Source organism: Canis lupus, chromosome 15, assembly GCF_011100685.1.
Source record: "Canis lupus familiaris isolate Mischka breed German Shepherd chromosome 15, alternate assembly UU_Cfam_GSD_1.0, whole genome shotgun sequence".
NCBI classification, from domain to species: Eukaryota; Metazoa; Chordata; class Mammalia; order Carnivora; family Canidae; genus Canis; species Canis lupus.
Window position 1 is genome coordinate 49,644,485 of NC_049236.1, and position 576,716 is coordinate 50,221,200.

The following is a 576,716-nucleotide window of genomic DNA, read 5'->3' on the forward strand; positions in this document are numbered from 1 at the left end:
CAAGACCACATGTGGTGCCAGCGTTGATTTGCCTGAAAGACCAAAGTGCATCCTGAATATTACTTGGGCAAAGATCAGGTGCCTCAGGTGCTGATTGAAGGACACATGTGCAGTTGTTTTAGCAGAATCCTTACATACCTTCAATTGTGTCTCTGTTCGTGGTGGCAATTTGTTTTGGATCTTGTCTTCAAAGTTTGGCAATAAGCTTTGAGGATAACAATGGTAGAAGGATGCTAGGAGGCAGGTATGACATTTATTGAGTGCCTACTATGTGCAGGCAGTGGTCTTGGTACTTCACATTTAGTAACTGATTTAATTTAATGTTAGTCCATAATAAATCAATGAATATGGCACAGTTCTCCTGGAACAAAGCAAATTAATGCAAACATTTGACATTCTCTTCACTCTCCTCACTCAGAATTTCTGCTCCTGTTCCACATTTCTGTGTTCTATTTTACAAAATGTCTCAAAACCAGACATATTTACACAAATCACACGCATATGAGAATGTGGATATGTTAATAACCTTAGTCCACCTCACTTTTGTATTTCCAAGAGATGAACTGCATACATCTAGCAGCCCAGCCCACTGCTTTGATTGCAGGTTGGGGCCCCTGTGGAATAGGAAGAGGTCCCATTAGGACCAATCTCCAGGAGCTCAACAGGTAGCTGCTGTTTTTGCCTGACACGCCAGTGTCTACACATGAAAGATTTTATTGGAGAAAACTTTCTTTTAGTCCCCAAACTTTGTCCTGATACTGAAAGGATGCATAGCCTTGTTTGAATGGATTGTATCATTTGATATTTCTGGCCTTGCTTATGATGAATTGGAAAAGAAAGAAAACGATCTCTGCTTGTTACTGGTATCTTACACAGACAAGGAACTGGAAGATCTCTAGAATTCTTTTTTTTTTTTTTAATATTTTATTTATTTATTCATGAGAGACACACAGAGAGAAGCAGAGACATAGGCAGAGGGAGAAGCAGGCTCCTTGTGGGGAGCTCAATGTGGGACTTGATACCAGGACCCCAGGATCACGACCGAGGCAGATGTTCAACCACTGAGCCACCCAGGTGTCCCAGATCTCTAGAATTCTTAATCTTGTGCCTTGGTTGGGAAAATCACACATTTAGGACAGTTATCAGTAATGATGATATTAATGTCTTATTTTTGCACAGTATTCAGAGATTACAGAAGATTGTTACACATCCTTTAAATAGCCTTGAATTTGGTTTTATTATTGTGTGATTCATAAATTACTTTATAAATGTATTAATGACTAACACAGTAAACATGTTTTGTCAACCAACAATTTCCTAATCTCAATTTAAAGGTTATAGCTTCCATACTTTTATATCCCCCATCCTCCTTCTTCCCGCTATAATAGCACCTGAAAAAAATCTGTAGAACAAGGAAATGTGGCAAACAAGCTGTTTGAAACTTAAAAGCAGTACCTTAAAACAGAATCATAAAAATCTCAATGAGGGAAGAAACCATGAAGGTCAGTAGATTTAACCTATGTCTAATCCTGTTCTACAGTCAAATATCCAAACCCCTGGGGAGGGCTTTGTTCTCTCCAGAAAACATTTTGCATTTCCTAGAAAGTGGATTGTATCTGGGGCCAGAGGGAAATTTACTATAGGAGGTGGGAGATTAGGAGGCAGTAAATGGATTGGAAGAAGAGGAGAAAAGTTTGAGAAATAGGAACTGCCTTAGGGAGAAAAGACGGAAGACATTGACCACCAGCCTAGCACAGTTGGTATTGTGGGATACATGGAGGGAAAAAAGGAGGGAAAAAAATAGACTTCACCCTTAAGGAGCTTGCCTCAGAGGACAGGAGGAAGAGACTTTCACTTGAAACAGTTAAATGTAGGGTGTGCCAGTGAGTCAGCCCTTGAATTCTGCAAAGCTGACTAATAAAAAAATATGGTGACACTGGATACAAGTACTTTAAAGGGACCAAACACCTAGTAGGCCAAGTGTGAGTTGTCTAGAACAGAACAGGAGATTTCACTTACCTAAGCAAGAAATTTATTAACCAATCAAAGGGGGTTGCAAGTTAAGATCCAAAAAGTAAGTGCAAGTGGGTCTTAGGGCTCCTAATCCCATTCTAAGGAGACACCCAAATTCAGTATGCAGATAAGTTCCCACTTGGGGAGAGGGCCTCACAGGGGCCTGGGAGTTCTGTACCCAGGACTACCCAGTACCCTTTGCTCTGAGTTTGCCCTTAACAACAACCTTGCGTGTTGTCCTTGCTGTTGAGGGTGCACCTCCTCCCTGAAGTTCCCCTGAGCATGGTCCTCCACCTTCTAGATAGACTTAATCACTCCCTCATCTTGTTCCCCAAAACTAGGTTTGTCTCTTGGTAGGTAGGTGAGCCAAGAGACGCCACCAAGCCAGAGAATGAGTAAGAGAAGGATTTGACTTACAGTAAGTGAAGGAGAACATTGGGGATCTTTCTCAAAGCAGTGTCTCCTCAACCATAAAATCAGGCAAGTTTTAAGCTATGGGTGCATGTGCATTCATGAAGGGGCTTGTGCAATGGAGAATACAGCAGGGAATTGAGGCAAAAGTCCTCTGAAGGTACTTAGTCCAGACCAAAGTCATCAGGGCTGGCAAGGGTGAGCGTCATCAATTCTCTGGCTCCTGTTGGTCTGGCATCTGAGTGCTCAAAGGGGTTTAGATCCTGCAGAGATAACTCAAGAGTGTGCATCAGTCCAATCTTCACTTTTGAATATGATTAGGTTATCTCTGGGCCTGATTATGACTGTTCTTCCGTTCTTTCACAAGATGGCTGGAGGCCTAAAATGACTTTTCTCAGATTGAGAAAGCTATGTCTGTCTTTGTTTTTTGGGGGGGACTCCTAACGTTTCTGCTTACAAGATCCTCCCTTGAGATATTTCATTCCTCATTCTTGAGGGGTCCTGGGCGGAGGTCAGTCTTCTATAACTGCTTCCTGCTGAGATTGGGGTTAAAGGAGTGAAATTCTCCTACTGCTCAAGCTAGATAAGCTTTTATTACCCCCTGGAGTGTTCCTTAAAGGTTGTTTAAAGAACAATTTGAAGTTGAATTTGCTACAATCGAAGTGGCCAAGTTTACTAGGAGTTTGGGGATGCAGGGGCCATGAAGTAAGAGTACATCATTCTCAATACTTCAGGGCAAGTTACATTGGACTCTTCTCGGGAATTTAACACCCTCTGGTTAACTGGATTTTCTGAAGAGGAGCTTGAGATTGACACCAGTTGACAGCTGTCATCTTGTTCCCTTCTTTGTTGCCTGAGAGTGGTCCAGCCGCCTTTTTTACTCTGGAATGGTGGATACAAGGTGTTATTCCCTGCAATGGAAAGAAGAGTGGGTGGTTAACACTAAGGCCCATTCCATAAGGGCCGTAGTTGATCTGAGCGGGTACCCATTTTCTGTGTCTTTAGACACACCCAGTCTCCTGGTTCACAATGATGACTTCTTGTTTCTGTGGGGGCCTGAAAGCTTAGGTTAGCACAGTGGCTCAGACCAGTCACCACTTTCCCTACCTGTATTATATGTTTAATAGTGTTTTCTGTTTCCTTGTCTCCTTCAGCTGGAGCCCCACCCATCCCCTGGGAAAGGATTCCCAGGCATACATCATTTCAAAGGGGCTGAGTCTTATACCTTCCTTTGGGGGTTGTCCTCAGGCAGGTTAGAGCTATGGGCAGCAGATTTAGTCATTGTTACTATGATTCTTGGCATAAATTTGGCAAATGTCTTTTTTTAAGGTCTGGTTAGCTGGCTCTGTTTTTTCCTGAAGACTGGGACTTCCAGACAGCACGTAGTTTCCATTTATACCTAAGGAGCAAAAAACTTTAACCATCACTTTGGAGGTAAAGGCAGGTCCATTGTCACTTTGAACTGTTCAGAATAGCCCAAAACTAGGATTAATATTCTATAGAAGGACTTTAACTACTTCTGTTTTTTTTTTTTTTTTTTCTGTTTTGCAATGAAAAGCTTCAATCCAGCCAGTGAAAGTGCCAACTAGGACCCGGAGATTCTCTCTCTTTCTCTCTTTTTTAAAGATTTTATTTATTTGAAAAAGAGAGAGAGAGAGAGAGAGAGACTGCATGTGTGCACATGAGGGTGGAGGGGTGGAGAAAGAGAATCTTTAGCAGACTCCCTGTGGAGTCTGAAGGTTGACATGGGGCTGGATCCCATGACCCATGAGATGATGACCTGAGCCAGAACCAAGAGTTGGACGCTCAACTGGCTAAGTCATTCAGGCACCCCAGGACCAGGAGATTCTTAAAGCCATCTGATATAGAGGCATCACAGTAAAAATCTATTTGTCAGTCCTCCCCCAGTTGGGTGCCCCTAAGTAAAACAGCTTGTTTTTAGTGGGAAGGCATAAGGCCTGGTATTAGTCTTGGTTTTTTGGCAAAATGCACATTAGCTCATGACTTTTTCAATTAGTTGTCTAATGTCCAGCCAAGCTGGGTGTGCTAATTATTCTCATCAGTCAGTTTTACACTGTCTCTTTTCCATCATGAGTGGAGTCGTGGGCACTTTTAATAATTACCCATCCCAGACTTAGAGGCACCTGTGTTTTGCTGGCCTTATTTTTCAGCCACGCTTAAGATTGAAGTCCTCTTATTGCCCTTCGATCATGTCTTTCATGGTCCTCAGGGGAGTAGTCTGCTCTAAATCTACATGGGGAGCTGAGGGAATAAGTGGGCATTCTAAGGCTTCCCCCTCTCAGCCGCGCTTTTGGCAGTTGTGTTTACCAGGCTCTTGACTTTGACCTCTTTACTTTCTCCCTTTTGGTGCCTCCTCAGTGAATCACAGCTATTTCCTTGGGTTTGGGGATGGCTTCTAGGGACCAGAGAGTCTCTTTGCTACGTTTGATTTCTTTATTAGCAGCTGAGAATAGACCTTTCTCTTTCCAAATAGCCCCATGAATGTGTATTACTGAGAAGACGTATGTTGAATCAATGTATGTATTAATAGCCTTTCCTTCCTCTTGCTCTGAGGCTTGGGTTAGGGCTCTTAGCTAAGCCTTCTGAGCTGAAATTCCTGGGGAACAGGCTTTTGGCCTCTATCTCTTTATGCAGGGAGACCACAGCATAACCAGTCTCATGTTTGCCTCTCTCCATAAATCTACTTTCCCCACAAACCATTCTTCATCAGTATTAGGTGAAAATTTACTTCTTAGGTCTTTTCTACTGGAATATACCACATCAATGGTTTTATTACAGTTAATGGGCAAGTAGCCCCTGGGAGGATGGCAGCAAAGTGGCAGGATTCAAAGCTTGATATGACTTGATAAGCAGGCCTGGGGGATCTAGCATCAAGGCTTGAAATTGGCCTAGTTGCCCATCTGTTAGCCAATTATGGCCTTTGGCATTTAGAATTTGTCTCACTTGATGAGGGGCTCATACTGTTAAAGCTGCATAGTAAGTTTTTCTGCCCCTTTTATTAATAAGCAAGTAGCCACCACTGCCTTCAGGCAGGGTGGCCATCTGTTTTGAAAAGTCTGTTATGACTCTTCATATGTACCAACATTTGGGTGACAACTCCCAAGGCTAGTCCCTCCCTCTCATGGATGCATGCTTCAAGTGGCTTTGAGAGGTCAGGAGGGCTCAAAGTAGGGGTGCTAAGAAGTAGTTCTTTTAGTTTTTAAAAAGCTTGATCATTTTGGCCATCCCATGCAAAAGGGGCAGTTTCCAGTCCCTACAATTCTTCATGAAGGGGCTTTGCAAACTAACCAAAGTTGGGAATTCATATCTAGCAAAATCCCACCATTCCCAAAAAGTCTCTCAACTGCTTTTTGTCGGTGTATGGCTTGCCTTCTATACTCTGGGAGTCTCTTGTGTCCTTCAGAGATCAAGCATCCTAGTATCTGATCTCTATCTTCGATATCTGGGCCTTTTTCTTTGAGACTTTCTATCCCTTTTCTGCTAGACAGTTTAGAACCTCTTTTGTATGTTGATCTGAGTCCTCCTTTGTCGGGCTGGCTATAGGAATATCATCAACATATTGGGGGAATGTCCTCCTTTCAGATCTTGACTCAAAAACTCTTCAAACAAATGGGAGAGCTTTTAAACCCTTGGGGGCAGAACAGTCTAGCAATACGGCTGCTTTTGATAAAAGTGAACATCTTCCTATTCAAAAGCAAATGGTTCTTTTGAGCCCTCATCTAGGACTCTAGAGAAAAAAGGCATCTTTAAGGTCCAGGATGATATAAAACCTGCTATCGATCAGGAGGCAAGTGAGCAGAGTACAGGGTTCAGATCAAGAATAGATATCCTGAATAGCCTCATTTATTGCCCTAAGACCTTGGACAAATCAATATTCTTCTGTTCCTAGTTTTTTTTTTTTAATAGGTAACATTAGGGTGTTACAAGGAGATTGGCAGGGTTTTATCAAGCCTTCATATAGCAATCTATTTATTACGAGTCCTATTTCCTTCTTTGCCTTCAATATAAGGGGGTATTGTTTTACTTTTGGCCAGCAACCCATCACATTTCTGAAAACCTTTACACGTTGGAAATTCATAGCCCAGCCTATTTTCTCTCCCGCCTAACTTCTGGTCTCATTTGATCAAGTCTGTGGGCAGGAGTAGGTTCTAGCACAGGAGGATCCTCATTAAGGAGTACCAAAAGTGTAGACCACTATGATTTGGGCACATTTATCTCAATTCGACTTTAGTTTAGATGTATAGTGGTTCCCAACTTGACCAGCAGATCTTTCCTTAACAGAAGGATCAGGCCTTCTGGAACATATAAGGAGTGTTTCAAAGTTTTTGAACGTATTTCATAGGTCAAGGCTCAAAAAGTTTTCTTGTATTTCCCTTTACTGACACCCCCTTGATGTTGCATTCTCTATTGGATGTTGCATTCTCTACCCCTTGTGGGTAGCCAACACTGAGAATGTAGCACCACTATCCAGCAAAAACTCAATTGCCTCTCCCACTTTATCTAAGGTGACCTGGGGCTCTTAGAGGCCATAGAGATGGTGCTTTGAGAAGCCAGCTGGAGAGCTCACCGGCCCTGTCAATATTCTTCTTCAGTCACCAGGAATTGAAAGAAAGAGGGTTTACTGTGGGCCTTTCCTATCTGGGGACAGTCAGGGCATCTCCTCTTCCAATATATCTCCTTTTTACAGTATGCAGATTGGTTGGGTCCCAGCTCTGCTGGTGGCTCATGTGTCCCATGTTGGGGGTAGGGGCACTCACTCGTGGTGTCTTCTTATTTTCTTCTCTTGGGTCACCTGGGCTGATCTGCAGTGTCACTGCCAACAGGGCAGCCAGTTTCTTCATCTTAGTGTCTTCTTTTTATTCCTCTACCATATCTTGGTTTTTGAAGACCCTAAAGGCCACCTCAACCAGTTGAGAGGTGGGGGTGTTAGGTCCTACTGCAGTCTTTTGAAGTTTTTGGTAAATATCTGGAGCATCCTGAGATATGAGACAAGTGTTTACTACTGTAGTGTTTCTTGTATCCTCAGAGTCCAGTCTATTGCCTAAAGCATTCACTAATTCTTTCCAAAAAGGCAGAGGGATTTTCATCCTTTCCTCATTGTATGTTCCTTACCTTGCCTCCATTAACTGGTTGAGGCACTGCAGCCTTCATACCTTTGAGGAGTAGGTACTTATAATGTTCCAGCTTTTCCCCATCCCCCCGGGCACTTGAGTCCCAGTGAGGGTCAGTGGTTGGCACTGGCTGCTCAGCAGGTTTCCAAATAACACTGTCTGCCTGGGTGTCATGCTGCTTGTCTGCTTCCTCCTTAGCTTTCAGCAGGGTAATGGTCTTCTCTTCCCCTGTAAGCAGGATAGTTAACAGGCTTTGAATGTCTTGCTAAATGGGGTATGGTTCGTAAAAATGGTATTCATCAGGTTAACAAACCCCTCCGGGTTGATCTGAATCCTTGAGTGTTTTGCTCCCAATCGTACAGGTTAGCCTCAGAGGGCATACATTCTTAGTCTGATAAGAATGACTACTCCTACTGGTGGTGGGGATGAGCACTGGGAGAACATTATTTGGTTCTCCTTTTCCTGAGTAGGGTGAAGGTGGTTTAGATAGGTCAGGAGAGTAAACAGGGAGTAGATTGAGCAGTGACTTGGGATCTGGAGGGGATGGACTTGCAAGTGGGGCTGAGAGCTGGGGACCTATTCCAAATCCCTGGGGCAAAGGGAGCTCTAAGGCGTCATCAAGGGGTTCCTCCCAAACAGGAGCATGGTCTCAGTCCCTGGACTAGATAGTTGAATATGCTTAAGTCTGTATTTCTTCTGTAATTCTTTACTCTGGCAGAGGGCCATAAAGCTTTGTACATAAGGGATCCCATCCCATTTTTCTTCCTTCTTACAAAACAGGTTTAATTAGAATATGGTATTATAATTTAACAAGACATTTTCTGGCCATTTTTCCTGGTCTTCTAGCTGGTATTGTGGCCAAGCAGTATTACAAAAGGAAACAAGTTGTTTCTTTGTCGTCGAGGTGTACCCAAAAAGCTTCTAATGACTCAGGATGTACCTTAATGGGTGACTGAAGGGATTGGCATCCAATTCCCCATATCCTTAGATCTCTGTTAAAGATTTGACTCTAACTACCAAGAGGTCTGCAGGGAAGGTTAGTAGAGACACAAATTTGGCTAGTCTTAGCTCACTGAAAATTTGCTTCTCTAGAGAGCTGGTAAGTAAGTGCTTTGAATCGATCATTTAGAAGTGCACATTCAGGTTGTTCAAGTGTACCAAACTGGCACCTCTCTACAGACAATCTCTAGGCAGATAATCTCCAGAATCTAAGATTTATCTCAGTGAGACCTTCAAGGATCAGGCAACCTTGAGCAGCTTCCAGGATTTGGGAAGACAAGTATGTCTTACAAACCCTCAGCTTCTCCAGATGTACCAGACCAGATAGCTATGCAGACCCTGAAGCCTTCCGTTACCCACTTGAGATAGGGGCAGAGCCCTAAAATCAATTTGTGGGGGTAACTGCCACTCATATTTCTGCAGGAACTTTCTAATTAAAATGTCTGGAGCGGCCGCTGAGACTGTTCGGTGAGTCTAGATGCACAGATCTGACAAATCAGGCTCCAAGAGGGATTCTCTTCTGACCTCCTCTGCAGGTTCCCTAACAACACAGATGAGTTTGCATAGCTGAGCTCCCACTGCCACTGCCTGCTGCGTTGCCTGTGGGAGCTGGAGAAACTCAAAGGATTTAGGCAAGAGGTTCCATCTGGGTTGCCAAATTTGTTACCCAAAACTGGGTTCACCTCTTGGTGGGTGTCGAGCCAAAAGAAACAACCATGCCAAAGAATAGGAAAAGGAAGGGTTTATTTGTAACAGTAAAGAAGAACACCAGGGATCTTTCCCAAAGTAGTGTCTCCCCAGCAACAAAATCAGGGAAGTTTTAAGCTAAGGGTGCATATGTATTCATGAAGGCGCTTGTGCAATGGAGAATACAGCAGGGAATTGGGGCAAAAGTCCTCTGAAGGTGACTTAGTCCAGACCAAAGTCATCAGGGCTGGCAAGGATGAGCGTCATCACTTCTCTGGCTCCTGGTCGTCTGGCATCTGAGTGCTCAAACGGGTTTGTTTAGATCCTGTAGTGAGAATTCAAGAGTGTGCATCAGTCCAAGCTTTACTTTTGAATATGATTAGGTTATCTCCGGAACCTGATAGTGACTGTTCTTCCATTCCTTCACAAGATGGCTTTTCTTATGTCGGGAAAGCTATGCCTGTCTTTGTTTTTCCGGGAACCCCCTAACTCTTTGCTTGCACCCTGTCCCCACATTATTGTGCACATACCTCTCTTATGGACAATCGTATTTGTAGCACTCAATTTACACCTATGTCTCCCTCACCATATTGGAAGACAAGGAGCCATTCTTCGACATTTTTGCCTCAGTGCCTCTCACCAATGGATGTTCTGTCAATATTCGAGTGGCAAGATGAGCAAGCGAATGAATGAAGGGCTGGATAAAGATTGAATACTTGAAAAGACTTAATATGAGCAAAGACTTCAGGTCAACAGAGGACCCAGTGAACGAGGTGAGAACGACCTGCATGAGGCATGTATGAGAAGAACCAAAAGTAAATGGGCTCATGAGGCAGGCCAGGTAATGGAGGGCCTTGAGTGGCAAAGGACATTTATCTGTTTATTCATTTTGTTCAACAAAAATTTGCTCTAAACTCTTTTGGGTAGCGGGGACAATATAAAACTACAGTCTCTAGCCGAAGGGATTGTACAGTTGGGGCGGGGGGAAGACTGCCCTCCCAAGAGCTAAATTGAAAGGCAGACAGGGCAAGGGTGAGCAGAGAGCTATAACCAAGGAGCCTAGGATTTCAGGGATCAGTAAGTCACTTCTGGTTGTGCTGATGGAAAAGCATCTGCCCTGGTCTTCAAGGTAAGAGGACCAGCAGAAGGCATGACATCACCCAGGAAGCGGAGACAGGACTATGCAGGCATCGAGGGGAAGCTGCTCCCCGAGGCTGAAGCAAGTGAGGAGACAGGCATGAGGTAGAAGATGAAGATGTAAGGAGAGGGTGGGTGAGGTTGTGTAGGGCATTTGTTAGGTTAAGGCGGTTACAGTCTACTCCACAGGAATTGAGGAATGTGTGGTGACTTGCTGCGTGCGAGGGTAGGGCTAATTACCATGAGTACAGAGAACTGTCAGCCCAGCCCTGGATAAAAAGCTGAGGCAAATCTTTTCGACAGGCCTACCTGATTTTTTTGAAAATTTTTTACTCTATAATTAAGTGTCAAATGCTGAGATAGTTTCTGAGGTTTTTACATGGTGTATGGTACGTGCTGGAAGGCTGGTTTGTACAAGCACACCCTGAGTGCCCCCGTTAATCACTATCTTGAGAATATAGAGATCCTGTCCTCCCTCTATATTCACATCAAGCAGGGTATATAGAAAAAAATACGTTATTCAACATTGGAGGTCAGGGACTCCAAGGGTGGCCAAGCCAGAGCATCTCCTTGGTAACAAAGAATGTCTGGATGACAGGCCTGATCTCCTTGGAATGCTGGCCATTCAAGGAGGGAAAAGGCTCCAGATAGTTGCTAGGCTGGTGGCTGCACTATAAAAGCTTGCAGCGGATGCCTTGTCCAGTCTGCTGCTCCTGGACTGCCTGTACATAAGTTCCCCAATAAACCCATATCTCACTTGCTAGTTCTGGGTCATTTCTTTGGTTTCATTTCTTTGGTCCCATCAGCCACCCTTGACTTAGAGTCTGCCAGGGTGCAGCTGTGCAACTGTGTAACTGAGGGGGTGCATTTTAAGTTGATCATCAACCTTTGTGTGGCGAGTGATAGCTCATGCAAGCTCTTGAGTAAGTTCCCTAGACTTAAGAAGAGGCATCTGAGGGGCGCCTGGTGGCTCAGTTGGTGGAGCATCCGACTCTTGGTTTAGGCTCAGGTCATGATCTCGGGGTCATGAGATCGAGCTCCCAATCATCTCCATGCTCAGCATGGAGTCTGTTTGAGATTCTCTCCCTCTCCCTCTGCCTCTGTAGCTCTCCCTGCTTTCTCTCTCTCAAGTAAATAAATAAATAAAATCTAAAAAAAAAAAGAAGAAGAAAAGAAAAAAGAGACATCAGAGCGGGAAATTCTGACTTGGTCATTAAAAGTCCTCCTGACATACAGGAGGGATGGCCTGTATTTCAGATGCTTGTGGACTGTTACATGAGTACAGGGATGCCTTGAAAACACCAGCTGGCCTAATGTACTTGTTGGAGGAACTGTGCTCTGTGGCAAGGAAGAGAGGCACACAGTAGCCACAGTGTACAGGCCTCTCCCATGGGCGGTTTGTCTGGCCACCAAGGCTCTACTGACTGAAGGCTGAAGTTTGTGTCTAGAATTTACAGGATGAGCTCAGATTAGAAAAGGACATGAAAATATCCACTAGCCTGATGATTTGGGGGCTGGTGGGCAAGATAGGAGAACAGGATAGGTTAGAGGATTTAGCATGCTGTGTTGCAAAGTTAGGAGGGCACAAGATGTCACGGATTGAGATCTGGGCACTTGTAACAAAGCCTGGTTAGGACACTAAAAAGTGGAAGCTCCAAGAAGTGATAAAAAAAAATATTGTGGGGGGATCCCTGGGTGGCGCAGCAGTTTGGCGCCTGCCTTTGGCCCAGGGCGCGATCCTGGAGACCCAGGATCGAATCCCACATCGGGCTCCCGGTGCATGGAGCCTGCTTCTCCCTCTGCCTATGTCTCTGCCTCTCTCTCTCTCTCTCTCTGTGACTATCATAAATAAATAAAAAATTAAAAAAAAATATTGTGGTAACTGATGAAAAAAACAGACAAAATGCTCCGTGTTTTCTAACCCCTAATAAAAAGAAACATTTTATTTTAATTTTTTAAAGATTTTATGTATTTATTCATGAGAGACACATGGAGAGAAGCAGAGACACGGGCAGAGGGAGAAGCAGGTTCCCTGCAGGGAGCCCCATGCGGGACTTGATCCCGGGACCTGAACCAAAGGTAGACACTCAACCACTGAGCCACCCAGGTGCCCCAAGAGACATTTTAAATGCAATTTCTCCCAAACTCCTAGGAGAAAACTTAAATTATTTCTCTGCCCCTGAAGTTGGAAATCTTACCATGTCTTTAAGATATAAATATTCCAGGAGATAACCAAAACAATGCCCATAGAGATTGAGGGGAAAAAAAGAGGGAGGAGGCTTTTTATAATATAAACTTTTAGAAATGATAAGGACAGCAGGGCTGTGTGTAGGGAAGTAGGAGATGTGTAAAAAGGCATGAAGAATGAGAGTACATTTTTGTTAAGGAAAAATAAAATAATTTGTCCTGAAATGAGACAGGTTGTTTAGAAAGTGAGAACTTAGGACAAATTCTAAATGAAAAGAAAGTTGTAGAAGGTTTGTGAAGGAGAATCTTTGGAAAAGAATTTTATGCAGGGTCAGGAATTGACTAAACACAGAATAAACATATTTTGAAAGCACACTGGTATAAGATTGGGATTAGGTTTTCCTCTCTTTCAAAAAGACAAAGTTTTCTTGAATTGTGGGTCCGTGCTTGATAAGAAATTATAAACAAAGTTGTTGTTTTTTTTAATTTGCCCAGAAAAATAAAGTTTCTGTTTTAGCTTTACCAGATCTATATGAAACTCTCATCAGATCTTTAACTATGTCCATTTTAAAGTCTTTTATTATTATTTTTAAAGATTTTATTTATTTGAGAGAGAGAGAGCATGTGCGGCAGCGGGGAGAGGTAGAGGGACAGGGAGCCTTATGTGGGGCTTAATGGGGAACTTGATCCCAGGACTCTGATACCATGACCTGAGCAGAAGGCAGACGTAACCGGCTGAGCCACCCAGGCACCTCAAGTCTCTTATTATTTATAGAGTTACTGTTTTACTCTTGGCAAAAAAGTGTTCCTGCCAAAGAGCTTCATTTTCCAGGAGATTCATGGAAAAGACTTTGAAAAGCACAGGTTTTTGATAACTCAGATCAATTTGCCTTCACATCGGAAGGACAATGATAAGCCTTTCAAGCATCCCCCAAGGCCACCTGCAGAGCCCCATAATATGTCATGCCCCCAATAGCTGGGGACCTCTCCCTGTTCTCCTTCTCTGTATCAGTGATGTGGGTCCACTGCACTGAGGATATAATGTTAACCTGTGAAGACTGTCTCTGTTGCGAGGCATCCTGCAGGATTTGCCAGAGCATCTACAAGGGAGAGGACGGACAATGAACCCATAGAAAGTTCAGGGCCCTGGCTTATCAGTCAAGTACTTGGGTGCTATCTGCTTGGGTAAGACAAAAGGTATTCCTGTGGTGGTCACTGATAAAATATGGGCATACCTATGCCCCGCCAATGCAGTTGCAAACTTTCCTAAGTTTCTTAGGGTATTGGCATCCTTTTACCCCTCACCTGGTTTAATTGCTTTGGCCCTTTATAGATTGGTAAAAGAAAAAAAAGGGAGCCTATGGGACTGGTTCTCAAAGGAAAGCAAAGATTTGAACAAGCCAAGGTAGCTGTTAAACAGATTCAGGCCTTGGGCTTTCTTGTACAGGGATAACCACGTGAATCGGAGGCAGCCAGTTACCAAGAAGGGTTTGGATGGGGCTGTGGCAACCGCAAGAGCACAAACGAGTACTGCTGGTTTCAGGTCATCATTATGGAAAGGAGCTGAGACGTGCATAGTGTTTTAGAAAGACAGCTGTTGCTCCCTACTATGCCTTACAGCAAGTAGAAGACATAACTGAAGTGATCCCAGTAACTATTCCCACTCTGTATCCTACAGTGGGGTCGGGAAAAGATACATTCCAAAAGCCAAAGTCAGGGAGTGCCAGACCCAAGCTATAGCCAAATGGCATGTGTCTGTGCAACAATGTAGTACTTGACAAACAGCCCCCTTAGTGAGGAGCTGCATTCCATTCTTGGCTCTGTAACTTACATCACTGCTGAAGAACACCCATTAACTGAGGCAGCAGAGCCTCCGCAGCTGCCATCCTTTGTACAGGAAGGAGACAGACCAATCCCTGAGCGTGCCTGGTACACTGATGGCTCAGCCAGGGGTAAACCTTGCACCTGGATGGCCATTGCCATCCAACCCTCAACTGGAAATATCTGGATAGAGTCTGGCAGTGGACATAGAGTACAATGGCTTGAGCTTTGAGCAGCATGAATGGTGCTACTCCATGAGCCTGACCCCATTGTTATATGTACAAATAGATGGACTGTTTACAAAGACTTGACTGTGTGGCTTCTCCAGTGGAAGGCCCAGGACTGGATGATGGCAGGGCACCCACTCTAGAGCAATGGCACGTAGAAGGACATACCCTAGCACATACGAGACATGAACATCACTATTGATCATGTAGATGCACACACAGCAGGCACCCCACCTGCTAATCGATGAGTTGGCCCACATCTGCCTCCTGGAAGATATGATAACAGAAGGCATTGCAACCTAGTAACACAAGAAGATGTGACACTGAGGACAACAGACCTTGTGGGCCATTGCTAATAACGAGGGCTTACTGTGGCATTACGAAGACACTGTAACCGTCTGCTAACAATGCTCAACCTGTGCCCAGGAACAACCACGACCTTTGTAGAGTGACACTAGACAGATAACAAGAGAGTGGCACCCCGTTCAGAGATGGCAGATTGACTACATTGATTCCCTGTCCCTCTCCATTGGCTTCTGTTATACTTTGATATGTACTGACACTTATTCAGACAGGACTCCTGCAAGCCTACCCCAGTAAACATGCTAACTACAAAGCTACCATCCTCAGTCTGGAATAGCTGTGTGCTGCTTATGGGGTACCACCGACATTGGCAGTGACCAAGGCTCCCACTGGACAGGACATGAAGCACAAGAGTGGGCCAGCACTCAAAGCATCCATTGGCATTTCCATCTACTGTATAATCCCACTGCAGCTGGGTTGATAGAATGCATGAAACGACTGTTGAAACAATTGGAACAAGGAATTCACTCACTGGCCTATTGGACAAGCTGCCTATTAATAAGACATTAAAAGAACAGGTACATTCTCATCAGTCCAGTGCCTATACTCTACTCACTCAAGGACCTGCTGTCCCCCTTAGAATACACATAGAGAGCATGCAGGAAGGATGTTCTCTGCTGCAAGTAGAGGCACAGGGTAACCTTTTATTGTCCTTGCCATAGGAGGTGGGGCAAGATGGCAGAAGAGTAGGGTCCCCAAGTCACCTGTCTCCACCAACTTATTGTCCTTGCCACAAGATCCATCTAACAGGGAAAATATAATTAAATGGCTCTGGAAATGACAAAGAAGTCCATGACTGTTTGGGTTTTTGGCCTGATGGGGAATCGGAATAGAACAGGACTAATCATCACCACATTTCTTCACCCCACTCCATTGAAGACAATGAGGATATACAACCCCAGGTCTCATTAAAAAAAAAAGGACATAGTCATCTTATGGGGCATTGTTATACTCCCACTACCCTTTTCAGCTTTGCCTCACTGTGTAAAGAAGGGAGGCCAATGATTGGTTACTATAAACCTGGAGCTCAACCACAGTCAGGTGGTGTGATCCCAGAATAACATCACCTCCTGCATTTTATTAGACAATCATGACTTGTCTTTTGTGGTGCCTACCAAACAGCTTACATTTGCCTTTAGATTCTGTATGGGACACCCATTCCCCCATTGGGTCCTGACCATGGCATGGCTTCTATGCAGAGTAAGACCAGCTGTTGGATGTGCAGTGAATTTTCCCATCAGTGCTACAGGCCTCCTCTGGCAAATCTACATTGCCAACCTTGGCACTTGGAGATGCTTCTACACTTGGTATAACCCCTCCTTGCTCTTACCTGGACCGATGCATGTTCCCCAGGTATCCAGGCTCCCCCTCCCCAAAGATGTAAAGAGGAAAATTTTCCGATTGGTAGAAGAGCAGGTAAATAAAGACTACCAATAGAATATGCCATTTAGGATGGCCTAGGATACTTAACTGCAACCCAGGTACAAATTATGATAGTGGCCTCATCATGTGTAGAGTAGCAAAACAGGGCCATAAATGCTACAGGTCATAATGTGGGGTGGATAGCCATACAACAATGCAATCACACTATATTCATTACTGCTGATATCTGGCTAAGGAGACAAAAGGTGCCTTCCCTTCTCCGTGGGGATGGTTATGGGCATGTGGTACCCATGGCTAGCTTTACTTATTTCATAACTGAGCTAACACTGCATCTGGGGGGCACTCCTATGTACCAGACTATCTACTCACCTACTTAGAGGAGAAATCTATCAGTTGGGATGTGGTCAGGCCCTAACACAGAACTAAAAGAACATCTTGGTGTTTCTGTCCCCTCTCTATTTTCTTCCCTTTTGCGGCCACCATTAATGTAGAGTGGCAGGTAGAGGCTCTAGCCAAACACACAGTTGCCACCTTTAATTTCACCTGTAATGCAATCACCCTCCTTATTGAGGAGAGTGCCCAAATAAGACGGGTAATTCTGCAAAATAGAGTGGCTCTTGATGTGTTAATTGCAGAACAAGGAGGGACACGTGCTCTCATCAAGACAGAATGCTGGGGATCCCTGGGTGGCGCAGCGGTTTGGTGCCTGCCTTTGGCCCAGGGCGTGATCCTGGAGACCCGGAATCGAGTCCCACGTCGGGCTCCCGGTGCATGGAGCCTGCTTCTCCCTCTGCCTGTGTCTCTGCCTCTCTCTCTCTGTGTGACTATCATAAATAAATAAATAAATAAATAAATAAATAAATAAATAAATAAATAAATAAATAAATAAAATAAAAGACAGAATGCTGTGTATATATACTGACTATTCCCACAGCATTTTCCAAGCCAGAGCTAATGTAAACACACACATTAAATGTATTGATTCCCTGACTACTGACCCTGATAGAACGCAGTTAAATCACCTGCCTTCTCTCTGGCAAAATATTTTCTATAGTTTTTTAGCCATTTGTGTTTTCCTATTATTTGGATGTTGTGGCTTGTACTGCTGCTGTGAGATTCGGTTGAAGTGCACCTTGCCAAACTGGCCCCAGGGATGTTTTGGAAGAGGGGTATGTAGAGAATGTACAGGCCATGCAGGGTATGCTGGTATGGAGAGTATGGTACATGCTGGAAGGTTGGTTTGTACAAGCACACCTTGAATGCCCCCAGTAACCATTATCTTGAGAATATACAGATCCCACCCTTCCTCTATATTCCCATCAAGTAGGACATGTAGAAAAAACATGTTCAGGGGATCCCTGGGTATCTCAGCGGTTTGGCGCCTGCCTTTGGCCCAGGGCGCGATCCTGGAGTCCCGGGATCGAGTCCCACGTGGGGCTCCCAGCATGGAGCCTGCTTCTCCCTCCTCCTGTGTCTCTGCCTCTGTCTCTCTGTCTCTCTCTCTCTATGATGAATGAATATATAAATTTAAAAAATTAAAAAGAAAAAACATGTTCAGTATTTGAGGTCAGGGGCTTCAGTGGTGGCCAAACTGTAGCATCTCTTTGGTAATGAAGAATGTCTGGGGGTGCCTGGCTGTCTCTGTTGGTAGAACATGAGAATCCTGATGTTGGGGTTGTGAATTTGAGCTCTACATTAGGTGTAGAGATTACTTTAAAAATTAAAAAAAAAAAAAAAGAATATCTGGATGACAAGCCTTGATCTCCTTGGAACACTGGTCATGCAAGAAGGGAAGAGGCTCCAGATAGTTGCTAGGGTAGTTGCTACACATTCAAAGTTTGCTGCGTATAGATTCCAGCAGCAAATGCTTTGTCTAGCCTGCTGCTCCTGGACTCTGTGTGTAAGTCTCCCCACTAAACCTACGTCTCATCTGCTGCTTCTGGGTCTTTTTTTGGTCTTGCTGGGCCATCATCCATCCTTGGCTTAGAGTCTGTGGGAGTACGGGCACACAGCTGGTAACTCATTCTTCACAGGCTACCCTTTCACTGCACCAGATACTATCATTATCATTGCTTAGTGTTCTAAGGCAGATCTCAGCTGAGACAGATAACCACAAACTGGGAACACGGTAGGTTCTTGCTCTCCTTGTTATACTTGATCATGGGGTCAATGCAGTTGCTAGCAAAAGTGCTATGGAAATTTTCAGTTTGAGTTAAAAGTGTCTTAAACTTCTGAAGCCCTTCTGAAACCCTCACCTCTTAGCCATGAATGGCTTTATTCAACTATGAGAAAAATATTAGATTTTCTACAGTGCTGGAACAGAACCCAGGCATATTTCTTAAGACTCTTTTGGTTATAAGTGAAAGAATGCCAAAAGTAGCTTAGTCTTTTTTTAAAAGATCTTATTTATTTATTCATGAGAGACAGAGAGAGAGAGAGAGAGAGAGTGAGGCAGAGACACAGGCAGAGGGAGAAGCAGGCCCCATGCAGGGAGCCTGATGTGGGACACGATCCCAGGTCTCCAGGATCATGCCCTGGGCCAAAGGCAGGTGCTCAACTGCTGAGCTACCCAGGGATCCCAAAAGTAGCTTAGTCTTAACATTAGATTTATTGGATAGTTACTTGAGTAGCTCACAGAGCTGAAGAAAAAACGGGTGGGGGGCAAAATCAACAAAGGATTCTGAGACGGTGGTAGAGTAGGAAACACCAGGAATCTGTTTCCCTGTCCAGAGAACAATTATGTTCGTAGGATTTGTCTGATGCAACTATTTTGGAACTCTGGAGTCTATTGAAGGCTTAAAGACTTGGTTGGTAAATCGTGGTCAAGTTCAGCTCTTAGCACTCTGGAGGCCACCTGTCCTCCACCTCCAGTCCCATGGCAGGCAGCTGTGCTTGTGGTTGGGAGCAGTATGCACATGGCTTTTGGGAGCCAGAGTGGGCAAAAAGGTCTTTGTCCTCCAAGCATCAGTGATCTGTGCTCTAATTGCTGATGCTGCTCTAATCTTAGAGATGTAGACAAAGAGGCAGTCCTCATTGTTGTAAGCCCCTCTAGCTCCAACTGAAGTAACTTCTAGGAAATTTAAAGGGCCGGTGCCCTACCCTCCTTCATTTTTTTCCCCCCTTTTACGAGCTAGACATTAAAGAGTAGAACCTTCAAAAACAGCAACTAATGTGAGAGAAACACATGCCCAGGGAAGGGTGTAGGCTCAGAAAAGAACTGATAAGACTTTAAATTTACATCTCAGGCTGATTCTTGGCACAGAGACAGCCTACAACAATAAAAAAAAACAAAAACAAACAAACAAAAAAAAACACCAAAACCAAAAACAACAACAAAAAACCCCAGCAAACCCTGGGGAAGGAAGAGAATGTGATTTCCAGAGTTAACGCATTATTGATTCAAATGTCCAATTTTCAGCCACAACAACAAAAATCATAAGGCATACAAAGAAATAAGAAAGTGTGCCAATTTAAAGGAAAGAAATAGATCAACAGAAATTGTTCCTGAAAAAAAGCTAATGGCAAATCCATGAGACAAAGATTTCAAAACAACTGTTGTAAAGATGCTCAAAGAACTAATAAAAAAGGCATAGAGAAACTTAAGAAAAGGATGTCTGAACGAAATGGAAATAAAACAAAGAGATAGAAAAACTAAAAGGAAACAAATGAAATTCTGGAATGGAAAAGTACAATAACTGAAATAAAAAATTCACTAGAAGCATTCAAAGGCAGAGTTGAGAGGCCAGAAGAATCAGTGAACTTGAAGATAGGGTAATGGAAATTATTGTGTCTGAAAAACAGAAAGAAAAAAGATTGAGAAAAATGAATAGGACTTAAGGGACCTGTGGGACCCCCACAAGCAGACCAATGTACACATTATAAGAGTTTCAGAGAGAGGGGAAGTCTTGAAAGAGAAAAAGGGGCAAAGAGAATATTTGAAGAAATAATAACTGAGAACTTCCCAAATTTGGTAAAAGACATAAGCATAAACATTTAAGAAACTCAGCGAACTCCAATATAAACTCAAAAAGACTCACACCAATACACATTACACCAAGCTTTTCCAAGACAGAGACAAAGAAAATCTTGAAAGCAGCAAGAAAAGTTGCTAGTCACATACAAGGGATTCTCAGTAAGATTATCAGCAGGTTTCTCACTAGAAACTTTGGGGAAGGGGCACCTGGGTGGCTCAATTGTTTGGGTGGCCAGCTTTTGGTTTTGGCTCAGGTCGTATTCTCAGGATCTTGAGATTGAGCCCCATGTCAGCTCTGCACTCAGCAGGGAGTCTGCTCAAAATTCTCTCTCTCTGTCTCTGCTCTACCTCTCCCCCATGCATGCACATGTGCACACACACATTCTCTCTTTAAAATAAATAAATCTTAAAAAAAAAAAAAAAGAACTTTGGAGGCTAGGAGGTAGTGAGTTGATACATTCAAAAAGGTAAAAATGAAAAAAAAAAAAAAGGAATAAATGTCAACCAAGAATCCTGTATCAGGCAAAACCATCCTTCGAAAGTGAGGGAGAAATTAAGACATTCCCAGATAAACAAAAATGGAGGGAATTAATTACCATTAGACCTGCTCTGCAAAAAATGCTAAAGGGAGTCCTGTAGGTTGAAGTGAAAGGACACTAGACAACAACTTGAAACTGTATGAAGTAAAGCTAAATACATGTTAAGGTAAATACATGGGCAATTATAAAAGCTAGCATTATTTTAACAATAGTTTGTAATTTCACTTTTTGCTTTCTATATGATAAGAAGTTAATAGATACAAAAAAATTATCAGTCTAAAAACTAGTGTTGTTATAATTTTGGTTTCTAACTTCACATTTGTTTTCTGCATAACTGAAGAGACCAATGTATTGATTGATTTAAAGTTTTTTTTTTTTAGATTTCATTTATTTTTTTGAGAAAAAGAATAAGAGAGAGACAGAGAGAGCACAAGTGGGGAAAGGGGCAGAAGGAGAGGCAGACTCCCCACTGAGCAGGGAGTCTGATGTGGGGCTGGATCCCAGGACCCCAGGATCATGACATGAGCTAAAGGCAGGTGCCTAATCGACTGAGGCACCCAGGTACCCTGAGACTAATGCATTTAAAAGAATTTTAGCTTATGTTTTGGGGCACGCAATGTATATAGATGTAATTTTGTGACATCAATAGCTATAAGGGTGGGGATGAAGCTGTAAAGGAGCAGAATTTTTCGTATGTTGTTGAAGTTAAGGTGACAGAAATTCAAATTAGAATGTTTTAACTTTAGGATATTGTGTAATCCCCATGGTGACCACAAAGAAAATAGCTGCAGAGTATACATAAAATGAAATGAAGAAAAAATTAGGATATTTTACTACAAAAAATAAACACAAAAAAAGTAATGTAGAAAATGAAGGACAAAAACACCTATAAGATATGAAAACAGGGATCCCTGGGTGGCGCAGCGGTTTGGCGCCTGCCTTTGGCCCAGGGCGCGATCCTGGAGACCCGGGATCGAATCCCACATCGGGCTCCCGGTGCATGGAGCCTGCTTCTCCCTCTGCCTGTGTCTCTGCCTCTCTCTCTCTCTCTCTCTCTCTCTCTCTGTGACTATCATAAATTAAAAAAAAAAAGAAAAAGAAGTGTTTAAAAAAAAAGATATGAAAACAAAGAGCAAAATGACATAAGTACCTTTTCAGTAATTTTTTTTTAAAGATTTTATTTATTTATTGAGACAGAGAGGGAGAAGCAGGCTCCATGCAGGGAGCCTGATGTGGGACTCGATCCCAGGTCCCCAGGCTGCAGGCGGCGCTAAACCCCTGCACCACCGGGGCTGCCCACCGTTTCAGTAATTACTTTATACGTAAATGGGTTCAGTTTTCCAATCAAGACAAAGGTTAAGAGATTAATAAAACATAATCAGTCAAACCAACTAACCAACCAAACACATAAACGTACACATGATCAACTATATGTTATCTACAAGTCACTCACTTTAGGAGAAAATATTTTCAAATCATATATATAATAAAGAATTAATATGCAGAATATATAGGGAATTCCTACAACTTAATAAATATAACAAAAAATAAACAATGATTCAAAAATGGCAAAGGACTTGAATAGACACTTCTTCAAAAAGATATGCAAATGGCCAAAAAAGCCCATGAAAAGATGTTCAACATTACTCATCATTAGGGAAATGCAAAGCAAACTACATTGAGATACCATTTCACACCTGTTAGGCTGACTATCAAAAAGCTGAGGAAATAACAGTGTTGCAAGGATGTGGAGAAATTATAATCCTTGTGCACTAATAGTTGGTGGGAATGTAAAATGGTACAGCTGCTATAGAAAACAGCATGGTGGTTCCTTAAAAAACTAGAAGTAGAATTACCAGATACTCCAGCAATTCCACTTTAAAAAAAATGTTTTATTTATTTATTCATGAGAGACATAGAGAGAGGCACAGGGAGGAGAAGCCAGCTCCATGCAAGGAGCCCAATGTGGGACTCGATCCTGGGATTCTGGTATCACGCCCTCAACCAAAGGCAGATGCTCAACCACTGAGCCACCCAGGCGTCCCGCAATTCCACTTTTGAGTATATTCCCAAAAGAATTGAAAGCAGGGTCTCAAAGAGATATTTGTACACCCATGTTAATAGCAACATCATTCACAATAGCCAAAAAGTGGAAGCAACCTAAGTGTCCTTCAACAGATGAATGGATAAACAAAATGTGGTATATACATACAATGGAATATTACTCAGTCTTAAAAAGGAAGGAAATTCTGGCATATGTACAATATGGATAAACCTTGGGGACATAATTCCAAGTGAAATAAGCCAGCCACAAAAAGATAAGTACTCTCTATTTCCACTTATATGAAGTATAGAGAGTAGTCAAAAATCATAGAGACAGAAAGTAGAATGATGGTTGCCCAGGGCTGGGAGGCAGGAAGGAATGGAGAGGTATTCTTTCATGGGTGTAGCCTTTTACTTCTACAAGGTGAAAAGAGCTCGAAGGTGGATGGTAGTGATGGTAGCACAACATTATGATGTTGTCTAATACCAGTGAATTGCACACTTAAAATGGTTAAGATGGTAGATTTTATATTATGTATATTTTACCACAATAGAAACAATTTGGGGGAGAAAAAGGAATGAAGTGCTGACATGTTACAACATGGATGAACTTGAAAATATCATGCCAAGTGAAATAATCCAGTCACAAAAGGGCAAATATTATGATTCCACTTACATGAAGTACCTAAGTAGTCAAATTCATAAAGATAGTAGAATAGAGGCTTCCTGGGGCTTAGAGGGAAAGGTGGTAATGGGAAGTTGTTTAATGGGTACAGAATTTCAGTTAGGGAAGGTGAGAATGTTCTGGGGATGAATGGTGATGATGGTTGCACAACAAGGTGAATACACTTAATACCATTCAACTGCACACTTAAAAACTATGTTATGTATGTTTTACTCACACACAAAAGTTCACCACTCTCTAGGCATGAACCCACTGGCAGCTCCAAACTTAGAGACTTACTTAGGTCCTCTTCTCCCTAATTATAGGAGAGAAGGGAAAGCCCCTGCAAGAGAAACTGTTTCCTTTGAATGCCTGTCGGTTACCTCTAGTATCCTTGCAGGACATCCCTTGCCTTAGTTAGGGAAGCAGAGTTGCAAACAATTTTATTTTTTATTTTTTTAAAATTTTTTTTAAATTTTTTTTAGATTTTATTTATTCATAGAGACACACACACACAGAGAGAGGCAGAGACACAGGCAGAGGGAGAAGCAGGCTCCATGCAGATAGCCTGACGCGGGACTCGATCCAGGGTCTCCAGGATCATACCCTGAGCTGCAGGCGGCGCTAAACCGCCGCGCCACTAGGGCTGCCCTGAAAACAATTTTAAAACAGTGTGAGAGAACAGTAAAAATGTCTGGAAAAGGCAAAATCCACACAGCCAGAAAGCAAACTGCTGGTTGCCAGAGACTGGGGAAGGGGGAATGGGCAGTGAGTGTTAATGGGGATGGGGGTGTCTTTTTGGTGTGATGAAAGTGTTCTAAAGTTAGATACTGGGCAGCCTGGGTGGCTCAGCGGTTTAGCACCTCCTTCAGCCCAGGGCCTGATCCTGGAGACCTGGGATCAAGTCCCACATCAGGCTCCATGCATGGAGCCTGCTTCTCCCTCTGCCTGTGTCTCTGCCTCTGTCTCTCATGAATAAATAAATAAAATCTTTAAAAAAATAAAGTTAGATACTGGCAAAAGTCATATGGTCTTTTTTTCCCCTTAAGATTTATTTATTTATTTGAGAGAGAGAGAGAGAGAGAGAGTAAAAGAGCACATGCACCAGTGCGGGCACGTGTACAAGTGGGAGGAGGGGCAAAGGGAGAGAGAGAGAGAGAGAGAGAGAGAGAATCAGAATCCCCAAGCAGACTCCCTGCTGAGTGGGGAGCCCAACATGAGGGTTAATCCCAGGACCCTGAGATCATGACCTGAGCTAGAATCAAGAATTGGGGACTCAACCAACTGAGCCACCCAGGTGCTCAGGTGTTTTTAAACCATTGAACGGTATGCTTTGAATGGGTGAATTTTATGGTTTATCTTCATTATACCTCAATCATATATCAATAAAGCTATTATTAAAAAAAACAATTAAAACTAAAATAAAAAGAAAAGCTAGAACCAGGTGCAACTCTGGGTTCTTGGAGATTCTAATGGGTCTCAAGGCCACCAGGACTTATTATTTTATCCTTCTGTCCTTTACCCTGTTGGTAGGGAACATGGCTTCTGACAGCTTGAGATTTACATTCTTCCTGCGTGTGACCCAAAAGGCAAGAGTGAACTTCCTCCCTAAAATTTCAGTAGAAAATTCTGGGTAGGGACTTGGAATGACTTTGTTTGATTCACCTGTGCATCCTGGTCTGTCACTGAAATGGGGTGGATGGTGGGGTTGGGGATGATCAACCCAGCCTGGGTTACATGGGTTCCTCTGGGGGCAGGGGGCCTGAGGCTGTTGCCAGGAAGTGTTGAATAGCACAGGACAAACACAACAGCTATTATCCAAAGGCAAAAATTCTCCTGTAGATGCTCATTTGATTTTGGTTAGAACTCTGAGGATTTCTTCATGTAAGCTCCAAAGGCTTAAATATATGATTGGGTTCCATTTTAATGTGTATGAATTAACTCTGTCCCTACGCTACAGTGCTCCTTAATTATGTCTTAATTACTTCTGGGTCACTGGCACATAGTCTAAGTCCTTCAAAATGTTTACTTTAAAATGTGTTGGTGTTCCTTTTTACCTCTAGTATCTATTTTTTTTTTGAAAGATATCTGTTTTAATGTCCTTAACTCAGAAGAAGCAATTACAATATCTAGAGACTGGACTTGTGCTTTAAAAGGCACCCACAGTAGATCTGTGTTAGTTCCCCTGGAGGCAAGGTAGTGACTTCCTCGTTGACTCATCAGCTGTTAAAATGTTGCAGTCCCACCAGTGTCTAAACTTGGAGTGGGGGATCTTGTGTCAGTTCTGCTGGGTCAGGGCGGAAGAAGAGGATGGAAGGAGGATTTAATTGTTCATTTGTAGGCATCCAATACAACTTAGATCCTGTTATGGGTGGAATTATGTCAATAAAATTTATATGTTGAAATCCTAACCCGCAGGACCTCAGAATGTGACCTTATTCAGAGAGCGGGTCTTTACAGATGATATCAAGTTAATGAATCGTTAGATCAAATTTGGAGACAAACATTCACACAGTGAGAATGCCATGTAAAGTTGAAGCGGAGATCAGGGTGATGGTTCTGTATAGGTCAAGAACACGAAAGGTTTCCAACAAACCACCAGAAACTAGGGGACAGATATGGAACAGATTCTTCCCCAGAGTCCAGAGAGGGAGGCAACTCTGCTAACACCTTGTCTCAGACTTCTAGTCTGCAGGATTGTGAGAAAATAAATTAGTTGTTTTAGCCATCTGGCCTGTGGTCCTTTGATATGGTATCCCTAGCAAACTAATATAGTCCTTTGTAACATGGTGCAAATTTAAGTAACATCCCCAGGGATGGAGAAGATAACTCTCCCTTTGCCTCCTTGACCTAGAAGTGTGCCTCTCTGCCTAGTTTAGGCTGTACATCTTTACCTCCTCCAGCCTTACTCCCCTCCTATTTTACCTTCCAGTCCTAATCCCCTTTGGCCTACCCTGTAATCCCACTGTTAGACTCTGACATCTCTTCTGGATCCTCCCTTATTACCAATCCCCACAGTAACCCACCCTGTGTCACATCCTAATAGATTAAAGTGTAATTTGGAAGTCATCCTATTCCTGGTGTGGGCTGAATGCAGGTTTTCTAACACACTCCCGGAAGACACTTAACGGAAGAACTCCTTGAAGGAGCAGTGATGGGATGACATTCCCAAAGCCACAGTGAGCAAGATTTAACCCCAAGTGAGAGAGTACTTCATGTCACAGCCACTATCACTCCTTTGCAAAAACCATAGTGGGGCCAACGAAGCCACCTCTCTGGGATTTTTGGATAATTTTTTTCTTCTCCTGGCTTTGATTTACTTATTATGGGAGTAAAAACAAATGGCTTAAACACAGGACTTGAGATCAGAAAGATCTGGGTTCTAGAGGTAGCTATGGCACATTCTGTTCATGTGACCTTGTGGAAGCTCCTTAACCTCCGTGAGCTTCATCCATAAAAGAGAAATAATAATTTATATGTCCAGGGATAGTTATGTGGATACAATAAGATAATAATAATTATTGAAAGTTTTGAAAACTAGCACATCTGTACATGATACCATGCTGCATGAGCCATCTCATTTAAAAATGCTTTCAAGGATCTAGGTATACAGTAAAAGCTTCTAGTATGGCAGTATAGGAGAGTTGCTGGAAACATTTCTCTCCCCTATTCAGATGTTGCAAATAAAAGCCTCATATATCAAATCTACTTGGTTAAGAAGGACAAATTATAACAAAATGTAAGGATTTGTTCAATTTTTTAATACTCTAATTGTGTTGTGTCTTATATTTCTTGAAATAAAAATGAGTCTCTGTTGGAAATATTTCAGTTCCAATCAATTTTTATATAGTTGCACTTTGTAGTGGATTGTGCCTGTGTACATATATGCATCCAGACCTTAATTCAAGTAATTCACTCAACGTTACTCTACATCAGTGCTTCTCAACCAGAGACAATTTTTCCCACTAGGGAACATTTGGAAATGTCTGGAGACATTTTTGGTTGTCGGGATAGCAGTCTCTCACAACAAAGAACTATCATACCTGAAATGTTAAGAAAGCTGAGGTTGAGAAACCCTTTCTCCTCCCGCCACCCTCTCTCTCTAACATATTTATATAAAACAAATATATAAAAAGGATTTATATACAACACATATAACAAATATGTAGAGATTTTAAAAATATAAATACATATGACATGCAAATGTACAGTCATCAAAGAAACAGAGTGAAAATGAGCTACATGGTTAAAAAGAACTTTTCCAAAGAAAATGCTGATGAGGAGGGGAGGTGGTAAGGTTGGACTGTGTGTCAGAAGAGTGTGTCTGTGGAGGCTGGAGATGATCAGGACAGTCAGGTTCCTGAGCCAGTCAGCCAACTCGCCAATCCCTCTGCCAAGAGCATAGCCCAGTTCTGCCTCAGCCGAGTGACCCATCTGTGAGCCTTGGCCACTGGAGACAAAAGTGTTGCTATCTCTTGGTGGAGCTGGGCACAATTGCAGAGAAATACACACTAGCATTTTTGTTAGGAGTTGGCAAGTTCACAATTAGCCCAATTGTTTCAGAAAGTGTGCGAGTGCACTATTGCTTCATGTCATTAATGTCTGCAGTGTGCTAGGAATAAAAGGATGGCTGGGGGAGGGGCACATAAGTTTTAATTATTCAAATACATGCAGAATTATACAGCCTTAAAGACTCCATTTCTGAGGCTCCTTCCTGCATCGACACAATGCGTTAGCTTCTACCAAGTACACAGAACAACTCCCTTGCTTTGAATTAGGAATTGAAAAGAGGTCCATTAATTCTTTTGGGCTACCAGGTGATCATCTGGTCATTCCTGCTGTGGGGGGAAAAAGAAAGGAAGAAAGAAAGAAAAGGAAAATATCAAGAATGACAAGACTGGACTGCTAAAATTCTCTTGGTCTATACCACCTCTTTATTTTATTTTTTTAAGATTTTATTTATTTATTCATGAGAGACACAGAGAGAGAGAGAGAGACAGAGACACAGGCAGACGGAGAAGCAGGTTCCATGCAGGGAGCCCGACGTGGGACTTGATCCCAGGTCTCCAGGATCAGGCCCTGGGCTGAAGGCAGCACCAAACTGCTGAGCCACCTGGGCTGCCCTACACCACCTCTTTAAAAAAAGTTTTTTTTTTTTTTTTTTATTACATTGCATCATCTCAGAGGCTGTCTCTCAGTATAAGTCCTACAATTTGTGCAGACATGTTTATCAACTGCTATTGTCATTGCTTTCTCTCTTTCGTCTTCTCTCTCTTTTTTTTTTTAGCTAAAATAAATATTCGGGGCCCTATTGTCCCAGTATCAAAAGACTCACTTTGTGATGGGTTAAGCTGTTATATCTTCAGAGAAGGATAATAATGTTGGGCCACGAAGATGCTGTCTTGTATTGAGTTTCCAGGTCAAGCAGTGAATTGAAGTAGAACGCTGCTTAGTCCTGTGTAGTAACCAGCAAATATTTAATAAGTGATTACTGGTACTCAGCATGGTGTTAGGTGTCATGAGATACATAAATATGTTATAGATCTATAAATATAGAAGTAATTATAAATACACAATGATAAGTATCAGATTTTTTTTTACTTGAGGGGTCAGAGGTAGCATTTATGGTGAAAAGAGTAGGTCAAAAGACTATTCTCTAGCAGCCAGTTAATACTTTCAGGCTTTCAGGATATTATAATCTAGTTAGGAAGATGAATTACATTGATAGTAGAGAATTAATGATTGCTAAACAGTTTAGTCTTAATTATCAGTGCACTATGTTTATTTTATTTTATTTAAGATATTTATTTATTTATTTATTTATTTATTTATTTATTTATTTATTTATTCATGAGAGACACAGAAGGAGAGAGAGGCAGAGACACAGGCAGAGGGAGAAGCAGGCTCCATGCAGGGAGCCTGATGTGGGACTCGATCCCGGGTCTCCAAGATCACGCCCAGGGCTGAAGGTGGCGCTAAACTGCTGAGCCACTGGGGCTGCCCAGTGCGCTAAGTTTATAAAAGGAAAACGATTGGCTTGAGTAAGTGGTTTACTCTAAAAAGCAATTAGAAATAAGATGGGATGAATAATTCATATTATAGAAAACTGGTTAAACTAAGGAGACTGAAGTTGATATCACATACACACACACACACACACACACACACACACACACACGAGACACACACCCTCTGAAACAATTCCCCTAACACGGGAATGGCAATCAGTCAAGAGCCATAATATGTGCGGGCACTGTGTCAGATATTCGGGCAAGAGCTCTTGCTTTGATGGAACTCACAAAAAAGCATTTTAAGGAATTGATTTAGTTGCAGCTCACAGGACAGACAGGAATGGGGAGAGTCTAGAATCAAAGAGATCAGCTATGGGGCACCTGGGTGGCTCAGTTGGTTGAGCATCAAACTCTTGATCTCAGCTCTGGTCTTGATCTTGGGATTGTGGATTCAGGACCCACACTTTTTTTTTTTTTTTTTTTTTTTTAAGAGAGAGACCAGCTATAAGGATGTGTAGGGAGATGATGAGAGCCTGGGCTGGTGTGGTGGTCTTCAAGAGAGCAGATAGCAGTGAGTCTTGAAGGCATTAGAGTACTTGGAGCCTGGAAAACAGATTTGCAACAGAGGGAAGTAATAGTGAAGGTGGGGACATAGGAACAATGGCAGCACCATCAACTGAAACTGGGCATTTGCAAAGGCAGCCAAATTGGAATAATGGAGATTATGAATTTTTGAAGATATTGAAAATGAGGTAGTGTCCTCATGTACATGTCAAAATAACATGGAAGGTGGAACTTGGACTGATGCAAGATAGATAAGAATGAGTGAATTTTACAAGAACTGAGGAGAGAGAGAGAGAGAAAGAGACAGAGACAGAGGGGGTGGGGATTAGAGTTCTGGGTGAGTCATCCTCAAAGTTAGGAGTTGGAAGGAAAGAGAGGGGAATCAAAAGTAGTTGAAAAAGTCAAGAAGCAGTAGGGAAATGTAGTGTCACTGACCCTAAGGGAGGAAAGAATTTGAAGGAGTGGGTTGCCAGGGTGGTTAAATGCCACTGAGAGGCCAAAGAGAATGAAAACCAAGATAAAGCCATTTATTGTATAAGATTGCACTCTATAAAACAGGCTGTGGGCTTTTTGTCCTAAAATTAAATAAAGGGCGCCTGGGTGGCTCAGTCAGTTAAGCATCTGACTTTGACTCACGTTATGTTCTCAGGATCCTAGGATTGAGCCCTGTGGTGGGCTCCATGCTAAGCGGGGAGTCTGCTTCTCCCTCTCCCTCTCCCTCTCTCCCTTTGCCCCTCTCATGCTTACTCTCTCAAATAAATAAATAAATAAATAAACAAAATATTTTTAAAAATTAAAGAAAAATTATCAGATATTTATAAGCTCTGAAACAAAACATATGTGTGAACCGACAACATCTAAGATGCAGTGACCTGTAGGGCTGAGATAACAGCACATTATTATCACACAGCATTTTGTTTTCAAAGTACCTTCAAATACATTATTTTTTTTTCTTTTTCTTCTTCTTTTTTTTTTCAAATACAGTATTTCAACTGATCTTTTACCACATTTCTGGGATGATTATAGCTTTAAAAGAGTCATTTCTTGTTTTTACCATTTACTTGCTCAATTACAGTTTGCATTTGTACAGCTATCAACACTTCTAACAATAAATAACTATTCAGGAACTTTGCTGGTAGAAAATGAAAGATGATGATCATAATGATGATACCCATATTAACGGTACCCAACATTTTTATGCATAAAGAGATTTCACCTATGTGATTTCATTTTACCTTTAACAGGTCTGTGAAATAAGTCTTGTTATCTCCATTTTATTTGTGTGGGTAGCTTTTAAAGACTCATGCCAGAAGCAAATACAGGCATATTTGACTCATTGCACTTCACTTTACTGTGCTTCACACATAGTGCATTTTTTATAAATTGAAGGTTTGTGGCTATCTTGCCTTGAGCAAATCTATTGGGACCATTTTTCTTTTTTTTATAATAAATTTATTTTTTATTGGTGTTCAATTTACCAACATACAGAATAACACCCAGTGCTCATCCTGTCAAGTGCCCCCCTCAGTGCCCGTCACCCATTCACCCCCACCCCCCGCCCTCCTCCCCTTCCACCACCCCTAGTTCGTTTCCCAGAGTTAGGAGTCTTTATGTTCTGTCTCCCTTTCTGATATTTCCCACACATTTCTTCTCCCTTCCCTTATATTCCCTTTCACTATTATTTATATTCGCCAAATGAATGAGAACATACAATGTTTGTCCTTCTCCGATTGACTTACTTCACTCAGCATAATACCCTCCAGTTCCATCCACGTTGAAGCAAATGGTGAGTATTTGTCGTTTCTAATGGCTGAGGAATATTCCATTGTATACATAGACCACAGCTTCTTTATCCATTCATCTTTCGATGGACACCGAGGCTCCTTCCACAGTTTGGCTATTGTGGCCATTGCTGCTATAAACATCGGGGTGCTGGTGTCTTGGCATTTCACTGCATCTGTATCTTTGGGGTAAATCCCCAACAGTGCAATTACTGGGTCGTAGGGCAGGTCTATTTTTAACTCTTTGAGGAACCTCCACACAGTTTCCCAGAGTGGCTGCACCAGTTCACATTCCCACCAACAGTGCAGGAGGGTTCCCTTTTCTCCGCATCCTCTCCAACATTTGTGGCTTCCTGTCTTGTTAATTTTCCCCATTCTCACTGGTGTGAGGTGGTATCTCATTGTGGTTTCGATTTGTATTTCCCTGATGGCAAGTGATGCAGAGCATTTTCTCATGTGCATGTTGGCCATGTCTATGTCTTCCTCTGGGAGATTTCTGTTCATGTCTTTTGCCCATTTCATGATTGGATTGTTTGTTTCTTTGGTGTTGAGTTTAATAAGTTCTTTGTAGATCTTGGATACTAGTCCTTTATCTGATACGTCATTTGCAAATATCTTCTCCCATCCTGTAGGTTGTCTTTTAGTTTTGTTGACTGTTTCTTTTGCTGTGCAGAAGCTTCTTATCTTGATGAAGTCCCAATAGTTCATTTTTGCTTTTGTTTCTTTTGCCTTCGTGGATGTATCTTGCAAGAAGTTACTGTGGCCGAGTTCAAAAAGGGTGTTGCCTGTGTTCTCCTCTAGGATTTTGATGGAATCTTGTCTCACATTTAGATCTTTCATCCATTTTGAGTTTCTCTTTGTGTATGGTGAAAGAGAGTGGTCTAGTTTCATTCTTCTGCATGTGGATGTCCAATTTTCCCAGCACCATTTATTGAAGAGACTGTCTTTCTTCCAATGGATAGTCTTTCCTCCTTTATCGAATATTAGTTGCCCATAAAGTTCAGGGTCCACTTCTGGATTCTCTATTCTGTTCCACTGATCTATGTGTCTGTTTTTGTGCCAGTACCACACTGTCTTGATGACCACAGCTTTGTAGTACAACCTGAAATCTGGCATTGTGATGCCCCCAGATATGGTTTTCTTTTTTAAAATTCCCCTGGCTATTTGGGGTCTTTTCTGATTCCACACAAATCTTAAAATAATTTGTTCTAACTCTCTGAAGAAAGTCCATGGCATTTCGATAGGGATTGCATTAAACGTGTATATTGCCCTGGGTAGCATTGACAGTTTCACAATATTAATTCTGCCAATCCATGAGCATGGAATATTTTTTCATCTCTTTGTGTCTTCCTCAATTTCTTTCAGAAGTGTTCTGTTGTTTTTAGGGTATAGATCCTTTACCTCTTTGGTTAGGTTTATTCCTAGGTATCTTATGCTTTTGGGTGCAATTGTAAATGGGATTGACTCCTTAATTTCTCTTTCTTCAGTCTCATTGTTAGTCTCATTATAGAAATGCCACTGATTTCTGGGCATTGATTTTGTATCCTGCCACACTGCCAAATTGCTGTATGAGTACTAGCAATCTTGGGGTGGAGACTTTTGGGTTTTCTATGTAGAGTATCATGTCATCAGCGAAGAGGGAGAGTTTGACTTCTTCTTTGCCAATTTGTTTTTTTTTTTTTTTCTTTGCCAATTTGAATGCCTTTAATGTCTTTTTGTTGTCTGATTGCTGAGGCTAGGACTTTCAGTACTATGTTGAATAGCAGTGGTGAGAGTGGACATCCCTGTCTTGTTCCTGATCTTAGGGGAAAGGCTCCCAGTGCTTCCCCATTGAGAATGATATTTGCTGTGGGCTTTTCGTAGATGGCTTTTTAAGATGCTGAGGAATGTTTCCTCTATTCTTACACTCTGAAGAGTTTTGATCAGGAATGGATACTGTATTTTGTCAAATGCTTTCTCTGCATCTAATGAGAGGATCATATCGTTCTTGGTTTTTCTCTTGCTGATATGATGAATCACATTGATTGTTTTACAAGTGTTGAACCAGCCTTGTGTCCCGGGGATAAATCCTACTTGGTCATGGTGAATAATTTTCTTAATGTACTGTTGTGGGACCATTTTTCCAACAGCATTTGCTCACTTTGTGTTTCTGTCACATTTTGGTAATTCTTACAATATTTTAAATGTTTTCATCATTGTTTTATTTGTTGTCGTGATCTGTGATCACCGATCTTTGATGTTACTACTGCAATTGTTGTGGGATGCCACAAGCTGCACCCACGTACAATGGTGAACTTAATAAATATGTGTGTTCTGACCACTCCACTGACTGGCTGTTCCCCCATATCCCTTCCTCCCCCTATTCCCTGACATACAACAATATTGAAATTAGGCCAATTAATAACCTTACAATATAGCCTCTAAGTGTTCAAGTGAAAAGGAGGAGTTGCATATCTTTCACTTTTAGTCAAAGCTATAAATGATTAAGCTTTGTGAGAAAGGCATGTCAAAAGCCAAGATAGACTTAAATCAAGGCCTCTTGTGTTAACCAGTTAGCCAAGTTATGAGTGCAAAGGCAAAGTTCTTGAAGGAGATGAAAAGTGCTACTCCAGTGAACATACAAATAATAAGAAAGTGAAATGGTCTTATTGTTGATACAGAGAAAGTCTGAGTGGTCTGGATAAAAGATCACACCAGCCACAATATTCTCTTAAGCCAAAGCCTAATCCAGAGCAAGGCCTTAAATCTCCTCAATACTGTGAGAGCTGAGAGTAGGGAGGAAGTTGCAGAAAAAGAGTTGGAAGCCAGCACAGGTTGGTTTATGAGGCTTACAGAAAGAAGCCATCTCTATAACATCAAAGCGCGGGATGAAGCAGCAGGTGCTAATGGAGAAGCTGCAGGAAGTTATCTAGAAGACCCAGGTAAGACAATTCATGAAGGTGGCACACCAAAGAACAGATTTTCAAATTGATGAAACAAACTTCTATTGGAAGAAAATGCCATCTAAGGCTTTCATAGCTAGAGAAGGAGAAGTCAGTGCCTGGCTTCAAAGCTTCCAAGGACAGGCTGACTCTCCTGTTAGGGGCAAATGCAACTGGTGACTTTAAGTTGAAGCTAATACTCATTTGCCATTCCCCGAATCCTAGAACCCTTAAAAATTATGGTAAATCTACTCTGCCTATGCTCTATAAAGGAAATAACAAAGCTTGGGTGACAGCACATCTGTTTATAAGATGATTTGCTAAGTATTTTAAGCCCACTGTGAGCCGTACTGCTTAGAGAAGATTCCTTTCAAAATATGACTACTCATAATGCACCTGTCTCCCAAGAGCCCTGACAGAGAAATACAAGATTAATGTTGTTTTCATGTCTGCTAACACAATATCCATTCTGTGGCCCTTGGATCAAGTAGTAATCTTGACTTTCAAGTCTTATATTTAAGAAATACATTGTGAGGCAACTGGGTGGCTCAGTGCTTGAGTGTCTGCTTTCAGGTCAGGGTGTGATCCCGGGGTCCTGGGATTGAGTTCCACATCAGGCTTCCCTGCAGGGAGTCTGCTTCTCCCTCTGCCTACATCTCTGCCTCTGTGTGTGTGTGTGTGTGTGTGTATGTCTCTCATGAATAAATAAATAAAATATTTTAAAAAGAAATACATTGCATAAGGGTATAGTAACCATAGACAGTAATTCCTCTGATGAATCTGGGCAAAGGAAGTTGAAAGCCTTTTGAAATGATTCACCATTCTAGATGGCATTAAGAACATCTGTAATTTATGGGATAAGGTCAAATATCAACATAAAACAAGAGTTTAGAAGAAGTTGACTCCAACCTTGAAGGATGACTTTGAGGAGTTCAAGATTGCAGCGGAGGAAATAATTACAGATGTGGCGGGAAGAGCAAGAGAACCAGAATTAGAAGCAGAGCCTGAAGGTGGGGCTGAAATGCTATAATCCCATGGTGAAACTTTAACAGATGAGGAATTGCTTCTTATGAATGAGCAAAGAAAGTGGTTTCTTGGGATGGAATATATTCCTGGTAAACATGCTGTGAAGATTGCTGAAATGGCCACAAAGAATTTGGATTATTATACGAACTTAGTTGATAAAGCAGGGGCAGAGTTTGAGAGAATTGACTCCAGTTTTCAAAGAAGTTCTACTGTGGGTAAAATGCTATCAAACAGCATCACATACTATAGACATATCGTTCATGAAAGGAAGAATTGATTGATGTGACAAACTTCATTGCTGTCTTATTTTAAGAAATTGCTCCAGACACCCTGACCTTCAGCAACCACCACGATGGTCAGCAGCCATTAACATCAAGGCAAAACCCTCTACCAGCAAAAAAAATTATGACTTGCTGAAAGCTTACATGATGGTTAGCATTTTTTAGCAATTAAGTATTTTTAAATTAAACTATGTACATCATTTTTAAAGACAATGTTTGCACACTTAATAGACTACAGTACAGTGTAAACATAACTTTTATATGCGCTAGGAAACCAAAAATTTCATTTGACTTGTTGTATTCACTTTATTATAGTGGTCTGGAACTGAACACTCAATATCTCCAAAGTATGCCTGTACATTGAACAAGGCTTACCGAGACCAAATAAATGGGTTTCTCATGTCTAGCAAACTTAAGCTCTGCTGAGAACAATGAAGGAAATCTTATCATAAGACAAGAAAAAAAACCTCTATCAGGATACATCAATTTATGTAAGTAGACAAAATATAAAGCTGCTTATCTCATTTACTTATTTATTTTAAAAATATTTTATTATTTATTTGAAACAGAAGCACAAGCAGGGGGAGCAGCAGGCAGAGGGAGAGGGAGAGGCAGGCTCTTTGCTGAGCAGGGAGCACGATGTGGGGCTCAATCCCAGAACCCTGGGATCATGACCTGAGCAGAAGGCAGATGCTTAACTGACAGAGCCACCCAGTCACCCCTGCTTATCTAATTAAAAGCCTCATAAATTTCTACTAGTTAGAAATGTTCTGGTTGCAAAAGACAAAAATCACTTCAAAGTCATCTAGGGAAAAAGTAGTGACAGGGGATTTTATAGGCTCAATAATTTAAAAGTCCAAGGGGGAAATAATAGTCCAAGGGTAATAAAATAAATAAAAATAAAAAAATAAAGGCCCAAGGGTAGAATTTCAGTCTAAAATTTCAGATGTGAATGAGTCCAAATTAAACTTAAGCTGAAAAAGAGCAAATTCAGAGCTTGGAGGGGCTGTTTATGCATATATGACGTGTGCATGCGTGTGCGTGTGTTTGGGGGTACTGGATGAAAATCAGCCCTACCTCAACTGCAAGATCTGGAGTAGGGAAGGGGTGGTTTCCAAGGAAAACCAACATGCTTCTATTAATAGAAGAATGGATATTGGGTAGGCAAAACCAACAGATCTCTAAAATTACTTCTTCCGCAAATAGTGTTCCATGAACTCACTTGAAATTCTTATCATTATTTCTCATTGTTTAAGACTTTATGGGATGCCTGGGTAGCTCAGTCGGTTAAGCTTCTGTCTTTAGCTCAGGTCATGATCCCAGGGTTGTAGGATTGAGTCCCGGCTTTAGGCTCCCTGAGAGTCTGTTTCCCCCTCTGCTTCTCCCCTGCTTACGCTCTCTCTCTCTGTCAAATAAATAAATAAAATCTTTTTTAAAAAGTAAGATTTTAGGACTCAAGAGTTTGGTACAGATACTCTGAGGCAAAGTATTAGAATCATGGGGGTGACCAAAAAATGCTTTTAAAATATACACATCTGACCCTAACCTTTCAGGTGAGGTCAGACATCTCAAGCTTTGTCCATGCATTAAGTGATTGGAAGGAATAACAAACCATACAAGGTTAATAGCAGTAGGTATCAATTCCTCATCCCGTATCCTCCCCCCCTTTTTCTTCACCTAAGCTAACAATGAGGACTCTTGGAGTAGGAACCCCATTAATATTGGCAGAATTAAATACGGTGGAACCGAAGGAGAGGATACACTGTACTATCCCATGTTGGTCATGTGCATGCTCAAGCACCCCCTGGGCCCGTAGGGGAGAAATTACTGTTCAGAGCTGGTGGGGGTTCTAGGCACCAATCAGCAATCAGTCCCAGCTTAGGGAATCAAAAGAAGTCCACATTTTCAGGGGAGATTAGAAGTCAGGTCTGGAGAGGGGATTTGGGGTTTGCTTGGTATATGTCAAGTCCAGTAAGCAAAAGGAAGCCTGACCCCTTTGGGGACTTGAGAGTGGTTCCTTAGGGCTAAAGCTAGAGAAAAGAGCAGGGGAGGTAAGTGCTAAGTTTATTTTTATTCAAGTGTCCAGGGCTCTAAAGAAGTGTTTATTGCAGACCCAAGTCCCACACATTCTATCATTTTGCGCTTGGGAATTTTCTCGTTGTGAACCGAAGGAAACAATTGCAGTCTTAAACTGGATGTAAAAAAATCAGCTCGGAAATGAATCCAAACGGCCCCCTTGAACCCACTACGCTTCGGTGGCTGCGGCGCGGCGGGCGGCCACAGGGGCGCAGTGCAGCTCAGCTCAGCTCGGCTCGGCTCAGCTCAGCTCAGCTCAGCGGCGGAGGGACGCGGAGCCGGCGCCAGATCCTCCCCAAAACAGCAAAGGCGGCTCCCCCAGCTAGGCCTAGGCGCAGCCCCGCATCCCACTTCTATGCCTCCTAGCTTCCTGCTCTGCCAAAAAAACAAAACCCCAAAAGCCCCCCGTCATATATAATGTGTGTAGAGCACAAAAATATTTGTAAATTGATGGTACCTACAGGGCTTGCTTATAGGTCCCGTCTCAGTAAACACTGGGCTTGCCTTGTAAAAAAATTGGAAATAACCCAGTGTCCAATGATCAGAGGCTGACTAAATGACTTAGGATATATTCATACAAATAAATGCAATGCGGCCATTAAAAGGTAGGAGAAATTATAATGAGAAAATGTTAAGTGAAAAAAGCAAAATCGATTCAAACATTATAGGGACACCAGAGTGGCTCAGTGGTTGAGCCTCTGCCTTGGGCCCAGGTCATGATCCTGGGGCTGTGGGATCGAGTCTTGCATGGACCCCCCCAGGGAGCCTCTGTCTCTGTCTCTCATGAATAAATAAGTAAAATCTTAAAAAAAAAAAAAATCCAAACAATATATAAGGAGATCCTAATTTTATTAGAATGTTTATATAATATATATTTACATAGAATAAAACCCTGAAAGTTATTAGTAATAAACTCTAAATGGTAGAATTACTGTTGATTTGTATTTTCTTCTTTATAGTGTTCTATATTTCAGAAAATAATGAATGTGCTTTTCTATTTGGAACAAAATTAATGAAGGAAATTCCAAAACAAATAAGTAAATATCCATCCCACTATATAGAAAAGGATGAAAAATTTCATGATGTCATTACAACTGCCCAAGGCTATGATGGCTCAGGGACTGATTCCATGACTGGGTATGAACACCATCTTCTGCTGATACAGACCTGAGACTGGAAAACACACTCGCAAGTCCTTGAAAGAACAATGAAATACAAGAACATATTAGTAGTGACTATAGATAATTGCTATTTTCCGAATACTTTCCTGTGTTTTCAAATTTTCTGCAGAGACATGTATAGATTTTTTTAAAAAAAGATTTTATTTATTTATTCATAAGAGACACACAGAGAGAGGCAGACAGGCAGAAGGAGAAGCAGGCCCCATACAGGGAGCCCGACGTGGGACTCGATCCTGGGACCCCAGGACCACGCCTTGGGCCAAAGGCTGGCGCCAAACCGCTAAGCCACCCAGGGATCACCGATTTTATTTAACAGTATAAAACATCAAAGCAGGTACAGATTGACTAGAAAAGGAAAAGCAAACACAATGAAGGGGAAGAGAGAATCTAAGATTTGAACATCTGTCTTAACAGTTTAGAGAATTCCTCCTTCTTCAGTTTGAAACAGGATTTAACTTGTCAGATGTAATTTGAGGCACACATCATTTTTTTTCCACACGAAAGTCTGTTTTGATAGATACATCTTCCTAATAAAATTTCAAAAATTTTAAACATTAGAACAATTTTTAAATCACAAAAGTATTATGCATTTTTTTTTGTGTGTGTGAAAAATAATGGGTATTTGTAAGGTGGTAATTTCTTCACTAAGAACTGTGATTATTTTGTTATATAGTCTTTCAGATACATAAATAGGTATTTTTTTTAAAGATTTATTTATTTATGATAGAGAGAGAGAGAGAGAGATAGAGAGGCAGAGACACAGGAGGAGGGAGAAGCAGGCTCCATGCCGGGAGCCCGACGTGGGACTCAATCCCAGGACTCCAGGATCGCTCCCCGGGCCAAAGGCAGGTGCTAAACCACTGAGCCACCCAGGGATCCCATAAATAGGTATTTTTCAATAAAGCAGGAACCTATTGTTTTGCGACCTGCTAAATTCACATAATTATATATGCTACACTTTTCTCCATGCCATTAAATACATGAGTTTTAGTGGCTGGGATGCATACTTATTTTAACATAAGTGTGTGCCATAATTTATTCAAGTAGTCTCCTATTCTTAAATATCTGTTAATTTTCTAGCTTTTAGCCAAGTAAGAAAAATGATGATTTTACTATCAGTGTTCTTTTTCATCTTTGATGATTTATTTTTATTTTTATTTTTTTTAGGTAGAAATTGCTAGAACTGAATCGTTGGGTAGAGGACTTCAGTCATTTGCCAAATGATACAAAGAAAGAGTGCTTCAATCTGCACTCCCTTCAGTTGTATCTATTTTGAATATTATAGTGTTATAATGAATCTTAAAATTAGGTAGGGTTAGTTATCCAAATTTGTTCTTCTTTTTCAAGTTCATTTTGGCTGTTATGGATCTTTTGCATCTCCATGTGAATTTTAGAATCACTTGTCAGTTTCTACCAAGAACCAAACCAAAACAAAACAAAAACAGCTGGGTTTTCATTGAGATGGCATTGAATTTAGGAATCAATTTGGGGAGGACTGACGTGGTTTATTTAATTGTAAATCTATGTAAGATAATTTTTTAAATTAATAGCCTTTTTAGTGCAGTGTACATAGGAAAATTGATGGGAAAGTACAGAGAGTTCCCACATACCCTCTCCACCTCCCAATTTACCATATTATTTACATTACATGAGTTACTGTGGTACATCTGTTATAGTTGTTGAATCAATATTTATACATCATTATTAACTAAAGTCTATAGTTTATGGTGGGTTTTAAGATTATATCCACCATTACAGTATCATACAGATTGGTTTCACACTATGGCTTTTGTATATTGATTTTGTATCCTACAGCCTTGCTAAGCTCACTTGTTCTAGTGGGTTTTGTATACATTATATTGGATTTTATCCACAGACAATCATTTTGTCTGAAAATAAGAACTATTTTACTTCTTCCTTTCCAGAACTTCTAGTACAAGGTTGAGAAGTGTTGATCCACGCTTGGCTCCTGATCTTAGGGGGTAATGCAGTCAATCTGTCACAGTTGAGTATGATGTTAGCTGGAGATTTTTCATGAATATCCTTTATAAGGTTGGGGAAGTTCCCCAGTTTGCTGAGAAAATGGATGTTGGATTTTGTCAAATGCCTTTCTGCACCCATACAGATGATCATGATTTGTCTTTTATAGCTTAAGGTGGGTGAATTACGTTGATTCATTTTCTAATGATACTTTGTCTTCCTAAGCTATATCATAAAATATATGCCTTAACAAACTCAAGTGGATATTTTAGTAATAACAAACAGCTATTGAATGCCTACTATGTGTTTGACATTATTTAAAATGCTTTTTAGTCTATTAATTACTCATAACAACCCCAGGAAGTAGGTGCCAGTATTATCTAACTTCACAGCTGAGAATTTAGGTAGTTAAGAAATTTGCTTCAGTGTCACAGAACTTAGTGTCTGGCTGAGCCAGGATTTGAATCCAGGCTGTCTGAGACTAGAACCTGCTTTTTTTTTTTTTTTTTTTAACATTACACATAGTTCCAGAAACATAGACCATACCATCTTAGCTTAATGTTCAGAACCTAGTGTAATGAATGGGGCATTCATTTTTTAAAAAAGATTTTATTTATTCATTTGACAGAGCAAGAGCACAAGCAGGGGGAGCTGCTGGCAGAGGCAGAGGGAGAAACAGACTCCACGCTGAGCAGACATCCTGATGTGGGGCTCAATCCCAGGACCCCGGGATCATGACCTGAGCTGAAGATGGATGCTTAACCGACTGAGCCACTCAGGCACACCCCTGAAGGTGCATTCAAACATCTAACAAAAAACAATTTGGGGATAAGGAAAAATGGTGCAGTGAAGGTGGAATCTAATCTGCGTTTGGTTTGCTTCCACCAGGCATAGAAGCCACATTTTATCTAAAATACCTCAAAGCACCTGTTCTAGCCATATTCACAGGCATTTATATTTAGATCACTAAAGCATGAGCCTCCATATGAAATTTGGAGGAAGAATTTGGCTTCTCAATACTATTTTTTAGATTAAAACAGGGTTTGGAGTCAGGTTGAGTTCTGTTCGAAGCACATGAAAAATAGATACTAAAACTTTAATGGTATTTTTTTAATCCCTTCTACCCCCAAAACTCTTTCTTTCTCTTTTTATTTTTTATTTTATTTTTCTTCCAAAGTTTTATTTAAATTCTAGTTAGTTAACATATAGTGTAATATTGGTTTCAGGAGTAGAATTTAGTGATTCATCACTAACATATAACACCCAGTGCTCTTCATGACAAGTGCCCTCCTTAGTATCCATCACCATCTAGCCCTTTCCCCCCACCTCCCTCCATCAATCCTCAGTTTGTTCTCTACTGTTAAAAGTCTCTTATGGTTTGCTTCCCCTCTTTCCTTTTTTCCCCCTCCCCACATGTTCATCTGTTTTGTTTCTTAAGTTCTACATATGCTTGAAATCATACGGTGTTTACCTTTCTGTGACTAACTTATTTCACTTAGTTAGCATAATACACTCTAACTCCATCCACATTGCTGCAAATAACAGGATTTCATTCTTTTTGATGGCTGAGTAATATCCCATTGCATATGGAATATACCACTTCTTTATCCTTTCATCAGTCGGTGGACACCTGGGCTCTTTCCATAGTTTAGTTATCATTGATAGCGCTGCTATATACATTGGGGTGCATGTACCCCTTTGAATCTGTATTTTTGTATCGTTTGGGTAAGTACCTAGTAGTGCAATTGCTGGATCATAGGATAGTTCTATTTTTAACTTTTTGAGGAACCCCTATACTGTTTTCCAGAGTGGCTGCACCATTTTGCATTCTTACCAACGACATAAGAGGGGTTTCCTTTTCTCCACACCCTGGCCAGTATCTGTGGTTTCCTGTGTTGTTAGCTTTAGCCATTCTGACAGGCATGAGGTGGTATCTCAACGTGGTTTTGATTTGTATTTCCTGATGATGAGTGATGTTGAGCATCTTTTCATGTGTCTGTTGGCCATCTGTGTGTCATCTTTGGCGAAATGTCTATTCATGTCTTCTGTCCATTTTTTAAAAATATTTTATTTATTCATTCATGACGAGGGAGGGGGCAGAGAGGCAGAGACACAGGAAGAGGGAGAAGCAGGCTCCAGGCAAGGAGCCTGACACAGGACCTGATCCCGAGACTCCAGGAGCTGAAGGCAGGTGCTAAACCGCTGAGCCACCCAGGGATCCCCTTCTGTCTATTTTTTAACTGGATTATTTGTTTTGTGGGTGTTGAGTTTGATAAGTTCTTTATAGATTTTGGAGGTAAACCTTTACCAGATATGTCATTTGCAATATCTTCTTCCATTTTGTAGGCTGCCTTTTAGTTTTGTTAACTGTTTCCTTTGCTGCAGAGAAGCTTTTTATCTTGAAATACCAACAGTTCATTTTTGTTTCCCTTGCCTCCTTGCCATGGGTTTAGTAAAAAGTTGCTATAGTCAGGCCAAAGGGATTGCTACCTTCATTTTCCTCTAGGAATTTGATGGTTTTATGTCTCACATTTAGATCTCTCATCCATTTTGAGCTCATTTTTGTTTATGGTGCAAGAAAATGGTCTAGTTTCATTCTTCTGAATGTTGCTGTCCAGTGTTCCCATCATTTGTTGAAGAGACTGTCTGCTTTCCATTTGGATATTCTATCCTGCTTTGTTGAAGATTAGTTGACCATATAGCTGTAGGTCTGTTTCTGGGTTTTCTATTCTGTTTCATTTTTGTGCCAGTACCATATTGTCTTCATGACTACAGCTTTCTAATATAGCTTGAAGTCTGGAATCGTGATGCCTCCTGCTTGGCTTTTCTTTTTCAGGATTGCTTTGGCTATTTGGGGTCTTTTGTGGTTCCATACAAATTTTAGGATTTTTTGTTCTCTGTGAAAAATTGCTCATGGTATTTTGATCAGGATTGCATTTAGTATGTAGATTGCTCTGAGTAAGATTTTAACAATGTTTGTTTTTTCAATCCATGAGCCTGGAATCCCCACTCCCCATTTCTTTGTGTTATCTTAGATTTCTTTCCTAAGTGTTCTATAGTTTTCAGAGTATAGATCTTTTTTTTTTTTATCTGGTTAGGTTTATTCCTAGGTAACTTATTTTTTGGATGCAATTGTAAATGGGATCGATTCCTTGATTTCTTTTTCTACTGCTTCATTATTGATGTATAACAACAGATTTCTGTACATTGATTTCATATCCTGCAAATTTGCTGGATTCATGTATTATTTCTAGCATTTTTTTTGGTGGGGCCTTTTGTTTTTTTCTACAGAGTATCATGTCATCTCCAAAGAGTGAAAATTTATCATCTTCCTTGCCAATTTAGATGCCCTTTATTTCTGTTGTCTGATTGCTGAGGCTAAGACTTCCAGTACTATGTTGAACAACAGTGGTGAGAGTGGACATCCCTGCTATTTTCCTGACTGTAGAAAAAAAGCTTTCAGTTTTTCCCATTGAGGATGATATTAGCTGTGGGTTTTTCACATATGACTTTTATGATGTTGAGGTATGTTCCCTCTATACTTACTTTGTTGAGGATTTTTATCAAGAATGGGTACTGTATTTTGTTAAATGCTTTTTTTCTGCATTTATTGAGAGAATCATATGGCTCTTATTCTTTAATTAATGTGATATATCACATTGGTAGATTTATGGATGGATATTGAACCACGCCTGCAACCCATGAATAAATCCCACTTGATAATGGTGAATAATTCTTTTAATGTGCTGCTAGATTCAATTTGCTTGAGATTCTCAATCTTCTTGAGAATTTTTGCAACCATTTTCATCAGAGATATTGATCTGTAATGCTCCTTTTTAGTGGGGTTTTAGTCTGGCTTTGGAATCAAGATAACGCTGGCTTTATAGAATGAGTTTGGGTTTTCTTCCCATTTCTATTTTTAGAAACAGTTTGAGAAGAATACATATTTACTCTTCTTTATTTTTTTTTGTAAAGATTTATTTATTTATTCATGAAAAACACACACAGAAAGAGGCAGAGACATAGGTAGAGGGAGAAGCAGGCTCCTCACAGGGAGCCTGATGTGGTGTGGGACTCGATCCCGGATCCCGGGTCATACCCTGGGCCGAAGGCAGTTGCTAAACTGCTGAGCCATCCAGGCGTCCCATGTTTACTCTTCCTTAAATGTCTGATAGAATTCCCCTGAGAAGCCATCTGGCCCTGGACTTTTGTTTGTTGGGACATTTTTGATTACTGATCCAATTTCTGTGCTGGTTATGGGTGTATTCAAATTTTCTATTTCTTCCTGTTTCAGGTAGTTTGTATGTTTCTAGGAATTTATCCATTTCTTCCAGATTGCCCAATTTGTTGACATATAATTTTTCATAATATTCTCTCATAATTGTATTTCTATGGTGTTGGTAGTGACCTCTCATCTTCCATTCATAATTTTATTTATCTCAGTCCTTTCTTTTTTTGATAAGTCTGGCTAAGGGTTTTACAACTTTATTTTATTTTTTAAAGATTTATTTATTTATTTGATGGAGAGAGAGAGAGCAAGCACAAGCAGGGGGAGTGGCAGGCAGAGGGAGAGGGAGAAGCAGGCTCCCCACACAGCAGGGAGTCCAATGTGGGCCTCACTCCCAGGACTCCAGGATCATGACCTGTGTCAAAAGCAGACACTTAACCCATTGAGTCACCGAGGTGCCCCAATTAATCTAGTTTGTCTGATATAAATAGGGCTACTCTGGGTTTCTTTTGGCATCCATTAGCAGGACAGATGGGTTTCCATCCCCTCTTTCAATTAGCAGATGCTTTTAGGTCTAAAATGAGTCTCTTGTAGGCAGTATATAGTGGGATCTTATTTTTTTTGCCCATTTTTATACCCTACATCTTTTGATTTGGACATTTAGTCCATTTATATTCAGAGTGATTATTGAAAGATATGAATTTAGTGCCACTGTGCTACCTATTGAGTTTGTGTTTCTGGTTATGTTCTCTGTTCCTTTCTAATCTTTGTTGCTTTTTGTCTTTTTTTTCCCCCCACTCAGAGTCCCTTTTAATATTTCTTGCAGATGCAATTTAGTGGTCATGAGCTCCTTTAGTTTTTGTCTTGGAAACTCTTTATCTCTCCTTCTATTCTGAATGACAGCCTCACCGGATAAAGTATTCTTGGCTGCATATTTTTCCCATTCAGTATATTGAATATATCGTGTCACATCTTCTGGGCTGCCTAGTTTCTGTGGACTGATCTGCTGCAAACCTTATCTATCTTCCCTTGTAGGTTAAGGACTTTTTTCCCCTGCTGCTCTCAGGATTCTTTCCTTGTCTTTCTGTTTTGTGGATTTGACTATGACATGTCTTGGTGGTGGCCGGCTTTTGTGGAATTTAATGGGAGTTAGCTGTACTTCTTGGATTTCAAGGTCTGTTTCCTTCCCCAGCTTAGGGAAGTTTTCAGCTATAATTTGCTCAAATAAACCTTTGCTTTTTCTTTCTTTTCTTCTTCTGGGACTTCTATATAACACATGAATGTTATTACTCTTCAAGGAGTCATTGAATTCAAGAAGTCTATGTTCATGATCCAATGCCTTTCTTTCCCTTTTTTCAATTTTGTTATTTTCCATAATTTTGTCTTCTGTATCATGGATTTGTTCCTTTGCTCTGTCCATCCTCATTCCTATTGCATCCATCCAGTTTTACATCTTGGTTATAGCATTTTTTGTTTTGGTCTCAATAGTTTTTAGTTTGTTTGTCTCTGTAGTAAGGTATTTTCTAGTGTCTCCAATGCTTTTCTCAAGCCTAGCTATACGATTATTTACGATTGTTATCTTTACGATTATTGTTTTAAATTCTGGTTCAACTCTCTCATTTCTCTATACTGATTAAGTCTCTGGCCATGAATTCTTCCTGTTCTTTCTTTTGGGGTGAATTCCTCCTTCTTGTCATTTCTGGGTCACGGGTTTTTTTTTTTATTTTAATTTTATTTTATTTATTCATGAGCAACAGAGAGAGAGAGAGAGAGAGAGGCAGAGACACAGGCCGAGAGAGAAGCAGGCTCCATGCAGGGAGCCTGACGTGGGACTCGATCCCGAGTCTCTAGGACCACGCCCTGGGCCGAAGGTGGAGCTAAACCGCTGAGCCACCCGGGCTGCCCGGGTCACTGTTTTTTTGTATGTTTGTGTGATTATTAGGAAAGCCTGTTGCACTCTTGCTCCTGAGAGTAATGGCTATAGTAAGAAGAGGTTAAAAAAAAAAAAAAGCTAGATCCTATTTCCCCTACAGCTGAAGTTTTGGAGCCATGATCAGTAGACTTGGTTCATGGGAGGGATCTGTGCTGTGTTCTGGGAGAGGAGCCTGCTGCTCTGATTCTCAGGTGGACTTGCCCTAGTAGAGAGGCACCTGCAGGGTGCAGGGGTTGAGGGTGCTGTAAGGGAGTCCAGCCTCCACTGGGTGATGCTATTTTGCTCCCTGAAGTCAGTCAGTGCTGATGGGGTGGGGGAAATGGCCCACTCTCTTGTGCCTGGAGTGGGGACCTTGCCCCTGCCACTCTTTAGGAAGCCCTCACAGAAGATCATCTCTCTTGTGTCCCCAGTTTCTGCCAGGTCCCTGCCGTCACCCTACCTGCGTCCACACTGACCACCTACCAGGCAGCATAGCACTCTTGTGCTTTATCTTTGGCATGTGGCTGGGTTTCAAAACTCCAAATTTCAAAGATCTTCATAGTGGATCCATGCTGATCCTCTGGGGGAGGGTCTTGCTGCGCTAAGTGTAGTGCCAGTTTGTCCCAGAAATTGGTTGCACAGTGGCACAGCAGGGGGTTTCTGGTTTATTTTCTAAAAATATTTTATTTATTTATTTATTCATGAGAGACACACAGAGAGAGGCAGAGACACAGGCAGAGGGAGAAGCAAGCTCTCTGCAGGGAGCCCGACATGGGACTTGATCCTAGGTCTCCAGGATCATGCCCTGGGCCAAAGGCAGGCGCTAAACCACCGAGCCACCCAGGGATCCCTGACCTCTAAGCTTTAGACTCTTACCCATTGTTTATAAAAACTTGCAGTATTCAGCCCCTCTCCCTTTCCCAGTCAGTGGTTTTGGGGAGAGTTTTTCTTGTGTAAACTTGCACACTTTCCTGTGAGCACTTTCATTCTTTTTCTTTTTCTCTCATTCCTCTCCCTATGATCAGGGCTCCCTCCTCTTCGCAGCACCAGATTATTGGAAATGCAAAAGGTAGAGCCTACTCCAAACCTAAAGAATCATTTTAACAAAATCCCAGGTGATTTGTAAACACATTAAAGTTTAAGAAGCAGAATGGGACCATCTGATGTGGATCACTTCCCTAGAAAACTTCCTGTATCAGGAGGCATGTACAAAAATGTTCAGACTAGAGATGCTAAACATTTTGCAAAGAAGCTCTACTTCTGATGGAAAATCAGTAACTTAGAACATTTCTGAAAAGCAAAGCTAACATCCAGTGGGATGCAGAGTCAACTGGCACATGAACACAAGTCCAAAAAAATTGCACCCCTTAAAGCATTTTTTGCTTAGATTCAGTTACTTAGATCTCGAAGTCAATAGCTCGCTTTTTTGTTTAAAAAGGTTTGTCTAGGGATCCCTGGGTGGCGCAGCGGTTTGGCGCCTGCCTTTGGCCCAGGGCGCGATCCTGGAGACCCGGGATCGAATCCCACATCGGGCTCCTGGTGCATGGAGCCTGCTTCTCCCTCTGCCTGTGTCTCTGCCTCTCTCTCTCTCTCTCTGTGACTATCATAAATAAATAAAAATTAAAAAAAAAAAAAGGTTTGTCTATCATAAGTAAATAAATAAATCTTTAAAAAAATAAAAATAAAAAAAAAATAAAAAGGTTTGTGTTGGGGTAGCCCCGGTGGCGCAGCGGTTTAGTGCCGCCTGCAGCCGGGGGTGTGATCCTGGAGACCCGGGATCAAGTCCCCCGTCGGGCTGCCTGTGTGGAGCCTGCTTCTCCCTCTGCCTGTGTCTCTGTCTCTGTCTCAATAAATAAATAAGTAAATAAGTAAATAAATAAATAAATAAATCTTAAAAAAAAAAAAAAGGTTTGTGTTGGATTTTGTGTACATGCAATGAAAAAGCCATAGGGAAGAGGGAGTCAGATCATACTGTGAAGAGTCTTAGAGGCTAGGCTGAGGAAATGAACAGATACTCCCAACTAATGGTCTCTGAATGGATGACTGAAGTGCCAAGAGGTCATCCTTTCAGCCTTTCCGGTAAACATGGAGCCTAAGATGACCAGAGACCCCAGCTGATCAACTCTGGCCTTGAAATACTTTGCTCATTTACTCTGGTGTGCTAGTGATCATCTCTGTGTGTACCATGCTGAAAAAAATACTGGAAATTATTGTTGTCAGCAATAGGTTAGTTGGCTTGTTTGTTTTATTTTAGACTGTAGTAAATACACATAACATTAAATTGCCATTTTAACCCCCTTTAAAGGTATAGCTCAGTAGTGTTAAGTACATTCACATTGTTGTACAACTGATCTCCAGAACTCTTTTCTTCTTGCAAAATTAAACCCTGTATTAGTTCAACAACATTCCCCCAGTCTCCACCCCACCCCCCGCCAGCCCCTGACAGCCACTATTCTACTTTCTGTCTCTATGAATTTGATGACTGTAGATACCTCATACGAGTGGAATCATATAGTAGTTGTACTTTTGGGACGCCTGAGTGGCTCAGCGGTTGAGCGTCTGCCTTCGGCTCAGGACGTGATTCCGGGATCCCAGATCGAGTCCCATATCCGGCTCCTTGCAGGGTGACTGCTTCTCCCTCTGCCTGAGTCTCTGCCTTTCTCTGTGTCTCTCATGAATAAATAAATAATATCTTAAAAAAAAAAAAGAGCTGTACTTTTGTGACTGGCTTATTTCACTTAGTAAAATGTCTTCAAGATTCATCCATTCTGTAGCATGTGTCAGAGCTGTTATAAATGATTTTTTTTTAAGGAAATGATTAAAGCTTCCCTCCTAAAAAATAATTCACACTGAGCAGCATCCTTGTGTGAGCAGAACTTATCTGTTTGGAAGACGCAGAAGATTAGGATGAACTCTGTGTCTGACACCATGCATTTCCCAAGGGGGAATTTACCTTGCTTGTTTTCAATGAACCCAGGAGCCTCCAAATTGATACAATAGTAAGTAATCTTTTTTTTTTTTTTACAAGAAACTTCAATCTTGTAGTTCTATTCAACTCAAGTAGAAATTTCCTGATAGTTTCAGTGAAAAAGCCTGCAAAAACTGCTTAACCAAAAGACCATCAGGTGTCCAATTTGTCCTGCTCACTGGCTTCTGTATTTGATAGGACATGGTAACTGTATGAATCAAAACTGGATAACTCAAAATACAGAAGAGGGTTTGATTCAGAATCCAAGTTCCTTTATTTGGTTCATATTGTTTATGACACTTGGCAACCTTACCCTTTCAAAATTTGAATTGCATTAATTTTCACCCATCAGAGAGCTAGTTTTATTTCCCCTTTCATCATTAAGAGAATAGACTTTTTCTTAAGTAAGTATTCACAGTTAATGTGTGTATTTCTAGAGCCTTACAGTTACCTGTGATTATTAATGAGATGGTCTTGAAAGTATTGGTTGTTAATTTTTTTTCCCTTCTGTTGATTGGCTGGTTGGTTGTTACTCTTCTGTACAGTGGCAGGATAAGGGAATATATTTCCCTGGAAATTCTTTCCATTGGCTTGGCCATTATCTTCAAGTTCTTATATGTTTATTCTTCTTCCCAGTCATACAATACATTGCAAGTATCTACCATGAATGAAAAATGTTTTAAGAAATAGTTTGCTAAACTATTCACTAAGGTATTACTAGTTATTAGAAAAAAATTGAATAGAATTCAATGCTCCAAAAGTACTTACTGTGATTCATGCCATCATTTTTGGAAACTTATAATTATTTTATCATTTATAAAATAATTAAACTTGATAAATTTCAGTGTGCATTAGAGCATTAGAGCATATTTAATTCAAACCATAATAAGAGATACAGCTTTACATTTGCAGCTCTGAATGGGTATTTTAACTTTTGTCCCTAATGTTCATTAATTACTATAATTTTTGGCACCTTTCCTTTCATTTAAACATTTCCTAAGGTCCTGGAATTTGTAAGGGAAAAATATTAAGAAAAAATCCTTTCCCAATATAAATTTTTAAAATAGTCCTATCCAGAATCTTTATATGTAATGACTCATCATTAAACTAGAAATTTTAACTTATTAGGTATAATTGGTAAAGGTACCAAGTTAAGCATTTCATGATACTTTTTCCCCAAGTTTCATTATTCAGTTGCTTCTAAATCTTTTGTGAAAGCAGGAGCACAGTGTAAACCTAAAATATTTTTAAGCTTTTGTATAGCACGGGAAACAAAGCAATAGAGCTTTACATTGTATAGTGTTTTCATGGAACAAGTAATGAGGATTTATTAGGAAACCTCAAAATAATTTCAAAACATTTCTTGCTGAGTTCATTGCTGTTCAAAGATGTGTAGCATTTGCCAAATGTATAGTAAGAATTTTTGGACCCTAGAAAGGGTCCAAAATGCCCTCCAAAATGAAAAACATAAAACTTAACAAGAGTTTTCAAGGCAATGGACATCAGATAATAACGGAGAATGATCCCTGGAAAATGGGGAGTGAGCAAGGGAAGCCCTGTGATAGCAGCAGCTTCCTGCTTTGGGAGAGGTTCTGGCCACAGTGCAGGGAGCAAGAATCCAGGCAGAGTCCAGGGAACTTTCTAAGCTGGGATGGAGCTGAGAGTCTAGGGTAACCAAAATGGTTAGCATCCATAGGATAGAGTACAAGAGAAGAAAGAGCTGCACAGAGAGAAAATGCTGGAGAGATACAGAGGGCCCCCATGAGTATTCAACAGAGTATTGATAAGTGCATGTGTGTGTCTTGGGCACAATTATTTGAAAGGCACAAATTACCAAAGTTCACTTGAGAATTACTTCAATACCCCATATATCCATTAACAAAATTGAATATATAAAGAACTTTCCCCAAAAGAAAATTCCAGGCCCAGATGCTTTACTTGTAAATGCTATGAAACAATCAAGAAAGAAATAATACCATTTATAGACATATTTTGCAGAAATTTTAAGAGAAGGAAATACTTTGATTCATTCCATCAGGGCAGCATTCCCCATCCCCCACACCAAAACCAGACAAACACATTACAATAAAACTATAGGTGATTATCACTCATTAATGAGATCCAAAAAAGTCTAAACAAAATCCAACAATATATAAAAAGGATAAATCATCATGACCATGTAGGCTTTAGCCTAAGAATGCAAAGGACATTGTTTTACATAATAAATGTGAAATGGTTCCCAGGATAAATTGGATGTTTCTATACAATTAAATACTATTCAATAGTTTAGATCAGTGGTTATCACTTTAGTGTGCATCTGAATCACCTGGAGGATTTGTTAAACAATGGATTGCTGGGTTCACCCCTGAGTTTCTGATTGGTTGGGTGAGGAACAAAACCCTAGAATTTGCATTCTACCAAATTCCTATGCTCCGGCCCCTGGTCCATGACTACACTTTGAGATCACTAGTTTATGTGGGGGTCTCTGGGTGGCGCAGCGGTTTGGCGCCTGCCTTTGGCCCAGGGCACGATCGGGCTCCCGGTGCATGGAGCCTGCTTCTCCCTCTGCCTATGTCTCTGCCTCTCTCTCTCTCTCTCTGTGACTATCATAAAAAAAAAAGAAAAAAATAATAAACATTGGCAGTATTGGCATTTTAGACCAGAAAATTCTTTCTTGGAGGGAGCTGTCCCCTGCATTGTAGGGTATTTAGTAGCATCTTTGGCCTTTAGCCATTTGATGCCAGTAGCATTTCTTTATCCTTTCACATTGTGACATCCAAAAATATCTCCAGATATTGCCAAATGTCCCTTAGGGAGGCAAAATTGCCTCTGCTGAGAACGACTGGTTTAGAAGAAGGAACTAGTTATATATGAACCAATCTTAAAAATATAGTTTTTCTTTAAAATAGCAGGCTGCAAAAAAGACATACAGATAGTATCCATTAATGTAAAATTTAGAAACACATATACAATGTATTTTTATAGATACAAATGTATGTATTAAAATGATCAAAAATATGGAATGGAAAGACATACAGCAAAATCGTGAAAATGTTGCTGATGGGGAGATAGGAAAAGCCATGGGCCTGGGGCTGGATATTCTTTTTAAATTTTTTATTTAAATTCAGTTAATTAGCATATAATGTATTATTGGTTTCAGAGGTAGAGGTCAGTGATTTATCAGTCTTATATAATACCTAGTGCTCATTTCATCACGTGCCCTTCCTTAATGTCCATCACCCAGTTACCCTGTCCCCCCCCCCACACACACACCTCCCCTCCAGAGACTCTCAGTTTGTTTTCTATAGTTAAGAGTCCCTTTTGGGGGATGCCTGGGTGGCTCAGCAGTTGAGCATCTGCCTTTGGCTCAGGGTATAATCCCAGTCTGGGGATCCAGTCCCACATCAGGCTCCCTATAGGGAGCGTGCTTCTCCCTCTGCCTATGTCTCTGCCTCTCTCTCTGTGTCTCATGAATAAATAAATAAAATCTAAAAAAAAAAAAAATTCTCTAATGGTTCATCTCCCCCTCTGATTTTGTCTTGTTTTATTTTTTCCTCCCTTCCCTTATCATCCTGTTTTGTTTCTTATGTGAGACCATATGATAATTGTTTTTCTCTGATTGACTTATTTCACTTAGCATAATATCCTCTAGTTCCATCGACATCATTGCAAATGGCAAGATTTCTTTTTTTTTTTTTTGATGGCTGTGTGGTATACTATATATATATATATATATATATATATATACACACACACACACACACCTATATATACATATATACACATATATACATACATATATATAAATAACACATTTTCTTTATCCATCCATCTGTTGATGGACATCTGGGTTCTTCCAACAGTTTGGCTCTTGTGGACATTGCTGCTATAAACCTTGGGGTGCAGGTGTCCCTTTGGATCAAAGCATTTGTATCTTTGGAATAAATACCCAGTAGTGCAATTGCTGAGTCATAGAGTATTTTCAACTTTTTGGGGAAACTCCATACTATTTTCCAGGATGGCTGCAACAGCAGGGTTGGGTATTCTTTTTTTTTTTTTTTTAATTTTTATTTATTTATGATAGTCACAGAGAGAGAGAGAGAGGCAGAGACATAGGCAGAGGGAGAAGCAGGCTCCATGCACCGGGAGCCCGATGTGGGATTCGATCCTGGGTCTCCAGGATCGCCCTGGGCCGAAAGCAGGCGCCAAACCGCTGCGCCACCCAGGGATCCCAGGGTTGGGTATTCTAACCATAATGTTAGAGTATAGTGTTTTATTATTCAAATACTTTTAAAAATCAGGAGCTTATTTGACAACCTAATCATTCTTGTTAATTGTGAGTAATAGGTATGTGGAAATTTATTATACTACTGTATTTCCCCATATTTAGAGCATTTTTTTCCAAATTAAATAGAACAAATATTTTGTAAGTAAAGAGACCATTCACCTTACCATTTGTGTTACCCATGTACGGATTGAAAGTATTGGTTTTAGGGTCAGAGAAACTAGAGCTCAAATCCTAATCCCACCAATGACGAGTTTATGACTTCTCCAAACCTGTTTTCCTACTTACAGAGATGATTATGGTACAATTCTTGTTATAAGCATTGACTGAAATAATGGATTTATTGTGTGAAGGCAGGGCTTGCAAGAAGCAGGATGAAAGATGCAAGGATTACCTTTTAGATTTGCCCCTGTGAGAGAAGATAGAGAAGGAGCTGGAAAGGGCAGGGAGAGCCATCAAATCACAATGCTGGTCTGACCATCAGTGACATAGAGAAAGAAGGCAGATTGGGTGGAAGCGTTCTAGATTATCACGCAAACTATGTATGCGTTGGCAAGGCTGCTGGGGAGCCTCAAGCCACTGAGTTACTTGTCAGAGGAGTTGGGTATCTCCAAGACTGAGAGTTTGCCTTAATATCTCTACCAATGCTCAGGCACAGGTTGGGAATAGCCCAGGGGAAGCCTGGGCCAAATAGGACATAGTTTCAGAGCCTAATAGCCAAGGCCAGTAGACTGATGGGGTTGGAGGTCTGAGAGGAGCATCTGAGCTGCCACGAGTGGGGAGCATTGTACCAAGCTCATAGTGAACACTCAGTGTTGGGTGTTATTAACAACAGGACTAATATACTAATAACAATAATACTGTTTTGAGTTTGCCTTGTACTCAGAACATAAATGAGCATCTCTCCCACAGTTTAACCATTCATTAGTCAATAGACATTTTGGTTGCTTCCTCCTCTTGACAATGGAGAATAATGCTACTATGAACTCTCTTAAGAGTTTTATATTCAGCTCGTATGTTTAGGTCTTTGATCCATTTTGAATTAGTTTTTGTATAGACACTGAGAGTTCTTGAAAAAAATGGAATGATGCAAAATGGTCACAAGCTACAGATTTTGCAACTAGTAATAATCACTAGATGCCTCATGCACATCCTCAGAGTCCATGTCTAGTTTAACCATGCCGAATATGATCCTTTCTGTAATTGGGCCTTGATCAACTTAAACAGTGGTCCTCAAATTTGACTGCCCTAGGATTGCCTGGAGAAATTCTAAATACTGATATCTGGTTTCTAACCCCAGAGATTTTTTGTTTAATTGTTCTGGGATACAGTCTGGGCATTCATTGGTACTTAAAATAGCTCCCTGGGTGATTCTAATATGCAACCAAGGATGAGAATCACTGTGCTAGAGAGATTTCCACCATTATAAAATTAAGCAATAGTTCACTGCATGATGATCATTGTTTATTTGCTTTATTTATTACAGTAAAAGACAACTTGTAGTTTTAAGAAAAAGGAAAAATAGGCATTCTAATATCTAAAAATATATTGCTTTCCCCAATATTTAGTGATATTAGAAAGGACTCCAACTTCAAGGACTGATACATTTTTTAACAAGATTTATTTATTTGAGAGAAAGAGCATGCACATGAGCAGGGGGAAGGAGAGAGAGAGAGAGAATGCTCAAGCAGGCTCCCTGCTGAACAGGGAGCCTGTTGTGGGGCCTGATCCCAGGACTCTGACATCAAGACCTGAGCTGAAGAGATGGATGCTCAAGCCACCCAGGCACCCCAGGACTGATACATTTTTAAAGAGCTCTCAAATGATCAACTGCCTATGTTATTTTTAAGATAAAATAATCGCAATTATTTTATCTTAATGGCATCATACTCTAACTCCATGAAACACATTCAAAAGGAAAAATATATATAAAAAAAGGAAAAATATTTGTAAATTGAATATGCTGAGGAACTGTAAACAAGCCTAGAATTAAAAAAATGTGACTCTTTATATTGCAGAACTACAATCCAGGCTACAGACAAGGCTCTTTATTTTTTTCTAAAGCTACTTAGCTTTGGAAAGTTCAATGTTTATCAACTATATTTTCACAAATTCTGAGAAACAATTAGAAATTGAAATTCAGGGATCCCTGGGTGGCGCAGCGGTTTGGCGCCTGCCTTTGGCCCAGGGCGCGATCCTGGAGACTCGGGATCGAATCCCACATCGGGCTTCCGGTGCATGGAGCCTGCTTCTCCCTCTGCCTATGTCTCTGCCTCTCTCTCTTTCTCTCTCTGTGACTATCATAAATAAATAAAAATTAAAAAAAAATTAAAAAAAAAAAAAAAGAAAGAAATTGAAATTCATTGTCAAAGCCTGTGGCCCACAGAGAATCCTGAAGGGGATTAGGGAGCAGTAAAGGATAAAGGGAGGGTAAGAAGAGCTGACTGTTTTATGTCGCAGGGTTAGGGTCTGATGACTGAGATAGAGAACAGCAAACATAATATGCTTAGATCAGGAATTATTTTGATAACAGGGTGTCATACATGCCCTTTTTAATGCTAGGTTTTATAGCTTTCACTTTGAAAACTCAGGGATAAGCTGCGGATGGCCAAATCTTGGGGCTATTTAAAATTACAGGAATGTAAATTACATATGATGAAGAGTTGCCCTTTAAATATTTTCCCCCTGTGTTTTTTATACTAGCAGTTCTCAAACTTTACCATGCATCAGAACCACCTGGCAGGCTTAAAACATGAATTTTAAAACATAAATTCTAAGGCCCTAATCCTGAAGTTTCTGATTAGTAGGTGTAGGGCGGGAGGGAAGATAAAGCATTTCCAGGTCTACCAAGTTCACAGGTGATACTGATGCTGGTATAGGAGGGGAGGATGTACACTTGGAACCACTGTTTTACGCTGGGCAAAGGTGTCTCCTATTAGTCCTTATTCTTGAGTTTCCAGCATATCTTTTGAACCAAGTTTTATATTCATGGAAACACTGCTTTAAAAAATGTTTTTCTTGAACATGGTTTCAATCTGATACTTGCTTTTATTTTTCAAAAGTCCTACTGAGTAATTCCTGGAACTCACCTATTTAGATACCTGGCTGTGTTCTAATGTGAGTCCTCATAATCCTTCTTATGGCTATATTTGATTTATAAACAATAATCTCTTTACTAACTAAAACAGTGAATTTTATAGTCCTACCACCTTTCCAAATCTTGGATGATTATAGAGTTGCAAATTCAGTGGGAATTTAGGCAGAGAGAATGGGTTAGAGTCTGAATGTGTCCCTCCAAAATTCTTAGGTTGAAACCTAACCCCTAAGGTAATGGTGTTTGGAGGTGGGGCCTTTGAGAGGTGATTAGGTCTTGAGGGTGGAGCCCCCATGAATGGGATTTGTGCTCTGATAAAAGACCGCTGAGCAAGTTCCTTGACCCACCACATGAGGATGCAGTAAGTCCATAACCCAGAAGAAGGCTTTCAGAGCTGTGAGAAATGGATTTCTGTTGTTTATAAGCTACCTTGTCTGTGGTGTTTTGTTAAAGCAGCCTGAATGGACAAAGATGGAAGTTGATTTTATTAGGGTAACCTGTGGATTTCAACTATTTATAAACTTTTATGAATAATCATGAGTTCACTGCGACTATATTTTCCTGTTGAATTTTTCCTTTTTAAAAGCTCCACATAGCGGCTTAATTATAATCTCTCCCTGCTTATTCAGAGAAAGCTCTTGAAACTGATGTAGGTTTCCTAAGTATCTGAGAGTTTAATGTGTCATTTTGTAGGCTAGGACCAAAGGTAAAGCATCCAGTGTGAAATGTATGTAATGGGGCACAAAGAGAATACAGTTCTTGAGAAGTGTAAAACATAAATGGCAAGCATTTTTCAGACTATGGCAATAGACAAAAGAGCGTGAGAACAAAAGGAAGAGATGACTTGGAAAATGCTAGGTTTTCACGTCTATTTTTTTTTTTTCACCTCTTTTTGAGAAAGAGGTTTATCACTGACTGGTTAGAATGGGTGACTTGTGTGAATAGAGGAGAAAAAAGATCAGATGTCACGAAACTTGAAGAATATGTTAGAAAAAATTGGGCCAATTCATATCAAAACAGGCTAAAAGGGAACCTTTAAAAAATATTCATGGACCTAAGAATCTTCTTCCCTCAATGAGAAAGAGAGGATAGGGCTTTGTGGCTGTCATATAAGAAGTGTGACTATAAAATGAAATATTCCACATATCACACATAAAAACCCATCTTACAAGTTTACATAAATTCAGCCCAAGACATGAAGATAATACCACATATATAGCTTGGCATTCCTAATCTACAGCTTTCCAGCTCCAAGTTATTGTTGATATTCTTCTCTTCATAGGAAATATTTGATCAGTTTTGACTTACTGAAAATCTACAAACTCCATCAAGGTTTTGGTCAAATACCGTTAAATTTTTTAAATTGAGGTATAATCAATATATAACATTATATTAGTTTCAGATGTATGGTGTAATCATTCAACATTTGTATATATTGTGAAATAATCCACCTCAATAAGTCTAGTTAACACCCATCACCATACATAGTTACAAATTTTTTTCTTGCCGTGAGAACTTCTAGGGTCTATTCTCTTAGCAACTTTCAAATATGCAATACAGTATTATTAACTATAGTTACCACGCCATCTCCATGACTTGTTTTTTTTTTTAATTTTTAAAAGATTTTATTTATTTATTCATGAGAGACACGCAGAGAGGCAGAGACACAGGCAGAGGGAGAAAAAGGCTCCCTACGGGGAGCCCGATGTGGGACTCAATCCCAGGACCCTGGGGTCATGCCCTGAGCCAAAGGTAGACACTCAACCACTGAACCACCCAGGGATCCCCCCATGACTTGTTTTATAACTGGAAGTTTGTAGCTCTTTACCCCATTCTCCCAGTTTGCCCATACCCACTTCTGGCAAACACCAGTCTGTTCTCTGTCTATAAGAGCTTCTGTTTAGGTTTCACATATAAGTGAGATCATAAGGTATAGTCTTTCTCTGTCTGAGTTACTTCACTTAGCATAATGTCCTCAAGGCCCATCCATGTTTTGACAAATGGCAAGATTTCCTTTTTTTTTTTAAATGGCTGAATAATAGTCTACAGTGGATATATACCACATTTTATCTGTTCATCCTTTGATACACACTTAGGTTGTATCCATATCTTCGCTATTGTAAATAATGCTGCAATGAACATGAGAGTGCAGATATTTCTTTGAGATCCTGTTTTTGTTTCCTTCAGATATATACCCAGAATTGGAATTGGTAAATCATATAGTAGTTCTATTTTTAATTTTTTTAAAGTAGGCTCCATACTGGGTGTGGGACTTGAACTCATGACTCTGAAATCAAGACTGGAGCTGAAAGCAAGAGTCGAATGCTTAACCAACTTAGCCACCCAGGCACTCTTTTTAATTTTTTGAGAAAACTTCATACGGTTTATTATATTGGCTGAACCAACTTACATTCCCACCAATAATGCGCAAGGATTCCCTTTATTCCATTTCCTCACCAACACTTGCTATTTCTTGTCTTTCTGATAATAACAGTTCTAACAGGATCAAGGTGATATCTTATGGTTTTGATTTGCATTTTCCTGATGAATGATGTTGAACACCTTTTTATGTACTGTCGGCCCTCTGTATATCTTCTCTGGAAAAATGTTTATTCAGATTCTCTGTCCATTTTTTAATCAGAGGTATTTATTTATTTATTTATTTATTTATTTATTTATTTATTTATGTTGCTTAATTGGTCTGCCTAGGATTTCCAATACTATGTTTAATAAAAGGATGAGAATGAGCATCATTGTCTTGTTCTTGATCTTAAAGTAAAAGCTTTCATCTTTTTACCATTGAGCACGATGTTAGCTGTGGGCTTGTCATAATATGACCTTTATTATGTTGAGGTATGTTCCCTTTAAATATATTTTATTGAGAGTTTTTTAAAATCATAAATGGATGTTGAATTTTGTCAGATGCTTTTTCTGTGTTTATTGAGATGATTATTTGATTTTTATCCTTCCGTGTGTTAATGTGGCATATCACATTGGTTGATTTGTAGTTGTTGAAACATCCTTACATCTTTGGGATAAATCCAACTTGATCCTGGAGTATGATCCTTTTAATGTATTGTTGAATTTGGTCTGCTAATATTTTGTTGAGTATCTTTGTATCTATATTCATCAGAGATATTGGCTTATAACTTTTTTGTGGCATCCCTGTGGCTTATACAAGTCCATAAAATGAGTTTGGAGGTATCCCTCTTCTTCTAGTTTTTTGGGAGTTTAAGAAGGATTGGTTTTAATTCCTTAAATGTTTGTAGAAATCACCAGGGAAGCTGTCTGATTCTGGACTTCAGTTTGTTAGGAGACTTTTTTTTTTATTATTATTGATTCAATATCTTTACTAGTAACGAGTCTGTTCAGATTTTCTATTTCTTCATGATTCATTCTTGGTAGCTTGTATATTTCTAGAACTTTATCCATTTCTTATAGGTCGTCCAATTTGGGGCACATATTGGTTTATAATCTCATAATCCTTTGTATTTTTGTGGGATTGATTGTAATGTCTCCTCTTCTTTGATTTTGAGTCCTTATTCTTTTGTAATTTTATTTATTTGACAGAGAGAGAGAGAGAGAGAACAAGCAGGGGGAGCAGCGGGCAGAGGGAGGGGGAGAAGCAGGATTTCCACTGAGCAGAGAGCCCAATGTGGGGCTCAATCCCAGGATTCCAGGATCATGACCTGTGCCAAAGGCAGATGCTTAACCAACTGAGCTCCCGGAGTCCTTATTTATTCATTTATTTTTTGATGACTCTAGCTAAAGATTTGTCAATTTTCTCTTTTTAAAGAATCAGCTCTTAGTTTTATTGAATCTTTTCTATTGTCTTTTTAGTCTATTTCATTTATTTGTTATTTTATTCCTTCTACTAACTTTGGGCTTTGTTTGTTCTTCTTTTTCTAGTTCCTTGAAGTGTAAAGTTAGGTTGTTTGAAATTTTTGTTGTTTCTTGATATAGACATTTATCACTATGAATTTTGTTTTAGAACTGCTTTTGCAGGGATCCCTGGGTGGCTCAGTGGTTTAGTGTGCCTGCCTTTGGCCCAGGGCATGATCTTGGAGTCCCAGGATCAAGTCCCACATCACATCAGGCTCCCTGCATGGAGCCTGCTTCTCCCTCTGCCTGTGTCTCTGCCTCTCTCTCTGTGTCTCTCATGAATAAATAAATAAATAAATAAATAAATAAATAAATAAAATCTTAAAAAAAAAAAAAAAAGAACTGCTTTTGCTGCACCCCATAAGTTTTGGTATGCTGTTTCCATTGTCACTGTCCCAAGGTATTTTTTGATTTCACTTTTGATTTCTTTGATCAATTGGTTCAGTAGCATGTTGCTTTATCTTCACATATTTATATATTTTCCACTTTTCTTCTGGTAATTCATTGCTAGTTTCATGCCATTGCAATCAGAAGAGATGCTTGGCATTATTTCAGTGTTCTTAAATTTACATTTGAAATAATTATTGATAGATTTGTATTTATTGGCAATTTGTTACTTGTATTCTGGCTGTTTTGTAGTTCCTTTATTTTCTTCTTTTGTGATTTGGTGATTTTCTGCTCTGGCATGCTTAGATTCCTTTGTCATTATCTTTTACCTACTATTGATTTTTGCTTTAAGATTATCATTATGCTTAAATATAACAATTTATTTTTATAAATCTCTTATTAGTTGATAACAAATTTAGATGTATCCTGAAAATCTACATCCCTCTACCCTATGTTTTATGTTTTTGAGGTGACATTTTACATCTTTTTACCTTGTGTATCCCTTAACAAATTATTGTAGATATATTTCTACTACTTTTGCTTTTTAATCTTCATATTAGCTTATAAGTGATGATCCACAACCTTATCAGTGTTAGATTATTCTGAATTTTGCTATATATTTACCTTTACCAGTGAGAGTTATACCTTCATATATTTTCCTAATTAGGACTCTTTTGTTTTTAACATTTGTTAGGCCAGTCTAGTGTTGATGAATTCCTTCAGTTTTTACTGTCTGGAAAACTGTATCTCCTTTAATTCTGAATGACAACTTTGCTGGATTGAGTATTCATACAGTAAGTTTTTTTTTCTTTCAGCTCTTTGAATATATTGTGCCATTCCCTTTTCTACAAAGTTTCTGCTGAAAAATCTGCGGATAGTCATAATAGAGTTCCCTTGTATATAACCAGGTGTTTTCCTCTTGCTGCTTTTAAGATTCTCTCCTTGTGTTTAACATTTGACATTTTTTAAATTAAGTTTTTAATTTTAATTCCAGTATAGTTAATATACACTGTTATATTAGTTTCAGGTGTGTGATATAGTGATTCAACAATTCTATTCATTTCTCAGTGCTCTTCATGATAAGTGTATTTTTTAATCCCGTCCCCTATTTCACCCATGCCCCCTGCCCACCACCCCTCTGGTAGCCATCAATTTGTTCTCTATTGTTAAGAGTCTATTTCTTGGTTTGTCTCTCTTTTTCTTCCTTTGCTTGTTTTGTTTCTTGAATTCCACATGGGAGTGAAATCATATGGCATTTGTCTTTCTCTGACTTATTTTAGCATTATATGCTCTAGTTCCACTCATGTTGTTGCAAATGGAAAGATTCCACTGTCTTTAATGGCCGAGTAATATTCCATTATACATATATACCACATCTTTATCCATTCATCAATTGATGGCCATGTGGGCTGCTTCCATAATTTGGCTTTTGTAAATAATGCTTCAATAATGCTTCAATACACGTAAATAATGCTTCAATACACGTATCCCTTTGAATTGGTGTTTTGGGTTTCTTTGGGGAAAATACTCAGTAGTTTGATTACTGGATCATAGAGTAACTCTATTTTTAACTTTCTGAGGAGCCTCCATACTGTCTTCTACAGTGGCTGCATCAGTTTGCATTCCTACCAACCATACAACCTTTTTTTCCCCACATCCTTGCCAACACTTGTTGTTTCTTGTGTTGTCAATTTTAGCTATTGTGACAGGTGTGAGATGGTATCTCATTTTGGTTTTGATTTCTATTTCCCTGATGATGAGTGATGTTAAGTATCTTTTCATGTGACTGTTAGCTATCTTCTTTCGACAAATGTCTGTTCATGTCTTCTGCCCATTTCTTAGCTGAATTACTTGTTTTTTGGATGTTGTGTTGTCTCAATTCTTTTTTTTTTTTTTTTTTTTTTTAAGATTTTATTTACTCATGAGAGACAGAGAGAGAGAGAGAGGCAAAGACACAGGCAGAGAGAAAAGCAGGCTCCATGCAGGGAGCCTGATGTGAGACTCGATTCAGGATCAAGTCCTGGGCTGCAGGCGGCGCTAAACTGCTGAGCCACCCGGGCTGCTCCCATCGCAGTTTTTTGTTTTTGTTTTTTTAATTTATGATAGTCACAGAGAGAGAGAGAGAGAGAGAGAGAGAGAGAGAGGCAGAGACATAGGCAGAGGGAGAAACAGGCTCCATGTACTGGGAGCCCGATGTGGGATTCTATCCCGGGTCTCCAGGATCGCGCCCTGGGCTAAAGGCAGGCGCCAAACCGCTGGGCCACCCAGGGATCCCGCATCACAGTTCTTTATAGATTTTAGATACTAACCCTTTATTGGATACGTCATTTGCAAATATCTCCTCCCATTCAATAGGTAGCCTTTTAGTTTTGTTGATTGTTTCTTTTACTGTATAGAAACTTTTTATTTTCATATAGTCCCAGTAGTTTATTTTTGCTTTTATTTCCCTTGCTTCAGGAGACATCTAGAAAAATGTCGCTATTGTGTCAGATAAATTACTGCCTGTACTCATTTCAAGGATTTTTATGGTTTCAGGTCTCACATTTAGACTTTTAATTCGAGTTTATTTTTGTGTACAGTGAAAAAAAGTGGTCCAGATTCATTCTTTTGAATGCTGCATGTTGCTGTCCAGTTTTTTCAACACCATTTGTTGAAGAGACTGTTTCTCATTGGCTAGTCTTGCCTTGTTGCCAAACTTTAATTGACTATATAATCATGTGTTTATTTCTAGGTTTTCTATTCTGTTCCTTTGATCTACATGTCTGCTTTCATGCCAGTAGCATACTGTTTTGATTACTATAGCTTTATAATATAACCTGCAGTCTGCAATTATGATATTTCATTTTATTTTTCAAGATTACTTTGGTTATTCAGGGTCTTCTGTGGTTCCCACAAATTTTAGGATTATTTGTTCTAATTTTGTGAAAAATGCTTTTAGTATTTTGATAGGGATTGCATTAAATCTGTAGATTGCTTTGGGTGGGAGTATAGACATTTTAACAATATTTGTTCTTGGGACGTCTGGGTGGCTCAGTGGTTAAGTGTCTGCGTTGGCCAAGGGTATGATCCTGGGGTCCCAGGATTGAGTCCCATATCGGGTTCCCTGCATGGGGCCTGCTTCTCCCTCTGCCCGTGTCTCTGCCTCTCTTTCTCCATGTCTCTCATGAATAAATAAATAAGATCTTTAAAAAAAAAGACTTCCAGAATGTCTTCCTATAAAAACAACAACAGCAACAACAAAACAGTATTTGTTCTTCCAGTCCATGAGCATAGAATGTCTTGACATTTCTGTGTGTCATTTTCAGTTTCTTTCATCATTATTTTATAGTTTTCAGAGTATAGGTCTTTCACCTCTTTCATTAAGTTTATTCCTAGGTATTTATTATTTTTGGTGCAATTTTTTTTTGTTTTGTTTTTCATCTGTTGTAGGATGGAATGTCCTGAATATATCTGTTAAATCCATCTGGTCTAGTATGTCATTCAAAGCTATAGTTTCCTTGTTGATTCTCTGTTTGGATAATCTGTCTGCTGATGTAAGTAGGATGCTAAAGTCCCTACTATTATTGTATTATTATCAATTTTTATTTTTTTGTTTGCAAAAAACAGTTAATACTGTTTTTTGCTTTTTGGGTGCTCCCATGTTAAATGCATAAATATTTATAATTATGATATCCTTTTGTTGGATTGTCCCTTTTATTTATTTATATAGTGTCCTTTTTTGTCTCTTATTACAGTCTTTGTTTTAAAGTCTATTTGTCTGATACAAGTAGTGCTACCCCAGTTTTTGTTTTTTTTTTTTTTTAAGAGAGAGAAGGTACACAAGTACTCATGTGAGTAGTGGGGAGGGGCAGAGAAAGGGGGAAAAGAATCTTGGGCAGACTCTGTGCTGATCACAGAGCCTGACATGAGGCTTGATCTCATAATCCTGAGATCATGACCCGAGCTGAAATCAAGAGTCGGATGTTTAACTGACTGAGGCACCCAGGTGCCACCACCCAGCTTTTTTTTGACACCCATTTGCATGATAAATATATCTCCATACCGTCACTATCAATTTGCACTTGTCTTTAAGTTTGAAGCGAGTCTCTTGTAGGCAGCATATAGATGAATCTTGTTTTTTATCTGCTCTGTTACCCTGTATCTTTTGATTGGAGTATTTAGCCCATTTAAATTCAAAGTAATTATTGGTAGATATGAATTTATGGCACTTTGTTACTTGTTTTGTGGTTTTTCTCTGATCCTTGCTCTTTTTCATGGTTTGACTCTCTTTAGAAATATACTTGGATTCCTTTCTCTTTATTCTGTGCATACGTATTTACCAGCTTTTTAATTTTTTTTTAATTTTTTAAATATTTTATTTATTTATTCAGAGAGAGAGAGACACACACACACACAGGCAGAGGGAGAAGCAGGATCCATGCAGGGAGGCCGATGTGGGACTTGATTCCGGGTCACCAGGATCACACCCCAAGCTGCAGGCGGCGCTATACCGCTGCGCCACCGGAGCTGCCCTATTTACCAGCTTTTGATGTGTTGTTACCATTAGGTTTGTACATGCCATATTACACACATAGCAATCTATATTAAGTTCATGGTTGCTTAAGTTTGAACCCATTCTTTTTTTTTTTTTTTTTTTGTATATTTTTTATTGGAGTTCAATTTGCCAACATAGAGCATAACAACCAGTGCTCACCCCTTCAAGTGCCCCCATCAGTGCCTGTCACCCGGTCAACCCAAACCCCCACCCACCTCCCTTTCCACCACTGCTTGTTCATTTCCCAGAGTTAGGAATCTCTCATGTTCTGTCTCCCTCCCTGATATTTCTCACTCATTTCCTCTCCTTTTCCTTTATTTCCTTTCACTATTTTTTATCTTCCCCAAATGACTGAGACCACATAATGTTTGTCCTTCTCCGATTGACTTACTTCACTCGGCATAATACCCTCCAGTTCCATCCACGTCGAAGTAAATGGTGGGTATTTGTCGTTTCTAATGGCTGAGTAATATTCCATTGTATACATAAACCACATCTTCTTTATCCATTCATCTTTCGATGGACACCGAGGCTCCTTCCACAGACTGGCTATCGTGGCCATTGCTGCTATAAACATCGGGGTGCAGGTGTCCCGGCGTTTCACTGCATCTTTGTCTTTGGGGTAAATCCCCAGCAGTGCAATTGCTGGGTCGTAGGGCAGGTCTATGTTTATCTCTTTGAGGAACCTCCACACAGTTTCCCAGAGTGGCTGCACCAGTTCACATTCCCACCAACAGTGTAAGAGGGTTCCCTTTTCTCTGTATCCTCTCCAACATTTGTCGTTTCCTGCCTTGTTAATTTTCCCCATTCTCACTGGTGTGAGGTGGTATCTTATTGTGGTTTTGATTTGTATTTCCCTGATGACAAGTGATGCGGAGCATGTTCTCATGTGCATGTTGGCCATGTCTAGGTCTTCCTCTGTGAAATTTCTGTTCATGTCTTTTGCCAATTTCATGATTGGATTGTTTCTTTGCTGTTGAGTTTAATAAGTTCTTTATAGATCTTGGATACTAGCCCTTTATCTGATAGGTCATTTGCAAATATCTTCTCCCATTCTGTAGGTTGTCTTTTAGTTTTTTTGAATTTTTCTTTTGCTGTGCAGAAGTCTTTTATCTTGATTAAGCCCCAATAATTCTTTTTTGCTTTTGTTTCTCTTGCCTTCATAGATGTATCTTGCAAGAAGTTGCTGTGGCCAAGGTCAAAAAGGGTGTTGCCTGTGTTCTCCTCTAAGATTTTGATGGATTTTTGTCTCACATTTAGATCTTTCATCCATTTTGAGTTTATCTTTGTGTATGGTGTAAGACAATGGTCTAGTTTCATTCTTCTGCACGTGGATGTCCAATTTTCCCAGCACCATTTATTGAAGAGACTGTCCTTTTTCCAGTGGATAGTTTTTTCTGCTTTGTGGAATATTAGTTGACCATAGAGTTGAGGGCCCATTTCTGGGTTCTCTACTCTGTTCCACTAATCTATGTGTCTGTTTTTGTGCCAGTACCACACTGTCTTGATGACCACAGCTTTGTAGTACAACTTGAAATCTGGCATTGTGATGCCCCCGGCTCTGATTTTCTTTTTCGATATTCCCCTGGCTAATTCAAGGTCTTTTCTTTTTTTTTTTTTTTTTTCAAGGTCTTTTCTGATTCCACACAAATCTTAAGATGATTTGTTCCAACTCTCTGAAGAAAGTCCATGGTATTTTGACAGGGATTCCATTAAATGTGTAAATTGCCCTGGGTAGCATTGACAGTTTCACAATATTAATTCTTCCAATCCATGAGCATGGAGTATTTTTCCATCCCTTTGTGTCTTCCTCAATTTCTTTCAGAAGTGTTCTGTTGTTTTTAGGGTATTAATCCTTTACCTCTTTGGTTAGGTTTATTCCTAGGTATCTTATGCTTTTGGGTGCAATTGTAAATGGGATTGACTCCTTAATTTCTCTTTCTTCAGTCTCGTTGTTAGTGTATAGAAATGCCACTGACTTCTGGGCATTGATTTTGTATCCTGCCACACTGCCAAATTGCTATATGAGTTCTAGCAATCTTGGGGTGGAGTCTTTTGGGTTTTCTATGTACAGTATCATGTCATCTGTGAAGAGGGAGAGTTTGACTTCTTTGCCAATTTGAATGCCTTTTATTTCTTTTTGGTGCCTGATTGCTGAGGCTAGGACTTCTGGTACTATGTTGAATAGCAGTGGTGAGAGTGGACATCCCTGTCTTGTTCCTAATCTTAGGGGAAAGGCTCCCAGTGCTTCCCCATTGAGAATGATATTTGCTGTGGGCTTTCGGTAGATGGCTTTTAAGGTGCTGAGGAATGTTCCGTCTATCCCTACACTCTGAAGAGTTTTGATCAGGAATGGATGCTGTATTTTGTCAAATGCCTTCTGTGGATCTATTGAGAGGATTATATGGTTCTTGTTTTTTCTCTTGCTGATATGATCTATCACATTGATTGCTTTATGAGTGTTGAACCAGTCTTGTATCCTGGGGATAAATCCCATTTGGTCATGGTGAATAATCTTCTTAATGTATTGTTGGATCCTATTGGCTAGTATCTTGTTGATAATTTTTGCATCTGTGTTCATCAGAAATATTGGTCTATAATTCTCCTTTTTGGTGGGGTCTTTGTCTGGTTTTGGAATTAAGGTGATGCTGGCTTCATAAAATGAGTTTGAGGGTATTCCATCCCTTTCTATCTTTCCGAATAGCTTTAGTAGAATAGGTATTGTTTCTTCTTTAAACATTTGATAGAATTCCCCTGGAAAGCCATCTGGCCCTGGACTTCTGTGTCTTGGGAGGTTTTTGATCACTGCTTCAATTTCCCCCCTGGTTATCGGCCTGTTCAAGTTTTCTATTTCTTCCTGTTCCAGTTTTGGTAGTTTGTGGTTTTCCAGAAATGCATCCATTTCTTCTAGATTGCCTAATTTATTGGCATATAGCTGCTCATGATATGTTTTTAAAATCAATCATTTGTATTTCCTTGGTGTTCATGGTGATCCCTCCTTTTTCATTCATCATTTTTTTAATTTGAGTCTTTTTTCTTTTTCATAAGGCTGGCTAATGGTTTATCTATCTTATTAATTCTTTCAAAGAACCAAATCCTGGTTTTGTTGATCTGTTCTACAGTTCTTCTGGTCTCTATTTCATTGAGTTCTTCTCAAATCTTTACTAACTCTCTTCTTCTGCTTGGTGTAGGTTTTATTTGTTGTTCTTTCTCCAGTTCCTTTAGGTGCAAGGTTAGGTTGTGTATTTGAGTTTTTTCCAACTTTTTGAGGGATGCTTGTATTGTGATGTATTTCCCTCTCAGGACTGCTTTTGCTGTGTCCCAAAGATTTTGAACAGTTGTATTTTCATTCTCATTAGTTTCCATGAATCTTTTTAATTCTCTAATTTCCTGGTTGACCCATTAACCATTTAGCAGGATGCTCTTTAACCTCCATGTGTTTGAGTTTCTTCCAAATTTCTTCTTGTTATTGAGTTCTAGTTTCAACGCATTATGGTCTGAAAATATTCAGGGGACAATCCAAATGTTTTGGTATCGATGGAGACCTGATTTGTGACCGAGTATGTGGTCTATTCTGGAGAAAGTTCCATGTGCACTTGAGAAGAATGTGTATTCAGTTGCGTTTGGATGTAAAGTTCTGTAAATATCTGTGAAATCCATCTGGTCCAGTGTATCATTTAAAACTCTTGTTTCTTTGGAGATATTGTGCTTAGAATATCTGTCATTTGCAGAAAGCGCCATGTTGAAGTCTCCCAGTATTAGTGTATTATTATCTAAGTATGTCTTTACTTTGGTTATTAATTGATTTATATACTTGGCAGCTCCCACATTAGGGGCATAAATATTCATGATTGTTAGGTCCTCTTGTTGGATAGATCCTTTAAGTATGATATAGTATCCCTCTTCATCTCTTACTACAGTCTTTGGGATAAACTTTAATTTATCTGATATAAGGATTGCTACCCCTGCTTTCTTTTGAGGACCATTGAATAGTAAATTGTTCTCTAACCTTTCATTTTCAGGCTGTAGGTTCCTTAGGTCTAAAATGAGTCTCCTGTAGACAGCCAATACATAGGTCTTGCTTTTTTATCCAGTCTGAAACCCTGCATCTTTTGATGGAGTCATTAAGCCCATTCACATTCAGAATTACTATTGAAAGATATGAATTTAGTGTCATCATAATACCTATTCAGTCCCTGTTTTTGTGGCTTATTTCTTTGGGTGTCATTATTCTTTTACAGAGTCCCCCTTAATATTTCTTGCAGAGCTGGTTTGGAGGTCACATATTCTTTCAGTTTCTGCCTATCTTGGAAGCTCTTTATCTCTCCTATTCTGAATGAGAGCCTTGCTGGATAAAGTATTCTTGGCTGCATGTTCTTCTCATTTATGACCCTGAATATATCCTGCCAGCCCTTTCTGGCCTGCCAGGTCTCTGTGGAGAGGTCTGCATTAATCTAATATTTCTCTCCATATAAGTTAGGGATCTCTTGCCTCTTGCTGCTTTAAGGATTTTCTCTTTATCTTTGGAATTTGCAAGTTTCACCATTAAATGTTGGGGTGTTGAATGGTTTTTATTGATTTTGGGGGGACCTTTCTATCTCCTAGATTTGAATGCCTGTTTCCCTCCCCACATTAGGGACGTTCTCAGCCATGATTTATTCAAATATGCTTTCTGGTCCTCTGTCCCTCTCCGTGCCCTCTGGAACCCCAATTAAATGTAGATTTATCCTTTTGAGGCTATTTATTTCCCTTAACCTTTCCTCATGGTCTTTTAATTATTTTTCTCTTTTTTCCTCAGTTTCCTTCCTTGACATCAACTTGTCTTCTATGTCACTCACTCTTTCTTCTACCTCATTAGCCCTCGTCATTAGGACCTCCAGTTTGGATTGCATCTCATTTAATTGATTTTTAATTTTGGCCTGATTAGATCTAAATTCTGCAGTCATGAAGTCTCTTGAATCCTTTATGCTTTTTTCCAGAGCCACCAGTAGCTTTATAATTGTGCTTCTGAATTGGCTTTCTGACATCAGATTGTAATCTAAATTCTGTAACTCTGTGGCAGAGAGTACTCTTTCTGATTTTTTTGTGATGAGTTCTTCTTTCTAGTCATTTTGCTCAGTGCAGAGTGGCTAAAAACAAGTTGTACTGGAAAAAGGAAGAAAAAAAAAGGAAAAAAAAGGAGGGGTACCCTTTGGTTCTATATACTGTAAGTCCCTCGACTTCCCCTGGAGCTTTCCAGCGCTGCTTGGTCAAGAACTTGCTCTTCCCCCGTCCTTCCAGCTGGTCTTCTGGGGGAGGGGCCTGCTGTGCTGTTCTCAGGTATGTGCACCTGGGGGAGCTGCCTCGCCCCCTGCCAGGTGCACGGCTCAGTGGGAGCTGTTTATCCTGTGAGGCCCTGTTCCCTGGTGGCCCCAATTCGTCCCAGGCACAGGGTGACACCAGGAGGAACAATACCGGCAGCGGCCAGCTCTCCAGCCCTGGAGTGAGCTCCCACAGTAACTACCACAGTCTCTCCTCCGCACTGGCCTAGATGCTCCAGGGGCCGGGGGCGGGGGGCGCTGATCTGCACAGCTGGCGGGGGTGCCCCGCGGCAGGAGCATCCTTGCTCTCCTGGGCCCTCTCTGCTTCCATCTGTCTGGGGGGGTGTGCAGCACAGGATCCTGGGCTGTGTCCCCCAGCACCCTGGGCTCCAGGGCCTGCGCTGCTGGAGTCGTGCTCCCAGGGCTGAGCAGCCCCCTCCGCGCAGAGCGCCCCCGAGCTGCTCCCATGGCCCCACTGGGCACGCAGTCCAGCCTCCCGCCCTTTCCCGTGCTCTCCTCCAGGCGCCCCTCCTCTGTTAGTGACCCCGGGAGCCTGGGGGCTCCACGGCCCCTCCTGGGATCCTGCCCGAGCTCCCTGCCAGAGCCTCTCCATCGGGGAAAATGGTAAAGTTCCCACTTCTCCGGGTTGGGGCCTTCCTGTCCCGAGGCTCCCGCTGCCCCCACCCCCCCCCTTAGCCCGGCTCCTCGCAGGGCCCCTCCCCCACTGGATGCTTCCTGCCCCCCTGCCTTCCTACCTTGTTAGAAGAGCAAACTCTTCTTTCTGTAGCCTTCCGGCTGTTCCCTCTTTAAATCTCAAGCTGATTTTGTAGGTTTTCAGGATGATTTGAAAGTTATCTAGGTGAGTTGGTGGAGCCGGGTGACTTGGAGACCCTACTCCTCTGCCATCTTGCCCCCCTCCCCAAGTTGAACCCATTCTTACTCCCCCAGCCCCATATTAGGTGTATGGTGTTATATTTTACATGGTTTTATTTTATGAATCCTTTGATTTTTTTTTAATGGAAATACTTATTTTTACTGCTTTTGTGTTTTTTACTTTTTATACTCTCACTTATGGCATTTCCTTTCCACTGAAAGAGTCCCCCTTAATATGTCTGGTAGGGCTGGTGTAATCCTCATGAACTTCTTTAGTTTTTGTTTGTCTGAAAGACTCTATCTCCCCTCCTATTCTGAATGATAGCCTTGCTGGATAGAGTATTGTTGGCTGCAGATTTTTCCCTTTCAGTACTTTGAATATATCATGTCACTTTCTTCTGGCCTGCAGAGTTTCTGCTGAAAAGCTGCTGAGAGCTGTACATGGTTTCCCTTATATATAATTGTCTTCTTTCCTCTTGCTGCTTTAATTTTTTTTTCTTTATCACTACTCAGCTTCCTAATCCTCCATCACTTCCAGAGTCAAACCCATGGATTTAAAATATTCCAGGCTTTAAGTCCTGCTGGTTATAAGAACTCATTTGGCCCCTCTCACTTTTAGAGACAAATATTACGGATATTCATCTTCCCTGTGAGGGCTCCCCAGCGTGAAAGTCTGTTTTTCACCCTTCACCCTTCTCCATACCACCAGCTCCCTTCCCACCATGGACAGCCAAGGACCATTTTGCTTCTAACTGCGTCTTTGTTTTTGCTACTTCTTCAATGTGCCTTCTTCTCCATCTTTAGTCTTCAGATCATTTTCTGGATTATTTACACTGATGTGAGTGTTATCTAGTTGTGTCTGTGGGATGAGATGAGCTTAGGGTTCTCCAACTGTGCCATCCTCCCAGCTTCTGTCCAACCTTTGACATTTTAGTTATAATATGTTTTGGTGTGGATTTTTTGGAGTTCATCTTTTTTTTTTGTACTCACTGAAATTCCTGGATCTGGATGTTTGTTTCCCTCCCTAGGTTAAGGAAGTTTTCATCCATTATTTTTCAAACAGGTTTTCTGCCCTGTTTTGTCTCTTTTCCTTCTGAGACCCCTGTAATGCAGATGTTGCTTCATGAGGCCCCAAACTATCTTCAGTTTTTTTTCACTCTTTTTGCTGCTCTGATGGAGTGTGAGTTCCACTGCCTTCTCTTTAAGGTCACCGATCCTTTCTTCTGCTTCATCTAATTTGATGTTGAATCCCTCCAGTGCATTTTCCAGTTTGGTTATTGTATTTTTCAGCTCTGTGACTTCTTTTTGGTAGTTCTGTATTTTCTATCTTTATTAAGGTTTTTACTGTGTTCATCTATTTTTTACCTGTGTTCAGTGAGACTCTTCATGACCATTATTTTGAACTCTTTATCAAGTAAGTCACTTATCTGTTTCCTTAAGGACTGTTTTTTTGGAAGTTTTAGCATGTTCTTCGATTGGGAACACATTCTTCTGTATCTTATTCTTCTTGTTTTTTTGTTTTTTTGTTTTTTGACACTGGGTTGGTTTCTATGTATTAGATAAAACAGCTACCTTTCCCAGCCTTGGAGGAGTGACCTTGTGTGGGAGATGAAACGTATTGTTCAACTTTGCTCTGGCTCTAGGGTATCTTTCAAATATTTGAGGTTGCCCAAGCATCTATTTTATTTTTAGTGGCCCTCAGTAGTTGAGGGTATGCCAAGACTTGTCAGTTTTCCAAAGGTGGAGGATCTCAATCAGCACCTAGGTTTAGGCCAGGCCTTTAAGCAGCAGCTTTTAAAGTATGCAAACATATATAGTCCTATGGGACTGCAAGCATTAAGTCCCACTGGCTCTTAGAACCAGGGGATCTAGAGGTGTCTACTGGTGACAGCTATAAGAATTGGGGTACTAGAGGAGGGTACTTGCTCCTTTCCAAGAGATATGGGGAGGTGGAATGAGGCAGAAGGAGAGGGCAGATGGTGCATGCCAGCCTCTGTCCCTAAAGAGTACCCAAGTGGGTTCCTTGATATGTATTAAATTAGATGCCTGTACTTCAAAGTGGTGCTTAAGATAATCAAATAAGCATTGTTCACATAAAGTCTGGGTTCCTCTAAATTAACTGCCTCTGCACTGGTCCCTGTGATGGGTGAGTTTGAGTGTGAGAGCTCTTTAAGAGCTATTTCTCAGTTCTCTATAGCTTTGTTGGTTTGGGGACATGAGCTGCATTGGTTTTCAAAACTTGGCATTTTGGGGGCTTGTCACTCAGGTACAGGTGTTGAACACTCTTGTGCCCAATGTGGAGTTCAAACCCTTGGCTCCTCAGAGAGAAGCTCCAGGTTTTGATTGCCTTCCTGATTTTGCATCAGTGTGTCAGGAGTTGAGTTTGATAAGATTGTCTCAGCCACTCCTTAAACCCACTTTATTTTATTATTTTTTAAAGTTTTTATTTATTCATGAGAGACACACAGAGGCAGAGACACAGGCAGAGAGAAGCAGGCTCCATGCAGGGAGCCCCATGTGGGACTCAATCCCAGGACTCCAGGATCACGCCCTGAACTGAAGGCAGGAGCTAAACCGCTAAGCCACCCAGGCGTCCCTTAAACCCACTTTAATATGCATCCCCCCCCCCATTTGTCTGATGTATAGGATTTGCTCAGCTAGTTTGTGGTTTTTGTTTTGTTTTTGTTTTTCTCCAGAGGAAATTATTCCATATTTAGCCGTTGATTCAGTGTATTCACGGCAGAAGGTGAGGTCAGGATCTTCCTACATTACCATGCTGAGCTAGAACTTCTAAGTACCATTCTATTAGTTTCTAGGCAGTCCCAACTAAAGTTAATTCCATTTAAAAAATTTCCTCTAACTCTAATCATGTTATACCTTGCTATAGTGATAGGCATAGGCAGTTTATTTTCTTTTCTGGATTACTGTGGTGGGATGGTGTTATGTTCATTTTTATGGTTCCCTTTAGGAATAATAGCAGGTTTGGGTTTGGTAGGTTCTTAATGTGTGTACTACATTGAAGGGAAGGAAGAAAATAAATATATATGTATATATACACACCTGGTGTATTCCTTATCCTTAAGATATGCATGTGTACTTACATAAATATATTTGCAGTGATGTTTCATGCATTAAATCAAAGATTTCTGGTTCTAGATAAGATCATGAACTGAGCATGACTGCTGGGTCCTTCTCATACACAACCATTCTGGAGATGCCAGAAAGGAGATATTTATAGCAACCTAGAATCTAAGGAAAAAATTTCAATCTAACAATGGACACTAACCAAAAATCTATAATAAACATCCTACTTAGCAAAATTTTAGATGCTGCATTACTTAGGAAGTTGTTTCCTGTATGTAAAAGAAACCAACACAATAGTGGTAAGCACACGAGGGATTGGTTTTTCCTCATAGCAGGAAGCCCAGAGGTGGGCAGTACAGTTCTGTTACATGTCCTCACAAAGCTTCAGTGTTTAGGCCCCTTCTAGTTTTCTGATCATCCTTTCACACATCGAGCTTTTCCACCCTCATCCTTTCAAGGTGGCTTTTGCTTCTCTGGTAACCATAATCTAGGCAGGAAGAAGGGAGAGTGGAGAGAAGGGCAAAGAGATGTGGAACCTAGCCAGCTACGCTTTCTGAAAGCTCACACAGGGGCATTGTCTAACATCCCACTGGCTTGACTATTACATGACCACTTTTAGTTACAAGGACAGCTGCACTTTTGCCTCTATAAAAAAATTGGGTTCTGGCGGAAAGGAAAAAAATAGAGACTTGAGGTTGGGTAGACCAACCAAAAGCATCTGCTTTGTATTCTGTTGAGGTTTGAGAATAGCATCATGATCTCCACTGTGACCACTACCTTTCAAGTTAGTGGCTGATGTCTTGGCTATTGCAAAAAGACAACAATAAATGTGAAAATAACTTGGTCAGTTCTGCTAAAATTGGCAAAAACCAAATCTAGCTTATTAACTAAGTTATTGAACAATACTAGGTAGCTTGCTGAGCCTATAAAATCGGCAATGTGTTTCCAATACAAATTTGGAAACTATAGAACTAGGAACTGTACCCAAATCATACCAAAGATCAGCTGTAGTGGAGAGCAGAGACTCTACCATGGGTCCGGCCAACTCTACCAATCTGAGCATTGGGTACTCGTGCAGGAATCTCTGCCGCCACCCAATCTCTGTTTTCTTTCTTTCAGGATGACTCTGAACAGTGATTTCTTCTCATTTCATTAATGTCCCTTTTAAAATCTGTGTTATCTCTGCATAGGAGTCTGAAAAAAGCAAGTTTCTGTCTTTATTATGGGTGTTGGGGATTTAACAGGAAAGAAACCTCTTGTAATTCCCAAGAAGGATGTTTAGAGATGCTAAAGGACTGGAAAGAATGATGAATACATTAAAACATATCACAACATATTGCTTTCAGATGTTGATAATTTATATAAATCCTCTTCAAATTCAACCAACCTTTAGAACCAAAAAGAGAGTACAGCAAAACAGCCAGGTACATGATAAACATATAAAAACAAACTTCATACCTCCATATTAACAATGATAGAGTAGAATTGCAACAAAACCATATGACATACAGAAATTGAGCTATTAAAGAATATAAAAATAATTATGGAATAAATTGTGCAACTTCATTAAAGGATATTTTAAAAATATCTGAATAAATGAAACAAAATATCCTGGCAATAGATGAGATCTGTTAACATTTTGAAGATTTAATTCCTCAAAAATTAATATATAAATGCAGTATAATTAAAAAGAATCGCAGAAGGATTTTTAGAGATAAATCAATAAAGTGGTTTTAAAATGTATTTCGTGAATATATAAAGGACAGTTTTGAAAAATAAGCCAAAGTAATTGAAATAGTGTAAGAGGATCAAATCTTTAAGCTAAGAAGTCAGGGTAGAAAGTCAAGAAACAGACCTGTGAATATATGGGAATTTGCTATGGAGAAATAAAATCAATAAAGAAATACTGGATTATTTAGTAAATGGTACTGAGAAAATTAGCTCACTCTAAGGAGAAAAATACAATCAAATCCCTAACTTATCTAAAAATAAACTCTAAATGTATTATAAAGGATTAAATATAAAATTGAAGAAGAAAATATAGTAGAATACTAGGAAAGGAAAAGATTTCTTTAATAAGAGTTCCAGGTTGAGTCTTCCAGGAAACAGACCTTAAGATAGAGTTTTGCATTTGGGGAGATTAGTGGGCTATGGTCTCAGGGTCAACACCTATGGAGGAGCCAAGGAAGCAGGATCCTGCAGAGTGAGAAGTTGAACTGTGGTAGTCTTAGTTTGATCCCATGAGAAGCTCCAGAACTGAGACAGTTCTGATTTGGACTGAGTGGACCCAAACTTTATCCCTTGTATAGACCAGTTACTGTCCCCAGGAAGTGGGCACAACTTTGGGTAAGATAGTTAGGCAGGGGCAATGCCAGAGTCTCCCACCTTTTCCTCTTGGCAATTGTGAATAATGCTGCTATGAACATGCTGTGTAAATATCTCTTCAAGATCCCACTTTCAATTCTTTTGGCTATATATAAGAAATGGATTGCTGGATCAGATGATAATTATATTTTTAACTTTTTGAGGAAGTAGCTGTACCAATTTGCATTCCCACCAACAGTGCACAGGGATTACCCCTTTCTTTCCATATCCTTGCCAGCACTTTTCTGGGTGTGTGTGTGTGTGTGTGTGTGTGCGCACGCCTGCATTTTTTTGGTAGTGGGTGTCCTAATGTGTGTGGGGGATTATCCTGTAGCCTTGATGTGCATTTTTTAGTTTTTTGAAAGTAAAATTTATTATCTTATAATCATAAAAGGAACATATATTAGGTTGTAGAAGGTTGGGAAAACAGAAAATTATAATGAAGAAAATATCTTTTAGAGTCTTGGTACTTCAAGATAATCAATGTTAAAACTTTGGTTTGTGTGATTCAATCTTTTTTTCTGTCCATATTTACACATGGGTGATGCTAGCTTATATTACCCCTTTAGGCAAGTCTAAAAAGTTCTTCTGTTCTCTGGGTGAATGCAGCCCTGTAGCAGGGTGATGCAGCTTGATAAGCAGAATGCAGCTAGATTTCAGATTTCAGTTGCCTCGAGGGCAGGTACCCTGTGTAGTGAACAACTTGGGTAACCGTAAGTCATAGTTCTGAATGTACACATGGGTTTTATTTTAGATTTTTTATGAAACTGAGATCATCTACATGATAGACTATGTTTGGATAGAACAAAATTTATTTTGGTTCATTCCTGTTTGAGAAATTGTTTGCAAAATGTTGATATTATAAATTCTTGCTGGTATGATAATACTTTTAGTATTATTTTCTTGGGATAAATTCCAAAAAACTGCCTTGATAATTAATTAAACCTGAGTGCTTATCAGATGCACTACGCTGTGCTCAGAGAGATACAATCATCATCACACACCAATGATTTAGGTACTATGATTCTCTCTTTTTAGAGATAAAACTGAGGCACAACAAGAAATGAAGTGACTTAGTTACTTGATCCAAGTCATACAGCTGGAAGTATAGAGTTGGGATATGAACACACTCTGTCAGTGCATCTACTCCAGAGCCTAAGCCATGAACATGTTACCACTGATTCACTTAAAAGGACAAGACAGATGGATGATGGAAGAGTTTTATGATAAATAAGACTTGCATCATCAGTGGAGTAGACCACTGATAATTTCTACAGGAGAGGAGACCATTCACAAGGATTGGCTTATTATTATTATTAATAATGTATTTGTTAGAAGAATTTTTTGACAGAATTATTAATATTTGAACAAGACACACATTGTTCATTTCTAAGCTCTTTTTAAGAGAAGCAACTTAAGAAGATAATTTAAATTTAGATTTAATCTGACTATAAATGATACTGTCTTTGTGTTCCAAGATATCTGGGTCAGTGAAGGGATCGTTTTGACATCCTCATCTCAGACTGCTCACTTCCCTATTCTGCACCTGAACTTCTATTTTTGTTAATCAGAGGTGATAGCCTTTGTTCACTTCCTCACAGAGATGTAAAGATATAGACTCTAGTCCCATGAGTTATGTGAAAGAAGAGTGTTTGCTAGTACTAATGAGATATTGTTCTTCCTTTTTTCATATAATCATGTTTTAATATTTTAAATATTTTTTGGGAAATATATAATGCAATTTAAAATACAATTACATTTTTAAAGCGGGAATAAAGGAGGTAAGAAAAGAAGGGAGTCTTCTGAAGGCCTTCTGTGTTAAAGAAATTTAATATGAATACTTGGACATAATGTGTATAACAAGCTAGAGAAGGTCAGAATAAATGAGACAAATTAATGAAAAATATAATCTAGACAGGTTGAAATTATATTACTAGTATATGCACTCACAACATTGCCTTTCTTTCTCTTTTCTTCTCTTCTCTTTTCATTTTTCTTTCTCTTTTCTTTTCTTTTCTTTTCTTTTCTTTTCGTAGGCTCCACACCCTTGAACTTACAACAGATCGAGACCTGAACTGAGATCAAGAGTTAGATGCTTCCCTGACTAAGCCATCCAGGCACCCTCCAATGTGCTTATTTCTAATTTTTTAAAGTTATTTTGTTATTTAAATTCAATTAATTATTATGGATTATTCAATTATTATTATGGATTCGGAGGTAGAGGTCAGTGATTCATCAGTCTCCGATAATATCCAGTGTGTATTTCATCATGTGCCCTCCTTAATGCCCATCACCCAGTTAGTTACTCTGTCCCCCCACTCCTCTTCTCTCCAGCAACCCTCAGTTTGTTTCATGATTAAGAGTCTCTTTTGGGGATCCCTGGGTGGCGCAGCGGTTTGGCGCCTGCCTTTGGCCCAGGGCACGATCCTCTGATTACATCTTGTTTTATTTTTCCCTCCCTTCCTCTAATGCTCTTCTATTTTGTTTATTAAATTCCACATAAGAGTGAGATCATAATTGTCTCTGGTTGACTTATTTTGCTTAGTATAATACCCTCTAGTTCCATTCATGTCATTGCAAATGGCAAGATTTATTATTATTTTTTTTGATGGCTGAGTATACAAGATATTCCCTTGTATGTATATATACCACATCTTCTTTATCCATTCATCTGTTGATGGACATTGGAGCTCTTTCCATAGTTTGGCTATTGTGGACATTGCTACTATAAACACTGGGGTGCAGGTGCCCCTTTGGATCACTACATTTGTATCTATGGGGTAAATTCCTAGTAGGGCAATTGCTGGGTTGTAGGGTAGCTCTATTTTTAACTTTTTGAGGAACCTCCATACTGTTTTCCAGAGTGGCTGCATCAGCTTGCACTCCCAGCTTATTTCTAACTTCACTTAATCATTTCAACTTTTAAAGTAGTAGAGTTCAAATCAATGGCTGTCACTGGATACATCATGTTAAAAATGCATTGCTTCAAACTAAAACTCTTTTAAATATTGCCAGTGGGAGTGTAAATTGGTATAACCACCTTGGGAAAACTTTGGCGGTATCCACTAAATCTCATTATGTATACAGCCTATCATCCCCCCAGAGTGTGACACTATCTTATGGCAGAAAGTGTGCAAATAGAGAAAACAAAGAGAATAAAAAGAGGTCAACCTAATATAGAGATAACCTAATAAAAAGAGGGCAACCTAATATAGAGATTATTAAGGATTATCCTACTTTAATATTGTTTTGTAGTAGGCTTATTTTATATAATAATGTATTGTGAACCATTTTCATTTAATAGACATTCATTAATATTTTTAAAAGTCTGCTTATACTCTTATAACATGGTTTCACATGGGTTCACTCTTATAATATGGCTGTCTTGGTGGATACTTAGCATATTTCTTTTCACTACACTTAAATGACACTGTGATGGACATTCTTATATATAAAGTTTTAGCAAATATTTGAATATTAGATAAATTTCTAGAAGTAAAATTTCTGGTTTGAAAAGTATAAACATTTTGAATATTTAGATCTACATTTCTAAAAATTGCTGTGACTTCCTTCAGTATGGTATGATATTGTCCAACATCCAACAATATTATTTCTATGATTTTTCTGATCTTGCCAAATTTATAAGTAAAAAATAATTGTTTCTCATTGGCCATTTGTGCTTTTTAAAATTTTATTTTTTAGAATTCTCTGTTATTTTGACTATTTTTCTATTGATACATCTCATTTGAAATAATTTTTTATAAGGAGTAGCAACAAAAATTCTTTGCTTATTACATATGTTGTATTTTTTTGTTTTATTACAAACTTTTCATATTTTAAACTCCTTTCTCAAATTAGTAAACTCTGATACCTTGGTTTGTCTCCTTAAGGAAGTAGATAGAACTCAGGAGAAACTACTATAACATGGATTTGATGTTTAGATGTACTGTAAAATAATCACAACAGTTCTAGTTATCATCTATCATCATACAAAATTAATAGAATATTATTGACTGCATTTCCCCTGCTGTATAATACTTCCCTATGACTTATTTGTTTTATAACTGGATGTTTGGACCTCTTGTTCTCTTTCACCCATTTTATCCCCCATCTCTACGCCCTGCTCCTCTGGCAACTATCAGTCTGTTCTCTATATCCATGAGTCTGATTTTTTTTTTTTTTTTTTTTTTTTTTAGAGTTTATTTTAGAGAGACTGTGAGTGGGGAGGGGCAGAGCAGGGAGGAAGACTCTGAATCAGACTTTGCACTGAGCATGGAGCCGGACATGGCGCTTGATGCTACCACTGACCTGAGCTGAAATCAAGAGCTGGAGGCTTATCTAACTGAGCCACCCAGGCGTCCCTGTTTTGTTTTCTAAAATTCCCCATGTAAGTGAAATCATATGGTATTTGCATTTCTCTGACTTATTTCACATAGTATAATACTCTCAAGGTTCATCTGTGTTGTCACAAGTGGCAAGATTTCATTCTTTTTTTATGACTAATATTCCATTGTTTTTATATTTTTATTTCATGCCCTTTCTTTCCTGTTTTCATTTCCTTCTCCTTTACTTTTAGTAAGACTTATTTCCTCTAAAACAGTGACCCTGTTTCCTCCCCAGAGGGCATAGTAGATAGGTATGAAACTCATTTTTGTAGAGAGGGAGTTAACATTCTTAACCGTTGCTGTTTATCAGGTACTGTGCTAGATACTTCACTGCATTAATTCATGTTATCCTTAACACAACTCTAATGAGTTAAGTATTTCCTTCATTTGATAAAGTGAGGAACTTGAAGATTGTTCAAATTATGTGTTCTTTCTTTTCTGTCTTCCCTTTGGCCTTTTTTTTTTTTCACATTAACGTTCTTAGTTTATTAATCCTCTCATGAAAAATCTGCACAATCACTACAGATAAAGCCACTGCAGAATCTTTACTCCTTCTGTTGTCCAATCTCCAGCTCACTTTTTGCCAGCACCAACGTTGGCTTTTGCAGATCCCCTGACTTTCTTCATTCTGTTTTTGCGTTCTTTGCGCTGTTTTCTTGAAGTCTTTTTCTTCTCATACAGGCCATGTCTTGCAAGTCTATGTTTGGGTTCATTTTTCTTTGCATAATCCAAGGAATCATAAATCACCCCAAAGCCAGTTGTCTTGCCACCACCAAAATGGGTTCTGAATCCAAATACAAATATGACATCTGGTGTGGTCTTGTACATTTTGGCTAGTTTTTCCCGAATTTCTGTCTTAGGTACTGTTGCCTTCCCGGGATGAAGAACATCAATGACCATCTGTTTCCGCTGAAGCAGTCGGTTGGTCATGAACTTCCTGGTCCAGATAGTTACTGTGTCATTCATGATGGCGGCCGAGCTTCAAGCAGCTGAGGAGAAAAGCCTCTCTGGCCTTCTTGATTTTTATACCCAGTCTGCTCCTTTTGAAGTCTTCTCCTTTATTCTGGCAATTCCATCCTTCCAGCTGCTCAGGCTCAAAACCTCAAAGAGTCTTCCTTGTTTTCTTTCCTTCATGCTTCACATTCAATCTGTGAAGAGGCCCTGTCAGTTTGTTACCTCCAGTCCTATCTCCCTAGTCAGAGCCACTATCCTCTTGCTCTTGGATTATTTCAATAGCCTTCTAACTAGTCTCTGCTACCCACTCCTGTCTATACTCAGCTTAAAAGTCAAAGTGCTCCTATGTGTCAGAAGATGTCATTTTTCTACCCTAAACCCTCCAATGGCTCCCAACTCAGTCAGAGTAAAAGCCTCACCCGAACTGTACCACCCCAACTCTTCCTGTCTTTACCTTCTCCATTCGGCCACTCTGGTTTCTTGGTTGTTCCTAGCGCACCCAGGCATGTTCCTGCCTCAGGGCTTTGGTACTTGCTGTGCTTTCTGCCTTGAAAGTTGCCTGTCCAGATATCTCACTCCTTAACCTCCTGTAGGCCTTTGCTCAAATGTTACCTCCTCCAGAGGTGTTCCTTGATCATCTTATTTGAAAGAGTACCTGTCATACTCCTTATGTCTCTACCCTGTTTAATTTTCCTCCGGAGCATTTCTATTTTTTTTTCTATTTTTTTTAAAGATTTTATTTATTGATTCATGATAGACATAGAGAGAGAGAGAGGCAGAGGGAGAAGCAGGCTCCATGCCGGGAGTCCGATGTGGGACTCCAGGATCGCGCTCTGGGCCAAAGGCAGGCGCTAAACCGCTGAGCCACCCAGGGATCCCCATCCTCTGGAGCATTTCTAATCAGTCGGCAGTCCACAGGTTTATAGTTGGTCTCTCTCATCTGGAAAGTAAGCTCCATTAGGGTTACTAGCATTTTTATGTGTTAGTTCTCCCCTGTGACCCCAACACCTAGAAGAATGCCTAGCATGAAAAAAACCACTAAATGAACAGTGATTAAGTGAATGATTCCCCCATGTTCCATTCATTAGAGCCGTCCAAGGTGACCTGCTGGCCAGAACTTCCTCTTTTCTTTCTCTCTTGTCCTTCCCAGCTTTTACTTAAGGGACTTTGTCTACACTTGTTTCAGGTGAAACGTTGGTGAATCCTGAGAGGAATCACAGCAAGGGCAACCGTCTTCCTGCTGCTGTTCGGGAGCCACAGCAGTGGTGGTAGACGGCCTTAGAAGGAAGTGTGAAATATGTATCCTCCCATTACCGTGGTTGCAAGAGAGAACTGGAAACTGGAGATACCTGATTTTGGTTCTCTCCAGATGTCATTCATTGAGAACGAAGGGAGGAAGATGCTTCCTCCAAAGGGGAATTTGGTAAGGTGCCAGCAGGATGCTGCTGAGGTGGAAAATTCTCCACATCAGCCTTTGTAAGCTGGTGTGGCCCAACCTGCTCAGGTTTTGGCTTACCTCAAGTTTCAACCACGCCAACCACAGAGCTCTGAAACAGCCAGGAAGGCCTCGACTGAAGAATTTGATTCCTCCTCCTGGATTTAAAGTCCAGAAAGCAAAGCACTGACTATGCTGCCCAAGCACGCAGGGGGTGTGGGAGATAGAGGAATGGGGAGGGAAGGCGGCCCTTCCCAGTTTGGCATGGACACAGGCCCAAGTGTCTAATGAAGGGCAGACGGCAAAGGAGGGGCCAGGCTGTGCAGGGGCCTCCCCCGGGGAGGTCTGGGCTCTGGGAGGGATGTTGACACGGGGCAGTGCTAAAGACCAACAGTTCTCTCCACCCCACCTCACCCTGCCCCAGTGTGTATGTGTGGCCTGGGGGGGATGGATTCTGAACCTACCGTCCCATCGTCCTGGGAGTCTCCAGCCGGGGATGGTTCCTTTCAGCTGTAGAACTGCCCAAATTAGGAAGCCCTCATTTAGGGGGTGAAGCCCTCATTTAGGGGGTGTGGTTCTCCAGTGACCGTGTGCCTCGCGCACACATACTCACAAACAACTGCAGTAACACTGACTCATCTTAAAAAAAAAAAAAAAAAAAAAAAAGAGCACCACCTGCTTCCCCCCCAGCCTCCCACCCCGGGCTCCCCCAAACCCTGCCATTGTCCGCCCAGGGCAAATCTCCCCCTGCCTACTTCAGTAGAATATGCCAGAATAACCGGCGGACGTTTCCGACCCCGGATTCAGCTCTCTTGGGACTCTATGAACATCTTAAAATTCAAGCCTCAGGGACAAAAGGAGGGCTTCAGTGAAAGCAACTGGAGTGGGAGAGGGAGAGGGCGCGGCCGGCCGCGGTCACGCCCTGGAAAGCGAGACATCTCGGAGGTCGGGCGGCCTGGCCCCACCGCCCCCACTCGGCGGGACCCCGGAAACGAGCCCCCGCTGGTTCATAAATGCGGATTCATTTTCTCGTCTGGGGGGTGTGCGTGAGCGCGGCCGTGTGTGAAGGGGCGCAGTTCTGGCAAAAGACGAGCCCCCGAGGCCGGGTGTCCTTCACGCCGCCCGGGTTAAGTTTCGGTGGAAAGTTTCCCTCCGAGGCTCCTCCCCCTTCACCCTGGAAACCAGGGCCTCGCGCACCTGGCGGCCGCGAGGCCCGGGGGCGGGGCCGGCGGGGCGGGGGCGTGGCCAGGCCGGCGGGGGCGGGGCCAGGCCGGCGGGGGCGGGGCCAGGCCGGCGGGGGCGGGGCCAGGAGCGCGCTCCCCGGGGCCGCCGGGCAGGTTGGGCCCCGCCCCGCAGGTTAGGCCCCCCGCCCCGCCCCGCCCCGCCCCGCCCCCGCTCCCGCGAGCAGAGCTGGGAGGGGTGAGTGGTGCGGAGCCCGGGATCCGCGCGGCTCAGCCACCCGCTGACGCACCGTCGAAAAGTTGCGCTCAGCCCTCCTCCCTCCTCCCTCCTCCCTCCTCCTCCTCTCTTCCCAGGGCCTGGCGGGCTGCGGAGTTGGAGCCGCGCGGGGAGCAGCCGGCCCCCTCCCCACTCGGTGCCCCGCGCGCGGGGGGCGGCTCCGCGGCCGGTGCCTCCAGGACGGCGGCACAAACTTTCCCGACTGTTTGCGGACACCGTCCCGAGAGCCCCGCACGGCGGGGAGGAGGAGCCAGGTCTGCGGACAGGTAGGTACGTGGCATCCTGCTCTGAGCTGTGCGCTTGCGGGATTCCTTTACTTGGGGGGCTCGAGGGAGGCGGGGAGGGCAGACGGGCCTCTCCCCTGCACCCCGGCTGGGCGGGAGGCGCGGCGGTGGGTGGGGGTTGCGCTGGGAACACCCCGAACGGGATCGCGGCGGGGAGGAGGCGCTGCGGGAGCCGCGGGAGCCCGCGTTGCCCGGTGACTGACCTCGGGGGACAGCCAGCCAGCTTGTTTTGACGGAGGAAGATGTCATCAGGACTCGCTGGCTCTTTCCCTGGTCCCTGAGGCCAGAGAGCGGGGGTCCTGTGGGAGGAACGGGCAGAGGCGAGAGCTCTAGGGCGCAGCCTTGCTCGCCCGGGGACAGAGGAGGTGCCGCTCTGAGGGCTGCAGTGCTCTGCGGGTGTAGGGACGGACTTGTTGGGTGGCTGTTGCTCAATTCCATAAGGTCTCTGTGAGACTGCGTTCACGTCGTGGTGGTGGTTATTGATGGTGTGCCTGCTTGTCCGTCCGTCTCTCCCCCGCCCCGACTCTAACAAGGCTTTCTTGTTAACCCCGTTTCTGCTGGCGAAGGGCGCTAGCTGCCGTCCTATTTCAAGCCCGGCCAGAGAGAGGTGTTGGGAGCAGCTGTAGTCGTGTTTGCTTGGAACTTTGGGAATCACGTGAGCCCTGGTTCACCCACCTGGATCCACCGATTCTTAACAGATCCAGCTTCCACCATTCAGCAAGCGGTGCAGACCTCAGCCATCGGGTGGCAGGGAGATACCTCCTTTAGAGGAAGGAGCCCCAAACAGAGAGAGACAGCCCTGAGGAGTAATAGTAAGGCGACAGATTGGGCCCACCCACCGGGTTCTCTGGAAGAGCTCTGCTATCAAATTCATCTTATTAGGAAGTCATCGGCTCTCTGCTAATAGCCAGAGCAGCCCTGATGAAATTATGTAGGTCATTGAAAAATAATTCCTGCTTAATCACCTTTATCCTGTTGATTAATGAGAGAAAAGATTTCCTCTCCTTAATGTACCATGCCTGCTTGGCGGGGTCACCTGCCTGACCTCAAGTTCACTTGTACACCTGGCACTAGACTTGATGTTGTCCCTGCCCAAAGCTAGCATACCCCAGCTGAAGTCTACACTTGGAGAATGTTAGTGGTCACCTCTGGACAGATATTATGCAGGAGATTCAGTCCATAAATTTTAATGCTGCATACTTGTTGGCTTTAGATAACTTTTCAGATAATTAAAAACGGATTTCTTTTAGCTGTGGTTAATCCCTTTCCACAGAGCTCATAAGAATTGTGCCCATGCTTGTCTTGAAACGCATGAGAGTTTGGGGTCCTATTTTTTGTTTGTCCTGTAGCCTCAGGAACAGGATTAAATTGTGTGGGGTGGATGAAAATGGCAACCCCCCCCCCAAAAAAAAAAAAAAAACGGGGCATCAGTGAGCTGGATTCAGAGAGAGGTTTAGAGTGGTCTAATAATGTAGGCCCAACTACCTAGCTAGCTTCCTTCTTGCCTCTACATAGAGACACTGTAGGTTGTATTGCGTGTAATGTAGGCTTTTTGAAGACTAGAAGTCAAAAGACTGTTCGGAGTAATGTGTCACTGGACAGTTCTGCATGATGATATCCCAAGTTTGGCTCAAAACACTTTTCCTGCAGTTTGTTCTACCATGATAGGAAGCCAGTAGATAGTGTCTGCAAATCAGAAAGCAGATGTACAAACAAATCATGTAGAAAGAGAGAGGTACATATTAGAAGAAACAGGAGTTGCCTGAGAAGTGACTTTTGAAATTTCGTTCTTGTATTACTTAAAATTTTGATAAGGAAGCTTCCCCTCTCTGCAGATAAGAAACAGAATTGCTTTCCCAGATCCATGCTTCAATGCTTGATCTTTACTCTGTGTACAGGTTTCATAGAGCAATGCATGGGCCCTTTGAAGAATTGGGCACTCACATTCTGGCCTTGAAACACAATTTCTATCTACTTCACTATCTTTCTCAGCAACTTCCAGCTTTTAGCCTCGGTAGAGGAACGGTGCTCAAGAGGGACCAGTAATGTCAGGGATTTCATTTGTAGGGATCTGATCTCTTAGTAAAGACAAATACCGAAAGTAACATTTCTATAGTGTTTTATGATCAGCAAAGTGCGTTGACATGTACCACGTTTTTGCTTTGTGGTTTAACCATTTTGTAGTGGGTGCTGTTCTAATTAGGCTACATAGGAGGAAAACAGAAGATTCTGAGAAAATAAGGAACTTTTAGGTACATACTTCTGTTACCCTTTTAAAAGGAAAAGGCTTTAAAAAAAAAGGAAAAGGTAAGTAATTCAACCAGCAAAACTGAGTTTATTCAGAAGCGGCAGAGGAATTGCAGTTCAGGACAGGCAAGTGATGGTGAACCATGGGCAACCTGGGAGAACAAAAGAGGAGTGTGCTTTTATAGAGGAAAGGAAGTTGGGAGGGGTTTGTCTTGAACAAAAGTTCTTTGGAGGAGAAATGAGAGAAGTTCTGAGTGGTGGCAGCTTCTCGCTGGCTGCAGGCAAGGGCAGCTTGCTGTTGCTGGGCTGAGAGGAAATCTTCCTTCTGGATTGTGCAGGCTGTGACCACGAGTGGTATGTGTGTCAGAGCTCTCCTTTTGTGGCTTCTCAGCTCCAATTTTGAGTTTGATTTCTTTAACACATTTTTATGTTTCCCTCTTTTGGTCAAGATGTTTCTTTAAAAGCATCACTGACCAAGAGTTGGGTCATCTGTTCCTTATAGGAAAAGTTTCTGTCCCTTGATGTGAGGAAGGACCTTTTCTGGGTGTCATGGCCCATGTCAAAGGAAGTGCCCAGATTGGAAACTGTTGAGGCCACATTTGAGTAACAAGGCAGGGTAGAAGGGAGAAATCTCAGGCATTTCTCATCTAAAGTCTATATCAAGGTTGTAAGCACTGATGTTAATCTTGATGCCCAGAGTCAGCAACACCTTATTTGGTACATTGTTCCTTTTTTTTTTTAAATTTTTAAAATTTATTTATGATAGTCACACACACACACACACACAGAGAGGGAGAGAGAGGCAGAGACATAGGCAGAGGGAGAAGCAGGCTCCATGCACCGGGAGCCCGACGTGGGATTTGATCCTGGGTCTCCAGGATCGCGCCCTGGGCCAAAGGCAGGCGCTAAACCGCTGTGCCACCCAGGGATCCCCTGGTACATTGTTCCTACAAAGGTTTGACAGGCACCAGGTGCAGAGCTTAAAAATGATTTTATAAAATAAAATGAGAGGAGCAGAATAATGACCCCAGTTTGTATCATAGTCTAAATCCAGGAGCCTAAACCTGAAGGCAACTAGCCAAAGAAATCAAGGACCATGGATTGTCACGTGGAATATTTTTTAAAATCTATTTTATTTAAATTCAGTTTGCCAACATATAGTGTAACACCTAATGCTTATCTCCTCGTGTGCCCTCCTTAATGTCCATCACCAGGCTACCCTATCCCTCCACTAACCTCCCCTTCTGCAACCCTTTGTTTCCCAGAGTTAGGAGTCTCTCATGGTTTGTCTTCCTCTCTACTTTTTCCCCAATCAGCTCCCCTCCTTTCCCTTTGGTCATGAGGAATTTGTGGTAGCCGATATGCTTGTTCCCTAATTTTATGTATTTGGCTTTCTACTTCTCCAGAGGAGTTTATTCATGTGTGTCAGGTGTTTGCTATCACACAAATACCTTCTTATTTAGCAAGTAGGTGATCAAGGATTACGTGATTGTCCAAAACTACATTAACCAGTGAGTCAAGTAATTGTTATTGGATGACTGTTGTCTTCAGAGTGGAATTGGAGAGTTTTTCTGACTCCAGAGAGAGCTTTCTAATAATTTGTTCACTGGTGTAGTACCTACAATAGGGATAAGTGCCCTTCCAATAGAGGCAAATCCAGAGTTCTATATACCTCCTGGGAGTTCCTGGTTATGGCAGCAGTAAAGGTTTAGTGGAGAAGACCAATGAAAGGTTTCAGATTTATTGTTAGAAATTCTAGTAAGCAGTGGCCTCCAATCTGCCAGCTGTCTAAACATTCATAGGCCCATTGAGAGGCCCATTCTTCACAAAGGTAAAATCAGGTGGTGCATATAAGATTCCTGCTAGAGCTTGATTATTAATGGCGCTGTTAATTGGGATGATTTAGTTGGTCCTTTAAAGCCAAGGGTCAGTGGTGTTTGAGGAATAATTGGGGTGAAAGCAATCTTATTCTGTGGACTTTGTTCTTAAAAGGCTGTATAGAGAGGGGTTGTTTTGCTAGGGCAAGGAGACCTAAGGCAGTAATGAGAATGGGCAACCATATGGGTGGGATAGGTACAATTATTTATTTTGAGAGTTATGACAGGGGAGAGATCAAAGCAAGGTGCTGGAAAACCTGGTTGTAGAAATTTGACTTAGTGACAGATATCCAGAGAGGTGCAGGTAGCAGTGGAGGTGGAGGAGAAGATTTGCTGTGAGGAAGAGTCATGACTGTCATGGACAGATCCAACAGAATCTGAATCATCAGAAAGGTTTCCCCCTTTTGTGAGGAATTGGAAAATGTGGGGGAGGGCATTGTCTTTCCAGGACAGCGAAGGAGAAAACAGACTAAGAGAAAGCAGAAAGAATATTGGCCTGATTCCATCATATTGAGGAAAGCTGTCTGCTTCAGCTGTTGTCTGCTTTAATTCCTAGAAATCTTCAATTTGAGGTTATCCGGTTGGTGTACAGATCCAGTCAGGTTTTGAGGCTTTCTTCATAGAAGACACATGGATCCAGGAGTCCACTCCTTGGATTTTGGCTGCACACGGATTGGTCATTAACACTTGATAAGGGCCCTTCCATTGTGGTTGAAGAGTCTTTTTGGAGAGGTCTTTCCAATAAACAAAATTCCCATGTTGCAGGGTGTGGTATTTGAGGTCTTCGTCTCCTGAGAGTGCACTGTGAAAGGATTGCTCTACTACTAGAGCATGGTTATTTTCAAGGGAGGTAATTAGACATTTGCAAGACTGAAGTGTATCTCCTTTTATTAAGTGCAGATAAAAAGGGGTGGAAGCTAGATTTATGAGGCACCCAGTAAATATCTCAAAGGGTGAGAGTTCATGAGTTCCAAAGGGGATGGATCTAGATTTAGAAGAACCAACCACCATAGTATTTGCAGAGTTTCCACAAATTTTGCCAGTTGAGTTTTGATGATGTTGTTGGTTCATTTGACTCATCCTGAGGACTGAGGATGATAAGCACAGTGAAAATGTTGTAAAACTGGCCAAACAGCACAGACTTGCCATAATATTTGGCCAGTTAAATGGATTTTCTGGTTGCGGTGGAGATGAAGAGGGGTTCCTGATGTATGGATGATCCTTCCAGTAGGATTTTAGCTTTGGAAGAGGCAAAATCCTTGATCCAGTGGAAAACCATACAAATCATTACCAAAACATATTTATACCCATGAGATGGAAGTAGCTGAGTAAAGTCCATTTGCCAAACTTTGAATGGTTCAGTAGGCAATATAAAGTGCCAGGAGCTGTACAGATAGCTCTCCCTGACTTTTATTTTGAGCAGATGGGACAAGTTAAGTAGGCGCTTTCTAAAGCCTTGTTAATATTTCCTTACCAGTATTGATTCATAAACATTACCATTTTATCTATAGGCAAATGGTTTAATGCATGTACAGTGGTCAATAGCGGGAATTTTAGAATTTCTGGTAGGACCGGCTTCTTATTTGGTCCACCAGAGGTTTTTCTTCTTACCATACCAAAACCATCTGATTGTCAATATTGTTTTTCCTTTCTGGTGCTGATTGTTGGATGTCTCTAGGCAGTTTCTCCACATTATCATCTGGAGGTGAGTTCCTTTGGACCATGACAGAGGTTTTGACCTCTGAACCTTTGGAGGGCAGTATGTTTTGCAGACAGGTCAGCAAGGTGATTTCCTTTAGCTTTCTGAGAGTCAAGCTCAGAATGTTCTGGAATTGTAGTGATAGACAAAGCAGGAGGTAAAAGTGTGGTGTCCAATAATTTCTGGGGGAAAAAAAGATCTATTTTTAATTTCGTCTGCTGGAATTAAGGAAGCGACATTGTTGCCCTAACATTTCAAAGTCCTCAACCCCTCCAAAGGTCTGTCTACTGTTCATATAAATGTTGGCAGTCCTCCCATTGGTTAGGATAGAGGCCCCAGAGTGTGTAGTTGGGCTTGTTGGGCTCAAGTAGCCAAAGTTAAAGGTGCTACTTGAGTTACTTCCAAAGGGATTGATAGTGCATACTCAGCAAAACATTTACCATCTTCATTTTCCACATAAGATCCATCAGTGAACCATGAGGAGTCATGGTTATTGAAAGGAGTTTTTTTTAAGTCATCACAGGGAGTCAGGGGTCATCTGTTGGTATTGAGCAGTCGTGGGGGGCTTCATCAGTGTGGGAAGGGGAAAGAGTAGCAGGGCTAAGGTTTTTACTGTGAATTATTACAGTGATAGAAGGGGCAGTTTACAGGAGCATTTCATAGGAAGTGAGACAGCTTACTAAAAGATGTTATGAAGAGAATTAAGAGTTCAACTGCACGTTCCACAAAGATGGTTAAAAAGGATCCCATGGCCATTTCCTCAGTGGCCTTTACAAAAAGGGCAGTAGCAGACATAGCTCTGAGGCCTGGGGGTTATCCACAGGCTACAGGATCTAGTTGTTGGCTGTAGTATCCTATGGGCTGGTGATGATCATCATGCTTTTGGGTGAGTGCTCCAAGGACAGTCCCTTCTTTTCATATACAAAGGAAGAAAGGGAGTTGATAATTGGGGTGTCCAAGGGCAGGATTATTTTTATTTTTTTTTAACTTTAAGATTTATAAAGTTATGTTATCTGAACCTTTCAGTTGATAGGGTCAGGTTTAGTAGTTTTTAACAAGGTGTATAAACGTTGGGCCATAGGAGAAAAGTTTATGGTCCAGTTGCTACAATAGCCTGCCAGTACAAGCAAACCTCACAGTCGATGTTTGATTTTAGGCTTTGGGAAGTTCAGGGTGCCACAAAGCCTGTCTGGATCTAGATGTAAGTCTTTTTTCTGAGATTAGATCTTCTAAATATCATACTTGAGTTTATACAGATTGTAATTTTTTCTTAGAGAATTTATATCCCTTCTTGGCCAGGAGTTTAGCAAATGGATGTTATCTTTTTGTGAGGAGGCTTGAGATGGGGAGCGGAGAAGTAAGTCATTCTCCTATCATGTTCAAGTAGGGACTCCAGGGAACTTGATATCATCTAGGTCAGCCTTCAAAACTTATAAGAAATAAGGGCTTTCAGTGAAACCCTGGGGCATTGCTATCCAGGTGTTTCGCTGTCCTTCCCAAGTACAAGGGGAAGGTATTGACTTATTTTATGTACTGGGATACTAGAGAAAGCACTACATACATTAAATCACAGAAAAAAAATTGCTCTCAGTAGGGAATGCAGGCTAATAAAGTGTGGGGATTGGGGGCAACTGGTGACAACATGGCTCCGAGGTCACAGGCAAGCTTCCATTGTGGCCATTTACTTTCACAGGTAACACAGGAGTGTTGTAGGGACTGGTGTAAGGGATATTGAGACCCTGGGCCTTACACTCTTCTATTACTGGGTTAATGCCTTGAAGGTTCTCTTTATTTATATGGTACTGATTAATTCAGGGGAGAGGTTTTAGGGGATCAATTTGGATCTTAATGCATTATGGATTTTGTCAATATTAGTAGAGGATTTTGACCTTAAGGAGTGTGGTAGCTGATCTAATAGGGACAGATAATTAGTGTCTTTTGGTATAAGTTCCAGTGCTTCCAGGGATGGAGCAAATAAAAGATGCTAAAGGGTCATTTGATTTGCTTAGTAGCTATTTTGGTTGCTGTTTTCAAATTCTAGAATTGTTTCCCCTTTTCAAGAGTATAACAGTTTTCTAAGGAACTGTGGCTCAAAAAAATGAATAGTGGTGGAGGAACTACGGAGAAAAGGGTGGCCATCTCTTAAAGGGCCTGAGCAAAGGGGATAGGTGTAGAGACAGGAACCTGTTGAGGTTTATTAGAGACCCCCACCGTCTGAACTGCTTTAGTACTTGGAGGCAGGGGCTGTTTAATGGTAATGGAGATGAGCACTGAGAATGTAGCTCTGGTGTCAGTAAGTACAGAGAAAGGTTTATCCCCAATCTGGAGCATGGTTTCTCGATGAAGGGGAAAGCTTTTCCCAAAGCCCTTAGAGTTCCTTGGAGTCCTGTCATTTGGGATTAGGACATTGGAAAGGTTGGTTAGAGGGGTGAAGGCGCCTGGAGAATTTAAGTTTGTAGCAGTCTTTCTTGCAGTATCCTGGCTTTTTGCAGTAATGACAGAGATCAGGAGGCATTTGATTTTGTTTAGAGGCCCCATTTGTTGGGATTGAAAATTAAGAATTTCAGTGGTCTTTCTTCTTAGTTGAATCATCTTGGGTATGGGAGCTAGTTAGCTAAATTAAATAAATCTGGAGTTGACACAGGCTCCCATTTCATCCTTGTCCTTTTTAGCAGAAGAGAAATATCCCACTTCAGCCCAATAATGAACAGAATTAAAGCCTACCCGAGTGGATTTAACGTCCAAAGGAAGACCAGAATTTTCTTTAAAAGCAATTTGGAGCCAGCTAAAATAATCATGGGCTCATTGAACTTTTGGGCACAAGCCTGAATCTTATTCTAATTGACTGGGAAAATCCTGGGAATTGCCAAATGAAGTAGTTTGGTTATTCCTTGAGCCTGATCATAAAATTAGGCAGTAGGGGTTTCTCTGTTCCCACTTGTCATTCTAAAGACTTTTGGGGATCATTCCACTTCGCAGTTTCATCCAGCATTGGGCCTGGCCTTCACTGACAGGCATATGGACTATCTGATAAGTTGAAGAAGCCAGGTTGATAAATTTGAATGACTCTCTGAAATTCCTCAGCAAATCTGTGGGGATCCTTAGTTACTTTGGGAAAAATCTTTGACCATGGCTTATAGTTCAGCTTTGGTCCAGAGAACATGAGAAATTAAGGACTTTGTATTTGGATCCTCAGAGGGTCTGATGGTTTGTGGGAGGAGGAATTGGGGAGAGGACTGGCGAAATGGGGAAGTGGTGAGAGGATTGGAATTAGGAAAGTGGAGAGTATTGAAGAGAGAAGGACAGTACAGAAGAGAAACAGGAAGCCAGCACTGGAGACAAGGGGGACAAGGGAGAAGAAAAAAGCCTCAGAAGGTTTTCTGTTTTCTTTGGCTTGTTTGTTCACCTCAGTTAATTTAGAAATTTTTTTTGTAAAAAGGCAATTATAGAATCTTGGATATGTTTAGAAGCCTCCAGGTACCAACTAAAATAGGAATCCCATTCAGTCTATTTAATTTTAGAGCAGTCTTCTAATTTAGTTGTGAAAAAAGCAGGTAAGGGGAGGTTGAAAGTTTCTCATAATGGCCATTGGCGTTCTAAATTATCTTTGGATAAGTTAGTCCATTTAGTTTAGAATGTGTATGAGGAGGGACCATAGTTTTTGAACATAAAACCAATCAGGGTTACAGAAAGGGGACCTCTTGAGAGGATTTAGAGGATTGGGATTCCATACTTCAGAACCAGAGGTTCAGGGACCTCCTGTGTTGTTCAGTTGGTTAAGCGGCTGACTCTTGGTTTCAGCTCAGGTCATGATCTCATGGGTCGTGGGATGGAGACCCCCAAGTCAGGCTCCTCCCTCAGTGAGGAGTCTGCCCGAAAGATTCTCTCCCTCTGCTCCCCACCCCCCCCAATAAATAAATCTTAAAAACCAAACCAAACCAGAGGTTCAGAAAACAAATGAGTACTCATCAAAAAGATGATATCTTCAAGAAAACAGATCAACCAAAAGAAGAGAACTTGAATCCAAGAGGAGACTTACTGAATTAACTGAAAGGAAGAAGACAACTCATGGAATTGGAGAGTACCAGGGGCTCAAGTGGGCTCCAAACATGGTTCTGGGGGGCATTAGTTTCTCAGGGGTACCTCTCCTTCAGTTCCCACTTCTGACACCATGAAATGTCAGCCTTTTAAAAGAAAAAAGGTAAACTTCCGAGCCAGCAAAATTGAGCTTATTTGGGAATAGCAGAAAAATTGCAATTTAGGACAAACTATGGTGTACCACAGGCAAGCCCAGACAACAAAGGAGAAGAGCATCCTTTTTTTTTTTTTTTTTTTTTTTTAAAGCAGGAGGGGCATTGGGGCAGAGAGGGGATCTTAAGCAGGTCTCACGCCCAGCACAGAGCCCAGCTCAGGGCTCAGTCTCACAACCTTGAGATTATGACCTGAGCGGAAACCAAGAGTTGATGGGCTCTCAACTGACTAGGCCACTCAGGCGCCCCCAAGCATCCTTTTATAAAGGAAAGGAGGAAGTTGGGAAGGGCTTGTTTTGAACAAAAGTTTTGTTTAAAGTAGTCGCAGCTTCTCATTGGCTGCAGGCAAGGGCAGCTTGCTGTTGTTGGGCTCAGAGGAAACCTTCCTTCTTTTGGACTATACAAGCTGTGACTGCGAGTGGTACATGTGTCAGAGCCCCCCTTTCATGGCTTCCCAACTCCAATTTTGAATTCGGTTTCCTTAACACATTTTCATATTTTCCTCCTGTGTATGGTGGACTTAGACCCAAATCCAGGATATCTCCCCGCCTCCCTCCTCCCTCCCTCCCTTCTTCTTCTCTCTCTCTCTTTATTTCTTTTTTTTCTTTCTTTCTATTTATTTATGAGTGACACAGAGGCAAAGACATAAGCAGAGGGAGAAGCAGACTCCCTTTGGGGAGCCTGAGGTGGGACTTGATCCCAGGACCCTGGGATCACGACCTTATCCAAAGAAAGACACTCAGCCACTGAGCCACCCAGGTGCCCCCAAATCCAGGAATTCTAATACAGAGGCCAAGCTTTTAATTTTTTGCCCACTACATTTTGTGAAGTGTTTGGATGTGAAATGAGATCTTATTTATTAGCCAAAACATGACCTCACTGGGAACAGGACAGTGTGTAAATATGTATATATATATATGTGTTTAGAATTTTTATATGTTTGCATGTCAACAGTGTGACTATACCTGGGGAAGTGGGGTGGGTGAATAAATGCCCCAGCAGATTGAGAACAGAACTGTTGACCATCTAAAATTGAAAAGAATCAGGAAATACTAATATAAGTGTGTGATATGCAAATATGGAAGTCATTACCAGAAGAAACATCTTCAAGAATTGAAGGAGCTTCTTTGGAAGAATGGAATTCATGGATGGAGAGGAGCCAGACTTTCTGCTGCTGTCCCTTACTGCTGCTTTTGGCTGCGTCCCTTACAACTATATACCTTATGTTCTGTGATGTATAAGTACATAATTAAAAATCCTTTGGCAAGGATAGCTTAAAGATGTGTTTTCAGAATTGTAGAGCTCAAAGGACTACAGAGATTGTTTATGCCCAGGTTTTTCATTTTGCAGGTGAGGAAACTGAGGTATGGCAGTTCAAATGTTTGTCAAGGTCCCATGAGTATAGAGACAAACCTCTCCAAATGCAAGTTCATATCCCTCCCCAAGCAGGTGGAAGATTCCCCCGTGCTTATTATTTCTCAGTTACCTTTCTTGGCAATTCTCTTTTCTGTTTTTTTTTTTTTTTCCCCGAGTCTAGTTTTTACAGTGTTCAAATAGGTTACAAAACCGTGCATCCAAGAGTAGTTCTCTCAAGTCCTCATATTTTCCTGTATGAAAAAGCTTCAATATCTTTAGAGTCTGCAGACTCTGTACCTTTAATTCCGTAATAACTTTTGATTAGAATTAGAGATACTTAAGGCAGTTTGTCTGCAACTATTTAGAAATTTAGTTGTATTTGATAAATACTAGAATTTGGGCTGAACTTTTATCCTGAGAAGCTCTGACTAACTCAGGGGGCTTTTCCAGTATCTGTGTGTTGCTTAATTTTGAAGTTTGAGAATAAGGATGAAACCTTTCCAAAAGAGAGGAAGAGATGGATGTGAATTTTAGAGCAGTTATCGAAAAATTTTGGGGCGCCTGGGTGGCACAGTTTGTTGACCGTCTGGCTCTTGGTTTCTGGTCAGGTAGTGATCTCAGGGTCATGAGATTGAGCCCCAAGTGGGTCTTTGTTTTCTGAGTGTAGAGTTGTAGATTTTTTCTCCCTCTGCCCCTCTGCCACATTCTCTGTCTCACTCTCTCAAATAAATAAATCTGAAAGTTTTTTAAACCCTATGTTTTCTCTTTATCCTAGGTTTTTCTCCTACTTCCCTTGAAGTATATCAGTAACATAAAATAAACCTTTTTCTGGTTATACACATAATATATATTATTCTGTGTTCAAACATTATAAGAATATGTCATGTTGAAATTTAAAGTGCCCTGTAGTATTACATTCTAGAGAAACTGCTATAAATATGTATATGGTTTTTCCTCCAAATTTACCTCCATATTACAATATTACTGTGATTGTTAATCACTACTGGGGTATTACTAAACAACTTTCAACTTGGTTTTTATTTTTAGCTTAATAGATCTTAAGGGTATTTCTGTGACTATACATACAGAACATTCTGGCTATATAATATTACATCACAGGTTATTTAAACAGCTTCCTATTGTTGGAAATTTGGGTTGTTTCCCATTTTACTATATTAAGAACAGTGCTTTAGAGAACATACTTAAAGTACACTTGTGTGTTTTCTGTACGAGAATTTTGTGAAAGTTAAAGACATGAAAATATTAAATTTCTCTAATTTACACTTCCCGTAATAGTATCCCTCCATTTAAAATTATATTAATACCTTTTTTCTTAATGTGTAAGACTAAAGATAGAAATGATTAATATGTGACCAGACACTGAAATGGGAGGTCATGGTAGCAAAGGCTCTGAGCTTTTAGGTGGGTCTTGCCTCATTTCCACACATTTCAGGTTCTTTTGGTTTTAATATTTTCCCCAAGAGAACATAGTAATTGATAACAGCTATAAAAATACTCTGCAGTTGGTGGACGAGCTGCTAATTAGTTTTTATGGAGCATAGTTTTTTTTTTTTTTTCCCCAAACATTTTCTTAAGAACATTATTCTAGGACATGCCTTTAAGGAGTTCAGAGAATCCTCTAGGTTTTGCAGACTACAGAGTGAGTGTATTTTGGCTCTGCTTGTGGTGTTAAACTTTTACCTCTGTGGAGTGGCGCCTAGAAGTGTCTGACTTCGGCTCAGGTCATGATTCTGGGGTCCTGGGATTGGCCCCCTCATTGGGTTCCCTGCTCAGCTGAGGAGTCTGCCTCTCCCTCTCCCTCTGCCCCTCTGACTTGTGCTCTGACTTGTGCTCACTCTCAAATAAATAAATAGAATCTTAAAAAAAATTTACTTCTGTTGAAATATTGATAATGGGTCAATTTTAAGATCTTTAGATTTATAGAAAGTGCCAGCAATGGATTTTACTTTTCTGTGTGTGAAAAATGTGAAATAAGATACTTTGGCTAAATTTCATAACACAGGGTCATTGAAGCTGGAACATTTCAGGAATTCCTGTGGCGAAGTTTTTATTGACTATCTTAGAGAATAGATTAATATTTTCATTGAGTCCAAGCTTTGTTCATAACCATTAAGTTAGAAGATTATGTTTCATTCTTCAAAATGAGTGTCTTCTGTTTGGTTTCTGTTCATGCAACTTATACTTGGAGTTCCAATCACTTAGGATTTTCTTTGTAATATATCAAAATGAGTATAGGAAAAAAATATAAATCTACATAGACACATATGTGTGTATACATATGTTTATACATTCATGTATTCATGTGTAAGTATATAGTGATATAAGCTGAATTTTAAAAATGCCTTTAATAGATCTGTTAACATGGATATTTTGTGAATCTTCAAAATGAAGATGATGTCTGTCCATATTGTTTTATTAGGGGAACTGTTTCTTGATATTTTTTTCTATGAAAAATTTTCTTAATAAAACTATTTCTGGGACGCCTGGGTGGCTCAGTGGTTGAGCATCTGCCTTTGGTTCAGATCATGATCCCAGGGTCCTGGGCTCCCTGTATGGAGCCTGCTTCTCCCTCTGCCTGTGTCTCTGGCTCTCTCTCTCTCTGTGTCTCATGAATAAATAAATAAAAAATCTTAAAAAAGAAACCAAACTATTTCTTAGTATATGGAGAACTTAATAGTTTGGATATGCTTTCAGTTTGATCTTTTGTGGGAAGACGCAGCCTGTCTAATGTATTCTTGATTATTGTCTATTCTGTAACATGAAGTCAGTTTTTTAAGTTGAGTAAAGTCTCTCCTACTCGTGTGTATTACAAAATGTTGACATTTTTGCTTATTCTCAGCAAGATGTAGTCATTTAAATGCATATGAAAAAATCTGACAGCGGAGTTTTGTTGGCCTTGATTTGCTTCATGAAACACTATTTACCTGAGTAGTATTAAATACTTAATGGTTAATGCAGTTTTTTTTCCAGATTGTATTTATTTATTTGACAGAGAGCAGGGAGAGTGACAGGCAGAGGGAGAGGAAGAGGCAGGCTCCCCATGGAGCGGGGAGCCAGACAGGACTCAGTCCTAGGACCCCAGGATCACGACCTGAGCTGAAGGTAGATGCTTAACCCACTGAGCCACCCAGGCACCCCAGTGAATGCAAATTTCTTATCAGTCTGATTAAGTTTGATCTCTGAATTTCCTGCTGGTACTTCTCCACTGTATGACTGTTTGGGACCTTGCACATCCTATTTGAAAAGCAGACCCTGGAGTTTCTACAGATGAATCTGCTGATAACTTGTATTTAGGTAGTCTGGGCCCCCTCTTTTCCCCTTAAAGTAATCCTACCTCTTGATCATGTTTTAGGGTTAGTTTGTCACTGAGGAGTGGTCATTCCTTTCCGGTGAATCACAAAATGAGTAGGTTTGATGAGGCTTCCTGACTCAAGTCTGACTGACTCAACCTGCTGTCCTCCAAGCTTGTTAGTTATAGGCATGGTGGGGGTGGGGGACAAACTCTCAACTTGGCTCTCTTCCTTCTGTGGATAATTTATAAATCTGCATCTTCCTTGTTGACCTTTGGAACCTTAGGCTTGCTCCTCCAATTCTTGCCAGAGAGATCTACATTTGGATCCAGATGTCAAATTAAATACAGGGTGGCACTTCAGAGTAACTTCCATGTTAATCACCAGTAAAGTACCTCATATTGAATAGAATTCAACATGTGTTTATTTGTAGATGATCTACCTCTTACTATCAGTCAATTACAATATTTTAAATCTTATTTTTGTTTCCAGGTTTTCTTTCTCTAATCCATTTTCATGCCATAGTCAGTTTGATTTTGTAAAGTACAGCTTTGCCCATGTCACTAATCACGGTCCTTTGTAGTCTACTGGTAATAACTCAGCTCAAAGTGGGATGATTAATTTTATGTGCCAAATTGACTGGGCCACAGGGTGCCCAGATATTTGGTTAAATAGTATTTTGGGCATGTCTGTGAGGATGTTTTTGGATGAGGTTAACATCTGAATCAGTATATTGAGTAAAGCAGATTGCCTTTGTCAGTGTGGGTGGGCCTCATTCAATCTGTTGAAGACCCAAATTGAAGAAAAAGACCAAGTAAGGAAGAATTCACACTCTCTGCCTGACAGTCTTTGAGCTAGGCCATTCATCTTCTCTGTCTTTAGACTCAAACGTGGACTTGAACTTGAGCTATATTATTGGCTCTTTTGCTTCTCCAGTTTGCTGACTGTAGATTGTGAGATTTCTCAGCCTTCATAATTGCATAACCAATTCCTTATAATATCTTTCCTTGTAATAAATATCTCTGGTGTGTGTGTGTGTGTGTGTGTGTGTGTGTGTGTGTGTGTATAGATTCTTCTATTGATTCTGTTTCTCTGGAGAATACTGAGAGATAGGCAAGACATCCATCTATGATCTGGTGCCCTATGCAGATCCTATGTCCTGGTTGCCATACTGGTCTGTTCTCATTTGTGAGCACATCCAACCTATTCTTTTCTGTCCACCTCTACTGGGAGTAGCCCTTCCTCTTTCTAGTTATTTCAATGATATACATTCTTCAAAGCCCAGTTCAGAGCCTGTGACCTGCATTATGACTTTGGAGGCTATCTTTGGCTATACCAATTAACTGGCATGTGAATCTCTGGACTGAAATTTTACAGGCTGAGTTACTTTTTAAGTAATGTTACTTTTTATACATAAGACCTTCTTCTAGATTATAATTCCTTTAGGATCCGGATTAAGGTCTCTACTTCCAAATCCTCCACTGTTCTTGACCTTATCTTTTACTTAGTAGGTGGCCAGTGATTGATTGTTCACTGTTTTTTTTTTGTTTGTTTGTTTGTTTTTTAAGCACTAAGATCTACTTAGGGAAGTAAAGGCTAATGTGGGGCTTGCGTGCCCACACTCTGTCATGAGCCCATGGAAGAAATGTGTAATTCATTTTCCACAAGACCCAGAAGTCTTTATCAATGCAGTACTCCAGGGAGATACTGCCAGTTTGGGGTTGTTACCAGAAATGAAACCTATATATCATCCTTGAACTTTCCTAAGAAAAAAACTGAGTCCTAAAGTCCCGTTGAATTAGCCCATTCCTGAGGTGCTGGTTTGTAAATACTCTTGCTGTTCCCTGCTTGACTCTTGTCTCTTATTATTCCCTTTGCTGTGCTTCTGGCTAAGTCTTTTTATATCTTCCTCTGTAAATATGCTATATAGCACATTTTGTCAATAATTTTGAACAAGGGTGAAGGAGAAGAAATATGAAAATGAGCTGTGTGTTCCTAGGCAATTTGGATTTATCAAATTTTATGCAAATTTTATTCAAGCAGAGTATGATTTTCTTCATTTTACCTGCAGTTGAATGCAGTTTTTGAGGAACAACATTGGAAATCTGACCTCCTTCTGTTCTTTGGTTCATCCTTTAAGCTGAAAATATTGGAAACCCTACACACTTTCCATCTCCCTTACCCTGCTCTCCTGCAGGTATCTTCTAAAATATTAGAATTTACTTACTCTGTGTTTTGTTTATTGACTTTCTCCCTGAGTAAGATTATAGAGCTCTATTAAGTACAAGGATATTTGGCTATGTTAGTATTGGTGTTCTTTGGCCATGTATCCCAAGACATAGACCTGTACCAGACACTGAAGAAGTATTTGTTGAAATGAGTAGGAGTTTGCTCCTTTGGAGCTCCTTACCCCCACCATTTGTTGCTTTGTTGCTTAGCCTTTCTCTTGTGTCCTCTGAAAGGTCTCCCTTCTTTCCTTCCTGTTACTGAAGATCACCTCTCTCCAGACCGGGTTAGTTCTTCCAAACCATACAACTACCTATTCCCCAGATCTGTTCCTCTGTAATAATCACATCATAACAGGAGGGATTTGTCATCCCCTAGCTGTTCATGGTTTACAAAGCACTTCTACATATATGATTTCACTTGAGGCATCCCTGAGTCTGTGACAGCTTTGCATTCTTCAGGGGCTTTCACCAAAGTATGCAAGTGAGCATAATCTTGTCCTACCAGGAGATGCATTCTCCATTATGTGCCAGGTATACCTCCCCTAAGCTGTGTGGTTGCAAAATTACGTGTGACAAGCATGCCTCTTTGATATCTTCTGGCCTTTTAGTTAGGGACGGTCATTCTGTTCCCAGAAGAGCGATTATGTGGTATAAAGTCCTCAAGGAAAGTGATAAAAATGAGAAAGGGTAAAAAAAGAAACTACATGAACATACATTTATGGGAATCTCTTCAGTGGAGGGTACTTGGCTAGATGCTGAAAAACTGTTGCCTCAAAGTTAATTTGCTAGCAAGAGCTACACCTGTCTGGAGGGAATTAGGAGATACAAGCTTGAACCTGAGGAAGGTGGCCTGAAGGATGTGCAGATGATGTAGGGATGAGAACTGGTGGCTTCCGCATTCTCCACCAGGAAGTTGCCTTTACTGTCTTGGCCTCTCTCCTTCTTAGCTGTGAAGATGAAACAAACCATTTTCTTCCTAAAGGCCCTCTGTTCTTGCCTCCAAGCCATGGGAGTACTCAATAACTATTAGCATCTAATGATGACACAGGAATATTCCTCTGAGCAATTGGAGAGCTGTAGGCGTGTCACACATTGACAGGTACTCACAAATCTCTTTTTGCTGTTTTGAAATATCACTGCCAGGGGAGTTGTATACAACTTGTTCTGACAGAGTGGTCTTAAATATTCATTCCTTTCACCTATTTCTTTAAGAGAAATGCCAGCATTTAGTCTTCAGGCTGCCAGTAGCAATTTTGGCAAAATTGTATTATAACTTTTTTAAGATACTTATTTTCAGATAACTCATTTATGTAAACATTGGTATGTTAATGTTATTTTTAATGATGGAAGAAAATGCACTTTAAGGTTAGTGGAAACTCGGAGGTTAAATGGAAGTCTCTGATCATTTATGCTCTCTGGTAGTTTAAGTAGCAAGGATTTATTATTGTGGGAGGCAGGATGGCAATTTAAATCCAAATCTGGTTCAGATCTCTGCCCTGCCATTTAGTGAATGTGTGACTTTGGACAAGTTATTTTCCTTTGATGAACCTTAGCTTCCTCATTGTTAAGTGGAGATAAGCATGCCAATCCCATGGACTTTCCCAGAGAATGCAAAATAACAGTTGCGAAGTGCTTAACATGGGAGTAAAAATCAATGCACGGTAGTTGTTATTTATGTGCCAACAGGCTCTATTAGCACCGTTCTGGGGACTGTTGGGGCGGTCAAGAGATGTATAAAATCTATGTCTGCAAGGCCACAAAAGATGGCAACAGGTATTTAATTGACACATAAAGAATCAGGACAGTAGGTAATGAAGTGTTATTTGTACAGAAAGTAAGTATAAGAAACAAGAAAGGCAGAGGTCACTGTGGTTAGTCTTCCAAGAATCATGGTGGCGATTGTATTAGGATTTCTTTGGTCATAAATTATAGAAATGAAACTGTACAGAAAGGGAAATTATTGGCTCACGTGGCCAAAGTATGGGACAAGTGAGGCGAATCTCGGAAGCCCAATCTGAACATTTCTATAGTACCAAGACTCTTTCGTCTCTTATCTCTCCTTCTCTTGAGGTCAGTTCCCTCCGCAAGGCTGGGGCAAGGCTGCCAGTTAGCCAAAAGATCACCCAGAAAGGGGGCCTGACATTTTCCCTTAGTCCAAATCTCAGAATCCCAGGGCTGGCTCTGGTTGATCTCTCTTGGGTGACATCCTTGTCCTTACGTCCGGCAGCACAAATTATTTGGTAATTGGGAGCCCCAGTTAGAAATACATAGTTGCGGTGGGGAAGGGGCACAGTTTCCTAAAAGAAGGATTGTGCTTTTCTCGGAAGAAAGGAGGTGTGATGGACAGCCAGAGCAGGAGGTGTTTTTACTTCTGGAGGGGGAAGAGGACAGCTTTAGCGGGTTGCCGGGAGAGAGACAGATGTGAAGAACACTGAACCAGAGGCACAGAGTGTAGAATGAGAAGATGATTTGTATTAGTGAAATAAGATAAAGTTGTCTCAGAATGAATGGTTTGTAGTGGTTAGTTGAGGAGTTTGGAATGATCTGATAGGGCATACATCCTAAGAACTGACATCAGATTGATGTGTTCTATTGGGTCCTGGCTGTTATTTAAAAATAGGTTTTATATTGTAGGCCAAGTATTTGAACTGGTAACTTGAGAACGAAGTTAAGTGTGGTTGGAAAGTTGCACTCATTGAGTGTAGGTAGACAAGGTGGTCTTTGTAGTCAAATACTTTGTTGTGTTCATCCTGGCACTACCTTACAGATTGATGTTATCAAGCATTTATATACCTTTCCTGTAAGAAAAAAAAAAGCCAAAAAACTGTATTTCAGAGTAACCAAATAGTTTAAAAAATATCATGTTTTTAGAAGAATTCTAGCTAATAAATGCAGGAGAAATGATACAAATAAAATATAACCATTTTGTTACCCCTAATGACATAATAATAGATCTAGGGAATGGTCACCAGTGACCAAGGGTCAAAGGGTGATGGCAAACTTTATAATTGATGGATTAGGCTACTAACCCCTGACCCACTGATCAATCTTAAAGTTATAAAAAGAAAGAAATAGATATAGGCCTCCTAATTTGCTATGATAGAAAATATACAGAATCTTCCATGAAGTTTTTTGTCAAAAAAATAAAAAACAATGTAATTCTGATCAAACCATTATTATATTTAACTACTAGTTTATAAGAAGCACAGGAAAAAGAAGACCATGCAAAACAATACCATACAGAGAAAATCAGCCAAATCCAAGATGTAGAAATTTTTGTAGCACAAATTACTCCATTTGTTCAATTAATAAGTGACTGGAAAAACAGAGAGGGAAGAGAAGCTATCATTAGGAGACTTGAGATACATATCCATTATGTTTGGATCTTGATTTGGATAAATTAAGAAGTTAAAAATTATAAATAGAAAATTATGAGACTATTTGGTCAATTTAAACTCTGGATATTGGATAAATTAGAGGACTTTAAAAAAGGAATAATAGCAGCTCCTGGGTGGTTCAGTTGAGTGTCTGACTTTTGGATTCAGTTTGGGTCATGATTTCAGGGTCATGAGCTCAAGCCAAGCCCTGCATTGGGCTCCAGGCTCAGTGTGGAGTCTCTTTGCCCCCTCCCTCCCTCTCCCCCTCATGCTTGTGCATGAGTGCACACTCTCTCTAAAATTAAAAAGAAAAAAGGAATAATAGTGGTATTATTATTTTAAAAGAGTTTTTGTTTCTTAAAGATGCATGCTAATTTTTTTTTTAGTTTGTATGGTATGGTATTAGTTTCCTATGGCTACCTTAGCAAATCACCATCTCCTAGGTGGATTAAACAAGAGAAATTGATTCTCTCATAATTGTGGAGGCCAGAATTCTAAACTGAAGGTGTTGGCAGGCCATGTTCCTCTGAAGTTCTAGGGGAGGTGGCTTCTGGTAGCTGTCCTTGGCTTGTGGCTGCACCTCACTGCTTAGTCTCCCATCCTCTTCTCTGTGTACATCTGTGTCTGACCTCCTGCTGCCCCTCCTGAGAACACGTCATTGTATTTAGAGTCTCTTCGGGTAAATGAAGATAAATTCCTCCTTAAAACCCTAAATTACAATCACACCTTTTGCTATAGAAGGTAGTATCCACAGCTTTTGAGGATTAGGAAGTGATCTACCGTTGGGGACCATTTATTCTGCTTACCTTAGATATGATATATGGCATTTGCTTTGGCTTTCAAACAACCCAGCAGAGGCACGGGGTGCAAGTGAGAGGTAATGACTGGCTGAATTAGGATTGGCCATAAATTGTTAATTTTTAAGCAGAGCAATGGCGGTTCATTGTACTGTTCTCTCTACTTTGTATGTGTTTGAAAATTACCATAATAAAAAGTAAAAACAAGAAAGATAAACTCTCAGGGCAGGATTCCTTAGTGATCAGTTACTCTCAGCATCCAGACAATATATATCACATTAACCTCTGATTAGCACAAACCTTAATTTTTTTCTGTCAGTGAAAATTAGGTATGGGATTTCTAATATCCTGGTTAATCCTTCAACTTTTCACTACCTTTTTAGACATTTCTTTGTGCTTCTCAAGAAAATTAAAGGATGAATGAAAATCTGTTTACTTGGAATCAGAAATTGTAAGATGTAAGATGGTTTAGCTAAGATAAGTCCTTTTTCTTTTCTGCACTAAAATCTGAGTGATTGTGAGAAGTGGCATGGTTGTCTGTGGAGACTCATGGGCGAAGTAACTTACTGTATTATGACGTCTTTCTCAAGCAGATGAAATTATAAAAGGGGTAGCATTTTTATGTTAGAACCTAACTTTCAGCTGTGTTTTCATGTGGTCATAAAATGTTTCAATGACCCACAACTTGGGGTATACAGTATATTCCCTGGTATAACTCTGTAGCAATTAATATTTTTTTATGATTTACTCTTTTATGTAGTACTACAGTATAATAAGGCTGGAGAAATCTAGTTTATTTTATTGTTTTTCCCCCCCAGATAATGAGATTTTTCATGATTGCTCCTCCTCCTGTGCTGGAAAGATTTCAAATTATACATTTAAAAATAATCACATGAGTGGTGCCTGGGTGGCTCAGTTGGTTAAGTGTTTGCCTTTGGCTTAGGTATGATCCCAGGGTCTTGGATTGAGCCCTGAGTTCCCAGAGTTGTGCTCCCTGTTCAGTGGGGGAATCTGCTCTTCCCTCTCCCTCTCCCTCCTGCTCATACTTGCTCTCTCATTCTCTCTCCAATAAAAATTTAAAAACCCCGTAAGATGATATAGAGCACAGCACTTCTCAAAGAGCTATTGTGGCATCTCAAAAATATGGTGTTTCTCAAAACACTGCTATGTGTCCAATTCAGCCTTAAGTGTATGTGTATAAATGATAATGGCTGTCAGGATACTGTTTTAGACTATTCAAGTTACTTTACATATACTTGAGTACCTTAATTTTTTTTTTTTTTTAGGGAAGGAAAACAAATTCATATGCAGAATCTCTGATCAAATAACGCCTGGGTCATGACTTCAGTTGCCAAAAACATCATGTTTAAAAGTGCATTTAACCTTTAGAAGTCAGTTTATTGACAAACCATGGCTTTTTATTCTTTCCTTGGTGTTTTTCATATTGGATTTGTTCTTTCCCAAGTTAAAAGCTGCATTTTGAAGGGTTGGTATAAACTCTAGTTGCAAAATCTCAAAATTAGACTGTCTTTTTTTAGCTCATGGAATTAGAATTTAGCTGGTACATTTGTTGTTGATATACGAGACTACTAAAACCCAGTTCCTTCTTATATATTCATTCTGAGCCACAGTACAAATTGGTCTGTATAATTCAGACAAACCATATGGTCAAAATTAGACTTTGTTGTGGTATGTATGTTCATATAGTCTAGAAGGCTGACTACATTTTGAACTTATCATATTGCTATGACATTGTCTCCAAGCTTACAGGAAAGCTGCATTTCTTTGGAGGGCGTGAACTGGAGATGGCATATTGTAACCTATGTTACAATATAAAAATGATTTTTCCATGTGGGTAAAGTCATTGGTGAAAGAATAGATTTAAATCCCTGCAAGCCTCTTGGACATTCTAGTTGCTTACTAAATGGTTTATTACAAAACTTGCTGGTGATTATTGAATTTCTCAGCCATTGCATCCTTTAAGAGTCGTAAAATCACCCAATTTATGTACCCTGCAATAAAGGAGAAGTGATATATGGAAATAATCAAGAGAACGGTTTACATTTCACTTGATGTAGTATCATGATAATCTGTTCTGCGCTTTTTAGCGTATGCTTGTGTAGAGGGAAGAAATATTTACTCAGTAATATTCTTTATGAAATAGATTCCCTTATTAGCCAGGTGTATCATAATTTTTCAGGAACACATATTTTTACCTCAAATGAGATACTTCTTAAGTTTTGTTTCTCTTTTTGCTACTCTTTCTTCTTCATTTAAAAGAAGACAAACTATGATCTAGAAAGCTGATGGAAAAAGAATCCTAGCATTCGTATGATGCTTTTTAGTTTGCAAGAAATTAACGAATAAGAGACTCTTAGGCAAAACCAAAGCATCATCTTTGGCTAAATCACAGATAGAGAATACTGTCCAGTCCTTTATTGAGTTGCCATCCTTGGTATCTCTCAAGTCCATTCATTTCTTTCATCTTCATTAACTCTACCCTCTATTCTAGATGATTACAGTAGCGTCTTAACCTGTCTTTCTGCTTCTACCATGACTGGTTTCTCATTCCAGCCTTAGATATCTAATCTGTATCTGTATAACTCATATGTATATATATATATATAATATATATGTATGTGTATATATGTCTATATATACACTATGTATACACTATGTGTGTATATATGTTTATTTAAAAATATTTATTTTATTAGGGAGAGAGAGTGAGGGGGAGCATGTGGTGGGAGGGGCAGAGGGAGAGGGAGAGAGAGTCCTAGGTAGACTCTGTCCTGAGCATGGAGCCTGATACCAGGCTTGATATCATGACCCTCAGATCTCAGCTCTGAGATCATGACCTGAGCTGAAAGCAAGGGTAGGATGCTTAACCGACTGCTCTACCCAGGCACCCCTGACTGTAGTGATATTTAAACAAGCAGATTTCTTTTTTTTTTTTTTTTAAAGATTTTATTTATTAATGAGAGACAGAGAGAGAGAGAGACAGAGAGAGAGACAGAGACCCAGGCAGAGGGAGAAGCAGGCTCCATGTAGGGAGCCTGACGTTGGACTTGATCCTAGGTCTCCAGGATCAGGCCCTGAGTTGAAGGCGGCACTAAACCACTGAACCACCTGGCCTACCCAACAATGCAGATTTCATGGTATCATTTTCCTTCCTCATCCTCCCTTCCATTTTAGGAGGCTTAGGGCTTCTCATTAAGGTAAAGATCCTTAATGTGTGCCAGGCTTTGAAGGGGGCCTGACTACCTTGCCAACCTATCTCACACTCTTCTCTCTTATTAGCTCGCAATACTTTAGCACCACTATCTTTCTTTTTCTTTTTCTTTTCTTTTTTTTTTTTTTTCTTTTTAAAAAAGATTTTATTTACTTATTTGACAGAGAGCATGAGGAGGCGGGGAAGGGACAGAGGGGAGAAGCAGACACTCCATAGAGCAGGGAGCCCAACGTGGGACTCGATCCCAGGACCCTAAGATCATGACCTGAGCCGAAGGCAGATGCTTAACTGACTGAGCCACCCAAGCGCCCCTTTCTTTCAGTTCTTAATGTGTGCCCATACTCTTTTAAGAAGACATAGTCTTTGCATATGCTGTTCACTACTCAGAAAACCATTCCTCTCCCCCCCTACCATCTCCATACCTCTTCCTATCAGTTCCCTTTGCTTAATTAGTTAACTCCCATTTATCTTCAGCTCAAACCTGGTTTCCTCGGGGAACCCTCTTTATACTATTTGGGTCTCACTGTTATAGTGAATCTTTTTTTACATCACCATGAATATCCACCCCCCCCCCCAACCTCCATTGGACTTACTGGTTATAATTTATGTGCTTATGTAAATTGTCTTCATAAGGACAAGTAGTAGGCATGCTTTTGTTCACCATTATTTCCTTAGGACTTACTTAGCACAGGACCTAGCACACATTAGGTGCACCATAAATATTTATTGAATGAATGAAAAACATGAAAAAAAATAGTATCAGGCATAGCTCTTACCTAACTGATGAAGCACATGCACAATGCTAATAGCAATGACGTTGTAGGAAATGAAATATGCCTTTCAAAGAGGTCATCTGGGGAGGTTGCCTGCTTATTCCATAGCTGCTGCTATTGGAAAGGAATTCTGGAACAATTTTTTAAAAAATATTTTATTTTATTTTTTGAGAGAGAGAGAGAGAGAGAGAGAGAGACAGACCATGAGTAGGGGGGCAGGGCAGAGGGAGAAGCAGACTCCCCACTGAGCAGGAAGCCCAATGTGGGGCTTGATCCCAGGACTCTGAGATCCTGACCTGAGCTGAAGGCAGACGCTTAACCTACTGAGCCAGCCAGGCTCCCCTAGAACTATTTAAGAACTGTTTTCAGAAGGAGCTTACAAGCCACTTAAGAAAAATATTTACCCTTTTGATTAAAAATATCCAACTTGATGGGACACCTGGGTGGCTTGGTTAGCATCTGTCTTGATTTCTGCTCAGGTCATGATCTCAGGGTTGTGGGGTTGAGCTCTGTGCTCAGCATGGAGTCTGCTTGAGATTCTGTCTCCTTCTGCCCCTCCCCTCTCTAGAAATCAGTAAATAAATCTTAAAAAAAAAATCCAAAAGAGAATCCAGCTTGATGATTCTAAATGTACTTCTAACCTCCAGATACCGAATTCCACTTTCAAAGAACCCAATTTGCCACAGTTAAAAATTTCAAAAGGATGTTATATACATGAAGGTAGCCTTAAGAGTTGTTCCTAAAATATGTTGAGCATTGGTGGGTATTTTTGTAATCAGTATGTAGTCTTTGAAGGGGCTAATATTCCTGTCGATGTGTGGATTCTGCTACATTTCCGTTGAAATCTTTCATGAAGTCGCTCTTCATGTTGAAAGGATGCTTCACATTTGCTTCTGGCCATGAGGCAGAAGGATGCATTTTACTGTCTTAAGTCAGTCACTTCATCTTTATGCTTTTCATCCTCCATGGGGCAAAATGAGTCCTGCATTTTTTTTTTTTTTAACCAGAAAGGGATGTAATAGAGGATTGAGGTAACTCTTATAAAGTGCTTTAAATTCCTTAGATGTTGAGTTCTGTGTCTTGCAACAGTCCCTGTTAGTATGAAAGATCACAGAACAGGGACCATATTCTTCTGCTGCAAAGTATCTGGGATTCTTGCCAAGTTGTATTCAAGATTATTTATTCTGTACTTTTGTTGATTTAGTCACCAGCACTTCTTTCGTACTAGGAATTGCCCTTTTTTGCCTCCTGATTTTGGAAAGAAGTTGTGTGTATTCCCTTTCTCCCCTGATAGCTTAAATCAGCATTGATCTTGAGCAGAAATAACCGAATTAAGATGAACACACATAGGTCTATGCCTTTTAATCTGTGGGAACACTTTGGGATATACTGTACTGATAAATGCTGCTACGAGGTTTATTTTGGAGCAGAACATTTGCCATGGCTCCTTTCAGGTAACCATCAGCCCTGTACTTTTCACTTGTTCGCCTTTGGGAAAATGTACTCAACTCAGCATGATACAGATGGTTGTAGAGTAGGAGGCAGCTCTGTAAGCTAACAGTTGGGTGGTCAGTCTTAGTTGTGTGGCCAGTAACAAAAGTTTTGTTGACCTTTGACTGTCAGGTGTTCTTGCTTGCACCCCTGAACAACAGAGATTTGGCTTTCTTTAGCTTTTTGTTTGGTTTCCTACTTGCCAATAAAGGCTTACATTTTCCTACTGCTTCCCTGCCCACAGTATTTACTTATGCAAATGTGTGTTTTGCACCTCCTTCTGCAAACACACCCTCTGTGCTGGGCACTAATATCAAGATTTGTGAGAGAACTAGCTTTTTGAATTTGGTCTTCAAAAAAAAAAAAAAAAAAACATGGTTCTGTGCTAACTTGTTTCTGGCAGGCCACTGCTTCTTGTTCATCAAAGCTCTTACAGAAAGACCTTTCTGTGTTTGTACAGAGGACTCACTGGGTTTTCTGTCTGTGAATCTCAGTGATTCCTGAGTCATAACCTCGTACCTGAATCAGTGACATTCATCTGTGTGAGCCCTGGTCAACCATTCCTTGCCTCTAAAGGGAATTACTGTCTCTCACAGGGATTTGAATTCTGTCCACTGCATTTTGACTAGGATGTACTTGAACATTAAGCTCTCTATTACTTTTGGTTTCTATAAATTATCCAACCTTAAGCTGGGGTCATGTTATTATGTAATGTATTTAATGGGTACAGTTCTTATGCTTATCGCGTATCTGATTGTTTTGGTGTTTCCTGTAGGGGGTGTGACGGGAAAGAGAATTGCTCTTCCATGCAAGTTGGTTCCATCTTGGGACAGTGTTCTGCTGTAGCTCCGGGAAGTCCTAGGAATGATGGTGGTATTGTGCTCAGGTCACTGTGCTCACTGGGCCAGCACTGAAGCACCCTGAGGTCATGAAAATTTAATGGAGAATTAATGCCTTGTAACCATAATCCTCTACAATTTTATGTTAAAAATTCTTTACATAAGGATCTACTCAAGTTCAGACAACGTATATTAAAATATTCTTTAAAAATTTTTTTATTCGAGAGTGAGAGAGAACATAAGCAGGAGGAGAGGCAGAGGGAGAGAGAAAGGGAGAAACAGACTCCTCACCGAGCAGGGAGCCTGATACGGGGCTGGATCCCAGGACCCTTGGACCATGACCTGAGCCAAAGGCAGACGTTTAACCAGTTGAGCCACCCAGGTGGCCTATTAAAATATTCTAACATGAGTTAAACAATCTAAAACTGGTAAAGAAGGGGTAATAAAGGATTTAGGACTGATGGTTCATTTAGCTGTGAAGTAAATAGGTTGCTTTGAGCCAGAGTGATGAGGTGAAATGGTATGCTCAAAGCTGTGTGGGTGATCAGGCCAGAGCTGGGATCTGAACCCAGACCTCTCAGCATAGCTGGTGATCTGGACCTCCCGCCCTGCTTCCTTTCTTCTGGGAGGAAGGCATTATGTGGCATAAGAAAAAATAGACTCCTCTTACTGACAAGACTAAATCAGATCAAGAAGATAAATTAATAAATTACTTGGGCTTTTATTGAACCAGCAATGCAATTTAATAGAAGTTTATTGAGGGCCCAACATGTGTTAAGCACTGTGCCAGGAGCTAGAGACTGTATCAAGATCACTAACTGTCAGAGCCTGTAAAATATATACAAAAATAAGTTAAACAAGACAGAATTCATTTACTCAGCCGATGCTGCTTTGGCACCTATGGTGTCCCAGGACTGGGCTAGACACGGAGAGTCATTCATCTGTTTATCAGTCACGTAAGGCTTTTGGTCACTTGCTTTGTGCCAGGCGCTGTTCTAGATGCTGGGAACACAGATGAGAACAAAGCAGGCAAGGTCTGCATTCTCACTGAGTGTACGTTCCAGTGGGAAGGAGATAGACCATAAACAAGCAAGAAAAGACCTGCCGAGAGTGAAAACAGGGTGGTGTGCAGAGAGTAGCTGGGTGGCTCATTAGATCGCAAAGATAAGTAAGGTTTGATACCTGGCCTGGAGGAGACAGACGTGTCAGCAGCCCACTACAGCATGATTCAGAGTGTGTGGTGGCCAATGATGTGTGAACTACATGCTCTGGGCGATGCCAGCTGTGAAGGCCTTGCGTGTTGTCAGGAGAGGGCTGAGGGATCGCCACGAGCAGTGCGCTCTTAGGACCAGATGTGTGTCTAGGGTGGTAGTGGTGGAGGAGGCTCAAGTAGAGGCTCGACAGGGGAGACACTGGTGATAGATGTGGGTGATTACTGTGAGGGATGGCAGCTGTAGACAAGTGCAAGGGGAAGGAGAGAGGAGGAAGTGTTACGTCTCATCCAGAGAATTCGGGAAGCCTTCCTGAGTGAGGTGACACTTAAATTAATTCTTTAAACACGGCAGAGATGAAGGGAAGGGCATCTCATGGTTACATTACCAAGAACAAAAGTGGAAAGATCCAGCTTATTTAGGGAGTGGCTAGACTTAGGGGCTGGCTGTGGTAGGCGGTGTGTGGGAGAGAGAAAGCCATTAGGCTTGATATCTCGGGTTGCTTCAGATAAGCAGAGGAACCTGCTGAAGCCTTTTTTAGTAGATGGACATAATCACAGCCTTAGGAATATTATTCTTGCAGCAGTGTGTCAGATCAATTGGCAGGGGAGGGTGGAGAGGGAGAGGTGACTGAGTGATAATTCAGGAGGCCCGGGTGCTGGCCTTGAGCTAATGGTGATATGACCTAGGATGGTGGTCCCTGGGTCTGGCTTAGAGATAGTGGGGCCGTTGTACAGGTAGGAATAGTAAGGCAGGCTACTGTCCAGATGTGGGAAGTTGGGGTAGAGAAGGAGAAACATTGATTTCAAGAATGTAAGATGAGATGACAGCAGATAGGATTTCTATGCAAATGAGAGATGACAGAAGGAAAATGTGTTTGAGAGACAGATTGCTTAGATTAGTTTGGGATTTGTAGAGTTAATGTGCCTGTTAATGTGCTTCACTGACTTTGAGGTAACAGTGTCCGATAAGTGAAGTAAGTGAAGATAAGATTTTAGCTCTGGGTTAGAATATGTAGATTGGGGTTATAATTAAGCAGCTCTAGTTGTAAGGATAGATGACATTGGCCAAGGACTGATTTATTCAAAGAGAAGAAAGGAGGTGAGGATGGAAACTTAGGAACCTGGTAATTTTGGCTATTGATTTTTTTTTTTTAAGATTGTATTTATTTATTCATGAGAGAGACAGAGACAGAGACATAGGCAGAGGGAGAAGCAGGCTCCCTGCGGGAAGCCTGATGCAGGACTCGATCCCAGGACCCTGGGATCACGACTTGAGCAGAAGGCAGTTATTTAACCCGGGTGCCCCTTGGCTATTGACTTTTATTTTTGTTTTTGTTCTTTAGTGCTAATAATCTCTTAAACTACATTGTTGGATTCCAGCCCTGCACTCCCAGCTCAATCCACTGTGTGGCTTGAAAAATTGTGCTCCTGGGCTATTTTATCTGGACTCCTTTGTAGAATTCAGTATTAATCAGGGACAACATAAAAAATTACAGCTTTGGGACCCCATTTGTTGTTGGGATAACATTGGGACATTTTTGCATCCTATCTTTTGGTGTCTCCTAGAGCATTTCTTTCAAGTAAGTAATGGGAAACAGCTTTGTTTCCCTGGAGGGGTGCAAATGTTTGTTCCTCATGAAAATCGTAGAACTGGTCACATCACCCTTTTTGTGTTGGCTGCTGGGAAGCACAGAAAGCACAGAATCAAATTCTTACGGTCTCCATATTTAAGTTCTATTTTTTTGAAGATTTTATTTATTCATGAGAGACACAGAGAGAGGCAGAGACACAGGCAGAGGGAGAAGCAGACTCCCTGTGGGGAACCTGATTCGGAACTCGATCCCAGGACCCTGGGATCACGCCCTGAGCAGAAGGCAGACGCTCAACCAACTGAGCCACCCAGGTGCCTCTAAGTTCTATTCTAATATCTCTTCTCCCAGCCATAGTCTTCATTTTCTTCCCTAATTTATAGTTCCCTTTGTCATAATTTTTGGTTTTCTTCATATATGAGTTTCTCATTAGTCACCTCAAATTCCTTGTGGGATGAGACGAGGGCTAAAAAATAATGCTCCTATGCTGTTTACGCACAAGTGAGATGTACTAAGAAGATAAAGATCAGTCTATAAATACAAGGACGTATCCTATTTTAAGTTCATATGTTCATTGTTCTCTATGAGCCTTGACTTACTTGATAATTTTTAGGGAAATGGTACATACCCACAGACTGCAGAACCAAATAAAACATGAGGCAATAGTGAGAGCCAAGTTCATGAGTAAATATTTGCACATTGACCCTACCCTCTCTATCTCTTCTTGGTCAATTATTCGTTTTTAGGTATGAATTTTTGCAGTAAGAATTCAAATTTTTTTGTCTGTAATTCATAAATTTTAATATTTGGTCCATGTAGGATCTTGGAGTTGATGTTAATGATGGCTGAGGACTAATCATTGGATTTGGAACTAATGTGATCTAGTAATGCTTTTATTTCTAATCAATTTGTGTAAATTGTGCTGCAGAAGACTGTGTAATGTCTGTGGGTTGTTCACTATTGAGAAATGAATAGGTCACTGGTTAGTTAACAAGAATTGACCTCATCACCAATCATTCCTAGATTCTGTTGTCTAAGGAAGATCTTTTCCATTCTTTAGAAGGAGACTTTCGCTTTCAGTGACCAGATCAAGAACTAAACATATTTTAACAAAAATCTGTTAAATTAAAATAGCCAAGTATAGGGATAGCTGTTATTGGATTTACTCTCTAGTAGAAATTTTCCCCTAATTTTAAACCCGAAAAAGTGTTATCCTTCCTCAAACTACTTTGTTAGTTCTTATAAAGTAAGAAGACACAAACCTATGCTGATATAAACTTGAATGGTACAAAAACCTTTGTAGAATCAAGTGAATATCATAATGAGATATTTTTTAGGAACTTTGTTTTAAAAATTGTAATTCCTAGATGTAACTCATTTTTGGTTGTTTCAGACTGATGACCTACATTCTATTTATGTGAAGTATGAACTGTTGATATCAAAATATCTTTGTGATTCAACTTGTATAAGGAAAAGTGAATTTAGTTATATAATACAGTGGCATTTACTTATTTAGACCCCATACCATTCCATAAAAAAGAAATGCAGTTATTCTAAATGTGGCAGTAATGCTGCAGTATCTTCTCTGAATGGTACAAGTATGGAATTTGTGGTCATGGTAGAGCTGAGGCCTGCTCTCCTGCCTCATCTCTGTGTTGAATTTCTTGATTTTCATTAGGTCTTCTCAGATCTACTCAAACTTATTGTTTATTGTAAAAACAAAAAAAGATATACATCCTTAGGATTTTTATTACATTTAACAGAATCTTCTGTCAGGAACTGTAGGTTGATTTTCTGATTTCTGTGTCAAAAAATAGTTGTTCTCTCTCTGAGCAGCTGGTTTATTTTTACCCTGTGGACACTGAATCTTATAACCGATCATGTTTCCCTCTACATGTTGGCTGCCGCTGAGCTTAGAGGCCGTGCCCACCTACTTTTCTTCTTCCTCCTCCTCCTTCTGACTCTCTTTCTGCCTTGTTGCTGTAGTCATTGGTACACTTACCTTTTCATACTAGTTTAAAAATTGTTTGGAGACAAGAATTCTACCAATTTTCCTGATATTCTTTACATTGCTATCACAGGGCCTTGCACACATTTGGCACTCAAATAATGGCTGAATTGAGCATTAGTAGGTCATTCAAAAATAGCTCCATGTTGGGCCGTCCATGGTGATAAGGACAAGGAGAAAGAAATAGGCAGTATGCCAGAGAAGGTTTTGAAATGTGCTGAGGGTCAGAGGGATTGTATGTTTGAAAATATGGCACAATGAAATGTGATGCTTCTAAGGATGAGATATTGGAACCAACATATGCTATTTTCCTCATTGTGTCATATCTAAATATACTGCTGTATCAAAATTCGGAGCCTGGCGTCTCCCAGCTTTGCTCCAGTAGGAAGGATCAGTTCTCTCCTCTCTCAAAAAAAGGGTAAGGGAATGATACTAAGAGAGGAGCAGTCTAATCAGTGTGGATGGAGAAGTTGCTTTGAGATCTGTGCACATAACTACTGTAGTTATTATGCCTACTGTGTAATGCAGATGGCATCACCTCTAGAATAGTTGTAATAAAATGGTTGTGAGCTGTAGCCAATGATCCATGTATTCAACTATTATTCTATATGATTAAATTCCAGTACATCTAATGAATGTAGAGTGAATTATAATAGTATGTGGCACATAGTCAAAAGTCTTTTATAGGAAAGTCCATTGAAATGAAAATGAACCTGGTTAACTGAAGGCAAAAGATCATCAACTTCAGACACATAGCTGGTAACGCTTTTTTTTTTTTAAATAATTTTACGAAAATCTATATTTGTTGTGTGTTGAGAAGGGGAATCTTTGTTTTTTAAAAAAACTTAAAAAGATGTATTTTATCAGTTATTCCACATTATCATATGTTATTGGTAAGTATCATGATTCTAATAGTGAAACTGTAAATATCAAATGCTTAGAAAAATTCTAACCAGAGAAGGAACTTTTTAAACATTGTGTTTTCCTCTCCCTTACTCTCCACTGAAAATGTGAGATTTGTTCAATAAAAAAAAAAAGGACAACACAAAGAAGCCCCTGCCTTGCCAGAATTTCATTTTTATTATTACTTTTATTTTTATTTTTTCAGAATTTCATTTTTAAAAAACTGCTTATTGAAATAGTATGTGGTTGAAAGCAAACCTCAAGGACCCTTAATTCAATTAATAACTACCCATTATTTAGCATGATAATGATTATATTATCTCGTTTCAAATTTTCTTCTAAAGCACGTTTTCCTCAGATGAATCTTAAATAGTTGCATTTTTGACATATAAGCATGTTCTAATTCTGCTAGAGCCAAATGAAAACTCGAGACCTTAGTTTCCTAATTAATGATAAAGATTATGTTTTAGAGACTGTGTATAAATAATTAGAAGGGGGCTAACATGGTGTTAAAGCACTGACTGGAGTCTGCCTCATAGGGTGGTTGTGTTTATTATTCATGACAAGGAGTTAGAGGAGCATCCAGCACAAAGTAAGTGCTATATAAGTGCTGGCTGTTTCTTATTATTGCCATTATACAGCAAAACCATATACTAATATAACCAAAAATATTTTTTATTCATTGCCTCCAATGGGGTTTGAAGCTCTTCTGAAGTGACCAAAAGAGCTTCTGTCATTAAAAGTTACAGAAAAAGCTAGAGAGTTCTGGAACTCCTCTTTGGCTCTCAGTCCTCTTTGTCTCTACGATGACTTTACCTGAGTTCTGTGGGTCTCCATTTCCTCATCTGGAAGATGACAGTTCGTTCCATGGTGGTGGGTCTCTGATGTCTCTTCAAGTCCATGCAATTCTGTGATTCTTTGATCGAACCGTCTGTGGAAACAAGAAGCTTGAGGTTATTTATGTCCAAATCCATAACCTGGAATGGCAGAATTTTAGAAGTAGGTGGGGCTTTAACCAAATAGTCCACTCTCTGGGGAACTCCTCCCTTTTCTTAGCTTCAAGTAGTGATTTTTTTTTTTTTAACATTGTTAAAAACATTTAGATTTTTTTTTTGAGATTAGTGCCAATCTTTATTTTCCTTTTATATCTTGCTTCCAAAGCACTTTTTACAAACTCTATGAAGTATTTACTATGTTTGTTGTTTGTCTCTCTATTCCTGCTTGAATGTAAGCTTCACAAAGGCAAGGATCTTCATCTTTTTTTGTTCGAGTGTCTGGCACATCGTAGATGCCAAGCAGGGGCTCAATAAATATTGTTTGGGCAAATGAATCTTTAGTTGCTAGTGGACATTTCTGTTAATGGATCATTTCTCATCCTCTTCTAAAACAACTCTCTTTCATGATTTTATTTCCACCAATGACACTGAGAGCAAAACCCTAAAGGAATTGGGTGCCATACAAATTAGAGCAGATTAGATGATTTTCAAGGGGATTTAGATAGTCACTGGCATCGAGGCTCTTGGTACAGAAATGATGACAGTATATTTCCACATAAGGTAGATGGGCCTGAATCTTCTCAAATCGAACTTTTTGAGCCAGAACTGGAAGTAACTTCCTACCTGCCCAGGAAATTACTTAATGTTCCCCAAATTTATTACTAAGATTGTAGCTTCTGCGGGTTAATATTCCTGATATGCTTCATTTGTCCTGCTAGTTCTACTGGCGATTCCTTGTTGCTTCTAAACAAAGTCCCAGCTCTGCAGCCTGGCATCCAGTGAAACCCCTCACTCAGACCTTTCAGTTCCATCGCACAACTCCCTGGCCCATTGTGTACTCAGCTGGGGGTCTACCCTTCATGTCTCCTAAAGCGTTGCATTCTTTTTTTAAAGCACCTCTGTTTACACCATTTGTCATCCATCATGATCATGTGGTGGGGCTTCTCCTCCTTCGCCTATCCAAATTGTTTTTCTTAATCCACCAGAGAGACTTTCAACCCTTACACAAAGCCATCTGTATTATGTTTTTGGGCTCCCAAATGCTGCATTGTTCTTTAATATTCCATTTGCCTATTTGTTGCTTTCCTGTCTTTATAATATAACCTTTTTGAGGGAAGGGGCTGATAGAATGATGAGCTGGGGGGGGGGGTGAGGAAATGAATCCCAAAACACAGCTAAAGCGAAACCCACTAAGCTGTGGTGCAAAAGTGACTCACTGTAAGTGTAGTTAGTAGCTTGTGATGAAGTTTTTTTTTGGGCTGTAGGAAGTACTAAGATCAAATTCTTCCTTTTTGGTTGGGGAGGGGGCATTAAAATGTCCCTTTTAAAAATTGAATGATAATGAGGGGTGCCTGGATGGCTCTGTTGGTTAAGCGTCTGACTCTTGATCTCAACTCAGGTCTTGATCTCAGGGTTGTGAGTTCAGGTACTATGTGGGCTCCTCACTGGGTGTGGAGCCTACTTAAGAAAAAAAAAATCAAATATTGGTGATAGTATGTAGTAAGGGCTTCAATGAATCACCTTTACTTTGAAAAATAGAAAACTCATATTGATGGAATATGGAATATGTGGGTCTCTGTGTATGTGTGTCTGAATCTGTATATGTGTATATATGTAATTTTACTGGTTTCTGACATCAGAAAGTCTGGGAAAGACAAGACGTGGTGGCTGCTTATCATGTGAGCAGTCACACTCCAACTTTCACCTTCACCTGTGGTTATCCTGCCCCTGCTCAGTTGCATAGTATTCATTTTTCAGGGTCTTAGACGTTGGCTTGAGATTCTTATGCTGTGGTTTGACTCTGATTATCTAGGGAATGCATGAAACTACCTTCCAAATATGCAAAAGGGTTCCATTCCATTTTCTGAACTTCAAAGAATATTCTTTCCTTGTTCAGTGCAGATTAGTCTAGACAATGGCATTCCTTGCCCTTTCTAAGTAAATCAGGCTTTATTCATGTCATCAAAAGAGAAATTTTACATGGCTTTCTAATTTTTCAGGCTGATTGAAAAACTCTGTGAGGATACAAAAGACATTAATTTGTTCATTTTCTTTCCAAATCTGGAGCCATTTGTTCTCTTGTTCCATATTGTAAGGCAAGTTAATATTCTCTTCCTTTTCTCAATTGTTCACAGTTTTGAGTTTTCATTGAATACACTATATGTTTACTCTTGGATTTTGACATTTTAATTATTGGGAGTATCTGATCACATATAATCTTAATGATGTTCAACAGCACCACCCAGCTCACATTTGTGCAGGATGCTGACAGAATGACAGGCAGTGGGAGCCAATATTGTGTTCTGCACAGATGATCAGTGAAGAGAAAGACAGACATAATGTGGTATCTCTTGGTTACTGTGCAGTTCCAATAGATACCTACTGTTTTACTCAGAGTTTTATTGGTTGCAGAGAATAGCAGCCTGCTCAGTTAACTTAAATAAAAATTTTAAAAACCTCAAAATGTGGGATTTAACAGCTGATCTTAGTGATATCAGGGGATCCATTAGGGACTAAAGCATGGGATAAAAAGTCAAGAATCAGGGGCACATTGCCTCCTCCGTTGTTCTGTCTTTCTCTACCTCTCTATTCCCTTTTCTCTTACATGGGCCAATATGTTTATACCTATTAGCACTGATGTGACCTTTGGTTTTAGGCTCATGTTACAGCCTGTATTTTTCATAAGTCAGATTCTTGAAAGGGACAATTTGACTGGGTTATTTCAACAGATGGATCTATTTCTCCTGGATCAGGTATCTATGCTGGGCTCACTGACCAGTCAAGGTTAGGGTCAGGGAAGATCTGGTTGGATATTGTATCTCCTGCATTGGTTCTTTGTTTGTGATCTGTTCTTTTCTATTTTCTGTTGTCTTTCATTACACATTTTGAAAGATTTCCTCATTTTTATCTTACATTACTTTCACTGAATTTTTATTTTGGTAATCATATTATCAAGATTATTTAAAAAGTATTTCATTAGGGCCACCTGGTTGGCTCAGTGGGCCTAATGTCTGACTCTTGGTTTCTGCTCTGGTCATGATCTCAGGGTCCTGAGACTGAGCCCCATGTAGGGGGCTCCACACTCAGTGGAGAGTCTGCTTGAGATTCTCTCTCTCCCTTGCCCTCTGCCCACTCACACGTCTCTCTCTAATAAATAAATAAAATCTTAAAAGAAAGTTCTTCATGATTCTTTAATCATTTTATTATTATTGTGTGCCATTCTTATTTAATGGTTGTAGTATCTTGTTGGAATCTTTGAATTGAATTCGAGTGATTTCCCTTTAAAGTGCTCTTTTGTTTTCCTGAATTAACTGTTTCATCCCGGCTTTTTTCTCCCTAATGTTACCAATTTTCCTTGTAGGCTTGGTCGCCTTTTCATAATAAAGAATGAGAGACTGGGAGAGTTTGCTCTACTATTTAAAAAATATCCGTATGTAGTTTTCTTACCCCAAGCTGTATGGTTCCTCTAAGCGGCAATTCCAAATAGAGTTGAGAGGCGGGGGCTGAGTGGTCACCTGGCAGCTTTGCTTCTTCCAAAAATGCCCTAATGAGGAGGATTTACTCTGAGGACCAAAATTCATGTCAGAAGCCTTCATGAAAGCATCTCTCACTCCCTACTGTCAAAACTGGTTCATTTCCTTTAGAGATGAACCCCAGATGTTTTGTCTGTCATTATACTTGGCCAAGCTACCTGGAGACTCTGTGAGAGGGTGAGGGAGCTGGTGTGGCAGTGGGAACTGTCATCGCGTCATCCCTGTATTTCCTGCTCTGTGTCATCCTCCTCACTCTGTGATACTTGTTGTCTCTGAGCCCAGAGTCTCCTCGGGATTCTGTGGAGCAGATTGTCTCCTTGGTGGCCCTTGAGTAGCTGCTTTCCCCTCATGCTCCATCTGTCGGCATGTTCCCATTTCCTGTTTCCTAGAATTTGTTGTAGTCTCTTGTCCATTTGAAGTTCTTTTCCAGCAAACCTTTTTTAATCTCTTAGAATTCTTCCGTTTTGTTTTTTGAAGCTTTCACTTCATTAGGAATTCAGGAAGGGCAACCAGGCCATCAACCATTTTGAAACTGAAGCCTTGCCAGGTTGTTTATTAAAAAGAAATAGCATTTGGCTTTTGGCTTTTATTTTACTTTTTGAAGTGAGAGATATACATATGTACATACATATACAAGAGAATATATCAGTGTATGTATAATTTAAAAAAAATAATAGAGTGAACTACTAGAACTGGTGCCTACTAGATAGCTTTAAATATTATATTTTTGGTACTTATGAAACTCTTATGTGTCCTTCCTTGATTGTGTCTTCTTCATTCCCTCTACCTCCTGTGGTAACCATTATCCTTTAATTTTTAGTCATTGCCTTTTTTTTTTCTTAAAAAAAAGGATGTGCCTTATGTGTATTTATCTCAAACAATATATTGTTTAATTTTAGCTCCTTTTCTTTGTAGAAATGAAATCTTATAACATGTATTCTTCTGTACTTTGTCGCTTTATTCAAGATTCTGTTTTTGAGACTTATCCATGTTTATTCATGAAGCTATATTTTATTTACTGCTGTATAGAATTGCATCATAAGAATACACCATATTGGGGCACCTGGGTAGCTAGCTCAGTTGGTTAAGTGTCTGACTATTGGTTAGCTCAGGTCATGATCTTGAGCCCTGGGCTCTGTGCTTAGTGGAGAGTCAGCTTGAGATTCTCTCTCTCTCTCCCCCCCCTCCTCCCCCTCCCCTCCCTCTGCTTGTATGTTGTCTTTCTGATAAAAATAAAATCTTAAAAGAATATACCATATTTAATTATCTTTTCTATCTCTGAGGGACACTTATGTTCAACTTTTTGCAATCATGAGAAAGATTGGTATGAACATAGTTCCTGTTGTATATATAGGAGAGTATTGTGTAAACCTAGGAGTGGAATTGCCAGGTCATAGAAATTATGCATGTTTAATTTTACTAGGTGATGATGACTATTTGCCAGTGGTTGTATCAGAATGTATGATGTAGCCTGTGGCTGAACAACACCTGTGATCAGATTTTTAAAAATTTTTGACTGTATGGTAGGTGTGAGATCATCTTATTGTATGTTTTAGAAATTGAGGTGTAATTTATGTTGTATAATTTACATTATTGTGACTTTAATTTTCATTTTCCTTATTATTAATGAGGTTAAAGATATATCTTCAAATGGCTATTAATTTTTCTGGCTTTCTTTTCTATGGAAGTTTGCCATGTTTTTCCAGTTAGTCTTCTCTTACTGACTGGTGGGTGTTTCTTCCATATCCTGGATATGTAAGTGTGTGCATGTATATATGCATATATGTCTATAATATGTGATGGAATTTATTTTTTTTTGGTAGGCAGAGTCCATTGCCAGGAGGAGGAGGAGGAAGTGCTCATGTCCAGTAGTCGATTTTCTGCCTGTATGATTGTGACATTCTCTCTCGCTTTCTGTTCATGATTGCTCTTGGACAAAATTGAGAAGTAAGTTTTGGCCCTTTAAACATTTTGGAGTCTTTTTTTCCTTGTTTCCTCCTGATTTACCTCTATTGTGGAAAAGTTTTGGCTGACATTCAGTGCCTCAGACGTTTTCTTTGGAGTGCATACTATGACAGTTGGAGGACGATGATTAGGATGCTGGGGACCGACAGGTCTGTTTCAGTGGTGTCACACCACAGGCTGCCCAGCACGCGGCCAGCAGGGGTTTTGGGTTATGAATACCAATCCAGATCTTTAATGTGAGACCATTGGTATTTTTCTTGACCCTGTAGTTAACAAATTTCAGAAATTTTATGAAATTTAATGGAAGATTAAGTTGGCTTGATATAAAATGATAGCATTAATTACTACCCAGTCTTCTCTCCATTTAACAGTGTACCCTGAGGTTAGCTTAAGGGACGTTTTCTCATAAGTGATGATATTTCTATAAATAAAAACTTCATGAAATGGTTAACATGTACGTCTTAATGTGTGTTTCACCATAATGTTAATTAAAAAAAACCCAAGGCTGGAAAAAAGAACTTTTTGGAAAATTTAGGATTCTAATAAGAATACAAAGATAATGCTGGGAAGGAACGGATATATTTTTGAGTGCAGAGGTCTTTCAAAAGTTAATTTGAATTACTGATACATGGTAACTAGCATTACTTCTTCTTAGGTAAGCTGCTTATTCTTTGTCATGGCTGTTCCTGTAAGAAGGTTTACTTTTTTTTTTTTTTTTTTGAGTTTTTGTAAATTTTGAAATGAATTTTCAAGAATTGTCTTTTCATTTGTCTTCTGTTGATACTATCACTTCCCCTCTGCTGTAGGCTCATGGGCCTTCTTTCATTTCCTGGAATCACCATCCTTTTTCTTCCTCAAGGCCTTCCCACAGGCTGTGTTTTTCCCCAGGCCTATTACATTTTATCTTAGTATTATTTTTAAATGTAGTAAAATATACATGTATTGGCTAAATTCTGTCTCCCCAAATTCTTACGTCAAAGTCCTAACCTCTAGTACCTCAGAATGTGGCTTGTATTTGGAGACAGGGGCCTTTAAAGAGGTTATTAAATTAAAATGAGACCATTAGAATGGGCCCTACTCTAGTATGACTGGTGTCCTGGTAAGAAGAGGAAATTTAGATACAGACAGTTGCTGAAGGAAAACCATGTGAGGACACAGAGAAGATGGCCATTGACTAGCCAAGGAGAGAGGCCTCAGAGAGCCCCAACCCTACTGATACTTTGATCTCACACTTTAGCTTCTAGAATTGTGAGGAAATAAATTTCTGTTGCTTAAGCCACCTAGTCTGTAGAACTTGGTTATGGTAGCCCTAGCAATAATAATATAATAATATAGCCCTACTATAATACATATAAATTTTACCATTTTTGCCATTTAAAAATGTGCAGTTCAGTGACATTAAGTTCATTCATGTTGTTGTGTAATCATCACCGTCACTCATTCCAGAACTTTGTTGTCTTGCAAAACTGAAACTCTGTACTCCATTCTGTCTTTCTCCCATTACCTAGCAACCACCATTCTAATTTTCTATCTCTGTGAATTTGACTGCTCCAGGTACCTCATATACATGAAATCCTAGTTTTCTTTTGTGATTGATTTATTATACTTCACGTAATATCACAAGGTTCATCCATGTTGTAGCATGTGTCAGAATTTCTTTCCTTTTTTTTTTTTAAGATTTTATTTATTTATCATGAGAGCACAGAGAGAGAGAGAGAGAGAGAGAGAGAGAGAGGCAGAGACACAGGCAGAGGGAGAAGCAGGCTCCATGCAGGAAGCCTGATGTGGGAATTGATCCTGGGACCCAGGGATCATGCCCTGAGCCAAAGGCAGATGCTCAACCGCTGAGCCACCCGGGCATCCCAGAATTTCCTTCCTTTTAATGACAGACTATTCCATTGTGTGTGTATATCTATATCATCTCTATCTCTATCTCTATATCTCTATATCTCTGTGTGTGTGTACATATCTATATACACACATCACATTTTGTTTATTGATTCATCCATTGATGGACATTTGGGTTGCTTCTACCTTTTGGCTATTGTGAATAATACTGCTATGAACATTGATGTACAGATATATCTTCAAGATCCTGCTTTCAGTTCTTTTGGGTATGTATTTAGATTTAGGATTGCCGTATCATGTAGTAATTCTATTAATTAATGCTTAATTTTTTAAGGAAGCACCATACTGGCTTTCATAGCAGCTGTACTAGTTTACATTCCCACCAGTAGTGCACAGGTATCAATTTCTTCACATCCTTGCCAACACTTGTTTTTAGTTTGTTTTTGTTTTTTAGAGATGGTATTTCTGGGTATCAAGTTTCAGGTATAATGTAGTGCCCTCTTGATTTTGTGGTAGGAAGGTAGTGATAAACTATGACCTTTTAATTATCACTAGGTTAATTAAAAATTTTTGATTCTCACAAGGCTCTGATGTGGCCTCTTTATGCCTCTAGATTCAGGCATATCATCTTGGAGTTATGGGTGTGTAAGACTGGCAGCCATTTTTTGCTCTATTTGGGCCAAGAACTCTGCTGCTGTAGGTAACTTTGGGGTCTGCTTGTAGAATATGGGACCAGCTATGGCAAAATGCAGGCATTTCTCACTGCAAAGACTGGAATAGCACTTTTGCAAAACTGAAAAGGGTAGTAAGTTTGTTACTCTCCCCACCCCCCAAACCCTAGCAAATTTTCATTTTTCCTAAGTGTTTACAGCTGTGTTTGTTTAAAACACTCATATACCTAACAATTACATTCCAGTGAAGAAAGTGGAGTTAGGCAAATTAGACCTCAGAAATCTCAAGCAGAGGTGGTCGTAGGACACAAGAATCCCAAGAGATGCGCTGATGCTTCCTGAAAGGCATTTTTGAAATCATGGAAGAGTGATGTTTGACCATAAATGTTCATTGCAACTGCCTGAAAGATTAAAGTCAAAGAGATTGAATTAGGAATATTTATAAACACACCCTTTAGCTTTAATTTGTGTGTGAAAATGAAACATTTGATGTGGGGTTTATTTTTCTTCACCCCAATGCAATTCTTGGTGGCTTACCGTGGCAAAACAGGAATCATCCTTTTACTGTGGTTTGGGACAGACGAAGCCACCCAGTCTCACTGGGAGGTCAAATTCCCATCCCATCCCTCCCCTTGCCATCCTCAACTCATCCCTCCCCTTGACATCCTCAACTCGTTTGTATAGATGATAATTTGACTCGGAAGCAGCTCAGTTTAGCAATTCCAAATTCACAGTGTTAATGATTAGTAGTAGCTTCCCAGCACCTGGTGGGATTAATTTTACGCGCACACTCCTATTTTTCCTTGCACATTTGTACACCCACCAGTTTGAGAATTCACAGTAAATATAATTAAAGCTATTGAAGCCAAGGAGCATAAGGACGTTGCCTCTATGATCAGCCAGTCTTCAGCGTCACTGTAATAACGCTGCTTTGTCTAAGAACCCTGAAGCCTCTGCTAGTGCCTCACAGCCTTTGTCAACTGAGATCTCCACCGCTGTCGTGGGAGGTGGGTAGGTCATCCCCCAGAAGGGATCAGCTGCTCTTGCCTCTTGCTGTTTGCTGACGGAATTCTGTATGGATTAGTAAAGCTGGACTAGGAGTCCGCAGCTAACATCACCTGACTCCCTAGGCTGATACAGGAGCTGGCGGGGATTTCATTGCTCTCTTGGGATGTGGCACCCCCAGGTCTGTTCTCTTACTTTGGGAGTCCAGGGCTGACTCAGGGGGAAGCTGCATCTTCCTCTTGGGCTTTGTGGCTTTTCTGAAAGCCTTCACCTCAGTAGCCCTGATCTTGGTCGCTGGGACCACATCTCAGTCTTCATTGTTACACATGAGACAGTGCTGCTTCTAAAGGCAAAGAAGCAGGAGGCTAGGTTTACCCTTCTGTTAATTAATTGGCTGATGAGTAATTTCACTTATGTTTAACAAATAGATATCAGAAGTCTGCTGTGTCAAGAGGGCCATGCCCAACTCAGTAGAAGTCTATGAAACAAATGGAAAATGTAGTTCCGACTGAAGGTAGCCTGGAGTATAAGCTAGAAGTGTTGAGGACTAGAGAATGCATCCAGCTGGCAGCAGAAAGGTCCCGAGCTTTGTGTGGTATAGAGGTCAGTGCTATGGAACTCTGGGGAGGAGAGGTGGTCATTAAACTTCTCGGAAGAGGTAATGAAGGCAAAGCAAAAGACTACCTGGTGGAGAGCTGCTTCCTGCACACTGACTTTTGACTCCTTAAGGCATGCGGCCCCTTAAAAGATATACCCTGATCCTCTGTAGTAGTCAGGTGTAGTATTGTTAAAATATATAAATAAATACTTTTCATCTGATAATGAAAGAAATAATATTTTTATAGAGCAGAAGTCTTGGAAAACACACACATACACAAGGAAGAAAACACCCTGTGTAATCCATTCCTCTGGAAATAATCACTGTTAACATTGTGGAGCATGCCCTCCTTTTTTCTTTCTGTGTAAATTACTTTAATTATATTTACTTTGGATTCTCAGACCAGAGGGTGTGCACATTCCATAACGAATAAATATGAGTTGGATTCATATAAGATCATTGTGTTTGTTTTGGTGATGGTCATTTTGACCTTGTCTACCTTTTATTTTGTAGTTATTTTGAAAAGTTTTGCAAACCTTGAAAGAAGCCCGTTTGTTTTCATTTTAGAGTTGAACAGTCTGGAGGTTAGGGAGTGCCAGCCCTCTGCCCAGTCAAGAATCTGTGTATAACTTTTGACTCCCCTAGAACTTTACTAGTAATAGTGGGCTGTTGGCCAGAAACCTTATCAATAACATAAACAGTTGATTAATACACATTTTGTATGTTATGTGTATTATATACTGTGGTCTTATAATCGAATAAGCTAGAGATAAGAAAATGTTATTAAGAAATCCATAAGAGAAAGTACATTTACAGAACTATAAAGAAATCTGTATAAGTGGACCTGTGCAGTTCAAACCCATCTCATCTCGTTCAAGAGTCAACTGTATTTTGAAGCAAACGATCTTGTTTTAAAGAGAATGTATTCAATGGATAGCCTCTCGGGAATGATAGGAGAGAGAGACTTTTTTAAAAATAAAAAGAATTATGGTTATTTAATTTTATACCATTCTCTCATATCTTTAGAGTCTTACAGAGTTTAATTTTTTTGTACCTTGTACAGTGTATTTTTTTCTCTGAAATGATGTATGTTATTAAGGTAGATGTTACTTGTATCTTTTTATCATTACTGGAAAATCTTTATGGGCTAAGTTAACAAGAAAAGAAAAAATATTAAATGTCAGGCAACTTAACTTTTTGATATGTACAAAGCTATGGGTGAATTTAAGACCTTGACCTCTGACAAGTGCATTTGGAACAAGAAATTGCCTGGGTAATGGCTTTCTGCACTTTGGGAAGAGCCTGGCTTTTGATGTATGTTTTCTGATCTGCTGGTATTATGTTTGCTCTGTCCATTTTGTTCCAGACCAGCAAAGCTAACAGTGGGATTCTGTGTTTTAGAAGAACCTCACAAATTCTCCATGTTTTGGAAGTTGTTACTGACCATAAAACTACAAAATAGAATTTATTCCTTTTTCCCCACCTGTCACCTATGTGCCTTTTGACTGATAGGTCTTAACCTTTTTGGAAATTGGTGACTCCTTGCTCTGGTTTTTAAAAGGGCATTGTTTTTAGAATAATGTCTAGCTACCCTAATTCTGTGATGTTTTTGTTTAAAAAAAAATTCCCATGTACCTCTGAGGCCTTTAGTTTGGAAAGAGAGAGATGAGTATCACAAACTTAGGGACCAGACAGGTACTATAATGACAATATAAGATTTTAAGGGCAAGTGATGAGGACTGTGACCGGCTGGAGAATGCTTACCCCTCCAAAGGTAATAAATAAACCAAGCAAAATATATTGTGACAGCCAGTTCACAAAGTTCAAATTTGGTCTGAAGGCTACCAGTTTATGCCATTTGTCCCTGTAGTAATAACAATAATTGGGTACTAATATAATGATAAACATAGCTAACATTTCTTGAGAGCTTACTCTGTGCCAGGCATTATATCATTCTGTCTTCACCATAAAGGGAAATGCTCTTATTATTCCCCATCTTAGAGATAAAATTGAAACTAGAGGTTATTTGTCCATGTCACAGAGATGGTAAGGAGCAGAGGCAAAGCCAGGTTTGTGTAGCTCTGGATCTCAGGCTTTGTGATTCTTTGGTTTTAGGCCTCAGAACTTTGAATTACATTGAGTGGGAAGAAAATTGTCAGTGGTGAAGCTACCCAAAGTTAAGCTTCCGGCTTGCTTTGTGGCCTTGGAGGAAAGTGGCAGGCCTGGGAGAAAGGGGTGGTGGTTTTGGTCCTAGAAGAAAACGCAAAAGCTGTATCAGGTCTGCTGCGGTGTGGACAGGTACTAGAAGAGTCTTCACTAGGTGCCTGGGGAGTTGATTACCTTGCCTGGGGGATAAAGTAATAGTTCCTGTGAGGTGCAGAAGATGGGTGTGGGGTTGGAATGAGTGCAGCATATAGGAGTGGAAAATCAGACCAAATGGAAGTTTGGTAGGAGCTTGTAATGTAGGTTTTGGCAGATGTGAGTAAGGTCCACTGGGATGTTTTGTACTGTTGGGTTTAACTGTGTATGAGCTGTAGAATAAAGAACTAAAATGTATGGGGTCTGAGATTTAATTCAGGGCTTCAGGTTACAGTGTACTTTAAAACCAAATGAGGTCCTCCCCACCACCCCCCAGCATTGGGTAGGGGAATGGGGGTGAGGGGGGTGGGGGACAGACTCAGCTGCCAGGTGTCCTGTTTGGTTATCTCAGCAGGGCCCCACTTGTGCCTCAGAGTGGCATTTCTGGGGCATAGCGGATCTGTATCAGGATCACTGGCATTTCCTGTGATATTTAGTAGCAAGAGAGTAATAAAGAAGGTCTCCTGACAAACCTTTGGTTGCTGAATTAACCAGCACGATCAAAATATTCGGCTGTGAACATAGCACCTTTAAACAAACAAGTCACTGACTGGTTGCACATTGTAGCTCTCAAAGCCTCTCTGTCTAAGTGACTTTAACTCAAGGAAATGAAAAGTAAAGCCAAGCTATTCCTAACCGGCAGCATGTGAACACGAACCCTAGCAAACACAGCAGCCTCTGTGAGAGGCCTGTCTGGATCAACAGAGCCTTAAAGAGAGTTAAAAAATTATATATATACACACACAAATGAAAGGACTGTGTCTTGACTTTATTTCCCCCAAAATGTGAATATACCACAAAAATCTGTGAGAAGGTAAGATTGATCAATGGAGTTTGCCTTCTGCAGCCTGAAGACTTTTAAATAGATACTGAAGCAGGAGGAAGCAGCCTTAGTTGGGAGAAACCTAATACTGCTAGAAGAAGGGTGGGGGCAGGGGTGGGACCAGAAATAGAGCCGAAGGGGTCTAGGGAAGCCCTTCTGTTGAATCATGTCCCTGGTTTAAAGTGATCGCTTTCCTAGAAGCAACTAGAAAAACTGGTCCAGTTTGTTTTTAGAGTTGGACGAAAATACTCATGTAAGCAGCTTCTGCCTTTGCAGCGTTTCCATCTGGAATATCATTTCAGAATGCGGCCAGATCGCAAGTGATTTATGTTCAGTAAACAAGATTATCTTCAGCTTCCTATCACGAAAGAGCAAACGGTTTGGGGGTTTACTTGCTGCTTTTCAGCCTTGTTTAATTGCTTGTTCAAGGTAACACTGCATTAATCTCCGTTATGTATCTCTAGTGTCAGGTTTACGGCAGTAGTTTCTGAAGCAAGAAACCAGATGAGGGGTTGAAGTATTAAAGACCCTTTTTGTGGAGCTACCAGGACTAGAACCGTTGCTTTAAGGGTGGCGATGGTGGGGTGAGAGTGAAGATGATGGGACAATCAGTTTCTTTCATTTTTTTGTATTATAGGACAGACGCTCTTAATTTTATGGGCAAGTGAAATAAAGGGAATCTCAAGCGTTTTGAATGCTTAGGATTTTTCATGTTTTAAGAATTTACTTTTTCTCTGCTATGGGAAACCCTTTTTATTGAAATTACGCATGTTTAGCGGAAAACAGCATTTCTTTTTGATTGAGGGTACATGTGAAAATGTGAATACTGACACGGTTTCTTTCAAATGTGTATAAAGATTTTAATGTATTATGTTAAATTAAAATGAAAAAAAAAAGATTTATTTATTTATGTATTTGAGTGGCAGGGAGAGGGAGAGAGAGTACCAAGCAGACTCCAAGCTGAGTGCAGAGCCTGCCTGGCACAGGGCTCAATTTCATGACTTTTCAATCACAACTCGAGCTGAAACCAAGAGTTAGACATTCAACTGACTGCCACCTAGGTGCCTCTTAATGTATTACATTTAAATGACATAGTTTTTTATAGGTATCCTGTTACTCTTCTGATTATTAGGTTTAAATATCTATGTGAGAGAGGTGTAAGCATTTTAGCAAAGGAATGATCATTTTGTCCTCAAGACAAAAAAAAATATATTTAGTGCATAAAGTTTAGGAAAATGGTGTGTTATGTATTTCATATTCACTGCAGATAAAAATAGTTGCATGTAGTCAGTAAGTCTAATGCTCTAGTAATCTGCTCCAACACCTCTTTGTAAATCTTGAATTGAAGGTCTCTTCCTAAACTGGTATCTTAATATTTTGAGTTTCATACCTTGCACACAGTGCAAACCAAGCAAAAGATAAAATGTGTAAAAGGTCGCTCTGCCTTTCAGATTGTATCAGCTATTTTGAATCTAATTCTTAAACTGTTCATGATGCCTTGGCAGCAAGCCATGTGCTTGTCATTTTATCTCATTAGAGTTAAGTCTAGTCCTGTCAAGAGCAGGTTTACTAGTCTTTTTTAATTGCCTGCTTAAAATTTCTCATTTCCAAAATCAGCTGAAGAATTTAAGATGGTGATAAGTGTGGGCCGAGGTCAAGTAAAAGTTCTGAGCAGATCAGAAGTTTACCACAGGAGGAAAATGCTGAGAGGCATGATTTCAGGCTGTCACGGAGGAGTGGCAGGTTGCTGAAGCATATTTGTGTCCAGAAGAATGGGGCAGGGTTTGAATTGTGTAGTTGCATGAAAATGTACACGGTGTTTATGGGACTAGTATATATGGGTTTTTTGGGGGTGGCATTTTTGCATTTTGCATTTCATTGCATTATTCCAGGGAACCAGAGGCTGAGTATCGGAGGATGGGAAGGTTGACAGTAAACATGAAGGTGAGGTGGAATCTGAAGGGGACAAGAGAGAGGGATGTGGTGAGCTGAAAATAATATGATGAAGGAGAGGGAGATTAGTCACAGAGGGAGTCTGCTGAGGGGCAGCAGTAGCAGAATCTACAGTAGGACAGAGAAGAGAGGCTACAATAAAAGGTGAGGTGAAGAGGCTGGCAGAGAGTGCTTTGTTTTCTGAGAAACCACTTGTTGTTGCCTGGAATAAGATATACCCGTGCCTATGAGAATCGGAGAGAGCCAGCTTTGCCAGCAGTTGTCAGGCTTTGTTGATGCTTCCCAGAAGAGTCTGAAGGGTGGTTGCTGTGGCACCCATTCTTCCCATGATGGGAGGACAACAGAAATGGAAAAAGATGTGGGGGACTGTAGTAGTCTCCAGGGCTATGTTTGGAGCCATATGAGTTGGTGTGACCTGGAAGGCATGAGCAGTTGAGACCATGTAATGGACTGGGTAGTCTAGTTGGGTCAAATCAGAGTAGCCTCACAGACCCATCTTTTTTTCTTGAAACATTTCTCATCTGGAGGACTTTGGGAATGGGATTTCTCTGTAGTGTATGAGAGTAGGACTTACTGTGAAGAACTTTGGATATATGTTATAGTCTTCTCTTGCTTCCTCCAGTCCTCTTCTTGGGGTATACCATGGGTTCACATTGTTCCCTGACAGGCCCAATTTGTTGAACATCTTCTGGGTCTTTCTTGATTTTCTTTTCACTTACCAACATTTACCTGTTCACTCTGGTATCTCTGGTCTCTCCAAATAACTGGAACTCATTTGGTAAAAACATTCATTCTCTTGTGTAGGGATAATGTTTGCATTCAAGGGGAGGATTCACGGTGTGTTGACTCAAAGAAATGGTGGCATTTGGGGCATGCCTTTGAGTAAATATTAAGATAGTGATATTACAGCGAAGTCATTATATGCATATTTTACCCATGGGAATTAAACTAATGCACTTTGCTGAAAGAAAAAAAACGGTCAAGAAACAATTGAAATACATTGAATATAGGTCCTAGAGTGAATGTGAGAGACAGGAGCCTGCTGTTTTAGGGAGATTTCATTTCCTCTCAGAGAGAGAGAGAGAGAGAGAGAGAGCGCGAGCAATTGGGTTTAACCACATGGCCTGTAAAATGCAGGCCGAGTACTTCCTTTGGAGTTTACCTGAAAAGGTAATAGTCTTTCCTAGAGGGCGGGGAAAAATTGGTTATCTTGAACTTAGGGTTGTACAGCATCGTATTGTATTTTATGAGGAATTACAGGGAATTTTCAAGGATAGTTTTGATTTTAATTTAATTACTTTGACTTTGGACTCTAACCTAGTTCTCTGTGCAATTAGATATGACTTTACAGTGTTGGGTGGCTGAGGGTAGGTCTTTCAAGGTCCCTGTGAGCTCCTTTGGATTTGGGACTGTGTAATATTCATCATTGCCAGAGGAGCTCAGAAAACATTTTTGTTGAGTGAAATCAGGAACGCACAGCTCCTCTGCCTGATGCTGCCTCCCCTCCGCTGCCCCACCATGGTCCCTAGAACAGATATAAATGGGGACATTTCTGGATGCCTTGGTTTAGAAGAGAGGAGTTTTACTGAGTGGTTTAGATTTTCTGTTGGAATTGGTTTATAAGTTACTGACCTATTGAGACAAACCCTTTCTTCCTACTTCTAAGGTGCTACCCTAGCCAAAGAAGGTAGCAAAGGGGAATTTGTTGAAAGTAGGATGATGGCATGTGTTTGAGATCCTATTATCTTTCTTTTTAATGCTGAACTCATATCTCCCATTCTGCAACAGGCCACCCTTGTCGTTAGAGATAGCTTTGGCATCCTGGGAATGAATGGCTCCACTTATTCATTTGCCCCTCAGAGGTGATTTTGAACACTGGGATTATGGATGACTCACATGTGAAAGTGTAATAAAAAGAAATGTTGTCCATCTCCCCCAAACTATCATCCTCCCGTCCACTTGTGCCCTTTCTGTCTCTTCAGCTGTGGTCCACTTGTGGCCTCAGTGATGATCCTGGTGCTTTATGCATAACTTGCCTAGTAGCTTACAAATAAGTGTCACGAAGAAAAGCTTTGCTGGTTTAGTACATGGCTTTGTTGATAACGATCCTGAGTATGTGGCATCTTGCTCTGTGCCTCATGGTATCACCATGGTACTTAACCGAAAAGACCCTGGTTTCTACAAGGTGTCTGCTTGACAGGGCAAGTTTAAGTAGAGATAATTACCACGGGAGTTGGTCTGTTTTTCATATTCCATTTATGGAAGCTCATTTGCTGCTCTCAGTAAATTTAGAAGCTCCTGTGTATGACTTCCAGACCTTCATACCAGGCACAAGTGTGATCTGACTGCTAACCCACTCATTCTGATGCTAGTTTTTTCTTTTTTTTTTTTCTTTTGGTATTTTTGTCAGCCTTATGGCCCAGTTTTATATTTTTATTTTTATAATGTGCCAATTAACCTTTGATTGTTGTATTCAATAAAATTATAGAAATGGAGGGACTCTTAGAGGTCATGAAATCCAGTATTCTTTAAACTTTTCTTTACCTCAAAGGGACAGAACCACTAATAAATGTAATTTATGCCACTATGTATGTATATCAGAGAAAAACTGAACTTGAAGTTCAGAGAGGGGCTCAAATGGGAGGCCAAAAGCTTCTTTGATTTCTCTACTTCCTTCCTATCCAACCCTTGAGGTATATGAATATAGCATCTGGGCCTCTGTGGAGCTCAATATGAAAACCACAGCTCTGGAGGTAATGGGTGTTTGGCTAAGTCTTAAATATTCCTAGCGTCCAGTTTGCCATTTATTGCTTCCTGAGGGTACAGTTTTAAAACAGAATGGCTCAAAGTTCTTCCTCGGCAGGAAGTAGTGTGAATTACTTATAGATACTCACCAGTTATCAAGAAGTTTATTGGATGTTGTTCAGCCCAACCGGTGGGCCCTGTTAGGTAGCACAGGCCAGAGCTGACCTGAGTGAAGGAGCAGTACTGGTTTTTCTATTTGATGACAAGTATGACCTATGGATGAGACTATTCATGTGGTAAAGAAGTTGGGATGTCTTCTGTGGGACAGGCTCCAACCATGTTGATCAGTGATTCTCAAAGTTTGGTCCCCTGGGCTAGTGGCAGCAGCCCCTATCACTTGTTAGAATGAAATTCTTGGCCTCTGCCCAGGCCTGCTGAATGAGAAACTTTGAAGATGGGGCCCAGCAACTGGTATTTCACAGGCTTTCTGGGTGTTTCTGCTCCAAGAGTGAAGATTGAGAACCACTACGTTTGGAGCAGTGATGGTGCCTGGGATGGCATGGGGGTATTTTAACACTGTTTCTCCTGTCCCCCTGCCTTCTAAAGTGATCTTTCTTGCTTTGCTGTGGACATTTGATGTTTTCTCCATCTTCTACAAAGTCCTCAGTGACTTTGTCTTCAAAACAAATACCATAGCTCTGGCTTCCAGTTAGGTAACTTTTACATGGAAATAGTTGAAGCAGCCACTAGATGTGTATGAACATTATGTTTTAGGCGTTACTAGGAAACCTGGTTGTTTATGAAAGGAAGTGGTCTTCTGCTGGACCAATCAGGGTCTCATTCATCTGGATATAGCTGTGATCATTCAGGCATTTTAGCTTCATGTCTCCAGTGAGGGTCTGTTGAAGGATTCCCAATGCAACACTTACATAACCATGATCATCTTATGTGCCTTAGCATTGCAAATCTGTTCCTTTTCTCTTGTGTCTCTCTGATTGACTTGGCAGTCATTCAACAGCCCATAGTTGGGGATTCCTAACGTAAAATCCAAGAACCATGCCTCATATCAGAAAAATATGACTTGCTTATATGTATGGATATGATTTTTGGTGGGTAGAGAGTCTGTAGCTTTCATCAGATTCTGGAAAGGATCTATGTTCTTCCCCACAGCCTCTCCTCCATTCCCCAATGCTGATAAACTATTACTTTAGCTGCTTTGGGATGGTAGTTGTAAGAAGTCTTCACAAGATGTGTAGCCATTTGAGGTAGACAAAGTCTCAGGGGGATTGGCAATCCTAGTGTAGCCTGCCTTGTGGTCTCCTCAAGTGTTAATGTTAATTCAGTGGAGTAAGACTGGTTCTTTTCCATTTCTGGGCAGGAGGCAGGGTGCACACTTGTTGTAATCAGTAACATGCTAATTCAGTAGTAGCAGGTATAGTTTCTTTAAAAAGTTGATCCTGTGAGGTATATAGAATAGAAAGATTAAAAAAAAATTTTTTTTTGTTTATTTGAGAGAGAGAAAGAGAGAGATAGCGAGCATGAGTAGAGGGGAGGAGTAGAGGGAGAAGCAGACTTCCTGCTGAGCAGGGAGCCTGATTTGGGACTCGATCCCAGAACCCCGGGATCATGACCTGAGTTGAAGGCAGATGCTTAACTGACTAAGCCCCCAGGAGTCCCTAGAACAGGAAGATGTTATCCCTGTTTATAGTTGATGACCCTAAGGCTTAGAGAAAAGCGTGAAATTATCACTAGGTTTACCCGTTGTCTCCAGACATTGGGCACACCCACTGGCTCCTGCTCTGGTTACTTCTGAATAGGCTTGGATGATGCCTAGACTAGTCTCAAAAGCTCATTGTGGATGAAAGACTTATTGTTTAAGTGTACCTAGAATCATTATTCTTTCTCTAAAGAAAATGAATCATGTTAAAATTGTGGATTTCTTTTTTGCTGTTCCTTATTTAAAAAATTTTTTTTATAGATCTCATCTCCCCACTTCACAGTCAAATATAAGCTGGCCCCAGCCCCTCTTCTTTTCTTCCTTCATAAAGATCATAGAAAATCCCACCTGATCTCATCTTTTTAGCATGTTGGGTCAGGAGAGGGCAAGTTATTGGCAGCTGGTAACATCACCTCCTTTTCATTAGATTGTTCTCTGGTTTTCAAAGACTAGTGACCTTGTAACTTATATTACACAGCCTTAAAATTGCACATAAAAGTTTGCTGCGGAAGAGTAGCAAATGTAAGATAAATTGAGAAGGTTAAGGGGAAAACTATGCTAAGAGCTTCTCATAAATGAATTCTCATCTTAAAAGCACAGTGATTTCTCCAAGTGACAAATTAACTTGAGAGATTGTGCTTTGCATTTTTAAGTAATTTGTGGTAGGGTAATTCCATTTGTGTTTAAGCTAGAGGCCAGAGCCTCACTTATTCTACTTGTGCTTTTTGTCTAATAGTGTAGAAAAGAAAGCTGTGTATGTGGATATTTAATTTACTTCTATTTTGTAAGAGCAGTGTGTCTGTGATTCAGTCGGTAATGAGATTCAGTGTGTTAAGGCAGGCTGGCATGTAAAAGGTGTCTGTACTGAGGGCTTAGGGCCAGAGCATTTTTTGAAAAGGAATATTTGTGCTTTGAAAACTTCTTGTAAAGATTCTTGTTCTAACTTTAATTACTCTTTCACTTCAGTAGGGTCACTGCAAAGGACATCAAGATGTCCGTAATTTCAGTTCCCTGGCATCAGGTGGGTATAAAAGGCTTTAGCGAGTGACGTGGTGGTTCGTTCTATCAAAGTTAGAGGTTTGATTATGACAATTAACTTTCAGTAGGTGACTCCTTATTTCTATCAGGAATATGCATATTAATGTCATTTAGACTTTCACTTTGAGCAAATGACTCCATATTTCTATCACAAATATGCATATTAATGTCATTTAGACCCTTTTGTTATTTAACATTCCTATTGATTTTAGGGTTTATACATCTGTGATTTGTTGAACAGCGGTGAGAATACAGAGAAGAGAATACAGAGAAGAATGCCTAGCATTCTTGTAGTTTGTCTAGTGAGAGCTGATCATGGAAAGTTCTTCATTCTTCCAAGTCACTGATGTCGGTAGTAGGGGTTTAGACTTGGTAATTAATAGTAGTATCTTTGCCCTCTGCATCTTTCTATTGAGCTTTTCATTTTCCTCCTTTGGCCTGTTGCCATATTGCATTTTTGCTCTAGGATCTTATTTTGTTGGACAGAGACAGTGGGCATGATATTACCTAATTGCCTCAGATGCTGGCTGGCGTAGACTTCATTTTTCAAAGTCAGAGTATGATACAGAAAATCACCTTAAATGAGATTTTTCAGTGTCTTGACCTAAGGGGACTCAATGAGTGCAATGTAGAGGAGATGAGGGGCAGGTGACAGGTTCAGGAGCTCTGGGCCATGTTCCAAATAGGTGGACTTTACATTTCTTGGAAGAAGCAGAAGACATTGAAGTACTTGCAGATAGGCAGGCATCTGGATTTCCCTGAATTTCCTTTTACCTCAGATTCTAATAATAATAATAATAATAATAATAATAATAATAATAACAATAATAAGCCCAGCACTCTGAATCTGTGCTTCCCACAGTGGAGCCTAGTATTACAGAGTCTATTTGCATCAACATAAAGAAGGTAAATGAGTTTCAATAGCCTGCCAGTCACCTGACCCAGAAACCATGTGTAACTTGAGTATTTTGAGGTTGTGTATTCACCTATCTGGACAGTTAGGGACTCTGGACATATGTAGGGTTAGGAAATACTTGTGTGATTTTAAAGGCTTACTGTTTATTGTAAAACATATTACACTTATGTTAGAGTCCATGACCTAGCTTCTGACTTCAAAATAGCTTTGCCTTAGGAACAGATGCCATGTGATTTCTCTCATAGGAAATTTAAGAAACAAATGACCAAAGGAAAGAAAGAGACAAAGCAAGAAACAGACTCAACTATAGAGAACACACTGATGGTCACCAAAAGGGTGGTGGTGGTGGGGCAGATGGGTGAAATAGGTGATGGGGATCACAGAGTGCACTTGTGATGCTCACCCAGTGTCGTATGGAAGTGTTGAATCATTATATTGTACACTTGAAACTAGTGTCACACTGTATATTAATGAAACTGGAAAACAAATTAAAATATAGCTTTGCCTTAATAATTGAAACAAGGCTTTTCCTTGCCAGTTGGCTTTTAATGTGTCTTTGAGGTCAGGATCTTTTGGTACTGTTTTAATAGAGGTAAAATTTGCATAATACAAATCCTGTGAATATTTCTTGTCAAGAGAATTTAAGAAAGGTTAATTGACTCAACAGTTGGTTCATTTATTTGAATTCAGTGGCTGATAGGCCAGGCTGATATAAAGCCAGGTCCTTGCCTTCAAGGAGATCATAACCTCCCAGGAGGATAAAAACATAAACAAATATTAAGAGAGGCATGTACAAGGTGCCCTGTGTCTGCGAAGGATGTTTATTGCACTTGCCTTTTTGAGCCTGCCTCTGAAAATGGTGGAATCTTTTCCTCTTGCTCAATTATTTTAGCCACCTGTCTCACTTTGTTGTCTTAATGTTTTCTGTTAGGGATTTCATATTAAGGTTAGAATCTTGTCAGCTTTTTCATTCTTAACTCTTCTTGCTTCTGAGACGCAAAGAAGGAAGCGTGAGTGGTGATGCCCTGTGTTGGTTTGTTTTCTAAGAACTATAAAGCATGTGCTTGATAGAACCTGATGTAAAAGTTGATACAAAAAAGGATATTTTTGAATGCTGGAGTATAAACTGAGATCCTACCAAGCTTATTTTTCCTGTAAGAAAATCCAGATCTGTTTGCTTATTTAAGCTAGTCCTATATTATATATGTTTCTGTCTCTATTGTATGTTCCAGCCACATCTCCTCCCCAAACGCCAAGCCAAAAGAGTCTATTTCCTGTCTTCTTTTCTTTGAAGTTTCTCAAACTTTATATTTCTTATTCTTTCTTTGTTGTTGTTGCTAAAATGTCTCATGTTTGCAAATGGTAATAGTATCTTCTACTTTGAGTGAGGGATTAAGTGGACAATACTTATAAAGATCTCTAAAATGCTTAAAGAAAGGACTAAATAAAATGAAATAGTACTATGCAAGGTGAATAAATTATTTTCTTATATTCGGCTGAGTTTTATGAAGGTGAATTTTTCTCAGTGCTAATCTCTCTTTAAGTTTAATACTGTGGCTTCTCTTTCTATGGTTATGCTTTTTAGACTCCCTCACTTCCCTATTCTAAGGCATTTCTGAACTGGTGCAATTGTCATTTTTTTCCCCTTAATTTTATAAAGTACGGTATCTTTTAAATGTTACTTTAAAAAATTCTTTCATGCCTCTTTCTTGGTCCATGAAACATAAAAAAAATGACTTCATGTGACTTCACTTTCATAATCTTACTTTATTAAAATCTTGCAACATGTTGGTCAAGTGCTAGCATATAATTTTCATAGTTAAATTTTAAACCTTAACCAGAGCTGTATTTTGCCTTTCTCTTTGTGAGTTGCTTAAAGGGCAAACTTATCTGGTTATACTTGCCAGTTTCACAGAAAGGTCCTTTCCTCCTTTCACTATCTGGACAGCCAAGAAAAGCAAGGGAACAATCAACAGACTGGTTTAAGAGAGCAAAAATTTGTCCAGTGCACTGGAATTTGCTTCCTCTCTGGTGTGAAAGCTTGTATTTGTGGTCTACAAAGTGATGTTGTGTAAAAATGTGAAGGACAGATGTTTACTTTGGCCTTGACCAAGGTGAGAATTCGAGGTGGGAGATTCGAGCTCCACATCGGAGGTGATTTGGAACATGACCAGTCTGCCAGTTTTGTTAGCCATCATTGAAGCAGAGACTAAGTGAAGGAGATATAATTTCACAACTCATAATATAGCTCTAAAATCTTTTTCCTTTTGCTTGATGTATTTTAAGCAGTTGAATACATTTTCCATAAATTTTACTGCCTTCCATTTATCTTTGAATAGAAGCCAATGAGAGAAATATTTAGGAGGTTATGAGCAACAATAGAATGAACTGTTAGAAAAAGTCCTTTTGTGGCATTCCTCAAGTGTGTGCTCGTGGAAAAATTACTGTAATTTGATAGTGAAATGTTGGAAAATGATTTTATTTACTATTTAGGAATAACATAAACGATCCTTGCTTTTTAAATTCGCAGGTTCAAAACATTTAGTTATGCCTCACTAGCTCAATCTTTGCTCATTATGCTTTACATTGATGGAATTAAATGCGACATATTGCAAGGTTGGATCAGCTTCACAGTTCTAAAATACAGAATTTGGCTGACTTCTGAAAAAAAATTTAAGATACTCTTTAATATCAAAAATGGAGATTTGTGAAATTTTGTTTTTGGCCTAAAGTTGGTTCAAGGAAGTATCCCAGTGATAGAGGAGGGAATAGACTTGAAGAATACCTACCTGTAAATTGTCCTTAAAACCAAAAAAGACTTTTGAAAGAGCAAATAATTTTTCAAAGCCACGTCCCTGGTGTCTGTACGGGCCTGTAAGGCGGCTAGTCTGTGGGGTGAGTGCACTTCTAGTACTTGTATCTGCCAGCACCAGTAGTAAACACATGTTTAATGGTATTCGGCCCCGAAGCATCCAGTTTTATCTTCTGGATATCCAAGGACATATGTGGACGAAGGTCAGAACTTCAGGATGCTTGCTGTGTGAGGTTCATAGGTGTTGAGAGAGGAGAGCTGCCCTAATAGAATGCTGATAGTTTTCTTTATTTTAAAATTTAAATTCAATTAATTAACATATAGTGTATTATTAGTTTCAGAGGTAAAGGTCAGTGATTCATCAGTCTTGTGTAACACCCAGTGCTCATTACATCACGTGCCCTCCTTAATGCCCACTATCCACCCCATCTCCGCATCCTGCTCCACTCTAGCAACTCTGTTTTCTAGAGTTAAGAGTTGCTTATGATTTGCCTCCTTCTCTGATTACAGCTTGTTTTATTTTTCCCTCCTTTCCTCTATGTTCCTCTGTTTTGTTTCTTAAATTCCACATATGAGTGAAATTAGATTATTTTCTTTCTCTGATTGACTTATTTCACTTAGCATAATACCCTCCAGTTCCATTCATGTTATTGCAATTGCAAGATTTCATTTTTTGATGGCTGAGTAGTATTCCCTTGTGTGTGTGTGTGTGTGTGTGTGTGTGTGTGTGTATATATATATCCCACATCATCTTTATCTATTCATTTGTCGATGGACATCTGGGCTCTTTCCATAGTTTGGCTATTGTGGACATTGCTGCTATAGACATTGGGGTGCACGTGCCCCCTCGGATCACTACCTTTGTATCTGTGGGGTAAATCCCTAGTAGTGCAATTGCTGGATCATAGAGTAGCTCTACTTTTAACTTTCTGAGAAACCTCCATATTGTTTTCCAGAGTGGCTGTACCAGCTTCTCTTCCCACCAACAGTGTAAGAGAGTTCCCCTTTTTCAGTTCATAGTTTTTAAGGAATTCTCTGGAGGCTATCTCCTGATTCTTTTGCTTATCTTATACAGGGACCATCTATGGTTTTCCTCTTTCAGTGGCATCAGTAACTTGTGCTTTAGTGTTCATAAGATTATATGAGCATTCTCTATGTCCTAAAATCACCTGTCATTTGTTTTAATGTTTAAGGGTAGGGAATTAAATCTCTTTAAACTTCAGTTTTATCATCTATCAAATGGATATTCATGGGGTGCCTGGCTGGCTCAGTCAGTGGAGCATGCTATTCTTGATCTCAGAGTTGTGAGTTTGGGACCCACGTTGGGTGTAGGGATTACTTTAAAAAATGGGTATTCATTCATTCATTCATGTGGTCATTCATTCATTTGTTCAACAGACATTAAGTAGGATCTGTGTGCCAGGGAAGTGCTGGGAAGTAAGCAGTGATCAAAGCAGACAAAACCCCTGCATTTGGTGAGTTTATATTCTATAGGGAGAAATGGAATATAAATTAGTAGAAATGAAATATAACGTATTTTAGATGGAAACAGTTGCTCCAAAGAAAAATGAAACAGGGTTGGCGTAGAATGACGCAATTAGAAGGTGGTTTCTTTCTGTTTTATTTGAGGTAAATAGGGAAGGCCTCTGTACTGAGGTGACATGTAAGCAGAGACATAAATGGAGAGAGATGTTATATGAAGGTATCTGGGGATAGGGGATATCAGGGAGCTGCAGGTCTGCCTGACACTATACTAGTGCTTGCTCAGCATGAGGTGAGAGCAAGCATGGTGTGTTTGAGGAGCAGTGGGGAGGAGAGCAGAAGTACAGTGAGTGAGGGCTAGGGCAGCCATGATAGCAGTACCCATCTTGTAGGGCTGCTTTGAGAAAACACTCACTCAATTTAGTATGTACTTTGCACACATTAAAAGAATAATATACCATAACATATAAGGAATGTTTTAGGAGTGCAAGAAGGACTCAGTAGTATGACATTCATTATCTCATTAAATATCAATAACAAAAATCATATCATTTTTATGGAAAATCCATCTGATAAAATTCAATATTTATTGATCTAAAACCCCCTCAAAATAGAATAGGAAAACATCCTTAGTAAAATAAGGTATGTCTGTCTCAATCCAAAAACCATCTTAGGGGTAATAGGAAATTTGAGAACATCCCCATGGAAGTCAGGAACAAAATAAGAATGCCCACTATTTTTACTGTTTATTAATGGTGTTTTGGAATCACAAGTCAAGATAGTTGGACAAGAGAAAGAAAATAAAGTTATAAAGGTATAAAACCTAGAAAGGTAATAAATGAATATTCTTTGCAAATGATAGGAATATATGACTAGAATAAAAACTAATTATAAAGATAATATATGAATATGCCTGGATACAAGGTAATATGTCAACATTTATAGCTTTCATATATACCAACAATAACTGATTTGAAGATATAGTGGAAGAAAAGACCAATAGCGTAAAAAGAAAAACTATCTCAGAATAAACTTAAATATATATGATATATATGAAGGCACTTAATCCTCCTGAGGGATACAGAAAAGACATGAAATGGCCTGTCATATTCTTGGATATAAAGATACCAGTTCTCCTTAAATTAATGTGTATGTTTGATGTAGTTCCAATGATGTAGTTCCAATATATATATATATTTTTGGTGGAGGTTAGTAAAGAAGTTTATTCTATGTTCACACGGAAAAATAAGTACAAATAGCTAGGACAGTTCTGAAAAAGACATTTAAACATACTGTAAGGTGTTGCACCTAAGTGGCTCAGTCTGTTAAGCATCCTACTCTTGGTCTCAGCTCAGGTCTTGATCTCAGGGTTGTGAACTCAAGCCCTGCTTTGGGCTCCATGCTGGTTGTGGAGCCTACTTAACAAAACAAAACATATTGTAAGGCTACAATAATTGAAACATTGGTATTACCAAATACCATATTTGTCATATGATAAAGATGGCCTTTCAGATTAATTGGAGAAAGATGCTCGATTCAGTAAATAGTAGTGGGATAAGCAGGTAACTATTTTAGAACGGTACCTTAAATGTTAAGCCAAAATCTATATAACACAGAAATTAAAAAAATAAGTTCTAGAAGACAACATGAGAAACTTATTTTATAATCTTGAAGTACATAGGGCCTCTTTAAGTATGACAGAAAATTGAGAAGCCATAAAGGAGATAGATCAACTTGATCATATTACCACCCCCCCTAGAAAAAAAAAAAAAAAAAACTAACTGAAAAAATCAGCATAAGGAAACGCAGAGAACAAGAAAATTGGGGAAAATGTTTGCTTTTCGTATCACAAAGTGGGACTAATTTTTCTAATACAGAGCCCCTACAAATTCATAAGAAAAAGTCCAGCCATTCAGTAGAAAATGGACAGAGGATACAAATAGTCTTCTGCAGAGAAATGACAGTGGCTTCTACACGTATGAGAGGATGCTTAATCCACTCATTAAAGGAGATTTGCATGTGACAACCATGTGGAAGTACCATTTACCACTAGTAGATGGGTTCATAACCCACACTGTAGAGAGTATGAATGCAACACAATAGCCTCTTTAGTGGGGCAGTTTGGCAAAATCTGTCATAAGAAGAATCTTGTATCTTTTGACTAGAAACTTCAGTTCTAGAAATTTATCCTAGAGGGGGCGCCTGGGTGACTCAGTCAGTTAAGTGTCTGCTTTTGGCTCATATCATGATCTCAGGGTCCTGTGATCTAGCCTTGTGGTGTGTGTGTGTGTGTGTGGCAGGGGGGTGGGGTAGGGGTGGGAGTGAGGGTCATTGCTCAGCGGGGAGTCTGCTTCTCCCTCTTCCTCTGTCCCTCTTCCCTGCTTGTACTTTCTTTCTCATTCTGTCTCAAATAAATAAATAAAATCTTAAAAAAAGAAATTTATCCTCGATTCGTGCATACTATGATTATATCTTACAAGTACATACATATTGCATGCATGAAAAGATGATTTATGTACAAGATAATTATTGTAGGAGATAAAGATTGGAAGCAGCCAAAATGTTCATCCACGGCAACTGAATAAATACATTGTTACATCTGTATGTTGGAAATTGTGCTGTCAAAAAAATTCCAGGGAATCTTTATGCATTGTTTTGGAAAAATTGCCAGCGTATGTTTAGTGAAAAATGTAAAGTACAGAACAGTGTATATTGTATTGTTTATTTGTGTTGAAGTGTTTTGCTTGTTTATGAATACTTACAGCCTCTGGGGAGGGTAATTTGAATTTGAAGACACCTCCACCCTTCTCAAAAAAAAAAAAATTGCATGTAGAGCACAGTGCCTTGCATTTAGCACTTATTGCATGTTGGTGGTGGTGACTTTCATTTTAATTATAGGGTTCCTTTATCTCATGAATTGATTTTTAACAGTTGGGTCTGGAAGAGGAAACCCATCTTTCTATAAATGCTGCTTAATAAGGATCATACTCATGTTATTCATCACAAATGCTAAATGTGCTTCCTGAAATATGTTTCTTGGAGGATGTCAGTACAAATTCTGCAACCGAAGATGTCAAATATGATTGGGGAACGTTGGATTAAAACTAACCAGGCTTCTTTCCTGTAGGTTTTCTTTTAGCCTTAATACACATAATGTGCTTTGTGAATATTCCAGAAGGATATTTAGAAGGCAGTGTTTTCCAGATTTATTTGAGTGCAGAGCTTTAAACAGCAATGGTTACTACTTTTTTTTTTTTTTTTTTTCTTTAAGAAGCATCTTTTGAGTAGTTGTCATTTTGGGAAACAGCACTTTAATACTTAGATTTTTGTTTTGTTCACCTTCATTGTTCATTTTAATAAACTTCTATTTTTGATTCATTTCTAAGATGCCTGTCGTCTCTCCTGGCCTGCTTTTCCTTCTCTGTGAGTTACTACAACTCACAAATTTGTTTCCTGGTTGAGATCTTCCCAAAGTCATTCAACTTACACTGGGTTTCTTGGAGTAAAGAAGAGACTCTATATAACTGGTGTAAAATCTCAGGGATTGATTGAATGGAAATTGAAGATTGCAGCTTGATTTGATTCCGGTTTTCCCAAAGCTTCAAAAGTTTTGCTGTTCAGGGGAAGGAATAAAATCAACTTAATGGGTAGAAGAGTTGAGGAATTGTGAGCTTAATGTGTAGAAGATAATATCACTGTGGGTCAGAAGATATGGGATCCAGCTATTTACTTTTTTTAAAAAAAGATTTTATTTATTTATTCGTGAGAGACAGAGAGAGAGGCAGAGACATGGACAGAGGGCAAAGCAGGCTCACCATAGGGAGCCTGATGCGGGACTTGATCCCAGGACCCTGGGATCACAACCTGAGCCAAAGGCAGACGCTCAACCACTGAGCCACCCAGGAGCCCTTCCAGCTATTTACTTTTGAACAGGCCCCTTAACTTTTTGTGCTTCATTTTTATCATCTGTGAAATTCAGTGATTGGATTTAAGTTCATTTTAAGGCTGAGTTATTATATGCTAAATGGAATCAGTGAAGATTGTAGGACCATGTAGAGTATTTTTTTCTACTCTACAGTTTTCACATGTGAATGTATTGTATCTCAGGTCAGCTCTTTGGGAAAATGAAATTATTCAGTAATTAGCACATAGTCAGTTGCATGTATTTGAGTGAACTTGTTGAACTTTTTTTGAGACTTCTATTTTGATTGATTGATTTAATTACCATCTAGGAAAGCACTTGATTATAACAGAGGCCAATTAATATAGTGCTATGGATAAATCCACACCTCCTGTGTAAATCCCTGCATCTGTTTTACTGATTATAGGGAGAAATTTATGATGTGGATATTAATTATCCCCCCTCCCCAGTGTTCATTTGGTGGTTTTTCCATGCTTTTTGTGTACTCCTGCTTATTAGCAGATTTCTGAACTCAGCATAGCTGAAGTCTAAATTCATTGAATTTATGCCATCTGGAAATGAGCTTTAAAATTTGTTCTTCTGTTGAAATTAGGGATGTGACATGGCTGTTACACAGGAGTGTAAGCCTGAATTTGATTTCATTATATGGAGGTAGGATATTTTGTTAGAAGTAGAGCACTTGCCTGAGCAGAGATTGAGTGTGACTGAGTTGTTAACTGCCAACTTCCCCTGCCTTTTTAGTAGGAGAAATATTTTGTTTTTAAATGAGATGACAACCAAGAGAATTATCAAGACTCCGTGAATTTTAAAAACGTCCTTTCAATCTACTCGAGTTCTGTTTAACCTTGCTTTCGATGTCATTCTGTGCATTACTGTCAAAGGACTCGGCTTCTTTTGAAGTTCCAAAGTGTTGCTGCTGGCGGAATCATGATGGTGAAATATAAGTGGTTCTCAGTACAAGCCCTTACTGATACACAGCAATGCCTTATTACCTAAGTAAAAGCATATGAGTGAGTGCTTAAAAATGTTGCGTGTAAGGAGAGAATATATGATAATGGACACTAAGATGGGAGAAGTATTTCTCATGAATTAGAGATGCCCTTTCATAATTCAACAGTCACAGGATGAAGAAAGGCTCGAAATCACCTGAAAAGCATCTGGAGGCAATCTGTAATTCTTAAGAGGCAAGTAGAAGAGCCTGTATCTCTCCAGTACACGATGATAAAATGCTGGGTTTCTGGAAAAAGTAGCATTCCATTCCTTGTCAAATCTTTTGCAATTAAATGCCTAAGATTTGGTTATGAATTTAACTGTGTTGTTCCAGATGCTTAACAAATGATTAATTGATTAGAATGAAGAAGGCAGACTTGAAGGTACTGAAGATTGATTGATTAATTGCTTGATTTTAGAGAGAGAGTTTGTGCACGAGATCCCAGGATGGGGGTGTGGGGTGAGGGGCAGAGGGAAAGAGAATGAGAGGGGATCTTAAGCAGGCTTCACGCCCAGCACAGAGCCTGATGTGGGGTTGATCTCATGGTCCTGAGGTCATGACCCCAGCCCAAATTAAGAGTTGGATACTCAACTGAGTCACCTAGACATCCCCAAATTTTGATATTTTTAAACAACAAAAATTCAACTGAATAAATTTAAAGACCAAATTGGCCTTTTTCAACTGATTTATGAATTGGGCAGCATCCCATCTAGCAATCGAAAGGAACTTCACAGTGCTGTAGAAGAAGAAAGGTTTTTAAAGGCAGAAAAGGGGGTCAGGAAAAGGAAATTATTAACAAAGAATACATTGTTTCAGGCAATATTGTCTTCCTAAGGGAGATGGAAGGGGTCTGTTAGGTGGATTATCTCACTAGTGCTGTTCAGCTAATTCCATATTGACTGGTTGAAGGTTACATTCCTGGGGGGATGGTGAGGGGTTGAAATGTAATTAGGTTAGGTATTAAGTCTTGTTTGCTGACATGGGATTTAGCACAAGTGATTCCATTTATGGACCTGCTGTCTCCTTTTTAAGGATATGAAGAATTTGTTTATTTGCATATAAAATGTTACTTTTTATTCTTCATGTCTCATGCTCACTCTTCTTTTGCCTGGTCACTACAACCACTCTGCCCAGTTTCAAAGATTTAGGCCATACTGAGGTCTCCCTTCCATGATCCCCCATTTTTTCCCCCTTTCATTAAGCATTTTTTATAAGAAAAGGTATTACGTTTTAAGTCTTTGAGGCATTTGTAGGTCATACTCACACACAACCTCTAACAGTGACTTCTGGAAAACCATCTTTTAATATATTGGAATGTTGGAGAAAAATTCTCGCATTAATACATGGGCTCATCTTTGTTACACAGAGATTTTGAAAAGATGTATTTGTTATACTAGACTCTGACTTGAATTACCTTAACTCATCTAAGTTGGGAACGTAGTTTACTTAATATTTATAACTATATCGGAACAAATTGCATCTTATTTTTTGCTTTTGCATAAGTAGTTGTGATTATGTGTAATTATAACATAGCACTCTACTTTTTCTTTAAATAATAAGTGATATTTTCCATTTTATTATGAACTCATGAAAGTTTTTACTGGCTGACAAAATCATGGTTAAGTAAATCATGCGTGTCAAATTTCTTAACTCTCCCCCAGTTGTTGGGCATTTAAATATTTTCCATACTTTAAATTGAAGTGTGTGTGTGTGTCTTTTTCATTTTAATTCCAGTTTAGTTATCGTACAGTATTATATTAGTTGCATGTGTTCAGTATAGTGATTCAACATGCCATGTAATACCTTATGCTCATCAGGACAGGTGTCCCTCTTAATCCCCATTGGTGTGGTTTAAAGTGGTGGCTGGGGGGCTCAGTTGGCTGAGCATGCGACTCTTGATTTTGGTTCAGGTCGTGATCTTGGGGTCATGGGATAGGGCCCCATGTCCAACTCCAAGCTCAACAGGGGGAGTCTGCTTGGGATTCTCTCTTCTCTGCCGTCAATCTCTCTAAAATAAATAAATCAATCTTAAAAAAAAAAAAAAAAAAAAGGAAGTGGTGGGGTTCAGAGCCAACAGCCAAGAAAGAATTCTTGAGACATCTTTGGTGTAAAAAGTTGGCTATTATTATAATAATAGCCTTATTAAAGGGTGGAGACAGTACTTTTTGCTTATAATTTCCTTTATGATAGATAAAGGTAAGTGCAGTCTGAGGAGAATCCACTTCAGTGTACTACAAATGGTGGTGAAAGGGAGGGGGAAAACTAGAGAATCTTAATCTGGGTTTTGTAATTTATTAATGATTGCAGGACATTTTTTATTCCTTTCTATAGATTTTGAAAGTCTTCTGGGAGTTTCCAGCAGTGCCAAGAGTTGGAGAAATCTTTTCTGTTCCTCTGATACAGTGAAGTGAGCAAATACAGCCCAGCAGTAGGCTACTGAAGAGAGCAATCACGGGTAAGGTCTTATTACTATTGAGATGAGTTTAGTGATATTCAATAACATGCTTTAAAAAAAAAGCCTACTTGAACTCACATGTCCAAGTGAACATTATTTTGTTCAAAGTAGTTTATCTAAGAAGCTGTCCTCTGCTCAAAACATTAAAATTTATTTGTTTATTTTTTGGAACAACATCTTGATCCTCTGGTCTCATTTTCTGGCATATCTCAACCCTGGAGGTGGGTATATTTGGGAAGTAGTCTAAACTCCTTTAGAGGTAGGGTGATGAATTTGGGGGCTCTAATATTGATTAAAAAGCAGAAGGTGCAATAATACAATGAAAACCATTTTCCTTTCTGTAATTTGTGTATTTGAAGGCTTATACGCTGTATTGAAAGTTAATTCTAAAAAGAGATGACTCTAGGTTTCAAACAATGGTAGTATTGTTAAAATAGGCAATAGGGTTTGGAGCTTACAGAGAGAAGCATGTGCTATTTATTTGGCTATGTAAATGTTGGCACTCTTTCTTATTAAAATCAGTCAGTCTGTCATCACTGTAGAAAGGGCTCCTGTACTGATGAGGTTAAATAAGATGAGATCTAAACTTCCTTATAAGGCATATCTCTGAGCCATTGTAATTTGCATCTTACTGGTGGTGTGTTTTGCGCTATTACTTCAAGTGTTATTAGAGTGCTTGTTAAAGATGCACATTAAAATTCAAATTATTAGGCCCCAATCTAATGGGTCAGAATCAGAACTGTACGGAGAAGAAGGTTTGGGAATCTGCATTTTACAAGTACCATCAATGACTGACACTCTCAATGTAGTAAAATCATACTTCTATCTCATCTTTGTATTTTTTTATGTAAAGGTGTTGCATAGTTATTTCCTTGATTTTTGCTTTGAATAAAACAACACAGGACTATATTCTCAAGTTGCTTATTATTAGATCAAATTGAGAATGTAATTGAATAAAACTGTACTTTGAACTTTATGTCTAAATTCAAAACGGATATATTTTTTTTCCTTAGATGCAAATGGATAAATCTGTTTTTGACATCTAAATGCCAAATACTAAATTTTATGAAATACCTGCTGTTCAAATTTGCTAATAAGTTGTACCTTAGCTCTCTTACTCAAATGTGGATGGTTAAGAGGAGTGGGTGGGCATCAGGGGTCCCTGGAATCTATGCTACACTCACTTGGCATCCAGCCCAGCATTTTCCTTTCTTCTTTTTTTAAAGATTTATTTATTTTTTGTTTTAGAGAGAGAGTGCTCGAGACAGTGGTGTCTCGAAGAAGAAAGAGAGGGAGAGAGAAAATCCCAAGCACACTCCCCGCTGAGTGTGGAACCTGTTGCAGGGCTTGACCCGGGGCTTGATCTTACAATCCTGAGATCATGACCTGAGCTGAAATCAAGAGTTGGATGCCCAACTGACTGGGTCTCAACCCAGCATTTTTCAGGAAACATCATGTGGAAAGTGTTGCTGTGTAATTTGTGATTCAAACAGAAAAAATACTTTGTAGTGTCCTGAGATTTTGTGAAGCTCTTTGAACCCCTCAAATGAAAGGGAGTATTAACATGAAATGAAATAGTAGCCTTTGATATGAAGTTATTTTCATTACCATGGATATTCTTTAGTAATGGTTCCTATAAATTCATTAATTTTAGGGAATGCGAGCCTTGTGTATAAAGTGTCATTTTTTAGTTATTTTCAAGTGTACAGATTATTCCTTTACTTTAAAAGATACACACAACTATTCTGTGCATGTTGATATTGAGAGATAATGCACTTTATGTAAAATAAAAACGTGACTGTAGATTTCTAAGTAAAGGCTATTACCTTGAGAGGATTGTTTCTTAAAATATTTAATTTATTGGCATGAAGTCTTCCATTAAGTTTATACTTAAAAACTGTGTTAAAATGCACAACATAAAATTTACTGTTTTTACCATTTTTAAGTACATAGTCAGTATTGTTAAGTATGTTCACGTTGTTGTACAGCTGATCTCCAGAATGTTTTCATCTTGCAGAACTGACACTATACTGAACAGTAACTCCCCATTTACCCCTTCCGTCAGCCGCAGTTGTCTTTTTGTTACTGGCTTATTTCATTTAGAATAACATTCACCGTGTTGTAGCATGTGTCAGAACTTCCTTATTTCTTACGGCTGAGTACTATTTTACCACATTTTGTTTATCCGTTCATCAGTTGATGGACTTTTGGGTTGCTTCAACTTTTTTTTTTTTTAAGATTTTATTTATTTATTCATGAGAGACACGGAGAAAGAGGCAGAGACATAGGCAGAGGGAGAGAAGCAGGCTCCCTGTGGGGAGCCCAATGCGGGACTTGATTCCTGGACCCTGGGATCATGACCTGAGCCAAAGGCAATTGTGCAGCCGTGGAACCACCCAGGTGTCCTGAGTAGCTTCAACTTTTTGGCTATTGCGAATAATGTTGCTGTGTACATGGTGTATAAATATGTATGAGTCCCTGATTTCAGTTATTTTGGCTGCCTATATCTAGAGGTAGAATTGCAGGATCAAATGGTAATTCCATTTTTGATTTTTTGAAGCCCTGTTTTTCACAGCAACTACATCATTTTACATTCCCACAGTTCTAGTTTCTTTACATCTTCACCTACACTGGGTTGTTGTTTTGTTTGGTTGTTTTTGATAGCAGTCATCCTGATGGGTTTGAGGTGGGATCCTGTGGTTTTGATTTTCATTTCCCTAATGATTAGTGATGTTAAAGATCTTTCATATGCTTGTTGGCCATATGTGTATCGTTTTTGGAGGAATATTTAGTCATGTCTTTTGTCCCTTTTTTAATCGAGTCATTTGTCTTTTTGTTGTTGAGTTATAGTTTTTTAAAAACATATTCTGATATTAACCCTTTATACAGTATATGACTTACACATATTTTTTCCCATTCTGTGGGCTGCCTTTTCACTCTTTTTTTTTTTTTTTAAGATTTTATCTGTTTATTCATGAGAGACACAGTGAGAGAGGCACAGACACAGGCAGAGGGAGAAGCAGGCTCCCTGTGGGGAGCCCGATGTGGGACTCGATCCCAGGACCTCAGGACCACAACCTGAGCCGAAGGCAGACACTCAACCACTTAGCCACCTGAGCATCCCTCAGTCTGTCCTTTGATGCACAGAAGTTTTAAATTCTGTTGTAGTTCAGTATGTCTATTTTCACTTTTGTTGCCTCTGCAAATCAATGTCATGAAGCTTTCCTCCTCCCTGTGTTTTCTTCTAAGAGTTTTATAGCTTTAGCTGTTATTTTAGGTCTTTGATCCATTTTGAGTTAATTTTTGTATATGGTGTAAAGTAAGGGTCTAACTTCATTCCTTTGCATGTATCTGATTTTCCCAACACTATTTGTTGAAGTAAAGTTTATACTTTTTAAAAATTTATTTATGATAGTCACACAGAGAGAGAGAGAGAGAGAGGCAGAGACACAGGCAGAGGGAGAAGCAGGCTCCAGGCACTGGGAGCCCTACGTGGGACTCGATCCTGGGTCTCCAGGATTGCGCCCTGGGCCAAAGGCAGGCGCCAAACCGCTGCGCCACCCAGGGATCCCTATACTTTTTTTTTTAAAAAAAGATTTTATCTATTTATTTGAGAGCGAGAGTGAGCATGAGTGGGGTAAGAGACAGAAGCAGATTTCCTGTTAAGCAGGGAGTCTACTCGGGGCTCAATCCCAGGACCCTGAGATCACGACCAGAGTGAAGGCAGCCATTTAACTGACTGAGCCACCCAGGTGCCCCAGCAAAGTTTATACTTTTAATTAATCAATAAATTAATTTTAAAGGTTTTGTTTCTTTGAGAAAGAGAGTAGAGCAAGAGAGAATATAAGCAGGGGGAAGGGCAAAGGGAGAGGGAGAAGCAGACTCCCCACTGAGCAGGGAGTCCAATGCTGGGCTCAATCCCAGGACCTCAAGATCATGACCTGAGCCAAAAGCAGACTTTAACCATCTGAGCCACCAGGCACCCCAAAGTTTATACTTTTAAAGACAGTTTAAGGAGGTTAAGGAAAAGAAAAGCAGAAGATTATAAATGGCTGCGTTGTATCTATATAGGAATTCCCAGAAAGTCCTCTGTAATTAAGAAGACATTTGAGAAACAAAAGGGTACTGCATAGATTTGAAACCCACTTCAGACTGAGATTTAATAAATACAGGTTGGCATAGAGCCTGTGTTTAAATTTTGCTTGTTGGTTGGTAGGCGGTGACTTCTTATATTTGGGCTTTGATTACTGTAAACTCCTGAGTTTTGTTTTTTAGGTATGGGTGTGTATGTGTATGTGACCTATTACAGAGTTTTTCCCAATTAACTCTGGCCAATGAGGGATCTTCTCATGTTTTAGGGAGCTTTGGTTTCAAGATAATGAACAGCATCAACTTTTTCGTGGTAAAGAATAACCAGTACTGAATCCTGGGAAAAACCTTTAACCAGCTCAAACCATTCACCTGTCTGTGTAGCGGAAGTTATTTGGAACCTGTTTTTGCCTCTTAGCTGTAAAAAGCAGTATATGTGTTGACAGAATGATATTTACGCTGGTTTTGAAAAGGTCAAAACCCGGATATTGTATCCTTAGCAGTGAGGTTATTTTTGGGAGGTGAGGAGGGTATTGGGCGCCAAGTGGGAAGAATATAAAAGCAAATATATGGGACTGAGAGGAAAGCCTGGGCCAGAGTACTTAGAAAGTAGAAGGAGCAGCTAGGTGGGTGTAGGAGTCACATGGCTAATGAAAGGACACTTAGGTGTAGGTGTATTACCTTCTTCGGAGGAAATGATAGCAGATGCTAAAGGTAGCACAGCAAGTACCACAAATGAAATGAGTTTGAAAGGAGTTGGAGACAATATGATATAAAATGTGTCTGATGGTCCTGAGGAGATGCTGTCGTTGGAATTCATCCTGGAATTTGGATTTTGAATGTGTTCTCAGAACGGCGGCGAGACAAATAGCAGGTAGATAGAGGCAATTATAGATATCCTGAGCTGTTGAGAGAATTACATATTTGAATATAGTATTTCAGGGTTAAGACTTATCTACATGAGAAAAGAGTAGCAGGTAGAGCAGCACTAGAATGCTATCTTTCTGATGTAACACCGGATATCTGAGTCATGCAGGATTGGGGCAATGACTGAAGAATGTTTCTCTGTGGCTCCCATGGCTTTGTGTGGGACCAGTGGGAAACCATTTTCAAAAGTGGTTTTGAATTAAAAAAAAAAATCTAGCCTCAAAACTGGTTTGGGACTAGATTTCCTGAGTAACCAAAACAAAGAGATACCTAAGATGACTTATAGTCAGATAATCAAACCACCTATCTAATGTTATCATTCTGAAATGTGTTTATTTTGCATGTACCTTTTCTTAATTTATAGATTTAAAAATCATGATCTACCTTTACCTTCTTTGTGAATTTAGAAATTTTATTTATTCAGTTATTTTTTATTTCTTCACATGTTCCATGACCCTTGTAATTTCATTCTAGCTTAGTTTGGATCTTTCCCAGCTCTGTATGTGTCTTGTAGTTTACCAGAATGGTTTAGAACAAATGTATGTAATTTATATTTGGTCATGTTTTCTATTTCATTTCAACATCGTTCCTGAAACACATTACATTTACTTGGTCTTTAAGGGTACAGGGCTGCAGTGAATTGATGTACACAGAGACAAGTCTCTAATGACTCTAGTGCAGACCAGAAGTTGTTGACATGTGGTCCCCAGATGAACAGCAGCAGCTTCACCTGGTCACTTGTTAGAAATGTAAATTCTTGGGTTGAATCAGAAACTCTGAAGATAGAGCTCAGATATTTATATTTAACAAAATCCTCAGATGATTCTGATGCATATTAAATTTTGAGAAGTGCTGTAGACACTCTCATTAGCTATGTACTATTGTCCAAGTCATTCATATTCTTTAGCCCTTGGTTTCCTGATCAGATAAATCAAGGGTTAAGGGTTCTTTATTTTTTTTTTAAGATAGATTTATTTATTTATTTATTTATTTATTTATTTATTTATTTATTTATTTATTTATTTATTTATTTATTTATGATAGAGAGAGAGAGAGAGAGAGAGAGAGAGAAGCAGGCTCCATGCTGGGAGCCCGACGTGGGACTCGATCCTGGGACTCCAGGATCGCGCCCTGGGCCAAAGGCAGGCGCCAAACCACTGAGCCACCCAGGGATCCCCGGGTTAAGGGTTCTTGAATATTAGTGTGCACATGAATTATCTGGTGAGCTTATTTTAAAAATTTCAAAAACCGGTAAATTTTTTCTAACCTCATACCCTGACATTCTGATTCAGATCTTAGACGACTCCACTATCTGCTTTTTAGCAAGTTCTTATATCTGTGATCTGAACCAGTGGATGTCTCTGAGTTTCCTTCAAGTCCCAAAGTAATAAGATTTAAAATGGCTTTTTTGGGGGGGTTCAATAACTGAAGGCTTGGGAACCAGAACTTTTTTTTTTTTTTTAAGTTTTTATTTATTTGACAGAAATTGGGTATGTGAGCATGAGAGGGCAGAGGGTCAGAGGGACAGGAAGAAGCAGACTCCCTGTTGATCAGGGAGCCTGATGATCACCCGGGGCATGATCCCAGGACCCTGAGCTGAAGGCAGAGGCTTAACCTGCTGAGGCACCCGGATGCCCTGGCCAGAACTTTATTTGCAAAATGCAGTTTGGATTATTTTTCACTGAAGCCACTATGTTCTGACTTCCTTCCTTGAAAAGCCTTATTCTTTCTTGTTTACTTAGATTACTGTAAGAGATTTTTCTGAGGCTTATTCTCATAGGATAGGCAGTTTGCCCACTGAAAGAGCTTTCTGACTCTTGTAGACTTGGAGACTTTATTATGTGGTTCTTTTAGATAATTTATAAAAATAATTCATAAACTCTAAACACTGGCTCTCAGGCAATACTGTTATTTATTCAGATCTTTTTGTTCCTACTCCTTATTTCTAATCTCTGAGTTTATTCCGTAGGTGTGATACACTTCCCTCTTCTGATTTTTTTTTAATATTCTCTTGCTGAAAAATCCTTTTTTAAAAAAATATTTATTCATGAGAGACACAGAGAGAGAGAGAGAGAGAGAAAGAGGCAGAGACACAGGCAGAGGGAGAAGCAGGCTCCATGCAGGGAGCCTGATGTGGGGCTCGATCCTCTGTCTCCAGGATCATGCCCTGGGCTGAAGGCGGCCCTAAACTGCTGAGCCATCTGGGTTGCCCTCCCTCTTCTGATTTTTGAAGGAGTTCAGATCAAGCTTCCCTAAAATGTGCCACTTTGGCATATGGGTTACTTTGACCTGGATTCAGTCAAGGCCCAAGAAGACTCCCCCCTAAGCTGCCTAAAAGAATTTATATAAAGGGCTTGGTCCAGGAAGAGAACTGTCACCAGAGATAACTACAAGGAATATGGTCTACGTGTGGTAAGCTGTGGGGAAGGTCTGGAGATCAAGTTTCTTTTTGTGTCCCACTTTCTTTGCATAGCATGGAAAACATTTGTTTACCAAATATTAGCTCTTCCCATCTTTCTATAAATTATCTTTCTCCCCTTTGAAGTCTCAGACCCCTGCCCCCTTCTCCTTAGCTCAGAATGGTATAGAAGCCTCAAATACTCAACTGCCTGTGGGTCACATGTTTTATGGGGCTTCTGAATGTATTTAATGAAATTTGTTTTTCTCCTGTTAATCAGTCTTATGTCAATTTATTACTAGACCAGCCAAAAGAATCTAGAAGGGTAGAGGAAAAATTTTTTCTTCCTTTGAGTGTCATTCATACTTTTGTTTCTTCAATTTTTATGTACGACCCTTTTTTTTTTTTTTTTTTTAGGTTATTTATTTGAGAGAGAGAGACAGACAGAACATGAGGGGGGGGAGGGGCTGAGGGAGAGGGAGACACAGACTCCCCCACCCAGCAGGGAGCCTGACACAGGGCTGGATCCCAGGCCTCTGGGATCATGACTTGAGTTGAAGGCAGATGCTTAACTGACCGAGCCACCCAGGCGGCCCATGGTACAACCTTATTAGAATTATTTTTTGTGACTCTTCCTCTTGGCTTAGTGGCTGCTCCTTCTCAGTCTTTTTTCCTTTATCCCCTGAATGTTGGTGTTCCCTAGGGACTGTGCAGGTGCTTTCCTTTCCTCCTCATCTTACCTACATGCTCTCCCCTCAAGGCCCTCATCTCTGTGCTTGCCAGGCCTTGCTCAAGTGTCCCCTTAATACCTCCCTTTCCAGAGTACCCCCTCTGAGCTTTAGCCCATACAATCAGTGGCCTCCTGGATGTCCCACAGGCAGATCAGGTGAAAGTATCTGAAATGGAACTCTTCTTTCTACTCCCTCGAAATCTGTGCCTCCCCTCATATTCCCTGTCTTGGTGAATGGCGTCATCATCATCATCCTTTATGTAGCTACCATTTATCCAGCATTCCCTACATTGTTCTAAGAACTTTTATGTAACTCTCACAAAATCCTTTGAGATAGATTCTACTGTTATTCCCTTGATACTAATGTGGAAACCGAAGCACTCGGCATTTAAGTAACTTCCCCAAGGTCCCAGAACTGCTAATTGGTGGGGATGGAGTCCCAGAGTATGCAGTCTTGGTCATTGTCCTCTGCCAGTAGCCCAACCGCACCCTCTTTCCCCCAGCATGTCGGCTCAGTCCTCTTAAGCCCACCTATTAAATCTCTCTCAAAAGCACACATCCACTTCTCTGTTTTCTATTGTAGGTATTCTGGTCCTGGCCTCCATCATCTCTCACCCCTGCTATTGTAACCTGTGTCGTCTTCCCATCCATTTCTTTATGTTGTTGCCAGCGTATTATTCTTCCTTGTAGTAAATCTGATTCTGACACTCCTGCACTCACCAGCCTAACCCCTCCGTGATCATTCAGCTAGTGTTGGGTGAATCCTCTATTATTCCACTTTGCTGTTGAGTAAGCCCCAGCAGTTCTAAGAAATTTGAAGAATCCTTAAACATTTGAAGAATCTCACCATAGGGCAGAGAGTTTGAAAGGTGCAGGTAATATCTGGATGGTGCTTGACATTTGGAGAGTTAGAAAATAAAAGATAAACGATGTCTTTGTTTTTGCCTCTCTTGGTCCTTAATTTCTATTTATAGCAATAAAAGAACAATAAAAAAAACCCTCGGAGTCTAGTCTGGCACAGAAAGAGTTGGCATCTGTAATTTTGGTGGTTCCTAGGAAGAGTGTTTTCCTCACTCCCACTCCAGTTCTGTGCTCTAGCCTAGTAAATTGTTGATACTCCCCACATTATGGCATGTTCCCTCTTTCTCCTCTGGGCCTTTGTATATGCTCTTCGCTGTACCTGGAATACTCTTCCCTCAGTGTTCCATTTGCTTGGCTGACACTACCATTTCCATTTTCAAGTCTCAGCTTAAATTACAGATCATTTGGAAAGCCACCTCTGATCTCTTTCACCATTCAACAGTTTGAGTTAAATACTTCTTATCTGCTCCTGTAGCATACCATTCCTTCCCTACCATGTGGTTCATCAGACGGTGTTTTAATTGTCTGTTCAGTTGCTCCTTTTAGACTGTAAGACACATTTTTTACTTCTGTGTTTCCATTTCACAGCGTAGTTCTTCAGTAGGTATTGATTGTGGGCAAGAGTAAACAAGTATTTAAATGAGCTAATTGATTCCTGCCAGTTCCATCTGCTTACCTTTTTAAAAATAACTCTAGAAGTTGATATATCAGTTAGGGTTATGTTCACCTATAAGTAACTACCAGCATTAGTGACTCAAACAAATTAGGGGGTTATTTTTCTTCTACATAAGGTAAGTCCAGCAGTAGGCTGTCCAGGCTTAGTAGAGTAGTTTCTTGATTATCAGAGACTTAGGTCCTTCTGTCTTTTTGTTTCACTCTCCTGGGTGTGATCCTTGCCCCCATGTTGCCATCTCCAGGTGGGTATCAGAAGTCTAGCCATCTGTAGGTCCTCATTCTAGGAAAGAAGGGAAAGGTCAAAATGCAAGAGGGAGCTTGCCAGCAGTCTGCCTCTTGCCCCCACCTCCTTTAGGGGCTTTCCTGAAAGGCCTTCCATGGATTTACCCTTATACTCATTGGTCGGATGGTATCACAGTATCACCTTTGGCTGCAAGGGAGGCTAGGAGATAGAGTTTTTGCCTCAGATCTTGATTACTTGCTGTAAAATTTGGATTCTGTTAATAAGAAAGCAGAGAAAGAGAAAGGGGCACCTGGGTGGCTCAATTGGTCAAGCATTGGACTCTCTTTTTGGCTCAGGTCATGATCTCAGGGTTGTGAGATTGAGCTCTGGCTGGGGCTCCTCACTCAGCACAGAGTCTGCTTGTCCCTCTCCCTCCTCCTCTGTCCATTCCCCTTGCCCCTCCCCTGCAAGTGTGTGCTCTCTCGCTCTCGCTGTCTCTCTCAAACAAAATTTTTTTTAAAAATGAGGAAAGAGAATTAGCAATCTTTTGAGATACTTTGTGAGATTTAACTCACATGTAACATCTGAACTATTACTTTTTCTGGGTATTTGCACTTAATGACTTGAGAATGTCTTTTAAAGTCTCTTTGAGATGTGTCCCTATTTTTTGTTGGGAGAAGAATATTTAAGCAAAAGATTTGGCAAGGGATATTAAGGAAGGAATTTCTATCTTTAATCTCCTTTGCTTCACTTTTCTATTAATCTATAATCTAAATTCTATAAATTGGGTAATTTTGATAAATTAATGATGTGGGAAAATTCTCAGGATATAATATTAAAGGGAAAGAGCAGGAATCACGATTTGATCCCAAGTCATTAAGTTCATTTTTAAAAAAGTCTGGTTTGGGATGTCTGGGTGGCTCAGTGGTTGAGCATCTGCCTTTGGCTCAGGTTGTGATCCCGGGGTTGTGGTATTGAGTTTCGCATTGGGCTTTCTGTGGGGAGCCTGCTTCTCCTTCTGCCTATGTCTCTGCCTCTCTCATGAATAAATAAATAAAATCTTTTTAAAAAATCCAATTTTAACAGTTGTCCTTCATTCCACTTCAAGGATGTTCCATTTATATTTAATCCTTCTCTTATTTTTGAATACAGCTTGTTTTAATTTTTCACTATTAGAAATACTCTTTGAAAAAAAAAAGGAAATACTCTTTGATGAAAGACTTAGGACATTTGTAATAGATTTCTGAGAGATTTCTTGTAGATTTATAGAAGAATGAACAGAAGAGTTTAAAGATATAGATCTTTCATTTGTTGATATTTGTTGCCAATTCTTTTGCCAAATGTGTACATAAATACTTATGCTTCTGATTTTGTAAAATATATGAAATTATTAGAAAGAATAGGAAAAAGACTAGAAGGAAAGACATTAAAGCTTTAAAAATAGTTTATCTCTTGTGCCTTCAGTGACTTTTACTATCTTTATATTTCTTATACTTTCTTTGCAATGACAACATCTTGTTTTTATGATTTTAAAAAGGAATTCAGTTGAATATAAAGAATATGTCTTCTCTTGATGATCAACTGCTGCTTTGCTATTTAGGGTCACAGCATCAAAGGTGAAGTTGTATATTGATGTTTTAATCAAAGAAGAGTAAACAATGGCAGATGTATACTACAGAGTTTGTGGTTTACATATTAGACATGTTTTTCTAAATGTATTTTATTTTTTAAAGATAGCTAGATAGCTAGCTAGCTAGATTGATTATTTATTTATTTATTTATTTATTTATTTATTTATTTATGAGAGAGAAAGAGAGAGATAGTGAGTGAGAGGGAGCATTAGCAGGCCAGGGGAGAGGGAGAAGCAGGCATCCTGCCAAATAGGAAGCCCAACTCAGGACTCAATACCAGGGCCCTGAGACAATGACCTGAGCCACAGGGAGATGCTTAAATGACTGAGCCATCCAGGCACCCCCTCTAAATTTGTTTAGAGATCCTTTCTCTATTTTTCCTAATAATTTAGATCTTAATGAAAACTAGTAAATTGAGAAAACAGAAGTTGCTGGGTCTTTTTATTTTCCCCTGTGGCATTGTTGTAGTTGTTAAAAACAAAAGTGCCACAAAACTTAAATTCTCACATTTAGTAGCTGGATTAGAGTATAACTTGTGTGTAGTCCTAGGGTCCTTTTGAACTTGTCATGATTTCCAGGGCAATTCTATTAATATATGAGTATATGTTTGTTTCTAGAGGCAAAAATGAGAGGATTGTGGAACATATGGGTTCATGTGAGTGACCCGTAAGCAAATAAGGTGTCCCAGTGACCTCTTTCATATTCACAGACTCTGTAGCAAGGAATAAATTAATTTTAGAGGTGCATTCCAGAATGTTAGATAAGAAGAGGGTGTATGAAAAACATGTTAAATACCAAAAACAAACAAACAAACAAAAAAACCCATGTTAAATGCAAATCAAAGTAGTGTCAGTTAAAAAACAACAAGAACAAACCTCCAAATCAACACTATGTAGTTGGGGATTTGGGGACCTAGGAATAGATTATGTTTAGTGGGGAAAGAGCAGATTTGTGGGAATGTTTTTTGGATGGCTTTCTACAGACTGTTGAAAATGAGCATAATTTTCTAATGTAAAAACAGTCTGTGGACTGCTAAAGATTTTGCTCCTAATTCTCTTTCCCTCAGTTGAGAAAATAATGTTAATTATTTTATATTCATACTTTTAAATAGATATTTTATTAAATATAATACTACCTATATGTATTTGAAAAGGTAATAGTTAAAGTAGAGTTTGGCAAACAGTGGCCCATGGACCAAATCTGGCCTGCTACCTGTTTTTCGTTTTGTTTTTTTAAATAATCTACCTGCTGAGAATAGTTTATGCATTTTTAAATGGTTGGAAAAAAAAAAAAGAGGGGATGCCTGGGTGGCTCAGTCGATTAAGTGTCCAACTCTTGATTTCAGCTCAGATCAGGATCTCAGGCATGTGAGACTGAACCCCCATTCGGGTTCTGTGCTGGGCATGGAGCCTGCTTAAGATTCTCTCTCTCCCTCTATACCTGCGCGCCCCCACCCCATCATGCACACTCTTTCTCTCTTCAAAAAAACACATGAAAACAGGATTTTGTATAAAAAGCATACAGTTGACCCATGAACAGTGTAGGGGGTTAGGGGCACAGATCTCTCTGCTCAGGATTTTCTAACCCATGGGTAACTTTTGACTCCCTGAAACTTTAACTACTAATAGCCTCCTATTGACCAGAAGCCTTACTGATAACATAAACAGATGATTAGCACACATTTTGTATATGTATTATATACTGTGTTCTTAAAGTAAGAGAAAAGAAACTGTTATTAAGAAAACGATAAGGAAGAGAAAATACAGTCATAGTGCTATATTTATTGGAAAAGAAAGCCACATATAAGTTGACCCATGTAGTTCAAATCTATGTTGTTCAAGAATCAACTGTGTATGTATCCTATAGGGCCTAAAATATTTATATTTAATATAAACAGCCAACCTTTGGTCTAAAGCAGTAGTTTCAACCAGAGGCAGTTTTGCCACCAGGGGACATTTGGCAATGTCCTAAGACATTTTTGGTGGTCACAACTATGGGGGGTGTGGATGCTATTGGCAATTAGTGAGTAGAGGCCAGAGATGTTGCTAAACATCCTACAATGCACAGAATGGTCCCTCAAGACAAAGGATTGACTGATCCAAAATGTTGACAAAGACACTCTTCTTGCCTAAACTTTAGTTAGGCTCCTCTGAGCCTTCTTGTTGACTAGGTCTCCACTTTGCTTGGCTCCAAGCCTGTTTTTGGCCTGCCTAAGTCATTTTTGGCAAGAATTCTGCTGAGTCAGTTTAGTGAAAATTCCCCCGTCCTTAATATCTGATCACCCCTGATTCCTGATCAAATTCCATACCCCCCCACCCCTGATATCTAATCACTCTGATCTGTGTTCAGCAAGAAAGAATCCTGTTAGATCAGTTTAGTTAGAATCCTCCATCCTTGATATATTGTCTTAGTAATTTCCCGTCTGCTGAATCCCTCACTCTGCTTGTGGGTTGATAGAAATTCCCACTTGTCTTTTCTGAATTTGGGGTTGACCCTGATTTCTCTTTCCTTTTTTTTTTTTTAAAGATTTTATTTATTTATTAGAAAGAGAGAGAGAGAGAGAGAGAGAGAGAGGCCGAAACATAAGCAGAGGGAGAAGCAGGCTCCATGCAGGGAGCCTGACATGGGACTGGATCCCAGGCCTCCAGGGTCACGCCCTGGGCCGAAGGTGGTGCTAAACCGCTAAGCCATCGGGGCTGCCCTGATTTCTCTCTCCTATTTCTATAACCCTGAAACCTTTTGTCATAGTCCTGAGTAAAACCTTCCTTACTGGTTTGCCATGTGTCAGAATATTTTCTCTTTAACAATATCAGTAGTTTTGAGGTTTAGAAACCCTGGGCTACCGTAGTGTTTGGTATATATATATGAATTTAGAGACCACCTCTGCAGAATGATTGCAGCAAGCCCCTTTTTCCGTGGGATTCCTGTTTTATAGGGAGGAAGGACCTACCAGAATTTAGGGAATAGTTGCTTCAGGACTTGGAAGAGTCCAGTTGTAAAGATATTTTACCCCAACCTCATTTCCAGCAAAGAAGAGGGCAGTCTGGATAGGCATGGCCATGCTGTTTGGCCTTGGCTCTATTCCTTGAGTATCCTTGAGAATGAAATAAGGTTGACTCGGTCTAGGGGGATTTCACTATTTACTTCTCTTTGTCTTCAATATTTTTCTACACATTGGAATCTTCATGAAAAGATAAAACCTTGTAATCTCCAACTCAAAGTAAAATGTTAAAAAGCAAATATGTGAACTCGTTAAAACAAGTTTAGAAAACTATTAAGCAGTAAGTAGAAGTGATTATTATATCCTTCCTGGTTCTCATTGAGAAGTGTAGATGAAGAGAACAACAGTGCACAGAGGGTCTGAAGATGTGTTTCTGTATTGGGGCAGAAGTTATGAAGATTTCTAACCTCCTTTGGTGAGTGCAAGGCAAGGGAAAGTGAAAGACTGTAACTTGACTTTTTCTGTATATATGAGTCCCAGTCCCCGTTTTCTTTTGCTTGTTTATTCCTTAAGAACTGGAGTCCTGGCACCTGTTCTATCCATGTGGCTTTGCTGCCTTCTCTGGGTGGAAATCCTGGGTCCTGTGGCTTACCTACTGATTTGAACTTCTCTCTTTTCTGCATGAAGCCAATTCTGCCCAGTACAAGTCCAGCCAGCTGAATGAAACCCGTCCAGCTGATGGTTCAGATTATTCTACATCTTTGATTTTCTTTAACAACCTCATTTTCCTTGACCACGTTATTCCTGACTGGGTTTTGATATATGACTTCATAAAGTAAGTGTAGTTATAAAATGGCCACAAAGCCCTGATGCATGCCAATTAGAAATGCATGCATTTCCCTCCATTCTCCACCCAGATTCTAATTCCCTCTCCCCATTTTCTTCTGGAAATCTTTCATTTTGATGATTGGAAGTCACAGAGCAGACCCTGCTACTGTTTATAGGTCTTTAGCTATTGTCTGGAAGAATCTTTATGTAGAGACTTTATGGATACTATCAGGACATTATCAGAGACTGTTTTAATGACTTGTAATTGCCAACAGAGAAGATGTCCAGGAGGACACGGGTAACCTTTAAAATTTGTGCAGAGAGAAGAGGGAAGCATATAGAGATTGCTGATTAGCATCCTCGTGGACTTTGTGCCACTCTTTATTTTTTCTGGGCCCCACGAGGACCATTTTGATGTGCTAGCAACTCAGTAAAAGAAGGCAATCATCAGGTAAATCGTGAGATGGAACCTCCTCATTTTTATTTGTTGTTAATAGATGTAGAAAAATCTCCTTTTTCCCCCTGGACTAGATCAAGATCAGTTATTCTCTTCACATAAAATCTACCTATTAAAAAAATTAAATCTGCTAATCTATCCGAAGAAATGCTGTGTAATCTAACCTGAAGAATACTGACTTTGGAGACAGCCTGCCTGGGTTGAATCGGCTCTGCTCCTTGTCACCTGGTGCAAGTCACTTCATCTCTCCCTGCCTCAGTTTCCTTGGCTGTGAGATAGGGAGAATAATAATAGTATGCCTATCCTGCAGGGTTGTTCTAAGGACTATTCAGACATAGCTCGTTTAATTGTGTTTCATTTTATTGCTCTTCACAGGTAACTGTGTTATTTACAAATTGAAGGTTTGTGGCAGCCTTGCCAGCAAGCAAGTCTGTCAGCACCATTTTTCCAAAGGTATTTGGTCACTTCATATCTCTGTGTCCCATTTTGTAATTCTCACAGTATTTCAGACTTTCTCATTATTTGTTACAATGATCTGTGATCAGTGATGATGACCCACTGGAAGCTCAGATGATGGTTAGCATTTTTTAGTAATAAAGTATTTTTAAATTAAGATATGCGCATTGATTCTTTTAGATGTAATGCTATTGCACACTTAAAATACTACAGTATACTGTAAACATAACTTTTATATGCACTGGGAAACCAAAAAGTTCATTTGACTCGCTTTATTGTGACAGAAACTTGAATGCAGTGGTTTGGAACTGAACCCACAACGTTCCTGAGGTATGCCTTTATTAGTTTATATGTAAGGTACTTAAAACTGTGCAGGCCACATTGTACGTGCTATTGAAGCCTTAGAGCTATTATTAGTAGTATTTATTGTGATCTTGGAATTAATGACCTCATCCAGTCAAATACATTTTTAGGGAATTCAAAGGAAAATATGTTTAGAAAGAAAAGTCTAAGCATTCTTCTTTGAAATACCTTAAATCAGAGAAACTTAAATGAATCAGTTGGTAGTGTTAAATTGTATATTTTTCAAATAAGTTACTCACCATAGATATAGTAATGTATAGCTTTTGTGTTTAAGGTATCTTTAGCGGACCAAAGTTGCTGAGGTACTGAAAAGTACTGCGGCTGCCCCCTGGGTATTTGTTATGGATATTGGTTCAAATGGCACTTGGCTAAATAAGTATCTCTGTGCAAATATTGATTTTCTGAAGCACATAGGAATGAAGATTTGTATGGAGTTTAGTTTTAGAAGGGATAGCAAAATATGTGAAATTTGAATCTGGGTGATACTACCAGTAATAAAGGCAGTAAAAACACACAGATTTAGGGCATTGACAGAATAAATTGGCTACTTATGGAGGGCGTAATTTTTCCTTCATTTTGTTCAGGAGATAGGAGTTCAGAAGATTAGACATTTTTTATAAGTATAGTTATTTTATTTGGATGTACAGAAATATTTGCAAATGAAATTTGCTTTCCTAAAACACCGCAGGAAATTCCTGAGCTTTTATCTTTGTATCTTATGGCACTAGCCTAAATTTTTTTAATATGTGTTTACAATCAAGTACACCTGTGTTAATAGGTGTTGTACATATATAGAAAAGGATGTAATTATGGTATAGGAAACAAATTTAGGAGATTACAGATTTATTTTTTCAGTTGAAAATATATCTCCTGTCTCTGAAAATGGTTTTCTTTAGGCATATCAGAAAATCTGAGCAGCATTCTGCTAGTTGTTTTTTTTTTTTTTTTTTTTTAAAGGATGAAACAGATGCTCCATTGATTCTCCGATATGGTTATTTATGTGGCTGGTTTTCTACACGAAGGGAAAAAAAAGTTTGATTAATTACCATTAACTGTGACATATCCCGTGGGTAATGAATTTCTTTTGTGTGTATCTGTTTCTTCCCTTTTTCAAATAAATTGGTGGCTATGTAATAGGTTCCGGTAAAGCAGTCTGCCAGAATGCTTAGTGGAAGATAAATGCAGTTTCTGCAAAAGCATAGGATGGCAGTGTTGTCAAGTACTTAGGTGGTGCCTGAGAGGTGCGGTGCCTGCTACTGTCTGTAGGATCTGAATCTTTAAGTCATTTTTCTGGGAGTTTGTTAAGGTCCTGGAGGTGCCTGAGCATCCTCTGGGTGCCTGCTTAGGCCGGGAGCTATAGTCTATTGCCATGAATAACACAGTGAATTTGACGCCGATCCAAGAGCAAACCTGTGGCTCTGATTTTGGTAACTCCTGCCATTGACCTTTGTCATTCGGAGTATCATTGTTGCTGTTCATTAAATTAGTGCTTTTTAATTTGGAGTAATGATATAATTTGATGTGGTTGTGCACATTTTTTTCTCATTTGATTTATTACTATACAGTAGATAGGCAGGTGTCAATTATGATAAAGTATGATTCAGTGATTTGCCCAATGATGTTAAATAGCATGTGGCAGATTGAATCTCATACCCAGGCCTTCTGAGCCCAAGCTTGTTGCTCATCCTTCTGCACCACATGCTTTTTTATAGATTGTTGAACTTGATTTGCTAATATTGTGTTGAGGATTTTTGTATCTCTATTCATTAGAGATACTGGTCTACAGTTTTTCTTTCTTGTAATGTCTTTGTCTGGTTTTTAATACTAGAATGAGTTAGGAAGTATTCTCTACTTTTATTTTCTGGAAGAGATTATAGAGAATTTATATAATTTCTTCCTTAAATGTTTGGTAGAATCCACTAGCGAACCCATCTGGGCCTGGCGTATCTGTTTTGGAAGATTATTGATTCAATTTCTTTAATGGATATAGGCCTATTCAGACAATCTATTTCTCTTTGAGTTTTGGTTAGATTGTGTCTTTCAGGATCTTGGTCCATTTCATCTAGGTTATTCAGTCTGTGGACCTAGTTCACAGTATTCCTTTATTATCCTCAATGTCCTGGGATCAGTAGTGATGACCCCTTTTTCATTCTAATGTCACTAATCTGTGTCCTCTTTTTTCTTAATCTGGCTAAGAGTTTCTGAATTTTTGAAATTCAGTAAGGAACCAGCTTTTTTTTCTTTTTAAGATTTTATTTATTCATGAGAGACAGAGAGAGAGAGAGAGAGAGAGAGAGAGAGAGATGCAGAGACACAGAGGGAGAAGCAGGCTCCATGCAGGGAGCCTGACGTGGGACTCAATCCTGGGTCTTCGGGATCAGGCCCTGGGCTGAAGGTGGTGCTAAACCGCTGAGCCACCTGGGCTGCCCCCAGCTTTTGATTTCATTAATTTTCTCTCTTGATTCTCTGTTTCTTTTTAAAGATTTTATTTATTTATTCATGAGGGACATACAGAGAGAGGCAGAGACATAGAGGGAGAAGCAGACTCCCTACAGGGAGCCTGATGTGGGACTGAATTGCAGGATCCCAGGATCACAACCTGAGCCAAAGGCAGATTGCTCAACCACTAAGCTACCCCAGCATCCCTAGAAGTGTTGTTCAATCTCATCACGTTCTTTTTTTGTTCTTCAGCACTATTGTACATCTCTTAAGATACAGCTTGAGATGATCGTGCCCATTGATTAAAAAGTTGTACACATTGAGCAGAATTCTAATGGTGATGCAGGAAGCGGGGTTGGAAAGGGAGAAAGGAAAGAAGTAATGACCATTGAATTATTCTTTCTTTGTCTGGTTAACTTTGCTTATTTTCAAAATGAATTTGTAGCTGACAATAAAACCATTATAAGGATAAAAGTATATGATAAAATGGAGAAATCAGTTAGTTATACCAGAGACTAGTTCTCTTACAAGTATTAGTAATTTCCCCCAGTCTGGGCAGTAGATAACCTTAGATTAAAGTTTCTCATAAGTGCTGTCATTTCAAATGATGGATTGAAAAATGAGATATCTTATAAGGAAAGTTAAAGAATTTGGGGATCCCTGGGTGGCTCAGCGGTTTGGCGCCTGCCTTTGGTCCAGGGTGCGATCCTGGAGTCCCGGGATCGAGTCCCACGTCGGGCTCCCGGCATGGAGCCTGCTTCTCCCTCCGCCTGTGTCTCTGCCTCACTCTCTCTCTATGTCTATCATAAATAAATAAATCTTAAAAAAAAAAAGAGGAAAGTTAAAGAATTTATCTTAAATATTATTACTCAAATGGTGGGTCTGCATAGAAGGGGATTGCAGTTATATGTACAGATAGATTTGCTCCATCCTTCCTCCCTCCCTCCCTCCTGTCTTCCCTCCCTCCCTCCTTTCTTTCCTTTCTTCCTTGATTGCTTACTTTCCATACAGATCGGTAACATGACACTCATTTTCCTATTATTTATATTCCACTTTGTCCTTAAAAAAATGGGTGTTTAGTAGAAATAGGATACAAAAGAAAGATAAAATTGTGAAGGTGAAAGTCAGGGACCACTACAAGTTGAAGCCCATAGAAGTGCATAAACCAGTACTCCTATTATAGAATATGGACCATAAATTCACATCTGAGCTTCCTGGGTACAGCTGGCTCAACTTAAGGGGTGCCACAAGTTGAAACACAACATTGATTTAAGAGCAAGTGTCCTGCCAGGGCTGAGCCTCTCTGAGACCCGGGTTGGCTGGGGGTCCAGAGTGTTTGCAGGCCTGAGCTACAGGAGTTTGAGGACCTTCACCACAGTCTTCTGCCATCAGTGTGCTGGTGGTGTTTGCTTTTTCTCATTTCTCTTTTTTTTATCCTGGTTCAGACACTTGAGAAGATCTAAAGACTTGCTGCCTACTCTGGAGATTTGTCAGAAGGTGATATGAGTGGAGCAGGTTCCCTTAAATACCTCTAGTGCAATCATGTCAAGCGACACAGTGTCTATAAAGTTAAAAACCTACTATTTATCCAGGAACCTTTTTAGGAATGGAGGCTTGAGTGGAAATATGCTATCGGTTCATGTGAAGAGGGCACTGTGTGACAGGGAAGCCAGCATCCTATGAACATTTTTCCAATGGCTACAATAATGATTTTCACACCGCGAGTACTTGTAATGTTACTCAGTTCAAGCCAAATACATAATGCCAGAGTACAATTTAGTAGAAGTGATTCTATTGGGTGATTAAAGCAGTGAAGTTGAAGTATGAAGCTCTGATGCTTAGGGTTGATTTAGGGCCATAATTTAAACACAGTAGAAGTTTTTTTCTTCTTTAAATTGAGGTGAAATTCACACAACATGCAGTTTACCATTTAGAATATTCACAGTGTTGTGGACCACCACCTAGAGTTTAAAAGTATTCATCACCCCAGAAGAACACATCATAACTATTGTGTAATCAGCCCCATTCCCTCTTCTCTCCCTGGCAACCACAGATCTGCTTTGTGTGTGGGGGATCTGTCTGTTCTGGATATTTTTTTTTAATTTTTTTAAATTTTTATTTATTTGTGATAGTCACAGAGAGAGAGAGAGAATGAGGCAGAGACACAGGCAGAGGGAGAAGCAGGCTCCATGCACTGGGAGCCCGACGTGGGATTCGATCCCGGGTCTCCAGGATCGCGCCCTGGGCCAAAGGCAGGCGCCAAACCGCTGCGCCACCCAGGGATCCCTGTTCTGGATATTTTGCATGAAATGAAACATACAACAAATGACCTTTTGTGCCTTGCTGCTTTCATTTAGCATAATGTTTTTGAATCACATTCAAATTATAGGATGTGTCAGTACTCCTTTCCTTTTTATGGCTCAATAATATTCCATTGTATATACATATCACAGTTTGTTTATCCATTCATATGTTCCTAGATATTTGGGATGTTTTTACCTTTTAGCTATTGTGAATTGTGCTGCTGTAAGCATTTGTGAACAAGTATTTGAGTACCTGTTTTTTAAATTCTTTTGGATATATACCTAAGAGTGCAATTGCTAGGTTATATGGTAATTCTGTTTTACCCTTTGAGGAACACAGATCTCTTTTTACATTTCCCAGTGGAATTTATGAGGGTTTCCATTTCTCCACATCCTCAACAGCACTTATTATTTTCTGTTTTTTTTTTTAATTCTTTTTATTATAACTATCCTGGTGAGTGTGGAATGGCATCTTGATGTGGTTCCCATATGTGTTTCCTTGATAACCAATGATGTTGGACATCTTTTTCATATGCTAATTGACCAGTTGTATATCTACTTTGAAGAAATATCTCTTCAGGAGCCTTTACCCATTTTCAAATTGGGCTGTTTGTCCTTTTGTCAAGTTTTAAGAGTTCTTTACATTTTTTGAATATGAAACCCTTATCCAGTTCTCAACTGGATGTCCAGTTCTCAACAAAAAATTACAAAACATACAAAGAAACAGCAAAGTATGACCTATTTATAGGAAGAAAAAAATTGACAGAAACCACCCACAAGGAAGCCCAGACAGACTTATTAGGCAAAGGCTTTACATTAACTGTGTTAAACATGCGGGAGAATGGAAAGAAATAGATAAATATAACTAAAGGAAATCAGGAGAGTGATGTATGACTAAGTAGGGAATACCAATACAGAGATAGGAATTGTAAAAAGGAATGAAATAGATATTCTGGAGCTGAAAGTTACAATAGCTGAAATAGAAAAAAATCACTACAAGAATTAGGCAGAAGATTTTTTTTTTAATATTTATTTATGATAGAGAGAGAGAGAGGCAGAGACACAGGCAGAGGGAGAAGCAGGCTCCATGCACCGGGAGCCCGACGTGGGATTCGATCCCGGGTCTCCAGGATCGTGCCCTGGGCCAAAGGCAGGCGCCAAACCACTGTGCCACCCAGGGATCCCAGGCAGAAGATTTGAACAGAAGAAAGAATCAGCAAATGTGAAGATATGGCTCTAGTCTGAGAATCAGAAAGTGAAGCCGTACCAGCAGCAGCAGCAACTGCGCCTCAGGGACCTAGAGAACACCATCAAGCTTAGCAATATATGCATTATTGGGAATCCTAAAAGAAGAGAGAAAGAAAGGGACAGAAAGATTATTTGAAGAAATAAATGCCTGAAAACTTTCCAAAATTTATGAAAGGTGTGATGGTATACATCCAAGAAGCTCAAAAAACTCCAAGCAGGGTAGATCCAAAGAGATCCACATCTAGACACATTATAATCAAACTGTTGGAAGACAAAGACAAAGAGAGAACTTGGTACACCACAAGAGAAAATTGACTAGTCACAAACAAGGGGTCCTCAGTAAGCTGAACAGCCAATTTCTCACCAAGACCATAGAGGCCATGGGAGAGTACATTTTAAGTGTTGAAAGAAAAAAAATCGTTATCCAATAGTTCTGTATTTGGCAAAACTATCCTTCAAAAATGAGGGTGAAATGAAGGGATTCTCAGATAAACAACAGCTAAGGGAGTTCATTGCTAGTAGACCAGCCCTGCAAGGAATGCTAAGAGTACTTCAGGCTGAAATGAAAGGATACTAGATGGTAATGTGAAACCATATGAAGAAATAAAGATAACTATAGGTAAATATAAAACTAGTATTATTGTAATTTTAGTTTGTAATCTCTTTGTTTTTCCCATATGATTTAAAAGACTGGGGATCCCTGGGTGGCTCAGCGGTTTGGCACCTGCCTTTGGCCCAGGGTGCGATCCTGGAGTTCCGGGATCGAGTCCTGTGTCGGGCTCCCGGCATGGAGCCTGCTTCTCCCTCCTCCTGTGTCTCTGCCTCTCTCTCTCTCTCTCTCTCTCTCTCTCTATCATAAATAAATAAATAAATAGAGGAATCTTTAAAAAAAAAAGGACTAATGTCTAAAACAATGATTATACACCTATGTTAACAGATGTGCCATGTATAAAGATGTATTTGACAATAACAACATAAAGGGACTAGAAATAGATATAATGCATGTTATTGAAGCTAAGTTATCAGATCAAATAGGTTTGTTATAAGCTGAAGATAGTAACTGTAATCCCCAACGTAACCACTAAGTAATCAATATAATATACCACATTAATAGAACAAAGGGAAAAAAACCACGTAATCATTTCTAGAGATGCAGAAAGAGTGTTTGACAATATTCAACACTATTTCATAACAAAAAGACTCAGAAAACTAGGAGAAGGGAACATGATAAAGGCATGACAAAGGCATTTATAAAAAATCCCTAGCTAACATCATACTTGGTGGTAAAGGACTGAAGGCTTTCTCCCTGAGATCAGGAACAGGACAAGGATGTCTGCTTTCACCATTATTATTCAACATTTTTACTGGAAGTCCTAATCAGAGCATTCAGGCTAGGAAGAAAAATAAAGAGTGTCTAAATTGGAAAGGAGGAAATAAACTATTTCTACTTTTGCAGATGATGTCATTCCATATATAGAAAACCCCAAAGAATGCATACCACACATACACAAAAACTGCTTGAACTAACAAAGACATTCAGCAGAATTACAGGGTATAGGATCAATACACAAAAAATCAGTTGTGTTACTGCACCAGCAATGAACAATTCTAAAAGGAAGTTAAGAAAGCAAAAAAATAGGAATAAATTTAAGGAGGTGAAAGACTGATACACTGGAAACTATAAAATATTGCTGAAGCAAATTAAGACCTGAATAAATGGAAAGACCTCCATTTTTATTGACTGGAAGACTTAATATTGTTAAAATGACAATATTCCTCAAAGTCACCTACAGATTCAAAGCAATACCTGTCAAAGTAGAAATGGATTTTCCCCTCTAGAAATAGAAAAGCAAATCCTCAGATTCATGTGAAACTTCAAAAGGCCCTGATTAGTTAAACAATCTTGTAACAGAACAAAGTCTGAGGACTTATACTTGCTGATTTAAAAAGTTACTACAATACTAGTAATCAAAGCAGTGTGGTACTTGCATCAGGACAGACATTTAGACCAATGGAATAGATTTGACGATCCAGGAATAAACCCAATCATCTACGGCCAGTTAATTTTCAACGAAGTTCAAAAGACCATTAATTTAGTGGGGATGAGAGAAGAATAGTTTCTTCAACAAATGATACTGAGACAACTGGATAACCACATGCAAAAGAATGAATATTGAGCTCAATCTGTGGAAATTAACTCAAAAGAATAGGATTTAAATGTTAAAGAGTTATAACTATAAACCTACAAGAAGAAGCTATGGGGTAAATCTTCGTGATCTTGGGTTTTGCAGTAGATTCTTAGGTTTGACATGAAAAGAATGAGCAGCAAAAGAAAAAATAAATTGGACTTCATAAAAATGAAACATTTCTTGTTAAACAACATTATTGAGAAAGTGAAAAGACAACCTACAAAATGGGAGAGAATATTTGTAAGTTGTATGCCCAAAAAAGCACAAGTTCACAAGTTTTCTTAATTGACCTTTGCTTCACCATATTTCAGGATTCAGCTTCTAAGGAAATAGAAAAGCATCGTGACTGCTGTCCACAGCATGCTGAATTACAGTAGCAGCCTGCTGGCTACTTAGATAGACCTGTGCACTTGTACTTCCTCTAGTTGCATTTAATGTTTACCATGAGCCAGCTGTGTGTATGTTTGTGCAAATTTGACTTAATGTATTAATTTAAATATTATATAAATATGAAAGCAAAAAGAGATCTCTAAGAAAACAAATATTAATGCTTTGGAAAAACTTGATGAGAATAAGTCAAAAATTGCTTTTAAATTTTATATAAGTGAAACAACTAGATTTTTGTGAAAAAATTGTAGCAACTCCATGTGGATTCTGCATTCAGATTACTTAGCAAGTACCTTTATTAATTTACATGAAAAAACCCACTGGAAAGGTGTAAGTACACATTATGGAGGTGGTTTATGTAAGAAACAAGGTATGTAATACCAATCAGCCAATTCCTGTACACAAAGAAAACTCCTTGGTCTGTCCTATATAGAGAGATTGGTGAATGAATGTCTATTCATGTTTAAATGAAAATAATATTTATGTAATTTTTATGATTTTTGTCACTTAACCAACTCTTGACAATTAACTGTCTCAATTTTTTTCATCCTGGATAAAGGAGAATTTTTGCTGTATCTGTTACTCCAAATATAGAACACTGCACCTCCAAATCCATTTAACTGCAAGGAATTTTGTTATCCCTCCTAACAGATATCTCTATGGTAGATTTTAGGGCTCGTTGACTTGGCAGCTCTCTAGTGCCATCAGTGAACTATCTTTTCCACCATCTTCAATGTGTTTGACTTCGGGTTGCCCCTTTCTAGATTGTGAGGTGGTTGCAATATTATCCAAAAGAAGAAAGAGTTCTGGCTATTCTTCTGTTTTCCTTATAGGAACAAGGAAGCCTACCCCAGAAACTTCATAGCAGACTCCCCCCATGTCTCATTGGCTAGAAGTGGGTCCCCTGCCTACCCTTAAACCAGCCCTAGCAGGGAGCATGAGAGAATGTTATGACTGGCTTAGAAGTGAACTGATCCCACTTTAACCCTGAAGGAGGAATTAACTGTGAATCGGGTGGAATCAGGGTAGATATCCAAACAAAGTTAAATTCTACCAACAGCAACAGAAGGCAAAAGTGGCAGTTGGAAAGGTTACATAGGAAGAGCAGATCCTTTATGAAGTCTTTCCTGAATGTTAACTTCCTACAACTAAGCTTTTGATAAGAGCTGAACAGTAGAGAATTCAAGATTATTCTCCTTTTTAAATGAGCATCCAGAGTTGAGCTATTCAATGCTATTGATCAAGAATATATTCATATGCTTCTCCATGGTCATCTGAGTGAGTGGCAGGTTTCTGTCTTTCTTAAGATGTGTAAGAAGTCTGGGAATCACACTTGAGTAGATGGCTACCTCATCTTTGCATGGAAGAGGTCATTGGTAGACTCCACCGGCTAATGATTATGGTTGTCCTGAATGTTTTTCTCTCATTGCCCTTTTGGTCATAGCAGCCCTTTCCGTGTGGAGATTTCTTTCCCACTTTATGTGATTTTGCTAAGGATAACAATCATGTTGATTCTTGTCTCCATTCCCTGCCTCCCATTCCTCACCACAAAAGTAAGCATGATCTGAGGCCTGGCCAATTAGAGATCCCCATCTCATAGGTTGTGACCACTTTCAGGCTACGGTGATGTTTAGGGAAAGGCATATGACCTAATCAGGCAAATGAGAGTTCTCCCCAGGACTTTTGTGGATAAATGAGAGCCTGGAGTTTATTTCCTGGGTGACATGGAAGACACAAAGGAAGGAAGCCATTAGGCAAGGAGATACAGAGATAGGCAGAGATTTGGTAAGGTGTGTGGTAGTGAGTTTCCTGACACTGCTGAGCCCTGACTCCTGCTTTCCTCAGTTCTCAGTGCTATCTAAAATTTCTTCCTGGCTCAATAAGCTTATATGTCCTTTGTTTGGCTTTAAGCAGACTTGAGATGGGTTTCTATCACATGTTATTTTAAACATCCCAATTAATACTGATTAAGGAAGAATCTGAGGAAAGAGTCTTGCTTTTTCTTAGAATAGTCACCATAATACCTGGCTTAATGAACCACTGAGGCCCCAGTGTTCCATGGTGAAGGGCACACTCATGTTAAATCTTCCAAAGCTAGATTACTGTTAGTTGTTACCATAGGGAAAAACAATCTCAACTTAGAAATAGTTACTGGCCAATTTTAAGTACTGTAGCTTGTTTCCAATAAATGTTTTAGAATATGTGAGTTGCAGAGGTTTTCCCTAAGACATATTATTCCAGTTAAATGTGGGAAGATACAGACTTAAACATATTTGGAAATAAGCACTGAGCTAAATGAATTAGTTTTGGAAGTGTTGACCGTGACTTACTTTTGATAAGGCTAATTTGATATCAGAAGTTGTCTATCCTGGCTGTTCATAGTTTGTAGAAACATAACCATATAAGCAGTGTGGAGAATATTCATTTTTAGTTTCTTTATAGCTGGGATCCATGTACCCAGGGACATTCCTATTGTTCTGAATTCAAAACAAATGAGAGTGGAATTCTAATTAGTAAGGAGAGAGGATGAAAACTGATCTGATGGGAAATCTGAGGACCAAGGGTATGAGGTTAAGATCTGCCGAAAGGTGGTCCATATTGTGGAGAAATCCTGGTGCCGTCACACTAAAACAGGCCTTAGGAACTTAGCATGTCCTGATACACTTGGGAGGAAGCACTGAACTAAATGGAACCTGGAAAGAGTAAGAATGCCAGAAGGATCTAGCATTTTTCTGTCTGTAGGATTGCAGTAGAGTTAGAACTTGTGCTTATTTTCTCAAAGACAAAGAAGGGACAAGTATAGAGAAACAAAATGGACACACAGTCCAATTTCAGAACAAGAATATGAAGTTAATGTAGTAAAACAAATGTTTCAGTATGGCAGTTGCTTAAACTCTGTAACTGTATTGAAAACATGGGCTGGCATTACTCCCGTAATGACTGTGGGAGATGGGGAAATGACCCAATTCCAGCATTGGCTGGTATGCACCGGTGGATTGTTTTTAGTCTCCTGGCATGCTGTGGATTGACAACAAAATTATATGTTGTTCAAGGCCATTAATAATAAACTGAGTGGCCACAAACAAAAATCTTCTGAATAATTTGGGGTTTCTAAAAATGCAAAACAGTCGAATAATCTCCTGAGCTCCGGACCATCTGCAGACCAATTTCATTTATGTAGAGCTAGATATTGAAAGAATTAGTAGTCAGACTTGAAAAAGCTTTCTTAATAAATTAGGACAGATTATCCTATACCCAAGAGACTGATAGTCTGCCAAGGTTTGGTCAGTAACTTTTATTTAAAGGTGTTTTACCATATGGTTTTCTCAGAGAGCTAAAGATCAGATTCTAGCACATTTGCATTAATAAATCGCATTCTTAAGTGAGGGGAAACATGGCCTGTATTTGGGGGATAGAATTCAAATGGAGTTCTGGAAAATGGGGGAAAGAAATTGACTTGGGTGGTGAGTGTGTAGAGAGGATGATTTTTTGGGCAGGATAGTTAATAAAATATTTACTATGACTATAAGGCTCTACTGAGTCTTCCATGACCTTTACCAGGGAAATATTTCCACTAAAACAAAATGCCTATCTTAAAAGAGTGCTGAATTTTGTAACATAAAAATATGAAACCAATTACATAATATGGGAAGAGATTAGAACTATGGCAATAATTTCATAAATTTATTTACAAACCAAGTTTGTTACTTGGGACAGAGGATGAATCTTCTTTTACAAATGAGAAATTCTCTTGGGTGAGGCTATGTCTCTGCCTCTCCTACCCTTTGCAATGTGTCTCTTTTGTTGTGGAGGTTCTGTTCACCTAGTTCTCAGAGGAAAATTAATCCGTAAGTAGCTGTAAATTTGTTGTGTCCATGGAAGGAGGTGAGTTCAGGGTCATCTTATGCCAGCATCTCAACCCTCTCCCCCTTAATTATTTATCTTCAAAGTTGTAATGACCTATAGAAAAGCTCCCATTGCTCTTACTGCTGCCCCTCTCTCCCTACTCATTAATTTAAATACTTTGAGAACCACTTATTGAATCTAGAGAGAGAGATGGAGACATTTACAGGGATAGAGGAGGGGCAGGAGCTGAAAAGGATGATATGGGCTGGTGAGATATATATTATTCAAACAGTGAAGGTAAATGTTGCTGATCTCTGTAGTGTTGAAGTTAGTGTCTCTTTCCTGAGGCATTTCTGGTCTGCAGGATTCATGAGAAGACAGAGAATATAGAATGAAAACGGGAGGCATCATTTCAAGGTGAAGACCAGAGGCAGGCCGAGCAGTTAAGCGTGGCCAAGCAGATTTATGAAACGGTTTAGAAGAGGCAACAGGGTGGAGCTAGGGAGATAGAGTAGGGGTTATGTAATAGGATGGCAGAATTTTATGTGGTTTTGTGCTTGGAGTAAGTCAATTTTTATTTAATCTTAGACTGTCTCAGGGAGGTACAATGTTTACAAATGAAGAATAACCTCTTGGGAACTTGAGATCTAGGAAACACTGAGGCAGGCATGGTAATTGAGGAGAGAAAGACTCTTGGGTTCTGCTTTCCTGTGCATCTGGAAGTGTTAAGTGCACTGAGATCTGATTGATGGCTAGTACTGTCTCTTTAGGTTACTGGCTCTGGAATTGTTAGCCTTTTGCCTTGAGGTTGGATCTGGCTGATCTAGAGGTTCCTCATCAGAGCACAGGAACTAAGAATTAGTAAATGGCTGTGTGTGGCCCCAGGCTGGGGCTAGAGGTGAAAATATGAGGGGTGAGAAAGAACAAGCTGCTTTCAGCTTGCCCTCTCAGTGAACAGCAGCACACCATTGGTCCACTGTCATTGGTTGAACCAAAAATTCAGCAGTGTACTTGCATAGTAAGGATGTATTAGTATCATAATTTGACTTGTTACTACATTCATAAGGCTTAGAAATATGGGCTAAACAAAAATTGGTATTTTAGAATTGGAACCTTCTGAATCTGGAACCAGATAGGGCCAGTCTCTCAGGATTGTCTGGATCCTGGCAGAGACAGAGCAGAGCCAACAGGCAGCTCAAAGATCAGAAAAGCTGTTTTCCCTACCTGTCAGGACATATACTCTTCCCCTCCCCAGCCAGCCTTCCCTAAAAACTTCCTGTAACTTTGAAGGAATATCCTTCTTAAAACTTCTGCCCCAAGATAAATCCAGGAAACCCTTACAGCAATGATTTTTTTCTTCCAGTTGGATTTGGATGAAAATCCTCCCTGTGGCAAAAACAGACATTATTTGGGAGGAATACAAATAGCCTCTAGCATGGGACAACCCTTGTACAAGTAACTACTAAATAAATAGTATGTGAGGAGAATAAGCGAGATGGAAAGCAAACTCTTTCAGCCATTGGCACCACTGGAAACATTCATTAAACTCTTTACCTTCATGGGGCACTGAGCCAGGCATGGTACAAAATACATTGGCAGATGTGACTTCTGCCCTTGGAGACTGAAAGCACCATTTGTGAGCTTATTCTTGTGTGAAATTTACCTCTGTTGTCATTCTCAACTGACAAACAAGTAAATAGTAGTTGGGGCAAGCAATAATGGTGGCCAACAGCAGGCTAGCATTGAGGTAGACTGCATTCTAGTCCTTTTTTGTTTATTCCATATTGTTTTCCCACTGAGTTGCTGAAAGTACTTTTTAAATATTGTAATTGGCACAGTTACTCCTTATGTTTTATGTAGGTATAAATATATTTAAAGAGAACCCCTAACCCCTGCCTGCCCCGGATTTATATCTTTCTCTTGATAAGTTGTGATTTGGATTGGAAATGTCAGTTTGATCAATTGATTTCTCTCTCTACTAATTTAAAAATAATTTTAGATTCATAGAAAAGTTACACAAATAATATGAAGAATTCCCCAGTCTCTTTGAGGATGTGTGTGTGTGTGTGTACACACAGATCCACACATTCATATGTGTGTGTGTATATTTTTCCTTTTTTGGAGGGGTAAATGCCTAGGAGTAGAATGATTTGGTTTTAATGTAGATGTATGTTTGCCTTTATAAGAAACTGACAAAGCTATCTCCAAAGTGGTTGTACTGGGGATCCCTGGTGGCTCAGTGGTTTAGCGCCTGCCTTCAGCTCAGGGTGTGATCCTGGAGTCCCAGGATCGAGTCCCACATTGGGCTCCCTGCATGGAGCCTGCTTCTCTCTCTGCATGTGTCTCTGCCTCTCTCTTTCTCTCTCTGTATCTCTCATGAATAAATAAATAAAATCTTTAAAACAACAACAACAACAAAAAACCCAAAGTGGTTGTACTAATTTATATTTCCACCAGTAATATATATGAATTCCTATTGCTCCCCATCTTTATGTTTGTCAGTCTTTTTAATTTTAGCCATTTTGGTTAGTGTATAGAGGTATCATGATGTTGGGCACTTTTTCGCATGCTTATTGGCCAATTGTTATCTTTTGTGAAGAGTCTCTTTATATATTTTGTCCATTTTAAAAATTGTATCATCTCTTTATTATTGAGTTGTTGGGGTTCTTTATATATTTGGGCACCAATCCTTTGTCAGATAGACATCTTGAAGGTCTTCCAGTCTGTGACTTACCTATTCATTTTCTCTTAACTTTGATGAGAATTTCTAAATTTAGAAAAAGTCATATTTATTATTTTCCCTTTATTATTGTATTCTGTGATCTGAGAAACCTTTGTGCACCCTGAAGACTATCATGATGATAGTCTATATTTTTCTCTAAAAGCTTCATGGTTTTAGCTTTGACGTTTGTATCTGTATTACATTGCAAATCAGTTTGTGTGAGTGATCTGAGATGTAGGGGTCAAATTGATATTTTTCCATATAGATATCCACTTATTTCAGCATCATTTGTGGAAAAGATTCTTTGTTGGATTGCTTTGGTACATTTGTTGAAAATCACGTCTGTATATGTGGGACTTTGCTTCTGGGGTCTCTGTTCTGTTCCACTGATCTACTTTGACTATTCTTGTCTTGTGCCATAATTAATAGTTGTATATTTCATAGATGTCCATAATTATGTGGAATCATTTTGCTGTTGTTGGACCTTTAAAAGTTTATAATTTTTGCTGTTAGAAACAATGCCGTGATGCATATTACTTACATTGTTTAATTTTGAATTATTTAAGTTATAAGTGGTAGAAATAATTTATAAACAAAAATTCAGGGCAAATATGTACAAATATAATGTTATTGCTTAGCTTTACATATATTCTAATTTTTGGTTCTGTGACAGTGAGAGTGCCTGCTATTGGTAAAAACGTAGAGTGAGTACTGTGACCAGCAGCCATTAAGTGCCTGTCAGCTGGGAGAAGATTCTCCTTGCTTCTAAATGTCATCAATAGGTGGCTTCCATTATATTATCAACCAAAGGTATTAGAGTAGAGAGAAGTATAAAGTCTAAAAACTTCAGAAGGTCTTTCTGAGAACTTACCATTCTCCACAGGTCCCATAATATATTGTAAACATGTATTTGCATGCATGTCAAGTGATTGAGACGGAGAGGCAGACTTTTGACCAATTGTCTAAAGGCATTCACTCAATTACGGAAATAGAACAGCAGTCATAACTCATGTCTTATATACTGTCAGATGTGAGAGGTTATCTGTCGTGAGCTTTTTTATATGATAATCAGTGAGGCATTTAGTTGTGTAAATGATCCCCGAGGTGAATGTTTTTATTTTATGTGGGTATATAAATAAAATTATACCACTGTGTGAAGTGTTTGTAAATGCTTAGCTTCCTTACTTGATAATTTATCTACTTCCAGGAGCAATTTGAGGTGGATAGGTCACCCTAGACATCCTTTTAAGTATTTGTGATGCTTTTTTTTTTTGGTGATGATAGATTTTAAAGGAAAAACAGTTATTGGGTGCAAATTTAATATATTTTGTGTGTTCCCAAAACTTAGCTTTTCCCCCATCTGGACAGTGAATTAATTGCACATCATGATCTTTTAAGAGGTTTTGATGTGTTTACAATAACAAAAATTTATATCTGTGATGGAAAGACTACTGTACTGGAAAACTGCAGTTCTCATAAATTATTAAGTTATCTCTGCAGTCTAATCAAAGTTTGATAGCTGCAGCTTGGAGCAGGCTAGATTTTGGCAAAGCAGAACGACAGCAGACAATATGTACAATGGTATCATAGGAACTCTGTATAAGAATGGGTTCTTTGCATTTTTATGTATGCCTTTTAATTTGTCAGTAAAGTGGAGATGTCGGCTATTTTTTTTAAAAGATTTTATTTATTCATGAGAGACACACAGAGAGAGGCAGAGACATAGGCAGAGGGGGAAACAGGCTCCTTTTGGGGAGCCTGATGCAAGACTTGATCCTGGGGTCCCACCTGAGCCAAAGGCAGATGCTCAACCATTTTTAGTGAAATAGAAACTTGTCTATGTGAAGCTTTCACTATCAAACTATGGTTAATTATGAAAAATTAGAATCTTTCAGAGGGCTACCCCCTTTTTCTCTTTTTCTGAGGGGCACAGGGAAGAACATGACAAAGTGAGTCAAAAAGCCTTTCACCCTCTATTCCAGCCCCAATTTATATTTGTTGATTCCAGCCTTCACTGCTGACTGTTACAGGTCACTGTGGACATAAGGCATGGCGACCACTCCAACCCAGCCATAGCCTGAACTCAACTCACAAATGGTTGGAGATGGAATTGTTGGTTTCAACTGTATTGGTTTTGAGGTTTGAGGTGTGTCCCAGAGTGAATTGCAGGAGTTCTGTACTGAACTCGGTCTCTGGTTATTCTTAACAAAAGGATCTCTCTGCGTTCTCACAGAACCAGATGGATGTTCTCAGTGGTTCTCTGCTCAGGAATCTGCCCTGGGAAGTCAGTGGAGTTTGAAGCAGGTTGAGTGAGAGGGCGGTCACAGCTGGCTGCTGGCGGCAGCACATTTCCTTCAGCATCCAATTTTCCAGTCCCCTGCCTATTCTCCTAATGAGAAATAAGCCAGAAAATGGGACGGAACAAAAACCAAAACCAAACCCATAAAACCAGTTTAAGATGAATTTCATCCTTTGGCTTTCTGATCTTCTCATGGAATCAGCCTGTGTTCAGTAACTTTTGATAATGTGTGTTTTATGTTTAAAATTGATTTATGTGTTTTCCTTGCCTTTAAAAAAAAAGAGCTGGGAGATTTGTTTGCTTGTATAATTCTAAAGTGGAAGCTTAAAATTAAGAACATTTTGTTCTCCTTCCTTCCCTTTGTGCTATGATCTTTAACATCACCCACCAAGGTGTGTGTGTTTGGTTTGTGATCAATTTAGCTGTCGGGTGTTTGTGGTTTTCTCAAGCTGACTCTTGCTGCTAATGAACATGATCATTTATACAGTGTCACTGTAGTATAGGCATGTTAAATAATTGATTGGGCCATGGCAGGTAGAGAACGGCAAATGTAGTCTCTTTGTTGCTATGGAAATACATTTGGTTTAAGGAGACTGTCATTTGGACCACATGGATCTGGGGCATGTGACATAATTGCCTGTGGTTGAGGCAGTTGGAGGGGAAAATCAACTTAAGAGGAGATGGCATTTTGAAGCAAATTAATATATATTTCAGAGAGTTCTTGGACTTACCATTGTAGAGTGACTTATTCCTTTTTATTAAAAGGCTCATTCTTAGCTAATGCATCAGCACAGAGAATGAGTCAAGTGACAGATTTGTTTACTTGCTAACATGGTGAGATCTGATCATTTATTGTGTAAAATGGTTATTGTGTGAGGTTTACATTCTTCCCTCTATTATCCCTAGGAGGGCTCCCTGTAAGTAAAATTGATGCCATATTTATTAACGATGCTGAAGAGAAAGGAGAACATGTTTTTTTCTCTTTTATTCTCCATTAAAAAAACCCTTAAGTCCTTAAATGCAGGGGCTATATTTATGTATTCTTTCAACATACATTTATTGTGTACTCAGCTTGGTGCTCTTAGGGTTTGGAAGTATAGTATGAGCAGAGCAAATGTGGTCTCTGCCCTCAGTGGTGAGAAGCTAGCAGATCATGTCCACTTATCTTTGGGTCCCCTGTTAGCACTATCCTTTGCCTTGTGGAAACTTGTCACGGTAGACACTTGATAAATAGGAATAGTTCCTTCCTTCTTCCTTCCCAGTTCAGTCTCTCAAAAATATGTATTTTTTCCCAATGGTGTAATAATATAATCTGTTAACAAGCAATGGAAAGGTAATGGAGGCTTAAGTAACATAAAAGCACATGTCTTTCTGTTGAAAAACACATGTCTTCCTATCTTTCATGGCTTAACCCAAGTTCTACCTCTGCCATGATGCCAGCCAAGCCAATAGCAGTCTCTTTCCGGATACTGTACTCAGGCAATGTGACATATTTTGTCTTGTTCTCTTCCATCATTAGTTAATTTTTCTCATGTTCTTGCCATACCTTTAGATGTGTAGGGGCAGAAAAAAAAGCTAACATCCAGTGGTCAAGTCCCCCTGTATTTCTTTTGTAGAGAAGGAATCAGGCCTGTAGAAATTAAAAGATAACTAGTTAATAGAGGAATCACAACTGGAGTCCAAGTGTCCAGACTCTGAGATCTCTTCCCTTTGCTTTGAGAAGTCTTCTCTGAGAAGACTCTTTACTCCTCTCTGAGTGGAAGCATCAGCAAGTGCCATGCTCTCAACTTGGAATGGGAGTCTTGCGACCATGGGTGATGAACAAGATTGCTGGCTTCTGGCCTGTGAGCTTAGTTAGGTGTGTTGGGTTAGAACAATGGCTGGATAATGCATAGCTAACAGATACACCATTGGGTGTTTTAATTTGACATGTCAAACCGTGAAGAAGCTTAACATGAGCCTATTAACATTCAAGGGAAGATGCAGAAGATACTTGCTGTTGTGTGTTAGTATGGTTGGGATCAGGGAGGACAGCAAGAAATGACCTTGGAAGGGAAGTGCTGCCCACTTGACACATAGAAAATTGAGGTTTTTTGATTTTGAACTAAGATGCAACAATAAATACATGAGAAAAAAAGGAATCAGATTCTCAAATGGCATGTCAGCTTGATCTCTTTTGATCAGAGATTTTCTGACTCTGAATTTTGATGATTATTTTATTTTTACTTCCTGAGGGTTCAATCTAATATTACTTAACCCCCATCCCATGCTCTGGCCCTAGCCCTGATTGAAATAGGTTGAAATTAAGAGAAACTTCTACTTGATTAAGCAAAAAGAGAAATTTCTTGAAAGGGTTCTGATACCTCGAGGAACTACATCCAGCTCAGCCTGTGCTCAGACCAGGAATTGGAATGCTGGCTCAGCATTCTATCCTATTTTCTTTCTTCCTCTTAATAAACTGGCTTTCATTCCACCTGGCTCAACTGGGCTGCTTTATGCCTCCTGGTTTTTTGTTCCAGTTATTGAAGCAACTAGAGAAACGCATTTAGCATTTTCCAATTCTGATGTAAATTCCTGGGGCTGAGGGGATTTGATTGGTTCTGCCTGGTTTTGCAGTCAATGCAGCCAGGGTGGGAGGCAGAGAGGCCAGGCTCCTGTGGTGCCAAAATAGCCGCCAGTTCCCACCCTTGAATTTAACTCTTCCTTATGCCAGTAGTGGGGAGAGAGAAGAGAACCTGTTCAGATATTACCCATAAATTAAAATCCCCACTTAAAGTTGCCCAGATTCCTGAAAAGTTATCCGCTGTGTGTGGCATAAACGTTCTGAAATTTCTTTCTAGCATAATGAAGAGTTAAATTTGTTTGGTACATTTTTATCAATTTTATTATATAAAAATAATTGCAGAACCCTAGCTTTTCCTTGAAGCTGGTCGTTTTGCTGCTCTCCTGTCTGCACTTTTTAAACTCTGATGGAAAATGAGGTGTTTGTTCTTTTGGGTAATATGGCAGGGAAGTTAAAGGTCTCCAGTGCTCTCGCACAATGTCTTGACAATTAAAATATAAATTTTTGTGCATTAAGAAGTTTTGTTCACTGCAGACCACATTTCTTTTGATTGTGTTTATATCCTTCCCAGAGAGGTTTAGAAATGAATAACCTTGAGCTGTTCAGACCTCAGAAGGTTTACTGGCTTCAGAGATTCTGATTTTATTTATAGGCTGCAAGAAAACACTCAATGAAGTTTGTTGTGATTCACTGCTTATCACCTTGAGCTATTGCCACTCAGTGCGGGGAAGGCACTGAATCTTGTACAGTAAGACAACAGAATAAAACCGTGTAGCTCGAAACAGAAGCCTTAAGTGTCATTATCTCAGGCATTTCTCATAACATATTGAATGGACCCAGGCCAGTGGCTTTAGATCTGATTTTTTCTGCTTACTCCCACCCCCGTGAGAAGTGAATACTTTGTCAAAACAGCAGCTGCTTTGGGCCTGGTCATTCTGGTGGCCGAAGGAAGAGCTAGCAGGAATGACAGTTTTCAAGCTCAGCTGAGTAGTGGTCTGAGGAGAAGTAAATCGAGATAAATTATGCTTTGGCCTGTTAGAGTACCCCTGACTCCTTCCCCAGGTTTGATTTGTGCAGAAGTGCTTGTCTGCTGCCTCTTTTAAATATACAGCAAACACATTTTCTGTGCTCTATGCAGATTTGAGAGACGCACTGAAGCAGGTAGCTGTGAAATGGACATCAGGAGTGTGTGCGAAACCCATTGTCCGTTCTGTTGAAATACAGAACTCACATATTTAAACCAGAAACATGAAGTGGAACAAATTGGATTGCAAGCCAGATAATAAAGTAGATGATAAATGGAAAGAGACCCCAAAGGTGCTCCCGAAAAGCTGGCACGGGATTGGAGGCCAGGCCGGGAGGCGGTGGCTGGAGGGAAAGGCTCCGTGGAGTGGCTCCTGCATGATGGATGCAGCTAGTTATTTTGACTGTCATTTTCTAAATTATGTATTTGGGAGGAGGGAAGGGGGAGGCTTTGCCTTTGTTGTTGTTGTTTTGGTTTTTGTTTTGCGAGGACTTGGATGGTCTGTTTTGTTTTTTCATCCCTTAAATGAAAACTTAAAGAGAAAACCAGCAGCATTTATCTTTGTTTCAGTCTCGAGAAGTGTTAGAATATTATTTTTCTGTCAAAAGAGGCTGTAAATGGCAGCAAAGATAGGAGGGCTCTTGTACTTGGTGTTTACCTTCATGGAACTTCTTAAAGATATCGTATACTTGTTATCCTAACAAGGGTGTCCGTTCCCCTGAGCTGGGTCCCTAAAGGGTGTGCTGAGCCTTCCTTTGCTGGATGGACCGTGTCCTTGCCCCTTCCTGCTCTTGTCAGCAGGTTCCTACCACGCAGCCTGGTGAAGGAGTCTGTGTCCCGTGTGCCTGTTGCACAGGTGGGTGTAGGCTGCAGAGAGCAGCCAGACGCATGCTCCGTGGCTTCGGACCCACAAAGCTTGTTGTTAGGTTGTAGGAAAAGGAAACAGCCGGGCTCTGGGAAGGGCCAGGCAGGGGCTAAGGAGAACTGGAGGTTGCCCTCAGAAGGCTGCTCGGGTCCCTGAGTTCTGGGGGCGTCTGCCAAGGGGTTGTGGGGGGGTCATTCTGGGGGCCTGCCCCCCTCCCTCTTGACCCAGCTCCTCTCCAGGTTGCTGGTCTGTCTTGGAGCCTGTCTGCTTCGCTGCCTGCTACCAGCTGGCTTTACTTTCTCATTCAAAACTCGGAGAGAATTTGAATAGTTGAGCTAACCAACTGTCATCTCTGACATTAAACCACATCACAGTTGATGACCAGCCTAGGGATTAGGGGCTTCTGGATCAGGGTCCCAGGCTTGTTCATGTTAGCTTCTGTTCCACGTGCCTAGGAGGTTGATGGTGTGGGGTGTGTGTGTGTTTTAGTAAGAATATCATTGCCTAAGCCTGCCCTCATGTATTGGCTGGGAATACTACCAACTTCCTTCCTTTTGAAGGGATTGTGGGTAGGGTGAAGAGCATGTACACGTTTGCATAATGCCCACAAGATACCACTAAGGTGGAGCTTTTTTTTTTTTTTTTTTTTTTTTTTTTTTTAGATTTTATTTATTCATGAGAGAGACAGGCAGAAGGAGAAGCAGGCTCCCCATGGGGGGCCAGATGTGGGACTTGATCCCAGGATCTTGGGATCATGCCCTGAGCCGAAGGCAGATGATGCTCAACAACTGAGACACCCAAGGTGCCCCAAGGTGGGGTTTTTTTATCCCTGTTTTGACACTGAGGATGTTGAGGCCAAAAGAGGTTAAGTACTTTGCTTAAAGTTGTAGACTTGGCAGGTGGGATTTGAAAAATGCCCGATTTATTTGACTCCATAGGCCACACTATGTTTTTTCCTTTCGAGTTCTTCAAAGATGAGGCAGGGCCATGCTGAAACTTGGAATGGTGCCGGCTCTTTCTTGTTCTTGGACAGGCTGTGGCTGTGAGACTTTTTCCTAGCTTGATAGCCAGGATAGCTTCTCATTTTTTCCATCTCAAGGAAAAGACCTTATAAAAAAGATTGTGTGTTTTCAGTTATTGAAAAGAAATGGTTATAACTCAGTGCTTTGAAGTCTGTCAAACTGTTCTCCCTCTATTACACTGAATGAGGGGTGGGGTGGGGGGGGACGTTCTCAAACTGAGAAGTCTTGGTCTGAATTGAGGAACACTAGAAGTCAATGTTACTAGAGTAGATCCTGTCAGTCCTGCTTATTCCCCCTTCACAGGTTCTTTTCCCTTTTTTTTTTTTTTTTTTAAAGATTTTATTTATTTATTCATGAGAGACACATAGAGAGACAGACACATAGGCAGAGGGAGAAGCTGATTCCTCACAGGGACCCTGATGTGGGACTTGATCCCAGGACCCCAGGGATTACAACCTGAGCTAAAAGACGCTCAGCCACTGAGCCACCCCGGCGTCCTGGTTCTGTTCATCATACAGGGGTTTGGGAGTCCTCTCCGGCCAGAGACCAGACCAGGGCTGGAGCTTGACAGCTGGCACACAGTACACGTATAATACAGTTTGTTGGGTACTTGTGACTCTACCACCTGTCCTCAGGTCTCCGATCGCCTCCTTCTTGATAAATCACTTTTTCCTCCTGCTACAACCTTACCATTTCTCTTGCTGTGGGAGAGAGGGCAGGTTTTCTGATACCTGTTTAGGGAATTGTTTGGAATTCTCTGGCTTCTATAATGGTTCAGCTTTAACTTCTGTGTTTCTAATGGTTTTCTATCTAATACACCGGACTTTGGGAAAATACAGATGTTTGCATTTGCCGACTCCTTTTCTTTCCTGCTCCCATCCCCTCCTTTGACATTACCTCTTTGGTGGCTATGGAGCAATTAAGAGCATCAATATTGGAGCCAGACAGATGGGGGATTCAATTCCCTGCTCCAACATGCCCTGGTGGGATGACCTTTCACAGGTTGTTCAGTCTTTCTGAGCTTGGGGCAAGTGAAAAAAAAACAAAACAACAGTACGGTGCATGGCACATGGTAATGACTCAAGAAAAGTTAGGTGCTGCTAATATTATAATGATAATCATGATAATTGTTGCATTTTCTTCTCAGGACTGTTAATGCTCATTCTTCCCAAAGGAGGGAGCTCTTAACTTTGAGCTGCTGCAGCAGCATAGTAATGGACAGGAGCCTTAATGCATAGCCTTTTTGTTTATAATCTGTTGTCATACTCGGCTTGAGGCATTTCAAGTGTTATAAAGCAAATTTTGTATGAAGATAATTATCGTGTTTCTAATGTAGTTGGGAATTGAGGTGTTTTAATTAATGATGTGCCCGCAACCCTTTCAATAAGGTGAAGTGTGATTTTAAAAATTTTTTTAAAGGCCTTCATCTACGTGGTCATAATTAGGGACATTTGGAATGCTCAGGCATATATTTGCTGATTTGTACACTTTCATTAAGCAATTTGGACTGAATGACCTAGTGACCAGACTTTCAGGGGATCAGGTTCCAGTTTTTGAGGAGGAGGAGATGGTTATGCTCTCTCTCCTTCTCCTTGCTCATTTTTGCCTGTAACCTTTAATCACATTCACTGTTCATCTAAAACAGTGCTGCTGTACATTTTTTTTGAGGACTTAATTTTTATAGATTCTCTCTACTGTATTCCCCCCCCCCTTTTTTTTGTCTTGTAAGCCAATCTGGCTAAATCCTCATGGTAGAGAATGAAATTTTAGGGGAAAGAGGGAGAAAACTAAAGTAGAAAACTTGAAAACTTTAAGGATTGTTGATTTCCTATCTAACCGTAATTTTTATAGATTGAACTCCTTAAGAAACAGGTACCATGCTTGACTCATTCTGTCTCGTATTCCTGTACTCAGCACTGAACCTGGTGCAGAGTAGAATTTATTGAATGACTTATGGAGAAAAATAGAAGCTCATTGTTCCATATGGAAACTACATTGATATCTATGGGGAGCCTGGGTCAGAATCTGAATCTCTAGGACTCAGCGAGAGAAGCGTAAAGAACAGAATGAGGTAAAGAAGGCAAGAGTTATTTTTTTTAATCAACGTAAGAACATATTAAGAATGTCTAAGAAAGTTACAAAATAGGAAATGAACGTTTCACTTGCTGGTAATTCATGTGGAGGGAACAGAAGAGCATGTGGATGTGTAGGGTTGCAGAATTTGATGCTACTATTTGATTGTTTTTCCAAAAGCAGAGGGTGAGCAGCTGCTTAGCAGTTTTGCTATTGTTTGGTTTATATCTTTTCTTGATTTTGTTCTTTTATTGCTTAAACTAGGATGACTTTTCAAACTCAGAGCCTCATCAGTTTTTCCATTTTCCACCGTAGGTTTATAGTTGCTGTGTTGAATTACCATTAATTTCAGAACTTTTTTCCTTGCTGCTAATGCAGATGGTGCAATTTTGAATCCATTTTCATTTGTCAGATCCTTTATGCAGCAAGGGAATCTAAGGCTAGTATGAGTATAACAGATATCTCCATTCAATGGGATTTTGAGTTTAAAGCCAGTACTCTGGACATGCTCTCAGTTGTGCAAGTTTCATGAACCAGATGCTCTTCTTTCTCCCCACTGCATATGGAGGTACCACAGGAGCCTGCCTCCTGGAGCAATGTGGGTAAATGCTCCTTAAGCCCTGGGGCACTGTCAGCCAGCATCATGGGTAGAGTCTCCTGCTTTCACAGCATGGAGCTAGGTAAGGATTCTAACTCCGGATTAGGTCAAAGGGCAGGCCAGTGGTGGTGGCTTTCTAGGATAAGGGTGAGGTGGAGGGACAGATATTTCCTGAAGAGTAGGAGAGCATGGATTGACCACCAGCCTACTCCCATTCTTCCTTTTTCAGCTTAGGGGTATGTACTGGTAGTTGTGGTGTGCGGTGAGTAGAGGCGTCCTTAGAGGACGAGGTGAGGACCATCCATCTCTCCTTATTAGGAAGCATCTGTCACTGTTTCACCTTGGTAATATTTTCCCAGGTGATTGCAACATTGCTGACTGCCAGATAATAACTGTAGCCCCAAAGGGAATGGGGAGAGATCATTACCAACCATTCCGGGGGCTGTGGGGCTGGGGTGAATGTTTGAGGAAACAGTTTAGGGGCATATAGGAAACAGTTTGGGTGGCATATAGGATGTATTTCCTTTAGTTCACTGGAACACACATTGTGGTTCCAATTATGGAGGCACCTAGAGAAATTAGTTTTGAAAATCTCTGACGTACGCCTGTAGACCTATTTACCAATTCATTTGTAATTACTTATTGATCACATACCATGTGACTAGGCCTGGCCAGCCTCTGCTCAGATAGAATAGTAAAAGTTGGTTCAGGGTTTTTGAACTGTCATTCTGTTTGTGATTTAGGTTATTAGGGAAAGCCCAATTACCCTGAAAGCGAGATAGATAGCCTTTGGGAGTTCTGAGTGGAAATTCATCTGTTTCTGCTGTCATTTGGAGAAGGTAGTGCACTTGTACCATCAGCAGTGGATTATGCACAATCAGTGGTGATGAATAGATGAGCATTTTTAATTAGTCTTCATGCCCTCTGTCGAATGCAATCAGAAACCCTCTATCAGAGGAGAGATTTATAATCAATCATTTCATCATCTTCTGAGGTGAATAGAAACCCATTTGCTTTTAGCCTGCAACTTAAAATATCTGCTTTAGAGAATTATTATTTAACCAGGCAGATATCTATAAACCAAGTATATTTTGAGCATGTAGACTTAAATCTCAAATTGCAGATTGCTCTGATTAAGCGTAATTGTGTGAATTAAGGTGTCTCTAAGCCTTCACTCTGTGCAGAGAAAGCCTAGTGTTAGAGCAAAAGTATCAGCCTGGCATCAAGGAGATGTGAGTTCCAGGCCTAGCTTTGCGAACCCCAGGTTCCTCATCTGCAAAAATAAGAAAGGATTGAGTGGGGGCAGCCCCTGTGGCCCAGAGTTTTAGCGCTGCCTTCAGCCCAGGGTGTGATCCTGGAGACCCAGGATTGAGTCCCACGTCGGGCTTCCCTGCATGGAGTCTGCTTCTCCCTCGGCCTGTGTCTCTGCCTCTCTCTCTCTCTGTGTCTCTCATGAATAAATAAATAAAATCCTTAAAAAAGAAAAAAAGGAAGGATTGAGATAGCTGGTATTTCAGTTCTTTACGTGTCTTGAGCCCTGGTCTACTCTATTGCACCCGACAGTGGGTGTGTGAAGCCGACATCATCTCATTTATTTCCACATTCCCTAGGAGGCAGTTACTATGAGAAGGCCACCTCTGTCTTAGCCTGGGAGTTCTTGGTGGAAAGGCTGATCTCTGTAGCTTAAGATTTGGAGATGTCAGGTCTGAATCCACAATAAGTATCTACCTCAAGATCATTGATTGAATAAAGAGTCCTAACCAGGTGATCTTTTGTTTGCTTTAGAGGGTTTGACCAATTTCTGCAATGAAAGTGGAACTGACAAAATAAAATTTCTAATTTAACTGATAGCCGCATAATTCCTCTGTTGTGATCTGCTGTGAAGGTGATTTTTTTTCTTCCCAAAAGTTAAGTTCTAGAGAATCTAAGAATAGGTTAATCTTTATTGTTGGTCAGTGGCATTAGTGAGCACGTAGAAACCAGGTCACTTTCATTGTCATTGTAGTTGTTGGGAGTGTAGACCTGTATAGTACAGTTCTTTGGGAGCCCATTTATACCAAAAGCCTTCCAGTGTGTGTACCCTTTGTGGTGACATTTCTATTTCTGGGATTTTTTTTTTTCTTTTTCAAATATTTATTTATTTATTTATGATAGAGAGAGGGGGTGGGGGCAGAGACACAGGCAGAGTGGAGAAGCAGGCTCCATGCCGGGAGCCCGACGCAGGACTTGATCCCGGGACTCTAGGATTGCGCCCAGGGCCAAAGGCAGGCGCCAAACTGCTGAGCCACCCAGGGATCCCCTATTTCTGGGATTTTAACGGAAGGACAAAACTGAGGATATGCTCAAATGTGTGGTAAAAAGAATGTCCATTGTCTACTGTTTATGACACTAGGTATTCAGACATTAGTAGATTGGTTAAATATACATACTTAATGTTGAAGTATGTGATTAAAGTGGCATGTATCGTTAACCCCCAAAAATGACGATTTAAAAAGCAGTTTGTGCTATGTGAGCCCAGCCTAGGGTAAGCACATGAACTGGCAAATATGTACACATAGATGCAAGTTTAAAGTTGTATATCTGGAGTTTGAAATAGTTCCTTTTGTCTGGTTGAGTGATGTGTTTTTCACATCTGTGTTAAAATTTTTTTTGTCATTAATCTGCATTGTTTCTCTGATAAAAAGAAATTAAGAAAAGCAAATAATCCAAACCTCCTGAAATAGAAAGCCTAGCTCAATCCAAGGGCTAGAAATTGCCTACAGACCTGAATTTGCGAGGAAATGTAATTGTTTTGGATGTGGGTCATTCTTATCTTGAGGTAATCCAGTTTGGTGAGCTTGCCTTGATTCACATTGACAATTGCAGAGGTCTTTGAGTTCTTTGAAACAGGATTCAGAAAAATTTCACTCTAATTTCACCCTGATGGAAATAAAAAGAAAGTAAAAATAAAAAAGAAAGACAAAGACACTCTCTGGGGACCAGCCTTGTTTCCTTCAATAGTTAAAATCAGTATCAGTGGAACTTGTTAATTGTAGAAATTTAGAATATTCAGACCAATAAGCAAAACAAATAAAATTAAACACACACACAATCTCACTTTCCAGAAATAACCACTATTTACATTTTGGATTATGTCCTTCCTGAACTTATATTATATATGCATATTTGTGTGTGTGTGTGTGTGTGTGTGTGTATTTGTAATCACACAAAGAGATGTAAGTACAGTGGTTTCTTACCAGGAGAGGACAGTCCCCCAGACTGTATAATTTAATGAGCACAGAGACTGTGCTTTGTTGGGCAGGTCAGAGTTTAGAGTGCCAAAGCAGTGCCTGGCACTTGGGAGGAATTGAATGAATATTCATGGAACAACCACCTGCATCCTGTCTTTCCGGGTCACCTGTGTTACTCCCGAAGGTTATTTTGATGACTGGCTAAAATCTCATCATGTGGACATGCCACAGTATTTGTTTCTAGCCTTCAAGAAAGCACTGCTGCAATAAATGCTCTTGTAACTAAATGTTTGATATGTCCTGAATTATTCACTGAGATTAATAACCTAATGATTTTATCATTGGACCAAAGGGAATGTATGTGTTTCTCTCTTTTGATAGCCTCAGCAGATGTCCTCCAGAAAGGATGTGCCTTTTACATTCCCAGTGAAAGAACACGGTGCTTGATTTCACCTACACGCTTGGGATCATGGACTTTTTTTAATTGACCGTTTTTTTTTTTTTTTTTTTTAGATAATTGTTAATTCACATGCTGCTGTAAGAGATAATGCAGGGAAACTCCTGTACCCTTTGGCCAGTTTCCCCTGATGGAAAGAGCTTGCAAAACTATAATATAAAATTAAAGCCAGGGTATTGACATTGATACAATCCACAGATCTTCCCCAGTTTGATTTGTACTCATTTGTGTGTGATTGTATTACACACAATGTAATCTGTCCTCCATTCGTAAAATTTTTCATTTCAAAAATGTTATATAGAAGCAATTGTATAGTATGCATCCTTTTTCATTCAGTATAACCCCCTGGAATTTACCCAAGCTGTTGTTGTTATCAATAGTTTGTTACTTTTTTACTGCTGAGTAATATTTCATGGTATGGATATAGTACAGTTTTTTTAACCATTCACCTGTTGGACATCTGGGCTGATTATTTGTGACTATTATAAGATAAAGCTATTATGATCCTTTGTGTGCAGGGTTTTGTGTAAATGTTAAGTTTCGTTGCTTTGTGATGAATACCCAGTAGGCCAGTTGCTGGGTTGTATGGCAGTTACATGTTACAGAAACAGCTCAGCTGTGTTCCAGAGTGGCTGTACCATTTTACGTTCCCACCAGCCATGTATGAGTGATACCGTTTCTCTGCATCCTCGTCAACATTTAGTATTGTCGCTTTTTAAAATTTTAGCTTATTTTGATAGGTATATAGTGATACATCATTGTGGTTTTAATTTGTATTTCCCTAACAGCTAATAATGTTGAACATCTTTTCATGTGCTTATTTGCCTCTGTATGTCCTCCTTGGTGAAATGTCTGTACACATCTGTTGCCCATTTTTAAATTGGATTATTTATTTTTACTGTTGAGTTTTGAGAGTTCTTTGATATTTTAGACACTTTGCTGAATGTGTAGTTTGCAGATTTTTTTTTTTTTGCCACTTTTTGTTTTGTCTTTTCATCTTCTTCACGTAGCCTTTTATAGAACAAAAGTTTTAAAATTTTGAAGGGGTTCAATTTATCAGTTTTTCCTTTTATGGATCATGCTCTTGGTGTCAAGTCTCAGAACTCTTTGTCTAGCCGGCATGGGCTTTTGATTCATTCCTCAGAGACCTTCTAAGATTGATCATAATTTTTCAGCTTGGGGTAACTAGGAATTGGGTTGGAATATTTTTAGCTTTATTAATAACTGGGCTATTGTCTTTCTCATATCTTTAGTTGGGAGAATATAAGGACTCCCTTTCATTCCATGCTGTCAAGAGCTTTCACAAGATGTTACAATCCTGCTTCAGAATGGGGCGGGGGGGAAGCACCCGTGTCTGATCATTCATCCTATTCACAGTCTCTTTTTCCAGTTCTACAGTTTCTTGAATTGTAACAAGCCAAAGAAACTCTTTATTTTTTACCATGAAGGATGGTGATGAATGTGAAAATGGGCATTCTTGGGACTAGTGTGCACCTCTAATGGGGCTTTTGCTGAGTCAGAAGCTGCAGGCCTTTAGGAGTTTGTATTTTATGACTTACAGCTCCCCTTAGGTCAAACTAGTACTGTGTAGTATAGGCGGGTGGTTGACAGTGAGCTCCTTAGCAAAATGGCCTAGTTTTCCCATCTTGGCTCTTCCCCTCACTAGCTGAGTCAGCAGAGGCATGCTTCTGAATCTCTCCCTTCTTGTTTCCTCATTCGTCAAAATGGGGATAATAAGGATATTTACCTCGTCGGGGGTGTTCCAAGGATTAAGTCATTACATAGAAAGTGCTTGGAGCATGGCCTGAGGAGGACTTCAGGTTGTTGTTCATATTTTTATTATTATACCTCTTGCATCAGTGTAATACAAGTAAGTACCATGGGTGCTTATTATAATGCAGATTCTTGGATCTCCACTCTTAGACCTACAGATTCAGAATCTGAAGGATTAGGGCTCCAAGGAATCTACGTTTTTTGCAAGGCTCTCACATGGTTCTTATGAAGGCTAAAGTTTTTATTTTTTTTAATTTTTATTTATTTATGATAGAGAGAGAGAGAGGCAGAGACATAGGCAGAGGGAGAAGCAGGCTCCATGCACCGGGAGCCCGACGTGGGATTCGATCCCGGGTCTCCAGGATCGCGCCCTGGGCCAAAGGCAGGCGCTAAACCGCTGTGTCACCCAGGGATCCCCAAGGCTAAAGTTTTTGAACAGTTACTCAGTCATTTCGATCTGTCTGTGGTAAATGAGTGCTCTGGTCTTTCTTGAGTGGTGTGGTTGGGTTCTTCTGCCAAGGCAATAGCCTTCTCTCTGAGAGCACTCCTAGTGTTACCAGGGACGAACCAAAGTGTCTATACAGAATCCAGGTACCCTGGAACTATACTATATCCAACTGATTCAGTAGCCTTCCCACTGGGATGAGGCAGGTATGAGGCCATAGGGAGTGATGGAGTCTGTGGCAAACAGGGACCTGAATAGCGTACCTGCAAATCTCCAAATGAAAATAACAGTAATAAAAAAAATAAGTCAGTGTACTGGATTCAATATGCTGACTGCCAGTTGTAATAGTCTTGTGTAGGTATGAAGCAGCATCTTTTGTGTGTGTGTGTGTAGGGGTGGGGCGGTGTGTGGTGTGGGAGGCATTATTTGCAAACTGTATGTCAGGTTTTTCTCTACCAGTCTGTAGTTTTTCCACCAAGTTGTGTATCAGGAATTATTGTCCAGAGTAACTACTGGAAACTAAACTCTGGGATAACCTTAGGCTATATAGATAGCAGTACATGCTTCCTTTCTCAAAAAGAACCACTCTGTAGCGTTTCTCCCACAAGGGATGCTGAGAAAGACACAGAAGTTCCCTCCCTGAGAGACTTAACTGACATTTTCTCTAAACAAGACATAACTTTGCCTGGAGATACCCTTTTAAGCTAGAGGCTAGCTCTTGAAAGCACAACTGGCTTCTTTCTTGTCGTGTATCAGGAGTTCTCTTAACCTATCTCAGTGGTTCCCCGGGCCTCCAGTTCTTTCTGTTCTCTCTGGAAACCATGCTGCCCATTCTGGTTCTGTCTTGTGGACTACTTGCAGCGTGTTTGGGAGGTCCAGACTTCTCCTTCCCACTGCTGAGTTGTGTGCGTTGTTACAGTAATTATGTAACTTCATCGAAAAACGTGCACACTGATAAAATGTGTGTGTGAAAAGAAAGTTGTTTCTATGAAGTTGAATTTTTTTTGTGAAGGCCAAATATGGGCAAGTTGCTATAAGACATCACTGTCAAATCAGATGGGGAAGAGGTAACTCTAAAAGACTGGGAAGATGTTTAAAAGATGAAAAGATTCCACACTTTAATTCACACTGAGATTTTTCTCATCTTCCAGTAGCCACACTGGAAATTATATATTATACATTATGAGCATGGTTCATGCAAGAAAGACAACTTTGAACTTCAGTCAGTACTTGAAGAAATAGCTTGCAATGTGAAAATATTGGCAAACAAATTTACTTTTGTATGGTTCATGATAAAAGGATTTAAAAATGTGTCTGTATGTCATTTTTAATGATTCTCTGCCTTAAATGACATTTTCTGTTAACCTACCAACTATCGTCTTAATTGCAGTAGAATTTCTGCAGTTCCGTCCTGTAGAGCTATGTGCTAACAAAATTGAGTAGTTGACTGAAGACTGGTGTGCAGCCAGATGGGGGACAGTTTCTCTTTTCAGAGAAAACAGTGCTCTAAAAGCTGAGGTAGGGACGCCTGGGTGGCTCAGTGGATGAGCGTCTGCCTTCAGCTCAGGGCATGATCCTGGTCCTGGGATCGGGTCCCACATCGGGCTCCCCGCATGGAGCCTGCTTCTCCCTCTTCCTGTGTCTCTGCCTCTCTCTATGTGTCTCTCATGAATAGATAAATAAAATCTTAAAAAAAAAAAAAGCTGAAGTAGCTATAAAAATACCTTTCAAAACAATTCTTACTGAAAACGAAAGTTAGATGTGTTTATATTTTATCATAGCTCTGTTTTCAGATACTTAATATCAATATCAATAATTATACATTTGGTAAAAATCAACATTTTGTTTTCTGTTCCTGTGAAAAATTTCTCATGTAAATGATGTTCACTATTCAGTATAAGGTGAAACAAAGTGATTCATTTTTCAAGTTCAAGGGTATTCAAAATAGACTCTAAGCAGGAAAATTGGGTGTAATAAATTATTCTTCAGACATGAACTGATAAATTGTTTTTATATAAGATATTCATGGTAAAAATAAGTCTAGAAAATAAAAAATAGTAGCAGTCGCTTATACAGCTGAATCTGTCTGTTCCCACTGTATCCCCTGAGTGTGTCCCGTGTGCCCACATCAGGCAGGCTACTCGGATCACAGCCAGCCAACCCAGGGCTGCAAGAGTGTGAGCTGCTTTTGGCTTCCTGGACCAAGGGTCTTTCTAAGCAGTGATGTTGAATGTAGAAGGGGCAAGATGACTTGGTTAAATAACTATGTACATTTTTCCTCATGGTGACTTTGGCCAGAGTCCAGAAGAAAGACACAGTTGAGTAATACCTTTCCTTTTTTTTTTTTAAGATTTTATTTATTTATTCATGAGAGACCCAGAGAGAGAGAGAGAGAGAGAGAGAGGGAGAGAGTCAGAGAGTCAGAGATATAGGCAGAAGGAGAAGCAGGCTCCATGCAGGGAGCCCGATGCAAGACTCGATCCTGGGACCCCGGGATCACGCCCTGAGCCAGAGGCAGACGCTCAACCACTGAGCCACCCTGGTGCCCCAGAAAATACCTTTCCTGAAGAAGAAAACTTGCTTTTTGGAAATAGGTCTATTCCCTGATTGTAACCAGAGAGTCACTGCCCCTTGTGACCTGTACCCTATTAGGTGAGGCTAGTGTCACTTTTCTCTAGATGGTTCATCTCTTCTTATGAAGGTTTGGTGGTGGTGGTGGTGGTTGTTTGTGCATCAAACTGGCTTTTAGCAACAAGACTAGATAGAGATGATCATTTATTACCTACACATGGTAAGCACCCACTAGATTTGTTGAATGAATGAATGATTTTGCCGGACTCAACAGATACCGCCTATATTTGCTAATAACCTGGAGTGAAGACGGGCATGATTATTAGGTTAATAAACCATTCAAGTCGAGAGCAGGAATGTTAATGCAGGGGGACTGTAGTAAAATTGCCTGGCCTGAGTTGGGAATTGGACTTTGGCCACAGCATACACATTTTTGCAGTCCTTGATGTTTCTTCCTCTTTTCCACCATGAGAGCTCTTTCTTTGGAGACTCCCGTCTGTGTCATCACCATCCAATAATATTCATTAAGCTCCTGCATGCTGAGTACCACTGGCTTTCGTCCCTTTTAATGAGCGTGAACGTTTAAGTTGAAGGATAGGCTTTTATGCGATGCTGCTTTGTCCTGCAAGAACTAGTCTATGAGTACACAGGATTTTGGCACGCTGTTTTCCTCAGTTCAGTAAGCTAATTAGATCAATCACGTATTTTTGTTGGCAAGCTCTGGCGGGCTCTTAAAAACAAGGGGACAAATCAGCTCATCTTTGTCCTGGGAGATGTTATCAGACCCAGGCCCTTTGTCAGCATTAGCCATTAGTGGTTTCTTTATCTTGATTTGGTAAACTTCCTTTACACAATAAATAGATGCTTATGCTCTATGATTCCTGCAAATCACTTTTGTCACTTAACTACAGTACACCTCTGCATTGCTGGTGCAGACTAGGGTGTTGTGGGGTGCTTGGTTTTGGGCTACTCTCGGTTAGGTTTTTCAGAAAAGTGTTTTACAAATAAGTAACTGCACTAAACGTTTCACTAAATTTACAGCGATCAAAATAAAAGGAAACGCTTCGGGTTGTGGGATGTGACTTGTTTTGTCCTTGTTTTTTTGCTCCCAGCATGTAGTGTCTCTAAGTTCTCTTAATTTTTTTCCTTCAAAGCAGTTTATTTTTTGAATTCTAAAAATTTGCTCAGCTCTGTTTTCTCCTTGTCCTCTCACCTGGCCCAGTCCCTCATCCCCACACCAGCTGCTTTGTGTATAATTCTCTCCCCTCCCCCCCCAAAACCCTCATTCCAACATTACCCATGTTTATGTACCAGGCTAATTTCCTATGTTATTCTTTTGTCCTGTAACTAACTGCTTTGCTCAGAAATCTTTATTAGTTCCTAATTGCCTAATGAACTAGAGCTTTAATTCACTTGTCTGGCTTTCATTATCCAGTTTCATGCACTCTGTCAGTGGTGGTTCCTGGACTCTTCAAAAGTCCGTTGTCTGCTCAGGGTAAGCTTGTTTACTGCGCGGTAGGGAATGGTGTTATGGTTAAGAGCGGGGTTCTAGGGTCACATTATTGTGGGATCTGACACTGATTTAGCCACTTACTTTGGGCAGTTAATCTTTTAGGTATTTCATTTATAAATTGGGGATAATAATCCTTCCTTCAAGGAGGTGTGAGATATGAGTTGTGTATCTGACACAAAGCAAGAGTTCAGCCAAAGGATGAATTCTTAATGTATTATGCATATGTAGTCTAAAATGCCCTTCTAATAATTATCTCAGTACTTACATATTGCTTACTATGTGTCAGACGCTACCCTAAAACTCTTATATGAATTTGTTTAATCCTCACAAGAACTCTGTGAAGAAAGAAATGATAGTAGCCCCATTTTATAGAGGAGAAAACTAAGTCTGAGAGTTTGACTGACTTGCTTGAACTCACACAGTTGATACATGGCAGGGCTAGGATTTGAATCTTGGCAATCCAGCTCTGGAGTCAATGCTCTTAAGCACTATTCTTTTTTTTTTTTTTTTTGAGACAGACTTTTGTGTGTGTGTGTGTGTGTATTTTTTTAAGATTTTTAAATTTATTCATGAGAGACACAGCAGCAGAGACATAGGCAGAGGAAGAAGCAGGCCCCCTGTTGGGATCCCGATGTGGGGCTCAATCCCAGATGCCAGGATCACTACCTGAGCCAAAGGCAGATGCTCAACCACTGAGGCACCCAGGTGCCCCTCTTTAGCACCATTCTATAAACCTAACTTCTACTTGTGAATATGCTTGGTCCACCCCAGCCTCTAGTATGTCTCTCTGTCTGAACTCCTAATGCATGTAATAGGGAAAATGAGTTAGTAATTGCTTGAGTCCTAATTTTTTTTGTATTCTGGAGCCCTGTACATATACTAAAAATTTGATTATAAAGTTATCACATATGAAAATAGAGATTTTGGAATATGGAAACATCAAAGAAGAAAATAAAATACACCCTGCTATTCACATGTTATCTGTCCTCTTAGTCTGATTTATTAATATTACACATATATACCTGACAATATAGAGCATATTTATACATTACATACAATTATGGTTATGCTAAGTATATAATTTTGTATCCCGCTTTCCTTGCTTAACATATATGTTTGCATCTGTCATTAAATATTCTAAATTACCATTATCATGAGTTCAGTTTAATTGTTTACGTAATTTGTCTGCAGTAGACCTGTTTACATCCAGTTTTTAAATGACTAATAAACATTTCTATAATAAGTGGGTCATAGGTCCTGGCTTTATTTATTTTTTTAAAGATTTTGTTCATTTATTCATGATAGACATAGAGAGAGAGAGGGGCAGAGACACAGGCAGAGGGAGATGCAGGCTCCATGCTGGGAGCCTGACGTGGGACTCGATCCCGGGACACCAGGATTGCGCCCTGGGCCAAAGGCAGGAGCTAAACCACTGAGCAACCCAGGGATCCCCAGGTCCTGGCTTTAAAGCCAGGACTTTGGTACAGAAGCAAAATTACCTTTTAAGAGCTTGTCCCAATTTATTACTTCATTGTCATGGGAAACTCCAGGTGTTTCACTGCACTCATTGACTACTTGTTCACTGTTCTTGTTGACCAATAACATTTTAGCTAGTCATTGCTAATGTGATAGATGATCCAGGGCAAAGGGTCATGGCTCAAATTGCACCAAAGCCAAAGCACATGATGTTCCATGAGTAATTATTTGGTTGATTTTTCAGTAGAGATATGATGGGCTCTGTAGAATTCTAGGATTGAGAACCTGGAGGAGAGTGTACAAACCACTTAATCCATGTTTTGAAGGTAAAGAAAGTGAGAGAGAGGTTAAGCAACTTGCCTAAGTTCCTAGACCTGGTTAGGAGCAGAATGAGTCTTGATCTGGTTTTCAGACTCATTGATTTTTCATTATGTCACACTGTTTGTCATTTACCTTAATTATTCATCTATGCCTGTCCATCTGGCTTCCCAGACATAGCTGACCAAATTTGGAGGTACTGCTTAGAAAAAAAAGAATCAATGTTTGCAACTCTTTGGGGTGGAGGTAAAAGGATTCTAGTTAAGCTAAGCAGATAGTCCAGCTTTGGCACTATGCAGTCCCTCCTTTCCCCACCTCAAACCTCCTAGTGCCAGTGTTTAACTCTGGTAAAATGGAAAAAGTGTAAAGATGGGGACTTGAATAATGAACCATCCTTGAAAGGCAGAGAGGAACCTCAGACTCTGTTAGATTGTTTAGTGTTTTGTGCTTGGAAAGCAGTTTCCTTAGTAGTTTGGGCTTTGGTGGTACTCACAATGTCTGGCTGTGTGGCTGTCTCTTCTGCTATGGGGTTGAGGAAGGCTATGGTGTGGGACTAATCCATGGAAGCTGACTCTGACTACACAGAACCTGCCCTGGAACCTGGTCCTTAGAACCATCATTCTAATGTAGCCTTGCTCTGCAGGTTCAGAAGTGTGTAAGTTAAAAAAAAAAAATGTGTAAGTCCTCACTGCTCTCATTCTCTTTGCATTTCTCTGAAGGGCACTTGGTTTCCCGAGAAGATCTGGGTAGCACAGATTAGTATTTCTGTGTATCAGCATTGTGAGATGAGAAGTAAATGTAATGAATTTGTGCAGTTCAGATCTTTTTTGATACTGTGATGATTAAGCTGTAAAAAGGTTAGCAGCTTCAAGGCTGGAAACACACGTTAAATTCATATCTCTCCTTTACTGTCAATAAGATTGACTAAAATGACCAAGCAAGATATGTCCTCACTTTTCTTAGTCTCAGAATAACCTGCCTTAATCACCCTGTCCTTAAACCAAGAGCATAGGGTGTTATTAATTGATGACAACTATTTTGATGGATTCAAACTTTCCTGTAAAAATAATAATAATAAAAAAGAAATCTGTTCTGAAAGGCCTCATGGCCTCTGGGAAACGGTGAATGCCTAAATCCTATTTAATATGGTTTTGCATGATAAGTTTAGAAAAGGAACTTTTTAAAGATAATTATGCCCATTTTCTCTCAGGAACATTTTTCTGGTTGTTTAAACATCATGGAAATGATAGGTAAAACTGGGCTTCAGTCTTTGGCACCACAACCCTCTTTCCCTTTCTTTTACTTATTCATTAATTCACTCAACAGATGCTTGTTAAGGGCCTCTTACATGACATGTGTTGGGTAAGGTATAAAGGAGATGTTAACAGGGAGCAAAGCAAGCCTAGCTAAGAGAATCTCTTCTAAGGTAGGGTTGGGCAGCCATCAGGGAGGAGGCGCTTACGTGAGTACTCACTGGAGGAATTATGAATTTCTTGAATTTGCAAACTAGCCCACAGGCCCTCAGCCTGGATTCAGCTTCCTCCTCGCCATGGCACCCTGATCACCCACACCCTTCACTTTGAAAGGAGGTGGTTGGGTTTAAGAAGCTTCAGTCCCTCATCTGCATATCGACCCAACCAACCCCAGTTAACCCGACTTGAATCCCCTAGAGGGCCTGCATGAAAATTGCACTCCTAACTTTTCACCTTTAGAATTCTGCCCCTCTTTGTCTTCCTTGGAACACAATTCAGGTAGAAACCTGAGTGTGTCCCCCTGAGTTGCAGTTCCAATCAGCCAAATCAATGCTTGTTTAAAAAAACTTTTCAGTGAGTTCTTTCCTGGTCAAGAAAGGCATTGGGGCTATGGCAGTGAGCAAAATACAGATCTTGCTTTCATGGCATTTATAGTCTTGTGGGGCAAAAGGTCAAGTCCTTCTGGGAAGAATTCCTAGTGGTGGAGACAGGGTGAGATCTGAAGAGTGAGAAGACCTACCTCTTAATCACCCAGGACTGAAGACTATGCCTGCTATGAATAGTCCTGGAAATGTGGGGTTGTACATTTGACGCGTTAAAGAAGGAGGGCCACGAACATACTCAGGCTTAATTACAGTCTTCATCTCAGTAACAGAAACTACTGTTATTTTGGCAGTTTATTGTTTCTCTAGGTGGCCAGGTTCATGGCCAGAGGGAAAGGCAAAGTCTCCAGTTACAACCGCAAAGACCTTCTCTTTGATCCTAGTTCAGAGATGCAGCAGCTCCAGTGCCTTGCCAATTGTTCCCTTAATTGGAAAACTATGTGGTCATTCTTTCTCTAGATTGGCAGTTGGGGTTGGAATGGATTACTTCTACCCAGAAACCAGAACAAAATAATTGTGATGTGCTGTTGTGCCGTGGTGCCATTGATTGGCCTTGTCTTGTCCCCTGAAGAGTGTCATGAAGAATACAGGCCATTGGTGGCATCCGACATCGTGTAAGAAGTAGTCCAAGTACCTGCAGCGATGTGGTGCTGTAGATACAGTACAAAGACAGTGTGTCTGAACTGGGACTCGCTTCTCTATTTTATGTGTAAATGGCAGCTCTAAGAGAAAAGCTGCCCTTTGGATAGGCCACAGACTCACAGAAAGGTGAAGGCAAAAGCTCCAAGATCTTGGAACTTTCTTAGACTTTTTCCCCCCTCCAACCAAATCTTCTGGAAATCTGAAATATAAATCTGATAAAAGCAATGAGTTGACACCTTAGAGAGTTTGAATATTCATTATTTTTTAAATGGCTAAGTACTGCTTCTTCCCAGAGCTCTTGGGTCCTGGCAGGCACATGCTGAAAAATAGCTCATCATAGTAGCTCATAGAGAATGCTTGCAACAAGTGAGATGCTGCCGAGCACTTACTGTAGTGTCGCGTTCACTCTCCTGGCAGCCCTGTGACATTGACATCATCATGGTCATCTGTTTTACACATGAGGGGTCATTAGGCTTAGTGAGCTTTTAATGCCCTGCCTAAGGTTGCATGCTAGAAAGTGGTGGGAGTTGGACTTGAACCCGGGTCTCCATGTCCTTAGCTACTGATCTACTGGGACCTCAGCACTAGATATCATAGGCTGTTGTCCAGACTTCCTGAGATTACATTTGTGGTCAGTGTCAGTACCAGGACCCAGAAATTCTGACCCTGGTCCAGTGTTCTTCATGCTGTACCACAGTGACAGCTGCTTTGAAACTATCAGGGGGATATTTCATAGATCAGATAGTGTCCCCAGGAGAACAGTTCCCTTAAACAAAATGTAGTGTAGGACACACATCCTTCTTTTCACATAGCATAAGAAGTGTTTTTTTGGAAAGGAGATGAGTGTGTGTTACAGGAGAGAATCTTCTTCCTCCTCTTTTTTAAAAAAGATTTTATTTATTCATGAGAGAGAGAGAGAGAGAAAGAGAGGCAGAGACACAGGCAGAGGGAGAAGCAGGCTCCATGCAGGGAGCCCAACGTGGGACTCAACCCTGGGACTCCAGGATCACACCCTGGGCTGAAGGCGGTGCTAAACCGCTGAGCCACCTGGGCTGCCCTCTTTTCTCCTCTTGCCTCTCCTTTTGTCTTTTCTGTAACCAGACAAGTCAAAAAATCTTTGAAAAGGTTTTATTTTTAAAAGAAAAAATTAGTAGCTGGGTTAATTTATTTGTATTGTTATCCAGGTTGTTGGTATTTATTTTAAATGAACACAATCACCTAACATTAGGGATACATATATTTTAGGTGGTGATATAAGCACATAGAGTAAAAACTAACACTTTCTGCTTTAGTTCTTAAGATTGGTTTGGGAATCATTTAGAACTATAATAGACTAAATATTGGGAAATATTGACTGAGTGTATTGAAGCAGCTTTGGTATTGTTTTTATTACTTTGCCTGGCAAAGGTTATGTTCTTTCCCTATTTGAAGGCTTTAACATTTTAGAGAGTTTTTGTTTTTTAAGGAAATGGGATTTTCTTTCTTTCTTTCATTACCTCTCCTTCCTTCCCCTCCCTTCCCCTCCCTTCCCCTCCTCCATTCCCTTCCCCTCCCTTCCCCTCTCCTCTCCTCAATAGCCATGGATATGTCCATAGCTTCTTGTACTTGACTGAGAGTGAGGGTGGTTGTTTCAGTGGTCTTGGGGTGTGGACTCTGAGATGCAGATGTCACATGCAGGAATTGGTTAGGGTGTGCTCTTTGAGCCAATACCTGTGGGGAGAGGAGGAAGCAGGACTGGGCGGAGAGAAGGGATAATGGACTGTCACGAAATCTAACAAAGGCCCGGGTGGACCCTACAGAGGGCTCTGGAGCTGTCCTGAGTGGGGGTGAGAGGGTCGCTTCCTCCCCTAGTCCAGGCAGCGAAGCAGCTGCCTTCAAAGAGGAGTCACCTTGGGTAAAGTGGCTGTCTTCAGCAGAGGGCAGTTTCTAGAGAAGGCTGACAGCCTGGAACACTCCTAGTGTCTAGTACAGTGCTGTTAACTCTTAAGATGCAGTAGAAGCATAGCAAAAGGTAGAGAGAAGGTTATCAGGTAATCTTTGTGTGATGAATATGGTTTTAAGCTAAATGGGTAGTTGTAACAGATGCAATCTATTAGCAAATCTAGCCTTCCATTGTGTGTGTGAGTATGTGTATTAAGAAAGTTTGATGTATAACTCCTCCATAAAAAGATTATTTTTCATATAGAGTATCTTTGGTATAGAATTTACCTAATTCATTGTGTGATTTATTATAGTATTAAATTCCAAATCTGGCTAAGTCACAGATTTTTCTATTGCTCACACAGGAATGTGCTTTGTATTGTGATTATCTGAAGAAAAGTCTGGAACCATGCTGCATGGAGATAAGCATGGTCTATAGAAATTTTATGTAACCAGGAGCTAGATTGCAGAAACTGATCCACAGGGGGGATTTAATGTAAGGATTAATGACCTGAATTTTTATTTAAAATATTGCATGGTTTTATGATTCATCAACAATTATACAAAACACGTGTAGTTACATCTTAATTTGCTAATTTAAATTGTATACAAAAAATTGCAGTAGAATATACAACTAAATTTATGAGCCATTTCTTGCGTTGATTGGTATATGCTATATGAAAAAGCAAACACAAAAATGTTTTGAATCAGTATTTTGGGTAATGTATCTTTTGAAATATCTCCCCTTTAGAACTGAAGTGATAAATTGGGATATATTAAATGGCTAATGTTCCCTGTTTTTTTTTTTTTAATTGTTAGGATAATCAGTTTTGTTCATCTAACATGCACTGGAATTACAAACCAGTTGGATTTCATTTGCTTAGGTAGACCTCGTGTAAGCAGGGAAATGCAACAGCATCTTCAGTGACTGAAACCCCAGGCTTCCTAGACTGTTGGAGTGATAGAATGTGACAGCAGCAGTGACTGGTTGACTAGTGGTTATAGCTTCTTCAAGCCATTATTTTACTTATTAGCAAACTTTTAATCTAAGAGTTGGATTTGTGATGGGTACACATTTCATGACACTGTTTCTTGAACATTGTGCTCAAATAACAAATGGAGATAGCTCATTAGGAACCAGAATGCTGGGAATCACATCGTATTTCTATCAACACACTTCTTATTTGCTTAGATACATTCCTGTGCATACATGGTATGAGTGAAAGAGCCCCTCTTTGGTGAAATCACTCTCACTCCCTTTCCAGACCATGGCTGCAGGTGGACTCCCCTTCTCTCATCTCGTCCTTTGGCCTTTGCTCCTTGTCAGACACGTGACCATTCACTTTTCTGTAAGCTTCATTCCTTCAGTGATAAAATGGGTATGACGATCCCCACCTCACTGAGAATTTGTGTGAATGACATAGACTATTTAATGTGATGCCTGGCACAGAGTAAGTGCGCTTAATTGGCTGTCCTTCCCAGGGCTGTGACCTCCCTCTGTGGTGAGCTGCTTGTTCCCCCGGGCCTCAGACTTCATCTCACTCCCATGCTCCACACTGTGCATCTTGGGTGCTTGGTGCTTGGTGCTTCTTGAGTCACCCGTGAATGAGATAAGATGTGATCCCTACCCTCAAGGAGACCAGCGTCTGGTTCTGCAACAACACTTATAACACAAAATGGAAACTACATTGCCATAGGGAGATGTAATTGAGAGGTTTAGAGAAGTGATTTATTAAAGACAGGTTAAAGGCAGGCACTTAGGAGGTATTCAGCATAATGTTTTTGACCCTGGCAACCAGAGGTTTTGGGGTGCTAGAATTTTTTTTTTAAAGATTTTATTCATTTGAGAGAGAAAGAGGGGACAAATGGGAGAAGGGGCAAAGGGAGAAGGAGAAGCAGACTCCCCGCTGAGTAGGGAGCCCAACATGGGACTTGATTCCAGGGCCCTGGGGTTATGACCTGAGCCACAGGCAGATGCTTAATCAACTGAGCCACCCAGGCATCCCAGGATGCTAAATTTTACTGGGCATATTACATTTTTGCTTTGAATGCTACCCCCTCAACTTTTAATAACAGCTTGTTCTTTGAACCTTAACATGTGACAGGGATGGAAAGAGTGTTTTTTTTCTTTTTAGCCCAAGCAGGTGGAGTTAGATCTGAGAGCATCTGTTAAATGCATCTAGGTCCTTCTGACACTTCTGTAACCATTTACCCAATGTATCTACCATTATTTATACTGGGTGTGCTGTTACTCTGAGCATATGCTCATTTCATATGCTTGGTGGTAGTCTGTAGATAATTTGAACATTTCTGATTTTTAAAATTTGCATTATACAGTTATTTCTATTTAATGACTTTGAAAAGATTCTTTCTCCGGTGAGAGAGCAGAATTAATGATTTTTTAATCACATTTTTTTTGGCTAGCATGTTCTGCTTTGTGTTTTTACCACACCACCACCCCCCCAAACCCCCCAAACCTCCCGCACCCCAAACACATAAGCTAGATTTAGGAGAAAAATCATGGGGGGATCTGTTCAGACAGTTACCTCTTTGATTCCCCCAGAGGCACTGGCTCTTAGATCTTCTACTAGTGTAGCTCCTCTGATCTTTTATTCTGTAAGGTGTTTGTGTCTCTGTATGATGGATGTTTCACTGACCCAAGTAAATGGAAGAAAATTTTTCTCCAGCCTTTAAATGTATTGCTTTCCTTGTTCTTTCAAAAACACACTTTTCTTGGGTAAGAACATTTTAGAGGCATTTGGCATCAAATCAACAGAATTGTGGCCTTTAATGGAATTTGAAGCACTGAGAGGTGGTTTGATTGGTAAGAATCCATTTTTGTTTCTTTCTCCTTGGCTATACCTTCTTCACACAATAAAGAAACAACTCTCCTCCTCCTCCTCCCCTTGTTTTTTGAAACAAGAGTGTCTGATTTTATTGAATTTTGTACTTTGGCTTTTATTGTCACTTTTCTTTTTCCCTTGAAGGGGAGGAAAAACTCTCAACTTGTGTACAGAGTAAATTAAATTATGAGGAAAGTAGTCCACGGAGTTAAACAAGATGAACTGAGGATTTGGAACTGTTTCTAAGCATTGCCATGATGCTGCAGATAGTCTAATCTATGATTCAGAAACTTATTAGTCATTTTGATATACTGTTGATTTGACTAATTACCCTGAAGGCTGGCTGGCAGACTGAATTGCCCAAGTCACCTAGTAATTTCGATCAAATCAACGAGTAATTATAGTTTTGTGCAGGCAACAAATATAGAATACTGATCATGATAGATGAAAGAAGATGTTATTGTGATATAATCATATAAAATACTTAATTCTAGCCTTCTAGCAGTCCTTACCTTTTTCGTATTTCAGTGCTGAAATTGTCAGCGCACAATAGAGAAAGGCTGTGGCAACTGTCTGGAGAGAATCATTTTATTCTTTCAATATAAGCATGTGAAAGACTTTCTAGTGGTAAGGTAAATACTTATATCTTAAATGTCCTTTAATTGTAATAAGCATGGTTTTGGAAGCCCTCCAAACGACATATGGTCAAATCTGCAGCTCTCTTAGATTTCTCACAGGAAGAACCTAGAAATGAGCAAAGTTATTGCGACTAATTTCACTTATCAGTTCATTAGATTCATACTAATATTAGCACAATCAGACCTCCCTGAAATCCAGATACTGACATTTGTTTGGTTTCCACTCTGTCATCATTTCCCCCCTCAATTTGGGGTGGGGGGCGGGAATCCTTCTCCAGAGTATGGTGTTTATGACTGCATTTGTCATTGGCAGTGTTTATATGCTATTTTTGTGGGTATAAATATAAAATATTTTAGAAACAGAGCCATGTTTACTGAATGGAAAAATCTGTCTTTCATTTTACTTGAGTTGTCTCCTGGATGGTTTACCTCTGTTCCTTTTCTGTGAAAGCAGGAAATAACAATTTCCTTGGAATTAGTGCAGATTTGCTGTATAATTAATGTTTGTGAAGCTCCTCCAGGGGAGTTATTCTGAAGAAAGCCCCTGTGTTTTGTAGTAACTTCATATGCACTTGACCAAAAAGAAAAAAAAAATCAGAGAGAGAGAACAATAATTTAAAAATTTCAGATATTTTGAGTTTGTTCTTGAGGAATTAGAGATATATTCCTGCCATTTTCTTGCTCGGTCTTAGTTTCTGCCTCCCTGTCACAGTGTGAAGATCTCAGTGTGCTGGAAGTCGTTCTTGCATTTGAAGATACATGATATTTTTTGGTACAACCTGACCCCAAACTACTACTGCTTTGTTGGGATACTCAGCTATTTCCCCAGCTTAATAAGAAACAGTTTGTTGATTTCCAATAAGTACTTTGCTAAGAGATGTCCATAGTAATTTTGAGTATTTGCACGTTTTGCCTTGTGCACTGACACTAGAGACTAATCTACAGATAAGTTGCAATTTTGTTCCAATAGTATTTAGTCAGCTCATCGATTTTTTGGTAATCCCCCAGGGTTTAGAACAGAAGTGAATTATTATGCATATATATGTTAATATTATATAAAATTATTCTTCCAAAAAAAGGAACTCCTTTGCTTCCACATCCATTTCACAGCTCCTTTGATTTTAGAAGTTAATTAGCTCTCAGGTTCATGATGCTTTGAGGGGAAAGTAGGGACTCTTGTCTACTCTTTTTTCTCATCGTTTTCTACCTGAAGCACTAACTCTAGGGAGAAATAGTGCCAATTGCAAAATTTATCTCAAGCAAAACTTAATTTAAAACATTGTCTTTGATTTTTCTTTTCTTGCTTTTGTTTCCTCTTTCTTTACCCCCTTACAAAAGACATGGATACCCACATGTTAATTTAGTGGAGAAGAGTTTTAATTAAAGAAGTATGGATAGCCTGAAACCATTCAAGTCTGTGCCAGTCACTCTAGAGGCAAGTGTAGATGAATTGAAGCAGAATATGGGAGACTTGCGATCTACCCAGTTGCTTCTGGAGGCTTATAGATAAATTAATGCCTTCCTCCCCATGAGGACAGCCTCTCTGCAGGTCCGCTTAGGGGGCTGGCAGCCATCCAGTCAATAAGCCATCCTTGCTGCAGCAGCAGAACTGCTTAATAGGAGTCGCTTCAGCTTTTACTTTTATTTGTTGAAAAGGCATCACAGCAAGCCTAAACTCTGGACCCCCCAAGCAGAAATTAGAGCCTCCATTACCCTTTGTTAATTGCAAATTACACAGGGCTTTTCTACTGTAGTGTCTCTGAAGAGGCAGGAACTAATGAATAGTATTTACATCCGTGTGCAGAGCTAGACTTGTGTGTGTGCAGCAAGAGAAAGAAGCAGAATGTACCTCGCATTGAGGTAAAGCACTGCTCTGTTCAGGGGTAACCAGTGTCTTACCAAGTTCTGCCTGTAGTAAAATGGAGGCTTTAGAGTAGTGAGACCTGCTGTTAATGAGAGCAACATTTTAATTTTTATTTATTAATTTATTTTTAAAGCTTTTATTTCCTTGAGAGAGAGCAAGAGAGAGAACATGAGCAGGGGGAGGGGCAGAAGGAGAGGGAGAAGCAGACTCTCTGCTGAGCAGGGATTCTGATGTGGGGCTCGATCCCAGGACCCTGAGATGATGACCTGATCTGAAGGCAGACACTTAACTGACTGAGACACCCAGGTGCCCCAAGTGTAATTATTTTACTTTATTTTATTTTATTTTATTTTATTTTATTTTATTTTATTTTATTTTATTTTATTTTATTTTATTTTATTATTTTATTTTATTTTATTTTTTAAAGATTTATTCATTTATTTATCATAGACAGAGAGAGAGAGAGAGAAAGAGGTAGAGACACAGGAGGAGGGAGAAGCAGGCTCCATGCCGGGAGCCCGACGTGGGACTCGATCCCGGGACTCCAGGATCGCGCCCTGGGCCAAAGGCAGGCGCCAAACCGCTGAGCCACCCAGGGATCCCCTAATTTTAAGACAGAAAGTTTAAGAAATTTGTTTGTAGGTGCATCTTGATCTTGGGTTTTCATGGCAAGTATTAGTTTGAAAGATTGGGGTTTGTACAAGTAGAAAAAAAATCTTATAAAACAAAGATAATTTAAAAAGTTTTAGTGCATGGTAATGAAATTGCCCAACTATAACTTCAACAAACTGCAATACTGAAAGCTTTTCTAAATAATGAGAGACCTTCATAGTGAGCTGAATTTCCTTTGACTGCTTTTGTTTTTTTTCTATAAAAAAAAAAAAGAGGTTCTTAAAAAATTGAGAACTGTGGAGAGCCCAGGATTCCTCCAACTACATTCAGAGAACCAGTGATCTAGACTGACAAAAATTGTGGCAGAGCTTTAACTTTTCATAATCCCAGAGCTATGAACCCCATACGGAGAGGTAAACTATGTAAATTTAACTCAATAAATTTATTGTACAATAATACTAAACTTTAGAAAAGTGGTCCTTAAGAAAAAGACTAAAAGACTGCCACTCTTTTGAATTCTTTGTGCTTTCTTAATGTATCATTTTCATCCATATTTATTCTGTTGGAAGTTAACAACTCATAACTACAGAAGTAGTTGTTTTTTCTTTGTGTGTTTTCTGTTGAATGTTTCAAACATTTTGTGGTCCTTATAATTGATTCAAATAGCATATTATGGGGATGCCTGGGTGGCTCAGTGGTTGCGCAACTGCCTTTGACTCGGGTTGTGATGCCAGGGTCCCGGGATCAAGTCCCGCATCAGGCTCTCTGTGAGGAGCCTACTTCTTCCTCTGCCTATGTCTCTGCCTCTCTCTGTGTGTCTCTCATGAATAAATAAATGAAATCTTTAAAAAAAAAAAACCCAAAGCAAATAGCATATTATGTTAGGATACTCTTTTATTCCTACTCATACCTGTCAGGCTATAATTACTGCAGGACACCTTTCCTGCTGAGATGAAGAGACTTCCAGCCCACTGTAATTGCCATACAAAGCTGGACTTGTGTATGTTCCTTAGGTGTGGGATGTTCATTGGTGTGTATTTTATTATTTATTTATTTATTTTAAAGACATTTATTTATTCATGAGAGACACACAGAGAGAGGCAGAGACATAGGCAGAGGGAGAAGCAGGATCCCTGAAGGGAGCCCAATGTGGGACTCGATCCCAGGATGCTGGCATCATGACCTGAGCCAAAGGCAGATGCTCAGTCACTGAGCCACCCAGGCATCCCTTGGAATGTATTTTAAATTTAAAAATGTTTTTGCTAAGTAGTACACGAACATGGTACCAAATTCAAAAAGTGAAGAAAGGTACACAGTGAAAAGAAGTCTCCTTGCCTTCCCTGTCCCCGGCCACACCATGCCCCTTTGCTCAGGCACCTGCCTCACATGTCGTCTTGGGTGCCTGCACAGATGGTCTGTGCATTTACAGGCATATAGAGTAACATATTCCTTTTTTTCTTATACAGATGGAGGCATACTGTACTTGATGTTCTGTACATATCCCGACAGCCTTTTGATATCAGTACATTCAGAGCTGCCACCTTTTTTAAAAAAAATTGTGACATAGTATTCCATTTTATAGAAGTGCCTGACTTAAATAACCCGACCATTGCTGGTGGATATTGAGGATCTTTCCACTTGTTTACTATGTAAATAATTCTCCAAAGGACATCACTGTAGTTAGAGAGGTGTTAGTGGGTAAGAGGCTGTGTCTGGGTCAGATCCCAGGATATCTGTTTGACCTTGATTAAACCAGTTCCTTTACCTCTTCGTGACTCAGTTTCGTTATCTATGAAAGAAGAAAATATAATTCACAGGATTGTTGAGAAGATTTAATGGTGCGATGTATTTCAAATTACCCTGGCAAAGAGAAATGCGCAATACGTGTCAACTCTTACCGTTAACCAGTCTGCCACTTGCAAGGTGAAAGTGTCTTCCTAAGATAAATTCACAGAAGTGGTTTTCCTGACCAAATTAAATTTTGAAGACTGTTGCCAAATAGTTCTCTGTAGGTAGAAGACCAGTTTATGCTCTCACCTGAGGTATAAGAGGTATACTCATTTTTATTTCTCGTAAGTCACCTCTTGATTCGTGTAAATCCGGACCGTGATTGTATATTCCTGAGGTCCAAGTTGGAGTTGCTCAAGAGGGAGAGATTTCAAGTTAAAAAGTTTTTCTTCCTGAAAATTTTCAGGACTTCTAGAAGGTCTTGCTTTTTACTCTTATCAATATGACATCTTCTCTTAAATCTTAATGATAAACTGATTGTGGCAATAATCAATGTTTGAGTGGTAGACTACTTCAAGCCAGTAGGTTTTTATTATGTACTTAGAGTCCTTTACGTACTCATGGATGAGAAAATGTGGCCTTTTAAATATTCAGAAAACAGTGGTACCATTTGTTAGAGGGATTATTATATTTCCATGTAAGGAAGTCTTACATTTTTATGTTCGTAAAAAACAAATGTGAAATTAGAACTTCATAGTCCTTTGGCTATCATGTGGATGCTACTACTATTCCACTTACTTGAAGGTAAGATACCAGTCTCCATTAGCTCAACACCAGTGGTTTACTCCATTTCTATCACATTCATAGTATACGAAAGGCACCCAACTCTGTGGCCCATTTCATAGACTAGTAAAGAAGAATGCTTTGCCCCAGTCAGCATAGGCTTGTGTTCTGGGAGACAAGCAGATTTTTGGTTCTGAGCCTTTGCTGACATTATAATAAATGCTAATCATTTTGTACCTCTGATGCCTCACCTTGTAGTGTTTTGGGTAGGAGTGGAAGTGCCTAGCCAGCCATGAAATTTGTAGGGCACCAAGGCCTGAACTGATTATTTTTCAAGGGCATGGTTACTCATGGGCTGAAATAACCCCCACAGTGCTGAAACACAACTTTTAGTTACAGTTCAAGTCACAAAAGTTCTACAACTCTCTTCAGTAATACCTTCAGTATTGGAGCTGGCCGTTAGCATCTGTTTTGGAACTCTTCATGGTTTTACCACGAATGCTTCTTTAACGTGGCTTTTAAACTTTTTTGAAGGAGGGCGATTCATTGACCCTTTTTAAAATTGGCTGAAGACTATAGTCACCTCTCTCCTGAAAAGGGATGCTAACAATTTATGAGATTCCTAGATATATAGGGAATGTTAATGGTACTTCACTTGTTGCCCTTAGTGTGTCTTATGCCATGCACAGATGAAGGATGTTTTTGGAAAGGAGGCTTTTCATGTTGTTATTTCCAAAGGCAATCATTACCTCACCTTGGTTACTATAGGTTACATATCTGAAAATTTTCACTGAAAGCATTTGGAAAGCTCCTGGGAGGGAACTAATTCTAAGTATAGAGTAAACAGCACAACCTCGTAAAGTACCCACTTTTCCAAAGAAAATGACCAAGACATGTTGGTCAAAAACTTAAATACTGTTTTTTTTCTAGGAACATTTCTTGAGAAGAACTTCATTAGTATGAGAAGGTTCTTTGATTCAGAGCACTCATCCCAAATCTCTGCTTTAGAATATTGTTCCATAGAAGTTGTCGGATCATCTTGTTACTGCATTTACCTTAGTTAAATTTTAGGGCTTTGTGCCAGAAATCTTGACTGAATTGTCCCTTGATAGCTTTCAACAAAGTAGTGCATACTGCCAAGGCTATAGTGACTAACAACCTTGAGTAGACCAATTCCTTTACCTCTTTGTGACTCAGTTTCCTTATCTATTAAAGAAGAGAGTATAGTTCACAAGATTGTTGAGAAGATTTAATGGTGTAACATATTTCAAATTGCCCTGGCAAAGAGAAATGCTCATGTTTGAACAAATCACTCCATGTGTACAAGAAACTTCTGTTCAGTCACCAGTGAGCTGATGTCTCAACACTTGCTATAATTTTCAAAAGGTGTAGTTTTTACATTCCAAATCCTTGCCAGTAGTGGTTTCATTTCTTAAATAGCCTTAAAAATTAAGTCCCCAAACAAATTTCAGGTATAAATATGAATTTTAATTTTAATTTTTCTTCTCCATTTTTTCTGCTTATCAGTTTCATGGCACTTTGGTATGACCTAGTTGGCAGCCCGTTCTAGTGAAATTAAAATGTAAAACATGGTGAAATTATTTCAAGGAATTATTGACAGTTTCTTCAGTCTCATAACTAGTTTGAAGTATGCATTTATTAAAGTCTGAAGCTATTTGGAATGTATGTATGGAGAGAATTTTCTTTGTGTGCATTCTATGTGTTAACTGGTGACCTGCAACTTGGTAGGACAAAACACGATTGTATTTTACTGAATAATGGACAGTAATCAATGAATGAGCCAGAGTCAAAAACTATGGCAAGTTGAGGGAGCCTTAAGACAAGGTCTGGGAGAGTCAGATATTGGATGCTTTATTTTTCACAGTCCAGCATTGCTATGTGATATGAGAGCGAGAGAGAGAAGGAAACTGGGCCAGAGGATTACAGCAAAGGGAGGATTTAGGTTTAATAGGATTAGGCTCTAGGTAGAGGTTGTCTGAGGTAGCCTGACCCAAAATGAATTCCCCTCCCCCTACTGCTATTACTTATAATTGAGGGCACAAATTTCCTCTCTTCGGGTGTTCCCAATATTTGAAGAGTCTTCACCCCTAGATGGAATTTTACATGATAAGCACATTTACAGTAATAGACTTTTTATGTATTTAGTAGCAGCCAATTCAGGGCATTCCAAAGTGCATTCTAAAACAATGAGTTAAAAAAAAAAAAAAAAAATAAAAAAAATAAAACAATGAGTTAAAAAAAAAAAATAAAACAATGAGTTCTTCGACCGGTAATTGCCCAGGAAGAAAAACACAAACAAACTGTGAATTATATTAGAGATGGTTGATTCTTGTGCTTTGGGTTCTTGGAGTGAAATATGGTTTAATTGTTACAAAGAAGACAGATAGAATCCATTTATAACTAGAATTCCTACAAAAATTTTTGTACAATGAGTATTCTTCTTCAAAGCTTGTCTTCTTACCCCTCCCCAGTTAGCATAACAGTTGGAATAAAGTACAGAAAATAATAACTTTTTGAGCTAGAGGAGACCTAAGAAATCATCATGTAGTCTTAACTCACCTAAGTGAGGTTCCAAACCAAGATCCCTGTTTTTCATTCAAGGTCTCACAGCTGGTTAGAATCCTGGGGCCATTTCCCCATTTAGAGCTCAGGTCCCCAAGAGGCAACTAGATGTTTTCTGACTTCCACACTTGGACAACTGAATTAAAAGCTCTTAGGCTTTGCCCTTTGTTCCCCACTTTAAATCCACCCAATCTCTCTAACCATTTCCACAAACCAACCGTAGAAACAGGAGAGAAGAAGGAGAAAAATAGAAAGGGAGCCTGCCCTGTCTTTTCATCAAGTTCAGGAGATTGCTTCTGATTTGGCAACTTGCTATGGAAAGACTCCACATGGCTTCTCTTTTATTTCTAGGCCTCTCATTGCTGTGTGGTTGATGTTGCCTTTCTTCTGCTCCTGTTGCTCTATCAAAATACCTAAAATAAACAAACCAACAAATATATACACACACACACACACACACACACACACACACACACACACACACATACATTGTTTCCTTCTCACTAGGCCTGCAAATATACTCACTTTTTCCTTAATAAAAGTGTTCCCTGGGCTCTGTGTCCCTTTAAGGTGACCACCATTTCTTTCCCTTAAATAATTTTTTATAATCCATTACTAGAGGATATTATATTTAAATACATAAAGGAAGGATGGCATGAGATCATATATCATTAAATGCCAAAATGTTTACATTGTAATTTCAGTATGACAGTGAAAGAGGGGTATATTAAAATACAGTCATTAGCAGTTCAGGGGGGAAAATGTGATTTTCACACATTTATAGCTTTCCTAAGTATTGTAGTTTTCAAAGGAGGCTGAAATTAGATAAAGATGTCTCTCTATTTGGAAATGAGATTGAAGGAATTTTTACAGTTGAAAGAGGTATAACATAGATGACTAAAATCTAAGCTTTTATGATTATATAGTATATTTTATAACTCTCTGATATGGAAACATATGCTTGTGCTTTTTGTCATAGTCAAATAAAAGATATCATGTACCTTCCAAAAAAGGCAAATAAGAATACATGTAATTCTTTGTCAGTTTTCTCTCTCTCATACAATGATTTAATAACGTTTTTCTTTCCTTACTGATGAAAAATATTTTTGTACATAATATTAATGACATATATAAACTCAATTACTCAATAATGTCTTTGGAAATAATATAGTCAGTTCTGCCTTTGCAGTGTAGAGTCTGTGCTGGTATAGGCATGTATGTTGATAGCTGACCTTCATCCCATGCCCAAAAAACTCAACAACCATGCCACAAAACCACATGCAACCACTGTTGGACAAAGAGTCCTTTGGGTATTTTTTGGTGTTGGTGGTTCATTTGAAGGAAGTACAAAAATCACTATGAATGGTTTATAGAGCTCTTTCTCAGGCATGAAATTTGAGTTGATGTGCATGTGGGTATTTATAGGAAGAACAAGCTGAATCTGTGGCAAGAGTGTTCCTCTGCACAGTCTCAGTGCCAGGTCTGATAGGCTGGAGAGGGCAGAGAGCAAGAATGTGGGGAGATATCCAGCAATGCCATACTCATGATACAAGCACACATTCTGGAGACTTCAGCCTCTTTTACCCACTTCTGGCTTTTTTGCTAAGTTTTGTCCTGCTCTGTTCTTGGGACTTTTATTTATTTATTTTTAATTTTTAATTTTTAATTTTTAAAAAGATTTTATTTATTTATTCATTAGAGAGACAGAGAGAGAGAGAGGCAGAGACATAGGCAGAGGGAGAAGCCGGCTCCATGCAAGGAGCCCGATGTGGGACTCGGTCCGAGGACCCTGGGATCACAACCTGAGCCAAAGGCAGATGCCCAACCACTGAGCCACCTAGACATCCTTCACTTGGGACTTTTAGCTGTGCTCTCAGAATTAAATAAAAACTTGGAATGGAGAAATGCAAAAAGGAAAAGAGTAAAGCCCAAGAATAGGCAAATGCAGAAATATATTGAAAACCTTGGCGCTTGAGGAAATACGCCCTTATATGTCTCTCATAAATATGGAGCCATCTCTCGCTTTTAGTTTTATATTGCCCTGGGGAAGTGCTAGTGCTTTAATATTCTATCATGGGAATAAGAGAGAAAGAGAGTGGAAATATCCAGCTCTTTTGTCTCTGGGTGTATTCGGAAGTATTTTCATTTATAGAATCTTCTGGCATAGTGTTTCCTTCTTAAATGTAGCTTGCTTGACTTGCCTGTGTTTAGAGTCTTCAGGCATCTGCTTCAAAAGTATGATTGGATAAGCATCATCCAAGTGAGATGCACTTTTCTCAGAGAAGAGAGAGCTTCCTTAAGGGAATAGGGCCAGGGATTACAGCCAGGAGAAAGGAGAATATAGATTTCTAGAAAGAACTCTGGACTGGGAATCAAGAGACTTACTTTTGATTTCCATCCAAACTAACTCGTAGTTTATGATTTTAGCTAAGATATTGATCTCATCTGTAATGCAGTCTTGCTATCTGAAAAGATTCCATGCAAAGTCCCTTTGAGAATGAACTTAACAGACCTTTGAGAGCATGTTTCTAATTTCAATTTAGAAGCAGTTGGTATGTTGAATGTTCGTCTCATATATTTGAAGATGAATCTGAGAACCCTGGAGCTGGAAGGAGTTTCAAGGAGTTGTACTTTTCGAACCTCTGGGATAAACCAAAATGCTCTGATTTTCCTGTTATTATCATTACATCATCTGAAGAAAGGACATTTTCACAGAAATATTATGTTTAAGACAATGAGGGAGTTGAATAAGAACTTCTTTCATGTCTTATCACTTAAAACAGGTCTGGACATTGAATTGTTACCTCTGAGGACCAGCCTGGTAACCAAAAGTGAGGTGAAGAGGCTGACACTAGGATCCTAGGGAAGAGTGGGGACATGTACTCTGTGTGTATAGGGAGGCCACTCCTGGTTTTTAAAATACCAGATGGGCCCAATAAAACATGCCTCTCAGTGGCAAAGAGCATTGTTGGCAGTGGGCAATGTCTTATTGAAAATAAATTTGGAGCAGTTGGATAGCTCAGTGGTTGAGGCTATCAGTTCGTGATCCTGGGTCCTGGGATCGAGTCCCTGCAGGGAGCCTGCTTCTCCCTTTGCCTATGTCTCTGCCTCTCTCTCTCTCTGTGTCTCTCATGAATAAATAAATAAAATATTAAAAAAAGAAAACAAATTTGTATTAATAGGAATTACATGTTGGAGAATTCACTAATTTGAATAATAAAATGTAGTCCTAGAAGATACACACAAGCTGTTTCCCTCAGGTATATAATTTCTGTGCGCCTTCCTCAAACAGGCCTTCTTCTTTCTGCAAACTTTAATCCTCTTCCATTCTCCTTGAACAATGTTTCCTTTCCTCAGAATGATCAACTCTAGCAAGTTTTCTGTTCATTATGTCCATACATTTTTTTTTCAAGATATGAATGTTGAATGGTTAGCCTCCTGCCCCCAACAGAAGCACTTGTTTTGAATATTCCTTAACTATTTTCTAGTGTTCAATTCCACTCCTCACAAAGAACCTGACCCCTAGGCCTAACCCAAATCCTCGCCTCCAGCCCCCTTTCTCACATTTTATTGTTTGTAGAACGAACAGTTGACCAGTGTTCTCCTTGTAATATCCTTCGTATTACTCAGTTGAAAGTTGCTGTTTGTTGGCACTACAAGTCTGGAAATTTAATCATGGATTTTGTTTTCCATTGCACTAATAATTATAGTGTAATCACTTTACCCAAAAAATAGTATTTGGAACTGTACCCAGTCCTTTTTGTGGGGCGATCAAACTGGTGAGATACTGACATCATCTTACTGCTTCTCTCTGCGAGTTAGCCCCACACAACTGGATCATGCTCTCTGACCTCAATGTCTTTTTCCTCCCGACTGGCTCTGCAGTAGTCAGACTTTCTTCATATTTTAGCCACATAATTAATTTTTCATTTGTAGGTGTGCTACCTTGTACTCTGAGTAAGCACTATCTTGTTTTTGATGGATCATTTCTATCTCTGATTTGTCAAGGTTACTTGGAATTCTATTATTTTTCAGAAAAGCCAGAAAATTTAACTTGTTTTATAGCTATGAAATGACTGAGAATACTTTCAATTCCATTATGACAGCCATTGATTAAAAAAATTCAATCATATTGGACCTACCAATTTGGGTGCTATTTTACAACTACCCCAGGTTGCATCAGGGTATTTATTTCTGTCACTATTAACTAATGGCTTTCCTGTTCTGGATATTTTTAAATTCCACAGACAATGGTATCATACATAGTTTCTTGCTCAGTTATAGAAATTAGATTTGAATGATTAGAATTATTATCTAGGGGTTTGTGGTTGAAGGTAGTAGAGAAAATAAACCCAATAATTGTTTAATATATGCATGTAGTTTTGGTACCATCATTATTTTATACTTTCAATAGCAAGGTAAGAGAAAATAGGGGAGCCTATAGATTGGGTAGAAATGTCTATTTTGTAGATATTTTTGTTCTGTGTTGGACTTTGAAAATGTCTATGCTTTGATTTAAATTTAATGGCCAGTGTCCTATTTAATAATGAGATGCATTTTTGTTATTGTCATTACAGGTTTCAGAAGATGACAGTGAAATGTGATGAAGTTACATTTCTTATATGATACTTGAAAGTCAGTGACTGTTTGCCAAATTTTCCCGAAAATTAACTATGACTTAGAAGCACTGATTTACGAAGGTTTATGATGTCATCGGTTACTACAGAGAACAAATTCCAGCAGGCTGTGAGCCTGCAGGGAGTTGACCCAGAAACATGCATGATTGTATTTAAAAACCACTGGGCGCAGGTAATGTATGAGTTGCACTTTTTTTGCTGGTGTAGGTAGCCTTCGAGGCCTCTATCACATTGAACCAGGGGTTTCCTACCTCTGTGATAGGTGTCTAGGCCTCCCAGAAATATAGGAAGCTGAACTCTCGCAGGTAGGAAGAAAGGCAACTTTCCTTGTTTTTTTTTGTTTTTGTTTTTGTTTTTCTTTCATAGATTAGATATCTGTTTGAAAACCATGGTTTCCATCAAAGCAATTAGGGAACATACATATTCCTCAGGTATTTTTGGAAGAACAGCCATTGGCCTTACAGTGACTTTTACGTCACTCTGCAATAGACTTGACCGTGATTACAGACTGTTTCCCTCCTCCCTGCTGATTTCCATCTAGTCCTTACACTCTAACAGTGCTAAAGTACACATGTATTAAATATTTACCAAGTGCTGTGCTGAGTACTTCAAAAGCGTTATGTCATTTGCTCTTCTCCACAAACCCGTTAGTGTTAGCTTCCTCATTTTATAGATGAGGGAATGGAAGATTATAGATGTAGAGGAACTTGCTTGAGGTTCTATAGGCAGTGAGTTTCTAAGCAAGTATGTAGACCTTGGTCCCTCAACTTGTGTACTTGACCTCTATGCTCTACTGTTTTTCGGGCTGGTGGTCTCTGTGTAATTTAAGGAAAGAGGATGCCTGGCAGTATCTGAATTCATTACAAAGCTGATTATAAAAGTTTTTTGATCATTCAGTTTGACTTCTCTGTAGCTCGGATCTGCTTGTATAGACAATTAAGGGTTGAATGTTTAGAAAATTTATCAGCTCACTACTTTCCTCAGGGAGTTTACAAGTAGTAAAATAAATAAAATTGGTCTTCTTTACTACTTGTCCAACATTACACTCCCTAGGTGAGCCGGTAAGTAGCTATTTATGTGACAGTTTTTTAATGACTACCCAGTTCCTTTCTGTGGCCGGAAACAGCACAGGGGTTAAAGCACTGAGCCTGCAAATCACAGCAATTATGGGGGACACAGTTTAGATCAAAAACAAAATCAATTCTGCTTCTGGGTCTTTTACACTTTGTAGCTTCTTGTCACTAGTGTAAAGCTTCCAAGATTTTTTATGCATTTCCCATTCTCTGACTTTTTGCTATTAGAATCTTAATGGATTTGCTCTGGATTTAGCAAAGGGAGGAAAATAATTCAGGAGTTTTCCAGATAGAGCAATTATCTTTGACTTTGCACTTTTATAAGTAGTTTAACGTGCCGACTCCAAGTGAGGTTGTGAACCCTAAGGGATGTGCCCGTTAGTCCACTGGATGTGGGAAGAGTATTTTAGGAGGCCTATTTTTAACTTTATCTTTGAAAAATTTCTATTTTGTTTTTATAAAGTACATAATATGGTCACATATTAGTATGTGCACATTTATAAATGTATCTAATAATGATTTGCTCTCATTTTTTTAAATGGTAGGAGTGCACAGATGTTTTATATTGAGAATATTTCCAGCCTCAGTAATTTCATTTGGCTGAAAAAGCCTATCATTCTAATACATAGTCTTGTCTCTGGGCCCATTTCGTGTATTTGTGTAAAAAATATTGTGTAAAAATTGTAAGCATTCCTGGTGGAGGATCTGTGATGTGATCCATTTAGCATTCTGTGCCACTCTTCAAAGACATGATCTATCATCACCCTCTTGATTTTATGTGGATGGATCATTTGCCCTGTCAAATTCCATCCCGGGCAAGCTTTCTCCAAGCTGCTAGAGTACTGCTAGAGAGTCTTAATTCAGGAATGTGTAAATATTCTTTCACATTGCTGAAGGAGTATATGTTGGTCCTAGAATCATATTACTCATTCCCATATTTGATATGAATGATTTCAGCGTTATCAAACATTTTGGGTTATCTGAAGCATGGTACCCTTTTTGAGTACAGAAAAAGGTAGAGCTAAGGGTAAGGATAACTTTGTCAGAGGGAATGGTGTTAAGTTATTAAATGCTTCCTTTTGTAAAATGGGGACGCTCTGGTCTTACTCTTGTTTCAACCATTCCTTTAACTAGCTTAACCTCTTTAGACTCGACTTTTCCTTTTAAGTAAATCTGTAAAGTGCCCGCAGCCTCTGTCTACTTCCAAGAAAGGCTCTTGAGGGCCTTTTTGTTACCTTTATGAATAAAAATATGGCTCAAAGAAATGCATGGGGATGTCAACACAATTATTGTTAAGTGGAGATTTACTAGCCCCAACTATGGATACATCATTGTAGGCTAAACAGGTAGCCATGATATGGGCTTTTAACGAATATATGGATGACATATGTTGATGCATATATGATGCTAATTTGGATGACAAGGTGAGATACATTATTAGAAAATGAATAGCAGTGATTACAGGAATTAAGTCAAAGGACAGGACTATTACCTGTGAAAATGGCTTGGGAAGTGGAGAAACTGAGATTTTGCTAGCCTGACTGTAGGAAAGGAAGGTTTTGATGACAAATGAAAAGAACATGTTAGAGAAGGGGTACTGGGAAGAAATGCTCAGCTTTGGCTCTTTGGTGGTACAAAAAAGGGTGAAAAGTCAGGGCAAAACAGAGATAAAGGGCTCTGTGAGAGGTAAGGCAGGAGACTTTCAGTTGATAGGAATAAATGATACTCACTGTTTGGGAGTTTCATACATTAGCACTTTGCTGAGAGTTGTGCTGGCTGGGAGTGCATGCAGAACGCTTGAGATGACTGGGAAGTAAGCTAAAGTCTGATATAAACTCCTATGACTCCTGTGAGGACAGCCCCTGGGTTCCCCTGAGGCAACCCAAGGAAACCTGTAAGGCTGGCAAGAGATGTGGCCTCATCAGAACTGAGTGACAGCATTGTATTTACTGAAGGGTTCCATTAGCTGGCAAGCACCATGCTTTTTATGTGTTAAATTAGGGAAAATGAAGTCGACAGAAGTCTGTGGTATCTGAGTTCTTCTGTTTGTTAGGGTACTTCAGTACAAATTCAGCACAATTAACATATATTTGACAGGTTTTGTTCCACTGTTTACTAGTAGCTTCTGTTCCAGACCTTGACTTAAAAAGCAAACTTTGATGGAGGAGGATATCCGCTTGCCCACCTACACCTTGCAGCCTGTCAGGGACAGCTTGTTACACAACCAGCCATCATCCAAGGCAGTCTGTGATTTGGGAGGCATGCCAGTGCAGAGACCTGAAATGGCCCAGTCTTGCACTTGAGTTTCCAAATTGGTCCCTGGGTCCTGTGATCTCATGACATCTCCAGAAGGGTTCTCTAGTGGACATTCAGGAATAGTTACATTCCTCACGGCAACCCTGGAGAATCCAGGCTATTGGAAGCAGCCCTTGGCCTATACTTCCTCTCTCTTTCTGAGATGCCATCTCAGCAAGTTGCTCTCTGCCCGTATCATTTTTCTAGTTGGACATTTCAGGGCACCTACAGGCCAGGATGGCACACAGGGTCATTATGGTCTGACCTCATTTCACTCCTTGTCTCTGATTTTGTCTCCAGAGATGCAGCATTACTTGGAGTTCCTAACCACCCCCACTCTTAGGCAGTGTGCGTCAGGCTATTTCAGGCTTCTCTGCCTTAGGCATTTCCTCTTCTTCCTGCCTGGAATATCCTACCCCCTGGTTAAATGCCTCTCCCTCTTAAGAGCTCTTTGGGGACATCAGTTCTTTTAGGAAACCTTCCTTGTACCTTCCATGCTCTTTGATGCTTCCACTCTAAGCTCCAACAGCATCCTGAGTGCTCTTTTGCTGTTATGCCAACCATGTTTTATTAAAATTACATGTACAGTAGCTTCTTCCCAAAGTCATTTCAAGCTCCTCATGATCAGAGACCATTTGTAGTTTACCTACATCTCCAGTCCCAAGAATAAGGTAAGCCTATTGTAGATGTTCAATAAATTGTTGAACTGAGAGACAACAAAGGTGAAATACAACTTCAGAAGAGCTAGGTGATATAGGAAACAGCTTTGAGCGTACACTAATAATAAAACATTCTATAATTTTCTCATAAGATCTTTGGACTTGGATTTAATGATGTGTGATTTGGGGGGCTGTGTGTTTAATTTTTGTAGTAGTCTCTAAGAATAGTTTATAGTCTCATGGACCATCATTTTTATCCCTTGCCTTTGCTTCTTTGCTTCTTTTGAGTGGAAGAGAGAGCAAGAAGTAAGAAGGATTGGTCCACCAGATAAACTATTCCACTAGGGCACCTGGGTGGCTCACTTGGTTAAGTGGCTGGCCTGTGGCTCAGGTCATGATCCCCGTGTCCTGGGATTGAGCCCTGAGTTAGGCTCCCTGCTCAGCCGAGAGTCTGCTTCTACCTCTGCCCCTCTACTCACTCTAATAAATAAATTAAAAAAAATATTCAACTATATTGCCTTGTGAATTAAGCCACCGCTTGTTTTTCATAATGGCAGAGTTGTACTTTGTGAAGCTTCACGGACCTTGCTCTATTCATTCTCTGTCCTCTCTTTTCAAACATCGAATCAGTCAGTATTGGTTATATACTCAATGGTGTCTACTCTTAGAGCCAGGAAGACAGAGGTGATGGGATAAAAGTAAAATCAGTGGGGGATGCCTGGGTGGCTCAGTTGGTTAAGCATCTGACTCTTGATTTTGGTTCAGGTCATGATCTCAGGGTCCTGGGATGGAGCTCTGTTTCGGGCTCCATGCTCAGTGAGGAGTCTGCTTGAGATTCTCTCTCTCTCTCTCTCGTTGCCGTTTCCCTCTACTCAAATAAAAATAAATAAATCTTAAAAAAAAAAATCAAGTGTAAATGCATATTTCTGGATGCTTCTGGTTAGTCAGTAGCCCAGAGCTGCTCCTCACCACCCTCAGCCTCCAAAAATAAGTGGTTATACAATTTTTAAGCTAAGAAAATTTCAGAGCTCAACTAGAGTAATGGTGGTTGATGAAGTAAAGCTAGTGTAGCCTTTTTCTTCTTGATGAGGATGGGGATAGGAAAAACAGTTAAGTCAAATGTCTTCCCATAATAATGTAAAATAAGTACTGTGTTTTAAGTATAGTATCATGTGTAGAGCTTCAAGTAGCCTGGTTCTATTAAAGAAGTGTAGAGCACTTATATATGGATTTGAGATGTGCATTTTGACCTGTTCCCTGTGAAACCGGTTTTCTTCTTCCATTCATCTTCATTCTTTTGGTCTTTCTTTGCCTTGTCATAGACTAAATGATAGAAATAAATGAAGTCTTTGAGAGATGAAGAGTTGGGAAATATTAGAGAACCTGATCTTAATATCTTAGTCAAGTGATGTTTGTTAACATTTAAAAAATTTATGTTTCAGCTTTTCAAGTACTCTAAACTTGACAGTAGACAGTAAAGCAGAACAAAAGCTACGTTTCTTTAGAGGGCCGAGGCATTAACTTGTGCTTCTGTTGGACTTTAAAGTGGTTGAACATGTGAAAATGTCAGCAACTCACCCACTGTATGCTCAGTGATAAGTCTGTTTTTGCCATGGAATGGAATATTATTACATAGATCATTACTTTCGAATCCTTTCCCTAATACCTAAATTTAAAAAACATACACAAGTGAAGAATTAGCTTATTGTGTTATTTTATTGATTGACGGTCCTACCATGTTTCTTTGTTGCATTAGTGCTAGACCATCTTTGGTCCCAAGGACGTATGGTGTATAGATACTTTACCCTGTTTTGTCCCAGATTGAGGTATGCCTCTGGAGTTTGGGACAGGAGCTGAAATAAACCAAATTGTACAAACATGTGTGTATTATTGGGCTGTTATCTTAATATAAAATAAATGACTCAGTACATGTCTCTCAGGGCAATAGGTGTACCAGGAATGTGTCAGATTGAAAGACATGGCTGTTAAGTGATGATCAAGGACTGGATGGAAATTCACTTTTGTTGTAGTTATTTGGTACATTAAGTGGAAATTGGCTTAAGATCGCAAAAGCCTGCCCTCCTTCTGTGTGATGGAAAATGTTGCTTAGTAACTTGGTTTTTTCCACGGTGCCACTTTAAATTAGCATTCCAAAGGATTTTGAAGTATGGGTTGTATTCATGTGACTTTCTTGAAATAACTAGGCTCTAACCAAAGTGGCATAAGTAATCATCTCTTAATACATGCATGTATGTAAGACATAAAACAATATTAAGATGGAGTCAAAGCTAATCTGACAGGTAAATACTTGTGTTTACCATGAAGAATAATCATTTGTTAGCTGGAGGAGTGATTATGTGGATCTTTCATTCTGAAAGCTTTGAGCTTCCTATTTAGAATTTGTGAATATTTGGAATTCAGGCCTGTTATTACTGACTGATGGGAACCATCTTTAGAGCTAAGGATAGAAGTAATTGATAGGATATCCTTAATGAAAGAAATATGCTCTTTGTTAATTTCATTTACCCCTAATAACCTTCATACTTACCAGGCAAATGACTTTGAAGTTAGGTTAAAATTTAGCTGTATTGGTCAGATGATGATTTGTGTACCATTGTTCACACTGTCGATTTTTTTTAATGTATTTGTTACTTTTTAGAATTTTGATCATTTATGTGAGGATCTATGTGATCCAAGCTCATGATTCACACACACACATATATATATACCAGCTGGTATTTATTAAAGTTTATAGACCAACAAATGCCTAGCTATGATTGGTGAAACATTTAGAATGCTATTTCCAATCTTAGCTGGCTTTCTTAATGGGCTTGGGCTTTATCAGGGACTGATTGCTTTATTAAATAGCATCTTCAACCTAAAGAAGTGAACTTGTAAAGGAAATCTTTGCACAGCATGTTTTGCTTGCTTTCCCTCTCGTCTGTCCTTGGGTCTCTCCAGCTTCTTTAGTGGTATTTTTTTTACCCTGAACTGAATCCCTGAGACAGTATACAGCTAAGAAGCCAGGGCTGGGAGAGCTGTGGCAAGGTTGAAAGCCTAAGTTAGAGGATACTCAGGGGAATGTGCTTGGCCTGGGGAAGCCACGGGGAGCAGCATGGGACCATAGGTCCATAGTACTGGGAGATCTGAGTAGATAAACGGGTGAAAGTAGGCAGCAGGGAGAAGTCAGGACACAGGAATATTGGGGTTTGGTGGAAGTGATGTGAGATGACAGCACTAAAGGAAAGAGTAAGGAAAAGTCCAGGTCACATCAGGAATCCATCACTGTGCAGCACACTTGGGACGTCAGCGGGTCTTTGGCGTTTCAGTGCATAGTGTGCTCTAGCCAAGAAGCTTCTTAGGCGTTCCCTGTCAGGTTGGGCACCAGGCCCTGGGTATGGGCCCCGAGAGCCCACTCGTAAAAGCAGGTCGTGGGTGTGTCTGTCGGGAAGGGAAGGGGAGGTGGCCTGGGCGAGTCCTGACACCCAAGGAGAGAGGTTAAGGATATGTGTCAGCAGGCTAATTAGCGTTGTGCTGAGCTGTGGATTCCCTGACTCACAGGCCTTGCTGTAACACACCCTCTTCCAGGCAGTGACACCGCCCGGCCAGGGTTGCGAATGAGTGAGGGCTCTTACTATGTCCGCTCCATTCCAGAAGATCAACAAACCTTCTGCCTCTGTGGGTTATTACAGCTCTGTTCTCACCTTTCTCTGCCCATTGGCCCATGAGGTGGTGTAGAGGAGCTTACAACTATAAAGAGGGCAAAGATGCTTCAATTTAACAGTGGCTAAATTGCTTGCATTCTGTATAAAAACCTCTGTTCTCTTTTAAAAAGATTTTTCATAACAACAAAAAAGTAGGTCTGTTTGCAAAGGAATATGGTTGAAAATTAATATAAATGACAATAAATTTTGAGAAGAATGTACTTTGTGCCCATGTACATAGATTTTCCATATATTGCTTACACACATTTAGATATGTAAGAAATACTTGGAGGCATGCATGTAGTACAGGTACGTATACACACGTGTAAATTTATATGGCTTAGGAATTTCAGCAAATTAGATTTCAATTATTTTTAACTCAGTAAAAGACATTAGTACAAGATTACTTTGTCTACTTTTATTTTTATTTATATTATGAAATTAGATCAATTTACGGGGGAAGAACTACTTAACTATAAAATCCCATTTATATCTTTTCTAGACTCACTCCTGATCATGTGTCTATTTGTCAGTCAGTATATTAGTTTTTAACCTAAACGATTTCATATATACATTTGCATGTAATAATTTAGTAATGATTCACTTAGTGTTTATTTTTAATAGCTTTATTGTAGGGTGATATAATATTTTGATAATAATTCTCTTATTGTTGATTGGGTCAATGGTATTTTTATTTTTTAATTATTGAAAATATCATTGACATGAACATTTCTTAACAAATTATTTTTGGATCATTTCCTTGGGGCATTTTCCCCAAAGTGAGCTTAACAAGTCAAAGGGCAGTAACAATTTTATGGCTTCTGTTGGATATTGCCAAATTGTTTTCCAGAAGGATTGAGCTAATTTGCCCCACCACCAACAGTGTATAAAGCACAGTTTCAATTCTAGACAGTTTAGACAGTCTGAGCACATGAGAAGTATAATTACATTTCTACCCCGAGGCCCACCTGTATAGATAGCTCTCATAACTAAACTCAATATGTGGACTTTGAAATTATAGAACCAACAAAGTGTGTTGCTAATTTATTCTTGAGAATGTGGAGCCCTAAAGTCAGAGCTTTTGGGGCTGGAAAACATGCATGTCGAGGTGGAGACCCCTTTTGGACAAGTGCAGTACTGTGGTCGTGTGCCGTGTGAAGTTGGCAAGGCCAGAGCAGAGGGAAAGACCAGCCAGGCCCTAGCATTTCTGCCAGTGAGGTCGTCAGGCCTCAGAGGAATTCTGGAGGACTTCTGGGAGGTTGGGGGAGGCTGGGGGTGTGGGGTGTGGGATTCTGGAGTCTGGCATACTGCAAAGGAGATGGGACATCCAGTGAAGACACCAAGGACACCACTCACTGAGCCATGTACCACCCGGGTAGCTGCTAACTGAAGGCCTTTCTCATTGCAAATGTCAAGTCAGGTGTTGGAATGATTTTTTTTCCTTTGTGATAGCATTATTAATTTAATTTAATTTTAATCATTATTAATTTTATAATGGAGGTTGATAGAGATTACAGATTCTGTAGAGATCTAGTCATTCTGTAAGGATACACTTGCCTGGTCTGTAAAGGCTCCATTGCCTTGTTTCTGACAGGGGAAAAACTTAAACCTTTCCCCGAGAAATAAATTTTTCTCATTGCTCATGCATGCTGACATAGCATTGTATCTTTGCCAGCTTCCCCAGTGACTTGCAAAAATTCTTTAACCTAAATATAGAACATGTAACAGCATGTTATAGAACTGGGTCAGGAGGGTACTGCAAAAGACAAACATAATCCCCATAGCATGCAGTTTAGGAAGGCAGAAGGGAACAAAGATAAAGTCATTGATAAGGCTTTGGGTTGTCTAAAAATTATGTGTATACATTTTAAAGAAGTAGATTGAGTGGGATATTATCATAAAAATTCCAAGTCAGACAGTTACATGGGAGTTGGGATAAAAGAATTCTTCTTTTTTTTTAAAAGATTTATTTATTTATTCATTCATGATAGACATAAAGAGAGAGAGAGAGAGAGAGAGAGGGGCAGAGACAGAAGCAGGCTCCATGCAGGGAACCTGATGCGGGACTCGATCCTGGATCTCCAGGATCATGCCCTGAGCCGAAGGCAGATGCTTTAACTGCTGAGCCACCCAGGCATCCCAAGGATAAAAGAATTCTTTTAATTTCTAGGTCCCAAAGTAGAAGTAAGTCTTGACAGGTGGAGAGAGGTAGGAAGCATTCATTAGCCAGCAGTGGTAAGGGAGAGAAACACCAGGGCTGTCACATGACCTAATTGGAGCTTTACTTATATTTTACCATCAGTCGATTTTTGCTTTTGGTGGTAAAACATGTATAACAAAGATTGCCATCATAGCCTTTTCTAAATGTACAGTTCAATGCCATTAACTACATTTACAGTGTTGTGCAACCATCACCACTGTTTCCAAAACTTTTTTATCGCCTCAAACAGAAACTTGCTATGTTAGGGATTTATTTTGTAATTAGTCATCTCAGAGCTTTTTCTGGTTTCAAACAACACAAGGTTCAAAATCTTCATTTAAAAAAATTTTTTTAATTATTTTTTTTTTTAGTTGCAGCATATGCCATAGGCTAGGGTTGATTCTGCTAGGTATGTGTCTGTTGTTCATCAGTTTCCTTTCATCCTTCCTAAACTTGCATGGTTGGTGGAAGAGGGTGCCCATCCAAGTAGAGGAGGGAGGAATGTTCTGTCGAGGGCATGTGAAGAGCTGTGTTTCCCTGTTGGAACCTCCGAATCAACTCTATTTGTAGAAGAACATGCACAGGCAGTCTTACTTACTTCATGTATTTTAAAATTAAAAAGCAATATTATATTCTTGACAGTTCAGAAAAAGAATTGAGGACTTGTCATGATTTTGAATGCAAAAATGACTATTGACATAGTTGGTAATGATGGATCTAAAAATATATAAATAACTTTTCATCTATTGTATCACAATTTTTCATTTTGCTCAATAGTTCTCATAATAATAAAAGCTTATGAATGGATGTAGCTTAATTTTTATAACCATACTATCATCTTTGACATTTAGATTGCCAAAATTGATAACTTTTCTAAATGAGCACCTTCAAACATATGCTTTCTGTAGTTTAACTGCTTCATTTTATTCTCATGAGAGAGACACACAGCGTTCATATTTATCTTTTCTCTTTTAAAATTTTATTTATTTATTTGAGAGAGAGTGTGAAAGACCACGAGCAGGGGGGAGGGGCAGAGGGGGAGGAACCAGCAGACACCCTGCCGAGCAGGAGCCCAATGCAGGGCTCAACCCTGGGATCATGACCTGAGCTGAAGTCAGATGCTTAACTGAACCATCCAGGTGCCCCTTCATTATTTACCTTACTGTGGCCATGGCTTCTGCATTTTCCATGAAGGTATGACAAGTCAGTGGTGGTGTGTTTTTGTAATTATGGTAAACAATAGATAGATGACAGATGTTGGAATTGGTTACAGGTTGTGAAGATCTTAGAGAAGCATGACCCCTTGAAGAACACCCAGGCAAAATATGGATCCATCCCTCCAGATGAGGCCAGTGCTGTACAGAATTATGTAGAACACATGCTCTTCTTGCTCATTGAAGAGCAAGCCAAGGATGCTGCGATGGGGCCAATTCTGGAGTTTGTGGTCTCAGAGAACATCATGGAGAAACTCTTCCTTTGGAGTTTGCGGAGGGAATTTACCGACGAGACTAAAATGGAGCAGCTAAAGATGTATGAGATGTTGGTCACGCAGTCACACCAGCCTCTGCTGCACCACAAACCCATCCTAAAGCCCCTGATGATGTTGCTGAGCTCTTGTTCGGGAACAACCACCCCTGCTGTGGAGGGGAAGTTGGTTGTCCTGCTCAATCAGCTTTGTTCCATCCTGGCCAAAGATCCATCAATTCTGGAACTCTTCTTCCACACTAGTGAGGACCAAGGGGCAGCCAACTTCCTCATCTTCTCCCTTCTGATTCCCTTCATTCACCGAGAGGGGACAGTAGGGCAGCAGGCCCGAGATGCTTTGCTGTTCATCATGTCTCTGTCTGCTGAGAACAACATGGTGGCCCGTCACATCGTGGAGAACACCTACTTTTGTCCAGTAAGTCCCTCTCATTGGGTGCCTGCCACCTACTTTATTCCTCTACTGTGCTACTGGTAAATTTTTTTTTTTTAATTCCTTTCTTTTCAGCAAGTTGTACTTGGCACCTTCTAAGGAAAGATGCTTGGAGGAAATCTTTTGGAGGGAGCAGAGAAATCTTAAGTTGAGATGCTATTTGGCTGAGCATTGTCAGCTCAAAACAAGCCAAGAGGAAACTATATGTATTGCCATTTCTTGTGTCATTTCTGTTGAGTTAGGAACTATTTTAGTTTTTTTATAAGAGCACATCCTGAGTGACTGGTAAGACCTCCACTTTCTATATTCTTAGCTTTTCAAGTTGATTTCGCACCATAGAATTGTGGCGTGTAGTGAGCCTGCTCAGCTCGTTTCACAAATTAATTTGTTTCTCAGCAGGATAATGACCATAATTGTAGATACAATGTGCTGGTTTTATTTTTAAAAATAAATATGTATTTACAGTTTGAGGGAGCAGGAATCTGCTCATCGGCATGGTGAGAAGGAAAGTATGAGGTCCTTTGCAGATGTTGCACTGGTCCAACCACAGTCACAGGTCTGGGACCCTGAAGATTCTTTAGGACTCTGATTATTTTTTTTGTAGTCAGTGTTTGTCGGAGATGTTGGGCAACAGCTCTTTCTGTGTTCCCAGCTCAGTGAACACTTCTGGTCTATTTCCATTGTCTGTTCTTTCTACGGGTCACCTCATTACACTTCTTGATAAACTATATTGTCTTAAGTATGCCTGATTCTGCTGGAATAGTAAAACCATTAATGAATTTTATTGGAACAGGCCAGGCAAGTTGCCATAAGTAGATTAGATTCATTATTAATGAATGCTATATGTTTTGTTTTGTTTTATTTTATTTTATTTATTTATTTATTTTATTTTATTTATTTTATTTTATTTATTATTTTATGGGTGGTTCTTGACCAGGGGAGAGGGCAATGAGGAATGTCTTTGGGGCACGCTTTGCTATCATAGGGACATGAGGTGGCTGGGGAGGGAGGTCAACTGGCATTTAGTGTGTAGGGGCCAGGGATGCTTCATGTCTGATAATTTGTGGAACATTCTTGCACAGTAAAAAACTGACTTGCCCAAAATGCTAATAGCAACTCTAGTTAGTAATGCACTGTGTTTGGTTTGAGGTTCAAAAGCAGTAATCTTCTTTATGCTACTAAATTCTTATTTTTGCTGGTGAATATTTATTTGGGAGCAAACAAATGGGTAAAAATTTTGAAAACTAGAACTTCAGTGAAGAAATTCTGGGTACCGTGTGCCTCTTCTGGGTTCTGATGAGTGGAATTAGAAATTGTACAAAGATTGATAGATGGGAAGTAAAGAGTTGATCCCCTTCATCTGGGCCAGCGTATTAAATGTCCCTTTCTTATTGCCTTCAATAGTGCACTTTCTTACGATTTCTTTTTCAAGAATATGTCATAGGTAAGAATGGGACTTCTTGCTAAATCTAAGCATCTTTGGAGTACATTGCTGTATTACTTTTCTGTTTCTGCTGCAACAAATTACCAAAACCTGGTGGCTTTATGTAAGACAGATTCATTATCTTACAGTAGGTTAGAAGTCCCTCAGGTCTCACTGAGCTGAAATCGAGACATCAGCAATGCTGTGCTCCTCTCTGGAGGCTCTCGTGGTGAGTGCATCTCCTTGCCTTCTCCAGCTTCTAGAGGCCTCCCTCATGCCCGGACTCATGGCCCCTTCCTCCCCTTCCATGATCAGCAGTATGACAACTCTCTGACCATCCTTTTGTACTCACGCCTCTGCCTGAATGTGCTCTATTGCCTCTCTCTTCCACTTTTAAGGACCCTTGTGATCACATTGGGTTTACCTGGATCATCTGGGATAATCTCCTTATTTAATGGTCAGCTGACAGGCAACTTTAATTCCCCTTTGCCATGTAACCTAACATATTCACAGGTTCAGGGATTAGGAACAGACAGTGTGTGTGTGTGTGGGGGGGGGGAGCACTAGTCTGCCTACTATACTTGCTATATCCACTGCAGAGAGCTCTTGAAGAAACTTGAGCCATAACACAGTAGAACCAGGATTCTTTTAGGAGTTGAATCTGACTGTGTAGGATGGGTGAGTTTGCTCACGATGGGGAGACGCCCAGGGGGTCAGGAGTTACATTAGGGTCTAGAAACAAGAGTGATAGAGATGAGAATGGAAGGAAGGGGCTGAATATGAGCAATGCTGTGGAGGCAGAAGCTTACTAAAATCAGTTTTGTTAGGGAGCTCTACAGAGGTTTGAGTTTGGGCTTATTTGAATTGTTTTGGATAGTTCTGTTAAAGGAGTGCAGGTGTCGAAATAAATCATTAAAACATTCGGGTGGTTCTCCTGCTCAGTATGCAAAAGGCAATTAGAAAAGATGTCATTTACAAAGGCAACACAATTCTAAGGTATCTTGAATAAATCTAACAAATATATGAAAGACCTTTACAGAGGAAGTTATAAAATCTTACTGAGGGGCATGAAAGAAGACCTAAATGAATGGAAAGCTGTTTAGTTTATAGGTATCGTGTGGATGACACTTCCCTGCAGATCAGTCCATAAAGTTAATGCCATATATGTTTTACAACTTTTTATTATGGGAGAGAAAAAGTAACATACAGAAAACTTGGAAGAATACTGAAATGAATACCATATACCCACCACTAACATTCAAGATTGTTACTATTTGTGTTTATCATCTACGCTTTTTGTTGGTGCTGTACCATTTGAAGTGAAGATACAGACATTTGGAATTAAGTCATAGACATCAAGTACTTCAGTATGTGTCTCTTACAAACAAGAACACTCCTACATAATCATACCATTATTACACCCCAGAAAATTACATAATAATTCGTAATATGATCTAATATCTAGTTTCTCAGTCGTGCCCCTAGTGATTTTTAGTTTTTTTTTTCCAAACCATAGTCCAATACAAGGTACGTTTCTGACTATCAAATCTCTAAGTAACTATTGATCTATAACAGCCTGCCACTTTCTTCCTCCATGGCACTAACTTTTTAACAAAGCAGCTATTATCTTGTCAAATGCCCCACCTACTCTGGGTTTGCTTCTGATGTGGTTTTACTTGTCTCTACCCCTGGTATATCCTGCAAATTGGAAACTTGGTTTAAGCACTTGATTAAATTCAGGTTTGAGTTTGTAAGACTATTTTACAGGTGACGTGGTACACTTCATTATGAGCATTATGTGATGCTGTTAGCTTGTCTCACTTTTGTGATGCTCCACTTGCTCACCTGATTGGTTTAGCTGATGACCACTATATCTCTCCACGTAAAGATACCATTTTCCCTTTGCAGTTGTAAGGTGTAATTTATAAGGTGTTAATGTGAATTAAATCAAAATCCCAATAGGTTTCTTCATGAAACACGACAAATCAATGCTAAAAGTCATATAAATGTATGTAAAAGACCAGGAATAACAGATAATTATGAATAGTAGTAATAGTAATATATTTGTTGAGAATGTACTATATGCCTGATACCATTCTTAGTGCTTTACCTGTAATAAATCATCTCATCCTCACAACTGTAGGTATGAGTGTTATACCCTTTTCATAGATAAAGAAATTGAGGCACAGTGATATTGAGTAAATCTATACAAGGGCACATGGCTAGTAAGAGATAAAATCAGGATCTGAACCTGGGCAGCCTGGCCCAAGGACCCATGTGCTAACCACCGCTTTGTACATTGGTAATAAAATATCAAGGTATCCTATAACACATGAACCATAAAGAAATGACTGGAATTAAGAACAGAAACATGGATTGGGAGAAGATAGTTGCAATACACATAACTATAAATGGTTGGTACCCAAAGTACATAGAACTATTTGTAATGCTGCAAATTAATAAGCTAATGATGAAGCAACCCATTAGAAAACCGGGCAAAGGATAAGAATGGACAATTCCCAGAAGACGCCCAAAGCCAATAAACATGAAAATGTGCTCATCTTTGCTAGATTGGGAAGTGCAGATTGAACCCACAGTGGGAAACCAGATAATGCTCATCAGGGTGGCTAACTGTTGGGTCTCTGATAACACCAATAGTTGTCAAGGGCAAGGAAAAACAGGAACTCTTGAGTATATAAAGTGGTATGATAACTCAGGAAAGCTATGATAGTTGGCAATTTTTAATACAATGGAATATGATCCTGCATCTTCATTTCTAGATGTTTGCTCTAGGGAAATTTGGCACATGTTTACAAGGGTACACACAAAAAGATTCAATAGAATAGTGATTTGAGGAAGAGCAGAATAGAAATATATTAAAGATATATGAACTAGCTCATTCTATACCAGTGGAATAACTACTCAGGATTCAAAATGAATTATCAGGGATGCCTGGGTGGCTCAGTGGTTGAGCACCTGCCTTCAGCCCAGGGCATGATCCTGAAGTCCCAGGATCAAGTCCCACATCAGGCTTCCTGCATGGAGCCTGCTTCTCTCTCTGCCTATGCCTCTGCGCCTCTCTCTCTCTCTCTCTCTCTCTCATAAATAAGTAAATAAAACCTTAAAAAAAAAACCCCAATGAATTATCACATGTATTAATTAGCATGTAACTACATCTACATCTGTGAACACCAATAATCTAAAAACATGTTGAATAGAAAAAGTAGCAAAAGGTTTCATACAGTATATTAGTATTTATATAAATTTACATATAGTTTTAACTCACAAAATCTTAGTGTATACTGTTTTTTTTTTTTGGATACATATGTATACAGCAAAAGTACAAAACCATGCACAGGAATAATATGCACTAAGGTCAATGAAGGAAGGAGAAGAGATGGTAATGGGATTGGAGAAGGGTTTAGCTCTATTTGTAATGTGCTTTTATTTTTTTTGGAAAAAAAGAGTGCTCCAAAGAAATTATGGCAAATTATTAAAATCTATTAAATCTCAGAGGTTTTCTATTCTGTTTTATATGTTTCATACATCAAAATTTAAATGTATTAGCAGAATGGAGCATGTTTTTAATGTTAGGATATCCATTTATTGTGCTATAAGCAGATTTCACTGAGTAATTGTTGCTTTTATAAAAATGTGTTTTAGGGGCACCTGGGAGGCTCAGTCAGTTAAGCATCAGACTCTTGGTTTCAGCTCAGGTTGTGATCTCAGGGTTCAAGCCACTGCATTGGGCTCCATGCTGGGTGTGGAGCCTACTTAAAAACAAACACACAGGGGATCCCTGGGTGGCGCAGCGGTTTGGCGCCTGCCTTTGGCCCAGGGCGCGATCCTGGAGACCCGGGATCGAGTCCCACATCGGGCTCCCGGTGCACGGAGCCTGCTTCTCCCTCTGCCTATGTCTCTGCCTCTCTCTCTCTCTCTCTCTCTGTGACTATCATAAATAAATAAAAATTAAAAAAAAACAAACAAACACACAAACACCTGTTTTAAAACACCATACAGTTCATTAAAATTGGAGGGAAAACAACAACTCCAGCTGACCTTATTTGCTAGAATGGAACACAGAGATTCCTTGTGGTAAGTTGCCCCTTAGGATAGATCCTATAATCTCATTTGTACCCAGTTTTCTATAATTACATCTGACAACATAATTAAAAAAAAAAAAAGAACTCTTTATGTTGAAGATAAAAGTGTACTCTGTTAGCTATCCAGCTAAGGACCACAATTGACAAAAAGCTTTCTCTAATTAGTATGGTTGTCAAAGTGTGTTAGCATCAGGCTTTGGGAAGAGTAATGACTCCTTCTGGAGACTGGACCACTTTTGGAAACTTTCATTGGTGTAGTTGATAGGAGGGCCTTGTTTTGCTGCCTCTACAGCCAAGACCAGCTCTTCCGAGAGAAAAAAAGGAGATCGAGAATACTCTGGGGAACAATTTCACCGCAACAAATGATTGCCAACTGTATATGATCCTGTCACTTTGGATTTTTTTGGCCAAATATTGATGATTATGCCCCCATCACTTGTTAACATGTTGACAAAAGTAGAAAGCAGCCTATAAATAAATCAAGAAATGCAAATTTAAGTGAGCAACCTGTAGGTATACAGCCATTGATAGAAAGTTATTTATCCCATACCCAGAATTTATGAGTTTTTTTTTATTTTGGTGAGTTGCATCAAATGATCCCCACCAGCTGCTTTGCTGCTAGCTTCCGATGAAAGCCATCTGCTGAAAATCTTTTTCTTTTGCTAAAATTAACCGGGTACCATTAGATGTTTCAAGTTAAAGATGGACCTTCCCTGAAGTGTTTAGCCCTCCGTGCATGTCCTCTTTCCTCCCTCCCCTGGAGACACTGCTGTGTGTGAACCATGATGCCCGTCTCTGTCCATGTGTTATTTTCTTTGTTCTTGCATCAGCTCACTGGAGAAACTGAACCCTAGAAACCTCTGTGAAGGGCAGAGTTGGGTTTGAAACCCTGTTAGTCTGATTTTAAAATCCATGACCTCAACCAGTACCATACAAATCTGCTGTCAGGAAAGTGGTTTTGAACTGTTGTTATCCTTATGGTTTTATATGGTGATTAGTTTTCTTTTAAGGAGACCCTTGAGAGAAGATAAATTGGAAATATTGAGTTAATGCTTAATGTGCAGGGAATAAATATAATGTTTTACAATTACTTTTTTTTGTGATCAGGATCAATAAAAGGCTAAAGTAGTGGATGGATGTGTTATTTTCAACTAGCTGTTCAGTGTCTCTATATTTTGAAAAATTTCGGTTAAAAACAAAGTTCTTTTCCTTTCTTAAAGATTTTGTTTATTCATGAGAGAGAGAGAGAGAGAGAGAGAGGCAGAGACACAGGCAGAGGGAGAAGCAGGCTCCCTGCAGGGGATCATGACCTGAGCTGAAGGCAGACGCTCAACCACTGAACCACCCAGGTGCCCCCAAAATGAAGTTTTTTTTAAAGTAAATACATTGTGCCATTAAACTGCTGGGAAAAATGATCCACAAACCTGTTGCAGCCGCTCTTTTTTCCTTGTCCTGTGCCCGCAGCACCCTCTGTGTCCCTCCATGGAGCAGTGGGCCTCCCAGTCGTCTTTATTAGCTTAGCGGCTCTTTTGTCCAGCTCACCTGGTGTGACTTGTTCTCTGCTCTTTCCCCAGCACCAGCCTTGCATAGGTCCACAGTCGATGTTCTAGAAATATTTGTGGGTTGGGTGAATGGATCAACTCTGAGCATCGGAGTCTTGGGAAGGACAATATAAATATTTAGCCATAAAAATTGATAATCAGGTTCTCAAAACTATGTAATACTCTTTATTCTGCAGACTCTTTTCTTCCATGTTTCTCTGCCGCCCAGAAGAGGACAGCACAGGCAATCCTCTAGCTCCGCTTTCTTAGAGGCAGGACTCCGTGTCCAGCTGTCACACGGCACTGTCCTTCTGTACAGGCAGGCTTCCGCTTGCATCTCAGCTGTGCCCTTTTCAGAATACTCTCTTAAAAAAGTGAATATTAGGTGTGTGTTATTTTTAATTACTGTCAGTGATGTATGTAATTTGAAAATTAATGTTGCTGTAATTATATTGATATACTGAATAGTTATTCCCAGCTTTTTAGTCAGACAAATTAAGCCTGTCTTTATGAATTCATCTTCAAAGCCTCAAAGTGGTTCAGGAATCAGGAGTATGCAGAATTAAAGCTTTTGTACTGCGGCTAATTTAGCATGAGTTAGCAAATGTAATTGATTTTTAAAACGTGACATCAAGATTAGATTTCCCTGCAAGGAGAGCTCTCGGTCTCTGTTCTCTCTTGCCAGAGGTTCCACATTCATAAACCGGCAACTCACTGGGGTCACATTCAAAACTGGAATTAAAATGATTTGTTTGGGTGCATTGACAAGGAGTTAAATACTTTAAACAGGAGACATTCTTCTCTGGGACCACAGATGCCCCGATTTTGAAAAAGAGATAAATGCACCATCTTGTTCACTGTTCATTTCCTGCACTTTAACGTAGTATCTGGCCTGAAGGCATTCCGTTTGCTTCGAGTGAGTGAATGAACGCGTGGGTAAAGGTCACCAGCAAACACAGGAATGGATGTCGGTAATTTTGACTCCTCCTGTATGGAAATGGCTTGTCTGTCTTTCTCACAGCCCCTCACACTCCACCGTGGGCCTCTATTCCACATTGGGTGCCCCCCCCCCCCAATCATTAGCTGGTTCCTCTACAGGAAGACCTCCAGATTCTCAGGCCCCAGGCCTGTGCTCTGTGGCTGAGCTGGATGTGTTGTTACCCTCGGCAAGTACTGTTGGCATCTGGTACTCGGCATACCTGACCCCACAGATCGTCCACACCTCCAGTGTGGACTAGAATGAATGAGTCAGACCAGGTGAGCTGGAGAAGATGGCCAACAAACTAACAAATGCAAGAAAGCCCACCGCTCCACAGAGGGACACAGAGGGTGTTGGGGGCACAGGACGAGGGAAAAGGAGAGGCAGCAGTGAGCTTGCAGAGAATTTTTCCAAGGTCCGCGGGGCCGTTTCCACACTTCCTTCTGACTTTCTCTTGCTGATGCCAGACATGGTGGATTATTTTGTCTTACCTCATCTGTTCGAGCCTCCCTGCCTTCCTTCTCTCTGGTCCCTGTGGCTTGAGATACCATGTGCATCTGGATGGCTCCAGAGCTCCACCTCTAGTCCGGATCCCTCTCCAAGGCGTAAGGTGTACACATCTGTCTACTGGGCTCCCCATTGCGGTGTCCTTTCCCTGGTCTACAAAACTCTGCAGGATCTGACTCCTGCTTACCCTGCCTCTACTCCTGTGTGCCGATAATCCTGCCTTTCTCTTAGTTCCCGGCAGATGCCATCATTTTTTTACTCCTTTGAGCTTTTGTACCTCCTCTGCTTGGAACGGTCCTCCTTCCAAGAATCTTTTCTGGGCTAACTCCCATTAATTCTTCAGCAGCTTGGACATCACTTCTGAGAACATTTCCTGCTCCCAGCCCCCCAAGTCTGGGGTCAGGGCCTTTTGTATATCCACAGCACCCTTATATTTTTTTATTGGAGTTTGATAAAACATAGCTCATAACATATGTTATGAGCATAACACCCAGTGCTCATCCTGTCAAGTGCCCCCCTCAGTGCCCATCACCCAGTCACCCCATCCACCCATCCACCTCCCCTTCCGCTACCCCTTGTTCATTTCCCAGAGTTAGGACTCTCATATTTGTCACCCTCTCTGATTTTTCCCACTCATTTTCTCTCCTTTCCCCTATAATCTCTTTAACTATTTTTTATATTCCCCGTATGAGTGAAACCATATAATGTTTGTCCTTTTCCGATTGACTTATTTCACTCTGCATAATGCCCTCCAGTTCCGTCCACATCAAAGCAAATGGTGGGGTGGGTATTCGTCATTTCTAATGGCTGAGTAATATTCCATTGTATACATAGACCACATCTTCTTTATCCATTCATCTCTCGGACACTGAGGCTCCTTCCACAGTTTGGCTATTGTGGACATTGCTGCTATAAATATTGGGGTGCAGGTGTCCCGGCATTTCACTGCATCTGTATCTTTGGGGTAAATCCCCAACAGTGCAATTGCTGGGTCGTAGGGCAGGTCTATTTTTAACTCTTTGAGGAACCTCCACACAGTTTTCCAGAGTGGCTGCACCAGTTCACATTCCCACCAACAGTGCAAGAGGGTTCCCCTCTCTCCACATCCTCTCCAACATTTGTTGTTTCCTGTCTTATTAATTTTAGCCATTCTCATTGGTGTAAAGTGGTATCTCATTGTAGTTTTGATTTGTATTTCCCTGATGGCCAGTGATGCGGAGCATGTTCTCATGTGCTTGTTGGCTATTTGTATGTTTTCTTTGAAGAAATGTCTGTTCATGTCTTTTGCCCATTTCATGATTGGATTGTTTGCTTCTTTGCTGTTGAGTTTAATAAGTTCTTTATAGATCTTGGATACTAGCCCTTTATCTGATATGTCATTGGCAAATATCTTCTCCCATCCTGTAGGTTGTCTTTTACCTCTTATTAGATGGTGTGAGATCAGTGAATGCTTCACTCTTTCTTTTCTGGGCTTAACTCAGGATTGAATGTTGCCCTGAATGTTTCATTCTGATTTGAGTTCTTCATAACCTTAGGGTTTATCCTGGGGTAGCGCCTTTTATAGAGAACTTTCTCACATCCGTCTGTGCTACTTCTGCCCACTTGCGGCCTGGCTGCCAGGTTGGCATCTCTAAGCGGCTATATGGCTGGCATCACTTCCCAGCTGGGAGGCTTGCGGTACTGTGAAATTCATGGTTTCCCTTGGTCATAGACTCTGAAAGTGTGTTTCTTTCCTATATTTCTGTGTCTGTGAAAGGCATCACCCTTTTCTTTAAGACCATCCTGGACCACCTGACAAATGTGAGTTCTCAGTCACCCTCAACTTTCTCAGCCCGACTTGAGAAGTTCCATGTTAGCACCGAGGGAGGGAAGTAGAGGCCACGAGCTTTGGATTGATACTGGATCGGAGAGGCCTAGCTGGGGCTCCCTCACAGCCACCTCACACATAATGCTCGACTTCACTTCCTCCTTGTCTTCACTTCCTCTTGTCTTACTGCTGATGCCTCGGCTCTGACCCAGCAGCCACCATCACACCTGACCCATGATCCCCAAGTCTTCTTACTCTAGCTTGTGGAGATCAGATCGAGGCGCCGTCCAGACTGTAGCCACGTGCCTATTGGTCATGCCCTTTAGCGGGGCTGCAGGAGCCTTTCTCATAGAGCTGGTCACGGCCTCTGCCCGGGAGACCTCAGGTGTGCGGCCCCCCTTCATGGGTCTGCCTCTCTCCCGAATGCCTGGGGGGGTGTGGTGTGCAGAATCAAGGCTGCCTTCGTCCCTGCATGTGTCTCCCGCACCCCGCCCCAGCCGGCTGAGAGGTTCCGGACACCTTGCGGCCTAAGAGCGCTGGGCAAGTGCTTCTCTGTATCTCCCAACACAGGTCCTTGCAACCGGGCTCAGCGGGCTCTACTCTTCGCTGCCCACGAAGCTGGAGGAGAAGGGCGAGGAGTGGCACTGCCTGCTGGAGGACGACTGGCTGCTGCTCCCCTCTCTCGTCCAGTTCATGAACTCCCTGGAGTTCTGCAACGCCGTCATCCAGGTACGTCATCCAGGTACGCGGCCCCGGGGCAAGCACTGGGCCAGGCAGGGTTGTAAGCGTCCTTGTAAAACATCTTGCTGTCCGTGAGTATCAGTGCTCTCTTTTAAGCACACTGAATGTCCTTGAGTGAACGAAAATGTTAGTTTATAGGTTTGGGGGAAGTTTCAAGTGAGAAAAGAAATGAGTGGGTTTTCCTGATCTTCCTTAAAAAAAGTGCTAATTCCGTTTTGATTATCCACTTAACCATCAAAAATAAGTTCAATGCTTGACTCATTAAATAGATATTTTTAGGCTTCTAAGTACACCAAATTATACCACTCTTCCTTCAAGGTCTTCTTGGGAGTATACAAAGGAAAACACTTTATTTTGCCTAATGGTGCATGCTACATAAAGAATATTGTTATCCCAATTGAATTTAGACGAAGTTAAGCATCTTCTTAGCAACACAAATTAAATCTGTGCTTTGAAATTGGTCTGCTTCGGGGGGGAAAAACAGCCGCTGAACTCTAGTATATTTGGCTTCTTGATTAGATTTTTACCTTCAGACTTCTTGTTACTGTTTTCAGTAAAAATCAGATTTTATATATATTTAAGGATGTAGTGGCTTTTCATAAAAATGTTTTATTTCTATACAACATACATATTACCTTCATATTGGATTTATTAAGAAATCAAATTTTCCTTATGTTGATTGTAAGGTGAAAAATGTTAGTTGTAATCTGTTTATCTACCAAATAAAGAAATAGCTTTTGGAAGAAAATGCAAGTAAATTACTTTAGTTTCTATCTCATTTTTATTGCTAAGTCAAAGCAAGTTTTATTTATATATGAGATAAATGGATTATATCTTAAGATCCCCCCTCCCTTTAATATTACAGTCTATCAACATTTCTTGCAGAAGTGTGTGGAAATAAAAAAGATGAAACTATTAGTTCCTTCCCAAATGTACACACAGAGAGAGATTATCAGTAATTTAAAGATCTAGCTTTACTTCCCTAGAAATTGCTTTTCACTTTATTGTTTGATTTTATTATTATTATTTTTTTTTTTTTAAGAAAGAGAACTAAAATAACAGGCATGGTTAAAGGCAGAGAAATGATATACTTCACACTATCTTTTGAAATCAAGGCCATATGCTTTAAAGATTTTCTTGTTTGAGGGTACTACTGAAAAGATTACTCACAAAAGATATTTAGTGAATGGTTATCCATTCTAAATATATTTCAAAAATCAAATATAGGAAGCGTTATACCTTTGGTAATGTTTTCTGCTTTTGAATGGAATCTTATTTTTTATGAAAAGATCTTCTAAATGCCTTCCTTCTCAGTATAAATGATTGGTAGAAAATGCATCTTCAACCACAAATTCTTTTTGCTAGCAAAATAAATGTATTGAATTGTCTACTTTGACAGTTATATTCTTATTTTTAATTAGGCACAAGTTGATTGGGACACCGGTGAAATTATGGGGTAAAATTATATATTACAGTTTGTTATTTTAATTTGAGTCCCTATACATATTCAGTCTAGTAATTATCTGCTTTTTTTAAAGTTAAAACTTAAAATTACCAGTTTTTATTTATTTACCTAATTTATTTTTTAAATTACCAATTTTCAAATTTCAAAGTCCAAGCTCTTTGGAATAAACCATCTGAAAAAATTACACGGTGATTCGGAGTCTGAATTATTTTTTAACCGTGGAATATATGGCCAGAACTTGAGTTTCCTCTTTTGAATTTAGGATGTTCACAGAAACATGTGATTTTAAGAAGACCTAAAGACTCAACTCTTTTCCGTGACTGCCTCTTTCTCTCTTAGGTGGCTCACCCCTTGATTCGCAATCAGCTTGTGAATTATATTTACAACGGATTCTTGGTCCCAGTCTTGGCTCCTGCACTCCATAAGGTCAGTGATTGACTAATGTAATCTTACCTGTTTATGGTACAACTGACAGAAACCAAGGAAGGTGAACGGTATAACTGACTCGATGCTGACTTCAACCTAATTTTTCTTCTCGTCCAGTTCCTATGCCTCGGCAATATGAAAGACGGGTCTTAACAATAGCGACAGCTTAAATCTGTTGGGATCCAGTTGGTGTCATAGAACATTGCCTTGTGAGTGCCGAGTAGGGTAGTTTACATGAGCTTGGCAAACGACTCTGACTCTTGTGTTCACCTCCGAACTCTGTTAAGCTGTCCTCTGAGGCCAAGTCTGTCAGAGAGAGAGCAGCGTTTACTGTGGTGGGGAAAGGGGTAGTGGTAGCACAAGTGCCATGGATTTGCCATCTCTTTAACAGAAAATAATTTTTTAGAACAATTTTCTGACAGCAAAAATTAAAGTGAAGCAAGTTAAGGTCCCAGCAAAGGTTGGCTGTCTCATTAGCACCACTCTGAATTCCTTATGATGCTCTCATTTTGTATAATAAATCAACTGATAGCTTTTCCATTGTGAGCTGTCAGGAGATACCCATAGACCTAGAATTCTAATTACAAGGAGTTTTTCTTCACTGAGTAGAGAGACACATGGAGTGTTTAGTTCAGAGAATCTTTGTCGAGTCATTAGGGTTGCTTTGCTTCTTAGGGAGACAAGCAAGAAACAACTTACCACATGGTGTTTTGGTGGAATACCCACCCTTCTCCATCTGGAAGTACCATTGTCTGGACTCTCATTTTACAGATTCAAAGAATGCCTCGTTGTGGGAACTTTAAAGCTGTGGTAATGGGGTTTCAGGTTGAGAGCAACAGGTCTTGATTGGCAATGTTCGTCTTTTACTATTTAGAACCTTTGGCATGTAGTGGCAGTATTTTCCAAAACAAATGGCATTTTTGATCTACCAGTGTTCTTTGTGTTACTTCTAGGTTCAAGAGGTAATCTCAGATGTGGTTTAAACATCAAAATATTGATATTTCTAGATGATTTTAGTGGTTTATAGGCACAGGGAGACCAGGTGTTCAAAATTAAATCTGTCTTGGAAAATACAGGACATATCTTTGGAGAACATGAACCTCGTGTTTGTTTCCTTCTATTAGTGTCTTGCCGTACCAGAGGTGAGGCGGATGTCTCTTCCGGGAGGTCTCTAAGCCTCCGCATGGAAGGATTCTTCTTTATGAAGAAATATGACATTGCTACTGAATTCTTTGGCAGTCATTATCCATATACTCTCACACATTTAGGCTTTCTTCCTCATTTACTTCCATGCTTTTCCTCATTGACCAGTTGATATGAAATGATTTCTCAAGTCGTTATTATAATAGTGATAATTATAATTATTATTTGTTCGGGATATTTTACATTATTATAATTAGCACACCTTAATGTTACAAATATTGATGATGACTCTTTATCCATGACTGAGGATGAGATCCACCTCAGAGACTGTTACAAGGATCTGACTGGTCACTCTGCCCTACTTCCTCATAGCACTTACCACAAGTAGAGTCAAATCATTAAATGTGCAATACCCTGTTTAATGGCTGTCTCCACAGTGGTTTGCCTGCTTCTTGTGGGCAAGGCTCACACCAGCTGTGTTCACTGGGGTCTCCAGTGCCAAGGACAGAGCCTTGGGCTTGGGACACTGAGTAAACAGCACACAGATGGAATGAGGTTTGTCAAAGTGCCAAGTAGAGTGCTGGCACATGATGCATTCCCGGGCAGTAGTTCGCAGAGAATACTAATAGCGCTTTACATATATGAACTAATGTTGTTCTCTATTATGCCTCTCATTGAAATATGAGGTTTTTTTTAAATCACGAAGTTAGGAATACATACTTATTGTGGGGGAAAAAAAATACAGTCAATGCTGAATACATAAAATACAAAGGGAACTTTTACTATATTAGTTTTGAATTTCCGACCCCTAATTAAAATTCCCTAACTTCTGTCCATTGTAGGCAATCTCTCCCAGGGCTAGTTAGAGACTTAAGGAGAATATTTCCTCCCTAATTTACTTTTCTCCTTGCTCCCCAATCTTTGTTTGTTTGTGTTTTTAACTTATCAGAATAAAAAGGTTTAGGAAGGAGACAGGACAAGGGGGAGGGTGAGCAGCCTCTCCTCTGGCTCTTGGCTGTTCAGTGGTTGATGAAGAAAGGAACCTCCCATGAGACGCCTGGGTGGCTCAGCGGTTGAGTGTCTGTCTTCAGCTCAGGGCATGATCCTGGGATCTGGGATTGAGTCCCTTATTGGGCTCCCCCCAGGGAGCCTGCTCTCCCTCTGCCTGTGTCTCTGCCTCTGTCTCTCTGTGTCTCTCATGAATAAATAAATAAAATCTTAAAAAGAATAAAAAGATACAAGCCTCCAATGAGTGGCAGGACAGGGGCCCTGAGGCAGATGAGGAGAAAAATCAGAATTGGCTGTTTCTGGAACAGAACAGGCTCCCTAGTGGGAGCCCTCTCCTCCTCTGGCCTGTGCCCTCTCATTGATAGGGAAAGGGATATCTGGAAGTCTCAGGTCTACCTTTGGGGCTCCTGTCTATATTTTTCATATTTTGTGTCCCTTCCCCTGGCAGAGGGCCTAATTTAATATCCTAAATAAATTTCCATTGTGTGCTCTCTCAGCTCCCAATTTATGCATGGCATTTTAGTTACTGGCCATCCCATCAATGTAGGCAGTTTGCAGAGGTGAACTCATTCTCTCTGTCTCATAAATAATAGAAATAAATTCATACTTAAACATATGCCTACATCACAATCAATTCTCATGAACTATATTTCCACAGCAGTTCCTAACCAGAGATGAAGTCATTACAAAGGGTTGTGGGTAATGGAGGTGGGTGTGGGTGCCTGACAAGCAGGGTTGTCTGTACCTCGCCTCTCCCAGTCTGTACGCGCACAATGAAATGCTCCCTATATGAGTTGTTCTACTATGCGCTTTCTTCGTCCTACGCTGTGTCATGGCCAGTCCTTCTTCTGTGTTAGCAGAAAGTCATATTTGATTTTCTTTAAAAGGCTGCACGGTTTTCTCTATGTGGATATACTGGTCCATAGTCCCTTATCCACAACTCGGAAATTCACAAAACTTATTATTTATATTGGAGCACAACCTAACCTTTGCTGAACTCATTTGGTGACAAACCCTTACCTGAATTGTCTTGAGGCTGTTTGTTTTTATTCACACTTGTGTTAATATTTGTATGTTTTGTGGAAGAAATACTAATTAATTTGGGTATAGGGTGCTACCTCGGACCCGCTGCGTTGGTCAGATGTGGCGTTACTTTTCTAACCTACGAAAAGTTTGAATCCCAAGGTCTGCGTATTCTCCAGGGTTTAGAAGAAGGAACTGGAAGCCTGTTTTGGACATTTGGAAAAGGATGAAGTTTTGGAGATAGGTTTAAAAATCAGACTTTGCAAAAGTCATACTGGAAAAAAAATGATTCCATGTTAATATGGCTCATTTAGGAATTAGATCTAGGCATAGATGTGGACATCTCGTCATACAAAACTGGTTATTTATGACTTTAGACAACCCTGAGCCAGCAACAGCTAGTTCTATTGTCTCTGTATGTTTAATTTATTAAAGCTGAATTTTCAAGCTGAATATTAATCGGTATGATTGTATTAGTCTGGATTCTCAGAGAAGCAGATGCCAACATAAGATTAAACATGCAAGGATTTTATTAGGGGAAATACTTGTGAGAGAGAAAGTAGGGAGCAAGGTGGGGAAGGGTGGGAGTCGTTGGACTGCAGTGCAAATGTGACCCCAAGTGAAGGAGAGGGAGAGGTTGGCTGGGAGTGTCCTGGAGTGCTGTGCAGTCTGAGAAAGGCCATCAAAGGAGGCCTGGGTCTCCGAGGGAGATGGCCTGTGGGACGTGTGGTGAGGATTTCAGAATGTAGTAGCAGGGGTCCTTGGTCACTTTCACTCCCTGTAGTTGGAGATCTAAGAGGTGTGTTGCCATGGTTCCAAATGATTGACTGACTTCTATGGCTTTCCTGATTATAGATGTAAAAACAGTGGACCTGTATAGCTGCTTCCTTGTGTGCAGAATATTCAGGAGTTCAAATGGTCCCCACATGCAAGGAGTCATTTTGGTCAGGATTAGCTTGATGAAGGAGTTTATCGTGCCAGTCATGATGAGTATGCTGCGGTTACAAGCAACACCAGGTTCTTGGGCTGAAACAACAAATCTCTATTATATGTTCTCACTGCTTGTCCATCTTGGAATGTGTGGTGGGCATTTTGCAGGTAGTTTTTTTCCATGTTTTCCTACTCAGGGACCCAAGGTGATAGAACTTTCACCATCTGGAAATGATATCTGTGATGACGTCAGAGGAAGAGACCATAGTGAATGGCACACTGGTTCTTGATGCTCTTGTCTGGAAGTGATCCATGTTATTTTCATTCACATTTCATTGTCTAGTGCAAAGCAAGTCACCAGGCCACCTCTCCTCAGAGGAAAGTGCAGTTCTACCATTTTCCCAGGAGAAGTCTGCAATGTAATTATCAGGCCTCATGTCTGTCATACATATATTCTCAGTCAGGGCCCCAGAAGGAACAGATGGCACTCAGATTGGGCAGTAGGAGACTAGTTAGAAGAGTGTGGTGTTTCAGGGCACCTGAGTGGCTCAGTCAGTTGAGTATCTGGCTTCTACTCAGGTCAAGATCTCAAGGTCCTGGGATGGAGCCCCGTGTCAGGTCTCCCTTTGCCCTTCCTCCCAGCTCATGTTCTCTCTCTCTTTCTTAAGCAAACAAACAAACAAACAGATAAATAAATTCTTAAAAAAAAAAAAAAAGAACCTAGTGTTTCAGTGGTCTACTGCTATGTAATAAACTGCTTTCTGACTTAGTGACCTGAAACAACCATTTGTTAGTATAAGGTACAACTGTCTTGTTCAGGAATTCAGGCTGGGCACAGTGGGGGTGGCTCATCTCTACTCTGTGGTATCTGGGACTTCAGCTGGGATGAGTCCAGGGGCCAGGGCCTGAATATCTTGGGGCTGACTGGATCGATGGGTCTCTCTCTGTCTCCCTCTCCCTCATTCCATAGTCTTGTCACAGAGTTGGCTTGGGCTTTCTCTCAACACGGCAGCCTTTATATTTAGTTGGACTCCTTTATATTTGTTGGAGGCTCAAGAGATAGGAAGTAGGAGCTGTAGTCTGGAAACTACAACAGTGTCATTCCTAGTATATTTTATTATTCATTCTAGTCAAAAAGCCCACCCTCTTTCAAGGGGAGAGAACATAGACCCTTGATATTAGGAGTGTCAAAGACTTGGTGGGTAGGATTACATCCCTAGACTGAATGTGTTTGTAAAGGAACAGAGAGCTATATGGAGAGGGCCACCTGAGTAGAACCAGGAATTTCAGGTATGGGTCACAACACACCTGAGACAATGCCTTCAGAGAAGGAGGCAAGGGAAGAAATAGCCAACTTCATTCTCCTCCCTTCCTCCAGTCTCCTGCTGGACTCTCTTTGCATGAACCCAAATGTAAACCAGATGGCAAGGAACTGAGGAAAAAAGTGGTCCATATAGTCATCTGGGGGCTCAGAGCAGGGTGGAAAAGCTAGAGAGAGGCAAGTAGAGGTGATCCAGCACACTTATATGCTAGTATCAGCATTTTAGAGTGTTAGTTAGTAAGTACAGATGGCACCTGTAGCGTGTATTTAGATTTAGTGCTTAAGTAAGATGTGGTTTAAGATTTTATAGAAACATGTAAGAAAGTTCACTTTTTATAATTTATAATTCCTGCCTAATTCTGTGTATTGACCCTTGTTCTCTAGAACCCGAAATCATAGTTAGACTTTAATGTGACAGGCAGATATGCTAACAACATACTAGATAGAAGTAAACAATGAAGAAATATTTAAAGTACAGATAACAATCACCAGGTCAGGCTTGTTACTACACAGTTCACGCAGAAGCAGGGTGTGCGGTGGAAGAGTACTAGATGGTGAATCAGAAGATCTAAGTTCTAGTCCTGGCTCTTGTATTTGCTGCTGTGTGACCTTGTGCAAAGCTTTCAGCCTCACTGAGTCTGTTTCCTCAGCTGCACAGTGTAGATAGTAAACTCCTCTTTTCTCCTTACGGTGAACGGTGATCAAACATGAGAGCATTCTGAAAATCACATGCTGTCACGTGCAAAGGTGTTTTTTTTTTTTTTTTTTTTTTTTGCAAAGGTGTTAACCACAGTTATTCCCGGACAAATTCTACCATTTCATATACAATAAAAGGATAATATTGTTTGTTCAAAGGCACTGAGGCAGAGCTCTCTATCAGACCCTGTGGGAAAATGAAGTTGCCTGAAAACCCTCTTGTCTCCAAGGAGCTTATAATCTGAGACCCAGGAGAGTGACATGGTGACCACAAATGTGAAGCAAGAAGGACCAACATACGTGCTGTCATGGAGCAGGAGGCCAGGGTGGGTAGGGTGGAAAGGTGTAGGACTGACATGGAGGGTGGGTATGACCACAAGAGGGACTTGAGTGACCCTGGAACATGAACAGGTAGGGAAGGACATAGAGGGAGTGAGCTCCAGGCCGAGTCTAGGCTCGGAGGACTGCATTTCGGTAAGAGTACACCAGGAGTGCTGTGGTGTGCACAGGGGTCAGATGGAATGAGGACTGGGAAAAACCCAAACCTTAGTCCTAAGGCAGGTGAGCATTTGCATCCAGAGCTAGCAGTGTCAGTGCAGAGGGGTGTCGGGGATAAGGGCTCAGGACCAGTCTGGTGGTGACCAGAGAATGCAGCAGGCATGAATGGCGTTATGGGAAGTGTGGTGAACTGAAAGAAAGCAGAAAGGAAGGGGATTCGGGAGAAGGGAAGGGGCTGAAGAGAATAGGAATACAAGGAACAGGGATCCTGAGGAGAAGGTATTATCCCACTGCCCACTCATAAAGCCCTTCCAAACTACCTGAAAGAGATGACTGCTTTTCTTTTTTTCTTGTATACCTGCCAGCTTTTCCCCTCCTGGGTCATTAAATGCACTTAAACATTGTTGAAAAATGTTGGGATTTTCAAGAATTGCTTTATTAACGAACCCAAGACTTCTGACTCCCTGGTTACCTCCTTTCCCCCTTTGACATCCACTCTGCAGACTCCTGGTTCTCCTATAGAGCCTGTGGGCAACATGGACTTAACTTTCCCCTTTCCTTTCCTAAATATGGGTGTATGGAGTCTTAGTCTTCTGCTGATCAACTCCCATGATCCTCAGCTCTACGCAGAGGGCCTGAGAATCCTCCACCACCAGCAGGATTTCTTGGCCTGAGCCACCTGCTGTGCTCCTCAAATTGAGAGTATCAAAAGCTAGGCTCTACGCTCTCACCCCAGGCTAGCTTAGCATGTCCTCTGCACGCCATTTTCTCCCCCCTGGTTACCTGGCCTAGGTGGCTGATTGTTCTAGAATCTTTCCTCTTACGCTCCCCTTCTATAAGCCTAAGCTTTTTTCATCAGTTTCTTTAGTCTGATCCTTGTGTTTCTTCTTCCAGCATGGTCATCGTCTCCACCTACCTTGACCAGGGTTAGTTTTTGCTCACATGTCTTGCTGCTACAACTTCTTTGCTCAGATTGTCTCACATGTATGGCTGCATTAAGCTCCTCAACCAGTCTTTACAGACATCATCCACCCTCTGAAACTTCAAATGGCTCCCTTTCCTGTGGTGTCCTCATGCCTCCCTCTGCAGGCCTTCCTCCTCCTTGCCTCAGGGCCTCTACTATCATTAGTCTGTTTCCTTTGGAAATTTCTCTACCTTCCTCTTCTCTCTTGTCATATCCTACTCTCTTCGAGGATCAGCTGAAATCCACTCCCTTCCATGACTGTCCCTGACTTTGCAGGTTTCAGGGATCTCTCTTTTCTAGCATTTGTAGCTTAGTGCCTGTGTGGGTCCTCTAGCACCGAGCATATGCTCCTTTCTATTGTTTGATGTGTTCTTGGTATTTGATTCTGTTTCCCCACCTCTATCCTGAAACCCCTGGAAGAGTCGGTACCTGCAGTTCTTAAACAGTGTGCCAGGGTTCAGCGAGATACTCTCAATTTATGCGGGAAAGACTGTGACATCCGGGACGCCTGGCTGGCTCAGTGGTTGAGAGTCTGCCTTTGGCTCAGGTCGTGATCCCGGAGTCTCTGGATCGAGTCCCACATCGGGCTCCCTGCACAGAGCCTGCTTCTCCCTCTGCCTATGTCTCTGCCTCTCTTTCTATGTCCTCATGAATGAATAAATAAAATCTTAAAAGAAGAATAGTGACACCCATCAGCTATCACGTGAATTAATAGCTTGAAATTGTTGAGTTTCAGCATAGAATATCCATTCCTTTCAATATGGTCACGCTTTTGCAAAACAGTTTTTGGAGGGTGCCGTGCATGATATCAAGTATCACATGAAAATCAGTGCGGATCAGGGAAGGAGGTTGGCATTGGCCAGTCTGATCCCAAGGTTCCCACCAGGGAATTAAGTAGTGAGGACTTCAGTATGTATTAAGTTGTTTGAATTCAAATACTTCATAAATGGGATGGTTGTGTATTTCTTTTACTTAGACGTTCAGTGAAAAAGCTCCTCATACGCTGAAGGTGCTGGACTGAGAGAGTTTTACAACCTCTGTGTCGTATGCTTTTTTTAATGTCCTTAGAGCAAGGTTTGGCAAACTATGATCTGTGGGCCAAATCCGGCCCGTGGCTCTGTTTTTGTATATCCTGAGAGTTAAGAATGGTTTTCATATCTGCCTACAGATGAATCAAATATGGAAAAAACATACAGTGGAATGTTATTCGGCCTTAGAAAGGGCATTCCATACATGCCACCACATACATGGGCTTGAGGACAGTATGCTAAGTGACATCAATGAGTCTTAAAAAGACAAATACTGTATGATTCTACACATGTGGGGTACCTGCAGTTGTCACACTTGTAGACACAGCAGGTAGAAAGGTTGGTGGCTTGGGAGGGGAACATGGAGAGTTGTTTATTGGTATGGAGTTCCAGTTTTGCAAGATGAAAAGAACTCTAGAGATAGATTGCACAACACTGAGAATGTACTTAACTCTCTTGAACTCTATACTTAAACACAGGATGGCAAATTTATATGTATTTTACCACAATTTTTTAAATGAATATTTAAAAAGATCTTTTTTCATGGATTTTTTTTTTTTTTTTAAAGGAGTGTATGACCGAGACTGTCACATACAGTCTCGGTCATATACTTACAAAGCCTAAAATAGACTCACAAAGCCTAAAATATTTACTCTCTGGCCCTTGACAGAAAAAGTTTGCTGGAGTGCCTGGGTAGCTCAGTGGTCGAGTGTGTGCCTTTGGCTTGGGTCGTGATCCTGGGGTCCTGGGATCGAGTCCCACATCAGGCTCACCACAGGGAGCCTGCTTCTCCCTTTGCCTGTGTCTCTGCCACTCTCTCTCTCTGACTTTTATGAATAAATAAATAGAATATATATATATATTTTTTTTTCTTTTTTTTCTTTTAAAGAAAGGGTTTCTAACTCTGGGGTGGGGGTTGCAGCATGGTATCCCATGTATCTTTGAACTTGATGCTAATACTGGCAGAAAGGCCCTGGGTAGAGAGATGGCCTAGTGAGAGGATGATCAAGTCCCTTTGTTGGTGGTGGTGGTGGTTTTTTGAATGTGGTGATAGGGCTGTGGAGTAACAGATAAAGATGGGAGTGAGGCAGGCCGATTGACCTTGTCAGCATCAGCTTGGAAGACTGTGCAGGTCTGTTGTTTAGGGCTCCTGGGCGGGCAGGAGACTGGCAGACAGTTGGCAGTAGCCGCCAAAGACGGTTTCGGTGCCTACCCTGGCTGCAGCAGGGTTAGAAAGAGGAGACCAGCAAGGCGTTTGTAGGGGAAAGGGTGCATGAATAGCATCCTGGGCTCAGTCGTAGGATTTTGGTCAAATGTCTTGTGAACTAGTATGTTCTTCTGTTTTGTGGCTTCCTCGGCTCCTTTATTTGGAGACCGTAAGGAAATTAGGGCAGAAGTTTGGACTATCTGTAGTAGTTGGAGGTGGAGATGCTGAGCGGGGACTGTGCTGAAGGAGGGGAGGGAGCGCAGGAAGAAGAATTAATTACATACCATCCTTTTCTGCAGGCAGCTCACAGGCATTTGCAGTGATACCTGTGACCTCAAAGAAAGCCTGTGCCTTCAGTTTTTGTGAAGAGCAGCCAGCTGTTTTCATTCAACTTATTCCACACAAGGATGCTTGGAAAAACAGAAGCAAAAAATCTACCAGAAAACCCAATTTCCCCACCATCTCTTGTGTGCTCAAACCACGCTTGAACAGTAGACACAGATAGAATGATTCCAGCCATTTCCTTAAAGGCATGTGCGCTGGCTTCCTATAAGCCACCGTGGAGCCCATTTGTTTTACAATCTTGTCTTCTAAACACACACATACATATTCATGATCTGTATCCCGTGAGCTCAATAATTCATGGCTTATTGACTTAGGTTGATGGATGGAAGTTTTTTTGGGGACTGGAGAAGATGGAAATTTTGAGAGGCCGGGAGCAGCCACGTTTGTGAGTCACCCTTTCACTGTGACTGTGTCTGTGGGCTAGGTGGGCTGGGACCCTCTAGGGCCCAGTTGGGCTCTCACTAGCTAGGGATGTTTTTGACTTTTATGCTCAGTAAAACTTGTGACTGAAGGTTCTTTTTTTTTTTTTTTTTTTTTTTGTGACTAAAGGTTCTAAGGGCAATTAAAAACCATCTTCAAATGATCACCATTAATAAACATTAAGGAGCTATAATTGGGTGCTGAGTTGATGGGAGGCATGTGCCGACCGTCCTAGGGCGTACTGTTTCTGGTCCCCAGGGCGAAGTGGGCAGAGCAGTCTGTCACTTAACTGTCCCTTCACTCCCTTTCTCCTGTCCACTCTTCTTCACGCATCTCTAGTCTGGGAGATGGTGGAGGGGGTTCTGGAGGCCAGAGTGTAGAGAAAAGCCCCCTGCATGTTCTTCTGGCAGCTTTCCCGTTGCCTTCCTGGATGCCTGGCACGTCACTTTGCTGTCGTCTGCATCACTTCCTGATGGAAAGCACCTTGAAGTTTTATGTCTGGTTCCAGTAATGCTATAAAACTTCGCTGATCAGGCCGTTCCTTTCAGTGGGAAATTGGAAAAAATAAAGAATCAGAAGCATGGAGTTAGGGTGCCCTCTTGGCCCTGGATTTTGAGATTTTTATTTTTCAGATTTGGTGGTCCCTTGCTAAGTCTTTTCTAGTTTCCCTGGGGTTATGGAGCTCCGAATTAGGCTCCAGCTCTGGGGTGAACCATATGAAAACCTGTAGTGGGATAATATTTTGGTCTCTCCATGTCATATTTCTACTTATGCATTTCAGTAATTTGCTTTTTAAGACCCATCCTCTACATTATTGACCCAAGTATCCAATCCCTAATGGCTCTGGAATATTATCCTGCCCCCCTGCCCCCTGCCGTTTTTTTCCCCTTAGCTTCTTATTCCCCCTCTTTTAATGATGTTGACTATATGGAACTTTGTTTCTTACCGTGTCCGAAGTAAACCAGTTACTTAAAATGGTTCTGTCCGCCACCATGCCGAAAGCATACCTGTGCGCTCACCTGGCCCACACACCGCTGGTCTGGTATAAAGTGAGGGGTCTCAGGGATGTCGTAGAGAAATGAGGTCACTCCTAGAAGCTGCCACTCTTGCCTCACAGCCTGAGGCAGGCTCCAGTGACTTCAGGGCAGGGAGGCAGGTATTCCCTTTAGGGCCATCTGGCAGCTGGGGAAGCCGTGGTCTGCGGATGCTTGAGCTCAGCAGGAGAGCCTGATGCACCTGGTGCCATCTCAAGCTTGTATTATAGTGTTGTAGTCTCTGCCTAATGCTGGAGATCCAGTTGTGACTGGGATGGCAGTGGCAGGGGCCCGGACAATCCTTCTGTCTCCTCAGTCACCCTGAAGTTAAACAGAAGAGAACCGCGGAAGCCTAGAGGCCAGATGTAGGGATGGCTGTGGTCTCTCAGGAGTGGCAGTTGAATGAGGTAATTAAAAAGGCCCATCGTGTCGTGGGCCTGCAGCTATGTGACACGGATTGGCAGTAGTGCTATGGAACATGGATTGAAGAAATCACGTTAAGCAGGCTCGCTGCAGTTAGCCTCAGTTAATAATTGCTCTATCCAATGAGAAGCAGCTATTAAATAGACCTGGAAGATTTCAGTGACACTTACAAGAGGCTTTGATTTGGAAATACTTGATTTGTTAATTGAACACTGAAGGTGAGTGTGTGCCATCTATTTCATTCAATTAATGCATTATATTTGGTTAATACAATTTGGAGAAGCAGTCTAGCTTGACCTACCAAAAAATGGGTTTTGAGGCCAGAGAGACCTTAGTTTGAGATCTGGCTCTTTGCTCTTTAATTAGCAACGTGACGGTGGCAAGTACCTTCGTCTATGTGTACATATTAGGTATGGATAAAACAGTACCTACCTTATTGGGCTCTTGGGAAGAGTAAGTGCGACATTGCATTTAAAGTGCTTATTGTCTCTGGCACTTAGTACTAAACACGTATCACCTATTAACTCAACCAGCTGGATCTCTGAAATGAGAAATCCTTCACATGCCACTGTGATACTGGACAATGAATCTGGTACCATTTTTAGTCACTGGTATCTTGATTTTAGATAATATGCTTATTGTCCCTTCACATGTTTTCATCTCATCTCATAGACAGCCTACCTTCGATTTACCCTTTCCTTATTTCCCTCAGAATGTGATGCCAACACAGTTGTACCTAAAATTTTTTCCCTGCTTTTTCTGATTCTCAGTGCCAGAGATTCCCAAGCTTAAATGTGCAAAGGCAGTCACCTGGGAACTTCTTACTCTCAAACTCTGGAGTAGCAGGATCTGATTTAATAGATGGGGCTGACGCTTTCCCTGTTTGCCAGCAGCCAGGTGCTCCATGGACCACACTGGGTGATTGTACGAATCTCTGCTCTTCTGCTGGCCCATTGGCTACTGATGCTCCTTCACTGGGCTAGGATTCAGAAGACATGGGTCCCAGTTTTATGTGTGATCTCAAGGTGCTTCCCCTGGTTAAGGATCCAGTTTTTTCATCCATGGTAATTCCCATGTTGTGAACCTTCCAAGACTGGTAAGCATCAGATGAGGAGGTCTCTACAGTGCTTTGGGAAGCCGTGAAGCCTTTCCCAAATGATCAGGGCATTAGAAAGGGGATATGGTTTACCTACATCCTTCTGGAGCTGTTTTAGCCATCGAGGCAGATAGCGTAAGTCAAAATACTTGCATCATTTACAAACTTAGTAGTAGTAGCGTTTAAAGGTGAGTAGGAGGAAAGGATGTTGTTGAGTTCTTATGTTTTGGTTCTAAGGATGCTTTTCTGCTCCCTGGTGTGTGTCTAGTGTTTGTGAGAAGTCCCTCCCGTAGTTCAGGATGCTGGATAAGTGCCGTAACTTATACTGTGAAATCAACTCTGCTCTCCAGGGTAATACTATGAAGATATGTGTACAGTGATGTCAGTACCACAAAAACTCCTTCACAGTGGAAATGTCAGCTTGGCAGTAGGAAAACTGGCCACACACTGGTGTCATGTATTATCAGAGTATATTGTAAAGTGTCATCGTTGTACTGCCAACTGGGTCCCCCCCGACACCTTGGGGCTGTGGGCAGAAAGGGGAAGTGAGTACTCCTTGTAACTATAGGTTACACAGTTGAGAGGGGGTTGGCAGATTTTCTTCATTTCACTGTAACCATTATTACTTTTTTTCACTTCCCGTATTCCAGGTTATTAAGTGGAAAGAAGATGCGCACAGGCGTTTAGATCCGTATACAAATATACTTTTCCCTTCATCCATATATAGAAAAGCCTAAGAGAGTAGATTCTTTATCCCAGAGATCTCCCTTGTGGAACAACTGTGGAACATAATGAAATGTCTAGTATTTATTGTGGAAAGCCTCTGAGAATGTAGAAATAGACTATAATAGAAGACATTGGAACATTCGCTTTTCTTTTTTTTTTTTTTCAGAAGAAAATCTTATAATTAATATCTAAGGTCTAGTGCTAGGTTTCCAGCCTGTGGAACCACTGTATCTTTGAATATTTTGTAGATGTGGAGGCTCCAGGTGGGTCACATGGTAAGCTGAGACTAAGCTGAGGCATACTGTTAGGTGGATAGAAACCCAAATCTTTCCTCTTGTTTTGCATATTCACAGAGCTACTAGTGAACTGGCCATGGATCCCATGGCCCAAAGCCATCCTCATGGTGTCTTGGGGGCATACGTACGTGTTTTTATAATTCTGTGTCTGATGCATACCAAAACAAAACAAAAACAAAAACACTGGCCAGAGTAAACAGACTTAAAATAGAGAGCAAAGAGGAAGGCACATTTATTCATTAACATAAACCTAGAGATAGTGATATCCAGTGAAAAAGTTCTTTGCGAAGGATTTAATACGCTGTGAGCTCTAGAGTTAGGCTGCCAGGGTAGATAACCCAGCTCCACCACCTGCTAGCTCTGTGTCCTTGGACAGCACTTTTGACTTCCCTGAGCTGGTTTCCTCCTTTGTAAAATGGGGATGACTTAATAGTGCTTATCTGACAGGACCTGTGGGGATTAAATGAGTTGATATTTTACAGTGTTGCCTGGCACAGAGTTAGTGCTTTGTATGTGTTAGTTTTTATTACTTTTTTAGTTCTTATTCACTTTTTGGAGAATCATAGTTTTAGATCACCAGGTAGATCTTTCATTAATTTGTAAATTATAAAATGTGGCATATTTCCAGGAGGGAATAGGTAGAGAGCCATAGACATCAAAGTACTAGGAAAAATTACTCCGAGGCTAGACTTGACAGAGCCCAGCTATTTGAATCTTTTCCCAGGCTAACCCTGAACTTCCTCTCGTCTCCCTCTCCATAGACTGACGACTCCACCCATCTTGGACCATGTCCTGTACATCGAGTATGAACTGGATTTCCAGTTATTGCCTGTGCTTATGCCTTTCCTCTGCTTGAGATGCCTTTATCTTCCACCTGTACTTATCTAGATTTTTCTCACCCTCCAATGTCCCGACCACATGCCACCTCCTTCCAAAAGCCTTCCTGATCAAGCCAGGCCTAGGCGATCACTCTTCACATCTTTGGAATCTTGTTGGTATCACTCATGTGGCACTTAAAGGTTACCTTGTGTGATCATTATGGGTTTACTGTGTCTTACCTCTCCTCCCAGGTGACAAACTTCACGAGAGTAGAGACTATATGTATTTATTTATATGTCCATTTATTATATGACTATTACAGCAGCGTATCTAGCACACTGCCTTGTCCGTACAGGTATTTTGCTGTTTTTTTTTTTTTTTGAGTAAGTGAAATGTGTGAACATAGATACGGTGACTAGGTAGTGATATGTGTGTGGAGCGAATGTGAGGAAGGAAGAGGGAGGAGACAGGTAAGGAGAGATTAAGTAGCAGGAGTTGTTGGGGGGGTCTCATCAGGTTGATGAATTGTTGTTTGGCTGACAGCTGACGCTCTAGAGTGGCGTGGAGTGGAAAAAGAGTGAGGTGCTTGAGAGAGAGGGTGTTTAGAGTTGGCTAAATGTGGCTTTTGCTGAACGTGAGATCTCTCTTCTTTGTTGTGGAAGTCCATGATGGAAATGACCAGATTTGAGACAGATATTGCTGGAACAATATAAAGGAAGATATGGAATTTTCTAGAAAGAAGCAGAAGGAAAATGAATAAAAAAATATTACTCAAGAATCAGTGATGGCTCTCAGGTTCATATTTAAAATGTACTCTCCACAACTAGAAATGATATTGTCCAAAATGGGAGAAATTTTCTTTATTGTTTTTGGCTTGAGTTGCCTAGGAGATATCTATCAAGTTAAAAATAATTGGCAATATATCATTTTCATGGTTATTTATCAAGACATTCAACTCTCCGGGTAAGCACATGTGAAATTTACATTTATGATACCTGCTTTAATAGAACTAGTAGATTTAGCTGTCTCGTTTTTTTTTTCATTGAAGATAGCATTCTCTCTGTCAGAATTTATGAAGTTTATGGCTTTGAAATGTGTTAGATTTCAATTTTATAGAGGAGGTCTATGTGGAGCAAAGGTGAAGAGCTCCTTTGTTCCATGTCCTTATTCCCTGGCGCAGATGTCAGCCCAGTGCTTGGCACCTAGTAGGCGTTCTAAAAATATCTGTCAGTAAACGAATTAATAAGAACACATCAGTTGAAACAAATTTCACAGACTGGATGGATTTCATGAAGCATATTCTTTGTGTGTGAAGTTCTTCCCAAATCTAAGTGGAGAGATTGTATTAGAGATAGGAACATAGTATGTTACGTACGCTCATAGAATTTAGTACGAGATATAATTCCAGAGATTGTCTAGTCCCAACTCTTCATTTTTCAGATAAAGACATTGAAGACCAGAGAGGTTAAGTGACTTGCTCAGGCTGACACAGCTGATTACTGGCCGAGCTTGGACCAAACCCAGAACTGCAGGTCTAGAGACTTCAGTATCATCATCTCTTTCCATTATCCCCCTTGGAAGTAAATCTTAGTTCCATGATTCCTTCCTTGGCGTAAATTAACTCCTGAGCTCCCAGTGCAGAATGTAGAAAAAAATTCTCCGTATGTTTTTGTTAATTGCAAGATAGATTTTCTTTGAGAGCAAATCCCCTTTTTCTCAAGGCTCCTATGTAATCAGGGGCTGCTTGGGGACACCCATGTTCATTTCTGATGTCCTGCTTGAGTTTCTCCTCCGGGTAAGTCTGCTCTAAAAGGAGAGCTTGCACCATCTAGTGGATCTAAGAAGAGGCTCTCGGGTTTAATTTTTTGGTGGCCCTACTTTAAGAGGAAGAGAGGAACAATATTTTTAGCTAATCTGCAGACTCTCACATGGAGCCCTTTGTTCATATCATGAGTGAGGTTAGCAGCCCAGAATGATGTTAGGATCACTGTGTACCTCACAGTGCTAAAAGTAGGCCATGCTATTGACCATGCTGCTTCTTCCTTTTTTTAATGGTGGAGGGAGGGTAAGGAAGTGAGCATTTTATCAGCTGTTTTTTTTTTTTTTTTTTTTTTTTTCCAACTGGTGCTTGGATTCTTCTCCTTATTAATTCAAAACATTAACTCTTCTAGAATGGGTCTTCCCATAATAGTTGGGAATTAATTAAATCCTGCTTTTATTCTTGGGAAATTCTCTAGTACTCATTTGGACAGTTAACGAATTTAGTAGTGTACAATATTCTATCCAGTTGGATAATGGAAGTTTTTGGAAGCTTCCAAATTACTCCTTTGTTTCCTCTAAGAAGTTTTAAATCTTTTCTCAAGCTTTGCACAGTACTTACTTCATGTAGCCAGTGGCAGAAGATAGCATCGACCAAACAGGATAATTTGGTGACTGCGTGGGTGACACAGGGTGAGGGTCTCACCGCTGACTTGCCCTGTGATCTGAAATGCTCACTTACCTCCTGGGCCTGAGTTTGCTTAGGAAAGAATGCGATTGTTATCCTTATATTTACAGAGTACCGCTCAGCAAAAACCTGGTGTTTTTTTGTTGCTGTTTTTATTTGTTTTTGTTTTGTTTTGATTTTACTTTTGTTACTCCATCAGCTGAAATGTCTTAAATGGCATCTTAGCACCAACGTAGTATAAGGCATCCTTGGGACAGTGGTCCTCACCCTGATGCACATCAGAATCAACAAGGGAGGCCTGGTCCCACCTCTGGAGATTCTGATTTATTTAGACCCAGATGAAGGTTGAACTTGGGTTTTTCTTAAAAGCTCCCCAGGTGATGATTCTCACATAGATTCAGGGTGGAGGACCACTGCTGTATGATGTCCTTGAAATGTGTTTGAATCATTGGATTCTAAGTCAAGTTGAACACTGGAGATCTGTATCTGAAAACCATTGTTCTCCTTGGGACCAGAAGTTGTCCTGCATTGGGATTGTTTTTTTTTTTTTTTTTTTTTTTTTCTGCATTGGGATTGTAATGAGGTCATCACTACGTCTAAAAGATTCCATTTCTCCATCCCTGGTTGTTGCTGGTGGAGTCAGCTTTGGTGTCTGACCGAGGTCTGAGGAATGGTACTTTCTGGGATAGCGAGGAGCGGTGAGGGCCAGAGGTTAATGCTTTTGTGAGTGGCAGTTTAATGTAGTATTATAATTGGCCTCGTCTTAGGCGTTGATTCTGTATTGTTGGCAGGTGTCCAGTGATAGCAGGAAAATTGGTGTTTCACATTACATCCTTTTTTTTTTTTTTTTTTTTTTTTCCTCTTGAGAGCGTTTTTCCCCCTTCCTGCTGGCTCAGTAATCAATTTTAGCCCTTTTGGTGGTTCTCAGGAGTAAGATGCTCAGTGAGTTTTTTGGAGATGCTGCTTTCTAGAGTGGAGTCCCGACCTGTTACTGGGAGCAGCTGGTTTCTGAGAAATGTAACTGAATTAGTTGGAGGAGGGATGGAGTGGTAAAAAGGCAGGAAAGGGTATAAATCCTCCAAAATGCCATGACTCAACTCTTGTAATGGGAGATAGTGTCTTTGACCTTAATCAGCCCACGTAGTTGACACAACTATTCAATTTCAAAGTATTTTTGCTCAGTTTTCAGAGGGCAGAGGACAAGAATGCCAAGGAATTGTTAGAATTCTTATCTCAAATTCTCCTCAAGATAGTACAAAGAATATGAAATTTGTTATGAGGCAGACCTGATCTCTGGTGAATCCGGTCTCTGCCACCTACTGTGTACTTTTGGGGCAAGTTTATGGGCCTCACTTTTCTTTGAAATGAGGGCCCTAACACCTATTTTGCAAGGCCAAATTGAATGAACTCCAGTGACCTATAAGAAGCACCATTGTGCATGACACAGGGCTGGGACTCTGCAAATGGTAGCTATTTCTGGAAATACTATTAATAATAGGTCATGATGAATGATAATTATAAAAATCATTTTGTTTCCTCCTTTGGAAATGGCACCTGAGATATAAGAAGCTCATGGCCTGTGTGTCCAGTTGTCCTTCTAGTGGGCTGAGAGTGGGACAGTAAGGGGGTGTTGACAGAGGCCCCCCTGGGAAAGGTGTACTCAGAATTTTCATCCTCACCTAATCAACGTATGATAATTTAGTCTCATCACATACTAATCTCTTAAAATGTAGTTGCTCCCTAGAAGAGTTAATTTCACTGATCATTCATCTTGTGTCTAGCTTGCTTGTTTACCTCTGAGAGGATAGAATATAGATCTTAAACAGTGTGGAAGGGGGGTCAGGAGAGAAGAAGGGGGGGATGTGTTTATGGGGATTACTTGAGTGTCAGTCACACCTGCTGCCCTGGGGCTTTGTGGGCTTCGGCTGTACAGAGAGGGCTGGGCCGTCGGGAAGCCAAGAAGAGGAGATGCCGAGGATGCCTGGGTGGCTCAGCAGTTGAGCGTCTGACTTCGGGTCAGGGCGTGATCCCGGGAGCAGGATCGAGTCCCACGTCGGGCTCCCTGCATGGAGCCTGCTTCTCCCCCTGCCTGTGTCTCTGCCTCTCTCTCTGTGTCTCTCATGAATAAATCAATAAAATCTATAAAATTTTTTTTTTCTTTTGAATTTCTGCTCCCTGTTAGGACTGCCTGTGTATTGCCATAACTTTGTTGTGGTGTCGCCTGCGCCATTTGCCATAGGTCGGCAGTGCCTGGAGGTGCAGCGCCTTTTCACTGAAGCACTGGCCCTGGAGTCTAAAGCATTTACACGCATTAGTGGACCTGACTGCATAGCTGACGTCATGCAGTTTCAGAAAAGTCTGTTTGGTCTCACTGAGGTGTAAAGGGCTTTCCTTCCCCTCTGAGTTCTGACAAGTTAAGAACTACGAGTGAGGGAAACAGAAGATCATAATAGGGCCTTGATTGTCCATAAAAGCGATGCTGGAACATGGGGTTTATACCTGTGGGTGAGTTTGCACTAGGTCATGGCACCTGGGTGGCACAGTCCATTAAGTGGCCGACTCTTGGTTTAGGCTCAGGTCAGAGTCCCAGGGTCTTGAGATCGAGCTCTGCCTCCAGCTCTGCTCTGGGCATCGAGCCCCACGTGAGGGTCTCTCTTTCTCTCTTCTCTTCCCTCTGTGTCTCCTGATCGTGCTTACTCTCTAAAACAAATAAATCTTTAAAAAAAAAAAAAAAGATTTCCTAATATCAACCCCTGGGATTGGGCAGACTTGCAGGACACACCGTGGAACCTGGGGCGGGAGGAGCAGAGAGGAACGCGTGCTTCCTGCTGGCAGTCTGGCTCCCAGAAGGAAAGAGAGGAAGGGACAAGCCTCATCGGAGTGACCAGTGACTCCTCCTGTCCTGGGGGAGATGGTGGTGAGGGAGGCAGAGAGGCCAGGGTACTCTGCTGGGCGACCCTGTGCGTGGGGTGAAACATTCGGACCAGCTTTCTCTGTCGGGTTTGCAGAAATTCAACCGTTCTAAATCTAGAGATTTGGAAGTAGTAATTCACATCACAAAAACAGAGAGAGGTGGCTTAGGTGTCCTCGCCACGTTGAAGAGCCCATAATGGGGGCCTGTTACCTGCAGAAGATAATCCAGACTGACCTCCCTGGTATCTGAAAACCCGTCGTGATCTGTCCCCCTCCCGCCTGTGAACCTGCCGTCCCCTGGGATGTTCAAGTGCAGGCCCGAGGTCAGAGCGATGCCTTCGTTGTCCTCTGCTCTTATTACCGAGTTCCTGCTGGATTATTCTTTCTACTTCTCGCGGGTCTGTGCAGAATGCGTTCGCCCGTTAAGTCCCAGCCCCGGCCCGCATCGGACGGAAGCCCTGGCCCGGGCACACGGCGACTTCCCGCATCTCTGCGCTCCCGCGTGCGGCCCCCGGGCTCGCCAGGTGCGTTTCACCAGCCACCTGCTGGCCGTGCCGCGGGGACAGGACGCGGCCTGTGCTGCTGCTGCGCACCCTCAGCTGCTAGTTTCCTGCACACACAAAGAGCACCCAGAAGATATGCAAGTTGGTGAATAAATGTCTCAAAAGCACGTGCCTCGCCCCCTTGTCGCCTCATTCGAGGAGGTTCCGCATCAGTTATGCCGGGAGGTAGAAATACCAAGGCACAGGCCAGAAGTTAGGTCTTGTCTCATGACCCTGACGTGAAATCCAGGAATCTCAGGGTTTTGGAATTGAAAGGCTAGATCATCTGGTTCAATGCCATCATTTCACAGCTGAGCACACTAACTCTCATGATGTGAAAAGAAATATTCAGAGACTGTGAGTTTAATATTTGCAAAGGGAAGAGAGGATATGAAATAGGTGATTTTTTTTCAGTGCCTTAACATTAGATTATCCACAGAAGGCTTATGTGGTGGCTTTGTATTTACATTAGGGAGTCCTCTAAGTGTTCCAAAGTGCTTTTCTATTATCTTGTAGAGCCTCACCTTATGTGCTCACTAAAATCTGTGGAGGAAGGCACTTTTCCCAGAGGCTTTCACCACATCTCCTCATTGGCCTCCTTCACCGACACCTGCAAACTTGCTATGCTGGATTACATTGCAGGTCAAGGGCACTGTGCTTGCTTTATAGCTAGAGCAGTTGAGGTGCCGAAAGATTGCTTGGCTTGCCCAAGGTCACCAGATTCCAAGGATTAAAATGCAAGTGTTTTACATTCCCACTGCGGTCCACTTTCTACTTCCCCATGCTGCCTTTTGCTTCCTTAAATTATTATCTGTAGACTTCGAGAATTCCAGCTTAGAAAGGAAGTGCATTTTTGATTCCCTTATTAGCTAAGAGAAAGAACAGCCAACACAAATACTTAATCACCCAGACTAGACAGTTTGGAGAAAGGACAGGCCTGGTGGGTGCTGAGAGAGGACACTACCATTTGCCAGCGCGAAATGGAAAGCAGGAGTGGGTATAGGAGGAGGACAGGTCAACTAGCCAGCTCTCAATACCTGCTGGGTCCTAGGTAGATTTTCCCAGTACAGATTCAATATTTGCTTTATGTCGTAGAGATCCCAAGACATCAGCGATGGTATTTAACGGTTGTATAAAAATGTCAAACAAAATAAGCACAAGGTTTTGTTTTTTTTCTACTACTGTTTCTTTCTATGAAATTTTTAATATTTTAGATTTTTGTATTAAAAAAATCAAACTTTAGTGTCGGCTCTTATTTATTAACAGAAAAATGAACAGATGTGTGTGTGTGTGTGTGTGTGTGTGTGTGTATATATATTTTAAAGAGTTTTCAAACACTGAGTCTTGTCATAGTAATGAGCCACAAATTCGGTTTGGTTGGTTGCAATTAGCACTTAAAAGACAATAAAATAGAAAATATCAGATTGCATTGTACTCAGTAATGGTAAATACTATATGTTATTGTAAAATACTGTTCTTATGATGATAGTTCCTGGTTAAGAAAATTTTGAAAAATGCTGTTCTCATGCTTGGGAGGATTATTAGGAGAATGGGCTAGGAGATTGGTCTCGACACTGTATTTAGCCTTATGGGCTGCAAGTGTTAGATGGTTTCCTTTTGGTATAAAACATTCATTATTAATTCATTCACTCAACAAATATATTTTGAACACCCAGTATATGCGAGGTGCCTTTCTAAATGCTGGCAGGAGGTCGCTGTAGCAATTTGCTTACAAAGCAACTCATCTTATTTTCAGAGAAAACACTGTATCAGTTTGCATAAGGTTTAGCTGTAGATAACAGAAAACTCCCTTTAATAATCCTTTTTTTTATTCCATACACCAGTTCTGTTCACACCTTACTGGCTGGCCAAGACAGGCACAGCCAGACCCAGATGCAAAGGAAGGAGGGAACTAGAGTTTTTCAGCTATGGATTTAAAGTTGCTTCCTTAAGGAAGAAGAAAGGGAGATTGAATATTGGGGGCGGGGGACAAATAGAAGTGCCTGCTCACAGTTTCTTATGTGTTAACAAAATTCAGTTTCTGTGGATGCAGAGCTAGAACTTTGTTATTATTCTGTAGAAAAAGCACAGGCTGGGCAGTTGTAGGGCTTCACCTGTCATTGAATGTGCCCTGCTGGGGATGGGGGGGGGCAGGGGGGTGCTCAGGATCGGAGAGATGGAGTTGGGAGGAGCCAGAAGTTAGGGGATTAAACCGCATTTGTTGTCTTAGCATGCACGCGGGTGCGCACACAGTGAGATTTTAGAGTCTGAGGCAGGGGAAGATCCTGTAAGACCTCCTCCTCTCCATGGAGGCTCTCTGTGGTCCATGTCACTTTTCTGCCTCTGTAGGAGAGGAGAGTTAGAGTTATAAATGAAGCTTGCGTTCACTTTTGATTTGAAATGGGAAATTAGATTTCTTTCTTTCTTTCTTCCTTTTGAATTTCAACAAGCGCACAAGGGAGATAATGCTATACTGGAGGATTCCGTTCTTAAGCATCAGAATTATGGAAAGATAGGAAGGGTCCCACCCTCCCGACAACAATGCAGAGAACCACAGAAAGTAGCTTGTGCAAAGCCCCGCCTTATCTAAGGCAGCCAGGAGGTATTTGTCTTGGAAACAGTTGTGAGGAGGGGGAAGGAGGGTCTGGTCTGTAGATTGGTGTGAATCTTGTATTCTTTCCCTGCATCATCCTAGGAGAACATTAAACATTTATCAGCAACAAATGCCCTGCAAGTGTTTCAAGTTCTCATAAGAAAACCAAGAAATAAGGAAAACAGAAAGGAAGTTTACAGTCTGCTTGTTTTACCTTCTTGGCCTACTTTCCTTTGGCCTCACGCTAACATTTTCCTGCTCTCCCCCACCACCCCTTTCTTTTGTGTGACTCGCGTTTCAGGTGAGGTAGAGCCAGAATCGCTCGGGCGGGTGTGCCCCTGTGTGCCTCACCCTGTGATTATCCAGTGCCAGGTGATGAGCAGGTTAGGGATAACAGAGAAGAAGGACCAGAAAGACTAGAATTATTGAATTCATTTGGGCAGATGCCTGTGTGTTTTCTCAATCTTCCATTGTGTCGAAGACTTTCCATCTCATGGCAAATGAGCCAGGAGTGAAATCTGTCTTTTGTCATCAGGGCTTGCCTTTGTTAAAAGTATTTGGTGTCTAGGGAAATTGGCCCATGTATAACACTCTGGTCCAAATAATACCTTTAACCCAGCAGGCAGATTGAATGAGGAGGGAGGCGGCCTGCCTTCTTATAATTGTTCTCAAATACTTCATTCTAAAGAAGCTGCTGGTTGAGACTCTGGCCCAAACTATTCCCGCTCTGCTGTTGGGTTTTAAAGTCAGTCTCATTAGAATTCAATAGTACTGTCTGATTAATCAGGGAGAGAAATTAGGGGGAAAACTGAGGAAGCATTTCTTTTTTCCCCAATGGATCACTTTTTGAGGTTGCTGTAATTCAAGAGCATGGCATGAGTTGGGCTCTGTGGTTTCAATGAAATGTTATTTGCTATAAAAGGAAAATATCCTCTTCTTTTCGTGCATTGTCAAATTAATCTGAACCACCTGGCTAATGAAGGCATCCCCAACGTGGGCTATAAAAACCGTGTGCTTTTATTAGTACCAAGGCTGCTGATTTCCCTCTCGACACATTTATTGATTACCCTCCGAGTCCCTGCCGGTGTACCAGGTGCTTTGAGAATTCACCTTGTAGGTCAGACACGGTCGTTTCTGCAGTAAGTGTGCAATCCTAAAGGATGGGAGAGTGTATCAAGAAAACTGAGAAAGGAAATGGACTTAGCCTGGAAGAGGAGGAAGGTGGGGGTTTAAAACAAGGATCCCCGAACAGGAAGGACAGCTGAGTTTGGAGAGAGAGCTTTTTCTTATCACTCCCGCCCCCAGGCCCCCTCTTAACTTGAGCACAGGTGCTTAAATGACAGGGGTGGAATCTTCCTTTACAGTGAGGAATGCTTTCTGGTCGGTAAGAGCTGAGCTGTGCTGCCAAAGGAGGCAGTGTCCTCCCTGCCCGAGTTCAGAAGAGGGGAGAGGGGTTCTCTGTGTTTTGGCTGCCCAGTGGCCGAGCCCCTTCTTCTCTGAGCCTGCTTCTCCAGCCTTCTGGCTGCCTAGAGGACCGCAGGATCCTTTCCTTTAGGAGGTGTCATTTTGCTTGGGCACAGTTAGTCCTCATGAGGTTGTGTGGACTCCCAAGTGCTGAAGCAAGAGGCTGAGAATACATTACACAGTGGGTGCTCGGAGACTGACCGGCGATGATGATGATGTGTTCGTGCAAAATTCCATATTGCAACCATGAAGAATCTTTCTGAAGCAACCAGCGAAGAGCCAAGGGAAGGATTGAGCGATCTTGGGGATACCCTTCAGATCTTTGCTTCTGAGCTGAAACATCCCAGAGTTTTTCTGCTAATTCTGACTTCAGAACCAAACTCTGAAATAGTCAAAATACCTTTACGTGCTATTTGGAGTATTTCAGTAACTAAAATCTATCGGAAGAAGTTCAAATGTAATGGATCATAGGCTGAATTACAGTTATAATGGTAGTCGTAGGCTACAGTAAGTTAATTGTAGCTGATAAGTTATTAGTAAGTTACAATGGTCGTAGGTTTATGGTAGGTAAGTTATATTATAATGTAGTAGGATACAGATTATGCACACACAGCACAGGAAGGAGGCTTTAGAAATAATTTGCTGACTGCCCCTTGGAGAGGTTTATGATTATGATAGGCAAGAGGAAGTGTATTATATTTAATGAATGAATTAATATTTGATTTGATTATTATATCTACTGTATTTTTTTAAACATTTTTTAAAATTTTTATTTATTTATGATAGTCACACACACACACACACAGAGGCAGAGACATAGGCAGAGGGAGAAGCAGGCTCCATGCACCGGGAGCCCAATGTGGGATTCGATCCCGGGTCTCCAGGATCGTACCCTGCGCCAAAGGCAGGCGCTAAACCACTGCGCCACCCAGGGATCTCTATCTACTGTATTTATAGATACACCAAAAAAAAAAGAGTAAAAGGGAGACACTGGTTTTATTTTTAACATTTTTCCTTAAGGTGTGTTGCTGATGTCCTCATAGCCAGCATTTTAATTTCTTCCTTCTTCAGGTATTTTAGGAAAAAGTAGCCAAACTTATGGACTTTGGATGTCACCTCCACTGACGTCCCTGGCCTGCCTCTGGCAGAGTCAGTGACAGGTGTGGCTTAGGGGTGGAGGAGCAGAAGGGAGGCATGAGGGACCAGGAGGGAGGGAGCCTAACTTCTCAACTGCAGACTCTATAGACTTGGAATCACCAAATGTCTTCTGTCCTGAATTTTTGGCTGAAGCAGTGGGACTGCTCACTGAGAAGCAGGCTGTCTGTCTCCCCTTCCGTACTTGAATGTTCTTTGCACTCTGTGTCCTGGGAGGGAGGAAGATGGCTGTGGAGCATCCCCCCCCCGCTGCCCCTGGCTGCCCTCAGGTGGACCTGCCTCCTGCCCGGCCACTAGCTTGTGTGGCAGCAGCAGGCAGGGCCTTAGCCTGTGTTCCCTGTGGAGGCTCCTTCATGCCTGTCCCAGAGGACCCGGCCTCAGTGTTCCTTTCCTTCCTGCTGTTCTCACTGGGAGGGGTTTGGCCCGGGTCTGTTTCCTCAGCCTCCACTTAGGGCTGCTGGGTCTGAGGACTCATAGGTGACCTGGGGGAGACCCTGCTTAGCTAGTTTTCTCTAGTATGTGGAAGGAAACACCAAGGAAAGGTGGCTTCTGACTTGGAGAGAAGGCAACAGTCACCTGACCCCACTGCCTGCCACCTGCCCAAGCGACAGAAGGTAGGACCCATCTGTTTGTTCCAATGTGACTGGATCACAAAAAAACAATTAGCAGGTGGGAAATTTGTTTTTCAGGACACACACATAAACCTGCCATTACAGGGAGGACTCTGGTGCTAATTTAGATGCAAATGGAATTGCCCAACTAGAGCTGATTACAGAAAGGTCAGAATGTCTATATGCTCAATTTCACTCCTACGCTACGCATTAAGTTAATGTGCTGCCTCGATTGTGGGCATGATGACTGGACTTGGTTGTGGCCTTCATTTTTGAGAGAGTTTTGAATTACAGCAACAGAATGTGACACATGGCATCAACTCCTCCCTTCCTGCTGATCCCCGCCCCCCTTTTAAAGGAAAACAAACTCTATTTTGTCTATTTCTGAGAAGTTTGAGATTTAATAAAAAAATACCTGGCTGGAGCTCTTAAGCTAAGATAGAAAGGAGATTGACCATAAATTCAGCTGCTGTCCCATTCAGAGAATTGATCTCACCTCTATATGCACATCTTGCAGACCCAGAGCACGCTGGGCTGTAGTCTGGAGTGCAGGACCAGTGACCGGAACCAGGGGGTGTGAGAGGATGGCCAAAAGGCTTGTGGGTTTGTCCGGTTATTGCAGTGTACTGTAGTGCTCTCCAGGTGTTCTGACTGTAAGACATGCCAGAAATTTATCTTATGCATTTGAGCGTGTGCATCTGAATTTTTTACTAACTAGATAACAAGGCACATGCCTATGGAATGTATCTCATTACATATAGTTTGAAAAAAGAAAACAGGCACACGCAAGTTTTACAAAACAGTACCTACTACATGCTGTGTGCCCTGATATCATCTCTTTGACCCTGGTCTAAACCACAAGCGAACCAGTAAATTGGTTTCACTGTCCACCTTTTGGCGTCAGACTCTAGTCTGAAAACACAAGCCCTTGGCATGGAGGGGGACCCAGGTGAGGGCTGGTGGAGGGTGGAGGAGGTGGGTGAAAAAAGGGCTTGATTTCAAAGGATCGACTAAACTGGTCTTGATAAAAGTAAAATTAAGTCCCTGAGTCAGGGCTCCGGTTCCTTCTAGAATGGGGGCTGAAAAATCACACACACAGACACGGGATGTCTCAGCTCATACATCGTTTGGATTCTGGTTGTGTTTATCTTGTCAAGGATAATTATTTGCTTGTGGGAAAGGGTTTTCCTTGGGTTATTGCTGTCATTGTGGTCTGCCTTTAGTGAAAATTCACATTCCTAGGCTTTAGTATCCTTCAATTTTTCTTGTGTGTTATATGGTAGTAAAGTAGAACCTCATTTACTACTTCTAGTGGTATTTCTTCCTTTTTTTAAAAAATAAATTTATTTATTTGTGATAGTCACACACAGAGAGAGAGAGGCAGAGACATAGGCAGAGGGAGAAGCAGGCTCCATGCACCAGGAGCCTGATGTGGGATTCGATCCCGGGTCTCCAGGATCACGCCCTGGGCCAAAGGCAGGCACTAAACCGCTGCGCCACCCAGGGTTCCCCTGGTATTTCTTCCTAAATGGGTAGCTACCTGCAGTTCCTTACAGAACCAGAGAAATGGACAGCGACAGTCATCTGGAAGGCAGAAGGTCTTACGTACATCCACGACTGATTGTCCTTCATAGCCTGACCAGGAAGAGGATGCTACTGTCCTGTTTGGCTAAGCCTTCCTTTTTGGGGCATGAGTGGCAGCTTCGGTTTTGCATTCCACGCGGCAGAGCTGCTTTCCCCTGGTGGTTCAGCGTTAGCTTTCAAGTGATCACATTTAGGCTCTGGTCTCATCCTCGTTAAGGAGGTTGTCTATTTGGGGGATTAGAGGAAGATTCTGAAAAATAAGATAATGGGGCAGGAAAAGATTTTCTGGGATAAAAGTCTGCTGAGGGCTCTTTGAATATGGAGGAGGGAAGAGACAGAAAGGGAAGGGAACCAGATCTTCTTGCCTTGGATCTTAGCTTGAGGTGAGTGTGACCTCAATTTATAAAGAGGTTGCAAGTCGATGCTTAATAGAATTGCGTTTTGGGTATTCATACCACGTTATGTAAATACTGCCCCTCCACGTATTTTCTTAAATCCTCTTAGCTTATAAATGACAGGCTTTGATTGCTAATAATAATAATAATAATAATCATCTTTCATTTATGCAGCCTAAGAGTAGTAAACAATAGATGCTTAATGCCCTGCTTTCATGTCTGCCCCCAAAGACTGAGATTTCTATTCTTAAGGGTTTATGGCTGTGCTTTTGAGCTTATTAAGGTCATGTGTAACTTAAGGGGGGAAAAGCTGATGGTGCATTGTTGGTGCAAAGGCAGCTCCTGGAATTCTGCAGGACATGTCAGCTCAGCAGTGCTCAGTAAATAAGGTTGAAAATGCAGTATTGCAGAGACTCCATGCATGCATGGCCCTTTTGAAATGACTAGTGCTCCTTTTTTTCTAGCGATCAAGATTGTTAGGGAATTAGACTTTGCACCCATGATTTTGGATTAAGTTTCTTTTGCTAAAGGACCTTGAGGTTGCGGTGGCGGAACAGGTGTGAGCTAATGGAGCTTGTGTGTTTGGTGGTGTTGTGAATCATTTCCCCCTTAGGCTGTAGTTGGTGACATCAGTTATTTTATAGGTTTTTATAAAAAATGTCCCCAGTCTCTGGGGCCCTCAGGACAGAGGGCCAGAGAAGAGAGAAGAATTAAAGATTAAGCTCAACTCTGGCAAATGTAAATCACTGGGACCTTGGGGGCTGTCATTTATTCAGGAAACGTTACATTCAGTACCTCCTGTGTGCCAAACTCTGCGCATTGCACCAGAGTAATAAAAAAGCCATAGCGTGTGTCCCAGGACGGCCGTAAGAGTGCCACGAACGTGGGTCTGGAGAAGAGCAGGAAACACAAGGGTAGGAGCAGTGGGTTTCAGGAGCAGGGGCAGCCTGTGAGGGGCACTTTTCTTTGGGAAATATATTACCAAGTGGTTGAGGCTTACCTCTTTCCTTTGTGATATTTGGGCCACAGAGAGCCCTTTAAAGTCGGTCGGATGCCACGGTGTGTGTCGAATGCTTTGAGGGCGCGCAGCATGGGTGCTAAGCAGGAGGGGGAGGATGCCTTTTTTTGGGGGGGGGGGGGAGGATGCTTGTACTCTGATGCGTGCCATGCTCAGGCCACTCAGTTGTCAACACATCCTGAGAGGGTCCATTCACATGTACTGGATAGGCCTGCCCTGCTTAGAATAAAGAAAATAGACAAAACTGATTTGGTCAGGTCTTACTCACCTGGACTCCTTGCTCTACCTGGAACATACCTAGGAACCAAGAAAGTTTATAAATATAATTTAAGCCTTTATATACAGATGTACCCACATGGGGCCTATCTATACTGACACGGCAGATCGGGAGCTCGGAATTTCCGAACTGATTTGTGGATTCTGAAGGCAGACAATTACGAAGAGGAGAGGAGTATAATATAAAAGGAATGACCAGTAACAGTGTGATAAAGTGACAGCTAACGCTTTGGAAGGAGGGAAGAAGGAAGTGAAAAACTGGGAAAGAGAAGATGTCATCTCTCAAAAACATCGCCATCTGTTTCATTTAGCATCAAGTACATTGCACTCATGGCAGGGGAGATTTCCAAGATTTCTAGGGGATAGAGTTGGAATCTGAGATATGGTACTGTTTCCCTAGTGATTTTCAAACATCCCAGTTTGGGTATTTCTATTCTACAGACAGTAGGGAAATTGATGATCCCCGTTCATCAAGAGGTGTTATAGTTAGCTTTTAGGAAGACAGGTGTATATGAGTTCTCAAAATATTCTTTATCAAAATGTTTAAAATTTGAATGCTTTAAGTACCAAATACTTGGCACTTTGAAGAACTTGACTCTTGAGAGTTTTCTCTTCCCTGAAAGACTATGCACATTCCCCTGCATAGAAGAATCACATCACGTAGACGATACTAATTTAATTTGTATTATTAAAAGAAAAGTCAGTTACTTTTTAAGTGGTAAACTCTTATAGCACTTTATAAATATCACTTTATATTATTCAGTTATAAAAATTCGACTTGCAACTTTCCAGAAATATATCTAAACATCTGCAGTACTTTGTACTTCTTTATTTGCCACTTATGATGTTATTATTTTGCTTATTAGACTATATATATAAACCCATCTTCCTGGACAGAAAATATGTTCTCATGTTTCTAGCTTCTTGTACATAGCGGGTCCAATAAATATTTATTGGATGCCTAATAATGAAACAGTTATACTGGGCTTTCTAATTAATCCTTTACCGACCATGTAGATACTTTCCATTATCTCTTTTTTCCCCTTTGTGGTTACACACTAAAATCTTTATGGTATTTGAACTGCATTTGATGATTAGAGTTGTCAGAACACTTGAATTGCTTTTTTTTATGTCTTTGCTTTTCCCTTACTGAATTAAAGGGCAGAAGCAGCATGAGGTATTGTGGAATGTGAATAGGTTATAGGCTTCAGATGAAGCTCTGAAGCGTGTTCTTGTGGTTGGCATGTCCTTGCCTTGATGGGGTCACTGTGGTGAGGCCAGGGGCCTTTGGGGAAGCATGTATCACAGCATCGAAAGGATGCTCACCTGTTCTCACTCTGTCGTTGGTCCCAGGTGACTGTGGAGGAGGTTATGACCACAACTGCGTATCTGGACCTTTTTCTGCGTAGTATCTCTGAGCCAGCGCTACTTGAGATCTTCCTCCGTTTTATCCTCTTGCATCAGCACGAGAATGTCCACATCCTAGATACTCTCACGAGCCGAATCAACACCCCATTTCGGGTAAGGAGAGCTCCAGAGGAAGGGACTTTATAACTCAGAACAAATTTCAGGAGAGTTTGTTTTGGGAATAAATGATGAGTATTCTTTTTTCTATCCCCCCACCCTTTGTCTTGTAGCTATTATTATTATGACACCATTCTCCATTCCATTGAACAGGTTTTAAGTCCATCCTGCCTAGAAGACAGACTAGTACTTCTTCACTGGTGCAAAAAAATACTCAAGTGGTCTGATGGAATGATTAAAGCTTATTCCCCAAAGGGCACACTGGTCTTACAATACACCTTGGGTTATCTTGCCTGTTTATCTTTCCTTTTTGGATATTAGATATCGAAAGAATTCTTTTTTTTTTTTTTAAGATTTTATTTATTCATGAGACACACACACACAGAGGCAGAGACACAGGCAGAGGGAGAAGCAGGCTCCATGCAGGGAGCCCGACGTGGGACTCGATCCCAGGTCTCCAGGATCACACCCTGTACTGAAGGCAGCAATAAACTACTGAGCCACCAGGGCTGCCCAGAATTCTTGTTTTTGATCGAACTTTTTAGAAAAGTATATTGTCACATCCTCAGCTCTCCTGGAAATGGAACCAAGGAAAATGTTTGCCCCAAAGCTAAGAGACAAACCAAAAGGAGCTGCAGCATGGGGCTAAGGGCTCTAGAAGGGGGCTGGCCAGGGTATATGTGATTTACTGTTAGCCCTGTCTTGTGTCATGTTTGAAAATAACTTGGGAAAATAAGTGCCAAGCAGATCGTGTGTGTGTGTGTGTGTGTGTGTGTGTGTGTGTGTGTGTGTGTATTGGAGAGTTCTAGGGGCACGTTTATGTGGATCTTTAAAAGTTGGAAATAAGAGCATAGGCATTTTGTAGGAGGGTAATTCTGCATAATAGCATAATTCTAGGCATAGGCTTTCAATCAAATCCTGTAGGAGAACTAAAGACCTTAATACACATTCTCTCTGGCAGCAGCATGTTTTTATCAAAGCTGCTAAAAAAGGAGGCCATTTTATTTTGTAATTCTGATTTATTTTCCATCTGTGGGGAGTAGAGCTATCCTTCCAGTATCTGAAATAGAATGTGTGTTTATTGCTTCCCAGCTCTGTGTGGTGTCCCTGGCATTATTTAGAACTCTCATTGGTTTACATTGTGAAGATGTGATGTTACAACTAGTTCTAAGGTAAGTTGCCATCTTTTGTTCTCTTTAAAGGAAAACTCAATCTATACTATTGCTATTCTATTTTTCTTTGGGTAATATGAACTTAGGGGCCATGCTTCTAAGGAAAAAAATTATCAACAATATCAGTCCATTTCTGTATTATTTCCCAAGGTTGATTTTAGTTTCACTATTTTTTAGGGGGCTAAATACATTGTGCTATAAATATGCTCCTGGAAATAATAGGTTGTTTGGAAATTTACAGATTCTGAAAGCTCCTCTGGTCTGTGGCGGAATGTCCTTCTCCTGATGTACATTTTTAGGGGCTTGTGGTATTGGAAACAACTTTCCCAAATACGAAATGCTATGGATACAGAACTCCTACGACTCTTGCTTTCCTAATGGTACACCTACAGCGTGCACTCGCTGACCTCCAAGTATGTTTCAGTTAAACTCAGTAAATATTTAATGAGTACTTCCTGGGTACAATTCAGAAGAGAGTAGGGCACGGGGTAGACAGATTGAGAAGGACTTACAAACATGGTAGAAAAGGTAGGACTTTCAGAAGCACGGGGGAGAAAGGTTTTGGCAAGTGGCTGGTGTTTGAAGACAGGTGTCAGGAATCAAAGTGGACCACTGTTAGGATGACAGTAATTTGGCCGTTTGGCAGGGGGCTCCGGATCGCTGAATCTTGCCCGGGTCCAGCTCTGCCTCTTATTCTGGGATCCCCCAGGGAAGCATCTGCTTTTGTAAAGCAAGAGAGGGAGGGTTGGCTAGGGCTTGTGCTCCTACATTCCCTTCTGGTGGTGTGGAAGCAAAGAGGAAAAGCCAACCCGGGTTGCCTGGCACACGCTCCCCTCCACTCCTTCCTTTGCTCTGACTTGTCCTTTGACCTCTCCTTGGGAATAAGGGCAGAGAAGCCAAGGACCGGGGGAAGGGGAAGAGCCTTGGACTGGTCACCACTGGGGTTTTGATATGATGTGAGTAGAATTACTGAGGAGATGGCATTCCAAGTGAATGACAGCATTTCCAGTGTGGTAGCTGTGGAAAAGTAGGGGGGTGGCGAAGCGAGGGAGGGAGCAGGAGCACCGGCCTCATCCAGGGACATGTTAGAAATGCGCTCGCTCTCTTGGTCTCCTCCCAGATGTGGCGACTCTGACTCTGGGGGTGGGAGGTGCCCAGCGAGCTGTGTTTTGCCGAGCTCTCCAGGGGACTCTGATGCCTGGCTAATTTTGAGAGTCACTGGTTTAAGGAAGGGTACAGTACAGAGAGGGCACCCTGCGAATGGAGTGACTAAAAAAAAAAAGCCAGGCTGGGAAAGGTGGTGGTAGTAGTGGTGGCGTCGTGGCGGAGGCCTTGGGGAGTTACTGTTGTATGGGAGGGTGTCACCTGTTAATTATCTTAGTTTAAGAAGAGGTTTTGGACTCTCCAAGGGTTCACGTTAGGTCATCAGTAACTGATCTTCAGGCAAAGGACAAATCTAGTCATGAAGAGATGGCCTCGGTAGTCTGGCCAGAACATTTTAGGTGGAACATCCCATCGTCAAAGGATTGCTCTAGCATCCTGTCAAGTCTCCGCTGACGTGACAGATGCTTTAGGGAGGCCTGAACATCATCCGTCATGGAGACTTGATAAAGGCTTTTTTATTGCCAAAACCAGACTTTGCCTCCAACAAGGGTAAAACCTGATTATATTTAAACGTTAAATTCTTAAACACCGCTGCTTTGGTGCCGCTGTCTTTTCCAGCGAACCCAGAAGCCTGGCCCTGCTTGGGGGGTGCAGGGCTGCGCCCCTCTGAGCACCACGCCCAATGTAGGCCTGCAGCTGGCAGCTGGTGCCCTTCACGCGGGGAGCGAACACTCATCACCTTTCGTCTGCTCCTAGAGCGGCGCTCATTCAGCTCCAAGCCATCCGCAGAAGCGTGCTAGCTTCTTTTGAGGCCCAGGCGTGGACCACGTGAAGGGGAAGACGTCTGCTCATGGTTGAGACATTTGTGTCTGAGTTGGGGCTACTCATTGCCAGGGTGATTAGGGACTAGTCATCTCCTGGCAGGGCACCCGAAGGGTACGTAATCACATCACAGCTTCTGTGTAGGGTCACGGAAGCCCCATCCCACGTAACCACCGGCTCGTAGGCTCTCTCAGCCCGAGTGCCTTCCTTGTGCCTTTGGTGAGGATGATGGTGATGCTCTCGTGATGCTGGTGGCCCCTTATTTAATACTTTATTTCTAATTCCACCTCACTGCCTGGGGGAGTCCAGGAGAGGAGCAAGGGAGGGGGGACGTATGTACATGGAAGTCTGGTATGAGGCGGACTCGCAGGAAGCCTCTGCTTCCTGGTCTCTCTCTTCTGAAGTGCAGGGTCTTCTCCCCCTCACATTTTAAATGATTTTTAATTGTTGAACATGCAGATAACATAAAATTCAGCATCGTAATCATATAGTCCAGTAGTATTAAATACATTCACACTGTGGTGCAGCCAGTGCACCATCCCAGGGTGCTCCCGGGACACGAGCACCCTGTACCCAGCACCCACTCACTCACCATGGCTTCTCCCTCCTCCGGCCCCTGGAAGCCACTCTTCTGCTTTCTGTCTCTACACGTTTCACTACTCTAGGTACCTCATTTAAGTGAGGTCAGACCCTGTTTGTGCCTGAATGATTTCTCTTAGCGTAGCATCTTCACATTGTTGCCTGTATCAGAATTTGCTTGCTTTTTTTTTTTTTTTTAAAGATTTTATTTATTTATTAGAAACAGAGAGAGACAGAGAGGCAGAGACACAGGAAGAGGGAGAAGCAGGCTCCATGCAGGAAGCCTGACGTGGGACTTGATCCGGGTCTCCAGGACCATGCCCCTGGGCTGAAGGCGGCGCTAAACCACTAAGCCACCGGGGCTGCCCAGAATTTACTTTTTTTTATTTTCTATTTTTTTTAAAGATTTTATTTATTTATTTATTCATGAGAGACAGAGAGAGAGGCAGAGACACAGGCCCCATGCAGGGAGCCCGACGTGGGACTAGATCCCGGGTCTCCAGGATCATGCCCCTGGCCGAAGGTGGTGCTAAATCTCGAGCCACCTGGGCTGCCCAATTTACTTGCTTTTTAAGGCTGAATCACTTCCATTGTTTACATACTTTTTTTTTAAAGATTTCATTTTTCTTTCTTTCTTTTCTTTTTAGGTAGGGGAGGGAGGTGAGGGTGGGGTAGGGAGGCGGCGGGAGGGGGAGGGAGGGAGGGAGGGGGAGGGAGGGAGGTGGGGAGGGAAGGGACGGTGGGAAGGGAAGGGAAGGGGGAATGGGAAGTGGCTTGAGGGCGCATTTAAGGGATAGGTCTCCTGGGAGGCTATTGAGTCTTTGTCCTCTTCTCTTCTGCTATCTCTTCTCTTCTCTCTCTCTCTCTCTTTCTTCTCTTCTCTTCTCTTCTCTTCTCTTCTCTTCTTTCTTTTCTTTCTTGATACACAGAGGCAGAGACACAGGCAGAGGGAAAAGCAGGCTCCTTGCAGGGAACCTGATGTGGGACATGATCCTCGGACCCAGGATCATGCCCTGAGCTGTAGGCAGACACGCTCAACTGCTGAGCAAACCAGGCATCCCTACACCACGTTTTGTTTGTCCATTTATCTGTCGATGGATCTTTTGGGTTGCTTCTACTTCGTAGCTGCTGTAAACATAAGAGTATAGATACCTGTCTTCATCACCCCACTTTCAGTTCTTTTGGGTGATTTACCCAGAAGTGGGATTGCTAAATCATATGGTAAGTCTATTTTACATGTTTTCTGTTTTCCATGATAGATGCACCATTTTATGTGCCCACAGTAGGGCACAAGGGCTCCAGTTTCTCCATATCTTTGCCAACACTTGTTACTTTCTGCTAAAGATATGGTATTTTAATAATCATAGAAAAATGACAGGCAGATTTAAAGAACTGACCAGAGCTCTTAGAAGTAAAAACTATTTCAATGAAGAATCAACGGTTTGGGTAAATAGCATGTAAGACATAGATTAAAAGAGAATTAATGAACTAGGAGATAGATTGAAAAAGTTACTAAATTTGCAGCAAAAAGAGATAAAGAGATTAAAAATATGACAAGCCAATGACGATGGCAGTTAATATGATAAAGTGTAGCATATCCCACTGGAGCAAGAGTGAACTGCTGGCTCAACTTGACCTATTGTGGTTTTTTAGTTTCTGTCTCATAATAAGGTGTTTGGGAGAATCAGTTGTGGCGGTTATCTGTGAAAAATGTTTTAAACACTGTAAAGTACTATACAAATTTAAGGGAAGAGGATTTCCTGGAAAATACATTTTAAACTAATGAAAACATTGTCTTTCCTGATTTAGAATCTGTACACAAGCAAGGACAGTGAAAAATCCTTGTTCTTCTAGTCATTTAAACTTTATCTGAAGGGACGTAAAAAACCTGGCTTGTGATCTATCCTTTCTGTTGTTGCCACCGTGGTGGTTCGAATGTGCATGATAAACCTGTAGCTCTAGAGGCAGCAGAGCAGTCAAGATTCTGTGAGTCCGTTTAATGAAGTTCTTTGTTAGGTGATAAATCATCACTGTATGTCAATTTTTGTTGCAATCCAAATACTCTTAAATATTGATATTTCAAAGTGATAATCCATTTGTAACTGATAATGTTTCTTTCAGTTAGCAGAATATCAGGAAATGTAAGTTGAAATAAGGAACCCAAAAAGAGAGGCTCTTTTAGTGGGTAAAAGCCAAGGAGAGCCTCTCTGCCTCCACGGATGTGAGGTACAACAGGCCAAAGGCAGGCAGGAGATGCCGAGAAGTGGGAAAGTGACAGATCACCCCGTGTTTTTGGCACTTGCCAGTTTAGGCAAAAAAAAAAATTTTTTTAAGATTTATTTTATTTTTTTTGTGGGGGGGAGGGGCAGAAGGAGAGAGAATCTCAAGCAGACTTTGTGCTGCATGCTGAGTCTGACGCGGGGCTCCCTCTCACAACCATGAGATCATGACCTGAGCTGCAATCAAGAGTCGGATGCTTAGCTGACTGCACCACACAAGCTCCTTGAAGCAAAATTTAAATTGCTTTATACCTTGAGTGCCATTTCTGAATATTGTGGTTAGGGCATTTTTTTTTTTTTTCCCCTAGAAGTCCTGGTCCATTGTCAGATTTTTGAATTGCATTGCATGTTGTGTTCAGATAGAGGATGTTTTGCTCCAAGAGAAGCTACGCATCTACTTCAGGAACATTTCCACCTTTATGGGAGTTAGGAGTCTGGAGGAGTGTGCAAAAGGAAAAAAAGAAAGAAAAAAAGAAAAACCAAAAGGCAAGCCAGCCTAGGTTAAGATGAATAGGAGAAATATGGTCAGAATATCTTTGAAAAACAATCTTTTGAAATGTATTGATGTTGCTCTGTAGAATTTTGCCTGTTGGTGCATTACTGAGGTTCTCACCATCTCCTAGAAGTACCTCTCTTACTTCATTGTACTTACCTCACTGCTTTGTTCCCCTTGTGTTGCCTGTCAGCGTAGCAGTAGGCAATATGTGTGCTTCCCTATTGATTACCTGTCATTGAACAATTTCAGAAGCGATGATGATTTACTTCGATGAGTGACATCCAGGAAAATAGACAGTAGGCCCAGGGCTACTGAGGGTTGGTTGGGGAGGTAATGGCAGAAGGGGGGACAGTGCACAATATCATTGTTTCCTGCTGTATCGTAGGATGGCTTTGAGTAATCTGGATCTCTAAAAGTAGACATTGATTTGTTTCTGATTTGTTTTTACTGCTTCCCGAATTTAAATAAAACCCTCAAACAGAGTAAGTGTAGTATAAACTAATAGATGGTTTGATGACAAACACCTCTACTAAATTCCTGAGTGATTTTTCTGCAATCGACAGCCACTTCATTTTGATATTTGACATTAGGGCAGCTTCTGACGTTCATTCTGTTCCTAATCTTTCCCTGTAAATGTTGGGAAGACAGAAGGTCAATGCATGGTTTTCTCCCTCTTCCCTCTGGGATAATCCTTCTTTACTGAGGCATACTTGAAGTACTGCTGTGAATATAAGGTGGCGGGGGTGGGGGGAGATTATCCATCTGAACCGACTCCCCATTTTCAATTTGATAGAACCTTTCCTTTAACCTATAGGGGAAACTCTGTTTATTTGTTACTCAGAAGAAAATCCTTAGTTTCTCCTGAAAACATGTGTTGGCAAAGTGGCAGATTCCCTGTAACTCTTTATTCTAGTCTGATTTCAAGCTGCTCACTGGTGGTATTTGATAAATAGCTTTACTTAGGTTTGATCCAGTGTTCCATTTTAAAAAATACTTCAAACAAGGCAGCGTGGGTGGCTCAGCGGTTTAGCGCCGCCTTCAGCCTGATGTGTGATCCTGGGGTCTCGGGATCGAGTCCCACGGGCTCCCTGCATGGGGCCTGCTTCTCCCGCTGCCTCTGTCTCTGCCTCTCTCTCTCTCTCTCTCTCTCTCTGTCTGTCTCTCATGAATAAATAAATAAAATCTTTTTAAAAAATACTTCAAACAAAGAGGAGACACCTATGTATATTAACTTAAATCCTGGAACGTGCTTGGTTTGAGCTGTAGGTCCCCGAGTTCCTGCAGTCTGCAAAAGCATGGAAGCAGTTTATTTTTCAAATAATGATCGGAGTAAGGAGACAGTGAATCGTGCATAACCTGAGTCTCCCTGGGCCCCGCCAGCCTGTGGGAGCAGGACAGTTCATATTAACCACCACCTAGTAGTTTCTCCCGACCCCCACCCCTCAGCTGAGAGCTTGGTCTTAGGGAGGGGTCCTACGGCGCCCTCACGAACCATCTGTCACCCCCTCCGCGGTCACGAACCATCTGTCACCCCCTCCGGCAGGCCCCCTGGGGTTGGCGCTGGCTCCCTCCACCCCAACCGTGCCCTCAGGGCGGGAGCTGTGCTGTGTGCAGACAGGCTGGAGCCTCTCTCCTCTGCATCGTTCCCTGTCACCAAAGCCTGTCACCAAAGCGTCTCTGGCTCACAGAGACCCTTGTAGGGGGAGCTCCTTCATCTTCTACCTACAGCTTCTGCTTCTTCTCTATTAGCGTTCGGATGGAAGACCCCAAGGCTGGGCCAGGGATGACCTCAGACCTACCCCCTTTCCATACTGTCCTCTCCTTTCCTCTCTCTCTCTTTTGTTTTTTTATGATCCTTTGCTTTCCAGTCACCCCAGCTTCTGAAAGTAGAGGCCATTGCATCAGACGAGCGGGGTCTGTTGCCTCTTGGCCGATAGCAGGTTCAGGCCTCAGGTGTGTGTGGACCGTGTGCCTGTGGGTGGGGGGAGGGGAGAGGAGGCCAGGACCCCTGATGGTCCTTGAAGAATGGTGTGGTTATTATTATTATTATTTTTAAGATTTTATTTATTTATTCATAGAGACACAGAGAGATAGAGAGAGGCAGAGACCCAGGCAGAGGGAGAAGCAGGCTCCATGCAGGGAGCCTGATGCGGGACTCGATCCAGGGTCTCCAGGATCACACCCTGGACTGCAGGCGGCGCTAAACCGCTGGGCCACCAGGGCTGCCCTATTTTTTTTTTTTTTTTTTTTGAGAATGGAAGGGGGTGAGCGGCGAGTTTGTCATTTCATACCTTGAAAGTTATTGAGACCTTTAGGGTAAAGCACCCCAAAAAGAATTCAGTCTTTTTTCTGCCTTGACTCAGGCTCTGGCGGTCGGGCAGCCATTTGTGTCTATGTAGGTTTTCCTTGTGTGGAGCAACAGGGGACGTGCAGCAGTTGTTTCGAAGCCTCCAGACATGCCCTGAAAGTGGTACCTTTATCTTTCTCACCGAATCCTTCGTCATAGCTGGTTTCATCTGCACTGCCTCTTTCTCAGGAGCTGAAAACAAACAAAAACGTTCTGGTTTATTGAAGATTGTGGTGGTTCGTAGAAGGGCTCTGGGTCTTCTGGAATTGGCTTCTGCACACACGTGACACTTGGCCCTGGTGCGACACTTCCATCCCCTTTGTTCCATCTGTGTTTAAAGAAACCGTATAGCCTTGCTCCCTGTTAAGAAAGTAAGCCGTTTAAACCAACGTTTTTCTACCCATGAAGCCCACTGACGTGCCCCAGCAGTGTCAGGGACGATTGCCCACATTTTCTTGTCTCTAGGTTCAGAGCGATCCTAAGATATTTTTGATCACCAACTAAAAGTGGTTTGTGTGAAGTGGGGCCCAGTGCTCCTTGGTGAGTCCTTGGCCACTGTGATATTGTGATTTATAAAATAAACACATATTTGGTCTACGTCCTGTGTCTGGCACAGAGCTCCTGAAACCCTTGGCATTTCCTAAGTGGTGAGAGGAACGAAGGTGTTTGGTATGTTAATGAGGCAACTCTAGGACCCAAATCCAAGGATGGAAGCTGGTTGCCAGGAGACCCAACCCTGCGATTGGAGGGTTAGAGCTCAGTCCCACTCCCCTGAACTCCAGGGAGGGGAGGGAGGCTGGAGGTTAAATCAGTCACCAGGGGGCCAGTGACTTAATCAACCGTGTCTCTGTAGTGAAGCCTCCGTAAAAATCGAAAAGGGTTGGGTTCAGAAACCTTCCGGGTTGTTGAACACGTGGAGCTGTGGGGAGAATGGCACACGTGGAGGAAGCACGGAAGCTCTGGGCCCTCCCCAAGCCGCACCCTTCCCTGCGCATCCCCTCCCGACCCTTCCTGAGTTCTATCCTTTTATAATAAATAAAAGGTTTATTTATCCCATAAATAAAAGGTTTCTCTGAGGTCCCTGAGCCACTGCAGCATATTAATTGATAGCCAGGGAGGTTGTTGGATCCTCCGATTTGCAGCAGGTAGAAGTACAGGTGATAACCCGGGCTTGCGGTTGTCCTCTGAAGCGTGCGCACGTGGGGGGACGGTCCCGTGGCGCTGAACCCTTAACCTGTGGGACCACCCGGTATCTCCAGGTAAATAGAGTCAGCACCGAGGTTGCACTGGAGGGCCCCCTGCCGGCGTCTGGAGCACTGTCCCCCCACTGTCCCTGACCCCGCCTGGGCAGTGGCGGCCGGGGCGCCTGTAGCCACCACGTGCCCCCCCGGGCAGCTGTGAGGCCGGGAGGTTGGCGCCGGGGCAGGTCTCTGCGGCGTCTCTGGGCGCCCAGACCGAAGGTGCTCCCGGGGGCCCTGCTGTGGAGCACGGCCCGCGGAGGGGGCAGACGCGGGGGTAACGGTGGCCCTGGGTGGCACTGCCTCGGCAGGGGCCGGGAGTGTGACGCTGAAGCAGGGCTTTCTGGGATGACGAGGCCGCGTGAGGCGGGGAGCGGGGAACAAGCCCCGGGAGGCAGAGGCAGGGAGGAGGCGCCGAAGAAGGGCCCCGACCCCCTGACGGGTGTTAGGGTGAAGGGTGAAGCCCTGCCGTCCTTCCAGGTACCTGATCCCCTGCAACCACATGATGCTGAGCCAGAGGTGGGCCGTGAAGGAGAGGGACTGCTACTCCGTGTCCGCGGCCAAGCTGCTGGCCCTGACCCCCGTCTGCTGCTCCAGCGGGATCACCCTGACGCTCGGCAGCCAAGAGAGGGATTATATCCTCTGGTCAAAGTGCACGCACGGCGGTTCAGGTGAAGGGACTGGCTGGCGGGTCACGGGGCGCGGGGAGGGCAGAGGCCGTCCCTCCTGGGCTCCGGGTCTCCTCGGGCAGACAGGGACTAACGTCGGGCATCCCATTTCTCGTAGGGGTGGCGGGGTGGCGGGGTGGCGGTCGTCTCCTGCCTCGTCAGGGGTTTCGGACGCTTTGTGCCCCGTGTAGTAAAATGCCCACCAGTCACCCGGCTGTGTGCCCGGACCCTTATTTTTAAGTAGGCTCTCTCGGAGTACCTATGTGAAAACGCGCACCAGTGTGTCTTTTTTTTTTTTTTTTTTTTTAAAGATTTTTATTTATTTATTCATGAGAGACACAGGGAGAGAAAGAGAGAAAGGAGAGAGAGAGAAGCAGGCTCCATGCAGGGAACCCGACGTGGGACTCAATCCCGGGTCTCCAGGATCATGCCCTGGGCCGAAGGCGGCGCTAAACCGCTGAGCCCCCCGGGCTGCGGGCTGCCCCCCAGCGTGTCTTTTTAAGCAAAATGGGGGTGGGGGTGTGGAGGTGGTTATAGCGAGGACAGGATTGGCCCTTACTTTAATTTCTGAAATGACTCATCTGTGGATGCTTGCCTGCCGATAATATATCTTGGTGAAACTTGAAATTAGTGGTAGGGCAGCAGGATCTGATTCATTTGATTGGCCTACTGAGGATTTTTTAAAAAATAAATATTCTGGGTTTTTTTTGTTTGTTTTTGTTTTTTTTTAATAGGTGTCAGAGTGCTTGTGCCGTTTGCCAGCTACAGTTGATCTTACACAAGTAGAATGTAAATGGTCCCCTATATCAGCCGTGGCCCTCTGGCAGGCAGCTGAACAGGGGGCGTTTGTTCATCTTTGGTGGTCAGAAGGCTGTTTCACCCCAGGGAGCTTCTGGTTGACCTGTGACCACTAGGAAAGAGTCTAGCCCTGGGACTGACCCCGGGATTTCCTATGCAGATTCTGATAGCTCTTCCCAAACGATGTCATTCTGTCTACCCAGGTACCATCCTGTTAGATAAAGTATATTTTGTCTAAGAGCTGGGCTTCTTGACTAAGAAAATATCAGGGTGTCTGATGTAAATGTAATTGCTAGAAGGTTGTTGTGTTGATTCTTTAAAGATATAGTGTATCATGGAAATTAATAATTTATGTGGCAGGAGAACATGTTTTATTTTAAAAATACTCTCCTATTAGGTAAACCACTCTGGCTATGTTCTGTTTTCCTACCAAGAGTGATTTTTTCAGAACCTCTTTGAAAATTGATGTCTTTTTTATTTACTGAAAGTTGTTCCAAGAATGATTTTAGGGCTGACCTTGCTGCAGAATTCAAAATTTAAGTTGAATAAATGATTGCCCAGTGCCCGCAACGTGCCACGCTCTTTCTCCGTTATTACATGTAATCCTCTGAAGAAAGTAGTATTTCTGTTTTATAGGCGAGGAAATGTCCTCAGAGGAATTAACTTGTTCAGGGTTACACAGCTCTGGTAAAGGTCCTCTGATCCCAAATTCCACATTCTTTCCACTCTTCTGCTCTAGGGCCACTAGGAAAGAGCGTGGCCCTGGGACCGACCCTGGGGTTTCCAGTCCATATTCTGCTATCTCCCCCCAAACAACGTTATCCTGTCTACCTGGGTACCATAGGGGTTGCCTTACAGGGGACAGGTGCCCTAGTGGAGGGACGGTTGCATAGGCAGGTGATGCAATCTCCAGTTCTGGCCTGGCCTGGTAGAAATTGAGATGAGGAAGAGACAAAGAGGCTTGCAAAGGTGTGGCACTGAATGAAGTAAGAAGAGGTTGACAGCAGATAGCCTGTGCTCGGGTTGTGGCTCTGCCATTGACCAATTGGGTAATCTTTTGTCTCTGAGCCTCAATTTCTTTGTCTGTAAACCGAGAAGATGCTATCTGCCATTTAGGGCTGCTGGGAGGAGTAGTTAGATCGTGTTGATTAAACACCTGCCGTAGAAGATCTCTGTTGAAGAAATGGTGGCGTTCTAGGGCTCCTCTGTCTATGGTTCCATTCCTTCTATGAGGGTAGAGTTTCTGTTCTTAGCATCCCCCCCCCTTTTTAAGATTATTTATTTATTTAGAGAGAGCATGAGCAGGTCAGGGGGAAAGGCAGAGGGAGATCAAGAGAGAGAGACCCTCAAGCAGATCCTGGGACCTGGGAGCAGGACTTGAGTTGAAATCTAGTCTGACCCACTAGTCAGTCTAACCCACTGAGCTACCCAGGCACCCCCTAGAGTTCCTTCTTAAAATCTAACCTTTTTTAAAAAAAATATTATTATTCAGAGATCATTTAATCAGAAATGATTAGAACCAAAGTAGCTGGGGAGACAAAATCTTAGCACCCCAGTGTGTCACATCCGTGTCCACCACATTTGTCCCCTCCCTCACCCCTTGTAAGGGTTAGAAAGGGGCTCATTCTGACTCATTTCTGCTTCCGGTGGCAGGGACCACGGAGCAGCCCCTGCCGGAGGCGTTCTCCCCGTCGGCCTGCATCGTGGAGTATGGCAAAGCCCTGGACATCAGCTACCTGCAGTACCTGTGGGAGGCCCACACCAACATCCTCCGCTGCATGAGGGACTGCCGAGTCTGGTCTGCCCTGTATGACGGAGACTCCCCCGACCCCGAGACATTTCTCCAGAGTCTGACAGAGGACAGTGCTGTCCACTCGGCCTGTCCTGTGCTCGGGTTCCCGCAGCAGCTCCCCAGGAAGACAGGCCCTGTGCTGGCTTCAAGAAAGGAGAAGAGCCAGACAGAGCTGGAGTGGGATGACAGCTATGACACGGGCATCTCCTCGGGGGCAGATGTGGGCTCCCCGGGGCCTTACGATGATCTGGAGAATTCGGGCCCACCCGCACCGGTTGATCCCCCCAAACACATCCAAGAGATGAAGAAGAACGCCATCCTGCTCTTTAAAGGGTCCTACATTGAAGAGTCTGACTTTCAGGATGACGTGATGGTGTACAGGCTGTGTGCTGAGAAGGACTCGGAGGATGCCAGGAGCTCCCAGGACGGAAGCGCAGGGCCCTCCACCCCGGCCGAGATTCGGGGCCCCCCCCTGAGCAACGGCCCCCTGCCCAGCAGCCCTCAGTCAGAAACCGACTCAGAGGAGGAACAGGATAGGGGCAGCTCGTGCCTGTTTGAAAATGTGGCCGAGGAACCCCACCAAGAAGATGAGCCAGAAGTAGCCCTAGGGTCAAGCTGTGAGCTAGCACCTTCCCTCTTTGAGGAAGAACACAAGTCAGACGTGGTGGTCGGTAACCCAGGGGGTGAGGATTTCATCGCCCAGTATGACCAGATCATCAAAGAGCTGGATTCTGGCACCGAGGGCTTCATAGAACAGAGCTTCCCCTCAGCCGATGTCTTGCATCTTCCGGAAGAGCAAGGAGGAAAGGAAGAAGAGAGTGAAGGAGAAAAGGAGGCAGAGCCGGGGAGGAAGGCCCCCGAAGAGGAGGAGGACGACTTCGATTCGTTTATAGCAGAAACCCCGACCACGGACACCGTGCCATCCCCGTTTGGGGCGAGAGATGAGACTGCCTTTGCCAGGCACCATCCCGTGAGGACTCAGAGCACCCCGTTCACAGGTGATGGTCTTGAACTGCTTTCTGATTTCTGCTCTTGAAAGTATGTGCAGGAGAGTGAGGTAGGTGGAGGTAAGGAGCATTGCCAGTGTGCTAGCAGACGGGCAAAAGTGTTTTTGTAAAGAGCAGAGAGGAGTGGTTTCATTTTTCATTTTATCTTGTCATTCTAGCAGTCTTTATTTTATTTTTCGTTTTTGTTTTAGCAGTATTTTTTTTCCAGCCAATCAGAGGATACATTTCACAGCTGACTACTTCCTTTGCTACGTGTGTGATAAAATAATAGGGCTGATGAAACCACACCAAAAAATCCACTCATTATTTAATAGCCTCATTTCCTTTAGTCTGATTACTTTTTCTCCATAGCATGTGTTTTTAAGTGTAATGAAAAAAATGATGGTTTCCCCCATGAGAACGTATGCTCCGCGAGGGCACCGGCGTTGGATTGTTCTCTGCTCTTCCCCAGCAGCTGAACGGTGAATGGAGCGCACGGTGGGTGCTCAGAATGGCCGATGCATAGATGTAGCTGTGTATGCACGCACAGCAGAGGCCCCTGGCGTTAGTTACGCCTTTGCTTGGGAGCTTGGTTCAGATAATCACAGAATCTTTATCCGCAAAGGAGTAGAATAGACCCACGTAAACCTGTAACTCTGCCAGAGAATGGGTGTGCCCCAGGGATACACCCCTAAACAGGTAGAAATCCTGTAAGAGCCAAAGGGGGAGGATGGGATATTACATAAGTGGATGGAGTTGAGGAATTATGGTAGAAAATATCAATGAATATTGGCCAGTAAAATTGGAATCTGTCAGTTGTGGTAGAGGAAACTGGCACAGGGTGCTGGTCCAAGTCAGGGGAGGCTGGGCTGGGACCCCTGAACTGTGTTCAGGCAGCAGGGGGAGGGCCCATTAGGAGCTGGCTTCACAGAGGGTCCTTGAGTCAGGCCTGGGGGGGTGAGGGCATCCTGGCTCTAGCACGTCCAGCTGTGAGGTCCTCCACTGTCGCTTGCCTCTGTGAGGACCGAGCGAAATACTGGGCGTGGGGAGTGTGTGTGTATGTGTGTGTGTGCGCGCGTGCGCGCTGTTACTATGGGCAGCCCCCCACCGCCCCACTCCCACAGCCTCAGCTGAGCCTTGCCCTTCTCTGGCAGACAGGGCGCAGTGTGGGGAGTCTAGGCCACACTCCACCTGCTTGGGGTCACCCGAAATAGAAGAAACCACATTATCTCCTGGTCCAGCCCGGTTGGCTTAATGTGATTTCAAGTAGCTCTTCCACCCTCCTCCAGGATTTATTCAGCTATTTACTGATGGCTGACAATTTATTTAAAGAGGGAGAAAGCTTTTAATTCCACAATTAAAAGGCTTGAGGTTCTAGTTGAGGTAACGTTTCAGTGTGAATGGGTTTTAATTAAAATTCAATCAGTCAGTCAATCATAAGTAAGGATTAGATAATCTCAAATTTTCCCAGGTGATAAGGGGAGGGGAGGGGAGGGAGCACGAGGGCCCCGGCTGCCTTGCAGGAGGGCCAGAGAGCTCAGTGGAGGGAAAGCACCAGTAACCTGGCACGCACCCCCGTTTGGCCTGGGGCCTGCACCCCCGTTTGGCCTGGGGCCTGCCCCGTTGACTCTGACCAGCTGGAAATCCCAACTTTGCAGGGCTCTCCTGGATGGGAGGCCACCCAGGGCTGATGCGGTGGTTCTTTAGAATGCCAGCTTTCTTGTAAAGGAGCTTCATCCCTGGGAAATATGTAGATTGAGGAAACAAAGTATAGCTTAGGGCAAGAAGTAAATGCCAACACAGCACCTTATTTAATAATATCAGTATTTTGCATAAGATACACCTGAGAACCAACAAAATGTAACATTGAGTTTTTTGATACATATAGGTAATTTTAAGTAAAACCTTGCTTTTTTCCCTTCCTTTGAAATTTGTACCCGGCTTCAGGAAACGTTTTCCTCTTTCTGTGTATATAGACCTGGTAGTTTCCAAACTTGTGTGTTCTGAAGCGGTCGGCTTGACTTCGTCTCCCCGTGGAATCCTGCTTCCACTGAATGCATCTGCTTCGCGGCAGAACCCAAGCATTCCATTTCGTTGATCTAATTAACGTCGTTTGTGCCTTTGGTAACGTTTGCTTGATCTCCTAATTTTTGATAGGTTCTAGGCCAGATACTAAGGGCAGAAAAAGGAAGGAATTCCGACTTTCGGGGGAGACATCAACAGAGTTGTGCTCACTTAGTGATTGCATGCCGCGGCCCGGCAGGGGGAGCGGGAGGGGCACAGACGGTGGCGGAAGCCACCAGGTAAGTGGCCGAGAAGGGCGGCCCAGGCCGAGGAAACAACAGGCAGAAGGCAAAGAAGCCTGACAGCACGTGTGTGTGTGTGTGTGTGTGTGTGTGTGTGTGTGAGAGAGAGAGAGAGAGAGAGAGACAGGGCACCAGTCGTGTGAGGTGTGAGGCAGTGGAGTGTTTGAGGGGGGAGCCAGAGAGCTTGCTTGGTGCCACCTTCTGGGGGTGGGGGTGGGGGGCGGCCTTGGGTTAAGCTGAGGAACAGGAGCCTTGTGTTGCTGGCGCTGAAGAAACCCCCGGAGTGTTTGGTTGGCAGGCGATGGGGGGGGGTCTGTGTTCGAAAGGCCAGCCTGGAGGGGCGCGGGGAGAGCTCGGCGGGGGCAGGCCGCTGCCCCGAGAGCAACCTCTCTCGCTGTCATCCCGTTCCCCGGAACGCTTCGCCGGCTGTATTCCCACCCGCGTACCGGGAGGCGCCAAGATGTTCACCGCCGTGGTGTTTACGATAGAGAAAGGTCGGAAACACCCCAGGTGTCCGGGAGTGGGAGGCCCTTTTGCTGAGGGCGCGCCCAAGGCGACGGAGTAGCTTCGGGCCTTGAGGTGAGGGAGGCAGCTCTTCACGCTGTGTGGAGAACGCTGGGCAAAACGACAACAAAAACAGCCCACCAGAAAACCAACCGGGACACGGACACACACACACACACACGGAGGCAGGACATTGTGTTGGGTGAGAAAAGCAGCACTGGAAACAGACGGGCTCCACCGTGGCTGCGACTTAGCGCCCAGCCTCCCTGTGAAGGGGGGAGAAGTAACGATGGCCGCAGGGCCCTGTGGAACAGCCAAGTCCGGTGACACGTGAAAAGCGTCGAACACTTAGAACATTGCCAGGCACGTGGTAGGTGATTAGTGATTGCCTTTAACGACAGATCCCCTTACTGTTTTGTTACGTATGTAAAGCGCTTCTGGAAGATGCACCCGAGTCAGTCAAGGGGGGTTGCCCCCCGGGAGGCAGCCTGTTCTTTATCTTGCACTTCTGTACTGTTGGAAGAAAATTAAAAATCATTTTAGTCTTTGCTAAAATAGAAAGACTGTCGCCAGAGCCCAGACACAACGATGGGACACGGAGGCAGAGCTGGCGGGGAGGCGGAGGGGAAGGTCACCGGTCAGGAGGGGATTGCAGGCGGGACCGGCCTGGAGCTGAGGCACCCGACTGACGGCAGTTCAGTTCGTTCTTGGAGTCTGGAAGGAGTCCGGAAACTCAGGAGGAGCGGGCGGGTAGACTGAGGCAGGGGAAGTGGCTGGGAGAGAAGAGCATGACACATTGTCTTAGTTAATCTGAGAAATTCCTACTCTCTGAGTGCGGAGTCGGCCTGTCCCCAAGAAGAGAGGAAGGAGAAATACGCTCTCGCGCCCTGGACACCTGTGGCTCTGAATGGCAGCTGAGATTTTTTTCTGGTCTTCAGCTACTTATGAGTTTCCCCTAGCAACTGTTTGTTGCTAAGCAGTTTTTTTTTTTTAATGCCAGAGATCAACTAAGAGTAAAAGAGGAATTTGAAAGGGTTCAACACGTGTTTCTTGTTGTATATTCCTAAGGTGTTGGAGTTGACGCCATTAGTGGATCACCGGTCGCCGGCCTTGACCTAATGTTGCGTCATTCGAGGGAGCTGGCGACGCCGCTCGCTCCACAGGTCAGGGCTCCTTGGCCTTCCCTTCCTGAAGCAGCCGTGGGCTGTCGCTGGGCCGCCCTGGCTCGGGTGCCCAGGAGCCTTCAGGTGCGCAGGATGGCCGGGCAGGCCCTAGAGCATCTGGCCGGGGAGGGCAGCTGTGGGCTAGCGTTACGATCCTGTGTTTCGAGGGGAGTCTGCCCACCTAAAGTGACTTAACTCCCCTGTCTTTGCTCCTTGTGGAGGGAAGTAGCTGCTGAGCTAGGAACTGCAGGGGAGAGGGGGCGGGGGGGGGGGGGGGGCGGTGGCGGGAAGGAGGGGAGGGAGGGCAAGACCAGCCAAGGTGAGGCCTACGAGGGAGCCGCCTTCTCCTGGCACATCTGCCGGGCCAGCTAGACGTGCGCTGTGATGCCTCAGGAGGAGTTACCAGACACACTCCTGGGTCCTTGATGAAGCCCCATTACGTTGCTTTCCACGTGGGATCCTAACCCAGTTTCTGAATGTGTCTGACAGACTCTGCCAGCTGTGGTTTGTGAGTAGGGCCTCTGGGAAGGCTCTCTGCGGGGAGGTCGTGGAGTACCCACCCGCGCTCTGCGAAGTGAACTGAGGCGCTCTGTCCGCAGCCCAGACGTGGGGAAGTTGAGGCTAATCTAAACACGCGATGGCGTGGAGCCTTTATCTTCAAGGTCCCCATGGGAACATCCTCTGTCGCGCCAGCAACGGGAATAGCACCGTCGTCCATCGCTTGCTTGCGTGGGTGAAGGGTCTGCGCCCATCACGTTTCTCGCGGATGGCTTCTGTTCCCTTGTGAAGGGTTTTACTCTCCTACGCCACTGAGGCTTCTGAATGAAGCGTCTTGCGGTAAAGCATGTTTTTGTTAAACTCCTATGACTGTTGGTGACATCTTCACAAGCCACGCTTATTCATCAAGGGTTATGTGCTTTTGTTATAAATATGCCGTGGTTTCGAGGCAGCATCAGTAGCTCCCCTGGGGGAAATACAGAATTCTCATTCATTTTGCCTATTGGGCCACTTTTATGGTAAACATGGAGAACGTCTTCAGGTAATTTTATGAATGCCAGATTAATGTTCTGGATTTTCACTGTCTTCAGGGAATTCCAGCGCAAAGCATATCTAGTGATCCAAATTTTTGCCTAATTATCTACGAGTGACTTGTAGTTCTATAGATTTTTTTCTTGAGGAACCTATGACACCTCAAACTGTACGGCCCTAAATCCACTAAAGTGACAGCCCAGACTTTGTTCGCCCCTCTTTTTCCTCTTCCTCTGGTCCTTCCACACTGTGATATTTGAGGAATGACAGCATCTTCCTGCTGGTGCCCATGGGGGTACACGCTCCCTGTCTACAGTGTTGCTACTCGCTAAACATAGTTTGTACTTGTTTGGTGTTCACTAACACAAAGGATTTTTTTGTTACTAAAATTTACAATGGTCTCTGGTGTTTGCAGGAAGCACCCCGGTTATACACCTTCCTGGGGTGGGGAACCCCATGTTTTTGAGCCCTGGCAGTCCCAGGAAATACAGTAGCAGTATGGAGAAGTAGATCTTAATTTTTAAAATTAAATTGTTTGTCCTCTGACCTTTTTCAAGGGCTGTGAGAATTTCCAGAGGATCAGAACTGCTCATGGAGTCAAAATATTAGGTCCCATGCACGTATTTCTGCTTTCTTTTGTTGGTGGTGGTTCCTTTTGCGTTCTGGTTTGAGTCGGGAGAAGAGGACCTGGCGCTCCTGGCTGTGGCTGTGTTTGATTTGCGCCTGGCCGGCCTGCAGTTGGGAGCTGTGGCTCCAGCGGCTCCGTAGTTCCCAAGGAACGATGACCCCTGTGCTGAGCCAGCCCTGAAGCCTTGTGCTCTTCCTGCAGGCCCCTTCATCAGTGTGGTCCTGTCAAAGCTGGAGAACATGCTGGAGAACTCTCTACATGTTAATTTGCTGCTTATTGGGATCATTACTCAGCTAGCCAGCTATCCCCAGCCCCTCCTGCGCTCCTTTCTGCTCAACACGAACATGGTCTTCCAGCCAAGCGTCCGTTCTCTGTATCAGGTACGTTTGCTGAGCCCATATCCGTACCTGTCGGTATGGGTGCTCAGCAGCACGGCTGCTTCTCTCTTCTTTGTTGTTTGGTTGTTTTTTCAAATTTTCCCTCTGTTCTAATTCACTTGCTCTCTTTTCCCGTCCTATTATGCTAGTTGTGTAGATTATTCTAGACAAATATTCTAGACAAATTGCAAAGCTTCATTCAGTTGGATGTTTCAAGGGTGCCCTACCACGAACACCCGGGGAGTCAAAAACAAGCGGATGCCTAGTATCATAAAAGTTCCTGCAACGAGGGCTGTACCTGAAAGAGATACTGATAACTGAGGGTGGAATTCCATTGTGAAGCCTTAACGTCATGGAGCGTGGTTTCTGACAGGTCCTCGCGTCGGTGAAAAACAAGATCGAGCAGTTTGCTTCTGTGGAGAGAGACTTCCCAGGGCTCCTCATACAAGCCCAGCAATACCTGCTCTTGCGAGTGGACATGTCCGACTTGAGCCCTGAGGCGCTAACCAAAGGTAAGCCCGTGACTGTCTCCCCTGGGTCGGTTCTCCCACTGCCTCGCCACTTCCCCAGCCTCCTTCCTGATTCGGGTTCATAGATGCCGTGCTGGCTCCTGGGCCCTAGAAGCATCTAAATACATTCTCATGTTATCCCAAGCTACGGGAGGGGCTTCCTCTTAGTTTCTGAAACTAAAAGTTTCTGAAAGAAAGGTCTCCCTGCTGGCCTGGCCTGTTCCCAGCTGGGAGGGCTTAGTAGGGCATTTGTTGCCCTGCCTGACAGTGGTTCAGGGAGGGAGTGCTGTTGTGTTGCTGTTCGTCTTGAATAAATAACTGGCCAGGAAGAGGCCAGGAAGAGGCATTACGTGCACACTCTGAACCATATTTTGGTCAGTCTTACCCTGAGGAGGGCATCCGTTCTCCTTATTATGTTTTCAGAGACTCCAGGCCCTAAATAAATGTGCTTGAGGGCTCTAGAAGGTAAAACCTATTCATTTGGACTGGGAGAAGTTTGGTTTATGCTCAGCTTAAAATTTCTGAGCGTGCCTTTTTGTCAACTCTGGAGGTGCCGGGCTGGGGGAGGGTGGTGGTCCACGCAGAGCGGGAGAGCCCCGGATGGTCCTCCTGCAGGCTGGCCAGGCCTTGGGAGCACCTCGCTTTGCCTCATGTAAATTCGGGCCAGCTGGCCTTGGTGACTAGTGTCTTTGAGCCATGATCTAGGCCACGGTGAGCGCAACCTAGGGAATGCCCCATATTGTGCTAGCCTTTGCGTGTCTCCATACAGACAAATCGGCCTTGTGGCAGGCGAGCAGTGGGGAGTGTGGGGCTCTTGGTCCCATGCTAAAGGCATGTGGTCAGAGACAAGATTGAGAGTGAGAGGCAGGAATAGAACTCAGGGCAAGTTTTAAACCTGATAGGAAGCTAAAAAGATCCCAGAACTCTGATGGCTTGACCTTGTCTCTGTGTAGCTGTTTGATCTTGGTCACTGGGCCTCAATGGGCCTCCTGTTCCTTGACTTTTAAATGAGGGATTTGTTTTCCATCTCAAGTCCTTTCTGGCTGTGAAGAGCCTTTGGGGCACTGCAAGGCAGATTTCTGCAAGAAAGGTGTGCCTGTGCCACTGGGAGGTGAGGGGGCAGGCTTTAAGCTTTGGCCCTGAGAAGAGCCCGCCAGGCCAGGCGATTCATGGCGGGGGAGTATCCCCCACCCCCATCCCTGTGGAGAAGTGGGCCGTGGGCCCCACATGGCCTCTTCTAGCTCGTAGACAGCTGGTCTGTTAGCTGTGTTACTCCTGAACCTGGAGTGACTGCTGTCACTCACCCTGGGAGAGTTAGCCTTGGTGCATAACTAACCAGTAACTCAGGGGCCCAAAGAAAGCCATTTATGAGTGCCCATGGGTGTGCGTGCGTGGTTATCCAGGGTGTTCTGATCAGGCGCAGGCTTGGTGGATTTTGGCTGCACTGTGTGTTGCTGTCAGTGGGTGACTGAGATGGCCTCACACATGGGTGGTAGCCGGCTGGGGTGATGGGGATGGTGGGAGTCTGTACTTCCTCTTAGCCAGGAGGTTAGCCCTGGCTTGTCAGCCTCCTGGCTGTGGGGTTGCATGAGTGAGAGCAGGACTGTACCAGATCTTTTGAGGCTCTGTCTTGGGACCCAAATCAGGTCAATTTTGCCACATTCTTTTGGCCAAAGCAGGTCATTGGGCCAGCCCAGGTTCAAGGTGGCGGACACTGTCCACCTCTCGATGGGAAGAACTCTAAGAATTATGGCCATTTTTGCAATCTGTAGACAGAAGGTGCCTTGAGTCTCTTTACATTACACTCCACGCTCGGTGCTCTTCATTTCTATTTTTCAGTTTGTTCAGTGCTTTCCCAATTGTGTTTTCAAACAGCTCTGTGAAATGGGCAAGAAAGGTCCTGTTGGCTTTGTTTTCATACCAGGCAGCTGAAACTAGATGCCCGGAGTGGTCGGCCAGGGTCACAAGGCTCAAGTGCCTGAGGCTGTCCTGCCCAGGGTGTGGAGCTGAGGGCACAGATGCTGACCGGCCTCCCCGGCCTTCCCTGACCCACACGTTCTGGTGGGGGTCACTCATACCTTGTGCTTTGTCCCAGCTGCAGACTGCTTCATGGCAGTGGCCGCCAGGTGTGTGTCCAGGGGAACTTGATCCCACCACATCCGGTTATCAAATTAGCCACGCTTGATGCTTTCAGAGGTCTGTGATGTTCGTGAGGCTTTGACGTGCAGGAAGCTTGCCTCAGGGAAGAAGACTCTCCTTTAACGGAGTTGTTCAGATGAACTCCCCAGCTTCTTTCAGATTCCCGAAGTGACACCCTCCTCTCAACTTTCAAAATCTCTAAGCTCATAGAATGAGACATGGTCCTGTCCCCTCACGCAGCGCTGACTCCTGACGCATTGAGTGTGACGCGATCGCCTACAAATAAATGAGTTGAATCCGGGAGTGTGAGGGTCCTGACAGCGGGCCAAACATTAGGGGTTTGTGGTGTCGGCGTGCCGTGGACGGGGAATGAGTCTGGAATGGATTTCTCGCTTAACTTTGAGATCTTGCTAGAATTAGTCTTGAAAACCCTCTGTTGCGGCTTTTCAGACCCAGAGCAACATTTTAGAAAACCACTCCTGAGTCTGACATTTATTTGTACTTCCCTTCTTCCCTCCTTTTCCTTCAGGTGCCTGGGTGCTTGTTAGGATGGGTGGAACCCAGGTGCCTGGAGCCAGAGTTGCTCGGTCACGCAGGCCCTGCAGTCCCTTGGCCTCCAGGCAGCCCTGGTGAGAAATGGGCCTCCTCACTAACGCTGCACACAGAAGCGAAGGTCCACGTGGGCAGACTTCCTGTGCCAGCTGTCACACGGTCCTCCTTGAGACTGCTGATCTCTGGGCTCAGCCACTTCCCCTCAAATCCTTTCCAAACCATAAAGGTTGTATTTACTTGTATTTAGTTATCTTCAGAGTCCTTTCAGATCTCTAGTTCTGGAAGGGAGGCTGGGTCAGTGGTATTTTCTTTATTTTTATTTTTATTTTCTTTATTTATTCATGAGAGACACAGAGAGAGAGAGGCAGAGACACAGGCAGAGGGAGAAGCAGGCTCCATGCAGGGAGCCTGATGTGGGACTCGATCCCGGGTCTCCAGGATCACACCCTGGGCTGAAGGCAGGAGCTCAACCGCTGAGCCACCCAGGGATCCCTTTATTTTTTTTTATTTTTAAATATTTATTTATGTATTTAAATTTATTTAGTATTTTCATTTTATAGAAAAGGAAGCAGAGACACTGTACAATAAAGCTAGTTGCCAGGTAGGAACTATAACTCGGGTCTCCTTGCTGTTGAGCTGAGGGCCTAGTGGTGCTTTGTGACACCCCGAGGCCACTCCCATGCTGATAGCACCGCCCTCTGTAAGGGTTTCCCTGTGAGTCCTCATGGGCATGCTCCTGACTTCATCAGTGAAGACAGTTTTTTGTTTTAAAGATTTGATTTATTCATTTGAGAGAGAGAGAGAGATAGCAAGAGACAGAGCACAAGCAGTGGAGAGGGAGGAAACAGACTCCCCACTGAGCAGGGAGCCAGATGAGGGGCTCAGTCCTGGGACCCCGGGGATCATGACCTGAGCCAAAGGCAGCCACTTAATTGACTGAGCCACCCAGGCGTCCCAGTGAAGACACTTTTGGTTCTTGGATTCAAGTGGGTCAATGAGCCTTAGTAATGACACTTTTTTTTTTTTCTTAAGTGATGACACATTTTGGAATTCATGATCAAGCTAGATAAATGAGTCACAAAAACCCTTTTTTGGGGAAAAGAGGAGTGAATGTGAAAGAGGAAGATGGAGATGAGGAATGTGCACCAGTTCCAGGGAGATCAGGTGTGGGGAAGACCTGATGTTGGGCAGCTCCTTCCCTCCTTCATTCAGTGAATGTTTATTAGCTTCTATGAATAAGGAAGTGTGCTGGGGGCTGTGCAGGCCACATCACCCATGGGCTCGGCTCTCAGAAATCTCAGTCTGGGAGAGGACTGAAAACGTAAGATCACGAGGCTGGAGGGCAATGCAGGCCTTAGCTGGTTAATAAAATAAGGTGGGAGACTAGAGCAGAGAATGGCCTCTGGGCCAGGAAGCGGAAGTCTCTGTGGAGTCAGGGGCAGCGACGTGATGGATACCCTGCCTCTGTATACGTTACACATACTGACTCACTGTTTTTTTTTTTTTTTTTTTTTTTACCTCCTTTTTGTTCATTTATTGAGGTATAATTAACATATGATGTTATATTACTTTTAGGTGTACAACATTGAATCAACAATTCCGCGCATTTCCCCGTGCTCACTACCCTAAGTGCGGTTACCATCTGTCACCACACATTCTTGCAGTGGTAGTAACTATATTCCTCATGCTTTACTTTTCATCTCTGGGATTTACTTATTTTATAACTAGAAATTCGCACCTTTTAATCCCCTTCATCTATTTCCCCCATCCTGCTGCCATCTCTCCCTGGGCAACCACAAGTTTGTTCTCTGTTTCAGTCTATTTTGTCTTTCTTTGTTCATTTTGTTTCTTAAATTCCACATATAAGTGAAATCATATGGCATCGTTTTCTGTCTGACTTATTTCGCTTAGTCTAATGCCCTCTAGGTTCATCCATGTTGTAACAAAGGGCAAGATTTCATTCTTTTTTATGGCTAATGCTCCATTACACACACAGACCACTAGATCTTTATTCATTCCTCCATCAGCAGACATTTAAGTTAACTTCTATATCTTGGTTATTGTAATGCTGCAGTGAACATAGGGTTGCACAAATCTTTTCAAATTAGTGTTTTTTTCTTTGAGCAAATACTCTGAAGTGAATTATGCATATGATAATTTTTTTTTAACTTTTTGAGGAAAACCCATACTGTTTTCCACAGAGGATGCACCAGTTTGCATTCCCACCAACAGTGCAAGAGGCTTCCTTTCTCTCCACATCCTCGCCAATGCTTGTTATTTCTTGTCTTTTTGATTCTAGTCCTTCTGACAGATGTAAAGTGGTGTTTCATTGTGGTCTCATTATTCAGGTCTTCTGCCAACATTTAATTGGATTGTGTTTTGGTATTGAGTTGCGTATTGACTCATTTAATCCTCAGAGCAACTTTTGACCCATGAGGACATCAAAGTACAGAGAGGTAAAGCCACCTCCTTGATGCCGCTCAGCCCGTAAGTGGCAGAGTCTGTGCTCTTCTTAACCACTGCCCGGTGTCTCTTGGGACTAGTAAGAGTTAGAGGTGCAGAGAGCTACGGGGGAGGGAATTCCATGAACAGAGTCTTGGCCTGGAATCACCGCCCACGAGTCCCACTCCTCACTGTGGTTCAGGCCAGCTTCCCTAATGAGCTTTCCTGGGCTCTTTGTAGAGCTGTGGTGCTGAAGGACCAGCGTGGGGGTGCCAGTGGGTGGTCTCCCAAGGTTGGCAGTGTGCTTCAGGGATGTCAGCGCTTTTGTCCTCTATTGTCAGGACATGTTGTGTGTTTCTGCCAAAAGGTAGCAGCAGACTGATTTTCAGCAACTTTTCCAGTTCTTTATGGCATGAACTGTGATAAACTTTAATCTAAAAGATATTTAAAGCAGTAAAGCAGAGAATTTTTTTTAACACTAAAGACTATAGTAGTGAGATGTGGAAAGTACTATAAATGTCAAGAATTTTTAGTGCTGTAGTTATGCGACACTCAGAGTGTTGAAAAATGGGACTGAATTCTAAAAAGCAGCCAAAATAATGAAGAACTTGAATGTAATGATTTATAAAGAGTAGTGAGACTGTTTGAATAGGGGCAGAAGGAGGCATAAATAACCCCTATATATATATATGAAGGCTGAAGACATTTAAGAATTAAGTAGTCAGGAAAGTTGAACCATTTTAATTAGTAAAACTGATTTGATATGGAAATGCAAATCATTTGAATATGTTAAAGTTTGGGCTCAGCCCAGACCCCTGTTACTGAAACTGAGACGGAAACCCCTGGAAACCTTTCCTAAAGGGAGGCTTCCAAGCCACTTACTGCCACTGGATGTCCATGGTTGTGGGAAGTTGCTGGTCTGGTTGGTCTTACCGGCACCCAACTTCCTCTCCCTTATTTCCAACCTTGAAAAAGCTTTTTCCATTCTGTTCTCCAAAGATAGCTGGAGGTCCCGGCCGCAAGCAGCTGAGGGTCCTGAGGGAGCCCTTGAGGTCCCGAGCTGCACTGGGAATGGCTGTGTAGTCCAGCATGTCTCCTGCGGCAACGTTATGTGATCGGGCCTACTTGGTAACGGTAGAGTAGCTCCCCCCAGTACCAGGAGGCTGGGGAGAGCAAGTGGAGCCTCTGGACTCCCCCAGGTAACACACGGTTAGCTAAGTCTTCACCTGGTTGATGCAGTGGCTTCAGTTTTTCCCTTTGCCATGTCCTGGGCATAGAAGGTTCCTGATCAACCTATTTTCTTGCTACGCTTTCTGCCTAAATTTCCTTACACAGGATTTGGGGTAAAACTCTTGTATCACGTGCCCTCTGCTGGAGGTTATCTGCTGTGCAAATACGCGAGCCACAGGGTGGATATGGTGTGTGTTCAAGGGCTGTGTCTTCAGACTTCAGTTACAGGAACTGAACCCACGACTGGTTCCCTCAGACGCCACCCCTCAAACACACATACTTCACTTAATGAAAGGATGGACGTAAAGGACTATGGAGGGGCACCATGTGACCGTTTTCTTTCTGGTTTCAGATCCCATTCAAGATGCTTCCAGGACAGGAATTGGCAAGAACCTTTTGGATGATCCCCCAAGAGTGCTTCAGCCCTTCCTGACAAACAGAGCCAAGGTGGCTGGGGTGCCGCCAAGCCTGCCCCTGCCCGTGAGGAACACCATGCTGGCCGCTGCCCTCTTCCCCGAGTTCCTGAAGGAACTGGCTGCCTTGGCCCAGGAACACTCCATTCTGTGCTACAAGATCCTCGGCGACTTTGAGGACTCCTGTTGTTAGCTTTTTTTTTTTTTTTTTCTAAATAGAGGTTCTTGTTTTTTAAGGTTTTAGTGTCTTGACTGAATGTTAAATGCAAAGCTGCTTACAGAAATTTCTACTTTGATATTTCCTGACAATACTTGATTTGTGGGGAGGGCAATTTTCTGTATACCTCCTCTTTCTCTAGCCGGGTCTTTCCACCTTATATAGAATGTAAGTCTCATAAGCTGGTGGCTCCTTTGGCAGGTTTTCCTTCTTCCTCCTCCAGTTTTTTGGTTGTTAAATTCTCCCATCCCTTTGAGTCACTCATCTTGCAGCTTAGGTCACACTAAGCCAATCCTGGGGTTCAGTGATTTCTGCAGGTGCCCCGGGTCAGAAGGCTGAGCTGTTCAACACACACGAGGAGTGCACATCTGCTCCGCTGCCTTCTGTGTTCTGGCTCCATTTCACAAAAGGGAAGAATAAAGATGGAGCCCCTCTTGCCTCCATCACGCAAGCACACATCTTATGTCCCTTTCCATTTTACTTCCAAGATTTGCACTCTGCCCAAACCGTGTTGCCTTATGGTACGGGCAAATCCACCGGTCTCAGCTCTCTGCCTGGGAAGTCAGATGTAGTGGTGGAGAATTTGGAATGCAGGGAAATTTTCTTGTTGCTTGAGAGCTTTCTTTAATCAGTATATCACTACCTAAACACTGGAAATGGCCTTATTTTAGTAAGAGTTGCACAAAATTAAATATACAAACTGTTACATTGGGTTTTAGGACTTTGATGAAGCAAGCAGGGTATCATACACTTCTGTATCATTATTTTTTAAGTGTTTTATGAAAGGCAAACAATTTGTGAAGCTATGTCACAGTGGGTTTTTTGGGGTTAAGGGGAAGTATGGAGTGGGGTGGTGGGAGGAAGGATAAAGGTAAACTAAATGCAGCCTGTAAAAAATACTGGCCACTGTTTTAGATTCTGTGTGCTTTCTCTAATATGTTGCACTTTGCAGAGAAACAGGAACTGCACAGCCTCTTTGGGACCCGGGATGGAAGTGTGAACAGGTCACGGGGAGCCCTGCAAAGCTAAGTGCCTGCTGGTGACTCACTGCACACAGAAATGCTGCCTTCTGAGTAATGGGGTTCATTAGAAGGCCCCAACATGATGTATTAGCACCTCTGTGCTGCTTTGCAGCCTGCTCCAGGAGGCGTAATTATACCTAGCGCCAGTCTCCTTAAACCACCAAGAGGGAGAAACACACACAATAATTGTGCATTAAAAATGAGACCATAAACAGCTGATATTTGTGGATATCCAATTCCTGCCCCCACCCCTTATTTTGTGCAGGTGAGAAGCACATAACAGGGGTGGGCCTCCCTGTCTGGAGGGAAATTGGAAGTCCCAGCTCTCCTTGTTTTCTGTGTGGGCATCGCTGCTGGGCCCTGGGGGCAGCCACAGGTCTGGCCATCATGCCTCTGGAGAATGGGTATGGGCTTAATCAGGCCCCTGGCACAGGAGAGCAGTGGGGGGACAGAGTCACAGCTGAGACCCTGCAGAGCAGAGGCTGCTTTTTTGTGCTTCATGGATCTTGTCGCAGCTTTGTATTGAGAGAGCGCCAGCCCAAGGAAATGAAGATCCCAGGAGATCTAGGTCTGGGCTAGGAGGCTCTTAGCAGCCCGCCTCACAGTATTTCCCAGTCTAAGCAAGAAACCAAAGATACCAACCTATTGTCTATTTCTGACTTCACATCCATCTGTCTTGGAAAAGGTTTGCCCAGCTGTGGTACAGCAGTGGGAACGTATGAGGCCCGGCAGACTGGCCTGCTTGGGGCTTCCTGGCACTCACTGGTATAGGCAAACTCCCGGGTATCCGATGGAAAAGAACTTGGCTTAAGGTAGAGAAGAAAGAACAGGAAGATGGGATTTAAGCTGTAATTTATTATCCTCTAGCTTTGTTTTGCACAAGTATTTATCTTCTGGTTTGGACTTGTACCTAAAATGTTAAAGTCGTATCTGGAAAGTATATTCCTCAGCTTTTTGGTTTGATGTACTCTTCTCTCCATTATCCAATGTTGGTGTCTATTCTTCTTCAGTCCATGTTGCTTTATTAGAGTATACCACAGGTCCGCATAGAAGGTGCCCTTTTAGGAAAGAGATTGCTTTTGTGCCTCCTAGCGTTTTTAAAAATAGGTATTGAACTAGCCTTACCTTAAAGGAGGACAGAGATGACCCAGTGTCTGGGGTGGGAGGCAGGAAAATTAACTCCTATAATGGGGTGCTGGTAGCAAACTCCCATGATGACCCTACTTGGAATTGGAAACTGGCTCATCTGTCTGAATTCGATATAGGCCTCCTCCAGAGTATTGTGTCCAGGGGTTTTCAAAATGAAGTCAGAAATTTGATCTGGAAATACATTATAGAGAACTGGAAAACCCACACGGTTGCGGGAAACAGCCAGATTCAGAGAATGGTGTAGACATAACAGAGGAGAAACAGCAGAATCCCGAGGCTACCAAAGAGCAAATCCTGAAGGGTTCGGAGGAATGACCCTCCATCTAGGCCGATATGAAGACACTGTGCAGCAGGTGGGTGATGATGGGAATTCCTTGGTGGGCAAAATCATGGTAATGTAGAGTATTCCAATCAAAGTAAGGGGTGAGGCCCTTAGAAATGTGTATTTTGTAATGTGTTTGAGAAAAATTTGTAAAGATACTGGCATGCTTTAAAATGTCCCAGAGGGTGGTCACTTTCCCATGTGACAGGCTCCCAGACACTGTGCTATTTGCTGGAAGGCACAGGGGGCGCAGACCCTTACCTGCAGCCCCGAGGTTGGCGTCACTGTGTCTAGCCTGACGATCCTGGGCAGTGAAAGCCACTGCAGGGTTCCTGGAACCTCACACATAATTTCTCCATTCATAATGCAGGGTCTGAGGTAAAGTTCTAGATGGCGTGAATTTTATGATTCAAATTATAGGCTGAGCACTAGGGTATTTAAAATAGATTTTTAGAAATGACCAAGTAAATGTTTTTAAAAATTTAAACAAAGAAATTCCAGGTGAGTTTAGCCTAAAATACCATTTCTTTGGGGGGTGGGTGGGTAAATTACAATTTCCCAGCCATGAAATGGAGACTCTGGAATAACCAATTAGAGAGATGTGATTTTCATGATCAGTAGATATACTTCCTTTCTCTGGTATTTAGAGGAATCGTGAAATTGCCCCCCTTTTTCTAGTACTGTCTTGGAAAATACTTTGATGTACTGATGGATTGGAATTGAGGTCTGTGTCACGTGTAGGGAGGATGCATCCAGTTCTTTTTTGGGTCCTCAGGAGTACCTTTTCCTTAGCAAGTGGCTTTAAGTCAGATGTAGTTGTTGATTTTCAATCCACTGAGACATCATGGAGCCATGGTGTTGTCAGGAGAACATCCTCTTACACTTAGAATCCAGAGACAGGATATGAGACTGTTCAGGTTGCCTGTTCAGGTTGGGCAGCCAGTGGTACTCAGGGTGGAAAGATGTTTTGACATCTCTGAATCGGCATGGTTGCCATGGTTACATGGGTTGACTTGTAGATCTGTTTAGAGGTTCAGGAGTGTATAAGGGCTGCTCATTCTAAATCTGGATCAGTGTGCCTAGGTCGTTTTCACGGGAGAAGCGCTGCCCTGGCCGGGGTGGGGCGTGATGTGAAATGTGTGCAGCATAAGCTCCAGTTCTCATTTAAGGGCAGTTCAGTTTAATTGCTAATTACCAGTCCTGTATTTACTGAAATGGCTGTCAAGCTTGCCATTTTTATGAAACACTTTATTGCAGGACAGCTATTATTGCACGTGCTACTTCAAGTCACTGGCCCAAGCCGGTGTAATTTGTGGCTTGCTGTGAATCTCGGCCAGCTCTGCAGTGTTAGCTTTTCCTGGAACCAGCAGTCGGTCCTCTGGTGGCTGGGGCCACCCAGCTCTCAGTCATTAAGAAGGTATTCTCAGGCCCCTTCTCGCTTCAACCATCATTCTATAAATCACACAGCACTAATTCTCCATCAGATCACAGCTTAAAACAGAACTCTGTCGAACTGGTTTATACTCCATCCTTAAATCACATCACTGACGAAACATTTTAAGAAAATGGAGTTGACGTTTTTCCTTTTTGAATGACCATCATAAACCTAATGCTTTAGAAAGAGCTCTTGGAAGACTAAGAATTGTTTTCAGGATAATTTTGCCTCAGTAAATCCTCTCTACATTCAGGCATTTATTAGGCCATTACTTGTTTTGGAGGACAGATTATCCTGGCAGCTCATTAACTGGATAAACGGGTTTAGTGTAAGATTTTTGGTGAGGTCCTACAGGGAAGAGGACAGGAGGAAAAGTGGGGGGAAGCCTTTAGTTCTTTGGCGTCTGCACTTGGGATTCTAAGACAGAGGATCATTTTAGCTAGGACTGACCCTTCCCATCAGGTCACTGTGAATTCCGTTCCCGTCTCACGACATGTGAGTAAACCTCACTGTCAGCCACACAAGTTACAAGGCTGCCAATAGGCACCGTCGCTATGCATTCGATATGTAGTTCAGGCATCTTTTGGGGAACTTAGATTTACTATGTCATTTCAGAACCTGACAAGGGTGATGGAAGCTCTTAGGCCAGATTATAAATTTCATGCAGCTGAGGCTGCAGAAGTCTGTGCTTCCGAGTAGGTCTGTTAACTTTTTATTGGGACAAGTCTGCAAAAGACCTGTAAGGAGGCCCCTTTTTGCCCTGGAGATATTTTTAAGAGGGAATTTGATCTTACTTAAATGATTTTTGCTAATTTGTTTGGCTAAGGGAGGCAATGGGAGAGGATTTCAGTCAGATTCTGTCCATCTCCTGCTGTAGGGTCAACTGTGTTCACAAATAATCCATGGATACATTAGTCTAAAACCTGCCAGGGAAGCATGGTAGCCATTGCCATGCTGCTTTTGGTAATGGTAAATAACAATGGCCTTTGAGAGAGACTCAGTGTGTGTTTTTCCACCAATAGTCACTATGTAGAACCCTTGAAAGGCTGCAGCACATCCAGTAGAAATGAGAAACACGGTGTGAACTGTAGGTCATTCCCATAAGCTGTGTATTGAATTAACTAACTCAAAGCTCTAGGAGGGTGTGTACTTTCAAAAATTCCCTAGCCTGCCTTCTTCCAGATAAGCAATAATTACAAAAGTGTATGTGTGTGTGTGTGTAAGCTCAGCTAAAACATGCCAAACTTGGTATAAACAACAATTAGCTAGGACTGACCCTTCCCATCAGGTCACTGAATTCCGTTCCCGTCTCACGACATGTGAGTAAACCTCACTGTCAGCCACACAAGTTACAAGGCTGCCAATAGGCACCGTCCTGGGGCGTGTATACTTTGAACGATAGGAAGAGAAGTTCACCATGTTGCAGAAGCCTGGACAGAGTCAAGTAGCTCCTTCCTAGACCCAGATGTCCAGGATTTAAAAGCCTACTGGTTGGCAGCACCAACCTTCCCATACCAAAAGGCCCCACAGAAAGCTGTCCACTAATTTTATTATATAAATTCAATCACTGTTCACTGAAGTTATTCTGTGCCACACTGTGTGCCAAGTGTTGAGGCTGATGTTCACCTCCCACCAGAACCAACCAACCAACTCATTTTCAACTAATAGAACACATGGTTTGGGCCATGGTTTATGGCCAGGTAGAGCTGGGTCATGCCGACCTGAAGAAGAGCCAGTTTTCCAACACACCCCCACCCCCAGCCTATAGGTGTGTGGGTTCCAATGAAAGACGGCAATGGCTTTACCCGTGGCACCAACTCATACATTTTAATGAAATTTTCATCAGAACAGCAAACAACCAGACTAACTTCTCACTCATGGAAAGACTATGAGCAGAGCCATACTTGTGAATTTCTGACACTGTTGTGCAAGCACATCTTTTGACTGTATGGTCAGGTTCCAAGTAACATACCTGAGCTGTGCTTTGACTTTTTCTATTACCAGTTACAACACACCTGTCCAATTTTCAGGATGTCAGAAGTGGGCATGCAAGATCATGGGGCAATTGTCAGAGGTTGACAGTCATCAATGTAAAGATCAGTTCTCATGATGGCATTTTTCTCTGGAAATGATCCATACTACAGTTTACATTGGATGTAACAGGTTGGGTAAATGTCTTCATGCAGCTGCCCCCAAAGCCTTGATTTAAAATGGCCTGGAAAGTTCCCCGAGTGTCTTCTGTAGAGTTTGATGTCCAAGAAGCCAGACTTTTGGTGAAAAAGGAATTTGTAAAACCAAGCTGAACCATGTTATTTCTAACAGTGATCCTGCCAGAATTGGTCTTTGATTGCCTTTGCCCCTCTGTAATTCAGACTTGCAAGGCGAGGGGAGGGAATGGACGCTGCCTTTTTTCTCTCAAAAAGAAAAATACTTTACTCCAAGGTCCAGTAGTTTTCAGTATTGGAACAGAATGGATGAGGGGCACACAGCCTCCTGGGTGAGGTGACACAGTCCCTCACAATCCTAAGTTGTTTTTTTTTTTAAACCTTACCTCTTCATGCTTGTCTGGAATAAAGGACACAGCTGGTCTCCTTTCTGTCCCTGCCTTCTCGATGCTTCTGTCACACTCTTAGGGAAGTCCTGAGTAACCGCCAGCTGCTGGAGCACCATCCGTTGCCACGCTGGCCACAGGGAGGGTCTGCTCTTCTCCAGTCTCCCAGCTGCCCCTGCGGCACTACTAGTGATGGCAATGCCCGGACTCTTCTTAGTAGGCTAGGGGAATTCAGCGTAAACGCGGAGACTCCAGAGTCTGGTCTGTTCCTTATGCCACGGTTTGACATGTGCTTTTAAAAAGGAGCATTTGAGAAATTGGTCTTTAAGCACTCTGAGCCAGAGGTAACAGGCATGCAGTGCACGGAGGGACGCTCCAGTGCGGTAGACAGATGGCATTACTGTCCCCAGCACAGGGGCAAGGGCAACCCAGGCTTCATGAAGATGTTAACCGCACCGGAATTACTGGTAAAGGTCAAGATTTTGATGTACTAGTTGATAATCTTATTCTTTCCAGGCAAAACAAATCAGTTTAATGTTACAGCTTTTTTCCTTTTTATCCTTTTTCTGGCCTGGGCGGTGGGGCAGAAGAGTTATCAACTGCACAATCTTTGAAGTGTAAGTTAATTTTTTATGTGATATTTCAGTATATATTTTATTCATTAAATTTATTTGAAAACTTCTGTGTGTTTGTTTTGTTTTCCTCTTAGTCCACAGATGGAGAAAGGCTAGTAAGACCAAACCCTCCTCCCCATCTTCAGAGGCCTCCCGAGACAACCATGTGTTTACAGCATGTTGATTCTGCTGTGGTTTTTAGTCCCACTCATCTACTTTCAGGTCTCAAATACTGCGTCTCAACCATGGTCTCTCTTGACCACTGCTCATTCCTGGCACCCAGAGCAGTGCTTGGTTTTTGGGACTTACTCAGAAATATTTGTTAAGGAACTGCAGAATGAGGCGTTTTCTTAGAATGGTGACATCATCTGAAATGGTGCCTCCTTTAGTTCAGAATCACTGAGCACTGGAACGTGCTATTTGCTAACCACTGCTGTGGTTGGAGCCATTTTGAGGTCCATGAAGCAACTGGGCTGTCACTACTGGTCTGTGTGAGGGGCATCCTAGGGCTCCAGCTGGGGCCAGGGCCTGGGAGGCACCAGCTCTGTCGAGCCCCTGAATGTCAGGTGTCCCAGGCTCTGGTTCTCAGTCACGGCCGCCCACTCTCCCTCAGGGACCCAAAATGGCTCACGATGACAGCTTCTTCTCCAGGATCTCCTTTATCACAGTCGGGTCTGCTCGGCTGAGAGTTGCTTTTCGGACCAACCCAATCAGTTTGTTTATAGCTCTGGGGTTTCCCCTCTTCATGGCCAGTACCTTTAAAGACAGAAATTGTTTTACAGGAGAAGATAATGACGTGCATACTTAAATTAAGGTTTATGTTTACTGGAATTTAGATTGTTTCTCTTCTGTTAGCATTAGATATTAAATGAGAAAAGGAAGAGGGGTGGGTGAGCTCCTGGGGTGGTTTCTGGGCTCCTGTCACAGGGCATGTTTGTCACTCTGCTGTTTGAGGAAAGTGGACAAGAGGGCTGTGACGCATCATGACTGTTTGCCCAGAGAGAGAGCAGGTGCACAGGAACAAGGCCGTGCTCCTGGGTGCCACAGTGACAGGAGGACATGGAGCTTCTCAGTCTTGGGGGTGAGTAACCTCTCTAAGAGGAATGATCTAGTCTAGTCAGAGCGAGGTCCTTCTCTAATCCTCCAGTGGTGTTCAGCAGCCACTGAAATGCACAGCTTTCTTCCCCATCTTAACCCCCTGCCAGGAAGACATGTTTATCAGAAAACAAATCCACAGAATGGCAACTCTCCCAGAGCATTTGGGTTGGGGGTGCACTGTGGTGGGCAAGATGGGGACTATGGAAGCAGGAGGCTCCAGATTCCTATTGAACAGCCACGGGCTGCCAGGGCCACCCACTCTGACCTCCTGCTCGGCAGCATCTTGATGGGTAATAACACGTGTGAGTGTCTGCACTTGGTGCCGGAGAACGAGTCCAAAACAGTGTCTTAATCAGTCACTACAGATGAGGCAGGAAGATGGAGATTGCCCAGACGCAGTGCAAGCTCATTTTCCTTATCGAGAGCTCTTTTCAGAGCTGTTAGTGTTCCTGGCAAGCCGATGGGTGGGTGGGTATTATTCTGAAAGCGATGCTAGCAATTTTTTACCCACTAAAAAATCTCTAGACAATGTGATTAGACTTGGGGAGGGAGGGATGGTGGTACTCTAGCTTTTTTATTTTGTTCTATGCTCAGAACACAAAAGGACTTGGTTTTCAGGTATGCTCCTGTCAAGGATTTTCTCCATAATTTACAAATAATTTTCCTTTCTGCCTTTCTACCCACCTTTCAAAGGCAGGGAGCTAATGGGTCTGCCTATCTTTCTTTCCTTTCTGCAGTCATGCCTGCTCGTTTATTAGTGAGAGGTCTCCTTATAAAGCAGAACTAGCTAGAACACATTCAAAGTGTGTCATGCTGGGAGGTCAAAACTTGGACCTAGGGAGCTTGATAAACACCCCTGTAAACCGAACTCCAGGAGATTAAACCCCAGAAATGGATATTCCTTATAGGAAAAGTTGTCTTTTTCTAATATTCGCCTAATTTGAGCTCTTGACCTTAACTAAAAACAGATAAAATGTATCAGGGGCTTCCTGATGCAACTGGGCCAGCCCTTATCAGGAGAGGTCTCAGGGCCACGAAGGGGAGAGGTGGAGAGGCTGTCGCCGGGTCCGCAGGCCGCCACGGGGACCCCTCACCCTGCAGGCCGTCCTTACCACTTGCGGGTGCTCCTCCATCACAGCGAGGCAGACCTGGTTCAGCGCCTCTCCATCCTGCATCAGTTCCAGCTGCTTTTCTGAAACAATCTGCGATGGAGTCTTCCCTTTACTCCTCCATAATTCCTCAAACACCTACGGGCCAGAGCGGGGGGCGGGGGGGGGGGGGCAGAGACATGAGCGCTTGCCTGGCTCCAGGCTGCACCCAGGGTGGAGGGGGGGCAGGGACGCACCCGGAATGAGGCTGCTGCAGGGAGCCCCTGGCCAGGCTGAGCTGCACATTGGGAACAGAGCAGGCCGCGGGGGGCCCTTGGCACCGGCGGGGTCGGCGCACGGCAGGGGGGCTGGAGGAGCTGCACCCCGAGGCCGAGCCAGCAGCAGCTGAGCCCACGCCGCCAGCACCTGCACGGAGGGAGGCCGTGTTGATGAGGGCAGCACGGCCGAGGGAGGTAACCGCTGCACCGAAATAAAGTCCCCAAAAAAGCCTGCTGGGAATTATGATCTTAGGGGGGCAAGAGAGGGGCCCCATAATGAAGCTACAAAATGCAAAATAACTAAAAACATAAATCCTAATCCGCAGGGGCCTGTGCCACGCCACATTTATCCCCTACTGGTAGAGCTAGACCCGAATCTGGCTAGGATAATTAAGTTAATGGTGTATTTTTCTTTCTTTTTTTTTTTTTAAAGCAGCGACAAATCCCCAAACTTATCAAAGTAAGGGAAAAAGGAATACATTTTTAAAGAAGGCCTAGCCTAGGGGAGTCCTCCTCCTCCCTCTTTTTTTCTGGGGTGAGCTGGAAGGGGTGGGGTGTGGGTCCCCGGTTAGTCTCTGGCACCCCCTGCATCTCCGCCTGCAGCCAGGACCGGGCACACAATGCGCCTTACGGATGTTCCGGCTGAAAATGGGCCAGCCAGGAGCCCCTCCTCCCAGACAGGCAGGGCTTGTCAATAATTCGCACACGCAGCGGAACAAATGAAGGGGAAGGTGCCGGGAATCTCCGTAGGGCTCAAAGTGTTCCCCGATCTGGACAGAAATAACCACGAATATTTGTCACAGCTACAAGGTCCCCGCCTCCTCGGCTCAGCCGTCAGAATGCCCCCCGCGACTGTGGCCCAGCGAGGTCCTGGGTGGGCCGTCCCATGGGCTCCAGCACTGCAGCCCTGGCTGCTTCTAGAAAACCTGCCCCCGCTCTTAGAAAAACACTTGAATGTATAAGCTTCTAATCAATTTTGCAACTACTTTTCTGCCAGAAAAATGGGTAAGGCACTGAGGGCAAGGGCCACAAAGGCACGTAGGAATGTTCCATGCCTTCAACAAACGTATAATGGAGTGCTGGCAGCACAGGAACTGGAGGGCGGAACGATGTGTGACGTAGATTATACCCAGGGAGCTGCCGAAAGCAAGTCTGAAGAGTTTCTCTGACCTCTTTCCCTGATACGTTTTTCTTAAACAGACTTAGAATACTGCTGTAACCATTCTAAGAGTAAAGGGTAGGGCTGTCGGATCAAAGTGGCAGGGCAAGAGGATCCTGAACTCGCCTCGTCCCGCGGACCTGCCAGCACTACGGCCACACACAGAGCAGCCCTTGCTGACGACAACCCGGGGACCAGCAGAGCAGCGCTTCCACAACTAAAGATCGAACAGAAGAGCCACGCGGCGATGGGCAGGAGGGGCAGAGATGTGGTCTAGTCAGGACCCACGAGCCTGCTGTGGGCCTCCACGAGCAGGATGGATACCACAAATGCTCCTTCCTGAGGAGCATGGGGTTCAGGCCCCACATCAGGCACCCTTGCCTTGGGGACTATACCCCGAAGATGAGCACCCCTCCTCCCCAATAATGTCTGCCTTTAAAAATCAGCAGGGAGAGCAGGAGGGCTATAGGAAACAGAGTCTGCACTTCAAGGGCTGCCACATAAACTCACTCTGACACCCAACTCAGAGGCAGCAGTTTGCAAAGTGCTTGGACCACAAATGAAGATTTATTGGCTAATCTTAGAGTATGTGCCAGAGGTGCATGGATCTGCGGGAACTTTCTTGGGCAAAGGAAGCACTGACGGGCGCCATTTCTGAGACTCTCCAACTACCTTGCTAGCACTGCTGAACCCCCCCAGATGTTCCCCTACAAACCCACCCTGCCTGTCAGGGACACCTCCAACAGTTTCTGTGTACCACACGTGGGAAGTAGCTGGGGCTGTCACTACCCCAAAGTGGCTCCTGCTCTGCTGCACCCAGTGGGTGGACTTGGCTGGTCCTCATAAGCATACCTACAATAGTCACAGCCACGCATTATAGACAGCTGGGTTGGGGGCCGCCCAAGCTCCCCAGTGTGCCTGCAGCATTAATGGCCAAGTACAACAAAATAGTGCATGCAACCCACAGAGGGAACACCCCTGGAGTACTTGGTTCTAGTGACCAGGAGAGGCTGTGTTTCTGGACCCCACAGGACACCTACAGAAGGTTATTCTTTCGAGACTGGGACATGTAGGCTGATCTGCTTAATACACAGAAACAAATACAGAGAGGCAAAACGAAGAGACAGAGGAATACGTTCCAAACAAAAGAACAAGACAGAACTTCAAAACAATGAACAAATGGAGATACACAATAAACAAAATGGAGATACACAATATACCCAATACGGAGTTCAAAGTAACAGTCATGAAGATGCTCACCAAACTCGGGAGAAGAGTGGATGGACACAGAGCTACAACAAAGAGAAAATATGAAAAAGAACCAATCACACTGGGGGTTATTCTGTATGTTGGTAAACTGAACACCAATAAAAAATAAATTAAAAAAAATAAAAGAAAAGAAAAAGAACCAATCAGAGCTGGGGGATACAGTAACTGAAATGAAAAATACAGAACAAGGAATCCATAGGAAATGAGACGGATGCAGAAGAATGGATCGGGCTCTGGAAGATGGTAGAGGAAATCTTCAAAGGCAAAAAGCAAAAAGAAAAAGAAAGAGAATCTTAAAAGCAGCAAAAGGAAAGCAACTAGTTATGTACAAGGGAAACCCCAGAGGACTCTAAGCTGATTTTCCCACAGAAGTCTTGCAGATCAGAAGACAATGGCATGATATATTCAAAGTGCCAAAAGGAAAAAACCTACAATCATTAATACTACACCTGGCAAGATTATCATTTAGAATCGAAGGAGAGAGTTTCCCAGAAAGAAAAGCTAAAGGATTCCCCACTAAACCAGCCTTACAAGAAATGTTACAGGGGGGACGCCTGGGTGGCTCCTCGGTTAAGCGTCTGCCTTCGGCTGAGGGCTTGATCCTGGAGTCCTGGGATGGACTCCACATTGGGCTCCCTGCATGGAGCCTGCTTCTCCCTCTCCCTATGTCTCTGCCTCTCTCTCTGTGTCTCTCATGAATAAACAAATAAAATCTTAAAAAAAAAAAAAAAAAGAGAGAGAGAGAAATGCTACAGGGACTTCTGTAAGTGAAAAGGAAAGCCACAATCAAAAGTAAGAAAATTGTGAAAGAAAAAAAAAATCTCTGATAAAAGCAAACATACAGTAAAGGTAGAATGAATGTTGAAAGACAAAAGTAGTAAAACCAACTCTACAAAAATCAGTTAAGGAATACACAAAATAAAACGATCTAAAATATGATATCCAAAACACAATGGGAAGGGGAGGAAAAATGTAATCCTTTTAGAATGTGTTTGAACTTAAGTGATCACCAACTTAAAAAAGGCTGCAGTATACGTAGGGTATTATATTCTGAACCTCATGGTAACCACAAACCAAAGAACTAATAACAGACACACACAAGATAAAGAAAAAAGAAATCCAAACATAACAATAAATTCATCAAACCACAAGGGAAGAGAGTAAGAGAAGAAAGGAACAGAGATGAGCTACAACAACCAGGAAACAATGAGCAAAATGATAACAAGTACATACCTACCAATTACTTTAAATGTAAATGAACTGAATGCTCCACTCAAAAGATACAGGGTGGCTGAATGGATAAAAGAAACAAGACTCCAAAATGCTGCCTTACAAGAGACTCCTTTCAGACATAACACACACAAAGACTAAAGTGAAGGGATGAAAAAAGATATTCTATGTAAATGGAAATGAAAAGAAAGCGGAGTTGCCAATAATTGTATCAGACAAAATAGATTTTTAAAACAAAGACTGTAAAACAAAACAAAGGGCACTATGTAATGATAAAGGGATCAATCCAACAAGAAGATAGGACAATTGTATCTATGCACCCAATACAGGAGGACTTAAATACACAAGGCAAATATTAACATAAAGGGAGTAACTAACAAAAATACATTTGGCTCTTGAACAACATGGAAGTTAGGGGTGCTGATTGGCTGTGCAGTCAAAAACCATACAGAACTTTTGATTCTCCCAAAACTTAAGTACTACTAACTTAAGTACTAAACTTAAGTACTAACTACTATAGACCAGAAGCCAGATAACACATCAGTCGATGAACGCATATTTTGTAGTTGTATGTATGAGATACTGCATCTTTATAATAAACCAGAAGAAATAAAATATTAAGAAAATTGTAAGAGAAATACATTTCTATACTGTACTTATCAATACTGTAAGTTGTCTGCTCACAAGAATCATGTCAGTACCTACATCAATCTTGTCTTACACAAAACACTGTTAGATGTCTTACAACAAAAATAAGACAAAGTGAAAGAAATTCTTTGTTTACAAAACGAAAACTTTCTAATGTATATTGAAAAAAATTATATATATAAGTGGATTTGTGCAGCTCAAACCTGTATTGTTCAAGGGTCAAATGTACAATAATAGTAGGGGACTATAACACCTCACTTACATCAATGGATAGATCATCCAGACGGAAAATCAATAAGGAAACAATGGTCTTAAATGACACACTAGACCAGACGGACTTAATAGATAAACACAGAGCCTACCACCTCAAAACAGCAGAATAGATATTTTTTGCAAGTGCACATGGAACATCTCCAGGACAGATCTCATGTTAGGCCACAAAACAAGTCTCAATAAATTTAAGAGGACTGATATCAAGCATCTTTTCTGACCACAATAATGTGAAACTAGATATTGATTTCAAAGAAAAAAAAAAGCAAAACACTGGAAAGCACACAAACATGTGGAGGCTAAACATGCTACTGAATAAACAATGGGTCAACAAAGAAATTAAATTTGAAACTTAAAAAAAATTCCCTTGAAACAACCGAAAATGGAAACCTAGCATTCCGAAATCTATGGAATGCAGCACAGGCAAATGTTCTAATAGGTAAAGTTTACAGCAATACAGGCCTACCTCAAGAAACAAGAAAAGTCTCAAACAATCTAAACTTACACCTAAAGAAACTAGAAAAAGAAGAACAATACCCAAACTTAGTAAAAGGAAGGAAATAATAAAGATCAGAGTAGACATAAAACAAATACACACACAAAATTCAATGAAACCAAGAGCTGTCTCTTTCAAAAGATAATCCAAATTGGCAAACTTTTAGTCAGACTCATCAAGAAAAAAATAGGTCCCAAATAAATTTGGCAATGAAAGAGAAGTTATAACTGATACCAGAGAAATACAAAAGATACTGTGAAAGCCTATATATATGCCAACAAACTGAACGATCTAGATAAAATGGATCAATTCTTAGAACTGATTTGAATGAGGAAGAAGTTGAAAATCTGAAAATACCAATTATTAATAATGAAATTGAATCAGTAATCAAAATTTCCTAACAAACAAAAAGTTCAGGCCTAGATAGGTTCACAGGTAAATTCTACCAAACATTTAAAAAAAGAGTTAATCCCTATATTTCTCAAAGGATTCTAAAAAACTGAAGAGGAAGGAACACTCAAATTCATTGTACAAGACCAGCATTACCTTGATAACAAAACTGAGGACACTACAAAAAAAAAAAAAAAAAAAAAAATCATAGGCCAATGTCCATGATCAACAATAGATGCAAAAATTTTCAACCAAATATTAACAAATTGAATTTAAAAATACATTAAAAGGATCATACACCATGATCAAGTGGGATTTATTTCAGGGATGCAAGGATGGGTCAATATCCACAAATCAATCAACATGATACACTACATTAACAAAATGAGGATAAAAATCCTGTGATAATCTCAAAAGATGCAGAAAAACTTTTTTTTTCCAGAAAACCTTTTTTGACAAAATTCATCTGTTTATGATGAAGATTTACAACAAAGTAGGTATAGAGGGAACACACTTTACCATATTAGAAGCCATACATGATAAACCCAAAGCTAACAGACTCAATGGTAAAAACTGAAAGCTTTTCCTCCATCATCAGGAACAAGACAAGGATGCTCACTCTGGCCACTAACTTCAGCCTAGTACTATAAGTCCTAGCTTAGTCCTAGCAATCAGAAAAGAAATAAAAGGCATCCAAATGGGTAAGGAGAAGTAAAACGATTACTATTTCTAAATGATATGCTATTACACAGAGAAGACCCTAAAGACTCCACCAAAAAACTTTTAGAATAAATAAATTCGGTTGCAGGATATAAAATTAATATACAGAAGCTGGTTGTGTTTTTATAATAATGAAATACCAGAAAGAGAATATCAGAAAACAATCCCATTTATCATGGCATCAAAAAGAGTAACATACCTAGGAATAAATGTAATCACGGAAAGAAAGACCTACACTCTGAGAACTATAAAATATTAATGGAATAAACTAAAGATGATAGAAATAAATGGAATAATATTCCATGCTCATTGACTGGAAGAATTTATATTGTTAAAATGTCCATACTATCTAAAGAAATCGATAGATTCAATACAATCCCCATTAAAATATCAATGTTATTTTTCACAGAACTAGAACAAATAATCCTAAAATTTGTATGGAACCACAAAAGACCCTGACTAGCCAATGCAAGCTTGAGAAAGAATAAAGCTGTCATGTTCCCTGATTTCAAACTATACTCCAAAGCTGCAGTAGTCATAGTAGTATGATACTGACACAAAAACAGACACTAGGTCAACAGAATAGAATACAGAGCCCAGAAATAAACCTACACTGATATGGCCAATCTATGATAGAGGTGGCAAGAAATAAAATGCAGAGACGATAGTCTCTTCAATAAATGGTGCTGGGAAAACTGGACAGCTACATGCAAAAGAATGAAACTGGACCACTTACTTATACCACTTACAAAAACTAGCTCAAAATGGATTAAAGACCTAGATGTAAGACCTGAAATCATAAAACTCTTAAAAGAAAATAAATGGTAAAATCTTGGACACTGGTCTTAGCCATGTTATTTTGAATTTGTCTCTTCAGGCAAGGGAAATGAAAGCAAACATAAACAAATGGGACTACATTAAACCAAAAAGCTTTTGTACAGTCAAGGACACCAACCAATGAAATGAAAAAGCAAGCTGCTGAATGGGAGAAGATATTTGCAAGTGATATATCTGGTAGGGGGTTAATACCAAAAATATATAAAGAACTACAACTCAACACCAACACCCCCCCCCCATAATCTTTTTTAAAAAAAAGATTTTATCTATCTATCTATCTATCTATCTATCTATCTATCTATCTATCTAATCTAATCTAATCTAATCTAATCATTTATGAGAGACACAGGCAGAGGGAGAAACAGGCTCCCTGTGGGAAGCCGGATGCGGGATTCTATCATCCCAGGACCCCAGGATCACGACCTGAGCCAAAGGCAGATGCTCAACCACTGAGCCACTCAGGGGTTTCCCACTGAGGTGTTTCCCTCCCCTGCCCCCACCCTAAAAATCTAATTTAAAAATGGGCAGAGGGCTTGAACAGATATTTTTCTAAAGAAGATATACAGGTGGCCAACAGGCACATGAAAGGATATTCAATATCACTAATCTGAAGGGAAATGGAAATCAAAACCACAATGAGATACCTTCTGTCAGAATGGCTAAAATAAAAATACAAGAAACAAGTGTTGACAAGGACGTGGAGAAAATGGAACCCTCGTGAACTGTTGGTAGCAATGTAAACCGGTGCAGCCACTGTGGAAGACAGTATGGAGGGACCTCAAAAAATTAAAAATAGGGATGCCTGGGTGGCTTAGTGGTTGAGCGCCTGCCTTCAGCTCAGGGCGTAATCCTGGGGTCCCGGGATCAAGTCCCACATCGGGCTCCCTGCATGGGGCCTGCTTCTCCCTCTGCCTGTGTCTCTGCCTCTGTGTCTCTAATGAATTAAAAAAAAAATTAAAAATAGAACTACCATATGATCCAGTAATCCCACTTCTGGGTATTTATCCAAAGACAATGAAAACATCTATTCAAAAAGATATATACACCCCTATGTCCACTGCAACACTATTTGCAATAGTCAAGATATGGAAGCAACCCAAATGTCTACTGATAGATGAATAAAGATGATGTTATATATATATATATATACACACAAAATATTACTCAATCATAAAAAAGAAAATCTTGCTACTTGTGACAACATAGATGGACCTAGAACGTATTATGCTAAGTGAAATAAGTCAGAGATAAAAATACCCTATGAGTTCATTTCATATGTAGAATCTAAAAACAAACTGACTAATGGATGCAGAGAGAACAAAATGGTGTTGTGTGTGTGGGTAATATATCAAAGGGATTAAGAGGTATAAACCTACAGTATAAAACAAATCACAGGGATTCAAACTACAGCATAGTGAGCACAGTCAGTAATACTGTAGTAACTTTGGTAACAGATGGTAATTTGAGTTATGGTGATCATTTTATAATGTATATAAATATTGAATCACTAAGTTATATGCCTGAAATTAACGCCAATACTGTGTGCAACCTATACTTCACTTAAAAAGTCAGTACATGTTCACTGTAGAAAATAAGGGAATCTAAATGATAAAAAGACATCACCTACACTTTCCATTCCCTCAAGATAACAAATGTATTTTAGTGTTTTCCTTCCCATATTTTTCTTTGTTTTGTAACATAGTTGCAGTTATAACATATGGACAGTTTGTGACCTGCTTTTGTTTTACTTTTGACAGAACTACTTTTATATATTAATAAAAAAATTTAATATCAGGTGTATTTATCATAATGTAATTAAATTATCCCTCTGGTAGGTATTTAGACTTTGACTAGTGTTTATTTTGTTCCTCTGCATGGCCTCCTAAAAATGTGCATTTAACATGTTCAACATTCAGGAAGAGAATGTAGAAATCTCAAGAGGGATCCAGATCTGCTGGCTCAAAATGGAAATCACCTGTGAGGACTTGCCTACAAAGAATCTATGCAGCGACTCTCTACAGGAAAATGAGGTGGGAAGCCCAGAGACCTGGAAACAGGCACGCCTGGCAAACACAGGAGGCCGCTCCCGGGCCTGCACCATTTCTCCTGGCCTGCAACGGCCACCCCGGCTCACAGCACAGAGCGGATCCACGCAGAATGACCCGGAGGTCAGCCTTTCCTGGCACCTAACACAGTGGGACCCGACAAGGCTCGAATGTCGGCTGGATTTGCCCGGGCCAAAAGCACCAGAATAGAGGTGGTGTGAGGCAGCCCTGGGGATCACTGCCAAACCACAGCATTCAGGAGGAAAAGCAGGACAATGCTAGGATGGATACTTTTAAACGCAGAGAGCTGGCCGCTCCCTGAGAAAGTAGGGCGAGGTAGGGCAGGGGTACAAAGGAGTGACGCTAGGGAACATTTCAGCAGCCTCCAGGAACAAAAGGGAGCTGTGTCTGGAGTGTTCTCCACCCCCAGTTGGAACACATCAGCCTATTGACTTTCCCAATCAGTCAAGTGGCCACTGCAGCCCAGCCCCAGCCCCCGGGGCCGAACGCAGTAGACTAATCCTGTGCTGGGTCCTGTTTCAGACCCAGACTATGCACTCCTGGCTGAAGCCCAGCAGCGGGGGAGCCCGAGGGGGCCGCCGGCCTCCAGGCCAGCCTCTGCAGGGCTCCCTGGCCCTCTTGCCGCAAACGTAATGGCCTCTGGGGTTGCCAGTTTCGTGCTGCAGCATAAATCCTCAGTTTTTGTCTGTGCTTAATCACCACCCTGGGAAGTACTATCAAAGTGCAATTGTTCCTGGCTATGCGGGCAGCTCCCAGGCCCTGCTGCTGCCCACCCAGGACAGGCATCTGTAGCAAGGGGTTCCGGGGGTAGTGAGGGCCATCTGTGTTAAGTGGCCACTGAAGGCATGGGGTCATGCAAGCTGGGAGGCCCCAGTCACTCGCTGACCACAGAGCCAGCTCTGACACCTGGGGCAGAAACTCAGCCTTCAGCTCCTGAGGGACCGAATTCACACACCCTTTCAACTACCACCCAACTGTTTCTCTAGCTAGTACCATTTTTAAAGTATCTGGAAGGAAGGATGGAAGGAAAGCAGGCAGGCCCCTTGCCTTTCCAGAGGTTTCCAGAGTCAGGGTGTGGAGGAAAGGCCTGTTCAAGGGAGAAGGCAGGGAGGGGGCTGTGACAGTTACAGAAAGGGAGGTCCCCTCTGCTCAAAGGCAAGTGAGCCTTGTGAAAGGTCATTCTTCCAGAAAGGCACAAACGACAACCCAAGCCCTTAAGAGAAGCAGGGCACAGGAACTGAAGCGCTGGAAGGGAGAAGACAACATCTAATCATTTTGTAACAGTTTTACTGAAGAACATATGGGCTTGGTGATTTCTCTTTAAAGCAGGCCCCAATGGAATATTACTCAGCCATTAGAAACGACAAATACCCACCATTTGCTTCAACGTGGATGGAACTGGAGGGTATTATGCTGAGTGAAATAAGTCAATCGGAGAGGGACAAACATTATATGGGCTCAGTCATTTGGGGAATATAAAAAAATAGTGAAAGGGAATAAAGGGGAAAGGAGAGAAAATGAGTGGGAAATATCAGTGAGGGAGACAGAACATGAGATACTCCTAACTCTGGAAATGAACAAGGGGTAGTGGAAGGTGAGGTGGGTGGGGGGTTGGGGTGACTGGGTGATGGGCACTGAGGGGGGCACTTGACGGGATGAGCACTAGGTGTTATGCCATATGTTGGCAAATTGAATTCCAATAAAAAAAGTAGCAAAAAAAATTTGCCAAAAAAAAAAATCATACTGCAGATTATATTGAGCAGTTTTTCAAAGTTTCCTATTTGATATAGGCAAATCTTTTAAAATTCAATGAAATGACTTTATTTTATGGCAAATAAAATAAATAAATAAAGCAGACCCCAAAGTAGACAAGAGGAAATGGGTTAAGTGGCACACCTATACGTTAAAATTCAATTTCCATCTCTATGGAATCCCAAGCCAGCTTGGTTCCACTAGAAATGCTAACTGGACAATTCCCAGGAGACTGTGGATCATCCACATCTATTTCAGGCGTGCCCAAAGGGGACACATTCTGTACAATTTCTCTTGGGGCTGTGGCTGGCCAGCAGTCTGGAAGGCACCCAGGGCCTCTGAGTCACAAGAGGCTCAGGACAGCAAGGATGCTGTCCTGTAGGGGAACTGCCATTCTGACAGCCCTCTCCTTGGTGAGGGAAGGAGAGGGGGCTGCTAGCCACGACTTCCACAGGTAGAACTGGATCCCGTGACAGAAATCTAGAGGATTCCGTCTACAGTTACCAGGAGGTTGCTCATGATGATAAATCATCTTTTTTCATTTCTGGAAAATAGAGGTGCTTCATGGTAGCAACCCCTGGCCTCTAGGGCGCCAAAGGGATGCGGTTTGTAAATCTCAGAAGCATTGCCAGAACACCTGCGAGGAAGGAGCAGTGAAGAGTGTAAGGGATGAAATAATGGGGGATGATGTAAGGCAGAGAGATGGATTAATAATAATAAGTTAGACAAAGTGGGAAATTCTTTGGAATTCAGAATTTTTAAAAAAGATTTTTATTTATTTATTTGAGAGAGAAAGAGAATATGTGTGCACAAGCAGGGATTGCAGCAGAGGCAGAGGGAGAAGCAGGCTCTCTGCTGAGCAGAGAGCTCGACTCAGGGCTCGACCCCAGGACCCCAGGATCACAACCCAAGCTAAAGGCAGATGCTCAACAGACTAAGCCACCCAGGTGCCCCGGAATTCAGAATGTTCTAAGGATAGGATGATTCTTTCTATGAATGTGTCATCCTTAGGAGCCAGTTACTTGGTCAACTTTTTTCCTCATCTCCTGGTCATCTAATCACTACCGGAACCTCTTCCAGTTCTTTTTTATTTTTTTTTTTAATTTTTATTTATTTATGATAGTCACACAGAGAGAGAGAGAGAGGCAGAGACACAGGCAGAGGGAGAAGCAGGCTCCATGCACCGGGAGCCCGACGTGGGATTCGATCCCGGGTCTCCAGGATCACGCCCTGGGCCAAAGGCAGGCGCCAAACCGCTGCGCCACCCAGGGATCCCCCTCTTCCAGTTCTGTCAGAGGGAAACACCTATAAGGAGTGGAAGCAGAGATTTTTCTGCTCTGCTTGAGTACCCTCTGGCTCACAGGGTTTCTCAAACCCAAGGCCTACTTGGATTCTTTTGTTAAATTTAGTAAAAATTAACTGTAACGTTTTTCTTTTAAGAAGAGTACACTATAAAAGACACAAAAAGATGCTCAATGTAGTTAGTCATTAGGGAAATGCAAATCAAGTCCACAGTGAGATACACTTTATACCTACTAGGATGGCGAGGATATGGGGAAACTGGAACTCTCGTACATTGCTGGTGGGAATGTTAGTGGTGGGTGCAGCCAGTTTGGAAAATGGGCAGCTCCTCAAAACGTTCAATGTATAATTACCATATGACCCAGAAATTCCATTCTCTGTACCCAAGAACCTTGAAAACATATGCTCAAACCAAAACATCTGAACACAAATGTTCAAAGCAGCATCTTCATAAGAGCCAAAAACTAGGGATGCCCAGGTGGCTGAGTGGTTGAGCACCTGCCTTCGGCCCAGGGCGTGATCCTGAAGTCCTGGGATCGAGTCCCACATCAGGCTGCCTGTGTGAAGCCTGCTTCTCCCTCTGCCTCTCTCTGTGTCTTTCATGAATAAATAAATAAATAAAATCTTAAAAAAAAAAAAAAAGAACCAAAAGCTAGAAACAACTCAAATGTCCATTTACTGACTAATGGATAGACAAAATGTGGCATCTATTTACAATGGAATATTCTTTAGCCTAAAATAGAAATGAAGTACTGGCATGAGCTACAATATGGATGGATTTTGAAAGTATCACATTAAGTAAAGAGGCCAGACATAAAGGGCTACATGTTGTAGAAGTTCATTTACATCAAATGGTCAGCAAATCCAAAGAGACAGAAAGTAGATTAGTGGTAACCGAGGGAATGGAGTTAGTGGGGAGTGACTGCTAATGGCTTATTTTTCGATGTGATGAGAATGTTCTGGAATTAGACAGTAGTGATGGCTGCACAGCTTTGTGAATATACTAAAAACAATGAACTGTCCACTTCATAAAGAAATAAACTAAAAAAAAAAAAACAGACTATAACCTCTTACTTTCTAACGTCTTCATTTCTAACCTCGTGTCTTGTCCATCTCATCAATCTATTCTTCTAATTACACGTGCGTGAAGGATACCTGGGATGGTGTTCACCCGGTATTAATGGTAGTGCTTTCAAGGTGGTAGGATCTGAAGATGTTTGTAGTTTTCTGCGCTAAATTCTTTATAATGAATATGACTTTTTTTTCCACCAGAAAATCAGTAAGTGATTTTCTTAAAAACAGGAAACAAAGTAGAAAAGTTAAAAAAGCAAAACTCCCAAGGGAATAGTGTATACAGGAGATTTATGCCGGCATACATCGAACACCTTTCTAATCAGACTTTAATTTTAGTTAGATTACCTCACAGCAGCCAGGATTCATCCTGCTTCCTTTGAACATGCTGGAAGTTGATAGAACCCAAAGGTGGCCCTAGCTATATCTGAACCAGCTGTCAGCATTAATTACCTAGCATTTTCCATTTCTTCCCATTGAACCAATCATATTCACTCTACTAGGCTTCCTTCCTCCTTCCTTCCCTTTTTTTTTTTTTTTTTTTTTTTTTTTTTACAGTAGAAAGAGCTTTTATTTTAGAGATAACAAAAAACCCCATATACACATAACACATATGGGACTTCAGAGGTGCAATCTCAGATTTTTTTTTAAAGATTTATTTATTCATGAGAGACACAGAGAGAGAGAGAGAGACATAGGCAGAGGGAGCAGCAGGTTCCATGCAGGAAGCCCGATGTGGGACTTGATCCCAGGAGCCACCCAGGTATCCCTCATATTTCTTTTTTCCCACATTCTTTCACCTGACATTCAGAGCCCCAGACAACCCACAGCACTATTTTATCCACAGAAAAAGGGACAGCTGAATGCCTTTTGCCAGCTGTTAAGACAATTTCTCTTTTGGGGTGCCTGGGTGGCTCAGTTGATTAAGTGTCTGCCTTTGGCTCAGGTCGTGACTCTAGGTTCCTGGGATCAAGCCCCACATCAGCCTCCCTGCTTGGTAGGGAGTCAGCTTCTCCCTCTGCCCTTCCCTTATGCTTCTGCATACATGCTCTCTGTCTTACTTTCTCAAATAAATAAAAATCTTTTAAAAAATTAAAATTAAAAAAAAATTTTAAAGATAATTTCTCTTTGTGTCACAGAATCATAACTAAACTGAAAGCAATACTTCAGAAACAAAACTAGAAACAACCTAGCATACCAGTGAGTTCCCTCTAGTTTGAAATTTCTTTTTAAAAAACTCTAACACCTGGGCAGCCCTGGTGGCTCAGTAGTTTAGCGCCGTCTTTCAGCCCAGGGCCTGATCCTGAAGACCCGGGATCGAGTCCCATGTCGGGCTCCCTGCATGGAGCCTGCTTCTCCCTCTGCCTGTGTCTCTGCCTCTCTCTCTCTCTCTCTTTCTCTCTGTGTTTCTCATGAATAAATGAATAAAATCTTTTAAAAAAATAAAAATAAAAATAAAAAACTCTAACACCTTAGGACAATCAACCCCTATTTCTAATACTTTATCCCTCCCTCCCTCCCTCCCTCCCTCCCTCCCTTCCTTCCTTCCTTCCTTCCTTCCTTCCTCTCTCCCTCCCTCTGTCCATCCTTCCCTGTCTCCTCCCACTCCCTGGTGGGGCAGGATGAGTGAGAAAGAGAAATTTTTTCCCCTTTCATTTCAAATGCTACAATTCATTTACTCTTATGTATATATAGAGAGAGCTTTCTTCTGCCCTCAGGCCATCTACTGTTTCTGTTACTGCCGAGCACTGTCATAAACATTTGTATTCTGACATCCAAGCAACCAAAATCCTCTCCTACATGTGCCAAGGTCCCTGCAACCGACAGCCTCACTGGGTGGCGGGTAAACAGAACCTTTGTTCGTTCTGTCTCCAGTTTCACTGTGCAGAGCTGGGTTCACACTCCATAGTGCCTTATAATTAGCCAAAAGCAGCTGCTTTTCCAAAGCCTCACTTCGTACCAGTCACTACTGTTGATGTGCATAAATATTAAATGCAAAAGGCACCATTAAAGGCACGTTACGTTTCTGGCTGAAGCACTGATGGCTTCAATATCCAAAGCTGAGATCAGGCAGCCGGCTTGGTGTTCTTTATCCCTTGGGTACTTGTTTCTAAGAGTTTTCTGGATTCCAAAGTCTCTTGCCCACCTCCGACTCTCAGGTGGAGGGAGATGAAGCAGAGGCCACCTCTGAAGCCACTGCTGTTTTTCTCAGTGTACAGACACTGCACAAGAGGAGGACACTGTATCTGTCGAATGACCTTATCCTCCTTGCCAGGAGACTGAATTTTAGGGGGCAATCAGGCAACGAAGAGCAGTAAGCCCCTAGCACTGGCTGCGAGGCTGTGGAGGATGGAGGAGGACCAGAGAGTCAGGGAGCGCCACCAAAGCTGCCCCCCCGTCTTGGCTTTGAGGGTGCAGGGGCCGTGCACATGCTCTGACGCCCCCACAAGCTGCAGTCCTGACTTTCACATAAATACGTGTTTGGAAAACATTCCAGGCAAAACCAAGCAGTAACTACTCCCCTGGTTAGGAAGATGAGAAGCATATAACCTAGACTGCACATACCAGCTTTTTTCCCTTTGCTAAATGAAATGTTTCTACCTTTTCAGTAGAAAAACAGCACATGCAAGCATTTAATTCTTCAATTATGAAATTCACTTAGTGATGGCAATTGGCATACAACATTTATTGGGAGAGCAGAGCAGTCAGAAACTTTAGGAAGTGTGGACATACATACCTGTTTAGCTGCTGATGAAGAGATTGCTTTTCTGTCCAGCAAGTTGAGAAGCTCAGCCAGCGCAGAAGGTGTGACAGGACTAGCAGCCCCCAAAAGGAGAGAAAATAAATGTACATTTCACACTGTCAGCATACCCATTTATGGTTAGTCAGAAGCAGAGCACTTGATTTTGTAGGTTTAAATAATTAAACCCACACCCAGGAATGGAACTAATATGCCAATTGGGCTCTATTTTATTTATTTATTTTGTATTTTAGGATATAACAAATTTCGGTGACTAGTGTTGTTTTTCTTTATTTTACTACTCAACAATAATGGCTGTTTGGCAGAAGTTGTAGCAACAGACAACTGCTCAGTTTAATTAGTCAGGAAAAGGAGTGGCTGCAAAATTCATGAACCATGACAAGAAAAAAAAAAACAAAAACAAAACAACCCAGTAATTAAATATTTTCAACTGCAAGATCAGCCTAAAAATTACTTCAAACAAAAGAGCTAACAAAGCTACTTTTCTGAGTGTTTTTATGCAAATATAAATTCTTTTTAATTGTAAGAGCTTTTCTTTAAGGGAATGGGATAACTGCCATCCCCGTCCTTAACTCTCCTCATGGGCATCTGCACAGACACTGTTCTCTCCAGGCTTACAACGGAAGGGCCCAGAATTCATCATATCCACGTTTCTAGGATGTGACTTATTTTCCAAGATCCCATGATTTAAAAAAAAAAAAAAAAAAAAAAAAAAAGGAGCAACCAAACCCAAAGTGTCACTGATTCACATTCAGGGGTAGGAGTGTGTTTGCATGGGGGGAGTACCTAGATGAGTGAAAAGACAACACTGAATTAGACACTATTTTTTAAAAGATATGCAATTTTGCTACTTTTAAATACAGCAACTAGACTAATAAAATGCTGTTTATCTGGGGCCATTAGGGGACTAGTTTTAAATAGATAGGAATGACTTATAAATAGCACATTAGTGTGAATGAAAGCTTCTGAAATGTCTAATGCCAAGTGAAAACACCTTCTGTTTATGCCTTAGTTCTCATCCATCACAATTAATTTCTTTGTAAGCTCTTAGATAATAAAAAGGAAACTGCCATATAACCTTCATCCAGTTTCCGTGAATTCCAAACCCAGTGAGTGCAAGTTTCACCAGCTCTGACTTACTGGACTCTGGTTCAAGTACAGTGAAACCTCATTACGACTGTTCATTCAAAGCAGCTGACACACAAAGACACACCATCATCCTTAAAGTCTTGGTTTATCCCAAAGTATGGATAAGAGGTAATTCTGAGAGGAAAATAAGTTTGGAGACTATCTGGTGTTATTAAGTTGGTATTTGGAACATCTGTGAACCACTCTGATTAAATCTCAACAGGAAGAAGGGCAGAGAGCTGGAAAAAAAACCGATAAACCCCTTTCCCAACCTTCCACATTACTGACAAGTAATAAAGAGTCAGGTTGTTTGAAAAATAAAGGTTCCTTGGGTGTTCTGCAATCCTAGAAAATACAGTGGCTAATTAGAGTGCAGACAGTATGTAGAGCCCATAATAAGCACTGACGTTGAACTGGATTTCTAGAGCATGCAGAAAAGAAAAGGTCCCTTCTCCCACATGAGTTGATATCAGGGATGTGGAGACAGAGAAGAACAGAAATAGAACATAACTAAAAATACTTTGCCTTTCATCTAATGACCTTAATTCACTAGTTAGGTCATCAATGTACGCTATAAAATATTTCCACTGACCTACCAGCACAGGAGATTTCTCACTCACCTTTCTGTCCCCACAAATGCTTGACACATAGTCAGTAATATTGGTGTCACAGAGCTCTTCCCAACAGGGACAGCTATCCGGTATATGGCATACATTAAATTTAGAAATGTCAGGGCTAACCAAAGATCAGTACCTGACATGCTGAGGGTAGAAGACCCCACTCATCAGTTAAATAAACAAACTGCAGATCTGCAACATAATGGCAGCCGAAGCACAAGCTATGGATTTGCTGCTGTCAGATAATGCTGGTTCTGCGACAGTGAATGTGTCTCCACTAAAGAAGAATCTGACAGTGAAAGGCTTAAGCTTTGCGTGCCAGCCTCCAATCCCCGGAGGCCCATGCATGTACAGAGGGATCTTCCCCATCTGCCAACTTCCTCCAGCCACCTAGAGCTCTTTTGGGATCACGACTCCATCCATCCCCAGCGTGGATTCTGGGAGCAGACACTGCCATCTGTACAGCCACACACACACCCAGCCCCTTCCCCTCATCTCAGAAATGTGTGGCTCATCTCAATCCCCACACTCATTTCTGGCCCAAAGTCGGCCTGTTCTGCTTCTGTTAAGTGGGCCCTGGACACCAGGTGTCTCTTGGAGCTCAATAATCCTTGTGTCCATCCTGATGGCTTCCCTGCACCCCGACTGGGTGCCCCAACCCAAGCACCTGTTCCAGACGGTCTCCTTCTTGGCACATGCCCTCACCTCTCACCTCATAAGGTCATCAGCTGTTGCAAGACTCAGAATTTTCTAGTGTGCCCTCTTCCTCTTCTTCCATCAAACAAACCCCTCGACTCATGCTTTTAGTTCCATGACTTTCCACTCTTATGGATCCCACTTGCATGTCTGTTTCCTCTCTCCTGGGGCTTTAATCATGCACCTTCACGAATGCTCAGATCTTCCCTCCCTTGAAAATGTCTGCAAGTGATCTTGGAGTCACTTGCTTCTGCCTGGTTTCTTACCCCACCTTTACCAATAAACATCCAGCACCAGTAGCTACTATCTACCCTTGTAAGCACAGCCATTTGGATACTAACTTTAGCCCTCTCTGGAAGCTGTTCTCTTTAAAAAAAAAAAAAAAAAAATCACATCCCCTTTGCTCTTGCGAAGCATAACAACTTTTCCCCATTATGCTGCACCCCAATCCTGGGCTACATTTAAAGGCTCTTGTGAAAACCCCTTTCCTTGGACCTCCACATTCTCTTCTTTATCCTTGATCGTCCCTTGTGCACTCCTGGCCTACTAATGAGGAGGAGCCAGCGTTCTTTTCCATATGATTATCTGCCTCTGCCTCAGGCCGGCAGAGGACGGAAGCACATCTGTTCCCAAGACGGCCACTGCTTCCTCAGGGTCCAGTTCTCTCTACCACTGGATTCAACTGCCTCTCACCAAACATGTTCTAAACAAGGGGTCAGCAAACTTCTTCAGGAAGTGCCAGAGGCCAAATCCTTAAGGCTTTGTGGGCCACATGTGGTCTCTGTTACACAGTTTCTGTTTTGGTTTATGAGATAATAACCACTGTTCGCTCAGGGGCTGCAGAATGATCTTTAACAGGCTCCAAACCCTGCAGCCCCACTCTTGTCCCCGCATGTCACACTGGACTTCTCTTCCTTCACCCTCAGGCACTCTTGGCTCAAAGGCCTGCCCTGGTTTGCTAGCACCTCAGGAACTGCTGCTCCTTGGCTGACCTAGAAGTTGGGGGTACTTGACTGGACTGGACAACTGGGCAGTGGCCCTTGCCTGATTTCACCATGAAACGCTTGGTCAAGGGATCTGTAATTTCCACTTTCTTAACTCAATCAAACCTGTTATTAATAGCAATTTAGAATGGGTTAGCAGAAAAACAACTTTCGAACCTATGCTCCAAATAATTGAAGAGCCAAGTTCAACAAGAGCTTTTCTGGTTGGACCCTTTAAACACCAGTCTTCTGACAGGTCTTTAAAGATGAATGCTAATTTGTAAAATCAGTTCTTGCCAATTTGACCTCTAGAGTGTTCCCTGTCAGTGTTATCGTAAGACTACTGCTAGCTCCATAGCTACTGCTGTTCTAAGCTTTGAAAATGTTCGCTGCAGCGGCTGACGATGTTCATTAATTAATGTTTGTTCCAAGGCGAGGCTGGTGTCTCCAGTCCAGCTAACAATGGTTCTATGGACTGTGTAGGAAGAGAGCTACTACAGCTTGCTTTTGGATCCTCAGTTCTTGTTCTATATAAATTGTGTAACAGAATTATTAACTGTTACGTAAACTCTCTCTTTACCTGCTTTTCGAACAACTCCATAGATGTTTATTCAGAATTGGGTACCCCTTGGGTTCTTAAAACTCTGGTGCTTATGAATTGTTTGGGTAAAGACGAGGAACTCCAAGTTCACTCAACAAGCTCATTTATCAGCCCTGGCACCTGTAGCAGCTACCAACGTGGTTGATAAGTAAACCCTGTAATTTCAGACTGACATCTAAAGATGCTAGTCTGAAAGTTAGGGGACTTGGTTCCTGGTCTCAGGGGTTGTGCAACCTGAGGTATGTCCCCTTACTAATCAGGGCCTAGACTTCCTCGTTTGCTAAAGGAGAGAGTTGAACCGGAAGTTGTCTGAGGTCTCTGCCAAGACTAAAATTCAGTGACTCTAAGGCCAACATCATCAATCATAGCCAATGACATGGAAAACCATAAATTTAAAGATCAGATTTACAACTCCTCCAAAAGCTCAAACCACATCATGGAGCCTTCCTGGCTTCTTCTGGCCAACATGAGTTTCCCTCTTCTTTGCTCCCATCGTACTGTGTCTACAACAGAAGCACCCCCTTCTGCCTCGGATTAAAATACTGACACATGAGTCTAGTCCTCCCCCGGAGATAGGCGAGCTCCGTGAGGGGCAGGATGGGGTCCTCCTTGTCCTACCACATGCACTGCACAGAGTTGCGCACTACTGCATTTACTGGATTTGTGGCTATCCTCCCCTATGACCCTTCCACATCCTCATTCTCCAGCCCTGCTTCAATCATACAGTCAGCTGTGCTTTCCTGCCATTTCCCACCCTCTGCTCCTACAAGTTATGTTCCTCCTTGGTCTAAAAACATATAGTCCATTGTCATTCCCAGCCTTGGCTCTCTACAGGTGTTGCCCACACCTCGGCCTCACCAAATCCTCTCCATTCTTTAAGGCTTTGGTATAGTTGTCTCTCCTCCATAAACTTTTCTAGATGGCTCCAGCCTTTGCTGAATGGCCACAATATTTTATGTGTAAAGAGTGGAGTTTCTGAAGAGAAGTCAATCCTAAAAGGTCAGGAATGAAAAACAGAGAGGCAACAGATGCCAAAGCAGTTTAGGGGGCTGAGGGTGGCTATTGTTTTGGTACTTAAAATACCAACCAGGCAAAGAGAAGGGAACACCGAGGGCCTGCTACGTGCCAGGCACTGTGTATTTTCTGCTCAAAAACCTTCAGAGGCAGGTATTGCCATTTTTGTTTTATAGTGAAGAAATGGAGGGTCAGGGAGGGGAACTTGTCCAAGGTCACTGCTGGTGAGGAGCCAAGTAAGGCAGTGAACTTGTGGCCAACTGGCTGCATTACTGCAGCATATACACACTGAAAAGGCTGAAAGTGAAGTTGGCACTGTACAACGTGACCTTCTCTGAGCCAACAATGTTTTGGAATCATGTACCAATGTACGTTTGTCCCCCTCCTCCACTCTCCACGGCCATGGGATGCTGCGGAGACAATGGCACACCTGCTGCCATGGGGTTCCACTTCCCTCTGGGACCTAGCCGGGCAGGGCCCGGTTGTCTGCCCAGGGTTCCTCATCCTCTCTCTCTCCTTCACTCCCTATACTTCAATCTGCTGCTTACTCTTCCCTTCTGCAAACTTTCCTTTCCTTTGGCTTCTGTGACACTCTGTCCTAGATTTCCTCTTCTCTGCCATTTCTTTTCCTCTGCCGTCTTCTCTGCCCACGCTTCTCACTTAGAGTCTAGAGGATCTCTAGCTCCTTCCTCAGCCACCCTATGAGGCCACAGCCTCCCGGATTCTCTTCTGTTTCAACAACTTCAATAACTATCTTTAAGCCCCTAAGTCCAAGTTCCACCTCTACTGGACTATGTACTTCTGTTCCCAGATATGTGATGCCCAGACTCACCTCAAGATTTTTACACATGCCATTCCCTATCCTGGAACACTTTTACCTCTTGGATTTTGCCTGCCTAACCTTACTCATCCTTCCCTCAGGCCTTTGCTTAGTTGTTACCTTCTCCTTCTCAGAGCACCTGAGCTCACTGCTTTTAAATCACCAGCTTCTAGACTGTCAGCTCTGAGAGGAGAGACTACATCTGTTGTGCTGACTGGTCTTCCCCATGTTTAGCACAGTGCTTTGCACAGAGTGGAGTCTAAATAAACATGTGCTGAATAATGAACAAATGAGAACTCTAGGATTGATACCTCCCAGATAGCTCTTGTCAGCGGTAGATCATATATCTGCCTGCCTCCTGGGTATCCCCATGAGGGGGACGTCTGTCCTACGGGCAGCCCAACTCAGCACGTCCAAAATGGAACATGGCATTCTGCCCCACCCCGTCCCTGTGAACTTATTCCTCCCCCTCTACCTCTCGCTAGACTGAAAAACGCTGCCCTTCATTTCACTCCACTGTCCAAGTAAGAACTGGAAGTTGTGCAATGTGAGATAATTGGTCCCCATTTACCTCGGCTCAGGCCCTTGGCATTTCTCACTGGCACTCCAGCAACAGGCTCCTTGCTTCTAGTCTGTTCCTCCAACTCTACTCCCTCAAAGTGACACTGGAGTGGACCGGAGATCTATGACTTTGAGAGCTGCTGACAGAAGGGCATGGTGGCCTCTGTGGCTTTCTCCTGAGCTTTCTTGCTTGCCTCCTTGGCACCCCAGAGTTTCTGGGTTTTCTGATCCTATACACCTGCTTGCCTCTGAGTGTCCAATGGCTACTCTCTTGCCTGGAATGCCCTTGCCCCTCTCATTACCTGGCAGCTCCCACTAGTCTTCAGAGCCTACCTCCAGCATCCCCTTCTGAGGGAAACCTTGTTCACCTTCAGGCTTTGGGTCAGGCCCACTTTGTGTCCATTGAGGGCACCCCCTGCACCTCTGGCCTAACAGGATCACACTTAGGTGACTGCCTGTTTTCTTACAGGCCTATATCCCCCCCCCCCACCCACCCAGCTTGTATTCTCTTGTCTTACTCATCTTTAGGCCCACAGCTCCAGCGCAATACAAAGGACAGCATGGACAAAGATTTGAACAAATAAATGAAATTTCAGATACGATAGAGGACAGCTTTAGAATTTGGAATTCACAGGGGGTGTGTGTGTCTTGTCAGGAGATCCTGAGCGGCAAGAGGGAGAACAAAACACTGGCCCTGCCCTACTTCAACTGTTTCTGGACACAGAGTTCATCATAAAGGAAGAAAGAATTCCCAGACCCCACTCACCTCTCATTGACAGCAAGGTTCTGTTGCTTTAAAAAACCCAGAAAATTGTTGAGGATCCAACTAGTTACTTTTTTTGGCTCTGCCCTAGTTTCTTTTATCACATTCTGGAAGAACTCCAGTAGGCCAACTTCATTCTGTTAAGAAAAAAAAAAATAAAATAAAATACACACACACACACACACACACACACACACCAAAAAATGAAAGCTCAGCATTCTGAAGGCAAATCTGAAACCATCACCCTCTGCCTCCTCTGGGACATCTACTTGAACTTTCTTAAACACAAATGGCACCAGGAGATTCTGATCACTTTCAGTAAACAGCAAGTATTCAACTTCTACTACTGTCACTGTGCATTTTTCTAATCTAGCATTTTCTCACAGGAATGAACATATTTCAGAGAAGCTGACTTGCTGAACCAGAGAAGGGTGATGCCCACTCTCACCCAAACTCACCGGCCCTCTCATCGTCAGCCTTGTGTGCCCTATGACCTTTACCCTCGAGCTGCATCCTTTATCCTCTGGCCCACGATGTTTGGCCTGAGTTGACTGTCCTTTCTCATTGCAGGTCTCTCCTCTGCTGGAAGTCCCCAGGATTGCGAGAGTAAGAAGGCAGGAGAGGAAGCAAATCAAGAAGGAAAAGAGAATATTCTATCTCTAAAAAAAATCAAAAGTGGATCATAACTGTATTTATCTTCACATCGTCCCAAGAAGTGACAGAAATGGTTTTCAAATGTTTTCAAAATGAGAAAGAACTCAGGCACATGTGATCCACTCAGACCACACGACCAATGGAGGCAGCAGTGGCTTCCAGGTCTTCTGAGCCAATACAGCGTATCCCTGCCTATCCTCCTGCTCTGTGAAAATAGTCATCAAAGGGACTTGAAGAAGATTCTACTGTCTTCCCCTCTGAAGTGTCAGCTCTGGCAGGCGGGGTCACTCTGTCCTGTTCACTCTACAACTAGAGCTAAGTCAGTGCTGGGCCATGGCAGCTATGTGGTAAGTACCTGTGGATGGAATCGATGCCTGCCATTGCCATGTGCATTTTTAAGAAAATCACAAGTGAATGCTCCTTCTGTATCATGCCATGTTCACCTTTAAATATCAGAACTGCCACAATCATGCCTAAGAGTAACCCCAAGGCACTCATCAAGTGCCTTAACTGCCAGCTAACTGCCAGCTCATTTCAGTTTGGCAGAACCAAAAAATTTGGCTAAGTCCATCCTTTGTTTTCCAATAAGAAAAATGAAAACATGTGCTTCTCACATGTAAGAAGCCAAAACTTCCAAATGCAGAGGGAACACATGTTTAGTAGATTTCCCTTACCTGCTGCAATTCAAACCAAACCATGCTTTCTTTGAAATAATCTTTTTAACTTTATACTATGAGTAAGGCTCTCACCCTTGCCCCTTTCAGAAAACCTTCGTTAAGCAAAGGAACTTTTGGAAAAATAAGATACTGGGAAGAAGCAAGACATACTAACAAAAGTGCTCTGAAAGTTCAGCTGTTATAGATGCTGTAAAATACACAAAGGCATACGGTTGCTAAATTCCATAATAAAAAATAATCTACGTGCCCTTTGTAACAGATAAATTCTCTGGTGACAAGCCTACTGAAATAATCCCATAATCATCTCTTGAATCTCTTTTCAAGCCAACGTTACTATTCTGCTCATGCTAAACCAGGGCAAAGGCCACCTCAGCAGCCAAGGCTTGACTGCAGATAAAGGCAAATGCAGGCAGAACGAAGAGGTTCTGCTTCACTTATGGAAAAGTATTCAAACTTCCACAAACCTCTGGGGAAGGAGAAAACCGCTATCTGGCCCAAATCAGACAAGCAGAAGTCCCTTTGTTCTAACCCAGACAGGCTGGCCCACTGGTGAAAAGAGCTGTCAGAACGAGAACTCTTTGCTTTGCCAAGGGAAGGTTTTCTAAATCCACCCAGAAATATTGCGCTTGAACTCCCAGGCTTGGCTGAGTTGCTGGGACGTGATGAATATCTATTCTCCTACCCTTGGGTGGTTTTTTTATTGGATGGATAACATGGCAAGTCAGATTTCTGTTTGTCTTTTTGTGTCAGGGCTGTGATGAAGCCTCTCCGAGCTGGAACCGTTCTTCGCTGGGGGATGCGCGGTTTCAGCACGCAACTGCAAGCGCACAGGAGAATCTGCGATGGGGATGGGGTGAGCTGCGAGCAGCAGGGCTGCAGACGGCCGAGCTGCTGCCGACCAGAGCATGACGGATCAATACAAAGTCATGCTTCGGCTGCCCACTCTGGCTCTTTAGATCAGAACCCCACGTTTCAAGGAAAAAAACCCACAGCATTCTAGATAAGGTTTTCTTAGTTTTTCTATGAGATCAGCAACTGCTAATAAGCTCGGCACAAATATCACAAGTCCCTGGTGAACATGGCAGTGCAGCCATCTGGTTTTCTCAGGAAAACACTGGGCTGGTGACTCCCTTACCTAAAAACCATAGTAAGAGCGACGCAAGAAGGCCACTGCATCAGGGAACCCCTAACTTCCTTCTCAAAGGCAACAACATGCAAGTGTCTGGCTCAGCACTAACCTATCCTACGTCAGACAGAGCTGACACCATAGCTACACAGCGCCTCAAGTCGCCCGGCCAAATGTCACACTAATTGTTCCTTCAGCCACAGCTAGCACAGCAGTGACAACTGGGCCCGTCCTTGGTGTCACACCGGACACCCTATACAGCTCTATGACCGGGAAGCATCCTTTTCACATTTTAATCAAATTTCCCCGGAGCATTCAATTACACCAGAGCCAATGCCAGGACAGCCCCTTAGACGCTAATAAGAACCCTCCGCTGCAAATGGATCTGTCAGTCGGTCAATGCAGGTGTGAGGCAAGGCACAGGGATCACCTCACTTCGCAGCCTGGTCTGGGAAGGAACCCCGATCTACCCTTGCATCAGTTCCCAGAAGCAGTATCTTTTCGCATTCTACTGTCTTTTTGTAAAGCTGTCTTTTAAGTTCTACCCTCGGGGATGACAAAACGTCGGAAGACTAGAAGTTGGAATAGGATGAAGGCTGATTTCTCAACCACCATTCCCGTTCTAAGTCCCACGCCCTTTGAACCTGATGAGAGGGCAGAAATTAGCTGGACTATATTTAGAAGGAGAATGAAACCTGAGAGAGACAGCTGCCCAGTGGCAGCCCCAGAGAAGAAAAAGCCCACAGAGTACAAGTTGAGGAACAGCTGATTATGCGGCAGGGAGTGACCTGGCAGCTAAGGAACCCCAGATTAGCAATCCGGGGCTAGTTAAAAAGCTTTCAGGACTATTTCCAGAATGGCCCTTAGACACAGAGAAGGGCAGCCAGCCCTAGCGGGGAGCTTCACGTGGCTGCTGCTCCTGCTGATGCTACCAACACTTTTTAACAACAACAATAGGTGAGGGGCACTATTCTAAGTGGTCTCTATATTCACTCATTTTATTCCTAATGACAACTATTAACGGATACTAGTAGAACTCTCTCTTACAGATGAGGACACCGAGGCATTAACTTGCTTGAAGTTACACAGCAAGAAAGCAGTAGAACGGAGATTTGAACCTCTGTGGTCTGTGCTCTTAATCTCCATGTTACACTGCCTCTGCTGAAAAAATATCATGTTCCTGCCTTCCCGGGGACTGAGACTGAGCACCTACCAGTGCCAGGCACAATGTGAAGCAACTAGCTCATTAGAAGAATGCACTTTCCCACCACTCCCATTATTTTATTTGGTACCTGCCAGCTGTTCAAAGGTTCTTCACATATTAAAAATGTTGCAAAGGCCCTTAGCAATTAACTTAGAAATTAGGAGAAAATGGCAGGTTCTCTTTCTCCCTCTGCCAACATACACCTATACCACCTGGCACACTCTGCTGTGGCGGGACACACACCTGCTCCCAGATCAGGAAGGCAGTGTGCGTGCGCGCGCGCACACACACACACATACACACACACACCCTCACCCTCTGCCCCGAGCTGTACAGAGCTCCTGGGGGACAGGAGGGTGGCCAGAGTTCCCTGGGCTCTCTTCTGCATCCCTTCCACACCTCTCCTCACAGAAGTTACAGTGAGTACGCCTCAAACAAGACACTGCCCAATTCTGAGGCACCTTCTGACATTAGAAGACCACTCCCATAATTGCTCACATAGTTCTGGTACCAAGCATACTGCATCTTACTGCCTACTAACTTTTCTGATCTGGGGACTTCGTGCACCAGTTTATACCTAACTGGGCAGACCATTCCTGTGGTGGGAGTAGCTGACTGCACGGCAGACCCTGCCTCTGTGGACTGAACAATTGTGGCTTCAACTAGGTGAGGGGCTCACAGGTCATGACATCTCATCCTGTGGAGGTACAGATAGGAACTATCTGGCACCTGGCAGGGGTGCCGGGGTGAGCAGCGACTGAGCATTTCTGCCAACACTGTAAGAGGGCCCAGCGTCTGTATATCGGTGGGGACACTGTGGTTCCCTCTTAATTCCTATGAATTTGGTCATGCTTACAAAGTGAGAAAAACAGAATGCAGACCCACCACCTTTGTGAAAAGTGGCCCTAAAAATAACATTGAATGCTAGTGTTGGGATGGAAATGGAAATTAGACTGTGTGTGGCAGGTTCTAGGGAAAGAAAGCAGAAGTTATGGCAAGATTAAGGACTGACACATTCAGTAGGGTGGAGGCTTGGATCGATGATATGAGTGAGCCTTCCCTCTGCTTTTCATGGAAACAAGAAATAGCTGCGGAAATCTTACAGTGGCGGAGGGGTGGGGAGAAAGACTCATCCAGTGGAGTCGTCAGTGGGGGAAAAACTAAAGGTAGTTAATTGGTGGTGTGAGACTAGGATAGGAAACCTTACTTTCACTGGAGTATGTCAGGAGGAAGCCAGAATCCTGAGCCATCATGGCCACTTTGAAGTGTATGGAAATCTGGAGAAGTTTGGAAATCGACCCAGAAACACCAAGACAGATTCTCTAGTCGGTCTCAGAAAATACACAACTAGAAAAGTCTACAGTCCTATTTTGGTCCTGGGTCATGTTCCCAGTGGGCCTGGAAGCCCCTAAAATCTGAGCAAAACTCTGGTCCCAAGAATTTCACTTGTGCTTTGTTCCTAGCAAAGTTGGGAAGTATACGTCTGAGTTTAACTCAGGATAATGGTTCCACTCAGAGAGGGTTCACACCTACGTTTGGCTTGGACTTATGTGAAAATGAGTTTACATTCTCCGAGATACATGAGCTCTAGGCAGGATGAGCAGAATCCAATTTGGCAATAAGACTTTCTTGGGATAAACAAAATCCAAATAATTCAAGTAATAAAAGTTGACAGCAGACTGGCGTAATTAGAAAACCATATCTTCAAGAATGGGCCACAGATAGTATGCTGTCAAGAAATCAATTCTGATCATAATCACATTTTCAATGTGCCTAAAGCCACCATTGTCGAATGGGCCCCACAAAGAGGAAACCTGTGTTGGTCAACAGCAGCTTTCTGGCTGCTGTTAAAAATAGCAACAAAGCTTCCAGGCAGTGTTTGCTCATTTGTTCCAAGATCTGACTGAAACCTGAAATAGTGTATTTTAATTGTCCCCAAAAGGAAATCATTTCATAAATAGGAAACCCAGCTTTAGGATAGATGAAGAGAGTCCCTGTGAATCCCCAAGGCTGGGCACTCAGGACTTCACTCCTCCCTGCACTTTTGCTCCAATGGGCAGGTCCCTGAGGGGGTCAAATAAATCTGAGTTCAAAACACTCATCTCTGAAAGTCCTCTGTCACTTGCATCTGAAATAAACGAATTGTTGGTTTTTCAGGAGTAAAGTTAGAAGATGCATCTTTTATTCAGTTTTACCAGAACAAAATATCGGTTATGTTTCTAGTGCACAGAGTAACTATAAAAGCACCCGTAAGCTGGCAAACACTGGGTGCAATTTTATAAAACGAAGAATAAAATCAATTTCGAAAATTACATGGAGCTGAAATATGGTGAGCGACGATGCTGACCAAATGGATTTTCCTTCAGCAGTAGTTAGAAGGCCAGGGCTGCACTCCTCAGTACACCTAAACAGTCTAAAACTGGTCACTATAGTTCCAGATGCCTTTTTAAACTATTAGTTTTAAAGTACTATTACCTACTGGTATACAGATATTTATCATGGGAAATTATTTTATAGATAGTTGATCCAAAACGAAAACCAAGCCATATCTCGGTTACTAGAAACTCAAAGCAAAACTCTTCGGAAAACAACCCATTTAACAATCAACCCTAGTCATATTTTTCCTGCCTCTCTCCCTGGAGACATCGTACCCTTTTTCATGGTGTCAGAAACAAAGGAATATGACTTCAAATGGAGAAAAAGCATCTGGAGAAAATGAAGTTGCTAAAATGAGACTACACATCTTGAGGTTGAATACAAGGACAGACAGACCTGTATGGCAGCACGGGCCACTAATCTAGAGGTTCACAATCACATTTTCCTACAGTCTCACTGGGGCCATGCTGGAGTTTTCTTAAAAGTTCGCTTGCACAGCTCTCAATGTGTTAGCGGCTATTTGGGGCCAGTGCTCTTGTCCCCAGCAACTCATTCCAGGGAGTCTGCTTGGCTGTATTTAGATTCAGTGAGGATTCTGCTGTGTCACTCATCTTCAGGGGGAAGTGAATCATTCCCTTCCTTCTTTCAGCTGGGGAGGATAACAGTGCCAGTTACCTGTGCAGAGCCCTCCCGGCTCCCAGGTGTCAGAGGTGAGATCTGAAATCAAGACTGTCTCTCTCTCTGTGTTTCAACCCATTGCCCTGCAGGGCTACTTGGGAGAGTTAAAAGCGACATGGAAAAGATAAAGCTCTTTAACCTGAAAACAGCACAGGGAGCCGTGGTGAGTACAGCAGGCCCTCAAGAAACACTGAATTGGGAATGCTACGCCATTCCTCCGCTGAAATCTTGATCAGACTCACATCTTTCCATCTACTGAATTTGTACACGGCCAGCCGCCCTGCGAGCTCGTACCTGGTCCTTACCATGTGCCTACCGTGTACGGGACTGCGTGACATGAGGCAACAGGCAAAATTATCCCACAAACCTCACCAACCCACCCCCCCATTCTGCCCTCTGCGGAGACCTTTTCAATGATTCATTCAGAAGGAGCCAAGAACCTGAGGCAGCAAGTTTGAGAAGGAAAATAAAGTTGCAGAGGAGAGCTGACATCTCTTTTTTGTGACTTAAATTTTCTACTTGGAAAATGGATAGAATTTCTGTTTCTCATTGGAGTTGATGAATTTTCACTAAATTTAGGAGAGCACACTACTTCTTTATTTATGAGGCAGTCTGACATCTTAAAAACCAAGCAGAGTGGTCAGAAGTTTTAAATGAACCAATGGTCTGTGGCTGTTTCACGAAGCATTAGTGGGACTGTATGAAACATTAGAATTAACAAAAGTAAAAACTCTATTTTCTCTGTCAAGTGATCTAAAACAGCAATGAACTTGAACCATCATTGCTGTTTGGAATTGTGGCACATTACATGTGTGGGCAGGCAGCAGACCTTGGACATGTAAATAAAGCGTGGGCCCTGAAGTCACTTCAGACCACTGAACCTGGCTTCCCAGAGGCTTGGCTAAGTTACTCAATGTCTTACACTCTACCACAGTTTATGTTTCCTTATCCATAAAATGGGGAGAACAACAATATTTATCAGAGAGCTGTTGTAAGGGTAAATTAAAAAGTGACCCGTGAGGTGTCTGGGTGGCTCAGTTGGTTCAGTATGTGACTCTTGATTTCAGAGTGGTTGAGAGTTCAAGCCCCCCCCCCACCCCATTAGGCTCCATGCTGGGCCTGGAGCCTACTTCACAACAAAGTGACCTGCTATAAACTGTAGAACCTGCTGTCAGGGAACAGCGATTTTCTTGTCCTGCTTAAGCAAATGACTACAATTTGTTTGCATTCTGAGTCAGGTAAGGCAGATACCTGTGGGGATATCTCTTCCTAAGACATCGCCCTGGGATTATCTGCTAAGAAAAATGCACATGCATATCATCTACATCATTCTCATAATTACTCTTGGGATATACTGACTCAGAGAAGGACTTGCTATGCTATTAGAACCTCTCATTTTTCAGGATCCTAATACCTGGATCTCAGTTTCTACATTTCTATTCCTTAATCCTTATAAATGAGGTCAGCAATCAAGGCAATTTGACATAAGAAAGGGAAGCAAAGTGAACTAAATAGGTTGAAGTTTCAGATGGAGCAAGATACTTTTAACATGACCAGAGGAAAAAACAGTACTACAGGTTTTCTGTTGGGAGGGGACTGTCAGGAGGGTTTAAGAGAGAAAACCAGGATGTAGACTGGATTTAATATCATAAAAGGACCAGTTCAGAAAACAAGAGTCAGAGAGGCCAAGTGGCTTGCATCTGGACACAGTACAGAGGGATGGTTAAAGTGGTGATCCAGGTCCTTCTCACCCAGAGTTCAGTGAGACTGGTATCATCTCATGATTTGCTAGGGAATCAAGAGCAGTTTATGGATATGACCTTTAGAAACACGGATGCTTTTATCAGAAAGGCTGCTGCTTCTAGGACTTTCATGAGTATTGTAACAGTATCATTTGTCCATTCACTGAACATTCACTGAATGCCTACTATGTACCAGACACTGTTGCAGATGCTAAAATATTAGAGTTCTGTAAATATCAAGCATAAATCATAAGCCAGTGCTTATCACAGAATAAATGACCAGATAAAGACTAGAGTTAAATTCTGAAGTGTTTCTTATTTGTGGGTGAGGCATGTGTGTGAGCGTGGATATGTGCTTAAATGCTTAACTGAATAAGCAATCTGAAGGTACAGAGCATGGAATCAAGGCTCTGCAAAGCACACCTCCACCACTGCTATTTATTTAATGAATACTCCTGGGCACTCTTTAAATTGAAAGATGGTTCATTAGATTTGTGCATCTGCCCTTCTCAGCAATCTGTTGTGTTCCTGATGAAGGCAGGAAAAAACATGAATATATCATTTTCAGGTCTCAGTAACTCAGCTTTCAATGATTACAAAGTCGTAAAGAGCTGAGGATGCCCACTTTCAGGAAAACAATTTGTCTGAATCACTCTCTTTCCACTGCTATTAAATTGTCTTTCCACTCATCCTTGAAAATCCAAGTACTAGCCCTTTAAAACACACACACACACACACACACACACACAATTTTTTGTACCTAATACATTACCTTCAAGCTATAAAAATAAGCGTATTTTTTAAGATATTAAAAGGTAAGTCCCTTCAAAACTGACTCAAAAATCACCTCCTTCTTTTAGTTTTTCCCTTTCATCCCAATCAAGGTAATCACTGCCTCCTTGGGTTCCCATCACACATTATGCATCTATCTCTTGCAATCTGACCCAGGGGCTGGTTAGCTGCATCATGTGTGTCTATGTATATAAATAAACTCTTGGAAAGCAAAGAAACGTTTTTTTCCCCCAAATCTTTGTCCCTGAGTACCTGCTACACAGGAGATGCAAAATAAAAGTCGTGGACTGAACAGAAGAAAGACAGGTTCCCCTCAACAGGACCTTAAACCATGACCCACTCATGGGGCACCCTCGGCAAACATTTATGCAAGGCCTCCTGTGAAGGACACGTGAGGGTGCCTGGGACACAAACACGAGCATGAGAATGTCCTTGCCCTCAGAGGACTGGCTTTCCTTGAGGACACAGATGCTCCCCACCATCACTCATATGCTTGTCGGAGGCCAAGTGTGACAGTGCTAGAGATATGCTCTCTGAAGGGAGCATATGTTTACAGACAGTGCCTTGGAGAGAAATAGCCATATTCTTGAGAGGAGTTGCTCAAAGGTCTGTTTGCCTCTCTTGCGAAGAAAGTTAATATACAAAGAAGAGCTTTTAACATCATATTTAGTGGATTCTTTTCTGAAATCACAGTCATGAGCAAAGAAATGGCCAAGAAACCTGGGTTTTCTTCACTTGCTGTCTCTGTTCACCTGGTGGAAGGCCAAATGAAGGCAGGTAACTCATCAATTTGGAAGCTAAGTCCCAGCAGGCTCTGTCCCAGGCCCTCCAACCCCTGTGTAATCTGGCAGTTCTCAAATGCAGGACTGGAATTTAGCATTGAGAATTCAGTTTGGGATTTATTTCCAGTGGGCTGGAAATTCATCAGACGTAGGGAAGATAGATAGGACAAAAACTCAGTTGGGTTAAATCAGCCTAGGGAAAATGCTGGAGTCGTAAGAGGCTTCAGGTTAAAAGGTGTTCTGTCCGAAATGATGACTGACTCGCACAGTCGAAGATTTGGTGTTAAGCGCTGCTGCTGCTGTGCCAGCCCATGCTGAGGGACAGGCGAGCTAGAGGGTGACACAGTGCTTGCCTGCCAAGTGCTGACCAAGTCATACTAAGAAAGGATTAAAATCTAGCCATGTAACCATCAGACAGATATGACTAGGTGTGACGGCAGCCCATAGGAGGCAGTATGAAAACACATCTGCACATGCCTCATCATTACTGGTAGGAAAAGAGGAGTTTTCACAGGACACTCTCTGGAGAGTTTTCCCATTAGCTGATTTATAAAGAGAAAATCTTTCATTCTACAAATATTTGCTTGCTGACCATGGACCAGCAATGGCAGGGCTGCTGTCACTGAAGTATATCAGTATGTACGTTCTCACATCCCTATACAGTCATTTTTTTTTTTTTTTTTTTTAATTTTTATTTATTTATGATAGTCACAGAGAGAGAGAGAGAGAGAGGCAGAGACACAGGCAGAGGGAGAAGCAGGCTCCATGCACCGGGAGCCCGACGTGGGATTCGATCCCGGGTCTCCAGGATCGCGCCCTGGGCCAAAGGCAGGCGCCAAACCGCTGCGCCACCCAGGGATCCCTCTATACAGTCATTATTAATCAATTAAAATAAAAAACCCAGAGTGTGCACAGACTCTGCTGCTCCAGAAGATAAGTGCGACATTCACCCAGTCCCTGAAACACGCAGCAGCAAAACTTTCTACTTCCTCCCTAACAGACAAGCAGAAGACAACTGTGACAAAACCCTACCCTCACTGATGCTGCAGCACTTTAAAGCTGCCATGACAAAGAGAACTGCAAAGCCCTGAGCAGCTTTGAAAAGAATGGAAAATCCCTAAGCAGGTCTCAGTGGTGTCAGATTCTCTAACAGGCCCCTTAAGATGCATCCTCAAGCCTCAAAGGACCGGTACTTTTAGTCAGAGTTTTCAACATTTTGTGCGGAATAAATGTTTTTCTTCTACAGTTGGAGAAACAGCTGGCTGGCTTTTGAGAACCGAACTTCCTGCCAGACCCTGTCATGGTTCAATACTGCTAGACATCTAGAAGCCCTATACATTGATTTTCTCTTGTCCTGCAGACACATGGGAAAACATTCATCCATAGCATTTGGACTGTCTTCCAGAAGCCTCCATGGCTGCTGTGAACAGCTGTTCACTTCTGCACACAAGAAATGACTGACATGAGACTCTGCTTCATGTTCTGGCTCCATGAGGAGTATTTACCATAAAGGGTAGTGAGCAAAGGTTATCACAGCTGCTGCTTCTCCGAAGCATCTATAGTACAACCTGAAGCACCTGCCTTCTCTACTCAGAGCTCACGTGGAGCAGCACCCAAACTGCTGAGCTGGGGCTGTCTGAGCCTCTGATCAATACCTACCAGTATGGTGAAGCTGTGTTCTGGTAGCATCCCATACTGTTGAACGAGCTGCTCCCGGGTCTCACTGGGGAGCTCAGGGAGCTGCTCCCGAATCCTTGTCAATGTTGATCACTTGCTGTGGGTCTGCGCCAGGAGGCAAAGACGCAGTGTCATAGAGCAGCAAGGGAGGCAGGTTGGGTTCGGGCATAAACCTAGGCAGAGAGGGAATATGGGGTATGACTCAGAAGAATTAGGTTTAATAGGAAAACAAAAAAAAAAAAAACAAAACAAAACCCTATCCTTGATATGAAAGTTTTGTCTCTAGATGTCACATTTAAATTCCAAATATTTTCTAGGCAGCCTGGGTGGCTCAGCTGGTAAAGTGTCTGACTTGGGCTTAGGTCATGATCTCAGGGTCCTAGGACTGAGCTCCGTGTTAGACTCCCTACTCAACAGGGAGTTTGCTTGTCCCTCTCCTTCTACCACCCCCCACCCACACTCATGCTTGTTCATGCACTCTCTCTCAATAAATAAAATCTAAAAAATAAAAATATAAAAAAGTCCAAATATTTTCTAATGTCCCAGAATATCAATTCTTCCTGTTTCTCAGGAATGAGTCTCTGTACAAGTGTACACAGCAGGTCAGGCGATCGATCACCAGACCTGCCCCCTCCGTGCTTATAAACTATGGTGAGTGAAAAAGGTATAACACAGGGTTGATGCTACACTGAGATTTATAACCGTGGATAAAGTATATATTCACAAAGACATAGGCTGGGAAAATTAGGACCAAATGAGAACAATTTACTTATTAGGTAGAAAAATGACTTTTCCTCATTTAAAAATTCTTACCATTCTTAGCAGTATTTGTGAAAATAAATGAAAAGTCAAAGAAAATGAAAACTTTCTTTCTTGAGAAGTGGAATAAATAGATTTTGCCTTAAAACTATAGAGTCAAAGAGAGAAGGATGAGTAAGTGGAGCACAGGGGCTTTTTAAGACAGGTATACTACTGCCTATGACACTGTAATGGAAGATGCGTGTCATCATCCATTTGGTCAAAACTTCCAGAATGTACAATATAAAGCGTGAGCCCTGATGTAAATTATGGACTTCAGTCAATAATAAAATCTCAATTTCAGTTCGATTGTAACAAATGTACCACACTCTTTGTGGCATGTTTGTGATACACGCGTTTAGTTTGAGTTTTCAACATTTCTTGGGTAATACATGCAAATCACACAGCAGTGCAAGATGTTATTAGGGGTGCTGTGAGGGGGAGGTGCAGCATCTGGTATATACCAAGGAGTACATGGGAACTCTCTGCTGTCCCACTGCATGTAACGACTTTCCCTCTGCTCCATTCCAGCATCTAACATTTCCTTTCCACTTCTACTTGTCAAAGGGCTTACGCAAAAGCAGGATAATGCAGAACAAATGGTAGCACCAAGGTGAGAGATGAGATGTACAAACAACCCATCACCTCAATTCCGAATCTGTGCTGTGAATCAGTCTGACTTCTGAGGGCATGAGAACACCAAAGGGAGGGTTCCTGAATCCTGCCTGTTTATTCCATGCTGAGTGAGAAAGCAGCATAAAAGGAGTAGGGGGGCAACACTGGAGACCAAAGATGTTCTTGGGAAGAACAAACTGAACCTAGAAGATTATAGTGATTAAAAGAGTCTTGACTTTGACACTCAAGAGGAGCCCTTCAGGGGAGGTTCACACTAAGGATTTAGAAGCTTCTTTCCTACATCACAATGCTACATTTGTTCCTCAGTGACAGCAAGAGCTGCGATTTGCAAAGGAACCTGAACCATGGGCTAATCTCAACAACTTTGTTGCTTATAACTTCCTTCTTTACAATCTGCAAAACTCAATGGGGAACAAACAAAAGGCTTAATTTACTTTAAGCCTATTCTTATTATTTGCTTTACTTCTAGATCTCATAGTAAGTCCAACTTGTTTAATTTATTGATTAAATAGTATCACCCGAGGTGTGAAGGGAAATGGCATTAACATGTGCATCTCTTTTTTCTTTCCTCTCAAGGATGTTTAGTGTGTTACCGAATTTGTAACTGAATATAAATATTCTAGGCCCTTTCTTAGCTCAATTATAACAACTCTCATGTAGGAGTGAGTCAACAATGTCTTCCAACAGCTGAAGGCACTCTGAAGTTACCAAACCAAGAAAACATTCTTTCTCTCAGGATACATGTAAAATAGGAAGTCTAGGCTTTCCGTCATGCAACAATACAAACAGAAAGTGCTTTCTAAACACTATCCAGGTCATTATGTTACTCTGCAAGTGGATTTGAAATTTGCCCCAAACCCAAAAACATAATGGTATTTTGACAAGAGGAATAACCACCTGTAGTCTTGTTTTCCTTCTTTGTCCCTCATCGGGATGGTGCACCTATGATAGTTAAACAGGAAAACATTAAACAAACATAGCATGCAGCATTGCCCAGCATATGTGCAAAGGGAAGTTTCCCCTACCAATAAGGGACACAGGCAAATTCAAGCTCTTCGACCTTGGAGAGATATTCACATGACTACATCAAAAAATATTAATGCAAAAGAAATATTCAGAATGATTTTTTTTTTTAAAGAGAAGAAATTGCTTCAATGTTTCTGGCTTCTAACCAGCTCAAACTCTAGTCTTTTGAGCTTCTTTCAGTTTTCTGCTAAAAGCACAAAATCCTCAAAATTCAGAGTCAGAATATTAGAGTCAAAGTTATCAAAACAAACATAAAAGGGTAACTCTATAACCACCTCTATGCTTTCTTTACCTCTAGCTTGAACTGGTAGAGCTTAAGTCTGATAAAATTTAAGGAAGTAAAAATTCTGGCCACAACGTGGTAAACTGGAAGCTATACTGGAAGTATTTATGCACAAGTCTAGTTCGGTTTTAACCTCTTACCAGCCCTTCAGGGTATAATATCCTGTGGCGTACAGTATTTTCTTCACTGTACTAGTGAGGAAAGCTTTAGTGCAGAGGAGTGAGGTACTTGCTTCAAGGTCACGTGGCAGGTGTGAAGTGAACCCAGGCTGGAGCCCCACCCACCTGTGTGCAAGACGCTTGTCAATGCAAACTCACCCCAGCTTGCAGTCAAATGAGCGAGTTTCATTCAAAATTTCACGTCCGTTCTCAAGTTCGTTGATTTGTCTCTCAATTTCAGAGTCTAAGACAAACAATAATTTTGGATCATATTTTGATTTCTTTCATCCAATCAAGCAATAATTAGAAATCTTTCTCAATCTTTAAATTAAAAAAAAAAAAAACAAGAAAAAAAAAAGAGTTGTTTATAACAATCCTTCCTTTATGTGCTATCTTCTCTTCTCACTGCTGTCATAGGACAATGGTACCGGAAAGGGCCTTTTAGGAAGCTCTGCTCCCTCACTTTCTGAGAAAGCTCAGGTTCACAGTGACCCAGTCCAGTTTACAGCTCTTAGCAGCAGGAGGGCTAGGAAAATATCTAGGCCAACTAACTTCAGATACAGAGTTGCTGCCTATCAAGATTTCCTATCCAGGGACGAAGGATATACTTCAAGGGGTCTGGTACCTCCTGAAATTATATACAAAATGTGAGTGTGTGCATTTGTACATTTTTTGGAGACAGAGTCCAGAATTTTCGTAGGGATCTATGACCCCAAATGATTAAGAGCCACTGCTTTATGCCATGTTTCCTCATTACCCAACAAGGCACACTGTGGTAATCAAAACACAGACACAACTGTTAAGCTGCTGAGAGCTGCTTTAGCCTCCCCCCAAAACTCCTCACCCCAGCATGTACCACCTTCCCTCACCCAAATCCAAACTCTTTTATCTGAGCTTACAAGAAGTAGAAACACCAAAATGTGTCTTCCATCCCACCCCTCAACTCCAATTGTCTCTTTGATTGAAATCGGATAATGGCTACTAGGCATGATGTAGGGAGAAAAACAAGATAGAAAAATCATGGGCTTGGAGAATTAAGCCCATCATAGTAAATCTGTGGTTCTTCCTGTCTGAGTCAGGACACAGGAAGAATTCTGTCTTGGGGAGGGGGGTCCTCCTTCATAAATCATTAAGAATAAATCTACTTAAAATCTTGCTGCCTTTTTTTTTTTTTTAAGGTTATCATCACCAGCTATTGGAATAATGAATTCCAGAATACTTACTAACCACAGGGTGAAGTGGAACTTTCTTCCATTTGTTCCAAGCTTCCACTTCACAAAACTGGGCTGTAAGGGTATCCTTGACCCAAATCTTTCATGGCTTCATAAGCATGGACCATATCTCCTTTTACAGACAGAAGAGTCCATCGTCTTTGGTCCATTTATAGGTGGAGACCTTCCCTTACACCCCTTTCCCTTATGTAAGTTATCCTCGTGACCATGTTAGTGCCCTTTTCCTGAAAATTTGTAGACTCAAAGCATCTTCACTTGAGGCTGATCATTGCAGGTTCGGGATAAGGTTTTATGTAAGACCAGAGAATCTTTTCTGCATTGTTTCCAATACTTTTCTCAATAGACCCAGCACTCTACTAAACACACAGCAATGCATTCATTCAGTTGTCTTGTGTTCTTAAATGGTACACTTGAAACTCTATCCCATCCCTATATTCTCTCTTCCTCTCCAGACACTTTTGGTTTTAAAGAATATTTTTAGTTTTCTGAGATGTCTTCATAGTCAGCAATCTCTATGGGACTGCGTGGATGTTTATCTTGCTCAACTGTTCTATTTTAATTATTATATTTGTCAACACCTAAGCACCCCCAGCATGTACTCCAATAAGACCCAAACTCAAGGGGTGTCTAGATGGCTCAGTGGTTGAGTGTCTGACTTTGGCTCAGGTCGTGATCCCAGGGTCCTGGGATCAAGTCTGGCATCAGACTTGAGTCCTGCTTCTCTCTCTGCCTCTCATGAGTAAATAAATAAAATCTTAAAAAAAAAAAGAAGACTCAAACTTGATGATATAGCACAAAGAATCTATTAGTAAAAACAGTAAAAAGCAGAAAAACATTCTAACCAATTAAGTCAAACTATGGCCAATCTATAATAAATAAACATGATTTGATAAAGTTCACACTGGTCAGAAAGAATGTGGTAAATGGAAAAATAGAGCTACAGCATTTTGTAGATCCTCCCTTTAAGAGATGGAGCCTATTTCTCCTCACCCTGAATTTGCTCTAAATCCAATTCACTTTGAATAGAACGTGTTGGGAGAGACACTAGGAGAGTTCTAGAGCTCTGGACTCGAGAAGCCTTGAGGCCTCTGCCTTCTTCCCCCTGGAATGCCCCTTGGCCCCTTGCTTGCCCAGGGTAGGCAAGCAAATGAAGGACAACGTGGAGAGAAACCTAGCTGACCTCTAGCACCAAGGCCTCAACTTGTGAGTTAGGTCATCATCTTAGACCTTTTGTTTCCAGTTAAGCTACCAGCTTCCAAAGGACATGAATGAGTGGAGGCAGGATCTAATCAGTAGAACTGCAAAAGCTAAAATGGTTAACAAGCCACCCCAAGCCACTGAGGTATGGGGTGGCTTATTACAAAGCAATAGGTAACTGCTACAAAGAAGGATATTAAAAGTTAACAGCTGACATTCACCTATTGCTCTGGCCAAGAACCTGGCGCTGTTCAGATTCTTCACTTCAGTTCGAACACCCAAAGGCTCTCCAGGATGATGCACAGATATATTAGCATCCACTCTCAACTGGCCCTCTGGAAGAAGAGAAAAAATACAACTCTTTAGAAATTCTTTGAGGCAACATGGTCTCTAGGCAAGCAATATCTACTTTCACTTGCTGTGGAATGTGGTCCCGAAGCACATGGCTGGTACTTCAGTCCACTTAAGAGAATTATAGTCCTACGGGATCTGAGATGTGAATATATGTGTGTGCACATGTGTGTGCACCTGCACACATGCAAGAGAGAGGAGAAACTCTGGATATACCAACTGGAGAAATCTAATTTCTTTTGTGCCAAATTAGAAAAACAACACTGTTAAAATGGAGAATTACTCTGCAGTTTTATCCTGAGTTTTTATTCAGAGTGTCAGAGCTGAGCTGGGCGGGAAGGCATCAGAAATGATCATCGGATAACCCTACATAGCTCTCCAATGGAGAGTGGATTTCCAATAGTGATCCCAGGAGATCCATGAGAGTCCTTGAGAATTTGCAACTCAAGGGCAAGGCTGGAAACCTGGGTTTGTCTCTTCCTCTTTCCTCTGGGTACTATATTAATCTCTTCCTTCTATAAGCAGGACTCTGAATCCTTCCTGATTGCTGTAAGGATCTGCTGCTGCAGACAGTGCTGTTATGAAGGGGTGAGTCTGTGGAAGAACTCAGAGGGGGCCACCCCCATTCTGGGAGGATCTTCTCTGACCCAGAAAGCCCCTTCAGATTAGGAACAATAACCCCTAAGGAGACAGGTGGTTTGTGGAGAGGACTAAGAGGCTCTTGAGAGGAGAGAGAAGCAAAATCCTAAAAGACAACTAAGGAGATGAAGATAAAAAACAATCACATTTTACACCCCACAAAGTAAAGTTTAAATTCTCTATGCTCCAATTTCATTTACAATTTCCAAACGGAGCAGAAGGAGAAGACAAAATGTTGGACTTTTATTTTCCTAGGTGAGTTTTTACATTTATTTATTTTTTTTTAAGTTTTTTTAAGTTTTTTTTGAGTTTTTACATTTAAAAAGAACCTGCCAAACCTAAGAGTTCTGACAGGCTGAATAAATTCATTTTCCCAAAGATTCCGCAGCAAAATCATATTAAAATAATGAAACAGGAAATTCCATGCCAAGAAAGTCCATGGTTCTGGTATCTGTTGCTCCCTATCCAAACACTTAGCTGTGGGGCTCGACCTCCTCCAAGCTTGAGACTGCCGGCCGCCACTGTCTGTCCTACTGTCTCCACTTGTTCCCTCAGAACAAAGGATGAGCTCCCCCACTGTGCGGCCCCAACGCCACCCATGCTGACTGTCAGGGCAAAGGTGCTTCCAGCTCAGAAGTTACTCTATGTTTCTAGCACAGACTCCTCAACGTTTTTGACAATTTATGCTTCCCTGAATTTCAAGAAGTCCCAACTATTCCTGACATCATTAGATTCTTAGTCTGAGAAACCGGAAGTCATCTGCCCTGTTTTCTTTCCCCTCTATATCCAAACAGACAACTGGACCCTGTCAGTTCTTCTCTTCTAATGCCCCTCCTATTTGTCACCGCCTCTCTACATCCACGGCTGCCGCCCTTTCCAGAGGACTCAGAACTTCAGACCAAGTTACAGAACTGCACCCTGACTTCTACTAAAGCAAACCCTCCTTGTCCATCTGGCCAGAATATTGCTGTGACTTTCGTCCGGCTCCAATGTGGTTTTCATCTTTCTCTTTTTTTGCTCAAGGGCAGGGCCGGCTCCAACTGGACCATCTAATCTCCTCCGCCTGGTATTGAAGAGCTCTCACCCGGATTTGGTTGACATGACCCACAATTTCCCACTACTCATTCCATGAGAGAACCTTCCTGCAATCAAGGGAAGGCTCTGATTTCTCTATACGAGTCCCTGCCCAGTCTGCTGGCTCCAGCACCTCCTCTTCATGAGTGTTACTGTCTCTTCTTCAGCCTCTGCTCATCCTTCAGGGTCCTACTGTAGTGTTACGACCTTCCCTCCAAGAAGCTCTCATCAATAAGCCTCTCTCCACTGGTGGCTCCTCTGAACTATGAGAAGAGACACAGTCAATACCACAGAATTTAGCACACGACTACAGTCTATTTTGAATTAATCTTACCTTTAAGACCAGAATGGAAGGGTCTGGAGGGGTACACCCAGGTTTCCAACCTCACCCATCTTCCTGCCCCAGAACATCATTCTTTCAGCTACCTCCTCTCTTCCACATCCATCATTAACCTCACTTTCTCCACAGTACTTCCAGTAGAGACACATGCAAAAGTACCTCTCGTGAAAAAAACGAAAACCTCAAACCCTGGTCCCTTGAGCCCCACTCTTCCTCCATCAGTTACTAAGCTATGGTCTGCCCGCCTTCCTTTCCAGCAAATCCTCTCAAACACGTTTTTGCTTGCTCGTGGCACAGCTTGTTTCTACTATCTCACCTCCCATTTGCTCCTAACCTCTCTTGGTTTCCATCCTCGCCTCTCTGAAAATGCCTCCTCAAAGTCACCAGTGGCCTCCCTCCCGGCTGCCAAATGCAACAGACACAGGACCTGATCTGTCTTCACCTCCTTGGACAGCCAAGCAGCATGAAACATACCAACTGATCTTCAACTATCTTCTTTTCTCAGCTGCTGTGATCTTATATATTCTTGGTCTCCCCTCCTACCTCCATGGACACTCTACTTCCATCTCGTTTGCTGGTGTTTGCCTTCCCATCCACTTCAGGACCCTCTTCTTGCACTCCCTCTGTAGGGGCAAGTGGTTTTAAATGCCATCAATGTGCTGATGACTCCTGAATTTCTCTCTTCTGCTCAGACCTCTACTTAGAGTCTCATACTTACCTCCACCATCTACTTGACACCTCCACTTGGAGGTCTCACAGACACTTCACTTTCCAGAACTAAATCCTGATTTCCTCTCCACGCAGCCATTCCTGTCTTCATCTTCCTAGCTGCCAGTCCATAGTGCTACCTAGTTCCTCAAGCTTCTTTGAAGACATCCTTCATTTCTTCCTGCCCCTTAATTTCTATACCAGCCTGTTAAAAAATCCTGTTACTTCTAAAATCTACCTCGAATCTACTCATCTTAATCTCTCCATCCTTACCAACACCACTGTGTTCAAAACAACATCATCTTTCATCTGGACCATGGCAAAAACTTCTAACTAGTCTCTTTGTTTCTACCACCCTTACTCAACTAAAATGCACTTTCCACAGAGCAGCCAGAGTGGTTTTCTAAAACATTAGACTATGTCAATCCCTTGCTTGAAAGCCCTTCAATGACTTCACAGTACACTTGGGATGAAATCCAAACTTCTCACTATTACTGGAAACCTATCCCTTGTCTACTTTTTTTTCAGTCTTACTTGATGCCACACACCCCTGCCTGTTATCCTTTCCCTACAGTGGCCGTGTGTTACCTATGTTACCTCAGAATATTCTAAGCTTTTCCTCATCTCAGAGACTTTGCTTTAGCTTTTCCCGAGAGTGCTCACCCCTTAGTCCTATGCTGGCTAGGGCCTTGAGTCATCCTTTAGGTCTCAAATAAATGTCACTTCCTCTGCCAGGCCCTCACTTTCCAACGTTATTCTTTATCATGGCATCCTGCTTATTTCCTTAAAGCACATACCACTTTATTAATGTATTTATCTCCCTCATAGATATAAATTCTACGTAGCAGGAACAATAATGTCTTTTCCACTGCTATATTCAGAGTCTAGAGTTGGATCTGGCACTGAGTGTTCAATAAATTAATACCTTGTTGAACAAGTCAAAACTCTGGTATTTTCCTAAGCAAAGAGTAGGCAGATTGGTTACCATCTCACCAAAAGAGCCTGATCAGTTTTAAAGTTCTGTCTGAATAGGATTAATCTACAGCTGGAATCATCTGAAAGGCCCATTCAGCTCAAAGGAAAACTCCCAACGTATGCTGAGCTCTGCTCAACCAAATCTCAATTCTTGGGAAACAACTTTTTTTGAACTCAGGGAACCCTGAATTGGGCCTCACTTGCTTTTAAAAATGAAACCATCATTCACAATTTAGAATTTTAACTTGGAAAGGAATAAAAGCATGAATTTCGGTCTCTCCCAGAGAAGGCCATACATACTACATAATTGAGAGGAATCATTTAGTATCCTGCAGTGTTGAAAGAGAGTCCACTAGCCTGGATTCAAATATAGTACCAAACATTAACAAAAGATATTCTACCCAGTGAAGACAAAATACCTTTTAAACAAATTAAGCTAAATTGCTTCAAGTGCACAAAAGACTTACCAGTCAGGTTTACTTCAATGCATTCTGCAACACTGAGGGAGGGCCTTCATTCACACATCATGAGAATGCTATCAAACTCAATTTCTACCCTCCAGAAGCAGAGATTTGTAACAGCAAAACTAGAAAACTATACCACTGAGCACAGTGATATGGTACAGCTACATATTTTTTTTCTAAAACACATTCACACATCAGAAATATAACATCAGGACAGAAAACTGTTTCTGTAAACAGCAGGGGCCTGAGGATTTAGAGAGGTCTGTTAAGCTATCTCATTCTGATCACTGGAAGCTCTCCAGGACTTAAACAAGTTCTGACACTGACACACACACACACACACACACCCCAAATTTTACTGAATGTATTTCACAAAGCTTATTTATCCAAAATGAGTGGAGATTCTGTAAAAGTAATACTATTTATTATTGCTAATAAAAGCAGCAAACGCTTACTGAGCACTGGCTTTTTGTCAGGGCCTGTGATAAGTTTTAGTACTTTATCACGTTCATTCCCTACGATATAGCTTTTTTTTTTTTTTTTTTTTTTTATACGATATAGCTTTAGACAAAGCCACTTAGACATCCTTCAGGCATTTCAAACTTAACACATACAAAATGGAATTTCAGATTTTCCCACACAAAGCCATTCCTCGCCCAGTCTTCCCCATCTCAGTACACAGTGACACCACAACCAGCTGTCCCAACTCTATCTGATTTCCTTTCCTCTTCATTTTCTTCCTTTCCTCTTCCATATATCTGGGGACTCATTTTATAAATGTGGAAAGTGAAGCTTAGAGAAATCAGAATCTCTTGCCTAGGTTCTTTGGCTAGAAGAGGGTAGGATAGGGTCCCAACCCAGGTCTGGGACTGCAGCAGCCTCAGCACCCATGCTCTGCCATCTTGCTTCTCTAAATTGTCATCTATGGCAGTTGGGACACTGTGGTGGCTGCCACTAAGAAGCAATATGATGTAGGGCTTACAGAAAGGGCTCCCGGACTCAGACACACCTGAGCTCAAATCCTAGCTCAGTCACTTCTGGTGGGTCTTGGGCAAACAAGCCAATCTCTCTAAACCTCAGCTTCTTCACCTGTACAACAGGCGTAATACCACCTACCTCCCAGGAATACTGTAAGGTTTAAACAAGATGATAAATATTTAAAAAAAAAATGCTTAGTGAGAGTGAGGGGTGCCTAGGTGGCTCAGTCAGTTAAGCATCTGACTCTTAATTTTGGCTCAGGTCACAATCTCAGGGTCCTGGGATGGAGCCCAGCATTGGGCTCCCTGCAGTGTGGGAATTCTGCTTGTCTCCTTCTCCCTCTGCCCCTCCTCTACCTCTCTCTCTCTCTCAAATAAATGAGTCTTAGCAAATAAATAAGTCTTTAAAAAAATGCCTAGTGAACTGATGAGCACATGCTAAGTATTCCAAGTGACAGACATCATCACTGAAACACTGAGAATATCTACTCCAGTACACATTCAACTCAACAGCCGGCTTTGAGAATCTCAAGAGTGGCAAATGTCCGCTGAGCAGGAAATGACTTCTGGAACCCAGGCTGAGTTGATCCATGCTCATTAGCAAAACTATCAGGAACTCACTCAATCACAGGCCAGAGCAATTTAAACTTTATTCCAAGAGCACTCTGGGGGTCCACTGTCCCTTCTAGGGTAGTCCTCAGTTCTCAGGATGCGGTCTCCCATGCCAACACGGCGGTCCTATGGTGGTGGGACACAAGGATGAGCAAAGGGGTTGGGGATGGTAACAGCACAAAAAGCTGGACCCCTGCAGACTCCAGGCAGACTTTCCCTCCCTACAGTACTTTAGAACAACCGCAGCCACTCTGTTGCTGCGCTAGAGGCAAAGCTGCTGGATTTGTATTTAAAAGCAACAAAAAGTGTCACAACAAATGAGATTTAATGAATCCTCTCAGCTGTCACTGACTGATGAGTTCTTGCCATTATGGTTTATCTCTTGGCAAGGACCCAGATGGGACTATTTCTCAGCTAACAGGTGGCCTGTTTATTATTCCATAGGTTTGCGAGGAATCACAGACATTTTGAGGAAGAATGGAATAATAAAAACTTTTTTAAAGCAATAGAGAATCAACACTCAGTGCATAAGCGGATAACCATCCAACCAGCCCATACTTCACTTATGTTATTCATTATGTGTGTAAAAAAAGCAGCATGAGCCATTAATGTGAACTGGAGAGTTCTCTTACTCCACAACACAGCCTCACTTCTATATAGTAAACCTGTAGGCAGCTTTTATGCCACTCATACCCATGTGGTTGTGTTATCCCAGTCTTTTGTTTAAAGAACATAGCAAATAGGCAAGTTCTGTCTCCAAATTCAACTTGTACCAGGACTTCGATGTTACAATTTGCTGCTTGTAATGTGTCCTATGCAACAAATGTGGCATTACAATTTCAGAAGTCCTTCTGTAACACACAGATGTATTGTATGACATAAAAAGGTTGGCAATTATTATTATAAACCAACAGGGAGATGAATCATCATCTTCAACGGTATTTACTGGCATCTATGATGACTGCTTTACAATGGTTAATTTTAATGGGTCAACTTGACAGGGTGATAAGGTGCCCAGATATTTGGTTAAACAGTCTTCTGGGTGTGTCTTAAGGGTATTTCTGGAGGAGAGCAACATCTGAATTGGTAGACTGAGTAAAGCAGACTGCCTTTGCCATTGTGGGTGGGCCTCATTCAATCTGTTGAAGGCCTGACCAGAACAAAGGTAGAGTGGGAGGGAATTTGCTCTCTCTACCTGCCTGCTTGTCTTCCAGCCAGGATACTAGTCTTCTTCTGCCTTTGGATTCATTTCAAACTAGAACTTGCACCACTGGCTCTACTGGTTCTCAGGCCTTCAAAATTGGGCTGGAGTTTGCTTTCTTGCAGCCTTCTCACTACAGATCATGGGACTTCTCAGCCTTCATTATCACATCAGCCAACTCCTTAGAATAAATCTCTTTATCTAGATACATACATATAATTTTAACATATACATGCACATATACACACATTCTATTGGTTGTATTTCTCTGGAATATTCTAGTACACCAATGTACAGAGGTACGAATTAACAACTGCAATATGCGGAATCTGTATCTTTTCTTCATTCCTGCCTTTCTCAGCTCAAGGAATGCTCTGGAGTGCCAAGAGTTTTTTTTAAAAGCCCTGGGAACAGAAAATAGGGGGCAATCAAGGGAGAGGCTAGCTTTCAGGGACTTAAGAGTAGACAAAGGAGCGCTAGGAAGGGGCCATAAGAGTGAGCCCTTAAGAAACTGAGTTTGACCAACGCTTATAATTTTATATCCAATTTGCAAACACCTAAAATGTATAGTTTGCTTAGCCTCAATGGCACAAGTGTTTCTTTTGTTTGATTTTCTACTACATTTCTAATGAACTGAAGATATTATCTCAAAGTTAAAGTTTTGTGAAATCATAATCTTGCCTTAGACTTGATATAATTTGACTTCAGCTATAGCTGGATGAAAATTCACAAAATAAGAGAGACTCGAAGAAAAAGCACCAAGTAGCAACTAAATGCTACCTACACAGAAACTCACAAATTCAGAGCTATTCTGGATAAATATAGTGTCTTCTGAGATAGATGAAACCATTCAAACACATTATTTTACTGATCCTCACTTGGTGCAAAACACCATTTGGATATAAGAAATCAGAAGAAAATATCTAGGCCTTAGAGTGTTAAAAAAAATAAAAAAGAAAGAAAGAAAAGAAAAGAAAAAGACAGAAAAACAAACAACAGGCCCAAAGCAAAGTCACCTGCCCTGACTACTGCAAACCAAGTTTCAGCCTCTCCTGGGAGCCTTCACCTTTATCCAGCTGACCTGGAAGTTCCCAATCAACACTAGTGAGGGTAATCTGCATAAGAGACCCTCATCTTCCTCATAAAGAAATGAGACCCTGCCTGAAACAATTCACTCTCTGCTAGAAAACGTCCCTTTTCACCCCTTCTCTCTATTAAAGCCTACCATTTTGTACAGCATCTTGGAGCGCCTTTCTACTTGCTAGATGGGAGGCTGCCTGATTCATGAATCTTTAAATAAAGCCAGTCTGATCTTCAAATTTACTCAGCCGAATTTCTTTTAACAACTCCTAATCTCATATTCCTGGGCTCAGTGCCTCTGCGCTGTTGTTAGTGTGTTTAGTTTTGACCAGAGGTTCATTAAAGAATCCAAGGAAAACTCTAAGGAGAAAACAAAAACCCCAGAGGTCTGAAGGCTGACAAAACACCATAAACAACCCCAGTGTAGCTGATACAGAGAACAAACCTCCAGCGAGAAGAGATATGGGAGGTGGAAAGAGAGAAGGTAAAAGAGGGGGGACACAGCCTCTGTGGCTTCTACCTGCCATATTTGCCTGGCTAGGTCCCCAGGGCTTGAAGTATCAGCTGCAGCTCCCTGACGGCTGTTGCTGCCTCTTCTCCGCAGGACATGTCAGGCTCCAGCACCACTTCCAGAAGGCCAACTCCTACCAAAGACAAGGCAGAGTTACCTGATGGCAGGTCTCCAATATGACTGGCAGATACATTAGGCTGAAGCCTCAGGAAAATCCTGAGTCACTGATGGGCTCTCAACATGGGCTCCAGCCTTTGAATGGTTTCTCCTCCCCATCACGTTTTCATTGTTAACTTTGGTTCTTTCAACATCTGCTTGAGATATCAGCTACTGAGTCTGTGACTAGGTGGCTACAATGTTCACACTTTGGGGGTAGGTCATTAGCAAACCCAAGGGTGATCACAGTCCAGTCAGCTGTGCCAATACCAACGCTGATATTTGATCGAGATCTGTCATACTCTTGGGCCTGTTTCCTCAACTGGTTTGGGAAAACTCTAGAGGGGAAGTGAGGTGGCCAGAGGGACAGGAAGAGAAAATCTCTGAGCCTACCTGCCCTGTTCAAATCAATGAGTGTCTGAGACCGCAGCTCATCGTGGAGGCTTTTGCCACTGTCTTGCTCCAGCTGGATCTGCTTGATCCTCGCGGTCCTCGTGATCACCTGACTCCGCTTCTTCCCCACACAGACACTGTACTCCAAGCTCCCATTCACAGCAATTGGGAGTCTCTGTTGGGTAATTTGGTAGCCTGCCTGCAAACAACATGCGGTACACAGTCACTAGGCCATAAATATAAGCTGAAATCCAGTTCATTATTTCTTTTTATGTCACGAAACTATAGACTTACTTAAAAATACAACACAACAAAAGAGAAAGGGAAAAAGCAGAGGAAAATTAGTTTATGCACGGCGCCATAATTTAGCCTGGCCTCTTCTGGCTTTTCCCACCCTCTCCCTTACCTTCCCTGAACCTCCCCCACCCCCAGTAATGATGCAATAAACAACACAAATCCCATCTTCCCTACCCAAGTACCATTTTGGGGAATAACAATAATCCCATTGTCAGAGGCCTCTAAGAGAAGAATTTATTGTTTCCACTTAGCTCATTAGCCTAAACCCTGCATCTGATTACTGGGCTCTTGACAGACCCTCCTTATTAGGAAGCGCTGGCTAAGCACTCTGCCATCTACTCTCCGCACTGGCAGACAGCAGTTGCTAGTGCACTGAAGCTTGTTTTGTTCCTGCTCCTGAAGCTAACCAGTCATGCCAGCTGCTCTCCCTGACCCAACAACTTCCCCCGTTTCTCTTACTAGAAAATGCTCTGATGCTCATTCGCAGCCAACAGAAAACACACAGTACTAAGATACCGATGGATGCTGCTAGGACTCCCTCACCTCCTTCTAAGTAGAAGACGAGTGACTTTTGAATGCCCATAGGCATCAATACCCCGTAAAGAGATGGGAGGTCTATTTGGAGAACTGGATGACACAGAGGGGCAGCCAAAGCAGCCGCAGTGCTTCTGGAGTTCTTTACACCATTTAATCCTCTTCATGACAACCCTGAGAGGGGCATGCGGGCACGGAGGGGGTTAAGTGCCTTGTCCACAGCCACAGGGTTAGTAAGTATCCATGTCAGGATTTGAACACGGATGGTCTGGCTCCAGAGTCTGTGCTCTCAGCCACCAGGCCAGCATTCTTCCAGCTTCCCTTGCATCAGAATCATCTGGCAGGCTGGTCAAAGCAGACTGTGTGGCCCACCCAAAGAGTCTCTGATTCTGTAGATCTGGGGACAGCGCCTGAGATTTACATTTCTAACAAGCTCCCAGGAGATGCGATCCTAGTGGCATGGGGACCACACTTTGAGAACCACCCCGGTTAGGCCAACTCATTCTCTGTGCTGAAACAGCAAGTCTCAATCTGTAAAAATTAAACTCTGAACCAGGCTGCTGAATGAAACACAGGATGCTCAGTTACACTCACATTTGAATAAACTGTTTCTGCAGATAAACAAGAAATACTTTCTTAGTGTAAGTGTGTTCCACATAATATCTGGCAACACTAACTCTGGTTATCTGAGCCACCTGGGCCAGAGAGAACAGAAAGCCATAGGTAATTAAAACATCTCATATTCATCGCATAATGCTAAGTCTCCTACCTTTACCAAACTGATTATCATTCTCAAAAGACGGGGGAAAACGCTGCTTCATTCCCTTCATCCTACTAAGGAACAGAATTTGCTAAAGGCTGGCAGCCAGAGGGGAAAAATGGTAGCAAGCAATTGGAGACATAACGTTGCGGCTGCATTTTTTATTTAATTCTACTTCCACCCTCACCCACTAAAGATCAGCTCATCCTCATCTTCAGTTCAAGGAGGGTGACGTGAAGCAGTATCATCACTATCCTTTTTCTAGATCTGAAGAAAGGGCACACTTACTCTCAGAGGCTCAGATCAAATGAAATATTATTTTGGGAAACCCACTGGACGTGACAGTTTTGGTTCAGCTCAACATCAAGAAAAACTGGCTCTAGTTCCCACTTGCCTCTCCCAAAGAAGAAACTTTATAATTTTAAGGAAAAAGCAGGTTAATATTGGACCTACTGCACAGCCAATTACTGTTGTTAGTCGAGGCTTCTGGTTCATGTTTCTGCTTACTATTGTCCACTTACTCGCTCCTTGTGAGATGACAGAAATGTCCCTGGAGGGGACAGTCCTATTATTGGTAACTTCGACTTCAAAGAGGGAAGCTATCACTCTGTCTCCAGAGCTACAGTCTGCATTCACTGTTGCATCAGCCACAGAGTTAGATGTGACCTCGCAGGCAATTAGCACCAAACACCACGGCTGGACTGAGCCTGAGAACACTGGCTTCTACTCCCTGTTCAATTATGAGGGAGCCAGCAGAAGCATGAGGCTAAGCAAGGAGTCAGCAATCAGGACAACTGCATCCAATCTAGTAAACATCGGGGGGCACCTGCCTTCATCAGGGCCAGGCAGAGCCCCCCGCTGGCAGGGACAGAGCTCCGACTGGAAACATGAGAGGCACAGCCCCCTCCCCCGCACCAACGGCGCCCCCCTCCCCAGCTCTGAGAACTTACAGAGGGCAGGCCACAAAGCATACTTACAGGGAGGTCTGCATAGAAGTAGTGCTTCCTGTCAAACAAAGACTTCTTGTTTATGTGGCACTTCAGTGCCAGGCCTGTCATCACCGCCGCTTCTACGCACCTCCTGTTGAGAACCTATGGAAGCACGACACACAGCTCCTCTCAGATCCAGGCTGAACAAATGCTTCTCCCACACACTGACATCCTCCCTGAATCTTCAGTTTGGCCCTCCAACAGGCATTATCTCTGGTTCTCTGTGTGGGCAGCTCTGGTTCACAGGCACGCTCTGTCCGTCTGGAAGCGGGAAAACTTTACGGGAAAAAGAGGATGCGCGCAACAGGTGGGTCCTACAGGGCACTCCGCGAACTGCCGCATCGTGATGCCTTCCTCCCAGGCCCTGGCATCAAAGTTAACAGGGAGGGACCTGGAAAAGCTCAGCAGAGTGGTTACTACGTGGAATACACTTAACCTCCTTCCCTGTGCGAGCGGAACAAGGAGCTGGTCGGAATCCAGAAGAGGTCCTGGTTCCTGAGAGGAGGGTGCGAGAGGCAGGCGGGCGGGCAGCTCACCAGGCCGCCTCAGCGAGGGTGGAAACGCTTCCGCGGAGAAAGGAGGAACTCCCAGAAACTCTGGAAAAAAATGTTTCTGGAGAAAGGGCCATAGCCATTTCCTCACCGGCTGGGAAGTGTGGCCCGCCTGCCCCCTCGCTTTCAGTCCAGGCCTGGTGAACTCGAGAGGGACAGGCCTGGCGAACTCGAGAGGGACAGGCCTGGCGAACTCGAGAGGGACAGGCCTGGTCCCTCGGGGCTGCCGGAGCTGAGGTTCCTTCTGGATCCCACCCTCCCCCACTTGCAGGAGTGAATGACCAGGAAATGGCTGGCCAGCTTCCCCACCCAAAAGGAGGTGAACAACTTTTAGGAACTTTGTGGGCTGGGACGTGGAGGTCTAGAAGATGGCTGAACACTAGAGATAAGGAGAAAGATTGCGTTCTGGGGTCAGACAGGTTCTGCTACGGTACGTATAGCTGCGCGAGTGGAAGCCTCTGTTTGCTCATCTGAGAAGCACGGATTTAATATCTACCTTGCGGAGCGCATAAAGTAACGGCCAGAACATCTACTCCATAGTAAGAAATTAATAACCAGCTCATTTCCCCCCTCTGCTTCGGGGAAATTTCTGAGGATGCTGTACTTGCTAACGAAACACACTTCTATTCTTTATTAGAATATCCATGACGTTCTTTAGTATATTTGGTATACTCTTTTTTCTGTTTTTTTTTTTTTTTTTTTTTTACATAGGGCTTTCCAAAGCCACCATTTTATTTTTAGCCTCACACCAACACTGTAGGGAAGGAATTTGTATTATTTCTGTATTTCAGGAAAAGAAAAAACTAAGACCCAGAGATACCAAGAAACTGGCCCAAATCACAGAGCTGGCAAATAGTAAAGTTAGCTCCAAAGTCCAAACATACCCTTGCCTAGTGAGTGACAAACAGAATCCCTGTGGTTAGGGACCCGCTCTCCAGGCTGGAATGAGTGTGGCACCCCAACACAGGAATGGCTTGTTGATCAAACACGATTTTGAAAACAAATCTGTACAACAAAATGTAAGAGGCAAAGAGGTATCTCTCCTTTCTGCAGCATACAACCCCCAGAAGACACCCCAAACAGCAAATCTACCTCCTGGTAGCATCATCACAGGCCTTCTCTTTAGAAACCCGGTTATAAGATGGAGCCATCTCACAGCTTCTACTTGGACTTCTTCATTCTGGGCCAAGCAATATTGTCAGCTCTGCAGGAACAATGGTTCTCACGAAGAGATGTGTGTGTGTGGGTGGGTAGGGGAGGGGGTGGACAGGATGCTCTCATTATTGACGTTTTCACTTGCTCACGTTTGGTGTTTTCCTGGGCAGTTGTTACCACAAGACAAACGTAGCCGGCAGAGAATCCTGTCAGCTCCCAGCCTGGCGATTCGGGTCACGGCACACAACAACGCGGAGCTGGGGTCCCAGCCTGGAGCCCTGCCCCTCCTGAGCTCAGTCACAGCGTGCACTTGCTGTAAACTGCCGGTCTCGCTCATCTGTACCAGCTCTGGCTTTAGCACTCCCACTGTTTTTCCAGCCACTGTTTGCTCTCTTGTCCCTGTCTGGTCTGCCCCTCCAGGGGCCAACCTGCTTCCTCCTTCTAGGCGTGAAGAGAACCCAGGTGTGTGTTGCTTATTTCTGCACATGCGTCGCTAACAAACTCCCTGCGCCTGGCCCTGCAAGGGAGTGAGGGGTTGGGAGCGATCACAGACTCCCCCTGTGCCTGTGTGCACAAGAGGACATAGGCACTTAAGAAACCATCAATTTCCGAAGAATAAGAACTAGGAAAACACATAAACATTACAGCGATATTGAATATACTTTAATCTTTTTTTTGATGATTTAGAAGACTTGAAGTACCTCAGGGTCAGAATTATAAGCATCAATCATCACCATGCTATCGTTGCACAGAGGGGCTGGTAAATAGAGAGTGCCAGTTAAAAGAATGCCAAGAAAAAATAATTTATTATGATCTTAGTCAAGCTGCTCATGACAGATGGAGGTCCAGGTCAGCATGTTCTGAGGATGGGATGCAGAATTGGAAAATTCAACTTGGTCTATCTTTATTCTGAAAAACTTTTTAAGTGTCTATAAAGTACTATAAAGTACTAGATGTTAGGGACACAGTCCTAGGTAAATAGGACTCTGTTGCTGGCCTTCATGAATCTGCAGTGGAGACACAAACCCTCCATCGTCTCCGACATCTTTCTCAAATTCACCTTCTATACTAGGAAGATCTTGCTAAAAATGCAAGTCTTACAGCATTCTGTTGCTTAAAATCACTCAATGGCTCCCAATGCCCACATGACAAAGGCCAAACTTTTCAAGATCCAGTTCCCACTTCTATCTCCAATTTCATCTCGCATCACCACCACTTCCCCAACATATGGTCCATCTCCTATACAAACCATGCTGACCTGGGGATTCTCCCCCTTCTCATTCCATTCAAAATCTACTGAGATGTCACCAAACCTGTGAAACTTTCCTTACTATTCTTCCTGTGTACCCCTCTGATCTTCTACACCCTTCCATTTGTGCTAGTATTAACACTGGACTGAATTTATTTACATATATTTCCAATAGACTAATTTTCAGGAGGATGGGAATTATCTGTTCACCCTTGCACCCCTGAAGCCCAATACAGAACTGAAAAGTAGCAGTGCTCAATTAATGTGTGTTGAACTCAAATGAAGATGGAGGTGACGGATATCAAGGCAAGGTTTCAGAGAGGCAGTGATGTCTCAATCTCCTCTAAGGTGTTACTTGCCACCTGCTAGCCTTCAGACTTGTTTCTGAACGTTTCCTAAATCAAAAACCAATCATTTATGATGTGATCAAAGAGGTAACTTGAAAATTAAAAGACTTATTAATCTGGCCCAAAGAAAGCATGTTCCAGAATTTTCTTTGCAATTAACATAAAGTGACTACAAAGGATCTCAGGGTTAGCCACAACAGCTTTCAGGCAGAAGGAAAGCAATAGATCCCTGGAACTCACAGAGCACATCTTTCTCAACAGAGTCTTAGAGGAGGCTTCACTTTGCCTTCAGGAAATGATCAGCAGTGAGTATTTATTGCACAGCAAGTATGCTACGCACAACACATACATCTGCCATTTAACCCTCTCAGTAATCCTAAGGCAGACACTACTACAATCCTCATCTTACAAATAATGAAGGGAATCATAGAGATTAAGGAATTTGCCCAAGGTGACCCATATAATAAGTGGCAGACCCAGGAAGTCAGGCGCCCAGAACTCAGGCTCTCAATTACTACACTCCGCCTTAAATCTTCAAAGAATAAAGCATTTTACTGAAGCTATCAAAACTGCTAACATCTGGCCATAACTCTAGAGTAGCAACTCAGACCAAATTCCACTGTGGATAATGTAAGGCAGATATTGTTTCTAACATCTCCTTCACAGTGTCTATCTCGGTCTCAGATGTTCAGCTCCTGGAGAGCAAGCACTGTGTTCTCCTCAACTTGTTAAATAATACACAGTCTCTGGCATGTGAAACATTTGATACTGAGTGGACCTATAGGTTTTCTCCATTAGCAGGGGATGTTTTATTGACAGACTTCTGAAATCCTTAGATGTATAGTGCTACTCATAAAATGATTTATAAAATAAGCGAAAAGGTTCTTCTATTTAATTACAAGATAAAAGTAGAGGTAGGAGAAATGTGCATCAGACCTCCAAGGACACACTGTGCTCTGATTTGAGAAATTGTCTTCTAGTTTTAAGACTTATTTAGCCTGACCAAGCAAACATCTCCTAATCTCTGAGTACAACGGACCATCATTTAATGACAACTTCTAACACACACTCCCCTCCTCCAAAAAAAATCATCAAGCTGCACACATTCTGCTTCCTTAGTATATATTGACTTTCTCCCCTTCCTCTCAATCCTCTGGTTTAATTCAGGCCTCTATTCAAACAGCATCCCCTTCTGCACCTAGCAACCAACCAGGTTTCTCTCCCTCCATTCCAGTCCTCTAAGATCTCCTTCACACACCCATTCAAGAGCCACCTTTCTAAAGGGTCTGTCCATGCATCTGTCCATGCTTAAAACCCTTCTCTACTACTTTTCATCACTAAAAGGATAAAGTCCAAGTGTTTGGTGGAGTCTTCTATGTCCTTCATGATTTAGCCCCTGACTACCTTTCTGGTTTCCTCTTCTTCCACTGTCCCTAACTCCACAGACCCTCATGCCAACTTGCATTTGACATGCTTTTGTACAAACTGCTGCTTCTGCTGGTAATGACCTTTTTTTCTCATCTGCTTGAGCAAGACCTTAGCCCCTGGCAAGGAATGGATGTCCACCACTACTGTGGTCTAGGTATTCCCTCTTCTCCAGCTCCCATGCACTCTGGTAAAGCACTGTCTCCTCAAGCAGAGTGAGCTCCCTGAGGACAGTCAAGTCATTTTATCTTATTCCCCTTTGCCCCACTTCCTAAATCCAATACCAAGCTGATTAAACATTAACTGAGGTAATGAATAACTTAACATTCCCTTTATCAACATCCAAAAGACTGTAAGCTATGAAATAAAAGCAGAATTGTTCTATAAAATGTGTATGTCTGGAAAAAGAAACTCTTCTTAGTATGTAAAACAGAATGAATTTGATACAAAGACTTTATTATACAGATGACAGAAGAGTAGAGATGTCACAGAGGACATGTGAGGCATTTACAAGATTTTCAACAGCAGGATGCCACTCCTACCCTTTGTTGGAGGGGTGGGGTGGGAAGAAGCAACGTTACCGGAGCCAGGGCATGGGGGCACCCAGAGGACCCTGGAAACGTGGTGAACCTTTCTCCTGGGAGCTGGAATCAGGGACAATACCCAGCCACTACCAGACGGGTTGCCAGGAAGGGAAGAGAGAAATTCTTTATGGCTTCTTTCCTCCCACCTCTAGTCTTTCCCCCTGGCCTGGGGCATCAGGAACAAAATCACCTCTGTGATACTCAGTGGAGCAAAGGAATGATAAGGTGTGATATAGGGACATGCAGACCCTACTGCACAGAAAATACATGGGTTTTTATATTCACTTCTGTGACTTTTTCTTTTGACAATAGCTAATTAATAAAAAGATGCCACTCTCAAGTCCGTCCAATCAACATAAAATTGAAAATTCTGTGGACTCCTTTTTCATATACTGGGAGCCAAAAATTATGAAATGCTAGCCAAGTTTCTAAGGAACATTTGTGACAACTTGGGTTGGAATGAACTCTAAGTCTACATTAACCATTAGGAAAGGATTTGCTAAGCAAATCAACAGAATGAAGATTACAGAACCTACTGAAGTCAATACAATATTCCCTAGAATGTTCTAGAATTCTACTAATTATCAACAAATTCTTTTACTAAAGTCAGCCTCTGAGACCTATACCAGGAATATTTTGTGATGTAGTTCAAATAAATCAAACTGCCTGTCTTTCAAAACAGTCTAGAATTCACACCATTTCTCTCCCCTTCCTCCTTTATTCTTAACTAGTGAGCCCATGGTGCTATGATCCCCAAAGTTAGTCCCATAAGTATCAGTACCTTCTTGAAAAATTGAGGCAACATGTACAAGACTCGTGTACTGACTGAAAATCCAGTTAACAATTCTTTTGGAGCATTAAAACAAAGACCATAAAGCAGTGTTTTATAAAAAGCCCAAATGGCAATTATTCTGTGAAACTAATGCTATCTATGACAAATCTGATGATTAAGATATAGCATTGTAAATGCTTTAATTTATGGAGGGGAAGTAATTAAGATTGATTAAGTAAAAATAAGGCAGTAAAATGGGCCTTTATCTTACTGCTAACCGTAAATTTATCTCAAAGCATGAACTCCTTCTAATTCACATTCAAAGAAAAAGTTACTACACAGATAAATTTTCATTATGGTAGAGAAAATTGTTGTCCCATTTCCTCAACCCCACATCCCTTCTTACCACTGAGCTCTTTGATCATCACTCAAAACAAATACATACACTCTTGAGCTATGAAAATTAAACTTGAGAAAACTGGTTAGGTAAGATAATTTTTTAAAGTGAAATTTTAGTATCAAAAGTTACTAGCTTTATGCAGATATTAAATATTTATAGGGATATGTCCACATAAATACATGATCCTCATGCCTAAACATGGACACTGCCTAGGAGAAAATGAATGCTGTATTTTCTCTTTTGTTTAAATCCCTCTTTCACATTTAATTAACATTTCATATATATATATATATATATATATATATATATATATATATATATATATATACATTCTCAAATATCCACTTCTCAAATATCCACTTCAATGTAATATATATATATATATATATATATATATATATATATATTCATTCTCAAATATCCACTTCCCAGGAAACAATTCTTATTTAAATAAAGGGTATGGTTTGGCAGTTTTCACCATTTTCAGCTCCAAGACTCATCTTTATTCTCTTGTACCAATTCCACTCCCTAGAACTGGTCAAGATCAAAGGCAAGGATGTTGTGTTGGTCTAAGTGCCCGAAGGCTCACTCTCCTCCGCTGAGATTCCATTATCCTCTTGCCTATTGCCCATGCGGCAAGGTCAGGTGGCTAGAGCCGGTGCCCACAGTCACCAACAGCTTGGACTAGCCCAGACTAGCTTGGTCTTTAGAACTGGAGCAATCTTTCTTGCTTTTCTACAGATCACTGGCACACTAAGATCTAACACTGACCTCTGGGTTGTACAAAAAAAGAAGGAAGAGACTTGGCAATTCTAGACCTATCTCTCTCCTAGTTACAAAGTTTTCACACGACACATCCTGGTTTGCTTGGACTTCACTTTGGAGTTGAAGGCCAGTGACCCAGCTACTATAATGTTCATTTGTGAAGTCTCATGCTTGGCTACATTGCCAAATCAGACAAGGCTCAAGAGTGGCTGGCAGCCAGTAAAAAGCAAGATTGGGCGTGCACATTAACTGGTCTCTGTTTCCCACAGCATTTCCAACACTTATTAACTTGGCATTACTAACTGCAATCAAACTGATCTATGAGAAGACTTTTACTAACTGACAAACTGGAACAAAACTAAGTCAGAAAGACCTGAACCTAAACCCTACTATTACTAGCTGTGTAACCTTGCACAAATTACCTAACCTCTCTCAGTTTCCTTATCTGTTAGAAGAATGGTAATTTTGCAGGATTGTTCTGTGAATTAAATAAAATTACTCAATACATGGTAGATATTTATAAAATACTAATTTCAGAATGGAAATGTTATTAAATACAAAATGCCCATCTCAATTGACTCTTTTATGGGCAAGTTTTTCTAGGAGGCAAGGGACTCTAATGAGAAAAGGTCTAAACAGCTCCATAGATCCATTAGTCCAGATTTACAATCTAAAGTAAGGAACAACAGCTGCTGAAATTATGTATTATGTCAATATAATATTTCCCCCTTAAATGACAGCCAACACCTTTTGTGATAATTAGTGTGTTATCTCCAATGCAATGGAGATCATATTTCTTAATGCCTCAGGAAGCTTATATTACTTCATTTTCTATTTTATGGTGTAACAAAATTTTCCTGGATAACATTGTACACTTGCCTGTGGCTGGAAAAAGCTCCCATTCTCAAATGAAAGGAACTACCTTCTAACAAGTTGTATAGTTATAAATCAATTAAAAGAGCCAATTTTTACCCTCATCTCATTGATGTCCACCACACATTTGTGACTTCCTGTCTTCTATGACAGTAGAGATGTCTGAAATGCAAAGACATTCTGTGGAGAAGAGATGTATGAAGGCATGAAGCAGATATAGGAATCATATTTTTTTAAGTCATTGTTCCTTTCCAACAAAACTTTGAGATGGGACCACAATCTTTAATGGAGAAAGTTCTCCCCCACTCACTTTAACTCTGAAATTTGTTTTTCTCTTGTTTATAACTTTTAAAATATATATATTAATGTCAAAAAGGCTAAAACATACAAATCCACTCATTTTAGATTGCCCTCATACAGAAACTTCCAAGTCTTTTCTAATCTTAAAATTTACGCACAAGATTCTTTTTTTTTTTTTTTTCCATTGAGGCATTTTATTTGCACGTATGAATTACATCCCTAGAAAAAGAATCCCAGGATTTTCCCTCCTGTGTGTCTTCGTCTTGCTTCTTCGTGGTCCATGATGCCAGCTGAGGTTGTCAGTACAATGAAACCAAACTGGCGGGATGGGAACAGGTTATTCTGCCATTTTTCTAGATCTTTCAGTTGTACATCAAATCTGGGGCTGATCACTCCACACTTGTTTAACCTCCCTGTGAGGTTCACAACAATTTTCCCAGCTTTGTTATCATCGATGATTTCAAATTCGCCAATGTAACCATGCTTCATCATCACAGTGAGAAATCGGACAATGACTTTGGAGCATGGCCTGATAAGAACCTGGCGCTTGCCTCTCTTTTCAGCATTGTTGATGCTCTTGAGGGCATTTGCCAGGACGTTCATGCGCACCATTGTGGCAGCTCGGAGAGATGGCGGAAAGAGCTACTCACAAGATTCTATACCTGGAGAAATTCAACGGAATGACAAACTGTTTCCTATTAGTGAAACCTCAAGAGTAATCAGTAATAGAGGTAAGAAACATTAATTTCACGACTGAAAAGCTCTAATGACTCAGAATGAGATCTACTTTCATCTTTGTATAAAAGGTTAGTATCATGTTGAAAGATCTGACTTGCTAAAAAATCAAACAGCTGGCCTGAACCAACCCAACTCTAAGAAATGCTAGCTGGGTATTCACCATTGGTATGAATAGGGGCATCTGGTGGAGCAATGCCTGTGAATATCAAAAGCAAAGTCCTAGAGACACAGGTACCTGCTGTGTTCATCAGTCCCAGGCATGTCCTGAGGAATGAGCCTTTGGAGGAGTCTATCAGGACGCAGATTTTTAGGACAAAAAAACTGTCTTTCGTTTTATGTATCCGATTGGAATGCATCTCAGTAGAGACTTCACAGCAAGCCATGAAATCATGGAGGTTAACAGATTAAAAAGGAAAAAAGTCACACTTTCATAGAGCAAAACATCCTATTTTCTTAATTATCTTTGCTTCAGGAGTAGATAATAAAAGAACTGGCCTGGACTTAAAAGAAGGGAAGGGAAAAAGGGATGCCTCGGTGGCTCAGTTGGTTAAGCATCTGTCTCTGGCTCAGGCAGTGATCCCAGAGTCCTGGGATAGAGCCTCACGTTGGGGCTCCCTGCTTGGCAAGGAACCTGCTCCTCCCTCTCCCTCTGCCACTCCCCTGCTTGTGCTCTCTGGCTCTCTCTCTGTCAAATCAATCAATCAATCCTGAAAAAAAAAAGAAAAAGAAAAAGAAAAGAATGGAAGGCGGGAGGCAAAGGAGAAGGAAAAAGGAAGAAAATGAGGCTAAAGAGCCATAACAAGTAGACACAACATGTGATCTCTGAATGGATTTTGGACAGGGGAGAAGAAAACAAAGGATAATACTGAGACAACTATGGGAGCATGAATATGAACTGTGTCTCAGATGCTAATGCTGTATCACTGTCAGCTGTCCTTAGTGTGATCGTTTTACAGTGATCCCAGAAGAGAACGTTTTTGTTCCTTGGAGATAGTTGCAGAGATATTTGGGGATGAAGTGCCATGATGTCTGCAACCTACTCGCAAGTGACTCATCCAAAGGAAAAAACAATCTAGGTGCAGGATGGAGGTTCACTGTACTTTTTTTTTTTTTTTTTTTACTTTTTCAGAAGTTTGAATTTCTTCAAAATAAAAAGTGTGGAGGCGGGAGAAAGGAGTAGATAATTCTCCTCCCTGAGAGGATGGAGAGATATTACAAGCTGTAAGGGGTGGGGAGAGAGAGCCTGGAGGAGGCAGGAGCTATTTAAACTGATGTTAACTCATAAGCTGTACATGTGTATCAGAAGCCTGTATTCACCAGGGCCGAAAATCAGCTGTAGAAAGAAAACATTCTAGATATTGTATCTCTCTACAACCTTCTTGTGCCTAATTAAGTGGGACGTATCAGGGCCCTGTATAGGTGCTGAAGTATGGTGCAGTCCTCCAGGAATGTGAACAATCTATTAACAGGGAGCTCTCTACTATCTACATATAAGTATATAAGTCCTGCATATGGCTCACACACATGTAATGGAGAATAAGAAAAGACAACTTGTTCTTTTACCTGATAGGAAAATGATCTTCCCCAATTATACAGTTTCTGGTTGAAAATACTTTTAGCTTCCCCCAAACCTGTATATGGGTATCTCACTTTCAGTTGATGCTTCCATTCTGTGGCTTCATTGTATAAATCACACATGAAATTTCTCAATTTATGCATTTCTGAAAAACATCTATGATTGAGAACTTCATCTTAATTAAATGCATGCTATTGTGACATGTGCCACCTTAAGTTATTTCAGTGAGTGTTACACAAATGTTTATCAACCCCCCTTTCTTCGCCAACCTTACTGGCCACTAGGAAATGGAAGTATTTATATTTTTAATGATGCAAAGTTAAGAATATGAGTATCATAATAATACCAAAAAACATTTACAGGCCACTTGAGACTTTATAAAGTATTTTCATAGACATTAACTTCTCTGTGTTCATAGATGTAGAAATGGAAGAGAAAAAGAAATAAGGCAAATAAGGTCGCTGGCAGGCTATGACAAGTGAATACAGGTTATGAGTGAGTATGGGCATCTTAAATGTTTACAACCAGCTATAAAGGAAAAATTCCCTGTTATGTTTTATTGCAAATGAACAATTAGCAAATCCTGCAGAAGGGAATGAAGTCTGGTACTTTATGCTAAGAATGGGAACCAGGCAACTCTCCCTTCTATTTTTAACTGGGCTCCTGACTTCCCTGTGTCCTTAGGCAAGTCAGCAAGGCCCTTCGTTTCTTCTTCTGTCAGCTGGGGTTGGAGCCCCTGACCTTGCTCACTGGGTTGGCCTATGAGTTGGCAAACATCACTGAAAATTCAAGACACTATTGACAAGCACATATTATTGCCTGTCTGCATCTTCTAAGAAAACTGCAGAGCATGACAAAGACCCTTGATTGATTGACTATGCTTCTTGCTTTTACACTTGTAAAAGAAGAGTCATGCATCAAAATTTGGAACAGAATACTTTTAAGGTTCCTGGAAATGCTAACATTTTTTGATTCTCACTTTCCTTGTCCCAGCAGTTCTAGGCCTTATTATAATGACACAACCAGTGGTGGAAGGGTGGAAAACATGAAGGCTCACTAGCAATAACCTTCTTCCACGAGGAACAGAATGCTCTTCAGAGGAGCCCAGCCTGACTACACTAACTATGCCAACATCACCAAGCTGAGCGTTTGTCATCTCTGATATGCCAACAGCAAAATGACTTCCCAATTTTGCCAAGATTTTAAAAAGAGCTCAGGAAAAAAGTTCTCCGAGATGCTGCTGTATACACAGAATAGACAACTATTGCCTCTAACCCCCTGCCACCATACAAATATGAAGCTGAAAATACATATAGAAATGACCAAGTAAGGGATCCCTGGGTGGAGCAGGGGTTTGGCGCCTGCCTTTGGCCCAGGGCGCGATCCTGGAGACCCGGGATCGAATCCCACATTGGGCTTCTGGTGCATGGAGCCTGCTTCTCCCTCTGCCTGTGTCTCTGCCTCTCTCTCTTTCTCTCTCTGTGACTATCATAAATAAATAAACATTAAAAAAAAAATGACCAAGTAAGAAAGACCCATCCCAATGGTCTCAGATGACAAGTATATTCACTTGTGGTATGGAGAAAGAATTCCATACAACCCATCCATAAAGAGTATTTTCATATCTACTTTCAGATACAATGCAGACACAGTAAAATTGTCTCATGCTTTTGAGGGTAGAAGTGGGCATTCTCTCTTCTCTTGCCTCCATGTTACCATGTGGCTGGGTTTTGCAATCTGTTCCATACTTTTTTTGTCCCCAAAAGAGGAGTGACTTTTTTGACTAGTGACTTTGGGAAAAGATACCATGCACGTGTGGGTTGGCCCCTCTGGCTGAACATTTTTATTACAGCTCTCTAGTACAAATAATCAGAATAAAGCTATATGAACTCTTTCTAATCAGCATGCCCACAGAGATGATACATTCTGGTCCAGTGTGGACATCTGAAGTCTTCTGTAGAAACAGGCTCTTTACCTACAAGTGAAAAGCCTACAGTTCTGGGGAGCCAGTTCAACTTAAGCAGAAAGTACTAGAAGTTATTTGGCTATATGTTATGTTGTATTTTTCAATCAAGGTATTATTGGTAATAAAGCTGACATGCTCACCTCCAACTATCTCACTTGTATGTTGATTTCTCAATCAACATACAAGTTCTGACTCAAAAGGAGAAGCTGTTCTTATTTTTAATGACCCCCTAATATCTTCCTGGACATTTTTTTCTAATACCCATAAAACCAATCTAGAAACCTTCAGAGCATCACCAATGACTCCATAAAGCCAAGAGGGCCAGATGCCATGGATGGCCATGCATTTCCTGTGAGGGAGGAGCTTTTACATGTCTGCTGCAATTTTTTAAAGTTCTGGAACTGTCCGTGGAAGAAAAATGAATGGTACCCAACTGCATGATTTCAGGCTGCATTTTTATTATAGGCTTCTAGTATAAATCACTAGAACAAAGCCTGTATGAGCTGCCTGAATGTCAGAGACAAAAATAGTGTCACAGAACACTGTTAGGTAATTTTTTTTAACTACTATATATTTATATCAACAAAGGACCCCTAAGCTTTCATACTCTTGGGCATTTTTGGTAATGTGTTTATATTTTATTTTCTACACATCCCCACCTCACTTTCTAGTATGACAGACTTTTTGGTGCAGTAATGTACCAAATTCATTTTAAACAGTTATGTGTTCTAAGTATAGCACTATCTCCTCTGACAAGGGCTCGTTGTTACTGTGTGCAATCTCTCATCCAAGCACATATTTTGAGGGGAAAACAAACCAGCATAAGGAAATATGGAAATGGGAGAAAAGCCCTTTCCAAACACAATACTGAAGGTTTCTTCCTCAGGAATGAATCTCTGGGGGAGATAAGCATGCTGCCTGGAGATGTTCCCCTATCAGAAAAAAAGAAGACAGCAGAGAAATACAGCTGGGTCAGAGAGATGCTTTGCAGGCTTCAGGGGGTCACCCAGGGAAAAGGTCAGATGATGTTCCTCAGGTTTCCCAAGGCTGGGGTGGAGGGCAAAACTAAACCTCGGTTCCCTCATGGGTCTCCCACCATTGCTGGCTGAACTTTTCAATTCTATCACATTGGTTTTTGTTTTCCTTAAGAGGAATGAGATGGCATCATCATTTCCATACAAAGGTGAAGAGAATAATTCAACAGGGATAAATTCTTTTTGGAAAATGAGAACTTTTGAAGTCAATGGGTAAGTGGGTGATCAAGATGGTGGAGTAGGAGGATCCTGAACTCAACTCCTCCCACAGACACACTAAGGCTGCAACTATATACAAAGCAACCCTCTCTGAGAATGATCTGAAGACTAGCAGAACATTATTCCACAGCTAAAGATATAAACAAAAAGCCACACTGAGAGTGGTAGGAGGGGTAGAGATGTGATCTTGACCCTTACCCTCAAATGTGGGACCTGCAAGTAGGAGGAATATCACAGGTATGGAGATTGTCCTTGAGGAATGAGGGGTTCAAGATCCACATTAACATCCCCTGCACTGGGAAGATGAGTCCCCATGATGTCTGGCTTTGAGAATTAGTGGAGCTTAACTCCAGGAGCTTTGAAAATGAGTTGGGCTTACCTCTAAGAGAGTGGGAGGTATGGGAAACCAAGACTCTTCTCTTAAAGGACCTGTGTACAAGCTCACTTGTTTGGGGACTGGGCCAGAGGCATAAGATGGAAAACTACCTGGTCATATGTGAAGGAGCTTCACTGATGAGTTTCAGGACATGTACAAGAGACAGGAATCTTTAGGAATTTTCTCCAGGAACAGAAGCATGGAGAGGCACCATCTTTCCTGCCCTCCTATTACCTAGCTGGCCCACTCCTAGCCAGAGCCAGTTCTAACACTCTCTACCTACCTTGATAGTATTGTTCACCCTGCCCTGTGTTCCCCTGTGGACCTGCCATACCCAACCTCTGCCAGCCTTGGCAAGTGTCCCTCCATAATGCTCCCACTCTGCCATGCCTAATGGACAGACTCTGCCAGGACAAGCAAATCCCTAAAGCAGCTCCCACCTTGTCACAACTGGCAAGTGGCTCAGCCAAGACTGGTGCTCCCTCCAAAACTGCTCCTACCCAGCCACAACCACAGGCAGCCTCAGCCAGGAACAGTTCCCCTGCACAGTAGGTTCTCACCACACCACACCTGGCAAGTGGCCTCAACTGGCACCAGGGCCCCCCTTCAAGGTCACTCTTAAGCTGGAGAGCAGCTCTGCCCCCCAGCATACCCAGAATAGTTGGGTCTTACAGCCAGCCATAACAAGGACTAGACTTCCCCAAGCATGCTTGCAGTAGCCTCCACTGGACATCTCAAATGTGCTGGGGACTAGCCCTGCCCACCAGTGAGACCACAGCAGTCACATCCCAGCCAGAACAGAAGGAGGCATACAGCCCACAGGTGATGCCCCTGGAGGTCCTGGTTCTGGTGACCATGGGAGGACTGTGCTTCTGGGTCCCACAGGATGCTTTCTACATTAGACCACTCCTTCAAGACCAAGAGATGTAGCTGAGCTCCTTCATGCACAAAAACAAACATAGAGAGTCAGGCAAAATGAAGAGACAGAGGAATATGTTCCAAATGAAAGAACAAAACAAAACCTCAGAAAGAGAACTGAACAAAAAGAAGATAAGCAATCTACCTGATAAAGAGTTTAAAGTAATGGTCATAAAGATGCTCACTGAACTTGGGAAAATAGTCGACTACAGTAAAAACTACAACAAAGAGAAAGAAAATATAAAAAAGAACCAATCAGAGCTGAAGAATACAATACCAAAATGAAAAATACACGAGAGCAAATTAACAGCAGATTAGAGAATGCAGAACAGATCAGCGATCTGGATAGAGTAGAAATCACCCATGCTGAACAGTAAAAAGGAAAAAAAAAAGATTTAAAAAAATGGGAATAGTTTACGGGACCTATAGGACAACATCAAGTGGACTAACACCTGAAATATAGGGGTCCTAAAAGGACAGAGAGAAAGGGGCAGAAATCTTATTTAAAGAAATAATAGCTGAAAATTTTCCTCACTTGGGGAAGAAAGCAGATATCCAGATCTGGGAGGCACAGAGAGCACCAAACGAGATGACCCCAAAAAGGTCCTCAGAAAAACATATAATAAAATGTCAAAAATTAAAGATAAGGAGAGAATCTTAAAAGTAGCAAGAGAAAAGCAACTAATTATGTACAAAGTGCTCCCATAAAACTATCAGTGGACTTTTCTACAGAAACCTTGCAAGTTATAAGAGAGTGGCAGGATACACTGGAAATGTTCAAAGGAAAAACCCTACAACCTAAAATATTCTACCTGGCAAGGTTATCATTCAGAATTGAAGGAAATAAAAGCGTTTACCAGACAAACAAAAAGTTAAAGGAGTTCATCACCATGAAATTAGCCTTACAAGAAATTTTATAGGAAATTCTTTAAGTCAAAAAGAAAAATTAGAAAATTATGAAAGCAAAATATCTGGTAAAAGCAAACATATAGTAAAGGTAGTGGATCAGACTTTTACAAAGCTGGCATGAAGGTGAAAAGATAAAAGTAGTAAAATTAACTAAATCTGTAATAACTACTTAAAAGAGACACAAAACAAAAAGATGTAAAATATAGGGATCCCTGGGTGGCGCAGCGGTTTGGCACTTGCCTTTGGCTCAGGGCGCGATCCTGGAGACCCGGGATCGAATCCCACGTCGGGCTCCCGGTGCATGGAGCCTGCTTCTCTCTCTGCCTGTGTCTCTGCCTCTCTCTCTCTCTCTGTGTGACTATCATAAATAAATAAAAAAAACTTAAAAAAAAAAAGATGTAAAATATGAAGTCAAATGCATAAAACACGGCAGAAAGAACGTAAAAATAGTGTTTTCCACATGTGTTTGAATTAAGTGATCAACTTGATTGCTAATACCTACACTGTTATATATGAACCTCATAATATTAAAAAAAACCTATACTACATACACAAAAAATAAAGAGGAAGGAATCCAAACATAACACTAAAGAAAGTCATTACAAATGAAGAGAGCAAGAGAAGGAACAGAGAGAACCACAAACACAAACAGAAAACAACATAATGGCAATCAGTAACTATCCATAATTACTTTAAATGTAAATGTACTAAATGTAAATGCACTAAATCCTCCAACCAAAAGACAAAGGCAACTGAATGAATTTAAAAAACAAAAACAAGACTCATTTATGTTGCCTACAAGAGACTCACTTCAGACCTAAAGAAACATACAGACTGAAAATGAAGGGATGGAAAAATATATTCTATACAAATGAAAATAAAAAGAAAGTTAGGATAATAATACATTTACTAGACAAAATTGACTTCAATATAAAGACTGTAAGAAAACACAAACAAGTGTGTTATGTAATGATAAGAGGGTCAATCCAACAAGAGAATTACCAATTGTAAATACATACGCACTTAACATAGAAGCCCCTACATATATAAGGCAAATAGTAAGAGACATAAAGGGAACAACTGACAGTAATACAGTAAGAGTAGGGGACTTTAACAACCCACTTATATCAATGGATAGATCTAGGCAGAAAATTCCTGAGGCAATACCTTAGATCAGATGGACTTAACAAATATACACAGAACATTCAATCCAGATACACAATACACATTCTTTTCAGTGCATGTGGAACATTTTCCAGGATATATCACATAAGCCATAAAACAAGTCTGAAACTGGAAAAAAATGCAAACGTGTGAAGCCTGAAACAACATGCTACTAAACAACCAATGGGTCAACGAAAGAATAAAAGCAATCTAGAGTTAATCCAATCCCCATCAAAATACCAACTGCATTTTTCACAGAGCTAGAACAAAGAATTCTAAAATTCATATGGGACCACAAAAGACCCTGAATAGCCAAAGCAGCTTTGAAAAAGAAAAGCAAAGCTGGAGGAACAACTGGGTGGCTGAGTTGGTTAAGAGTCTGCCTTAGGCTCAGGTCATGAACGGTAATAAATGGAAAGATACTTCATGCTCATGGACTAGAAGTTAATATTATTAAAATGTTCATACTACCCAAAGCAATCTATAGATTCAATTCAATCCCTATCAAAATACCAACAGCATTTTTCACAGATTAGAACAAATAATCCTAAAATTTGTATGGAACTACAAAGGACTCCATATAGCCAAAGCAATCATGAGAAAGAATAGCAAAACTGGAGGTATCATGCTCCCAGACTTCAAATTATACTTCAAAATTATAGTAATCTAAACAATATGGTGTTGGCATAGGGACACCTGGGTGGCTCAGCAGTTGAGCGTCTGCCTTCAGCTCAGGGTATGATCCTGGTCTGGGGGGATCGAGTCCTGCATTGGGATCCCTGCTAGAAGCCTGCTTGTCCCTCTTTTTATGTCTCTGCCTCTCTATGTCTCTCATGAATAAATGAAATCTTAAAAGAAACAGAACAAAACAATATAATGTTGGCATAAAAATAGATTAATGGAACAGAATAGAGAGCCCAGAAATAAACCCGTGCTTATATGGTCAATTAATCTATGACTAAGGAGGCAATTATGTGCAATGGGGAAAAGATAGTCTCTACAATAACTGGTGATGGGAAAACAGGGCAACCTCATAGAAAAGGATGAGACGAGGCCACTTGTATACCATATACAAAAAAGAAACTCTAATGGATTAAAGACTTAAATGTAAGATCTGAAACCATAAAACTCTTAAAAGAAAACATAAACAGTAAATTCTTGGACATTGGTCTTAGCAGTACGTGTGTGTGTGTGTGTGTGTGTGTGTGTGTGTGTGTGTGTGTAGGACCTGTCTCCTCAGGCAAGGGCAAAAAAAGCAAAAATAAACACATGGGACTATATCAAACTAAAAAGTTTTTAAGGTAGCAAAGGAAATCATCAACAAAATGAAAAGGTAAGCTATGAATGGGAGAAGATTTCCAAATGATATATCTGATGAAGGGCTAATATCTAAAATATATAAAGAATTCATACAACCCAACACCCCCAAAAAAAACCCCCACAAACAATTCAATTAAAAAATGAGCAGTGGGGGTCCCTGGGTGGCGCAGCGGTTTGGCGCCTGCCTTTGGCCCAGGGCACGATCCTGGAGACCCGGGATCTAATCCCACGTCGGGCTCCCGGTGCATGGAGCCTGCTTCTCCCTCTGCCTATGTCTCTGCCCCTCTCTCTCTCTCTCTCTCTCTATCATAAATAAATTTAAAAAAATTTAAATTTAAAAAATGAGCAGGGGATCTGAATAAACATTTTTCTAAAGAAGATATACAGACTGCCAACAGGCACACAAAAAGATGCTCAACATCACTAATCTTAAGGGAAATGTAAATCATAACCATAATAAGATACTACTTCACATTTGTCAGAATGGCTAATATGAAAAAAGACAAAAAAAATACCAAGCACTAGTGAGGATGTGGAGAAAAAGGAACCCTCATGCACTGTTGGTGAGAATATAAAATGGTGCAGCCACTATGGAAAGCAGTATAAAAAATTAAAAATAGAACTACCATACAGTTCAGCAATTCTACTGCTTGGGTATTTATCTGAAGAAAATGAAAACATGAATTTGAAAAGATATATGCGCCTCTATATTCACTGTAGCATTATTTACAATAGCCAAGACAGGGAAGCAATGCAAGTGTTCATCAAATGATGAATGGATAAAGAAGATGTGGTATATATAACAATGGAAAATTATTCAATCATAAAAAAGAATGAAATCTTACCATTTCATGGATAGACCTAGAAGGTATTATGGTAAGTAAAGACAGACAAAGATGAATACAGTATGATTTCACTTATATGTGGAATCTAAAAAATAAATCAAATGAATAAACAAAATAGAGAGTCATATACACAGAGAACACACTGGTGGGTGCTAGAGGGGAGCAGACGGGGATCGGTGAAATAGATGAAGGGGATCAAGAGACACAAACTTTCAGTTATAAAATAAATAAGTCATGAGAGGAAAAGTACAGCATAAGAAATATAGTCAATAATATTACAATAATTCTGTATGGTGACAGATGGTAACTAGACTTATTGTGGTGATCATTTCATAACGTATATAAACATCAAATCACTGCTGTACACCTGAAACTAATATTGTATATGATCTATACTTCAGTAAAAAGAAAAATAAAGGCAATGTATGAGAATGTGCACAACTAGGGGAAATTTGGAAGAGCTCAATCAATCACTTGATCTGTGTCTGTGACAAAAGGACAGACAATATGATGTGTGCAGATCTCAGCCTTCACTGGTATAAAGAACTGCAATTAGACAGGAGAGATATCTTGGTGGCAGAAGAAAGGAAGCCAGAAAGAGGTATAAAAATGCCTTCCTTGCCCCATTCTGAGTCTCTGAGTCACCCTCATTCATAGCCTTGGGTGCAGCCCTAGCTCCATGGTTACAACCTCTGTTCCCTCCTATAAGATTGCAATCTTAATAAAGTCTCAGCCCAGACTTCAGATTAAAACAAAACACAAAAGTTTTCCCTAAGAATTAAGTCACAAGTCTACTCTCGGGCAGACTTGGGGTTCAAATTTATTAACTCTGTGGTCTAGGGACCCCCCAGCTAAGAGATAAACATGAAAAATGGCTTAGATCTGCAGCATCTGGCAAAAGCCACTGTAAAAGCTCTTTGGAGAGACTGGTTCTCAATGCAGCCACAAGATTCCCATTAATAAAGCCCTGTCAAACACAACTTCATAATTCAAAATTACAAAATACACAAGATCACCTAGCCAGAATCAGCAGACACACAAAAAGCAGGGCAAGATAGAACTTCAGGTAACAGAACTACTGAACACAACACAGACTGTATAAAATATGTAGATTTAAAATTACTAAAGAAATAAAGAACTAAACACATATAAAGGGAATAAGATATTTTCAAAAAGACAGGAGACATTTAAAGGAGAAAAACAGAATTTCTATAAATAGAAGATACTCTCAGTAAAATAAAAAAAACTCAATGGATATGTTAAAAAGCCAAGTAGACTTAACAGAGAATTTGTGAATCAAAAGAAAGTGTAGAGAAAATTTTCCTGGATGAAACATACAGCAAAGATCCTAAAAGAATGTTCCATTCTGATCACTATTTGCATAGTGATATGGACAGCTGAGAGCTGCCCACAGTTAGGGCTGCCTCTTAATGGTAGGTCTGGAGGAAGTCAGTCTTATTAGGTTAGGTCTCCTTTTATCCATTTCTTCTTCTGAATCAGCACTCTTCCTCTTTTCTCTCTCCCCAGATTTAGATCTCTCACCTAGTAAATGTTGTAATAAACAGTGCACATGATCAGGGTCAATGCTGTATAGTCCATGCCTATGTGTCTATCAGCACATGGATGCACATTATTTATTCATGTGAGACAGAGAGAGAGTGAGAGAGAGAGAGAGACTGAGAGGCAGAGTCACAGGCAGAGGGAGAAGCAGGCTCCATGCAGGGAGCCCGACGTGGGACTCGATCCTGGGTCTCTAGGATTAGGCCCTGGGCTGAAGGCGGCGCTAAACCGCTGAGCCACCCGGGCTGCCCTGGATGCACATCTATAAACATAGTACATATACATTTATCAATGGTATGTTTTGAAATATACACATACCTCCAAAATAACAGCACCTACCAGCAACTCCCATTATGGTGGAATACAGATTAGAAGCTAAACTTGAACTCTAATCTGACTGGGACACTGAGCAACTGTGTGACTGTGGGCAAGTCACAAGAGCAGTTCTCCCATATATAAATTAAAAGGACTAAATTGAATAATTTCCAGGATCTCTTCCTACTGCATTCTCATACTGTTTATAACTTTAAAAAGCTAACAAGATTCATACCATTTATGTAGTTTATGTTGTAGGATGGACAGGTCTCTGTGCAGAAACTTGTTCTTATTTACATTAACAAGTGATAATCAGGCTTTCCGGGCTAGAGCAGATCAGAAGTAATGATTGAGAAGTGGAAAATGAACAAGTAGGGGTTCCCTGAGCCAAATATACTGACAGTAGCTTTAAAAAGGTGAAGAGTAGATGACTGTAATAACAAGGAAAAAGCCTATAACAGGAAACCTAAAAAGAATGGCTATTTTAGCCATTTACTGTAGGATCAGATAGCTGTACACACCTTAACAGCCCTCCAAGGCAACATTATGTAACAATACTGAGGAATAATTGATGCTGCTGATAACCTTGAGTAATCAAGAAAAGGTTGGCTTGTAAGTTAGGTATGCCCTATGTGAAAGTGGGAAAGTATTAAAATGCATTTTATTAAGATTCCCCTCTTGATCTCAGGGTTGTTAGTTTGAGCACCATGTTGGGTGTAGAGATTACAAAAAAAAAAAAAAAAAAAAACTTTAAGGAGTGCCTCAGGCCTCAGTGGTGCAGTCAGTTCAGCATCCAACTCTTGGTTTCGGCTCAGGTTGTGATCTCAGGGCCATGAGAGTGAGTCTTGTGGTTCAGCAAGGAGTCCGCTTAGGACTCTCTCCCTCTCCCTCTCCCCACTGCCATGCATGTGTATACTCTTTCTCTCTCTCTCTCTGAAATCAATCAATCAATCTTAGAAAGATTCCCATAAAGAAGTTAAAAAATATTAAAAGGGTTTTAAAGACTTAGAACATTCTTTCAAGTGGACTCTTCATGTATGCACATGTAAGTGTATGTAATTAGATGGAGAAATATTTATTAAGGATGTTATATATATTTTGTATACAGGGTACTGTCAAGTGGCCCAAGGAAGATCCATAAACTGCTTTTTAGAAATTTATAATCAAACACAAAAATCCCTATAAACAATATATATAATAGGATGGTCAATCAACTGTATGAAACAAAAATATATTGATACAAAGTAGAGATTATTATAGTCAGATTATAGTCAGATTTCATGTGGAGAATACTGCAGGCAAGACTGCCACAGAGGTGAGAGAGGTGAAAACTGTTCTGGAGAGCGAAGCTCTCAAGAATCCACGGAAAGTTGGGAAAAGATCCATGGCAGGGGAAGGAGTCAAATGCTTCCCACATGAGGGGAGGTGAAGGCATGCTGCCTACTGACCATGTAAGTCCATCACCGTCAGGAGTCATCTGAGTTCACGGGAGACAGCCAGTTAATGATGTCATAAGGCAAGTCTGGACCATCAGATGAGTTTAAGAGCCGAACCTTTCCACATTTGTGTGGATGAGCTCACAGACACAGCACATTTATAGGGACAAGGGTCACAGGGAAAAAACCCTTCACCTGTGGAACACCCTACTTTACAAAGGAATGAAGGAAAACTATCAAAGTGACTTGGAGAGTGACTAGCAGGATTAAAGTCTGAGAATACAATGTAATTATAAGTTCTACAGATTATATTAAAGCAAATCACTGAAATGGAAAAAAAATTAATAGAAAACTGTCACATTTTGTCTTTGGATAAACTAAACATCATCTAGTGTGAATGGACAGAGAGGTAAATATAGATCTGATTATAAATGTATGCATTTAAACACTTCCCTAACACTGTGTTCTTGAATTTCTATTTCGTTTAGAAGTTTTCAGTTAAAAACAAATTTTTATAATTACATTTAGAATTAAGAGTTAGCAAAGCACTTCAGCCGAATGCTCTCTAGAACAAGCGTTTCTAAATCTATTACGTCCTTCAAAACAAAAGTTATTACCAGTATCTGCTGTGTTCAGAGAGCCAAGATGTTGATAGCTAACTTTAAATAAATATGCCATAAGAAATTTAATAATTAAGTTAATCTCAAAGTATTTTACAAAGCATTCACATTATCATTTCTTTAAGGGGCAAGATCCCTTACAGTACAATGTGCAGACATGTTCAAATATGAATCTCTAGTATAAAGCATGGTCTCTTCATTGTTGTTAGTTTCCAGAGGGCAGGCATTATCAGATTTACTCACATCCTACTTTTCTACCTCTTCACTTCCCTCTCTCTTGCTACTAATAGTAATACAGTTAACTCTTGAACAACACAGGTTTGTACTGTGCAGGTCCACTTATACATGGAGTTTTTTTGGATACATACAGTATTGTAAATATATTTTCTCTTCCTTATATTTTTTTAATGTTTTCTTTTCTAGAAACTTTATTATAAAAATGCAGTATATAATACACATAACCAACAAAATATGTGTTAATCGACTGTTATTGGTATGGTTTCTGGTCAACAGTGGGCTATTAGTAGGATTTTCGACTGTGTGCCTCTAACGCCTATGTTATTCAAGGGTCAACTGTACACACTCTTGTGCACAAAGAAAAGTTTTGTAAAATGTAGTAAATACTATTCCAGTTTTCATTCCATAGTTACCAGAGCCAGTTCCAAACATCTTTGATATTGGACCTCAAATGCTTTTTTAGACAGGCCAATCCTAAGAAAAGAGGAGAATACTCTTGCATACACGCACGGAAAAGAGCTTTTATAAAAGCCCTTTCCCCAGCTCTGGAAACAATAGATATTCATAGTTACTAGGGGCTTCTGTGTTACGTACAGATAAGAGCTTTCAAACCAGCAAAACAAGAGCAGAGTCACTACTTTCTAATTAACCTAATTGTGGTGCAGCCTGATTATCAGAAGTGGTTATCTAGGGGCCATAGCTGAGCAACCTACCAGCTGGCATCAGCAGAGGCAACAATGTTCTCTTTGCTTTCTCCCGCATAGGGACTGACATCAGGAGGGGGGGGGGGGGGCAAGCATTTTAAATAAGAGTGAGTGAGTATGAGTGAGTGAGTGTGTGAGTGTGTATGTATGATCAAGCAGGTTTGCACACGCATAAATTTCAAACAAACTTAAAAATCTCACCATTACCAGAAACATTAGCAAATTATGAAACAAAAAGGTGATTTATGAAATTATGAAATGGTGAAATCTCACCATTACCAGAAACATTAACAAATTATGAAACAAACAGACTTGTAAATTTGACATTTTATCAAACAAATATGTTTTCTTTCCTATTTTTCCTCCCATTCACATCTCATGTGCAAAGTATTACAAGTAGAGAAATTAGAATCACACTGATAAATTGGAAATAAATTATAAGCATATAACCTAAGATTCTGTCTAAATTCTATGGACATTATTTATTATAATTATTTAATTAGAATTACTTAATAAATTAAGGAAGATTCTGTACTAGAGTAAGAGGTTTTACTAGGTCAAAGTAATGAATGAGGCTGAATCCCTGCTAATAAAAACAAAGAATGCTGTCCTTAGTTTAGTTGTAATCCTGCCTGTAAGCAAGAAAATGGGCTGAATGACCTTTTCAGTCTGAAGATTTATGATGGGATTTCATATAATTCTAAAACTAAAGGCAAAATAAGAAGAAAAATGCTTGTGGTCCTAAGAAACATTCAGAAGGGTCATCAATCAGAATGGGGCTGGGGGGTTTCTAACCACTGGTCAAAAACAGCAGCCTGAGTGATACACAGCTGGGGGGATTGACACACTGGGAGTGGGAGGGAGAAGGGGGATGAAAACAAGTATTGTATCTATGCATACATTTATACAAACATATAAATTTATAAACACACACACACACACAGCTCAAAAGTGAGAAAGAAAATCTGGGGCCCATGGCAGTAGAGGAGCTTAAAGCTGTGGATCACCCAAGGGAAACCATAAGAGATAGGATGGTAAAGGGTTACAGTATGAACCTGGAAGCCAGACTACAGGGTTTGCATCCAGCTCCTCCACTTACTTTCCAATTGGGATGATGATGATAATTGCCTGACATAGTTAACATGATATTAAAATAAGTTAACACATATGAAGAAAGTGCCTAGAACGGTGCCTGCCACATAGCAAGCAAGCACTCAGTAAATGTTAGTTGGTTTTACTATCATTATTGTTAACCAGGCTAGGACACCAGATGTTGGCGATTTAAAGCCCCCCAAGGTGCAAAAGTCAAGACTGTGAGACAATTGGGAACCACAAAATCCTGGTCAAGTCAGAAAATCTTCTGCCACCAACCGGAGGAGTTGATAGGGAGGGGGCCACCTGCCTCAAGCCAAAGGTGAAAAGAGAGTCTTGAGAAATCAAAGCCCCTGGCCCTGTACCTGGCTTGGATGTGGCACCTGAATGTTGGCACTATCCAACCTGGGTGACAGTAACATAAAAAGAGTTCATTTAATAAAGCCCAATGGGCCCTGGTAGAGGCTTCCATGAATTCATCCCAGAGAGATACTGGACAATCCAGGGTGAAAAAATCATACTGAGTACTGAGTACAAATCCACACTTAGACATGTCCTGGCTAAAGCTACCAGAGACAGAAATCCGATTACTTACAAAGGATGTGGACTCATCAGGAATAATTGATGCCCGAGGACAATGGAATCATGTCTTCAGCATGTGGAGGGGAAATAACTGTCAACTTAGAATTCTGTACTATCATTCAAGAGCTAGAAACAATTGGAGGCACAAAAAAACAGAGTGCATCACCCACAGGCCCAGAATGCAAGGGATATTGACTCAGACAGGAAAGAGCTCCAAAAAAAGAGAGACATAAGAAACGGTGTTTGCTAGGAAAGGAAAAAACAAAACAAAATAAAACAAAACAAAAAACAACAAAACAACAGAAACAGATGGGAGCTTCCTCAACCTTCCACAACCAACCTAAAAAGTCACCTTTACCCATGGGGTGGAGGGATACATCTTCCCTGAGATTAGAGAGGAAAAGCTGTCTTTCTCCTTGTATTCTGAGGATGCCTTATTTTCTCGGGAATCTGACTCTGTCAACAGCTTCCTCCTTCTATGTTACTCCTTTAAAACTAACTTCTAATTGTTTAACAATTTATTAAAGGCAAGTATTTTGAAATTATTTATAATGAAAATCAGCAGGTCCTGCCACCCTTGTCGGCCAGTCCTGTTTCCTGGCAATGACTATCTTCAGATCTTTGAACTGTCTTGTCATATTTATCTTCCTATTTTTAAGTAATATGCAGTGCCAGGGGGCCTTTGGAAAATCCATCACGTGCTGGCCAAGGCTGCTGGCCATTTGCCATGTGACAATCCTTCCTTAATCTAGGAAAAAGAGAGTTAATAGCTGTCCCAGTGACACAGTGTTCTTGTTTTAGAACACGGAACACCAAGACTTCACCCATTCCATTCCCAAGAGATAATTTAAGTTATAAGGCAAGATATTTTGCAAAATTTTTATCTTACTCTTAAGAATTTACTCATGCTTGCTACTTCATTCCATCTCTAGTCAAGAACAAAATAGGTCATCATTGAGTGCAACCCCATGGTAAGATGATTAACGTTCAAAAACTCAGACCAGTCACTTCGCCCCAGGGAAGCAGATACTTCCACCACATGTGTGGACTTGGGTATGAATAATCTAGGATGTGGAAGAGCCTATTCCTTCTAAGAGCTTGGTAAAGGTGCGAGTTATAGGTGTGGGGCGTTGGAGCCTGTCATGGTTTGGACTTTGGGAACAAAAAAGATATTTCACCAGCAGAAGGCTGAGAAACCAGTAGAGGTAATATTTGATTACTTAATATTACCTTTACATAAAATTTTTTAAAGCTTCATTGAAAACCCTTTTGACTAATAATCTGTCTCTTAAGAGCTCTAAATCTTTCACTCATTGCCTTATTTTTAAAAACTGAAAAAAAAAAAAAAAAAAAGTACCCATAGCCAAAAAAAATCTAAAACAAAAACCAACCAACCAACTTAGGGCCTGAAAAGGAGAAAGAGGCCTCCCCTGATTTGTGGCCAAAAATGTTACTGGAACACATTCTTACATTACTTTTTTCTTGCTTTATCAATTTAGAATGTAACTTCTGATAATGGCAGATAAGAACTGAGTTTATTTCCCAACATCCTAGCTATATCTCAGTTTTTGTTAAATCAGTAGTTGGTTCTATGTTTCTCTGCTGAGCTGTTAAGTATACTCTGATTTTTCTTTCTTGAACATTTTGCTTTTCTGGAGTTGATGGGTCTTCATTTCATCATCTGCTTCATATTTTATTACCTATTGCTTATTATTCTCAAAGACTCTATATGTAAAACCTTGTGTCTACACAAACATTAGATATCTGCTATTCCCACCCCACTACATTTTTTCTTCTTGAAACCATTCTGTTCTACAGCCATCCATCCTCTTTTCTCACCAGATTCCCCAGGCCTGTTGCAGAGTTGGCAATCTGGAACCTCTCCATTACTCCAGTAGGTTCTCATGATGGTGAAAGGCCAATTTTTTGAGAAGCCAACTGTCTGAAAATATCATTATTCTACTGTCACAACTTATAGTGCTGGATACAGACTTCTAAATTAGAATTTTTTTTCCTCCTAAGTTCTTTTTAAGGCACTCTTTCATTCTCTTACAGCTTTAAGTGCTGCTTTTTAAGAAGTCCAATGACCTTTCCAGTCCTTTGCATATGACCTTTCTTTTCTTCTTTGTTCCAGTACCTTATCTCTATCCCCGGCATTCCTACACTTCATGATGACATGCCTGTCTATGAGACATGAGACTATTTTTGTTCCTTGCACTGGGTCCATGGCAAGCCCTTTCGATTTGGAGATTCAGGTCCTTCAGTTCTGGGAAATTAATCTGTGTAGTTTGAGAGCTTCCCCTTGTCTACAGTCTCTCTCCTGTCTTCTGGAACTCCCAAGAATCAGATGTTGTACATCCTAGACTGAGTCTCTAATTTTCTTATTTTATCCCCCTACTTTCCAGTTCATTGTATGTGTGTACACCTTGTAGAAGATTTTCTTGACTTTATCTTCTAACTCTCGTGGATTTTTTTTTTTTTTGCTATCATAATTTTAATTTCTGAGAAATTTTTGTTCTGATTCTTTATTTTTAAAAAGTGGTATCATGTTCTTATCTCAAAGATGCAGCTACTTTCTCTTAAGATTTTTATAAGAACTTATAATTTTTTAAAGTATTCTTTTAACAAAAATTATTCACAAGAGATAGAGAGAGAGAGGCAGACACATAGGCAGAGGGAGAAGCAGGCTCCCTATGGGGAGCCTGATGTGGAACTTGATCCCCGGACCCTAGGATCATGCCCTGAGCGAAGGCAGATGCTCAACCACAGAGCCACTCAGATGCTCCTAATTTCAAAGTATTCTTTTACCCTGTGCATTGACTGTTATTTCTTATTTCTTTTAGTCTTTTGATTTTGGATTCTGTCCATTATGTTGGAGAACTTCTTCATATGTCTAGTAATTTTTGGCCATCGGTTTATATTTTGAAGTAGCTACTAAAATGCTGATTAAAAGTTCTAAATTATTTAAGTACCCAGGGCTTGTTGACTGATGGCCTCCATTCTAGGACAATCAAGTGGCCAGGCAGGTTTTTTTATAGAGACCCCCCCACCCAAGTATCTTCAGTATCTGAAGTTCTTCCCTCCAGAGACATATAATCTCCAAACAAGTTCCTGCAGATTCCTGCTTGGCAGAGGAGACGGAGTAGAGAGATGGCTATACTAGGTCACTTGGACTCTTAAAACAGGGTCAAAAAAAGCACTGGGCAGGTCCTAGAGTCTACGGTGCAGACACTGTCTTACACTGGTGCCTTTTCTCTGCCTGGGGTCCCCAGGGGGAGTGAGTCACCAGGTTGAATTTCTCCCCAAGCTACAGATTCCTATTGGAGTGGGATAGCTGCAGAGGGTCAAGGAGACAACCTTAATTCTAACTGCTCAGACTCCTGAATTAATCCCTTGTTTCCACCTCCCCCTGGCCTTCTGCAAAGCCTAGGGATCCCATATCCAGATGCTTTCTGAGGCTATGCAGGGCATGACATCTTATTTCTCACTAGTGGCTCTTTCTGCAGGCTATTTGTCTCTTTCTTGGCTTATAGTTAACTCTGCTCTGCTAAGTCAGTCCCTCCTCCATCTACCATCTCTCACAAACTCTGGTCTCCTATTTTCACACAGGTTTTATAAGTATTAAATTATTTTACTGTAATTTCAGTAGGGTTTCTTTGGGGTGAGAGGAAAGACAGATTAAAATGCACATGTTCAAGCCTATTTATGTTTGCAGTTAATGTTCTTACTTTACAATACAATAAAAAACACTTTATTGCAGTAACAATAGTTTTCTATCTTCTTATTAGTGTATCTGACAAATGGTCACCATTTTTTTGTGTACAAAAACAATCAAATGCAGAGTCAGAATACCACAGCATCAATATACCATCTTAGAGCTTAGAGGAGAGCAACTGTCTAAATGTCTCAATACGTTTACATAGGTAAAACACAAGGTTTTGAAGTGCTATGGGAGTGACAATGTTCTATTCTGGTAGTTTTGTTGTAATTTTGCTCACATACTAAAATAGGTCTTTTAAAGACAGAAACATTTTGGAACAAGAGGTAATTAACTCTGTCGAGAGAATAACCCACTAGGCTCCTTAAATCGTGAGTGTAGTGGGCTCTGAAGAGAAAAAACAAATCCCAGCTCAAGCAAAACTGGATATCTAAACTTTGTCATTTAATTAATATAAGCCAAGCTTTCAATGCTCAAATGTCCCAAACACCTTCACTGTTTTACTGCCATGCTTATCACTGGGCAAGCACCTTCTTTGGTGTATAGCAAGAAGTCTTTCAAAGTATGTTGACATTTTAGTTTTGAGTTGTCTCTAATGTATGACCACTTTTAGCCACAACAGAAAAAGCCTATTTATGGAAAACATGCCTATCTAGAGATATTAGATATATATATAATATAATATACATATGTATATATGTATTATATTATATTATAATATAATACAGATCTATTTCCAAATGTGAACTATAATAAATACTTTGCTGGATACTATATTCCCAGCTGGAAAAATCTAAAAAGAACTCAGAGGTTATGTGTAGTCTCTTGATAATGAACTACCATGTGGAAAAAAGATGTTTTTAGCTCAGAAAGAAAAAAAGGAGAGGGATCGTGATAAATTGCTTTCCATTTCACTTGTCTGAATAGATATTACTCTACTTCTCCTATATCTGCATCTCTGCCCCAAAAAAGAACTCATATACGTGCAACTGAAAAATTGTCTCTTCCCAAACAAAAATGATTTCTCCATAGATAGAAACTCTAAGCCAGAGGGAGGGAGGGGCAGACATCCCTTTATCTGTCTTTCCCCCAGAAAGACTCAAGAGCAAACCAAAGGTGATCCTGGATAGGGTTTGCAGGTATGGGAGTCCTCCACAACAAAAAGCACAAATAAGAAATAAAGTTCCAAGATAGAGACCCTACTGCAATATAACCAAAGCCCTGGGTATAGCAGACACATTGGAGGCATGGCCCCAAACCTGCCTACTCTGGACAGCGACTCTGAGGAAAGTACACCACTGCCTCAGTCAAGTCAACCAGCTTTCATTTGTATTTCAATGTTAGAAAGTATAGAAATCACCCATGACAGTCCCTCCTCCTCCCTCCCCTTCACCACCATCTATACACGTTCCCTCCAAGGATGGCAGGAAATCCCACACCCAGTTGATGCTATATGTTCTGGACAGACTACGATTTATTTATTACCTCAAATATTCACATTGTTCCATCCTTTTCTTCAAAATTCAGCCAACTATATGAAATTATGGGATAATCTTGCTGATGAGTACACTAGACCGAGTCATTCCTTGGGTTTAAGTGAAAATGAGCAGATAAATGAGTGGTTAACTCAATGTATATTGTGGTTGACTTGTTCTCTCCATTATCAACCACTTAATTTCCAATAATCATAATCATTATTGACCTTACACTATAATATCATGCATCATACGGTGTCTCCTGTGACTAGACTCCTCCTCCTCCTTTATTTTCCTGCCTAACTCCTATCTGGCTTCTCAGATAGCTCAGAGACCACCTCTTCCAACAAGCTTTCCAATCATACTCGTACCTCAATTTATCACAAGAATCCTTCTCTTACAGAATTAGGTGTTCTTCCTCTGGGTTCCAAAACCATGCCTACACAGGCATACCTTCACAGGCATAATTACACAGTACTCTACTTGTTTATAAGTAGACACTAGTACAAAACACTTCTCCCTACCTAGCCTTTAAACCCCTCAAAGAAAAGGATTGTCAATCACCTTCAAGTTCCACTTCATAGCACAGTGTCTGGTATTTTGTGGACATTTTAAAATGTGCATGCAATGAGTGAATACATGTATGAATAAAGGGATGATGTTTAGACTTAGAAACAGAATTATAGAGATGGGTCTTTAGAAAACATGTAGTTCTTCTTTCACCCAAAATTCCCTAAATAAGTACTTCCTAAGAGTCATGCCAGATGTGAAAACAAGGAAATCACTACCTATGTCCAATAAAACAGAAACATTTTCTAATGAAAATATGATTAAATAAAAAACCTTACCGGGAGAGTTCCAGGCAGAGATGCATCAAAAAAAGATACCAAAGAATTTGGAGGTGCTGCAAATTGGACTTGAGATCCAGAGAAGAGTTTAGAGTTGGAAGAGATCTGGGCATGAATTTCCAAACCGACCACAGCTGCCCATGCGTGTTCACTAAAGAGAAAGAATGGTTAAGAAATAGTTAGATCCACCATTATGCATGAATTTCTATGATCCTAAACCACACATGTTAATTTGCTATTTGTATTAAGATTTTCAATTCTTTTAAAAAAAATATGTCACATTTATCGATGACTGAACCAAAAGTAATTCAACATGAACATCTACAAGGCCAGCAAAATAAAATTCATTTACAACATGGCACAGGGAGAGTTCACTGTACAACGGGGAAGGTTATGAAGGACAATTTGGCATCTTGAAACAATTTAGAAATGGCTATCAAGTGATGTCTGCTTGGCTGACTTCAGTGAAAAGCAGCATTTTCTAGATTAACTGTCCTTTAGCAATTAATAACTCAGTAAATGAAAGCTGACCTTGCAAACATTTTTAGAAGTAACATAAATATCATACTTCTACTACTAGAAAAATAGTGGTGTGTAGTTGTATATCCTATTTAAAAAGGAAGGGAAATTCTTTGTCATGTTTTGAACTCATTTTATACCAAAGGCTTCCAAGTAAAATGACCAGAGTGACACAGATGTAACAGATCATCACTAAATCATACTCTTCCTGGGATTTGGAGCAAATGAAAACATTAAACCATCAGATGTGGCTTTTTTTTTTTTTTTTTTTTTGGTCCCCCAAATCACTTTCAATTCCCTGGATATAGTTTCAGGTTCCTTTTTTATGCTTGATTGCTATCAAATCTAAAAAGCTGTTAAATGCTGTAAGAACCTTTCCTACTCTGTTGGGTCCATATATGAGCATTCCACACACAGGTCTCACTCTTAGGTTCTTCTAAGTGTGCTTATTCCTTCTGAAACTACATATCCTGGACAATGTCTGTTTACACACGCTCTCTCCATACTTTGTTCCTATTGTGCTCTTCTCCCTAGCAATTGTCTCTATCTTCTAGATTTTTGTTTACATGTACTGGGTCTTGTTTCAATCATTTCAACACATGAAATTCTATGTCTATAGTACTCTGTAAGAAGATTAATTCCTTCTTTTCAAAGTTTGGAAGCACTGCTGACAACTGAGAGGAATTCAATGAAGAACTCATCAGAAATTCTGCATTCGCTAAAACATTGCACTCAAAACTATTTTTGTAGTTTCGTTCCATGAGAGAAAAAAATACTTCCCACTTACAGTCAGACAATCTAATTTATGAAAGAATAGAAGCTGAATGCTTCTGGACATTTTCCCTCTGTTGCTTCAACAGAAAAGCAGAAATAATGCCAACTCAACTCTCTCAAAGGATTAAAGGATTCCTAAAAACGTGCCTTCTGTTTCAGTACTTAAAAATAAACTATTTAAGTCTTATAAAGTATAAACAGCTGTTTAGAGGACATCTCACAAAACAAGCAAAATTCTAATCAGGGGGAAGATCTCTTGTATTGACTGCATCCTCCTTAGAAACACGTTCAACATGAAATGCCTCCACAGACAGGTGGTGTTTTGACTAATAACATTAATTCGCCACTTGCTAGAGTTTGTAGGTAAAGGCTCCTTTTCTACTTTTAGATCACTGCTGTCCCATCGTCCTGCTATTAAATAAGTTACTGCTTTCTGGTGTCAGCGACCCACTGCTAGTCCTATTAGTAAGGTGACTAAATCCACTCTTTTGTGTGTGCAGTTTTACATTCAAGAAAAGATCTGCGATCTTACACTCGTATATTACCCCAAATACGCCTTCTTGGAGAGTGTTTTATGTGTGGAGGCGGGGCTGATAGAGAGCTAGTTTTGTGCTTTCATACATGTTTCAGGGCCGAAGGTGATAGCCCACCACCACCCCACTCCCCATACCTCCCCGCCCACCACCGACGTCTAGACTGACGCCGGGCTGTCCTGGCCAGCACCTCCCCAGCCCCGCGGGTCCACCCCACACTTAAGAGGGCAGTAATGGTGTGAAATCGTATACCCTTTCCCGGACTTCTGGGCCGTGATGAGGGGCTGCTGAGCCACGGAGCTCCGACCCCTTTTCCCGCTGGACCTGCACCCAATCGCAGCCCCTCTTCCATGGCGAGACCCGCCGTCAATGCAGGCTAAAGCCCCACGCCTTGCAAGACAGCACCCGCGAAGCATGGGCGCCGCCATTGCCGCACCAGGCTCCTGGTCAGGTGATAGAGGGTCCTGCCGCGAGGCTCTCTGGGAAGCGTAGTTCTAGACCGGACTAAAACTCCTTGGGCTCGCCCCGGAAGACTACAGTTCCCGGTGAGCACTGCGCCCCCAAGGCTGCCGGAACCCTGGCGTGGGGAGGCGTGGGGAGGCGGGGGGAGGCGGGGGGAGGGGGAAGGAGAAGTAGAGGAGAGGGCGGGAGGCTGCCTGGGTCGGGAGGTGCGACTCCTCCTAGCGGGGAGTTGGAGAGGGTTGTGGCGGGGCGCGCGAGCGCGAGCAGGTGGTGCCGGAGATGAAAGCTCAGGAACCGGGCCGGGCCGCCCAACTAAGTGAACTTGGCCCGTCAGCGGAGACCCGGACCCTCCGGCCGCGTTGCCGGCCGCGTTCACGCCACGAGCCCTCGCGCGCCTGCCGCAGGTCGGGCCGGAGCCTGGGCACCGCGGAGGAGCGAGCGAGCGAGGCGCGCGGCCGCCCGCGCCGCCGCGGAGCCGACCCCGGGCGAGTCCGCGGCACCGCGTCCCTTCGCGTCGTACGCGCTGCGGCGGGGCGGGGGCGCCTGGACCCCGGCGGGCCTCGAGCGTCCCTTCGGTTCATGCTGCCGGAGTTTCCTTCTCGCGCTTGGTCGGGCTGGGGAACGCCGTCCCGTGTAAGTGAGGAAGCCTCGGCCGCGCTCTGAGGCCCCGACCTTCCCCGGAGCCCTGGAGCACACGGTTTTGAGTAGCCTCCCGGCCGTCTCCTGCGATGTCGCCCTATCTTTCCTCCCCACGGTCTGCTCACGACTCTCCGCCGTGGGAGTCTTCTGCCTCCACAAGCTACTGAAGAGTCTGGGGGACTTGCCGCAATCAACCAAGTCTTACCGCAGCGCAGAGTCAGGCCCCCTGGAAGTATCTGGAATGAAGCAGGGCCGCGCGGAGAATGCGTTTGACAGAATGGGGCGGACGCCCTTCGGAGCAGGGGTTGTTTAGAGACACATTTAGGAAATAAGACCAGGGACTGGGTGATGGCTTGAACCTGATGCTGAGACTCTAGGTGGGGTCAAGGACCTCCCGAACTTCCGGCTACTGCAGCTGGGTGGCTGGTGGAGTGAGTCACTGACATAAAGAAACTAGAAAATATTTGGGGCGGGGGGGGGGGGACACATGAATTTGGTTGCCCTGGAGACACACAAGCGAAGTCACGGAGGCATCACTGATGCCTAACTTGAGTGTGGAGCAGGTGAAAGAGCTGCACACTCTGCGTATCTCACACTGGTAGATTTTCAGTTATTGCCCAATAACCTATTGATTGGACAGCTCTAACCTACGATCTGTTTCCATCAATATTCTTGCACAATGATGATATTTTATGCAGTTGAATCCCTCGAGGGAGGCAGTGTTAGTTACCGTCCTTAAAATGTCATTATTTACTCTTCCCATCTTCTCTGTTTTTTGTTGTTTTTTTTTTTTTCATCCGCTGTCATCGATCCACGTTGCTGCACCAGAAGTGTTTTCACATAACCAAACATGAAAATGAGAGAAATAAGTGACCGCAAAGTAGAGGTGGAGATTTGTTCCAAAATTCATTGCTGATCATGGACCTTTGTATCAGCGTCAGATCACTCTTCAGATTCTGTGTTAGTTAGTATCTTTCCTCTGAGTTTCCCTATTTCCCGCCTTTACTTTGGGTAGGTTTGGTTTCTGTTTCTCATTTAGCTCCCCAGGTTTTTCTGGCTCAGACTGGGAGTCAGGAAAGTTGCCTATGATCATAGCATGGTTCCATCTTTGATGGGACTGCAGAGGAAAGGGGAATCCTGTATCTCAGAAGTAAGCACTGGCATCTTTTAGCCAAAAGGAAAGGGAAATCTTTGTTACCTTGCCACTGGTAATCAGCAGAGTCAGGAGGCAGTTCGTTCCCATGAAGTGTTGGGGGTGTTCTGAAAACCATCATAAGAGAGCAACATACCTAATGAAAACCCTCATTTTATGGGCAAAATGCACATCTTTGTTTATGAAGCAGTATTATGCCGTGATAGCAGATCACTTCAAAGGCTGCTACCCTACCACTAGAGGGAGCGAAAATCCTCTGCATGTAAATGTGCTGGATTCCTTTCACAAATGGAAACCTTCTAGCTTCATGCATACTGCATAGTTAATGATTCCCTTCTCCGAGATTATCTGTCATTTCTAGAAATGCCCATTGGTTTCCTCACGCATAGTCTAGTGTCTAGGAGGGCACTGTCTTCCAAGTACCCCTCCTGCCTTGCTCCCTTAGCTAGTGGGGTGCTCCCACCCAACCTCCTACCATGGGACCATTGCTCACCTTCCTCCTGCATGCCAAATCTGCTGTCAGAACTCCTACTGACAGCGCTCTAGCTGAGAAAGCTATTTTGGTTCCACCAAAAAAGTGGCTGTCATCTGGAAGGCACAGAGATTTTCATTTTCAAGAAGCTCAGAAGGTAGCAGGACAAGGTTTCTAGCAAAAACATTCTCTTAGGGAGATTTTCTCAGCTTTTATTTTATTCCCATAATTGACACAGTACAAATAAGTTTAGAACAGGTTTTTAAAAAGATAGGTAATTCAGAGCAGAATTTCAAGTTGTTACTTATAAATGGCAATAGTTAGAAAGTATGCCTAAAATAACATGGTTTTGTTTAGTATTCTTCAGAGAGTTTTTGAATGTGAGTGTTGAATCAGATTAGCTTACCCCTGGGTTTGACTCAAAATCCCCAGGTGTCTGTGTAAACACATTGATTTCTGAACACAAATCACCCTCCCCCCAACTCTAAGCTGTGTTTAATTGTAATCACTCCTTTTCCTTTCATTAGCTTGGGATGGGGGAAATGATGTGAAAACATGATATTCCAGGATTTATAACTTCATCAGTTACATGGGTAAAATGTGAAAGAATGATTTTTTTTTTTAGAATTTCAATTTAGGTTCTAATTTTTTAGAACCACTTGTATCATTTTTATAATGAAGTAAACAATTTTAATGGAAACATGAAAATTCCCAGTGAAATTAAAAGGAAATAGTTTTCACTATTCACTTTAATAATATATCATGGCAATGTACCTCAAAATCTCTTTGTGTATAATTTTGAATCTTAAAATTGTGCTAACCAACCTATTCTTTGATTTCCTGTGAAAACAAAGACAGTGCTTTAAAGACATTTTGCAGACTAATAAACAAAATGCCCTTGTTGTCTAATAGAGCTGGATGTGGATTTTTTTTTTAAGTTTATTCATTTATTTGAGAGTGAGAGAGTAGGGGGAAAGGGCAGAGGGAGAGGGCAAGAATCCCAAGCAGATTCCCTTCTGAGCATGGTGCCCAACATAGGACTCAATCTCATGACCCTGAGATCATGACCTGAGCCAAAATCAAGAGTCAGATGCTGAAACGACTGAGCCACCAGGTGCCCCTGGATGTGGTGTTTCTTAACACAGTTGTGAGTTTAGTCCCTCTGTGGGACCATTGATAGGACCAAGTTTCTATCTGTTCTATGGCTGTAGTGCCTAGCCTGCTGTCTTAAATTTTGTGCAATGTGGTAGGGAGGAAAGGTAACTAGGTCAGCATAAATTCTCTTTTAAAAAAAAGTCCACTCAGAATGATATATAAATGACAAAAATTGGCAGCATCATTTTCATGTCAGAAGAACATTGACACTTAGAGGAAGTTCTGTTTTTGAAAAAGCATTCTGAAGACATAAAATTCCTTTTTAGCAAAACCACATTTTAAGATCCAGTGAAGTGTCATTAGGGGAAGAAGAAAGACTGGGAATATGTGCATGCTAGACAATTGGGAGAATAAGATTCATTTCCTTTTATTTTACCATTAAATCTTGATTCTGATAAAATACTGATGTGGAGGGAACAATTGCTTTCTCTAGAAGATTGCTTTGAGGCAAAGAAATCTATAACTTTTTCTTCCTTTCCAAGGCAAGGAAATAGAACACCCTGTCCAATGTCTTTGTAGAGATAAAGTGCAATCTGGGGAAGATGAGGCTAGTGCATTGCTGCTATTAGGCTTGCCTGGCCCATAAACTGTAATCTCTCCATGTCTTTCCTTCTTTCTGGTCTCAAGGGATGGTTTGCTGGTTCCCCAGGCTCTTTCTTTTCTAGAAATCTGACTAATCCTGGAAGCAAAGAGGAATTATGTGTAAGAAAGAAGCTCCCCCTCTACATATCCCCATGACTCACCATTTACTTGAAAGAAGATACTCCTGAGTCACAAGTAATGAGAAGTAGAATATGTTAAGCTCTATGTCCCTGTTGTCCCTGTAAGCTATGTTGTTTCACATGTGGTCAGATTCCTGCTATGCACTAAAAAGCTCTCTCTTTGATGTTTTAGCATTGGGTATTTACCCTTCAAGGTTATGGAGCTTGTGTACCCACACACACACACACACACACGCATGCACACACACACTAGTATCTTATTTACAGATCAGGTGCATATACTGGTCAATAGCTTTCAAGTTTCAAAACAGATGACTTTTTTGTATGTCAAATGATTCTCTTGATTTTAAATCTAAAGATTTTAAGGACTAGAAGCATGACATCAAAAAACAACTCCACCAAGACACATGAGCTTTGATGACACTTTTCCCTCAGTGAATGAAATCCTACTTGCTAATTGAAGGGAAGATGTAGCTGACTCTACCAGGATGGCACAGAAGAGAACAGAAAGGCTTATCTTACACGTGCTGCCAGGTAATGGGTGTCATTACCTGTGCGTATCTGAACTGGGATCTCTATATCTAAGCTGCCCTTGAACCAAGAATGGATGGGCTGCACAAAGCAATAAAGGCTGAAATCTTCTTGGTGGCAGAGCCTTCAGGGCTCACCACAGTTTAATGTATGGCCATGAGAGGCTATTTAGTGCTCCATGAAAGGGTGCCAGATTGAATTAAAATCAGGCAGCTCAATTTAAACACATTAGCAATCAGATGATACAACTACTGAGATAAATGCAAAGACAGAGAAAAAAAAAATCCCAGTGATTCATGAATACTAATTAAAGAGGGAAAGACCAGCATAGACATTGTTCTTATATCCTTGGAGTCTGACTCTAGATTCTAATTCACCAGTAAGATTTGACAACTTGACCCAGCAGTGATTTCAAGTTGATGTTGATTCCACACGTAGACTAGCTTTGCTATTAAAAGACATTTCCCCTGCCCCACATATATAGTAAGAGTGAAAAGAAATGATGCTAAAAATGGGGCTGGATACTGTGTCTTCCAAAAGGCAAAAGAAAGTAAGATTATATAAACTGCCACTCTAGCAAATAACAAGCCTAATATTCTGTGTTGATTCTCTAAGCTGTTATCTTTATTTTGGCTGCCATAGAACATTGGTACAGTATCTCTGGGAAACATTTTGCAGTGATTCAGAGCCCATGATTTTAAAAAATTTTATAGAGATTTATTCAATAAATACATTACCTGCTACTTGCCACACTGAAATTCACATAATCTGATGACATGTTCTCCCAATTTATGAGGGTCAGTTTGACATTTTACAATCTCTCAAAGTTTAGTGTCCTTAGCAGATGTCAAAATGAAGAGTCTTGAGTTTGGGAAAGAAAATAATTCGTCTTGCTTAGTTCTCTAGCCCAGCAACCATTTTAGGTGCCTGGGGCCTTTCTCTTGGGATCTATGACAAGAGGACATTAGCTGCTATGTAACAACCTCCCTTATAGCAATTTTGTTTTCTAGAATAGTAGCTCACTTCCCCCAAGGAAAACCAATATTTGGCTGTTGGCCTACATTGTTTGTTGTTTTTTTCTAGAAACTTCAGCTAGATTTATCCTTATGCTCCTTGTGTTCTCTTTACCCAACAGAGATATAAGGTGTCACTTATTTCAAAGTGATAATATCCCTTTGCATTGGTTCTATTGTGCAATGGATCACATGAACTGTGCTTCTTGCTGTGTAAGTTAATAGTTGTCATCCATGGATGGAGTTGAAAAATAAAATTGAGTATATATATGTCTTTTGTTGGATTTCTATGGTACCATTGATTCAAATGTTGTGTTTACTCTCTCTTCTCTCAAAAATGCCATTATTTATTTTCAACTGTCAAAAAAACAGCAAGTGTGGAAGTAATAATTTTCACTGTCTGAGATATAATGTGGCAAGAGAGGTCAAATTACGGAAAATCAATTAGTTTCTATTGCAGGAGTCATGTATCTGAGGTCCTGTTCTGTCTCTGGGTACTATAGCAGTTGTCTTCCCTTCTCTAAAATAATTTTTAGGAGAAAACAACCCAAAGATTATTTTTCTAGAGCAAAAAAGAGTAAGACCTAGGCATTTAATCTTTGTTAATGAATATAGAGGCAGAAATAATCACTTCTCTTCCTATACTTTTAAACCACATATTCTTTTTTTAAAAATTTTATTTATGTATTCATGAGAGACAGAGAGAGAGAGAGAGAGAGAAGCAGAGACATAGGTAGAGGGAGAAGCAGGCTCCATGCAGGGAGCCCAGCGTGAGACTCGATCCCTGGTCTCCAGGATCAGGCCCTGGGATTAGGCGGTGCTAAACCACTGAGCCACCCGGGCTGCCCTAATCCACATACTCTCGAAAGACAAGTTACATTTACCTCAGAAGGCATAAAATTTCCAAATACTTCAACTGCTACATCATACGATCTGTGCCTTTTGATATAAGATAAAGCCTATAATGTTTCCCAGGTGTGTGGTTTCATACACATTTCATCCATCCCCTCAAGAATTCTTTCTTCTCTATTATCCTCTGCTATAAAATAAATTAACAAGTTCAATTGGACAAACATATCTAGGCCTTAAGTTTCATTATTTCATAATGTTATTTTTTCATAGATTTACAGTTGAACATGCTTTTCTATCAGGATAAAAGTTGCCCCCCAATTTCCTTCACTTTCTTTCATGTTTTAAGAGGATAGCTTTTGTTTCAGAGATTTATTTTGGTGTCAGATAACTTCTTATATCACACCTGGGGAAAACAAATAGCTCTAAAAACAGGAGCACCAAAGCACCAAAAATGTTGTTTAAAGGTAAACTACCTTAATGACTGATTTCAGAATATTAGTGATTCCATTTTCCCCACCATAGAACAGGGCAGCCATAATCAGCAAAATTTTCAATTAACATTGACTTCCACTTAAAATAAAGCACAGATGTAGAAGAATTGTTCTAAAGAGTTGTTAAGCAACATGAAACTTGTAGTAAGCCAAGTTATAACTCTAGGGCCTACAATTAATTTTTAAAAATCAAAACACTTTTAAAAATAGCCTTGTATATTGAATTCCAGCATGGTGCTGCTTTTTGTAGAGCCATTTCTGTAAAATGCAAGTTTATTTATAGATTGCAAGTGATTCAAAGATGTTACAATATAAAAGGAAATGATACTCTAGAGTGTTTGTTCAGGGCTGTTTGGGGCTCTCTTAGAATGTTCAACTTACTCAAAGGATTGCTTTTAATCTTCTGAAGCAAAAGGAATTTCATAAATTAAAATTGTTGGCCAGATGGAATTTCCTGATTAATTTTTTAGTGTTTGGTGTTAAACACAATAATGAAAGAAAGTGCGGAGAGTAAACCCAATTAACATTTCATAAAATTTATTGCTCTAGATGGCTTACCCTTTAATTTTTACGGTTTCCCTAAAACCTTCCTAGACAACCTGACTACCTGGAAAAACTGAGCATGGCTAACTTACCTCCCTCCTTCCCTTCCTTTCTTTTCTTCTTTATTGAACTTCCTTTTCCCCTTTATTCTCCAGGTATTTATTGAGTCCTTACAAGCCTACAGGGGTCATTCCAGGGCTCACTTTGTCCTATTCTTTATGGATCCTGGTAGAAAGAATATTTTTAACAGTCCCTAGTAGTAAGTCACTGCTGCTAGAATGGTGCATCCCCTTGTTGTACAGGGGACTCTTAATTCCACCTGTAATCATATACACTAACTTAACAGTTTTATAAAAGCTAGTCTTTGTGACATTGAAAGCAAAGGTGGACATTCAGCCTGTATTTGTTTCTTTAAAATTATTTTCAGCTTTACTAAGGTTTAATAAACAAAAAATTATGAGATATTTAAAGTGTACAACATGAGGGTTTGCTATACACATACACTGTGACAGGATTTCCACAGTTTAGTTAATTAACACATCACCTCACATATTTACTTTTTTTTTGGTGAGGTCATTTAAGTTCTACACTCTTAGCAAATCTCAGTTATTCAATACACCATGTTATGTATTAGATCCTCAGATCTTATTCGTCTTATAACTGAAAGTTTGCACCCTTCTACCAACCTCTCCCAATTCCCCATCCCACCCCTAGCTCCTGATGGTCACTTTTCTATTCTCTGTGGCTATGAGTTCACTTTTTTTTTTTTTTTTTTTACATTCCAATAGAAATGATACTATGCAGCATTTCTCTGTCTGGCTTATTACACTTAGCATAATGCCCTCCAGTTTCATCCATGTTGTTGCAGATGGTGAAATTTCATTCATTTTTTTCTTTTTTATGGTTGAATAATATTTCAGTGTGTCTGTGTGAGTGTGTGTGCACACATATACACAAACCACATTTTCTTTATTCACTCATGTACACCTGAGTTGTTTCCATACCTGTCTTACTAGACTGAGATTTTTGACTATCCTACTTGACTGATTTTTTGACATGTTTCATGTCCTTTCAGTTCTCAGAACTATGCCAGCTGTACTGGCCACCATCTACCCACCAATCCTGGGAATTGTTTCCCCTCTCCCACCCACACCATTTATATGACTATGTTAGGAATTGCCAAACTGAGCTAGAACTCCATGCCAGAGCTGGCTGCATAATTTGTGGCATCCAGCGCAAAATTAAAATGTAGAATCCATTGTTTAAAAATTATTAGGAATTTCTAGATGGAAAGAGCAGAGCATTAAGCCAAGCATGGGATCTTTCTAAGTACAGATCTCTGTCACTACACGGGTTGCATGCCCATGAAGCTGGGCCTGCTCTATACACACAGCTGTGGTTTATTCATCCTGGGGAAAGGGAATATCTGACCCAAATAAGTTCAATAAGAGCCCTTTCCTGGTTTATCGGTTTGTTTGTTACAGAACTAAGAAGAGAAGTTTGTCCTAATGGGTTAAAACCAAGGATCTATCAGCGGTCTTGTTCCCAAACATGAGAAGAAAGCCATTGATGTGCTGAATACACATTCCTCTCTTCTATCTCAGACGTGTGTAGGGGAATTTTGTACATATTCAAATATTATCTAAGGTCCTGATGGCTTGATATTGTCCCTGTACCCCTGCAAGTTACTATCTACTAGACTTAGGGCTCAAGAGGCTGGATCATGTGACCTCTTGAACATTTTCAAGACGTATAATTCTCTGAGTCTATAATCAGATTCTATCAGACTGACCTCATCTATAACCGTAATTAGAAGAAATACAGAAAATCTCCTGATTACTCATTTTTCTCAGTCAAGGTTCATAGAAAAGCCATTTGTTTAGACCTTGGTAGTAGAGTGACCACTGAGTTAAAAAATCTTTCCTTTAAGGCTGGCCATCAGCCAAGGCAATTTTTTAGCAGGGTGACTCTGAGTGCTCCCTTAGGGTAAAATCACTTAGGTCTAAGCAAAGAAGACCTCATACCCCAGGGAATGTCTGCCTCCACGATTTCAGTCTCCTTGTCCTTTTTCCCAGTAGCACAATTCCAAAGAACTTTTTCAAAGAGGAGTCACAAAACACTAGGAAATGAATAAAGATTGGCTCCTGACAGACATCTTCATGGACATTCTTCTGGGAGCCAGTTTTAAAGAGTATTTTTAGGGGCGGGGCACAGTCATCTTCCAAGGACTGGGGTCTGGGCTTTGGTTTCTCTGAATTTTTTCTATCAGTGTATTAGACTCTTCAAGGAAAGAAACAATGATCAATATTAAATGAAGGGTGTAGATGAAGCTTAAATCAAATAAAGAGTTACTTCACAAACATATACACAGAAACTTAGGGGACCCTGAGCTGGATTTATTGTACCATCCCAACTATTTTAAAACAGAAATGTATTCAGATTGAAATCTGTTCCAATAAGAAATAAGCAATTTTTTAAATATCCCAGAATGTAAGGCCCTAAGTACAGAGAATCTTGTTACAGAATAATAGTTAAGCAAGTTGCCATTCTTAGGCAGACTTTTCTGTTTATGTCGCCTTTCGTAAATTTGTAGGTGGAGACGCTAGATCCCAGCATGATAAAAACTCATATTTCACAGTATCTGCCAAGATCTATCCAGACCTTTCCCCAAGCCCCCAACCATGGCTGGGTTAATATCCAGAGCCCTGCTTCTGTGCACTGCCTCAGAGGTGAGAAATTGATATGTGTCATAATGATGACTTGCTCCTACATTAATATTTTTAGTTCTTTCAATTGAATACAATTTAGCTTTTTATCGCTTAAGTGAAAACAGAATAAAGCTAAGGTGAAAGCCATAGGACTGGAAGTGAATGCAAGCCTACAAAGACAACCCCTAAGGGAGGGCTCTTCCACAAATGTCCAGAAGATTATGTCCATATGTCTCTCTGGAACCTTTGCCAAGATAGTCACAGGATCAAAATTACTTCTTCATGCCCATTATGCAGTGTCACATCTTACAGAGCCAAAGGAATAAATTCCAGACATGCAGAACACACATCCCTTCAGCCTCTCTCAGGCAAGCTGTCAACTCCAGCATTAATGCACAAATCAAAAAGGGCAGCCAGAGCCTTAAGACTTTTCCTGCTCACCTATTCCTTACTGTCTGCCTTCCTAACGCAGTGGAGTGAGAAACCTACAACCAAGCCCTTGTCTTCTGCACTGCCCTCTCCCCTGCAGGCCTTCCTAAACTGGAAAAAAAAAATAGGGTAAGAAAGGGTTCAGGAAATAGAGGGAAGAGATTTTTGTCAGGCTGAGAAGGAGAAATAAGTCACATACTCGAGAACTCTCTCCTTTAGTACCACAAAAATATTGACTGGTGCTCCCTGTCCTTGAACTGGCTAGAGAACATGCTCCGAATGCTGCTCCCCTTCTCAGCGTGCTTCCATTTCTCTTTCTCCCTACAGTCTGTCCTCCATAGCCGAATGCTTCTGAATGTTTTCACTCTTAGAAACAGTATGATTCCTGTCAGATCACAGCTTAAACTTTTCAGAAAGCTCTTGAGCCTTCATTTCTGCAACCAAGATCAGCAATCTGTCATGTACAGTGGCATTTCCAACAGACTGCTGGAAATCTCCACCTGGATGCCCTGGCAGCACCTTGAAACCAACACGTCCACGGTCTCAGCTCTCCCCTCTGAATGTAATACTCCTTCTCTGGACTCTTTTCTGTTAATAAAAAGCACTCTCTCAGCCATTCTGGCTACAAACATTGAAATTATATGTGAACCTTGCCACTCCTGTGCTGTCACATGTGTTTGGTGACTGCCAGGTTTCTGGCATGGGTGACTGTATAGAGATGATGGCTCCATGGGAGAAGAAGCAGCATGGGGGGGTGGGATACCAAGTACAGTTAGTGACACATTGAATTTGTGATGTCCGCGAGACATTAAAATGGATGCATGCAGGGCTAGTAGAAGATACCAGTCAGAAAAATGAAGTCAACACTAAAAATATAAATTTGGGAGTCATAAGAAGATAAATGGTGGTTAGGACCATGAAAGCGATGAAGTTACCAGAAGTGGAGTATATAGTATGATTTAAAAGTTGTAAATATGTATATTTAATTTATATATATGTACATGTATATAAATATACGTAGTCCTGAGAGCAAACATGAAATATAATTATATTTAGTTTATATATATGTACATGTATGTGTGTGTGTGTGTGTGTGTGTGTGTGTGTATACATAGTCCTGAAAGCAAACATGACATTTCTGGGTCAGAAGCCATCGTTTTAACTGCATGGATTCCTCACATTGCACTCTCCCCTTTCAGGGCAATGTAATGAAAGCCAGATGTCACCCTACAGGTGCAAAAGGGTTTTTTGCATTAGGAGGAAGAATTTCAAGATTATGAATCTGGGAACCAATCACAGAGATTTTCCCATGTTTTCCTCTAGATGTTTTATAGATTTTGGTTTTACACCAAAATCTAGGTCTGTGGTATATTTTGAGTTAATTTTTGAGTCCAGTACAAGGTATGGATCAAAGTTCTTGTCTTTTTAAATGAATATTCAATTGTTTGAGCACCATTTGTGGAAAAGACTATAGTTTCTCTACTGAATTGCCTTTGCACCATTGTGAAAAAATCAGTTGTTTATATATATGTGGATCTATTTCTCGATTCTCTAGTCTTTTTTTTATTGATTATATCTCTTTATGCCAGTACAACACTTTATTATCATAGCTTTATAATAAAACTTGGAATGGGTGTCAACTATAAAACTTGTTCCTTTCCAAAGTTGTTTTGCCTATTCTAAGTCCTTTGTATTTCCATGTAAATCTTAGAAATCACCTTGTGAATTTCTACAAAAAACATTGCTGAGATTTTGATTGAGATTCCATTGAAGCTATAGGTTAACTTGGGGAGAGTTGACACTTAACAATATTAAGTCTTTTTTTTTTTTTAACAATATTAAGTCTTGTTTGATTTATTTAGTTCTTTAATTTTTCTCAACAACATTTGTGATTTTCAGTATATATGTATGGCACAATTTTATCAGATTTACCCTTAGGTAGGTTATTTTTTTGATGTTATTATGAATGGTATTGTTTTTAAATTTAAATTTTTGATTGCCACCAGTAGATAGAAACAATGGATTTTTTTGCATATTGCATTCTGCAAATTTACTAGAAATCACTTAGTAGTTAATTGGCTTTGTTGGAGATTTCATCAGATTTTCTACATGGACAATCATGTTAACTGCAAATAAAATCAGTTTCACTTTTTCCTTTTAAATCCAGATGCTTGCTTATTTATTTATTTATTCATTTATTTATGCATGCTTTATTGCATCAATTAGAACCTCAAGGACAAGGTTGAATAGAAGTCATGAGAATGTACGTACTTGTTTTGTTTTCAGGAAAAAGTATGTTTTATATATTTACCCATTAGCTACCAGTTCCAGCACTCCTTGCTCCTTGGTATAGATATGTATTTGCATCTGTTATCATTTTTCTTCTGCCTCAAGGACTTCCTTTACCACTGAGCTCTGCTGTTGATGAATTATTGCAGTATTTGTATGTAAACAAAAGAGCCTTTATTTTGCCTTCATTATGCAATGATTTTCTTTTCTTTCTTTTTTTTCTTTTTTCTTTTTGGTTCAGAATTCTAGGTTGCAGTTGTTTTCTATCCCTTTACCTAAATATATTTTCTTAATGCTTCCCCCACTTCCATGGTTTCTGATAAGAAATCAGCTGTTATCCTTATCGCTCCTCTCTATCTAATGTATTTTCCCCCTCCTCTGGCTGATTTTAAGGTTTTTTTCTCTTTATCCTGGCTTTGAGAAATTTTATTTGATGGGTTTTTGTTCTTGAAATTTGTTCTGAAACCTGTGGGTTTATAGGTCTTACCAGATATGGAAAATTTTCAGCCATTTTCAATTTCAAATATTTTTTTGGTTCATTTCTTTTTCCACTTCTGTCCTTCAGGGGCTCTAACTTTATTATATTAGGGTTCTCAAAGATATACCACAGCTTACTGAAGGTCTTTTTATTTTTTTAATCTTCTTTTTCTCTATACATTTTTATTTGGATTGTTCCTATTAATATATCTCCAAATCATTAATATAGGTAGATGATAGATAGATAGATAGATAGATAGATAGATAGATAGATAGATATTTTGCTAATATCTCTTCTGCCATAAGTTCCACCCAGGGTATTTTTCATTCCAGACACGTCTTCGGCAATGAGGCCTATGAATCCCACCATTATTTGTCAGGTAGACATCAGGGTCCTAAAGAAGTTTTCCAAAATGGGGATCTGGCCATTCTCCTCTTTATGCATTTGCTGACCTTTTCCTCTTTCAATTCTAATTTTTATCCAAGGTACACATACATGGTTTAATATACAAGCTAGATATTTAAAGTATATGTGTTAGTTAGAATTAGTTTTAGCTGCATTTAGCAGAAATCTAAATGACAATGTCTTAAATATATAAGGTTTATTCTCTCATACCAAAAGCTATTTGGTGCTAGATGCTTCACAGCTTGTTTGATAACTTTGGAAACATAATCTCCTTCTAACTTTCTGTTCTCTGTCCTCAGTCACCGTAAGCTCCAGGCTTTCGCATCTGCATTCCAGGCAGCAGAAAATTTTTTAAAAAGTTGGTGGGATGTGGGGGGGATGTGGGGTAGGGCAGGCAGTGGGAATAAAAGGAATGCTTACATTTCATTAGCCAGAATGAAGTCACATTGCTACATTTAGCTTGCAACAGTGATTGTAAAGCATATTATTTTATCTAGACATACTGCTTTCCTGAATAAAGTTGGGATTCTATTACCAAGGAAAAGGGGAGAATGGTAGGCAACATTTCTGTCATAATTTCTAAGAAGAGCTATATTCTCTGTGCCATCTTCCTTCTCATCCTGATTTCCACTTCCTAGAGGCAACTGTTTTCAACTATTTTATGTTTCCCCTAGCATTTGCCTTCACAGTCAGACAAAACAACATTATACTGCTAATTATTTTCTTGTTTTGAATACTATCTATTTAGAGGTGCCTGGGTGGCACAGTTAGTTTAGCTTCTGACTCTTGGTTTCTGCTTGGGCCATGATCTTGGAGTCAGGGGGTCACCTCCCCCCCCCTGCACTGGAGTTTCTCTCCCCCTCTCCTTTTGCCCCTCCCCACCTCTCTCTTTTGCATGAACACACTTTCTCTCTCTGCAATAAGTTAATTAAAAAATACTATCTATTTATTTTACTATGGAAAATGAGAAGTTTATCTTTCTTGTACACTTAAATCTACACCACTACCACTTGCCTTCATCCATTCTTCCAACATAATTATGTCATAATTTATTCACTCTATACTCAATGTTTATATTGTTGGGGCCATGTTAATATGATTCAAAGCTGTATTATGTAGTATATTATAGTTACATATCTTTTAAAATTTTGAATTTTAACTGAATTATTTTTTCCTTTGTTTAGTTCTGTATGTCCCTAACTTATTTGTAAGCTTTTAAGTGTAAATTGCATCTCAATACAGCCAAACATATATTTGTTTATCAGTTTCAACTTTGTTTTAGAGACTTGCTTCTGGAATTCCCCATTTCCTATTGTTCTGACCTGGCTGGTTGTTCTGTGGTCCTGATACACTACTGTCTTTCTGAATAATCTTATTATCATCCCCTGGGGATTCCCTTTACCTTGTGAATGTGTTGGATCTCTATTTCCTTATTCCCACACACTTTTTTCTTGGTTTATTTCCTTATTTTGCAAGGCACATTTTCTGCTAGCTTCTTGAGGAAGGACACATTGGCAGTAAATACTACAGATACATATTTAACAACATCTTTGTTCTAGCCTCATACTTAATTGATAATTTGGGTGGGCTTAAAATTCCAGGCTGGCAGTAATTTCCCCCAGATTTTTTTTCTTTTTCACCTACACTTTTTAAGGCACTGTTCCATTCTCACTTTCAGTGTTACCATTGAGAAATTCTATGCCATTCTGCTTCTCGGCCCTTTTATGTCACCTGTTTTTTTCTCTTTGGATGCTTTTTGGATCTTCTCTTTATTCGTAGTGTTCTGAAATTTCATAACAATGGCTCTTTATGTGGGTCTTTTTCGCCAATTCAGCTGGGCTTTCCATTGATATCAATCTGAGAAGTTATATATTTCAGTTATGGATAAAATTTTTGAATTATTTTTCTAGTAATCCCCCTCTGTTCTCTCTTCTCAGGGCTCCTACTATTCAGACGTTGGGCCTCCTAGATTGATCTTCTCTGTCAATATCTTTGTTATTGTGAGTTTATTATTCTCTTTTAATGAATTTTCTGTCATTTTTATATAATTTCAAGAAATAATGGTAAATGCATGTGTCCAGTCCTCTGTATTTAACTGGAACCTTCCAATTGCTTTTCAGATATTTTTATCATGGGTAGGAAAGCTGTTGTAAAAATCCATGTGGTCTCTTTGAGATGAGAGCTAGATTTCCTTTTGTGGGTCTGATTCTCCCACCTATCAAACTTAGCTTCAGGATGTTTACACAAAGTAGAAACAAAGGCAAGTGAATGAGATTAGAACGGGACCAGGTGCAAGCCCCTTGGGCATGTTATTCTCTCTCTCTCTCTCTCTCTCTCTCTTAAGGTTATTCATTTCAGAAATGAGAGACATTAATGCCCACCTTTTAAAGCTCAGGGTTGCTGTGACGATCAAATGAGGGCATGTAAATGAACATTGTTGGAAAGATATATAGTGGTATCTTAATGTAAAAGATTATAGCTCTCAGAAAGGAACACAGAACCTCCTAATGAATAGTTAATTAGAATTTGTTGTTGTTGTTTTTGATTAGATAAAACTAAATAAAGCAAGAATAGAAAAAGCAAGACTTAGGTAAGGTCACAGGGGAATCTGGACAGTGGATGGAGCAGAGCCTTTGAAACAGAGAAACAGGTAGGCAGACTGAGTTCATACCCTGATTTCAGAACTTATTTGCACCATTCATAGGTGCCTTTGTCTGCAAAATAGGAAGATAATGTCTATCTTGTAGTGTTGCTGTATGAAACATATATATTGAGATAAAAATAAATATGAAGCATCTGGAACATATATGGCATTTAGTAAATGGTAGCAATTATCATTGTTAGGGGTTTGCTGGTTCTGGAGCCAGGCTGTCTGGGTTTTGTCTAATCTTGGCATCTATGAGTTGTGTGATTTGGGGCAAATTACTCAACCTCTCTGAACCTGTTTCCTTATCTTTAAAATAAGATAGTAATAGTAACCACCTTATGAGGTGGATATGAATATTGAATAGGTTAGTCAATGGAAAATGTCTAGAACCCTGGCATATAATCACCATTCAATAAATATTAGATATTACTATTATTGTTATTAGCTACTAAACAACAAAACAACTGTTTCAGCCATGCATTGAGTCATCATTTGGAGTCCAAATAAAGTCACAGATGTAATTTAATTTGTGTGCTAAAATAAATTTGCACATAATAAATAAATAGAGATTACTTGTCTTGGTACCAGGCAGCTCATTATCTAAAGGACTTCCAGTCGCGTCCTTGGTCCCATAGGTCCTTAAGCTCAGAGACATTCTGATGTCAGGGCTCTGGGCCAAGTCCTGATTTTTCCTGAAAAGTAAAAGACCTTAACTGAGAAATATGAAGAAGGATGAATTATTTTCTGAACAGCCTTCCTTAATGGACATCCCTGAAGAGCTTCAGATATCAGGGCCTTTCCATCTGATTTAAAACCTGAGAACTTATGGAACTTATTGAACTCTGGCCTCTTGACTTCAAATATTTCAGTACTAGTTGCCTACCCCAATCAGTGATTAGATTGACTATTGGAAACCCCTTAAGCCACTCACTGGCCCTGACTTTACCCTGGCTTGCTTTTGACTCCAAGCTGCCTCTTGCCCTGGGACTGCCCTCTTCTTGCTCTGGTATGGTTCCAAACTGTAAGGATGGCAGCATTGACCGATTGCTCAATGAATAGCTGTTGAATGAATAACTAATCAGTGAGGGCTAATATAATAATATATCTATATTCATATCATAGCACATAAATGAAACATAAAAATCATATGTAGCTTATATTTCTAAAGTTAATATCTAGTGTTTGCTGCCCTTCCCTAGGCTCACATACTTGTCTTATAGTGGTTTAGTGTTTGTGTCTCCTCTAAAGACTGAATCTCTCAAAGGTGGGAGACTTACTTTTTCTCATCTGTAATATTTGAGAAATGGATGAATAAATGAATCTATCCATTCAGCAAATATTTGTTCAGCAATGATCTGGAGATATAGCAGTGCTCAAGACAGAAGTCTGTGATCTCATGGAGCTTACATTTTGGAGGAGGAGACAACCCATAAATGAGTAAATGAACAAGCTAATTTCAGACAGTGAATGCAATAAACCCCTCATAAATTCCATCAATGCAAATTTCTTTGGTATTTTTTTTATAAGGGAAACATAATATGTAATTTGGCCCCATATGCCTTCTCTGTGCATCAGATCTCTACAGAGGGTGGGAATATAGGCTGCAAAGATTTATCTAAATTACGAAGCTGTAATGATCTAGTCTTCCAAAATGAGAGAAGCAGCAGCATTGCTTAAGTGTTTTAGCTTGGCCTGCAATTTGCTGATCAGAGGCTAAAGGTGATGTGTCATAAAACTACACAGGCTTTTAACTGATAGGTTTACAGAAGGTTCAGCAGCAAATCTGTGCTCTGTAATTGGAAGTTTAAAGGCACAAATCTCAGGTCATTTAAATAAAAATCTCAGTATTCCTTCCACCTTCTTCCTCTTCAAAAAATGGAAGGAAACATCTCTGTCAGAAATAACCGGATACAGATCTGTAACTTCACATGAAGAAAAAATTGGCAGCTGTTGACAACTAAGTCCTTACTCATAGCACTTTTAAGTTGTAAGTGTATATAAGAATAATTCTTTCTTTAAAACATGATATATATATTTTGAAAACACTATTCTACACATCTAAGTGATAACAGGGAAGCAAACTTAAATAGCCTAGACCAAATTTCACCCTTTGATGTACCCAGATAATTCTCGCTGAGATAATCATACAAAAACCAGGGCTGTACTTGGATCTCAGAGTAATATGAGTTTTTCCAAGAGTGGAAATTGGTCTTCAGCATGTACGCATGTGTTCTGTATCCATATGTAGTATTTGTACGTGTCTAGTGTTTCTGTGTCTCTCTCCACTGCCTATGAAAAGTTTTGAGAACTGGGTAGAAATTAGGCCTAAAAGAATGAGTCCTGACCTTCCATTTTGTTAAATGATCTCTACATGTTACTTTCAGAAAATCTTACATTTTAGGGTTTTTTTTTTAAAGATTTTATTTATTTATTCATATGAGAGAGAGAGAGAGAGAGAGAGAGAGAGGCAGAGACACAAGCAGAAGGGAGAAGCAGGCTCCATGCAAGGAGCCCGATGTGGGACTCGATACCAGGACCCTGGGATCACACCCTGAGCCAAAGGCAGATGCTCAACCACTGAGCCACCTAGGTGCTGCATTTTAGAGTTTTATGTGTTTGTGCACGCACACATGTGGAGATCCTCTTCTTGTCCTCTGATTAGTTAGTAATCCATAGGTGGCTGAGAGGTGGGATAAAAAGGAAGTGGGACCATGAAACAGAAATGTCACCAACCAGGATACATGCCACCAGTTCATCCCTCTACCAGTATTGCTTGGTTTTCTTTCTGATTTCTATTCTATAGACAGCTACAGGACTGGGCAGAAGGAAAATAAGGCCTACTACTTTTTTTTCCAGCCATATTCTTCATGTTTAAATGAGGAATATTAAATATTTATTAAATATTCCTCATGTTTTATATGTATTTATATTTATATATTTATATATTATATATACAAATATAAATATATTTATATCCTCATGTTTAAATATTTCTCCTGTTTTATGTAAAAATAAAGTTTCAGAATCTTGGAACAAGAAGTATTGATATTTGTGGGAAGGGGTGTACTTTTAAGTTTGTATTAAGTTGATTCTGTAACATGATGAAAATAAATTACATATTTCGTTCTAGGCAAACATGAAAAAAGCAAGAATAAATTATTCCAAAGACATGACTCCTTAGAAAAGAGCTATTACACAACTTCTATTCTTGCCCTAATATTTCACTTAGATTTATATTCAGAATGTAATCAGAACACATTAATCCAAGCAAGATACTGCCCAAGAATTTTGGTTATTATTTACTTTCCTTATCTAATTACACGTGCATTTACAAAGGGAGCACATGCATGCAAATAGCAGACACACGAACTTGTGATGCCATCTCATACAGTGCAATCACTTTTGACAAGCTAATTTCTGGTAGGTGCCCAGTCAATTGGTTTCACAGCTTAGCTATTCATCGACAGACAGGGTGTCTGTGTTTTCCCCCATGCACTTCCAGTTTGCAGAGTAGTGCCAGACTGGCATCTTGTCTTGTGACTTGATAACAGATTCCATTAATAGCACATCCAGTGGTACTAACATGCGGTCTCTCTCAGCTGGGGGAAATCTGGCAATCGGTGCCAGCCTGGAGATTCGTCAGGGTTGGGGTGCCCACATGCCAGTTCGTGCATAAGAGGGCGACTGTGAATTCACACCCTCTGTATGCACAGGGAATTGCAAAAGGGACGCTTTGGAACTAAAAAGATAAGGGAAAATTATGGATAAAAACTTTCCTGATATCTGCCATCCTCGTTTTGTGAAATCTGAGGTGAAACAAAATCCCCATTGTTTCACTAGGTTGGGACCAGGCCTGGCTCTGGGCTCTATTTATCCCCCAACACATTGCTGGTTCTCAGTGATTATCATTATCATTATTAATGATGGTGATAATTGACAACATGGTAAATAACTTGAAAAGAGCTAGTTTCCTGAAGGAAAAAAAATAAGTCACTGTAATAATGGCTCTTTTACACAGTAATAGATAGCACATTTGTGTCTTGGTATTTTAAATTATGTCTTTGTTTGCTGGGGCTGGAGGGCATAGGCTGCAGTTTTGAAATCCAATAAATGCACAAGCGGATTAGCATTAGGAAAAGGGTACATGTTAATCAAAGCCAGCCATTTGGACTTCAGGTCGTTAATTGCATGTAAATTTTCTGTTTTGCTTTTCTTTCTAATCTTGCTTTATTTCTGGATTTGTAGAGCTGACCTTACCCATAGGAGCATAAGAATGTTGCTTCCTGGGTGCCGAGGTTTTAGGCTATGACACATAAAATAACTCCTTCTGAAGGAAATACTCTGTAATCGAGGTAAAGCTTAAAATGCCAACGTACTAACAGGAAGGACTGCAAAGGACCTGGGGAGCTCCTGGTTCACCCATCATTTCTCCCTGACTTTGATCAGTCAATAGTAGGAGAAAGAAGATAGACCTGAATAATCAGTTCTTGAAAAATAGAAGGTCAATATGTGTTTTTCCTAAAGACTTGCCGAAGATCCTTCTCAGTAATCTGAGAAAAATGTATGTGTTTCCTCCTACCTGTATCTTGAAACATTTTCCTGCAAGGTAAATATATTTACCTGGGTGAATAATTTCAATTAAATTGGAATTTTTAAAAAATAACGTTTCCTGCTATGTGAACTGATGGCCCAAGCCTTTTCACCTCTGCTCTTTCTGTGATTTACAATGACGTCTAATACTGGAATAAAAACTCAGACATGATCTATGGAGCTTAAAGTGCATTTCTTTTAGAAATGGTTTGGCATGAATGTATTTGTGCAACCGAACTCATTTGTTTAAAAAGATGGCAGAGTAGATTTTACCTAGAAAACCCCTTAGAATTCCAAATATGTAGTCTTTAGGGTATGGATTTATTTTTGGAGTCTGATAGAAAAAGATAGGAATCCATTTCAACCAAGAAAGCCTTTCTTGAAATATCAGTTTGGTAGATAAAGTGTCAACTTGGTGGAAGTAATAATAATAAAGATGATAATATCTCATTGAGAAACAGATTGAGCAACATTTCATCCCCCTTTTTCCACAGAGCACCAGTGGCTGGCTGTACTGCATCTACAGATTATGAATTTACATTGTTCCCTGATGCCTCATTTCCTAGGGCTCCTTTACCTAAGGCCCTACAGGATCTCACATGTACTTAGGCATGTTCTGGTCTGTTTTCAAGCTTTGTCATGGATTCCTCATTTCCTTTCCCCATATAATTGGAAAACTTGCCAGATACTCTAAACCTGAATTCCACTCTGGTCTACCACATGCTTGGTTTCTCTTCAGAGCTATGGAACCCTTTCTGAATATGGAGGAGTCTCTTTTCTAGGTCTCCTGCATTGTTCTGACTGAGCTGGAAACTTCATGCAACTGCCACTTCCAACCACTTCCATGCCACTCCAGTGAGTCAGAACATCCTACTCTTTGCATGAGTTAGCTCTGCTTCCCTAGACTGTGTAAATGCCCTGTCGAAGCCCTCCTCACATGGTACTTGTGATACTTTCCCGGGGCTAATGTCAAAAATCACTGCAGACTGGGTGGTTTCAAACCACAGAAACTTATCCCTGTGTAGTTCTGGAGGCTGGAAGTCCCAAATCAAGGTGTTGGCAGAGTTGATTCCCACTGGAGATTCTGAGAGAGAATCAGTTCCATTTCTATCTCGTAGGTTCCGGTGGTTGCCAGCAATCCTTGGTTTTCCTTGGCTTGTGGCAGCAAAACTCCAATCTCTGTTTACTTCTTCACATGGTGTCCTCTCCTGTGTGTGTGTGTTCTCCTCCTCCTCCTCCTCCTCCTCTTTCTTCTTCTTCTTCTTCTTCTTCTTCTTCTTCTTCTTCTTCTTCTTCTTCTTCTTCTTCCTTCTCCTCCTCCTCCTCCTCCTCCTCCTCCTTAAAGATTTTATTTATTTATTCATGAGAGACACAAAGAGAGAGAGAGGCAGAGACACAGGCAGAGGAAGAAGCAGGATCCCCACAGGGAGCCTGATACGGGACTCAATCCCTGGACTGGGATCACGCCCTGAACTGAAGGCAGAAGCTCAACCACTGAGACACTCAGGTGTCCCTCTGTGCCTCTTCTTTATAAAAGGACACTAGTCCCATTGCATTGGGGCCCACCTTACTCCAGGATGACCACATCTTAACTTGTGCAGGAAAGGAAAAAGGAAAAATAATTTCCCTCACCATTCTGAGGTCCCTTAATAAAAGACAGAGTCATAGAGAAAGACAAATAGAAGTTTATTATCATAAGACCTCATGTCTACATGGGACATATCTAGAGAAAAATGAGTAACTCCATGAGGTGGCTTAGAATGCAGGATTAAATACCATCTTCATAGAAAAAGGAGAAGACTGATGTTGTTGGCCTTTTAGGGAGCATAAGGGATTTTTACAGGAAAGATGAATGAGCCCTTAGAGGCATAGATGGAAGGTACGAGTTTGTGACAAAGTTTGTCTGGGTGTGATGTCCACTTTTTGTGTCTTCTGTGATGAGAATCAATTTTCCCTGGTTCATGCAATTCCCAGGGAGGGGACTTGGGACAGTCAGAGTTTCTTTTGGAGAATTTGTCTTTAGGCAGATAAAGGGAACTCAGAGAAAGCCTTTCCCTGCATCTGCTGTTTTTCAACTGCTTGAGGTTCAAAATAATCCATATACCAAAGTGGCATAATTTGGAGGGGCGTGTCTTGAACTCCTGTAGTCATATTTTGGGGGTGGCATAGTCTGTTACCCTGCACCTGATTACATCCGCAAAGACCTTATCTCCAAATAAGCTTTCATTCTGAGGTACGGGTGGTTAAGAATTGAGCCTTATCTTTCTGGAGGACACATTCCACTTATAACAATATTATAATTTTTGTTCACATGACCACCTTTTCCTACTTCATTGTGAACTCTTTGAAGAAGTTCTGTGTCAGCTCTATCTATCCTAGCTTCTGATACATTGTAACACTCAATAAATAATGACTGATTAATAAGTAAGCAAACTTACAGACTCATAGTTTCTGGGTTGGGAATTGGGGAAATGTTGGTACTTGATAAGAAAAAAAAAAATGGGCCCCTGACTCCAACTTGGGAGTCTAGAATTCATTGTCCTGCAAAATATTGACAGGAGTAGGTACAGACACTATGGCTTCACTTTGTAAAACTACTTTCAATATTTCAATAAACCCGACAGAAACGGCACATGTATCCACAGAAAGGCTGCACGGGACTAACCAAAATGCTTCTGGGCCAAATAACACTGCAGGGTTAATTCACAGGAGCTCAGTGCTGTGTTGAGTCGTCTTGCCCAGAATCCCAAAGAGAAGATGACAGCAAGAGCTCATATTTGTCCTTGGTGTTACCCTTATTATCCTTATTTATCTACAATAACTACCTCTCTCTGGTTTAAAGCTGGTCTGCTGACGCTCTCATTTTCTCTCTTTATCTATTCTCTGACTTATATCCTACCCCTATGAAGCAAAAGGCCTCACCAGCTTTCCTGTCAAAGGGTAAAAGGGATAGCTTCTCACCACAAAAGGAGAACTCCACGACCAACTGGCTCTTAATAAAGTGGATATTAGAGGACTTTGGAAAATCCTTTCAGTACAAATGGCTGGCTGGTAAAGCTATTGTTTTACTGCATAATCCTACTTTGCATGTTAGAAGTGAATACTACCCTATAATTCTAATCTCCCCCATGGCAGATGGACACCTTGGGTCTGCTAGTACAAAAGCAAACAGGAAAAGCTAATTAAATAATTTTCAAAATATCACTTCTAATATACTAAGTAATTACAAGTTACTCAGTGACAAGTGCCAAGAAGAAATCAGCTGGGTGGTGATATAGCAAGAGTAACTTGGTGGGGAGTTCACAGAGGACTTTCCAGCCCATCAAACAGCTTTGAGAGGGGTTTAGGAGTTCAGAGTATGCCGTCCCAGAATACGCCACTCTGGCATAAGGATTATTTTGAGCCGAAGGCATTAAAAAAAAAAAAAAAAAAAAAGCAGACACACAGAAAACCTCTCTGCCCTCTCCCTCTCTGCCAGGAAGGTTAAGATAATTCTGAATCACTGGAGACAATTCTAGACTCTTATAAATCCTAAATCCAGAGATGGCAGGCACCGAAGGAATCTATACAACAAACCTTGCCAAAACAACTTTTATCTTCTGTTAGTTTTTTCATATATTTACCTTCCCAAGTTTGCTACCCATCCCTAGAAGCCTAAAGCCCTTTTCTTTGTCTTGTCACTTCTCTACAAAATTTGTTGTTATAAGCCCAAGTTCTAACCACCCCACTGAGTTGCTTGTCACTGAGTACTCCCATGTATATGTGCAGTGCGCATTAATAAACTTCTGCTTATTTTTCTCTTCTTAATCTGTTTCCTTTTTTGGTCTAATTCACAGGGCTCCAGCCAACAAATATAAGATGGATAAAGGAAAAAGGTTTTTTCTCCCCTATAGGAGTAAAAAACTTAGGAGAAGGGCCATAAAGAGATCATATTGTTCTCTTCACTAAGGCATGGGCCACATTTCCAACTGCCTTGGCCAGTCAACCACTTTAATTTTACTCTGTAAACTCCCCCATTTATTAGGGATTGATAAGTGTATCTCTAAGGATTTAGTCTTGGGCAGGTCTATGACACTCTCAAATACCCTTACCTAGTGACATTTTTTTTAATGTTTTAAGAACTTGTTATTTTCATGATGAAACATGGAGGAGGTAGGAGAAAGAATTAGAAGCTTTTGTAATGCTATAGCAATAGTTCTCAACCTTGGCTATTTGTTAGACTCACCTACAGGGCTTTAAAAAAATGTATAAGTAGTACAACTACTGTGGAAAACAGCATGCAGGTTTCTCAAAAAATTAAAAATAGAATCATCATATGATCCAAAAATTCCACCACTGGGTTTTTACCCAAAGAATATGAAACTATTTACTAATTTGAAGATATGTGCACCCCTATGTTTATGGCAGCATTGTTTACAATAGCTAAAATATGGAAACAACCTAAATGGCCATTGATCGATGAATGGATAAAGAAGGTGTTGTATATATACATGATGGAATATTAATCAGCCATAAAAAGGAATGAAATCTTGCCATCTGCAACAACATGGACGGATCTAGAGGGTATAATGCTAGGTGAAATAGTCAGAGAAAGACAAATGCTATGTGATTTCACTTATATGTGAAACTTAAGAAACAAAACAAATGAACAAAGAAAAAAGAGACAAACAAAAAATCAGACTCTTAAATATGAAGAACAAACTGGTGGGTACCAGAGGGGAGATGAATGGGAGGACGGGTGAAACAGATAAAGGGGATGAAGAGTACATTTATCACGATGAGCACTGAATAATGTATAGAATTGTTGAATCACTATTGTATACCTATAACTAATATAACACTGTACATTAATTATATTGGAATTAAAAAATAAGTAAAAGACAAAATATGTATAGGTGTCAGTATGTAAGAGTTTGCTATTATTACTTAAGCCCTGGTTCCTGGGATAGTATGATCAAGCACTGGATTCTGGAAGAATTCCTTTTGGATTTCTGTAGTTAGGGGGGATCTGTGCTACTTCTTTTCTTTTTTTCCTTAAGATTTTATTTTATTTTATTTATTTGTTTATTTAGTGCATGTGCAGAGGAAAGGGCACAGGGAGAGGGAGAAGAATTTCAAGAAAATCTGCATTGAGCATGGAGCCCAATGCAGGGGTTCAATCTGACGATCCCAAGATTATGACCTGAGCTGAAATCAAGTCAGATGCTTAAATGGCTGAGCACCCAGGTGCAACTTCTATTCCAAGTGTTGGCATTGGCTTGTGTTCAAATGACATTTTTTAGCTGTGGTGTTCTCCATTTTCTCTTCTCAACCCTTGGCATCACAGACTTCACTTTATTTATTATTTATTTTATTATTATTATTTTTTACAGACTTCACTTTAGCATGAGCCTGTGCTGCCTCTGTAGACAGCTGGAAGCAGCTGTGTCAAGACCTGCAGTGTTATCATGGATGCCTAAGTGAGTATTGATGTCAAGATTACATGCATAGTATATGTCTTACTACAGCAGAAAGGTGTGGTGTCAGGCATGAGGTCTCAAGTTGGGGGCACTTCTCTTTATCTTTATAAAGATATCTGCTATCTCTGTGGTGTTTGGCAACATAATGCTTGTTTTTCCATTTTGCCAATGAGTGATAGAATTATGAATAAGACTATTAATCTTATTTTTGGAAATTCTACAGCCTGCCTTTATTCATATTCCTCAAAATTAATAGACCAGATCATTTGGCCAGTGTAGCCCATGAAAGTTCAAAGTCTTGGTAAATGTAATTTAAGAATCCTTATTCATGGGTAAGTGAGAAGGAGCCCAACAGGAGCCAAGGTTAAGGAAGTACCTAGCAGAAAGCTGCAGGTGCAAGAGGATGTATGGAGCAGTGGCTCCATCATTCATTATTTTCTTCTTTTGTTTACTGGCTCAAAAAGTATTTATTAGGTGCACCTCAAGTGTTTGAAGGTAAGAAAGTGATTTGTAGGAGGAGCTCCCCCTGAATGGCCTTGTGTCATAGACTTCCTAACTGGTCATTTCTGTAATGAATGTGGATCAGATGCTCCTGCTCACTGATTTTTCCAGCTACCTTTTCTTCCTGGCTATTTGTTAGAATAGATGCCATTTCTGCTCACTCCTACATCCTCTCCACATAAGTCTTTGGCTTGTCAATCATGACATTCACATTTATAAATCCAGTTTTGCAACTTTAAATCTGCTAGGAAAAATTGGGATTAACTTCACTATTATTTGTAAGTGAATTACACTCTCCTTTTCTATTTGTGCCTTAATTTTTTATATACTTGTCTTTTGCTTTTTCCTAGCTTCTCTTCTATCTCCACTTTTCCCCAGAGGCCATTTTTTTGTGTCCATCAGAATTAAGAATGAGAGCTAGTGAAAACTCTAGTTGAGAAGATTGTGATAAGGATATCTATATTTGTTAAGGGCATTTTAAAATCTATTTTATTTTATTTTATTTTTAAGATTTTTTATTTATTTGAGAGAGAGAGAGAGAAGAAGAGAGAGCGAGTGAGCACAGGAGTGAGAAGGGGCAGAGGGAGAGGGAGAAGCAGATTCCCCACTGAGCAGGGAGCCCCATGTGGGGTTCAATCCCGGGACCCTGGGATCACGACCTGAGCCAATAAGAGACGCTCAACCAACTGAGCCTCCAAGGTGCCCCTTAAAATCAATTTTAATTTATACTATGCATTTTGCTGAAATGATGACAGGAAATAATTGAAATCAACTCTGTTATTACTAGGGTCCTGGTCAGCCTCTTGGCCCTGGCCTCTTTCTCCTACATGCCCTGTTGAAGGCCTGACGTAAGGTAGGCCATTAATAAAGATTTTTTTAATGACTAGAAAGGAAACAGAGGCTTTTTAAAACTCAAATTAGTTCAATAGAAAAATTGGAATGGATATGGGGGAAAAGATTGAAATGGAAATGAAATTTCAGAGTTCTCTGTGGATCTTGTTTCTCATTTCTGCCTTTTCTCAATGAGCATTGATAATTGAAAGTTGACTATTTCATTTCAAATTTATTAATTGATATGCAATTTATTTTTCCTGAAAAATCAGTTTTATTCGACTACTTATCCAATAGATTTATTCAATTAATTTTTTAACTTTTGACTCATTTTATCTTACAAGCCTGTTCTATACTTCCAAATGGTTCAAATAAATTACACCTCTAAAACTACTGGAAAGTTCATAGTAAAGCTTAATGTAACAAAAATCTCAATTTATGGAACCTAATTTTCCAGGGATGTAGGCTTTACGAAATGAAAATGACTGTTTCAATCCATAGTGTAAAATCTGCCTTCCACTCAAGGTGATGGCGGAGGCACCTGCATTAGTGTCTCAGGCAATTCCCTTCAATGAATAGTCCTTTAAACACCCTCGATTCCATGCATTCATTGGGATTTCTGTTTTGTGAGCTTGTCCATTTCATATATTTTCCTGTCCTCCTCTACTTTTTCCTCTCACACCACCAGCTGGGTATGATCACTCTGCAATTTCCTTGTCTATTCCAGTTCCCCAGCCACCACTCCCTTCCTCAGTTTCTAAGAACTGCTCTGATTGAGTCTTTCTCTTCTTTTCCTTCTTTCCTAGGTTAGGCATTTGTTGATGCATTTCCTTGGTGGTCAGCATTTGTTACCCAGTAAAAATGTCAACACCTGCAAGTTTCTTCCTAAGTCTCCCAACATTTCCTGAGAATGGCTGATTTCCATATTTATTGAATATTATTTTTAATGGAAGTGCCCCTGACCCCAACCTGTTCTACAAGAAATGAAATTGTGCTTTATTTTCTCTCATTTTATTTTATTGTGTCTTGAACCTAATATTTTTATAGTTGAAAACTCTGCTTTCTAGCTTTTTTCCTTTTTGACTCATATTGATGGTTTTTACTTGGATCTTCAACTAATTTCACCATGAAAACTAGCATAGCGAAGTGAAATCAATTGGATAAGAGATTGCCACTAGTGCTGTGAACTTTTAACTATACAATCAATGAGTTTACTTCAGGTTGTGTCCTAATGTGAAAGATTAACCTATTGCTTAGAAATCTGGAATTCGGGATCCCTGGGTGGCGCAGCGGTTTGGCGCCTGCCTTTGGCCCAGGGCGCGATCCTGGAGACCCGGGATCGAATCCCACATCGGGCTTCTGGTGCATGGAGCCTGCTTCTCCCTCTGCCTGTGTCTCTGCCTCTCTCTCTTTCTCTCTCTGTGACTATCATAAATAAATAAACATTAAAAAAAAAAAAGAAATCTGGAATTCATCTAGTGAATTCACCTAGTGTCAATTATTTCCTTGTTATTTATAAATAGCTTAAAATGGTAATAGGAATGGGGGAAATAATTGGGAGTGGAGGTGGAAAAACCACTTCAGGGCACGCCTGGGTGGTGCAATGGTTGAGCGTCTGCCTTCAGCTCAGGTCCATGATCCCAGGGTCCTGGGATCGAGGTCTGCATCTGGCTCCCCTCAGGGAGCCTGCTTCTTCCTCTGCCTGTGTGTCTGCCTCTCTCTCTCTGTCTCTCATGAATAAATAAATAAAAATCTTAAAACAAAACAAAACACTTCAGGCTCATGCTTGTCCTGAAATGAGAAAACTATTACAGACTTGAACATGTATGCAGCTTCTTCTAGGAGCAACCATCAAGCCACATCTTAGCCAGACTTTTTCTGAATGTACCAATGAACTTGGACTATCCCTCCCTTTTCCTCACCTCCACCACCCAAGAAAGGGGAATTTAATAGCAGTTGCACACAACAGACTTTATTCACCCCCTGCTGATGAGGATGAGATTTCAGATCTGCTCCACAGTACACTATGATTTCTAACTCTCAAGAAACAAGCAATGATTGTGCCTTCAATCCCTCCACTTTCACCTGTCAAAAAGCTTAAAAAGTTTGTATGTGATTGAAAATGGTCTACATCAAATAAAAAATAAAAAATAAAATAAGCAAGCACCCATCTGCCTAAAGTTTCTATGTGAACATTGGCTCTCCTGCATCTGCTGCTGACGTGGCAACCCCTGGCTAATCCTAACCTCTCTGCCTTCCAGATGGAAATTCTGGCCCAACTCTGGTTGGCTTGAACTTGATGCAAGGTCAGTTCAGAGGACAAAAGACAAGTAAGTGCACTGCATGCCATTTTCTTGTTCCAAAAGCTAAATTTCTTTTAAAGAGGCCACACTCCTTCTCCTCAACTACTACAGTTTTCCCTGAGGATTCCTTAATAGGAGTGTGTCATAGGAAAGGACAATGTCACAAACTAATGAATACCAAATATTGGGGCTGCATGAGTAGCTGTTGGCCAACTGTAGATTCCAATGGGTGACTTTTAGTGTTCCTTTTCTTGAATTTAAACTGTGCATCTCTCTTCCCCATAGTCCTTTAATGAACTTTCAATACCAGTTTGATGACCTAGTGTCTCCAGTGAAAATGTACACATATATTTATCTGAAAGTGGCCTTCTTATAGAGAATGAGTCCCTTTGGATTTGGTTGTAAGAATGACTTATTCTGCAGGAAGCCGGAGGCACCCTAGAGGGAGAAGGAGTAGTAAGTAGAACATCTTGGGGGAACCCTTTGCAGGCCAGGATGGCCCCACAAATCAGGTAGATTTGAGGTTCTGAGCAGGCTTGAGGTTAAGCAAATTAGAATGTAGTGCTTCCTCAAGCTAGAGGCAGAAGGCCAGTAAATATGAGTGTTTTAGATGAGCTTCTGTTTGCAACGTTATATCTCTGTAGAACTGAGAGACATTTTAGTGTTTCTTTTGATGAAAACTCTGAAGTGATTTATGACAATTTAGAGAGACAGTTATCTGAATGGTGTTCCTTGCAGATTAATGATGATAGGAAAAAACAGTGTGCCTACATCTGTGAGGAATGAAAAGTTGTTGGAAAAATGTTTGTCCATAGTTGTTAATGAGGAGCTCACAGAATTGTTCCTTTAGTTCTCCCCTTCCTTTTTCAAAAAATATTTTATTTATTTAACACACAGAGGGAGGGGGAGGGAGCGTGAGTGGAGGGAAGGAGCAAAGGGAGAAGGAGAAGGACACTCCTCGCAGAGCAGGGAGCCTGACCCAGGACTTGATCCCAGGACCCTGGGATCACTACCTGCCTGAGCCAAAAGCAGATGCTTAGCCACTTAACCAACTGAGCCACCCAGGTGCCCCACCCCTTCCTTTTTTTTTTTTTTAAACAAAAACAAACCAACACACCCCCTCCCAAACACACACACATATGCAGGCATAGAAAAAAACACCGGGAGGAGATGCATTGAAAACAGTCATAGGACTCATCTAAAATGGTGGCATCTTATTTTCTTTTTAGTGCTCATACGTATATTTTAAATTTTCTACAAAGTGCATATAATAAAATTATTAAAAATTAAACACCATTGTTTGTCTTTTAACACTGCACCTGGTTTGAGGGCATTAATATGGAAAAACAAAACAAAACAAAACAAACAACTTTCTAGAACTCCAGGAAATTAAATGGAGCTCAGAAACAGAGTCAGATGGGAAGCTATAGCAGGTCAGTCAAACGCCTCACCGCCCCCTCCCCAAGTGCCCCAGTATATAGAATTGCCATGACAGCTAACTGTGGTTCAGATAACAAACCAAAGAGAGAGAGAGGCTTTTATTTGAATTGTCAGCCTTAGCCTTGAGATACAGCGCAAGTGGTTTTAACAGCCAAATCACATCTTTGCGAACAATGTCACAAAGATAGAAAAGGAGCATTATATTTTTTATCTTGCAGATGTCCTGAATAAAGTACACTTGGTTCCAATTTCATCTTGATAGCGCATCACAGATCACAGTGACAGCCTTGCTGGAAAATCGCTGATACTGGGTTCAGCTTGGTTTTTTCCACTCTGGGTAGAGAAGCCCTGCATTTTCATTAGTGCAGATCCATGACTATTACTTACTATAAAAAAAGGCTTCTTGGTTTTGATGGATTTCTTAGCACAGCTACTAGAATGTCCTGGCCTCCAGAGTATGCAGATGGGGCAGGTGAACTTTAGCAAGGATCCCATCTAACTAAACACACCGTGGTATCACCTACCATCTGCCACAGCATATGCTTAAAAGACACGGTTTACAAATTAAATAGATAGTAAAATTCTGGTTTCCTAGGTCCACATCATCTCTAGTACAAAACATTGGCTATATTTTCAAAGGCATCGGGAACCAAAACAATAATGATCCTCTGTCGGTCTCTAGCCCTGGGAGAGCTCATTTATTCAAAGGTCCAGGGAACTTGGAAGATGGAGCACAGCTGTTCAGAAAGGACTGCTGTACTCTCCCTTTAACCTGGTGGGAGCAGATCTCCGAGCATCTGAGTTACAGGCACCATGGAGGGCCCCACTGTCAATAATCTTAGGTTGATTCTGGAGTTTATAGGGCTGGCTCCTATTTGGTTTTGGGCTTTACCTTTACTTGGAGCCAACAACAACAACAACAACAAGATAGAAGAATGTCAGAGACAGGACCATGCCACTTCCGAGGGGGAAGCTGTGCATAAGCAGGCGTCAGGCAGCAGACAAGAGCACAGAAACAAGGGGAGTCTCCACGGGGTTCACTATTGTCAGGAGTGTGAGTCAGCCTCTCTTTGGTGTTTGGTGCCTTGTGGCAGGGGCAGAGAGGGTGGAGAGACTGAAAGGAGGAAGAGCAGAGGAAGGAAAGAAGAGGTAGCTCCACACACCTCCCCAGCTAGACTGGAAATTGTTGAGCATGGAAATAGTAGCCTATGACTATTGCCCCCGGCTCCCAGCACAAGCAGAGAACAAGTGACTAGAGGAGATACAGAATGAACCCCCCACACTACATTGTACAGATGGAGCAGCCGAGATGTAACACCTCTGTTGACTCAGAAAACCCTTAATTCTAACACAGTTCTGGATCTTCCTAAAGAATCCACATTTCTGAGCTAATCCTCCAAAATTGTCATTAATGCCAGTGAGTTTTTGGTGGGTGATTGTTGTTGGAAATAACACTGCTTAACCAACCGAGTAGTTGGGAGAGGTATATATTTAAAGTGGCCATATGAATCTTTGGGGGTGTCCTAATCCTGTTGTCTCCCTATCTTACGTGTCTTCATAGTATATCCAGAATCTAAGCACATTGTATCATCCATGTGGCTACCCTCTTGGTCCAAGGGTGGTAGCCCTCTTCTCCTACCGACAGCATTGCCATGGCCTTCTAAATGGCCCCCTTCTTCCACTTCTGGCCTCATCTCCTATCCACCTCCCCACTCTCCAACCCAACAGCTATTCTGGACAAAGCAGCCAGTGTGATGCTCTGAAAGCTTTGGTCCTATTGCTCCCTGCTCCCTGGTTGTCCTCAGTGGGAGAAAAGCCAGAGTCATTATGGAATGCGGCCCCCACTACCTCCCCAACCTCATCCACTGCTCTCCTCTTGCTCACTCTGCTCCTGTCACATGCCAGGCATTTTCCACCTCGGGATCTTTGCACTTGCAGCTTTCTCTGCTCAGAAGGGTGTTCTCCTGGATATTGGCATCCAAGTCTTTGCTTAAATGTCTCCTTCTGGGTGAAGCCTATTCTAATTCTATTTAGAATTGCACCCAGCCCTTTCTAGGGCTTTCCCCACTTGATTTTTCCCTATAGCACATAATAGTTATCACCTTAAAAATGTCTAATTTATTTATATTGCTCGCTGTCAGTGTACCACACCTCCACAAGCTTCACTAAGACGGGGGTTTAAAATCTATTTGGTTCACAACCGTATCCTTCAGTACCTAGAATGATGTTTCCCGCATAGTAGGTGCTCAGAAACATTTGTGAATTGAATTTGCTCAATTTTTCTAGAAGTCTTGTGGCAGTTTTCGTGTGTACAGCTTTATATATTTGAAAGGTCATGTCTGATTGGAACAAGAAAAACATTTGTAAAATCTTATACACACCATCTGGAGGCTGTTCAGCAGCCTATATATGAAATGGGTTGTAAGCGGTGGCCAAATGTCCTGTGGATAGAAATCAGCACTAAGATTCTGCTACGGCCTGTAGTTCCTTCGTAAATGAAGTTGTAGTTCATCGGCCAGAGGGAGCGTCTAAGTCTTATCTTTATTTCGGTTGTGTCTGGCGCATGGAAAATGCCATTTCTCCCACAATGTTCCTTGCTAACGAACCACTTTGATTACCCGAAATGGTTTTAAAATAAAATAAAATAAATATAAAAGGTAGATACGCTGCCAGTTCTCTCCAAGCCCATCTGTATGCTAGTTTATTTTTCACGAGGCTTGTTTCATTAGAAACTTGGACATAAATGACGGAGGCTTGTTGGGTTGTTTTTGGTCACGTATGGCAAATAGCTGGAGTGGGACAATAACTTTAGAGGCCTTTCAAGGATATTATCCAACACTTTCAGTGATCTTGTTTACGTAGATCAGTCCTATTGGCTAAAAAGCCGTAATTATTCTCTTGACTTTTCTTTGTGAATTGATATTGCTACTGAAAATAACATCCCTGAAGACAGAGCAAGGTAATATTCATTCTTTTTAAAAGCTATCTTATTATGTTTACCTGTTAAGTATATTTCTTGCTTAGCCTGGAAGTGCTATAGTGTGACAAATTCTGTATCTTACATAATGATTGCAATTTAAAAATGAAAACCACTGGGTTATCTTTTCTTCTTTGCCTTGGTTTTGCTGGCTGTGTGATTTTTTTTTGGCTCTATCTATAAACATATATAAAATGAATAACAGTAAATGAATTACAGAGGTATAATTCCATTGAGGGTTCTGGAAACAGCTTTTAGCCTCAAGAGCCAAGCTCTTACGCTCTGTGTGGGATCAGAATTGCAAGACAGAATTATAGCTCTGTTACTCAAGGTTTGCTTGTTGTTAATTTTATGGAGGACATAAAAGCTAATGTAAAGCATCTGTCGCATCCTTGACCCCTTTAAGAAACCTGTATCCATGGCAGCTGATATCAGGTAGGAGGAGGAGGCAGACCCTGAATCCTCACAGAGTATTTCAAGAAAAAGAAAAGCCTTGTCCCCTGAATATCTCTTTGACGTTACGTCTGTGTTGTGGTAAGGTTGGGGTCAATTGCAATGTATTCAGTTAACACATAGGTATTGAGCTCATACTATTGGCAAGTCCTGTTCTGGATGCTGGGGTTACAGCGGTGAACAAATCAACCAAGAAACCCTCCTGCCCTCTTGGAGCTTACTTCTGCTACAACCAAACAAGTAGAACATAAAATATGTACACGTGACAACCCATTTCACACAAAGTTGGTTAAGGAAACATAGCTGAGGAGGGGATAGGGCCTTCAGGGCTGGAGGCAGGGGCTGTTCTTTGAAATAGAATGGATAAGAAAGACCTTGCTAATGCTGTGGCATTTGAGAAGTGATCTGAAGGGACAATGAAAGCAAGGCCTGATGCAGATGTCCGAGTATAGAGCCTTCTGGGCAGAGAGGACAGCCTGTGCAGTGCAAATGCCCTGAAATAAAGTATTGGCAGAGGGAGCAGCGATGCTAGTGTGACGGAAACCTAGTGAGGAGGAAGGGGTGACGGGTTACATTTCAGGAGGTTCATTCTGGCTTCTCCACAGAAAGTAGACAATTGGGAGGCAAGGATTTAAACAGGAGACCAGTCAGAAGGCTGCTGCAGGAAGCCAGGCAGGAGATTAGTGTTTGGAGGAAGGTAGCTGGTGGAGGCAGGAAGATGTGGTCCACTTTACATTATATCTTGCAAATAGGGCCAACAGAATTTGCTGACAGACTGGAGGTGGTATCAGCCCACAGGCCTATTTCCCTGGAATTGGCGCCAAGGTACACAGAGATCTTTGAGATTCCTCCCTTTTTCTTCCTCCTGCTTTTCCTCTGATGACAAATCTCAACACTACCCCACTGGCCATACTTGGGGGTTGCTTCTCTGCTGGTTTTCGCCCTGGGCACGTAGATAGCATGTGTTAGGGCACAAGAACACAATTTTGCTGCTCTTCCATTTTCCGGAACTCAGCTTCTTGCGGCCACTGCAAAAAGTTCTTGCTAAAGCTTCAGGAGTTCTCTTGGATTCGAGAACAAAAGTCTCCATCTTCCCTGCACCATCATTTTGTTGTGTCTGGTATTTCTCCACCGGAGTCCCAGATTCTGAGACCAGATGTCTCCTTCCTTCAAACTCTGCTCCAAGCCCTAATTGCTTCATGGTAGACTGATGTTATAATTGTCATATTGGCTTTTTTTTTGTTTTCTTGCTTTCAGAAAGCTGGCAGCCAGCAGCAAAACTGATCCTCGTCCAGGCTGTCTTTGTCATCTCATGGTCCCTTTCAGATTTCCCTCCTCCTTCCAATGCCCTCACCCACTGTTTCAATCTTTAAATCATTTAGCATGCTCTTTAGTAAACATTCACACCGCATCTTTTTCATCTGCAGCATGTATTTGTGTGATTTCGGATTCACAGTGGCAAGCCACTTGGAGAACTGTGAGTGAACAAAGCAAACACTGGATCTGAACTGGGGAGAAGTTCCCCCTTTTTTCCCATATCTGCTCATGTCTGCCCAGCACCAGAGAACAGAACATAATAAGCTTCATTGTGCTAGGGGATACCACTGGGAGGGGTAACTCTTAACTCTGGGATTCTTCATTCTTCTTCTTGGTGCAAATTAATTAACTGGTGTGTTAATTATTTATGCAAGTCACCAAATATTTCTGTTCTTCCAATGCACAAAAGAGGATTGTAGTTCTTGGCCTCTTTCTGGTTGGATGGAGCAACATCCCCGATTCTGGCTAATGACTTGAGAGTGGAAGTAATATTTGTTGTTTCTGAGATGGTGCCTTCAACTGCCAGGAAAAGACTCTAGAGCCTTCTTTCCCTTGGGGATGATGATTGCAACTTCTAAGGTGATAACCCGGGTTACTGATGATGGCCTGGTTTACAGAGTGACTCTGGGGGCAGAGCCTCTTGGCAACCTGTGATTGCCATACAACATGAATGAGAAACCCTTGTTTTGGCCACTGAGGTTTTTGTTAATCACTACAGCATAACTTAGTCTATCCTGCTGGATTTATTCAGGCCATTTCTCTGTGAGAGTTACTTGACCACAGGACCATAGGCAAATGTGGATGGACATAAAGGACAAATCTAAGTTAGGTGCCAGAATGGCCTATGCTGGCCATGGGGTTTCTAAGGATGATGGTTCTAGAAAGAAGAACAGTGTTGCAAATGGAGGAAGTAGAAGGACCCTGAAGGCAAAATGGTTTGTCTCAGGTTGGTATGGTCTGCTATGGCTTCTCCAGGGTGATAGAAAAATATTTAGTGATCTCTGCCTAACACCAGCCCCATTGCCAGCTGTCTTGGAGCCGGGGACCCATTTGTTCAGGAGGGAACTTTTTTTTTTTTTAAGATTTTTAAATTTATTTATTCATGAGAGACACACAGAGATAGGCAGAGACATAAGCAGAGGGAGAAGCAGGCTCCTCACAGGGAGCCTGATGCAGGACTCGATCCCGGGACCCGGGGATCACGACCTGAGCCAGAGGCAGAAACTCAAACACTGAGCCACCAGGTGCCCCGAGGAGAGAACTTTGATTACACAGGACGATGGGAAGGCAAAGCCAGAGGTGTTGCTCTGTTCCATAACCTCCAGAGAGGTCAGCTAACATGACCCGTTGGCCCACGTCTATCAGGTTTATTCGACTGAGTGGTCATAGATGGACAATGCCTGTGAGGAGGTACCGCAAGGTCAGGAGAACCCAACAAGGCCCAATGCCGTTGAAGTACTACAACATGTCAGAGGAATGATTTCCAGCTTCCTGTAGGCACCATTAGCTAAATTACACTAACTGCTTCTAGTACTGCCTTTGCCAGGATCATTGTTTCTTGCTTTGAACTCTGGGGGAAGGAGGGAGAAGTAGGTGCCCTCTGCTCCCCTCCCTTTCGTGTGAAGCCTGGCAAAGGAGCCTGCTGTTTAGAAAGTTGCTTTGTTTTTAATTGGCGGGAGGAGGCCTGTGAGAGCCACTAGCTTTCTGCCTGTGTTATGATTTTGTGACAGTGTGAAGTCCATCTCAGAGCAGCTACAGCTCTCCCAAGCTGTCAGTAACTCGAGACTTCGACTCTGATTAAAACCCACGACTAAAAAAAAATTACCATAATCCAGTGACAGGCATGAAGAGAAAGCCATAATAATACTGATAACAATGTGCCGGTTAAGAGGCTATTATATTTACTGCTTTACTTCAGCACAGAGGAATCTCCTCAGGGTTGCCATTGATATAACCAGCGCCTTGTTAATGGATGTGACCGGGTGTGTGCAGGCCCTGCCTTAGATGCCTGCCGTGTGTATACCTGGGGGAGGAGGAGGAGGAAAGAGGGGCAACCAGTAATTTGTTTGCTCGAAGTTCGACTGGTGGCAGGAATAGGAGTGACGTGTTCTTTGCTCTGAACCAACGTGTTCAAGAGACCAGCAGGGAATGGGTCTCTCAGGTGTCAGTGCAACGATCCTGATAAATTGCCCGAACAGTTAGACCTGTCCCTTGAGGCCTCTTCCCTCTATGCCCTCAGAAACATCCCCATGTTGTCCCTTTGGCCCCCAGAACCATCCTTCCGTCCCCAGATCACCCAGGACACTTCTTTGCTACCCACTCCGCCCTGACGTTGTCATATCCGTGTAATATCACACACCCTGGTCTCATTTCCTTGGGGCTTTTCTAGGTGACTCCAGCTACTCGATAAGCTCATTTGAGCTAAGTTGTTAATGCTGCTAATGGTTTAGGGTGTGAGCCCTTCTAGCTCATTTATTTTTGTCTTAACAGGGACCTTTCAGCTTGAAGCCAAAGGTGTTACTACTTAGAATGTAGGGCACACAACACAAGGCTGGGTAGATGGGGGGATGACGTTTGGGAGCATGAATCTGTGTGGAGACACTTTGGATCACACCAGGTAAGTAGCTATTCCTTTGCATTCTGGGATTCCACATTTCTCTAGTTGTTGTTGTTGTTGTTGTTGTTGTTGTTGTTGTTCTTCTTCTTCTTCTTCTTCTTCTTCTTCTCCTCCTTCTCCTTCTCCTTCTCCTTCTCCTTCTCCTTCTCCTTCTCCTTCTCCTTCTCCTTCTCCTTCTCCTTCTCCTTCTCCTTCTCCTTCTCCTTCTTCTTCTTCTTCTTCTTCTTCTTCTTCTTCTTCTTCTTCTTCTTCTTCAAGATTTAATCTATTTATTCATGAGAGACACAGAGAGAGGCAGAGACCTAGGCAGAAGGAGAAGCAGGCTCCCTATGGGGAGCCCGATATGGGACTCAACCCCTGGACTCCAGGATCACACCCTGAGCTGAAGGCAGACGCTCAACCGCTGAGCCACCCAGGTGTCCCTCTCTAGTTCTTTAGAAGCAGATAACACGCCACCTTTTCCAACCACCCTTCCTTTCCTGAAGTAGTATATACCGCTTGCTGGCCTTTCTGTAACTTACTGTACAGGTTCCTCACAGTCTGAACATATTTGAGGGAGGCACAGAAACCTGTTATTTAAGCAATGTAGGTAGTCATGGTCACAGTGCTGCATGGCTGAAAAACAACAGTCACTCCATTATTAGATTGGCAAGTCCCTTTGAGAAATGGTGTCATTCTTTTGGAATAAAGATTTCAAGTCTAGGGAATCTCACTACTTACCAACTAGAGGTACACATTGAAGACAAAATTTTGGTTGTATTTAGCATGGAAGGAACCCTGTATATGGTTGAGTCACAGATGTGCACACACACAAACACACACACACAGAGCAGTCCCTAACAGAGAGTTATTTTATGTTGAAAACAAAGGACTCTGGGGTAAGGTGGGAATTGGTGCAACATTTTTGGAGAGAAATTTGACAAGTATCAAAAGTCTTAATAACATGCATATTTTTGGACTCAGCAATTCTAAACCTAAGAATTTATCCTAGGATACTAGTCAGAGATAGTCACAAAGAATTACATATAAGGACATAGGAGGATATTAATCAGAGCACTTTCTTTTTTTCTGCTATTTTGTTGGAATAGACTGAAGGAGGATACACAGGGACCTGATCCTAGGACCTAGGGCTGAACGTCCTGTCCCAAGAGCACTTGATGGAGAGTCTGGGCACAGAGCTCCAGCTGCACTGCAGTGTCTTTGGACCTAGAGGATCTAGGTATGGGGAAAAGAACGGGGGGGGGGGCGCTCCGAGCATTCTGAGAGAGGTGATCACACCACCCTGGCCTCCCTCTCCTCCCCTATAAAGTGCAGGTGATGATACTATTGATCTCACAGAGCTGTTGAGGGTCTAAAGCTTAATAAATGAGCCTCCTGTTGGGTGTCTTTTCCCTGGCTGAAGCCTGAATGTCTTGTTCAAAATCCCCCAATAGAAGAATTCATTCATTCATTCCATACTCATTTATTAATCCCTCCCTCTGGGTATCCCCAGAATCAGAGCACTTTTAATTGTAAAATATTAGGAATAATTCACATGATAACAATAGAGGATTAATAAATGGCTATAGTATTTATAAACTAAGAAACGAAATTTAGCCATTAAAATTCCTATCCTGGGAGAATATTTAATGGCATGGTAAAATGCTCACAGTATATTTTTGGGTTAAAAAAGTAGGTTACAAGAGATAGTTTAATTTAAGTTTTGTAAAATATAAATGATATAGGTATGGAAAAAAGACTACAAGGATATAGACCTAAATGTTAACAATGGTTATCTGAGCGCTTATAGGAGTGGTTTTAAATTTCTTCTTGGTATTTCAAATTGCCAATGAGAATTATCACTTTTATAGTCAGAAATAGGTGATTAAAGAGGATAAAACTCATTTGCTCAAAAATTCATCACAGAAAACCTACTGAGGTGTCGTATAGCACATTGGAAGGCTTGGCAAACTACAGCGAGCCTGGCCGAGGTTGTTGGGGAAGCTTATGAGACGAGTTCTGGTTTTGGATTCCAGCAAAACTGGTTGGGATCCTAGTTCTGCTACTTACTAGTGGCATAGTATCTAAGCCTTAATTTTCACTTCTGGGTAATGGGGACACCAAAATCCGCCCTCTGAAGTTATCCTTAAGATTAACGGGGAGCACCCAAAAATAGTAGTTATTATTTTTAGTGGCACAGTGTTACAAGATGGTCCTTCTCAACCACCTCTGCCTCATCCATCTTCATCATCTATTAGAGTCACACAGGTCGTAGGATTTGCCCACCTATTTATGTCCACAGACTATTGTTTTATTTTACAGGCTTTATTATTCTTTAGGTAAAGAAAGGTTTAGCAGCTTAGGAGATGACCGCCATTGAGAACATGGCTCACAGGTCCCAAGAAGAGGGGCCTTTGATGCTACGGGGGCAGGGAGGATACAGGGAGGGACAAGGGCTAGTCAAGAGGCAGAGGAATCAGGGGAAAACCTGAGCAAGAGCCTTCACTTGGTTTCTTCTGTGTGAAGAAAAGCAAAGCAGGGTAAGTAGGCTTAGAATTGGCTAGTTTGAATGATGTCAGTGGGCTCCCTACTTGTCTGGTACCCAGCACTGGTGATTAGGGCAGGTGGAGGGCAGCCTAGATTTCAGGAACCTGGTAAAGGAGGTAGCTGGGGTATGAGTTCTGGACTGGTTGGTTTGCATATGAAAGATATAGAATTCTTTATTCTCTATAGAAATTGGCTGTCCTAGGGAGGGACAGTTTCTCCAGGTCAGCGAGGCCCCAAGATATCAAAGCACCAAAATTACAGGATGAAAACATGTGATTAGTACAGTGATAGGTTGAGACAAATGAACAATTCTCTTTTATCAGCTTTATAAGGAAAAGGGCCAGACCCTTGGCCTATCATACAACGCTTGCCAACCTCTGGTCTGCAGAATCACATGCTTTTGGGCTCTCTATTCCTATGAAACAAACCATCCCACAACCTAATAGCCTAAACCAACAACCATTTTCCTTGCTCATGATTTTGCAAGTAGGGCTGAGCCTGACAGGGTGGTTCTTTGCTGGCCTTGCCAATGCTCATTCACGTGACCACATTTAGCCGGCTATCAACTATGGGATGGGCTCAGCTGGGATGCAGGCATGCTTGGTCTCTCTCTGTCTCTCTCTCTCTCCCAGTCTTTTTCTCTCGTCTTGAAGGCTCAGGGCCTTACCTTTTCTGGATGTTCTCTCCAGCAGAGAAGATGGATATCTTAATAGTACCCCGGCTCCCAAGAAGGCAGAAGTTTTCATGACTTCTTAAGGCTTAGAACTGAAACAGGCACAGCACCATTTCTGCCACTTTTGTTAAAGCAAATCATAGGCCTAGCCCGGGCTCAATGGGAGGGGAGTACAAGCACGCGAATTCCAGGACTTGTGTATATCAGGAGGAGAGATGATAGGTGAGGCAGGGCATTTGTTCCCACAATCCTTCCACAGATTCTGAGACCCTTGGAGAGAGAAAAAACCTTGGAGGTCATCGAGCCGACACTAGTGAGGAAACCGTGATCCTCTGCTGTCTATACAGGCTGTGTGAATGTTCTGGGCTTTATCTTAAACAAGTGACAAATTAAGCAAGGGCTCCATACTTGCTTCATGGAGAAAAAAGGTCTTGAAAAGACAGGGGCCAGTTTTCAATGAGCAGGCCTCAGGGAATGAGGGCATGTTATAGTTTTAGACAAACTACTAGGTCACTACGGATCAAAGAGTCACCAGAATGACTTAATGAAGAGACTTTCTTGACCTCATTGGTCCCTCAAATAGTTACTTATTCTAGCTTCTGTTTTCAGCCTCTTTGTATTCGTCCTAGATCATCTTACACACTTCCATGAATTCTGTTATCACTTCCATTCTAATTACTCCACAATTTTTATTTATAAAAAGCACTGTCTCTTTTTTAAAGGCTGGAAACCTATTTTTATCAGCTCACCGAGCATCTCCATGCAAATGCCCTGTGGCACCTCAAATTTAAGTGAAACTCACGATGTCCTTCACAAAATCTGCTACTCCTTTTGTGCTCCCAATCTTGATACAACCATTCTCTCAGTTCCTACCCTAAGTTGGGCACTTTGAAGTTCTATTTGATGCCTACTCCTCACTTCCCAAGCCCAATACCAAAATTCTATTGATTCTAGCTCTAAAACATAAAAACAAACAACACAGACACACACATACATACACACACACCTTTGTTTTTCTCTAGTCTAGGAATATATCATCTTTTGCTTGGGCTTCTGTAACAAAATACCATAGACTTAAATACCAGACATTGGTTTCTCATACTTCTAGAAGCTGGGAAGTCTAAGATGGTGACAGTAGAGTTGGTTCTTCTATCCAGAAGAACCTGTCCAGGCTTGCCAGGTAGTCATCTTCTTGCTGTGTGGAGAGAGAGAGCTCTGATGTCTCTTCCTCTTCTTTCAAGGACACTAATCTCATCATCAGGGCTCTAGCCTCATCTAAACACATTCAGCTCCCAAAGTGCCACCTCCCAATATACTACATTGGTGGTTGGGTACTCAACATATGAATATGGAGAAGACACAGCATTCAGGCCACACAGGCTTTTATGAGGATGTCTACTTGGTCCTCCTCACTTTCAGTTTTTCCACACGGTGTTCAGATTTATCTTCCTATAACGCATTAAGGGCACATCACTCCCTTGTGTAAAACTTTTGAATAGGTCCCCGTGTTATTTAGCCATGACATTTGCAGCAGGTCAGAACCACCTTCTATTTCAGCTGCATCTCCAATTACTCCTCTTGTCTTCTCACCTTCTCTCCTTGCTCCCCTTGCTAATACTCTTTCCTCTGGCCCCATCTGCTTGGCAAAGTGAAAACTGCTCACTCTTTGTGGCCCAGTTCAAATATAATGGCTTTTATGAAGTCTCCTCTTGAGGCAGAATTAATCATTTCCTTGTCTGGGGTTTATAGGTCAGTGGTTCTTAACTCTTGTAGCATATTTGAATCACCTAGTATATTAGGATTTCCCAGAGAGTCAGAACCAAAGTATGTATAATATCATAACACACACACACACACACACACAAAATTAGGAATTGGCTTACACGATCATGGAGGCTGACAAGTCCCAAGATCTGCAATTAGCAAGCTGAAGACCCTGGAGAGTCCATGGCATAGTTCCATTTTGAAGCCAGACTGGAGACCCAGTAAGAGCCACTGTTTCAGTTCATGTTCGAAGGTAGGGAGAAAAAATGATGTCTCAGCATGAAGGCAGTCAGACAGGAAAAAGTCCCTCTTAATGGAGGCATGAGCCTTTTTGTTCTATTCAGGACTTCTGTTGACTGGATGAGACCTACCCTCACAAAAACACCCCGAATATCGTTTGACCAAATATCTGGGTACCCCGAGGCCCAGTCAAGTTGACATATGAAATTTACCATCACACCTGGGGAACTGTTAATATATACTAATACTGCTGGGCCTCATTCCAGAGGTCAGGAGTAGAACCTGGGCATTGATATATTTTAAATTTTCTCCTGCAGACTTGAGGGAGAATGTCAAGTAAGCTTTCCAGTGTCTGGTTCCTCTAATAGACTGTGGGATCCTTGAAGGCAGGGATTGGCTTTACCCATAGTTCCTTCGATACCTGCCCACATGGTAGCTAGCTTCAGATGCTGAATTAATGTGTAATATGTAATCAAACCAGACCTGAGTATAACTATTATGGGTTGAGTTATGCCCCCCCAAAAAGATATGTTGGAGTCTTAATCCCTAGTACCTTAGAGTGTGACTTTGTTTGGTTTTAGGGTTGCTGTAGATACTGCTGTAGGGTAGGCTTCTAATCTAATACAGCCAGTGTCCTTGAAGAGAAGAGGCACAGTGACAGACCCACAGACAGACAGAAGCAAAGGTTAGAGTGATACAGCCACATGCCAAGGGACCCTGATGTTTGCCAGAAAGCCAGCAGAAGGAAGCCAGGAGGAAGCAAAGAAGAATTCCCCTACAGCTTTCAGAGAAACATGGTCCTTCCTGCCAATACCTTAACTTCTGACTTCAAGCTTCCAAAACTTTTTTTTTTACAATTTGTACCTCGAGGTTTGTGGTACCATATTATGGTAGATCTAGGAAACGAATACAATAACCAGTTAAAGATGCATTAGGAGAATGGTCTCCTAAATTTGTGGATGGTACAGTGGGGTGAACAAGAATGGTCTTTCTTTCAGTAGGATTTGAGGAAGGAGTGTTTTGAGAATTGCTTTCTTTTCTTTTAAGCTTTAAGATTTGAGAACCTGCAATTTTAAGTGATCCTGTGATATATAATTGAGTCTCTTGAATTGAACAACCTTCCAGAAATAATCATCTGAACTGGCAACTTGTCTTGTTTCACAAGCCACCCCAGAGATCCGTTAGAAATTAATAAGCAGGCACCTGGCTTATCAATTTATCCTTTTCCAGAGCTTGATCAATTCAGGACTCTTTCATCAGATGACATTTCTGGGTCTGCAAAACTCAGGATGAGGCAGTGGGCTTGGGTGCACCTATCAAGGTCATTGAGAGGCACTGCCTGTCCAGCCATCTGCCCCTCACTCTTTGACGTCTCTTCAAATTAAACACCACACCCTGTGGTAAAATTGTTCTTGCTCTATAAATAGCTGACTTGGCTTGAGTGCACTGAAAATGTTACAGAGGAAGGGTGTCAGTGAGAAGAAAAAGGAAAGGCCATAGACTCAAGGGCAAATTTCTTGGTCTGATGATTCCAGTCTCTGAGGTGTCTCCAGAACTCTCTGTGTGAAGATGGCCCCCAGGGCCTCTTCCTCGGGCCTCCTGTCTCCTCTTCTGGGGGCTCACCCACCCAAGTGAACATTCCCCTTTTCCTTGTCCAATTTTTTCCTTGCTTGAATTTACTTTGGGTCAGGAAATTGCTACAAGGTTACTTTAAGAAAAGCACACCCTTTCTGGGGCCTCATGGCACACTTCTCATTTCAATCACATCATTACTGGATTAAAATGGAAACTGTCCACAGGCAACACATTGTTACTGATGCTTTCTGCAGCCACATCATTATAATATCATAATATAATTTTATGACCGGTTGGCCTACGGTTTTATAGGGCTGCTACAAACCTCACATCTGCTCCCGGAGAGGGGCCCTGAGATCTTCCTAACTTCTCTCTCCTTTTCTCTGTACTATTTTCTCTAACTTCTCTGTCCCCAGCACTGAGGGGGTGCTCTTTCTTCCTGCGGCTACCCCACTTGGGTGGGCTCCTCCCTGCCGTTACCACTCCAGTCAGTCAGTTCCTGCCAAAGCTTCTGGGCCTTTATTTATTAATTTTATTTTATTTATTTTTAAAGGGGGCATTGGACAGGGACGGGGAGAGGGAGAGAGAATCTTCAGTAGAAGACAACGGTGGGTTTGATCTCATGACCCTGAGATCATGACCTGAGCCCGAGTCAAGAGTGGGATGCTTAACTGACTGAGCCATCTAGGTGCCCCTGGGGCTATTAAAAAAAGAATGTTTGGCCTTTGCTCATTCCATGTTGTACCCACTACTCATTCTTCCCACCCCTTCTCTCCACACACACGCACTTCCTGCCTCTACCGCACCCTGCCCCTCACCTCCACCCAGGCCCTCATCATTGGCCACATGCCAGTCTTTAAATCCAGTTCCTTCCTTGTGCCCCATGGAGTAAAGACAGAGCCCTGAGGCTGTGCCCAGAGACAAGGGTGCCCAGCTCCACTGAGAGGCTCGCATTCTGGTTCCCGACCCTTCCGTGTCTGAAAAAGCCGCACCTCAAAGCCCCTCATAATGGTGGGCAGTGGCTTTCCCTCAGTGACTCCTCTACCAGGCAGGTGCAAAATACAGAGGACCTGGGAATGGAGGCCTTTCAGGACTCTGCTTTCTCAGAAGTGGTTTTTTCCTCCCTGCTCCTTTCAATAGAGGATCCGGCTTCCAGGATCTGCAATGACTTTGAGGTTAACTCTGGTGTCTGCATAATGTACTGCTTGCTTATTTCTCATTGTTTATAGCTTCCTGTGGGTTAGAAAAGTAGGTTAGAAGGGCCAGCACACTAGAAAGCCCCTGGATATGGTTTGGGTTGTTCTCACTGTCTGTAAACCCAGGCCACCCCATTTGGGTCCTTTTTTTGTGGGCTCTGGAACAATGTTGCTTCTCAAAGCATGGTCTGGGGGTGAACAACCTTGCTATCACCAGGAAACTTGTTGCAAATGCAGACTCTTGGGCCCCATTCCAGACCTACTGAATCAGAACCTCGTTTTCACAAGATCCCCAGGTGGCTGAGTGTAGGGAGCACCACCTGGCTGAGTGTAGGGAGCTGTGGGGTGTTACACGCATGTATACAGTCACCCCGGGGCAGTGGGAGCCAGCTGGCCCAGCACCCCTGGTGTGGCTGAAGAACACCCTCAAGAATGTTAGCAGCCTAAGTGCATTTAGAGGTTATCAATGTGTCAGCACAGCAACCTTTTTATGGGGATTGTTTAATTAATGTTAATTGCTCTTGGCCTATTGTGTGACTTGGGCAGGATTTACGGAAAATCACCACAATCTAAAACCCTATAAAAGAGTCATTGCTTTTAGAGGCCTTGTAACTCATGCCTGGAGATACCTTCTGACCTTTTGATGTGTCTCCCAGATGCATAAATACTGCCTGCATTTGCATAAATCTCGGAGGTGGCCAGGCACTTCATTTTTAGGGGGGCAGGTGCATCCAGGTGAAGAGCAACGCTCTCCGTATGTTATGGTCTGGGTAGTAGTTGGTAGAATTTGCCTTATAAAGAGAAATGATTTATTCAGTTTTACTACCCAACTCTGTGCTTTCATGGGTTGCATGAATTTTGTTGTTATTATCACTTTCAACTCAGTGGATGTATTAAGTTGTTTCCATATCACTAGGACACCCCATCCCTCCTCCTCACTGTGTCCCACAGGTCAGGGAGAGGAAGAGGCAGGCTTGAGATAAAAGGGGAGACAGGTGATAGCTCATGAAGGGCTGTGGCCCAGTCAGAGAAGAGCCCACAGAGCCATTCTCAAGACAGGTGCCCCTGCAGACACCACTAATAGTTTACAAGGGAAAGGGAATCACTGGGCTGGGGACCAGCCTGTCTCTGTCCACCTCATGTCTAAGATCACAACCATTTGAGGAAAAGAACAAGTTTGTTTTTTTAACATTAATCTTTGGCCTCCTTGCCCTCTGCCCCCCTCCCCATCTTAATCCCTTTGTTCTCTTTTATTTAAAAAGGGGGTATTTTGGAGTCTTTCACACTCTACTTTAATCATCATTAACAGGAATTTGTGTCCCATATTTATTACTCTCCCAAGAGGAATTGGGTTTCTGAAACTTCTACTCTTCAAACTTCCAAAAATCATTCCTCACAGTTAATTTTTTCCCTAAGTGAAGCGTGTCTTTCAACTTTGAAAGCAATCTTATTCATGGTTCTGAAGTTTTCTGTACCCCATGCATTCTATCCTGTTCTCAAATGCAGAATATCAATGGCTAGCTCAAGACAAGACCAAATCCTACTCATCTTCCCTGAGTTGGCCTCGTTTTGGTTTATTTTTATCCTTGCCATTTCTTCCAATCTCCTTGAAATCCTGTGATTACTGTAAATAGGGCAACTATCATAATGCCTATTTCACAGATGAAGAAACTAAGATCAGGGAATCTTTCTCAGGAAGCGCATCTGGGCTGGAGCGAAGACCTCTGGCTCCCTGTCCAGAGCAATCATGCCGCCCAGGACTGCCTCTGCACAGTGGCCCTGGTCCTCTGCAGGCACTAGCTCCCAGGCCACTCTGGTGGCAGCAGCACTGTGCCACTGGCCAGCCAAGTCTCTGCTGTGTGATGGGGCCACGTTTGGTTTACCCAGGGAAGGCCAAAGTCTTCCCTACTACTGAGCATAACGTACTAAGCTTGGGTCTGCCACCCTGTTGTGGGCACGGGCCCCCCTCTTTGTCAGTATCTGGGTGCTGCATAATAACACCAGTCCTCACAAATCCACCCAAATTCTTCCCTGACGAAGACTCTGTTTCTATCCCATGTCTCGTAGGCTGCATGGTAATTGGTCTGGGAGAGATGACCGATTTTTCTATGCTGAGCAGCATGTGCTATCTGTGGGCTCTCTCATTCAAATGATTCAAATTCTCTTAAATCCAGTTTCACTGTCACTTGTCATTTGTTCTGTGTCCCAGCTTTGCATCGTCTCTAATCAGGAGATCTGAATTTCTGTCATTTCACTCGTTCCAATCTGTGGATGAATTGATGGAGATTCAGTGATGCCCAGAAAAGAGAGCTAGAAAATGCTTCATTCACTCCCTTTCCCTTTTAATTGAGCACTTACGTTGCCTGAAGCCCAGTACTGGGTACTGGGGGACATAGAGACGACCAAGGCTAGATGATTCCCACCTTCTAAAGCAAACATGCCATTGAACTCATTCATCCCCCAGTGAAATAGAACAAAATGGCCAAGAAGGAAGCTGCATTGAGCATTAAATCCCTTCCACACTCCACTAGAATCCAAATCCTACTGCAGGGATGATTGTTAGTTTTTTTTGCCCACAGATCCCCAGCCCCTAGAAGAGTGCCTGGCATGTGTTGGTGCAAAGTATTGAACTAAATTTCAGTTTGCATTACTGGCCCGGGCTCCCCATCCTCTCTAGTCCCATCCTTGTCCAGTGACTAGGTGGCCCCTTGCTGCGGGGAGAGTATCTCCCTGCTGCTTTACTTTGGGCTGGGCCACGTGCCTTGCGTGGACCAGGGCCCTGCAGGGGAAGTCAATGAGAGCCTGTGAGTTCCCAGAGGCCCCTAAGACCTGCTGCCCATTTCAGCACTCTTTGGCCTCTGTCACTGCCCCAAGAAGAGCATGTCCTGGCTAGCCCAGTGGCCTAAGGAGAATGAGAGGCAGTGCTAGAGATGCAGGCTGCAGACCTCAGTGTAGCGCAAACTGGGCTAGCCTTGCCTCATATATTAGGACTCCTTCAACCCACCCACAGATGCCTGAGTGAGACCACCCAAGGTGGGAAGAAGTGCTCCAGTGGGCCCAGCCCACCCACAGGTGCATACACTATAGCATTATTATTTTCAGCCAAGATTTGGGAAGATTTGTTATGCAGCATTATAGTGAACACAGCAAACCGAAAAGCTCTCCTTGAGCTCCTGATTTCTTTTAGGGCCTGGACTTTTAAGGTATAATTTACCCTCATGGTTGTTTCAAGACCCAGGGGAGGTTGGCAAACTTGTCTATAAAGGCTCAGATAGTAACTACTTTAGGTTTTCTAGACCTACATAGGGTCTCTGTTGCATACTCTCTCTTTCTTCATTTCTTCTTCCTCCATCCTTCCCTCCCTTCTTCCCTTCCTTCCTTCCTACTTTACTTCCCTCCTACCATTCTTCCCATGTATATTTTACAAGAGGGCCTCTAGCTGACGAAAGGAGCTGTGGGAATCACTGAATCTCCGTCAATTCAACTACAGATTGCAAGGAGTGAAATGACAGAAATTCAGATCTCCAGATTAGTAGATGATGCAAAGCTGGAATGCAAAACAGATGACAAGAGACAGCAAAATTGGATTTAAGAGAATGTGAATTTGAATCATTTGGATCAGGACCTTCATTTATACTTTTGCTCTGGGCCCCAACCTTTAATATGGAGAATATTAGGTACTGATTTTAGGATCCCTCTAGTCATTCTTTTCAACATTTTTAAATTTTTAAAAATTAATGTATTATTTTAAACATGCGTTCATATAAGTGGTACAAAAGCCAAAGGTACAAAATGGCATAGAGTAAAATTTAAGTCACCTGCTCACTCTTGTCCCTCTCTTTGTCCTCTAATTCTCTCTTTGGAGCCAACTACTGTTCTTTGCATAGAGAAGCATATATATATAATATATTTTTTTTCCTTTTTAGCTTATTTATTTATTTATTTATTTATTTATTATTTGTGTGTGTGTGTGTGAGAGAGAGAGAGAGAGAGAGAGAGAGAGAAAGAGAATGCGTATATGAGCTGGGGGGGGGCAGGGAAGGGCAGAGGGAGAGGGAGAGAGAGAATCCCAAGCAGTCTCCATGCTCTGTGCGGAGACTGGTACAGGGCTCAATCTCATGATCTTGAGATCATGACCTGAGCCAAAGTCAACAGTCTGATGCTTAACCAACTGAGCCACCCAGGTGCCCTACAGTTTTCCTTTTCAAACACAAATGCGAGCCTATTCTATACGTGTCCCTTGGGGAGCATTTAATATCAGTACATCTAAAGCTACACCCTTCTGTTTAATGAATGCATAGCATAAATGGAAAGAATTTGGGCTTTTATTATGGAAGATATGGCAAAGGTTGGACTTCAATATTATAAGCTATTTGGTGAAAGCCTCTCAAGAAATTTATCCCCATTCATTTCAAGTCAGAGTCAACAAAGTGTGGCCTGCTGCTTAAATATGGCCAGATATCTATTTTTATATTACTCATGGGCTGAGAATGACATTTACATCTTGAAAAAAGTCAAAAGAAAAATAATATTTCACGTCACATGAAATTTCTGTGAAATTCAAATTTTAGTGTTTATAAATAAAGTTTTATTGGAACATAGCTACCTTCAGTTCTTTATGTATTGTCTGTGGCTGCTTTTGCACTATTATAGCAGATTTGGTAGGTAAATCTTAAAGTATTTACTATCTGGATCTTTACAGAAGAAGTTTGCTGACCCTTGACCTAATCATAATATAGTTCAACACTTTGATCATTTAAACTTTGGTGCCATTAGTATATGATCAATATATGTTGACCTTGTGAGAATGAGGGAATTCCCCAAAGTGTTTCACTGAAGGGAACTCTGGAATCTTTTGACTGGGCTAAATCTTCTGTAACTCTGAATCAGAAAGAAAATAGATTCTTTCATCTTATTTGAAATCCAAAAGCCAAGATGCATTAATTATCAAAAGTTATTTAAAATTCCAATCAAAATTGGACTTCCTAATGGATTGGAGTGAAGAAGTTCCTAACCTTTCTTGTAAGCATGTTCTTAATTTAGATATTAGCTGTACATTAGCAAATAAAATATGAAAGAGAGTTTGTACTAAAGGGAACTGACTTTTGGTTCCTTTCATTCTCAGAGATGAATCAGAGAGGGCAGCAACTGGCCTTTTTCAGGTTGAGAGCTGAGTAGAATTTTTCAGAAACAGTGAATCCTTATTCATGTGTTGTTTAGGGATGTATCATGGTTAACAGTATTTTTGTTCCTAACATTTAAAAATGAAGTTATTGTATATATAAGAAATGGAGTACCCTCCTTTTTGCAATAGCAGCAATAGTAATATACATATTTATAGTTATTTGCATCCAAGAATCTCAAAGTGATCTCTCAACTTAAATAAATACTATCAGAATCTTTAAGAGAGCCAAAGGAAAAGCAAGAATCACTTCAGTCATGTGGAAGTTAATGTTTCAGGTAACACATCTATTGTAACAACAATGCAAAGCAGTAAATTAAGAAGAAAAATGTGACTAACAAGAAATACACCTTGCAAAGGAAAATTTCTGACCAGCCTCTCTCATCTTTGAGTAGCTGTCCAGAGCTTGATATAGAGCAGCAGATCAAAATTGGGAACAGTAAGGATTCTAAATAAGAGAGGACAAAAGAGTTGTAGGCATTCTGGAAAGCTGTCCATCTGTGAATTTAAGAGTTGTCAGCTATGAATTATTTCATCAAACCCGGAACGATCAATCTTTGATGTTACATGAAGTTTTAGAGGAGTAAACAATGTTAAGTGCACTTGTTCTTCTAAAGGAAAGGAAATGGAGGATTACTTGATCTGAGTTAGTGCTCAAAACTGTAACCATTCTCAGACATTTCAAAACAGTTAACCAGCAATTCAGTTTTCTTCCTCACTCATCCATCCATCGATAGCCTCTACTGTTCAAAGGATTGAGGCAAGCAGAGTGGGACACAAAGGTGCATAAAACAAGGCCCTTGCCTACCTGGAACCTACCATTTTGTGGAAACATGGACTCCAGACCATTAGACCACTCTTGGTAATATCTTCTGCAATGCTGACTGAGTGATCCTAAGAAAGACTTGTGGAAGTTGAGCATAGGAGTAGTTACTTCAATACTTTATTTCCAGTAAAGGAAAGAGAAGCACTTCTGATTGGGGGTCAATGCAGAATTAAAAGCAGAGCATATTGGTTTGGCTCTAAGTTGTTCAGGATTACCTCCGGTGTTTCCAGAAATAGAGGAAACATCATTAGAAAACCCACTGCACTTGGATGAGCCTCCTTTCTCATTTCTCTCCCAAATCAGGAGGCTGCACAGATGGATATAGTGTGACATGTGATTTTTTTTTTTCTTACAGATTGATTTCTTTTAAAAATCTTTAATCCAGTTGGAATTTAGTTTGGTGAATTGTAGATTTTTTTTCCCTTCCAAATAACCAGTGGTCTCAGCACCATTTGTTGAATGATGGGTTGTTGCTTTCTCCCACTGATTTGTGAAAATATTCAGAGTCACCATGTGCTGTGTCTGTTACATGTCACGAGCTTTGATACATTGTGTAAGGAACTTGTGCATCTTCTAGATCACTCTGGGTCAGAAGTTCCTGTGTTTGTAAATTCTCTATCTTAGGAACCTTGACCAAGGAGAGGAGCTTGCCTTGACTATAAGACTTGAAAATGCCGAGAACTTATTTTCCCGGCCTCCTCTGCACTTCGGTTAGGAACATGTGGTCAAGGCTCAACCAATTGCTTAGATTTCACAACTGGATCTGTTGATTCACAGTAGGTGGAGCAAGCAAAGGCCATTGGATATGTGATGTCTACAATTCAATTCCTACTTTCCAGGAGTAAATGGGGCAGTGTTAGCTGTAAGCAGCCAAGCGTTCAGTGTGGGGCTGGGAGTCTTCACATGCTCTCTGCTGCCTTAGATTTCTGCTGTTCTGGCTGCTGCCCTACCTTCTTTGGTCTCCTTTTCCCAAGCCTGACTCTTCAACCCTCCCAGAAATTTTGTAAGCAAAACAACAGCCTCGAATAAATTCCCATTCTTCCCAAGTTAGCCAGAGTATGTCTCTGTAACTAAAAGCCTAGATTGATACATACAATTATCACTTGGTTCTCAAATCCTCACACCTTTCAAGATATATCTCCCCACATTCATTAGATTTAGGTGACTAATATTTAGTAAGAGTATTAACTTGCTCAAAAGCACACAGCTAAGCAGTGGTAAAACTGGAATTCAAATCCAGGTTTGAATTTGTCTGATTTTAAAGTCCGTAACTCTTTCCATTCTATCACACAATGTTAACGTTATCATGGAATACATTACACACTTGCACACACATGAGCAGGATTTTTTTTGTCCATGATCATGCTCTATTGGTCTAGTCATTTATTCTTGTGCCAGCACCACACTTTTTTATTGCAGTTTTATATTAAGTTTAAAAATCTGGTGCATAGCATATTCTCCTTTATTCTTTTAAATCTTTTTTTGAACCCCTTCTTGAATGTTTATTTTTCTAGATGAACAATTGAACAATGTTTTGTAAAGTTTTCCAAAGACACGGAGGGACGAATGAGCAGCTTTAATTTCAGATGCTTCAACCTTAGTTATTTTCGGTTAACAAAGTTATGTGAGGTATTCATAGCTTCCACATGTGTATGTGCACACGCTCACAAATATATACTTATATAAAGAATTTTTGTTTGTGAGCTTCAGCATCTTTAGACATTTTCTAGAAGCAGAAACTGTAGCAGTGTTGGCCCAAGAAGCTTTTTCACATTAAGGCTGGCCAACAAGCTGAAAGAAGATGCCTGTGATAAAAGAGTAGCAGCAGGGAGGAGAATAGTTTGTCACAGGCTTTATTTTTTATATTGCTTTGTTCCTGCAAAAAACAGCACGGTTCACTTTGAGTCATTTTTTTTCTCCAAGCATAATTTTGATGCTATGGGAATTCTTGCCAAGTGACATCCAGCAAACAAATCCCAGAAGAATATCTGATTTGTGTTTGCACACAATTTTCCTGGTGTGGATCCTAGGTAACAGAAAGGCTAAATAATGTCCATGGTCCTGGAGAATTTCTTCAGTTTTGGAGTTGCTGAGACTCTGTTAAAGCCCAATGGTACTGAGAGTCCCTGCTTGGTCCAATGAACCAAGAGGATAATTTCCTCCTCTTTAAGTGGATGCATATTTGATACGTATATATTCATCACAAGTTAATGAAAAGCCTGTGCTTTCGGTCCAGGAGGACACCAGGCTCTTCCTTTTCTCTTGCAGAAAAACATCCAAGTAAAAACATCCCTGTGAGAATTCCCCATAGGAAACTCCATGCATCTGCTCAGATTAAAAAGGCATCAACTTATTTATTTCCTCTAATAGAGAGGGACTTCTCTGAACACCGAGTTCTCTCCTGAAAGGCCAGCGCCTTGGTTCTGGGAATTGTGAGCTCTCGAAGATAGGACTGATGCTCTTCATAGTAGATTCTGATGGTGGACGAATGCTGATAGCCATGTGTACACGGTGCTGTGGGATCCAGCTGCCTTGGTTTCAGGCACAGACTTGACAGTGTCAGGAAATTTTGGAGACTCTGCACTTTTATCGCAGATTCAGGGTTCTTCTTTGGTACCACAATTCACACAGGTATTTCTAGCCTGTCTCAGTTAGAATTGTGGATAGTATCAGAAATGGAATTCGGCTTGTAGCAAGCCAGAGAGCTCACTTCTTCTTCTGAAATTAAATTAGGATTAGCTGTAGTACCTCCTATCTCTGAAAGCACTGCTGCATAATAAGGTGGAACTGAATGCTGTCCCCAGGAAATTTATGCCACATTTGCGGCAACATTTCTGATAAAAAAAAATGGGATTGATGAGCACGGAGTTAATCATGTTGTAAATGTATATAATCTCATGAACCACTGTCCATTGGAGTAATAATTAACTGTGGGTGTGTGGGGAGCTAGCTACCCGGTAATGTTTTCTACTTTGGCTTTCCATCAGCAAGACCCTGGCAACCAGGTGCAATAGCTTCTGAGGAGAACCAGTTAAAAAGTTGGGTTTGCCTATATAAAGCCAACACCTTTCATTTGTCCAGATTTGGAATGGAGCTGTTTTTCTAGCTAAAGTTGTGACAATGACTCAAAGCGTATTTTTCATCTAGGCGCATTCTGAAAGGTCAGTTCTGGGCATCCATAAAGAAAAAGGTTACAAGTTAACAAAAAGGGACAAAATGATAGTTACTATAATACTACTGTCCCTGAGCAGCAGCATGTAAGCCTGCACAATTAGGGATTAATGGTACTTTCTCACACTATTGTGGTGAAAAGAAAGCTTGTTTTAGCTTCAGAGAATCCTGGTTTTACTACTAATTTGAATAAATTAAAAAATGTGCATTTGCTCTCCTTTTGGCTTTTTGAAATTTCAGTCCTGAGTATTTTGGAACCCATACACATTTGATTCCTCCAGTGACCACAAGCTCTGGTATTAACATGTATACATAGTTCCTTAAAAATCACTCAGAGTGCAAGGTAGCTTTTGTGTTGTGAGTGAATGACTCATGACTACAAGTTTAAATGGTAGCTATAGAGAAAAGTCATCTGAGGTTTTTTTAATGATGTCAGTTTTTCAGGTAAAGTGTCAGAGTAGATCTTCCATTTAATTTTTCTGGGATCCAATGAAAATTGATCCCCTCATTTTCATCCTCCCTCAAGTGAACAATTAGCCACTGCTCAAGGACTAATATGACAGTCTGAAAATTTAATTGAATAAAATCTGTTTCCCTCTCCTCAAATTTAAATTTCAATCCCGAATTTAAAAAAATTGACAATCAAAATTGCTTTAAAATATTACTCGCCAAAGTTAGAAAAAAGTCCAAGTGACTCTAAATTATTTATGCCGTAAGTAAAACACATTTGGTAGTTTCACAATTTTGATGGAAGACATGTGTTGTTATAAGATGATTTCTACTAGCATGGTGAGTGTTCTCCAGGGGTGTGCGTGTGGGGTGATCTGTCTCTCATGGGTGAAAAGAAGATAAAGTCATTTCATGTCAAATGTGTGTTATAATTATGAGAATTCTCCCAAGCCCTAAAAACGTTAATTAATATCCAAATGTGGACAGTCTACTAAAACAATGCAAACTGGTCAGCCTTATGTGATTCATAAAAGGAAATGGAATGCACTCATTAATCCTAGGTGCCAAAGACCCCAGAATAGTTCTTGAGAGCTCTATTAAAACCTACTCTTTATTTAATTCCCCCATTTGAATCTTCTTTAATCTATGGAGCCCTTTAGATCGGGGTTGTATATCAAATATAGTAGCCACTAGCAACATTTGGCTATTTAAATTTAATCATACAAAATTAAAAATTCATTCCTCAGTTTGCACTAGTCTCATTTCAAGTGCTCAATATCTATGTGGGGCTGGCGGCTACCGTATTGGAAGCTCAGACACAGAACATTTTCATCATTGTAGAAAATTGTATCAGACAGTGAGGCTTTCAATAAAGGAAAAAGAAATATTTACTGATAAGTGACAATGTGATAGGCATCATATTTGATCTGTAATTTTTCTCCTTTCACGGTGAAGAAGCTTAACCTCAGAGAGCTTAAGTCACTTGCCCAAGTCACAAACGCATAGAGCAGTTAGGATGCTCACCAATTTATCTTGACTCTAAGCCCAGTGCATTTCCAATATATGGCCAAGTGTTTGCTCATCCATTCATCTACCTAGTACATACTTAATGATAGAATTACTGTATATTTTAATACTTATTACAGAACAACAGGTAAAAACTGATACTGAGCAAATTAGTCCCTCTACTAAGAACCTGTGCTCATGACTGGAGCTCTAAGATGAGAAGGAAGAATACAGTTCTTGACTTCACAGCACATATAGCCCAGCAGGGGAGTTAATCATTAAATATATAATCACAGAATTAATTATCAGCCACACTTGTGTTAAGTATCAAAGAGGAAGGCCCATCTGTTTTGGGAGAGGCTTCCAAATCCCGCTAAACATCAACAACAGCAACAATAATTAGCCATAAAGCTTTAGTTTCCAAAGCCTGTAAAGTTCAAATTAGTGAGATAAATCTGTGATACTGTTGGCCTCCTGATTGATGAGTCCAGTGTAATCTGTATGCCTGGTAAACAGAGAGATCTATTTCATTCAAGGTCATCCTGGGTTGGCATGACCAACTTCAATTTCATTCCATTCTCCTTGGGTAGAAGTATTTTTGAAACGAAGAGCTGAGATCGGCTAATTTGTCAACATTACAAAGCAGGAGCCTATCGTCGTAACTCTTTTCTCTCACTGAACCTTCTCAGCAGCAGCAGCTGACATATGAACCTCGCAGATGAAGATGCTACAGCCTGGCTGTTTCTCCACCACACTGCTGAGGGTCAGATAGTCGGGAAATGCTTCTTCATAGCCATTTCTTTATCATTTTTAACAGGGTCAAGCTCAAATACCCATAAAAGGAGATTGAGAGCCAATATGCTATACCATCAAATTTAAGAGGCTAGGGGAAAAAAATCAAAGCCATAAACTGTTATCATTTTCAGTATTTTATTCCTTTTAATGCTAGTCTATTAGTTTCAATAAAAGGAAAACAGAATATCCATTACACGGTAACTTGACATGCCTATTATGCCAATATGATTAGTTTTTGTGAAACACTCATGTAGTGGTTATAGTTTATAGAAAAATTGATTTTACAGAATCAGAGAAATTAGGATTGGAAACATTCTATTAGGTCACTAGATACATCCCCTTGGACTAGTGAAGAATTGATCCCTAGCTCACAGTGTATTATCTGATACATTTTTCTATCAAGTTTTGATAGGTTTACATATTTATTATAGGCTGGCAATATGAACCACTAAAAATTACACCAATCCATCTGAGAAATAAAATTCTAGAAAAATAAGCATTTGCTGAGCACTAATTTTACTTTGGTGGATACATTTTTAATATACTAGATTTTATAGCCTCTCATCTTATAAGAGGCAGGAGAGTAGCACCGGATCATGGGTTGGCATTACAATCAAATAGCGAATTTGCATATCTTAAGTTGCAGAAATTTCCCCAGACATAGTTTCCCATCAGATTTCTACAAAATGTGGTATGAATGTTTGATTCCCAAGAATGGCTTATTTTCCATACAAAAAATTGAGCCCTGTACCTCAAGCAAGTGCCTGCAATCAAACACTTGGCTAGGCTGACATTCCCTTCTTTGTGGGCAATATGTGCTAAGCCCTGGCTCTTGGAGAAACATTTGCTAGAGAGTAGCAAATGGAACTCTGTACCTGAGGGCCTTGGGGTGGGATGCAGCAAGCGAGCAAGCTGGTGTCCCACAAACCCCATGTGTTCTTTCTCACAGTGGCTCGGGGAGAGGAAAAGAAGAGAAGAAGAAGAAGAAGAAGAAAAAGAAGAAGGAGAAGGAGAAGGAGAAGGAGAAGGAGGAGAAGGAGAAGAAGAAGAAAGAAAGAAAGAAGAAAGAAAGAAGGAAGAAAGAAGAAAGAAGAAAGAAGAAAGAAGAAAGAAAGCATCACCAGGCAAAGTGTACCTGTAATACGATTGGCCTGTAAACTCCTGGGGTCTCCCAGGTCAAAGGGGTAGGATTGCTCCTGTCTGTTCCAGTGCGACCCTTCAGTTATTCTCTTTCCCTTTAAGACCATCCTTGAAGTTCATTTTCACCTGATGCATTTATTAAATATGGAGAAAACACAGGATGTGATTTTTCTTTTCAGTCCTGCTAGGTTTTTCCTTTACCCCTAGCTCCTTTACAGAGTTAGCAAGTGGGGTGTTGGATGTGGGTGAAATTGGGGAGCAAGGGAGAAGGGGAATCGGGCTATGACATGTGGAAGAGAGCAGAGAGGAAGGCACAGAAACGTAACATTCAGCTAAATAATGTCTAGTTCCACTTGGTGTTCACGTTCTCATGTCCTGTTCAAAAGCCCAGATGAAATTCCTGTTTGTTCGGGATGCAGCTGATGAGTATTATGTCTGGAGAGAGTCCCAGAGAAGGTCTTATACATCTTTTATACACCTGCATGCTAAACGAGCAGAACACCCAGGTGCTGAGTAAGACATATGAATTGTGGTAAATTATGCAAACAAGTAATTTTGCATGTCCAGAAAGTAGTGCTATCAGTGGTATGGTTTTCCTAAACTCTCCATAATTTAGAAGAATGCAAACCAAATGGCAGTCAAACCTCGACAGGGCCTAATTGCTCAGCACTGTGTATCCACTTCGATAGGTGCCAGTCACCCAGAAGGCTGCTTGCCTGCTAGGGACACTTGTACAGCCTGAGTACAAACCAGTAAAACCCTTCCAGGGGATTAATGAAGGCAGGGGGAACCTTAGCCATGATGACCCCCCCCCCCACCCCAGATGGCAGCAGTAAAAACTGCTTTATCCAGGGGCCCCGTGGCTATGCCAAGGCAAAGATGATGCAACTAAAGAAAGAGAGACAGGGGGGCTGTGCTGTTGGGGTCGGAGACTTTCAGTAGTGATAGAGGATCTAGGCTTGCTACTCAGTGTGGCCTGGGGACCAGCAGAACCAGCGTGACTTGGGAACTTGTACCTACAGAGTCCTGGGCCCACCCCAGACCTACTGAATCAGAATCTGTATTTTCACAAAATGCCAGGTGGTTTGTAAGCACGTTCAAGTTTGAGAAACACCAAGCACTTGAGAAATACATGTCACCAGCTCCCCAGTGGATTTCTACAGTCACGGTCTGGACCAGCTAAGAAGGGGCACAGCTTTTCCAGCCTAGTAGGAAGTTGGTTTCATGTTCATTTCAGCAAAAGCCAATGAATGATTATGTTCCTTTCATGAATACATTCTCATCCTCCTCCTCCTAATCGTTGGATCCGCGGACTCAGAAGGGGAGGGAGGGAGGAGGAGGAGGAGTGGGGAGTTAGTATGAGGGGATTGGCGGTCGGGGTTGAGGAGTTCGGGCTGACCCACGCTTCTCTTCTGTCTTCTTCTTCTTATTCTTGCTTCTGTACTTTTCTGCCTCCTCCTCCTCTCCTCTCCTCCTCCTTCCTTTCTTCTTCTGTCTTCCTTCTTCTTCTTTCTTCTTCTATTTTTTTTTTTTTTTTTTTTGCTAGCTCCCATTATTGTCTCTTGGGAAGCATTTCTTCCTAACTGCATGTGAATCTGGTAAGGCTGTACCAAGAAGTCTAGGCACCTGCCTGAGGCTGGCCAGAAATAGTTTTATTCTGGGACTGCTAAGTAGAGGGAGGGCTTTTATTCTGAGATCATAAGGTGCAAGGACAATATTGGCTTGGGACTGGCAGGGGTATCTTGCTACCACGTGTAGAGGGAATTTGCTTGAGAACGAAGCTGGGGGGTCAGACAGAGCAGAGCAGAAAGATGGGGGGGGAATCATTTGGACCCTCAGTCCAGTTGTATCCAAAGCCGCTCAACCCCTTGGAGTTCTGAGCTGTGTGAGCCAACACATTCACAGTTTAGAGCAGTTGTAAGTTGGTTTTTGGCTGTTTGTAATTAAAAGGGTGGCCCTGACCAATACATTTCTGAAACTGGATTACGAGTTTTTCCAAAATGGAAACTACACCTGACTAAGGGAAGAAATTCATTGCCAAGTTCACAACTTATAAGCCGACAACTGTGAGTTTGTGTATATGTGTTTAAGTATAATCTGAATATAATTAAATATGGAAGGTTTAAAACTTTTAGGCACTCATGTGTCCCAAATACTGGTTATCTGTATAATTGCAGCAGGCTGTATTTATTTTCTAGATTTAGAGGCAATGCCTATTGAAATTAATATTCAAATTTATGCCAACTAATATGCAAATAAGCATAGCTTTGGTGCTTTAAAAAACAAGAGGATAGGATTGCAGCACTGGTGTTTCAATGGTGCTGATGCTTTGATGAAAGAAGACAAAGACGGCCAGAATGCAGATGAGACATGTTCCCTTGGAATACCCAATGCAAATGGGAAATTCATGGTTCTGTTAAACTGTTTTAAAACAGAAAACGATCCCTCAATCTTATATAGCAGTTTAACCATTCATTAATTTACTTGGTGCAAATACCACAACTTTTCAGAAACGATGCCACTCATAAATATAATCTATGAACACAAGAGAAAATATGTACTTTTACTCCTGCCAAATGTCAAAATTTAAATCTCTAACTGATTGTTCCAATTGAAACAGTGTGGTCTGCCTCTCTTCTTTAACCTCTTCTATGCCTCTCTTCTTGGACATATATTTCACTAGTATGTATCTAGTACAATATTATTTATGGTGTGTGCATATGGATTTTAAAATGATCAGTTAGGATTAGGTTAAGCTATGAATGACAGAAATTTGGAAAGCAGTGGAAATTTCTTTCTTTCTTAAGCAGGAGAAGTCTGGAGGTGGACTGTCCAGAGCTGGTATGGTGTTTCCATGGTTATTGAGGACTAAAGATTTTTTCCAGCCTTTCAAAACACAGTGCCTAGGGTGTGACTCTAATCCTCTGGTTCCATAAGGCTGCTGGGTTTCTAGACATCATATCCAGTTTCCCAGCAGCAGGGTGGAGGAAAAGAGGAAGAAGGATGGGCCATCTCTCTTTTAAGGAAACTTCCGGGAAGTCCTGCAAAGTACATCTACTTATATATCATTGGTCAGAACTTAGTCTTATGCCACACGTAACTATGATGGAGGCTGGGAAATATGGCCTTTTAGGTGGGAGGCCAATTGTCCAGGTAAAAATCATTACTCTGATAATTTGAGAGAGAAACAAAAAAATACCCTAGGAGAAAACTGTCAAACTCTGCTCCAAATATTAAATGCATATTTGTTTATTGATTTATTGTTTGCTTCCTGCACAAGAAGTTAGCTCCATGGGCAGCCCGGGGGGCTCAGTGTTGGGCTCCCTGCATGGAGCCTGCTTCTCCCTCTGTTTTGTGTCTGTCTCTGCCTCTCTCTCTCTCTCATGAATAAATAAATAAAATCTTAAAAAAAAAAAAAAAAAGAAAAAGCTAGCTCTAGGAGGGCAAGGGCTTTATTTTGTTCATGATTGTATTCTTAATGCTATTCTGTATATGTCTTTCTTGATTTTCTTTCATGAGTTTAGGAAGCTTGGCCAGCTAGAATGCTGTGTTGGGAAAAATGCAGAAAGTCCATCCAGATTTGGTGAGAAAGAGTGCTGTGGTCAACCACGAATGTCTGCGGTGCCCAGACCACGTGGCCCAGGCCTAGAGCATTCCCTCTAACCACTAGTTTTCAACTCAAATGTTGTGCAATGAGTGGCTACTGTGAAGCCAGTTTAAATCTATATGCCAGAAGGCCTTATTTAAATTTGTTGTTTAAAATGTTTTATTCTGAGTAGAGATTTGAGTATTTTCTGCAACTTTTTTTCCTTTCTCTTATGTGGCATTCTCTTGCGCAGTTGTAAATTTTGCAGGTTTCTAGAGAGTTGCTAAAGGAATTATATGCAAATTCCGGGTTACACTTAGTTGGCAAATTCTAACCAGAAAGTTGCTGGGAAAAGGGATTTTTGCTGTTCTTTAAAGAATAAAATGAAAAAACAGGTCACGAATTTTTTTGCTGTCAGAGTAGGGGTGCAGTGCCGTGGCATGTTCATCCTCTGATTCCTTGGGAAGGCAGAAGGGCCCAGAGAGGTGATAAGGACTTTCCAAGTTCTACACAAATGCTAGAAAGAGAAGCTTAGGCCTTTTCTTTATTTAGCTCCAACAATCTAAGCATGAGGACAAGAGGACCAGAGTTAAATTCAGCTACAATTAAAAATAGCTAAGACTATTGAGTAATGTACTAAATTGCATCTAAAAAAGTTTGTCTTTAAAAAGCTGTCACCGCAGCAACCTTCTTTTTCTGCCCCACACAACACATTTCCTCATCAGTAATGGTGACAAGACAGTAACTTGATATGGCTGAGTTTCTTTCAGAAGGAGGGAATTATGCAATATTCCATAAGGAGAAATCATAATTTCAAGGATGTTGTTTAAAAAGCCCCCTTGATTACTCTTAATGCACTTCTCCTGGGGTACATGTCCCTCTTTTCCCCTACTTTCCCAACCGTGAGTCAAGAATTACTGCCTTATTATGTTTTTTTAAGATTTTATTTATTTATTTGAGAAAGAGAGAGAAAGCATGGGTGCAAAAGAGAGGGGTGGAGGGGAGAGGGAGATGGAGAAGCAGACTCCCCACTTTGCAGGGAGCCCATGTGCACAGGGCTCCATCCCCAGACCCTGGGATCATGACCTGAGCTGAAGGCAGGTGCTTAACCAACTGGGCCACCCAGGTGTCTGGAGAATTACTGCCTTATTGGAATGACCTGCTTGTTATTTAAGTTTTGTTTTGTTTAGCTATTTCCATGAGATTAGCCATTTGTAAATAACATCTGGAAATTCTACATCTTAGTTTGGGTTCCCCCAAAGCAGAGTTTAAGAATTTTGGGAGCACATATTTTATTAGGGAGATAGTCCCAGGGAGCAGGAAGAAAAAAGCTAATAGATGAGTTTGTTATTGAGGTTACACTATGGGCAATAAAGGCTTGGTTTAATCAGAACCTCTGGAAAAGTAAACATATGTTAGAACTGTCGCTGTGCAGGATGAATGAGTGTAGCACTTATCCACTAACTTCCGTTCCTATCGTTTGCAACTTACACTAGGGATATTAACACACTTCACCCTCCTACCACTCCCAGGCTGCACTTGGTGGACTGGCTACCCCATGACATCAGAAAACCCTATCTATCCACAGTGCCCAGCAGAAAGGCCCATGGGATGGATACTGACAGAGCAAGGTGAGTCTGAGACTACTCAGGAGTGTCCACTGTGTGTGCAGCTAAAGTCAAAGGTAGAATGAGGGGGACTGATGTTAGGGGGAGAGGTGTGTGTGGCAGGCTTGTGATCTGAAGTGAGTTAATGCTTAACAGCTTGGTATTTAGACCCCATGGTTATAATCAAGGCATTTGGTTGTGGATTTTTTTTTTTTTAAGATTTATTTGTTTATTTGAGAGAGAAAGATCACACAGTGGGGTGGGGAAGAGGGAGAGGGTGAGAGAGGATCTCAAGGCTCCCTGCTGACTGTGGAGCCGGACATGGGGCTTGATCCCAAGACCCTGAGATCATGACCTAAACAGAAATCAAGAGCTGGATGCTCAATGACTGAGTCACCCAGGCACCCCTGTTTGTGGACTTTAATTGAAGATGACATTTAAAATCAGTAATAATCCAAAGTTATAAAGTGAAGACTAATATCACGGTTGCCATATTAACCATATACGTGTATAATTTAAACCCTTGGATTTTTTTCTCTCTCTCTCTTCTTGCTGTTTAACTTTCAAATTTCTCTTCTGTATGCTATGATCTCTACTGAAGGGTAGGGTTGAGAAAGCAAGGTGGTAGAAATAGAATCTGTCAAATATTGCCACTTGTTAGGAACTCTTCAAAAAGTCCTTATGGAATAAGAGGCTGAGATTATTGGCTAAAATGGGATTTGGGGATTACATGTGATTTTAATTTCTCTACACTATCCAATTTCTATAATTAATTGGGACATGACTCACAATCCTGAGTAGCATGCCTAGAACACAGAAGAGAAAGATGTATCTTCTGCTTCTTACTTTTGGGGCTGCATTTCCTGTGTGTAACGGGCACGGTGGGTGAAGGATACAGAGATGGTATGGCGTGGTGAAAACTGCAAAGGGTTTGTGAGTAAGTCTGCCCCCTTGCTGAGCCTCAGTTTCCACGACTCTACAACCAAGCTGATAAGCTTCCTTGCAGAGCTATTGCAAGGATTAAGCATTATTATGCAATATGTTTGACATATCAAAACTGCATTGTAAAGTCAATTAATAAACAAATGAAAAACCTTGGTTCATTTGATATCCCATTTAGACTTAGTTTCTGGGTAAAGCTTACATTTACTGAAACAAACTGCTTTGACTCTTTTAGACTGAATCTTTTAAGATAAAATCAGAAAATCCCTTAGGTTGATACTGAGCTGAAAATATAGGTGCCAAGAGGCAAGCATATTCCCCATTTTATCCACCCCAAGAAAAAAGAATAGTCTCCCAGTGACCAGAATAACTGCTCCCAGACTGCAGTAAGTGGTCCCAGAGCACTCCCCACTCCTTTGGCTACTGCTCACATTATGGGCAGAAGTTAAGTGGCAGGTCTCAAGCGATATGGACAGGACAACCCTTGGTGGTCCCTCATTATCCCCAGCCATTGGATCCATCACGTAGAAGGATTTTGATTTGGTCTGCAGCCCATGGTAGATTTCTCCCAACAGCAACTGGTTTTCAAATCTGGGGTACCTGAAGACTTTCCAAGAGGTACACACCCATGCATAGATTTAAAGGAACTCATTTCCCATTCTCAACTTTCATATGTATCCTTTCTAAAATTGAGTAGAGGTGGTCTGAAAACAAGACTGTTTCTCTCTTCCTCATTCCCTTTCATAGTCTTCCTTCTCCTACTTTAGAGAAGCCTTTATTTCCTACCCATCCCAAATAATGGGATGGTTCATTGCTCAGGATGTAAAAACTTCCGTGGTGCCAAGTAAAGGGACAGTTAGAAATAAAGTCCTTTTCTAAAGGACCTTGTCTTTTCCATACTCCAGATATTGCCAAAGAAACGTTCTCTGCTGAGGGAGATCCCTGTGACCTTTGATAAGGCATGATAAAGGCAGAGTCTTATTTCATGATAAAACTGGGAATATTGTCTATCTGTAGTGGATTATTGTCATAGAGACTTGTCTCAGCATGTTTATTTTGAATTAATAAATGAAGTCAGATATGTTCGGGCAGAAAGTAAGCCTGCTTTGGCTGACTAGTTTGATACCAAGGACTATTTATATGGCAGACATTTTCCATTAATAAGTGAGTTAAGTGTATAGCTCCAAAGTTGTTTTATTTTAAAATAGATTTAAAATGTGTGATAATATTAAAGCAGTTAATAAAACATATTATATTGAAAAAGATCTAGTGAAAGAAGCAGTAATTCCTGACGTTTTATGTATGTATCAGGTTAAACAAAGTGCCCTTAAGTGAAAGAGTAAAATGCACAAATGACAGTCACTTGCTTAATCTTTGTAGAGACTTTTTGATATACTTCTCAACATTTCAGAAAGTGGGTGGCTGACTGGGTAACACATCCTTTTGCAAGTTGGGTGGTTCAACTGTCTGCTTTCAGTAAAATTGAAGGAAGACCTAACTGAACTGTCAGCTCTCAGACATTAAAAATAATTTGTGGTGATAGTAAACTTTGTTATTTTTGATATAAGAATCAGAAAGATCTCAAATAAATGAGAGCAGTACTTCTAAAGCATATCTATTTGTCTTCCCTGCATGCCTATCTATGTATTTATGTGAGCAAGGTATCTCAGCAATTACACTGAAAACAAGGGTAAGTAGAAATAGAATTGCTGCTGTAGCGTCTTACTCTAGCAAAAAGTAATGTTCATTCATGGAGCATCAGCTAATTGAGAGAAGCAGCTTCATTTATCTCACTGAAAGACACATTTTTAATAAAATTTGATTTTTTTTGCTTGATGATTCTTTGTCAAGATTTGCAATATGTTGATATTTTGTGACTAAAGAGGTTTATATCAGTATAAAATTCTGTGGGCAAAATAGAATGAAAATATGAGTTCAAAGAGGAAAAAGGAATCATGTAAAATATGCATCTGTAAATATGATGAATAGTTTAAATGTTAACTTAAAAATGTGTTGAGGGGGCGCATTAGTTTTCAAATTTTATTACAGGATATTCAAGTGAAAAAAACACACCATTGCAATAGGGGAGCTGCCTATAGTCCTTGGGAATAAAATATGTTCCTTGTTGGTGTGGGGATGAGGGAGAGAGGTGAGAGGTGCACAGTGCCTCTCGAAGAGTCTGTCTGGTGACTGGTGTCATGAGATTTTGATTTGTAGTGTAGGCTTCCTTGGAATTTGAAATTCTGGATTAATATTAGAACCAGCCTTGTGCTTTAACCTGAAATAGGCCTTCTCTGCCATTTTAGGTCCTCTCTGGTTCAGGTCTATACTTTCTTAAAGACATCTCCCTCTCTGAAGTCATCCCTGACATATATTTCTGTTGTGTGGGTTCCCATAGGTATCACTTTAATCAAGATTCTGTGAAAACATTTATTTTGTTCATTCATTCATTCATTCATTCATTCATTCAAGAATCATGTGTGCCAGGTACTGCATAGGGAGCTGAATATGCCATTCTGAGCAAAAGAAGCATGGGCCCCATCCTCATGGAGCTGATATTTCAGTGGAAATAGAGGAATAATAAAAGTAAATAATTATACAAATAGATGATTAAAGATCATAACAAGTACTACGAATGCAAAGAACATGGTGATTAATGACAGGAAGAACAGGGAGTGCTTGGTTCTAATTGAATAAACAGGACAAATTCTTTGAGGAGGTAACAGTTACACTGAAATCAGGAGTAGGAGAGCAACCTGCCATGCTAAAAATGGTGAAATGGTGTTCCAGTTAGTGAGAATAATGGGTGGGGGTGAGGTGGGAGACCAACTAGTGATGCGCAAGGACAGAAAAAAGCAGGGCCCCCCAAATATTCATAAGCTCAGATTTTATTCTCGGTGCGGTGGAAATCCATCGAAAGACTTCTAGCAAGTTTTATTTGTTTTTAAAATATAATTTGGGCTGATGTCTGAAGTCTTGACTGGAGTAGGCAAGACAGAAACAGGGAAATCATTTAAGAGGTGTATCAGCCAGATTAGGCAAGGCTATGCAGTAATAACCCCTAAATCTTTGGGGCTGATATCAACAAAATTGTATTTTTTCACTCATGCTACACATCTATTACAGGTTGCCAGGAGCCCTACTCCCTATCCACTCACTCCAGGATCTGGCCAGATGGAGCAGCCCCACCATCTTGAAAATTGCTGGTCACACAGCAGAAAAAGGAACACAGTAAACCAGGTCCTGGTTCTTAAAACATCTGCCTAGACAAGTCACCTGCCCCTTCTACCTGTATTTTATTGTCCTTATCAAATTATATGATCACCCCGGATTTCAACATAGATGGAATGTACCCCCTGCAGGAGGGGCACTGTGGGAAAAGAAAATGAATATCTGGTGGACGGTTTCACGAGGTACTGCTGGAGGCTATTATTGTAGTCCAAACAAGACGAGATGGGACGTTTGATCGAAGTGATGCTAGTCAAGACGGGGACAAATGGGCAGATTTGAGGTTATTTTTGGAGTTCTTTTCTGATATGGTAATAGCTTGACTCCGATGGAGGTTTGTTGTTGTTGTTGTTGTTTTGTTGTTGTTGTTTGGTCACTCTCATTGGACTGTGAACCTCATGAGGCAAGCCATGATATTCATCTCCATTTATCCAAGGCCAAGCATAGAAATGTTTACTAAATGAAGGAATAGGATTTACAGATCAAAAACCTGCCTCCTGGATATACTATGGCTTGGAATTTCCCACAGTTGGGGTGAATCTGTTCTGTAGAGGGAGAAGATTTAAAAAAAAAAATGTTTTACACATAAGAGAAAGCCTCACTCATTGGATTTTCTGCAGGATTGTGAGGGACATCGATTTAGGAAATGGTCCGGGCCACAGCACTGCTCCTTCCTGGGGGGAGAGCCTGACTTGGCCCGTCCTGTTCCATTCCCTCCTGGGACTGACATTTTTTCCATTTCTTCCATCTCTGTCAGCTTCCGATGGCTTTGCACCCCTGGAGGGGACGGGGGAGTGGCCATCTGCGGCGATGCCTTTGGAGAAAACAGAGTTTAGATACAGCCCATAAATCCAGCCCAAGGAATGACTCCCTTTAACAAAGACAATGGCTGGTGGAGCGGGGAAAAAAACCCGCCGAAAAGAAATCTTGAAAAAAAATGCGGCAAGGAGGTCTGCCCTCCAGGTTGCTGCCCCTCCTGCAGCCCCCCCCGCCCCCCGCTTGGCCCCGCAGGCCGCTGGCTGCACAAGTGACCTGCTGGGTCTCCAAGAGCAGGGCCTTCCGGGCGCCAGCTTCTCCGGGATGAGGCGGATCCCAAGCCCCCTGAACCCCCCAAATCCCCCCCATCCCCCCGACCGCCCACCCCAGCCTGCTACGCCTTCGGGAGGCGGCGCCGGGCTCCCCAGCCTCCTCCCCTGGCTGTGGTCCTGGGGGGCAGCCTGCGCTGCGCTAGCACATTCCTTCCCCTCTCGGTGTGGTGGCCTCTGTCACCCCGCGGGGACCAGCTCCTTCTCTAACACCTGCTCCGGAGACCCCCACCCCCCGGGGTTCATGTCTGGTCCTTGCCGCATCCTGGTCCTCTTGGTTCAAAATCAGGGATGGGGGTGACGGGGGAGGGATGGTGTTGGCCAAGGTCACTGCGTCTCCGCCCCCAGGGCAGGAAAGGGTGTGCGGCTCGCGCCCTGGGGGCGGGGGGCCGCGGAGGAGCCCCATCCCTGTCGGGGAGACCACAGGCCGGGAATGTGCTCCTGGCGCAGACGTGGGCTCAGCTCCGGGTGCAGGCCTGGCCCGAGGCTTCACTCCGGGGCTTCCAGAAGCCGGCTCCCTGCGGGGGGGGGGGGGGGGGGGTCCCGGGGTCTCTCTGGGTTGATTTCAGATCCGGCTGCTCCGAGGAAGAACTCTCGCATCCCCGGAGGCTAACATGCCACCGCCCCTGGTTTATTCCTCAGAGCTACGGGTCCCACCCCGGCGCCCACCCCACCGAGCCTCCTGTTGAGCATGCATCCCCCCCAGGAGCATGCATCCCCTCAAGCCACCCGTGCCTTCCAGGAAGGGAGGCGGTTCTCGGTTAGCCGTGCCTCAGGCCCAGGGCAGGGACAGGCCGGATCAAAAGGAGAACCGGGTCCGGAGGCAGGAGGGTCCTGAAACAAGGAGGAGAGAAGAGGAAGGGAAGGGGAGGTAGAGGCTGTCACCAAGTCTTGGGCGACGGTGACAGTGGAGGATCACCCAGGCCCCACCGTCCCGGTTTGCTGCCCCGGGCCAGGTCCCCGAGGAGCTGAAAGGAATCACCCCCCGGAGGGAGCCCCGAAAGTGTTTCTTAACAAACAGCCAGCTTTGGATATCCACTTTGCCGATGCGGATATTCAAAATGCCGATTTCTTTCTCTTTTTTTCCCTCCACCGTGCGTATCTCTCCAAGCCCGGACCCGCCCGAGTCATTCTAGTGCAGGGCCGGGTCGTGGATCTGTAGCAGAGGGGCTGCTGCGGGGGGGGGGGGGGGGCAGGAAGACTGTGTCTACCTGGGAAGCCAGGGCTCGGGGAAGACACACAGGTGCAGCAGCTGCAGGGGCCCCAAGCTTCTGGGCCTGGCCGGTGACTCTCCTGCTCAGCAGGCCTTCCTGCAAATGCACATTCAGGTCCCCATCTGCCAGCAGTCATAAGATTCAGAGAGCCACGGCCTCGACAGCCCAGCCTGCTTCACCCTCCGTCCGTTCTTTGAATGGGCAAATGTCACACAGCAGCCCTCCGGCCCGGGAACCATTGCCTGATTCTCCCTGGGCACCTGTGTCCTAGAGGCAGAGGGCGCTGGTGTTGGCCTGAGTCATGTTCTGGGGCATGGACGGTGTCAAGGAGGCCAGGGCAGGGCATGGACGATGTCAAGGAGGGCATGGACAGGCAGGGCATGGACGGTGTCAAGGAGGCCAGGGCAGGGCATGGACGGTGTCAAGGGGGGCATGGACAGGCAGGGCATGGACGGTGTCAAGGAGGCCAGGGCCCCGCCACCCCTCTGGCTTGCTGAGAGGCCCTGAGCCGTTGGTCCATGACCACTTGGATCTTCTGGGTGGCGTTATAACCCCTGAGAAATCCCCATCGCTTTGTGGGGAGGTAACCTTAATGCAATGCTTTTCTGCATTCATGTGAGTTTAAAGTCAGCATTCTGTTGAGGAACAAACAAAAACCAAGCAAAACTTGTTTCCAGAATATTCTCCCGTCTCCTACCATCAGTATAATACTTTAATGATTTGCGATACATAAACAAGGAGTGGGATTCAATGGACATGCCAACCAGCACCCCTCTCATCATCAGAGCAAGGGGAGCAGCAGATACTTTATGCCGTGGTTACTGGCTAGCTATACAGTCCCACAAGCCATAAATGCAAAATCCGCTTCTTCCTCCTCTCCCCACCACAGTGCTCCCTGCATATTAAGTACTGAATTAATGAATTCATCATTGGGGTCAACTCTGAACTGGGCTGACTTCTCAGCAACCAGTCTCAGGAAAAGCAGGAGGGAGTTGTCTACTCACTGACCTCAGAAGAACGTTTGATAAAAATGTTGATTCCTTTGGTTACTTATGAGTTATAACATGCATATAAATGAGCAGGTTTTATTAGTTGGTGTAGATATCAAATTCTATCTGTAGAAAACAGGCATTTTACTCTAAAAGAGGCTAAACTGGGTTAAAAATGAGCTTCACAATCCTATTAGAACTTGTGTTCATATCTGTCCCCCCAAAAGGGCACTGCCTTCCTTTGAATTGTAGGATCTAGAATTGTAGAGCTCATCAAACCGCCTTCTTTCAGAGATGAAGAGATGGAGGCTCAGAGTGCTAAAGTAGCCTGTGAGTGGCTCTCCAGCTCGGGCCGGCGGAGGGAGAACCGGTGTACAAGACTTATGCTCTTCCAGCCAGCGTTCTGTCTCTGCCATGATTCACAGGATCAGAGTTTCTACGAGCCTCCCAGGCTGGGGAATGTGACTTTTTGTTGTCCTCTTTAAAGCATGCTGTAATAAACAATCTACGGTGATTACTCTTCCCTATAATTCCACATGGGGATTATAAGCCATCCTGTTATTCTGTAGCTGTATCATGCTGGTTTATTATTATATTGAAATGTTTCCTTTAAATACATTAGAGTCATACAGTATTTATTTTAAATAAGGGGGAACTAGCCTCTAGGAGATGTAGTAGTTCCTAAATTAGAAGCTCAGACATTTTAAATTAGAACAAAAGGCCCTAGGTAAAACTCTGAAGTAGGCCAGCAAGCTTGGTGAGCGCATGAGGGAATTTATTGCAAGGTGTCAATAGATTCACGTGTATGCTAAGAACTGATTATAGACTAAACAAATAATATTTCTCACCCATACATCTCCTATGGGTCCACAAGCTTGTATTTGAAACCTTTGGGGCTGCATATGTTTTGGAAGTTAGATATTTCAGGTTTCAGAAGTCAGGTAACAGGATGTATAAACCATATATTAATAGCATTCCCAGGAGTCTGGAACAGCACCCTATAATCAAGCACCTTAATAATTTTGCAGTTAAATATGGGAATGTTCACTACTAATGGAATAAAAAAAAAGACTATTAATAGCCTTATGTTAGTTCAGGTCAGGTTTTGCCCCCAAAATGAGTTTGTCATGAACGTATCAAAAAAGCTTCTATTATAAGGGGTAGTGGAAAAGGAGGCGGTAGGGGGATGGGGTGACTGGGTGATGGGCACTGAGGAGGGCACCTGACGGGATGACCACTGGGTGTTATACTATATGTTGGCAAATTGAACTTCAATTAAAAAAATATATAAAAAAACAAACAAAAAAAAAACCCTCTATTTTTTAGTGCTTTATAAAGTCCAGGATTATGGATGAAGGATTGTAGATCTAAATTTAAATTTATGAACATACTAATCAATAAGAGATAAACTTATTAAATGAGTTTCAATATTTAATGTACCTTTTTGTCACTATGTATTTTCTCAATCAGTGGCTAGATACAAAGACAACAACATATATCACACCAGAATTCACAAAATTTTAAGGACTCTTGAGTGTCCTTGGTGGAACCCTAATCCTAATCGCAGCATGGCCCCGGATACCTGCTTCATGGGACCGTCTCCTTCCCTAGTGCACAGTTGGAGGGGTGGAAGGGCCAGTGAGGACCTAAGGCTGGAGCCTCATTAGGAAAATCTCTATCCTGTAGGGCAGGGATTCCCAATCTTATTAAATAGGAGGGACTCCTTTTAATTGTACGTGCTCTGGAGCTAGATTTCTGTGTCAAGACTCTTGCTCTGCTGGGACATCTGGGTGGCTCAGTGGTTGAGCATCTGCCTTCGGTTGTTATCCCGGGGTCTAGGGATGGAGCCCCGAATTGGGCTCCCCTGGGGAGCCCGCTTCTCCCTCTGCCTAGGTCTCTGCCTCTCTCTGTGTGTCTCTCATAAATAAATAAAATCTTAAAAAAAAAAAAGATTCTTGCTCTGCTACTTATCTATTGTGTGAACTCAGACAAATCATTTTACGTCTTTGCACTTCAGCATTCTCCTCAGTTATAAAGGAGGAAGGAAGAGTTCCTATTTTGTAAGAATATCATAGGGACTCATTTTAAGTAAAGCTCTTAGAGGAGTACCAGACACATAGTAATCTCTCAATAAGTCTTGACTATTATTATTACTACTATAGTATTAGCCTACATGTCTATGGTAGGCAGGATAATTCTCCCCCCCACCCACTTCCAGATGTCTACACCCTAATTCCCATAACCTGTTACAGAATACACTGGAGCATACCAGTGTAGACGTGGTTAAGGGCCTTCGAATGAGGACATTATCCTGGATTACCCAAGTGTTCCCAGTGTAATCTCACGAATGTGTAAAAGGGAAAGCTATTCCTGGCTGTGGTAAGAGAAAGAGATGTGACAACAGAAGCAGAGTCAGAGAGAAGCTCCATGGCTAACTTTGAAGATGAGAGAATGGGCCACAAGCAAAATGTGGTACATCCATAGAATTGAGGATTATTGGTCTGTAAAAGGAAAGAGGTACTGATGCTCGCTACGATATGGATGGACCTTGAAAACATTATGTTAAGTGAAAGAAGCCAAACACAAAAGGTCACATATTGTATGATTCCAATTATACCAAATGCCTGGATTGGTAGATCCATAGAAACAGAGGGCAGATTGGTGGTTCCAAGGGGCTGGCATGAGGGGGAAATGGGGCACAACTGCTGAGAGGGTGTGGGGTATTATCATTTGAGAGAGAGAAAGAGAGATGGATTTATTAGCACCAAACAAACTTTATGCCATAAATATCACAAAGTGGCAGCCACAAAAAGAAACAAAAGATGCTATTGGAGCTAAACTGGGCTCCTGATTCTGCATTTCCAAACCTCCCCTGACTCTGTCCCTCCTTCTCAATAAAAAAATTAAAAAAAAAAAAAAACACCACAAGGAAGGAAAGACACCCAACTAATGAAATCCTGAGGATTCTCGTCAATATGTTCCAGCTTCAAGAGAAATAGATTGAGGGGGTGAGTCAGCAATTCCAGGAAAGTTCCAGGAAAAATTCTTGAGAGAAGCCTCAAGGCTTGGCCCTAGGGATTTATTTGTCTGAGGCAGAAAGGGATTCTGGGTTAGTGCATTGAGCTGCAGAAATGAGCTGAAGCCCAGTGGAGTGTACTACACCCTTGATTAAGTGGACTGGGCTCTAGTGAAAAGATAGTTAACTGCATCTCAGGAGGGAGTGAAACCCTGGGCTCCAAGCAAGGACTCCAGGCCCATTCCAACTGTTCCCATTTCACATTCTCAAACCTTCAAGCTATAGAGAAGGGGCTTGAAAATAACACTGCACCCAGAGTGGGGAAGTAAGTGTTCTCTATAAGGCAGGGAGGATGTCAAGGAAAATTCACTTATATTGTGTTCTATTGAAGCAAGAGACAGTCAGAATTGCCCATATTAAGCAGAAATAAGATGAGAAGAAATGGTATAGTCATTGTAAAAATAGACTTAAGGAAAGTAGATGCATGTTAAAGACAGATGAAAAATCCTATCTGGAGGAAACCAAAACCAAAATAGCAAGCAGGTTCTTTGCAAGTGTATTGCACTATATAAGAACTTAATAAGGACACAAATGAAATAAAACAAAAGATCAGGGATGTCTGGGGGGCTCAGCTGGTTGAGCAAGCTGACTCTTGGTTTCAGCTCACGTCCTGACCTCGGGGTCTTGAGATCAGATCTCTGTGCCCCCCCCCCCCCCCCCCGCTCAGTGGGGAGTCTGCTTGAGATTCTCTCCCTCTGACCCTCCCCCTGCTTGCACTGTCATGTGCATGGGCTCTTTTAAATAAATACATACATAAATAAATAAATAAATAAATAAATAAATAAATAAATAAATAAATAAATAATCTTTAGTAAAAAACCCAAAAGATCAAAATAAGAAGATAAAACAACAAAATGAGATGGAATGGAATATTGAAGAGCTAAAGGAAAACAGCTAAATTTTCAAGTAACTATTAGAAATAGATATTGTAGACATGGATAAAACTCACATTAATGACTGGTGTGGACTTGAGATAATAGCAGCAAATGTGGAGAAACAATAATTGATACTAATTACGGAGCTCAAAGCTAATTCAGTGTAAAGATTTTTGATATTCTTGGGACTCCTGGGTGGCTCAGCTGTTGGGTGTCTGCCTTCAGCTCAGGTCGTGATCCTGGAGTCCTGGGATCGAGTCCCACATTGGGCCCCCACAGGGAGCCTGCTTCTCCCTCTGCCTGTGTCTCTGCCTCTATCTGTGTCTCTTATGAATAAAATCATTAAAAAATCTTTAAAAAAAGTTTTTGATATTCTTGATAAAAACTCAACAAGAAAAACAGAAAAATTATTGAAAAGCATAACACAGGAGAATTTTCCAGAAGTGACAGAAGCAATTGGCAGGTTGAAAGATCACACAGGATACTAGGCAAAACTGATATAGAATGAGCAATGTTAGTCATATAATGATGAAGTTATTCAACCTCAAGGAACTTTCTCAGGCATTCTGCAGAAAAAGCTAAAAGGGGAAAAAGAAAAATCAAAGGGCCTTTAGACTTCTTATCAACTCCCAAACACTAGGGAACAGCATGGCAATGTCTACAGAGGAAAAAAATTGTGACCTAGAATATCTTCATCCTGCCAAATTGTCTTTCATGTATAAGGGCAACAAGCAGAGCATGCTAAAACATAACAGAGCTCAGGGAATAAAGCACACATACATCTTCTAGAAGAAAGCCTTTGTGGACACAGGCTCTGAAGCCAGATTGCCTGGATTTGAATTCGGGTTTGAATCCTGGCTTTGCCACTTACTAGCTGTGTAGTTTAGGCAGGTTCCTTTTTATACCAAGTCTCCTCATTTGTAAAATGGAGATCATAGTCACTATTTAATTGGGCTGTTTTTGTGGATTCAATGAATTATATATATATATTAAACTGCTTGGAATAGTGCCTAGCCCGAAGTAAATGCTCTATATACACATGTTTCCTGTAATCAATATTGTGTATCATTGTGATGAGGAAAGCCATCTCACCAAGAGATAAAGCTAAGAATGGTAAAGGACTAAATTAGTTTAAACACAAAGCTAAGATTGAACAAAAACAGCAACAATTGAGGAAAATATGGTTGCAGAACAGATTGTAAATGGATAAATTTTGACTAAGCAAACAAAAGCACTAAAAAAAAAAAGGGAGATAGTATGAGAAAAGTGGAGAAGTACAAGTATGCTGGTCACTTACTTTTCATAAAAAACCCTTCGACTCATATTGCCTAAAATTGAAATAAGTAATTAGAAAGACATCTTCTTAATGATACTCATCTCCTATTCTTCCCCTTTAGAGCAATCTCGTAAGAATGAGGAAAGTACTGTGAAATTCACCATTTTCTTTACTTTCCCTTCAATTTCTTTCGTCTTCTACTAAATTCACGTGAAATAAAATGTAATTTTTTTTATCTCTAAAAGGGATATAACACAGTTCTATTCTTATGAGATTATTTTTGATGACCTAGCCATCCTTCCACCCAATTATACATTTGTGTTGAGAGAAGTCTGAATTGATGATCAACATGTGTTAACACTGGTTATTGTAGGGTAGTGGAATTTGAATAATTCATGGTTTTTCTGGTATGTTCCTTGAGTTTTAATAATATGTGTGTATAGAACCAGTAAAGTTATTATTTTAAAACTAATCAATTTAACAACCAACTAAATCAATCATTGATCATTTCACAACCCTGCAAGGAATGACTCATGCTTGTTCAAACACATTTTATTCTTAAGAGAAGACACTATGTATAATCAAAATCAACCTCTTCATATTTTCCACTCTGTTACTTAAGCATTAGGGAACAGTTTTGTCTTGTCAACACCCAGCTAGAAATAAAAGCTTATATGTGATGAAAAATAGTGGCTGTGGGGTATGGAGTGATTCACAGGAATATGATTTCCCATGTCAGGAATAAATGATCTCCACCAAGTAAGCTGGACTTTCCTACAATGTCAAGCAAGGAAGTAGGGCTTGTAGGAGCAAAAGGCAGCTATTTCTTCCCCTACCACTCAAACACATTGATACTGATGTCCTCCTTTGACTAAGGATAACCCTGTGAATCTGCTGTAGACTGCCACAGAGTCTGGAATTCAGTTTTCAGTAATTGGCTGATCCTCTGAGCTGCCCTAGGTAGTGCTTCCTGTTCCTTTCCTTTCCTCCGCATTGTAGCTTGACCTCTCTCTACTTATGCTTCATTGTGATAGTTGGTCTGTCCCCTGTGAACTTCTGAGCTCCTTGAGGGCAGAAACTGTGTGCCTTGTTCATTACTCCACCCTAACCCTTGTGCCTGTACAGAGCCCATCTTAGAGTGGGTGCTTGGTGGACTTTTGGTAGATGGGTGAATATTGAATGAATTATTCATCCTTTGTCATCAGGTATATACACGTGTGAGAACAAAAAGCTGGGATAAAAGAATCTGTCTTCTTCTCCTAATATCATGTGAGACCAAAAACCTCTGAACATAATCAGCCCCATTACCAAGATGTAGGCATGGCTCCCCTACTATATAGCCAAATTCTTTTTTTTTTCTTTTTTAGAGGCAATGAAGAAACTGAAGAAGGGTTGATTAAAGGCAATTGTTCTGGAATCACTCCACAGGAGTCTTTTTGAACTAGTAGAATGCTATCTGGCCAGATTTTATTGCCTTGATACCAAATGCACCAAATGGGAGCCTCTTCATGCTGTCGCACATCCTAGAAGCCCTGTGCCTCCCTCATAATGTTATACCAGCCATTAGGGAAGAGTTTAAAGGTTAATCATTTACAGAGTTACCTTGGCAAATAACAATGGACACGTCAGAGAAAGGAATATTTTGATTTTTAAATTTCCATTAGATGTAGACTTGGCCCTCTTGAAGAATAGGGCCCTTAATTCCCAGTAGGCCAGACCACAAAGAGCTGCTCATGTTGAGTATGGTTGCATGAATTGGATAAGGGCGTTTAAACAGAATCTGGAGGAGAAAGTTACTTCTTATTCCACATTAGTAAGAAGCAAGAGAGACAGCAAATGGGGATCAGTGCTAAGGGTATGCACGGAAATTGGGTACGTGCAAGAGCACTCGTTCTGAATGGCCTCAGACAACATTTTCTTCCTGATATTTAAACCACAATGCAGATGCTATTGTTTGGTGAATGGAAATCATGCAAGAAAGGACAGAAAGAAGGAGAACTCTACAAAATACTAAAAACTCTTGTGTTTTCCTGACTAGTATCTGGATTGAAGTCATGAGATCTATAGGCATTTTGCCTTTGGGGAAGGTATAGTCAGGTGGTACTTTGTAACCTACTTCTAAGAAGTTTTAAGTCTATCACTCAGTGATGGACTCTCTTTCATCGAGTCTTTGGTCTTTGTTCTCTCACAGATAAGAATTCGCTGTTGCAGTGTACGCCTCGCACATTGCTAGGGGAAAAAGGTATTTTCGATTCCAGAAAGATTCCAAAATTTTAAGAAACCTTGACAGTTTAGGCAGACCTTGGCGGGGGTGTTGGGGGAGCTCCTGACTTTTGGGCACCTTCCTGGGCAGAAGAGGATCTTTTCTTGGGGCTGTGAGAATGGTTATTACACCTACCAGTACCAGGACCTGGGGGAGAGAGGACACCTCTTCTAGCTGTTGTAAGACAATACTCACCAGCTCATAGCACCACTGGCCCACCTCCTTGACTTTGCCTTCAAAACACATCACCAATGAATTTTAAAACCCACTGTATATAGATCAGAAGGTTTCATAAGTTCAAGGGTAAGACTCAGCCAGAAAACTTGTAAAAAATGCAGAGTTCTGGGCCCCACATGTCTGAGATCTGAAGTGGGGCCCCGGACTCTGCAGTTTTACAAGCTTGGCAAATATCAGAGCTGTGAGCAGCCTGACTGGAAAAAAGCAGCTGTAGATGCTTGCACATGTTCCCTCTGAGACAGCAACTGATGGTGCATTATTAATACCTGTGAAAAACCTTCAAGAAGTAGAGAAGCAGAAGATCTTTTGAGAGGCTGATGTATTGTGCTCTTTCAGCAACTCCTGATGTCATTTATCTGAGATGCTACTTTGTGCTGGCCTCCGTACTAGCACTTCATTTGGTATCTTTTTTTTTTTTTTTTTTAAGATTTTATTTACTTGAGAGAGAGAAAGAGAGAGGGAGAGAGAGAGAGAGAGCATGAGCTGTGGGGAGGGACAGAGGGAGAGGGAGAAGAAGATTCCCTACTGAGCAGGGAGCCCGATGCGGGGCTTGATCTCAGGGTCCCAAGATCATGACCTGAGCTGAAGGCAGTTGCTTAACCAAATGAGTCACCCAAGTGCCCCTTTACCTGATATCTTTAAGCCGCACAGAAATCTACAGGATATTATCTCTGTTTTGTAGAAGAAGCAGAACCTCAGAAATTATGAAAATTTCCCCAGGCCTGCAAGTCCTAAGGTTAGAGCCAGAAAGCCAGGCCAGGTCCATACAACCCCAAAGCCTGAAGGGGCCTCCACTCTGCTGAGCTGGCTGTCGTATCAATAGACATTGGGCAAAGAAAACCAAAGAAAACCAAACAAAACACAGCAATGCCGGGCAGGACTCTCTTTTTCTTTTATTTGCTTTCAGGGATCCTCACCATCTCTCAAGGTTAATGACATTTGCTTCAAAAGCATTTCTTATTCTCTTTTGCCCTGTAGTGGGTGTCACAGGGAGACTCACCCCTGATTTTAGTTAGGGTACTTTGATAAAAGCTTATGGTATCCTAAGTACCCAACCTAAGTGTGAAGAAAAATAAAGCCTTGGAGGGATTCATCTAGAAAGAGCTTTAGCCTCCTCTATAGAGAGTCTTTCTGGCAATGACTACTTCTGTGTGGCCCTGAGCACTCACAGGCGATGATGCTCCAGACCAGTGAAAGAGCTGAAGGATAGGCAGAGGCATCAGAACCTGAGTCACCAAGGAACCCTCCCTCGAGATGCAGAGATGTGACCCAGGCCATATGTCACTGATGGGCACATATAGTAAACCACTGAGTAGACTGAAGAGCAAGGAAGCCATTTGTCTGTTTCCATCCTAGGGACAATACAGCTTTTTATTCATAAAAGAAGAGACGTACGGTGGTGTGGGCCCAGTTAGGAAACAAGCCAAGGGAGCACTCAGAGACTAGTAACAGCAAAGCTCTTACTAACACTGTGCCTAGTGGGACCAGAGAGGGAGTGAATTAGCTTCTGGAACCCGGGGAGGCCCTCCAGGGGGGCAGGAGATGTGCCCGGTGAGAGCTGCAGCTGAAGATTCGCCTGGAGACTGCTTGCACAACATCTTCAAAGCAGCCTTTGCAGAAAAAGCATAAGAAATCTATAAATAGTCTTTTATTTTCCAAAGATAAAATAGGTTAAAGGCGGCCAATCAGAGACATTCTTTTTACTTATGTTCAGTCCATCATGAGCATTTGATCTTTGAGGGAAACCATACCTGAATGTTTATCACACTAAACGTTTGTCCCCTGCAAGCTTTCTACTCTCCTGCAAGTCACTTTCTATAAACTGCGGATGCAGTAGCCAGGATGCCTTAATTCAGGTCAGTCTCTCAATTATACCCAGTTATCTATCCCAAATTTAACTGAATTGGTTTAGGTGGACCAGCTTTTCGGAGGGTGAGCGTCTCATTACCTGTACTTTCTCATTGGCTCTGGCTCAGATTCTCTGTTTTCCCCCCGAAAACCTGACTTCAGTTCTGGTAATCAGTGCTCACTCTTTTTCTGTCCAGTGTCTCCCCCAAGGTTGGGGCATCATCTCCATCTCTATCCACGTTGTTATATTTGGACTAGCCATGTTCCCATAGAGGGACCCACTCACCAGCACATACTTCAGGTCATATCACTGAGTCAATCAGAGTCTCTCTCCTGGAAACTCAGAATTAGATACCTGTGTTTCCTCCTAGGTGGTGGGATCAGTAACACGTGGGCTTAGAGGTTTCTCTATAGCCATATTTTCCTACCATGTGAACCAGAAAAGCAGAGGAAGCAAGATTACAGAAAGGAAAAGAAAAGTGGAGTAGAAACAAGATAGAAAAGAGGACGGAATCCCAGGTGGTTTGGTCTCGGGTTCAAGTTGTTCCTATGGCCCAGCCACATTCCTAGCTAACGTCAAACTTAGCTAGACCCGATGGGTCTCTATAACTTGCATTCAAAAGAGTTCTCTCTATGACTCACCTTCTTTTCCTCCATGAAAATTGTCATGGTAGATGGGATTTGCCCACATGAGTTTCCCAGGATTGTCTCAGACATAGCCATGTGGGTGGGCTAAGGCATGGCATTGGCCTAAAATATCTTAGTTTATATTTCAACTCATACAACAACAACAATCAGTATTTATGAAGCACCTGTTTGTTTACAACATGGACTCAATTTACTCTTGGCAAAGCTGAGGCTTAGGGAGGTGAAACAAGTTGTTTCAAGTTGTTAGAACAGCTAGCAGGTAAGTGGTAGCCAGGATTCCAGAACTCTTACTTGCTCTGCTCTGTGTAGATCCAGCTTCATGGAAGAGTCATCTGACCAGTGGTTTGCACACTGGCATGATGACCCCAGTCACCCAGTTCCACTCCAGAACTGCCTAATTAGAGAACTGGAGTGGGGACCAGAGCAAGATATGTTTTTTAAAAAGGTTTTAACAGTTAAAAGTTTAGGGAAGCCAGGGTGGCTCAGTCAGCTAAGATTCTGCCTTTGACTCAGGTCATGATCCCAAGGTCCTGGGATCGAACCCCGTGTTGGGCTCCCTGCTCGGTGGGGAGTCTGCTTCTCCCACTCCCTCTGTCCTTCCTCCTGTTTGTGCTCTCTCTCTCTATCTCAAATAAATAAATTTTGAAAAGTCAAAAGTTTAAAAGAACACATGCAAATTTATCTGACAACTATTTGCCAAGTACTCATGTATCCGAATTAGATTTGGCTGCAATAAAAAACAACACTAATCAATATATTCTTCTCATTTGAAGTAAGTCTAGAGGTAGGCAGTGTAGACCTGGTATCAAAGACTCAGATCTCACCTAGAGTGATTCCTATGAGTAAGTTTACCTTATGGACACACTATGGCTGCCGCAGCTCCAGCCATCACTTTCTAAGCAGTGGGAAAGAGGACAGACCAAGAGCAAAAAGAGTGAGCCTCCTTCAGTGTGTTTTTCAAGATGCTTCACCCCATGACTTCTGCTTTGACCTCTTTGACCACTTCTCTTGACAAGTGAGGCTGCAGATGCGGTAGTATAGCGGGGCACGACTGCTGGACCATACAGGGACTCTGAAATAAGGAAGAAGGGGAGCGTGGACGTTAGGTGAGAAACTGGCAGCCTCAGGCACAACCCATCATGTGCCAGGGGCCATCCTCAGCTGTGGGGAGACAGCAGTGGCTTGGCTGTTATCACGGTGCTTACATTCCAGTAGGGAGATTCATTTACAATAAGTAAGCAGACAATAAATATTAAAATTTTAAGTAGTAATGGATAAGGGTGGTAACTTTAAATAGGGTGAAAGGGGAAGGTGTCTCTGAGTAGAGGCCCGATTGATATGACAGGGGCAGGAGGAGTGTTCTGGTCAGAGGGAATAGCACGCATGAAGACCTTGAGGGAGGATGATGGATATGGGCTCTGGTGGAGAACTATGGTCCAAAACCTTCCAGAGTCTCATGTGAGGCTTTGCATGAGATAAAAAAAAAAAAAAATAGTCTGGGTTACATTAATTGGAGGAGCAATGTTAGCGATTCTCGTTAGTAATGTTTTATTTATTCACAAAGTACGTTTTCTTTTTTTTTTTTTTTTTTTTTACAAAGTACGTTTTCTTATCAATATGGTAGGTATTGACACTGCAAGTTATTAATGAATCCTGTTGATTTGATTGTAGTAATAGAAACCTCCTGTTCCCCAATCGTGTTGCCTGGGATATATTTTAGAAAGTTACAATGAATTATTGAAGCACACACTAAATATCATTATAGGATGAGGACTTCTAGTTGCATTTTAGGACTTTTCATCTTATTGATGTAATTTCGGATTCTTCCCTTTCCAGAAAGGTGCTGTCTGAGATACATTTATTCTTTAAATTCAAGCCAATTTAAGTTTTAAAATGCCATTTATAGGTATTTCAGCCATGCCATTTCTTGAGAGGTAATGCCTTCCTTAAAGAGTGTTTGTCCTTGCTTTTCCTATCTCTCACCTTGAGTAGTGCCATCCTGCGGGGCTGGCAAAGTTTTCATTGGCCTTATCCATATCATTTATGATCTTATTGATTTCAATACATTTTCCACTTCAAACTTTGCCTTCATCTCAAAATCAAAATCTTTTAGAATTTCTTCTTGTTTGCCAGACTTTCCTCCCCCTACGCCATGCCCTTGGTCTTTTCATTGCCCCTTTCCAGATCTCTGATATCTTGCTTGATAAACTAGCCCTCAGGATTCACTTTATGTAACCATTACATTGAACAAACAAGACCAGGGCATATAATCACGAACTGGTGCTTTGCCTCCCGCTGTTCCTTTAAATCTGCTGTGTAGGCTTAGTTTTTACTCTTGCATCCAGACAAAAAATAGGCAGGTTTTCTGATCACCCAGGTAATACAAGATCTTCTAATCAATAATTTAAAGTCCAGTCCCATGTAACAGAGAACACTTTGAACTTGGTTCCATATTAAGTTTTCTCTTCTTTCCCTGATTGTGACCTATTGCAGATGGAAGCTGGCATCAGGGAAAGGGGATGTGTTCCTTCTTCACTTTGTGCTTTTCCATCTCCCTGCTCTATCTTGTTAACTGTGATTTCTGACCCCTTCAGGGCAGAGCATGGGGAGGGAGAAGAAATACCATGGGTTAGAGAAGCTTTTCCGCACCTGGTGCTATTGTGTGCTCTGTGTTGCCCTCTCTGGGCCTGGAAAGTGTTTAAAGCCCCTTCTCTGCCTCCTGGCAATCGTCATTATCTCTGGTTTATCTCTCTTGCTCTCTGTTCATCTCTCCAGACAGCCCTCTAGGATAAGACTACACTTGCTCCATATCTGACTCATGGAAAGCAGTCATACATCTTTTGCACTGACAAATTCTGGGAGAACAGACCACCCAAAACAGCCTCCTCTCCTTGGCTGCGTGCTGGTGCCTGGCCAAATTTGCTCTTGAAATTTCTCAGGTGGGAACCCAACACAGTTGGGTGTGTCCCACAACAGCAGGGGACATACATCATGCTCTCAGGGTGCTCCTACTGAAGGCTCTTCATTAACACAAGGGGCTGGCACCCCAATCCTGGCTGCAGGGAGAGGATTGGAAGCATCACACACCTAGAGCATTCTCTGAAAATATCCTCTCAACTTCTACTCTCTTTCTTGACTTCTCCAATCTCTTATATAGGTTAGAGGTGGGAAGTCAGCTCAGGGTTGAAATTGGCTTTCAATCCCCCACCTCCTTTTTTTTTTTTTTTAATCCCCCACCTCCTTTAAAAAACACCACCACCACCACCACCATTTTATGTATTTTGGAATAATTACAGGTTCACAGGAAGTTGCAAAGAAGTGTGTGGGAAGATCCCATGTAGCCTTCACCTTCAGTGTGAGCATCTTGCATAACTGTGGAGCGATAGCGGAACCAGGAAATTAACATTGGTACGATCTGCAGAGCTTATTCAGATTTCACGAGTTGTGTGTGCACTCAGCTGTGTATGTGTGTGTGAGGAGGGGTGTGCAACTTTAGGCAATCTTACCACCACAATCAAATACAGAACTGTACTGTCACTACAAGCCTACCCCTCTATAGCACATTCTCTTCTCTTATCCCCACCCTGGCAACCACTGATCTGTTCTCTGTAATTATGTTATCTCACAGCATCACTCAGTACGTATCTTTTTGAGATTGTCAGTCATCTCCTTTTTACGAGTCCTTAAAAAAAAAAACAATGGTCTTACTTTGGAATGTAACATGTACTGTTTTTGTGCTTCAATTAAAACGAAGAGTCTCATTTTAACATCCTGTTACAAATCGTTTTGTGGAGGTTTGAACATTTTTCTATTTTATGCTTTTCTGATGATTCATTTTTTTCATTCATTTAACAAATGTTTATGAAGCGTCTGGCATTTTGTTATCTCTGATGACATTGTCTTGTATTAGGGCTTTATGTTCTGAGGCAAGCAACTCCTAAAGTCTTCTTTTGGCTTTATGGATAGTTCCTAGGCTTTTTTTTTTTTTTTTTTTTTTAGATTTTATTTATCTTCAATTTGCCAACATATTGTGTAACACCCAGTGGTCCTCTCATCATGTGCCCTCCTTAGTGCCCGTTACCCAGTTACCCCATCCCCTCACCAACCTCCCCTTCCACAACCCTTTGTTTCCCAAGTTAGGAGTCTCTTGTGGTTTGTCTTCCTCTCTAATTTTTCCCCAGTTTCCTCCCTTCCCTTATGGTCCTTTTTACTATTTCTTATATTCCACATAGGAATGAAACTATGTGATAATTGTCTTTCTTCAACTGACTTATTTCACTCAGCATTATACCCTCCAATTCCATGTATGTCGAAGTAAATGCTGGGTATTCATCCTTTCTGATGGCTGAATAATATTCCATTATATATATATGTATATATACCACATCCTAGGTTGTTATTCTACAACTTTTCATTCTTAAGGGCTTTAACTTGAACTTCTCTGCTCTGAAATTCTTGTACCCCTTTCTACTTAGCCTAAACAAGTTTCTATCCTGTTGACCTGCCATTTCACTTCTCAGAATGCCTTGGGGTCATCATGAAAGTTTCACTATGTACGTAGGTGTTCAAATCTCTTTAAAAAATTACTCACCATGATCAGCCCTTCTTGATCTCTGAGAACTCTTACTTTTTTTTTTTTTGCAGAGAAATTACTCTTTTTAAAAAATCATCCTCTTTTCTTTTTTTTTTTTTTTTTTTTTTTTCATCCTCTTTTCATATGTTGAAATTCAGTTCTTCATTCATTCCAAATAGTCCCTTAATCCTGTAGTGACTCAATCATTCTTTATTTGCCCAAGTAAGTTTTTGCTGTGGACTCTTGCCAAAGGCAATTCCAACGTCTAAAAGAGGACTCTGCCCTTTCTCCATATGCCCTCCAAGAACTCTGTTAATCAGACCTGGTTCCTCTGGTTCCTTTGCCTCTATGGGTTTTGCTGATCTGAGCTTCCCATAATTCTATACTTTTTGTGATGATTCTAGAGCTTGGCTAGTCTGGAAGGCAGAAACAACCAGTGGGCGATTTCCCAGGGTCCCCTCTGGAAATTGGGAATAAGGCTAACATTGGCAACCTGACTGTTTCTCTATCTAACATAGCAGCTGTTGCAACAACTGGTCTCACATCACAGTAGACAGCCCATGAATTCTGTCCATGAATTCATTCAAAATTCTTAGGTGGATCACATCCAGTCTGGGTGATTTATTGATATCTGTTTTGTCAGTTAAAACTGGAACATTCTGTGCATTCACTACAATTTTATTGAATGTTCTAACCTGTCCATTTCAAGGGCGCACATCTTCCGTGATAAAGGGCAAGGCAAAACATTAATACACTCTCTCTTCTATTTCTTGTTATCATCCCTTAGTGCATTCCATCGATGCCTTTCGTTTCTTGGTTTTGTTTTTGACATTCTTTGGAGTTTCTTGCAAGGTCTTCTTTAATGGATCATAGAATTTGAGAAATAAAAGGAATGTTAAAATGTAATTTGGTCCGGATGCCCCAGCCTAAAGATAAATCTAAAGTTGAAAGAAATTATGTGACTTGATCTGACTCATTTATTAGCTTATATTTCTTTTGATTGTATATACATGCTTTTTTTTGCCATATGTGTTAATATAAAATTTTTTAAGAATATGGGTTCCTTTTTGGCCTTAAGATGCTGTCCCTTTGTAAGCTTCCAAGGTGCTGCAATGCGAGGTATCTGATAAATGCTGCTGCATGTCCAACTGGCAGCTGGTTAGTCTTATTCTGCTATTCAGGATCCAGTGGGAGGATCCATCACTGACCTTCAGGATCTTAAGGTAGCAACCTTGTCCACCCAACCATCCGGGTTCAGGAATCCCTCTGCCTGACATTTCCCATGGCTTCTTCCTGACACCCCCTAACAGCTTGTTCATTTCTCCACAGACAAAAATTCCTGTTACAGTATGTTCCTTTTATAAAACGGCCTGCTTTCCCAAAGGCTGCTTTCTCAGAGCATCTCATTTTGCCTTCTCTATCGGGAGATCTGAGACATGACACACACAGGGTTTAAGTGGGATGGGATGAGATGGGAAGCCCTTTCATTTCTTTCTAGAGGGTGTGAAACCAGCCAGTTTCTTTTGACTCACCATCCTGCTGCCTTATTTTTACAGCTAAAATGAGGCACAAATTGTCCTTCCTTTCAGCCTTCATTCTGAACACTGCACACACATTTAGTACTGTCAAGGGGTTTTCTGTTCCCATCTGGTCCAAGTGGCCGTTTCCACTCCTGTGATGTTCACAGAGGCCCTCACCAGCCACCCTTTTGCTGGTGGCTCTGGATGCTCCGGCTTCTTTTTCTGCCTTCCATCTAGTTGGTCTATGCTAATGCTGAGAGTACTGTGGAAATAAAAACCAAACATGCCTTCTCTTTCCTCAAGACTGTCAGAGTCGGATGGACCAGAGCTTCAAGCAGGGGTCCCTGAGGCAGAGTCTAAGTTTTCTGCTTCTTTTGCAATCTTCTAGCTGCTGGGTACACAGCGAAGCCTCGGTGAGCCTGTGCCCATCATTGGATGTGTTCTGGCAAGGTCTCTCTGCTTCCACCTTGGCTCCCCAGGGTTGGTCTACTCCTCATGCAGCAGCCAGAGAGAACTTCAAAAATTGTACATCATCTTGCCTCTCCTATGCCTGATGGCCTCCTCCTCACACGCAGTGGCCACCGCATCACACTTACCAGGTAGTAGAATGAATCGCTGTCCCCATTTTCACATCCCTGGAGTATAGTGTGTTACCTCTACCCTGCCACAGGCTCACCAAGACCAAGTTGTACTCCTGATTCCTTTGACTTAGTCAGATGTGCTCTGGCCATGGGATGGTAGTGGACCTGACCTTGTGCCTTTGGGTTTGCTTTCCTGTACCTCTGCCATCACCAGGGCAAGGACAGACCTCAGGAGCGGCTGATGCTGCTGTAGCCCAGGCCCCAGAATGACACAAACAGAGGAGGGCAGCCACAGATGCACACTGAGAAATAGAGGCTCACTGTTGTATGCCACTCAGCTTCAGCAGCTACCATGCTGCAAGAGCTGATGGATGCAGAATCCGAAGTCCTTACCAGAGCCCGCCTCGTGGTCCTTGGCATCCTCTCAAATGGTGTTTTGGACAAGCCTGCCTGCATTCCCTGTGTTCCAGCAGTGTTCTCCTGCTTTAGGGCTTTGCTGTTCTCTGCTTGGGAAATAGTTCCTTCAAACATTTGATTGTATCTGCGATAGTGATGAGTGTGGTAAAGCAGGGTAGGGGGGTAGTAAGTCTTGGCAGGTGCAGAAGGAGGCTGCTTTACCGGGTGTGTTCTGAACAGGGGATATTTGAGCAGAGAACCAAAGAAGGTGAGAGAGGGAGCCATGCACACATCTGTCAGGCAAAAGATGCTTTCTACACAATCGGAGTTGAGACCACATCCTTTCCAGACTCCTCAGCTTTTTAGGAGGAGGTTGGTGTCTGCTATGGCAGATGGCTCTGCGTTCTTGTGGCAACCTAGCAGACTTCCAGGTGTTTGTTGGGGAGCACCATCTTGAGTTTATAGTCACCTAGTAAAAAGAAATTAGAACAACTTATGAGAAAAAAAAAACAATATTTAGGTAGAATTTTAAAAAATGCATTCAGCAACAAAACCAAGAAACCCCAAGTGGGATCATATCAAACAAAATCATCTGCACAGCAAGGAAGCCATCAGCAAAATGAAAAGGCAACTTACTGAATGAAAGGATATATTTGCAGATATATATATATACTCAATAAGGGGTTAAAATCCAAAATATGTAAAGACCTCACAACTCTATAGCAAAAAACAATTTGATTAGAAACTGGGCAGAGGATCTGATAGACATTTTTCCAAAGTAGACATCCAGATGGCCAACAGGTACATGAAAAGATGCTCAGCATCACTCATCATCAGGGAAATGCAAATCAAAACCACAATGAGTTATCACCTCACACCTGTCAGAACGGCTAGTATCAAAAAGACAAGAGATAAGCGTTGGCAAGTCTGTGGAGAAAAGGGAACCCTGGGGCACTAATAGTGGGACTGTAAATTGGTGCGGCCACTACGGAAAATGGTATGGAGGTCCCTTAAAAAATTAAAAATAGAACTGCCAAATGATCCAGTGATCCCACTTTTGGGTATTTATTTGAAGAAAACAAAAACACACTCACTTAGAAAGATATCTGTGCCCCTATGTTCCTAGCAGCATTATTGACACGAGCCAAGACATACAATCTAAGTGTCTATCAACAGACAAATGGAGAAAGAAAGTATTATGTATATATGTACACACAATGTAATACTATCCATCCACGAAAAAAATGAAATCTTGCCATTTACAGCAACATGGATGGACCTTGCAGGCATTATGCTAAGTGAGATAAGTCAGATGGAGAAAGACAAATACTGTATGATCTCACTTGTATGTGGAATCTAAAAATAAAAACCCCAAAGCAAGCTCATAGATACAGAGAACAGATTGGTGGTTGTTGGGGGTGGGAGGTGAAGGGAGTCAAAAGGCTTAAACTTCCAGTTACAAAATAAATAAGTCGTGGGGATGTAATGTACAATATGGCACTTATAGTTAATAATACTCTATTGCATATTTGAAAGAGAGTAAATCTTAAAAGTTCTTACCACAAGGAAAAAATCTTTAACTATATATGGTGATGGCTATCAACCAGACTTACTGTGGTGATTATTTTGCAAATACAAATATCAAATCATTGTGTTGTGCCCCCCAAATTAATACATGTTGTATGTCGATTTTACATTAATAAAAAAAGAAAAAACACAAACAAACAAAAAATACCAGGGCAGCCTGGGTTGTTCAGTGGCTGAGCGCCTGCCTTCGGCCCAGGGTGTGATCCTGGGGATCCAGGATCGGGTCCCACGTCAGGCTCCCTGCATGGAGCCTGCTTCTCCCTCTGCCTGTGTCTCTGCCTCTCTCTCTCTCTCTCTCTCTCTCTCGTCTCTCCTGAATAAATAAATAAAATTTTAAAAAAATACCAGTATTCAATCTGCTATTCTTCAGCTATTTTGAACACTGCTTTTGGATCCAGCTAGGCTGGTAGGGAGCTGGCTACATAGGTATGAAATCAGCTTCCCGACACTGGTGTAGAGTTGAATTGTGCTTTATTGTGATACCACCGGCCAGTGGTGAAAGTTCTTATACCTCACAGCTCAGTGACACATGATGTGGCCAAGAGCCTTCCTACTCAAAGTATAATCTGAGGACCAGCCGCATTGCTGCATCGACATTGTGGGGGAACGTGTTAGACATTCAGAATCTCAGGCTCCACCCAGAAGGTCCGAATCGGTTCCTCCAGTGATCTGTGTGTGCTCCAAAATCTGAGAAAACTGATCAATTCCTTCTTTCTGATATTATTCAGCATCCTCCTTATTAGGAATAAGCAGGTAATTTCCTGTTTAGTTAGTCCCAAGACAAATTGTTCTGAGCATTTTATTTGCTTTATTGCTCTTGAAGACACTGCAAACTATGTATAGTTTCTCTTTCCCAGTTGGCTGCTAATCTTTATCTTCTCACTGCCTACTCTGGTGACTCATACGGAGTTGAGAAGTATTTGATGCATAAATGAATTAATCCACTCCCTGGATTATTAGCAATAAAAGACCTTCAAAGGCCTATGATGGAGTGGTAGGCTTGCTTCAGTGGTATCAGAGTAGCACAGAGGTTGGGCAGTGGCTTTTACTTGCCACCAGGCCTGGGAACATGGGCCGTCCAGCAGAACAGGTGCTGACCATGGAAGAGGAGAGATGGTTTCCATTGTTGATGGTTAGGAGGAAGCCCACACTCTCCCGTGGTTGCTTTTCACACAACTGGAAGCTCTGCTCATTGTACATTGGCTCCTGTCAACCCCCCTCACATGCCCGGTTTGTCAGCTGGATAATGAGGATTTCCAGCCGTGGCGTGACAGGCAGGCCAGATGGAGCTGCCCCACCCTGCAGGTAGGGCTGTGGCCATGTAGCCCTTCCTCCTTCACGGCACAGGGGGCTTTTGGACTGCTGGGCACTGAAACTTCTCTCACCACTTTCCAGGAGGGAGACTGTGCCAGGCACAAACTCCCCTCCTCAACCAAAGCCTCTCTTGGAATCACCACTTTTTTGTTCTTCTGAGTTGGCTTTGGAGAAGGAAGGTAGCCAAGCTGGCGGGCCCCTGCGTGGGTCTGCTTGCTGTGAGGCAAGAGGGCAGTAACCGGTCATCTCTCCCTCCCCAGTTTCCAGTTATCAGCACCTCTCTGAAAAGGCAAAGAGGTCTGGGGCTTGTAGCCTTCTACCTCTGCCCCTCAGAGGGTCTGCAGGAAGCTCAGGTGGCTAGGACAAAGGTGTGATTGGCAGGCCTGTGCCAGCCTTCTCCTGTCCTGTAAAGGCTGGTGCCTCTAAAGTGCCAGCAAAGTTGCCTACCTGTCTACTGGATTCCTTGGGCCAGACGAAGCAACCTCGCAGGAATCATAATTAACAAGTGTGTGTGTGTGTGTGTGTGTGTGTGTCTACACTTATGTATATATATTTGATATGTATTTGTGTCTATATATGTACTTGTATCTGTATAGATATTCCCCCTCATTCTGGCAACTAAACTCTGTTTTAGAGCTTGTGGAAGTGCATATCACACACTAAAATGCAGCTTTTCAGTAATTTTTGTATAAGAAAGTAAGGAAGTCCCTGAGTTCGGGCCTGCTAGGATTTGGAAAGCGGTCCTCCATCTAATACGGCCCTGGGGGCCAAACAGCAGAACGCAGACAACCTAGCATCTTCCAGGCCTCAGCCGTCAATGGTCAAGACAGACAAGTACAGACATAAACCTCTGCACGCGCAACCAAGAACAGGTCCCTACCCCAGAGCAGGGACTGGAGTTCTGGAATCTGTAGCAGACCTGAGCCTGAGTTGCAGTTTGGACCACTGGCGAAGCCCATGCAACATGGGATCTCGCTTTCCTCGTCGAGGGGTAGTTACCCTGGGACAGTGTTTGGCTGCTGTGTCCCTTCATCCATAGCGAGCCACTCCCAGGTCTCCTTCCTCAGAGGCGGCTACAGATTCGGAGCACACAGACGTACGCTCACACCTCAGATCGCTTTTGCCAACGCACATAACCTTATGCTTATTGGAGTTAAATTTCATATGCCTTCAGGTTGCGCAATCCCCCAAAATGTTCAAACGCATCTGGAGTTTCTTGCAAACCTCCTTCGTTTTTATTAGCCCAAACAATCTAGAGGTGGTTGAAGTCTCTGGGAAGCGATTAAGTAGCGATTGATTATGCGACGAGGGCTCCTGGGACCTCTGACCAGGCAGCGGGAGGGGGCAGCCGGGGTGCAAGGCAGGAGGGCGCTGCCATCAGCTCTCGCCCCCCCATCTCAGAGCCCTGGAGGGGTGCCAGGGAGCCTGTCCTGGGCTCTGGGGGTCCTCCTGCAAGGGGACTGTAGTGTAGCTGTGTGTGCTTCGTGGGGCCGCAGAGGCCCCCCTTGCTGGGAGCCTGGTGGGGGAGGGTGTTACATAAGGGCCTTCTGGCTGAGGGAGATGGTTTTCAGGGAGAGAAGAGGGAGCAGGAGAAGGGCTGGCAGGAAGTGAGCCAGCGAGGAGCAGCAGCCTGCTCACATACGTAAAAATACCAGGAGCGTTGACTCAAGGAGAGGAGGGGGAAGAGGAGCGTGGCTGGGAGGACTTCACCAAAGGAGCCAAGTGGTCAGCTTGGTGGAACCCGGACTCCACGGGCAGTGAGGCCGGGCAAGGGTGGAGGCAACTGGCCTCAAGACCCAGGAGAGAGGGGGCAGTGAGCGGCCCAAACCGAGTGGGGCAGGGAAACAAGGAGCTGTTTGCAAAAACCAGATCTCCGAGCTTGGCAGGTGCCGGGCTCTTCTGTGTAGGCAGTGTCTGAGCGGATCCCAGAGTGTTTCAATGAGCTAATCTAGTCGGCTTCAAGCTGTTCCACAGACGGTGGGTGCGAACCCAAAATCATCTCAGAAGTTCAGCTTTATGTTTCTTTTCAGAAAAAGCATTGAAAAAGCACCCACGCCCAAAGAAGAAAGACCTCTTCTTCTTTGGGTCCATCACCTGGGCAAGTATTGGGGTGATTGCAAAACATAAGGCTGGTTAGGCAGGGAGCGGCCAGTTTCAGGCACCTCTTCCCTTGCGTCAAGCTTCCTTGGAAGAGCCTTCCGCTCTCTCTGCCTCAAGGTTACTCACCATTTTGATTCCATCTTTCAAAACAGGTCAGCAGCACACAACCCCCTGTCTTCTAGACAGCTCTTTCCTCCTCGCTGGTCACTTGTTTGCAGGCTGGGTTCTTCAGCTCCATCTGCCTCAGCAGCCCAGGTATAGAAATTGGACCTTGACAGGAGTAGGTACCAACAGAAGAAAGCGATCATGGCCACTTCCACTACCCTGCTAATGAACCACCCACCAGGCCACTCTTTTGCCACATCCGGGGCTTGCCTTCTATTTCTTGCAGCTGTGAGGAAGACCTACAATTAAGAAGGAAAAACAAAGACTACCAGTGGTTGTTGTTGTTGGGGAGGGGTTGGGGGACAAATGCTAGAGCTATGGCCTAGGTTAACCCGGGCTCACACAGCCAGATCGGGAAGTGAGTCTAGGAGGGAGTCTCAGGCCAGAAGCCCCACTTGGTCTATGGGTTCTTTCCTGCCAGCCTTCCTTCCTTCTGTTCTCTCTCTCTCTCTCTCTCTCTCTCTCTCTCTCTCCTTTAAGTTGTTATATTAGTTTGCTGGTGTTGCCATAGGAAAGTACCATAGATGGGGTGGCTTAAACAATAGGAATTTATTTCCTTAAAGTTATAGAGGCTAGAAGTTAAAGAATGAGATATTAGCAGGTTTGGTTCGTTCTGGTTCCCTCTGAGATCTCCTTGTGAAGGAAATATGTTCCGGGCTTCTCCCCTTGGCTTGTGGGTGGCCCTCTTCTCTCTGTGTCTTCACAGCATCTTCCCTCTATATGTGTCTGTGTTCAAATTTCCTCCACCCATAAAGATACCAGTGATATTGGTTGAGGACCTACCCTAATGGCCTCACTGAACCCTAATTGCCTCCTTAAAGACTCTATCTCCAAATACAGTTGTAGCCTGAGGTATATATGAAATGTTGAGGGGACACTATTCTGCCCATAGCAAGAAGATAGTTCTAAAGAACAAGTTCTGACTCCTTGTCCTCTAATAGTTAAAGGTAGGTTGAGCCAGAGTGGGATTTCATTTACTTCAGTGAGTATGAAGAGAGGCAGAGGCTGGTTAATGCCCCAGAGCGTTGCCAGATTCCTGACCAAACCACCAGGGATATCCCAGGGTGTGGTGGCAATTCCCAGCATAGGGGCTGCCCAAGGGCTTGATGTCCTGGTGCCAACCTGATCAAACCTGGCCTGCATAGTATACCCAAGTCATGTTGGAAGCAGACCAGCTTTTCATTGAGGTTCAATACTGGGGGCTATGTATTAGGTCACTGGTCAAGGAAACAGGATCATTTTCAAATTTTGCACAGAGCCACTGAGTCATGTGGATCATGCATCCAACATTAGGGAGGGGTTCTGGACTAGTAACCTGGATTCAGCCCCAAGGTCTAGGTGATGGGAAGGGAATGCTGCTGGAACCCCTCTGACTCAGGCATCTGGCACCAAGGGCTAGTCTTAGAAAACGATCATGACTATCGCCTGAAAGAAGGAACGCTCAGAGCTATGCCCTCCAGTGGAGGCAGTTTAGCTGTGGGTACTGACTCCGCCTCCCCTACCTCCTGGCACAACACAAGCAAGGCCTCCATGTGGGGTTGCATCTGGTGGGGTTGCTAGTGCTCCAGTGAGACTCTCAACGGTACCAAAACTTCACCTAACCATAGGACCCGAGGAATGACCCTGGCCCATGGTGGCAGAGTCCAGTCTTGACCGGGTGTCTGAACTCCTGGTGGGTGACAGCAGGTAAGTGGCAAGGGGAACTGATGCAGGAGGACGTGCAGTGATCCCTTGGGATCCCTGAGACGGAAGATCTGGGAAAAAAACAGATCTCATAGCATACCTCATTAGGTAGGGACTTCAGCCAACTTAATTTGGAATTAAAAAGGAAGTGTGGCTTTATTTTGAAATGGCAGCTGGGGTGGTGTGAAAGATACAGATTGCAGACATAAGGAGGAAGGAGAGGTTGACAGGGACAGGTACAGAAGGGGGCAGGCATGGAGGACAGCATGTGTGAAGCAAAGAAAAGTGAATATACTGGCCATATTTGAGGAGCTTCTAGCACAAGCTTAATTTTAACTATGAACAATAGGACATTTCCATATCACTTTACATGTCATCAAGTTTTTACAGTTTCTATCATATGTTCACAACAATTCTATGAAGTATTAGCCTTCCATATTATTTCACCTCATATTAACATTTCACAACAGAGGAAACTGAGGTTTAGCAATGTCAAGTATCGTGCCAAGGTCTAGAGCCAATAGCAGGAGGCTTAGGATTCTTTTTTTTTTTTAAGATTTTATTTATTTATGAGAGAGAGAGAGAGAGAAAGAGAGACACAGGCAGAGGGAGAAGCAAGGTCCATGCAGGGAGCCTGACGTGGGACTCAATCCCAGGTCTTCAGGATCAGGCCCTGGGCCAAAGGTGGCACTAAACCGCTGAGCCACTTGGGCTTCCCAGGCTTAGGATTTTAACTGGGGTTTCTAACTTCAGATCTTGAATTCTTTAAAAAAAAAAAAAGATTTTATTTATTTATTTTAGAAAGAAAGAGAGAAAGAGTAGTGGAGCGGGAGCAGAGGGAGAGGAAGAGAGAGACTCTCAAGCAGACTCCCTGCTGAGTGTGGACCCTGACATGGGGGCTTGATCTCACAATGCTGAGATCAAAACCTGAGCTGAAATCAAGAGTCAGGTGCTGGCAAGGTCCACAATAGCCAAACTGTGGAAGGAGCCACCATGACCTTCGACAGATGAATTGGTAAAGAAAATGTGGAAATATATATATATGAATATTGCTCAGCCATCAGAAAAGACAAATGCTCACCATCTGCTTTGATGTGGATGGAACTGGAGGGTATTATGCTGAGTGAAATAAGTCAATTGGAGAAGGACAATTACCACGTGGTTTCACTCATACAAGAAATAGTGAAAGGGATTATAAGGCAAAGGAGGGGAACTGAGTGGGAAAAATTAGAGAGGGAGACAAACCACGAGAGACTTCTAACTCTGGGAAACAAACAAAGGGTTATGGAAGGGGAGGTGGGTGGGGGGATGGGGTGCCCAGGTGACAGGCACTGAGGAGGGCACTTGATGGGATGAGCACTGGGTGTTATACTATATGTCAGCAAATTGAATTTTTTTAAAAAAGAGGTGCTTAACTGACTGAGCAACACAGGTGCTCCCAGACCTTGAATTCTTGATCACAGTGTGCTATGAGGCTCCTGTCATTTTTGTACCGTAGAACATGAAAGTAGTTCAGCCTGGAAGGGATGAGTGTTTTGTCCCTGACATTGTTTGGAATGTCATGCAACATTGCCAGTTGCATGACAGTAAAACAAAGAAGACCAATTTTTAGTTGGTTCTATCATTTTTTTGTAAAAATCCCTACAGATAGTTCACCCCCTTAATTGCCTAAAGCCAGGGCAATCCTCTCCCGCCATCTTCCTTGGGTGTCCCATTGCAATAACCCTTTCTGTTGGGCTCTGGGCTGCCCAGGGCAAGGCTTTAATCCTAGGGCGTTAACAACATGTTTTCAGCCAGTGTCTATCCAGAAACATGAAGAGGAACAATAGGTAGCCCGCACTGGGTCTCAGGAGGGAAATATGACCTTTTCGGATATTATTTCTCACTGAGGTGGGGGTGTGGATCCTGATCCTGCTGAGCACTGGAGAGCCATGTGTTCCCTCCTCTAGGAAGGGAACCTGGGCCAGGGGTAAGGGGATTCTGGTCCTGCCGGAGTTCAGGCCAAATACCCTTCACAGAGAGGCTGAAGTTTCAGACTCCTCCTGGAGACAGCATGGCAGGGAGAGCCAAGGTGGAACTGTAATGTAGGCGGCAGGATTGACAGGCACACACTTGAGGGCCGTCAACCAGGATTTTCACCTGCACTTGATTTAGAGAAGAAATAGACACCTACACTCTAAAATTGGCATTTTCTGCATGTTTGATTAAAAAACGACAGCATTTTCCTAAGTGAAGTTACAATTTTTATGATAACCTTCCTCCCAAGCTCCTTGAAAAGACAATCTTAAAGTGAGATCATTAGTCAGGAGCTATGCATGTGTGTGTGTGTTTATCCAGGTGCCACAGCAAGATGTGCAAAATATTTTCATTCCTTGACTCTTAAGGTGAATTCTATCAGGAGGAACAGTTGGAGTCTGATATTCCAGTCAGATGTAGTATAAGCAAGTTCTTTGTACTTAGCTGGAATTTTCTATCCAGATTTGGAGCTAGAAGGTCTTCTGCACACAACAGAGGTGTGTAGGTTGCAGACTAGTGCTTAGCTTATCTGAGCCTCCTTGGTGGCCATTCTCTTGGGGACGCTAGTCTAGGGTGTTGACTACCAGGCCACAATCAAAATTGCCTTCCTTGAACACCTGACTACTCGGGGACCAGTTTAATTTCTCTTGATGTGAGAATATCATTTTGTTTTTGAGAAAAAAAAAGACAAAATCAGTGCCTGTTCCTTATAAACCTAAAGTCAAACATTATAGAAGTAGGATAAACAATGAGAAGTCTCCTTAACCCCCGATTCCCATAGTTTTACTCCCTTCCCCATCCATGACCACTGTTGATAGTTGGGGATAAATCCATCCTGACCTTTTTCATGCATCATCACATGCATATATTGCATGTAGGCACGATTAGCCTGCGTATGTACATATATGTTTGTGTACTAATAGGATCTTACTACGCCATATACACTATGAAGTGACTTGCTTCTTCGAATGGAGGATTTTCCCCGTGGGTCCATATAGATCTACCTTTTTCTCATAATCAATGCACACTAAGTGATCATTCTCCTAAAATGGACAGTTAAATTATGGGAATGTCATACCAAAGAAGCCCATATTCCTTTCAGTCTTTTATTGATTTCAATCATTTAAGATTCTCCAAAGGGCCAGATTTGTGGCCACTGCCCTTTAGCAATTTGAGGAATGCTGAAAACTACTCCTGGCTCTTCTTTAGGCCCCACCCCAAATCACTGCTCCCCTAAAGCCTGGACATGTTAACCTTTGTGTCTTCATCTTTTTGTGTTTTCATTCTTTACCACCAACATCCTCTTGTAAAATACAGAGAGCTGGGAGCAGAGAGTTGGGGCTAAACCCTTGTAAGAATTCCTATGCCATGAAGACAAGGGGGCTTTGCAAAGGGTAGAGACAACCACACACACAGTATTGCTGTTATTCTTGTACGGCACCTCATAAATCATTTTGCCCTGGGTCATTCCACCTCTATACCTAACCTTCATGGGAACCCATGCACAGGCTCTTTTCTCTAGGAGCCAGAAGAGACCTGGAAGGATGAGGAGGATGGAATGTTTGGGTTGAAGGAACATTAACAGCTCACATTATCCAGCTCCAGCATTGCCTGGGGCTGACCCTGCCATCAGCCAGCATGTTTGCCTGCTGACTGGGCTCAAAAGTTAAAATTGGGTTCCTGTGGATGCTGGCCAATGACTTCCTTGCCATGGGAGCGATTCCTTTTTGCTGTGTTTGCAAGATGTGAATTCACTCTTTTTTAATATCAGTAATACACAGTAAAGAGCTTAATCCAATTTAAAAAGAAATAGGATCAGACAAAGCTTGAAAATACAATGTGCCTTTATGGTTCTAAGATGTTGATGTAGGAGGGGAAAAGCTCTCCATCACCATCATGCTTCCTATTCAGGATCATGGCACAGGAGTGACAGGCACAGGAATGACAGGGTTGTGAAGGGCTTAGGGTTTTAGAGGTGCCTTTGGACGTTTCATTCCTGTGATGTGATGCAAGTAAATTGGGGTATACTCACCCTGCGAAGTATCATATTAATGCTCTTATGCATATATGGGAATGAAGCTCTTGATCCCCTCTTAGGAAAGAATCCATTTTAAAGTTGTTCATGCATGAACAGAAATTTCTTTTTTTTAATAAAATAATTTTTATTGGTGTTCAATTTACCAACATACAGAATAACACCCAGTGCTTGAACAGAAATTTCATAGAGGAAGAAAGACTTAGACATGGCCAACAAGCACATGGGAAAATGCTCCGCATCACTGGCCATCAGGGAAATACAAATCAAAACCACAGTGAGATCCCACCTCACCCCAGTGAGAATGGGGAAAATTAACAAGACAGGAAACAACAAATGTTGGAGAGGATGTGGAGAGAGGGGAACCCTCTTGCACTGTTGGTGGGAATGTGAACTGGTGCAGCCACTCTGGAAAACTGTGTGGAGGTTCCTCAAAGAGTTAAAAATAGATCTGCCCTACAACACAGCAATTGCACTGCTGGGATTTACCCCAAAGATACAGATGCAGTGAAATGCCAGGACACCTGCACCCCAATGTTTATAGCAGCAATGTCCACAATAGCCAAACTGAGCCTCGGTGTCCATCGAAAGATGAATGGATAAAGAAGATGTGGTCTACGTATACAATGGAATATTCCTCAGCCTTTAGAAACGACAAATACCCACCATTTGCTTCAACGTGGATGGAACTGGAGGGTATTATGTGGAGTGAAGTAAGTCAATCAGAGGATAAACACTATATGGTCTCAGTCATTTGGGGAATATAAAAAATAGTGAAAGGCAATAAAGGAGAAAGGAGAGAAAATGAGTGGGAAATATCAGTGAGGGAGACAGAACATGAGAGACTCCTAACTGGGAAATGAACAAGGGGTGGTGGAAGGGGAGGTGGGTGGGGGTTGGGGTGATTGGGTGACGGGCACTGAGGGGGGCACTTGATGGGATGAGCACTGGGTGTTATGCTATATGTTGGCAAATTGAACTCCAATAGAAAAATATACAAAATACCCCCACAAACCTAGCAAAAATAGATGGAAATAATACAGGTGAGAGTAAAATAAATAGCATAGGAAAAAAGTAAAAAAAAAAATTAAATAAAAATAAAGTTGTTCATGTACAAAGTATGCTGACCCACCAGCACCGCCTCTGTGAGTAGTGACACTCATTTGCTATAGACGTGACCTTATCTATGGGTACCATTTGCCTGGTTTGTGCGAATGATGTAGCTCAGAGTCATGCTGGCCTTGGTTTGTGGGAGGAATTGGTAGGGAGGAAAGACTGGGAATAGATGAGACGCTGGCCCATGAAACTACCACAGAGAAAAACCTATGGTCTATATGTGTATGTGCAAGGTGCACCAGCTCCAGATTTGTTTTGATACCTTGATATACTGATCTGGTAAGTGGGTGACCAGAAGAAAGCTAGAACCCTGATGGTTAAGCAGGTAGCAGGGAAGGCTGGTCTCCCTAGTATCGCTGGGGTTCCCCATCAGGCTTTATTGCAATCAGTTCCATACACATTTTTTGAGTATCAATTATGTGCCAGGCTTGATGGTAGGCTCAACAATGAATAAAACTCCCCATCCTCCCCATCTTGAAGAACTTACAAGATAATTTCAATATAATCTGCTGAGGTTGCTATGAGAAGAGGTATTCCACCCTGGATGGGAACTGGAGGAAGACCTTCTGTAGAAGGTGGGCTGAAATTGGGAGGATGAGTCAAATGGGGTTATATTTTTTAATGGTGGGGAGGACAGTCTAGGCAGAGGGAAGAATGAGACCATCAAAGATGTGTGGAAACAGCAGGGCTTGTTCTAGCAACTAGAGCTGCAAGAAATAAGACTGGAGAAGTAGGCAGGAGCCAGGCCATGCAAAGGTGAATGTGCCCTTGCAAGGAGCTGGGATTATATTAGTAGGTGAGAGGACCCTTTCAAAGATTTTAAACAAAACAGTGACATGGCTTAGCATGCACTTTTATAGATCATGCTGGGAGGTGTCTGGAAAATGGAATGATTCTTGAAGCCAGGAGACCAATTTGGCATCTGGAACAATAAGCCAAGGGAAGTACAAGGAGGTCTTGATCATGCATGGAATCTGATCCAGAGAAGGTGGGGAGAAAAGGGCAAGGATGCAAGGTGGAGAATTGGGAAAAGGGATTTAGCAAGGGCTGGGCAGGTTGTCAGGACCCGCATCTAAAGGAGACAAGAATTCCAAGAACAGGCCAGGGAGAAGTTGGGAATTAGGAAGAAAGGAGACAGGCAGGGAGTGTCCAGCTCTGTAAATATGTGGCTGGCTATAACAGAATCCTAACTCAGGGCAGTGTGACACATCCCAGAACCTACCTTCTGGTGGGATGGGATCACAGTGAGCCTTTGAGGAGGTGAGTGGAGGAAGACCTGCAGGGAGGAGGGGATGGAGAAGGCAGTAACTAGCATAGTCTGAACCCATTGTGACCTCCCCACCTGGCCACCCTGCAGCAGTGTGTGTGCAATAGGCTGGGTCTTTGGAGCTAAGCAGACTTGAACCTTTTCTCGGGCACTTCCTGGCAGTTTGAGCAACCTCCTTAACTCCTCAGAATTCCAGTTTTCCTATCTGTAAAATACCGCTGATAGCACTCATCTCACCTGGTTTTTATAAGGAGTAATTAAATAAATCTTGTATAAAACTACTCGGCAGGAGTAGTTTCATTTATTCAACTAATTTTTCATCCTCTGTGTCCCTAATGCTGTGCCAACAACTGGAGAGCCAATTAAGAACATGACAGACAAGATCCTTACTCTTCTGGAGCTTCCATATCAAATCCTTAGTCACTGTCGGTAATATGCAGTTTTCTTATTTCTCTCCAAGTCAACGCATATTTTGGAGTGAATACTACCATGTGCAAAGTGCCTTGCTCAGTCTCCTCAACTAAGTCACCAGGGTGCTGGTTCCCACATCTGGTTTCCACCAGCAGCATCCAGGGAGCCTTTCCAAGGAGCAGATTTCAGGCCTTATCACTGGCATGCTGTGTTAGAGCTTCCAGGGTGTTCTTTTCCGTGGAAAGCTCCCAAGGTGATCTGAAGACGATCTAGACTTGGCACTCACTGCCCTGGCTCCTACAGTGAAGAGGATAACATTGGGCTTAAGATACCTACTTTACAGCAGGATAGAGACCAGACTGGGCCAATGTCAAGAATGGAAAAGAACAACAGAAAATCTGCTAACTGTGCTTTTGGGTGTACTTGTTGCCTTGAGGGAAATTTTATGGTTATTTAATTAAAACATTCCACTTTGATCAAAGGTGTTGCTTTGACTTCTCGACTATGAAATACAGGACTTGTGAGAGTCAACATCTTGTTAAACACTAACAATTTACTAAGGGCCCTAAACAAGACAAAATAGAATAAATAATATGATTTAGAAACTAAGTGTAAATGTCTGTGGAGAAACTAATTATTCCTCTTGTTATGAACATTAACCCACATTCAGTTTTCAGCCTGTGTTGTTCTAATGACGTTTGCCATTAGCCACTTCTAACTAAAGGAAAGAATGGTGGGGTGAGGGGCGCCCGCTCGTTAGTGCACAGTGGGACCTGCACTGCACGGTCGCCGCTGGATTGGAGTTTCAGATGCCACAAGTCCACTCTGTGTAAGAAGGAGAGAAGCAAGAGCTGACCCTTACGTGAGGGTGAAATATTTTGCATTTATAATGGGGCTGGTGGGCTGGGATGGCTCATTGAGACACAGAAAACAGAGGTTTCCTCTCAGATAGAGGAATCGAAGGAGAGAAACAGAGGAGCTGAAATCAGGTCACATCATGCTCTAGAGGTGGACGTTGGGGGTGGTGGAGGGCAGCCATACCCAGACGGGCCCAGGAGAGATGAGCACAACAACATCTTTAGGATCCTGGCAGCTCTTTGTCTATTCACTAGTTCCATTCCTTCAGCCAATGCGCAGTGAACACCTACCGTGTACCAGGCACTGTTCTGGGTCCTTGGGCTTTATTGGTGACAAAACCAGACAAAGGTCCTTGTTCTTAGGGAGATTTCATGCTAGAGGAGAGAGAGTCAGACAGTAAATCACAATGAATGGGTAAACTGTAAGATGCATGAGGAGATTATATTGAAAAAAGCAGGAATAGGGTGAGTGGGATTGAAGTGTAGGGTGGGGGCAGGCCGTGGAATTCAGAAAGGGAGGGAGGGGAGGCCTCACGGAGAAGGTGACATGAACCCGGGGGACTTCGGAGAGAGGAGCAGTCTGCACAGAGGCGTGCAGCGAGGAGTGTGCTGGGAAGTGGCAAAGAGACCTGTGTGGCCGGAGCCAAGAGAAGGGGGGAGAGAGTGAGAGGTAATGTCAGAGAGAGACAGAGCAGACCACCTCAGACCTGGTGGACTGTTTGGAGGCTTTGCTTTTACTCTGAGTGGACTGGGGCGCTCTGGCAGTGTCTGGAGCACAGTGGGCATGTGCAGGGAGGTTAGTGGCTCAGACCTGGTGGTGGCCATGGCGAGAGCGAGCTTCCAGGTGAGTTGAGGCTGGCTCCATCAGGGTTTCCTGGTGGACTACAGGCAGGGTGTGAGAGGAAGAAAAAAACAGAGCTGGGAAATTGGAATGATGGAAAAGGGAACCTAAAATAAGCCACGTGCATTCACAGTCTGACATTGGGTCACACTGGAGGACGCCAGGAGGGTAGGGAGTGCACCGAGGTCACTCTGGGTAATTCGGGGTGGAGGGCTGTGCATCACGGTGTTGTGGGAAGAGCCTGGGCTTTTGTGTCAGAAGGTCTTGGGTTCTAAATGCATTTGCTTACCCTGTGACTTTGAGGAAGTGGTTTGATCTCCCAGAACCTCAGTTTCTTTATCTGTACTATAGGGTGACTGTGTAGTAATACTCCTCCTGCAGAGTTTGTGAAGATTAAGTGAGATAATGCGTGTAGAATCCAGGGCAGCCAGCTCAGGAAACATCAGCTGTCCCCTCTCCTTCCCCTGAGAGAGGCTGGATAAATAATCCCGACCCTCAGCTGGTGATGGGACGAGGAGAGGGCAGAGAAGCGGTATCTGGGGCAGCCCCCGTCGTAGAGACCTTCACCTCCAGGGTCACCATCTCTGCCCGAGACAGTGGGACAGCGTGCGGGGGTCTGCGGGATGCTGGCTCGAGGCCACATCTCTGCCTGGCAGCTGTGACCTTCTGTTGGTGGACTGCGGCCAGATGGGCCTAATGAGTGAGTTTTTAAAAATGCGGCGTGGAGGTCTGTAGCCACGGCAGGACGGGACCTGGTTTCTGTGGGAGCAGGAACACTCGGGGCGGATGCGGCCCTGCTGCTGGTCTAGTGGTTTAAAAGGCAGGGGGCCTGTGCCCCGAGCTCTTAGGCCTGGTCAGACCAGTGGGCTCCCGGGAATCAGGGTCGGGCCAGAGTTCCACCCCAGGATTTTTGTGGGGGAGCCTCTGCACTTTTTGATCGCTGATTTGGAACTCAGAGAACAGTGAGAGCAACGTGAACACATCCGGTGTGTCAGCATTTCCATCAATCTTCAGATCTGGCCCGGCTCATCCTGCTCTCCTTGTTTCCTTATTTCCCTTCTTAGTCTGCTCGGGCTGCCATTGTAAGGTACCATGGATTGGGGCGGCATAAACAACTGGCATTTATTTTCTCAAAGCCTGGAAGCTAGAAGTCCCAGATCAAGGTGTTGGCAGGTTTGGTTTCTTCAGAGGCCTCTCCCCTTGACTTGCATCCCTCAGCCTTCTCCTGCCCCTTCACATGGTCATCCACCCATGTACATGTACCCCTGGTGTCTCATCCTCTTCTTCATGGAAGAGCACGAGTCATATTGGATTAGGGTCCTAGCCCAATGGCCTCACTTTAACTGAATTACCTCCTTAAAGACCTTATCTCCAAATAGGGGTATGTTCTAAAGTACTGCGGTTGGGACTTTAATCTATATATTTCAGGGGAACAAAATTCAGCCCATAATACTCCCTCTAGCTCCTGGGATTTTGTTTGTGTTTTTGCCATGGTGTGGGCTGGGCCCCAGGCTTCTTGAATGTCCCTGTTTCTATCTCTGTCATCCACTTTCCTGCTTGGGGCTCAGTCCTGCCCTAAAGAAAGATGGATCAGAGGAGCTAGAGAGATATCTTGTCTGAAGCCCTGGACCCTGGCACTTCAGCCTTTCTGGGTGCCATGAAGCAGTGTCTACTGTCCTGTGCCTAACAGCCTCTGGCAGTGATACCCATTCGTACAGATCTGAGGCACCTGAGCCAGGCCTTCCTTGGGGAAACTTTCTACCATTTTTCCTCCAGAAGCCTGTCATGTGTCAATCACAAGTTTCAATATCTAAATTCAAATTTTATATACATTGGATTCCTACAAGCTTCTAGACATTGTTGCTTCCACGTATATTAACCATCGTAACCAGTGCAATTATGTTTTAATTTAGGAAGGGTGATGGGATTTGGACCTGCACATTTTAAAAGTGTAAGCCATGATATAATTCTAAAACATCTCCTATGGGTCTAATGACATATACACTAGGAAGCAAAACACTGATATTCAATTTTTTTTATTGTCAATGTGGTTGATGCATTTGCTGGGTTCATTCAGATGGCAGTGGGTGGTTTATCTCTAGTAATAAGGGCTGGCTGTAAGAATTAATAAAGAAACTGGGAAGATAGAAACTTCAGATGGCCCCAAAGATGCTTGGGAAGAGCATTCAACCCACCTATAAGCGCGTTCAGGCTCTCTGCCCAATGGCAGCTGGCCGTATCCTAGAACTGTGGAAGTGGGCACGCTCTGTGGACCCAAGCTCCACCTATGAGGCCCTCAGTTACTGTGTCCTTGCTTTTGCAAGCTCAGCAGCTCCTGTAGAAAGCGGAGCCTCCCACTGTGTAGTCTGAGTTCAAAGTCCCTGAGAGAAGATGTGATGGATTCAGCCCTATTTGGTCCATTTTTCCCACCAGGCCACCTCCTAAGCTCTGGCCAGTGTCTAGGGCGGGGACCTGTCTACACTGCTGCAATATGGTGGGATCATATAGCGCTCCGAGGAGTTTTCTGCAGGGGGCAGGATGACTGGCTTGTCGGGTGCAATGGACCAAAGTAACCTGGTGGCGGAGCACTGTGGGTAGAGCACCCTAGTGGACCTCAGGAGGTCATCCGCTCATGTCTGCCGTGGCCTTTTATGAGAAATACCTTAGTTTCTTCATCTACAAATGGAAGATTGGTGGAAACCTCTTACCTTGACTTAAAGAGCTGTGTAAGATTAGGTAGAAAGACAGAAAAGCAGCAGGTATTCTATAATTGTGGAACAGCCTGGGTATTAGAAACCCAGCCAATAAGACCTAATCAATTCAGCAGAAGACATCATTAGCACTTGGCTACAAGGCTACCAGTGAGAAAACAAGCTGGTGGTTTTTTATTATATTATATATGAACTGCTGATGTTCTTCCTGCTGGTAGGAGCCTGTATTGGAGTCGTTCAAAATTACTTGTCAAGCTGGGCTCTTTGGGGGATGGGAGGAAAAAAAAGAGCTGAGGGCATTCTCTGCTGCGAATAACCATAAAATCCACCTTGAAAAGCCGTGCAAAGTTGCAACAGAGATAAGGTGGCCGCAAATTGGCTTTGGCTTGCTCAGAAAAAAATAGAGAATGGGATCCCATTCTAAGAGGCTGAGTGGCAGAAACATCTCTTCAGGAAGCCAGAGCCATTCCCAACAGGTTCTGCTCGGGGCAGTGGAGCGGCCAGGTGGCTGGAAGAAGAGAGGGTGCCCGGCTGCACTCCGTTAGAGCTTCTTCCTTCCAGGACCAGGAGAAAGGAAGGGGTCTGATGCACAAATGCAGAGGAGGAGCATGTCTCAAATCTGGCTGCTACAAAATGGCCAAAGCCAAGGGCTATGATGAGCTTGGTTGCTTCAAGGACACCAGAAGCATGGTATCTGGGGGGTCAGAGGCAGAACCCAGTCCCTAAGGGAGAAAACTGACCAGAATGATGGAAAGCATGAAGAGCTTAGATATATAATCTTAGAAGAGTCAGAAGAGATATGAAATCAAGAGCCTCCAAAATGGTCCACTGCAGGACCCAGGGAACATGTCACTCTGGGGGGCCCATGAGGACTCGGGGTCAAGTCTGTGCTGGGGGAGTTTGGCTGTGGCTGCCGTGAAGGGAACTGGGGAGGGGCGAGGGCAGCTGTCCTAGCTAGTCGCTGGGACTTGGCTTGGACATGAGCCTAAGTCCTGGCCCTACTTAAGCTTTGGTGACTCAAGAAAAGTAATGACCAATTGAGGATTCCATCTTCTTCCCTGGAGAACAGAGCTCCTTGGGAAAGGAGATGGGGAGACAGGGAGAGAAAGAGTGTTATGAGAAGGGCTGGAAGTTTGTGAGCAGCCCGGACACCCACGGCCAAATGTGCCTTGGATGTAGCAATTGGAATAGGGCGCCCAGAAGCTGTAAAGTGAATAAGCAGGCAATTCTTTGGCTCCAAATTAAGAAATGGATCCAAACTGAGCAGCATAAAGTTGCACAAAAGAAGCAGAGCCTGGGAAATGTCTTTTCTGTCCTTTGTCACTTGCTTTTTGAACATCTGTACCTTTATCAGTCCAGAAGTCTCTGTGGGCCTGTCACATCTGGGAGAGCAGGCTCTCTGACCGAGGTAGTCCACTGCAAACCCAGGACAGCACTGGGGGTGCGATCTATCACTCAGGCCTTGCCAGGAAGAACCTATTCAGAAGTCAGGCTCTTAACAGGCAAGGAACAGTGTTAATAAAAGTTCTTTTTACTTGAAAGGGCACAGGAAAAAAAAAAAAACAATAAAGCTGAGCTCAGCTCTTTAAAGAAAAGGTTGATAAAACTGACAAAAAATAAAGCAGTAGTTTATCGTGGTTCTAAAGGAAAAATGAGGGTTTTCCTTTCTCTTTTTTAAAAGCAGAGTTAATTAATCCACCACCACCAGCTTGCGCTCTGAATGGAATGCTAGCTCCGACTCTGGGGGTGGGCAAGTCCTCGGGACCCTCGATATGCTTTCATTAGAGCAAAAGTGTTTAAAACAGTGAATTTAAATTCATCTACTGGACAGAATAGGGCAGGAGAGGTAGAGAAGAAAGCAAAATGATGAGAGTTCCCTTAAGAAGCAATTCTTGAGGGAAGAAATACAATTCCTTAAGCTTCCCTTAGGGGTAAGACGGTAGTAATATTAGGATGACTGTAGTGGTATTGATGACCCTGGCTTAGTCTCCTTCCTCTGCCTTTCTCAAATCCTCACAGCGAAATCCGTGGGGTGTCTATACCCTCAGGCTCTACACCCCCATTTTACTTCCTGAGCAAGCATGAGAAAAGGAGGCTGTCCCTTCTCACTCTCCAACTAGTGGGGCCCAGGGACCAGCCAGGACAGCTGGCTGCTGCCCCTCCCAGGTCCCTTCACTATAGCCAGAACCAAAGGCTAACTTCCCAAGTGCAGGCCTGAGTCCCTCTGAACCCACAAGGGCGACATGTCCCCTATGTCCTGGGACGGACCACTTGGGAGGTTCTTGATTTATTATCTAGCCTTACTCTTCTAGGGCTGCATATCTGAGGAGGTGTTAATGGCTTCCATCCTTCTGGTCAGTTTCCTCCCCTAGAACTGATGCTGCTCTTCACCCCAGAGTAGTGTCCTGTCGAATGTGGGCAGATTTTGTGAAAGTAGGACCGGAGCCTGACTGAGCACTTGACTGACATCTGAATTCCTTGCTGCTATGGCCACATCCTGTTCAGATGCCCAGGAGAGCCCAGAGTTCCCTGCCACCTTGGATGCTGGCTCTGTCCACTTTTCCATATTCTGGCTTGTCGGGGCCTGGCTTTCTCTCAGGCCTTCTCACCCTGGGTTGTTGAGGTCGTAGCATGGCCTGTTCAACCAGCAACCTGGAGCAAGCCATGGAATCCTGTGGAAGATCTGCGGGAATAGAATGGATATGTTGCAAACACAGTGGAAGCTCTACGATGTGTGCAGGTAAGCCCAGACCTCAGGTATAGTTAAGTTTGGGATTAAATTCATTCACTGATTCATTCATTCATTAAAAAAAATTATTGAGAGCTTATTACTCATCAAATCTTGTTCTGGATGCTCAGGATATAGTAGTAAATACAAAAATACTGGCCCTTATGAAAGTTATGATCTAGTAGGGAAGATAGGCAATAAGCAAAGTTAAGTGAGAAAAAATATATAAATGCTATGGAGAGAAATAAAGCAGGAAAGAGGACAGGGAATATAGGGTAACTCTTGTGATTTTTGGATAGAGTTAGGGAAGGCCTCATTGAGAGGCTGACATTGAATAAAGACCTAACGGATGATAAGGAGTGAGCCAGGCCACGTGGGTACCTGGAAGAGAGCATTCTAGACAAAAGAACAGCCAACGCCAAGGCCCTGAAGTAGGACTATGCCTGGTGTGTCTAGAAGGTCAATAGGCTGAAACAGAGAAAGTGAGGGGGGAGATTAAATAGGGAATCATTTAAGCCTGTGGGCCAGTTGGATGTTGGCCTGTGAAATGAGTGTTTTAGCCTGGGCTGCTGGAGCAAAATACCATAGATGGGTGGCTTAAAAAACAAAAAAAAAAAAAGGACATTTATTTCTTACATTTCTGCAGCTGGAAATCCAAGATGGGAATGCCAGCATGGTCAAATTTGGGGGAGACCCTCTTCTTGCCTTGTAGATGGTACCTCTTCCGGAGTTCACATATGGCAAAGAGAGGAAGCTTTGCTGTATCTTCTTCCCAGAAGGACACGAATCCCATCGTGGAGCCTCTACCAAATTACCTCCCGAAGGCCCACCTTCTAATATCATTACTTTGGCAGTTAGGGTTTCAACATATGAATTTGGGAGATGGGGACCCAATTCCCAACTCTCCACAACAGGGAGCTTCTGCAAGCTTTTAAATGCTAAGAAGATTAATTCTGAAGTATTTTACCCTTCATTAAATCAACAATGACCTGTCTCCGTTTTTTCCAAACTCCATCCTGAACGCTCTCCGCCAGAGCTCTTCAGGTAATGGGAATGAGCTTTGCTTAAGAAAATTTGGGGCTCCTCTGGGTGCTGCTTTGGCACTTCATGAAAATCTTTGTTTTCTCCAATTCAGCAGAGATAATGCTTTTCAGTTTATAAAGTTCAACGATGTCAGCTTTAAAGTTTTCCGTTGGTCCCCCTTCTGTGGATATAAAAAAAGTCAGCAGTGGTCCACATGAAAGGATGTTTGGTTACCCCTTTGACTACAGATTAGACTGAGAAGCTCTGGCTTCAGACAATGTTAATCTTAACCTAGGCTGGATTTATTGGGCTGCCTGGCATCTGAGATCGCAGACAAACGCATTTTCCACTCCAGCTTTTGCTGCATTAAGCCTCACAGGGAAAATTTCTAAAGGTTCAGAAAAGAAACGTTCCAAACTGTAAACCACATAAGCCTTTCTTTTCAGCCTTGTCTTTTCTTTTTTTCTACTTTTTTTTTTTTTTTGGTACAATAATGAAACCATCTTCAATGACCAACTGATTCATCTGGAAGCCTGATCACTGAACCGAATTATCTTCACTTTTTAAAAAGCAAGACAAACTATTTGTTCAGAACAAAAAACTTGTGCACCGTGATGACTCAGTATAATACACCTGGAGGTGATAGTAACAGCGCAGTCCTGCCACGACAGGGAGGGGGACGCCAGGCTAGAGAAGGGGGCCTGGGCGCTCCATCCCAGGGCTGGTCGTGCACAGATGGAATAGCACTGAACACAGTCCTGTGGCCGCAGCCCCAGGATTCCGATCTCTCCCCTGAGGCCAACGTTCATTCGTTCAAAACAAATCTGCTGTGCGTTTGTGTCACAGCACTGTTCTAGGTGCCCGGGCTACAGAAGGAAATTCAACAAAATTCCATATTACATATTGAGTCACTATGTAAGAGACTATTAATATAACATTCTATTAATTATTATAATTAATAGAATAATACATGATGAAAACATATACACAGTAATATATTAGTTATTTCTATTCTAGTTATTTCTTCTTATTAAAATCACAAACCAGGTTTTTTTTTTCCCCTCAAATAAAAGCTAAAGTTCCTTTATTTGGTTCCCGATGTCACTAATTCACAGCTCATCAAAACCATCCACTCTTATAAAACAAGGGTTTGGGGTGGGGCGAAGAGCTACTTGTATAAAAATGCAGCAAACACACATTGATTTTGTTATTTGACAGTATGGAAGGGAGGGTTTGGCGTCTCCTATTTTAGTCATCTAGTGACCTTCTGTATGTCTTTTCTATGAGAAAATGGTATACTCTGTGGCTCTAGCATTTTTATTTTTAATTTAAAATGTATAATATGTAATACAAAATTCCTGCACATGTGGGGCTCATGTTCTAGTAGGGGTAACAGACGACACACAAGTTTTGGTCTTGGCTCAGAGTTTCCAGGGTGGCTGTGGATCAGAGGGGAAAGCGGGACTTCTCTCCAGACCCGTCTCCTGGGGACTGAGCTATGCTGGGCTTAGGCCCTGGGGCCCAAGGACCGTGACGGGTCAGCCAGGCCTGCCCTGTGGCATGAGACCTTCTGTGGTCTCCAAGTGGGTTTGCCTCCATGCAGTCTTCTGGCCAGGGATGCTTTTAAGAACCAGTCCCTCCTGGTTATAGTTGAAGATATTATTCACTTGTGGAATTCGGGATAAAAGCAGCCCAAATCGCTATGATGGTTGAAGACTACAAATCTGAGGTAGAAGGCTGATTTGTCCCTGGGGAAGTCAGAAGCAGAAGAGGATGAGACAGGGAGCCTGGGGATGTAGGCCTGAGGTGATAGAAAGACTCCTTGAGAATCTGCTTTTCTGCTTCACAGAGCTGCGCATGGCACGTGTGCACACACCCCTGGGTCCTCCCTGAGCTCCATCCCGCAGAGGCAGCACACGCGTGCAGAGTGCAGGGGAGCATGAACTGGGCATTCCTCTGCTTAGCTCCCTGGATGATGACTTACTACCCCAAGTCTTTTAGAGGGACACCAACAGTGACTCGAAGCCCAGCAACTATTTCAAACCCATTAACTGGACTTGATTTTAGCCTCACAGTTTCCTGCTGATTGAGGGTGTGTGTGTGTGTGTGTGTGTGTGATGCCCCTGTGGTTATAAATTTTTGTGAGATGGGGATCCCTGGGTGGCTCAGAGGTTTAGCACCTGCCTTCGGCCCAGGGTGTGATCCTGGAGACTCGGGATCGAGTCCTGCATCGGGCTCCCTGCATGGAGCCTGCTTCTCCCTCTGCCTGTGTCTCTGCCTCACTCTCTCTCACTCTCTGTGCCTCTCATGAATAAAAAAATAAATCTTTAAAAAAAATTGTGAGAAAAATAATGGGCTCGGCAGTGGGACTAGTCTGCTCACCTGAAATTGCTTGGCAGGGTAAGCGAGGGGACGCACGTTGTGGGGAGCAGGGGGCAGGGCCAGGGGCAGTGAAAAGCTGCACAAAGGGTAACAGGGTATGTTGGGAGCCAAGGGGGATTTTCTGGTCACACCAGAATTTCGTCGAAAGCCTAAGACTAGGAATAAATGTTCTACATCCATGACGGTCTAAGCTCGGGAAAGCACCAAGGAATGTGACCAGAAGCAGCTACCCCATGAGGATCACCCCTCAGGTTAGACAGGAGGAGCATCTGGGCTGCATGGAGAGTACAGTGTTGGTGAAAGGCTCCCTGGTTGGTCCCTTCTAAGGCTTGGGCTGCCAGACCCCCTGCTCTGTTGAGTTGTTTGCAAATGTTGGGCTTCTACCGCTGGGGCCTGGGGACGAGGCAGGAGGGAGGTGGCTGGGCTGGCAGGATAGCCAGGCAGAGAGGAGGGCACAGGCATTCGCTATGGTTTCTGGTCTCTCAGAAGGACGCAAGGTAAATCCTGTACATGCCAGTAGATTCTGGACATAAGGGTGCTAGAAGGTAGATGAGCTCGAGAGTTAAAAATTTGCAAGAACACATGGGTAGCAGAAGAGTACTGGAAGGTCACGAGCGGGTGGTTCACTGGAAAATGTGGCCAAATCTGGTAAGGAATCCTGTGACAGACGGTTATTGGTCTACCTGACAGCCACGCTCATATTTTTTGTTGAAAAGAGAACATACAGTTCTAAAAACTGTATTGCCTGGTTTCTCTCGAAGCTCAGGTTGTTCAAACAAAACAGGTCTGGCCAATGAGTAGAAGCCTGCTGGGGCTTCTAGGAAGGTTCTGCTTTTCTGTTACCAGCGAGATCCTTTCTTCCTTTTGTTCTTTTTTTCTTTCTCATTTTTGGAACTTGGATGCAATGGCTGGAGCCCCAGTAGTTATTTTGTGAGAATGAGGATGAGGGTCATACTGTAAGGACAGCAGACTTAAGTCACTGACAGAATTGTGGAGCCATTGTGCTAGCCTCAGATTATCTACTCTTAGACTTCTTATTACCCTTTTCTTACTAAGCCACTATTATTTAGGTTTTCTGCTACCTGTAACAGCATGTTATTCCTAATCATACAGAACACCACTGCCCAAGGCAACAGCTACCACCTACCTATATTAAGCCCAGGCTATAGCTTCTCCATGGCAGTGGCATATAGAGAAATCACTGCCCACCTTGTTCGTTGTTTTTGTCCCAACACCAAAGAGAAAGGGGGAGAGTGTGAGTATAGCTATTGACTCCTGCCACCAGATGACTGGCCATCACTAAGCCTCGAGGGACATGAGTCCAGTCCGTGTAACAGTGTGTGGAGTGAGCTTTTCAATCATTCTTAAAAATTGAAAGTGATTTTCAATGACCATAAGTGATTGTCAAGTTTTGGGATCAGGTTGGAATGTTATTAAGGGAACTACAGGTTTGGTTTGGTAGATTTGGAGACAGTTTGGAAAAATTAAGATGGTTTCATTTCTGTATCCCCGTGGAGTTAAAATATCTCAAATAAACTGTTTATAAAATAAATCTGCTTAACTTTGATTGCGTTAAATCCACACCACATCTTCCACTGAAACGGAAAATTTTCCAAGATCGATTATAATACAACACCCCCCCCCCCCACACACACACATATGTATGTATGTATATATAGGGGGAGAAGAGAGAGAGAGGTCTAAAGGCACAAAATAGTATATAATAAGCTACCTTTTGGACAATAAAAAGAGGCAGACAAGGAATTATACTTGTACATAAGAACCCCTGGGTGCACATGTAGAGTCACCTACAGGGTGGGTGAGAGTGGAATGGGAGCAAATTTTCTCAGAATATGCATCTTTGTAGAAATTTGATTCTTGAATCATGTGGCTGTATTACCTATTAAACATTTTAAATTAAAAATGCTAGAGCCACAGAGTATGCCATTTTCTCATAGAAAAGACATACAGAAGGTCACTAGATGACTAAAATAGGAGACACCAAACCCTCCCTTCCATACCGTCAAATAACAGAATCAATGTGTGTTTGCTGCATTTTTATACAAGTAGCTCTTCACCCCACCCCAAACTCTTGTTTTATAAGAGTGGATGGTTTTGATGAGCTTTGAATTAGTGACATCGGGAACCAAATAAAGGAACTTCAGCTTTTATTTGAGGAAAAAAAAACCTGGTTTGTGATTTTAAAAAGAAGAAATAACTAATATATTACTGTATATATTTTATTATCATGTATTATTCTATTAATTATGATAATTAATAGAATGTTATATTAATAGTCTGTTACATAGTAACTCAGTATGTAATATGGAATATTTGCATATTATATATTATACATATTATAACATAATATTGCATGTAATCTTCTATTAACTTATTTTTTCATATTTCTTGTTATCAGAGTTCTGTACCTAAGACAAATTTTCTGCAACTAAAAGAGTTTTTCCTGCAGAAATACTACACTAGTGAGAAATGTAGCCATTTTTTAAATTCAAGGCAAAGGCTGGCAGAGTAGGGCCTGTGGGCCAATCTGGTCAGCTGCCTAATTTTTAAGGCCGATGAGCTAAGAATGATCTTCACATTTTTGAATGGGTACACTTTAGGTGGTTATATAAATGCCTACATAGTATATTTGCTTTTGCCTCTCGGTCTGCAAAGCCTAGCTTATTTACTATCTAACTCTTTAAGAAAATCTTTGTCAACTCTAGATTTAAGTCTTTGAGACTCATTTTCCAGATTCTGCTTTAAAGTGTGTAGCCACAGCCGAGTCTAGCCGAACACTTCCTAACAAAAACATAAAGGCCATTTAGTGATGACGTAAAGCTAGTCGTGACATGTAGTTTTCACCTGGAACAACAGCATCAGGCATGACACACACCTACACACACACACACACACACACACACACACACATCCCATATTGGAAATGGGAAAATATTTCTCTTGGTTGGATTTTTCTATTGCACAAACTCCCCCTTTTGGTACTCAAAGCCCTGACGCAATAAGATATAGTTGGGCCTCATTCCAGCTGCCGGATACCGAGGGCCTAGCATGCATACATAGCTCAGTATGTCACTGGCCCATGAATGTGGCTCTTAAATACAGAAAAGGTGACACATGTCAGCCCGTTGCAATGTGGTTCTGCGGCTTTAAAGAGACCTCTGCATTGTATGTGCATCTAAGTAACTGGAACTTGGACTCCTCACATCTTTTTTAGCTATGACATTGTAACAGCATGGACCCATCCATCATCATGTCACCCTTATGGAAATGGTCTCCAGTGGTCAACGTGTCAGAGTTAATTAGTCTTCTGAGGTATGAATCGTCAGAAGCAAAGCGACTTTGAGAGTCAGGTTTTTAGATACCTTTAGCAGTGAACTCTACAGGTATCTGATCTTTCCTGCCTTTTAATTAGAGCCCTTTCATCTAAAAGGGAGTGTCCTTCTGGTTGGAGATGCGGCTAGCCTGGTTCTGCCTTCTGTTCTCGGTTCTGGGGCTAAAGCGTAGCAACCATAAGCCAGCCAGCGAGTCTCTGAACCTTAAATGTGTGAAATCCAGGGGGTTCTAGTGTGGAATGTGGTTAGCTGATGACTGTTGAAATGCAGCTATCATTGAAGTTTTAGTGTGAAAAGTAGTGTATCAGCTCTACTGCTCAGAGACCCCAAAACTTCGTAATTTAAAAAAGAAAAGCAGCCATGTATTTAGCTCAAGCTTCCGTAAGTCATCCATTTAGTCTGGATTCCGTGGGGGCTCTTCAGGCACCCCCAGTCTGTTGTATGTGTGTTCGTGTGTTGCTGCTTGTGTGTCAGGTGGGGAGGTGTTGGTGATCTTGGCTGGGCTCTCTCACATGTCTTAGCGCTTGGCAGGGACAACAGAACTATTTATCTCTGTCCATGTAGTTTCTTATTTACCAGCAGGCTAGCTCAGACCCTTCACACAGCAGGCGCAGGGGGCTCTAGAGAGACAGTGGATGCATGTAAGGTCTCTTGAAGCCTTGGCTTAGGACTGGCAAAATATTGCTTCTATCACATTCTCGTGGCCAAAGCAAGTCACAAGGCAAATGACAAGGACAGCCCAGATCCCTCTTGATGGAAGAAGCTTCAAAGTCACATCCCAGGGACCTAGATGCGGGAAGACAAAGAGTTGTGGCCATTTTTTACAATCTACCACTGAGAGCTAAGACATGAAAGAACACACATGAGGCATCCAGCAGCCCAGAGCAGGTGGGGTGGAAAGAGGTCATTACCATGAATTTTGGATGCAACACCTGTAAGTGAGAGACTGGGATTATACTTCTCTGGTTGTCCCCAGGCCTTCTTTCTGATGCAAGGGGGCAAGGGAACATCCAAGGAGAAGGGGAGACCTGCAGTGGATGGGTATGAGCAGTGCCCATCTGGATCTGGGGTTAATTTAGAAAAGAAAAGAAAGAGGGTGTTTTTCCATATACTTGGGGAACCCAGGAGTGAATACAGGTCCTGAATTTGGCAGTCTAGTGGAGAAACAGCTTTTACCCGGGGGTAAGAAACCCCAGAAGCAAGAAGCAGTGCAGATTGATGCTTCGGGCACAGCCTGATAGAGCTCCCATCAGCTAATTGCAGGTTTAGCACATTCCTAATGTGCGACTTGGTGCAAATCACCCACTTCTCCAAGGCTCGGTTTCCTCATCTGTAAAATGAGGATAATGATAGATACCTCGGAGGGATGTAGGAGCAATGAAAGGAAATGACACTTGTAAAATGTCGAAGGTAGTACCTAGGATAATAATCTCCCTCCATCCATGCTGTTGTTATCCTTCAACCTTTGTGGCTATCGATGCTTTATGGCTGTTCCACATTTCTACTTTTTCTAAAAAAAAGATTTTATTTATTTATTCATGAGAGAGAGAGGCAGAGACACAGGCAGAAGGAGGACCCCAGGATCACGGCCTGAGCCAAAGGCAGATGCCCAACCACTGAGCCACCCAGGTGCCCCTCCACAATTCTGCTTTTGCAGTCCTGCCCACACATGAGCTCTCATCCTGGTATTTTAGATCTGGTATTTAGATGTCCTGTGGATGTTCCACTGTCAACTCTAACTCAACATGTGTATTAAGGCTAAACAAGTCTGAGACGCCTGGATGGCTTAGTTGGTTAATCGTCCAACTCTCGGTTTCAGCTCATGTCATGATCTCAGGGTCATGAGATTGATCCCTGCATCGGACTCCATGCTCAGTCAGGGTCTGCTTGGGATTCTCTCTCTCTCTTTCTCCCTCTTCTTCTTGGGCACGTACTGTCTCTCTCTGTAAAATAAATAAATATTTTAAAATATAATAAAGAAGCTGTGGAATATTGGAATATTACTCAGCCATTAGAAACGACAAATACCCACCATTTGCTTCAATGTGGATGGAACTGGAGGGTATTATGCTGAGTGAAATAAGTCAATCGGAGAGGGACAAACATTATATGGTTTCATTCATTTGGGGAATATAAAAATTCATAAAAGGGAATAAAGGGAAAGGAGAGAAAATGAGTGAAAATATCAGTGAGGGAGACAGAACATGAGGGACACCTAACTCTGGGAAATGAACAAAGGGTGATAGAAGGGGAAGTGGGCGGGGGATTGGGGTGACTGGGTGATGGGCACTGAGGGGGACACTTGGCAGGATGAGCACTGGGTATTATGCTAAATGTTGGCAAACTGAATTCCAATAAAAAAAATAAAAAGTAAAATAATAAAGGTAAGCAAATCTATCCCTTCAAGCCAGTCTCCTTTCCCAACCTTTCATATCTGTTATTTCAGAGCTACCATTTAGCCACCCAGATTTGTCACTGTGAGGCTTATCCTTAATTCCTTTTATTTCCTTCCTGGCCTCTTACCCAGTTACTAAATGATCTACCATGCTTCTCATTCTCATCCTTCCTGTTCCATTTCCTCTACAAACTGAAGAATCTGACTACTCTTGGTGCTTTGAGCACCGCTGTAGAGTACCTACAAGTTTCCCTGCCTCTGGATTCTACACATTATTCCATTCCATACAGTGTTGCAAAATTAGCTTCCAAAAGACAATCTCTTCCCCCAAATCATCAGTGGTTCCTGACTACTTATAAGATGACATCCAAATGCTGAGCTTGGCACTCAAAGCCCTCCACAGCTTGAGCCCAGTTCCCATTACTAGACTTACCCTCTAAGACTCCAGGAAAATTCATCTTGCATTGTAATTATTTGCACACGTATCTTGTTCTTAATAAGAGTGTACATCTCTAGAGCAAGAGTCAGCAAACTATAGCCCACAGACCAATGCCATATTGCCAACAAAGCCTAAAATCTTTATTTATACAGAGTTTATGGTCCCGTGCTCTCTGGGATAGATGCGTGTCTTAGACTACTTTGTCCTAAAGAATTAAAAAAAAAAAAAAACAAAACCTTATTGAATGAATGTTTTATGTAGTGAGCCCTAAGCACTCCCATTCTTTCTTGTTCCTGTAAATTTTTTTTTTTTTGCCTGTAATAAAGGGTCTTCCCCTTGTTCCAACCTAGATAAAACTTTCCAGTAATCTAAGACCCACATCAAATTCTCTGGGAATGTAGTGACTGATGACTTCCGCTGAATTCTGAATTTCAGTGACACTAACCTACTTGTTTGACACTTGATCTTCTGCTTCTGTTGGTTCCTTGCATCCAGAGGGTCACAGACCTGACTGATGCCCATCCCTTCCCACTGACTGGCTGTCTTCTCTGCTTCAGAACTCAGCAGGTGCTACCTGGCCCAGGAAGTTTCCCTGACTCCCTTCCTCTCCCTTTCTTTGTGCTTCCACAGCTCCCTGAACTTTCCCATCCTGACACTTAGCTCTGTGTATTGTAATTGTTGCTCTACTTCTCAGATTCTCCAACTGTGCTGTGAGCTCCTTGAGGATATAGCCAGTGTCTTATTCACTGATGAATTCTCAGTACCGAGCATGGTGCCTGGCTCATGGAATTTCTCAATTAATATTTTGGAATAAATGGTTGCTCAATCAATGGTGGTCGATTGATTACATGGGTGATTAAAATATCTGGTCTTATTCCCCTGTGGCCCCCTATTTTCATATGTCAGTTCTCTCGGTTTTGTAGAGTAGTCATTTCTCTTAGTTATATGTCTACAGGTAGTTTGTATCTCTGGATATCGGTGCCCGACTAGCAAATTTTATATGCATGAGGTGATCAGGCCCAAACTGGTACCCCTTTGAAAGAGACCAAGCTTGGAGATCCCCAGGTGCTTGCTGAGAATGATAAGGGTCCATTTTTGGACCAGCCGTTGTCTTGGACCGAGGGCTACTGAAACCAGAGCAGCTCTTCCTCTGTAAGAATGAAGCATTCCAAGGACAGCCTGCCTGCTGAATAAAACGATCCATGACCAAATTACAGCACAGTCATAGCCAGCTCTTCGAATCCAGCCCGAGCCTGCTTACAGCTCCACGTTCACCCAGCGAACAATCATACCAAATGTTTGGACTCAGAAACCATTTGCCAAATGTTGGGATAACATAACAAAGCACACAGAGTGTCAGAAATGGAAAACAGCATCCCGAGAACGAGGGACCCCCGTGCAGATGAGAAGCAAGGACCTGGGTCAGCAGACACTTTCCTCCCCACTCTTGCATTGCCCCCAGAGCCGGGCGCCTGTGAGGGCTCCTCTCCTCCTGCTCTCAGGACGTCAGGCCGCAATCACCTTCTGCCTTGTTGTCCATGATCGGTTTTCAAAATGCAGATAAATTAGAGACAGGTTGTAAATTGATCAGCTACATCAGTCCAGATCTTGCAATAAAAAGGGTGCATAATAACCAAGTTTCTCGTCTCCGTATGTGCTGGTGGCCTCCACAGAAGCCCACCCCCCGGAGTTCCAGTGGAAATGAGGTGCAGCAGCTCAGCCCATCAGGCCGGGAACAGACACTTGGCGTTTACGAAATGCCTTTTAAAGGTCTAGATACACAGTATATTACCCTGTAGCCTTTTCAAAATCTCTGAGACTTACCAGGAAGGCTGTGGCCTCAACACGCCAGCCCTGGAAACCCAACCACGTGCCCGGGTGCGAAGGGGGACAACTTGAAAACCTCTGGGATGGAAACATCCCCCATGGCTTCGGGAAAGACCTGTTTCTGCCAGAGCCATGGGACAAGACGAGCCAATGGAGAGCTTTGCTCATGTTCAGCTGCTCAGTCATGTGTGATAGGCCGCACGGTTTGGCCCCTGAAACGACCTGCGAGGTGGAGCCCGGCCGGCTCGAGGGCAGGCGCCAAGGGACACGGCTCAGGGTCGTCGGCCTAACAAGCCGAGTCACCCCCTGCCCAGAATGAGTGTCAGGATTGCAAGCTCCGTGGCAATAGGTGTCCTCATAGAGAACCAGGTAGCCCGGAGTCAGTCCCGAGGTCTGCCTCAACTGCTCCATGCACCTGTCCACCCCAGGGACCTAGCGAAGCAAGAAATCCATCCGGTATTAGCTGGGGCTTCAGTTCCCAACTCCGAGGAGAATGATCATGAGACACGTGCTACCTGGACCACGAGGAGTCTGGAAAACTTCCTTTGGCGGTTCCTTTCCAAAGTTCGTACATGAGTCTTACTGAGTATCACCCCCAGGTGAGGAAGGGCCCATCCGGAGCCCACAAGCCATTGACGAGAGTCGGAGAAAAAAGCAGATGTGTCCCAATAACTGGAATGAAGATGGTCTGTAGGGTGGCCTCAAGGCAGCAGTCCCTTGTGTCTCCCTAGCAGCTGTAGGCCCGCCCCACCGCACTGGCTGGGGACGGCGAGAGAGCTGAGACCCAGCAGCTCCCAAGGTCTCAGCAGCACCCTTGACCTTGGGGCAGAGGGTAGAAGCCAGACATGCTCTTTGCACTGGGGGCAAGAGACGGGGGTGGGGTGGGGGGGGTGCCAGTGGGGACCATCCAGTAAACAAAACAAAATAACCAGTAAGGGCAACAGCAGTGGCCGCAAAGCTAAGCGTGGAGTGGGGTGTTTCGGAGGCGTCTCTGGCAGGCCCAGGTGCTTGCCCTGCCCAGAGAAGGCCCAGAAGGCGGGGCACAGTGCTCCAGTCACCCCAGATGGTGAGGATGGCCACGGGGGTCGGGGGCTGAAGAATGCTGCGAGTCCCCGGTGAGTCCCAGGCCGCTGGCCCTGCTCAAAATGGTCCTTCCTCGTCGTTACTGGTGCACCCTTACCTGCATCAGCAGCCCTGGCTTCAAAGAGGGGATCGGCCTAGATCCCTGATGCTGAGCATCACGGAGAAGCAGCCGCGAGGATTGCTCTGAGAGCCCACTGCCCTCCCCTCCGAGCCTCTGTCTCCTTGATCAATATTGTTAGGAAAGCTTCCATCACTGACTTGGAGAGCTCCTTGCCTTGCTTTCTTTTGGGACCGACCGCTCTGGGCCTCCTCTTGCTACTTCTGCCCCCAGATCTCCCTTCATTTAGAGCAGTACCTTTACGCGGCTCAGAGCCGGTTCCCTGGGCCCCAAGCTTTCCTGGGAATCCTGTCCCACAGCTTCCTGCCCATCCCTTTGGAGGCTTGGCATTTCAAGCACCTCCTCTGCAAAAAAGAGGAGAAGGCAACGGCTTCCAGTGCCCATCCACGCACAAGGGAAGGGCAGCAGCGTGGGGCCCCCCAGGTCGGGGGTTGAGAGGGCCGGCTGGGAGGATCCTGCCTTCCTCTACCTCCTTACCTCCCTTGGCTGCTCAGATCCTTCCGGAAGAAGCCCTATCCCTGCTTTTCCAATAATTCAGAGATAATTCCTTGGTGGCCACCTGGGAATAAAAAATAAGCATGATGGTTCTTTCCACCCATACGGTGTTTCACAGTTTTAAGATCAAGCATTTTATTTTATTGACCTAACCTGAGTGCACACGCTTAAGGCACAGGCTGAAAATCAGGCAGGAGGAATCGGGAAGTGTTGTTACTTCTGTTTCAATTGAAACTTCAAGCCAGAATTTGTCAGGTTCTGATCCAAGCTACTGCTGACCTCTCCGTTAACATCACTTGGATCTGACTCCAGCGCACGCTCTTATCCCTACGGCTAACGTCCTGCTGGCCTGTTTGCTTGGTGCAGCCGGCTCCCAGCTCCCCGCTTCCACTCCCACCCCCACACCCCCCGCTCAAGTCCTGCTGCTACCAATTGCCATTCCACGACTGTTGATTTTGCCCCAATTCGATGCACGCGCCCACTTATTTCGTCTCTCTTCCTGCCTCTCCCCACTCACCTCTTTTTCTTTCCCTCCCTTCTCTTCCTTTCCCTTCCCTCCCTTGTCCCACGGACAGTCTTTGTTGTCCATCAGCATTGCCCATCACATCTCTACTCTCCCTCGTCACCTCGGAGGCTGGAAGCCTGGAGAGACTGTACATCCCAGACCCCCTGGCTCCCAGGTGAGAAGCACCCAAGGAGATTTGGAAGGCAGAAAAAAGACTCTTCCTTCTCTGGCAGGGGCATGGCAGGTATGTGGGCCCTAGCACATAGGAGTTTCTGCATGGACTCCATGTGCTGTCAGTCCTAACTTCAGGGTTAAGGGCAGCTATGAAATCTGTGGCAGTTTCTGGCAGTTTCCGCCAGGTTCCTAATCCTGGGGTATAAGTGGCAACTTGATGATCTCTGGAGCATGGCTGTAGTAGTGTAAACTGAAAGGTAGTGGCAGCTTCCCTAAATAACCTTCCTTTTGCACAGTCAACGATTCTGTTCACACTTAATTCCCATCCTGCTCTAAATACCTCTTTCTGCTCGAAATACCTACAGCAGGGATTCTCAAAGAGTAGTTTTCAACCAGCAGCACCACCACCGAAGAACCTGCTAGAAATGCAGATTCCTGGACCCAGACCCAGAGGCACTGGACTAAAACTCTGCGGGTGGCACCAAGCACTCTGTGTTTTGACAAGCCCTCCAAGTGATTCTGATGCTCACCCACATCTGAGAGCCACTGACCTTTTGGATCCTATCGCAAACCATGACTGTACACACACACTTTCTCTATGTGTATTGCTTTTTCATAATTGCAAAATTCTGACTTTATTATAGAAAGTTTGGAGGGAAAAAATAAAATTTGGAAAGGTATGTAAAGTGTGAACAAGAAGAAAAACCTAGAGAATTCCACTCTTGAGAGTTAACTATTATTAACCTCTTGTTTTATTTTCTTCTGCTCATCTCTCTGTGTACGTACATTTATGTGTGTGGCTACATAGATGGTTTGTTTTGTGTCTGCTTTTTTCATATACCATTATCTGAGGAGCATTTCTCTGTACCATTAAATATGCTTATTTAAAGCCTACTTAGTGTTCCATGTTATGAGAGCACCATAATTAATTAGCCATTCTGCTATTATAGAGTCTTTATGTTGTTTCTGGGCTTTGTTATTTTAACTGAATGCTACGGTGGACATTCTTAGATAAAATCTTGTCCCATTGGCATTAAAGGATAAATTAGGATACGGGTGAGAAGAGATTCAGGCAGGGCAGTGCTGGGTCCTTCCCAGAGCAATGGCTCCCTGTGTGTGAAGATAACATAGAGACCTTATGGAAATTGCCAGTTATGTGGGAAGTCAAGGTGGAAAAGAAAACAGGAATTTAAGAAAGTTGCCTACCATTTCTGAATTTGAAAGACAGTTGTGAGAGCAGAGGCATTTCAGAAGGAAGTAGAAGCAAAATGAAGGAAAGTGAGTGATTATTATTATTATTTTTTATGGTCTTGCAATCCACTTCAAAAGGTAGGATGCGTTTGCTATTTATGAGGACACTAGGACTTACTCAAACTTGTTTCTCACCCTGACCTAAGACATGAGCCTGGGGAGGCTGGGTACATTCTGCTTTGGGAATTTCCATTGATGTTGGTTGGACTGAAGTGTTTCTGAGAAGTCCAGGCTGGTGTCTGGGCACATTATAGGTGTTCCAGTGATGCTGGTTGACTGAGTGCAGATGATACAAAAATAAGTAGACAGATGGAATATTCCTAAAATACCAGACAGGTATAATATGATCTCAAACGTCACAAGATTTACTTTAAGGATTCTCTATAAAATCCCAATGGATCTGCTTCCCAACATGCACGCAGTAAATAGGCATCCTTGCCTCTTCTCTGTGCTCTTGTCAGAAATATTTATTGGAGATTTACCATACTTCTGGTGTTATTATTGTACAAGAAATAAGACAAAGTTCTCTCTTCCTTCAAGGAGCTTCAGTCTTATTTTTTGAAGACATATAATAAATTTTCAGACACATCAGTAGAGATATGAGAGAATTAAAAGAGGGTAGCTTGATACACAAGGACTAGGATGGTGACAGCTAGTGCTCCTTTTGTCATTTCATAGTTCCAGCTACAGCAGTAGAGTCTCAGTGAGAAAAGGTAGTTATCCAGTCTGAAATTCATTTGCAAAATCATGGGCTGAGAATCTCACTCTCGCTTTCACTCAGGCCCTACAGTGGGTATGACAGGTTTGGACAGAGCCATATAGGTTTTACGCCCTAAAAGGCCTCGTGTGTTAGTGCCTCAGTCCTAGTGATGTGGGGTAGTGGCCAGTACTTGCCATAACTTGGTTGGAAATGAAACAATATAGTCAATATATAAGTAATCAATGAAATCAAGAATGACATGTTTAAGAGCACCCAGCTGGGGTGGCAACTAGTTTCTTCTCCCATGCTGCTTCTGGTCAACTGACAGGGGCTGTTTGGAACAGTCTCAAGGAGAACTGTTGAGTGAAAATTCCAAGTTCAGAAGGAAGTAGAAGTAAAATGAAGCAAAATGAGTGATTACGGTTTTGATACCCTAGGAATCTAAGAGTAGTATTTTTTCTAAAGATTTTATTTTATTCTTTCATGAGAGACACAGAGAGAGAGAAAGGCAGAGACACAGGAAGAGAGAGGCAGGATCCATGCAGGGAGCCCAATTAGGGACTCAATCCCAGGACCCCAGGATCATGACCTGAGCCAAAGGCAGACACTCAACCCCTGAGCCACCTAAGTGTCCCTCTAAGGGTAGTATGTTTTGAAATCAATCCATACTTGTGGTTTATGAGGACACAGGGCTTAGCCCAACCTCTTTTTCTATCTGATCTGAGACAGAAGCCAATGAGAAAGGGTGCAGTGATTTTTAGGTGATGTCTGCCATGACATCTCATTGGAGATGTCTGTCCAGTGTAACTACGGTGGTCCAGCTACCTACTCCAGTTCTATCTGAGATGGTGCTATCCTATCCAGGCCCAAATTCACAAAGAGACATAACATTTTGGTCACTGCACAGGCTTAGGAAATTAAATATTTGAAAATGTCTGAAATACAGTATGACCCTATAGTGGAGGGTAATGCCTTATGGCTTATGGAAATAGCATGAAATATTTAGAAAAACCAGTGAATTTCTTGATGGAATAATCCTTGGAGTCTAGGTTTTTGGGACACTTAAAAACTGCATGAACTTAAGAAGGTCAATATCTTTTATATATATCTATATGTATATATATATGTATGCACACATACATATATAATTATAATTATATATATAATTCAGCCTAATAATCCCTGTTCTTTCTACTTCATCGAGGTTTTATGAGGACCAAAGGAGATCATGAATGGAAGAGCACTTTTTAAAGTGCTAGGCAAAAACAAGTGGTCATATTCGTTTGTTGGGTACGGTGGAATCTGTTTCTTTCCTCCCCTACCCTCCATTCTTTTTTTCTTGGCCATTTATGTGCCAGAAAGAACAGTTAAATTTCTAGATTGCATGCTTCTCTTAGTGAAATGATTTAAAGCCATGTGTAAATAGCACATAAATTTATTATGACTTGGGTCCAAACTGGGGATGTGTCTATATACACACACATGCAATCACCTCTCAGCATCTAACAGTGAAAAATATTGCAGCCTCATAAAAAACAAAGCCACCTTCTTCCCAACTCCTGACAGCTAAAATGTCCTCAGAATAAATGGGAAAGCTTCACTCTACACACCTGTGCAGTGGAGTTTTTATGAATCAGACAAATCTTGAGTCTCCCAGGTAACGTCAGATCTGAGAGTAATGCATGCACTCCCGGTATCTTGGCCTGGCTGCTTCCTGGTGATTTATCCAGGCGGCTCTCCAGGCACTAGGGTGTGGAGCCTCTATTTATTCACTCCAAAGAAACAAACAAACAAAAAGTTAGCCCTGAGACTGAATTAATCAAAAAGTTTTTAATAGAATACTTGAAGGACCCGAGGCAAGCGCTTGGAACCATAAACAGGTGGCACAAATCATTTTTAGCCTTGTTAGAGAATACAGAGCAAGCTGCTTCAGGAGATTATTTCCTGAGTAATTAATCTGCATGTTGCCACCCGGACATTTATTCATAGAGGGGCATGGAATCCCATCTGTAAGGCCAGTTGTTAGAATTGGTGAAAAAAGACTTTCTTTATTTATTAGAAGAGAGAGAAAATGGAGAGAGCCCCTGTGGTTCTATTTCAGGTCGAAGCAAATCAAATACTCCTCTAGGCCTCAGAGTTTGAAAGAGGCCAAATGGCTGATGCAGGAGGGTCTTGTACTTCATATTTGGGAAGGCAAGACATTGTGTGTGTGTGTGTGTGTGTGTGTGTGTGTGGTCTGTGTGTTTTGGCAACATCTCATTGAGGAGTAGCTTCATGAAGCTACTCTCTAAGTGTGAAGTGAGATGCTAGGAAGCATTGATTCTTTGGCCCAACCCGGCAGTGCTGCACATGGTGCTTTGTGAGAATAAGAAATAAGCACCCCTTGCTCAAGACATCTTACTTCCATCTGCTAGAAAATTGTCATAGTATACTGACTCTGTTAGGACCAGACACTTGACTGCCACCTGCCAGGAAATAGAATAAAAATGCAAATCTACAGTGTCTTTGATGTGAAGTCCACTTCTTTAGACATGCTATTTTTCTTCTTTTTTACAAATACCTTATTTATTCATTTGAGACAGCGAGATACGAGAGAGAGAGAGAGAGAGAGAGAGAGAGAGAGAGAGAGGGAGCACTCAGGGGAGACGCAGAGGGAGAAGGAGAAGTAGACTTCCCATTGAGCAGATAGCCTGACCTGGGACTTAATCCCAGGACCCTGGGATCATGACCTGAGCTGAGAGCAGACACTTAGTTATCTGATCCACCTGATAGACCCAGATTTGTTGTTCCTACATATCACATGACCTAAACATTGTGATGTTGGCACCACCATTGATGCCACATTTAGCAAATTACTGGGGAAATAAATGCTCATACAGAATCAGCTTAGAGCATACACTGGAATAATTTCAATGCGGTTTAAATGGCTGAATTTAAAAAATAGCAATACAAATTTTATTAAACATTTGCACAGAATGGGATTTTTTAAGCATAAAAATAATATTTTAAATTACTAAGGGAAGTAGGTAGGTGTGACTCATGAAAGTTTAAAACTTCAGTAATTGTGTAAATCAAATAACTGTAAATCAAACTTAAAATAGACAACTGAGAAAAAATATCTTCCACAAACATGCAAAGAATTAATATGCCTAATAAGCTGATATACCTTGATCAGGAAAAATGCGACTTCAAATAATAGGAAAAAAAAGTCTGTGAATTGCAGAAAAGGCAATAAAATAAGTAGTAGCATCTTTAGCTTTATTAGAGATCAATGAAATAAAAATTAAAACACCCATTAAATACTCCCTTTCAGTTATAAAATTAGACACATTTAAAAACAAATCAACTCAATGCTAGCAGAGGCACGAGAGTATAAATGTATATAACTTTTCTGCATGGCAACATGGCATCAGGTACAGAGAATCTTTGAGCCAGTAATGTCACCAGTACAACCCCATACACAGGAGATCACCAGAAATATGGAAATGCAAAAGTAAGGCAAAGGGGACTATGATAAATTCATATAATTGTGTACCGTCTGACCTTTAGAAGTGATACTTAAGAAAAATTTTATTTCTTGGGGAAAAGCCCCTAAAAATGTCAATTGAAAAAAATGGTTTATAGAACTGTATATTTGGGGGATTCTCAAAGTTGGGGTTGGTGGATGGGCTTCAAAATCATCTGAAACTTTTGGTATATACGCATTTGTTTCTGGGGCAAGTTTTCATGGTTTGTACCACGTGCTCCAAGAGATCCATGATCCAAAGGAAGAAGCTCTAGTAGAGCGAAACTAAGCTAAAGCCACTGACTCTTGGCATGAACATCTCTCCTGTGACCTCACCCCTGGTAGGGCCTATAAAATGCCAAGCCCTGTGCCAGCAGCTATAGACACATTGATGAGCAAAGGCTGACATTGTCTCTATTGTCAGGCAGCTCCGTCTAGCTGGGAACACAGATGTTAATAAAAATAATCATATAAATACCTGTATGATGACAAAATGGATCAAAAGTGCCTTGAAGCAAAATTCCAAGGTGCTAGGGCACTTCTTAAATGAGATGATGAATGTGTATCTAGTGCTTAAAATAGGTGAGTGTGTAACTGATGTCTAACAGGATGGGGATTTCACAAATGACAACTATTGGCAAGATGGAGAGAGGGAAAAAGTAGCAGATTTTTCTTCATAGAACTGATTTTAGTATCTGACTCTGAGACCCAGCTTGCCTATGGGCAATGAGACACGTGAGGGGAAATGGGCCTGGTCTTGTGACTTTCATCCAGATTCGATCTCATCCCCTTCATAGTTCTGTCCATGGTCAGGGTTAAGCCTACAGGGGCGCAGTTACCTGCCGTCACTCTTTGTGGGTGGGTCACAGGCAGCCCTTTGAGACTTTCTCCCTCCCTCTTCTAGGAAACCTATTGAAACTGGAATGTCAATGCATTCTCCCTGCTAATATCTGGGCCTCTTGCTGGAGCTCGAAAAGTTTACTAATCCCTTCCATGCTGCTTTTAAGTTGGGACTCATTAAGTCCAAGCACAGTTGGCTGCTGTCCTTCTGACTTGTCCCATGCCAAACATGTGAGATAGGCCGGCAGTGCTTCCCCTCCCAGCCTGCAGCCAGGAGACGACACACCAGAGCGTCTTCTCTCTGATGCTCAGGGCCAGCTTCATGGGCCTGTGACCTGAGCAGTTGCAAGGGCTCTATGCTCAGGAGGGGCTGTGCTGGATTTAACGCTTTGCTGTCACTGTCTTGAAATTCTTAACGATTGTATCTTTAACTTGTGTTTGTGAGTAATGTATGTACATGAGCAGAGGAGAGATGCTCAATTGGTGTGCCCCACCATTTCTTCTGGTCCCATTCTCATATATTGTTTGTGATGCCCGATGACACAATGCTCATGCGGACCCCAATGTGCAAGTGGGTGATGAGAGGTACAGAATGAGCACGGGTAATTGTGCTGCTCTGTAAGTGGGGTGCTGACAGCCCTGAGAGGTCACCATTTGAACCAGAACAAGCACCGCATACAGAAGGAAGCAAGGCGGTGGTGTTCTAACAGCAAAGACAGCTAAGGAACCTTATCCTATTCCCTTTCTTCCGGCATCAAATTCTTTCCTGTCGAGTTCCTTTCCTGTCATGACCACAACTCAGTTGAAATTGATGATACGGAAGAAAAGAGAAGAAGAGCTGCTTATGGTTTCTTTCCCCTTCAGTCTTTCCGTGCCCATCAGAAGCCAAAGGTAGAGAATGTTGGTAAAGGGTGCAAGCATTAAGAAGAGACATGAAACATGTGGAGTTAGTTGTGTGCTGTGCTTCCACTGTTCTGGAAAGAACGCAATGCTTATGCATGTACAGGCCATGAAATATGAGTCGTGTAATTTCAGTGATTCTGCTTACAGGTCAAATGCTCTTAAATTTACATTTGAAACTGGCATTGCACAATCTGAAGGAGACTGGTAAAATTTTGGCTAATAATTTAAAATTGCAATTTTTCTTTACTTAGAACCACCTTAAATAGCAAAACAAAACAAAACAAACAAACAAACAAAAACACAAAAACTCCATGATCAGCTGAGGGAGAGGTAGCAGAAGAAAGGTAAAAACTTTGTATTTAAGTGCTTTTTCCCCCTGCTGTTTGCACAAGGGGCTTATATTCTCCCTTTGCACTGGGCCCCCAAGATTACGTAGTTGGACTTGCTGATACTTCAAACTTGTAGAAGGACGATCCTAGAATTCCTTCCCAAGTCTCCTCACCCCTGGACAAAGTGTGAGGGGGTGGCGGGGTGGGGATGAAACTGTCACACTCCTTTGAGTAGTTTATTTTCTTTTCCCCCTAAAACTCAAATCCTTTCCCTTCCACTCAAGTTTTCCCACCCTTGTTTCTAGCTCTTCCAAGGGCAAAATGGGAGGAGCCCGTATCAGAGTCTCTCTGCTCTCCTGGGAAGTCTGCTCTGGCCTCTAGCTGGGAGCGGCGTCTTCTGAACTTGGTAATTAAGAGTCTGGCTCTTAGCTTTTAGGGCTGCCCTGTCTCCACAGCTAGTCATCACATTTTCCACTTAGCTGGAGCTTCCAAGAGAGAAGGACAGGGAAAAGGTGAGAAAAATCCAGGGGGAATGTAGGGATACGGTCTATTGTGTTTCAGTGTCCCTTCTGATGTGGACAGCAAGCATTTCAGAAGCACCTGCTGTGTAGAGTTGGCCTCCTCCACCTCCTCGAGGTTCCCTCCCTGGAAGGCAGGCAGGGAAGCACAGTTGACATGAGGAAGGAAGCAAAGGGGCCTGTGGGGAGGGAGTATCACTGAGGCACAGAGACGGGAATCCCTGTAGAGAGGCTTTTCAGGCCTCCACCCAACAAAGCATGGGCTTCAGCAGCCTTTCTAGGAATTACTCACTACTGAGGCACTTTTTAATTTTAGGCAATTGGCATCTTTTTATTCATTAAAAAAGATAAAATATCCTTGTGAAAGGGAGACCCCAGAGGATGGCTGTGCTCAGGGCGGCTGATAGATTTCTTTATCATGTGGTTTAATACAGCAAAGGTAGCTTAAGTACTTACCATCAGCTGAGGTTTTCCTTTGATGGGGGACGGTGGTTGAGAGCTTTACACTTGGGGAACTTCACAGAGGCTGCAGCCCTTTTGCCTGTGAGCCAGGGCCCTAAGATAGAGGTGTTCCCTTGGGTGACCATCCCCAAGAGACCAGCAGTGGTGGAATGTGGGCCAACTCTCCAGTTTCACCTTTCAGGCCCTGGAGGGAGCTCCTACAGGTTGCCAAACAAGAGCTGAATCGTCCTCTGTAAAAAAAAAAAAAGGTGTGGCTCTTGAGTGAGAAAAAGCCTTAGCACTAGCAGTTGGGAGGCTAAACAGAGCAGGGAGGGTTAACTTTCTGTGAAGAGGGGCTCCTTTTCATTTTCTAGAACCTGAGAATCCTGAGGTGACAGTGGAGGGGTAGACATTCTCTTCTGGGGGGTGGGAGGAAGGAGGAAGGAGCCAAAGTAGCTGGGGCACTTCTCCCTGGGAATCCTGGCTAACGAGGGAGAAGGAGAGTCAAAGCAACAAGCCTCATCTGTGACCGACAGAAAGTGTCCTGATGTCCCCTGGCTTAGGGGGCAGAGAAAAGATGGGATTGCAGAAATAGCCCATATAAAAGCAAAATTCATCCTCAGGGTAGAAAAATAGATACCAAGGGTGGAATATCCTTCTACAAAAGGTTGGCCAAGATGGCGCCTCTATGGCTCCTGCCGGGGACAGTCAGTCAGGGTAGTAAAGGCCTTCTGGGTTCTGGGAGAGAAGGGCTCCACTATTGGCCATCACGTCTCCTCCTCTTATTTTTCCTTCCTCTCCCTGTTTTGATCTGCTACCACTTCTGTGTTTCTGTTCCTCTTCCGAACTAGCTTCTCTAACCTTGTAGAGGCCCTTGAAGGAGGCTCATAGCAGGTGAGAAGAAGGCGAGAGATTAGAAAGAAAGTGAGGCAGCAGGTAACCAGGCAGTCCTGTTGTATAGTCAGAAGTCAGAGCACTTGGAGGTCAGTGTCTCTGCTATGAGGGATCATATCTCTGTGAGAGGTACAAACACATAGGGTAATTTTTGGAATCCTTTTCCCCTCTACAGTACACTGCAAAGAGGTGGTTGCAACAATTTTTTTGATTTGGTCGAAAACAAACAAATGAACACATTCCCAGGGAAGAAAATAATTTCACTTTCCATAGTTGTTTTGTTCTTTCTTACCCTTTACATAGATTTCTGCTTCCATTCTCTATCTAGTGTTCTTTCTTAGAGTGAGGTCAGGCTCGAAAAGTAGGCTTGGGAGACAAGGTAGTAGGTAAGTAGCATAAAGGAAGGGCATCAAATATCTGACGAAGCAAATCTATAAAGAGAATTTAAAAAATTTTTGAGTGATAATACTATTGATTCTAAATCTGATATATTTAAGTGCTTTCTATACATCGTCTCATTTAATCCTCTCTTGAAAACTGCAGTGGAGATAGACCACATTTAGAGGTCAAGAAGAAGTCAATAGGTGCCTAAAAGTGAAAGAAAAGGAAAAACCAAAAAGAAGTTTGGGAATACAAGACATGTGGAAGAAGAATTAAATACATGCCACTCTTCCTCTTTTTTGCCTGTAACAGGCATATTAATCAATCACCATGTCCCAGATGTAACTTGAATTTTCTTCTCAACATAACATTTGAGGCAGCCATGACCAGTTGGTAGGAGTGGGCATTCTATTTAAGATTTATTTGCTTGGTGTAGCCACTGTAGAAAACAGTATAGAGGTTCCTCAAAACACTAAAAATAGAGCTACCCAATGACCCAACAATTGCACTTCTAGGTATTTATTCAAAGGATACAAAAATAGTGATTCAAAGGAGCACCTGCACTCCAATGTTTATAGCAGCCATGTCCACAATAGCCAAACTATGGAAAGAACCCAGATGTCCATCATCAGATTATTGGATAACAAAGATGTGATATATATATATCATCATATATATATCATATATACATCATATATATATATACTGAGCCATCAAAAAAAATGAAATCTTGCCATTTGCAATGATGTGGTCGGAACTAGAAGGTATTATGCTCAGTGAAATAAGCCAGTCAGAGAAAGATAAATACCCTATGATTTCACTCATATGTGGAAATTAAGAAAAAAAAACAGATGACAATAGGGGAAGGGAAGGGAAGATGAAATAAGATAAAAACAGACAAGAAGGCAAACCATAAGAGACTTTTAATTATAGGAAAAAAACTGAGGGTTGCTGGAGGGGAGGGGAGTGGGCAGATGGGCATTGAGGAGGACGCTTAATGTAATGAGCACTGGGTGTTATATGCAACTGATGAATCACTAAGTTCTACCCCTGAAACAAATAATACACTATGTGTTAACTAAATTGAATTTAAATTTAAAAAAATTAAAATAAATAAATAATAAAATTTATTTTCTATCCTTCCTTAGTGTTGTAAGAAAATTCAGATGAATATTCCATGCAGGGAATGGCCATGAGATGCCAGGTGCTTCAGAAGGTCTATCTGGAAAACACTGAAGGTTTGTCCTGAAGGACCCTGTGGTGCCTGTAATGAAAATAATGTCTGTTGTGATGGTAGAAGAATCCACACTGTAAGGAGATAAGAAGGTAAGGGAAGGAGCAGTAGAGGCTAAGGGAATAGGTCAGCTGTTCGGAGAGTTTGTCAGAAGTTCTCTGATGGGAGCAAGGTCCAGTAACTGGGAGGAACACTTATAAAACAATAATAGTACAAATATGAACAAAAGAACACAAAAGTAGGAAAATACCTGAGTTTTCCTCATTAAAAATAATAGCCAGTTTAACAATGGTCTCCAAGCGCCATACACATCAGGTAGTTCGCTTCCACTGCACCGACTGGCTCAATGACATCAATCAGCCAGACTTCCCTCCACTAATGTGGGACATGTGTTCCAAAGGCCCGTTCCTCATTGTCTCAATGGCCACCTTTGTGTTTTCAGAACTGATCTCACTGTGAGTAATTGCCAAGCGTGGGCTCGCTTAGTGATTCCAGTTCCAGCACTGTTCCTCTTGCCCTGATCATGATGTCCCCACAGACTCCGCCTTGGCTCCTCCAGAGCTCAGTTCCCATGAGGATCCCAAAACGGCCACAACACCTCCTCACTGTGTACCATCCCACTGGCGAATAAAGAGTGACCTGCCACCTGCCGGAGGCACTTTTCCAAGGATGCCATCCTACAAAATACTTCCACTAAAAGCTCACAAAACTAATCCCATCTGAGATGTCACCACAAATTAGACCTTCCTTTCTCTCACCACGCCCCCTACCCCTGTGAGGGGCAGTTTCTTTGGCCACATCAGTCAACCACTGTGCTGTGCTTCGTAGCTGGGGCAAGCCTCACCATCCGCTGGCCATGGACAGGTGGGAGGGGAAACCAGGCTGAGGCCTGGCCAAGGTGGATAATATTTCCTTGCATCATCTCTTGTAGGAATTGAATAACAAAAGTCACAATGTATTGAGCAGATTCTTTCTGCCAAGCATTTTGCGTTTGTTATTTCCAAACCTTACAACAGTTTGGCAGCGTCCGTACTCGGAGTAGACGTAGAGGGGATGCTGCTCGGGTCTTGCTACCCAGCTGCGGGAGTGCAGTCAGCAAACAGCCTCTCCCTGTTGGCTCCTTCGGGGTCTTCCTCAGCTGTCCAGAGCTGCCTCACTGGAGGCTATGTCCTTGCTGAGGCAGTCTGCATCTAGGGAATGAGTGAGGTGAGTCTATAACACCCCAGCCATTTCAGCCCAGTGGGGAGGTGGGGGGAGGGGGGGCCCTGTCAGACAGTCCTCAGGCTCCGGAACTCCTGGCTGAGGCTTTGTTCAGGCTTCACCAAAGCTCAGCTACTCCCTCTGCTCGATTCTGCTTCCTTCTCTTTCCCTTCACGAGTGCTGATCCTCCATAAACACTTTTGCACCCCCAATTCTACCTCAGCTCCACTTCTAATCCTCAGTTTCCTATTCTATAAAATGGGCAACAGCACTTTTTATTGGTTCTTATCCTTACTATAAGGATTAAATAAGACAATGCACGTTTCATATTCGAGTGCTCTGTACAATGTCTGGCATTACAGAGCGTGCTCAATAAATGACCGTTGGCAAATTGAATTTAAATAAAATTTAAAAAATAAAAATAAACGGTGGCTGCTACATCATTGCCCAAAGTCACACAGCTGGGAAGTGTTGGATCCAGGATTCCAAACCCTCTACCTACTCCTGGAACTCAGCTACAAAATTGGCTTGGAACTCTCCCGTGAGACTTTTCATTTGCTGCTTAGTTTCATGCTCATTTGCCTTATTTGTCGTATCTTTGCCTTCTAGACACCTAACATCTTGGAACAGGAATGACGCTATATTCACTCCAAACTCCCAAGGCCTAGCAGGGGCTTCACATATGGAGAGATGCTTGACTGTTGATTGAATGGCTATGCGACTGACTAAATCTCCAATTTTTTAAAAAAAAATATTTTAGGGATCCCTGGGTGGCGCAGCGGTTTGGCGCCTGCCTTTGGCCCAGGGCACGATCCTGGAGACCCGGGATCGAATCCCACATCGGGCTCCCGGTGCAGGGAGCCTGCTTCTCCCTCTGCCTGTGTCTCTGCCTCTCTCTCTCTCTCTCTGTGACTATCATGAATAAATAAATAAAATCTTTAAAAAAATATTTTATTTATTTATTTGAGAGAGGATGAGAGTAAGAGAGAGCACAAGCAAGTGTAGGGGCAGAGGGAGAAGGAGAAGCAGATTTGCTGCTGAGCAGAGAGCTAAATGTGTGGCTCGATCCCAGGACCCTGAGATCATGATCTGCGCCAAAGGCAGACACTTAACCGACTGAGCCACCCAGGCACCCCTAAATGTCCAATTATTTTACACTTTCAGTGGGGCCTGAAAAAAAAATAGATCACTTAAGATGGCCACGTTTTACTCTGAGTTTCACAGTCTTCTCTATGCCTATTGATATGAATCCCTAACCTAAGTAACCTAAATAACTTGAACAGGGCAAGGAGGTAACCACCTTGAATCAAGCTGCAGGGGGTTAAGTGAGGGGCTAGAGCTGGAAACACAACAATGGACCACCCTGTGCACAGCCCAGACTCTTCCAGCAGTGCTGGTGGAGTAGAGGGCGCTGGATAGGCTCTGCAACTGCACTCGGGGTAGGCCCCTTGCTCTAGGGTGAGGGGTATGAAGAAAACTTCCCTATACTAGGATCTTCTACCTAGCAAAAGAGGCTTCCAGATGGGTTTTCTCACTCACGTTTTATGATCCAAACACGTGAATGTGAGACTGAGAGGATTTGTCCAAATTATGAAAAATTGGATCATAATTGTTTCTACAGAATAGACTCTGGCAGAAAATCTGAGAAAGCCTTTTTTAGGAGAAAGTAACATGAGCTTATCATGCAAAAGTCAGCTTTGAGGAGCCAGTCTTCTTTCCCATCTTCCTGAGAGCCTTCCTTGCCACAAGGGATAGGCACTCAGTCTCAGGTGGCTCTAGTCCAGATTTTGAGAAATTGTATTTTTCCCTCCATTCACCTCTTCTACTCTGTTTCATTTATGAGGGAGATTGTAAACAGGAGAACTTGTTAATGTCTTAGTCCTTTCCAGAAGAATTAAGTCTTTACAAGGAAGCAAAGGAGGGCAGTGCATAACCTAAAGAATTTAATGGTGGAATTTTAGATATGGTGATACCTTCCTATGCCAGAAATGACCTATACTATGTTTTAAAGGCAGGTTCTGCTCTCTATTTCTCTGCCATGCCAAGGGCTGTGCAAGTGTGAGATACTGCATTTTTAGGGAAAGGTATTATAATCTTGGTTTTGAAAAGTATTATTATAATCTTGGCTCTTTTTTATTTTAAAGATTTTTATTTATTTATTCATGAAAGACTTACAGAGAGAGAGGCAGAGATGCAGGCAGAGGGAGAAGCAGGCTCCATGCAGGGAGCCCAATTTGGGACTCGATCTCGGGTTTCCAGGATCAGGCCCTGGGCCGAAGGTGGTGCTAAACCGCTGAGCCACCCGGGCTGCCCTAATCTTGGCTCTTTTGAACCAAAGTACATCACATAATTTGCTGGTATAGTTTATAGGAAACACAATAGGAAAAATTACTATACTACTAAGGAATGGAGAAAAAATTATTTTCAAATGAGGATTTAAGTAAGATGGAATGAATGGCTGGAACTGTCTGGCTGATTAGAATGCCTCCTTAGGGAGGTGGTAAGGTAAGATACAGTTGCCATATGGGTTGGATCCAATGCCTTTCTTTTATTAAAGAAAGAATTTTCTCCCAGATTATAAGATACTGCTGCTTATTCTAGAAAATTTGTAAAACAGATAATTATAGAGATAAAAATTAAAGCCCTCCAAAATGTTTTATTCCCTAGAGTCAGCTCCTCTTGACATTTTATAATGTTCCCTAATGGCTTTTAGAAATCATATACATTTTTTTAAAAGACTTTGGTCTAAGGGAATGTCCATATTAATATGTGAATAATAATAAATAGTATATGTACTACCTTTTGATTCTTAGGCTGACTCTAACACTGGGACATGGACTTATCTCTCTAGGTGTGGGCAATATTAGTGATTACATATTAGCTTGCATTTTTACAGTGGTTGAGTTTAGCACATGTGTTGAAATCTCTTCTAATTCTCATGGTTTACATGAAGATTTTCTACATAGAAAAAGCACATTATTTATGAATAATGATGTTTTCTCCTTTTAAATCCATTTATCTGATTTGTTTTTTATTTTTATTTATTTTTTAAAAATTATTTATTTATATGACAGAGAGAGAAAGAGAGCACAAGCAGAGAGAGCAAGAGAGGGAGAAGCAGGCTCCCTGCTGAACAGGAGCCCAGTGCAGGGCTCAATCCCAGGACTCTGGGACCATGATCTGAGCCAAAGGCCGACACTTAACCAACTGAGCCACCCAGGTGCTTCTCTAAATCTCACTCTGTTGGATAAGACCTACTGTAGGACAATACTGAATAGATCTTGGAATGAAGGAAAAAATACCCTGTAAAGCTTCTGATATTCAAAGGTATAAAATTAGTGTCATTCATAATAAAAACTGTTCACCAACTACAAATGGAAAAATCTTTCCTTGACCTGATGAAGAGCGTCTACCAAAAACCTACTAATAATATCCTCCTTTTGAAACGTAGTGCCCATGTCTACAAAGATAAATGCATATCATATTGTTGGAGGAGGTCTAGAAATCAAAAGGTAATGGATATCAATATTATTCAGATACCAAAATGGGCATTTTTCTAAATTGAGAGGCCTTCTGGAAAAAAAACTAACTATTATAATTTGTATAATTTCAAATGGCCATTAGGGAACATTCTAAAATATCAAGAATGGCTGACTTAAGATCCTGGACAAAGGCAAAATCTTTTGTGGGGATAAAGATAAATGTTACATAATTATCGGGGGAAAAGTCACTAGAAAGTTAAAGCATATTTAAAAACAATCTGATAATGTCGGTCTTTTAATGAGTGAATTTAACACGTCTATATTTATTTTGAATATTTGTGTATTTGGAAGTACATGTTCTTTAACTGTTCTTTTAGTTGTCACACTTGAACTTTTAGCTGGTGTATTTGATTTAAGAGAGCAAACGTTAAATCTGCACGTCTACCCTTCTCAGCACAATACAAGGATCTTAGGGTGCTTTAATTCGGTGACTGCCTCTCATCCATGTTGTTATCTAATATTTGGTTTATTCTGTTTTTAAGCTACCTAAAATTAGTCATTTTTATTATGCATAAGATTTTTGTTTTATTTTTCTATAGTTTTTACAGACGATGCTTATTTGGATTTATCTCTGCATTTACTGATTTATTTGCTCAACAATGTTTTATGTGTTCTACTCCTATTTTTTAAATTCACTTTATTTTTAACTAAATAACTTTCTTCAGTAGTTCTTTCAACATGGGCCTGTGAGTGATAAACTCTTTTTGTCTTTATTTGCTTTGTTTTGCCTTCATTCTGAGTAATTGTTTTCCTAGGTATACAATTCTTCGTTGACGATTGTATTTCCTGAATATTTTGAGTGTGTCTGCACTGTATTTGGTCTCTGTTTTAGCTAATGAGAATCAGTCTATTCCTTGTTCCTTTTTTAGATATATCTTTTTCTATTCTTTAAATTCTTAAAATTTCTGTTTTTTGTACTGCATCAAAATAATTCCTCATATTTGTTTTTCAGTGTACTAATTCTCTTTTTAGCTGATTCTAATCCCCAGTTTTATTGGGTTCTCACTTTCACTGGCTAGATTTTTAAAATTACAGTATTTAATTCTTTTAGTATGTGGTTATTCTTTATTTTTATTTTATCTGATAATTTAAACATTTATTTTATAATTTCTCCAAGATTGTGCTCTTCTTGCTCTAGTTGGGATGTAAGTGCTTCTATTTATCAAATACGCTTTGATTGCTTAGTATACAAATCTTCATTGGATTTTGTTTTTTGTGGCAATCTGATCATGTCTTCCCAGACTGGATTTTACATGTGATTTTTCTAAGTTTCACCAATCTGAGACTAATTTTCATTAGTTTTTCAGCCCAGGATTACCACCCTATATGTAAAATACATTTGGACATTGCATCTTTGTGTGTAAAAGGCTTGGGAAGCCATCCCTGGGTGGCTCAGTGGTTTAGTGCCTGCTTTTGGCCCAGGGCGTGATCCTGGAGTCGCTGGATCGAGTCCCACGTTGGGCTCCTTGCATGGAGTCTGCTTCTCCCTCTGCCTGTGTCTCTGCCTCTCTCTCTCTCTCTCTCTCTCTCTGTGTCTCTCATGAATAAATAAATAAAATCTTTAAAACAAAACAAAACAAAAAAAGGTTTGGGAAGATTTGGAAGCTCCTCTCTTCCCATGATGGGAAGAGACAAGTTTCATTGGTGTTTATCTGGGCCAATGGATTCTTTTCCCACCATTCTTGGATGAATAATTCTAGTTTGACACAAAGATTTCAGTTCTAACCCCCTACCATGTCTAGTGTGAGAGCTCTATCTTCTGTCCTAACATGGGTGGAGAAGCCCTAGCTGTTAGCTGTCAGGGCATGTATCTGAATCTGATGTTCTCTTGAACTTCCATGGTATGGTTTCAAGCAATCACACCTCTGGCTCTCAATCTGTTTTATTTATGTCACCTGGGATTTCATTTCATCTTTTACTCCTTTCCTCTGTCCTTCCCTTTCCTTCTTCCTTTCATTTTAATATCTCAGCTATGTACTTAAAGTTATTAATAAATTAATCTAATATTTATATTTGTATGGTAGAAGGAGGCTGTATTAGTCCACTTTACTGTTTTGTTGGAAACTGAATACCCACACTCAATTTTGCTTGCTGTTTTTTTAAAACCAATATTAAAAGCAAATAATTTTTCATTTTATCAAAACCATTAATAAACATATTTTTATAAACATAATTTTAATTGCAGTATATTTAATTTTATGAATATACCATAATTTATTCAATTATTCCCTTAATACCTGTATTTCTTCACATTTTGAAATTAACCATTAATAATGCTGGGGTTGACCTGGAGTATAAGTACTTTTCCCATATTTTGGGCTATTTTATTTTATTTTATTTTTTTTTGGGGGGGGGGCTATTTTAATGTATTTATTTATTGCCCTGTTTTCTTCTATGAAGAAATTAGGTGGATAAAAATTTACATATGAGACAAAAAATTGAGTCAGGAGGAAAGGAAAATACTGATAGGAAAACAATAAAACAAGGCATTGGAAAAAATAATATTACCTTTTCCTTTAATTAAGCCATAAACCTAAGATGACTAAAGGCCTAAGGGGAGAGGGAAACATGGTTAAATATGTGTTTCACATTGTCCATAAACCAAAATTAAATGAGTTGTGTGTGGAGAAGTACATTTTCTCCTAACATTGTTAGGAGTGATGAAGAGATGCATAGCATAATGCTACTGTGCAATTTGGTAACAGTGGTTCTGAGAGGCTAAAAATAATGCATTTCATTCATACAGCTTCCTGGAAGTCTGGCTTCATCCATGGAAAACATTCAAAATATCAATCACAGCAAAATTAACCTGGGGACCTTGAAACTTCTGAACTTATCTACCAGGTATGTGTGTTGGATTTTGGCACACGGAGATTTGAGGCTGTTAGTCTTGCCTTTCAGAGGACATTGTTCTTGTAGAGGCTCTACCCTCAGCCCCAAACGGGGCTCTTAATAGCACTCCACTAGTAACTACCAGTGGTCTGCCAGTGGGGGCAAGAGCTGAGTGGCCTAATTATAACAAGACAAGCTTCTTTATTCCTTTTCCCTTTCTAGATTTGAACCAGCTCTGGTTGCCACCCAAATCCCACTGCCTCCAAGAGCCAGCCTCAGGATGAGCCTGAGATGCCAGAGTGGAGTAACAGAGACAAGTGGGCTGTTGATGATACCATTCATTGACCATTGCTTCATGCCTGGAATGTGCTCACCTCTAGATTTCAGCTGTTAGAGATTTTCTTCTAGTTTAAGGCAGCTTGAGTTATGGTTTTGTTGCTTATACCAGAGAAACATTCTAAATGATACAGAGATACATGACTGTCATCAAGGAATCCATGATCAAAAAGGTGTAAAAATCACTGAGCTGTTGAAATGAGTGGTAATCGTAAGAGCTAGCACACATAAAACATTTTCTAGACACTATGCACTGTTTTTAGCACTCTATGTAATTTCATTTTTTTTTTAAACCTGTACTCAGTGAGATTGGTATCATCATCATCATATCCATTTTACAGAAATAGAAGCTTACTCATGAGAGCTAAGTAAGTTGGCTAAGGTCACTCAGCTAGTGAACCCAAATGGCCTGGTTCCAGGGTTAGTCTGTTCCAGGATCTGGGCACATAATTGCTCTACTGACGCACCTTGGTAAAGAGCATGGACCTTCTAGGTAAACAACCTTTCTTCCAACCTGGGGTTTGTGTAAAGATTGGACACCACAGGGGCCATAGTATTAGTCCCTGGCAAGATTCTGCAAGACAGCTATTCTGTATTGCCAAGTGAATTGGCAGATATACAACTCTGATAGTCGGTAGTCCAGGGAGGATGGCAAAATGGTTAAGATCAGGAATTGTTATTCAGATAACACGAGTTGAATCCTGGCTTTGCTGCTTACTGGCTTTGTGATCTAATCTGCAGGAGCCTCATTTTCCTCAACTATAGAATGTGGCTGGCAAGGTTTCATAAGGATTAAACAAGATGGTGTGCAGAATAAGGTCTTCTTACTGAAAGACCACAATTTAGAATGGATGGCCTCTGGCCTTTGTATGCTGGTGTGGCAGGGGAGGCATGGTGACTGACTTGGAAAATAGATTAAAAATAGGGGCTCTATGCATACGAGGTACTTAGTACAGGCAAATTCATAGAGGTAGAAAGTAGAATAGAGGTTACTGGGAGCAGGGAGGGGGAAATAGGGAGTTACTGTTACTATATATTTTTAAAGATTTTATTTATTTATTTGTTTGTTTGCTTTTAAAAAGATTTTATTTATTTATTCACGAGAGACACACAGAGGCAGAGACATAGGCAGATAGAGCAGCAGGCTCCCCATGTGGGACTCGATCCCAGCACTCTAGGATCATGACCTAAGCCAAAGGCAGATGTTCAACCACTAAGCCACCCAGGTGCCTTTATTTATTTATTTATTTATTTATTTATTTATTTATTTATTTATTTATGAGAAAGAGAGAGAGAGAGCATGACTTGAGGAAGGAGCAGAGGGAGAAGGAGAAGGAGGAGGGGAAAGAATCTCAAGCAGACTCTACACTGTGCATGGAATGTAATATGGGGCTCCATCTCACAACCCTGAGATCACGACCTGAAACCAAGAGTCAGATGCTTAACTGATTAAACCACCCAGGCGCCCCAGGAGTTATTGTTTAATAGGTGCAGAGTTTCTATTTGAGATGATGACAGAGTTCTGGAAATAGATATTAGTGATGGGTATGCAGCACTGTGAATGTATTTAATGCCACTGAATTGTACACATTAAAATGGCTAAACTGGTAAATTTTACATTATGCGTGTTTGAGCACAATAAAAAAATGTGGAGGAAAAAGCAGGCATTAAAAAAATGGTTGTTAAAAAAACAACAAACAATGGTTGTTGTTTAAAGGATGGAAGGGATGATGACAACTGGTTATGACTATTGTGAGCAGAGACTCTGGTATGAAAATTTAAAACCCATAAAAATAATGAAAGCACTCTTAGAGCACTTTTTATACATAATATGTATTTGATCATAATCATTAGTTGCATAATAAACAAGTCAAAGGAATTTGAGATAGGAAGAGTATCAAAACTTCTTTTTTCATTGTCATGCCATTTGGCAAAAGTATGCCTGGACCCCTGCTGTGAGCTTGTCGGTGGTAGGAGGGTTGTGACCTTCCTGTATTATCAAGAGGCAATGTTGAGTGCCCTCTATGGAGAGATAAAGCTTTCCCCAAGGGCTCCACTCACTTCCCATAACCCTTACTGCACATGCTGTTAAGCTTCAGCCTTAGAACTAAAAACATCTTAATTTACAAGAAAAAGGAAAAAAGCACATCACCTCTTGTGACTAAAAGAAGTTTAAGTCTAAACTTTTAAAAGAAAGTGCATCTTTATAATAACAATAAAATCTTCCCAATCAAGCCTTTAAGAGGCAGACTGCATCCCTACCTTTGCCTGGGGCCCATAACTATCCTTAGCTAATCTTTCTCTGACAGATAAAGAGCTGCTATATCCATTCTTATAGCTCCATTTTCAACTTTATTCAGAGAAGTGGGAAGAGGGAGCCCTGGACAGGAATAAAGAATGAGTGTTTCAGACTGGCAAGGGGAAGAGGAAGCTGGGGTCAATGACTTGAAGAATTGATGCTTCCAGGAAAGGAAAGATCCACAGCCCTCTGATGTGTTCAGGGCTAGCGTAGGGCCTCAGAGTCACAACCAGGCTGGTCATCTGTAGGATTTCACATCCATTCCAGTCCAGCTTTGTTCCAGCTGTGCCATCCTGGAGGTTTATTCTGAGGGGTGGATTTGGTGACCAACTGCCTCCTTCTAAATGAGACGTCAAGAAAAGTTTTATATATGTGGTGATAAGCTCAAGGGTGAGAAACAAGAAGAAGGTATCATAAGCTTGTGAGCCCCACCGATGGTCCTCAAGAAAGCCGTGGAATGTTCTGTGTAAGATATCTTTAATAATAAGAAAAATATTTAAAGGCTCAAGATGACTTTAGTTCTAGTTCTGTATTAGAGGCAGATTCTTCTAAACGAGCTCTTGAGCCCTGCAGTGCTATGTCTTCATGAAACTGATTTTTTGTGTTCAATACGGACCTTGTTAGAATGGTGCTTTGGGGAGATGTCTGCCCAGCCCTCATAAACCCCTTTCTCAATAACCTGCCCCTTCCACAGAGATGAAGGGAGACATATTTAAACTATTCCTGTCCTTCTGACTAGAGTTGACTAGACTCCTGACCCAAGCAGGAGTAGTTAAATTCTCACTCTCGGGGGATAAGAATTGAGACTCAAAGTATCTAGATTGGTTTAGTCTACTTGCTAGAAGTAATATAAACTCAGAAGCCATGGAGACACCATCTTTCATCACATATATAGGAAATCAGAAAGAGTGGTCTGTTTAGGGATAGAGCTAAGGGTATTTTCTGATTCCTGTTATCTTTCTATTCTAGTGCTCAGTTCTAGTTCTTTTTCTTCTTCTTTTTTGATGTAGTTGACACACAATGTTATATTAGTTTCAGGTGTTCAACATAATGATATCACAAGTGTAGCTCTAGCTTCTTTTTAAAGGACTAAATCAGGTTCTATGAACCATGTCATAATCTTTCCAATAGATTATTTTGATATCTTAAATTAGCCAGAGTTGGTTTCTGTTGCTTGCAACCAAAATAATCATAAGTATTTTAAAATATTTTTTTAAGATTTTATTTTTAAGTAATCCCTACATCCAACATGGGGCTTAAATTTACAACCCTGAGATCAAGACTTGCATGCTTTACTGACTGAGCCAGCCACCAGGTACCTCATCTTAAGTATTGCTAACTCAAAGCTAGGGTATGATGCTTGGGTCAATACAGCAGCTTATTAGGCTGCCAATTGTGATATGGATCATCTCCAAGTTTGTAATCCCCGGCAGAGATGCCCCATGTTCTTTCAGTGGGGTCCACTTCCTATTGTCTCAGATCCCGTATAGATGGGAAAATCACCAAGGGACCCCAAACTAGGAGTTACCTTGATTATTCTTTTCTCAAACTTCCTCCCAACCATCCAATTCATCTCCAAATCTTTTTGGTTCTACTTTCAAAATTGATCCCAAATCTATTTACTTCTCTCTGTGTGCAGGGTAGCTTAGCAGACTAAGCTATCAGTATCTTTTGTTTGAATTGCTGTGATGGCCTCTTAGCTGGCCTTTGATATCATTACTCCACTCTTTCCCCCCTTCCAACACTTTATGCGCATAGTACTTAGATTGATTTCTTTGAGATACAAATCAGATCACGTCACTTTCCTCCTTAAAACACTCTGTATTAGGATGCAGGATAAGCTGATTTAACAGAAACTCAGAATATAATGGCTCAAACAAAGGAAAGAAGCTGGTTCAGGGCAGGTAGGTGGCTAAGCTGCACATAGTCATGCAGGGACCCAGGTTTCTTCTCTCCTTTTGTTTGCCACAGTGTTGGGTATTACTCTCATGCTCCAAAGTCAAAGCTGGCTGGCTGTATGGCCATATCTGTGTTCTAGTCACTGAGATGGTAAAGGGGAGAAGATATGCCCAGTCATCTTAAGAGCAAGGCCCAAAAGTTGCACATGTCACTTTTGCTCGCATCTTATTGATAAGAACTTAATTACCTGGCCACATATTTATGCAAAGGCAGCTGGAAGATGTCCCTTCCAACTGGGTGGGCATGGCTGATTAAAGTCAAGGTTTTTAGAACTAAAAGAAAGAGAGAATGGATATAAGGGACAAGTAGTCTCCTCTGCACCTGTAACGGCTGCCTATACTGCCCATTTCATTCAGTGAATGAAATCCAAATCTTTCACTATGGCCTGAGGTGATCTGACACCTATATACCTCTCCTGCCACTCAACTCCTTGTTCACTTGGCTGCATAGGATATCTCCTCTTTGTGCTCCTGAAATGTGACATGCATGTTCTTGCCCAAGGGAATTTGCAGTTGGTTGTTCCTTCTGCCTAGAAAGCTCTAAAGTCAGATCTTCCCAGGTCTGTCTGCTTCTTATTATTTAAGTCTAAACTCAAATGTTACCTCCTTCCAGGAGCTTTTCTTGCTCATTCTGTCTGAATTGTACAGGCTCCCACTGACCTGCCTTTCCATCATGGTTCTTTGTTTTCTTGATCATAACATTTTTTTTTAATCTCTCTGAACTTATCTTACATTTTGGTTGCTTGCTTTTGTGCTTATTTATCACTTCTCTTCCCCCCACATCACACCCTAGAATTTGAGCTTCCAGAGAGCAGGGACCTTGCCTTTCCTCTTTCTTACCCCAGATCACTACAGAAAGAAGTCCCTGCCACACAGTACAGACTCATATTTTGAGTGAATCAGTGGTGGCCTAGGATGCAGTATCAGCATTCCTAAATAAAAACTCTTCTCTTAAATTTTGGGAATAGTCTACTGCCCGTCTCCTCTGCCCCTGAAGGTGTGCCATCTGACTATAGACATGGCCTCCCTGTGAGGGGTCCTGGGTTCTTATTCTGAGGCAAGTCTGTGTCACTTGTTCTAGAACCTCATCTCACACTGGGACAATTCAATCTGTGTTCTATTCCTGAGATGGGGATAAAACCCACCTGCTACTTACATCCCTGGAGACTTGGGGAGTGAATGAATTACCTGAAATAGGGAACTTTTAAAATGATAAACAGAATGGCTTTCAAACGAACTTCAATTAATGGATCTTCCAAATGATGCCCTTTCCCAAGCCTCACACCACCTCATCCCCTATGCACTTGGGGGAAGGTGAAAAGCATAGTGTTTCTAACAAGCAAGTCTAAGCATTAGAATTCCCAGAGAGTAATCCAGGATGAGAACCTGGCCCAATAATAATAACCCTAAATGTTATTTATATGTCATTCCTCTGCCAAAGTCATCAAGGTAGCTCCCAAAAGGACCATGCAGGAAAAATTTCACTGTCAGCATGTGCCAAAAGTCTTAATAAGTAAGGTTCAGGGGATTTTAATTAAAAATAGCTCATTTGGTGGCCTTTCTCCAGTTAAAATAAAGTCTGTTCGTGCGACGTGTGCTATAGCAATAACCCCCCAGCCAGCATCATCTTCCTAGGACATTCCTTCAGGCCTGTTTATCTGGGGTAGGCAGACTCCGATGCACATCCTGAGATTTTTTCTCTGCTCAAAATAGAATTCCATAATCAAGAGCCGACTTTGCTAAAACATTGTCAGCTCCTGTGGAGGCAGGGTAGCAAAGGCCTTGAACACTGTGGGGAAAGCCATCCAAGGGATGTTACTTTTCAAACAGTGCTTAATGCAGTATTAAGCAAAGAAGATTTATCTGGATCATGAGTAAATGTGGCTGTCAGTATAACTGTCACTATTGAGTGAATGGGAACATCAGAAAGAGCATTTTAAAAACCCAGTAATCATTTTTACCCATTACTTTACAAATACGTTTCTACTTACTGATTCCTATGGGAATAAAAATGCTGTAAGAAAAAAAAAAAAAGCTCTTTTTTCAAGTCATGCTGGAGAGGGAGTGTACCAGAATGTCCAGGAGAGATTTTCAAGTTTCTAGTTCCATCGTAGATTTGCAATTTGATGCCTGGTGGGGCCGGTCTCATTGGCAAGACACAGCAGACACTTTTTAGCTGGTACCTGATGGGCAGCCAGACTACTGAGCTGGAAGAGGAAGCTTATATGCGACCTGCCAGTTCTGGTGGGCCAGACCACCAGCGTTTGCAGAGTCTGTATGTTAAGCCGTTGACCTGCTGACCTGCAGAGTTCCAGGGAGTCTGTTTCTGCTCAGAGAAAACAGCTCTGATTGGCAATAGCTGCTAATGAATTCTTACTTGGAGGCAAACATTGACTTCACCTTTGAGCCCCAAGGAGTCTTGGGAAAGCTCAGGCTACTCAAAGCTTTTTGAGGAATTTCACCTTCGAGCTGAGGATTTGGGCAAGATCTCGTCAGTGGGAGGACAAGAGGTCAGCATCCTATAGGCAGGGGACTTCACAGGTGGTGGTGTCCAGCTCCCTACCACCTACCCCTCAAGCAGGTCAATTTCTGAACTAGCTGCTAATCTGGTTTAAAAGAATTTCTAGCACTGAGGGTTCATGTGACCTTATAGAGGCACTGTGTTAGAGTCCAAAGTCCAGGGGGATCTTTGTGACTATCTCCCCTCCTTTTACAGAAGAAGAAGTCAAGGGTCAGGGAGGTGCCGAGGTCACTGAGCACATTAACAGCACAGCTCAAATGTTTCCTGGTCAGAAATTTCAAGGGCCGGCTTTGGTGATGTGATGGATAAATATAGCCTAACATTTTGTCATGAAAATGATCAGAAGCTCTGAAAACTGGGAGCAGATGCAGCTCCACAAGAAGCATGATAAGAATGCCCCCGCACACCTGCTGTGGAATACAAGGGTGGGAACATTCCTCATCTCCCACAGGGAACATCAGCCTGCAGGCTGTTGATGCCCTCTTGGCTGCCATGTCTTGGCATGGACTTCTGAAGATTGAAGGGAAGGCTGATGACCTCATAAGGAACGAAAAGGGATGCCAGTTGTAGATTGCAAACTGATCAATGCAGGCAGATCTGCCCCTGTTCCAGCAACACCACAGCCAGACATTTGGTAATGAGAGAAGAGAAATGAGGAGGTAGAGGCGAGGACCTGAAAATCTGCCTCAGTCACAGCAGTGGGGACAAAGTCCAGAAAGAATTGCTCAGAACTCTAGGCTTTGTCACTTAGTAGGCTTACAGTCATTTATTACTGAGAGTTTATACTGTGTGTGCGTATATTTCTGGTTAATACTTTAACTGAGCAAGCATTTCCTGGGGATCAATTCTCTCCAGGCACTACTTAGAGCTATGGATAAGACAGAGCCCCAATCTGGAGAATCTCAGTGTTCAATGGAGGAAACCAAGACCAATGAGACAATGCCCTGTGAAAAGTGCTATAAAAGTAGGTTGTAGGTGCTATGGAATGAGGAAGGGAGGAAGTACTGAAGTCTAATTGTAAAAACTGAGGACTACTTTATTTTTTTTATGATTGTCACACAGAGAGAGAGAGGCAGAGACATAGGCAGAGGGAGAAGCAGGCTCCATGCACCAGGAGCCCGATGTGGGATTCGATCCCGGGTCTCCAGGATCACGCCCTGGGCCAAAGGCAGGCGCCAAACCACTGTGCCACCCACGGATCCCAACTGAGGACTACTTTAAAGAGATGACCTATGTACCAAGTCTTGTACTTCTTAGCAATAAAGAATGGGGCTCTTGTGTTCTAAGCCAGGATTGGTCAACAAACCTTTTCTATAAAGCATAATAAGTATTTCAGGCTTTGTGGGGCATAAGATACATTTTAACACTCAACTCTGCCATTGTAGTGTGCAAGCAGCTGAAGTCAGTATATAAATGAATGGGTGTGGCTGGGTTCCAATAATAATTTTATGAAAACAGGCAGTAGGTCGATGGACTGCAGGGCATAGTTTACCAACCCTGTTTTAACCCCTTGATAGGCCAAAGTCTATTCCGTGCTCACAATAACCCTTGGTAGTAGGCATAGATGAGATAATTTAGGCCACTTTTCCAGAGTGATAGAACTCAGGAAGAAGGGTGGAAGCAGGATTTGAATTCAGGCCAACTGCCTTTTGACTTAAAAGACATTTTAAATCAATGCTTCATGCTTCACTCATCCTCAAGATACACTTATGAATCACCATTGTATGTTTTCCCCTCACCTCTCTCCCTCTCCCTATTTCTTGTTTCTGGGTTCTTTGTGCTGAATATTCACAATATGCCCAGCACAGCTCCAGGCAATTTGGAGAAAGCATCTAAAAGACACAAAGCATAATCCCTGTGTTTGATTGGTTTACAAGTCCATTGAAGAGCCAAGATATATACACAAGAGAGGAATAAGAAAGTGTTGGGGGAGGCAGGAAGGTTTCCTTCTCACTCTGGAGGGCTTGTGCCACATGGAGAGAGTCCATCCATGTCACACACTCCTGGCTTCTCCTTACCCAAACCTCCCAAGAGAGGAGGAAGAAGTACTCTGATTGGAAAGCCTTGAAGGAGAAACTGGGTGCACAGAGCCAAACTCCTTCATTTCCCCTTCCCCTTGGGAGCTAGGCTGCTCACAGGAGGCACCTGCTTTGCTCCGTTCCTCTGTGATACAAATTGTGAAAGAGCAGGCTGTGTCTTATGGAAAAGCACTGCCCCAGTGCTGCCTGTGATAGGACTCTGCTATGAATTCTGCTGGTCTAATAGCAGATTTCTCAATAATGAAGATGCCACAGTGGTCTCCATATGCCCTTTTACTTTGTCTGATTTCTCAATTACTTTGTGACTTGCTGGGCATGCAGGGCATTATTAATTTGGTCTACTGAATCCCCCAATAGACAATGCAAGACAACACAGAGAAGTGATCTTTTCTTCCTGTTTTCCTTTAAAACAAAGGCTGACTTCCGATGCTATGGATAGTTCAGAGGAGGGTGAAGAGGCCACAGGGGACTTAGGAAGAGGGCAGGAGGAGTGGACACATTCCCCGAGTCAACTGGGATGAATATAGTTTGGATAGGCTAAGCTATTTACACATGTTTGTTGATGGTTGGATTCAGGACCTTGGGGTTCCCACACTTTGAAATATTTTTCTGTGGAGCTTTTCCCCTGGGTATTCATTGGATCATAGAAACTTAAAATTAGAAAGAACTATAGTAATAGTTTAGTCCGAGTCTGTAGCAGCAGATTCCAAACAGAGGTTGCCTCAAAATCACCTGGGGAGTTAAAAAAAAAAAAAGGTGTCCAGTTTCTACCCCCTGGAGATTCTGATTCAGTAGTTCTGGGACTGGGATAGGAGTGGGGGAAGACTTTCCCAGCTTGCTAGGTGATTAGGCAGCATGGTTTGCTATATCTGGCAGGTGATCACCCAACATTCATTTCAGCACTGCCAGCGACTGGCGCTCACAATCTCCCAAGACAGCCATTCCTGATATTGCACTTGAATATGGTACCTAGTAAGTTCCATTGCCTGGATCTGATTAAAGTCCCTTTTAAGTGTTGGTGGGCATGAAGAAATCTGCAAGGATAAAGCACCAAGCTGTACCAACTGTCGGAGATATGCTCATTTGGTCACCCAGTAATGTCTCCCTCAGTCTTAACCACTCTGGTCATGTCTGCACCTTTGCATTTGCTTTCAGCTCTACTAGCTCCAGTCTCAATGCTGGAGTGACTAACTTCTGAGCTCCTGGCCAGGGCTAGATGCCTGAACATCCTCAACTTGGCTTGACTCTTTTTTCCTTCCCTTTTCTCTCCTCTCTTCTCCTCTCCTTTCCATCTTTATTGAGGTGTAAGTGATATGCCATAGACTGAACATAAGTAAAGTGTACAGTTTGATGAGTTTTGATGTACATATTCATCCGTGAAACTGTCACCACAATCAAGATAATGAGCATACCTATCACTCTCCAAAGTCTCCCCATCCCCTTTAGTCGTCCCTCCCTTCCACCTCCTGTCTCCATGTGACCACTGATTTGCCTTTTGCTAGACTATTTTCTGACCAAGAGCTCTTACCTGGTCTTTGTCCCAGGCCAGTCACCCCTCTGAAACTAATTTCACCCACCAGTGTGAGAGAGTCCCAGCCACAGGTGTATCCTAACCCTACACCCTGACTTAGCCCCTCAGCTGGGATGTGACAAGTGCAGTTCTACCCTCTAGGGGGTACTGGATACATTTAACTCATCTTACACATACTAAATCTTCAGGTAGTACTTCAATTTTGATGGCTAATATAAAATCACTAATAATAACTACCACTTAGAGCTTAACTCTTCTCCACCAAGAATTGAATTACATTGAATTATATAAAATAATAATAATAGTAACAATTTTTTTTTCTCTCTGTAACCCTAATGCTAGCCATACGAGAAAGACCTTCATTTCTCCTTGTTGTCCATGAGAGGATATCATGACTGATTTAGTCAAATGCCTTGCTGAAATCTAGATAGACCATGTCAGTAGGTTTTTCCGCTATAACAATATAGCAGTTGTAGCCATAACAGATTTTCTTTTCTTTAGAAATACACTAATTCCCTCATTAGAAACTTTCCTGGTGCAGTGTACTGTACTCAAGATAAAGTGTTCTGTAGATTCAGAGTCACTCACAATGTACTATTATTTTGTATTGATCTTGTTTCCAGTAGACAAGTAATTTCAGATCTTTCATAGGCAGTCTGTATTTCAAATAAATATTGCTTGACTGTTGTAAAAGCCTCTTGATATGGCTGATTTCCAAACTGATCAGAAAGGCACCTCTGTTTGCCTTGGCAAGGGATGTGAAAGGCAGGATAACTCCTCCTAATCCCACAAGGATGATGTGTGAAGTGAATTTTCCTGTTCGGAATTTATTTATATCAGCCTTGAATCTGTGAAACATTTGATACAGTTTTAGCATTTTCTTCTCATGAAAGGTGATTTTCTGGGTAAAATGCAAGTAGAACATTTCAGAACTACTGGGATTTTTTTTTAAGTAGTAAAGATGTTATCTGATCTTTCATAGTCATAGTACACTTTACCCCCAAATGTAAAATAATACAAATTAGGTCTACATTAAAGATTTGGAAAATATCAATAATGATGAAAGCAAAATATATTTCTTTCAAGATGCTTGAAGCTAGTTTTATTCAGCTTCATAACTATAAACCATAAATGAATCTAGTGTCACTCTGTTGTAGGTCCTCCACACTACCTCATCCACTGGGACATGTAACTATTAGCCTGTCATTGAGCACCAAGGCTCTCCCATGAGGCCCTCTGCATGCCTCCCATGAGACATGGTCTCTGGTTCTGTTCGGGCTTCAGGCAGTTACCTCTTCCCTGTCAGTGGTATGTATACATTGGTTTTCTGTTGTTTTTTTTCCAGATTAATCTCCTTTTCATACTCAGTTATTTTTTCAACAAATATTTATTGAGCAACTACTGTATTTTAGATGCTAGGGATGCAACAGTAAACAAAATAGAAAAAATCATTGAGATTATATTTTGACAAGGAGACCAAGAGTAAATGAAATAAATTAGTACATATGGCATAATATGATATGTGCTGAGATGAAAAATAAAGAAGAGAGGGTGATAGGAAGGTGTGTGTGTGTGTGTGTGTGTGTGTGTGTGTGTGTGTGCTGGGAAGGAGCTGACCATTTTTTTCTTCCTTTCTTTCTTTTAAGATTTTATTTATATATTTGACAGAGAGGGGGAGAGAGAGAGAGAGAGAAAGAGAGAGAGAGAGAGAGAGAGAGAGAGAGAACAAGCAGGGGGAGTCACAGACAGAGGGAGAGGGAGAAGTAGGCTCCCCGAGGAGCAGGGAACTTAACGTGGAGCTGGATCCCAGGACCTGGAATCATGACCTGAGCCAAAGGCAGAAGCTTAACTGACTGAGCCATCCAGGTGCACTGGAGCTTACCATAGTATTAGAAAGTGCATTTAACAGAACACAACACTTAAAATTAGAGCTTCTGTGCTTTATTGGCGAGAAAATTTTAGGGAAGAAAGAGCAAGGGACAGGGGTACTGAGGCAGAAGAGCAGGGAAAATCAATGTAAGAATGCATTCTATGGTAGTCACTGCTTGGCATCAAGTGCAAGTGCTCCCTGCATCACAAGGACTGACTTCCTAAAGGCCATAGGAACCATCATATCTCAGAGGATTCTGTCGAAGTGAGGAAGGGGGGAGAATTTGATGGAACTCCTGCATCCCGTTGGAGCATTAGCTTCTGCAATTCTGGGTTGCATATATGTGGGCAGCAAGCAAGCAGGTCCTATGGCATCTGCTATCTTGCACAGGTAGGGAAGCCCTGAAATGTAAGGCAAGAAGCATATGGTGTGGGCACGAGAGGAGGTGTTGCTGGGTTGTGTCCACATGACTTTGACAGGAGCTTTCACTGGTTTGGATGCTACAGTGGCAACTAGGGCAGGACTGATGGCCAAGAGCCCTGGAAATAGGAGAAACCAAGAGGATCTGGGGTGTGGTCTACTGGTGTCTGATACAGACAGAGTGGTGGAGGTGGGAAGCCCATCAAGAAGGGGACTTTTTTTTTTAAGGTGACATGTAAGTAAAGACCTAAAAGCTGTGTGATTTTTCTGACAGAGAGAATACATGCAAAGTGGTCAGGTGGGGGCATATGTGGCATGTTCAAGGGACAGAGGAGGCCAGGGCAGCTGTGTCCTATGAAGGCAAGCAAATGGCAGGAGACGGGGCTGGAGAGGAAGCTTGTAGTCAGCACATGCGTGACTATAGGTCTTAGAAGGATTTGCGTTTTCCTCCAACTATGATGAAAAACCACTGGGCATGAGGAGGTTTCTGCAGAGTTCTGGCATGACCTGACTAGCATTTCAAAAGGATCAGACTCTGATTTGCATTATATGAGACATCACCTTACACCTGTTAAAATGGCTAAAAAGAAAAGACAATAAATAACAAGTGTTGGCGAGGATGTGAAGAAAAGAGAATTCTTGTACACTATTGGTGGGAATGCAAACTGGTGCAGCCACTGTGGAAAACAGTATGGAGGCTCCTCAAAAAATTAAAAATAGTGCTACCATGTGATCCAATAATTCCACTACTGGGTATTTGTCCAAAGAAAATGAAAACACTGATTTGAAAAGATACATGCACCCATGTGTTTATTGCAGCATTATTTACAAGAGCCAAATATGGAAGCAACCTGAGTGTTCACAGGTAGATTAATGGATAGGGAAAATTTGGTAGACATATACAAAGAAATATCATGTGCCTTAAAAAACGACGAGATAATGCCATTGAAGACAACATGGATAGACCTAGAGGGTATCTTACCAAGTGAAATAAGTCAGACTGATATGATTTCACTAATAAGTGGAATCCCAAAAAACAAATAAACAAATAAATAAACAAATGAAAAGTACAAACAGACCTATAAATACAGGGAGCAAACTGATGGTTGCCAGAGGGGAGGGGAATGGGGTGTTGGGCAAAACGGATGAAGAGGAGAGGGAGATACAGGCTTCCAGGTATGGAATGAATAAGTCGCAGGAGTAAAAGGCACAGCATGGGGAATATGGTCCTGCAGTGGTATGGCAATAGCGTTGGATGGTGACAGATGGGCGCTACGCTTGGGGTGAGCATAGTATGACATATAAAGAAGTTGAATCACTGTGTTGTACACCTGAAACTAATGTAACACTGTGTGTCAACTATACACAAATAAAAACATTTAAGAGAAGGATCAGACTCTGGGCTGCAATATGGATAGTAGACTCAGAAGCCGGGTGACCAATCAGGAGGCTAGTGCGGTGTTCGGGTGGGATGGTGGTGACATGGACCAAGGTGTAGCGGTGCGGGCAGTCAGAGATAGTTGGATTCCGGATACATTCTGAAGGACTTCCTGATAGATTGGAGATATGGGATGTGAGAGAAAGAAAGGAGTCAGAGATGCTTGCAAAGTTCCTGTTCAGAGAAGGTGTAAGAACGGACTCATCACTTACTACAATGAGGAAGACTATAAAAAGTAGGTTCAGGGGAGAGTAGCAGCAGCCTAGCTTCACATGCCTAATGTTTGAGAGAGCGAGGAAGTGGCTGGATAGTGGGGACGGTCGGACCAGAGATGTAACTCTTGAAGCCACCAGTAGACAGATCACACTAGAAGCCACCCAGTCCGGATGAGATTAAGCAGAAGTGGTAGGACAGCCGCCAGGCCTATGGCCTGGGCTTAGAGGTGTGTAGAGCTGGGGAGGATGAGGGGAAAACCAGCAAGATTGAGAAGGAGTGGCCAGAGAAAGAGGGAGAACCAGGGGCCAAGTACAGCAAGGCTGCAAATGTTTGTTGATTGCAGAGTAACAGCAATTTGAAAGGTGGAATATGTTGGCTTCAATGCGAATGATCCATGAAGGAGACTTGAAAGACTTTTTGAGTAGTTGCGATTTTTGAGAAAACCCTTTGTTGAGTTATTTTCCCAAGGTCCAGGATTTTTTCTGGGTTTTTCTAAGCGTCTTGGCAATTCCTCATTCCCGAGCAATTTTCTGATTTTATTTATTATAGTTTTGTTATCACCATACTTTTTCCAGGAACTCCTCCTGGGGCTCAAAACTTCTAGCTAATATTCAAAGTTGACCCTGACTCATGTGCCTTCTTGGCCGTACTGTTCAGGTATCTTTCATTTTGGCAAATAACAGTTTACCAGCTGTGATTAAAATATGGAGCCAATGCTTTAGGATTGACACAGAAGATGGTCCTCCCGCAGGACAGATGGCACATCCGGCATTAGTCAGACTGGCCATCTAAGCCCATGTGGCCTTGGATGTGTGCCTGAGGTCAAGGGTCAAACAAACTTGTAAGTGGGCCCGAGGCCAGCCTAACAGATGGGTGAGGATGGAGATAGTCAGCAGACCACAGAGGGCCCACGGAGAGTCTGTGCACAGGGAGGGGTTGTGGCATTTTACTATCTCTTTGAAGAGGCCCTGGTACTTAAACACAAAAATTATGGTTTACCACAGGCATGAGGCATTAATAGAGAGATTTCAACACATCCCCAGTTGGATGCCCTTGAGCTTAGACTCAAACGGGAAAGGAGAGAACTCTGAATCTCAGCCTTTATCTGAATTGACCAAAACAGCTCCTGTGGGGCTGAACACTGGGACTCGGTGTAGTGCAATAATTTTCTCTCTCCTGGCAAATCCTGAGGTTAGAGAGAGCTCTCTTAGTTGGTGTAGTCCTGGGCAACGGGGACCCTGGAGTGATGGCTATGGGACAGAACTGAGGGTGGGTGTGAGACAGCGTGGGCCTGCAGGAGAAACAAGTTTTCAGGGCCTTCCCTCTGCTTCGTTTAGGACATCCCCCTTCTCTGTCTTTCTTTTGCAAAGTGTGCCATGAACGCCCTGTCCCCTGCCCCGCTGACACTGCGGCTCGTCTCTGTCTGGGTCTTGCCAGCCAAGTGTCACGGGAACACGTTGGGACAATGACCAACACCGTATGCTGGTAAGTGGATCTAAATATATTTTTGTTCAACAAGCAGTGATCTGACCTGGCCAGGAAGGTAGGAAAGACAAAGATTCCACTGTGTGGCCCCTGGGACGCAGGAGCGCACGTCCAGGGGAAGCTGGAGGCAGGTTTGGTGGATGGAGAGGAGGAGGACACGGAGCCTGTGCAGACAGAGGGGCGACCGGGGGCGGAGGACCTGCACTGCGAGGCCTGTGCGCCTCCTGGTTGCAGAAGCAAAGGCGGTTGAGCTGAGCGCAGGCCCCCAGGAGGGGACCCGTGTCCCCCTCCATCCTGCCCTCCTAGCCCTGCTCTTCACCCCGTCTGGAGGCGACCTAACAACCCTACTGCTGGCCAGGCGTTAGCCTTAGCACCTCCAGCTGTCAGTGCCTTCGCTTCCCAGGACACAGGTGCCCTCACAGTTGGTGTTTTCCAGGTGAGAGGTCAGAGTCAGCGGCCAGTGCACAGCCTGGACTCGCAGCCCGGCTCTTAATCATCCGCTTTGGTTATAGCCCATGACTGCAGCTTGCTGGCGCCGGCTCTGCTGGGCCTCTGCTCCCGAGATGGGGAGCCGCTTGTGGACAAGGACCGTGTCCCCTCGCCTGTTCCCCGCAGCGAGGAGCAGGCCAGCGGGCACGCAGGGAGCGTGGCTTGAAAGCCCAGCGCTGGGGGCCAACCGCCCTGCCATCCTCTCTTCGGTGCACACATCTGGAACAAACGGCTTTCTTTTCTATTTTGTGCCCTGGCTGCCATCAGGCTGTTTGCCGCCCCTCCTCTGGGGCTCTGTGCCCTTGACTCTTCAGGAGCGTTTATTATGCAGGAAGCAGCCTGGGTTGAGCAGCCGCTGCCAGCTAGGTGTGACCCACTCTCGGGTCTGTTTGTTCCGGCCACAGGTAGCCACCCACGGCACAAGCAGCACTTTTGAGAGCATCTCCTCCCTCAAGATCTCTCTCTCCTCTGCCCTGGGAAGTTGCCTAGCAACCTCCCTCCTTCCTGCTCCCCCCTGCAAACCCCCCCCCGGGGGGGCCCTCCTGTTTCTACCACCTCATCACCAAGCCCCCAGACTTTTCCATACCGTTGACCCCTTGTGGCCCTCTGCCTCATTATTATCCCATCTCCAAACTTTATATGGGCTCTGTTTTCAAAACAAAGTCAGCCTGACCCAGAAATCATCTGTCATTTTCTCGTCTTTTAGATCTTTGTAGAAGTCTTTATGACATCCTTTTAATATTAACCTCAAGATCAAGCTACCAAAGAAAAAGGCAAAGACATTAAACCAAAACAAAAAGCCTACTGACTGGAATTTCCTAAAAGGTTTATTCCAGCTTCAAATAGCTTCTTTTCCCCCTTAAAAAAATCAGATCATACCACACACCCATCATACATGATGCCATCACATGTGTGGTATCACACACATAGGATACAAAGACAGAATGGGACGTAGTGTATGAATGCAAAGGGTCATATCTGTACTTATCCTGGAAGGACCCTGTCCCTCTCCTAGGCTGGGTGTGCCTTTGCCATTTGTTGAAGAGAGAGGGGTTTCAGACTCAGGATTGCCATGTACAGTTGTTCAGGTGGCACACACCCCATAGCCTGTACAACCATGTGGGGTGGCTCTGTACCATTAAAACTCGTTATTTGGTTGTAGGAAGTGTCCTTCTCCACCTTCATCCTCCCATTTTTTTGTCCCACATACTGTTCTACCCACACAGGCAGTCATTTGTATAACTACATTTGCATGATATTGGATGAGAGAGAGAGAGAGAGAGAGAGAGAGAGCAAGCGAGCTGTGGGGGAGGGAGACAGAGAATCTTAAACAGGCTTAATCTTAATCTTAAACACAGATCCCAATGCAGGGTTCGATCTCACAACCCTGAGATCATGACCTGAGCGGAAATCAGGAAGTCAGACACTTAACAGACCGAGCCACCCCAGTGCCCTTGCATTATATTGGACTTTAAAATCAATTCAGAAACATTCCAATCTGCATCTCTTCTTTTTACCGAGGGCTGGTGTCCTGGTGAAGGAGAAGTAAAGGGGGGTAGAAGCTGGGGTGCCTTCAGATCCAAGCCCAGCCTCACCTTTCCTGGCTGAAGCCACACTCACAAATTCTCTTATTCCATGTGAACACAGCCGCATGTCTAAATCCAGATCTGACAGCAGAAGTGTGGGAGTGGGCAGGTGGGAAACGCTGGGTCCCAGGTCCAAAGGGATCTGCGCAATTTAATAATAAGTGTCTTTTTTTTAAATTTTTATTTATTTATGATAGTCACAGAGAGAGAGAGAGAGAGAGAGAGAGAGAGAGGCAGAGACACAGGCAGAGGGACTAGCAGGCTCCATGCACTGAGAACCCGACGTGGGATTCGATCCCGGGTCTCCAGGATCCTGCCCCGGGCCAAAGGCAGGCGCTAAACCACTGCGCCACCCAGGGATCCCAATAAGTGTCTTTATCTAAACTCCCCATCCCCGTGGTAGTTCCACCAGACTAGTTGTTTCTTTGTTATCTCTTAGCCTCAGAAGACTGGACTCGGTTAGAATTACTGCCACAATCTGCAACAGGAGAAGTGGAGGGCACAGACGTGGCAGGCAGAGTGAGAGCACGTACAAATTTATGTCACTGAATTAATTCTTCTCCACGGTTTGTCTTTCCTGCAGAATTTCTTTCAAGGTGGTAAGTGTCGAGCTTTGGCGGAAACTTTGCTAAATGGAACAAGACTGGCAAAGAAATATCTTGTCATCCTTGGGAAAGGTAGGTATCATATTCGTTTTGTATTATCGTTATACTGATCATAATCACTATTATTTACCCAGTGCTTGCTCAATGCCGGGCACTTAGGTAAATAAATGCTTTATATAATTTTCTTACTAGGTTCTTTCAACAATTCTGCAAAGTAGGCAACATTAACTTTTCCCATTACGCAGATGAGAAAACGGAGGCTCACAGAGACCAGGTAAACTTTGGTGACCAGTGATCATCCAGATCCGAAGCCTTCTTCCAAATGACCTGAGGTTAACTTTAATAATTCATTCTGCTCTGAAGCAATTCCTTCCGAAAGCAGAAAAATCTACATGCAACAAAAGACAAAATCAAGAAGCACTATTAATTACTAATCTAGGCAGCAGCATCTGGGAATTATAGCTCCCTGGATCCTTCAAGCCCTTTGGGGACTGTGTTAGTTTTTAACACAACCTCCCCCTCTCTTCTCAGGCTCGTCCTAATGCACTGCCTTGGAGGACACATATCTGTTTGATTAATTTCAAGAATGTTCCAATGAACCTGTTATACCTCCATTCCTCTTTCTGGTTTGCACAGTAAAGGAGAAATAAGGTGATCTCCAGATCAAGCGAGAATCTTGAAGGACAGCTGAGCTACGTTTGCCACAGCCTCTGCGGCTCCCAGCTCTGCCGTGGCACCGACAGCTGCTTCCCTTCTACACTTGCCTGAAATCTGTACTCTCGGAGCCACTGCATTTCTGGTAGAAGTAAAATCAACTGCATGGTCTGGGTTGCTACTCCTGAGGACTCAGAAGTTCACAGGTAAAGGAATGGAAGCCAAGAGAAACAATAAGGCAGTTCTCTCCTCGAGTCATCTGTAAGCAGGTTTAGGTTAGAATAGGAAGACCTAGAACCACCAAACTTCCACAAGAAACAAGCCTCCTCTGGGCCCCAAGACCCAGCTGTATAAATGGATCATGTTAAAATTTGGATCACATTCTCCATGACACTTTGCTATTCTTCCCTAGGGCAACACCACACTTTGTGTAGGTTGAACACTGAACAATCTAGGGAGCAGCATCATGAATATTATAGACATAGAAGACTTGTGTATTTATTGCAACAAATTTCTGGCAGACAGAAGCAAAGTATCTTGATGAAGGGCAGCCTTGCTCTAATTTGTCTAATTTGTACCAAAATGTCATATGGGCTAGAGGTGATGCAATTATTCCTGGTGAAGAAGGCAGATTGGCTCAGTGGCAGGAAAACCCTGAAGTAGGGATCGTAGTAGACAAGAAGTCTGTATGGAGAGGTGAGAGAGCGTTTGGGTTTGAAGCCTGCTTTGCCATCTACCAACTTTGACCCTGCGTATGTTCAGCTTCTGAGTCTTATCTCTTATCTACATCAAGGGCATAATGATGGTAGTACCAATATTGCAGGCTCATTGTTCAGATTAAGAATATACATATATGACAGAAAAGCATCAAGAAATGCAATGAAATTCTAAAAATCTGTAATCCCTCCACCACATACACACAAAGAACGTACACCTGTGTATACGTGTGTGCGTGTATGTGTGTGCCAGACTTTACCTATCTATTATCTAACTATCCATAACCTGTTCTACATCAGGCACTCGAAAAATCATAGCTCTTATTATTGTAAACCAGAAGAATCCAAATTGAAATCAAGAGTCTTTGTTGGCAACATGCCACAGCAGTTCTGCTCACGTTTCCCAGCTAGGCTTTCAGGAAAATGCCTTTCAGGTGATGAAATTGGTCAAGAAATTCAAGGTAACATCAAGGTCCTCTATGATCAATACCAAGACCATTAAATACCAACACTAGATGTTTGAAAGCATTCATTGTTTGCTGTGATAAAATTATGTTGAGTTGCAAGAAGAAAATAGAAGATGGCAGGATTCTGAATAGGTACAAATACTCACTAATTTGGTCTTTGACCAATTGCTTACTCTGTGGTGGGCACTGGTTAGGAACCGTGGAAGCAGAAGAGAATGTGTTAGTGTAAGTTACGTTAAGGTAACAGACCTAGATAGGAAATGCTTCCAGACCATAAAAGATTGTATTTTTCTCACGTCACTATTCTGAGAGAATTGAGGGAGCCACTTTTCTTCCATCTGTGGGTTACTTCCATCTGTGGCTTCTTCATGTCTGAAGACCTCATCATCAGCTATCACTAGCCAAAATAAGGGGAAAGAGCACAGAGGAGTGAGTATGATTTTTTATATGTCAGGGCAGGAAGCGGCCCACATCACTTGCACTCACATTGCACTGGGGAGGACTGAGCCCTGTGGCCGTACCTAACCACTGGGGAGCCTCGGAAATATTTAGCTTTGCACCCAAAAGGGAGAGAACAAATATAGTTGGACAGCTACCAATGACTTACCCAGGAGCACAATGCCAGGTGGTGGAGCCATGCCATAAGATCACTTAGGATTGCTGGACATGGGAAAAGAACCTCTGAACAAACCAGGATTGGACATGGGGTAGGGGGGCACAGTGTTGTATTCTGAAAGGGACTTGGCAGCTACAAAGATACAGGCCTATCTTTATCTGTGTATGAGGGACAAAGATACTCCAGCAACCCAGGAGAATGCCACCATCAGTGGTGCTGTTCTCTGGCACTCAGGATACCTTCCTGACCTGCTTCAGACTGGTCCCAACCAAGATCAAGTTGCTTGATCTTGATCTTGTTGAATATACCTCAATTATGTCCTCTATGGGGGAAGGGAGGATTCACTGACTTTAAAGAGAAGCTCTATAGGGGAAATGGGTATGATAAAGTACGGGTGTGTAGGAGCTCAAGGCCCCGATATCCCATCTCTTCAGCTCACGTGGAATACTGCTGAATCACTAGCTCTGGATCAGAATCCAGAGCTAACTGTAACTGATCTGTGGATATATGGAGGGCAGAAATCTAAGATGATCCCCAAGATTCCTGTCCCCTGATGTACACACCTTGTATGATCCCTTGTGTGTGAGGAGATAGTGGCTCCCTTGAAAAGTTTATATACAATGACAAGGGTGCTGGGATAGGCACTCTTGTTACATTACATTATATGAGACTCCATCATAGCACCTGGAGAGAGATCTTCCTTCTGGGTTTAAAGAAGTAAGCTGCCATAATTGTAAGAGGGCCATGGGTCTAGGACCCAGTGAAAGACTCTAGGAGCTAAGGCTGACCTCTTATTAATAGTCAGAAAGAGAATAGGAGCCTCAGCCTTAAAACTACAAGGAACTGAGTTCTTTAAGCTCCTGTGTGAGCTTGGAAGAGCACCCTGAGCCTCACAAAAGACTGTCAACACCTTGATTTCAGAGTAGAAGGCTCAGCCTGCTTGTGCCTAGGGCCCTAATACAGAGACATTGTATCCTTTGATACAGTAGATTTGTGCTGTCTTAAGCTACTACATTTATGGTAATTGATTACATGGCAATAGAAAACTAGTAAAAAGTACTTGGTAAATCAGTTACCTTCACTAGGTCTCTGTTATTTGGATTTTTCTGGACTTTTTTTTGGGGGGATATTTTGTTTTTTGTTTTTTGATAATCTCTAAAATGAGTGCTCCTTTTAGATTTAAGGCAAGAATCATATGAGATGATGTATCCAGAAGTGTTTTATAAATTAACAAGTTACCAACACTGGTAAAAAGGACTTATTAATGACAAGCAATAAGGCCATAAATTAACATTGAAGGGGAAAACAAGTAACTAAGCATTTGTTTTTAAAAAGTATATCTAATTAGTATTTATTTTTAGAAATCATTCTGGTTTTCTCTGCTATTTAATGATCTATTTTTATCCCCTTAGCAATCAGTGTTAGCAAGGCCTTCTGGCATGAGACACAGTGTGATTCTGGGGATGCAAACCAGAATGTCTCCAAGATGGATTGCATTGTGTAGGTTATTTCTATTTAAGAAAGAGTTGCAAGAAGGATCTGAACATACTCTGCCCTCCAACCAGCTCGAGTTCCAAATATTGCAGGAGTTGCCTTAATAGTGAAAATAAGAGCTGGCCTAAAGATTCAAGGACAAAACAGAATCAACAGAAACTATCAGTGTTGTTGGCACATACTATTTGAATGATTTTTTAATTTGTGAGATCCTCTGTGGCTTTGTCTATCTGGTTGGTCTGGGAATTCCCAGGGGGCTACAGACAACACTTTGAAAACCCTGCCATACAAAGCTGATACTACAAGGGATAGCGAACAGGTAGGAATGATCTCGAACCCTTGATTGCTAGAAATCACAGAGGAGGCTCTTGATAGAAAACATTCATGGATTAAATGAGATCTCTCAAGGAATCTATTGAGATCAAGATTATTTTCAACTATTTTCATAATAATACTTAGATATTTGCCTTTGTCTTATCTTGACATTTGTCATGCTTGCAAAGACAACAGTGGATAAAGCTGTTGGCTCCTTGGCACGAATCAGGCAGTGACACCAAATTGCCAGGAACTCACAGGAAAAGAAATAAATGCTAAAGACCATTATAAAGCCAAAGCCACTCCCATTTAAGAATGTTCTTGGTTAAGTGATAAAAAGTATTAATTTTATTAATTCTCAATCCCTGAGTGCATGCCTTTTTAATATTCTGTGTGACAAAATGGGAAGTATAAACCCTTACATGGTGTACCAAATTATGGTGATTGTTTTGAGGAAAAACACTTTGTGATTGTTTGAGCTGTAGGCTAACTAGCCAAGTTCTACCCCTCCTCCCCACCATGGATCATCATTTTTTATTTGAAAGAAGTGCTGACTAACTATGGCTATTTGGACTTGGGTATTAGGCAGACATTGTCTCAAAAATAAACTAAGTGAGTCTGTCACTTTGAGGGAGTCAACCAGCAGTATTAGCTGCCAAAGATAATATTTGAGTTTTCTATCAAAAGTAGAAAAGTTAGAATTTTGGAAAATTTGTTGACAGCTTTCTAATTCTTAAAGACTTCTCTGGTAAACTTGTGATATTAATGACTGTGTTTTTAAATTTCATATGATGAAATGTGTCAATATGTAGAAGATCTGCATAACTCTGTGAACCAATATTTTCCAATGACTAGTATTTTAATACAATATTATAAAATCATCCATGGGTAAAAGAGCTCATCAAAGTGGATTTGAAGTAGATCAATGTGTTTACTATAACACAGTATGAAAAATTCATGGGTATGTTTTCAGTTCCCATATTGCAACTAACCTTTAGAAATTGCCACTTGTTGAGGGGTGCCTGAGTGGCTCAGTGGGTTAAATGTCTGCCTTCAGCTCAATTGTGATCCTGGGGTCCTGGGATTGAGCCCTGTGTTGTCAGACTCCTTGCATAGTGGGGAGTCTGCTTCTCTTTCCCCCTGCTCTTGTGTTCTCACTCTCTCTCTCCTTCTCAAATAAATAAATAAAATCTAAAAAAAAGAAAAAAAAAGAAATTGCCACTTGTTGAGTTTTAGTGTAGTATCAAAGAAGAATATACACAATTACATGAAAAAAGCAATTAAAATATATCTTCCTTTTCCAACTACATATCTGTATGACGCTAGATTTTTTTTATAGACTTCAATCAAAAAATATTACAACAGCTGTCTTTTATTAATCTGGACATTAAAGAGATTTGTAAACATGTGATATAATGCCATTCTTACTGTCTTTACTTTTTGTTTTGGATAATAAAATTATTTTTCATGAAAATTTATTATTTACATTAACCTATAATGGGTTTGCTATTATTTTTTTAGTGAATTAATAAATAAATGCTGTTTAAAACTTTGCTTTAATTTCTAACATGGCAGACATTGATAGATATAATCCAAATAAACAAAAACACTTTGAGATCTATGGTAGGCTGAATAGTGACCCGCTAAAATTGTCCACCCCCTAATCCCCAGAACCTATGAATGGTACTTTATGTGGCAAAGAGAACTTTATAGATATGATTAAAGATCTGAGATGAAGGTTATCCTGGATTATCTGGCTGGGACCTGATGCAATCACACAGGTCCTTATGAGAGGCAGGTGATCAGAGGGAGCAATGGGAGATGTGATTACAGAAGCAGAGATTAGAACCATGAGGGACAGGATCATGAGTCAGGAAGTACAGGTCGCCTCAAGAAGCTGCAAAAAACTCAGAAACAGACCCTCCTCAAAGCCTCCAGAAGGAATCAGCCCCGTTGACACATTAACTTTAGCCCAGAGAGACTTATTTTGTACTTCCATCAAAACTGTAAGGTGATATGATTTCATTGTTTTATGCCATATGTTTGTGATAATTTGTTACAGCAGTAAGGAGAAAACTAATACAGAATCCTCAGTGATATTTTAAAGAGTGTTAAGGGGTACCGAGACCAGAAAATTTGAGAACCTCTACCCTGTGGTAAACCTAGGACAGCTGCAACCAAATTAGACCCCAGATAGAGTGGAATGGCTCAGATCCTTCTCCATGGTCCACAGGGGTCATGGGTATAAGACTAGTCTAGTCTTCTCCAGAGCCCCAGGGTGATTCCAGGAGCTCCTTCAGGATATGGAACGTAGAATATGCTCCATATTCATATATAAAGAAAAGAATTAATGAATAAATAGGTCCCTGCTCTTTGTCACTTAAACATCTCACTCAACACCATCATATGATTTATGGAATGTCTGGCTCCATGCCAGACACTGTTAGGCCGTTTAGCGCTATAACCTTTATTCCATACAACAGTGCTACAAGGGAGGTCTTGAAGGGCCAAGGGACTTGCCCAAGTCATACCAAGGGGGTGGCAGGGCCAAGTGTTGAATCTATCTCAGTCTGGCCCACAAACCCCTGTTCTTTCCTCCATGGTCTCTACAGATTTGGATAAATTTACCCAATGTTGGACAGGTAGTAGGTTGCATATTATGTCACATTAATAGTTTTTGGCCAGAGAGTAAGGATGAACCTAATCATAAAGACAGGCCTGAGTGGGGGTGGGTAGATAGGATGACTGGGTAATTAACATTTCTTGAATGCCTACTAC

The 576,716-nt window shown here is 41.8% G+C and overlaps 3 protein-coding genes, 3 long non-coding RNA genes and 1 pseudogene across 25 annotated transcripts; 3 read left to right on the plus strand and 4 right to left on the minus strand.

Annotated features, from left to right (window-relative positions):
- Window positions 1–1,028: 1,028 nt before the first annotated feature.
- Window positions 1,029–86,170, minus strand: LOC111090092 (40S ribosomal protein S24-like). Of its 10 annotated transcripts, none has more exons than XR_005370874.1 (6): window positions 85,841–86,170; window positions 85,550–85,724; window positions 85,167–85,243; window positions 50,960–51,166; window positions 28,915–29,034; window positions 1,031–3,335 (listed from the first exon to the last, which is right to left on the minus strand). XR_005370874.1 is itself a non-coding variant. In XM_038559015.1 (4 exons), the coding sequence occupies exon 4, from the start codon at window positions 83,660–83,662 to the stop codon at window positions 83,270–83,272; it is 393 nt and encodes a 130-aa protein (XP_038414943.1). In that variant the 5' UTR covers window positions 83,663–83,844; window positions 85,167–85,243; window positions 85,550–85,724; window positions 85,841–86,121; the 3' UTR covers window positions 83,152–83,269. The 10 variants fall into 10 exon arrangements, 2 of the variants coding, with proteins under 2 accessions (XP_038414943.1, XP_038414944.1); XR_005370872.1 differs by lacking the exon at window positions 1,031–3,335 and adding an exon at window positions 9,303–9,567; XR_005370875.1 differs by lacking the exons at window positions 1,031–3,335; window positions 50,960–51,166 and adding an exon at window positions 9,303–9,567 and having other exon boundaries at window positions 85,841–86,168.
- A 406-nt stretch (window positions 86,171–86,576) lies between these two features.
- Window positions 86,577–319,176, plus strand: FAM160A1 (family with sequence similarity 160 member A1). 9 transcript variants are annotated; one of them, XM_038559023.1, is made up of 16 exons: window positions 86,577–86,809; window positions 126,369–126,492; window positions 153,721–153,844; window positions 169,980–170,057; window positions 170,345–170,390; window positions 227,830–228,061; window positions 239,094–239,720; window positions 250,666–250,824; window positions 252,641–252,727; window positions 284,055–284,222; window positions 285,318–285,397; window positions 294,743–294,933; window positions 297,382–298,518; window positions 304,338–304,516; window positions 304,887–305,025; window positions 311,738–319,176. In XM_038559023.1, the coding sequence occupies exons 6-16, from the start codon at window positions 227,957–227,959 to the stop codon at window positions 311,989–311,991; spliced, it is 3,126 nt and encodes a 1,041-aa protein (XP_038414951.1). In that variant the 5' UTR covers window positions 86,577–86,809; window positions 126,369–126,492; window positions 153,721–153,844; window positions 169,980–170,057; window positions 170,345–170,390; window positions 227,830–227,956; the 3' UTR covers window positions 311,992–319,176. The 9 variants fall into 9 exon arrangements, with proteins under 9 accessions (XP_038414951.1, XP_038414952.1, XP_038414946.1 ...); XM_038559024.1 differs by lacking the exon at window positions 170,345–170,390; XM_038559018.1 differs by lacking the exons at window positions 169,980–170,057; window positions 170,345–170,390 and having other exon boundaries at window positions 86,577–86,813.
- On the minus strand, window positions 317,744–408,199 carry GATB (glutamyl-tRNA amidotransferase subunit B). The gene is given in 15 exon segments (XM_038559026.1): window positions 317,744–319,864; window positions 321,319–321,453; window positions 337,520–337,598; window positions 344,730–344,863; window positions 356,417–356,512; window positions 356,514–356,607; window positions 358,766–358,810; window positions 359,495–359,579; window positions 361,986–362,099; window positions 370,706–370,724; window positions 370,726–370,829; window positions 371,246–371,444; window positions 373,814–373,927; window positions 405,899–406,049; window positions 407,977–408,199. Coding segments are annotated over 15 exon segments (1,674 nt in total). The 5' UTR covers window positions 408,153–408,199; the 3' UTR covers window positions 317,744–319,735.
- LOC474744 (ribosomal protein S15a pseudogene) lies at window positions 382,428–382,888 on the minus strand (annotated as a pseudogene).
- A 448-nt stretch (window positions 408,200–408,647) lies between the features above and the next one.
- On the plus strand, window positions 408,648–467,602 carry LOC119869343. Of its 3 annotated transcripts, XR_005370880.1 has the most exons (7): window positions 408,660–408,761; window positions 424,004–424,066; window positions 434,676–434,762; window positions 438,356–438,424; window positions 447,075–447,201; window positions 448,290–448,420; window positions 467,554–467,602. It is a non-coding gene; the product is annotated as an uncharacterized LOC119869343 (long non-coding RNA). The 3 variants fall into 3 exon arrangements; XR_005370881.1 differs by lacking the exon at window positions 424,004–424,066 and having other exon boundaries at window positions 408,648–408,761; XR_005370882.1 differs by lacking the exons at window positions 408,660–408,761; window positions 424,004–424,066 and adding an exon at window positions 432,211–432,354.
- Window positions 467,603–469,280: 1,678 nt separating this feature from the next.
- On the plus strand, window positions 469,281–482,283 carry LOC119869387. The gene is made up of 3 exons (XR_005370883.1): window positions 469,281–472,961; window positions 477,006–477,119; window positions 480,688–482,283. It is a non-coding gene; the product is annotated as an uncharacterized LOC119869387 (long non-coding RNA).
- A 73,049-nt stretch (window positions 482,284–555,332) lies between these two features.
- Window positions 555,333–556,504, minus strand: LOC111098915. The gene is made up of 3 exons (XR_005369995.1): window positions 556,317–556,504; window positions 555,665–555,749; window positions 555,333–555,559 (listed from the first exon to the last, which is right to left on the minus strand). It is a non-coding gene; the product is annotated as an uncharacterized LOC111098915 (long non-coding RNA).
- Between the last annotated feature and the right edge of the window lie 20,212 nt (window positions 556,505–576,716).

Excerpts from the sequence above, each read along its gene's own strand:
- FAM160A1 (XM_038559018.1), top strand. The coding sequence starts at position 227,957 with ATGATGTCATCGGTTACTACAGAGAACAAATTCCAGCAGGCTGTGAGC. Across the intron at positions 252,728-284,054 it reads TGGCTCCTGCACTCCATAAG|GTGACTGTGGAGGAGGTTAT; the intron begins GTCAGTGATTGA and ends CGTTGGTCCCAG. Across the intron at positions 304,517-304,886 it reads GCGTCCGTTCTCTGTATCAG|GTCCTCGCGTCGGTGAAAAA; the intron begins GTACGTTTGCTG and ends GGTTTCTGACAG.
- LOC111090092 (XM_038559015.1), bottom strand. The coding sequence starts at position 83,662 with ATGAATGACACAGTAACTATCTGGACCAGGAAGTTCATGACCAACCGA.